The sequence below is a fragment of the Saccostrea cucullata genome, unplaced genomic scaffold, assembly GCF_032062105.1.
Source record: "Saccostrea cucullata isolate Sc308-1 unplaced genomic scaffold, CSIRO_AGI_Scuc_v1 ctg323, whole genome shotgun sequence".
In the NCBI taxonomy this organism is placed as follows: domain Eukaryota; kingdom Metazoa; phylum Mollusca; class Bivalvia; order Ostreida; family Ostreidae; genus Saccostrea; species Saccostrea cuccullata.
Window position 1 is genome coordinate 1 of NW_026931249.1, and position 460,241 is coordinate 460,241.

Sequence of the window (460,241 nt, forward strand, 5' to 3'; positions counted from 1 at the left end):
GCGCTGCATTGCAGAGTCCTATCTCTTTTGGTTTGTGATGAAGCTTATTACCACAGTCTTCTGAATTATCTGTATATCTATAGTGCAAAGAGGAAGTAGAGCAAAGCCCTCCCAAACCGTTTCCAATCGTTTACACGTGACATCATTGAGTTTGCCTTTGTTAATGTTTTTCAAACATACACACCCACAGTTGCACTGCCGCCATTAAAATCAATAAGCCACTTCCTCCCTCATTCAACTAAGAGTGGTCTACAGATATTGTAAATGTCTGAGGTACCAAGTATTTTACAAAAAGGCAAATAATGATCTACATGTACCATGTACCATGGACATATATTTCTTCAATTAAGGATGTATTCTTATGATACGCGGGAAAAAACGTGCATTAAACTTTCTAAATGCTTATATTTTTCTGAAAGTGTAATATCCAAGAAATAATTTAAAGACAAGAAAAGTGTACGTTAGTGTTCATCTAAGAGAGGCTCAACCCTTTGAACATAGGTCAAAATAGAGCATTGGAAATTTCATTAAAAATGTTACTAGACCATAAAATACCTCATAAAACTTATAAATAAAGTGAATTAAAACTTAATTCGGCTTCAATTTACTTGAAAGTATTGCAAAGTTGATTTTTTAAGCAAATTTTGAGCAAATAAATACCACTATAGATAACTTGTACCCAAAAATGTTTTTCACCCATGTTAAAATTAGGCACATTTTTCCCTATAAAATTGCTCGAAAAACCAAAGAAAAACATATTTCTACAATAAAACTTTTTAAGAAAATTGTTGTACAATTTCTTTGGGTATTATAGATCCTTTTCATAGCAAGAAAAGTGGGGGTTAGTGCACATATAAGAAAGTTTTGATATTTTTATATCCCCACCCCTGTTTCTTTTTCAGCAATTAATGAAATAAATCAAGGCATTTAGGCGTCAAAGTATGTATTTTATTCACCAAATATTCAAAATCAGTATGATAATTTCAGGTAACAATTGCAATTTTGTTAAGAAAAGAATTTCAAGAACAAAAAGTAATCAATAAACACATAAAACTTCATAATAATCTGTTGGATGTCCCCTCTTTCTCTTGCTATGTGGGTTCCGGATTGGGTCCTGGTTTGTGGTGTTTGATGGTGGCTTCACAGGGATTAGTAAAATCCGGTCTCCATTTCTCAATCTGATTTTCATGGTTTTCTCCATCTGATTTTAATGGTTCTTAAACCCTGCTCTCTTCTAAATTAGGCCTTCATTAGTGGTTCTTGTGAAAACAAGACTTACCTGTAAAAAATTATGTAAGAAAAAATAGATTATAATTCACTGGTAATATCATTGCTCAAAAAAATGTAAAATCATTATTTTGTCTATCTGACTTTGTTTTTATGAACCCAGGCCTGTAGTTTAGACTCAAATTATTTCTACATGTTCCATGATATTCCATTTTTTTAAACCCGCATAGGCCGCCATAGAATGAAGCGACCTAGTTTCACCGAATGTGAACAGCTAAAAATTATCGATGTTATCTTATTATTTTCGTACGGTATCTCTATAAATTTTGGATAGAGATTCTGCATTTACAATATCAAAGATAATTTATCATATACTAAGAGCTAAAGTTGCAATAAGAAAGATAATACGAATGTTGTCGTCTGCACGCCTCTGGAGACCTTAGGCCTAATGTACATTACGTTCATCATTTAATGCTTTGTTTGAGTTTGCGATGTGACATTATACATTGTACTATGTATTTTGAAACCTTTGTATCTATAATGCATAAACATTGCTATTTCAATAAGTTTGAAAGCATTGGAAACCTCCACTAGCTGCTACTGGAATTTCGTCAACACAGTTCAGCTCTCTTGGCTGGCATGTTTAGGGACCGCTTTCGAGAATGTAGGCCTAATTGTGATGTCGGCAATTTTTTAAATGTTTTAAAATTTTTGTCGGTTAATTGGTTCTTTTTATGGAGTGCCATTCGGCATTCCTGTCGCTTTGAAACTGACGATTCCGTCTTCTTGAGTCTTCCCCTCTCGATCATGTCGATTTTCACTTGTCGACTTTCTTAGGCCTATGTCGTAAATATTGTAATTTTGCACAGGTGTTGGTCATTAATACAACATAGAACATTTTTTTTATTTCAAAATAAATAGAGTTAAACATATTAATCATAAAAACTTTTAAAACTTCTTTGTTAATTGTTATCTGTTTGAATTTTACGACATGTCTAAGTACGAAGACCCACTTGGGATAAATTGATCAGAAGAATTCATCCTTAAGACAGTTCCAATAAATCTTCTTGCATATCTCTTTTTGTTTTGCCTGTGTTTCAAAAATCCCTACATTTACTGTATTCCTAAACTCAAAAAAAATTACAAAACTCAATGCTGGAAGAAAGAAATACTCTTCCAATCCCCTTTTTTGACTCCACACGAAAAAAAATATAATCTATGTCAAAGGAGAAACTACATACATAATTTGCTTCAACAAATCATAGAGTTACTCAAAAACTCCAAAGAACTTTTAGAAAACTTTAAAAAAAACACTTTTTTTTAAGTTGAAGCAACATCAAAACGTATAACTCGCAACTATCCCTCACGATGAATTATACAAAATAGATAATTTCTTTAATAGAATAACTCAATATACACTTTTACAAGTGCTATTATGTTAATATTACAAGGATGTTGGGGTTTTTTTATATGCAAAGTAATTGAAGACAATGTATTAAAAAAAAATGTAGGAACCAATAGTAAGGGATTGTACTCCTTTTAAGCCGACATGTTTTTATATTCCTTTGATGCAGAATTATTCAAGAACTTTTACCTGCGAAGAAAACACCTTACAGTGGCCTTCAACTGAATAGATATGAGAATAAAACTATCTTAATTCCTAAAAAAACTTAAAATTAACTACAAATATTTAATTCATATTATTCTTATGTATACCATATATATGTAATGTTTTGCCCTATCCACAGAAACAAATTGGATTTTAATCCAATCATTACTTTCAAATGTAAGCAGAATACACAGCAACTACACACAGCAGCTTTATTTTATAGTAAATAATGTACATATCACATGTCAGATGTGAAATCCAAAACTAATATATTTATCATTTCGTAAGTTCTTTGGTCGATACAATGACCTTGTCCACACCTCCCAACCTTATTAAGATTCAGGGTCATGAACCCAAGGGAGCACTCATTGCATCAGATATTTTCTTTAAACAAGGAAAGACAACTCCAGATTTCTTTTAATGGTATAGTCAGTTTCTTTGATCAATTCATATACAATGAAACTGTGAATAATTGGAGAGAAAAAAAGAAAAAAATATTGTGAGATATATGTTTTATTTCATCAAGATCACTTCTGGTCAACTTTAATGTTGAATAACTAAAACATAAACACACAAGTGTATTTTCAGTATGAACTGCTGCCTAGGTATATGAATGCATGTGTTCACTAAACTTCTGTTTAATAAATACAGGTAAATTGATTTTCAAGTAAACCTGATTTCACATAAGCTACATATCTGCAGCTACTAATACATGTAAATATTTCTGGAAGGTATCTATCTACATAATTATATACTAGTATTCAGTTATCAATTTTTTCTTGGTTAGGGTTATTCAACAAAAATAATTTAAACTGATATGCACACAATTTATATTTCATGACTCACATTGAAAAAAGACAAAGTAAACAAACAGCATGCAATCATGTTTGTATTTACAAGAAATTTACTAAGCACTACATGTAGACAGACAATGGAATGTTCAACAACAAATAAGTTGTATATTACAGGCATTTGTTATATAATAAAGATTATGCTGTTTAATAATGAAGTAAAAATTTATAAATCAATATTTAGATACCCTTCACAAGATCTCCAAATTTTGAATATCTTTTAATAAACAAAATTAACTGCACATGTACATTCTAATTATTTTTTTTTCCTACTCAAAAAAAAAAGTTCCAATTTTTAAAGATAATCAACCTTATAATAAAATTCATAGTAAAAATATTTTCATGTTTATTTCTTTACCTATCTGGTTTAAAATAATATGTAATTAAAATATGTAATTCATATAGTTTAAGCATGCAATACCAGTGAGAGCTACATGTAGCTATTACCTCCCTTTTTTGCAAACATTTTCTATACTGTGATTGAATAAAAAACATCAGTTTTAAGTTATAAATCCTATCTTATTATTTTATAACCTATGAAGTCACCTGCATGGCGCAGTGGCAAGAGCGTCTGCTCTCATGAGTAAGGAGTTGATCCTTAAATTGCTGGTTCGAAATCTCACAGTCAGACATAGAGATGAGACTGTATATACAGAGGTCCTGTGTTGCAGTAGGTGCTAGCACCAAAATGATCCCTCATTGCTCAATTAGCCATGTGTTCCAAGTAAGGACAAAATTTGCAGCTTTCCACCTGCAAATGTTGGCATCCCCATATGAGTTAAAAATTTTCAAGAAGAATGTTAAACAACATACAAATAAACAATAAACTATAGAGTCTTTGAATATGCAAATTCTTTTTTTTCTGACAAAGGGATCCTCAAATGATGTTTAGATATGGTTCATAAGAGTAGAAAAGTACTGTATCATCCCAGCTAGTCTTCATGAATTCAGCAACCATTTGTTATATTGCCTGAAAAATATAAAATGTTGATGCACTAACATAAAAGTATATGTTTGATATTTTAATAATTCATCATAAATGAATTGAATCAATAAAATAAAGTCACACTTCTTGAAATGCTTATGGGACTGCTGAAACTGAGATATCCAAGAGATTCAGGGTAAGATATATAGGAAAAAAATGTTGTTCAAGGGACTTTAAAATGACTTTGAAATCTCAGTGTGTTCAAGATATCACTCAGTGTCAAAGATATATACCAAAGTTCAACTCTAAACAGAGTATATAAAATGCATATACATATATGCCATTTACAGTTGCTAATTCAATCTATCAGTATTCATTGATAATCTGCATGAGAAAGAGATGTGCGCAAAATGAGCAAATTATTAAAAATTAACAAAAGTAAATCATATGCAATTCAAAGAGTTTGCAAATCATTCATCCAATTGTAATACTGTCATGAACGTCAACATGCCCTAGGTAGTCAAAGTTGTTTGATTTTAAGATACTGTTGTTTAACTGTACTTATTCAGACTGCAATGTATTAACTTGTTATCCAACAGTACACATTTTTTCACATTATCTGACATCCATCATGTAATACTATGATGAGAGTTATGCCCCTTTTTTATAACCCCAAAATATTGCTTTCTTTCTGAAAATTGTAGCTTTTTTCACCTTACATAGATATCATCTGAAGTCTCCATAAAATAGGTATTTAAATAATGAAAACTCATATTATTTTCATCTCTACTTAACTTAAAAGCCAAGAAATAAACAAAATGATTTTCCTATATTTACAAAGGACTTTCAAGATAAACATTCTGTTTCTAATTATGGCACATCCATTACCCTTGATTCTGGGATTCAGTACTAGGATGTATTCATTCAAAAAATAAGATGTATCGTGACCCTGATAATCTTGAAAAGATTTTATAATAAAAGGCTTCAGCCTTAAATATTCCAGAATAAAATTTTGATCCCCAACTGTGGACCCACCCTACCCTATAGCTATATGGTCTGAACAAATCTAAATCTGCTCTTAACTATCTCTGAGTGATTAATCATGACCTGCCTATTCTTGAAAAGAATTTAGATTTATTTTTTTTAATTTTTTGCCTACAGATAAAGTGGGATTACTATTGTTCTCTCTATTTTATTGCTGTACTCTAATTACATCAAAAACATATCATCACCAGTAATCAACATACCTTTTCTTTAGACTTGACATCCTTTCCTATTCTCATGGTTGCAGCTTCATCAGATAATTTGTTTTGTTACAGCTCAACTACAAATATGATAAATAAGTTAATACAATCATGCTCTAAATTAATTAATCCAAATAAAATACAAGCATTTGCAATTATGTGGAAAAAAACCTGAATGAAAAATACTGACAGATATCAATGCACTACATGCAAATCAGAAAAAATATGTAATGCAATTATTTACAGTTTGCATAATATACTGATTTATGTATCAACATAATTCTTCTTTGTTTATTCCAATCAGCATGATCAGGATGATAATAATTAAATAATAATGTTGCCTATTAAATGTTATAAATTTATCCTTATAATTACATTTACAATACTCACAACAGTCAAACCTTGATCTTGCACATCATTCAGAGTATATCCTGCAAGAAACATTCATTGCACATTAGTGTATAATTGAATTGATTTATTTTTTTATATTTGCTTTTTTTATTTATTTTCATGAAATTATAATTTTTGTGCATTTAATACATTATCATGTGCATACATATTGAAGACCATTTTAAAATTCAATCAACAATGTCATTCTTCAAAATAATCAAAAGACATACATTATATACATGTAAAGCCCATATTTTAAAAGTGGAAAAAAATTCTTGTGTGTATAATTTGTTTGGGATGGTGCATATCATTAAAAAAACAAACAACAAAAAAGGATGGAATGTCTTGATAGCTGACTTTACAATGCAAGGCCAAAAAATAATTGAAGGCCCTGATGGCTGTTTTTTTTTTAAATCTAGGCTAGTACATGGTAGGGGGCATCTGTCTTTTGGGTCAGGTCTATGTATAAGAAAAAATACAATCATAGTTGGGCTAGTTACTTGACAAGCTTGTTTCAGAGTTCTGTCATTTCAGAATCCTGTTTTATTTAGATTAATTATTTGTCCAACTGTGTATCACATTAAATAAATAAAATATAACTATTACATTAATTATGATTATAATTATGATGGTTTTTGGTCAGTCTCTTTTTATTCAAATCTAGTAGCCTAGTGGGATAGTGATATTATGATGAGCTGACCAGTAAAAAGTCTGAGTGAGCAGTGAATATGGTGAAAGAAAACTATATCTAGCCCTACAATGATTTCACATTTGTGATACATTATATACATTTTCTAAATTCAATAATGTTTGTTTATTACCTTATAGGGTCAATTGTGTTATTTTTGTCATACCTGGAGATGGCTGTTCAAAATGTACTCTAACCTGTTGTTGTGAGATGTGTATTGTTTCATTATGTATATACGAGGGCCGTTCAAAAATTACGCAATATAAAAGAATCTTTAGTTATATGGTCTTCAAAATTTCATATCAAAATGTTGTAAATTGATATCAATTTTGAGTGATTTTTCAGGACATATTAAGTCACGGAGCAGCAAAATCTTCGACGTTACAGGCATTATAAACAACTAGATCCGAGCTCGTTGCAAAGCAACGAGTATGTCTTCCGTCCTGTTTGACCGGAAGTAACTTTCATTTGAAAAAAAAAGAGTAATGAAGTCGAAAAATGGTTTAATCCTCCAAATCTATGTTCATTTTTGCAAAATCAAGCCATTTTTGGCAACTTCCGGTTTGACCGGAAGTACCGTCAACGGACGGAAATTAAGATTTAAGCTTCCAGTGACATATGATATCCAAAAACTTGTCAAGAACAACAAAAATATGCAATTTTTGACTACTTCCGGAAGTGACGTCCCCGGACGTATTTTGACAACTTCATTAGATAAAGCTTGACATTTTGAACAACTTTGCTTATTTGACATATTATAAATTCTCAATACTTTTTGAGATATTAAACAAAAACTTTCAAGGGCCCTAGATCCCTAATTTTAGGGTCAGCCCCTTTTTAATGATATTAAATGAAAGCGCTTGTAATTATGCACAACTTTTATTTAACATGTCTTAACAAAATATTTTTAGTTTTCAAGATAAAAAGGAAAATATCTGTAAATTTTCGCTCTTTTAGGCGTTCTAATTTTTGACCCCTATATAGCGCCATTTTGAATGCAGAAATCGAAAAACAAAAACCGATGTGCACAACTTCAATCCTTCTGTTATCTAAAACAAGTAAAATTTCTGCTCCAGCTTTTGTGGTCTCTGAGCCTTTATCCGGAAACGAAAGCCTATGATTTTTCGTTTAAAGGGGAATAACTCAAAACCGGAAGTGACTTTTGGAAATTTTAGTCATCATTCTGATAGAGTTTATATACGTCTTTAACCTCAGAAAATTTGAGCGAAATCCGTTTAGAAATGAGTGAGTTATGAGGCCTCAAAGTTGGCGTCTAGGAAGTAGAAGAAAAAAAAAAGAATAATAATCTTTACCAACAGAATCAGTAGAAGGTCTTCCGTTGGAAACGGAAGACCTTAATAAATAAATTATGTGATTGAGTTTTCATTTTCTCAACATCTTCCCAAGAGTATCTGTACAGTTTGAGTTACCTTATCTACTCAACATCCAAACAACATTTTTTGTCAAAGCTTAAAATCTATTAAACAAGTAAGAATATTCTTTTTTGTTTTAAAACCAAAAGCTGCAGGTATATATCAGATATAGTGTGATATTAGTTACTCTCAATCACGTTCTTTACAGTCCTCATAAAGTTTTCGTCGATAATCTTTTTCCCGTCCACCCGTATAGCCTTTTTACAGAGGTCTAACGGTCTAAAATTTCAATTTGCTCTTTGTGGATGAATGTCACGAACACCCTACTTTACTACATGTTTTATTATGCATATTTTTATCTATGTTGGCGATCTCTCGAGCATTACACATAATTTAACAAAATGTGGTGCACCGTCAATTCAGGAGACGTCATTTTCACAGTCGTTTTCACGGTAATCGCATCAGAGAAAAACCACTATATTTCTGTTAGTACTTCAAATATCACGCCAGAAATCTAAATACATAATAACAGAACAATTTAAAGATACATTTGAGAAAATTGTCGAAAATTATCGCGAATTATAGAAAATAGATGAGTTAAATTTTGGATTCCGAATGCTTTTGCTTGAAATTTTTTGTCGTGCTCCGTACCTCTCCATCAGCGATATCAACATACCGATAATTTTAGCAGAATTTTTTAAAAATACAGATATTTTGCCCAAAATTTATTGGAATCTTCAAGATACATTTTTCTGTTAAATTTCATAACTATATGACGTCTGTAAGAGTAAATAATAGCACAGTCCGCGTAATTTTTGAACGGCCCTCGTAATTAGTAACATTAAGTTTCTTGAACGTTCCAGAGTGGTCAACATGTTTGGTCAATTTATCTAGAACATTCTTAAGTTTTGTGTATGTCCAGATTGTTCCAGTAATATCATGTTTTATCAATTTCTAGAATATTCTAGATTTATATTACTGTATAAATACCCTGTCAATTCGATGCATAGATATCCTTTGTCGTATAAGCACTATTGAGATATAACTGGGATATATTTTCACTGGGACATTGTGTGCAGCAACGGACACTCTGATGTATGTATTCTTAGATTCTTGCTAAGTTTGTACTTTATGTTTCATATACTTATTATATATTACTGTAAATAAATTATTGTTAAGTTTAAATTGTGTTATTGATCTTTGCTGGCATTTAGGGTTATTCTGACCCATAACAGAATTGGGGGCTCGTCCGGGATAAAGAATTTCTTGCACTTTTGCAGCTTATTGTCAGAATTTTGTTTATTGAACCGTTAAATTTGACTATAAGCCAGCAAAAATCAACATGGTATTTTCGGTCACAGACTTTCTTAGTTCACCAAGTGTTCAGGTTTTTGATACGTTAAAAAAGGATGACTTGATCGCATTAGGTTTGCATTTTGGGTTAGATGTTAAATCCTCTCAGAGAAAGCAAGACATTAGAATTAAGGTTGCAAACAAACTAGTAGAAGAAAACATCTTTGAAAAATACGATCCTCCAGAATATACAGTTAAATCAGAGTTAGGCTCTTACAAAATGGCAGAATATCAGTTTCAATTAGAGTTAGAGAAAATGCGATTAGAAAGAGAAAAATTAGAGAGAGAAGATCGAGAAAAAGAAAGAGAAGAGCGAGAAAGAGAAAGAGAAGAACGAGAGCGTGAACGAAAATTTGAATTAGACAAATTAGAAAGAGAAGAACGAGAGCGTGAACGAAAATTTGAATTAGACAAATTAGAAAGACAAGAGCACTTTGAGTTAGAGAAATTAAGATTACAGCACCAACCAGAACCGTCATTTGTCAAGAATGAATTTGACGCAGCAAAAAATATTAGGTTAGTTCCGAAATTTCAAGAAAAATCTGTAGACAAATATTTTCCCCAATTCGAAAAAGTCGCAGAGAATCTTAAATGGCCACAACACGTTTGGTCAACAATGTTACAAAGTGTACTGGTTGGCAAAGCAGCTGAGGTATACTCTGCACTAGGGGTAGCTGAAAGTTCAGACTATGAGAAGGTCAAAGCAGCAATATTAAAAGCATATGAATTAGTACCTGAAGCATATAGACAAAAATTCAGAAAGTATAGGAAGTTTGATAATCAAACATTTGCTGAATTTTCACGAGAGAAAGAAGATTTATTCGATCATTGGTTTAGATCTAAGAATCTTGATAAAACTTTTGCTAATTTGCGCCAAGTCATCCTGGTAGAAGAGTTTAAGGAATGTGTTTCTCAAGATTTGAAAACACATTTAGAAGATAAGAATGTGAAAACTCTTGAAGAGGCAGCAGTCATATCTGATACTTATGCTCTGTCTCATAAAAAGAATTTTGTTTCAAGATCTCAGACTAGCTGTAATTCTACCAATTCAGACACATATAAAAAGAGTGGTTCAGGGTCTCAGTCTTTCACAAGTGCCCAGTCTCCATCCCAAGGTGGTTCTAAGTCCGGTCCAGGACGTTTTGAAGGATCATCTGGAATAGGGTCGCTTCCTACTTGTAGTTATAGTAAGAAAAAGGGTCATCTGATCAGTGAATGCTTTAAACTTAAGAGAAAAAATGATTTTGATGAAACTCAACCACACGCTTGTGCGGCAGTTAGAGGTGATAGAGAAGCCTTAGTTTCGATTTGTTCTGACACTCCTGATGTCCAGGGTTCAAGGGTCACAGTCCAGTTCTATTGATTCTATGGAGGATTATAAGCCCTTTATGTCTCAGGGATTTGTTTCACTCGGTGACTCTAGCGAAATAAAATCTGTCCAGATTTTGAGAGATACTGGTGCTGCACAGACGTTATTGTTAGAGGGAGTGCTTCCTTTGTCTGAGCAGACTTCTACTGGTGGGTCAGTTTTATTACAGGGTGTGGAGCTAGGCATCATTGATGTTCCCCTGCATAGAATTAGTTTGAAGTCAGATTTAGTTACTGGACCTGTTATCGTAGGTGTTCGACCTACTCTTTCCGTTCCAGGCATTTCTTTGTTGTTAGGCAACGATTTAGCTGGTGGGAAGGTTATACCTGATCCTATAGTTTGTGAGAAAATCACTTCCAATGTCATGTGCGATGATGAAGATGATGACATTTATCCAGTCTGTGCTGTTACTAGAGCGATGGCCAGAAGACGAGAAATGGAGGCAGACCATACTCAAGCCTTTGACGAGACGAATTCCTCTGTTGATATTGATTTGAATGACACTTTCTTATCTGACCTTGATGGCACTCAAACCAGCATGGAAGCACACAATATCAAGAAGCAAGAGAAGAAAGAACTTTTACCAAAATTTGGTGGTGAGGATGATGAGGTGCATCCACTAGTAAGCCAAGGCAAGGACATCCTCAGCCGAGAACGTTTACTCTCTGAACAACATAAAGACCCAGATATCATTCAATTTAGTAAGAGGGCACTTCCACCAGAAGAGGCTACTAAAGTTGGAGAATGCTTCTATATGAAAGATGGCATCCTTATGCAAAAATGGCGACCACCTGACGCTTCTCCAGATGAAGTGTGGCGTGTTGTTCACCAGATAGTGGTCCCAGCTGCTTATCGTCGAGATGTCATGAGTTTAGCTCACGATACACCTATGGCAGGTCATTTAGGTGTCAATAAGACTTATAATAGGATTTTGAGTCATTTTTATTGGCCTAAGCTAAGAAAGGATGTTTCGAAGTTTTGCAAGTCATGCCATGTCTGTCAGATGGTAGGTAAACCAAATCAGAAGATACCATCTGCTCCTCTCCAACCCATTCCAGCTTTTGAAGAACCGTTTAGTCGAGTGTTGGTGGATTGTGTAGGACCTTTGCCTAGGACTAGATCTGGGAACCAGTATTTACTTACCATTATGTGTACATCCACTCGATTTCCTGAAGCCATACCTCTAAGGAATATAAAGGCAAAGAGCATAGTTAAGGCCCTAACCAAGTTTTTCAGTTTTGTAGGAGCACCCAAGGCAATTCAGTCCGATCAAGGCTCAAATTTTATGTCGAGGTTGTTCCAGCAAGTCATGCATGAGTTGGGTATAAGGCAATATAGATCAACTGCTTATCATCCTGAGTCCCAGGGGGAGCTAGAATGTTTTCATCAAACCCTAAAAGCAATGCTGAAGACCTATTGTTACCAGTATGAGAAAGACTGGGATGAAGGAGTTCATCTTGTACTATTTGCTGCACGAGAGGCAGTCCAGGAGTCTCTTGGGTTTAGTCCTTTTGAATTGGTGTTCGGTCATACAGTTAGAGGTCCTTTGAAATTGTTGAAGGAAAAGTGGCTGACTGAGACTACTGATCTTAATCTTTTAGATTATGTGTCTGATTTCAAAGAAAAACTTTATAATGCTTGTAAATTAGCACAAGAAAATTTGAAGAGTTCTCAGATGAAAATGAAAATGTGGTATGACAAAGATGCCAGAAATAGGGTGTTTAAGCCAGGTGATAAGGTTCTTGTATTTTTACCTATTCCTGGTCATCCTTTACAGGCCAAATTTTATTGCCCTTATGAAATTGAAAGCAAGATTAGTGATGTAAACTATGTAGTAAAGACACCAGGTCGACGTAAAGAGAAACGGGTTTGTCACATTAACATGTTGAAAGAGTATTTTGAAAGGTGTGACCGAAATTCTGTAAAACCAGTTTCCACTTTAGCCAATGCTAAGACTGTTCAAAATTGTATTGAAAGTGATACGAGTGTAGAAATGAATGAGAAAGATTGTAATCAGAGTGTACGTTTGAAAAACTCGGAAGTTTTGGCTGATTTGGATGATAAACTTGGACATTTGAACATTCACCAAAAAGAACAAGTTAAAAACTTGATGAATGAGTATCATCAAATCTTTTCGTATATTCCAAAGAAAACTAATGCAGCTTGTCATGATGTCATAGTGAGTGACGTTCTGCCTATCAAACAACATCCGTACCGTCTGAATCCAATAAAATTGCAGTACCTAAAAAGGGAAGTGCAGTACATGTTGGACAATGACATTGTTGAACCTAGTAAAAGTGATTGGAGCTCACCGTGTATTCTTGTACCAAAACAGGACGGTTCGTACCGATTATGTACAGACTTTAGAAAGGTGAATTCTGTTACCAAAACTGATTCATATCCAATACCTAGAATCGATAACTGCATTGACAACATTGGAAACGCGAAATTTGTCAGTAAATTTGACCTGTTGAAAGGCTACTGGCAAGTGCCGTTAACAGAAAGAGCAAAAGAAATATCTGCTTTTGCTACACCAGATGGACTTTACCATTATAAAGTAATGCCTTTTGGCATGAAAAACGCACCGGCTACATTCCAAAGGATGATTCACTCCCTTCTTCAAGACCTTGAGGGATGCGAGGCCTACATTGATGATGTCGTCATATACAGCAACACATGGGACGAACATCTCCGAATCATGCGTGCTTTATTTGACATTTTAGCTAAAGCAAACTTATCTGTGAATCTTGAGAAGAGCAAATTTTGTCATGCTTATGTAGAGTATTTAGGTCATAAAGTAGGTCAAGGTTATGTTACACCCATTATGGCTAAAGTGGAAGCTATTGCAAAGTTCCCGATTCCTACAAACAAGAAAGAATTAATGAGGTTTTTGGGCATGGCTGGGTTTTACAGAAAATGTTGTCCAAATTTTTCCTCAGTTGTTAGTCCACTTACAAATTATTACAAAAGAGGGTTAACTTTGAATGGACAAAGGACTGTGAAAAATCCTTTCACAAAATCAAATCTGTCCTTATGAGCAACCCAGTTCTGTCAACTCCAGATTTTTCTAAGCAATTTAAGCTTACTGTTGACGCTAGTGATGTTGGAATCGGGGCAGCTTTGTTTCAAGAACATAGTGATAAGGTAGATAGAGTTGTTTCTTATTTTTCAAAGAAACTTACAAAATGTCAACAAAAGTATTCCACCATTGAAAAGGAATGCCTTGCTTTGTTGTTAGCCTTACAGCATTTTGATGTTTATCTGAATGTTACTTTGCATCCAATTCTTGTATATACGGATCACAACCCCCTGATATTTTTGCATAAATTGTCAAATAAGAATCAAAGACTGACTAGATGGAGTTTGTTGTTACAAGAATACAACATAACAATTAAGCATATCAAAGGCAAAGACAATGTTATTGCAGACGCCTTGTCAAGAGTATCGTAAACATACTAGATTTTGTATTAATGTACATAACTTTTATTTTAATAATATAAGTTTTTCATTGACATTCAAACTTTTTAAGGGGGGGGGGGGGGGTGTTTTGAGATGTGTATTGTTTCATTATGTATATAATTAGTAACATTAAGTTTCTTGAACGTTCCAGAGTGGTCAACATGTTTGGTCATTTTATCTAGAACATTCTTAAATTTTGTGTATGTCCAGATTGTTCCAGTAATATCATGTTTTATCAATTTCTAGAATATTCTAGATTTATATTACTGTATAAATACCCTGTCAATTCGATGCATAGATATCCTTTGTCGTATAAGCACTATTGAGATATAACTGGGATATATTTTCACTGGGACATTGTGTGCAGCAACGGACACTCTGATGTATGTATTCTTAGATTCTTGCTAAGTTTGTACTTTATGTCTCATATACTTATTATATATTACTGTAAATAAATTATTGTTAAGTTTAAATTGTGTTATTGATCTTTGCTGGCATTTAGGGTTATTCTGACCCATAACACTGTAACTAGAAAACTGACCAGTCAGCAAGGGCCCTGCCATGGGGTAGAATTATGAGGGTGCAGTTTATAAAATTATTCAAAAATATATGAAGAAAAAGAAACATCAACTGTATTCTTAAAATTTCAAGATAATTCCCAAATATGCAAAAACCTGTAAATAATATCCTTGTATTTACATATATAAGGCAGTAAACTGTGTAAAGAACAACCCAGCATTGAATGTATATTTAAACAATATAAATGAAGCTTAATTGTGTTATATATAAAAATATGCCAGCCTTCAATGAATGCAAATACATATCATGAAGGCTTGACCTTAACTTCAAAACAAACAGCAGTTGCAGACAAAGGTTTTCATTAATCTTAAAGTGACAGATACAGATAAGCCTTCTAAATTTTCTGCAGCAGGCTAGATAATTAATCCCAAGGGATTATTATTCTCTCTCATCATTTTCTTCTAAATTTACAATAAGAACTTTTTCAGTAATGATGGAATGAGGTTTTTATCCTACTATATTGAAAATTAATAATATTCTTAGATTAACATTAAAAAAAATAAATAAAAAATAAAAAAAATATATCTACTTTAATATATTTCTTGTTTTTATAATTCAATGAAATCAGAACTCTTTGTATAGGGTATTCCAACAAATATAAAGTATATACATTTATACTTAAATCCACATTTCAGAGTGTTCTTAACTTCAAAACAAACTTCATATGCAGACAGAGGTGGTAATTAATCTCAATGTGACAGATAAAGATAATGCTTTGGATTTTCTTCAGGAGGAGAGCTAATTAATCCCAAGGGACTCATTGCAGCATTCAGTTTACAATGGGAACATTTAAAGAAGTTATCTCTCTTTGCCAATTCATTCTTATATAAAGTTAAGGAATCTACCCCACAACCCCAGCTCCAAACCAGAGGATATAGAAAAACAAACTTGGCATCAAAATATGTCTTTCTGCCTACTGAACTACCATACCAAATTTGAACTTAATTGGACTACCATAAAAAAAGTTATTAGGAAAAAATAGAAAATTTGTGGACAGAAGAATGACAGACGGACAGACAGAGTGATTACTATAGGGCACCCGCAAATCCTTGCGGGGCCCTAATAAAAAAACAAAAAAGAAAATAACTTTTCATTAACACATTGAAATAATTAATCAATATGTAAATTAAATACATGTATTCTTACAAACAAAAATGCAAAACATCAATGTAAATTATCTTAAACAATATCTTTTCATTACACAGATTGATGCATGCATGTAATTTATTATACCCCCAGCTTGAAAAGCGGGAGGGTATATTAAGTAATCGGTATGTCCGTCTGTCTGTTATGCTTTGGTGTACACATCTCTTATCTGCTAATTCCTCTCATACCACCGAGTGATATTTGATGACTTTCACAGAATCTGTACCAGTATGATTACATATTGCCATTGTGCAGCTCCTATTTTACTTTTTGATCCGACACATATTTGGGGTTTCCCATAGCAAAACATGGACACATTCATTATCATATGAGAAGTGGTGGGTATCATTTAGTGTCGGAGTTCATTGCCCACCGTACCTCTAGTTTTATAATATTTATACTATGTTTCATTTATTTTTAGTTGGGGCAATACTTTAAAAGGGAAAATAGTGGTACACATGGAAATATTCAAAAATTTACATAAACTGCAGATGTGATTGATTGACTGTACGTTATTTATAATGTCCCTCTCGAGAATTTTTCACTCATATGGAGATGCCACCACTTGCCGGTGGAGGGCTACAAATTTTTTCCTATGCTGGGCACTGAGGGCCTTTGAGCAGAGAGGGATCTTTTTTGTGCCAGCACCTAAAGCGATACAGGGCTGTTGCAACCACTATTGAAATAACGACCACTATTGATATAATTATATCAATAGTGGTTGAGAGTGCATTTCAATAGCAAACATAGTTAGTAACCACTATTGAAATACAACCACTATTGAAATAATTATATCAATAGTGGTTGAGAGTGTATTTCAATAGCAAACATAAGAAATAACCACTATTGAAATACGACCACTATTGAAATAATTATTTCAATAGTGGGTGAGAGTGCATTTCAATAACAAACATAGGTAATAACTACTATTGAAATACGACCACTATTGAAATAATTATTTCAATAGTGGGTGAAAGTGCATTTCAATAACAAACATAGGTAATAACCACTATTGAAATACGACTACTATTGAAATAAATATTTCAATAGTGGATGAGAGTGCATTTCAATAACAAACATAGATAGTTACCACTATTGAAATACGACTACAATTGAAATACCATATAAGTGGAAATTATGGCAAAATGCAAATTTGAAGCCATTACAAATTAAATACAGTTTATTTTTTGTGATATTTAATTTAAGCGATTTCGGAACCCTTGCTAATAATGCCAAAATTAAATCCTCGCTAAAAATTGTGCTTATACGTTAATCATTTTAATAGTGGATGAGATTCATTTCAATAACAAACAAAGGATGCAACACTATTGAAAGAATGTTCAATTTTGAAATTAAATTTCAAAATGGATTAAATTATTGATTTTAATAGTGCATTAAACAATAAAACCAATATATATTGAAATAATTACTTCAAAATTTACTGACGCGGTGAATCTTTTCTTTCAATACTGTTAGTATTTCGAAAGTGGTTGAAACCTATGATTACCATATTGAAATGCACTCTCACCCAATATTGAAATAATTATTTCAATAGTGGTCGTATTTCAATCGTGATAATTACCTATGTTTGTTATTGAAATGCACTCTCACCCACTATTGATATAATTATTTCAATAGTGGTCGTATTTCAATAGCGGTTACTAACTATATTTGCTATTGAAATGCACTCTCACCAACTATTGATATAATTATTTCAATAGTGGTCGTATTTCAATAGCGGTTACTAACTATATTAGCTATTGCAATGCACTCTCAACCACTATTGATATAATTATTTCAATAGTGGTCGTATTTCAATAGTGGTTACTAACTATATTTGCTGTTGAAATGCACTCTCAACCACTATTGATATAATTATTTCAATAGTGGTCGTATTTCAATATTGGTTACTAACTATGTTTGCTATTGAAATGCACTCTCAACCACTATTGATATAATTATTTCAATAGTGGTCGTATTTCAATATTGGTTACTAACTATGTTTGCTATTGAAATGCACTCTCAACCACTATTGATATAATTATTTCAATAGTGGTCGTTATTTCAATAGTGGTTGCAACACAGGGCCTCGGTTTATACGGTCTAATCTGAAGGACCAGTCTGCACGTCCCACAGTGGGATTTACACCAGCAAAGTAAGATCATGGACTCCTTACTTCCCGACTCTAGAGCAGACGCTCTAATCACTGCACCACGCGGGCGACAACTGCATATGTGAAGTTTCATACCTGATATATACACAAGTATGTGAGAACTGCATTGACATCATCTGATCATAAATTCAGTGATATTAAAATTAGAAAAGTAACAATCATATTTTGATCAAACAACTGCAAACAAATGTAAACAAACCTTCATCCAGGTACACATGTATATGTGTAGAGGAAATTCGGAAGAACTACTTGTGCATACACACGAGCACGGATAGAATTAAATTTTTAGTCTCTTGGTATTTAAAAAAAACACATATGGTTCTCACAAATCGCTGGGTATTGATAAGTAAGAATAATGATTTTTCCAAGTCCAAAAGGGCATAGCTCTGTCAAAAATGGCGCAATTGTACATGTACCCAAAACAGAACTTGACCAAGATAGTCATCTGATAAATCTGTATACCAAATTTCATTTTAGTATGTGCAACCTCTGCAAAGAAAATGTAAGGAAACTGCAAATAATTGGATTTTTTTTTCAAGTCCAAGGGGCATCACTCTGTCAAAAATCGTGCAATGGTACCCAAAACAGAATTTAATCTAGATATTCATCTGATAAATCTGTATACTAAATTTCATCTCAGTATGTGCAATGGTTGTGAAGAATATGAACGAAAACTTCAAATAATTGGAATTTTTCTAAGTCCAAGGGGCATAACTCTGTCAAAAATGGTGCGATCATATCCAAAATAAAACTTGACCTAGACATTCCTCTGATAAATCTGTATACTAAATTTCATCTCAGTATGTGCAATGGTTGCAAAGGAAATGAATGGAAACTGCAAATAATCAAAATTTTTCTAAGTTCATGGGGCATAACTCTGTCAAAATGGTGCAATTGTACTTAAAACAGAACTTGACCAAGATATTTATGTGATATATCTGTATACCAAATTTCATTTCAGTATGTACAACGGTTAAGAAGAAAATGAACGGAAACTGCAAATAATTGGAATTTTTTGAGGGGGAGTATTGAAACGAGCCGTCGACTTCTCAGTAGAGAATAGTTCTGAAATATCTATTAAATTATTTCTTATGAATTCTTTCAACAAGTGTGACAAATATAGTAAATATATTCTGAAAACCCGGGAAAAAATTCAGTCAATTTTATCGTAAAATTGACACTTTTTTAGTAATCTCTGAAAATAATTTACATCATATACCCCAACTTTTGATGTTCTTTTCTAAATATTCAAGATACCTTTGACCTACTTGCTTAAAATCAGAAAAAGTTAAAGACTTTAAAATAATTTTCTTGCTTATTAAATTTTCAATGCCGGAAAAATCACATTTTATTAGTGCAGAAAGGTCAAATAATTGATGATGCGAAGCAATTTGAATTTTTTTTTTCTTAGTCACACTTTTAAAGTGTATTCTTTTAAACAAACTAAGAGTTGATTTTGTTTCATGCTTTTGATTAAGACACAAATTTCAGTGCAAAAAGGTCATATCAAATGTACTGTAGCGCCAAAAGAATCGTATTGACCCCCATTTTTCGATTTGAATTTTAATTAAGCTATGTATGTAGAAACTAAAAATATACTTTGCAAAATAAGTTTAAGACTTTAAATATCAGGATCGAACGTCGTTAATACTATTGGTTCCTTCTTCACCCTAACCAAATAAATCTTTTCATAAACAAATAAGTAGCAGCTTGTTTGTTTGTTTATTTATTCCTTAAGTCATATGACTTATCAGATAACATAATTACAAGATACAGGATGTAAAGCACACAATTAATATACATAAATGAAATATTTACATATACTTCTTTTAAGTTAATACTGCTTGTTGCATACAATATTTCCAACAAAACATGGAAAAACTCAGTTTACAGATGTAAATCTCTAAGTGCCTCTGCTTTTTGGAGGAATTTCCCTATATTACAAAGTTGCATTCCCATGATTTATTTTGTGGGACCGTCCGGTTTAAAGTTTAATTCCTATTGGTAAGCCTCTTTAATTACTTCTTACCAAATCCATCTCTTTCATACCCAAGTAAATATAATTGATTCCAATGATTTATTTTTATCTTCAGAGCTCGCATCTTTTATCTCTAAGCCAAATAATGCCAATACATAAAATGTTTGATTTTTAAATTTACTGCTATTTTTGTTATGATAATAATATCACGAATTATATATTTTAATAGGATTTGACACAAAAATTAATTAAATATCTTAATTCATTAAAAAGATATTAAAACGTTAATTTTTTTGGCGGGTTTGATTGACACATCTTTGCACTTTGACAAATGTTAACTTTATTCTTAATCCATAGGAAAAGTGGCAATCTTGTCGTGTATTATTGAGAAATATTAAAACTTAAATCCAGAAAAATTATTTTATTCAGAGTAGAAATGTTAGAAAGCAAAACTCCTTCACAAGTATTGTCATTCCGTTGTGTACAGAGTTTAGCAAATCGAGCACACTCGTGTTATGTACACAGTTTTTGTAAACAAGGCAAGAGCCTGTTATTGTTTGGTGTTTACGATTCACCGGGTGCGTTTAATCGCCAAAGTCTGCTCACCACTGCACGGACTGACAATATATATTGTGTGTTTGTTTTACTTTCGAACATTTCTACTCTGAATTTTCTGAATTATAGTATTAATATTTTTCATTAATACACAAGCTTGCCATTTTTCCTAAGGATTGAGAATAAAGTTAAAAATTGTGAAAGTGCAAGGACGTGTCAATCAAACCCGCCACAAAAATAAAAATTTTAATTACTTATAAATGAAATAAGATTTTGAATTAATTTTTGTGTAAAATGCTATTTAAATATATAAGTCGTAATGAAAAAACTTAAAATCTGTGTCCAAGTACCTTTAAATATTTGAGGTTTTGATAAAATAAAAGGGAAAAGGGTCTTGAAAAATAGAGTGACGTTGTTTAAGATCATTAATTCGTTTCTTTTTTCTTTTAAATTCTAGTCATTGATAAGTAGATGTAAAGGTGTATAGGGGGCACTAACAGAGGACAGCTTTAAGCAACTTAGCATTCATCATAATAAAAAGGGGGCAATTTGATTGTTCAAAACTATGAAAATTTTTTCTGTCTCATACGTTTTACTGTTACTTAAAGATTTCTAGTTTTCATCTGTTTTAATTAACTCATTTAATATTGAAAGTTTTCAACGTCATACCAGTTAGGTAAATACATAATTGCAGCCCGGAGGACCGGGCTGCTCTATACATATAAGTTTAAGTGTTGGTGTATGGGGATTGGGGTGGGAGTAGTTATTTAGAATTAAAGGTTTTCTAAACATTGAAAAGATTGTTAATCAGAATGTTCTTTCAGTTTATAAATTACGAAATACATAATATATTTACTTCCATAAAGTGAATCTGTAAAAATATATACGTTTTTCATATTTAATATTTAAAGTTGCTTATCATATACTATCGAAAAAACGACAGGTCCCTTTTTTTAGAACATCGAATTTTACTTCTCGGATAAAAACGTACTCTGCACAGTTCGTGTTTTATATTCTAAAATTGAAAATTAATATTCATTTTTAAATATAGGTGATGCGTGTGTCTAACTTCAATTTATCTTTTATGCAGCTAACATTTACTTGAGGAATTATTCAAGTTGAAAATGGCATCGTTTTTGATTGATTTTTATCCGACTACAAGTTTTCAAAATATTCACAACTATCGTCTCCATCTATTAGACGCATGCCTTTTCACACATATTGCAGCGATTTGATAATCAAGAGTCATTTTCATTGTTTACTTTATGTATTTCCCGGGCGACAATTGATGGTTACATCAATGTTTCTTGTTATATGAATGTTTTGAGTATAGCATATATATAGACATCGAGACCGGGCGAAGGGCCAGGGGAGGGGGAGACGAAGCCCCCCACTTATTTTGGAAAGATATATACATCGTATAAGCATTGAAAATGCAGCTTACCCTTTTTGGGTTTATTGCTCCCCTCCCCCGTTTGTTACCGACACCTGTCATATGTATTGGAAAGATAAACATTTGGACTGAAGTATCTTATACCCGTCTTCTCCTCGGTAGTAAATCAATTCTTTTGAGGTTAGGGTTAGGGTAAGTTTTTTGAAAGATAAATAACAAATAAAATCTTTCCATTACTAAAATATGATTCTTTTTTTTCAAAGTGCGTTAAGTGTCTTCATGGTAAAATACATTGATGTAGACTCTTAACGCACTTTGAAAAAAATTTTCAAAGTGCGTTGAGTTGGTCCCAATTTTAACGCACTTCGAAAAAAATTTTCAAAGTGCGTAATTTTTTCAAAGTGCGTTGCCAGTTGTGCACTACGTATCGTCCTATACTGGTAATTAAACACTAATTCACCTCTTATAAATATATATCCTTGGTAACGAAACCCTTCCTGAGAACAACGTGATCTTAACCAAACCCTTGTGGTTCCGAATGTCATTCATTATAACAATAGGTTGTAAATACTCTCTGTCTTATTTGTTCCTAAAACGAAACAAATCATATTTCCAATAACATGTATAAAATATTGATGTTGAGTTTTCTACAAATTCTGATGTTTAAATGCCTGAAATTTCCGCCGTTGCAATGTAACTAAAAGTGGTTCATTTTTTTCTGGAATGTTTGGATTTTTTCAAATCTTTTAAAAGAGCAATTTTATACTGCTCCCAAATCCATTATTACAACGCTGGTGTCGAGGTCAAGCTTCGGCTTGTAAAAGCAGTATATTTTGTAATATTTATATTTCCAATAAATTTCCCCTATGATTCTTTAAAAAATAAAATGCAGTATATTTTCTCATGAACTACATTAGGTATGTATCACAAAGAAGCATGAATATCTCCATTGTTACGTCATTATACCGCTCTTGACGCTTAAAAGTAAAAAAAATATAGTGCACACAGTTTTGTTTTAAAAATGACAGTTGAACGGCCTCAGTTTATGGCAAGTCATCAGAAAAATAATGTAAATATAAGAAATGAATTTAATTTTTTAAAGATTCATGAGGTATATGAACTACAACGCTTCACGCCGGCATATTTATCATGAAGCGCTAACGCTCTTCATGAAATATGCCGGCGTGAAGCGTCGTAGTTCATAACCTCATGAATCTTAAAAAATGAAATTCATTTCTTAATTGATTTTAGTTTTTGCTCTCTCTCTCTCTCTCTCTCTTAATTTTCGACAAAATATTAAAAACAATAGAAATATTTTATAGATTTCTCATTTATTTCATGACATCATAATAATCAAATATCACAGTAACAGCATCAGTCAAAGTTAATATATTCAAGGAGTCAGTATAAAGGGAAAGAAAGAATGATAGAGAGAAGAAAATCTCACACACAACACTCATCACTCCTCAGCCACGGGCCAGTCTGTACTGCTACTCGGAAGATTCTTCTTCAGTGCTGAAACAGAAAAAAAAGCATATAGCTTTAGTACAAAGTCATATTTCAATTCTTTCATGCAAGTAATTATTAATCTACCTCTTTTTTAATCAATAGCCAACATAATACATGTAGGCAAATGACGCATAGATTGTGTACCCCCCATCCCCACCCATTTTAGCTTCTGAAAATTTTATTAGGCACAAAGACTTATCAAAATATTTTTATCTAATTTCCTGCATTTGTTAAGATTTAGAAATTGGCCTTATAGGGTATATAACAAATGACCAATCTCTATAAGGCCAGCATTTTTTTATTTTTAGGTTTACGAACATCAGAATGAAAAAGTCCCGTAGGAGGAGGAAATTAAAAAAAAAATAAAATTATATTTTGGATACATTATCGACTTTTCTACATTAATTTTTGCTTCTTTTTTTATGCTCTCCTAACAAGCTTGTTGTCACTGGACACATAAAGGTTACAAATGGGAAAATACAACCTTTAATTGTTTATTTCATCATCTACCAGTTGGGGGCAGTGATATAAATCTTTTGATGTTGGACAAAATACAGATTTTTTTTTAAAATTAATTTTTTAAATCTCTTTTAATATATCTTCATTTTTGTTTTTAATGTGTGTTAGGTAGAAATTATTCTAAAATATTAATATACTTGAGACCTATAAAAATAATAATTCCTTTCATAAAACAGACAGGGGGTATTCCCAAGGAGTATTGAGGAGTAGGGTGGAATTTTTTTCAATTAAGTGTAAAATAATTTTTCTGGCTGCCATAAATGATACTACATGCCTGTATATATTTGTATATTCTTGTTTTTAAATAGTTGAAATATTTTATTTCTTTAGGCTATTGTTTATTTCTTCCTCAAGTGGACTTAACTTCTCCAATAGTTTTATTCATTACATCTGATGCATAAGCTACCCTTTTCTGAAGAATGCTGCTAAGACTGTAAGCTATGACAGAAACCTAAACAATATCTCTGACAATAGCTACCATGGGCAGTTTTAAACCTGTGGGAGGAAAATAATTTACAATTACAGACAGTTACTTTTGAATACGGATACATTATTATCTCACCAACATGTCACTTTGCAACAAAGTCGTCAGCATTTTATTGTTGTCTGAACGGGTGAAACGTTTTGAATGGCACTCCTATCGATAAATATTTACATTAAACCAAGCTTTAGTGCTGCTATGGACTTGACACAAATCTCCCTTCATCGTTTAAAACCGGAAGTACGAGTTCGTAAATTTGAAATCTCGATCCCGACTCAAATTTGACATCGGAAAGAAAAAATTCTGTTTTTCTCAATTTTATTTTTTTTCTTCTGAAAATTCAAAAACTTGAGCGGCGGGTTTGTAAACCTAAAAATAAAAAAAATGCTGGCCTAAAAAGAAAATCTTAACAAAAGCGGTATGATATCAGATATCGAAATATAAGAATGAAAGACTAGGAAATCATGTATTTTAAATAAGATTTTGTCAAAATTGTGCCTAATACAATTTTTCCGAAGCTATAAGGAGGTTACACCATCAATTCGCCAGGTGCCTGTGGTAGCCAAAAGTATCAACGATTGACCGCATATTTTTTGATTTCCCGACATTTAATTATATTTTTTAGTATTGACAAATAAAAAAAAATATGGGATATCTTACGTTTCATGTCGAATCTGGAGTCTTCCTGGGAATTGTCAAAGATGTCGTCGCCGGAAAAAATCCACTCATCCCTGTCCGGACTGGCGGAGTCGTACTGACTGTCGAAGGGCTCACAGGCGCGGCACCGGCGGGGGCTGGCGTGGGGCCCCCGGGGGTACCCGTCATCCTCCTCAGAGTCACGCACGTAGCTCCTGATGGCACCGCTGTGGTGCAAGGGGCGGCTCCTCTTCCAACACACGTGGTCAGGATAGATGTCCATAATCTTTCATTTTAATAAATGTTATAATATTAATATCAAAGCCCAGCTTATTTGAATCAAAATGGGCATGTATTTATCAAAATGCTTACACCGGGTAATATTAAACACTTTTATATAGACATATATTTACGATTCTTTATTTATTTTTTAATCCTTTTTTTAACTGGGAAACTTTTGATTTTGGGATTGTTTGATATCACTAAGAAAAAATACATTCATACCAACCTCTTCGCAACAGCGCCGACTAACAACAGCTCTATACGATATTCTAGCCCAAAACAAATCCTTCTTCCTGAGAAAACGCGGGAACCTGTCCTTCCATTTTTTACCTAGAGCCCAGGGGAAGATTTCGTACTTGTCATCTTCTTCATCTTCCTCCATGTCATTGGCGAGGTAACTGTGTCGGGAAAAAATATTAACAGTTAATATTAAAGATTATAAAATAAAAGAAGCTAATGCTAAAAACCTTCCCTATTTGATTTACCCCCCCCCCTCACCAACCTAAATCTTAACCTATGAGAAAAGCTCTCTCTATCAGAATTTCTCTCTCAGTCCCAATGCATTCTCTCTCTCTACTCTGTCTGTCAATCTATATTTCGATACACTCTATTTTTCTCTAATTCCCACTCTCTCCTCTCTACCCCCCCCCTCCCCCATCTTTCTCTGCCACACACACACTCCCTCTCTGTCCATACATTTGCAGGCAGTACTTACAGAGCAAGGAAGAAGTTCATTCTTGTATAATCCCTTGTTTTCATTTGTGCCCTTTTAAAGTAAGCAAACACCATTGCCAATAGATACTGAAAAAATTGGAAACGTTCAAAAATTAAATAGGTCTAAATTTTTATCGGTTGCAGTTACTGAATACTGAAATATGCACATTTTCGAGTATATACCTTATCGGATATCCTTTTGCAATTGTCTCTCAGTAGAAATTCTTGAATAACATCATCTTCTACATGTAAAAATTAGAAGGGTATAAAGATATCAAACAACATCAAAACTAACGAGTAATAAATTAAGGTTGTCGACAACCTGGACGTCCACAAAGCATAAACTGTAGGTGGATAAAATCAGACAGAAATACATTAAATCAGGCTTGTAGAGACGATTTTTAAAATAGAAGGGGTGTAGAAAAACAGTCTAACTCCAAAATTCTATTTTTAATTCGTGTGTATGTATGTGTGTGGTGGTTGTGTGTGTGTGGGGGGGGGGGGGGGGTAACTTACTTTTGGGTGTCGATATATTGTGTACTACCAGTATATTATAACGTTAAAGAATAGACAGAGAGGCCATAAAAATTATAATTTAAAGTATCTACTTGCCTAAAAGTCTGAAGTATGCCCGCATTTCTGTCCTCTTTACAGCAAAATGATGTCGATTGGAAACGGAATGTTCTGTATAAAACCCCACTCCTGTAAACCTGTAGACTGGAATCCTCTCATCCTCACGTAGAGCTAGCCGTGGTCTCTTCACCCTGTGCTCTTCACTGGATTCGTCAAAATCCTGGTAGCAAAAACTGTCGACCAAACTCAAAAAGTCCTGGTGGGTATCGCGACCTTTTACGACCTGTACTTTGCATCTGTCATTTGCATCTTGACCAACCAATGGAATTCTTTGAACATTTCTGCTTTCTTCATTCTTGAATGTCTTTTTGGTAGTCCTAAATGGTAACATGAGTATGGAATCGCAATGATTTCTTTAGTACAGTGTCTGTCTGCGAACAACACACACAAACAGCTGATCGAAATATCCCGTGTCGTCTGCTTGTTTTGGTTGTCGTACTTTCGCAAGGTATTCCGAAGGAAAACTTATTATGACGTCATATTTTGAAACTGAAAGTTCTACCTACATTTAACATGTTTTGGCATGTTGAGACTTGATTGATGCAAAATAGAACAGTTTGTTTGTGGTAAAACCCATATGTAATTTTACAGCTTTTGTCGTTGTAAAGAGAATTTTTTACCATTCTTTACCAAACACTTCTATTATAGGCCTTTTTACAACGATACTGTACGAGCGTTTAACGATTAACTTGTTGACCTCTGGACTTTTGATTAAAAAAATCGTTTTCCTCTTTTTTTGTAAATAAAAGGTCTAAAATTTTAATCGGAAATTTACAACATCTATTTGGTTCCTAAATTAGTTTTAAAATTGTAAAAGTAAGAACCTGAGACGGACCATGGAAATGTAAATAGATCGTGAAAGAAACACACCACATTGCTGCAAAATACGTTTAAAATGATAACCTGTCATTGAACGAACGCGTTATACATAGTAGCATACATAATTAATTTTACAGGGGTGTACCATACCTTGCAGCATGATATTTACATGTGAAATAACAGAAATATTCAGACCTGGATTGTGTGCACTTGTCCTTAGATAGAATGTTCTATCGTTAAAATGATTTTGTCCTACGGACCCGGTTTAACGATAGAATTCGTTCCGTGTATTCGTAATGTAGCAAAAAGAATAACCCGCATAGTGCATTTACTAAGAACAATCTAGAGAGTTCCGAATGTAAACATTTGAATGGAGAGAAAAACGTTGGGAAAATTAATTGGATTTACGTATTTATATGGATTATTTTTTGGGATAAAAGGCATAAGCAATCTCAAAAAGGTTTGTTTTGATTAATTTATAAGTTATTTTCTGTGCAAATCCGTTTGTATCCTTCAAAATCGTTTCGTTGCGATTCTGCAATTTTTTGCTACATTACGAGTATATGGGTGGTATTCTAACTGTGGTGAGGGCTTGTACCGAGACACAGTTAGATTATTCTAACTAACTTGTCCTAAACGGGTCTTTCTTGTTTACATCTTACTGGCTGTGACAGAGTTCGTCATTCACTGTACACTCCTAACAGACGCCAATTTTGCTGTGTGATGTTGATTCCTATCACAAAAATTGTTCCAACTACTCAAGACCAAATATTTTGACAACTTAGAAATGTTATGGATGTGCAACAATTTATTCACGACCCAGGATAGAGTCATTGATGGATTTTTTCAAAGGACAATTTGGGTTCAAATTATTATCTTGAACGTCTTTCTTTTTAGCTATATACAGTGTGTGAATGTGAAATCACAAAAAGAAATCTATGTGCCAAATTACAAATTTTACCATAATTTAAAACACATGGAAGAAGAAGTTAATCTTCTGTCCAAGTTTCCAAACTATGTGAAAGTTCACACTCAGTTCAAGTCGAGGGAAAACAGACTCCAGTATCTTTTGCACATATCAAATTTTAGTGAATCCATAGAACTTGAAAAATTTGAAGACTCCAATAGCCGGAAAAATAAACCTCGATTACTTTTCTCCTATGGAGAACATGCCAGAGAATTTCTACCAGTAGAAAGTGCAATACACTTCATTAAAAACTTAACAGGTGGCCTTCTTCCTTCCGCAGATGTATATTCTAGAAAGTTTACGAAACAAATTCTGTCACAAGCAGACATATACATTATACTGATGGCTAACCCAGATGGACGGCATTATGTAGAACAAAAGAAGAATTACTGTTGGAGAGGAACCAGTACAGGAGTGGATCTAGACAGAAACTTTGGGTGGGAGTTTGGAGGGAAGGGGAGTTCTGATGACCCCGGTGATGAAGAATTCAGAGGAAAGAGACCATTCTCAGGTGATTATGGGAGAAGTTCCATTACAGTGAAACTTGTTTAATCCCATTGTTGTGTATTACGAAAACTTGCCATATTCTTTGAAAACTTTGTCCCATTCAATAAGTCTATCATTTAAAATATTATTTAATCGGAATGCTGACTAATGCGAACAATTTCTTTTAAACGAATGTTTTCTAGATAAAAAAAGTTTTACTGTAAATTATCTTTATTAAAAGAAGTGATGCTGGCTTTGAATCAAGTGTGACTTTTAGATTTTATACATCTTTCTCATATTGTTCATTTTTTTCAGAACGTGAAAGTAAAGTTTTCCAGGCAATAACTTCAGAGGTAGCCTTTGATGCTTTCTTCTCTTTCCATTCAGGGATCAATCACATATACATTCCATATTCAGGTCTGATTTTGATTGTACTAGTTACGAAATGCTAACATTTTTATTTAATTATCTAAGAAGCTTGTAGGCTTAGCTGTAAAATACATATCTATGAACATGATGAATTCATTGAAACTTATTTTTAATTAAATATCAAAAAATTATGTCCTGCAGTGTGCATGTAGAGCACTGCAGACCCTTGTCAGACATTTTATTCTCCTCATTGAAAAAAAATCACTACCATCAGCATCACCATTCTATAATATTTTAGTATGCATAGTGATATTCTTATCAATGAGGAAAATTAAAGGTTAAAACACCACAATCCTGTGGTCTATCTAGCAAGTAAATCCATTAATATGTATTAGAAATTATATTTTACAGATACAAGATCTAGGGAAATCCAAAGAAAGCCAGACAATATAAAGGAGATGGTCCATATGGCTTCTCGTTTATCTCGCTGCACCAAGTACCAGTACAGATACGGAACTGCTCCTCAGCTGATTAATTACACTGCCGACGGCACCATATTCGACTACATGGCAGGAGTAAAAAAAGTAGATAATGGGAAGGTTTTAAATCTGTCCCACACTACCAAGAATTCAATTATCTGACTATTACTTGAATTAAATACTGTATATAATTTTTTATTTGGGAGATATTTTCTTTGATTCATGTAGTATAAACATAATTTAGTGTAAAGCCAATCAGCTTTGCGAAAAATTTTGTTCTCAAACATATTTGTATAAGTACAGATTATATAGAGCAATATAACCACAATTTGTACCGTAATAATCTTGTCCCATGTATAAGCATCAATCTCATGAAAGTAAGGTCTCAAAAAAAAAATTTATGATCTACAGTATATTATAATGCATCTTGTACCGCTGTTTATTTGAGTTTAAATCTTACCTGTAGATCCCCTTCTCCTTTACCGTTGAGTTGTGGGGAAGACAGCATAAAGGACCCAGCTGTTTTGATCTGTTTAATCCAGAAAGTCAAAACCTGAAGGTCAGTAAATACATACTGATATCATACTCCTATATGTTCTTCAATGTATATACCAGTTAAGTCATTTTTATTTTGTCATATTTGTAAGCATACAACTTGGGTAGTGATTAAATAAATTTCTGATAAATCAAATTTTCTATCATAAATTTTTTTTTTAAGAAGATAATTGCATGTCGATTTTTAAAATTTATTAAAAAATGTTGTGTTATGTACTACAAAATTTATATGTAACATCAAGAAGATATTGCAAGTTGGAAACAAATTAAGGTAATATGATATAAACTAATTTTTCTATCCTGTGAAATGTGTCATTTTCCAGCCACATAGCATTGTTTTGAAAGGGGGGGGGCAGCCAGAGAAAAAAAAATTTTGAGTAACCTGAAAAAGTTGACAAGCAAAGAAAAAAAAATTGTAGTATTGAAATTCTTCTATTTTATATAGGAAGTGGTCAGCTCCCTTCATCCACTGTACATCAACATTATAACTCACCTGTCTGAATGGAAGTTTAGAAATCACCCAGAAATGGTTAATCCTAATGTAAGTTTTCAACGTGGTCAAAGCTTCACTCCTTTGTAAATTTCCAACTATGGAATATCATCATACAAGACCGTTAGCGTGTTTTGTAAACTCCAAAAAAAAAATTATAGGGTAGTCAAAGAGTATTAGAAGACAAGTTTTATTGATATATCAGATAATAATTAGTATTTAAGCTAGCCATGTTTATATTCATAAAAATAAATGTAATTTCTTAAAGATTTGATTTCTCAGTCAGTCAGATACATATATGTGCCTAAAAAAAATGTATTTTTCACCTACTTTCACGATACTTTTTTCTGAAGTAAGAGGAATGTGTCTTAAGGAATGCTTTGTGTTAATATTTCAGGCAGAGCATCCCTCATTAGTTTTGGGCTACATGATGTTAGGGATAACTGTTGCTGTTTCTTTGATGGTGTGTCTTCACAGAAAATTCAGAAACTGTCCAAAATTTTCCCCTCATCAAAGAGTTGTCTCCCTTAAAACACTGAGTTCGTCATTCTCTGCAAAGAAATTGTGATAATTAACCTCCTAAGGAGGTTTTTAATATTGATATTTTTTTGTGTTCGAAATTTTATTTCTTGTGCAAGAGTCCCATTCAAGATGCCTTATTGATGTCTTTATTTATTTTTTTTTTTTGATTTGTATGTAATACAAGTACATGTTTTAATTTATGATGCTCAAAAGAGAAATCCTTATCTGAAATTGTATTTCTTTTGTAAAAGTCTTGTTGAGAAATCCTTTGTATCACTATCTTGAAATGTTTTGCAGTTTTTATTTGAACATGAATTTTTGTACTGATTTGCAATCTGTATTTGAACATTAATTCTTAATTGATACAGATATATATTTGATGTACAGTTGAATTTCCATATCTTTAACTTGATATTTTGAATACCATGGATATATCAAAGTGATTTGAAGGTCCTAATCATTATTTTCAAACAGAATTTTGGTTTAAACAATATATATTCAGAATACTGATTACTGAATAGATTGGGCAATAGGCATACAATGCCTATAACTATCCCCTCTACACAAGAAGGCAAGGTTTAATACAAGTACAATGAAATAGTATTTCATCAAATCTATTGATATCTCAAAGATTTTTTCATTCTCCCATAGTGTTTGAGATAAGTTTTAATTGGACATGTATCAATTTGGAACATTTAAAAGCACTTTCATGTTGAAGGTTTTTTGATTACTATTATGTACTAGTAAAGAAATAAACATAGGTATTATTAGCTGTTAGGTACTTTTAACTTTGATATAATCACTACTTTTGTACTAAATTCAGAAAGAAGATACTTTTTTTACTGGGCAATGACTATTAGTATAAAATACATGTAATTTATTAATATACTCATATCTGTTTCAAGGGTTTATGTATCCAACATTAAAGCAGAGTTTGTTGACATCAGAATTTATACAATTTATTAAATTAAAATATTTACATTCATTGTTGTATTATATACATATAGCTAAAATGTGGTTGGAAAAACAAATATTTACATATCCCTGGACTTTATTACATACAAGCCACAATCCTTTGCAAACATGTGACTGAATGAGGTCTTGAAGGATAATATTCATACAATCCATGTAGTACAATTCTCTGTCATTCCTGGACTTTCAGTAAGGTGTGGCATTCTAGACACTAATAATTAACGTCTCTCAAATGGTGAATACATTCTCATTGGTTAGGAATTTAATAACATTAGCAACTTTAAATCGTTGTTGACAACGATGAGATGACTTAAGCCCCACCTCTTTGTCAATTAAACGCTGTCATTGGATCAGCGCTACACTCGTTGACATTCGCCTGAAATTCAATCCAATGTATATTTCAACAGTGAATGGGAGGCTATGTAAAATTCAAACGCTAATTATGTAACGTCGAGAATGCCACGCCTTACTGAAAGTCCAAGGATAACAGAGAATTGTACTAATATTCTACACCTTACTGAAACATGTGAAAGTCCAAGGATAACAGAGAATTGTACTAATATTCTACATTGTGTATTTTTTGGACGAGGAGAATATTAAATATTTGTCCAAATACGTTGAAAAAAGTATTGAGAAAAAACGTTGATGACTGTAAGTGTTATTGCATTTACTTTCTGAGCTACATACAACATTACGACATACCCTTAGATAGATATCAATTTTAAGCTTTGTTTTGAGATTAATTAAATGAGAGTTACCATTCTTGACTAAGGAGCAGACATCCTTACGATAGTCTAGTGTACATGTATTGAAATATATTTCTTTCTTATTTGATACGTATATCAGAAAAACCAGTATCACATAAAACAGACTTCAATATTTATGATCCGATAGTTGACTGCTCTGATAATGGATTGATGTGTGTGTGTGTGTGTGTGGGGGGGGGGGGGCAAAAAGCATGTTCTTTACATTTTCCTCTCCTCTTCCTTAGCCTGCATGCGCGACGCAGTGGTTAGAGCGTCTGCTTTCGAGTCGCGAAGTAAGGAGTTGCGTGTTCGAATCCCACTGTGGGACGTGGAGACCGGTCTTTTGGATGAGACCTTTTAATCCGAGGTCCCGTGTCGCAGCAGGTGCTGGCACTAAAAAAGATCCTTCACTACTTAATGGCCATAAGTGCCGAGTACAAGACAAAATTTGCAGCTCTCCATCGGCTAGTGGTGGCATCTCCATATGAGTGGAAAATTCTCGAGAGGGACGTTAAACAACATACAATCAATCAATCTTCTCTTTCCTTCCAACCGAATTTAGCTCATAGCTCTGCGAAAAGAAATATCGAGGGACTGGAGACGTACAAACCAGTGCCACCATCAGTAAAAAAAACTGAGTGTATGTTATATTTACACCATGCATAAGCTTTTTTTCACAAAAAAGTTTTTCAGGGCATGCTAAAACAAATGTGAATTTGGTTCATATTGCATTGCCACAATCACACGCACTTGTTTTGTATACTGGACCCTCTACTTATGGTAAAAATATGTAGGGTTGCCCCGTAAACGAAGCAAGTGCCCGTGGCCACAATGCATGTTAGTTAGTAGTTTATTGTAAAATTTCCCATCTTCGGGATAATCGATTTAATGGTTTTTTTATCGATCAGTTTTGTGTTGTTTTTTAACTGATCGACGAACAACCCCAGAACAGGCGTATCAAATTTCAGCTGGAATATTGCAAAATATTCTACTGTTGATCGTGCGAAATAGAGCAAAAATATATGAATAGTTGCACTTGAGAGACAAACGGCTGCTAGTTCCTCTATCGATGGAATCCACGAGCAACTGTCAAACAAAGGCCGATGGTATAAATCATTAAAACTGAAAAATTACCGGACTATTTCGCCTACAGTATATATTGCAAAATGCGAGGATATAACTTATCGTAGAAGCATGTTATCAATCTGATCTCTGCATATTGCAAAACCCCCTTGTTCTATATTGGTCACTGACCTCTTTAAGCTAAGGACATTTAATTGACAATATAGTCGATCAGCAGTTAACGGGTGGAAGCAGAAAGGTAAGTTTGCTTTTTTGCATTCTCTCATAAAAATTAAAGTATTGCATGCTTGTTGGCGGGTTTGACCTGCCTTTTATAAGATGACTGGAAGGTCAATAATTTTGTACATGTAGTATATATCATACATTATGATTTATGGTTGTGGAGAGAAGTTAATTTTACATCGAAAAAAGTTCAAAGCGGAACGGCACTTAAAGTTTATCTCTTCAGAAACATTTAAATACCAGCTGAATGCATCGCAAAAACTGCGTAGAAAAAAGTTTTAGAGAATAGGTCAGTTGGAATAAGATTTACCACGTCGTAGACAGTCATAAAATGTCTGTAGAAAACCGTATTTTTATATACGGATTACTTCTAAATTGGGAAAAAAGCTTAAGAATACCATTCCTTTAATTTTGGTAAAAAAAATGCTATTTAGGCCTATATCTACACACACATCTCTTTCAAAACTTAAAAATCGTTAATCATTCAAACATTCACTTCATAGATATATATGTGATTTTTAGATTTTTCTCTAAAAATAAATGAGATTAAATATTTGTTATTTTTCAGAATATTCTCAGGTATGGGTTGCGGCGGAAGTTCACAGTCCACGCTTGTTGGGATACCCCCACAGCCTCCCTATCATGGCGCCCCATGTGAATACCGGTTTGAGAACTTCGCAATTACTTACGTGGAGCAGTCTAACCTGGCATTTATGCCTACTGCAGGCATGCCACTAATGACCTTGGATGAAAAGGTTTACAGCGTCACTTTGGGGTCATTGTATGACCTTGGATTCCGTTTGTTGACCTTTTCGGTTATTCCAGCTTCGCTCACAGTCAGTGGCTTTGTTACAGCTAACGTCAAGCAAACGCACAAGTATCAAGGCATCTGTAGGAAACTCCCCGAGGACGAATTACCTCAGCAATGGTCACTCAAAGTCGTCAAGTCCTATTTGCCCTCTAAAGTTTTCACTTACGGAGTATTCCGAATGGGCGATGCAAAAATTACTGCCGACGCCAATCACATATTTCAAACAATTACGAACGAGGCTGCAAACGGGGCTAGACTTCTTTGTGTTGAAATAACAGGGTTTAACTCTCAAAATGTGAAGCAACCCGGAGCAACAAGTGCCGCTGCAGGCGCCTTTGGTGGCCAAGGTGCTATGAACGTTTGCTTCTTTGGCCAAAGTCCAGACATGAGTAAGTTTTTTCTTAGTTGATTTTTTTTGGTTCATACTAAAAATATCTTCAAAATTATTTTGAAAGACATCAAGCAAACAGTAATTTTGAACGAAAAATCTCAATGGATAAAAATTTTACCAGATATTTTTCTTTCATCGATACGTGCATGTTAACGCAAACTCATAACTTTTTTAAAAATTGAAAGTATTCTGACTGTAAAATTTTTGTGTTATCTTATAATAAAATTAATATTTCCACTGTCTGTATAGTTCTAGGTGTGGACATCTTCTTTGAGATACCCAGGAACCCATCCTCCGACCGATACGTTTACCAGTGTGTTACAATTCCCATGAAAATCACCTGGACAATGGCCATGGCAATGGGAGGAAAATGGATCGTCGAGATGGACTGGGCAGGTGTGACGTCACAGTACCTTGGCACGGGTTGGAAACTAGTAGACGTCTTCATGGACCAAAACAATAGCGGTTTCCGGGATGGGTTCTTCACGTCCAAAATAACGATCAACCAGAACTGCGTATTTATTTTCGAAAAAGAGCAGTCGAAGCTAAACGATAACAAACCAGTATACGAAGCTACGATGATAGAGTATAACGCCCCCGGTAAAATGGTGATGGGTGGAATTGGTAGCACCACGGCGCATTTCAACCCAGCATGGGAACCAGTTCTCGAACAGCTTGGAACTTATGGGTGGGAACTAGTCAAAATTTTAGACACACCAGCAATGAAGTTTGACGGCGGTGGATTAGGGTCACTTTCATTTAAAAAGGTCATGTGGATGTTTTTGCATCGAAAAATAGTTGCTGCTCCACCTGCTCCAGCTGGTGGAGAAAATGCACCGACTCCAGCGGAACCACCAAAATAATCTACAGGTGTAAAACTTTTCTGAACTTGTCTTACTGTGATATCTTCGTGTATTATCTATTTGACATATACCTGCAACTAGTTACTCTATCTGTCCTTTCAAAATGGTCGCCATTCAACAACTCACTTGGTCTTGTCTGTGATATTGTCTATTGAATCTCTGTTTGGACTTGTGTCGGCTTCTTTTTATACAGGTACATGTATATTTATAAAGGAATGAGTAAATTTGACCGTGCATGTATTATAGCTAAATAACCAAGATTTGATGCCCTCCAAATGAGAACTGATTTATTAGTTGTGTCTCTTAGTTGTAGACAACACAGAAAAGCAGCAGCATTTTACTGCTCTGACATATTTGGCACTCCATTTTGCGATTTTATTATTTTGTAAGAATATATATTTCAGTCTCTGGAATGATTGATATTTCACATTATTAAAGAAACTACCTCTAGATTTCTTTGATTTAGTTTATATAATTATGTTTAATTAATGTAGTACATGTAATATTCATGTAACAAGAACGATATACACTTATACGTAAACTAGTCTCTTTCACTAGAATAACATGGAATCCATTTTTTCAATATCTATATATAATTACTAAATTCAGTATATATTCCTTATGCTAAAAAGAAAAAAACCCCGATGAGTACCGTACCGGAGTTGAGAAATTTTAATTGTCCGAGATGCATTGCTCGAGGGAGAAAAATGGATGAAAATCATTATTTCACCTAAATACTGAGTAACTGGAAATTTTGAAATGTTCGATTGGTTTTGCCAGTACTCCAAGGTTTCAAATCATTATTAATGCAGGGGACAGGAGTTTTATGTAAATTTGGTACAGGAATCTAAATTATACTGAATTTTCAACATTAAAGGTGACCCTAGTGACTTTAGGAATGTGCAGCAAATTGCTAATTAGAGAGATACGATGTATTCTTTACCCTTTTGTACCAATACAAATTATAACCTTGATTTGAACTTCTTTATCAAAATATTTTGCAATGTCCCACCACAATGTTAAAACGTTTTAGTATTGTTCTCCATACAAACGCAGTTTCTGCTATCAGGCCTATTTGATATGTGTTGCAACATCCGTAGTTCTGAAAGATAACCCATGCGAAAAAGCTTTTTACGCGCACTATCGAATTATTGAACTTTATTGTATAAAAAAAGTATTTCCAATCCGACCCAAAAATTAAAAAAAGTGTTGTAATTGTCCTCTTTTTATAGGTTATTTAAATAAGAATGTCAAAAAAGTGGTCCTAGGGGGCTAATATTGCGTAGTAAAATTGGTTTGTTTAAATTTCATTATCAGATTATTGCAAAATCTGAACAGATATGTTATTATCTGTATTTCAAACAATCATAGACTGTGGTATTTAAATGGTTCTGGGAAACTATTTGTGCTATAAGAAGTCTTTAGATTTTGTAGGTTTGTTTTGCTACAAAATAAAGTTTATCCAATTTGAATTACTTCAAGCAGAGAGCACCGCAGAGAGCACCGCAAATCGAAGTGTTAATGCACCCTGTCAAAGCTGGAAAAAATACTGTAAACCAACTTTTATTCGCGACGACTTTATTTCGCGATTTACCAGGGAGAAACTAGTTCGCGAAGATTAATTTTCGCGATCAAGCCATTTTGCATCTGTTTTTAATAGAAAAATATTTTAAGGACCGGTTTGAAATAGCGATGACGAGCCTCTCGCGAACTTCGCGAAAATTTCTCGCACGCGAATAAAAGTTGGTTTACAGTAATTGTTTACGCACCCATTTCATGATTACAATTATTTTTTTTTCAGGCTTGAAAGGAGTACACGTAGAGCTATACTTCTATTTCTCTTTAAAAACACGAAGACTATAAATTTTGCTTTTATTCTTTTTTGTAATTAACACAAACTAATTGACAGTAGTAAAAATGATAATCAATCTTCAAAAATTACAATTGAAGGTAATCTCTAAGCATTTACTAGTACACGTATTAATTTGCCACACGGCCAACTGGCTGAAAACGGCCAAGGGCCAATTCAAAATTTTATTTCACTTCCAGGAAGCAATAAGTTTTGCAGTCTGTAAAATAAATTTTGGAAATTCAACATTGATGTTGAAAATGTTTTTTTTTTAACCTACCAACACATTTTTATCATCCGTAGTCGGGGGAGGGCGAATAAACCTTTTTTTTTGTACATGTGTAAACTAATAATTTCAATGTAAAAAAAGGTCACAGTTCTATTAGGAACCAAAATAAGTGATCATGTTGAAAATTTACATTAAACCACCTTAATTCTGATGTTCTTAATTCTCATTATTAACCAAAGAAATTGTCTTTTCTTTATTCTCAATGGCCAGTTTGGTTGTCTATGCTTTATTTTTCATTGTCCAGTTCGACTTTCTTCGTGAAAACCCCTTTCTTGTGTTTGAAAAGGAGTTTTATTTCATGAAGGAGGGTCAATTTTTTTGAACTTGTAATTATATACGTACTGATCATTAAAAACTTAATGAAATAGCCTTATTCCACCACCACTGGTTGCATAAATACAGAGAATCCGTTTTGCTTTCTAAGTTCTATCGTTTAACCAACCAAACAAAGTTTTAATACTTGCAAAAGCTTATAACATTTTTCGACTATTCAATATTTTACTAAAAAAAAAAAACATTTCCTGTTAAAACATTTTCAACAGTGTAACACACTATTATATGTCTCTGAGCACACTTAGTTTTTGTAGTTTGTTGGCAATTGCCCAAATCAGCTCCTGCAAAAATGTTACAGCTTTCTAGTATAGATGTACATTTTTCTGAGTGAAATTTTTTTTATCGGAAAATTAAAAAAGTGTACTCAAATTGAATGCCATGACAAATAAGAAAATCTGCCCATTTTTCTACCAGCTCAAATAGAACAGAAACTGTAATTCAAAACTAGCTTGTGAGCCCGTAAAAAAGTACGTAATCAGTAATTTTAAAGTATACATGTATACTGTTAATCACTAATTAAATTTTCGTTTTAACTTTTGGTTGCTTTCAAGACATAAGAAGACCAACAAAAATCGTATTGCCACACAAAATCCATGTACAATTTGACGACAAGGAGATGTACAAAGTACATGTAACAAGGCATCATAAAATTGCACAAAATTCTTTTAAATTACACAGGGGTAAGAAATAAAGTTCATCACACACCTTTTTAATATATAGCAATTTTTTCAATCAATCCTATTTGTCACTTTGGTTACCTATTCTTTGTTCTCATTGGCCAGTTTGGCTGTTTGTTCTTTATTTTCATTGGCCAGTTAAGCTGTCAGTTCTCTACTTTCATTGGCCAGTTTGGCTCTCTGGGTGAAGAGACCCCTTCTTGTGCCTGCTAAGCAAAAGTTTTACCTCATGTCGAAATCTGGCATCAAAGAAACCATAAATAAAAGGGTTAACCACGTGATTAAGGATATACAGTCTGTACAAAAACATCAACCCTATTATAACAGAGTCCGGTTTGTTCCAAAACTCAATTCCAAATATAGACTCTAGCAGCATAATGATGATCCGGGGCAAGTAAGCGATCACAAACACAATGGTTATTGTCATAAACATGTAAGAGTATCTGTAATGTGTGAAGTGGTACTTCATTGCTGGAATGTGTGCATTCAACAGAATATCCTGAGACCTTCTCTTGTGGTGATTTGACTTTTCATCTTTGTGAGTATTCTGAAACTTGTCATCATTTTCTCGGTCGTGTTCGTTTGAATTTTCATGGAACTCCCCAGTTTCTTCATGTTGTTGATTATTGCAAGGTTCAATACTTTTACTTTTCCGTTTTATGTCAGAAACGGTCGAGACTGAGAGTTCAGGCTTTGGAATAGTGTGCATTTGTTTTACCGATTTTCGATACATCATGACTTTACTGTAGATGGTTTTTGCAATGAAGATATAACAAATTGTAAGAATGGCTACCCCGGAAACGGCAAACACCAACAAAAAAATATTGTATCCTAAAAGCGCTCTTGGATCCGAAATATTTCCACATCTGTATCCGACCAGGGTTACATTGTTGTCTCTGTAGTGGTCATTAACGACTTGTATCTCCCCATACAAGAAAATTGTAGGAATCGATAGAAGAGTAGAAACAGTTACTGTTCCCAAAATGACCAATCTTTTGACCCTCAATGACCAGGTATTGGAGAACGGACGACACACCTTCATGTAGCGATGGATTGCGATGACCAGGAGTAGAGTTCCTCCAGATACTGTAGAGGCCTGACTGAGGAACCACAGAACGCGACAGAGGAAATCCCCGGGAAATCTTACGGGTAGGAGATTCAGGGCCAATGCGTATGAAGATCCAATGACACACGCACAAATGTCAATCGCCGCCAGGGAGGGAATGAAGTAGCGATCGTCGCTCTTTTTAGTCATCCGTACAAGGTATATAAAGAGAACAAGGCCATTTCCGAAAACTCCAACGATGATATAAAGAATCAACACACTGTCATTTCCAATCAAAAACTCCGATAGTTCTGCGTTCCAGGATTCCAAATTCATCTTTAAAGGTTGCCGAATTTTCAAAGAGTAGTTAATATTTAATAATTTCAGAATATATAGAATTGTTGTTGTTTTCCAAAAAACAAAAACAAAACTATTGGAAGAGGCAAATGTACAATGCCGCACTCGTGAGCGTCAGGTTCACGATTGTTTAAATTCAGAGAAATGCACTTACTTAAATATAAAAATCATTTATGCAGTACATCCGTGCAAGCATATTAAAAAATATGTATTTAATGAGGAAATATTTTTTTTTATTTTAAGATTGAACAATGGAAAAAAGTATAAATAAAAAAAATCATTTTGATATGAATCAGTCGCATAAAATTTGTAGAACTGCAAGACTAAACTAAAGGTACTGTGAACACTGAGCTCACTAAATGATACCCCCGCCTCCCGTAGGATTATAATGGCATAGTCCCTGTTTTGTTCTAGGAGACACAAAATAAGTGGCAGATCATGATGTCACAATGGAAATATGTAATTAAGAATCTCTGAAAGTATCGTTAAATGTCATTTAATGGCATAGGAGGAGTTTCTGATAAGAGATGGATACCCTTCAATAATATAAAAAGAATAACAGTGTCCATGTTTTGCTATGGAAAACCCATAATATGTGACCAATCAAATAGTAAGAGAGAAGGGGCACAATATAACAAAGATTCTGTGAAAGTCTCATTAAAATTCATTCAGTGGTACAGGAGTTACGGATAAGAGATGGGTACCACAAAGCGTAACAGACTGATGGACGGAAGTACAGATAGACGGACATCCCAATCACTATATACTCTCCCACTTTTCAAGGGGGGTATATTGAATATCCTCAGAACAGTATACATGTGATAAATATTTATTCAAAGTAACATAAGATGCTTTTAAAAACAACTGATTTGAACAAGAACTCGTTTATTTAAGTAATACTTCTTGTATACATTATTGTTTCCACCCTATCTTAAATAAGTAATTTACAAGTCTTATAAGCTAGTATCTAGTAGTCAGTTAAATTGCTGTTAGGCCTATTTTCATTATGTTGAATTATTTTAAATGTTCGGAAAGAACAAAATTATAATTAATGTTTTGCATTTCCAAAACGGCAAAATGTGTGGAACCAGGGTCAGGAGTTCTAGGGTGTTGGGGCACTACTGAATATTGTTGAACATTACTGATTATTGAAATGCATTTTTTCGCTCTCCATTCTGCCTTTTGGTATTAACTTTTAATTTGCCAAAATGAGCAGGTTAAGTGTATAAATATGATGAGCAATGGTGCCTCTTTTAACAAATTGTGAATGCCATGGCCTCTGGTTTAAAACATGAACAAAATTCAATAGTTAGAAAGTTGTTGCATGACGCTCAGGTGACATATATTGCCCTCTTGCTGTAGATTGTTGGCAATTGCACATATCACGATCAGATCATGCAAAAATGTTGCAGCTTACTACGAAAAGATCATTAGATGTACAATATTTATTAGTATTCTGATCAAGATTAAATTTTTTTAGTGGATTTTTTTTAGCACAAATGGGACAGAAATTGTTATTCAAGGGACTTATGAGCCCGCCAAAAAAGTTAGTGATCAGACATTTTACAATGACAAATCGGGTTTAATTATTGTTGCTTTTGAGATATATGTATAAGGAAATTTAACACACTACCTGGCGTAAAAATGCATGTAAAACAGAAATTGTAACTAAAATTGCACAAAATCATTAAATTATTGAAACTCATTAATAATACAGGGAAAAAAAAAGTAAGTGATACAGTGTTTAGAATGGACATTTTAAAGTACATACTTTTCCATCACTGAATTTTTTTTTGGTGGGGTTTAATAAATGAATTTTGTAAAAAATGCATTTTTGAGTTTTTTGAGATATTTAGGAATCACACAAAATCATACCTGGCATGTAAAATTCATGCATGTAAACTTTGAAGATGGAACATAGAACTTTTTGTGGGGTTTTTAACCCCATATTTGAATAAAAATTATATGCGGGTTTCCCCCCCCCCCCCCGATTTTTTCCTACAAAATTATAAAATCCATAAATAATATACTGGAATAATTGATGCATTATAATAGCCTTATTTTAAAATATGAGACTGATATGTCCTTTATTCATAAAACTGCTCAATCTTTCGTTGTATATCAACATTAATAACCATGAAAAATTATACCGAAATAATTGCGACAAATTCCAGATATTTTGTGTGAGTGTCAATTTTTTCATGAAAACCTGGCGAGGGAAATAAAAGTCATTTACTTTATTACATAATATAAAGATGTATTATAACTCATTCAAAACTTTTTTCCTTTCAAATGTGACAACAAAACACCTTGATATTTATTTTCTTCAACTGACCTGTCGAAATATGACTGAGCACTGATGACAGCAAAATAAAACGTTTGTTGCCTATTCTCTATGTTCATTGGCCAGTTTAATTGTCTATTCTCTTCTTTCATTGGCCAGTTTGGCTGTCTGGGTGAAGAGTTCTCTTCTTGTGCCTGCAAAGCAAAAGTTTTACCTCATGTCGAAATCTGGCATCAAAGAAACCATAAATAAAAGGGTTAACCACGTGATTAAGAATATACAGTCTGTACAAAAACATCAACCCTATTATAACAGAGTCCGGTTTGTTCCAAAACTCTATTCCAAATATAGACTCTAGCAGCATAATGATGATTCGGGGCAAGTAAGCTATCACAAACACAATGGTTATTTTCATAAACATGTACGAGTATCTGTAATGTGTGAAGTGGTACTTCATCGCTGGAATGTGTGCATTCAACAGAATATCCTGAGACCTTCTCTTGTGATTTGATTTTTCTTTTTTGCGAGTTTTCTGGTGCTCGTTCTTGTTTTCTTGGTCGTGTTCGATTGAATTTTCGTGGAACTCCTCAGTTTCTCCACGTTGCTGATTATTGCAAGGTTCAATACTTTTACTTTTCCGTTTTATGTCAGAAACGGTCGAGACTCAGGCTTTGGAATAGTGTGCATTTGTTTTACAGATTTTCGATACATCATAACTTTACTGTAGATGGTTTTTGCAATGAAGATATATCAAATTGTAATAATGGCTACCCCAGAAACCGCAAAGACCAACAAAAAAAATGTATCCTAAAAGCGCCAATGGATACAAAATATTTTTACATCTGTATCCGACCAGAGTAACATTGTTGTCTTTGTAGTGATCACTAACGACTTGTATCTCCCCATACAAGAAAAGTGTAGGAATCGATAAAAGTGTAGAAACAGTGACTGTTCCAAAAATGACCAGTCTTTTGACCCTCAGTGACCAGGTATTGGAGAACGGACGACACATTTTCATGTAGCGATGGATTGCAATGACCAGGAGAAGAGTTCCTCCCGATACTGTCGAAGCTTGACTGAGGAACCACAGAACGCGGCAGAGGAAATCCCCGGGAAATCTTACGGGCAGGAGATTCAGGGCCAGTGCGTATGAAGATCCAATGACACATGCGCAGACGTCAATTGCCGCCAAGATGGGAATGAAAAAACGATCGTCGCAATTTTTAGTCATCCGTACAAGATATATAAAAAGAACAAGGCCATTTCCGAAAAGTCCAACGATGATATAAAGAACCAACACACTGTCATTTCCAATCAAAAATTCCGATAGTTCAGCGTTCCAGGTTTCCAAATTCATCTTTAAATGTCGCCGAAATTACAAAGAATAGTAAATATTTTTTAACTTCAGAATCTTTAGAATTGTTGTTGTTTTTATAACAAAACTGATGATGTGCCTATTGAAAGAGCCAAATGCACAATGCCATACTTGTTATTAAGTGAACTACAGGTTCACAGTTGTTTAAATTCAGAGAAATGCAGTACTTAAATATAAAATTATTTATGTAGTACATCCGTGCGAGGATATTACACAAAAATATGCATTTTAATGAGGAAATATTTTTTTAAATTTAAGATTAAAAAAGTATAAATAAAAAAATTATTTCGATATGAATCGGTCACATAAAATTCGTAGAACTGCAAGAATAAACTAGAGGTACTGTGGGCACTGAACTCACTAAATGATACCCCGCCTCCCGGATTATAATGGCATAGTCCCTGTTTTGTTCTAGGAGACAAAAAATAAGTGGCGGATCAGGAGGTGCACAATGGAAATATGTAATGACGTATCTCTGAAAGTATCGTTAAATTTCATTCTGTGGCATAGAAAAAGTTTTGGAAAAGAGATGGGTACCCTTCAATAATATGGCAAGAATGGCAGTGTCCATGTTTTTCTACCATGGGAAAACCGAATTATGTGACCGATCAAAAAGTAAAATAGGAGGTAACATGGCACATTGAACACAGATTCTGTGAAAGTCTCATTAAAATTCATTCAGTGGTAGAGGAGTTACGAATAAGAGATGGGTACCCCAACGCGTAACAGAAGGAGGGACAGCTATACAGACGGACGGACATCCCAATCACTATATACCCTCCCAATTTTCAAGCGGGGGTTATAATGAATATCCTCAGTAAAGTATACATGTTATAAACATTTATTTAAATTAACATAAGAGCTCCTTAAAAACAACTGATTTGAACAACGAGAACTCATTCAATACAGTAATACGTCTTGTGTACATTATTGTTTCCACCCTTTTTTAACTAAATAATTTACAAGTCTTATTAGCTCGTATCTAGTAGTCATTTAAATCGCCATTATTGTGGTAAATTATTTTAGATGTTCAGAATAAAATTATAATTAATGTTTATTTCAAAAAGACATGTGTGAGATGAGCAATGGTGCACTACTGAATATTTTGAACAAAATTGTGAATGCCATGGTCTCTGGTATTAAAACATGTATCAAATTGAACAATAGCCTCTTTTTAAAATTGTGAAAGTTGTTGAACCAAATTCAAATGATGCTCAGGTGACATATATAAGGCCCATTGGCCTCTTGTTGTAGATTGTTGACAATTGCACTAATCACAATCAGATCTTGCAAAAATGTTCAGTCTTACTATATGTATAGATCCTTAGATGTATATTATTTATTATTATTCTGATTAAGATTGATATTTTTTTAGTGGGATTTTTTTGAAATATAATGTACTCATATTGCATTTAAGACATAAAATGACAAATCAAGAAATCTGACCAATTTTCTACCAGGCACAAATTGAACAGAAATTGTAATTCAAGGGACTTATATGAGCCTGCCAAAAAAGTAAGTGAACAGTAATTTTAAAGTACATACTGTATATCACTAATTTTTGTCGGGTTTAATAATTAAAATGTTCCTTTTGAGATATAAGGAAACCCAGAAAATCATACCCGCCACGTAATGTAAAATTCATGTAAACTTTGACGATGAAACATTGTAAGGCATCCTAAAATTGCACAAAATTATTCAATTGTTGAAACTCATTAATAATACAGGGAAAAAGAAATAGTTCAAACCATGATCTGTATGTCTTTTATTCATAAAACTGCTCAATCTTTCGTTGTATATCAACATTAATAACCAAGAAAAATTATACCGAGATAATTGGACAAATTCCAGATATTTTGTGCGAGTGTCAATTTATTTCATAAAAACCTGGCGAGGGAAATAAAAGTCATTTACTTTATTACATAATATATAGATGTATTATAACTCATTCCAAACTTTTTTCCATTTAAAAATGAAAACAAAACACCTTGATATTTATTTTATTCCACTGACCTGTCAAAATGTGTCTGAGCACTGATGACAGCGAAATAAAACGTTTGTTGCCTATTCTTTATGTTCATTGGCCAGTTTAATTGTCTATTCTCTACTTTCATTGGCCAGTTTGACTGTCTGGGTGAAGAGACACCTTCTTGTGCCTGCAAATCAGAAGTTTTACCTCATGTCGAAATCTGGCATCAAAGAAACCATAAATAAATGGGTTAACCACGTGATTAAGAATATACAGTCTGTACAAAAACATCAACCCTATTATAACGGAGTCTGGTTTGTTCCAAAACTCTATTCCAAATATGGATTCTAGCAGCATAATGATGATCCGGGGCAAGTAAGCGATCACAAACACAATGGTTATTGTCATAAACATGTACGAGTATCTGTAATGTGTGAAATGGTACTTCATCGCTGGAATGTGTGCATTCAACAGAATATCCTGGGACCTTCTTTTGGTGTGATTTGACTTTTCTTTTTTGCGAGTTTTCTGAGACTCGTTCTTGTTTTCTTGGTCGTGTTCGATAGAATTTTCGTGGAACTCCCCAGTTTCTTCATGTTGTTGATTATTGCTAGGTTCGATACTTTTACTTTTCCGTTTTATGTCAGAAACGGTTGAGACTGAGAGCTCAGGTTTGGTAATGGTGTTCATTCGTCGCACTGATTTTCGATACACCATGACTTTACTATAGATGGTTTTTGCAATGAAGATATAACAAACTGTAATAATGACTACCCCAGAAACAGCAAAGACAAACAAAAAAATATTGTATCCTAAAAGTGCCCATGGTTCACCCTTGTTCCCACATCTGTATCCGACTAGAGTAACATTGTTGTCTTTGTAGTGATCACTAACGACTTGTATTTCCCCATATAAGAAAATTGTAGGAATCGATAAAAGTGTAGAAACAGTTACTGTTCCCAAAATGACCAATCTTTTGACCCTCAATGACCAGGTATTGGAGAACGGACGACAAACCTTCAGGTAGCGATGGATTGCGATGACCAATAGCAGAGTTCCTCCCGACACAGTGGAAGCTTGACTGAGGAACCATAACACGCGACAGAGGAAATCCCCTGGAAATTTAACGGGTAGAAGATTCAGGGCCAGTGCGTATGAAGATCCAATGACACAAGCGCAAATGTCAATCGCCGCAAGGGAGGGAATGAAGTAGCGATCATCGCTCTTTTTAGTCATTCGCACAACATAGATGAAAAGAACAAGTCCATTGCCGAAGACGCCAATGATCAGATAAAGAGCCAACACAACGTTGTTTCCAATCAAGAATTCGGACAATTCAGCGTTCCAGGTTTCTAAATTCATCTCTGAATGTCGCTCATTGATAACTGATGTTACTCGTTACGGGGGATTCTTCTTGTATTAAGCAGGGGGATCGGATCAAGTAGCCTCCTTAAAAACCATCCAAACTTCCGGAGAGTTACACGCACTTTTTAGCGGCTTGAAGATCAGTTGAAGTTCTTGTAACGTGTGTCAACAGTCTCCGTTATAACAAAGAATAGTATGCATGTCCGGTTTTAATGTAGGCATGTCAATAACACTTGATTTTTTGTTGTTTTTGTAACAAAAGCAATACTGATGGTTTGTCCATTTGATGAGTCCCTGTCGCAAAATGCACCGTGTCGAACTCGTTAGTTAGCGAACATCACGTCCACAGTTGCTGAAGAATGCAGAATTACTCAACCAGAACCGGGTTCTCACGAAATTTAGAAAAAGTATCGAAGTGCATCTAGACTTAAAAACTGATAGGAATGCAGTACTTGATGAGGAAACATTTTTTATAGTGCAAGAAACCGGTTCATTTGATGAAGAAACATTTTTTTTATCTCAAGACCAAACCTCATTTCAGGCACGTACATGTAGCATCGTTTTTCAAAGAAATGCAGAACCTAGAAATTTTTTTTCACATACAAAAATTTACAAGCAAAAAAAATTCACAATTGCTATAAAATCTTCATCAATAAACGAATTCAAATTTTTAGCAAAGCTTTTACTTCCAACAAAACAATTAATATTTAATAATTCGCATAAAATTCGAAAAAATGAAGAACCTAATAAAAGCCCTTCACATACAAGGATTCATTGGTCAAGTAATGTCACAACTGCTATAAAATTTTTAAATAAAAGAATTCAAATTTTCAGCACAGGTTTATTTACTTATTCCCCTATCATTTACTGTAAAACCACTATTATTTGAGTCATCTTTTATTCGTGATTCTTCCTTTTAAAAATCAATCCGCGACGATTAAATTCCGTGACTGAAGAAACATTCTTTACAAATACAAGGCAAAATACTTGGTTCGCGGCTATTAGTTTTCGGCCTTTGCTTAAAAACTTTCAATTTATTCTGTGCAACACTTCATGGAATTTTAAAAATAAACTATATCTTGGATCTCAACTACTGCCACATTGCAAGAATGTACTGACGTCATTTTAACATTTGTCTTAGACACTAAATGTGAATCGGATGACGAACATAATTCATAAAATTTAAATACTACAGCACAAAACAAGACGTTTAATAGCAAAATAGCAGTATTAAAAGAAACACGTAAATGGTTTAAAATCTAAAAATGTCTGCCGAAAAATAACGTCATGACGTCGTCATTCATATTCTTTGCAGTATATGACGATGGACAAAACCCTGCGTTGTTTATCTTAACATTTGAAAAAGTATTATATATATATATATATATATATGAATGGAAATTTTGAGGTACAAAAACAAAAATAGAATAGGGTAAGTATGTCAATTTTGTTATAATCAGATTATATGCCAAATTCACAAAAATAGATAACATTCACAATTGATAAATAGGTTTTATGCAGCTGTGACATTTGGATCAAACAGTTGCAGGAACACATTTTGATTGAGGAAGTCCTAAAAAAGACCCTTGAAAAAAATATGATTTAAATAAACACACATGGACAAAGTGGTAAAAACTCATTTAATAAAACAATACTTCCTGATTATTATACTTTTCTCTTGTTGTGATCAACAAAACAATTACTGTTACATATACCAACATACTAAAGTTTACGCGATAATCTGTGTTTCACAAGTTGGTCCCTTTACACTAAAAACAATCATTTGCGATTGCAAAACAGCCCTGCTCTACAGTTTCACGATTTGTACTATAGTTTACAAACAAAATTCATTGATAATTAAGTTTCATGATTTGTTAAACTATGATAACCTTTATAATGCACATAAAACTAGTTTAAATATATAACACAAATTTTATGTTTTTATCAGCATGATTTAATTACAAGCCTTATAATAAATTCAAAATTCAAATGAATTTATAACAAAATCAATAAATTCACAACGTAAATTATAAAATGTACATACAATTTCTATAAATACACAACAATTGGTTTTGCATATTTCAAAATACATATACTAGTAATTAAAAGTTAATGAAATATTGCTGTAAATGGAGTCTTTAGCACAAGTTAATGAATTTGAAAATAATTTGTGAACCTTAATTGTAAACATACATGAGGGTATAAGCAAATTTTTTCTTTTAAAATTACATGTACATAGTTTACAGTCTGTAAATATAGTTTAAACCTTTAGATTGTGAAACTATGATTAACTCATTTTTGTGAATTTGGCATGCCATAATTATAGGTTTTATTGCAGTAGTGACATTTGGATCAACCAGTTGTTGGATACACATCTGATTGAGGAAGTCCCCCAAAAAAAACCTTTTAAAAAAGTATGATTTAAATATATAAGCACACATTAACAGAGTGGTAAAAACTCATTTTATAAAACAATACTTCCTGAATATTACACTTTTCCCTTGTTGTGATCAGCAAAACAGTTACATACTGTACTAGTGCATATACCAACATACTTAAGTCTATGCTGCAGTGTTGTAAAGTTGGTCACTTTACACACGAATGGCCAGCAGCCCTACTCTATGTATAGATCTGAATTATTAACAAAATTAGTAAGGGACAAAAATTAACTACTTAAATGTTTCATATCTTTATATGTTCAAAAAAGAACAAATTCTTGACACATTAAAATTTAATTGTTAGATAACTGAAAATTCACTTTCAAGCCTAGATTTAAGTGTACCAAATAAGAGGACAACCATAAATAAGTATGATTCATTCTAACAAAATCCATTCTAAAATTTTTTTATCATCCTTCTTTGAGAATATAAACTGGTTTTAATACATGTATATAACATAAATTATATGCTTTTCACCATTATGATTTAATCATAAGACTTGTAATGAATGCATAACATAAATAAATGTGATGTGTACACATGCAATTACTATAAAAACAAAACATTTAATTGATATTGCATAGTTCAAATACATACACTAGTAATTTATGATGAAATATGCTGTAAATGGAACCTTTAGCTTACTTAAGATTTGTGAACCTTGTATAACATACATGTAAGTACATGTTTAAGCAAATTTTTCTCTAGCATCTTTTTAAATTTACATGTAGATAGAAAATTAGTTTTTTTTAACTAAGAAGTGCATCTACTCTAGACCATCATTCATGATCAGTTATGATTTCATATCAACTTTAAATAAATTAATGTCCTTGAAACCCATTATTGTACTATATATTATTTTGCATAGTTTAATAAAATGAATGAAAGACAAATTTACACAATATTAGGCTATGTTTGCCACAATAAACAGTATGCTAGATACATCATTCCCACCAGGCAAACTGATACTAACATTGTCCTTCTGTTCTCTTTACGCAGGTCTTTTAATTCAGCCTCTGCAAAACAAAATGAAATACATGTAAAACCTGAAAACTGACTAAACTGTTTCTCTGTTTTTCATTTTGTTTGCTCCTCAGATCTTATACTTGTACGTCACATTGATATACTCGGGTAATGATTCATTGTCACTTAAAACTTGCATTGTATTAGTGTAAGGAGAACTTTAATATTTATGTACAACAATTCAAGGTTCTTCAGTTAATCAATATATATAATTGTCTTAATGAAAGACACGACAGAATGAATCATTAAAAATTTAACTTTTAATACTGTTGACTTACAGGTGAACTTTCAGTACATCTGTACCCAAAATGTGAAAACAGATGTGAAATACATTGTACAATGTGTAGAGTTAATATTGGTTCTAACACTTGCTTGTTTGAAAAAAAACCATTGTTAATGAGGTCAAAAGCTTAAAGTAGCCTTATTAGTTTTAAGACCAGGGGATTCTATAAAGAATTTTATTTAAATTCTTGATTGAGAGATCCCCCCTTAAAAAATTGTATTGGTAATGAAGAAATATATGAACAACTTTGGCTCAAAATCTTTAAATGCACTATTATTCAATGTAATTCATTATCATAATAAAGCCACTGCTTTTTAACTATGAAAAACCAAGTTCAAGTCTTAATAAAATCAAATCCTAACATTTTGTCAGCTATTAAACCTTGCCCTTGAAAGATTTCATTTACTGCTGTGTATGACCTTCCAGTGCATTTCTTTCCCTTGGACATTTTTGATGTATTGTGAATTGTTGGTAATGAAAACGGTGGAGAGAAACACAGTGACCAATTAAAAAATATACACCATAAATGTACATATACCAATACTATTTCTACAGCAGGGCATATAACATAAACCCCTGAAAATTCCAGAGGTAGGATCAGGTGCCTTGGAGGAGTAAGCATCCTCTGTCAACTGCTAACACTTGCTGTAATCTTTTTACGTACTTATCAGGCAGATTTAGTAATTACTCCATGGTCAAATTAAGCATAAAAACAAAAGCTTATAACTGATTTAAGCATGTCAGTCAAAGTATGTCTCAATAATGACATTGTATTTGCTTACAAGGCCATTTATAATGACCACAGGACTTACAAAATAATGAGTTTGTTGAAATCCTTGCAACATCAACTTATATGTCAGTAGCTTGTCTTTTTTAAAATTAAAACTGTGTGGAGCATGCTCTTGAGTATTGCAAGATTGAGTTGGGAGACATAAAAACCCATATGCATAAAAACCATATATGTATGTGATGTTAGAATACCACAACATAAATATGGATGTTAATGTATTTTGAAAAGAAATATGGTTAACATCAATGTACTTACCAAACATAGAGAGTTTCTTTTTAATTTGTTTCTCTTCCTCATGTAATGACTGTCTGGAGGATAAAAAAATAATATATAACTGTATAAGGTCATCTTTAAAATAATGTTTATTTGCCCTTTCCTGGGTTAAGGTAAAATTATTTGATTGGTAGGTAGGTGGGATATTATTTTTCCAGAACATTTCAACATATTTGTTGACCAGTTAAGATTAATAAAAAGAGAGAAAAATATTGATCTCCGTGAAATGAAAACATGATAATAATGTCAAAATAAAAGTTTTGATTATAAGGTAAACATATATTTTCAATTACCATATAATCCCTATTAACCACCCTGGGCGCTTAGAAAATTGGGAAAAGGGGGCGGTTATTTTGGTATTCTCTTTATGATATTTAATGTCATATTTTAACTTCAAAAAACTTTTGAAAAAAAATGAATACAAAGAACCACTGAAATAATGTCTAACTTTACCAAATAAACCAAATTAGAATGCCGAGAAATATATTCAGAATCATTTTCTTTCTCAAAGAATATATGCGGTATATTGCATATATGCCCCCACAAAAGACAAATTTTGAAAAGTTCCTGAAATGTGCTGAATTCAATAAATTGTATGAGAAATATAAATTAACAGAAACTATTATAGTGTCAAAGCAGTGTATTCACAATTAGTACATAGTCCAATTTTATATCCGTGAAAGAGGACAAAATGGACCACAAATTTAGCTTTAAAATTTATAAGGAGAGATAACATATTTCATTGATATTATCATTTTACACATATATCAAAATATTGATCCTGAACACACATGTGAAATCAAAAAGGAAATATGTTCATTTTTAAGTAAAAAACTAAAATTTACGTCATGTTTGTGACGTCATTACGTACATATTCGTCATTACTATGAAAATACATGCTTTACAGCATATACTCCCCTATTTAAGAACTTAATTAAATATATTTCCATCAAAGTTTGATTTGGGGGGCAAATAGTTTTAAAATCATTAATTATAAAGTAAACAGATATTGTAAATTATGCTCATAATAAATCAAAGTTGTTTATCCTGAAACCTTGCTAAAATTGTTTATCACTTTACATGTATAGATACTAGCTCCCTGCAGATCTGTATAGCTCATGGGTTTTAAATAATCTAGGTGTAAGAACCATTTTCAGTTACAATAAATTATTCCTTTTCACTGGTTAGTAAGCAACTGACAAATAGTCATGCAGTAAAATTCACTTACCCTAAAGTGTAATTTACTAAAGTTATAATTTAATATAGGAAATGAAAATAATTCAATAGGATGTTGGCTGTATAAGGGTACGACCCCCCCCTCTTTAATTTATAATTTAATTAAAAAAGCTTTGAATACTGGAAATATTTTCATGCAACAAATCCCTTTAAGATTCTTTGCAAAGCTCCATAAATCATTTAATTCCATATCATGTTAATAAACATTGGTATCTAAAAATATGATAAAAATTTCTACTTTTAATTAGATATTTCATAAGTTCAAAGAACCTTGAAGCACATTGAGAGGCACATTGAAAACTTTCAAATTAACTGTTTGTATGATTTATGTTGTTTCAAATTACTTGCTTATCAAATATATATATCTCGATATTGTCAGGTATTATTGTTTAATTTACAAGGAAATTCATGATACCTTTTAAATTCAGAGAGTTCCTCTAGTCGTAGAATATCACTGATGTTCTGTAGCCTTGAATCACAGTCTCTGATCTTTACTTCTAGATCTTCAAGCTGTATAAATTGATCATTATGACAAAATCGTAGAATTTATATAAAAAATTTATAGACCTGTAATAACTTACTGAATAACAGATGAGTACACTTTCATGTTTGAGAACACTGCACAGATACATATACATGAAGTAATATTAGTATACAATTAACAGATACGATACTTTTCCAAAAATTTAACTTCGTGATTACTAATTCTGAACAGCTGACGTTCAAGATTTCGAATACAGTTATTAACCTGTCAGTTGCAGAAGAAAATTACAAGAACTTAGTAGAAAGTTTGCAGTTTACATAGGAATGGATAAAAAATTACATGTATTGTTTAAAAGTAGTCAGGTAGACAGGAGAGAGAGAAAGGGGGACATGTGGCATTATATGCACGTGAAATTAAAAGTAATCAATTTACAAATCTCTATTGAAACGATAGGTCTCTGTCGCATAGAAACATCAGCGTTGTCAAAAAGAAATAAAACTGATAAAGATTATAATAACTATATATGGATTGATTAGGTATACTCATTCAAAAAACGAAAATTACCTGTGTTGCAATGGTTTTCACCATTTTCAGACAACGTGGATTTGTTTACTTCCGGAAACGTGGAAAGTCACCATTTGTACGTGAAATAATTCGGATATTTTATTATTATGTAAAACCTCCCATTTATGTTTCAAAATTCAAATCAATGAAGAAAAAATAACTGTATATTCAGTACCTTTGTGCATCAACCCGTAGCGAATATTTGAACATTTTTTTTTTTTTTGTTTCAACTTTTTCTCGTAAGTAAAAAAAAATTTTTTTTGGCCCCCCCCCCCCCCCCCTTTCTTGAAGTTAGAACTTATTCTGGCAGAGTAAAATTATCTAAGTTGTTTAAATGTTATGATTAAAAAATAAATTAAAAATTAAAATCTTTACACTGCATTTTCATTGTCTAAACAAAAGGAAGAAAAGATTTGCATATAAAGTTTATCTCGCTAAACTATGTTGACATTGTGACACTGCACAGTGCTAGCTCTAGCTTAATTACAAACAAATGGTTGAAATATTATTATATATACAGTTTCATCTTATTTTTTTTAATTCCAGAGAAGAAGTTGAGTAGCTTATGGTCAAGACTGAAGTTTCTGAATAGCGAGTCAAACTCCATTTGAAGGTCAATTTAATTAAGCTCAAAAGGTCAAAATTGTTGGTATCCAAAGGAAGCTCGAGCTTGTCAAAAGAAATATATCTGTTAAATATATATGAAAGCCCAAGTGTTAACTGTTTAAAAGTTATGGTCAAAGTTAAAGTGATTTTAAAAGTGGGTCGAACTCTAAGGTCAAGGTCAAAAACGTTTATACCTATTGAATGCATGTGTGATACATGAAAGCCCTAGCACCAGTTGTTCAAAACTTATGGCCAAGGTTAAAAAACAGTTTGTTTTTTTGTAAAACTGGTCCAAACTTCGAGGTCAAGAGGTCAAATTTGGAGGAAACCACAGAAAGCTCATGTCAGAAGGAATACACTTGTGAAATGTGAAAGCCTTAGCCCCACCATCGGCTCAAATTTTAAAGTTAAAGTTTTTGAGGACAGACAGCTAGACAGATGGACGGACAGGACAAAAACTATATACGGGAAAAATCCCTTCAAAAATGATTATTAAACACTTTCATGTATGGCAATAATGATTTCAAATATTAAATATAGATAATGAAATATATTCCGTATGTTGTGGGGCTGAACCGTTGAAAAAGCAATCTTCTTAGTTTTAATTTTAAGTACTCATTTAGATGCTAATCCCCTTTCCCCTCCTCTTTGTACAAGACTACCAAAAAGTTAGGGGGAAAGTCCCCAAAGAAATAAAATTTTCGCGTTCGGGTTTTTTTTATTTTTGCCCGTTTATTGTTTTTAGAGCACCCTCACCATGCAATAAATCCGTTGATTAACAACCTGATAGTTTGACATCCAAAATGAAAAATGCATTGATTTTACTCATATAACAAGAGCATTAACATTATTAGACCATATACATACACATGTACTTGCAACTTTGAATCTTGCTTGATTGACTATATTGATACATGGATTTTGCGTCTCTGCAAAGTTTGAACTTAATGTTTTATCTCTAAAGTCTTCCATCGACTTTTCTCAATAAAATTGATAAACTAATTTTCATGCCACCGTAATAGATTCGGGGCTATATAGTGTTTGTCCTGTCAATTGTTTGTCCGCAAAAACTTGGAATTTCATGGCGCTGTGGCTTTCATATTTCACAGGTGTATTTTCTTGTAACAAGAGCTTTCTTTATATGGTACAATCAAATTTGACCTCTTGACCTTAGGGTTTGACCCACTTATACTAAAAAAAAATTCAAACTTTAACCTTGGTCGTAACTTCTGGGCAGTTGGTGCTAGGGCTTTCATACTTTACATGTATATATTCATTGTTACAAGACCTTTCAAAGAGTGAAAATGTTTTTGACCTTGATATTAGAGTTTGACCCACTTATAAAAAACAAACTTTAACCTTGGCCATAACTTTTGAGCAGCAAGTACTAGGTGTCATATTTCACAGGTATACTGGTATTTACATTCCTTGTGAAAATATTAGTACTTTCTTTGGATACCAACAATTTTGACCTTGGAGTTTAACTTTGAGAAACTTTAATCTCCATCCCCCGTAAGATGCCATACAGGGGAATCAGTATTTCACAAACACATCTTCTTTAAAAAAAGTGTTTCTTCTTAGTTTTTAGACATTGTACATTTTGTATAGCTATAGGTCGAAAAAGAACCGTAACTCATTTCTCCAGTCAACAGAACACAAAACAAAGAAGAAATGTTTTTACTGTTTATTAACCGTATATTTTTCACACAAAATGAATTATATTTTGGTGAATTTCATTTGATGGTCTTCATGAGATTACACTTTGAGAACTTGATAAAACAAATATTCATTGTTGCTACACAAACCATTTCACCTTAAAAAATGATTCACTAGCCTTATACTTTGTTTATGCAAAATATTAAAAAATTGCATATATTAATGCATACACAAAACAATTAACAATAATATAAGAAACTGATTGTTGTCTTTCAGGAAGTTGTAAAAGAGCAGAATTTTCAGTTTGATATATATTACAATATGCACTGAACTTTGAAAACAGGAAATTAAATTAAATTAAATTACTATTTAATCTTTTAAATTTCGACATAATACTTTTATACACTTGGAAACAGTTAGACGAGTAAATATTACCCAAGATGAAGAATGTAAATAAATAATCATGAATGAAAATGCCCTAGCAAAAATATATTGAAAATAACATACATACTGTCGAAAAAAAAAATATTTCTGAATGGACGGCAAAATAATGGAAGCTGCCAAAAACAGCAAAGAGGCAAAAAATAAATATGATCATGATTTTCAATATCAAGAAAATTGAGGAATACATTGAATTTTCATATAAATGACATGATTTTCTTCAAAAATATTTTATAGGATACAGAGCTTAGAATGTACAAATCATAATCAACATTAATTGAACAAAGTTAACACAGATCCTTTTGACTAGATAAAGAGTTCAGTGGATATTTGGAAGGAATCATTAACATTGATCACAGATTTAAAAACAAATATTTTAATAAAACCTGCAACATCTCTCTTAACAGTGACTTTAATCTAACAACATCTAAAAAAACTTATCCAGTTAAAAACATTTTTTATAAGTTAAAAACAAATGTCTTAAAATCCTTCATTTTAATACTCAGTACCTTCTTATAAATAGATTCCTAGAGAACAGAATTTCTTAGAAACACAATATACAAACAACTAAAATGTTGAGTAATAATCTTATAAACACTTACAATTATCATTAAAACATTAATCACTATAATTTTTTTTCTCAGAACAATAATAATGGTCAATAGCACTTCTGAGCACCAATAGCACCATAATACACACAAATATCACAACATATTCCCCATCAATAGGATTATAAACATTAGTTTATATAGATCCAAACCAGTGAATCAAGAAATCAGAAGAAAAGGAAGGTCTGTTTGCATCAGTATCTTTTCACTGTTTCACTTTGTTTGATTCATCATCCACCAAGACCTGAAAGGTAAGATTTCATTCTAATTAAAAACGTAAAATCCCAGTACTATATCGCACAGGTATTAAAAATTTAATGTTTATAATCATGCATTGTCACTTTTCAATCCAAAATTAAAAAAAAACTTGAGCATACAAAAGATAATGAAATTAATGAATACATGTACTACAATTTTTTAGCAAAAAAAAGTACCTTTCAATGCAAAAGATTCATCAATTCATCAACATTGAAAATCAGCTCGGCCATAAAATCCAACAGAAGAAATAGATCAGTTGAACAAAGTACAATGAAATCACAACAAAATGAAACTATACGATAAGTCTTTGGCACCAACATAAAATATCACAGATAAGCAGTTCATCCATTGTTTCCTGAGCATGTCACCTTCGAGTCGTGTGTCGTCGTTTTAGCTTGGCTTTAATATCCGAGGATTGGATTGGTCGAATTCTGTTTGGGTCGATTCCGTGATAAGTTCCGACGTCCGATATCATTGAGCCTGGAGACAATGGTCTGTGACGTGAAGTCAGGTCGCTGACTTCTTTCTCGTAAAGTTCGTAACTTCCACACAATGTGCCTGATATGCTGCGTTGACTGGCGTCCAGCAGGTCTGACGCATAGTCATTGTAGGAAGAATAAGGACGCCTGGGTAAGGAACTCGGACGATCAGCACTCACATGAGCCTCCCTGAAAAAGACAGTGTTTATATAGTATAACTCACTCTTTACGAAGTAGAAAGAAGCTTTCATGGAATTAAATGATCAGACTTCTATCTAAAAGTAAAAAGAAGCATACACTTAATAAAAAAACATCTAATTTTTTTTTTTTGAAAAGAAATCATTAGAATAAACATTCATGCCGACATTAAGCAACAATTATAGGAAGAAAATAATATTTTGGATTTTACCTGGATGGTTTTTTGCTGTAAGAGTCCAGTATGTGTTGAGCTCTCTGGATCTCTGTCCTGTTCTGTAGACGAATCTGCTCTATCTCATGTAACAGCTGTCGACTCTCACTGCCCGTGTAGTAGTTCCTCGACTCAAGTTGATGCTCCAGCGAATGGTCCATCACAGGTCGGAATCTTGGCTCGGGAGAAATGGACCCAGTGGACAGCTGGGTAGGGGAGTGCAGAGTATTACTGGGAGGTCTGGGGTCGGAGGAAACACTTCTGGGGGAATCCCGGTCCCTGGGGCGAGGAGGGACAAGGTAGGTGCTATAGCCGTAGTCCACAGAAGAGGGCAGCTCGTCTGACACAGAGAAAGCTATCTTAGGTGAGTAGTTGAGTTGTCGGTTGTGGTAAGAAGTTCTGGGAGAGTAGGTGGACTCACGGGGTGAGTACATTGAGTAGCTGTCATAAATGTGGGATTCTGAGTCAAAGATTCGGTCTTGAGTACTTGCGGATCGTGGTGAGAGGTAGTCGTGGTGAAGTCTTGGGCTGGGATGTGAGGTTGTCCTGTGGTGCAGAGCTGGTGAACTTGACCTACTTATCCTGTCCAGGAAGTTAGGGTCCTCTGTGTGTTTGACAAGCTCTTTCCGGAGATGGACTAAATGATCACAGTGTTGTTTTGGAGTCATATACTGAGACGAGGAATGGACAGATGAAGTAGGACTTACACTCCTGCTGGATCCTTTCTCTGGCAGTGACTCCTGAAAGGAATTGTTCAAATTATGTAGGGTTTGTGATCTTTCATAGTTCTGAAGTTCTAGCATTCTTTCGACTTTGAAGGCCTCTATTTCAGCATTCCTCCTCATCCTCAGGAAATCTCGGTTCCTTCCCTTAGTCCTACCTCTACCAGTTCCCTGGTTCCTCTGCATTTTCTCTCGACAGATTTCAATGTCTGTTTTGGACTGCTGTAGCTCATTTCTGTACATGGTCAGGTGTTCTCTTGTGATGTTTGGATGGCGTATTGTACTCACTCTCTCTTCATCACTGTCCCAATGTTCCTCTAAGGACTTTAAAATAAGGTCAGTTTGACCTATGCAGTAGTTCAGTTTAGCTTCCAATAGTTCTACAGTAAAGCTGGCAGGGAGGTAGTTGAGGGAGAGCATTTCAATAATCTGGACTCTCTCTTTATGAAGCTTATCAAGTTTCTGCTTTATTTGATTATTGCTGAGGTTAGTAATTGGCTGTGAATCAGGCTCTCCAGTGATAGCACTCAGATCAAGCTTTAAACTTGGTCCTCCATTCTCATGAATCTCCCTCTGCACATTCTCAGTCAAGTCAGCATTTCCATTCATCATTACATGACTTTCTGCCTCTCTACTCAGATGCTGTAACCTTGATCTGAGTGGAATACTGATGTCCTGTGACGGTATCTCTGTTTCTATGGCTGTTGGTGAGGTAGGTGGAGTTATACATCCCTCATCATCACTGAGAACATCCTCCACCATCTCTGCTTTTTCTTCATTTGAAATAGCACCATTTTGATTACCTTTCTTTGTTTGAACATCTATACTCTCTTTGGCCACCTTATCTGCTTTTTCATTTCTAGTTAGAGTAGGGGACTGCAGATTCATACGCGGGAAGCTTTGTTGTCTGTTCGCTTCTTCTGCAACAAATTCTTCATGAACTCCTTGAGGGCCTCCTTCTTTCCTTAGTTTATCTGTCATTCTCTTTCTATTCTGTGTTGCTGTTCTAAACTTCTCCATCATCTTCTCATGCTCCTCCTTCAGTTTTTCCATCTCGCTGTTGCTTGCACTCAGGTTAGGATAGTTATACTCAGTCTCCAGATTATATTCCTTTTCAACAAGAATGGTTTCTGTTACCTCAGCATCTGCTTTCTTTTGCATTGAGTCTTTGTTTTGATTTTTGGGGGCCGGTTTCCTAGAGTCCTGTTTTACAGGTGATGGCTCTCTGCTTAGTCTATCAAAATAGTCCACAGTATCTCTAACATTTCCAATGCTTTCTGTATTGATATTTCCATCCACCTCTGATAGGTCTGGAAGGACCTCAGTTGTCTCCACTTCAGATAAAGTAAGAGTAGGAAAGCTGATGTCAGTTTGAGTGGCGGAGGTCTCCAGGTTCTGAAGGGAGGTAGAGGTTTGTGTTGTGTCATCTCTGTGTGCAGACACTGAATCTACAGATCCATACTGATACTCTCCAGGCAACCTCTGCTGAAGATTCTGTAGTCTTGCATTGTTTTCTATAACAATGGAGGACAAGTTCTGCCAGTTTTCTGTGTCCTCTGTCAGGTGTAATTCAGTTGGCCTTCCTCTTGGCAACTCTTCTGTGCTCTTTGCTCTGAATGGAGAATCTAATCCAGGAAGAACTCGACTATCTTTAGCATGAGTTGGCAAGATGGTTTCATTTGTCTGAGTTCCAAACTCAACCTGAGACACTAGTTCACCATTTCTTTCCTCCTCCTTAGGCCTCATGGTGGAATTGTAGCTAGTATGCTGATGAATGTCATCTGGATGTGCATGGCGATTTGGGAATCGGGAGTACTGCATGTCATCTGGCAGCTCTGTCAGTGAGAAGTCACTGTCGCCAATCTCGGCTGATGTGCTGTCTTCTGACATCAGATGTATTTTGGGACTCCCTCTCACTTGTCTCCACACAGGGTGGGAAGATACCCTCATTGTTACTAGAATCGTCAGCCACCTCTATCTTGGAGTGAACTTCTAACAGACTGGTAGACCTTGACCTATGGATTTTTTGCTGACTCAGGCCTTGTTTTGGTAAATTATCTGATGACATGGAGCGAGTGGGAATAGGAAGGACACTTTCATCAATTCCAAATTTATGTCGAAGTGGTCTGTCATCATCTTCATTGTCTGTATAGCTCCTTGGCCTTTGCTCCCAATTTTCCATCCCATCAATGGCATCTTCATCATGTATAACAGTGTCCCTGTTTGAGCTTCTGCCATCTTCATCACTCTCATCACCCCTGTCTTCTAACACTTCAGTGCTGCTTAAGATGTTGTACTCTGGCTGCTTGGATGTGAAAGACTTCAGTTGCTCCATGCTGTCTTTGCTGTGTGATTGACCCATAAAAACAAATACAATGCTATCATTAGAGCTGTTGGCAGTGTCATCCTTGGCTTCTTCATACTGATCCATGCAGGCTTCTGACATGGATCTTCTGATCTCTTCACGGTCATCTGTTAGAACATCTGACATGGAAGGAGACTTTTCTTTGATCATGTTGTACTTGTATTTAGATTTTTGTTCGGCTTCAACAGTTTCTTCCTCTTGAGGTTCATCATAGTCATCAATAAGGATCTCTCCTGGTGACAGAGATCTCTCACTGTTTGATTCACATCTCACATCAGAATCTGACTCCTCTGATGAGGATGTCACCTCAATAGGAAGATTTGATCTTTGTTGGAATTTCTTTTGCATCATGTCACTAACTTCCTTGTCAGAGCTTTCCTTTTTAGAGTCATCTTCAGATTTTCCTAGATCACAAGTATCACTGTCATCAAACACATTTCCAGAGTCCTTAAGAGGTGATTTTCTTACACTTTTGTTCTCAATTTCCAGTGCCTTTGTATTTAGAATCTCTGCTGGAATCTGTGGAGTTTCAATCTCACTTGTCCTGACCTCAATGGGTCCAAGATGTCCTCCTCCAACTCTCAATATCTTGTCAGACTCGTAAAGACGACTACCTCTGGGAGACACAGTGGCTGAATCTCCATCTGTGTGGTAATCAGAACTGATAGCAGAGTCACTCAGACTTCTCACTCGCCGCTGGAGATTTGCCAACTTCTGCTGGATTTCTCTCTTCATTTCTCTGTGAAGACTATCATCATCTTTCGTCTGCTTCTTGAGAATGGCCTTTGGTTCCTGAGAATCTGCATCAACAGAAATTGCTTGCATATTCTTCAGGTTTGTTGGCACCAGCAACTTTTCAGTTGCCTCTTCAGTCTTTTGAGGCTCCTCGGATGTCTCAGCTATCTCTGTCTTACTAAATCGAGGTGACTGTTGAGGGGTTGTGTAAGATGAACTAGAACTGGAGTGCACCTCATCACAGATATCCTCCACATAGTACTTTCTGGTAGGATCATATTCATCAGAATGCTCAGCATCTTCTGTGGTTGAATTAATGGGATTTTCGATTAAATCCCTGAGGACATCCATTGCACTTGAGCCCTGTATCACATTGGAAGCAACTTCTGAGGAAGGTGAGGTGACTGTGCACTGTGATCTACTCAGCCTCTTCATTGCAGGACTAACTGTTTGTAAACCTTGTTCTGTTGGACTAATGTTGTCTATGTTTTCTTCGTTAAAATGCAGAACTGTTTGCTCACCAACTCTACTGTATCTGTTTGGTTGTTGTGCATCATCTGTTATCTTTGCCCTTGGTGTGCTTTTATTTGATGACCTATCTCCAGGGAGGTAATCCAAATCGTCTGCTGAGTCAGACATAAATGATGTGTTTCCTCTCCTTCCATCACCAATCATTGTTCCGTAATCAGAAGTAGTATCAGACTCTATAGGAGAGGTTAAGGACTTCACTCCTCTAGGGTCTTCTGAAACCTGAACATTAAGAGGAGGTCTCCTCTCTTCCACATAGCTGTTTCCATACTCATTTTGAATTTGATTTTCCACATGGTGTCCATCAGCATTTGACACAGTAGAGGATCCCTGAAAGTTTCTCTCAGATACAATAACATGAGTGGGAGATTCAGTATCAGATCGACTGAACACGACTCTTTCATGGTTCACTGACTCGTCACGATTTTCTACTCTGTGAGTATCTGTATTTGTCACATTTATATTGATAGTTTCTGGGATTGTGGTTGACAGTGTTGGTGAATTCAAGCCATAAGTTTTATACTCCACCTTGTTCACATTATAGAACACATTGGTCTCCTCTTCCTTCACAGTCACCTCATATCTGACCGGAGACTGGATAGGAACAGCCCTGCCGCTTGGAGGACTCTCCAGAATAAAGCTCCCGTGATCGAAAAACCTGTCTGAAGAAGACGGAGACTGCGGTGATACCGTCTCTGTCTCTAATGAGTAACAATTGTCCTCCTCTGACGAAACATCCGAATCCAGTGCAGCGCTGTTTTCAGAAGGAGGACAATTAGGATCCACTGTCTCTGTGGACCACACGTCAGCACAGGTCATCTCTAACTTGGATGACTTGTGTTTCCTGGGAGTTCTCCGTCCAGTGGGTGTATTGAGTCCCCCTGATGCTCTGGCCTTCCTGGGAGAGGAAGAACTTTTATCGGAACTCCATACACTGACTGGGGAGGTAATGAGGTGGTGGATCCCAGGTCTTGGGGAGCGGAGTGAGGAATGGAGAGAAGACATGGGAGACATTAATGGACTATCAACAGAGGATAGATCTGTCTGCTGCTCACTGTCTCTAGTCTCCGAGGCAGTTCTTGACCCTGGTTTACCAACAGATCCATAAGAAGAATCCACAGAGTTCATGTCTGTCCTAAGTTTCTGTGGACGATGGGCAGGACCATCAACTGGTCTCTGACTAGTCATCATATTTGTATCACTGCTCTCTCCTGGAATATTTTGTTCCTGATCATCTATTTCCCTCAACACAGAACAGTACTTTTCCACTTCAGAATTCAGACTGCTCACTGAACCACTTTTCGGAAGAGTTTTATCTGAATCAATATTTTCTAGATCCACAGAGTGATTGACATTGGAACACTTTTTGAAATTTCCATGTTCGCCATCTTTTGTAGCCTCTTCATCAGATAAGCCTACTGCTGTTGCATCATAGGAAATTTCTTCATCCGATTTTGATTGGTCGGGCTGACTTAGCTCCTCCTCTTTGCTAATTAATGCAGTATCTGAGTTGTGGCTCTCACTCTCTGTAGTAAGCTGATATTCCTCTGAGCTTTGACAATACGGACACTTCCCAGATTTCTTGTATGGCTTGAGTTGTGCCCTTCTTCTTCTACGGGATCCTGAAGTTGGTCTGGAGCAGGATTTTGACTGGGAACCTGAAAAACATAACAAATTACTGTTATTTGTTTCATTTTTTAAAACTTACATTGTTATTTGTCTGACACAGAGATTTTAACTTTACTGGAAAGTTACCAATTTTTTCAAACATTAAAGAAATTCTCTTTTTGATATTTGCAGACTTTCCTATGAGCATTCAATGTAAAGTGCTTAAACTTGTGCTTACATAATAATGAACCAATAACAAAATAATTCCATTGTAATAAAAAAACCTAAATCTAATTTGATTTAAAATCATGACACTGTAACTTTTCAGGTCTCTTATAATCTTTATTTAGCCTTTCTTAAAAGCCAATTATTTGGTATCCCCTTAAAGACACTCCAAGGTAGCCCCTTAAAAAGAACCTGACCTAATCTAAATCCTTATAAAGATGTTAAGCCTTTTATTACACAACATTCTAATTAAAATGTGGGACATTACACTGACCTGCATATATATATATATATTAAAACCTATCCGTTTCCTTCACTTAAGCGTTTAGCGGACCTGGCAATTAAACAAAATTTTTCATTCCGTTAAGGGTCTCCCTTTAATTTCACTTCTTACTTTTGTTTACACTGGCCGTTCAGGTAAATACTTTGTGAATGTGTACTATTAATCTCTCAAAATGTATCATACCCCCGACACATCAAACAAGATCAGGGTTTCAATTTTAATGCTTTTTTTTTATTTTAATCATTTAATTTCTTCCACTGCGTGAATAAATTTAATCCTCATTTTTAACAATGACATTTTGATTATAATGCTGTCGATAATTTATTTTCCATGTTTCGAATTGAATATCCGTGAAATGTGCTATCGTAAAATGGACACTCTGTTACCAGTTGTAGGTAGGACACCCATGCCATCACCCCCAAGAATTCCCTATAAATCTATATCTCTTATCAATTAAAGCACCCAGTGTCTACAATACAAAAGAGGAATTAAAACTCCCACATCTACGCTGCCTCAATCAAGCGCCAGAAAAATATAAAATCAACAAAAGCTTCACAAGAATTTTAAATCAATCGAGTTCAGAAAGCTAGTTTATAGCTATCTCTAGTTAGATAAGTTCCTCAGGACAGAATTTGGTCTTTTTTTTCTTTTCCTGGCATAGGAAGCTATTCAAAGTGGGGAGTTTATATTGCTGATTATGGTGTATCTATGGCCTAGATCAGCATTTATTTACCCAACATTCAAAACAGAATTAGCACTTGTCCATTTCTTATGGTATGTAAGCAGTCAACACATGTTTGCAAACAATTCAAAATCTTGTAGGACTTTGACAATACGAATATTTGGAAGAGATTGTTTGACAGGTCAATTAAGGAAATCGTGCGAAGCTTCAATTGTGCTCAATTGTTTGAATTCTCTGTCAATATAACCAGCTCTTAAAAGTCCTTGTGACGTTTACCTGCGAACACTTTCATAACCTTTTCAAATTTGCCAGGAAAAAGACACAAAAATGATATAATGGGGAAAGGGGTTCAAATATATGAACCTAGCTGCCATTTCAACAATAACATTACAAATCGGCTATTATCTGAAATATGAGGTTAATATGGAATTCCAACTGCCACAAGTTTTACTGTAAAATGAAAACAATGGCTGAAACTTTAATATGAGTACGTCACATTTGCAATATTGATTTTCCACTTTTAAATCTTTGATCTCCAATTACAGATCAACCGGTATTTTTCAACAAGCCAGACTTCTTATGACATTTAACAGTGTTTGTCATTATCCAATTTTATTTCCAAATCAAAAATAATCTTCAAATGTTGAACAAAAAAACAAAGATTTAAACAGTGTAAAATTAAAATGCAAAAAGTTTTTCAAATACCTGACCAGGTCAAATATAAAATCCAACAAAGTTATTCCTCAGTGAATGAAAACCATTCTAATGCACCGACGGAATGGGACGGAACTTTTAAAGCCAAGAAAATCTTACTGGCATCAAGCCATGGTTAAACTTCTTATACCCACTATACCGTATTGATGTTTGAAACAGTATGACACTGAGCTTTTTTAACTCAAGGATGTTATGAATGAGGGACCATGCATATTGATTGTGTGAGCCGATGGAACAATTAAAGGCAGGCGCACATCAATAATACAAAACTAGCTTATAGGACTTCAGTGCATACAGTTTTGCCTAGTTAAACTTCTTCCCAATTTTATCCCAGTAATGTTTAAATAGATGATGACTGCATATTTAAAAACTTGTATGAAATACACAAGAAAAAAAAAAAAAAGAAAATCTGCAAAATTACACTGAAAACTGTCCAAAAAGTATGAAACTTGTACACATTTATTCAGCAGATGCAAGAAAGGAGTTTCTTTATATTTATAACATCAGTGATGCAGTCTGAATCACAAGCATCAATATACAGAGATTGGAGAGAAAAAGCAGAATTATACACTTAATCTACTTAAAGAAACTTTCAGATAATTAGCTCTCCTGTCCAATATCTTATCAATCAAAGACTAAACAGCACCTTGACTGATAAAGTGAAGGGAATGGCCATCACGCAAATCAAAACATACATTATTTCCATCCTCAGTAAAATGCCTATCTTTAGCTTCAAAAAAAAAAAAAAATTAAAAAAAAAATGTTTGTTTGATGAATAAATAATCTATATTCATTTGCTTTCTCTACAGTAATCATAACAATTCTGCAACTTTCAAGCTGATATTTGCAATAATGTATCGCCATATATCCATTTTCTGTTACCATTTTTGCAGAAAAAGACAAATTAAAAAAAGTCAGAAAGGGCTACATTATTGCAGCTGGATCTTCGAATACCACTCTCCCTTCCCTTCTACTTATCTAGTCTCTAACTGTGTCTCACCTGTGGCTTCAGCACTTTCGGTGAGGGGATCGGTGCCGTCTGACTCCCCGCTCTCTAAGCGACCATTCCTCTGGATCATGGCGCGCTGCCTGACAGCCCTCCTGGCAGATGATAGTTGGGGGGACACCTGGTACCCTCCCCTGGAAGAAAAAAAATAAACCTTCTCTGTACGACTGTTTTAGCCTGTCTTTCCCTGAATGGAACCTTAGCATTTACATGGAGATTTACACAACTCCTGTCTTTTTCTGCAGTGAATAAGGAATTAATATATCTCCCCAGGGGTATCCATGTATATACTTATCTTATGTCTAAATAAATCTTCTTTGAAAATAAAAATATCTTACACACTGGGCCATTTAATAATTACACCATAAGGACTTGAAAGCAATTTTGGAATTGGGTAATTTTTGTTAAGTTTTGGTGACAAATAAGGGTACAAGTCATTACATGTGTGTTACAGTATATAAATACAATATACCTGTGGTAGTACTTTAATTGGTACAAAGAATTAAGATTTAAAAGGAAATGCTGGTGGTTCAAAAGTGAAATTAAGTGCATTTAATCTTAGTTTGGATAATTGCATGATCAGCTTTTTGTATATGCAAAATACATTTCAAAATTTCTCTGAAACAACAGATTCTTTTTTTCTTTAAATACTGAATCTATACTTGCTTCAATAAAAAATCAAATATCAAGGTGCTCAGAAAATGTTTACTTGCTCACTCATAATCTCTGTGGTATATGAATTTATAACCTAATTAGCCCATCAAAACAAGATACATCTTCAAATATTCATCACACAATTTTTTGAGGGGGATGAAACAATAAATATTTTATGATGTATTGTTGAAGAATCGATACCCAATCAATAAATCTAACCCATGATTCTCACGCTTTAGATTCTCGGAGTGCCAATCTTTAGATTCTCCGAGTGCCGATCATAATATCTGAATGGTCCTCCTGGGCTATTCTGACATCTGTCATTAACAGATCAAACAAATTCCGAGACAACAGAAACAAACTCTTTAATAAAACTCCATCTAATGTCTCCCCTATCTTGCCAAAAAATCTCCGTTTCATTACAAATGTAGATATTTAAAATCTCCCCAAGCCCAGACCTGCATGAAATTAAATTCTTAGGAGGTCACTTTTAAAATGCTCAATTTTAATCAATGTTAATCGTGTTTTTTTTATCAATCTAATTTGAATAAATAAATATTTTTTCAATATTCCCCAAAAACCCCACAAATTCAAACAGCGGTGCATTTCAACTTTTTTTAATGAAATAAATAAATGTAGTAACAAAAACCTGTCAAGTAATTTTTTAAATTCTAGTAAACAAAGGTGTGAATGAAAAGGAATCACTATCAATGAAGTTCAACTTTTTTTGGTAGCTCCTTCTATCAAACCAATCAGATCTGCTGTGCAATAAAACCCCTGACAGAATCTGATAATGAATCTCGGTACATAAAAGGAATTCAGTGAGCTCACTGGGGAATGCCTATAAACACCTCCTAAATAAAGATGTTGACAAATACTTCACCTCAGGTGTCAGTGATTACCTGCTAAATTGAATTGTATTGGGAAAAAGTCACTGATATCCCATGCACGGTAGCATTTAAAGATCTGACTGTGAATATCTCTAGTGCATAATAAAATGAATTCTTAATGCTGACTGTGTGCAAGAACATTAAAGAAAAATTTTATCATGTAATCTTTCTTTCCCGAGATGTCACTTTGTTGAAGTTCCTAGCAACATGTACATCTGATACCCCAAACCAGTCCATGCAATATATTAAGAACAGAAGAAAGAGATAACTGAACATTTTATGTCCTTATGTATATAGGCACACCTCTTTAAAAGGGGAATAACTCTTATTACCTTACATTCTACAAATTAATACCAAAATGGGAAGCTGTCAAAAGCCAGTGCCTTGTGTCATATATATTTTTTAGAAGCTCTCATTGAAGCAAATTTACATTGTTTATCATCAAGTACATGTACCATGTACCAAGTCTGACTTCTCATATACATGTAATAGTATGCATTCAAAAGTATTTCTCAAAATTATTTCTTAAATATGAAGCTTGTATACCTTTAATGTAAATATTGGGGGGAAAAAATTAATAAGTCAAAAATAATCCTGTGCTAGGAATGTAATTTGAACAAAATATATGTCAATATCAAATTATGCATTAATTGATATTATTATTTATTAGGACACTTATTAAATTAGCAATATAAAATGTAATTTCAAAGAAGATTCAAAACTACTGATAATAAAATCAGCTGATAACAGTAAAACCTATCCTACCTGGCTGGGAGTCCTATGTGGCCCTCTAGGACTTCCTGTAACTCCTGAAGCTGCTCCTTGACTTCCTGTAGGCTGTCGTTAGAACAGCTGTGGGTGTCGTCATGGGGACAGATCAGGGACGGGCTGGTACACACCCCCACTGTCTTCCTAGCCTCTTCAACCACATCCACTGCAATAACGGACAATGGCCTCTGGTCTTCTGCTCCACCGAATCCACTCACTGAGGTAGAAATATCCATGGATTCACGCTCTGCATTATTTTCCTCAACTTCCATGTTGGTCTCATTTTGGTTATCGAAACTTTGAGGAAAAATAAAATCAGTCTGAGAGGCTGTTCCCGACACTGTGGAAGTGATTTTCTTTGGTGATCCTGGAATGTTCACTTGTGAAGCTCTGTCGGTCTGTTCCACTGTTATACCATCACATGATTTATCAACTGTGTTCACTTTGTTTGATTCTGAGTCAGACTGTGCAGAAAGAGAATCACCTTTGTCTTCACTTTTTTCCCCAGGAGCTGACGATTCCCCTGCCTTTCCTCTGCTCTGTTCCGTGAGAGTTGGGTCTTCTAATGACACATTCGGTAAATCATTTGTCTCTGATACTGAAGGACATGAGGTATTTTCTTCGACTTGCCCCTCGTTCTTTGCATCCATTGCTGCTGTTTCATCTTGGCTGGATAGCAATGTTTGGTCAATTGTTGTTTCTTGTGATTTTGAGATTGTGGAATGTGGATCTGATATGCTTTGATCCCTCTGTTCATGTTCTATCTGTAAATTTGGTCCTGCTTCTGTTAATTCTAAAGATCCAGTGTCTGGAATATTTGTCGTTGACACTGTTTGGTCCCCTTGTATTAACTGTTCATTTTGCTCAGTTTCTTTAGAATTTGATGTCTGGTCCACTGTGGGCTGTATCTCTGAAGCACTTTGTTTCCCCTCTTCTTGTTCAAACTGTTCGTCTGATCCTGTTTGTTTGGAGTTTTCAAATTTGGAATCTGTATCTGTATCCTCACTGGTCAGTTGTGATGATGGGACTTCATTTGATGCTGATGAGAGGACTGCTGTTGATGATTCCTGAGGAATGGTTTTGGTGGTTATATCTGGGGCACTTGTTTCCGATGCTGGAATAATGTTTAGATCACTGGATAATGAGACTGGTGTAGCAGTAACATCAGAAACTGGAGAGTCATTAAATTCAGGTAAATTTGCAAGTTTATCTGTTTGTTGTGACAAAGTACACTGAGAAGTAATGTTCAAATCACTGTTCCTAGATGAATCCAGATCCTCTGTTGTGTCTTGTAGTTCACCAGAGGTCAACAATTCGGTAGAATTATTAATGTCGTTGAAAAACTTAACACTTGTCTGAGAGGTCAGTGTGTCCCGCATGTCTGATTCATCTAAAGAGTCATCTAAATTGTCCTCATCCTCATCAACACCTTTCCTCTCTCTGGGACACTCCAGAGAATCCACTGATTTACTATCATCTAGAGAATCTGAGGACACAGAAGCAGAGTCCAATGGAAGAGATTCACCAACAAAGAACTGATTTTCAGGGAATTGTGAGGTAGCCATTTTGTCTTGATTGTCAGGGTTAATATCACTATCGTTCTCAGTCCTTGCCATTTTCTCAGGCACAGAACTTGTTCTCTCTCTCAGCACGTCATGGTCTCTCTTTGATCCAGGTTTAGGAGATTCCAACATATCAGGATCTTTCCAGGGTGAATCATCATCTGAGAGAGTTTCTACTCCTTCCATGAACACGGCTTGTTCAGACGCGTCTATCTCTGTGTCCACTACCGTTGATACTTCAGACACTGTGGACCCTGTCTCAGAATACACACTGGGCTCTCGATGTAATCTGTTACCATCAAAATCATCACATGCTACAACATTTATTGTTGGCACCAGTTGACCTCCAACACCATTTTCAGAATCAACATTTCCATCTCCCTGTTGCTCTGTATCCTCATTTGACATTGATCTGGGTATTCTGTAACTAACATTTTCTAGGTAACTCCCCATCCAGTTCAGAGTATTTTCCCTTCCTTGTAAACATGAGCTCCCTGTTCTTTGCCACTCCATTTGCTCAAAGTCTTGTGTATACTTATCGAAATGCCTCAGCTAGCTCTTCCCCTAAAGGTTCCGAGTGCCTCCTGAATTCTTCTCCTTCAATCTGTGGACGTTTCTTCCTCCTCTTTACCACCACCACTTGACTGGTGCTCTTCTGTTCTGGCTCAGCTGGTTCCACCTCCTCAGCAATTGATTCTGGAACATTTGCTAGAGATGAGGCACTGGCAATATGGCGTAACCTTGATACGAATTTTCGACCACCCCCATCAGAGTTTGGACTGAGTCTACTATTATCAGAATCTCTTTGCCTTCCATAAGGTGATGATTGCCTGCCACTGATATCATCATGGCTACCAGTAGAAGGCTGTCGTCTGCTCCTGACATCTGCCAGGTCTCCAGTTGATGAATGCTTTTTATCCAAAGGATCTTTCTTGGTCCCTGAAGATATCTGATCTGCTCCTTTGGACTTTGGTAAAGGATGTGATTTTTTGGCAGCACTAGGACCTGCCTTTTCACTACTAGTCTTACTATCCTTTTCTTTTGAATCAGTTGGTTTCTTGCCTCTCCTGCTATCTTTTGAGAACTTTTCATTTAACTGTTTCTCTGGAGTTTGCCTGGGAGATGGAGATGACCTTGGGGTTGACCTTGGTGACTCAGACTTGAGGCGACCTGGGGATACCCTGGGTGACATGCTCCTGGAGGGGGAATCCCTAGCAGGCGAGATGGGAGATCTTTTGTCCCTTGTCCTCACACCTGTATCATATGTAGCACCTGAACTTCTAGACAACTGCTTTGATTTCGGTTGATATTTAAATTTTGGCTCTGGGGCTTTATATAGTCTATCTGTAACATTTTTTGCCGTCTTCACTAGTTTTTCACTTTTAGCACCACTTTTTCGTTTACCACCATCATCAACCTCTCCCACACTAGACGACATGTCCATACTTGCTTCACTTCCCTCAAACAAAGAATTAGTGGACTCTTCCATGGAGTGATCCTCTGGCTTCTGGGAGAGTCTATTTGAGCAGGAGGGTAGGTCGCCCTCACTTCCCCTGGGTAGGGCCATGAGACTGGTGGTCCTGGTTGGGAAGCCTGGGTTGGGGGGACTTAGGACTGTGAGGACCTCCTCGCTGCAGGCTGAGCGGATAGGACGAGGCTGGTCCACTCCCACCATTAACAGGTCCTCTGTCTCCTCAATGTAGAGCTCCAGCTGCTCCTCACGTTCTGTCAGGTCCTCTATCTCCTTCATCTGGAAGAAAAAAAAAGATGTTTAATCACATCCACACTAATGAACTCATCTTTTGTATGTAATCATAACTTTGGTATTTAAAGTATGAAACATTTACTGTTTTTCATGAAACAAAAATTTGTTCTTTTTGTGAAAGGTTTACCTTCACAATGTGAATCTATTGAAGCAATACCACAAGAAGGTATTAAAATCTCTAAATGTCTGTATTTTAACCCTGTACCTTGGAGGTCATCTCCTGGTAGTGGACGGCGTCCTCTGTCTTGTACTCCTCCTCCACCTCTTTGATCCTCCCCATCTTCTGCTGGATCTCTCTCTGGGACATCTCAAACTGCTCCTCCAGGTCCTCAGACTGTCTCCTCAGCCGCTCCTCGGATTCCCTCAGCTGGAGCCTCGACTTCAGCTCTGTGTGGAGGAGATCTTTGACCTTCCCCCAGCCCGACTGTTTAGCTGTGTTTATAGCTTCCTTAACATGCCCTGAGGAATCCAGATCTGTTTGTGTTACAACTTCTGACACGGTCCCTAACTTCTGGAGATTTTGCAGGTCCGCTTGCAGTTTTCTGTAAACTGAAATGAAAACAATCAATAACTGCACAGCTCACAAGCCAACCTCTTCTCAAATTAAAAAAAAATAAATAAAGCAAATGCACTGATGGCCTATTACATAATCTTGACATACATATTATCTAACAGCTTAATATGATTGCATGAGCATCAGATCAATATTTTGGCTACTGTCTGAGTAATAAAAAATTCTAATGCACTTAAGCTACATATGCTACAGAATCAATGTAGAAACTCATCAAGGTTCCCAGTAAACAAAAAAAGTAATGATAGGGTAAAACATCCAAACCTATACATATATATCACATATTAATAAGTTTTCATAGGATTTCACTTACAGGCTTCTTTTTCCTTCTGTAGACACTCGCGAGCATACTCGATCTCAGCCTCAGCCTTATCTCGCTGAGCTTCAGTCTCCTCCTTCATCTTGGCAGCTCTCTCCAGATCTCGCTGTATCTCGGCTCGATGCTCCTCGTGAATCCTGTACAATTCCTCCTCTCTCTCGCGTCTCAGTTCCTCGGCTCTCTGGTGTTCATCTCGCAGCTGCTCCAGCTCTTTTCTGGGGAAAAAAACAAATTATATTTTATACAGTCTTTTTCAAACATATTTGTAGGATCCTGTGAACAAAGATGTCCAATTCCTAAATATTACTTCCAGTACAAGCTTGATGTCTATATATACTTCAATTACATGATAATGAATGTGCTCTGGCATACCAAAATTTCCTTCCTAAGAGTATTTAACTGAAAAATGTACAATTTTTAACATGCTCATCCCCAAACCATTACATCATTAAGCTTAACAAATACTTTTTAAACTATTGTTCTTTTCATCAAATCCTTTGGTGGAAAGCATTTAACAAATAAATAAATTATCACTTTTTGAATTTGCCATAGCAATACTTTTGTCATTTTTATAATACAGTGTGACATATCACTCCCTATTAAAATATTCAAAAGTCAACAAAACATAAACGAAAAGAGTAATCACAAATCAAATAATTCAGATCAATGCAACTGCACGAGGTTCAGTCAATATTTTGCCAACAACAAGTATTCACCAATTACTGACACAAAATGTGCTCTGCGATAAAACACATTAGGGAATCAAATCACCCCAAAATTACTCACAATTCCTGAATCTCCTATGTCTTCAAGAGAATCCTACAGTCTACACTAAATCTCTGACCATTTGAGCTCCATATCATGTCAAACAATATAAGAACAGGGTAGATTCCTGACATAACAAAACACAGACTTCCACTATCATACACTGTGTATTGATTAGTTCTATGTAGACACTAAGCACTGCATGGCATCAATATTGTAGTACTGAGATATGACTTCCACACCTGTACTCTATACCTGGATAACTTCACCGAACAGGTAAAAATCACCTATACCATAATAAAACGGGGAAGAATGTTTACACAACAATTCATCTTTGTATAATGTGTGGGCAAGAAAACCAATCGACACAGTTTATCACTTTAGGACAATGCCAGCCTTTTAAAATGGTCAATTTATCACTCTAGATTTTGGTTACATGTGTCCCTTTTTTATGACCGACTTTAAACTGCTTATCTTGCAAGATGTTAAAAGTATTTCAGAGAGAATTAGATATTATCTAAAAATTGTCATTGACACTTGCAGATAAATTAAAGTACTATATATCAGCATAAATGTATGTTTTCAACATTGTTCTCTTGACAAAACAAAAATCATCCTAATAGTGTATATCATCTCTGAGTTTATAGAAATTTATTTTGCAAATCTTATTAGGAATTTCCTGGGCATTCTGCACAGATGATGAATAGATTCTGGGTAAGAAAGTCCTGCCTATGATAATGATGTATGTAATCACTGATGTGTACTGATAACTATTTACCTGGTCAGCATCACCATCACTGGTAAGGAGGTGGCACATCCCACTGCTAGTAGTCTCCTTATCATGATCTCCTGACCCCCGCAGCACCTATACTCCTAATACTGGGGGGTAACTAGACAAGATCCTCCAATAATCCTCCCAATTAAAACCCTGATCCTCACTCACAGCTGATTTCATATGTCCACAGACAGAGACACTAATTGATGTGTCTCAAACCAATCACCAATGCCATTAAGTCCAGATATAAACACCTATCATTAACACCTCCAGAATAACCCTTGATCCAAGTATATACAGGCCTCAGAAATATCAATTAACAATTCCATAAATCAAAAGCCCCCAAGTCAACACTTGAAGGATTTTAGAGGTACATTCAGTTATCATAAATAAGTCTGTGGGTTAGGAAGCTTAAGGACTGATTACAAAGGTACGAGACAGGGATTTGTGAATTTGATGACCTGCGGGAGAAAATTTGGCACGAAACCTGAAGAATTTTACTTCAGAGGGTCCAATGAAGCTTTATCGGTTAACATGTAATAAAATACCTGGTACCCCTTTTTAAAATATTTTAAATGGATACAGCAGAATTTAAACTATCGCAATAAGATATTTCTAGTTGGCATTCCCAATACACATTACATATGTATTGGGAGTGTGCTGATTAAATCTGCCTGATAAATAAATCTAAGTCAGTATTTGGAATACTGAAATTTAAAAAAAATATCAAGGTGCCCCACTGTCCTGAAATGGACCTTGGTGTGCCCTTGGTCAAGATATCGAGGGTCAACATTAACTTGTCAACTGTGTCAGACTTGTTCTATTTTCATTATAACCCTAATATGTCTTCCCATTCAGATTGCTGACAGCTGGTAAACTTCTGATTTTTAATCAATGTTGTAGAGTAATCAAAAGATGGGATAGCTTTTACCAACTGAGTAAAAATATGTCCTTGTCACAGGAGATCAATTCTGATTACAACAACGATCCTGCAGAAATACAAATTTGATTATATAAAGGATTATGTCTACTTACTTTGCCTGATTAATTCTCTCTGATTCATTTCTGTATTGCCTTTCCAACTGCAGACTGAAAAAAAGAAATTGACAATTTACATCTACTTGTACATACAAAACAAACTTTAATATTTCGTATGCAACATAATTAAAATGCAAAAAAAAGTTCTCTTGTATATTCTAGTGATTGCATGAGTCACATTTCTTATGAATGAACAGGGAAGTAAAACTAGCTAATTTTTTTTTTTACGACAGAAATATTTTTTTTTCGCAAGCAGAGCCAGCAAAAGCTGCTTTGGAGAATACAAAGCTGTGATAATCATAGAGAGAAGGCATTAATATGGCTGATAACATCTACAAGTTAAATTTAAGCTTTCATTAAAACAATTTCATTGGTCAGTTCTCATCTGGACATCCATAAAACAGATCCTAAAACTAATTTTTTTTTGGTTGGGCTGAAATTTGAATCATATTAATAGGTGCTCTGCTAAATACTACATTTAGATGAAAAATATAACCAAAATCACATTTGTGCAGAAACTATACCTGTATTTTATAATGAAAATAATCACATTTATAAACATTTTGAAATTAAAATTGTTATTGAAAAGTCAAAACTACTTTCTGGGGTTGAAAAATTGGGTTAATTTTTAACCTCTAGGCAAATCCCTGCTCTGCTAACAGGGTCTATAGATAGACTGAATAGACACAATTAACAATAAAAGTGCTGAATTGATTTTTACATTTTTGAATAAATTTCATTGAACCGCTGAAATACAACTTGGCAATGCATTTTTACACAGAACTAGATCATATAATTATGGCGCAGTATTGTAGATTTGACAACAGAGTCCAGCATAGAAGAAGCTGCAAATCCAAATACACTATAATTAAACATGGGAATTAAGCATGCTAGTCATGCTACATCTAACACATACAACATCAGTAGTTAGTCCATTCACAGCATGCCAAACCTCAGCTAGGGGAACCAGTTTAATAAAAATCCCGAAGCCTGTTCAACAAAGTGGATGCTTCCAAGCATTACTTTATGAAGGATCAGGGATCAGGAACATCATTTCTGCCACAGAGACTAAGAATTCTGGCAATTATGCATGAACACCAGCTTTGCTGAACATGCCTCAGATTTAAAAGTTAAACTGGTTCCCTGAGAGAATGTAAACTATTCACCAATGTAGGAAACAACGGATACTCACCATATCTCAGGAGAAGCATAGCTAAAAGAGAAAGTGCAAAAACACATGCTTACAACCCTTGATTTTTAGTGCAGGCAAGAGGCATGCCAGGGGTTAAGGCATGTCAAAGGCTTGACCTAGGTGTCATTACAGTGATAGACACATGACCAAGGAACAATCCCAAACTTACACACAACCATTCAACAGGTGATGTTATATCACAGCAACTGAGCTGCATGAAAGAAAACCAAACCAGTTCCCAGGTGATTTGATAAAAAAAAATTCAAGCTTATTAATTTCATATTTCATATGTACTTAAGAATGGAGAAGCTTTTTTTGCAACATTATTGAATAAAAATCAAGAAAACCTTTATCATTCCCTAGGATAAAATTTACAGCTGAGCAACCAAAATTTAAGCAGGTAAAAATAAAATTTTACAGGGAATTTAAAGAAAGTATTAAAAAATATGTATTATTTCTAAAATATTATCAGAACATGAACAGATATATTTATTGACCAACTGCATCTACAACCCTATCTAACAAGGCCTATAACTCTAGCATCTCAGGTGACAATGGCTGATTAATATGTGATGTCAGCAAACATTCATTAGGTGTGACGATTAATCCCTCCTCCCCCACTTGACCTTGACCTACTTACTTTGGTCCGTACAGTGGGTGGAATGGCCGGCGGTTGTAGTAGGAGTACTGCTCACTGTCCTCTGTGTCCAAACTCTCCACACTGTCTCCACAGGACAGGTCAGTCAGACTGGACATACTCTACAATACAAACAAAACAATACAAACAAAACAAATAATACAAACAAAACAAACAATACAAACACAGGACAGGTCAGACTGGACATGCTCTACAATACAAATATGCCAACAGTTTGATCATGTGATGTGCAGGAGTAAAGAAGAAAATTTTTAAAGATAGCATTACTTTTCCTGATTTTAGCCTCATCCCTTAAGCCCTGGGGGTAGGGGCCATGAATTTCATAATTTTTATGCCCCTTCACCCACAGAAGCTATAAGCCAAAATTGGTTGAAATTTGATCAGTGGTTCCAGAGAAGAAACTGAAAATGTTCAAATATTATCGCACGACGGACATTGCATGACATACATCCTTGGACAAAACAAATAGCAATAGGTCACCTGCTTAAACTCAGGTGACCTAAGAAGGATAAAATTCTTCTTGCAGAAACCATTTAATTTATATATATATTTATATATATATTTTATATCTGTTTTTACTTTTCAGTGCTTAAAGACATATGAGTTTTTATATAAATTTTCTTATTCTCTGTTTTTTAAAAGTTCCAGTTAATGAAGAACATTTGTGTGTATTTGCAATTTTATGCTGCCTGGTAATACCTTACAACTCCTCTAAATCAAATTTTTGGGAAATACGAACTACACTACATGTATGTTTATTTTACTTCACAAACTACTAGCATGTTCATCATTTTATATATAGTCAAAACTCCTGGTTATGTTAGCTTATATTTTGTATAAGAACATCTTATGGGACTTCAATTCAAAATTAAGAATCTTTTAGAAAATCATCAGTGGGAAGGGTACATTGTACGTTGCAATATATGTCCTTAATTAATTGAAATTAATGTAGAAAATTATGACTTTCAAATTCACATGAAGTGCATTTACCCGGTAATATTTATTTTTAAAAAAGCTGCACTGCAAAGAAAGATTGCTTTCAAGGTGTTTAAATCCCCCTCATGGCCCAGGAAGTAAAATCACCTGACAGGTAGATAACATAGGTGTGTCACATGATCAGTGTATATAGAGACTGCACTTGGAGATAGATCAAGGACAGTCGCCATTACTGAAGTCAGGTAAGAAATATAGGAGTGACTTCGACTTTTTACAAAGAGGTAGATTCACGTACTCCATAAAATGGCCCTGTCAAAATACTAATTAAACGACCAAGTCCTTACGTCCTATTTCGATCATCAACATAAAGTAGAGACTTGGTGCTTTCATTTTCTATAAAAAATTTTCCTCCGAGAGTCCAAGTTTGGAAACTCAGGTGTTGTGAAACTGCAATGTTCTTGATTTTTAAAGAAAATGGATGAAATTGAGCATCTTCAACTTTTCATAAAAATATGAGCCCACCCCGCGATCCAAAAATTCTTTCATGGATTAGAATCTTCTGAAACAGTTCTTTCATTATATAATTCAACATTTTAGATCAGAGGTTGGGGGCTATGCAAAATATTAAAAAACAGCTTAAATTTTGGTCATTTTTAACGAAATTTTCAAGATTTGAGGAAAATGACGAAATTCATGACGTCATAATACATAGACAAGAGAAAAAATTACGTCTTTTTTATTTGATATGAAGTCACCAAGGGTCCAAGTGAAATATAACATATTTTCAACTAAAACTGAGGAGATCTCATTTTCAGAAATTCACAGGGCCAAAAATGGACCAATGTGAACTTTCTTCTTTGAAAATTCAGTACTGTATGCTTTAGCTATGTAAACAATATCTCTTTAATGCAATGATTCAGTACAAAATCTTGAAAATGATGACCTGACTATTGATATCTACATGTGATTATCTGAAAAAAAATTTCTGCATGCTTAATGGCTTCAGATATGCAATTTTATGTTCTGCTCTAACAAAACTTTTGTTGCCCTCAAACCTGTATACTCATTAATGCTGAATTTTTATGCTTTAGTGTAATGATGGACCCCCGTACCAGTGCCCAGGACGTGATGCGATGTGACCTGTGTGAGACCGCTGTGGTACAGATGCACTGTGATACATGTCTTGTCAACCTGTGCAAGGCCTGTGTGGGAGAACACGTCTCCGCTGATCTCTCAAAACCTCATAAAATTGTGGACTTTAAAGATAGAAAATCCACTCCCCTCTACCCTGAGTGTAAAACTCATGTCAAAGAACTATGTAAAATGTACTGTAAACAATGTGACATTCCTGCCTGCATCAGCTGCATTGAATCAAAGCAACATTTAGGTCATGAATTATCTAAAATCGTACGAGTTCTAGTTGAAAAGAAGGAAGTGATTACAAAAGAAAGAAATGAATTAAAAGATACAATTTATCCCACCTACCAGGACATTGCCTCTGATGTACAAAACAGAATGAGTCAGTTAGAAAAGGAATATGGAGATCTCTCAACAGCCATAACAAAACATGGAGAGGACTGGCACAGAGAAATTGACAAACTTGTCAAGAAACTTAAAGCTGAAGTTGATGTAATGAAAAACACACAGTTACAAACTCTACAAAAATATCTGGATGAAATAAACAAGACAATGTCTGACATCAAGGATGAAATCAATTTAGTTGAAATAGCTATAGACACAAATGATTTGTCAAAACTGTTTAGTGTCACATCCAATGTACACACATACAGAAATCTTCCAAACAAAATTATTCCATCTTTACCCAAATTCATTCCAGGAAAAATCCAAGGAGAAGAACTTTGTAAGCTGTTTGGAACCTTATCATCAAGTTCTTTAACATCAGATAAACATGGCTACAGCATGAAGACAACACAGAAATCACCAGAAGCTGGATCCTCTCCTCCCGTCAAACAGCTGCTTGATAAACCAAAGACTGTCACCACCATAAAAACTGGGTATATATTAAGGTTTTACAATGTGGCCTGTCTGAGTAATGAAGAAATCTGGACAAGTGGAGGTGACAGCACCATGAAACTCTACAGCATCAATCAGGGATCACTACTCAAGTCAATCACAACCAAGTAAGGGATCTGGCCATCTAACATAGCAGTGACAAAAAGTGGAGATCTAGTTTATACTGATAAAACATACAGGGGTAGGACTGTGAACATTGTGAAGAATGAGAAGATAGAGGAGGTGATCAGACTACAGAACTGGAGACCTAAAGCTGTCTGTAGTACCTCCTCTGGTGACCTCCTGGTTATCATGGACAGTTATGATAGAAAAAAAACAAAAGTTGTCCTTTACTCTGGCTCCACAGAGAAACAAACTATTCAGTTTGATGATGAAGGTAAACCTCTCTATTCATCTGGTGGTTATAACATATATATTACTGAGAACAGGAACCTGGATATCTGTGTGTCTGACGGCGAAGCTAATGCAGTAGTGGTGGTCAATCAGGCTGGGAAACTGAGATTCAGGTACACTGGACATACTCCTACTCCAAAGAACCAATCATTCTATCCACGAGGAATCACCACAGACAGTCAGAGTCACATCCTTACAGCTGATTTTAACAATGACTGTGTCCACATCATAGACCAGGATGGACAATTCCTATGTTACATAGACTGTGGACTGAGTAGACCCATGGGACTGTGTATAGATACAAATGACAATCTGTTTGTTGCTCAAAGAGATAACAAACATGTGAAGGAAATCAAATATCTACAGTGAAACACATCAGTGTGTTGTATTCTATATAATTTTAATAAATAAAAGAGGTATACAATAGTACTGATATATAAGTATTCTGCTCTATGAAAACTCAATTCTTCTAAAGGAACTATAAACATTTTACATACCGTATATACTCGCCTATAAGTCGGTCCGCCTATAAGTCGGTTGTATTTAATTAGCTTGTATACCAGATTGACTGACCTCATATAAAACCATACTTTTAATAGCTTGCCAATAAGTCGGACAAAGAGTTTAAGACCAGAGATTAACTCCCGAAAAACCGACTTATAGGCGAGTATATACGGTACGTATACATGTGTCTAAACAAAGTAAAAGCTTGAATAATTTTGAAGTGAACACCATTTAAAGAGGCTTATTTAGAATTATTTCCAATTATTCATATGTTTTAAACAAGAGGTCCAAAGGCCTTATAGGTCACCAGAGTATCCTGCAACAACTTTCCAACAATTGAATTTGATCCATGTTTAAAACCAGAGTGAATGACATTCACAATTTTGAAAGAGGCACCATTGTTCATCATATGTATACATGTTGCATGTTTTAAGTTTGATTACTTAATACCCAGAGGCATTGTAGGGGGAAAAATGCCTTTCCATTAATCTCAGTAATAATAAGCAATAATTATTAAACAGTAGTGCCCCCGCCCCCCATCCCCACCCACAGGAACCCCAGACCCTGGGGCCAAACACTTTACAATTTTGGAAAAGGGACCCTTGCTCATGATCATCATAAATGTTTGATTAATACCACTGTACTGAAAAGATTTCAAAGCCTCAATTCATTTTCAGTATATAATCATCGGACCCCAACCCACCCAAACCCCCTGTGTACCTCATCCAGGGGCCTTGAAATTCACAATTCTGGAAGAGGGATCCTTACTCATCATAACTATGTACTTAGATCATCAGCATAATACCCAAGAGCAGAGGAGACGATTTTAAATCAATTCATGCATTTTCCCTATATATAATCATTAAAGCCTAACATCAGAACTTCTGACCCTAGGGTCAAGAAATTCACATTTTAGAAGAAGCCTCCGTCCTCATCGTAACTATGTACATAGTTCATTGGTTTAACACCCAGGAGCACAGGAGAAAATTTTTAAACAATTCATGCAAACTCACCATATATTCATTAGAGCCCCATCTCGCAAACCAAAATGGCAGTAATGTAAATAGACAAAATTTTAAATGATCCCAGTTTCAGGGCCAGGAGGGTCATTAACACCAATTTTAAGGAATATGTTTGGATATGGAAACTGAGAGAAAATTATGCCCCCTCCCCCAAAATTTGAATTTTTGTAAGTCCAAAAGGACTTAACTCTGACAAAAATGGCGCGATTATACCCAAAACAAAATTTGACCTAGATATTCATGTAATATATCAGTTTACAAAATTTCATTTCGGTATGTGCAACGGTTGCAAAGAAAATGAACGGAAACTGCAAATAATTGAAATTTTTCTGAGTCCAAGGGGCATAACTCTGTTAAAAATGGTGTGATCATACCCCAAACAGTATACCAAATTTCATTTCAGCATGTGCAACGGTTGCAAAGAAAATGGACGGAAACTAAGTGTACCGAAAGACAGCAGCAAAGCAATATGCCCTCCCTTCTTCGAGCATGTGCTGAAGTTCATTAAGTTTGTTAAATGCCCGATTCAAATAAATATTGCGTTGAAAATGAAATGAAAATTAATGATGAATGATTATGAAATATTAATAAAATGAAATGAAATAATTTTTAAAAATGCATTAATTTTTTTTTCGTATCATGGAAGTCGAATTTATACCGTTCTGGTTTAGAGTTTATAGAGCACATTTCATATCTTGTTCTGACAGAGCTATTTGCGCGCGGATCAAATGCTGGATGGAAAACTATTTTTAGCAAAATGAGAGAAGATTTTGATAAAAAATATCATAAATTACATTTGTGAATAACTTTTTAGATTTTGAAATAAATATAGAGGGATAGCTGAAACAAACAAGCTACAGTCTATTGAAGACATGTAGGTAGTTACAAGTCTGTTTAGTTTAGGTCTATGGTTTCATTGTGCAAAATTAAGGACGTCGAGTCTCAACTCTGATATCTCGACACCTCGGATATCTCGATATTTTCAGATTGTCCTGTCGATGTCGAGATAACGAAGTTTACCTGTATAAGCATTACTTTTCCTGGTTTTAGCCTCATCCCTGAAGCCCTTGAGTAGGGGCCATGAATTTCATAATTTTTATGCCCCTTAACCCAGAGATGCTAAAAGCAAAACTTGGTTGAAATTTGTTCAGTGGTTCCAGACAAAAAACTGAAAATGTTCAAATATTATCGCACGACGGACATTGCATGACATACATCCATGGACAAAACAAATAGCAATAGGTCACCTGCTTTAACTCAGGTGACCTAAGAAAGACAAAATTCTTGTTGCAGAAACCAATTTTTATATATACTTGTATCTATACAATGAAGTTCACGTTTTCCAAAAAAAATATGAGAACATTATATTTTGAGTCTGTTTTTACTTTTCTAGTGCTTAAAGACATAAGCAACATAGTTTTTATTTAAATTTTCTTATTCTTTGTTTACTTTAAAAGTTCCAGTTAATGAACGACCTACATGTTGTGTGTATTTGCAATTTTATGCTGCCTGGTAATACCTTACAACTCCTCTAAATCAAATGTTTGGGAAATACCAACTAAAACTATATTTATTTTCATTTTACTTCACAAAATACTTGCATGGTCATCACTTTATATCTTTTCAAAACTCCTGCTTATGTAAGCTTATATTTTGTATAAGAACATCTTATGGGACTTCAATTCAAAATTAAGAATCTTTTAGAAAATCATCAGTGGGAAGGGTACAACGTTGCAATATATGTCCTTAATTGATTGAAATTAATGTAGAAAATTATGACTTTCAAATTCACATGAAGTGCATTTAAAAAGCTGCACAGCAAAGAATGATTGATTTCAAGGTATTTAAATCCCCCTCCTAGACCAGGAAGTAAAATCACCTGACAGGTAGATAACACAGGTGTGTCACGTGATCAGTGTATAAATAGAGACTGTACTTGTAGATAGATCAAGGACAGCCGCCATTACTAAAGTCAGGTAAGAAATATACTTTTAAACAAATTTGAAAATTCAGTACTGTATGCTTTAGCTATGTAAACAATATCTCTTAAATGCAATGATTCAGTACAAAATCTTGAAATGATGATATCTACATGTGATTATCTGAAAAAAAAATTCTGCATGTTTAATGGCTTCAGATATGCAATTTTATGTTCTGCTCTAACAAAACGTTTGTTGCCCTCAAACCTGTATACTTCTTAATGCTGAATTTTTATGCTTTAGTGTAATGATGGACCCCCGTACCAGTGCCCAGGATGTGATGCGATGTGACCTGTGTGAGACCGCTGTGGTACAGATGCACTGTGATACATGTCTTGTCAACCTGTGTAAGACCTGTGTGGGAGAACACGTTTCTGCTGATCTCTCAAAACCTCATAAAATTGTGGACTTTAAAGATAGAAAATCCATTTCCCTCTACCCTGAGTGTAAAACTCATGTCAAAGAACAATGTAAAATGTACTGTAAACAATGTGACATTCCTGCCTGCAACAGCTGCATTGAATCAAAGCAACATTTAGGTCATGAATTATCTAAAATTGTACGAGTTCTAGATGAAAAGAAGGAAGTGATTACAAAAGTAAGAAATGAATTAAATGAGACAATTTATCCAACCTACCAGGACATTGCCTCTGATGTACAAAATAGAATGAGTCAGTTAGAAAAGCAATATGGAGATCTCTCAACAGCCATAACAAAACATGGAGAGGACTGGCACAGAGAAATTGACAAACTTGTCAAGAAACTTAAAGCTGAAGTTGATGAGATGAAAAACACACAGTTACAAACACTACAGAAACATCTGGATGAAATAAACAAGACAATGTCTGACATCAAGGATGAAATTGATTCAATGGAAAATGCAATAGACACTAATGACTTGTCAAAACTGTTTAGTGTTATGTCTAACGTACACACATACAGAAATCTTCCACAAAAAGTTATTCCATCTTTACCCAAATTTATTCAAGGAAAAATCCAAGGAGAAGAACGTAGTAAAATGTTTGGAACCTTATCATCAAGTTCTTTAACATCAGATAAACATGGCTACAGCATGAAGACAACACAGAAATCACCAGAAGCTGGATCCTCTCCTCCAGTCAAACAGCTGCTTGATGAACCAGAGGCTGTCACCACCATAGATACTGGGTATAAGAAATCCCTTCACAATGTGGCCTGTCTGAGTGATGAAGAAATCTGGACAAGTGGATATGACAGAACCATGAGACTCTACAGCATCAATCAGGGATCACTACTCAAGTCAATCACAACCAAGTCAGGGAAAAGTCCATCTAGCATTGCAGTGACAAAAAGTGGAGATCTTGTTTATACTGATTACTACGATAGAACTGTGAACATTGTGAAGAATGAGAAGATAGAGGAGGTGATCAGACTACAGAACTGGGGACCTCTAGGTGTCTGTAGTACCTCCTCTGGTGACCTCCTGGTTATCATGGTCAGTGAAGATTACAAACAAACAAAACTTGTCCGTTACTCTGGCTCCACAGAGAAACAAACCATTCAGTTTGATGATAAAGGTAAACCTCTCTATTCAGTTAGTTATGATTATATCAGATACATTACTGAGAACAGGAACCTGGATATCTGTGTGTCTGACAGAGGAGCTAAAGCAGTAGTGGTGGTCAATCAGGCCAGGAAACTGAGATTCAGGTACACTGGACATACTCCTGCTCCAAGGAACAAACCATTCAATCCACAAGGAATCACTACAGACAGTCAGAGTCATATCCTTACAGCTGATTATAACAATGACTGTGTGCACATCATAGACCAGGATGGACAGTTCCTCCGTTACATAGACTGTGGACTTTGGAGTTATCCCATGGGACTGTGTATAGATACAAATGACAATCTGTTTGTTGCTCAAAGAGATAACAAACATGTGAAGGAAATCAAATATCTACAGTGAAAATCATCTTTGTGTTGTATTATATACATATATTAATTATAATAAATAAAAGCGGTATGCAATAGTACTGATATAAGTATTCTGCTCTGTGAAAACTTAATTCTTTTACAGGAACTATAAACATTATACATATGTATACACGTGTCTAAACAAAGTAAAAGCTTGAATAATTTTAAAGTGAACACCATTTAAAGAGGCTAATTTAGAATTATTTCCAATTATTCGTATGTATTAAACAAGAGGCCCAAAGGCCTTGTAGGTCATCTGAGTATCATGCAACAACTTTCCAACAATTGAATTTTGTTATTATTTTAAACCACATGCCATGAAATTCACAATTTTGAAAGAGGCACCATTGTTCATCATGGGTATATATGTTGCATGTTTTAAGTTTGATTACTTAACACCCAGAGGCAGAGTAGGGGAACAAAAAAATGCATTTCCATTAATCAGTAATATTCAGCAATACTGTATAATCCCTATTAACTGCCCCTGCCCCTACAAGCGCCCCGTAGGTCTTTTTCAATTGTCAGGAAAAAAGGGCCCCCTGTACAGTGATTTAATTCATCTAGAATCATATCAAAAGTCTGCCAAATTTTGAAGAAAGTGAAATAAACCTGTCTAAAATCCAATTTCTCGGTAGAAACTGAATCATTTAGCTTAATTTGGGTGGATTATCCTCACTTAAAGTTAAGTTAAACATTATTTTAGTGGTTCTTTGAATTTATTTCTTTTTTCAAAGATTTTTTTGAAGTTAAAATATGACATTAAATATTACACACACACTGGGGCAGTTAATAGGGACACCTGAACCTGGGGCAACACACTTTACAAATTTGGAAAAGGCACCCTAGCTCATGATCATCAGAAATGTTTGATTAATACCATTGAATAGATTTCAGTCTTTTAAAATTCATTTTCATTTTCAGTATATAATCAACAGACCCAAACCAGACCCCACCCCCCATACACCTCATCCTGGGGTCTTAAAATTCATATTTCTGGAAGAGGGATCCTTGCTCATCATAACTATGTACTTATCAGCATATTATCCAAGAGCAGAGGAGATGATTTTAAGAAAATTTAAAAAATTTTGCATTTTCACTATATATAATGTACATTTGAAATACGTATTTAAACCACATTGACGTCTTTTGCAATTTAAACACTGTATATTGCTGAAAGTGGCTGTACTAAGGCCAAGCGGGGCTGTTTCACCTCCCTCTGAAACTTCACATTTAAAATAGGAAACTGATTTTGTTATTGTATACTCAAAAAGATTAGTCTTTTTTAAGCTACAAACAATAAAAGGCTAATTTTAATAGCTCAAATTGGTTTAACACCTATTCAAAGGCTTTGGTGTTAAAGGAACATTTGACCAAACAATTCTTTAGGGCTGCATACTACTCAGAGTCCTTGTTTTCGTGAATATATAATCAACGTTGTTTGAAATATTAAAGCCTCGGCATCTTACAAAAACAAGGACTTTATTTCTTAAACAATTCATGCATTTTCACTATATTTAATCATTAGAGCCTAACATCAGAACCCCTGACCCTGGGCCATGAAATTCACATTTTAGAAAGGCATCCGTCCTCATCATAACTATGTACATAGTTCGTTGGTTTAACACCCAGGAGCAAAGGAGAAGATTTTCAAACAATTCATGCATACTCACTATATAATCATTAAAGCCCCATCTTACAAACCAAAATGGCAGTGTAAATAGACAAAATTTTAAATGATCTCAGTTTCAGGAGGGACATTCACAATAATTTTAAGGAATGTTTTGCTGTGGACACAGAGAAAGAATATGTTAGGAGAACACAGTAATATTTTGAGATGATAGTTAAAAAATGGAGAAATAAATCGAGAAACAGCACACTTTTTTGGTTTCAATAAATACATAGTTTTTTCAATGGGTAGAACTGTAGCTGTCCAGTCTGTCAAAATATTTTTTTTGGAGAGCTACAGTTCTGCAACTAGCCTTCGGCCTTCACAGCATTTGATCATGTGCCCGACCCACTTCAATTCCCATTGAAGTTTATAAACTTGTTATCTATTTCTTAAATGAGCTGATGTCAGCAGAACATTTAATTTTTTTCTTACCTGTCGTTTTTCCCGTAATTTTGCAGCCTCTGCAGGATTATTGAAGCGGAACATGTTGGTTTTCCCAAGCAATACATAGTCACCTGAACACAAAAAAATGCATTCATACTTTAATAATTCAATGTTCATAAAAAATAGCAATTAAGAGGAATGAATTATTCAGAAAATCAAATGCAAGAATTCACTTTCAGATAGAGGATTTCAAGTATGATTTATTCATTTTCTTTCAGTAATATGTAAAAATTGTACACATTTTCAGTCCATGAATCCTTGCCAATGTTCTAGTCTACAAACAGTAATTGAGCATGTAATATTAGTACAACTTAAGCAATATATATGTTATTCCTAAAACAAGATGCATGAGCTCACATAATTTACATTATCTACAATAAGTTTCCCTAAAATGTGAACAGTATATAAAAATCAGAAATGACAAACAGTAAATATGCTTATAATGAACACACTTATTATGAATTGACACTTACAGCAAAGCAATTTTCATTCCCTATGACTTTAAATACCGTACAAGTGGAAACTTTACCGAGATGCAAATTAAGCGAATTCTCCTTAAAAATTTTATTTTCTGCTAGAAATAATTTAAGTGATTTTGAAATGCTCAATAAGAAGCCATTACAAATAAAATCCAATTAATTTATAGCGATATTCAATTTTAATGATCTCAGCACCCTCACTTATGATGCCAAAATAAAATTCTTGCTAAAATTTACACTTATGATTTTCCACATTATATTGTAAACATAACAGATATAACAAATCACTATTAGAGCGAAGCAAAATCATCCATCCCGGGCACTTGGTTATAAGTATGTATTACTGTAATCAGGTCTGAATGAACTTCCTTAACACATACCCCCACCTCACACAAATATTATCAACTTAAATGTGATGTTTACCTTGTTTTAGGACCACTGACTCCTTACACTCGACCCCGTTAACCGTACACAGGGCCCCCAGGTTTGGGTGTAAGGTCACCGTGCCGTAATGGATCTTAAAGAAGCAATGTTCCTGTTTCACACCTGGGCCTCGTAAAACTACAAACATCAAATGGTCAACATATACAAACATTTATGAAACTTTATACTTGAATTTTTCATTTAAATAATTTAATAGTTTAGGACTTAAGTAAATTTGTCTTTTACAAGACATTTATTTTATAATCTGATTAAAAGTTGTCTCCTTCATGCTGTCAATTTTGATTAAAAAGTGTCAATTCATGATCGGTTATTATACTTTATGATTGAAATATTAAATCAAGTCTCTAATGCCTCGCAATCCTGGGCTCTGTACAACAGTTTTTATATACTTATGTCCTGTGGCCTTTCTGCATCCTCTCTTCCAACCAGAGTTTTTCCTTCCTGAAATATCAAGGAAACTTTGCATTAGATTTTTTTTTAATGTAAGGGCCTTAATCCTCATTGTCAATTTCTGCACAATGTCCATGCTAGGTCATGTAAACAGTACACTAACACTGCCTACTGGTAATGTCAATTTCATTTGATAAATTCCAAACTTAAGGTGGTGTATAACGACTACAGTACCAACCTTTTAAGGTGGTATATAGCACTGACCTTAAGGTGGTATATAGTGACTCCAGTACTAAGTACATCATCGTCCATTCCCACCAGGTGGGGCATCTGAGACTCGATCATCACTCCCATTGAGCTTGAGTGCTTTAGTCCCCGGATACTTAGGTCCGACTCCTTGATGAAGTCATGAGTCTCTGTCCACTTGTGCCTCCAAGTCTGAGTCAGCTTCTTGGCCTGAATTGTATAAGAAAAACATTTTCCTAACATCACTGACCATCAAATTTGAATTTCTCTGTCCCTTCCATATTTAATGGCATGGCAATGAGAAATTAGACAAATACATAATGGAGTGTTTTAAAAGACACAAAAGCAAGTGAGATATTTTTCAGTGCAGCATGACGCCATGAAATAGCCTGTGCTGTTCAGGATAGTTAAGCGCTGCGTAAAATATTTCCCAATTTCATTTCATTTCCTTCAACCAGGAAATGAGCTCTGCTGATAAGAAATGGCTTTGCCATGTCTACTGACTAAAACTGACCATATTTTCATGGTCCAGTAATCTCTCGGCCAGGACTGACCCCACCTCTGTGGACGCTTGCTGTGGGTTACTCTGAAAAGATAGCAGCAGAGTGGAAGTGTTACATAGGGATAAGTAAAGTTCTTATCTCTTCACAGACCATGCATATTTTTTTTTAGGTATCCTAGCTTGTAAAAGATAATTATTAAAATTATTATATTCTAGATATTGAAGAGTTCATTATGTATAAAGTGTTATTCATAATCTATTTGAAAAAATTCTTTTCATATGTTCTAGCTGTCACAAAATTTTATTTTTCTGATATGCGCAGACTGAATTTTAAAATTATTAACTAAAAGAAATCAAATTCCACTAATACTATATGCGATAAAAGTGAAAAGCTGTGATAATGGAAATATACAAAAGCAACAACACAAATGAAAAATGATGCTACATGCATGTTAGAAACTGACAAAATAAATTAAAGAAATCTACACCGTACTGTATGCAAGCAACACACTGGGATTTCAGTAATGATATACATGTAGAAGATGTGAAGAAACCTACACCCTTGTATATATCAAAGTGAAGCTTAATGTTTTTCAAAAACATTATTATACAATATTTTAAGTTTATGAAATTCAATATAGTGCAATTAGAAGTGATCAATATACATATATAAACAGAACTGGTTCAGTGGGACAGTCATTATACACAAATTTCAGTGGGACAGTAATCATACATGGGTTAATCTGGTTATTTGATCAGCTGTTTTAATACAGGTACCTTTTGGGTTTCAGTCATCATGTCATGCATTTGAACGAGTAAGTTTAATTCGGACATCTGAGAGCTACCCTGAAAGTGATGGGGTGGATATTATAGAGAAAATTAATCACATTGGCAATTTTTAATGGAGGGGTAAATGAAATGCACAACAAACAGGTCACACAACAATGAAAAATGCCTGTCATTCATATATTTAAAACTTCCATAAAAATCAAATAAACAGAAAACAAAAGCAAAACATAAACTCAAAGAGAGCTAATCCCTTACATAATTTCCATTTCATATTAAATATGGGCTATTGTTACGTACAGACATGAGTCTTGCAAGTTTGATCCCTGTTAACATGATGAAGTACAAATGACCTTGACACAGACTCACAAAATACCCTCTGTTATTAGCAATCAGTGCATTTTGACCTTCTACAATCTCTGCAATACAAAGATTTGACCCAGACAAGAACTTAAATCTTTGATTAGTATGACCTTGACCTTGTCCTAAGGTCCTCAACTTTCGGTCATGACGCACCCTCAACTCAAAAACATGCAATCTTCTGTCAAGTATAAGTTGAAAGCTATAGACATGCACACACATCTGGAATACAGATGATCATGGAGATTTATTTTAACCCTCCTAACTTCCTTTTGTCAAATCTTTAAACCCTCCCCCTCACCTTCTAAAGAATGTTTTAAAAAATAATTTACAAAGTTGTAAGTTTATAATCAAAACTAAAAAAAAAAAAATCACCACAAAGCAACAACTCAAATGTTCTCTTTTAAAATTTTCTTTGAATATATTTTATTAACTAAGGTACTGTTAAGTGACTAACTAATAACTAGCAATGCTATCTCAATCTTTACTATAAATATTTACTGACTCAAAATTCATCCACTAAACTAAGTATCTCTAAATAAGATGAGATTTTGTTACCATTTGAGCGGATTTGAGCAATTCTCTTAGTCTCTCTATCTCCTGCCGTAACTCTCGAATCAGGCTCACGTTGGGATCCTAAAGAAGAGAAATAAATAAAACATGAATGAAATTTTTTCAGCAGAAAGAAACACTAATTAATTGCTAAAATAAAGACATCAACCAATTTGATATTCCCAACTCTACAGACAGATATTAAAGAGGAAAATAAAAATTTGAAAAAAAAACATGCAACTCAAAAAAGTTCAATATTAAAACAAAGAAATTTTTTGTGTGCACCAGTAAAATATGTTGCATTAATGACAAAATGACTCGATCTTCTACAAAATAAAGCTGAGAGTAAATAATTGTCAGAATACACATCATGACATGTAACTGAATACAAAGGGAAAATTAATTTATGTATAGATCCATATACCTACATAATGAGATAGCTACCAGGTATATACATGTACATACAAAACTTGTATAAAACTACTTGAAATTTGAAACAACATTATCATTGTGTGCATGCAAACAAGCCAATTTGTGGTCATCTGGGATATAAAGATTTAATTTTTATAAGGAGCCCTGTGTTAAGGTTATGAACAATTAAGAGGTGCGAACTGTCGATCCTTCACCATCCAGCATGTACCATATCCAGTTACATATAATTACATAATACATACATGTATAATTCATCTCATTGCCATTTTTTTCTATTACTTATTAACTGTCTTCATTTATAGTATATGTGTTAGAGATTTCAATGAAGTTTACGAAATGATTTTGGTGAAATTCACTGAAAGATACCAAAGTCTTTTAGAAAAAAAATGATTTAGAACTGATAGATAAAAAATCTATAATTGAGTGAATGAAAGAAAACTGAATCTCTACAGAATAGATGCAAATAAAGAATTAAAAAAAAAAGAATTCTAAAGATTATTTACTTAATTGCATTTAAAGCTGCTATAAAAAAAATTGCAATGAAAAGATAGGGCAAGGAGAGAGGTAAACAAATGTCTTACATAAACAACAAAGGGCGGACAATCCTGTAAACAAAAAGGACACATTCATTTAGCTAGGATCTAGCATGCCTCTGTTTGAAGGTTACTTATCCATATTATTGTTATCAGGCTTGTTAACATGTTGATATGATGTGGATTAACATTATGAAGTTCAACAGTTTTGATTAACCTCATATATGTTCTTATATATAGAAAGAAAAAATGTCAAGCTAAATAAAAATTTACATAATATGGAAAGAATTAAATTTATTTCAAGATTTTTAAAGACAAAAATTCCTTTTTTTTTGAATTGACCATGAAAAAACATGCACTAGCAAATAACTTTATATGCAGAGTTAATGCATGTTGCATTAAATATCGAGATAAAACTATAAAAATCATGCATTTGAATGAGTCAACCATCTCTCTCTGTTAGGGTGCTAAATACTTCAACATGATTTCCCATAATTTATTGCACTCTTCACAAGAGTGCAGTCTTTTCAACCAATGCATTTTTAGGCATCAAGAAATCCAAGTATGTACAAGTATTACATAATGCACTTTAGCTCTGCAATTGTTTTCCGTGAGTTGAGTGACACAGTTTACAAGTTGTCAATAAATCAGGCCTATATCTGTCATTCCTGAGTTATGGTTTGTCTGTCTGTCTGTCATTGCTGGGGGAGACCGAGACTCTAGCAAGAGTACTGTGTATCCATCACTAAGGTATCCTAATCAACCAAGAGCTTTGTCTTACACGTATAAGAGCAAAATTACATCAACAACATTGCCCTCTGTGCCTCTCTGCATCAAACGACCGCTTTCTCGATTATGAAGTTTGTTAAATGCCTGTAAATTGTTTAGGTTTTCACAAGTTTTTCTACCATAGCCTACAAAACAACGTCTTTAAAGTCAACTCTTGCAGATTTATGGTGTCATTTATAAAATTGGTCTCAATGACTGTTTAATCAGCACAGGTCTTAGATTGATTGAACAAAATGTTAGAAACAGGAAAACTTGGTGGAGCTTTCATACTTTAAAATATATAAATGAAATATTTGTTGAAGTAAAATTTATGAATATTTTGAAATTAAGAGCAATTACAATATTTTAATAACTTAGCACCAAAACTGTTTGTTATTTATAAAGTGCTCTAGACCAACAGGTTTATACATAAAAACTTCAAAATATTTGTTTATTTATGGAAAATACCAAAACATCTATTTCTTTCTTTGAAGATCAAAGCTGGTTAAAGTTCAGATGACGAACATTCGTGTACATTTATGTCAGATTACAAGTATTTCTTGAACTTGTTTTGTGGAAATGTCGAGAGCCTAGTTTGCCATGGAAAGGATTAAGGGAGCTGACACATTAAAACTTTTTGGACTTTTCTGTCCATCGGAGCACTTGAGAACGGCCATAAACATAGTCTTATCATTGGAAGGCTGGAATGTTGTTTTAAGTATAACAAATCTATAGGGTGACTCATTGCATCAGGTAAAAATGACTTTCTCCTTCACAAAGATAAACTTTCACCTCTCCAAAAAATTGAACATCAAAAAGTCAAAGAATTCAAAAGAACAAGGGGGCACGAGGCCTCAAAAACAGACCCCCCACAAAGTCTGATTAACCTATTCCAGTTCCTGACCAGTGTCACTAATATAAACAATCTGAAGATTTACCTCGTTGATTTTTGGTTTGTTGATGATACTCTTGGCTCTTTGAGCATATCTTAGAGTGCTGATGGTTTCAATGTAATACATACTGGCTGGGGTAATTGCTATAATAGTGAAAAAAAAGTCAAGCATATATCATATTTATTCACACAGAATTACAACTTATAAAAAATCAAATAAATTTGTTAATCTTTTCTTAACTTTATATGTAGAATAATACTTAATAGAAATATAAAGAGGAAATAAAATATCAATAAATATATTATGATGTAAAATTATTTTTTTTATTAAAATCCAAATTTTTAAGCCTTTTTGAGACCCAGACCCCCTGTGGCCTGTCAAACGTACTGGCGATCATGATTGTCTTGGAGTTTCCCCCGAGACTGTCCTTGAGGAGCCAGGTGAGGACGGAATCTCGATACGGTATGTACGGAAGACGGACTCGCTTAGGGCTGGAGTCGGCGACGCTAAGGAAGCTCTGGGTGGATCCCAGATTGTCTGCACTCCATGACAACAGGGAGCGCTCAGCTACAATAGAATAGATACAGTTGTTATAAGTTTCCATGACAACAGGGAGCATTCAGCTACAATAGATACATATGTATTGTTTATGAGTATCTAATAAGATCTGAATAATCAATACATGTATCCCTACAGTAGAATTATATAATTACATGCATTTAAAACTGCATAGCTACTCTGTACATAGTTAACATTCTAAATCTGAATTTTGCATAGCTAGACAGACTCTTATCTGTACTTTTAATGATGATATATCAATGTTATGATTAAGTTTGCTTGTCATCAAATAGAAAAAAGGCAGGTTTGACAGAGGCAGCAAAATGATAGGTGTGTTTCTTCTCAAATCATACATACAGTGAACTTTTATTGCTTGAGAATATCTTAATTATTGAATTCAATGACTGCAGGTGCAAAGAAAGTACACATATTTAAAATGTCACATTGTGTCTAGTTTATTTCTGTGATTTAACTTTCATAAAACCAATTTTATTATGAGACATACACTTTATGTGGGAGGAGAATTTAGATTCCTCCCAATACTCCCCCAGCAAAATAAATATTTCGGTAGATATGGTCAACAGCCCTAAAGACTTAAGATGTGCTATGTTGTATGACATTTACAGCCATAAATGACCTCAGAAACTTGTAATTTGAAGGTCAAATAGTGCAGAACTGTAAACAAGCCCATAATCAGTAATAAATCATGGTTGCTGTTTCAGCTGACATTAAACAAATAAAAATATAGGGGTTAAATATGAGTGATTTACCTAAAGCCTTAATGACATTGCCTAAAGTAACTAAAGATCGGTTGATATTTGCCCCTTCTTTTAATCGGCCTTTGTAGTGTTCGCTAAAGTTTGGGTCGGCTCTCTCACTGAAAAAGAAAAAATCATTTCACAACGTTTAATATTAAAATTCAGGTCTTATAAAAGAACTTGAAAGGATCAGTGAGAAGAAATTTGAAAATGATTGTACATACTAATTTATAACTTTTTCTTAATTAACACGCAGTATACTCTTAATAAATGCACTTAAACATAACAACTATGTAAATCAAACACATTAAATGAAATCATTCCAATTTTGCACAATTATGAGAAAGTAATTAGAAGTCTGGAGTGTTTTATAAGAGCACACAGTTTTTTTCTGGAATAAAATATATACTCAATTACATTCATTCATTTTATTTTGGATCACCCACTGGTCTGCTATCTCAATATTTGACAAAACTGATTTGTCTCGGAGAAAAAGATTCCAGCAGTTGTCCCCACTCCATATCTACGCTTTAGATATTTGCTCAATTTGATCCCATTGAAAACCGGCACTTTAAACATTGGGACAGCTCCGTGATATTCAAATCCTTATACTTGCTTTACCAGGTATTTAAATATACAAATCATTCACCGATATCCAGGTATTGTTAGGTTTAGCATCAACAAAAGGTCCCAGCAGAAAAAAGTAAATTTTATCAAATTAATCAAATCTTTACTATCTATCAAATCTAATATCTGCTTTATTGCTTTAAATTCATGGAATCGAATTTCAAATGTGATAAAAGAGCTAAATGATCTGTAGCTCATTAGATTTCACTTTCGAGATTAAAAAAACTGCAGTAAGGTAGGGGGGTAAACTAAGTCCTATTTTCTTTGTACATGGTTTAGGGTTAATTTAACTCTCTCTACACATGAAGTCCTGGTATGTTGGTATGTTCCTAAGTTTTTAAATATGAGTAATTGAGCTCAAACAGAATTGTTTGTTTGTTACTGATTTAATCTTTTACCCCCTTCAGAGTGGACATATAAACTCAGTTTAATAAAATATTGAACAGGAACAAGTCAGCCACGTGTATTGAATGTGAAAAGTAATGCTCATCAAATACAAGAATGAAAAACATTCTCTTAATTAAGTCAAATTTCAACTAAAAAAAAATTCAAAAATTATTTTCATGACATATATTATTATCAAAAAAATGCATTGACCACTCGAAGACCACGTACAGGTAAGTATATGAAAAACAACAGTAGAATTAACATTTTAGGATAGGAATTTTAATAAACTTGTCCATGGCTAATATGAACATAAAAATTTCATATAAAATATGCTGGTCAACATATTTGAGCTTATTACATTTTTCTTTATCGCGATTTTCTCCTCGCCCAGCTTACGAACTCTGGAATTTAAATCTGTTTAACTTTTATAATATTCTTATGACGGAAGAATCGGGCAGCAAAATAACTTCACTTTTTATGGGACTAATCCCAACACAAATTTCTCCAATACACAGATCAATATCCAAGAGATATTTAGGCTACCTGGTATTACATAATCAGTAAACCTCAATCAGTTAAAAAGTCCATCCCTCAATCAGCATATAGCTCTCTCCTACCCGTTTTGAACACAAAAAGTGTCGTAATCTTTATTTACGCCTCTCTATTGTGACGTCATATTCAGTCAGTGGCAAGTTTTGTTTCCATCGCAATTGAAATCAACAACTGACGTCAACAGTATGCAAGAAATATTTCCTTTACTGCGATTAGATATTGAAAGGTCGTGATAAAATTCATCTTCCGACTATGCTTTACTCGCTTTGGTCAAAATTTTAATGAGCTACGAAGAATTCTCTCCTCGTTCAACCACGGCCAGAATGGGAGAGGATTGTACATTTTGGCCGTGGTTTGCGACGATGGAAGGGGGGTTGCTTTTCTTAATTTTTTTTTTTCGAATTCTAACTTTTCTATGATTTATATGTTGTATAAGTAAACCTACATCCAAATATTAAAATATTTCATTTTATATGGTTGGTAGCTTCTAGAATTAAAATAGAGAGATGCTGCTTCAATAAAAAAAAAAATAGACCCACCTGCCGGCCAAGTCAACGAGATGAATTTTGCTAACTATTTCATGAGGTAAATCATCTTCTAATTTAGCCTGCAAATAAAGAATGAAAAAAAAAATTAGTGTCCTTAGCTGAATATATCAATATCCACTATTTCCCTCCACATTAATTAAGAAAACAAAACGGTGAAAAGAAAACCTGTAAAATCACATCTTTCTGTTGAATTCAATTTTTCCTGCTTTCAGGAAAAAATATTGGCTTGTGGGGATTTGATTTAAAGATTGAAGAAATGCTAATTAAGTTTTTATTTATTGAAATTTTACATTTTGTTCGGGACATAAATTTGTGGTTCTCTTGATATCATGAAAACAATAAATAATTAACCCCAAAGGAAATTTTTTTAATTTCACAGTAAATAAATTAAACAATATGCATGTATGCAAACAAGTGCATTAATTAAGTTGCTCATTTCATTTCTTGACCTATACAAGGTCAAAATTTAAATGTATAGGAAAATTATTAGTAATTTAAATCTTTACATGCATACTATTTATAGGATTATGGTCTCTAGTAATTACATTTCTTCTTATTAAATATTTTTGATGGTATATCGGTCTTTTCGGTGAATTTCTTTGATGTTGGTTTAAATGTTCCAATAACAATGGTAGGTGTGCTTGCGACCCTTCCTCATGAAAGTCAAGGAATTATTATTACGACTAGAATTTCATTTTCAAAAAGCCACAGGCTTTAATTTCACCTACATTTACCCTACATTGAAATCAGAGTTATATATCTATTGGATCAATATGACATTCCTACGAATTCAAAAATGATTAATTTTATAAAATTAAACTTTATACCCTTAACATGTATATGCCGCTGTGCTTTATCTTAAATCTTGGCATGGATTTTTTAAGTTCACACTTTGAACAATGAAAGTACGCAGTAAAAGTCAGAACAAAAGCAGAAATTAAATGGCAACCTTTGTATGGATAAAAGTTTACGTAACTTTGTAAATATGCCTGTAAGTCAGCTCTACCCCAGAGTAATGAGCCTATATCCTTTCTAATGCAGGGTTATGTTTATACCACAGGGCCAGTTTAGGTTACCGGGTCAAGAATCCACTTACACCCAATTTAGAGAAGTATTTATTATATCCTGTATTAGAAAGACAAATATTAAAGTAAAGCACTGAGTATTTCTGCCATTCCTCTTTGCTATAAATAAAAGTATTGCAAGATTCTCAATATGTTTTTTTACGCCTTTTACGGTGCACCTCTTTTGACCAAATCCAATAACACAACAAAACAAAAAAAAGAACCCCAACAACTTGTCACTTATTGTACTTGTTCAATGCCTGATTCAACAATAAAGACTTTTAACAAGGCTTGGTAGGGAAAAAAAATGCAATCTCTTTGTACATGGTGTAGGTCTCTATATAATTGCTGGGCCTCAGAGAAAAAGGGGAGCAATTAACAATCCTGACCCCACCCTGCTCGCTAAACACACGACTCAATGTTCAGATCATCACATGAGAAAGACTACACCAACAGGGTCATATCTAACAAATGTGTAATTATATCAAGTATAATCAGGGTAACTGAATGCATGAAAAGATGCCATTTAAATTTAACAAAGATTTCTAATTACAGCTGTCTTTCAAGCCCTCCTTTCTACGGGAGGATTTAAACATCTGAAAGACACTAAATCCAATTCATAGCCCCACTCTTGAGACAGTCTTTACAGAAGATATATCTATGAATGAAATACTGCAATCAGGCAGCGTTTTGAATGTTTTAACACCTTACAAAACGCTGGGATAAAATGACAAAGGATGTACACAACCAACGTGACATGCCCCTCAACTTGCGAGATGTGCTTTCAATGGATGGATATCTACAAATCTAAATTCTTTTTGCGTTTTTCTTTAAGTTTTAAATGTTATGCTGTATTTAAGCAAAACTAAACCTTATAATTGTTATATCAATTTTTAGTAAAATTTTTCAAAAATCTATGGACTTATAAATATAAAAAACTGGTAATTTTCTGGATATCAAATTCTATAAACATTTTCAACAGCTATCATTGAACAAAGTATGGATACATTATATCATTTATATATTATAAGATTATACATAATCTTAAATATATATAATTTAAAGTTATATATCGTGGCTAAAAAATATTAAAAACTGGGAACATTTATACAACTCTTAAAAGTTTACTTATGAGCGGGTCAAACAAATCCCTGAAAATTAAGCCAAAAAAATACACCGACTTTAGGCAGAGATAGGCGAGTATATACGGTATATCAATTTTTAACATTCAAGGAAATACTTAACTATCTTATCCACTGGTCTTGACCAATCCTGGGTACAAAGGTTTAGCATAAATATGTATATTAGGTGGAAAATTTTTTTAAAAGCAAAAAAGACACAGGGGTTCGGGGGTGCCTCTTGATGTATACAAGTGAAAATTTTAGCGAGACACAAATTTCCTTAAAATTGGTATTTTATTTTAAGTGAGAAGTAATTTTAGCGATTTTAAATGCCCACTAAAGAAGCTCTTACAAATAAGACACCATTAATTGTTAGCAATATTCAATTTTAGCTATCTCAGCACCATCGCTAATAATGCCAAAATTAAATCCTCGCTTAAAATGCTGCTTATACAGTATGTATTCCTCTATGAACATCTCCCGTACCTACCTGAGTAAATGTTATGGTAACTATAGCATGGCTTCTACTGCTACGGTCATGCATGTAGGTTGAGGCAGTGGTCCTACAAAGACGAAACTAAAGGTCACATTCCGAAATCTTCTCAATTTTCTTATTTATTTCCGCAGAGCGTGTTTTAGCTTAGCGCTATAACTGACACTTGATTTGTTCACTTACCTGCTTTCATTGCCTCTGTCCAGAAGATCCTGAATTTCAGAATTGTCCTTGACAGGATGGGAGGATAAATCTATAAATAGAAACATTGGTCCTCAATTCAATGATGTTTAATAGACAAATCATTACATGACTTTTTCATTTATATTGCAAGTACAGGTTGATGCATATTTACAATTTATGAAATACAGTCAAACCTAATTAGTCAAAAACTTCTCAGTCTGAACATCATATCTACTGTAACAGTGCATATTTGTTTACTATACTGTGAAATCACTAATTTCCATGGGGGTTTAATTTTTGTGGTTTTCATGATATGAAGAGACCCACAAATTTATGTCCACCATGAAATGTATTTTTTTTACAAATGTTACTACTCAATGATTCTTCATCCACAAAATTAAAGTCCCATGAACCCATACTTTTTCCACAAACCACGAAAATTTGACCCCTTGAAAATATGTTATTTTATAGTATTTTGCTGAAGCACTTATTCAGAAACAACTAGAAACTATATATAATATAACTATATGGTTCATTGAATTATAAGATAGCGTATAATCCCTATTAACCACCCCTGCCCCTATAAGCGCTCCCTTAGGTCTTTTTCAATTGTCTGGAAATAAGGGCCCCCTGTTCAGTGATTAAAATTATCTAGAAAGACTAGAATTGTATCAAAAGTCTGCAAAAATTTGAATGAATTGAAAATAAAACTTGTTTATTATCCAATTTCTTGATGGAAAATGAATCATTTAGTACACTTTGGGTGGATGATCTTCATTTAAAGTAAAGTTAGTACTTATTTTGAAGATTCTTTGAATTTATTTTCTTTTTCCAAAATATTTTTGAAGTTAAAATATGATATGAAATATTACTAAGAGAATACCAAAATAACCGCCCCCTTTTCGCAATTTTCTAAGCGCCCGGGGCGGTTAATAGGGATTATACGGTACTTCTCAGAAAAAAACTCTCAATGGTTTTTTCTCCATGTTAGGGCCTTTTGAATCTTCACTTGGGTTTTCTTTACCATATTTGATTATTGTTTCCTAAAGCAGTTCAACAATCACTAAAATCGATTTTTCCCTCCTAACACCCCCCCCCTCACTCTAAATGGACCCACCTTGTACATAAGGCCCCTCCTTGGGGTGCTCCCTGACTTTTAATGTAAACTTTTCCTTGGGTTTTAACAACCCTGGCCTCAGCAGGTCCTTGACTCTCTCATTATAAATCTCCAGATAACTGTAATAACAAAAAAAAATATTCTCAACAAAAGCAAAACATTTAAATAAACAATCTGAATTATTCAAAATCAATTCTGTGTTTAAAAATATTGAAGTTTATTCTTCATGTTTTCAGATCTTGTTGCAATGTAATGGATATATTTTTTTTCCCTTTAAGTAAAAAAGAAAAAAAATCATTGATCAAACAAATGAACATTAACGGCAATTATTGACAAATTTTGCGATGTAGGTCGTAATTTTCACCTGATATCGACTCTAAATGTGACGTTTTCACTCAAACAATCATCTACGTGGCTAAATAGTCCCTGAAAAATAAAGCCCATCACGAATCAATAGAAATCTAACATTGAAAAAACATTCTATCAAATAAAACAAATTGCATTTCGTATAAATACAAAATAGTATGCAGATCTGTAATTCTGAAATCTACTTTAAAAGCAAGTATATGTGTATGTACATGTATCTTTCATGCAGGACAATTAAGAATTAATGAAACATTTATTAACTTGCCTATTCAAAAATTCTTTCATTTTTTAATCATATAATTTGGATAACATATATGATTAAAATGAAAAAAAAAAAAGCTTAATTTTTCTTCAGGAAACTTTCACTTTTTTGCTTCAGGGATTTTGTCCCTATTATTAAATGTAAAGTTTGTAAGAATTTTTGAAAAGACACAAAGTCTTATACATTGAATACTTTGAAATGTACTTATTAACTGTATGCCTAAAATAAACACACTTAAATATGAATTGGCACATTCTGCACTCTTCAAAGAGTTTAAAACAACTTAAAATGTAATAGTAGAGCCAATATTTTAGGGCCTCTCTATGCATTAATTAGTAGAGCCAGTAATTTGCGTGTCAACAAAAATTAGTAAATATTTCATGCATAAGAAATCAATAATCATTATTGTAATCAAAGTCTAATCTGAGATTAAATCTACAAACAATGATGAAATAAGAAACCCAGGAGAATACAAAAACACTTTTCTGTTGTGCAGCGCGCAATTGTGCACTAACAGGAGGCTTAATTTTTTTCTTGCTCATAATGCCACGCTTTAATTAAAACCTAACCAGATCTACACTATGTGCACTGTGACTTATTGTTTTTAAATCTTAATTCTACAACATGCTTAAATAAGCTTTATCTTTTCCTTAAGAAAATTGCTAGTTGTGTAGTTTTATCATCTTAATAAAAATTCTAAGCAGAGTTCTTGGAGGTTTTAGAATATCAATCAAGAGAAGGCCTGTCTATACGTTTGTTACGGTAGAATCTGATAATGGGGGGCTGGTCAGTTCATGTTTGTTGTCAGAAATGGGAGGAATCTAACAAAACAGATGTGGCATGTCATTGAAAAAGCTAACATACAGAAAAAAGCTCTGTAACTCACTGTGTAACTCAGAGAAAATAGAGTCTACTCTGCTTCATATAACCAGTAACCAGCTGATTAACTTTATCTTTTCGAGTTCATTTTATTACCTGACTAGACAGCTATGAGTGTTTTTCAATGGAATTTTCTCCTCAACTTCATGGGGGAAAACAGAATATTAGATAATTATTATGCATTTTGAATGCCATGGATTTTTCCCTATTGCTACTTCATGGAGGAAATAAATTGCAGACAACATTGTTATGGATTTGAATCATAATTGCGGTCTTCCATGCTTTTACAGTAATTTTAGCTATTTTCAAACAAATCTATCAAATACTTTTTCCAAACCTGTACTCTAACAGCTGTTTATAGAACATTTTTTAATTTTGTCTATTTTAAACAAATCTATAGTGTCATTACTTCATGCAAATTTTCAAAATGACCACTGTACTCTAACAAATGTTTATAATTATAGTACAACCTTTTTTGTTTGACCATCAGGTCAATCAACCCCCAATATTTGTCCTCTCCCCAGCTGAGAGAAGAGTCAGGACTTCATTTAAATATTGTAATAAAGCCGCCCCTGTGGACCAAATGATGCGTACACCATAAAATCTACACGGTCTTTGAAATCTTGTCCTGATTCAATAAATTCTATCCTGATGAGCGGACTCCTCCTATATTTATTATGTCAAAACACAAATACAGGCAACTACAAGTGTTTAATGGGAAACCCTCTCCTGGAGTTTATTTGTTTAATGTTTATAAAAAAGATTTATTTATGAAAATGAAATGAGAAAAATAAATCAACAGCATACAATAGTTTTAAAAAAATTTATCTCTCATTTTTTCCCTCCAATTTTGTAAAGATATGGAAAGTGAACAAAACGGAATATACAGGGCTTGGAGCCAAATTTGGCAGGGGTTAAGTCCGCAGAGTTAATCAGGAATCGTTTTAGTTCACAAGCCTATGCGAACACTTAGTACACAGGCCTTGTAAGAATATTTATCTGTAAATGGTTTTATCATGAAATACATGATGGAATAATGCAGAAAATAGGGGAACTTTGACTTCTTAAGGATTATTCCTCTCACTTTTACAAAAACGCACCGTACACAATACGAGGTGTAAAGATTATGTTCTATTTACTTTCGTATTTATTTATGTGAAAATGCCCCCTTATCAAAAACCGTTTCAAACGGTAATACAGAGGAACTATTGAAAAGAAGTTAGCAGATAACAAAAACCATGGACTGAAAGTTCCACTACGCAGCAGTGGGCGAATGTTCTTTGTTGCGAACGGGAAAAAAAGTGACCCCGTGTATCCAGAGAAATTTAGGTTTTAGTATATCAAGTATTCTTAAAGAGACAAACGGAAATATAAATACGAGGGTCAAAGTTGTAGTTAAAATAAAATTAGACGGAAATCTCGACATTCCCTTGTTGACTTCTGTCTGCATCTAGCTTCTTAACTAAAACAACCCTGTAGAACTTTGTACAGTATCAGTTTAAAACAAGATCGAAATGTTTCTGTATCTAGAATATTTAAGCTGGAATAAACTTAGCTAATTCTCTTGTCTGCCTCAAAAATTATATCTTTGTACTTTGGTAATCATTTCAGCAAGCAAGAGCTTTTTTCAACATATGAAATCTATCTCTCTACTCTGCATGCCTTGCATTACTGCAATTAGCCATTCCATAATGATCTTAAGATAATTAACGGAATTCTATTTTTTACCTCGCATATTCTTGGTATAATTCCATAATCCTCCTGAAATAAAAAGAGAATAAAACTTAGGAAATAAAGAATAAAATTAGCAAATAATTTGTAACATTATTTCTGCTCTTGATTTTTATTTTCAGCTAATATATGGCCAATTCTCTTGGCCTTTGTTCATTCACAATCTTGCCAATCCTAAACATTTAAAACTACTACCAGTAGTTTTATAGAACTCAAGTTTTCTGTTTGTGCATTCACATGTACTTGTGTATATTTTCATTTTAATTAAAATATTTTAAATTGTACCAGAAATTAACATTCTCTTTTTATGCAACTCAGAGAGTCACAGATCATATATTCAGCTTTATAAATATCTTTGTCTCTGTACTTATACTTTATAACGAATACTAACTCTGGCCCCCATCATGGTATAAGTCTTCCCGGTAGAGGTCTGTCCGTAGGCAAACAGACAGGCATTGTAGCCCTCAAATGCTGCCTGTAGTATCTCCGTCCCCAGGTCCTGGAACACCTGTAGATATACATATAAACTGTTCAAAACAAAAATTCTCTTTATATTAATCAAATAAATATTTTAGTCAATATGCATGGTAATTGAAAATTTTAGTTCTTTCGATTTCTTTGCCCTCCTCGACTTCATTGATGTAATCATGGTAATAGAAACTTAGAAAGCTATGACCTTTAATATTTATGTTTGTTAAGAAGCTTCATAAAAAATTTCACATCCAACCCCCCCCCCCCCCCCCCCAAAAAAAAATGAGTGCATTTTTAATTAATAAATTCTTCACAAATGACATGATTAAATAAAAAGAATTAAGATATGGAAAATATCAAAAAGCATTAAAGCACAAGGGATTAGTCATTGAGAGACTGTGTGGAACTTATAGCATATAGACAAGATTGGATTCTGTTTTTAAAGAAACATTAACAGGAATTTTCTCACTGTCATCTGTCACATGTAATAAGTGACCTCTGCATGTATGTACAGCGTTGTCCTGGTGTTTATAATGGGATTTCTCTGTAGGAAGAATAACTAAGTGATAATGGCTGCCACACGAGCAGAATCAATCACCAATCAACCTAAATAACCGCTAAGACTCACGATTTATACCTCTGACCAATGTAGTTATATTCTTTAAACATGCTAAACATTGAATTTTATTGAAATTTTAAAATATGAAAACACCCTGCATTAGGATCAATGCAAATATCAAGCATTTATACAAGGAACTTTGCCTCAAGAAAATCTCTGTTTCTTATTTTGGCAAAATATAACTTGGTGCTAAAGGTAACCAAAATAGAATGTGATTGAATATTTTTGAGTGCAGAAAGATTACACTGCATTACATGGCTAACAGGCTTAGCTATGTAAAGAAGGATTTTGATTATCATGCAATAAAATGTCAATTCCCATAAAACATTTCACACAGCTAACAATCCCCCCTTTCTTCTTGTAGGCATCCATTGATACCCCAACATCATTGCCAGCTAGGATATACATTGACACTACACTGTTGAGTTTTACATGCCTTTAATACATGGAAATATATGCCTGATTTGGGACTTTATGAAAATTTTTTCCCCTATTATTACATTCTAACACCCTAGAGATCTTTACCTAACAATGGGTCATTCTCAAGCTAGGATAGAGGGTTTTACCTCAATCATCAAAATCTTGTGTATTCTTATTCAGCCTTTCCTTGTGAGGGGGCCCCTATTCATGCCATTTGTTGACTTTCGTTAATGAGTTTTTTCAACACCTGTACACCCTTGTTAATATACCTTATTTATTCTTGGTTTTCATAATTGTTTATGTTGATCTGACTCAAAGTGTTTACTGACAAAACAGAACGATCATAAAAAGTACGTCCTGACCTTAATATTTCTGATAGATAATAGCACAACCAATGTACGAATGTGTACTTCTCAAACCATCTCCTTCTACCCTTCTTCCTCTCAAAAATACCTTCACTTTTTGGCCTTTTTTTCATAAAATATTTTTGATAGATCATGCATGCATAACCATTATGCACAAATGTTCTCAACCCATCTCTATCCGTAACCTTGCTTCTTTTAAAAAATACCCCCTTTTTTTAAATGTAATTTTTCAGAAATCAGAATTGACATGTAGTATGTAGCAGTTGGGTGTAAATTGACAAAATAAACCTGGACATTCCATTACAGGTGAAAAGAAACTGCCTGGGAGAGCTGAACACAAGCATAATACACACAAATTTCACTACTAGGTCAGATGGTGGTGTCCCAAGATGGACAAGTTCATCTAAAGCAACTTTTAAAAATGTAAAGAACCTCAGAATTGAATGGGTTTTTAAAAAATTTTCTAAATATCTCCAATTCTTTCTCCTTTCAATTATATACCAGTACATGGATAGTTATGACTAAATAAATTTGTATTGATCAATTCCAAATAATATACCATTATAAATTATACTTTCCATCTCAAATGTTCTTTTATGTAAGAATTATATACATGGTCCATGAAAGCACAACTGACAACGTTTTGTGAGACCTCTCTCTAAATGGACAAAAAAAAGGCCACAGCTATTTTAAGCTCTCAGAACCTCTCCCCTCCTTAAATCTCACCTGAACAGCTAATTTTTAAGAGAATTTGAAAGGTCAAGAATAATGTAAATATCTAAACATTCTAAATAAAACAAACATGCATGTGCATGGGTCTACATTTTCTTCTAACAGGTTTAAACACCAAATGAATTTTATTAAAGACAAATTAAGAGTCCATTCATTGAAAGAAGATATGATGATTGATGCATTAGAAAAATCAATTCATATTGACAAAACAATTCAAAATTCATTACTGTAACAGAGGTTTTCCACAAATTCACCTTTGGTCTATCAGTTTTATAGCTACCTATAAAATACATTTCTCAGGCATGTATGAAACACAATAAAAAATTTTGACCTGTATAATGTCTTATTTTTAAAATTAATGTAGAAATTACTAAGGATATGGCATAAAATTTTCTCAGAGTTAATTAGCTGCTTTCTTTCCAGCATGTGAGACAGGATTTTGTACAAATTTGGCATCATATTTTTTTTCAGTTGCAAGATTTGATTGAACAGGTTCACCAAAAATCTATGAACTAGAACACGACATTTAAAACTATTTCTTATCACATCACACTTCAATATTTGATATCAATCTTTCATTTAACACCTCTTTGTTAAAACTAAAATGCTTTGATCCTTCCAAAAAAATTTCCAAAATACTGTTCCAACTTAAGCATGCCAAAAAATGACATAAATATACAAGGTAGTTAACCTTAAAGACTTCAGATCTCCAATTACCAGGTACAACAAATACAGACAAACTAAAGACAATATTATGTAACAATTAGCCAACAGCTACAATAGGTTCTATGGAACTAATGTTGCATTAGAGATTCACGATTGACTGTGTGTGTATAAATAAAAAATATTTGAGCGACTGTTAATCACGTTAATCAATGTTATCGAAGTCATTACGTTTTGGCAGCTCATCGCTGTCTGACAATTGGCCGCGTCTGTTCGTTCAGTCGTGACGCAACCATCAATATCGGGCCCAAGTATACCAACCATTTAACACTATTTGCCTTTAACTACAATCGAATGATTCAGGACCTGATAAAAGTTGACAAAATACGAAATTGTTCCTTCTCAAAAGATGGGAAGTTATTTTATCAGCGTAAATAAATCTGCGGAAATCATACGCAAGAATTTTAAACACTTTGGGACAAACTCTGCTTAGGGACAATACCTCAGTTTCCTTGAGATATATACCACTGGGTTCAATATATATGCCAAGAGTAATAAAACATTGTGCAAAGAAAAGAGTGAATAGAGTAAAAAAAAAAATCAGAGAAAACTTTACACATGCTTTATTTCCTAGAGGCAAACTTTTTATTGACAGTAACAGCTTCTTTACATTGCAGGATACGAGGTACGCGAATGTCTGATTTTTTTAGAGTCTTCACTGCACATGTGCACGTCGGAAGGTAGATTGGAGATCAAAGCTTCTAAGGGGTTCTTCACTTTGAAACTGACAATCAGAGTGACAGAAAACTTGGCTAGCATGCGGAGAAATGGTCTGAAAACGATTTTGATTAGCATGTGTTGGGGTGTCTTCAAGGTAAAAATCCCATTCACAGAAGTGCATTCAATAACTCAAACATGCAACCGCCTTCAAAACAGTGAAGAAGCTCCTCGGGAATTATAAAAGTATTGATCAGGAATGGCCAATTTTCAAAGTTTGACACATTAAGTACTACATATGATATCAAAATCAACAAGGATATTGAGAACCACGTATCAATGTTTGCCTTAAAAAAAACCTTACTAAATATATAGACAGAGTTGTTCCTTGTGGAAGGCTAGTTCTGTCATAGCAACTTTATTTGTCTACACTTAATATATATGCTCATAATTGATTCAACTAAGGAGAGAGATAGGAATCCCCCTTTATCAGTTTGATGAAAACATAAACTGAGAAACTGCTCATTGCCAGAACCTTTGCATGTAGATCAAACCTATTGGGAAAGCATAAGTGTTTAGAATTCTTACTCTTGGTTTCATCCAATACAAATTCAAAAGAAAAACAAATCATTCCTCTTGAAGATTTCATTAGAATTGTAACAAAGACAGATTTTAATTTGAAACAGCTGATCACCTCCTTGTTAACTTTAAAATGCCTCTTGAAGGGGGGCTATTGTTTGAAATATAATGTCCGCAAATCCCCCAATGAACACTTGTAGTTGTCAAAATTTAGGGTAGAAATTTTGTGAACATTAAAGTCACCAATATTAGACCAAACACCAACTTTGCAATATCTTTATCATTTTCTGATACACAGAAAACTGTGTCAAAGGCCACTTATACCTGCACAATGTGGCACCTTATTGATAAGATATATTTCATATAATCTTAAAATCCACCCTTTTCTTATGAATTTTAAAGCACACTTATCAATACTTAAACTTGGCAGGAAACAAAACAAAAGCACCTGTTTTGCATGGTCAGCCAAATTCCTCCTGAGGTTGTTAACTGAACTTTAACATGTACCTTTAGGACAACTACATGTAGTATGTATCCACTGGTCATAATGCATAAAATGGGGAGGGAGAGGGAGCAAGGGGCATTTACTTTCTAAACTGAAAATCTTTTTATGAATTGTAATTTAATTTGAAACTGCTATATTAATATACTAATTGGACCAATATCCTTGCATGACAAATAGTCAATTCATGCATTTACCATAAACAAATTCATCATTAGCATGATTAGAAATGTTGCCACCCAAAAATGTTAAATAAAATACATTATTATCTAAAATACATCTGTCAGATTCAGTAACATGAAAAATTCTAATTACATGGCAGAAATCTGTAAACTGCTACATAAATCAGTATCAATAACAGGTTACCTATCCTTAACTTTAAATTGCAGAGACAAACACACAAAATGAACCCAAGGTATATATGGCCTTCCGCAAAAAGCATCATTCATGTAGATATTGGGGTAGGAATCAATCTCACTCGACATGATTTCCCCTACATCACTCTCTCCAAACAAACTGTACATAAACCCACAATACCCTTCCTGACACCCAGGAATGTTGATGCCCACCCCCCAGGAAAACAAATGGACATGTGTTCCAGGATTTGCTGGGTTCATTGATTCCGGCTTATTTACAACTGCTTGCTGGGAAACAAAGACCAGATATCCATATCAATAGAGGGTAAACATTACTGAGGGATGAAAATAGTCATGAAATATGTTGGACCCTTAATAAATAGTGAAATATTACCACACTGGACGCCTATCAATATTATTAATCAATCTAATTAGATGCTAAAATACAAAAGGCAAAAGATAATTTCAATAAATTTGGAGGGAATTATTGATAAATACCAGTCAATTAGATGTGTATTGCATATGTAACAATGACTCAAAGGCATAACAAAAGATATTACACAAAAATTATTATTAAACTTTTAACAATGTTTAAAGCTAATACATTTGTGAAATATTTAATTTTTCCTCACTTCATTATGCTTATATTGCTTTAAATTGTCAATGTTTGTAGACTTATATTTGTAGATTATGGCGTACATATTTTCACAGTCTCTGATTGCTTGTATAGAGAGTGTATACATATAATGGCTGACCAGCTGTTACTATTTGAATACACAAAGACCTATATTTAGACAAAACAAACACCGCAGACACATATAAACCTATACACTGGACATGACTTTAGTGTACAACAAACAATATAGCAAAGGCAGGAAAAATGAAGGACAAAATATGATCCCAAAGTTCAGCACAAATACCAGCAAATAAAACAACTGTGTCCAGCCATCAATGATACAGAGAGAGTGTATTAATAGTCCATAAAAAATGCAAAATGTTAATGCTTATGCAGTCACTGAAATTGCATGATTCTGTTCAAAGTCATCTGATTCCATCTTAAGAGTTTCTTTCAATAGCATGTTAATCCCTCAACATCCAAGATATTGTATTTGCATGTCTACAACATATATTTCTTGTGGCTTAATTAATTGTGCTATAGAAATGATTATGGTGTGGACCTGCATGAAGAAAAGTGTACTTAAGTGGGTATTGTAAAAAAGATTTAATTGCAAGGTCTATAGCAAGGGGGTAGTGTTTCCTAGATTTATAGAATCTGTGTGTACATGTATGCTCAGGGAACAGGGTAGGTGGGAGGGGTTCAAGGATATGGGCTATAGTTAGAACACTTACTACGCTGTGTGTATTTAAGGGCAGGGTAGGTGGGTTCAGCTTGGATGGGATGGGCTGAGAGTGGGTGATGGGGGGTGGGTGGGGGGATGGGAGCTATAGGACACTTACCAGCTGTTGTGAGGCATACCCGGGGGACTGTGGAGCCCCGCTGGAATCGTAACAGTAGTCAAATGTGAAATGCTTGATCTTCTCTCTGCTGTCTCCATATTCAGAATACTGATCCACCTGAAATCAATTCTACAGCTGTTAAACATATGACTCATATGACGAAATTGGACCAAGTTTAATATTTCACTATTTATAAAGTCTATTATTCAAATGTATTTATGATGCATTGGAATAATGGAATATTTAATATATAAGTTTACATCTTCTTTCTGGTGTTTTTTAAACCCAGAGTGCATGCACTAATGCACGACACAAATATTGATAAATCTATGTATTGTAAAGGCATACAAATGCTAACAGTATGTGTTGAATTATTGTTGGTCCTTAAAACTTGTAAAAAATAAGAGCAAATATAAAATTCTCTGATGTATTAGAACTGCAGAATATTGACAATTTTTTTGGAAGCTAAAAATATTTACGTATTGTACTAAGCTGCCAGCACAGTTTAATTAAGTTATTTCTATCTGAATACTCAAGTTATAAAATTGCAAGTCATATCTATTAAAAATCAGTGCAGTATTAAAAACACTTTAGAGTTTCAGTAAGATTTGTTTTAATCTTTCTATAATAACCCTCTTGTCTTGTGCATTTAATTTTTCTAAAACCTTACACTACAAAGTTAATTGTTAGAAAAACCTATTTGTCTAGCGGGATTAAACCTTTATTCTATAATCAGTGTTCATTCACAGTTTTATAACGTATTAAATTTATTATTTCAAGTTCATTTCTGACTAGTTCTGACTAACTTAACAGTATATAAGCCTTATCATGATAGATTACCAACAAAATATCAAACCTTCAAAGCCATTTGATTTAATCAGATGCTAGATTGTACGTTTTGAATGGTTTAATAGTTATTTGCCAATTTTTTGACATGCTTTTGAAACCAATCCAGTTTTGGTCATAAACACATTTAACTATTTGTTGAAAATGCCTTTTTGTTGAAAACAAAAGAAGAATTTGGGATTGCTATTAAAGTATATAATAAGATTCAAAACATCATGCATTTTTAAATCTTAATTACATTTTTTTCCCACGAATCTCCCTAAGGAAAGGCTGAAGGGACAATCCAAAGTATTTATGGTTTATTATCCTTTTAAATCAGCTGTCAAATATGTGTCATAAGAAATTTAGTGCATTAATCTTATTTTTACATGTTTTTTTAAGTGTATCTTCATTTTGCAGTGCATATTCACTTGTATTTAAAATTACTAAAACCTACATAAAATATGCATGTTTATACTTGCACATGTATGGGTGTAATGTATAATTCATCTATTTATAAGACTTTTTAAAAATAACAATATTGTTAATAAATTACTCATTCAAAATATTTAAATGGAAGAACTAAACATGCTAAATGAAATGATACAAGTAAAATAATTTTTTTTTTTTACTTTGTATTATGCAGAATTTTAAATCACAGGTCCTGCTTTAAAACATTTCAAATCAGTTATAAGGAAAATAGCTATTTTTGCCGCTATATGAAAAAAGGAAGAGGGTATATTTCTATCCGTCTGTCAGATGTACAATACAATTGACTGTCTATATCAGCTGTTTGAGATCTGTGTTAGCAGTGAATCTGCCAGCTGTCCCACAGCATGGGGTTAATGAGATACACATGAGCTGTAAAAAGGCATGTGCTCTGAGCTTTGGACTATCTACCCTCTAGAAAAAAATACTCGTAATATTCTCATTAAAATAAACCTTGGGGGCACGTACTGGTCAACACATGGCATCATCTATTCAAATTAATCTGTTCAAAATACATAATCCAATAGTGCACAAAATCAAACAAAACGGTAAAAATATGTAAAATCCATTGTAGAAAACAGGGGACTAGGGAATCAATCCTCGGCAAAATATGCATGTACTGATACACCACAAAATCTTAGATCCACGCCTACCTTCGCGTTAAGGATACTGAGGCTGTCGCCGTGTACCTCCACGATAGACCTGCTGTTGCCATCCTTTTCTCTAGAAACAGAAAGCAGAATTAAAAGCAAAAGTTATCTCTAAGAATATTTACATCCAATAAAATTAAACACAGATTTTTAATCGATCTCTTGAAAACTTTTTTTCTTCAAAAGTATGGTTGCAAGTTGCAAACTCTTCAGAAAAAGTATGAAAGTCGACTTACCGTTGACTTAGTGGTCGAACACGGACAGCTACTTTTACATTGCTCATGTTTAATCATTCTTTAATATTCCCAGTTTAACAGTTCCTTGTTAGATATCATTTTCACTGACTTGCACCTCGATACGTCAACCACATTCACAAAACACGGCTCAGTGAATCAGGGTTAGCTAAATGTTTGAATGAGTGTACAACTCGGAGTCGGTCAGGTCAAACATTAGGTGGGCGGTCCGGAGATATTTAAATATATCGATTAGTTTTTTTTTCTCTGTAAAATATATTCATATGAATAAAGGATTTGTTTGTCTATTTTGGAGAATTTTTTTTTAAATTTTCATATCTATACAAGTAAAAAAAAAACTCTTTCCATTTACTTAAAAAAAAAAAATAAGAAGTTGTTTTGTAAAATCTTATATCATGCCATTTTTTTTTTTACAAAAATATTATATTTCTGTGGAAAACAAATTAAAATGATGTTATCTGGATGCAAATTAAAATATTCTAGGCAAATAGGGGGGAGGGGGTTGATACATTTGCATATAAATAAAAAATTTAAAAAAAACAACTATGTATCACAGCAGGTGCACTTCACTTTTTTTTAAAAATATTATTATTGTTTCTTTAAAAAAAATATGCATTCTTAATTAAAACTGGATCCATGTTTTCTCGGGTGATCAAGTTTTTTTTCTGTCCATCTGCTGTAGTCTTTTTCAAAAGTCGTCACAATCAAAGGGATATAACTCTATATTGCATTTTCAACTTGGAAATGTTGTCATTTACCCATTGAAGAATTTTCAATTTCTCAGACATTAACTATTTCACACAGTGAAAAAAGACTGCTTTACCTAAGAGGGTTGCATGGAAAACTAATTTGTTCAAAATATAATAAAAAGAAACTTCAGTTTTGTAACTGCAGGACTACGGAATTAAAAAAAAAATTTCTCTCAAGATTTTTTTTCTTCAATATTCACTTGAAAATCAAAACCATATTCAAAAAAAGTCCTTGAAGATATATACTTCCAATTTATCTGCTCCTAAAGCTTAAATACTTTAACCTAATATATGCCAACAACAAATGCAAACGCTTAAGGGACATACGTCAAGTACATGCATTATCTAAGTCCTCCCAACTTCACCAAGGTGAACCATTTATTCCAGCCTCATATATGCAGTTTACAATATTTTCAAATTTTATACATATACCTGTTAAGAAACAGGAAAGAAAAAAACTGCAATAGACCAAACAGGGAACAGTAAACACTGAACCCAGCCCAGCCTATAGTCATTAGTCCAGTGCTCAACTGAGTTTTTGGTCATTCTGCAATCAAACCTCACTAACTAACACAAAACAGATTAGATGCTTCTGTTTAAATTAAAATTACATTACACAAACTATTTTGATTAAAATACATATAACAAAACAATTGCTTTTTCAAACTTTATTGAATATTCCATTTAATATTGTTATCAGTTCTGCATGAACAATTTATGAATGAAATATTATTTACTGCAAACCCTAGGAATGACAATACCCTGGTACAAATGTGCACAGTATTATTAACTGAATAATCAGCACCTTTCACATACAATATCTGTGCTGTCAATTTTCAATTTTACCACTCAAATTGATCAAAGATACTGAAGTTAATATTTGAAATCTTTTTGTAAATGTAAAAAATTGTTCTAATTATATAATAGGAATGAAATTTGACATTTCTGAAAATAAGTGGTACTTTCACCTTAACCAACTATTCTAAGATTTAAGTAACAACTGTGAACAACCCTGCCACAAAAAAGATATATTCACAACCAAAATTAAAAACAATATTTGCACTATATAATTACCTGTAACAAAAAATAATACATTTTTTATAACTAACAAAGATATAACAGATAATATAAGGAATGTATAAATAAACGTATCTATAAAGAATGCGTAACATAATTGGTAATACAATGTATATTATTATGCAAAACTTGGAACAACGGAATGGTGTGATCAAATATGCAAAATATGGGACATTTTTCTAATGAAAATTTAAAATATGAATCTGAATATTTTTACGATTCTTTCGAAACAAAAATCAAGCAAAATATTTCTAGCCTTTTACCCTCTAAAAATATTCAGAAAAAATACTAATTTTTAAGGGTCAGATAAATGTACAATTCTCCATTCCTAATAAAGGGAGATTACACAAATATTATGCCAATGTAGTACTATATCTCTCAAAGACGAACTCATCTGAAACTTATCAATAATACTTGAAGATTAATTCAATTAATAAAAAAGATTCTAAACACAGTTTCTAACAGTTTTTTTTTTGTTAATATCTTTTTTTAAAAAAGTAAATTAACAAATTAAAAAGAAAACAACAACAAAAAAGGGCCTCTGCAAAGAAAGAAAACAGCAAGAATAAAGGAAAATAATATAACAAAACGATTAATGGAGGTAAAGAGAATTTGGATTTCAGGATTTACATTGTATACATACATGTATCACATACAACCAGTGAAATAACAAACAAACAGACAAAGTCAAAACTTTTAGTACAACAATAACTTGTCTTAAAAATAAACAAAATACATAACTTCATCATAACAAGTATTTTTTAGACAACTTAAAACATCATCAACCCCTAAGATGAAATTAAGTTATGGTAGGTAGATATATCATTATGATTCTTAAAATACAAATTGGACCAAACATCATGATTAAGCATGCTAGAGTATTAGGAAAGGGGACATTGTTAAGTACAGAAATATACGAAGATATACAACAATTGTCATCAATACACTGTAGCCGAGATAATACTGCTGACTTGAAAACAAGAAGGAAATTCTAATGAAAGTGGACACCAATTAATGTGAAGATGAAATTACAATTAAAAATATTAATTTTAAAAAAATGTAAGATGGGTAAAGATAGAAATGTAAAATAAAAAATACAATATGAACACATATTTCTTTACCTCTGAGATTCTTTGGTCTTTTCTGAAGGATTATCATTTTATTTTTCACAGCAAAAAAGAATTTACCATAAAGTAAATATTAGCATAATAGAATATTTTTTAAGTAATATCATACAGAGCTTTCTTTCAATGTAAGTACATCATCTTATCAACTAAAAATATTCTAACTAAAACTGAACATGATTAGTAGTCAACCATAACCATACATCATAAATTTAACAAGTACAAGTAGGTGAGCACAAAAAATGGATGCAGTTAGATGTCTTCATCCAGTTTATTTCTCCAATCTGACGCAGACCAATGTTTCTGTTCCCCTAAGTCCTGGGACTCCAAAAGTATGTGCTACTGACAGAACTTAGTGCCCCTAAGTCCTGATTAAGACTCCAGAAGTATATGCCAGCGACATACCTGGTCCCCCTTGGATTCTCTCATGTCTGTCCAGTGAGACTGTTCCTCCTCCCCACTACTGTTTAGACCTGAAAATTGTAAAGGACAACTTATAGAATCTAATTATAATATATACCCGGTATCCCCCTTTCCATGCTTATCTTTTTAACCAATACATGAATACTTCCTCCATTAAATTGATTTTCAGACTCACATTTCAATGAAATACTTGTATCTTATGTTATTTTCATTCCATGTACTTTTTGCCAATTCAAACAATTTTGCTCTATTTCAAATTCACCCATCCACAGTTCTGTTCAAGAAATTATACCGTGTTCTTCAAATTTGCCCCATTTTAAATTCACCCACCTGTAATTTAGGGCATAAAGGGTGCAAATAAAATGGAGGCAAAAATTAATCTTAACTGTGTTTAAGAGGTCAAAAAAATATACATCTGTATAAATATTTGAAATCATACCCAAAGCAAACCATCCAATCATGTCCTTTTTCTTCATGCTACGCTTGTTATACACAGACACCATCAGCGTGACCTCCGCCAACTGAAACAACGCCACCTGGAACATGAAGGCTTCCTTAAATAGCGGGTTTGGCTGACCACGTCGAACGGACGTCTTACTCCGGGCCACTTCCTGTCCAGTGGGGGACATCAAGGTCAATTTCACGTATGTATCTGAAAAAGTCCATTTGCGTAAATTTAAAGTTAAATTTTGATAGGGACAAAAAAAAAAACATCAACATGAACACTATAGAAATGAATTTAAATGTTTCAACATGTAAAACTTCCACATTGTAAATATAATTTACAAAGTCACATGGATACCGTAGTGATTTCTCCTTAAAAATTGGTATTTTATTTTTAGCAAGATGTAATCACTGGATGAAAAGTCTAGTTTCCGCAAAACTGAAACTATGCGGAAACCTTGCTGAAACTTGGCGTTGAAGTTTCCTGTATGGTTTCCGCAATGCGGAAACTATATAATAGTTTCAGCAAGTTTCAGTAAGGTTTCCGTATACTGAAACCATTAGGATTGTTTCCTAATAGTTTCCGCAAAACGGAAACCAATGTAAAATTTAATGAAACGTCAATTTAACGATACGTTTTAGTTTCAGTAGGTTTCAGTTTCCGGAAACTATTAATTTCGATTCCATATGGTTTCCGCATGCTGAAACCATACTGAAACTTTTTCTATTTTTTTTTTTTTCAAAAGGGTAGAAAAATCAACTCATATGCAAATGATCTTTTTACTATTGATTTCGATTCCATATGGTTTCCGCATGCTGAAACCAAACTGAAACTTTTTCTCTATAATTTTTTTTCAAAAGGGTAGAAAAATCAACTCATATCATCCTTATATTAATTTACACATTTAAAAAAAATGGTTTTATTTTTAAATATCTCATAGTTCATATTCAGATTTTGAGATGTGCCTGCTCTGTGTAAACTTACACACACCGATATTGATATCAATGATAAGCATATTATACAAGATCCTTGCTTCATATTAAATGTATAAAAATTGTTTATTTCATATTGTGTCGGAATTCAAAAATATTATTTTTAAGCAAAATCGATTCCTCTCACAAGGATTTTCTACATTACCCAACTCAATACTCCCTCTCGAGAATTGATTATTTTGAAAACAGACATCATTTTCACAAAACTACGATTACGTTTAATGCAAAGTTGTTTAAAAAGAAAATTAGTGTGTCTTCATGGTGCATGAAATACAGATAATTACGAGAGTGAACATAATCTGAGATAGAAAGGTTTGCATTTATATTCTTTATACATGTTTCTATATATATATATATATATTCCTTAATGGATATCATTTCAATAATTTCTATTTGTTAACAATACATATTGACTAGGAAGCCTTTTTTACTATTCATATATATATAGTTCAATAGATACATGTACTAGTTATTTTTATAATAACATTGATTTAGTATCTACATATATGTATTTTAATTTCCGTCTTCGTGAAAACATTTTATTCGTAAGCCGCGGTTTTACAGCATTAAAAATATTACAAGAAAACATGTCCTGAAAATTTGATGTCATGGTTCCCGGGATTTGCAGCATTTTATGTCAATCTAATTAAAATTAAATCTTCCATTTGTTCCCCAAATGTTTATTTACACGAGGAGCTCTTATATGTAAAAAGTCTGCTTTTGTGAAACAATACCCTGGGAGCGAATGGAAAATCTCAAAATTTTAATTAGATTGTATATTATGTGTAGGCTTTTTTTTTTTTTTTAATTTTGTTTTATTTCATATATCTTGCTTTCGTGATGTTAATTAATGCAATATCACTGAAAACGCGGTATAGTTTTTAGTAATATGTTCAATTATATTCGTATTGAGATGTATAATGTGCTAAATATGTGATTTAGAACTTTTTTTTTAATAAATTTAAAGTAGTCTGTAAGTTGATCAAATTTTCAATTCTTTACGTTGAACCCCACTCGCGGGCACCTGTCCTCACGTGCCACAGGTGGGGAGACACGTGTCGCGAAGACACCTGCTACCGTGTTGGTGTATTTTTTGTATATTCTATATGGATTGAGAGGTTTTTCTACCTTAGAGGAACAATGGACTGTAACCAGGCTTAATATATACACGCAGTACATGGTATACACAACTAGCCTTTTCTAATGACACCAAGGTTTCTGAACATTCAAAATTAAAAATAAATCACACTATATAAAACTTACCTAAAATCAAACATGTCATATGTATAATGTGTTATGTAAAATATTTCATAGAATGTTTCATATTTAGCATAAGAAGTTTTTATTTTTTGTGTTGGTGATTAAAAGAAAATAGACAAACCTCTTAAATATTTATCTATCAATCTAATATAATAAAATTAATCTATTGGTAAGGAGAATATTTGCTATAGCTAGTTCAATAGACTATTTCAAAAATTTCAATATTATTTTACAATTTCTCCACAAAAAAAATCGGCGATCACAAAAAGAAATCGACAATTAATGGTATTCCTTGTTTGCCACCATTGTAAACTTCAAATATTGAAAATATTTAGAGGTCAATGAAACGCAACCTAATGAAAACTAAGTCTATTTTATTTCATAACTTTTTTCTATAGGTTATTTCTATGTACATTATATCAAAACAACATTTTATTTCTAATTTAGAGTCCAAAACAGAAAAGTGTGAGATTATTACAATAATAAGGAAAAGATAAGTCAATCAATAGCAAAACAATTATTAAAAGCAATTAATAATCCTGTTTTATAAAGGAATAAAGAAGAATTTACATATGACATGTGTAAAGGACTATGACCACTTCTATTACATGAAATCATTTATATAAATTTGCCTGCAAAATTAAGAGTTTCCGTATCTTCTGTATTGAGTGACCAATATTTTTTTTTGGTTCATCATCTAAAGCTGAGAAGTATGGAGATTTACTATTAATAAACTGATTTTTTTTGGGGGGGGGGGGGGGACATGTTTGACGATCATATTTTTTTTCATATGACAATGTTATAAAAACAAAATGAATTTTACATCTACATAATCGATCTTCAGGAGAAATATTGGTAAATCTCCCCACTTCAATTTGTAAGCTGTGACAGGAAATTCCTAGATAACAAATAGACTTGTACATTCATGTTGATATTTTTCTGAGTAGAAAATTTTCAACAATTGATGAATAATTCTTATAACCCCAATTTTGCTTTTGAGTTGCACATATGTGGTTAATATGCCATCAGCATAACTTTGTTGACTTGTATACCATTTTCTTTTTTCTTTTCTTTTCTTTTTTTTTTTTTACACAATAATCGAAGTACATGTGTACATGTGACTTTAAATCATTCTATTTGAAAACATTAGGACAGTCGGCTCGTCCGTTTCAACAATTACCATAATCATGTAATAAAGGTCTAAAATTCGCTTTTTATCCCCTTCGATTCCATGATCAATTTTATTTTATCATTCAAAACTGTTCATTCTGTTGCCATATATATACAAGGACATTTGCATTTAAAACGTAAAAAAAAAAAAAAAAATTGCCAAAAGAGAAATGCGAAAAACTAAACTGAATTTTCTGTAAAGAATTTGAATCACTAGGTGGCGTATCGCGGCAGAATGCTTCTCTCTCATTGGTTAGATTTTCAGAGAAGAAAGAAGGACAAAATGGCGAAGAAAACACCAAGAATTTGCTCAAGAAAAACAACAGAGATGAGAAGATCTTTTGAATCTACACTGAAGAAAGGCACCCCAAACGGCAGATTAGATACAGGTAGTTATTTGTTACAGTTCAGAGCACCTTTATTTTTGTTTTTATCGTCTGAAATCGTAAGAATAATGTTGACCTAAAATGGCGCGTTCCAAAAATTCAAAATGACCATTGTACAATTGTAATTATTGTGAAAAAGCGCCTTGTAAATCATTCTCAGCTTAGGTTGTTATACATATAATTAACTGCTGTTTAAACGCATGCATGTATTTTGCACCATTGTATTTATCTTTCATGTTTTTCGTATGAATATTAGAATATGCTATTGTATTTTCTGCATCGTCCCGATCATGTAAAATTTACACAACGTGTTGTAGTATTCCTGAATTTTAAATGTAGGTTGGTTTTAGAGGATAATATCGTTATGTACTTGTATCCGGTGTTAACTTTTTCATTTGGAAAATCGAACGCTTATGTTTTTTTCAGAAAAGGTGAGCTTTATTGTCATTATAGCTGCTGGATGTGTTCAATGTTATTCTCAGAAGTAGTTTCTTGAATTGTACATTTATTTTTTGCTGAATTAAGGTCTTCCGTCTTCAGCGGAAGACCTTCTTGTTATTCTTAGGTTTCTTTTCCACTATTTTTATTATTATTGTTTTTTTTTCTTACCGATTTTGTGCACGCGATTTCTCGGAAACGGCTGACTCGATTTTTATGAAACTTTCAGGACTGATAGAACATCAAACAAACCTGATATAATTTTTTTTGTTTTGATGACGTCACTTCCGGTTTTGAGATTTTTGCGATTTAGTGATTTTTAGAGGGTCACTTTGTCCGGCAGTTTTCTCAAAAAGCACTCAACATAGAAGCATGAAATTTTCAGCGATGATAGAGCAACGTGTGCTGATGTGACACATACCACTCTTTTTCTCCGGAAGTGCTGCACGACGGCGCTCGCAATGGCCCGAAAAAAGTCCTATCGCGAATTTCAAAATTTTTGACACCTTTTCTAAAATATCTTTTTACCTGCAAATATTTTGTTAAAACATATAGAACAAAAGAAGTGTAGATTATCAAGATCTTTCAAATGATATCTCGAAAAAAGGGCTGGCCCCTAAAATGAACGGCCTAGAGGGGCCGAAAGATTTTCCTTTATATCTCAAAAAGTATTGAGAATTTGTAATACATCCAAGAAGCAAAGTTGTTTCAAATATCAAGCTCTATCTATTGGAGTTGTCAAAATACGTCCGACGTCGTCACTTCCGGCCAAACCGGAAGTAGTCGGAAAACGCGTTTTTTTGCCGTTCTTGACAAGTTTTGGGTTACATATGTCTCTGGGAGCATAAAAAGTAATTTTTTCGTCCGTCGTTGTCACTTCCGGTCAAACCGGAAGTAGCAAAAAATGGCTTATTTTGAAGGTTTTGATGCAAAATTAAAATTATAAAGTTACAGGAGACTACTTAGCTCACTGCTTCCTTTTGTTCCGGCACTTCCGGTCAAAACCGGACGGAAGACCTACTCGTTGCTTTGCAACGAGCTTTGCTCTAGTTGTTTTTATTATTGATGGAAGACTGTGCTGCACAGCTGGGGAAGGGGTTCAATATATTTTTAACATACATGCAATCTAGAATCGTACATAAGCATCTTTTCTTACAAGGCATAATTATGATGAATTAAACTTAAAATGATATTTATTTTAAATTAAATTTTAATTTCATGTTGACACATATGCATGTTTTGATCTATATGAAATAGATAAGACTATTTAAGCAACTTAAAACTTGATTTAGTGTGCATGGTTTAATTCTTCATTAGAAATACTTTTGTACCTTGGGCTTCAAATATTCAATATGGTGCTGCACCATGCAGTTTCTAAATATCAGAAATCACTTTTAAATCATATTAACCATAAACATGATTCTCTTGATATCAACAGAACAGCTATTGTTTACCTGTATATAAATTCTGCATTATGATAGACTGGAGCTTGATGAAATGAGCAATTGGCCATTATCAATTTCTTAGGTTGCATGCATTGATATTATATAGTCATATACTAGTATTTGTTTGTTGCTCGTAGAAATTATGATATCCGTTTAGAGAACTTTTTATTCATGTGGATACATCACCAACACAGTCTCTGCTCTCATCCGAGGGAGTGGTCTCTATGTACTACATTGGATTCAGACCCGTGATGTAAGAATCAGCACCTACTTCCCGACTTGAGGCATGTCGCTCTAACCACTGGGCCACACTGTGTGACCCATTATGAAAATTTGACATAATACTTTTACGTCTATATGACTTCTAAATTTTATTGACTTGATAAAATGACTGATACACAAATAAGATTTTTGTAATCTCTCTGTTTATAGCTGTTTACTATTTGCCATATTTCTATCACTAATTAATTTTCAACAATGGCCACTAAAGAGTCAAAGTTCTGTCTTATTATATAAATAGTTATCTGCCTTTGATGCAAAATGGAATAAATAAAATAAAGTATTCAATGGATTATAATTTTGAATCAAAGAAGGCCTACATATCTTAAACAAACATAATTTAGATGTAGTCTTGCTTTTATGAAAAATTGTTACTTTTTTAATTTTTCTCACTCTCAGATATAATTGCTTTTCAAGATTTTTTAAATTGTGGTTGTGATACGACTACCACTTAGAATTAGACCAGAGTGTGTCCATTTTAAAATGATACAATTTTCTATCATTTTTTTTCTTTGTCATGTGTCTATTAGAATTTTAACTGAATGTCAGGTGCAAGGAAATGGATATGCAAGTGGTTTTGGGGACTTTTCTTAGCTCATGCTAAAAACAAAAACAGTTATTAATGTACGGTACTGTACTAACTTGATCTATTTTAATTTCAGATATCTACTGAACAAATCATCTGAAAACTAAGGCTAATAGGAGAGGATGAAGAATACTTCTGTTAAAAGGTATGTTTTAACAGCGAGTAAGAACTTAATATAATTTATGTAGCTCTATTTTAGGAAATTAAGGAGTAAAGCATAAAGTTAATGTTTTTATTTTCTATTTTTTTCTTAATCTCACTGTGTAATGTTAAGCTCTCTATTTAGTATTTATTATCATGATCATAGTGTGTTGTGGGGTTGGGGGGGGGGGAGGGGGTTAACAAGTAAGCTGCTTTCCTCTACTTTTTAAGTTTTATATAATATAGTTATATGTTTCCATGAAATTAACAGATGTTAACATTTTCTTAGAAAGTCTTATTTTGCGAGCTACCTACTAAAATTGTATGATTTATTTAAGATAAGTATTATCAACATTTTCAGCTTCTCTGCAACCGCTCAACCAATTTCAACCAATTTTGGTGAAGGGGAACAAAATTTATAAATTTTATCCCCCCCCCCTCCCCCCACGGGCCTGAGGGGTGGGGCCAAAACCACTAAAATTCATACAATCTTTGAAAATCCCCTTCTTCTTTTCCCCTCCTGAACATCAAGCAGTCAAACTGTTGGTATGATTGTAATCGGCATTGAGTCCTCTACCATAATTATGAAATTCATGACCCCAGGGTCAGGGATTCTAGTATTAGGGTGGGTCCCATACCGAAAAAAGTTATAACTAAGTTATAACTAAAGTATAACTTAGTTATACCTAGCCTGTGAGGTACAAAAAAGTTATAACTAAAATGTAACTTTTTTGGACTTTGTCATTTTCATGTATAACTAAAATGTAACTTTTTGGACTTAGCCATTTTCATGTGTAACTAAAACATAACTTTTCTGGACTTCGTCATTTTCATGTATAACTAAAATGTAACTTTTTGGACTTAGCCATTTTCATGTATAACTAAAACATAACTTTTCTGGACTTTGTCATTTTCATGTATAACTAAAACATAACTTTTCTGAACTTAGCCATTTTCAAGCATTACCAGTATAAATTTACAAGTTTTGGGGGTTATTTAATGGATACTACTTGACACCAACTTTTTTTTTTTTCAAAAATAACATATAAACTAAGTGTTAATTTGAATGAATTTTGATCGTGTTCAAAATTTTTTTTTTTTTTTCAAACACTGCAGCAGAAAACTTTGTCAATTCCTGAACAATAATATTGTTTACTACCAGTGATCGACTTCTCATTCATAATACCGGTAAATATGCTGTCCACAGCCATGTCAAGTTCAACAGAAGGGATGTGAAATAAAATCTTGTGAATTACATCTATAAATGAAACTCTCTCTCTCTCTCTCTCTCTCTCTCTCTCTCTCTCTCTGTGGTGTTTGAGGGTGTGTACACAGTACATGTCATGAGTGTGTAATAAATATTATTGTCTATTTAAATTGATATTTGTCATGTAAGTTTCATCTGAAGTTGAGAATAATTAATTTTTCTCTCTCTCCTTCTCTCTCTCTCTTAGAAAATACGTATTTATTGAGACCCTGATAAGACATAATATTTGTCTTGTAAATTATAATAATGCACTTACATCTGAAGTTGGGAATGAATATATTTCATAATTCTGGGGAAATATAAATGTACTGCAAGAGATATAAACAGTATGAAATGTAATCTCATGAAGTCTTCGTGTGCAAAACTGTGTAAATTTCCCTATTGTTTTCTGTGAGACAGGTGTTTGTACTAGGTGACCTTTGTGGCCAACACATCGTAAATATTTCAGCTTGGGTATTACACAATCTCTGAATGGTTCAATTCTACACAGGTTGTTTGAAATCTGAAGAAAATCAGTCGTAATATCGGTGGCTAAAAAGATAAACAGCAGCATAGAGTATGTGCATGTTCATGTTGAACAGATATTACGATGTTGTGAATAAAGACTGCCAGTTATATTAAGATTTAAGCAGATGACTAGTACATGTAGATTTTATTGTTTGCATAATTAAATAACCCAGTTATAATAGTTATTTTCACAAATAAACAAATATTAAATTCAAAATGGCGGCAAATATGGCGGCCGCCGGCCTCCGATGTCCGTTTTGTTGATACTAAGATAAATTCAAAATTTTAACACCAACTGGTATTTATATTTTTAATTTAAGGTTGAAATTACACAATTAGGTTTATTTGCATTTAAAATAAATTAAATAATGATTTATTTTTTTTTTTTTCGATCACGTGACGTTTTTGAGTTCTATGATTGGTCAATAACAGAGCGCGGATTTTTCCATGGACGATTTGAATGTTTGGATGTTGAAAGTGTTGATAGAAAAAAAGGAGATAAAACCAGTTGGTAAGGCGATATTTATGCTAACATTTTATTGATTTTGGTAAAGTATACTTAGTACCTCTGGAATAACATTCCAAAAAGAAGAAATATTGGGAATGAACACAATTCTAGGCGTGTGAATCTTAGATTTCTTGTTTGTTTTGATTGGTATGTCGAATGACAAAGACTGAAGTAAACAAATTGAAAGTATTTGAAACGCATAATATTTTTCAGCATTTAGTATATTAATCAAATATGTTCTTTGTCATATTTATTCCCACAATTGTTTATAGATTCCCTGATCTGTTAAAATATTGTGAAGCCTTATACGCATCAGCATGCTCATAACATGATCTAGCTGCAATGTTAATTAATGCAATGAAATGAATAATTTAACATTAATTTTCTTTTTTTTTTTATAAAGCAGAATATTGGTACATGATGTTTCCATGAGCTGAATCTGTCCTGACCTGGAGTACATGAAATTCTTCACAATATTACTTGTTTAAGGTAAAGTAAATTTTTTTTCATTTCAAAATTCAATAAATCTTTCAATCTAAAACTGATTCCTGTAAGTATAGATCTTAAATTAGTCTTGTATTTTCCATGTTTTGGATGAATTAATGAATTTGAATTAATTGATATGGAAGAGTGTTTTCAATTTAATATGCAAATGAGTGCTGGAAAAATACTATCTAAATATCTATAATCTAAATTTTGAACCTTTACAATTTTTTGCAGAATTGAAGAAAAGGTTAAAATTGCAAGCATATTTCAACGAAAACTTAGCCGACTACCAGTCACACTGCCCACCAGCCAAGACGTCTGACCAGCTAAAATGAGGGACGCAGTCCACCAGCCAAGTCCCTCGGCCAGCTCGGCTGACCCAGTGCGGCCTGTCAAGGGATGACCAAGTCCATCAACTAGCTCGGCTGACTACCAGTGCAGCCTGTCAAGTCCTTCAACTAACTTTGCCTATTACCAGTGCGGCCTGTCATTGAACAACCAAGTCCATCAACTAGATTGGCTTACTACCAGAGCGGCTTTTCAAGGGATGGTCAAGTCCGTCAACTAACTTAACCTACTACCAGTGCCGCATGTCAAGAGATGGCCAAGTTCGTCAACTAGCTCGGCTTACTACCAGTACGGCCTGTCAATATAGGGACGGTTAAGACCGTTGACTAACTTGGCCTTCTACCAGTGCGGCTTGTCAAGGGACGTTTAAGTCCGTCAACTAACTTGACCAACTACAGATGCGACCTGTCAAGGGATGGCCAAGTCCTTCAACTAACTTGGCCTACTACCAGTGAGGCCTGTCAAACGATGGCTAAGTCTGTCAGCTAACTTGGTCTACTACCAGTGCGGCCTGTCAAACGATGGCCAAGTCCTTCAACTAACTTGGTCTACTACCAGTGCGGCCTGTCAAACGATGGCTAAGTCTGTCAGCTAACTCAGCCAACTTTCAGTGCAGCCTATTTTCAAATAATAAAGATAAACAACTGTACACCTGCAAGGATACCTGTGCAAGGAGGGTGGTATGCAGCTAGAAACTGTGACTGAAATCACTGTTTATAGAACCTTTCTTTTTTTTTTTGAAATACAGCTGGATCAAAAATAAATAGGGTGTTAATATTTAAAAATTAATGATGTCTGTTTATACAATTAGCAAGAGTAGAATGCAGTTTGCTAGGTAATTTTACAAAGACCCTAATTGCTATATGCTAAAAATTTATTCTTTAAAACAACCAGAGAAATTTCAATCTGTTGTAGATGACATGATGTAAAATAAGGTACACTTGAATTTTTAAAACAATTGCATGTGCATTCATTTAGTTGTATTTGACAATAAACCAAGCTATCTTTATGGTGTTTGTTAGGTAAAATTGTTATTGCCTTTAATATGTTTTAAATAATCTTTTTGTATAAATTTCAAAATTTTTTTTTTTTAAATTTTAATGAGTAGCTTTTTAAAAGCTTATAACTGAGTAAATCCACAACAGGTTAACATACAGTGTATAATTTCACTGGAACTTTTACGAAAGTTTTTATTAATAGGTATAACTTTTTATAGTTATAACTTTTTGCAGTTATAACTTTTTTTAGGTATAACTTTTCTATAACTTTTTCATAACTTTCTTGGGGTATAACTTTTTTGTAACTTTTTCATAACTTTATAATAGGTATAACTTTTTTTAGTTATAACTTTTCCTGGGTATAACTTTTTCCGGGTATAACTTTTTTGTAACTTTTTCATAACTTTTTTCGGGTATAACTTTTTTGTAACTTTTCCACTGTTTATTTGGGTATAACTAAAGTATAACTTTGTAACTATTTTATAACTTTTTGTGTAACTTTTAATAAGTATAACTTTTTGTAGTTATAACTTTTTTATAACTTTTATGTACTTGCTGTATTTATGTTCAATAAAAGGTGAAAAGTTATGAAAAAGTTATAACTTTTTTGTAACTAAGTTATAACTAAATTATACCTCACTTAAAACATGCCATTCCAAACTCCGATAACTTAGTTATAACTTTTTTGTAACTTTTTTTAGTTACAAAAGTTATAACTAAGTTATAACTTTTTTCGGTATGGGGTCTTATAGCTCTTTGGAATTAATCAAACCATTAAAGATGAAATAAAACCTATGAAAACATTCAGTAAATTTTGAAATGTGTGGCCCCAGGGTTAATGGTTCCTGTGGGGTGGGGTACACAACTGGTGGTTATAAAATGGAATTGCATTATATCTTTATTACTCTGATCTACCTTTGGGTATTAAGTAACCAAAGTAAGCATGTTAACTAAGTGTATAATTATGATAAACAAAGGTGCGTCTTTCAAAATTGTGAATTTCATGGCTTTTTGTTTAAATTACGAACAAAATTCAATTGAGTGGAAGTTGTTAGGCCTAGAAAAAAAATATATATTTGTTTCCCCTTTCAGGCTGAAAAAATATAGGTAGATAGGTAGGTAATTATTTTTTTTTGAAACATTTTTTTTTTGCTTCTTGAATCAAAAAGTGTATAGAAGTAACATTAATGACAAAAGAAATGGTGTTTTCAAGCATTTCTGTGACTTAAAAAAAAGAAAGGTAACTCAAACTTCTTTCTGTCTTGAACATGTTGAAAAGCTTGCAAAGTTGGAGACTATAATTCCCCGGATGAAATCTTGCACTTCATGGGACAAAAGCATTAAAAAAAAATTTAGGGTCGGCACTATATATTAGGGTCGGTCGGGAACAAACATATTTTTTTTTCTAGGCTTTACATGATACTCAGGTGACCTATAAGGTCTGTGGGCCTCTAGTTGTTATTCAAATATCATGAATCATGGTCTTAGGGTCTAGGTTAGGGGTAAAAAAAATATTTTGATGAACAAGTAAAATGAAGAAAAAAATCCTTAATTTACTCTAAAAATCTTATCAGAAACAAATCCATACATACATATTCAGTACATTTAAATACATTCAAGTTTGTTTATTTCATTATCCCTTGTCAAGTGTTTAAAGTAGGTCTATACTCGCACTACGTCATTTACGAATAGTAAAACCGGAACCGCGCTTCCTTTTTCCGAGATGAGATTTTTTAACTATATTGGTTTGACTTTTACTTAGCGTTTTAAATATCCGGTAACGATTTTGCTCGAAGTCAGTCGCGTCAACAAACACATATTCTACAGTTTAAGGATAAATTAATTAAAAAGAGAAGGCTGGAAACAACTTTCGGTTGACAGAAATAATTAGGTAATAAAACGATATTTCTGTGAATGATGCATGTTTTATATGCCGCGCCGAAAACACGGACCATATACATGCTACATCAGAACATTATCAAACTATCGAGGCGACTATTGTCGGCGGCCAAGTTGAAGCTGATAGTGATAATTCGGAAGAAAAGTAATGACTACGATTAGACTTAGACAATTTATGGATTTTACTAATCAAACATTACAAAATTTACTTTGAATAATAATTATTGCATAAAACACATACCCCTCCCCCAACCTGCTTACCCACGAATCCCAATGCAAAATTATCTTTTGAATAAGTATTTGACAAAAGTTGATTCACTTGCAGCACAATTCGTTACTTTCTATAGCAAAATCATCCAGTTTCTGAGAATCAATGAATTACTTTCATTTTCATCGTCTCCAATTTAGAGACAAGTGTGTTTTATTTATTTATTTTTTTTTTGAGTAAAATAAGATAAATTTTAGGGACATTTGGTTTTGGGTGTGTATAATTATTGTTTTAAATTATGTACAACCTTGTTAATACAAGTATACACTCAAACATAAACAGTATTACAGAAATATGTGGCAATATATTACTTCTGGAAGAAAGAAAATAGGGGGGTCCCTTTAGTGTAGAGCTCATACCACGAAAAGTAATGCGTCAACATATAATTTTTTTAAGCTTATTATTTTTCTTAAATATAATTTAATAAAAATAATGCAAATTTACGAAGTTGGAGTCCATAATTTTTTTTTAAATGACCGAGATTTTCCTGTGAAGCATATTTTCTCACATTTAATTTTGATACAATAGCCTAACAAAGTGCATCTTTTTTATAATAATTCATGCAAAACAATGATATTCTATTGTTTACTAACATGTTTCTACTCTATTTTGGGTATTAAAGTTGAATATTTAGACTTAAATTAATTTATATACAACAAAATCTAGGATAGGTAAATTTTCACTATTTTACATTTCGGGGTATATACTGAACACATAGGCTATAGCTGAAAAGTGAACATGTTGACATATAATTTTTCTTGTGTCTATCCATTGCTGGGATGTATGTCTATCTTATAAAAGCAGATTTTTAAAGATTGAGCCCATTTAGTGCCGAGTATAGAACTACCTTAAAAGAGGCAACTTTAATAAACTAATGAGATTTTACACTTGATAAATTTTTAGATTTTATTTTAAATCATTCTGATCAAAAATGCTGAAAATCTGAAATTAATCAAACAAAGGCTTGTGCTAGAACAGTTTTAGGAACTTTCAGTTTGTCAATCTTATTAAAATTAAATGTTAGATCTGTGCACATATTGGCTAAAATCTAATGGCATCCTGTAGAGTGTCACGTCAGACGTTAAATTCTATTAACCAATCAAGTACTCGAATGCAAAAATTATTGTATTTAATTTATTGGAATGAATAGTCTAGAGTCTGAGTTGTTCTGTATTTGACATTTGACGTGACCTTCTATGGATGCTGTTACATGTTGTGTAGCGAGTATGCAAGAGGATCTAACATGTTGTTTTATTTAGATTGTGATTTTGTTAAACTATATTTTTATATATTTTCAATAGGCTGAAGTAACTGACGAACAGGTCAATCCAACTTGAACTTGAAGTGCAAGTGGGTCTTCAAAAATGTGGACCACTCAAGGACTTTTCTGTTGGTTGATGATGGACTACAAACTGAATATTTAACAAAGAAATCCACTTTGGTGCTTATTGGCTACTAATGATGTGAACTTGTGCATTTATTATACCAAGTACTTTTACATTTCCTTGATGATACTAGACTTGCATATACCGAATTCAAGTTTAGTTGATTGATTGCAGTTCTAAGTTCCTCTCGCAAGATTATATCTCTCATGTATGAGACATCATTAAATGCAGACATTTTCTCTGTCCTCCTGTTGTGACATGAGAGCTCGGACTTAGTTGTAAAAATATTTATGATGCAAGAGAAAATAAATGGCCAAGCCAATGTATGTGATTGTTGATAATTACATTAAATATTCTTTGATAACTAGTGTGAATGTGTTGTTTTTTTCCAATTGAGAATTTAGGGGAAAAATGAGTTTTGGTTGAAAAGCTGGGCTAAATTGTATAATTTATAGTACAGTTTCTGTTGCGGAAACCTATGGTACACCATATGTATTTCAACCGTATACGCAAACTGAAACCTTGTGTAAACCTCAAGTTTCAGCAAGTTTCAGTTGCGGAAACCTATGGTACACCATAAGTATTCCAACCGTATACGCATACTGAAACCTTGCGTAAACCTCAAGTTTCAGCAAGTTTCAGTTGCGGAAACCTATGGTACACCATATGTATTTCAACCATATATGCATACTGAAACCTTGCGTATACCTCAAGTTTCAGCAAGTTTCAGTTGCGGAAACTATTTGGATTCGTGGACACCTTTGGTTTCCGCACTGCGGAAACTTGATGAAACTTGAAGTTTCTGCACTGAAACTTTGCGGAAACTATTAGTAACCTTAAGTTTCCGCAGAGTTTCAATAGAGTTTCAGCCATGCGGAAACTGTATTTTTCATCCAGTGAATTTTAGTGATTTTAAAATGATCATTAAAAAAGTTATTGTAAATGAAACACAATTAATTTTTAGCGATACCTAATTTTGGCAACCTCAGCACCCTCACTAAGATGCCAAAATTAAATCCTTCCTAAAAATTCAACTTATACAAATATACATGTACCTTATTGATTCTAAGAATGAAATTCTTGTGAGAAAACAATTATCTGAATATATTTTTCATGAGGTACGATGTACAATTGACCATTTTCCTTGTTTGTAAACCAGATACATCTAAAAGCAAAAATATGAAGATATGAAAAGCATCAGTGGAAATAATGCCCCAGCTGATTCTTTAGATATTGAACATGAGAAAGGGTTCTTCTAAGATAAGGAACATGGGTGTTTATAAGCCTAAAATCCCCATCTACAGGTTTCTAAACTGCATGCAATCCATGTACTGTCAGTCTGATGATGAGCCATCAGTGGATATATAAACTGAAGGAAAATTATAGTTGATCTTTGTATGGCAGAGAGTGATGAAAAGCAATATGACTATTGGTGCAGAGTTGTTCCCCTTTATACAACTGAATGCAAGTAACATTTTCCCTATAAAAGCCTTCTCTTCCTTTACATGCATATCTAATTTATACATCATAGACTTATTTCTAAACTCTAAATATTGATATTTAAATCAAGGCACCTAGCTTTTTTACATTCTGAGCTGAAGATTTTAGCAGCACTGCAAATAATATTAAAATAATTTTTCACTCACTATTTGAATAAAACAATTCTAATATGCTTATAAAATTGCTAAAAAAAAATTAATGGGTCAAGTTTACTGGATAGCTATCAATGTTAAGCAATTTTTAAAATCATTTTTCTGAGCACATTATTTCCATTTCCATTTCCATGAAAAATATCATCATTGTATGAAACATGATTACCGCAGTAAATTTTTTACCTTCAAGTAAATTGCAAATCTTTTTTACCTACCGTAATTTTCGGGTTATAGGTCGATACTTTTTTTTCTCAGAACCGCTGGGGTCGCCCAATATACGAATTCGACCTTTCTAAGGCTCAAGTTTACGAAAAATGCCCCAAAATCAATAAAATTTACGTAAATTTCAGAGCAAATCTGTGCCACTTTTATAACTTTTTTCATTATTTTACGCAGAAAAATTAATGCCTAGGTAAACAATAAAATATTTATTCTATAGCTTTCTTACAAAATAAATTCCATTAAATGTCCGTTGATGACAAAGGAAAAAACTGTGCTTCATCAAGTTAATAATTCCTCAACGTGTTATCCATTGGCCATCATGCGGTAGCCATCTTGTGAAGTTAGGAAGTCGCTATCGTTTACTAAAAGTAAAACCGCAACCGTATCAAAATTCAAAATACGGAAAATTTTTCAAGATCACAAGTGTAGTGTTTTACCATTAATTAGTAGATTGATAAATTGAAATAGTATTAATTTTTTTATTGTAAAAGTCTTATATTTATTTTAATGTAAAATGAGTGAAATAAATTGTTGCCAGTCAATTCCTAAAAATCGTTTTGAAAGATAGTTTGAAGTTTTACAAGCAATTATGGAAATATACATGCGGATGATAAAAAATTAATTTTATTGATATGGAGTTTTACAAGCAAAGAATTAGTAATAAATGCAGGTTACAGAAATATGATTTAAGAAAGAAATGTAATTTTAACTGATATTATAAGGTTTATTAAAAGCTTCTCCGTACACAAGAAGTACACTGAATTACCGCTATACAAAGATTGGCTTCTAACAAATTTTAATTGTCTGACAGATAAAAGGATTTACACTGTGTACACGCAAAGGTTTCAACACCTGTGTTGGTTTAATACCCGCAGGGCATGATTAGCAAATCCACGTGCCGTTATAGGGTATTAGTGTTACGCATCATTGAACAAACAAAGCCATGAAATTCATAATGACTGTCAAATTGTGGATGTACCGGTACTCTCAATTAAATTTATAAATTAAACTTACAGCGTGGTAATATTATTTCAATTCTTTACTGTTGCTTTATATATACATTCAATGGTCGTTTGCGGGTTTTAGCAAATCCCTGAAGAACAAAAATGAAAATGGCGGACATCGAAGCAATTGTCGTCCACCGGTAAATAACTAACTGAATAAACTATATTAGGAATGTGTCCAAGTTGTTCTGAAATCAGAATTATTTTTCTTTGATCTCGGGTATTTCAATGAATTATAGCTTAAAATAAGAAACGTATTTATGTGTTATTTTTGCCTCTGGTTTAACAACAGTATGAAACTACGGAGGCATTGAACAGGCAAATTGGAGAAAAAAAAGTAGTAACAGAATTCAAAAAAGTTTTAACTACATTTTTTTAAAAACTTTATTTAAGGCCAAAAAAAATTAATTTCTTGGTTCTCAGGCCCTCCCTCATCTCTTCCAAGGGTGCCTCATTGACCCTTTTTATTGCTAAATCAATAAAATAAAAAAAATAAATCACCTCCCTCATCATTTTTTGGGGTTTTGTACAATGTAAAAAGCTGCCTCATCATGTTTTGGGGGCAATAAAAAAGAAAAAAAAATGCCTCCCTCCCTCATCATATTTATTGAAAAAAGGCCTGAGAACCAAGTAATTAACTTTGCATGGCCTAAATGCTGTACTCATTAAAATACCTGTTTTATTTTCTTGATACATTCATGTCACGGAATTGACCGGTAATAATAGAGGTTTACCTGTTCTGATACGTTGTATCTGCATAAGAATCTTTAGAAAACGGGAAACAAAGCCTCGTCCTATATAGTAAGTTCGTCCTATCTTAGGATTTTTCAAAAATTAAGGCTGAAAATGAGCCTTTCGACCTATATACCCCATCGACCTATAACCCAAAAATTACGGTATATATTATTAAGACAGGTGTAAGACAAGTAAGGAAGAGAACTATCTCACCTGGTGGTCGAGTCATGGCCATATTCTTGAAGTTACTTCCCTTGATGACCTCCACCTGTAGTCGTCCTGTTGTCCCATTATAAGACAGACCCAGTAAGAGCTCGGGCATTCCTCCATGCTGCATGGACTGAGTGGACGAAGCGCTGTCACTGCGAGATAGACTTGAGACGTCAAATCTCGAGTCTCCTGCCTGTAGAAATACAAATCAATGTCAGAGCAAAAGATATCTCAAGATATCTGTCTTTTCCAATACAAAACAACAGTCTAGAGATGTATAAGCTTAAATCTCCTAGCCAATTTGTACAAATATTTTATAAACAACAATGAACTTGATGTGTTCAATCTCCTGTAACAAACTATAAAGACTAGATGATGTTTAAGCTCTAGAGCTTGATGCCATAAAACACTGTTTACAGAGAAAAAAGTCTTTACAGATCTTTTAACTTTTCTTACATTTTACTTTTACTTATCCATAAGTTTTGTAATTTTAGAAGGAAGGTAGAAGAAATCAGACATACACTAAGGTTACTTCTGGGCTCCAGAATGATCCAATGTGTAGAAGTTACGTCAAGGTTCAGTGAAGCGAATCCAATAATTGTCTCTCCAATCATGCGTTCTCTACGCATCCTCTCCATTCCATATAAACGGATTCGCATTCCCATTTCATAAACTTCCTCTAAAAAAAGTTATCATTACTGCCTTATTTTCTCTATTTTCTATTTGATGTGAATAAATGATGTTAATCATTTGTTGAGTTCATGACTAAAGGCCAATATATGATGATAGAGTTGTAAATAAATAAATTGAAATTGAATTTCATTAAAAATGACTCTTTTTAGGTTAAATTTAATTTCATCTGCAATTAAAAAATCAATATGCGCTTTTCCAAAGCAAAAATATGTATGTTATGAAATAAAATTTTTAAAATATTCCACAATTTCCAAAATATTTAAAAGTAAGCCAGTTAATTATATTGTCTATTCCATACCCTGTGGAATTTTGTTGAAGACAAAGTTCTCATTGAAGACGGGGTTTTCGCCTGTTTTGACCTTGGTTTTGTAGCGCTGTTTCTTGGTGGGGAGTAGCATGATCCTGACCTGTGTACTGCTGGCCCCGCCCCTCTCCTTACTGGGAATATCCTGAGCCTGGTGGATCGTGATGGCCATCTTGGCCTTATTGGGGTCGTACTTGAAGGTCATCTCCAGGCTCCCACATTTAGAGATCAGCGAGGGTTCCTCTCTGTCCATGTCACTCACATCAAACAGATGCTCCTGTGTAAGTATTTTATAAATGTAGTCTTCATGTACCTTGTATGCAGTTATATCAACCCAATACTCTACATTTATAATGAAATAGATCATTACCCAGAAACTCTGCACAGTATTCCAAAATATCAAATTACTTATCCTCAAGGATATGGTGAAGAAAACAATAATTATAGTTATCTTTTATAAATAACAAATGACAGAAGTAGTTTTCTTCTCGATTTGTATTATAAATGAAATTCACATCTATTATTTTATTTAATAAATTGTTATACATGACAAGAATTTAATATTACCCGGTACAAGATTAATAAATCAAGCTTTTTTTGGTAAACAACAAGCATATTAATTTTTACTTTTCATATCAATCTATCTGTAAAAATATACTCTAAATCAAATTCTGTATTTAAGCAAAATATGTTTGCAAGATTCATGAGCATTTGCAGCTTGTCACAAACCAATTCTTCAACTTATCATTTACCGGTATGTGCCATGTAGGGCTGGCTATTGACTAAAGATTTCGTATTGCGATATACTGAGATATTTTTAACAGTATTGCGATAAATATTGCAATATTTTTTACATTATTAAAATGGCATTTTCTCTTTATATTAACTTTAATTTACATGCAGAATCTACATAGCTATGATAAACTAGCAAAATAAAAAAAAATCTTGTCGGTTTTATTAAATTTATGCTATGAAATACCCCTATAAAACAGTCCCTGTCTTATTGTTTGGCTTAACTACAACATTCCTAACATTTGCTCTTACATTCTAAGATAAAATTCCTTACTCAAAGAATTTTGCTGGTATATCGATATTACAAAAATGTATTGCGATACGATATTTTTTTGTCATTGTATTGCAATACATGTATACCGAAATACAGATATTTTTGCCCAGCCCTAATGCCATGTTTCACAAAAAAAGCAAGTCACCCACATGGCACAGTGGTACAGAATTTTGTTTAGAGTCACAATATAAAGTTTGAATCCCACTGTGGGAGGCATGTGGAGACAAGTCATTCAGATAATACCCTATAAACCAACTTAACACATTTTAATTTGATTGAAACATTTTCAAAATGACATTAAACAAACAAATAACAAAACAGAACCCTTCCTTACATCATCCTCTGCCCCCGGTAACAAGCTCTCGCTGCGTACAGACAACCCCTCCTCTGTGGACGACATCTTCTCCTCCTGGTCGTACGCCCTGTTCTCAAACACCAGCTGCTGCTGTGACCCTGTGTTAGAGGGGGTAAGGGACTCCTGGGACCCCCTCACCTCACCCTGAGCTACGTCTGGCCTGACCCTCTCAGGACTCACTGTACCCCCATCTTCCTCACCACTGGACAAAACCCCGGGGCTGGGGGTCTCCTTTTCTTTGATCAATGAAGCCTGACTCTCAAAAGTTCTACCTGGGAAAATGAAACATATTATAATTGTATAGACATAAATTAATATCATTAATACCTGATAGTTAGGTATACAATGTATGATATTAGAAATGAAATTCTAAATATCCATATGCCTAGGATACAAATACAGTTGGTCATAATTATGTTATCAAATCTTGTGAAGCTTGATCATTGGGATGCATTGAAGATTTGATTACAGGTACTGTGAGCACTGAGCTCACTAAATGATACCCCCACCTCCCATATGATTATAATGGTGAAGTCCAAGTTTTGTTCTGGAAGGCCCGGAATAATTACCGCGTAAGTGTCATATCAAAAAGTAAAATAGGATGTCCACAATGATATCATGTAATAAAGAATCTGTGAAAGTAGTATTTAGTTTCATTCAATGGTATAGGAGGAATTGCGGATAAGAGATGGGTGCCCTTCACTATTATAGAAAAGAATGGTAGCGTTCATGCTATACAATGGGAAACCCAAAAGATGTTTCTGATCAAAAAGTAAAATACATGTAGGAGGTGCACAATGGCACTATGTAACAAAGGTTCTGTGAAAGTCTAATTAAATATATGATGGATGGGTACCCCAAAGGATAACAGATGAGCAGACATACATCGTACAGATGGACGGATATACTCATCTCTTTATACCCTCCCATTTTTCAAGCGGGGGTATAATAAATTTGTGGGCTCATGATAACTGTTAGTTTTATCTGTAGATTACCGAATATTTGTGTATAATTTCAGTGAAAAGTAATTTAAGTGATATGACAAATAATGCCAAAATTACATTTTTCGGGGAGTCTTTTAAAATTTTGTTATGAGATGAGGAAGATAAAATCTACAAAACAAAAACAAAGAGCAAGAGCCACTTAGGGCATATTTTGGCTCTGAGAATTTCTGAAAAAAAGTCAAAACTACATGACATTATGTATTTATTACTTGGACCCTTTGGTGACAATTAACTATTGAACATGACATAATTTTTACCCTAGTCAATGCATCATGACATCATAAAATGCATCATTTTTCCCATATCCTGTAATTTCCTTTGAAAAATGGCCTAAAATTGAAGTTTTTTTTTCAATATATCATATAAAGCACAACCTCTGATCCAAAATATGCAATTACATAATGAAATATCTGTTTCAGAAGATAAGACATTTTGTTACTGGAAATTAAAGCACTAAGTTTCTCTTTTATTTTTATACCCCCCTGTTGAAAAGCAGGAGGGTATATAGTAATCGGTATGTCCCTCCGTCCGTCCGTCTATTACCCTTTGGGGGTACCCATCTCTTATCCCCAACTCCTCTCATACCACTGAATGAAATTTGATGAAACTTTGAGAAATTCAGAGTCTTTATTACATATTGCCATTGTGCACCTCCTATTTTACTTTTTAATCCAACACATATTCATATGGGAGGCAGGGTATAATTTAGTGAGCTCATTTCTCACAGTACCTCTAGTAGTATATGAAATGGGAAAGAGGTTGATAGTCAAGTAATTAATATAAGGACAGGGCCATTTTATGCATAAAGTGAACCTTATAGCTCTTTGATTTACAAATCAAACCTTAATTAATTGGCATATGACTAAGATTGAATCCCTTTATGAAGTTTATCATGCTGATGGTTAAAACATCTCTAATATTGCTTCTCTCCAGAGACATAATGCTTAGTTGATGATATTATTAAGGTCATCAAAACAATGGTTTAATGTGAACCAAAGCTATGTTTTAACACTTTCATTACACAACAAAATTGATAAAATTATGATCCTTTGAGACCTTTCACAACTCAATTCACATCTTCCAGCTTTTATAGTTTTTAAGCAAACACCTCCCATTATCTTTCAGTGTGAATACAGGCTTTGGGGTACAATTAAAACCTCTATCAAACATTTATTGCCTTTACATTAAATACAGACTTCCTTCCTAATACTGTGATAAACCCAATTCAGAATATTAATCTATGGTTCCAAGGACCAAAATACTGTATTTTATTTCAGTTAAGCTGTTTTAGTATTTAAACAGAGAAGATGAAAATGAGCTAGCTACAAGTTCACTTTAATCAGAACATTTGACCCCATGTTTAGTCCATTGGCCATCACCCTATGTCTATTTCAAAAATTATATACTGTAAATCACGTTTTATTCGCGAGAACTTTATTTTCGCGTAATTATGCGAGACAGTGTGCTCGCGAAAATTGACTTCTCGCGTATAATAGTATTCCTTATGATTATATAGAGCAATGACTACAATTCGTGAAAATTTTGTCTCGTTTATAAAGAATCAATGACTATTTTGCGAGACAGATGGACGCCGGACAAAATGTGATCAGAAAAGCTCACTTGAGCCTTCGGCTCAGGTGAGCTAAAAACTATATATATTAAACCTACTTTTTTGTCCCTCGCCCTTTTACATTGTATATTACACCTACTTTTCTTCCTTGTCCCTGTATGACTGTTATTGGAGTTGGCCACACTATGCTTCGTGTCAGAGCGATGTATGCTGTTTCTATGCTTCAGAGTTTCCTGGTAACGCTTCAGAACTTCATCATCACTGTCACTGGAAGAGCTGGTGTCATCATAGGCATAGGCATTACCTAAAATAGAGGGGTCAAGATATCAAATGTAGGTCATGATATCAAACAAAGGTCAATTTAAGATATTAAAAATAGGATGAGATATCAAACATAGATATTATCTACAACAGATAGTATCAAGATATCATATCAGATATACACAGTGCCTTCAATAGAAAGGGTCAAGATATCAAATGTAGGCCTTCATATCAGATACAAGCATTGCCTAAAATAGAGGTCAAGATATCAAACATAGGCATTACCTACAATAGAGTGGTTCAAGATATCAAATATAGGTCAAGATATCAAACATAAGTCAAGATATCAGATATAAGTCATATTTGATATAGGCATTACCAGAAATAGAGGGGATCAAGATATCAAACATAGGTCAAGATATCAAACATAGATCAAGATATCAGTTATAGGTATAATTTACAATAGATAGTGTCAAAATATCATGATTTTAGATAAAGGCACTGCCAACAACACAAAGGGTCAAGATATCAAATGTAGGTCTTCATATATAGGCATTCCTTCAATAGAAAGGGCCAATATATCAAATGTACGTCTTCATATCAGATATAGGCATTGCCTACAATAGAGGTCAAGGTATCAAATACAGGTCATGATATCAGATTTAGGCATCACCTCAAAAATAGGTCTTAATATCTAATATAGGCATTGCCTTCAATAGAAAGGGACATATATCAAATACAGGTCATTATATTAGATTTAGGCATCACCTAAATAGAAAGGGTCAAGATATCAAACATAGGCAAAGATATCAGTTACAGGTATTATCTACCGTAATAACAATAGAGAAAGTCATGATATCAGATAAAGGTCAAGACATTATCATAAGGTCAAGGTATCTGATATAGGTCATCAGATATCAGTTTAGGTATTCCCTACAATAGCTTGTGTCAAGATATTAGATATTGACATTTCCTACAATATAACTGGTCAAGATATCAAAAGGTCAAAATATAAGATATATGCATTACCTACCAAAGATAGATTAAAAATGTCAAAAATAAGTCAAGATATCAGATTCAGGCATTACCTACATAGAAATTGTCAAGATATCAAACATTGGTCAATATATAGGGGATAGTACAAATTATTAAATTTAAACAACTTCAAAAACATACATAACTTATCAAAAAATAATTTTTTATGTCAGTGTGGTTCATATGTGTGCAATCCCTACAAAATATTATTTCCAATCATTAATAATCACAGAAATAATATGGGTATCTTTGATAATAAGCATCCTAACTACGACCAAAATCTCAATCAATAAAGAAGGAAGTTATTTTTTTTCCTCCACATGTTTTTATGAAGAATAGGCATGGATTGAACTGTTATGCAATTCTGAATTTATATCTTAGATCTTATCCGAAGCAAAATGATGACATCTTCCTGAATAATTCATATCAGTCAGCAGCATCTCGGAAGCATGCATCTCTCAATCATAAAGGAATATGTCAATCTGACCAGCCTTGAAGAGATATACAGGAGTCAGTATAAAACAAGCCATCAAGTGTCAACTCAAGGTATTCTAGATCCATAACATACAAAGCAAAATATTGGTAAACAGATATTGATAACAAATTTCCAAGCTATTCAATAATTCAGGATTATCTGTACAAAGAAGAAATTTTTCTGAAGATTATGAAAGAAGAACCAATATAATATAGTTTTCAATTGATTTATTGGGGGAAAAATACTATTACAGAGATCGCCTTAATGAAAGACATCTTCAAGTAAGGCAAAGTTTTGTACCAATTTAATCAACCTTTGCATCAATATTTATGCAATTTTATTTAGTCTCTTAGGGTTTTGGAATGGACTTGTTTTAAAAACCTTAAACTATATTATGTCACTCATTCAGAAAACTTAAGTCAATGAAATCTAGCATCTGAAGCATTAGTTTGAGAATATTCATCCCTTGACACACCATACATGGAAGTTTAGTCTACTTATTATAGCACTTGAAGTTACACTGGAATGAGTCTGCTCCAAAAACCTCTATATAAGTCATGTGAAAAATAAAGATCCAATTCATCCTCAGAAACAACTTTAGTAGTGTGAATCCCTTGATGCATATTCCTTACAAGATTGATTCAGGAAGTCCTTAATAAATGGTTTCTTGGTACATGTAATAGTTCTGCTCCACATCTGGAAAATGTAAGTCAAATCCAACATCCAAAAGAACTTTCAGACTGGTAAAATGTGTGCTTCAATATACACATAAATCTTTAATTCAAACATGGCAAAGTTGAGTAGCATACAGCTTCTAGCTTCTTTAGTATACACTTGCTAAAATATTTTAATCTGGTCATGCACTCATCCAGAAATTCAAAGTCAAATCCAGCTTCCAAAGCAAGTTCAGCAAGGTGACCCATAGATGATGTATCATTCATGCAAGTTTGGGCAACTTAGGGCTAATACTTCTTTTAGAATGAACCTGCTCCAAAAACATCCATGGGTTTTTGGAAATAAATGGACATAAATTGTGGCTTGCGATAATGTTATTTTTGTATGTTTATACAGAAAAGAAAGGTGGATTAAATATGATCAGAAACCTTCTAGCATGATCTGAGGTAGATTTCAAGCTTTATTTGAAATATCTATAATTTTCTGTAGTACAGAAAATGTCATTAAAATGATAGATTTTGAAAAAAAAAAATGGCTTTAACAGCTGTTAACGTACACTAAGAATGAAGACATTTATATGTAATTTAGTCAATTTTCATACATGACATATCAAAAGCACATATGTTCAAAAATTTGAAGATCAATATAATATTATACTTGTATAAAACCCATTTGCCTGGCTAATTTAACTAATGATCATTAATCCTTTTGGACCCAATTAAAATTTTAAGGATGAATATCCCATTTAACTTATATACCATTTAACTTGTATACAAATAACTTTAAATAGCTAGGTAAACACTTAATAAGTTCCAATTCTTCATCAAGTCATTAATATCAATGACTTGATGAAGAATTGATATGACAAATTCAAAAGTATCTCAAAATACTGTACATGTTTCACAGTAAATATCCAATTCTGCATAAAACAGCAAGACTAGAGGTTGCATTTTGATTTCATTTCCCTACTTTTTAGATTTATAAATTTATAAAAACAACACTTATCTTAAAAATAAAACTTAATCAAGCAATTAATCAAGCCTTGATATTTACATAGATAATCAAGAACTAAGGTTTTTCTCCTGACCCAAATCTTACTTTCTTTGCTTTTGTCCTTGACCTTACATGACCCATTTGTCAATTTCCGGTTTCCATCTGGATCATCTTTGGGGTCAAGGGTTACTTGAGATCCCTCGGTGAGATCAGGGGTCACATGGGTCCCCTCAGTGTTTTCATTGCTTCCCGATCCCTGTTTATTTGTTGTCAGTGAATCGCAATATGAAGGTGATTTCTGAACACAACAACAGAACAGCGAACTTTTGCCCCGTTTTGGCCCTGGCCCACCAACATCTATTCCTTCTAGTTTCTTACGGAACATACCTTTTCATAGAAATTTGTGCCCAATCTGTGTAACTTTCAATCATTGCAAGCCGTGATGAGCAGATTGCATGACTGTCTGCACCAACAAATAAGCCACACATAAAACTTTTATGGTGTATATATGATTAAACTGTAACCCAGTTTTCTTGCCTCTGTCACACTGAAGATGCAAAGTCAAGCTGACAGACTCCACACATATCAGAGACTCCAGAGAAGCAGCGGCACTTATATACAAAGGTCCATTAAGGCTGCTAATCCACTTCCTCCATTGGAGAGGTGATAAGCATGTTTTAGTGTTAATGTCTGCAGTAACTTTACTTTCATTATCTCTCCCGTTCTGCACCGTTAAAGTGAAAGTAATGAAAGCAAATGCAGGGATTTGGCGAAATAGAAACTGAAATCCTTTTCCATTTACAGAGTTGACAAATCAACGATAAGCTGACAATAGCTAATCAGGTTTAAGATATATATATCCAAAAGACAATGTAAATATCCTTGACTGCTGGGTCTGCTTCGATGTGCAGTTCATTCACTTTTGGTTCATGCTTTCAGTAAATTACTACTATGCGTGTGATATATAACTATAGAAGCAGATAAAATCATACACTGGGTACACAGTCCAATATCAACAACTCCCGTATTGTAGTCCTAACCATTGAATTTTCAATAAATAAATACATGCACTTGTCGCAGCTAGAGGACACAAAGACTGTTGACTTTCAGTCAATTTTTCTTCAGTGACACAAAAAAATTACTTTTAAATCACACATTGTCGTAAACCATGACGGATAGCTATGGGGAAAAAAAATCTTTGGAGATTTAAACCTCCACACACAATCATTAGTACTAAATATCTTCCACAAAAATGACCATGACGATTAGTGAACTATGTGGAGCACATACACATGTATTTAAAAATTAATCCAACACAAATTATTATAGTACATGCATGCCTGAAAGCCTAGCTCCTTTGCACTGGGTATTTCATCAACCTGTATTGTTCCAAACAACAACCACAATATCTACTGAATGCTGCAGGTGATTTGAAAAAAAAACATAAAAGAATACATCCGCAATCATTGCTAGACATTAAAAAATATATATTTTCCCACTCCTGACAAAAACAAACTCTTTGGCAAATTTTATTTCTCTTGCCTCTGGCCAAGCGTAGTAAAGGTTCATTCACAGCAAACTTGTAAGTCAATAATTTCTCTATTTTCCACACGATTCACAAAAGTACTCCAAATCCCTAGACATCTTTTAATGGCTGCATCTAATGCAGAGAAAATTCTGGTTAATGATCATACACTGTAAGCCTGTATGCTCTCCCCTGGGATAATTTACAGGTTCCCTGTTTGATGGGTAAAAGACATCAGATAGAGTCTAAAGATTGATCAATAAAACTCTGTTGAGTATCAGAGAGATCAGCTCCTCATGTCAGTTAGAATACTATGTGCCAGCAGAATACTCATACAGATACCAGCAGATCTGCAATTAAGACCGATGTGTGCCAAATTAACAGAAACCAGTCCGATGTACAACGTTTATCCTTCTATGGTTACCTTAATTGGTTACAACTGAATACAATGGTAAAGTATCAAAGATTGTTCCCCAAAACAGTGGGATCAACGTAAAATATTCATCAGAAATCTAGACTGTGGGTGTTAAAAAAGAATTCCATTGATGACTTTTTTAATTAGAAAGAATGGAAAAGCTTTTATCCTTAACAGCTTGTCATGCCAAGCCTAATGGAGCTTATATATATATATACATTATTATAATATAATTAGATATGCCATTAGTGTGGAAACTTCATTAAGTCTAATGAAGAAAAAGAAATCATTACACAAAATCACAGAACAATGTATGATGACCATTCAGTAAAGATATCTCCATGTATATTGACCATATTAATGTAGATCAATGAACAAAAATGAAAAAAATGGTCCTGTTATAATGTAATACATTTATCACCATGAGCAATGGACACTAAAGCTAAACGGTATATTTTGTTCCATTCATAATTGAGGTCTAATTTTTTTTTTTATTTATTTAGTTCAAGATTCACTAACCCCTCTGAAAAGAGAGATAACTCTAAATGAGATATTTTTCTTCCATTATATAAAACTTCTCAAGTTAAATGACCATTTCTGTCAAATTTTGCCCTTCAAGGTATATATGCTGAAACTGTGTGCATTTCAATTATAAATTACTTTTGGAAAATGAGTGAATAGAGGGAGGCTGAATGTTAATCTGACTGAACAACATAAAATTAGTCTTCATAGTGGGAGTTATCTTCCCTTGTAGAAAATCTGAGTTATCTTCCTTTAGCTATGTACCCAACATGATCGACTGCTTCACAGCAAAAAATATATCAGAAACTTTTCCCACTCAAGTTTGTTGCCTTCAGGTGAATTCCTAATCTGCTTACTACAAGTATGTTTAAAGTATGTGTCAAGGTTTATCACTATCAATGTACTACAATCTACCAGGTATTAGGTTTTATAAAAATTCCAACAATATCAATGCCCCTGGAATAAAAAAAAAAAAAATTTGAAAGAAGTAAAACCAACAAATTATAGCACATATATTGCATCTATTTTATGAAGAGGGAATTTTCATATTAAACGTGTCACTCAGAATTAAAAAAATTAAAAAAACCAAGCATTTAAAAACTTTCCCTGTTTACATGTATCATGGTTTATAATACAATGTTATGATTAGCATTTCTCCTGGTTTATTTCCTAATTAAGTCTTATATTAATGTTTTGTGGAGTTTTTTAAGCACCATTTATTGGATCTGAATCAACCAATGCTCTACTAACAGAGAAGTTTCTTCCTTATATGGTCTCCAAGGAAAACATAATCATGTTTTTCACTCTTATTGCAAATGTGTAAAATCAAGGGTTTATTTCTCACAACTCATAGCTTTAGGTAAAAAAAATCAAAACATCATTGATAGTCAAAGTAAAATTGAAGAAAGAAAAAAAAAGAAAATTCTTATACATTTGAGCAAAAACATCTTAAGATAAAAAAGTTTTCTTGTTTAGTAAATAATTTATACCGTCTACAGGGTTATTTTCGCCCTACTTTATTTTCGCCCCTTAACACTTAAACACTTGCAAACAACTTGCCCCATTTTAATTAGCCCAGTCACAGTTCTGTATAAGAAATTATACTGTATTCATTCACCCCATTTTAAATCCGACCAACCGAGGGTAGGCCGAAATGGGTGAAAATAAAAAGGGGCGAAAATTTCCATGTACAGTAAAACTTGTTTAGTACAAACACAGATTTTGCGAATTCACAGATATAGCGGAGTTATCTTGGATCCCCAGCTATATAAACTTAATGAATTCCTTATACAGATAAAACGAATTACAGATATAGAGAAGTCACTTCATATGTCCCTGTGACTTCGTTATAACCGAGTTTTGCTGAATACAGTATATCAATATACACAACAGTATAGCACATCTTTTTAAGGACAACAATTCCAATGTATATTTTTCACACGACAGTAGAGACTTACCTAAATCGTTCTTTTTCCTGGGTTTCTTGGGGAGGTTTAGAACAGTAGAGACTTACCTTAATCGTTCTTTTTCCTGGGTTTCTTGGGGTGGTTTAGAACAGTAGAGACTTACCTTAATCGTTCTTTTTCCTGGGTTTCTTGGGGTGGTTTAGAACAGTAGAGACTTACCTAAATCGTTCTTTTTCCTGGGTTTCTTGGGGTGGTTTAGAACAGTAGAGACTTACCTTAATCGTTCTTTTTCCTGGATTTCTTGGGGTGGTTTAGAACAGTAAAGACTTACCTAAATCGTTCTTTTTCCTGGGTTTCTTGGGGTGGTTTAGGACAGTGGAGACTTACCTAGATTGTTCTTTTTCCTGGGTTTCTTGGGGTGGTTTAGAACAGTAGAGACTTATTTAAATCGTTCTTTTACCTGGGTTTCTTGGGGTGGTTTAAAACAGTGTAGACTTACCTAAATCGTTCTTTTTCCTGGGTTTCTTGGGGTGGTTTAGAACAGTAGAGACTTACCTAAATCATTCTTTTTCCTGGGTTTCTTGGGGTGGTTTTCCAGACAGGGGAATCCCCCACAGGAGGAGAAACAGAGGAGCTTGTTAAGGTAGCAGAAGAAAATAACCAGGAGGGCCAGGAACAGGGCGACAGCTCCCAGGAAGGCGAGGGCCTCGGTCGGCACTGAAATGTACGAGAAAGAGTTATACTGACCAAGAATAGCACTGAAATGTATGACAAAGAGTTACAAAGACCAAGAATAATTGTAACGAATGGCAGAAATGACTTAGGCTAGTGCCTTAGTCGTTACTGCAACGGAAATAATAGAATTATGATATGTGTACAATTACAATGGCATATCGTTTCATACAACTGAGGTATACTTACAAAAGGCTGAAATATAAAAAGCAGAATTAAAAAGGCATATATGGACAATAAACACAATATTGTTCAGTTGTTTACTTACAAATGCAGTCCTGTATATGTTACTAAGATAGATTCTAGACAAGCTGATACAGATCAGTACTTTTCACCTTACAAAGTCATTCAGTGTTCCATCATAGAAGGTTCAAGTAGAAATAAACATACATTATTAATTGTGGTCCTGATCACTGGGATTATAATTAGCAATTTAGATCTGTCATTATCATGTGCACCAAAGATAGCACATGTATCGATCTTAAGAGAATTGCTGAAGACAGTTAAGTTACAAAATTACTCTTGAGTATAAGTGCAAGAACTTCTAACACAGATTCTTTGTTATATTTCAAAATTGGTATTATATATTAAATGTAAATAAAATAATTGACAATCTTTTTATTTAGCTGGGTCAATAAGAACAGAATAACCCAAAAATAAATTTACACTAAATCAGCAAAAAAATCCACAGTAATTGTGACTAAACTTAAGTTCTCTTGAAACTTGGAGATAAAATAAAACAATCCAGCTTCATCTATCATATACTGATACAGACAAGCTCTACAATTAAGGCCGATAAATAATTAAATGTCAAACCATTAGAACTATAGAATACGATTAATCACCCAACCCTCAAATGACGTCCTCTCAGGATCAGCAATATCCAGTAGACTCATCTTACTATCCAAAGATCCGAAAAATTCATTAAGACTTATATGCTTACATGCCTTAACCTGGAAAAACTGATATAACTTTTATGACCTATGTAAATGGTAATATTTTTTTTTACATATGAAAGGAGAAAGGGCTGAGGATGACAGACACAGGTTTTTTTTCTGTTACACAATCAGGGGTAAGGAGTTGTTGATTTATGATTCGGGGGACACAGCTTGGAGGGAATACAATGGACCACACATTGATCTGTCCAACAGCAGTTATACACAGATACTAGCTATAGTGGTTTAAATCGTGTTTTCTCCGATGGATTTATTCACATTCAATCTGGGACTTCACGTGAGGTCATGAAATAAAAACTGTCCAGGGAGTTTCACTCTATTAAACCCTGCTCAAGTCTTTGCATAATTCATATTTCTTTTTCATGATTTAATTCTTAAAAATATGGTCTTTATTTCCCTGAGAATACCCAGATGTAACCTAGCTATGTGTCTTCTATAAATCTATCTTCTGATTTTAGAATTTAATTCACAAGTAGGAAAATAACCTAATCTGAATCTTATAATTCCATAAAACTGTAAATTATTATCAGTATTCTTTAATTTAATTTTTCCAAAGACAAGTCCATTTTTTCAGTCAATAGAATAATGTTGGTACATGTATATACACTTGTAAATATGGTATACAATATACATGTATATATACATTGTCGGAAACCCATGGCTGGTTATCCTTCCGGGAGAGGAACGAAGCGTAATCAGCCGTAGTTTCCGACAATGGTATATAATTATGGCATTAATAAAACAAACATTCTCACTGGTTCTTATATACACAACTGCTTCATCTCCTTCCCAATCTGACTGCATCTCCTTAATTATTAACATCATTACATGTATCTAATAAGTATTAGTACAGTAAAACTTAGTTGTAAAAAAGGTCACCAAGACTAAAACAAAGAGGTTGATATAGAAAGTCTTCTCTAACTAAGACTTGCTAAAATTATTCCCTTTGACTGACATTTCTTTATAAATAAGTTCTTTATAACTAAGTTTTACTGTAAGGCATCACAGCATTAGTAATCCTGCATGGATTGACATACAATTTCAAAACAACAGTACACATACTAACTTTACATTTGACTGTTGACATAGGGGTCACTATTGGTATATCCACATACACTATTGGTATATCCACATACAAATAACATACTACCTTATACAGTAACACTAAGGAAATTTCCATCCCCTTTTATTTTTGCCCTTACCACTGTACCAATCTTAGGTTTATTTCAAATCAAGAAAAAATTTAACCCAACTAAGTCTGCATGGGCAAAAATAAATGGGGAGAAATTGTAGCCACACTATAGGGTGACAATAATCAGGATCCAAAATAAACTTACAATATAAGTTACAGTAATTTTCATGCTGTACTTAAACTGAAAAAAGAAGACATTTCAAATCTACCTCTGGACTAGAATAAAATGATAAATTATGCATCACCAAAAAAAAAAAAAGTTTGGATGTCAATATTTATAATAGACTAAAAATGAGTTTTCTCCCCTGATTCACTCATATCAGAAGAAATTATTCCAATTAAGCACACTGATTCAGGTTTCTGCCACTACTTATACAAATATACATTATACATTTACATATACAAGTATTACAATGTTTTTATCACTAAAACATAGTCATTATACATACCCCAGATGGCAAATACTAGTAGATTTTAAAGGAATTATTTCAACAAGTGGCAAATTAAACATGTAAAATACATGTATATATATTCGATCAATATCATAATCTTTCAATATTTTTGGCTAACAACTTTGTAACTGTATTGAACTTTGTGTTTTTTTCAGCTTGTACTTATATAAGCTTTTTATCTGTAATATTAAATCCAATAAAAATAGTGTTATCAATAATTATTTATTTGCATGATTCAGATTGTGCAGTTGTGCATAAACTTTAAATCTTCAGTGCACCATTCTATTATTCATAATTTCAAATAATCTAATTGCTATGTTTCCCGTGAAAATTGAAGTGTTGCCTACAGTGCAGTAGTAAATAATTACTTTCACTGAGAATTTTTAATTTTTTTTTTTAATGAGGTGTCTTAAACAATTTAATTTTTAAACTAAAACTAGCACTCTGGGGAATCTCCAGTATAGATGTATTTAAATTTGATGATTTTTGTCTGTGTACTCAGTTAAGAGTCAGTGGAAAACATTTGATCAAATAATAAAGAGTTTACTAGTCTTAGTATTATCAGTTAGGGAGTTTTATTTAAAACACACACATTCACACAAATCCATGTGTATATAGTCACATGCTATAGTGTTATTTAGAGAAATTCTTTTTCAGGTGATATTGCTCACTACTGGGTATTCACTTTTTACATCTAAATAAAGATATTCCTCCTACCCGCTCTCTTGAGTAACTAAACATGCTATTTGCTAAATACATTGTCTTTTTTATCATTATATATTTTGAAAGAGTTCTCAGATCACTAATTAGGAACATTACATACAAACATTATATATATTTCCAAACCTTTATTTTAAAGCATGACTAAGTCAAAATATTAATAAGACATATCAATCATTTTTATAATAATCAAAATATTTAAAAAACAAGCTTGATTAATGAAATAAAAGAGGGATATGACAAAAAGTGTATTAATTGTGATTAGTGAAAAGTCAATATAAAGCAAAAGTAAAAATTGTGTATTATTGCATAATTCTGTCTCACTGATTATCATAATCATTAAAGGAAGATCTTATTAATTGTGAATTAAATCTGTAAGTAACTATGATAATTCTATTAAAATCGAATGTGTAAGTGAAAAATATGAATTTCATGAAATGCATAGTCAAGAGTATAATATACCAGCTTTAACATGGTCAAATGGATAAACATATTGTACAAGACTAATTATGTGGAACTGCACATTGCCAGCAGAATGGAAATCAATATCTATCTAGCCTATAATAGTGTCTGCATTGGATTCAGTAACCAATTCAATTAGCTCTCAAAATGGCAAAGGTATTGTGGTAAATCATTAGTGTCATTCTTGATTATTTGTATATTGCATAGGACAAGCATGTGATGGCTGAAATTTACTGAAAATATTAATGGTTCCTGGTGTTAATAATGTTTTCCTTCAGTTGCTATTTAAAATTGGGAGCTGCATGGGGGTGGGGTAAGCTTGAGGGGTGTAATATGTTTTTGGAAAAGTTTTGATTGACAGAATTAAAGAAGCAAAAATAATTTCTTTGAGTTTTGAAATTAATCACAAAATTATTAATTTTATGGAACAGCAATTTACACAAGTTTAGCAGTACTTGTACCAAAGTGCATAGTTGTGGTGCTCTAGACCTGTACACATAAAAATATGCATGCTAGTTCGATTATGAAAATTCAATGGATCAACTCTTGACTATGCATCTGATGAATGGTGTATGTGAGTTTCACACAATTCTACGTTCATCTAAGAATCTAAAAGTATTAGATATTGATTTAGTGTTTCACCTTGCATTGCAACCATTTTTGTTTCTTTTACAGATCTAGCACTGCAAAAATAGGCATGATTTTTTAACATTTTACATTTAATCTTCAAAATAAAAGCATTGTGTACAATTTTGTCCTGAGGATATACTTACAAATGCTCATAATCTGCAACTCGGCCCTCCTGCCCAAATCTTCGACTCCATTGATAAACAATATGCTAATTTCGGGCGCTAATATCAAATCGGAAACGCACAGCTCGCACATTTCCGAAAAAGTGTTACTTCTGCGTTTTTTGATCAATAAAGAATATACATAAATTCCCTATTAAGTGAAATTTTAACTGATGACATTATATTTAACAACATGTAACTGTTCATAAAGCAGAAATAAAATCGTTTCTATCAAAATATTTTGATTCGCCCTCACAGGACATACTAGTAATTATGAAAAACAACAGATCACAGTTTTCGCTCACAACAAGAAATCTATAACATTTTAAAATTCATTTTTTTTTTCGCTGTAAATTGAAGCGATTAAAAAAACTGATTTCTCTTTTATAAAAAAAATTAAACTTTTTAAACACAAAATAATTTTAAAGATTTTTGATACAGCAGTCGATTTTTTTGATACACCAGTGCCTCATACACTGTACTTCTGCATGACTTTGGATTGTCAGAACTCATTCTGTGACAATGTGAAGATCTTGCATTACTCATCAGATATTAACACTGATAAAACAGCCACGATTTTTGCATTTTTATCAGAGCTGGCCACGGGAATACTATTAATCAATCAATCTATGTCAATCAAGCGCCGTCGTCGATTATTTCCTAATTATGGTCACAATTGTGGGTCACGATATAGATGATATAGATAAAAGTAAGTCTGGTTTTCTTCGGTTTGTTCCGACCATCTTCATCTATATAGTATTATAATTGATATACTTTTTTTCAGGAATGCATGTAGAACAAAAACTTAAATTTACCAGAACAAACATACCCCCCCCCCGCCCCTCAAATACCTCCCTTGCCTTGATCGAAAATTTCGTCCAGTTTCCTAAATGCTATTTTACTCATATACAGCTACGATACCTTGCTGTTACTTCACTACACTATAAAAAAGTTCTGAAAAATCTAATGGCGTAACCGGGGAAAATAAAAATATAGACAGATTATTTAACAGGCCCCTTTTTTAAGGAATGACTCTAATTCTTGGCCAAATTATCGAGTATAATATGGTTTGGGTCAGTTTACGCTTTATAATCCGCGAAGCGGATTATAAAGCGTAAACTGACCCAAACCATATTATACTCGATAATTTGGCCAAGAATTAGAGTCATTCCTTATAATTTAATTTTAAAATAATTATTCAACTGGGGGTGTAAAATTGTGTTGTTTTTATGAGTTCAAATTTACCGCGCAATAATACAACCGTAGTAACGGAAGTGATGGGAAGCGAGGGGAGGTAAAAACTGATACATAGATCTAGCAGCCATGATGCTTGTTTACATGAGGTAAGATCGAGTAACTGTTTGAAATTAAAGGTACATTCATTAAATCTGGAATTTTCCATGAATCCCAAGGACTGGAAATGAGGGGATTGATGGATACGGATGATTATGCTGGTTGTCAAGGGGGTGTGTCCCCATACCAAACCAGATTATACAAAATGTTATGCGTTCCTTTTTGGAAATCAACCAATGAGAGTCAAGAATACAAGCAAAATTAAGTTATTTTAAAATAAAAAAGAAAAGACGTTGTACATATATTCACTTAGCAATTAACACTTTTATAAATATCAGGCTTAGTTGAACCTAATTTAGGACAGGGCCCTGTGCCTGAGATGAAAATGAATAAGTGTTAAAATGGAAATTGATGGGGGGAAAAGTCACTTAAGATTGTACTCCTATCCTTTTCAACGACATCAATCCGAAAAAATAAGATTCCTGTTTTTAAAAAGCACCAAAAGTTAACAAGAAATATTGTTACCTACCGGGTAACTCGATCAGAATGCTATTTTATGAATGCACAATAGAAAAAATAAGATCCGCTTTCAGCAACATTTAGGAAAGTACCCCCCCCCCCCCCTATTGGTGTCAACAATATCATGGACCCTATCAAATCTCAAAGTAATGATAAATCTTTCCTGGCCTTAGTATAATAAGGAGAAGAGAAAAAATAATAGTTTGTATTTTTTTTTGTATCATTCCACAATTGCATAGTGGACTTGATTTAAGGTATTCAATGTATATTTTGTTCCTGATATATAAATGGCCCCAAACCATGTTGAAGGTGTTATCAAATAAAAATGCTCCGCCAAAGGAATTTACAATCTTTTTTTTTTTTTACTATTGTCCAATTCGTTGCATTTTACACTGAAGTCTTTAGGGATCGCAAGTTTTTTTTTTTTTTTTTGAAGATATTGTAAAAGTACATGTAATCTCTTGGTAAAAATATACATAAACTCTCTCTCTCTCTCTCTCTTTATTAAATGATGAAATAAAATGAATAATTTAATACAGATGTTTTGTCAAATTGAAAAAAAAATTCTTCTTTTCATCAAAGGCAGATATATAAATCTTCAAAAACTTTAAGGTGCAAAATGACCGACTTCTTACATATTATCAAAAAATATGAATTTGGTTCAATTGTTATCCAGGAATACCTTTTTAACTAGTTTGAAATTATTCAAAATTGTTTTAAGCCTCATATAAAAACATTGAAAATTCACGACGTTGCCCTACTGAATATGAAGAACTTTCTGCTTCAAGGGCTTGGTTTAGAAAAATCAAACAAGACACTGAATGTTTAAGCAAGTTCAATGATTAAACCACCGACGCAAGGCACTAAACGATCAATGAAATGAAATCAAACATTCATTTGGCATTGTTTTGCTAAGTTTAGATATATACATTAAAATAGACATTGTTTATTCCAGGCCGTTTTGCTATCAAGTTTTTGATTAAATCCGCACGTACAAAAGTATATATGTCCGTTTAAAGTATCTCAAACTGTTGATTTCAAAGCTAGTGGACTTTTTTTTACGATGGCGTTCAATAAAACTGTTACAATTGTTCCTTTCTCCGAGGATTCTTCGGCGTTCGTACCAGGGCACTGTGGTCAATAAAACAGCAATATAACAACTGTACATGTTTTACTGAATACGAATCTCATTAAATGAGGGTCATGACAAATTACACTGTGCGGATATTTTCTATACCTATACACTGTACTTTGAATTAATGCGATAGCGTAGGTGTCTTCCTCCACCATCAGCTAAACCATTTTAGAAGGTGTCCTCTAATAGGTTAACTTACATAGAAAACAGGGATACTGAAAGTGGGCAACCTTGCAGGCCAGCAGTATGTTCATAATTATCATAAGAACACAAGCACCTGTTATAACAAAAAAAAAAAATTGTGAAAAAGAAATCAACATGATAAGTTTTTCTTAACATGTTAGAAAAAGTTAGTTTTTGTTAGGATTTTTATTATTTATAAGGATTTTCCTGTAATTCCCTTTGCTTACAATCGGAATGCTTTATTGCCGCAATAACAGTGTACTTTTATCCAATGAATTTTGTCCTGGTATTTTCCTAGAAACTGCTGACATTTATCTTTGTTTTTCTTGCAAGTTATGGAAATAAGCTGTTTATGTGGAATTCAAAGCACATTGTGTTTTATTTCTTCCTGAACAAAATTACATGCGATTCGTTTTAGTACCATTCATATTTATCACCGAAGTGAATATAATGGACATTACGAGTGTCGCCAGGTGATATTTCCGACAGAAGTGTGTATAGTACTCTTTTTGTTAATAAACAAATGGTTATTTTCTTTGTCTTAATCATTGTTAATGTCTCTTTCCTACTTGTTTCTTAATGACTAATACACACCCGCACGTCCTTGTCGTAGGTATATAAACACCAACCCCACTTCATTCTGTCTTGATCTCTTTGAGGAATTTTACCAGTTACAGTTCCTCTTAAGTTCCAAGGACCCCGGACAAAATGAGGGTAGAAATCTTGGTTTTGTTGGTCTGTGTAACCGTCACCGCGGCCCAGTGGTGGGACGATTGGGGGGACAGGTTCGGGGACTTCGGAGACAATCTGTGGGACCGTTATGACGATATTTACGACGACTGGGGGCGATATTCCCCCTTCATGTGGAACAACTACCGCCGACCCTGGGGAGGATGGAATTCCTGGGGGCGTCATCACTATAGACCCCATTACCATCACAGACCACGCCGTCACCATGGATACAATCATGGATATAACCTTGGATACAATAACTATGGACAGCTTATGGGTAATCTTTACATGTATAACAAACTTTTCGACTGAGATATTGGTGTTCGATTGTACTGGTGATTGAAATCTGCTACGACAAGAATATTTGTGTTCGATGCCCGAGGAGATTTCTCGTGACTGACCCACGTGACTATAGCCGTGATGACAATCACATGTCTCCTGGTGTGTAAACTTTTCTCTTGGGATTCTATCATGACGATCATGTGACTCAAAATCATCCACTGACTAACAAAATGGCGTTGTCTGCAAATTCAAGTAATCACTTATACTTTGTTACAATTTTTATATACTGTTGTTTTATTGTATAGAAAATAAAGATCCCTTTGCTTTTTGTCTTCTCTGCACTACATGTAGCTATATGATGAAATATGCCAAAGAATTATTGATCCACTGGTGAAAGTAAATTGAACCTGCTGAAAAAATGAATTTAATTTGACCGTTGCTTTTATTTTACATCTTAAAAAATAACATAAAATTTATTCAAATTATACAACGAACCCCACGAATTCTTGATAATGTCTACATTAAAATAAAAATAATGCAACCAAAGATAACCCTCACCCATTCTAAGTGGACGCGCACAAATGCAAAGAGACAAGGATTTTGTCCACTAAAATCTTACATTAACGACTTTCCTTCAGTTTTATTACATTTTAAGGACATACGCAACGTACCTTACCTACTGACAATTTTTCAAGATATTTTTAATTTAAGATTTTAGTGCCATCAGAAAAAATACTTTACATATTTTCTATAGATTGTTTTTTTTCCCCAAAATTGTTTTAAAGGAAGTGTACAACACAATGTATAGACATTAAAATAGTAGTACGCAGTTCCTTGAAGAACTGGAACTCATCAACTTCATGGAAAAAGACAAAAAAGTTCAAACTACGTTGCGTATGTCCTTAAGATGGAATATCTGTTAAGACACGATGACTGACATGCAGAATTTTTTCTAAAGCCCCGTAATTTTGTAATTCTCTAGTAAATATCATACGGATTTCTAAAAGTATGTATACATTTTAGCGACATGCGCAGATAAACTTGTGTATTTGTTAGAGAAAACCATAAATATTATTACATATCTTAAGATTTCATAAAGCATTTAGATTGATATAATGGTCGGTATTTCAAGTGGAAGAATTTATCCCCAATAAAGCAATGTAAACACAGAGAAAACCTAATCAAACACGTGCAAAACTAATAGTTACATGTGATTATATCTGTATTACGAGCCAGACTGATTTACTAATTAGATTATAAAAACCAAACTGTATGTCGACATGCATATATTACATCTATATAAGGATGTCTTCGGCCGCTAACATATAGATGTACTTTTTTATATACATCAAATGCCATGCTTAGTTGACCACAACATTATTGCGACAACAGCAAAAAGATTCCACCACATGAAAGACACGCATGTTGTGTATAAAGGTATTTGTAGTGTGAAATTAAATGTGTTGATTCAAACTTTTGGTAGAATTATCGTATTCAAAGGTTTAAAAACATCAAGAACATCGTAAGTTGAAAAAGGGACAGGAAAAGTATAATATCCCCTCGCAAATGAATCTATTCAAAGGACAGTTTCTCTCAAAATATATTTAATATATCAGTTATTTTCCCAGACAACTGACCTTTGAATATTATAAGTAGTTTTCCTCAGCTGTGCATCATTATTTTGTTATAGTAAGTTAGTACAACTCTGAAAAGTAAGGTCGTCTATACTGCATGTTTTAAACATGAACGTTTGATCATGAAATTTATGCTTGGCGTTTAATTCTTTTTCTGGCCATCAAGCTGTAAGTGATTTGACAGTAGAGTCAGCCTTTGTCAGCCCCCTGTAACTAAGTATGTAACTGGATGATAGATACATAACAGTTTCAATGTCAATTGCAAAAATTCAAGTATTTCAATCACACAGACAGAATTCTTGATCTAAAATAAATAGGTTCCAAAAGATTTGGTTTCTATAAAGACACCTATATTTTGACCTGTTGTCAACCAAATGAACAATCTGGTACTCCTAGTCATGTGCCACATACTGTGATACATATGTACATCTTGAAGAGTAAAGAGCCAAATATACTCCGTGACCACAACATGCACGCACGAATGCGCGAGTTGTAACGTTTTAAGGCATAAAACTACATATATTCGCATTTTCCTTTGTTTTAATCTGGTAAAAAGCAGACAGTTTCATTCACATACTAGAAACACAAAAGACTTGATCGAAACACCATTGAAGTCTGTTGCGCATGGATACAACTACTCAGTACTCAATAAAAAAAAACGAATGATTTACAGTATAAATCATATATACAGATCAGATTTCAAAGCAATAAACATTTAACAATCAAAACCTTTTAGCATAGTGCATTGTTTCCGCTGCCCTTTATATTTAACTTATATGAAGAATGACAAGAAATGAAAAATAAGTGTAAATCAAAATGGTGGTAATGACGGGGTTAAAAAATCTAACATGATCGCAATTTTCTAAATTTTTGAAATTGTAATTGATCCGAAATAAAAAAAATCAAGAGCTGTGATCAGGTAGACAGAATATTTCGTATACATAATAAGAATAAAACAAATTAATATGAAAACACAATCGGTATGAACTATATGAATGTCAGTAAAAAATACGATCACATGAAAGGTTTAATTTGCTGACGAGGTCGTTATAACGACCACAGAATTTAAAATACTGCCTGTAAACGTCACGCGGATGTTGAATCACTGTTACATCGACGTATCTGTCTGTAGCCTTTCTTGGTTTAAAACTTTTTTGCACTCAGGGGAATTTCAACTTATGTGTACTTTGTGTATGTGTATATATTTAATCGATCAGGTGATGTTTAAGAAAGTTATTTTGTTGATGGCCGATCACAAATAAGAATTTTTTTTAATCCGTTCAACTTTAATGAAGGCGAATCCCTATTTATAAACATCAACAGCTATACGGAAGGATTGTCATTTCAAATGTTCAGAATTGTAGATGGTGAAATCCTTTGCGCATGCTTAAAGCTAAATATGATCAATCACCCCATGTCTTGAATGAAGAGTAATAATGGTCACGAATTGATGGAAACCTTGATCTGTCGGCACTCCAAGGCAGTAGGTCAAATTTCTAATTAATTACTAATTAAAAGGAACTTAATCAGCCATGCACTATGATCTCTTTTATATTTAATGTCTAACAAAACGGCTGTCGTAAGCAATGCTTCGAAACGTACGTGGTAAAAATTATTTATTTTACAAATATCAATTCAAACAGTTAAAAAAATAATAATACTTTGAATAATTTTTGTTTTTGCATATTGATTTTTCTAAAGAAATATTTACAGAATAAAAACAAATAAATTGTATATACATTAAAATTCTTCTTTCAGTTTATATCAAACCATTTCCTGAAAGTCAATTGTCATCGGGAAAAAAGTCATTGCTGACAAATGAGTCAGTTATGAATCATCTGCCATCTCAATATGAAATATGTCAGATAATGACTTTTTTGTTTTGTTAATATTTTTTTTTCATACTAGCATGCATAATTTTTAAATTTTGTCTTGACCTAAAAAAGAAAAAAAAGTGTCATATGCTTCAAAAAATATTAAACTTTTTTTTTGGTTTGGATTTCGCAAGTCACCCTCGTTTAGTTCAAGATATTAAACACTTTTTTTGGTTTGGATTTCGCAATCACCCTCTTTTAGTTCAAGAAAAAGTACCCAATATTCTTCAGGAGCGAAATAATTATAAAGTGTAGATAACGCAGTACATAACATAAAACAAAATTAGTCTTTTAAAAGTGTGGCACAATCTATATAGCGCCTGATAATTTGAAATACACAAAAAGAAGAAATGTATAAGAACCAAAACACGTGCACCAATCCGATAAATCAACCGCATGAAAAATTGCATTTAAAAGTGTGACGTAACTTAGCGCCTTAATTTGAAATATACACAAAAAAAGATGAAATATATAAGAACCAAAGTACGTGCACCAATACGATAAATCAACCACATGAAAAAATTACATTTAAAAGTGTGACGCAATCTAGCGCCATATTTTGAAATACACAAAAAGAAGAAGTGTATAAGAACCAAAGTATGTGAACCAATCCGATAAATCAACCACATTTCTTCTAGATCCAATTCCGTCGTGACAGATGATCCAAGAGTTTGACCTAGATAAGATCAGGAACCCCATATACCTTACAGAGGGACGTTTATGACACTAAAAAGTGAGGCATTTTATGACAGTCTTCGGCTTTACTGCTGAGAGTGATATCTTTTCGCTGGTTTTTCTTACGACAAAAGCTGTCCCAACATACATCAATTGTCAATATTTGCATATTTATTTTTTCTATGTATAAAATGATGACAGTCCGTATTTTGCCCTGCATTTGCCACGGGATTCTCTAGCTGTTAGGTCGGTCCGGAATATCGCTCTCTGTTTTAATTGGATTAATTAAACTGGTGGATTAATTCTGGACCACAATTTTATCCATTGGTATGAACTGTGCTAGAAGTATATCTGATTTTCTTTATAAGCCGTGATTATCCAATTAATATAATTTTTTCTTGGATTGGACGATAGCAAGTATTTCAACTTGTTTCAATTCGAAGTAATGAAGTAACTCTTAATTTTGCTGGAAATTATCTGATTTTCATTAAGTATCACTTATTTCTCTACATCATAAAAAAGTTTTACATTTTCAATAATTTCAATGTGTTCATTTTTTTTGATAAGTAATAAGAATGTATTTTTCATTTTTATCTACATGTACCAATGTTAAATCACCATTTAATTCATATAATGTTGTTTGTTTTAATATTTGTCTTGTGCTGTTGTTTCTTGCCTAACTCTCTGTTGTCATCTGTGTGTTTTCCTTGTCACCCTAAGCCCCTTACCCCAATCAAATAATGACGTCAGCACATCCATCCACATCAAATAATGACGTTAACGGATTCTGTGTCATTTAATCTTTATGTTCTAACTCTGAACGTGTTTATAAAATATTACCCACACTCATCCATGTTAACGACAATGTATATCAATAATTCTTGCAAAAAATCGCTAAAATTAATAAGTTTTGTTAAAATTGTATTACGGTGGCTGACGCGGTGTTTCGTTGTTTCTGTTGTGTCGATATGAACGTACGCTAACATGTGACGTCATCATCATCATTCTCATCACTGTATTTGACAATGATTCGTTTAGGGTCGAAAAATGCCCTTAGACTGATTTTGCATTTTTACAGAAAATGAGACGAGAACTATGTTTATTACTCGTTTTGTCCCTCCTTGGACAATCGTATTCACAGACCACAACAACCGGGTTTGGAATAGCTGATACGCTTAGGACTTTTATAACTGGTTATCCTTTGCTAGCACTCTCAGCCGCTGTTCCTTTTTTCGCTGCTAGTAACCTAGGACCGAATCCGTCAGGGTTAGGATTAAGCAGACCTCCATTCCCACCACCGCCGCCATTTTTGAGAAGACCATTTTTCCCCATGATGCCCTTCATGAGACCTCCTCCACCACCAATTTTCATCATTAGGCAAGGTAAGGGACGGCATCGTAAATTACAACGTGCTTATTTTGATACATCAATTTGCATATCGGTTCATATTTTGTCACATGCACTCTTGGTATACCCCTTTCCCACCTGCCCCCTCTTCCATGCACACACAAAGGCAAGCAAATAGATGATAACTATAGATGATAACTGTAGAGCTAAAAGGATGTTAAACAACAGCATTCGACAAGGCCTTTTATTTCAGTGACAAGATGAAGATTTGCATCATAGCGTTTCTTATTTTGGGATTGGCCGTTCCAATCTTCTCCCAAAGCACCAATTTTTTTGGTCAGATTGGGAGCTTCATTAGTGGTAATCCTCTGTTGGCCTTGTCTTTTGCTGGTCCATTTCTTGCCTCTAGCAGTTTGGGGCGGAATCCCTCGGGAGTTTTAGTACCTCCACCGCCGGCCTTTATCGGCGGGGGTCGCCGTTTTATCATGCGTGGACTACCTCGCCCCTTTATCGGACCCTTCCCACCCCACCCTGGCATGCTTTATGGTAAGTTAGTAAAGGAGAGAGATTTGTGTTTTGATACTTACCCTGGCTTTAATTTTCAGGACCCTTTGGACATAGAAGAATGTTTTGAGATTATAATTATTTATTTGGTAAGTTTGGTGAGAGACCGGAATACTCCGAAATCGGAATATACTTGAGTCTCCGGAGAGTAGATTTTCTTAACAGATGAATTCCATATTACGCACCTTACTATCCCATTTACTGAAATTTCCTTTCTATCATCACCTAACAACTCTGTCTATACAACTCATGTATGTTTTCTATACAGTTATATATAACCAGTGTTTTAATATCACAGAATGTAATACAGTAAAACTCGTTTAGTACGAACACGGATATTGCGAATTCACGGGATATAGCAAAGTTTTCTTTGACCCCTAACTGAAATAAATTACGAATTCCTTATACGGATATAAAGAATTACGGACATATCAAAGTAATTTCACAGGTCCAATGGCTTTATAATAACCGAGTTTTACTGTAATAATTTAACATTCCTTCTTTTACGTCTTTCTTGGGTGAAATAATGCATTAACTCTAATTTTGATCATTTACAAAAACAGGTGTAACCTGATTCAATTCATGTATACACTTGAAATATTTATATTCTCCCTTACTACCTCTAGCGGAGATTTTTTATGAACCTTCCATTTGAGGAAAAAAAACAAACAAAATTTAATAACATAATAGAAAAGATTTGTAAATTGTTGAGTATATGATGTGTGTATATATACTTGTACGTTAGCATTTACTAATAGAAATAACGATCCTTTTTTTTATTTCAAAGCGAAAGTTTTTTTAAAATCTTAATTATATACTCAGTATATATGACATTGATAAAATTTAGGACCGAAGAGAAAGGTTTTAACACGAATCTAACTTTTGTAGGTTAACAACGTGCGCCTGATTTGAATCATTCGACCGAGTTAAGGTATTACAATATTTATTGCAAACACTACTCTATGAGATTTTTGGAATTGCAAAAATGTTTATTTCAATTTACATCATATACCTTGATTTATTTTTAAAAATCTGCTGTCATTTACAGGAATTGGTTCATTTTCTGACGTACTTCCGGTGTATATTTCATCAGACTTGCGTCCTGTGTCGACCGTTTTGATTGGTGGAGATCTATTTATGTTAGGAATATTTTGAATTTTTCGTTCTGTTTGAAAGAAGGCTAAGTTTACACTTTACATGTAGCCCAGTTATTTTGGGCTTTCTTGTGTATAAACTCAAAATCATATGTACATTCATAATTACTATTCACTCACTAATTATTTCTCCAACTCTGTGTAACCATAACTATTTTTGCCTTTATACATTGAATATTGTTGTAAAATAAATATTTGTTGAAATAATTGTATTTATGATTTGATCTGAGAAAGGATTATCTTGGAAGAGAGTCAATACAAGCCACAAGATAAATCAAATCCATTGAACACTCCTAGATATGTCATACAATTATAATTTATGAAATATTCTAATATCAAATTCAAAATTCGATGAGAATGTATTGTGCACTCATCATGTAATTTGTTTGGCTTTAATAACTAATTCAAAATCGATTTAAACACAGCACAAGTGAATATGACCTACACCCTGTGTCACATTAATAGCACACTCATTGTTCTCGAAGTTGAGTGCTGAGTACTAGCATATTTCTAAATTTGTAGCACTCTGCACGGATTTTGATTTAGATATAAATTCTAGCAAGGAACGCAATGGATCGATCAATCCAATCATTCACTCTCATACTGAAAGTGCATTATCAAAACAAGGTTCTCATTGAAGTTTTGGTATCGGTCTCTTAAATTACTAGTTTCAATGACAGCTTCTCAGGCATAGCAATATCAATGCCTAATTCAAAAAATCCAAATAATTACGTGAAATATGAGTCCGAAATAAAAGGAAAAAAATCAAAAACTTTATGACAGAAATAAAAACCAAATTATGCACACAGTCCAAATTATAACATATTTTTTACTCTGTAGTAGATGTATGTAGGTTCAAATATAATTTGCCTTCAAATTTGTTTAAATATTGTTACTTGCAATTATTGGATTTATGAGTTTAATTTGAACCTTAAATACATTTTTTTTTTTCAAAATCGAATCGCAAAAACGAAAAATCCTTCTATTACTTAAAAAGCAATGCATAACCACAAAAATAAGTAAAAAGATATGTAAAGCATGTAAGACACACATCTTTTTTTTAATATAACGAAATCAACATCGCATCACTTTAAAAAAAATATCTCTGTATGGTTTGTACCAAAAAAGCGATACCAAAAAAAAAAAAATGAAACTAAAAAGATAGAATGGTGAACCACCTAAAAGCTATACATGTATGTGTATATGTACATGTCACACGAGTAAAGATTTCTTCGAAAGAGTGTAATACTATTTAGGCAAAATTACTCTCATCAAAGAGTGTACACCTGCTGAGGAAATCTCACTTAATATTTGGGAGTATAATTTTTTTCCAACATCATTTTCTTATTTTAAAATACATGTAAAAGAGAATAAATGAAATGCAAAAAAAAAAATCTTGGCGTATTTCAGCATATGGCCCAACTTGAATATCAAAATGCGAATTTCTTAAAGACTAAATTCAAAGGCCACATAGGGCTCTTTTTCACTGTTTTAAAGTAAATTAATCAGCAAATTAATAAGTACACTGTTTGTAATAATCAAATAAAGCCTTAGATACGTTAATTTTTTCCAAGTCCTTTTCATTTTCAAGAGTAGATTCTTTGCGGAGTAATATAACCGTTCTTGTGGCTTTTTCTTTTTGCTGAAAGAAGATAAGAAGTGAAAATATACGTTTATTACAAAATGATCCTCATTCTCTCTAAATGGCCCTCTTTATAGGTATGAAACCAATACAGTGTAGCCAGTTTCCTCTTGATGATGAAAACACACACACACACCCTCTCCCAAACAACTTTCACAAACGCACAATACACGCACATGCAAATAAGATTACACTGTAATATAATTCTTTAAACTAATATAATATAATATATGTATTTTCACCCATCGAGTTATATACATGTACATATACGTGTCGTATATCTATTTTTAAATCTAATTTTTTAATTTTTGTTTCTAATTTTTTATATGACAAAAAATATACCTAGTAGAGGATACAATATACATTTAAAAAATGAATATGATTTACTAGTACATTCTCTGATAGGACCGTTATATTCAAATTCATTAAAAAGAAACGAATTTTGAAAAAAAAAAAGAGAAAAATTCACATTCTAAACGTATTTAGTTTTCTCTTTCTTTGGTTTTATTATTAAAACATTAAAACATTAAAAAAAAAACATTAAAAAGATAAAAATTAACATTTTTACTTAATCATAAACAATTTTCTAAATAAATATGATTATAAACGTACTGTACATGTAAAGCTACAAATCCCTTCCTCGGTTCATTTTGAAATTGAATTCAGGAAGCAGTTAGCTAGACGCATGTGCGGTAACATTTGTAACATGTCGACATTACGCAGGCGCGTGTTACGAGGTGACCCGTAAGCCATGCACCCTGTTCTGTGTAGGTTACGAGAAGCGCTCTATAAAAACACCCCTACATCTGAGTCTCGGTACCAGTGTCCTGCTGATCATATCCAGGTAAGCTTCCTCTAAAGAAGACTGAAATCTACTCACTAAATACCTTTTCTAATTCTTACTCTGACTGAAGAGTGAAAATAAAAAAAAGATTTTGCCAAGTTTTCAGCTCTTTAATTGAAATTTCATTGATATTCAAATCACTATATTCATCTTTTGACATAAATCACCGATCGATTTCCGAAAATAGGTAATCAATCTTTTCGTTTAAAAATATTTATTTTCAAATTCATTCTTTTTTCGATTAATAGAAACCATGAACTCCCTATTGACCGTTACTGTTGCCGCCCTGCTTGTGGCTTGTTGTTCCGCCCAATTCTTTGGGGGATCCTTCGGAAGACCCTTCGGAATCTTCGGTGGCGATGACGGATTCTTCGATGACGGAATCTTCGATGATGGATTCTTCGATGATGATTTCTACGATGATGATTTCTTTGATGATGATGGAATCATTATCATTGGAGGTCCATCTTTCGGAGGTATGGGAGGCGGTTTCGGAGGTATCGGTGGCGGATTCGGAGGTATCGCTGGTGGAATCGGATCTATTGGTGGCGGAATCGGAGCCATCAGTGGCGGATTTGGCGGTATCGGATCCGGAATCGGAGGAATGATCGGAGGTAAAGGATACGGCAAGAAATACCGCGGATACGGAAAGAAGAACGTCTGGCCAAAGAAACACTACTCCGGATACGGAAAATCCCACGCCGTTCCATACGTGTCTGGTACGTTTATTTAGAAAAACAAATCGTTAATTTTGAAAACAAAAAATTTTTATTTCATCGCAATCATTTTGCTACAATGAATCTCAAAACTAACGAATCTTTCTCTCTGTTTTTAGGATACCAGACTGTTGGATACCAACCAACACAGGCTTACTACGCCGGTGCCTCAAGCTTTCCCCAGGGAGGATATTCCGCCGCTTCTTCCTACTACCCCTCATCATCCGGCTACTACGGTACCAGCGGCGCCATGTACTAAAACATCCTAGGTAAGATTTAAAATATTCCACCGTAGACATTTTTTTCCCGAATTAACCAAAAACTTGAAGTACAATGTCGAACACTTTCTGATATATTAATGTTGATTATTTATTCTTTTTTCTCTCTTTTCAGGTTGTTGTTCTTCCCACTGTTTTGTTGTTGTATGATTTAGGAAAAATTGAATAAAAACGTAAACAAATAAAAAAAAATGTTGATTGTTTTCCCCTACTTTAAAAACCCAGAATAGCATATTTTAAAGAGCAAGAAAGAGTCAAAAGTCAGATTTATTGATGGTTGAAGAATTACTCAAGGTATACCCCATTTCAAATAATGTCAAAATGTATCAAGATTTCAATATTTAAATGAATGTACCAATTTTTTTTCCTGCAATGCGAAGAATGCTTGCAAGTGCTTTTTAAAGACATTTCTTGAAAACGTACATCACAATGGAAGTACGAAAAATAAATGAAAGAAAGAATAGGTCAGATAGCGAGGTCATTACACTTCCAGTAAATAATTAAAGAATTCATTTTCTCTTTACATGTATATCAGACTCTAAATAAATATTTATATCCATGTTTATAGCTAAGGAGAATAATTTTTCAAAATTTTAATGAATTCATTAAAGTAACCCTATCTTATAATGAGTACAAAAATCAGATATATAATTGTTTAATACATTTTATTTAAGGCACTGGTTCATGAATCAAGAGACATTAACAGTGATTTAGTACGTACATAAACATAATTTCTTCTGAAAATCCCGTCATGGTTTCAAAAATGGCTGACTTCTTCATGTTGCCTAGTTGCTTGGGCAGGACTACAGTATTCTATTCAAAGGTTCCGCGCAAAGTACCTTTTGACAGTCAAGTTGAAAAACAAAACAATTTAAAGAAAAAACCTTGCAGATCTTTCAATTCACTCTCAGTGAACACACAGTCTTATTAACCAACAGCAAGAAGTCCGAGGTTAAAGGGCACGTTTCCTCCACTAAGAAGCCCAAAAGTACCCAAGGCAGTTGGGAATCCTCCACCCAAGGGGCCGTTAATTACCCTGGGGAGCAGACCAGGTCCTCCCGAGACGCGGTCCAAAAATCCGACGGTGGCAAAGGGGCCAAAAGTAGGTCCAAATCCTGGGAAGAGGTTAGGGAAGGCCGGTATCTGGCAAAAAGCAGACGACACCAGTCCGAGCAGAAGGCAAGAGTGAAGGAGTTTCCCCATGTTGTACTGAAAAAAAAAACCAATTGGTTCACGTAAATATTTAATTTACTGGGTGCATGTCAACAAATTTCACAATACGTATATTTGATACGTGTACTTTGTACATTTTTACTACCACCCACTGGATCCAAAATTATTATTTGATATATCCATTGACAGACAAATATTCTCGACCTTTTTTAATAGGTACATTTTTGTATATTCTGAATATTCAAGCTTAGAATGATATGTTGAGGTAAAGAAAATTCCATTATCTACACCAATCAAATATAGCGTTAAAGTATTTATTAAGTTAGACAAGATTTTCGATTTAGAACTCGTAAATGATCAATATTTTGGCATCGTTAGCTCGAAATCAGGTGCTAAAATTCACATCACTAAAACTGGTAAAAAGTAAGCGTTGTCGCGCATAGATATATTGTGCATTATATATACGAGGGTTGTCCCGTAAAATCGTGGACAAAGCGCTTTTCTAGAAAAGCAATTGGCGCACTAAGCTGAAAATTTCAGTATATGTTTACGGTATTTATCATATTTAAGTGCATGAAATTTTTTTTGACAAAATATAGGCAAACACAAAGATTTTATTATGCTTGAATGTGCACGAGGTATTGTCCTACGGCGCACGGTCAAAAAACCAAGGTTTTATTAAAGAATACACACGTTTGAATTCAAAATAAAAGTTTTAAGTACATAAGATTTGGATCAAAATTATCCTAATTCAATTCCACAATCTTTGTAAACATTTTAAGGCATTTGGTCAATTTTTGGCAGTTTCTCGAGCATTCGAAATAGGAAAGTGGTAAACACAACACACGAAAAATGGCGACGTTTTATGACATTACAGCGCACCGGAGAGCAGTTCCGTTTTAATTCGATGTTGTAATGACACCTTTAGAGACCTAAGATGACCATAGAAAAAAATAGATTATAAAAATATCACCATAGTTTAAGTATACAAATGAAATAGGAGTTTTCTTAGCGAATTCATTTTTGATCGAGTCCCTGGGGAGTACAAAACATACGGACAAACTTCTCATGTCATAGCAAAAGACGCTGTCACAGTAGACCGCCGATATGAGATTTTCTATTAGTTGAATGATGGTGAGAATATTGTCCGAAACTGACTGATAAATCTTCAGAAGATCGCATGAGGATGCCAATTGGTTCTTCGGCTGTTTATGGAGACTAAAGAATGTGCATCAATAAAATTCCTAAATTTAAGTCGGACTCATCCAACTTCATTTTCAGCAAAGATAAAACGTGACGCTGTTTTAGACACTTTGACGTTATAATCCATGCGCCGTAAGGTGATACAATACATGGCATAAAATCACATAATTTGTTTATGTATGCATATATTTATCTGACATTTGCTGTGTATATTACTAAAATATATACAAAATAATAGTGAAAATTTCAGAACGCAGTGATTTTTATTTTTTACACTAGACAACTTGTCCACGATTTTACAGGACAACCCTCGTAGTATGAAAATTCCGACAGTTTATCGATGTTTTAGCCTTAATTTCTTTTGATCAAAAACGTCAGAAAAAGCGTAATGTTAAACATACGATGTCTTACTTTTCACAGTATGGAGAAAGCAGACAAAACTGCCGTAACATGCAAAAAATAATGTAGAAAATCTAAAAGTATAATAATCAGAATTGTTATAGCTTGTTTAATTCTTAAAATAATTTAAAAATTAGAGACAAAAAAAATTTTTATCTGCAATTTCAAAAGTTAGTTTATATTTTATGTATCTTTATATACAAGTCTAATTCTCAAAACAAATTAAAAAGATTAGAGAAAAATCTAATTTTTTTTGTATTTTTACATCTGGATTTTCCGATATCAGATATATACAAATTTACAGTTTAAAAAAATATGATTGATAAAAATCAAGATGTTCAGAATCTTAATTTTGATATAAACTTCATTGAAGCTAGAACTGTTATAATCATAAAGCAAATTTCACTCACCAATATAATGAAGTGCAAACTAAAAACTTCTTTATCACGTTCTTGTTACCCTTATATATTGGTGATGTTTGACAATTAGCGATAAAAACAGTGTTTTTTATGTAATTATGTAATAAATAAGTCCATGGTGATATAAAACATGTCTGTTAGGTCATTCTGACACATCAGGCATTGTCTATTGAGTGATCAGCCACCTTAAGTTGAGGACGCTATCTTTAAACATTTGTTTGGTTCGATCCCAAGAACGGCATGACACAAAACTTTTATCAACCACCAAGAAACAATATATATTTTTTATGCATTGCAGAAAATTTATTTTGAAAATTCAGCATTGAATTGAAGCAGTGAACTACATAATGTTCATTGATTTAACTATTATGTATGTCTCTGATTTATTTTATTGATTCTTCATTCATAAAATAAAATCCCTTTGGTTACTAGTAAACTGATTAAAAAAAAAAGAAGAAAAAATACGCAGGTTTGCGTTCTAAATGACGTTTTCATAAGTGAGATTTGCTCCAAAAACTTAAAAGATTTATGTACCAGTATATATATTTTATTACTGTGAGATATAAACTTATTATGAAAGGTATGACGAATAATGTTATTACGCCATTGTCGTGTTATGACGTGTTTGTGCTGTCCAGCAGTCAATGGAATTATATCTGCGGGCTAGAAAACATGCATCAATATTATACCTTACTTACTTATGTAATGATGGGGCTTACAAATCTAGGTGTGTTTTGGTCTTTTGGAATACACAACTTAACCTTAGGACCTCAATTTAGAGATAGGTGGGCCGCCAATCAACAACTGCAATTAACCAATCGCAATGCAGTACACGGTTTCTCTTCAGTTGACAAAGTCTCCCCAAAATACAGCTATATTACTTGAAATGTGAGGATAACGGACAGCGATCATGCTTAAAAAATCAAAGTAAAACGGGGTCGGGATCAGGTGTTATGGAGGAGTAAGCATCCCCGATAGGTCCAATATTTATTCCTGGAATGTTTGTTCTTAATATTCAATTTTATTAGTTTCTTTAGTGATCATTATGTTTTCTATCAGGGTTTTTGAAGAAAAAATATATTTATATTTTAACTTGTAATGTTAAAACATGGTGTACAAACGAAATTTTCTTATCTAAATTCATTCCAGTACTTGGAAAAAGTTTTAATTTAATAATTTTTTTTTCATCATTTAATTGCGTATTAATGTAACATGATCCTATGTTTGATTTCTCATCCTATTTTTAAAATCTTAAATTGACCTTTGTTTGATATCATGACCTACATTTGATATCTTGACCCCTCTATTTTAGGTAATGCCTATGCCTATGATGACACCAGCTCTTCCAGTGACAGTGATGATGAAGTTCTGAAGCGTTACCAGGAAACTCTGAAGCATAGACACAGCATATCATTTGGTCATAATATTACAAATGTTTAAGGGATTTTCTGTACAAATAGAGATGACAAGGAGAGTAATAACTTCGGTTTTCCAGAAATTCTTATCATTTTCTTTTATATATATTTTAAAAACATTATTTAACTATGAATTGACTCAAAACCCTAGAACTTTCTTTCACGTGAAAAGAATAAAAAGGGGATTTTATTTTTCAATTGTGATTACAAAACGGTTACTGAGTATTTTTCAAAGCAGTATTTTTTATCATTTATTCATTTCAAGCAATATGAGCTGCATGTTTGACATCGGAAATTTTTATTGCAAATTTGTGATTAACTAATTAAATGACAGAAAAATAAATCATTTATAAACTTCTGTTGTTCATATTCGCGATGGAAAATTTTTTATTAGCTTTGATTGAAGCAAAATTGAATTATTGTCGTCCTGTGCAATAATGATTTCTTATATATAAAACTGTATGTTTGGCTGTACAGAAATATTTCTCCTGAAACATTTTTAAACTTTATTATTGGTCATAGGGGTTTAAATCACATACAAATTAATCATAAAAGCACATTTTACCAGCAAAATAAAATTTTGGAAGATACAGCTCATATTGCTATCAGATTTCTTGTTCGAAAAAATTCAAATATTTTATAATTGCAAACTTTAAAATGATGATCTATTGCCATCTCCAGACTCAGAATGAAAAATCTGGGAAAAATTCTTTCACGGAAAATTTTAAGACCAATGCTTTATTTTCAAGAATGCACAAAGAAATAATTGTTTCCTGAATGTTACAAAAAGTGTTTGACCATTTCAGCCCGTCGGTCGAGAGAGGGCGTGACCATTTTTTTTTAAAATCAAGATGGTCTAGGCTATTACTCTTATACGTTAAGTCATTAAAATATGCAAATTATATTACAATATGTGGACAAGACACTTCCTTTACCTTATTTTATGAGCACATTTGATGCTGTATTACGACCATTTTGAAAAAAAAATGGCGAATTTGGTATGCATACACATAGTTTTTTTTTCAGTATGTGTTTTATACATGTACATAAATATGCAATTTATGCTATTCATATTGGAGATAAATGTCATAAAAAGTTCTTATAATGGATTTTAGAATTTAAAATAATTTCAAGTTAAATAGTGGGTCAAAATCGCGTGTTTCTTTTTTTTTTAGATATCTGATTGATATATAGAAAATAAAATAAATTATAAAATTATGAGTATATAGCAAAGATCTGACAACTAAACTGCACTGCGAAGCAAGAAAAAACTGCACAATATAATCGAAGGTTGTATAGGACTGCCATTTCGTTGTTTTCGTGTATGTCAAGGTCACGCCACTTTTCTTTTTTAGCTTAGACTTGTTGCCAACATCTAAGTGGAGCATGCAAAGGTTAGAAATATGTTATAAGAACTTTATAAAAAACTAGAGGTACTGTGAGCAATGAGCTCACTAAATGATACCCCCGCCTCCCATATGAATATAATGGCAGTGTCCATGTTTTGCTCTGGAAAATCAAAAATATATGTCAGATCAAAAGGTAAAATAGGAGGTGCACAATGGCAATATGTAATTAAGAATCTGTGAAAGTTTCATTAAATTTCCTTCAGTGGTATGAGAGGAGTTTCGGATAAGAGATTGGTACCCCAAAGCGTAACAGACGGACGGACGGACAGACAGACGGACGGAAATACCGATTATTATATATACCCTCCCACTTTTCAAGCGGGGGGTATAAAAATTGCATCAAAATTCCTGGTCTACTTACATTCATTCCTGGATTCATGAGACCTTGGTAACTATGGTAACTTATTTAACTTTTCTGCGCACGTGTACAAGAGGGAGGAAGAAGTAAAGCAAAATTTTCATTATGGGGCATACAGAAATTATTTTTTCTTTTATTTTCTCCATAAAAATAGATATTTTAGGTTTTGAAACCTGTAAATTACTGAAACCAAATACTTTTAAGAAATCCCCTTTGTGCATCACGGTGTCTCTTTAAGGGAAAATAGAAAAATGCAATGAGATTTTTTGTTTCATACACAAGCCTTTAGATTGCTTTTATTCAACTGATAAAACTAGACACACACACACACACATATATATATATATATATATATATATATATATATATATATATATATATATATATATATATATATATATATATATATATATATCCAATGAAAAAAAGTCAGAAATCACAAATCTCGAAAATCATTTTTACTGTTAGCGCTTTCTGCCTAATGGCTCTTCAGACAGTTAAAAGTTAAATATAAAATTGCTTAGTAACGTTCATAAGCACGACGTCAAGGAATTTTGTCGAAAACTGCGTTTGAGAGAATTTTTTCAAAATGAAACAGACGACGACCAATCTTTAGTTAGAAATAAAAAAGGTTTTAAACCGCCACCAAATAGAAATAAACATCTTGAAGATTACATAATGTGTCTTAAAAATTCAGCGGATACTAATTTAGCGGAAACCAATGTGAAATCAAACATTTCAAGAAAGGAACAGAATGCTTTAAAATATTTGAGTGAGGATTCGTCCATCATTATTAAAGAAGCGGACAAAGGAGGTGCAATAGTTATAATGGATAGAGACCATTACAAGGAAATGGTAATGAGTCAACTTCAAGATGATCAGTTTTATAAAAAACTTGACCAAAATGGAGACCGCCAAACAATGCGTAGAATTGAACGACTTACGAAAAAATTTGCTGGTGAGTTTACTAAGAATGAAATAGATTATCTCACACATTTTGAAGTTAAAACCAGCAATTTCTACGGTTTTCACAAATCCAAGGAAATCCAGGAAAATATCAAAAGATGTGAAAATACATATATAAAAATTCCGAAACCCTCGGATTTAAAACTCCGTCCCATTATAGCAGGACCATCCTCATGTACACAAAGACTGAGCAATCTACTTGATTTGATTCTCAAACCATTGTGCAAAAAAGTACCCAGTTTCATCCGTGATGATTTGGATTTCCTTAATTACATTCCAGAGGAAGTACAACAAAACACGTTTCTTGTAAGTTTTGATGTAACCAGTCTTTACACCAACATCCCACATTACTTGGGACTTGAAGCTGTCAAATTTTGGATGGAAAAATATTATTTAACTTGAAGCCCTTCAAGTAGTTTTAGAAAATAACCATTTTCATTTTGATGAGCAATTTTACCTTCAAGTCAAGGGCACAGCTATGGGTACCAAAGTGGCCCCAACTTATGCCACTCTAGTTATTTACTTGGAAGAAAAGCTATATAGTAAAGCAATATTTTTACATTCGCCAAAATGGAAAAGATACCTTGATGATATTTTTATCTTTTGGAATAAAACTGAAGACGAATTCCATATAATAAATCAATTACAGGAATCAATTCAGTTATGGAGATGAGTGACAGACAACTTCCATTTTTGGACCTCCTTCTAATTAAGGATGATACCAAAATTATTACAGATGTACTGCAAAGAAACAGATTCGCACCAATATTTGGATTTCTATTCATGTCACCCATCAAAAATAATATCCATACAATATAGGTATATATAGAACTTTACGCTTATAGAAGAATAAATATATCTCCAAAAACAACACCAAATATGCCGGAATTGAAAAAGCAAAAAACATTCCTACTTCTGTTAAGAAACACTCGCCGCAAGGATGATAGTGAAAAAAGCGACATCAATCCACGCAACCACAATATTTTAAGATCAGCCAGGAGATTTTTTCCCATTTTAGAACAATCTCAGAATCTAAAAGACATCATCAAGGAGTCTCAAATTATTAATAGCAGAAGACAGGCACCCAATCTGAAGAAAATCTAACCAGAGCAAGATTTGCAACAATCAATGCCAAAGTCGTCAAAAAGTGCTGTGACCCACGTTGTGGAACATGTGAATATCTGGAGGAGGGAAGCGAAAAAACTTTAAAATGTGGTAAAAAATTAACACCAAACGTCAGCATGACCTGTAAATCAGAAAATGTTATTTACTGCATAACCTGTCCGACCTATGCGAGTCAAAAACAACAAATTTTTTGTTAAGGAATACGCCGTGCAGTGAGCACTTTGCTACCTGTGGGAAAGGGAAATTTAAATTATTTCCATTTTATAAAATGCACAATGACTGTCATACAGAAAATTATACTTCAGTTTTAACTAAAGTTATATAGTGATATATTATAATGCTACCTATTTATAAGCAATTTTATATTTAACTTTTAACTGTCTGAAGATAAAACCAAAACACTGGATTTTTCTTAAATATATATATATATATATATATATATATATATATATATATATATATATATATATATATATATATATATATATAAAATAAATAATCATAAATTAAGATCTTGGAATTTCTCCCAATTTTGCCAATAAAAGATCTAAAAAAAATATATAGTTGAAGTTTAACAAATGCAAGTCCAACCCCAAAGATCAAGATCCAAATTGTTGATACCCTAAGGAAGGTCTTGTCACAAGAAATACATCTATGAGATATAAAAGTCCTATTTCTAAAATTGGGTCAAACTCTAATATCAAGGTCAAAATATTTATTCCCCCTGAAAGGTCTTGTCTCAATAATTACACATGTAAAGTATGAAAGTCCTAGCACCAACAGTTCAAAAAATATGACCATGGTTAAAGTTGAGAATTTTTCTGTAAAAGTTGGTCAGGCTCAAAAGTCATGGTCAAATTTGGTGATACTCAAAGAAAGGTCTTGTCACAAGAAATACACCTCTGAAATATGAACGCAATAGCCACAACCACACAAAAGTAATGAGCAAGGTTAAAGTTTTTGCTGACAAACAGAAAAAAACAGGCAGACAAACAGACGGAAAGGGCAAAAACTATATACTATATATTCTACCAAAATACATTAAAAGCAAATGATATAAAATCAATTATGGTACTTCCTATTGATATATTTCTTCAATGACTACCTTACTGGAGTTCATTCCGAAATATTTCGTATGAATAGAAAACGTTTATTATTTTCATTTTAGCGATTCAAAGGCCTGTGATTTCATGTACGCGGTCCCAAGGCCTGTGAAGACGTGTTTATCTGAAGAAGGTATTCTCAAGTAAATTCGAACCGCATATTTCTCTCCTCAAAAGCAGAAGCATTTAAATTTATTTTCAGTTTAATGTATATCTCCCTGCATCATGGACATGTTCATTATACTGCCACAGAAACTTACATATTATATCAAATTGTCATACCCCAACTGTGCAGATGCTGAAAAGATTTCTTTTTAGAATAAAAAGATTTGAGATGTCAGTTGTGAAACCATCTCATTTTTTTTATGCAAAACCAATGTATGTCAAGAAAAGGTAGTCTGGGACACTGTCATTATTGTCATTATTAAAATAACAACAAATTATAATACAAAAATGGAAACAAAACAATTTTTATTTGTACAGGGTTTATTTACAACAGTCTTTCCCGCTCTTTGAACAACATTCTTGTCAAGCTTCCTTTCTCTGACGTGGAGCATCTTTTGTGCCCATGAGAGCGCCAAAGCCGAGACATTAAAAAATTGGCAACTCGGAAGTAGGTTTCCTGAGGGAAATAAAGAAAAACATTGTATTAAACAAGTATTGAATACTGCAGTTCTTCAGTTAATATAACTTCACAGAGGAAAGACCCTAATTACTTTTCACAAAAAAATCCTGAAGTTGGTAAATTTGGAAAATAGGATTTAATTTAATTATATGAAGAGTGATAGAGAACTGACCAGATCATCCATTGAAAATTTATGAAGAAAGAAATAATATTTCCCAACATCGCTATGTTTTTCATCAGGTTTTTATCAAAACGTGTAGATTTTTTTTCTCTATCACATTGAAGATCTGTACTTAAAATATGTCGCTTGGAGAAAAATCGTTCTAAAAAATTATGGATCCTAAATTTTCACCACTGATAATTTTCATCGTTTACAGGGAAATTAATTAATTCGGAGTAATTGCACTAATTACCTTTTCAGTAGTGATGTCTGACAACGACGGGAGGTGGGAGCATGGGCATCATTCCCATAGGAGGGAACGGAGGAAGGAAAGGTGGGGGTGGTGGAACGATGATTCTACTTGGGTTAGGTCCGAGACTGTTGGCGGCGAAGAATGGAGCAGCGAAGGACAGCGCTAGCAGTGGGTTTGAGCTGATGAAGGAGCCAATCTGCTCAAAGAAGTTGGTTCCGGTGGTGGTAACGGTCTGTGAGAGGACAGATCCGGACAGGCACAAAACAGCCAAAACAATTGTGACCGAGGACTTCATCGTTACCTGATCAGGTTAAAAAAAGGTGAATTATCAACTCAAATCTTAAGAAAGGATATTATTTTTATTTCTTTTGGTTATTCAAGACAAAAAATTACGAGTGGGGAAAAAAGTATTGGAGAATTCAAGCAATATTTTAGCAAAAGAGAATATTAATGTAATTCCAGAATAAATGGTTATCTGTATAAGATTCTTCCTTGTCTTACATACCTGATTTGATTTGGTGCGACAGATGCTCTGTAATTGTAACCATGACTGTATTCCTTTTTATACAAGGAGGTAATAATCGTTTTAAAGGTACAAAGGGGGGTCCTATAAAAAGATGATAATATCACAGTATATTTTTACATCTGATTTGAAAAAAAATATGACATTACTATTTATTCTTCAAACTTTTAACATTCTTAGCAAAATTCATCTTAAAGCTTATCTATTTAAATAAATTATCAAATTTTTAAGATATGAAAACTCCCCTTATGTGCCTCAAAATACCCTGTTCATAATATGTCCTTGTGCAATATCAAAGTACAATGTAGTGTTATTGCACGTTTTATTTACACGTCCTATGCATTTCTCGTTAGCATGGCATGTCCAATGACACCTCGACATTTGTTTTACAGGCTATCTTGTGGTTTTTGACAACTTCATTACAAAAGTTACGCAATGTTTCGTTATTTTATATCTATATTATGACCGATTGTTGGAATGCTCTGTTGAGCATTTATTGGGTAAATGTGAACAAACTGTACGAATAACAACGTTCCTTTTGTTAATCTTCTTGTAATAATGAAGACTTTAATGAGAAGGAATCAACGTGATAGACAACTGGCATGGACAACTTTTTTTTTTATTTTTTCCCCCTGAAATTCTGCAATCGGTTGAGTAGGATTCGTCAAATAGAAATAGATATTGTTTTGCCTACTAATGGTCCATAAGTGTAAATTCATTTAACCAAGTGGAGAAAATTAAAATGTATATTTTACTCTAGAATTGCAAATAGATGAAAGTGACGGTTTTATGGAGCCGACTTTGATATTGTATTTCTTCCCCACAGAGAACTGAAAAGTGAAATATTTATGGAAACATAACAAAATTACATTTGTAACATTAATATTTGTGATTTGTTGTCCATGCATAGAAAAAGGAGTTTAGTTAATTGTGAAGTTGAACAAAACTAAAAAGCGTGGTTGTTTTTGCTCTTTTTGTTCGGTTCATTTTAGTTCTTTTTAATAACCAACTTTATGTTGAAACTTTGTAGCAGAATTATATTGACTTTGATATTCACAAATTTAAAAAAAGTGCACAATTCCTGATCACCCACGGTTTTCTCATCTGCTTTAATGTTACATTAAGGTTTTGCCAAAGGTCAAGATGTCCAAAAATTTATTTTTATAATAGCTCCAAAACTACGTAAGGTATAAAATTAAAACTTTTACAGTTTATAAATATATCATATAAATTGATTAACAGATAGATTTAAAATAAGTGCACTCTGTCTGCTGTATTCTGTACTTTGAAAACCATCATTGCAGAAATAATTTATGTTTATCAATGAAAAACAAGTTGGACGTGGATGGTCTCTGAAAGGCTGTTATTGAAAGCATGAGATGTATAAAGACAAGACCCCTATAAAATCCGCCATTTGCAATTTACTTTCTTTTTCAAATCTTAACATTTGGGCAAAATAAACTGGGAAAACAACTTTCCAGAGGCTATCGATATCCAAGTTGCCTTTCATTGATAAACATTTATTGTTTTTGCAATGATGGTTTTCACTAAACGTGCGGAATAAATCAAGTGTATTTATTAAAAACTACTTGTATACTATACTATTTTTTAAAAGAATTTTTCACCATAAATATATTTTTTTAGTTCTTATTATCAAGTGATACTTTTTATCTGTTAAACAATGATATATTTCATAAACTGTATAAGTTTTAGCTTTAAAAACCAAATAGTTTTGGAGCTATTGTAAAGATATGTACGAGGGTTGTTCGAAAACTTCGTGGACTACTGTCATATCTTTTTTATTTGACGTCATATGTTATCCAAATTTGGTAGAAATATTTTAACAATAAATCCAAAGGATTTGTATCAATTTTTTTTTAAATACCACAATTATTTCAGAACTTATCCAGATTTTAAAAATGCAAAAATCGGGGATAGCGGAGCAGGTCAAAATTTTGCAAGTTACAATTAATACACTAAATGATGTCTGTAGTCATATTCTCTGTAAAATGAATTTAAAAGATCTTAAAATCATCTTAAAAGTTTTGACTTAATCAAGTTAAACTTATCTATGCTGTTATAGATACATTTAACTTAGAAAAGTCTTATAGTTTTTTGTATCAAAAACAGTTTTTGCTCTAATTTTGCAAAAGCAATTGTTTGATTTGCAATTCCAGACTACCTTTCCACTTAAATATAATATTTGTGATTTACATAGCTAAATTTGTGTACAATGTATATGTGAGGTATGTTTTTCAGGCCATATTTAATAGAATGTTTGCTTGCTCTCTCCCGACTCACAGTAAACTTACTGGGTCGGTAGGAAATGGGGAAAACTTTTTTCCCTACAAATTTCAGCATATTTTTTGACTTGTTAAAAGGAATTTTAAAAATATGGTGTCCTGGAATTCAAAATAAAAAGATTTGAGTCAGGACATTTTCAGTCCGTCGGTCGGGAGAGGGCAAGCAAGCAATTTTGTAAAGATGGCCTCAGTTTAATTACTCTTATTCTCTACTGAAAAATACGAAGATAATTTTTAGAACGACTTGGTTTGAAATATTGCAATACATTTTACGTCTCGGATACCCCCCACCACCACTAGAAATTATAAGCTAATATCAACAACTCACTTTCAGCGTATTTTATTATTTTTTTTTTATTTATCCATTATAAAGGCAAATGTTTTTTTCTTAAATCGATATAAGCTGTAATTTTAAAAGTACTTGGACACGGATTTGAAGTCAATATTTTCTCTTTATTATATGATTGAATAATTTCCATCACTCTGATTGGCTGAGATCCAACTATGTTAGAAAAATAAAACCTGCACGTGACGTTCCAGGTCAATACAAGGATTTATTTCCTCTACATTGATCTAAAAATAGATTGGGAAATTCCAAATTGATCCAAATTGTTTTAGAAAGCTATTTAAACGACTATGATTTTTATTTTCATGTGAACAAAACATAAGCGAATATATATTTTAGGGTTAAGAGGGGAAATCCAACACTTTTACTGAACAACAATTTTTTTTTTACTTTTTGGCAGTCAGTTTTCCCTGATAATACTCCTTCCTTTCAAAATATGTCCTATAAAAAAAGACTGACATTATATATTTCTTTCATGGTAACTAAAATTGATTTAAAAAAAAAACATTTCAAATCGATACGACTGGTAAGGTTTATTCACATTTTAATTCTGCTTACTCTTGTAAGCTTAATAAAATGCAAACAAGTAATGAGCTTTATCATTTTATCACTGAATCATATAATAAAACAATTATTGCTGCGTACCTCGCCCTTCGGGCTTTTATTCAAAAACCAGCAATAATTGTATAATATTATTACGACTTGTATATTTTAATAGCATTTCACACAAAAGTTAATTAAAAATCTTTTTTCATTTAAAAGTTATTAAAACTTATTAAAACCCGCCAAAAAATTTGAAATTCTAATATCTTTTATATGAAATAAGATTTTTAATTAATTTTTGTGTGAAATGCTATTAGAATATATAAGCTGTAATTTTAATAGAGAAAATTACTTACTGTATATGAGTACCTTTAATTTACTATGCGAGAATATGAGGAAATATTTACAAACTCCATAGAAATGTTTCTGTGAATGTAGATGCTAAATAGTACACTAGGGCCATCTTTAAAAAATGTTTGGTTGCTTTCCCGACCGACTGACTAAAAAAGACCCGATTAAAAAAAAGATTTTCACACCTACCTACCAACCCAAATAATTTTATCCTGAGTCAAGAGAGGGCAAGCAAAGTTAACATTATTTTAAAGACGGTCTAGACTAAAGAATTGTAATTTCAAAGTTCTCGAGTGCGTGTCATTAATGACATAAAAATTATAACCATAAGAATGAAAATTACAATAACCTTTAGATAATCCAATATAACACATTATTAGTGAAAAATACGCACATATATTTGAGCAAAAATTTCGAAGTGGCTTATATACCTCTACTTGAGGTTGATGAATGTCTCGGAGAAAGGGCGGTCCAAGACTGTCTGGGTGCGACAATGTGAACACCGTTATTAAAATTAATACACACGTCGTCTCTTTACCTGCAGCCATTGTTTTACACATGTTAACACATGTACGGTGTTAACTTTAAACAATAATGAACCAAGGTACTCACAAAACTATAGACATTTATAAATTTCTCAGACAAATTGACAGTTGACCTGTCAAGGGCGTCTGACCTTATAGTATATATATCCTCCCTACTTAGTCATCTTTAATTCAGTTTTTGGATTCAAACAGTTAAACAGGTATGTTTCAAAATGTATATGGGAGTCAAAAATGTTATATTCTTTATTTACTAAATTTTTTCTGTGTAGAATATTTCAAAGGAAAGTATTCAAGGTTCATATCCCCTATTTGCTTGTCTAAATGATACTTTAAAATGCATACAATTTCCCAAAAGAATTTTGTTCATACTTTAATTCTACCACGGTTGCAAAGGTTAGAGGAGAAGCTTTTATAAGTAAAATGCAAACAATTTTAGTATTACTTAGTTTCTACAAGAGAATCTTTATCTTGACAAAATGAAGAAATAATATAGGATTATCCCTTGAGTTATCTCTCTTATCAGAGTACCAGTGAACCTTAAAGCGTTTTCAAATTTACTTATGTCACTTGCATTGAGTTATCTCTCTTCAGAGTACCAGTGAACCTTAAAGCGTTTTCAATTTTACTTATGTCACTTGCAATTAAGTTTTACAATTTCGAAAAATTTGAAAATTTAAAAGCTGTCCTTTGTCGTTAAGATATAAAATTGAGAAATTTTTATTCAAATTGCTGTAATGATGAAAGTAAAATTTTCTAAGCTATTGTCTCAAAATGTTTTTTATCGTAAAAATTCTTTGTTTTGCTCCAGAGGAACAAGCTCTCTTTTTACACGCAAGTTTAATTTTTTTGACAATATCCTTCGCATTTAAGGGCTGAAATCCTAATGAACATTAAAAACTGTAAATAATATTGACGTATTCGTATAGAACATCTATTGAGACCAGTCGTTGTATTTGTTTCCATATTAATCAAAGCAGTTCATATGTCTAAACTTTTTAGCAGGAATACAGAAAGGCATGCATCAAAAGGCTAATATACAGTTAAATTTATCGATTACAGATAGACATGAGGACCTCCGTTGCTGTCGTTCTGGCCGTGATGTGCCTGTCCGGTTCGGTTCTGTCACAGACCGCCACTACAGGAACCAACATCTTCCAGCAGATTGGCTCCTTCATCAGCTCAAACCCAGCACTGGCTCTGTCCTTCGCCGCCCCATTCTTCGCCGCCAACAGTCTCGGACGTAACCCAAGCAGAATCATCGTTCCACCGCCCCCACCTTTCATTGCTCCCTTCCCCATCGCCCAACCCCCAATCATGCCAATTGTTGTCCGTGGACACTATTGAAAACATCATAAAATGTAAGTATTAATTATTATTAAATCAGTATGATATAACGAAAATTTCATTATATGCACTGTACATGATTTCTATGAAGTTTTCGTCAATTATATACTAAGGACAAATTCAATATTATATTCTAGTTATTAATTACTGGATGTTCAAAATGACACAATTTTTATAAAATCAACGCCATGTTTTTAGATTGAAGTAACTTGAACTCGAAATCCAAAGAATGTATACAAAACATACACATTATAATCTTTGTATTTACAATAAACTTTGTTATATTTCCCTCCATCTTGTAACATATATTTTTTTACGTTACAGGTAGTAATTTATTTCCATCATCGCCATCTATTTATTTCACACCAAAAGAAGAAGCGGTTGATCACGAAGTGAGGACGCACAGAACACACACAGAATCATGTCCATTTCATCTTGTCCTTCATCTGTTGTTAATGTTTTCAATAAATATCATCATGAATTTTTTTGTCTTTTCTTTTCTTTATTAACATGGATTTTTTAAGGTTCTAGATATCAAAATCTCATATTGATCAGGTGGTGCATAAGGGCATGGCAAGCTTAAATTTTGTAACTTAAGATTACAGAAGCCGGTATGTGCCAAGTATAGGATAATGTTACAGTTTATTATAGTTTATTAGAAGTTAGTTACTACAGTTATTATTATTATAGTTTTCTATTATTTTCAAATCTTGATCATTGTATGACACAGTTGATAAAGGATACTTAAATTACAAATAGAAAGAACTCTTATTTATGATCAAGATAGTGACGCAATAATGCCTATAGTACAGTGTCCGTTTCCTGGCTGTGACTATACCACCGCCGACCTAGATGCAGCAATAGAAATATTTTATCTGGCGTTCGCCAAAAAAATTCTATCTGGCACATTCAAGCTTCCGTTCGTAGTATAATTTTCAAGCCTCAATATTACATCTATCTGCTATATGCAAAACTACTAATTAATGTCATTTTTTAAAGGAGAAATTAAATGAACGAAAGGAAACTTTTACAAAACCCCCAAACCCGGCCCTAAAAAATATTAATTTTTACGAAAAGTTCAAGAATGAAGATTTATAAATCTGAGCTTGATTACGATATCTTTTCCCTATTTCCTCATATTTCCTTGACGGGAAAATCCAGAAAACCAACAAGTCTAAACTTAGGACAGAAAACCTTCATAGATGCCAACGAAATAACTTTTGTACTAGCGATCGATGTCACCTGTCGATAATTTATAAAGCAGGCCTCGCCATTAGTAAAGATTGACAGATTTCTTCATATAAATCCCTCCGACGGTTTGGTCTAACCGATATTGTTCCTCCGTGGTTTATGTAGTGTGTGTGGGGCTCTCCGGTAAGTCTTTCGAACTCCCTGTAGAATGTCTCCCTCACCCCCAGCCGCCTGCCTCCCACCCTGTGTTCATAACATGTCGTCTTCAATTAAAACTTCTTTTGTTATTAAAACTTTACATTTATACATTCATGAATTTGTCTTGTCATTTTTGTTGTTTCTTTAACTCCACTAACTCAGCTGTATAAACTATGTTTTTCACTAACTTTACTAACTGGGCTGTATACAATATGTTTTCACTAATTTTTGAGTAGATAAAAGTTATTTTGAAGATTTTTGCAAAAATTTATTATTTTATTTTTTAATTTTTAAAAAGAATTCCCATCCTAAGATACTGTAATAAAGGTTTATTAAACTTTTAAAATTGATAAAATTAATCATTTGATTTCATGATCTAGCCAAAAAACACACAAAAAAGTCGAGTTTACATGTAGTATACTCTTTTAAAAGTTTCTTCCCTTATTCAAACGACTAAAAAGGTTTTCTGTGCAGCATAAACATAAATTGCAAGTAAATATCAGGGTACACAAATGCGTGTTTCCACAAAAAATATAGTAAAACAATGCATATAACATAAATTTTAAGAAAAGGCGTGGAACTTGGGCAATGAAAGCTTTTTTTTTGCAGAAAAACTTTTCTTTTAAAATAAAAATACGATACATGTGCCCTCTACAAAAAATTAGAATTCTTTAATTCAAATTAGCATATGACAAATTTAATGGAAGAATTCTAATTTATTGTAAAGAACAAATGTTGAGTGCGCTAAATAACATTTTGAATACGCTATTTTATTTTATTTTTTTAAATATTCAATACATGTATAAAGATAAATGCATTCACATCATATAAAGATATGTTAGAGAGACAATGCACATATTATAATTACATGTATTTATGTATTACCCTTTATACAAATAGCAATTCAGTAATGAATGGGACACTACATGTTTTTTTTTATTAACGACGTAGCAAGTTTTACATGTTACTTGTTGTATGTTGAACCAGGTCATCCAATGGTAAATTGATCGATGATATAGTATTAAATTTATAAAAACATATCTTTAAAATTAACATCTTGATGTACCTGTTGAAATTAATGAAAAAAATATTTCAGGAAGTTCATTTTTAACATACGATAATAATATTTTTGGCTTTAATCTAAAAAATTACAAGCATTTTGCAAAATTACGGATACGTATTCTACACCTTTAAATTTTGTTAAATTTTGATTGATAACTTCCCTTTTTTAAATATCTCCGCGCCAAAAGAATTCCATTTGCTTTGATGATGTTTCTTTCCTCCTTTTTTGCGATCCTTTAGTTTGCCCATTTCTCATAATTTTTTTTTCAACAGGTTTCAATAAAACTAACAATTCTGAATTACCTGGGAATTTCAGAAAAGCACATTTAGCACATAATAAAACTATATTTTTATGTGATTTCATAAACAAATTAAGTGAAAATATAATAGATCTTATTTTTTTTTTCATTTTGCAAATAATTCATAAATAAAATTATATACTATGTCAAAAATTCCCTCTCCTTAAAAAAGAAAGAAATTATTGTTAAAATGTTTGCCAAAACTCCCACACATGCTATTTATATATCTAATTTTAATCAAATACTGATTATCTAATAATTCATTAATAAAATCATATGAAATTTTGGATAAAGTTTCGCCTTAATATAAAAATATAAAAATAATGCCCTGTTCACACGACGAGTTTAATTCGCAGTAAACTAATGCGAAGTAAACTAATGCGAATCAAATTAATGCGAATTAAATTGCGTTCACACGACAGCACGAAGTATGTCGAATTAAATTTACATGGCAGATATTATTTGTAAAGCACGTCATGTATAAAAAGCCATCCTTTGATACAAAAATATTCATTGATTTTACAAGTATTTCTCAATTTTTAAAAATATACATGTAGCCCAAATATATATAACCACCAAACTTTTTAATTCTGGACAACATGTCAAAAAATTGTTATCTTCTTAGCGTTCACACGGAAATCGTAATTTGATGAGTAAAAGACAAAGCTGATGTCAATTATGATTTTCAAGTGGATAAAAATTCAGTAATTTTACGTTTAATTAAAAAGTGAACAGTGTAAAATAATTTGTTATAGTAATTTTTTCATGTATATTTAAAGTGTATTCAAAGAAATCACAATAATGAACGTCAGTTAAAACACTACACACGTCCTACAGCTATGTTGATTTTTTTTTATCAAGGCCATGATACTTAGAGGCCGTGGATTTTGCACGCGGCGTGGTAATACTACTTTTCAAGAAATGATTTTCAATCGATCAAATCTGATCATTTTTTTTATGAAAGAATAACAAATTGTATCAAATAGAGCTATTTCATATTATCTAATAGATATTCTTAGGAATATAATTGTCAAAAAAGTAGATATTACACTCAACATTCTACATCTTATCACGTGACAAATAAAAAAATATAACAGTTTGGCAATACAAATATTTTTAAAATATTTTAATGATTTAATCATAATTAATGTCTCAATGGACTAAGAACACGGCCGTAATATAGAACTCTTTCTGGTCAGTGACAGCCGCCGTTAACCTATTTGTCAATGTCGCTTACCTGTCTATCGGAGGGGAGACACATTTATTGCTAACACCGTCAGGGATCGAATTACGACTTCACTGATCTCTGACCTACTTCTTTTAGTACTTGTAGTTAAACGTTACGACCTCGAAGTACTTATGAAAGGAATGTGACATCATAATCGGTTGAATTTTTTCTACGTTTTTCTTTTGCTGACGATTTCCTTGCAACAGAACAGTAGTCAAAAATCGTCTCGCAGTTTTAGACTTGAGTCGGAAATTGCATATTGTCCTAAACTTTTATCATAAAAATACAATTTTTGAAGTTTTTTTTCTTTGATATGTAAATTGTGTGCTAATAGATTCAATTATTATTTTACAATAAATATTCATTTTATGAAGGACAAAAATTTTGACCCATGCTATCTGAGACTGCTGCATGATCTTGGGGTCAGAATTAAAATGTTAGATATACTGAGTACATGTAAGGCGCGGATCAAGAATCTTATACCGGTACTAGAAAAGGCTGGAAAACTTTGAAGTTCAAAGCAGACCAAGCCCTGAGAGCCAATGTTCGTAGGAGGAGGGGGTGGAAGCAAAGACTCCATAAGTTTCTAAGAATTGGCAATATTTAGATATAAGAAACATAATGGACTGCAATGATTTTAATTAACTTTTTGAAAATGGAACTGAAGTGAATATAATCACATTTAGAAAGTCTGTTAGTGTTATGCCATCTTTTAAAGAGGAGAGGGCAACCAAACAGTCTTATTGTGTCTTTTGGATGTCATTCTTATACATGTAAATGTAGTAAGCTTTTTTTTTACTTTGAAATCACTAATTTTAGTGGGGGGTTAATTTTAGTGATTTTCAAGTTATGAGAAGACACACGAATTTATACCAACCACGAAATGCAATTTTTCACATATATATATATATACTACTGAACAATTCTTCAACCACGAAATCAAATCCCAATGAACCAATATATTTTCATCACACCAAGAAGTGTGGCCCTTCGAAAATATGTGATTTTACAGTATTACGCACAGCAATCTTTGTAGGATCTACGGTTTTGGATTTTAACATTTAGAAGAAATTCTGAAAACAGCCGTTTCAGTCAAATATTTATTTTTGATGCATGTCTTATATTTATTATATGAATACTCATTGACCCATTAATCTCATCTCCAGTTGTCTTGTATGCATTTTTTTTAAAAAACTTTCTTCTGCTTTTAAAATATGAACACTGAAAACTGAATTTAAGATAAATTGTATTTTTTAAGTATTTTTTTTTCGTTTAGACCACCATGTTGACAAAACAATTGTTGCTTGCTCTGATTTTTGCGGCCATGATGGCCCTCAGTTCAGCGCAGACTACAGCATTGGCCAACATTGGAACAGGGGGCGCTTTTCTGGCAGGACTAGCACTTCCGTTTATTTTTAATCAGTTCCGGCGACCACCTCTTCCTGTGGTAGTTCCGTATCCGATACAGACCAACTTCCCACCTCAATTTTTCAACCCGTACCCTCGAGTACCTTTCCTCCCAGGTAAAATCGGCATCAATTTACCTTTTATATATAGGATCTTCTTATCTCAAAATATATTAAGAATCATTGATAGTCTGAGAAGAAAGATAACTCTTAACAGGATAAAATTTGTCTATAGATGATAACTCTACAAATTGGAAAGTCTTTAATGATCATGTCCAGTTTTGACCCACAAGCTTTGCATTTTACTTATAAACTACGTGTTCATTTCTTTTGGAACATTATAAGCGTTAAAGCAAGATTTTAAACGAGTGAACATAATATTTATAAACCCTATTTTAAAGCTATATTAAGGGTTTAAAAAAAATATAACAAAAGATAGAGTGTAGATATTTATTATAAAGTTTTATATTAAAATATAATCTAGGGTAAAATAATTTATATATTTCCCCTGGACATTGTATATGTATACACTGATAATTATATTTTTTTCTCCAAAATTGACGATTTAGGTATAATAGTTTTTTTTATTCCATTCAAACCATTCTTTTCATGTTGACAAAATCTATGAGAATACGGTAAATGATCAAGTTATGTCATAAATTTGAATCCAGATTGGCCTATTTTGAAAAATAAGCAATTTTCTTCTTATCACCATGATCATAGGAAAAAATAGGATTGATTTACAGAGTTATGCCTCTTTTTCCTAGGTACATGTATTAGATATCATGCATGCCGAATCATTAGATTTTTCTAAACTATTTTCACTGTATAGATAGTTTAAATAAACTTGAAAATTATTTTGCACAAAACAGTTTCATTGGTAGTTATTTTGAGGTCGGTCAAAATTGATTATACACATACGTGTACAATTGTTTGATTGATTAATTAAATAATGTACTCTGTATTCTGTTGCAGGCGCCCCAGGGTTCTTTGGTTAAAGTGGAAAACCCTTTGAACTTCCTGTCTGCTGTTTTATTATTACATATTATAATAATTAATAAAAAAAAACATTATTGCACTGAGCCTCTTCATGTTTTCATATTTGTAAAGTTAAAGTAAAAAAATAAACATGTGGTTAAAACAATATGAGCTGCATTTTTGTACAGATAAATTTGTATGTAATCTAAACCTTTTTGATCAATCAGACTATAAAATAAATAAAGTATTAAATTGTTTCAGAAGAAATACTTCTATACAATAGAATATACCGTATTATATGTAGATCATTATTGTACAGGACGACAATATATATGTGATTATTATTCAAAACAGTTTTTGTTACATGTGTTTTAGTGCAAGTGTTTTATTCTAATATCTAATAAAAGGTCAACTGAAACAGTTCTCAAAATGCCATTAAACTACTTTCTAGGAGAAGTTGATATCTTAACAAAAAATTGCCGTAAACATGATTTTTTTTTTTTAAACCTATAACTGTGCTTCGAAATTCAGGTTCATATGAACTGAATTATTCATCAATTTCAGTATTTAAGGTAATCAATTTATAACGACCATATTTTGTGCCTAATAAATGAATGATCCGATATTTTTAATCATGGTAGCATTTTGAAGATGCTGTCAAATAAAATGCTCCAGCAATGGAATTTATATAATTTTGATTAATGTCCAATGAATTGCACCTTGAATTTTACATTGATGTCGATGGACAGCGCATTTTTTACCAGGTATTGTTAAAGTAATTTGAATTTGAAACAAATCTCTTGGTGAAAATATGTATTAACTTCCACTTTATTAAATTATGAAATAAAATAAATTATTTAGCACAGAAACTTTGAAAAATCAAAAATTTTCTTCTTTTCATCAAGGGAAGATAACTCTTCAGAAACCTTTAACGTGCAAAATTACTGTCTCCTTAGATGTTATCAGTCTTGTGAATTTGGTTCATTTCACTTTTATCTAAATCCCGGGCTTCATTATACATTGAAAATAGTACCTTAAGATCACATAAGTGACATAACTGCCCTTCAGTGGCATCGCTCATGGAATGGAGACTGCTAATGACGGGACACGGACGAAAGACTCGAAAATTTACCTGAAAAAAAACTTTAAAGTGACAGTGCAGATGATCAGTGACAAGAAAGAGCCCCCCCCCCCAAAAAAAAAAAAAAAAAAAAAAAAAAAAAAAAAAAAAAAAGATTTTGATTTTTTTTTCTGTCAACCTTTAATTGTAATACATGTATATATATTTCTTGCATTACACTGCACTAGTAAACTAATAATGATAATTTTATCACATTATGTTTTTGTTTTAAAATGCATTTATTTAATTTAAATTTTTGTTATTTTTGTAATGAAAAGAAATTTAGAACCAACCTTTTTGTTAGATGTTTGATATGTTTCTGGGTGTGTGTGTGTGTAGGGGGGGGGGGGGGGTGGGGGTGTTCAATTTGGTTTTTTTTTTGGACTTTACATGGCTATATAAAATTGTAAATCACAAGGGTGAATAACTCTCAAAGCTACTTCAAATACTATAGAACTAATTTACCATACATTTCCTTTTCATCGCATTCTCAAAGTCTCTGTTATCTGTTATAGACTGGGAAGGTTAAATATTAGTCCAAATGTAGGTGAAAGTAGACCATATATAGCATATCTAGAACAATGTCAGGGCAGTGTGTTAAATAATCAAAATTTTTGGAATATTAAACTAGAGGTACTGTGAGCAGTAAAAATATATTTAAATTTTTTTTTACCATAGAATATAAAGAGAATTTCCATGTTTTGCTCTGGAAAATCAAAAATATATGTCAGATCAAAAAGTAAAATAGGAGGTGCACAATGGCAATATGTAAATAAGAATCTGTGAAAGTTTCAATAAATTTCCTTCAGTGGTATGAGAGGAGTTGCGGATAAGAGATGGGTACCCCAAAGCGTAACAGACGGACGGACGGACTCACTTTTCAAGCGGGGGTATAATTACAAGTTATTGTTTTATTGACACCTAGGTGCCCCACATGTAATAATAATATACATATTTTTTTAAGAAATGAAAGAGTTTCTTTCACCTTTTTTGTATTTCTGTGTCATCTTGTGGCAATGAAAACCATGGGTGTTAAGAAAAGATTTGTCACCGGTAGGTGACTTTAGAATAAAATATGATTCCCATCAATGAAACGACGAACAAAATTATCCAAAGATTGCAAAAACTTATACAAAAAATAACAAAACAGAACATAAACAAGTAAACAACCAGATGTAAAACAATTTCAAGCACAAAACAATTTCTTTTTTTATTTTTCATGAAATATATAGGAAAAATTAATATACCTCTTTCATACAAGAACTACTGGGCTTGAAAAGTGGGAGGGTATATGTGGAAGCATCCTGGGATAGTGTAGATTCTAAATTGTAAAAATCATGACCCCGTCTGTCCGTCCGTCTGTTACACAATGGGGAATCAAAGTTTTATCCGCAGAAATATATAGTGAAAAATTTGGAAAACTTTCACAGAATCTTTATTACATATTGAAATTTGTGCAAGCATTCTTGGGCTTTTTAATTCGTATATTTTGGATTGACCCCAGGGCAAAACATGGCCACAATGGAATGACAGTTTTACATAGAAATATATAGGAAAAATCTTTGAAAATCTTCTTCTCAAGAACCACTGGGCCAGAAAAGTTTTGAAACTTATGTGGAAGCATCCTGGTATAGTGTAGATTAAATTAAATCATGAGGGGTGATCAAAAAGTGGGGCCACAATTGGTAATTCAAAGTTTTACATAGAAATATATAGGAAAAATCTTTGAAAATCTTCTTCTAAGAACCACCGGGCAGTAGAAAAGTTGAAACTTATGTGGAAGCATTCTTGGGTAATGTAGATTTAAAATTGTTCAAATCATGACCCCCAGGGGAAGGGTGGAGCCTTAATGGGGGGATCAAAGTTTTACATAAAAATATATAGGAAAAATCTTTGAAAATCTTCTCAAGAACCACTGGGCCAGAAAAGCAGAAACTTATTTGCACATGGAAGGATCCTGGGGTAGTTGATTTCAAAATGTCTAAATTATGATCAGTGGGGTAGGGTGGGGATACATTATGTATTACAAGGGGGAAATCTGGTAAAGAAGTACAGAATGATAAACGTTCTCAGGTGAACAATATGTAATGAAAATGGGCCTCTTGTTTGTATATATTTCTGTGTCATCTTGTTGCAATGAAAACTATGGGTGTTAAGGAAAGATTTGTCACCGGTGGATGACTTTTGAATAAAATATGATTCCCATCAATAAAACGACAAACAAAATTATGCAAAGATTGCAAAAACTTATACCAAAAAAAAAGTATAAAAAGAGAACATGTAGAACATAATAGAACAAAAACAGGTAAACAATCAGATGTAAAACAATTAGATAGATAGACATAAGTAAACAACAAAGTTCAATTTGAGAGTCCTTCCTCGCCATCACCATAAAAGCACGCGTAACCAACAGCAGGGAAGGTTATTGCATATAAGTTTTCTGTGACATCAACCCGTTATTCTAAAATTATCACATGTTTACCACCCAAAAGTTGAGTTACTGGGGACTAAAAACTAGACAGTGTTATCTTATATTTCCATTTCATTGTGAAATAAAAGTAGACTTAAACATTAAGAATCCAGACTAATCGATTTAAATTACACGAGGACTTCCATGCCAATTTCAATAGTCCTCGAACACTGACGTCAAACACAAAAGCAGCTGCACGAGATTTACATGCATATTTGGCCTCCTTAGCGTCAGACACAGAGACAGATGCCCACGCCCAGATTTGGCAATTTGTGCCTCTTTAGCTGCTATTTCCAGTTTTGACCTGATAATTTACATTCCGGGAGAAAAATTATCGGGAAATCAACTCCGCTTACTTTCAAAGGGTTATTATAGAGGAATAATTTAGAAATGGAAATATTAGAACATAAACAAGTAAACAACCAGATGTAAAACAATTTACAAGCATAAAACAATTTCCTTTTATTTTTCATGGCTCATATCATCAAATTAATATACCTCTTTCATACATTTATTTTGGGTTTGTTATTTTAATTCAAAATGCAATCGGAACATCACTAAGCTTTTTTCGTCAAGTCAACTTGACGGAAAATTCAAAATGGGTTATGTTTTAGGCATATAGGAAAATGGAAAAAAAAAAACTGCTCAATATTTGATTTAGTCGGAACTTAAAATCATCATATACATACAAATTGTTTGTATTAGCATTTCTTTGCCGTTGCATTGAAGAGTGCAATGCAGTTTAAAAAAAAAAGGGAGATGGACGAATGGGGAGTGGAAAATGCCAAACTTCGAACCCGAAGGATTTCGCATTAATAAAATTTTAAAATAAATACAAATTTCTTTTGAGGTTTATATCATTTTGTATTCCTTGTTCGCATTTATGTATCTGAAGATATGCATCATATGAAATTATTGGTAATATAATTATGGCTAATTATTTACGTTAAAGTGTTTTCTACTTGAATTTGGCATGGGGAAACAATAAAAATACAACAAAAAATCATACAAGAAATATCTTTTATCCTCTTCACATTAGCTTTATCTCTGTTATATGAAATGCCTTGTTTTGACTCTCATGTTTATAGACAAGAAAGATAAGGTTCTGGTCAAACGGCCGGCATTTTTAGGTCAAGAATTAGAATGGAGATAATTATATATTTATCTTAGTTAACAAGGATTCTATACATTGATGATGTTTTACTATCACAATGTTTAGAGAAGTATTCAGAACATACAACCCTATAGTATAAGCATATTGAACCTACTTGATAAATGATAAAATGCTTGTTGTGGTAATGCTCCATTTGCCAAAGATGTCTCTCTTTTTTTCTAAGAAGGTTTTACAGGAAATTACAACAAATATTTATACTTGTGCCCTTTCGCATGTAGTGAAAAGGGGAAAAAGCAATACTTGTTTATGATGAGTATTTAACGATTTTTAAACAAAAGTAAAAAGCAGGGACATTTTTTTCTTTACACTGCATTGCAATACTATTCTAAATCTTGGATCAACATTGCATGTAAAAGCAGTAGGTTTAATTGTAATCAATAAAACTAGAATAAATTGACGGAAATTTGCTCCATTTATCATTAGAATATTTTATACACTATTTGTCACGAATTAAGTAAGATTAGAGCTAATGCAAAAATAGTTCAAATGCACGTTTAAGACGTAGTTCTAAGTAGGAGTTGCAAATCTAAATTCTATTTCGATAATAGAATAGATATGTAGGTCACGAAAAATTGCACACCTAAACTATCAATTAATCATTTCAAAATCTGACAAGAATTGTGTTGATTTGGTCACCCTGCCTTTTTCATACACCCCAAAAGATTATACACATCAATCATAATTAATAAAAAGGTTTTGATTCAGGTAGTACATTTGTCTTGAACATAATTCACAAGTAGTAAATTAGTGAGGAAAATAAGAATTTGTTATCGCAAAAACATGGCAAACATAATTTCTCTTGAATTGCTACATAATTGAAAAAGTTAAAAAAAAATATTTTTTTTTATTGAAACTGATATACTGACCACTGGAGTCAAATAATCCAAAATAATACTGAGGAAAATAAAACTTTTCTCGCCCTATGGACTAGAATGAAAATTACTAAATTCAATAAATCAAAACTTTTCAGTTTTTGTGAATAAAAAAATTATACTTCTCTTGAAAATATTATCAAAAAAGATAATAAACTTCGAGGCGACCCAATTATTAACATGAAAGTTTTGGAAGATATCTGAGCACTGACGAATTCAGCACTGTCCTGAAAAGCCCCCATATGGCCTTGACAGACAAAACCAATATAAAAGTCTGATCACACTGCATAAACAGCGAACAGATCATACAGCTTTTGAACAAGGTAGGTCCATTATTGTAACAATACAATAAATATAATTTTTAAAAAAAAACCCAAATATTGCATGATTGTGTTTATAAATATCGAATCTGATAAAGGCAATCATGCAATAAAATACAGTGCAGCTGTTTACATGGACATCCCATAAAAATATATTTTAAAAAAATTGTTTCGATCTTATTTTTAAAAGAATAACAGTTTAAATCATTTTTAACAATATGTTAATAAAATTCCATTTTCAGCTCCAAAAGGAATATTTTCGGAGATACTGTACTTAATTACAAAAATGTTTAATATATTTAAAATTACAATAATAAAAAACTGTATAATGATGCAAAATTCGGAAACAAAGTTGACTCTGTACATTACTTAATAATTTATGCAAGTTCCGTTATCACTCGAATTTAATTTGAAAGTAGTCTCAGGAACTTCAGCCTCGTTACCGATCCAAAAAAATAAGTCAAACGATTACCCATTTTCCCTTTCGGTAGGTCATAAGTTATTTCATCTTTAACCTTCAGTTTTTATTTATACAAATAATTGTACATTGTCCTTTAGATGGGTAAAAAGGGTTTGAAATTTTTATGAGATCCTTCTCACTTTAAAATTTAAGGCGTAATTCCAAATTATAAGTCATTGGAACCCATCCTTTTAAAAACAGCTTGTAGTGATTTGCAATGTTAATTTATTTGATCAGTATGACCAAATTCTCAAACGGATGTTATTCCACACAGTTACAGTGGCACTCAAAACATAACTTTTTTTTCTGTATTCACCAGGTAGAACGCTATATTCGGTGTGGCGGCCATCTGATGTCACGCATGGCCGCTTCATGTACCCTTCTACCCGGTGATATTGTCCAAACTTATATTGGATGTCCTTTGCGTACATGCAGGACATCCAATGCTTAATTTTTATGTAAAATAAATGGGACAATCAGAATTTAAGGCTCTATTGACAGTAAGCATCTCAAGTTAAAACATGTATAATGCAAGATTTGTCAAGACAGAAGTTGCAGTGTCTTAGAAAAATGGTCCGCTTCTTTAGAATAAAAAAACCCCCAATGCATCATTGATAATTCAACAAGAAAATATGACAACAAGACAATATGACATACATATAGTATAGAGCATGATAGTTTTTTTTTGATACATGTAGGTTCCAATGACATGTTTCATTTGAAAGTACACTTTTTAAAGCGTAAAAGACCCCTTCGCAAAATCGAAATTTCAAACTCTTAAATTAAAGACGACATAACACACTGACCTAATGACAGGGAAAGTAGAAATGTTCTGATTTTTTTTATTTTTTAAAAAAAGGGGAATATGAGTGAAATGAAATAATTATGATATCTTTTTCAGATAAATATGAAGACTCTGCTTGTAGTCACCTTGTTCGCATTCTGCAGCGGACACAGAATCCACTTCCGTAACAACTGTAACAAGGAAGTGTGGGTAGGAATTCTGGGAAACACCATCCCAGATCAAGGTGAGAACCATCTCTACTTCCATGATCAATTTTAAATGAAATATTTGTCTAAATAATTAGACGCATCTGGGCTAGATAATGTTGATTAACTTAATATGATATGATTTTAATTAGGGGGCTTTAAGCTTCACCATGGACAAAGTCACAGTGTTTATCTCGGACCTCATTGGTCCGGAAGGATGTGGGGAAGAACCGGATGTGGCGGATCTCGTTGTGAGACTGGAGACTGTGGTGGTGGACGACTTCACTGCAGTGGCGCTGGTGGAGTTCCTCCTGTAACTCTCGCCGAAATCACGTTTGACGGTGCCGGAAACCAAGACTTTTACGATATCAGTTTGGTTGATGGTTTCAATCTACCTCTGAGCATGCGCCCAAGAGCCGGAACAACAGAAGGAGCATCAGGGTCATACTATTGCCATTCTGCTGGATGCTATACAGATGTCAACAATATTTGTCCCAGTGGTATGAGAATGTACGGTACTGGCGGAGTTGTGGCCTGCAAGAGCGCCTGTCTTGCTTTCGGAAGACAAGAGTACTGCTGCAGCGGTGCTCACAACACACCGCAGACGTGTCCAAATTTCTCCTACGCCGAGACCTTTAAGAGAGCCTGTCCTCAGGCCTATAGTTACGCCTATGATGACCACAAGAGCACATTCACGTGTAGGGGAGCCGGAGGAAGACAGTCAGAATACGACGTTGTATTCTGTGGTTAAACTATTTCATGCGATAGAACTTTAATTGTACTAAAATTGAATGTAAAATGGAATGTTTTGTTTGAATTGTCTTGATCTGATTAAGAAAACAATATCTTATATAATTTCTTCCTTATGTTATCATGATATTAAAATGTTTTTCTTGTTTAATAAATTTCCATTTTCCCTTTCTTTTGCATTTATAAATGGTATCAAATCTTATTTCCTGCTTGACTTTTTGCGGTTGCTGGAGTTCGAAAATTGAACACAAATGCTGCCAACACTGCAACTTTTTGATCCGCCCCTAAAATATGACTGCCGATAAGGGAAACAAACTCCCAAGTGCTATAGAAGAAGATGGAGAAAGCACGGGTCTTGGGCATAAAAAAATCAAACCTTTGTCAATAAAATCTATAACTGTGAATTGTTCATTCCATGGAAAAAATGAATACTTAAATTTGATCTCAGAAACAGCCGATCTTATCATTTGTGTGACAGAAATTCTCCTCCTCGAAGAAATGTCGAAACTTGATTATCAAACCTGTGGATTTGTTACAGTTATTAGTTCTGAGATTAATGCGACCAAACTCATATCGGTATAACCCTAACCTTATCTAGCAAAGTTTTTTTGCGTCTCCTATCGGTGAAACCAGAGGGGACTATAGGTTTCTTCTGCGTCTGTCCTTCCGTCTGTCTCTCTAGCTGTCCCGGTGTCAGTCTGTTCCAGTTGGTTTTCCGCACTTTCTTTCCTAAACGCTTGCAGATAATGAGCTGATTTTTGGCATGTGAGTGAGTCTTGATATTTCAAAATATGTTAAAATTATGCAAAAATTATATTCATGATAGGATAAATATTTGTGAATAGTACATTGTGCATCTATCAATTAATCATATATTCTGATTACTAGTATTAGTCGTGTTCTGTAACCACAAAAATGATCTATCTACATAGGCGTTGGAACCGGGGGGGGGGGGGGTAGCCAAACCTTTTTTGCAAAGATAGACATAAGAGACATAATAAAGGCATTGAACATTGGGGCGTAGATTAAGCCTCCCATTTTCAGAAGGCACATTGAAGTTTAGGTCAGAAAAGGGTAAGTGGTGTGTTTGGAAAAAATTTGGTACTGAAAAAATGTTCGATTCTATACCCCCCCCCCCTTCCCAATAGAATTTTCGTATTTGGTTAATGAAAAAATTTCCTTCCTTTGGCTTGTCAAGTTTTTTTGTAGGTTTTGATTTTTTAATTTCTTCCACAATGATCTATCATTGAAAACCCCAATGAAACACAAACACTGGTAACTTTCTTCCATTTAAATTGAGTTTATACATGCATGCACGCATATTTTTTTTCAGATAACCATTAAAACTTTTTTAATTCTGGCAGTAGTCGCTCTATCTAGCGGACACAGAATTCACTTCCGGAACAACTGCAACAAAGAAATCTGGGTAGGGATTCTTGGCAGCACTATTCCAGACCAAGGTAAGAAATATTCAATTTGTGTCATATGACTTGAATTCAGACACTACATCGACATTCATGTTGAGTAATCCTGATCAATCCATTGTCTATGTAGGAGGGTTTAAGCTTTCCCATGGACAAAGTCACAATTCGTACTTTCCGCCTCACTGGTCCGGAAGAATGTGGGGACGAACCGGATGTGGCGGATCTCACTGTGAGACTGGGGACTGGGGTGGTGGACGACTTCATTGTAGTGGCGCTGGTGGAATCCCTCCTGTTACTCTCGCTGAAATCACATTTGACGGTGCCGGAAACCAAGACTTTTACGACATCAGTTTAGTTGACGGCTTCAATATTCCTTTGAGCATGCGCCCAAGGGCCGGAACAACAGAAGGAGCATCAGGGTCATACTATTGCCATTCTGCTGGATGCTATTTAAATGTTAATGCTGTTTGTCCCAGCGGTATGAGAATATACGGTACTGGCGGAGTTGTGGCCTGTAAGAGCGCTTGTCTTGCCTTCGGAAAACCAGAATACTGCTGCAGCGGTGCTCACAATACGCCCCAGACGTGTCCGAATTTCCACTATGCTGATATCTTTAAGAGAGCCTGTCCCCAGGCTTACAGTTACGCCTATGACGACCACAAGAGCACATTCACGTGTAGAGGCGCCGGAGGTAGACAGTCTGAATACGATGTTGTGTTCTGCGGTTAAACTATGTATGCATTTTTTTTTACCAAAATATAATATATTATCAAGACATAATCAATCTTTTTTGTGTGGTATCACTATATATGTACATGTAATGAATTTTATCCTGTGAAAATTATTTAACCTAGCACTTAAACAGTTTGTGCTATGTTTAAGAAATTTTGGATTTGAAATAGTAAATTTCAATGTATTATTTATCATTAGATATTTTGAAATTACTGTTTTTAACGATTGAAACAGTGCATATATACTGTATAAGTACTGTATAGTCAATAAAAATAATAGTGTAAAAGAGTATGGTTACCTATGATCTAAATAAAAATGACTGATTCGTTTATAAGGATATGCATGTAATTAAGGTAAAGTTTTAAGAACCGACAAGTTCAGAAATACAGCTCAAGTTCAGAAATATACTTTTTAAGTTCACATGGTTTTTTTGCACAAATTAAGGTCACATTGTTATAATTCAAAATTGTGTAGCGTGAGAACAAAATATGGTTTAACAGTGATTTATAACTTAATTTTGATCTTATTCTATTACTTTAAACATAATTCACACCTAATAATTGGTAGGATTATATGTTCTTGGATGAAAGATCATGACAGTTACCAATTGGTTTTTAAAAGATTTCTCGACAAATGCAACCATCTTTGTATCCGTTCATTTTAAAGCATACCTTTGCCTTGCCTAAATACAGAAACAGTGCAGATCATGTAACTTCTCTATTTTCTGTACATTAATATGACACTAAGGCGCAAGATGATAGAAGTATTTTTCATCTGTTCGACTGTTTTCTATGTTAAAAAGATGAAAAATTCCCAAGTCAATTTTCTGAAATCTAGCATCACGATAGATACCTTCCAACACAAAATTTAAAAGTTTCAGAACATAGATATCAAAGAATTTTCTTTTCAATAGTAACAATTTAATATATTGAAAAATAAACAATACTTTATTATCGTATCCTTTGACATGATTTCCTTATGCAGATACGTCATTTTTGGCTTTGCATTTCCACAAAACAAAGACAAGTATGTAAAATGTGCAAGGTACTTAGAAAAATACTCATCTGTAAGAAGTCAATTTGAACATTTCAACTAAATATTATTAAAGAAAGCTCGATTAATTAATTTGTAAACATCTATGTTGAAATCATAAAAGTATAACATCCTACGCTTAAAAACAAATTCCCTTTTAAAATGTCGACTTTTAAAACTTAAGATAATTATTGTCGAGTGAATGCACCTTTAAAATGAAATATTTTGTAAGGGTAATGTCTGGTACTGAAGCTCGATAAACTTAAGTTTTCTTGCACGAAAAATGTGACCTTAATTTGTACGAAAAACCATGTGAGCTTAAAAAGTTCATTGAGCTGTATATGGTCTTGATCATTATCATTATACAAAATCCGCGCTATCTTGGATGACCATTGACCAGATAATAGATAGGGCACACTGACGCTAGAGGTTATCTCTTACCAATAGTCTTCGGAAAAACAAGTTTGAAATAAGAAACAAGTGTAACTAAATTCTTTTCAGCCAATAAGGGGTATAAGTATTTTCTAAGTTCCTTAATATTATACAGATTGAAGCTAATGAGTTTTAAATTAAGGTTCTTTGTTCTATACATTAAGGTTTATTGCTTTTTGTACATGCAAGAGGAATAACTCTATAATTTGTCATATTATAGTATTCCTATTTTTACCAGATTTTAAATTTCTTGTATAATGTACATCATCGTATAAAATAATGTTATTTGAAGGGGCTGGGGGTTGTGGCCATGTTCAGACTATTTTGACTTCCTTTAGAAGAAGAGATCCATATAAAGATATCCAAAAATGATAAAATTTTATAACTAAAATGTGTGAATTTTTTTCTTTGCCAAATGATAATTGACAGCATTAGTTATCAATAAGTTATATCTGGTGGTTAATTTGTTGACCCCCGGCCTCCTTAAAAGACTTTGTCAAGACTTACTGACAGCAATCCGAATGTATATGCGTCATTTGTATGTGAATGCAGCAGTTTCATAATTTTTTATGCTAATTTGCTGTCCTATTGAAATTGAGTTCAGGTTACTGTGATTTGTAGCATAACAATGGTTTTTAACCCCTATTTAGTTCAAAGAGTGATTAATTTATGAAAAGGGTACTCACAATCATATTCATAAATGATAAGGTGGCTACTGCCGTCGTTAGAGAAATTCAGGAAACAAGGTTTCTAAGATAACCCCGGATCGCTCCCATGGTAAAAATAAGGATTTCCAAGACTTTATTGCACAACTATATATAGAGCAATTTCCTGTTAGATCGTATGATCGGCCAATCACCTATAGTTCCAGTTTAAATTGTAAGATGTACAACAAACTGTAAAAATTTACAGATTCAAATGTAAATTTTACAGATTAAAGTATGAATTTTACACTTTAATGTGTACAATTTACACATGAATGTGTATAATATTTACAGATTAAAGTGTAAATTTTACAGATTAATGTGTACAATTTACATTTTAATGCGTGAAATTTCAAATTAAAGTGTAAAGTCTACAGATTAAAGTGTAAAAGTATACTTTAATTTTTCTTTTTAAGTTAAGTGGCACTAATACGCTTCCGTATCGAAGAAATGAGATTGCTACTGCTTGAAATGTGGCATCGTCTCAAGCCACGGTCTGGAGTCCGCATTATAGCTCTCTCCTAATGGGAGAGGATCGTACATTTTGGCCGTGGTTTGCGACGATGGAAATGTGGTTGATTTGAATAAAACAGAGGGACGGATACGGATAACAATATATCCGGGGTATTTCTGTAGAGTGTGGGGGTATAAAAATGATAATATGTTTACTTTACAAAAAAGTAACTCTTCAGTAAAACTTATGACTTCTTACACGTGTATTGTGCAGGCGCCAAACCTTGGTTTTACATAGTTTCAAGTAAGCAAATTAAAGTTAAATGCAAGGTTGATTTAATGTTAATCAATTTTTTTTTTCAAACTGGTTTTGGTATATATAGAATGTCAGTAAAAAAAAATTATTTAAATTTCTAAACACTTTTAAAATGTTAAATTTTTTATTAAATCTCTCCTTAAATATTTAAAATTCAAGTTTCTTAAAATGATTTTGGTATTTTTAACTTTTGAGTTTTCAATCTATCGTTCGTATTGAGAGTTTGAAACAAGAAAATCGAAAGTTCAGTTCTATTTTACGTCATCTGATATGTCAAAATTTACTCCAAACTGCTAAATAGACTAAAAACTCTAAAGTATCAAATACCAAGTCCGCTTTGCATAAAAAATTTGAATATTCAGGGTAAAAATCCTATACATGACACGATATGTAGATCTGTTAATATAATACACAGTTTCCACTCGTTGTTTTAAAATTTTATTTTGTATAATTGACAAACTGATGAGAATGGTTGAAGGTATTAGTTATCTAGATATAGTCTATACCGATTGTCTAATAACGTGGTCTTCGCCGCCTTCGTTGGGGTGTCGGGCGGAAGGATCCTTGATTAAAACCGCCGGAACCAGAGCCGAAGCTCGAACGTCGGTTACCTCCGCTACTCCACTGAGATCCGCTAATGAAATCTTGCTGACCAAAACCGGAATCAAATCCGCCATTATCCCATGACGAAATTGAAGAGCGGGCAAAACTGTTGCCTTGACCGCCTAAACCTCCAAACCTGTCGGAAGAAATTCCATCAAACGTGGAAATTCCTAACTCTGAATTGTCAATCCCGAGGCTATTGGCGGAAAGACCCGAACCTAATGCCGGAGCTCCGATGAAATCGGCCTGAAAACCACCGACATCTCCGAGCTGGTTCCCAAAATCAAAACCGTTGTTGAAATCACGCCCACCGTTGTTGAAGTCACCCCCAAAGAAGTCACTGCCCCCGAACCTGCCGTTTCTCTGGCAGTAGGAGAGCGTCAGGAAGCAAAGAGCTATAAATACCCGCAGCATCTGTGTATAAAGGAATCAATTCATCAAAATTCAAATTTCAAAATGCTGTGTTTAAGTACAATGTAATTTAAAAAAATTAAATGGCTACATGTACAATCATACACACAAAAAGTTAAAAATGCATTGTAGTAATATATGTTATACTAGTATCAGATTATGTTCCTTTTATCAAAGTGAAAAAGGGTGTAAAACGACCATTATCAAAATCAATTCTTTTTTCACTTTTTTTAAATTTAATTTTTTTTCAAAATATTGTTTACAACTTTTTTTAAGGTTCATCATTATATATAAAGATTGTTTTTTAAATTTATTTTTTGATAATTTTAAAGAAAATGTAGGGGGGAAAATTATAAAACGAATTATATATATAATTTTCAAATAAACTTACCTTGGAAGTGAACTACACTGACAGAAGTCAACGGTATTGTGGAAAAAATCCCAATAAAGGTTTTATACCATTAACAACTATAAACAGCGAGTTGCACTTCGCTCATCTGTTAACGAGGCGAACTGATTGATGACAAGTCGGAGTAAACACTTAAATGGGCTTCCATAAAACGCCCATTTTCCTTCTGTTGACCTGCAAGCAAAAAATCTGCAGAATTCTATTTCTGAAGTAATTATCGTAAACTATACTCACATAAATAATAAACAATGATGAATGGACTCGCCGACAAAGCGGTACATCGTGTTCGGATGTTAATATTGTCGTAAAATGGAGGACAGGAAATCAGTTTTTCTGCATTTAACACGTGTTTGAATAATGTTCCTTATCAATATTGTTGTGAAATATCAGTAGGTCAGTTTTATGTTAATGAGTTGGTTTTAATTGTAATTAATTTTGTGTGTTACACAGCGACTTACGGGTATGAAAAAAATAACGATAAATTATATTTTGGAATAATTCTAATTAATATATTTGCGATTACATGTTCTACTGAAGAGGATTAAAAATCCCTTGAGGGTTTTTTCTTCCTTTCTTTGGTCACAAATATTTGATTTCCATGCATTTTGATGTCTACATTTGCATAATTATACAACTTCTAAAATAGGAAATTATTACTTGGAAATCGGATATTGTTAGACCAAAATTCAATAAAAGTAATGTTGCGAATACTTTTGTTTAGAGGTATGTAAAATAAAACCTGTTATTGGAAAAAAATATCTTAATTTGCCTAAAAATGCGTTAAGAACTTTCTAGTACAACTTATAATTATGTTTTTTTAATATTCCCCGAATTTATTCTACAATTATTATTATTTCTTTTGAACACAGCAAGCGGGAACATAGCATCACTGTTGAAAGGTGGGAGGGGCAGCCATAGGAAAATAAAATTCAACCTACCTGAAAATTTTTAAACAAGAAAAAAGTATTATAATCATAATTATTTCATAGAGGAATGGGGGTGATAACCTGGAAAGAACTGTGGGAAGACTGGTAGCCCCCTTCCATCTTGATATTACGTGACTGGCAAAATTAAAATCATATCTGACTTGAAAAGGAGGCATACATTGCCACTGACAATGGTTTTCTTGGGGAGGTTCAAAATTTTCAATGTCATCGTCAACGACTCGTATATACAGCATTTAAATGTATTACCAAAATTATCTTTATACTTTACTTACTTTTTCTTTTTTACTTCATATAATATCTGTCCTCTGAAAATTCAATCCTGGTAAAAACTGGCATAGAAACTCATAGATTAAGCCTGTTTCCTCATGTACTTTGTGAAAGTTGTAAGCTTTTTCTGCCATTGGAGTTGAATTTTAATATTGTGTGTTTTAAGGAAGGATCATTTGATGGGCATACACATGGGCTGTTCAATAAACAATGTCCTGAACTCTATGACATACAACACGGATATCATATGTCATTAAGCTTGGCTTTCTCTTGTGGTTGAAACTAGAAAGAAATTAAACGCTTCATGAAAGCTGCTGTAAAACTTGTTAAGAATCCCCCAAAATATTGACTGATATTTGTGAAATTTACAGCAACCAATGTCTGTCTTTTAGACACATGAGCAGGTGGATTTCAATAAAAAATAATGATGTAATGGTCATCAAAATTTGGCACCGTCCTTGGCAACAAGGACCTACAATACCCAATGTTCTGTATGCCAAAATTCAACAAATTATCACTTATGATGTTTGATTGACTTTAAGACACCTTGCAAATTTGATAGACATCGATTTGGGGGCAGTTCACTCTATTTTAAAGAAACATTTGACAGTAAAAAAGCTGGAGTGGTCAATGGTCACCCCATGTTTTGAAAATTGAGTAAAAAATCAGAAAATGTAGTTTGAAATTCAAACAGATAATGAAACTTGAATCCATTGCTTTAACACGTTTAAACCCTCAAAACAAAACAATAAGATACACTTGACAAAAACATCAAAGGTCTGAAAAGAGTAAAGAATTGCAAGCGAAAAAAAAGACAGTTTTATATGCCATTTTCTTAAATATTAGTGGTTTTGATGTTCAAATTCTTATTCGGGGAGGCAGTTTAATTTCTGGAGGAGTTTAGAAAGCAAAATGTTAGCGAAAAAATCAAAAGTTTTATGAAAGTAAGGAACCAGAATGAGGAATTCACTAGATTAAATTTATTCTTGACAGCGTCCAAAGACTCCAAACCCACACTCCCTGAAGAGTAAAGGTGGTTTGGGGATAAACACTAAGTTAATGTTTTGTCACACCAACAATATTCACCAGATCTGTCACCCTTTGACTTGGTTCATTTTCCAAACTTGAAAGAGAAACACCATTCAGAAAGAAGAAACAAGTACATAAAATCATAGGATCTGCCATATTCCACTTTACGAAGGGCCATATTCAAAAACGTGTTTTAAAAACAATCTGAAATTGTATAAAAATGTTTCGGGCATGTTGTTTAATTAAAAGAGAATATTTGAGTTAAACAATTAAGACTAAATCATTGAAAAGTGTCTTCTTTCCGAGCATCGAGGACATTATTTATTGAACAGCCCTCGTACGTGTCTAACTCTCTGGCTTGTTTTTTTCTCTCTATCTCTGTATCAAAATTCTAGTAAGTTTAGGTTTTTTCTGTGTGACTGGTTTCTACTGTTAATCAAAGCTTGATTTAATTCTATAAAAAGAAAGAAGTATTTCGATTGAAAAAAATGAAGGTAACATCAGGTATGATTTAACAGACAGACCTTGTTTCATGCAAGTGACGCAGGTATAGGCGTTAATGATAAAGAAGAATTTTCAGAGTCATGTCATTTATTTCTAAACAAAAAGCACACAAAGGTAAAGTCGTGATTGGGGGACCATCTCAACGTCAGGACCGGAAGCTGTTGGCGTCGGTTAATCTATAAATAGATACAGGTTTATATGATTAAAAAATGACATAAACAATGCATATTAGTTGATTAATAATTATTTTGTGTATCATTTAAAGAAATATAATCTATTTCCTATAGGAGCAAAAACTCACCAAAAATGGAGTAGGAGGCATCCAGTTTTTAGAGATCCGTGAGTTTAATACCCAGACCTCCTGCGGGAGGGGCGGCGTGGTCGTTGGCGCCGGTTGTTTCTACGCCTGGTAATGGCGGGCTGGGTAGCGATATACTCATCCTGGTTTGGATCGGACACGACGGGCCTCCTGTACACTGGGCGGCGGGTGGGCTCCGGGTAGTCGTACTTTCTGGGGTACTTGGAGCTGTAATCGTACTTCTTCTGGTACCTTCTTCTGTATTTACTGTTGTCGTATGACTTTTTGGAGGGGTACTTTTTGTCGTAGGAACCTTTCTGGTATTTATTTGGCATGACCTGGTCGTATTTTGGCTGATACTTATCCATGGGTTTGTAATTGTCGGCCATTTTGTCGTATTTACCAGGCAAGATGTTCATGACTTTGTCGACCATGGGATAATTTTCGTTCTTGTCATACCTATTGGGGAAAACATCCACCTTATTATCATAAGCCTTTTTGTCATTTTTGGCTGGGAAAGTATCTATACCTTTCTCAAACTTTGCTGGATAAATATCTGGGACTTTTTCATAATTTTGATACTTGTCGTATTTCCCTGGATCCAAGGTGTTGTCGTATTTTGGCTGATATTTGTCAACTGGGTATTTGTCGATTGGATATTTGTCTACTGGATATTTATCCAATGGTAATTTGTCTGCTGGATATTTATCCACTGGATACTTGTCCACTGGATATTTATCAACTGGGTACTTGTCGACTGGGTATTTGTCCACCTGATTCTTGTCGAGTGGATATTTATCAACTGGATATTTGTCGAGTGGATATTTATCAACTGGATATTTGTCGACTGGATATTTATCCACTGGATACTTGTCTACTGGATATTTATCCACCGGGTACTTGTCTACTGGATATTTATCAACTGGATACTTGTCGACTGGGTATTTATCAACTGGATATTTGTCTACTGGATATTTATCAACTGGATATTTGTCCACTGGGTACTTGTCAACAGGATATTTATCAACTGGATATTTGTCCACTGGATACTTGTCAACAGGATATTTATCCATGGGATACTTGTCTACTGGATATTTGTCGTAATTGGATGGAAACTTGTCTTGAAACTTATTGTCAAGGAAGACATCCATTTTTTTGTCGAACTTACCAGGATACATGTCTACCTTTTTATCCATTTGTCCTGGGAAGACGTCCATTTTCTTGTCCATTTTTGGCTGGAAGTTTTGGACATTTTTGTTCGTCGGTCCTTGATCCATGGGTCTTCTGGGTTGGAAGTTAGGGTCAACAATGATGGTTTGGCTCTCATCATTATCGAAAGCTCTGGTTTCAATGATACCAACACCCCTCTGAACTGTTCCAAAATCTGTCTGAACATCAAACGGTTGTCCCACAACGTCGAGGCCTTGGATCTGTGCAACTCCGCGACCAGTGTCGAATCCTGAAGGCATTCCGCTGTCGAATCCAACGACAGCGACTGTATCAAATGTGTTAGGAGCGTTTGAAAAACCACTCCCGCCCCCGGTAGCGAAGGGTATGTCAGAAGCCATGTTGGGACTAAAGCTGTTTCCGGGGACCTGGAACGTATTGGCACAGTTTGGGTCTCGAGGATCGCATGGTTGCTGCTGACAAAGAGTTGAGGATAGGAACAAAAGGGAAACCACTATCGACAACATCTGGAAATAAAAAAATCAGTGGAATAGAATATATATCTATAAAATATGACTACGGATTATTCAATTATCAGTAGCTCTCAGTATTAACGTGTTTATTATCCTACATCAAGAATCAGATTATATTTCAAATTTTAAAAAAATATTGTAAAAATTAAGAATCTTTAAATCATAGATAAAAACGTTTCTGGTAGTTAATACACGAAATCTCACCTCTCTTCAGCTTGGTGATCTACTTTGCAATAGATACCATATGCAAATGTCTCTCCTTTTATATATATTGTAAAACTATAAATATATACCATAATTCTGATATGCAAATAGAACAAATATCTGTAGAAACCCAAAGATGACCGCCATTTTATTATCAATAATTAATAACAAACCTGATGTTTAAGAGCACAAGAGAATTAAATATGCATATAAGCAACCAAAGATATTTAACATGAAAAGTTAAGCCGTTAGACTGGAACCCTGCTGACCACCTGTGGCTCATGAAATATTGCTTATTAATTTTGTATGTCTAAATAAGGTTCACATGTCAATAAATTTATGAAAAGTATTCCTTCATAATAATATTTTTTCCTTCCAATTGAGAGACAGAGGATTGCCGAGTAATTCTGCAGGTGTATATGAGCAATGTACGCCTTTAATGTCTGGTCTAATGTGATTCATGGTGTTTTGTCGACTATATATCGGAGTTCTACAGATTTATCGCAGAAATTTGTCCGAAACTAAAAAAAAAAAAAAGTATCAATCGTGTGAGTAATGAAGTAATGTGCGAGCCATTCCCTATTTGAAAATTGATTTAAGATCGGAGGATGATAATATGTACATTTAATTGTTTTTTTCCCTTTTAAAATAGATAACTTAAAGAAAAGAACCTATATGAAGATGTTTAGCGACAAAAAGGACTGTATTATTTAAAATGTGCTTTAATGTAGTGCATGCATCTCCAATATTTATAAAACTGACATTTTATACATTTTTACATGTAAAATTTCCCCCACTTATACATGTAGATCATCCAAAACCCAATGAAAATTTGTAATACACTTTGTTATTTTATAAATGAAAAAAAAAATTATGAAAGCTTCTATTTCTTTTTATTTTTGAGACGAGATGTAAATTTTTAACGTGTAATTAATCAAATTAAATTAATAAGTAAAATTTTCATTAATGATCAAAATCGTTCAGGATTGAATCCACTTTTGTCTCTAAAGCATTTGGTGACATTTCTCCCTTGTATTTGAAAGGTGCATTTATCCTAACACGAATGATTTTTCAACAGAAATTAAAGGAGATGGGTGAACATGACGAGAGATAAGCCCAAAGCGCGACAAACATGAAAGTGAAAAATTAAATCTCAATTATATCAAAATTTTCCTTAATATTTCATCTAACATTAAAGTATACTTTATGTAAAACTTCTACAACTTGCACAGATATCATGAAGATTGAAGTTATTTGCCTATGAAATATCATACACACAAGAAAGAGGACAAAATGTCATTTTTCCACACTGTAACACTATTTTTAGATATAAGTGGGTCTTCTCTCCATTTTTTTGAAAGTTAATCCTTAAAGTTTGTATACAAACATACATACTTTGTTTTCCAAAAATGGAGCAAAGACCCACTATACCTTAAAAATATAATTTTATGACATAACTTTCGTATCTTTTCGAGAAGTCCCTTAAGTCAATAGTCATATCACAAACATGATTGAATGCTACGCTTGATCAGGACTTGTGTAGCGTAGTGGTTAGCTTGTAAATAAGAATGATATTTTAATTAATTACCATATTTATTTTTTTTATATAAAAAGAATAAATTTTAACGAAAATTTTTCCTCAGAACTTTTTGTTTCTCATGATTTACTTAAATACTAAATTAACAATTTGAATATGATTTTTATATATCTGAAGCTAGTGGGCTTTCTGCACGCTAAGTTCACCCATCTCCTTTCAATAAAAATATGTAATTCAACTATGGCTTGCAGGATTTATTTATGACAGAAATGGCTCATTAAATTTGAAAAAAATTGCACATGTAAACATTTAGAATAAGGGCATATTTGATTTATCTAAGTGAATGTTATCTTCCTTATCAGAGGATCAATGTACCTTAAATTCCATTGTAAAATCATTAACAAATATTAATTTAAAATACAAATAAATAAATAAGGTTAATTCCTACCTTATAAGTAAATAATAATATTTATGTTCTCCTCATGGCTCATAATCAAGTGATTTTAAGCGAGTGATTTCCTTATTTATAAGATAGCAAAATTTAAACCTTCAGATTTCGTAAGGAAAGGAAGATTAGTTAACATATCATTAGTTAATGACCAAAAATACGTTTATTTCCAAAATTAAGGAAAGTTACAGAGAGATTAGCTCCCTTGACAATTATAATAAAGAAATAGAGAAAAGATTCATTTTAAGACATAGATTTATACAAGCACATACAATGATTTCAATCGAAAACGATTTTCTTTGTCGATTATTTGCCAAATTTAGAAGCAGAATTTAGTGCTTATCAGTTGACATGGATATGATGATAAGTTTTAATAATAATATATTCCCGGCAACTAGTACATGTATATCTTAGCAAGGAAAGGTTAGCATAAAGAACATGTCTGAGACCATCTTCTTTTGTCTGCTTGCTAGTGTCTGGGGCGTGGCCTTAGGCGGGGATAAAATGTACACCGAACAGTTTGTTATAACTCTAATGGAGAAGATAGATCGATTGGAGAAGGAATTTTCAATATTTAAGGAGGAAACTACCACCAAATTACAAGAATTCTAAACCAGATTGGAACATTCGGACCAAATGGTGAAGGACCTAGGAGATAGACTGCGGCTGTCTGACAAGAAGGTGGGTGAACTCACGAGAGATTTGGAGCACTCTGGAGTTGTTTTACAGGGACTGGTGAAGCAGCGCCATGATAAATCTGACAAGGAGTACCCCTTCCCCCCAGATGAACAGAGAACGAACAATACCAACCTAAATTATAACAAAGTACAGAAAAATGTTGTGCCTGGAGGAATAAGGGAGTCGCAAGGTATGTTACACACCATCATGTTTCTTGAATGCCGAACTAGCTGAAGAAAGTTTGTATCTTTATCAGTTACAAACTTCTTAATTATAATAGAGATACAAAATATAAAAAAAAATTTTAATGGCAAAAAAAAAACCTTTCAAAAAAATGGCAAAAAAAAAACAAACAAACAACAACAACATTTTTAAAAAAAAAAAAATGTGTTTAAACTAAGACACATAAGTCACTTTAAGTGGAAAAAAATAATGATAGAAATGTATTTAAAAATTAAGAAGGAAAGAATTTAAAATTGTATGCATTCAGATTTCAGATACGTTTTTGAATTTACTTTCACTACAATCCATTTGGTTACTAGTACTACATGTAGAAAAAAGCTTATTACAGTAATTAATAAAATAGCACTTATAGCAGCTTAGTGGTAAGTAAATGCAACAAATGTTTAGTGACTGTCAATTCAGTACATCTAAGTAAAAATACATTGAAAAATGTTTAATACTTTCAGATCGTTTCCAAAGACTTTTAATTCCGGCGACACAACTTCCTTCGGTTGCTTTTTATGCACACGCAGCTGGTCATCAAAACGGGCTTGGCGCGGGACAGACCATCAAATACCCCACCGTCGTTACCAACGTTGGCAATGGATTCGATCCCAAAGTTGGAATATTTCGAGCACCCGTAGCAGGTGTTTACTTCTTTACTACAACACTGATCAGTGATCGTGGAGAGACTGTCCGAAGCACCATCGTCCATAATAATCAAAATATGGCATACGTTTTTGCGGGAAATGAAGGAACTCACGGATCCGGATCAAACTCTGTCGTGCTGCATTTGATGTCTGGACACTTGTTCACAACACAAACTCCCATGTGTTTGCTGATTCCTGGTGCACATTTTCTGGATTTCTGATCTCAAATTAAAGTATTTGAAAATGAAATCTGTAATAGAAAGTCTATTCATTCCAAAGATACTTGCTCTTTGAATTATAGATATTTTTAAGTAAAGAAAACGCAATAAAATATTGTTAAGGTGTGTTAGTGATGAAGCAATAAAGATTAATGATATGTGAGGGTGTGCGTTGTGTGTGTGTATGCACTTCGACTACATGGGGCCCGAGTAGGCCTAATTAACTCAGGCTCCTGGTAATCACATAGTTTACGGTATTAAAACGAAAAATTAAACGTTTATACGTTAAAAAAAAATTAAAAGCTTTTCAATTTAATTTTACATTGCAAATATGTTGTATATGTATAATATATATCTAGTGGAATATTTTATAAAATATCAAGTTTCAAATCTACATATCAACAAAGAACACAGTAATTTCTTATCAGTGTGTATGGGCTTGGTTACATACCACTTACTATCATTATCAAAGACCTGAAAACTAGTATTTTGTCAGAATAATTAAGGGAGAACTGAATAAATGGAAGAAAATGTAAAGAATTTATATATTTTAATATTTGTACGTGCTTGCATATGACTATGGGTGATGACAGATGGTATTCTAAGCAATCTGTAACGAATCTAATTCAAAAACAGGAATTTGTTCAGTATAAGAAGAAAATTAGCGCAAATAAAATTTTAGGCCAAACTTCAGCAGTTGGGTAAGAGTGTGGATGAACTAGATGAAACACTAAAGCAAGGACAAACTGGTATTCAAATATGGCCATGTTTATACAATGCATGGTGTACTTTTTTCTGGATTTCTAATCTCAAATTAAAATATTTTGAAACGTTATGTGAGTATCTCGTTTATTACCTGAAAAAAAGATGAACATAAAGAATATAATGGTCGCCTTCATAAGTCCTTAATAAATACATTAAAAATTGTTTATACTAGGGATAAATAACGGGACCCTGGAATACAAAGATCGGTCGGATCATGTCGAATGGGGAGTAAGGATTCTCTATTAACCGGATCACAGCCGTAGGCTATTGATCCGGTCAAAGGTTAATCTAGTCAAATTATAGCCTAACAATTTGTATGTTAATCGATTCCGATAGGCACTTAAATTGTGCTCCATTTATAGGCGACCTATTTTGATATTCCTATGAAGCAGAATTTATTCAAAAACTTGCACACAAGAAAAAGGAAAGACATTTACTTACTGTGGTCCTCAACTCGAGATTTACTAATATCGACGATGTTCATGTATTATAAAATAAAAAAAAATGGAACTTGAAAAAAAAACACCACAGACTCTACCATATTTGTTTCAGATTCAGTTATCTTTTCCATGTTCAACTCTTCTGAATTGTGAAGAAATACAGTATTTCGCTACCACCTGCATATGATGTTTTTTAAAATTTCTGACTTACTAGCATTAATTCGATTCTCAAGAGCAAGTTCCAAGGATAATAAATTTTTAAACCGAGGAATGTTACTAGCAACATAATTGTTAAAAGCAACCTTGTTAAAAGCCTGAATTCGTATATTCTACGGTCAGTATAAGAATTATTCGGATATAAAATCCATTATTTTGTCTGTATATTTTTTGGTTGATTTGTTTCTTATGTTCAAGGTGAAGGTAATGACCAGTGATCGATCTATAAAAAAAATCAGTAAACAATACAAATATGTGAAGGGGATATAAAACACGGACCCCTGACAGTTCCAAAGGAGGTGGGATCAGGCGTCTAAGAGGAGTAAGTTCAATTGTAAATCATTTTCAAAACTCATATACAAATACTAGTAAATAAATAAAGTTAATTGCTACCTTGTTTATTCAATCCATGGCTCAAGTGATTTCGTTTTTTGTAAGATAGCAAAAACATTCGGATTTCGTAAGGGGAGCAAGGTTAGTTAACTTGATGTTGTTTGCCAATTTTGACACGTTTGCATGCATATATGCACTATACAGTTGATGACCAACAATACGTTTATTTCCAAACCCAAAATTAAGGAAAATTACAGAGAGACTGGCTCCCTCGACAAATAATTTAAAGACAAACAAAGAAATATACATGAATTAAAGAAATATAGAAAAGCTTCTGTTTTTTAAAAAACATAGATTTACACAAGCACATATTAAATTCATTTGAAAGGAAAACGATTTTTCTTTGTCGATAATTTGCCATATTTAGAAGCAGTAGGGATTAAGTGCTTATCAGTTGACATGGATATGATAAACAGTTTTAATAGTGCCCATCTTGATCTCGACAATAAAATTATAGCAAAGAAAGGGGACCATAATGAACATGTTGGGAGCGATCTTCCTTTGTCTGCTTGCTAGTGTCTGGGGTGTGGCCTTAGGCGGGGATAAAATGTACACCGCACAGTTTGTTATAACTCTAATGGAGAAGATAGATCGCTTGGAGAAAGAATTCTCCCTGTTTAAGGAGGAAACTGCCACCAAATTACAGGAATTCCAAACCAAATTGGAACATTCTGACCAAACGGTGAAGGAGCTAGAAGATAGACTGCAGCTGTCTGACAAGAAGGTGGGCGAACTCACGCGAGATTTGGAGCACTCTGAGTTTGTTTTACTGGAGCTGGTGAAGCAGCGCCAGGGTGGATCTAATAAGGATTACCCATTCCCTCCAGATGAACAGAAAACGAACGATACCAACCCAAATTATAACGAAATACAGAAAGCTGCTGTTCCAATAGAAATAAAGCAGTCACAAGGTATGTTAGCTTCATTTACGTCCAACTGGTTTCTCGAAAGCCATACAAGCAGAGGAAAGCTTGTTTCTTTAAACTTCATAATTGGGATAAAATTCAAAAAAAAAAAAAATTATCAAGACTTTAAAAATATTGGCATTCAAATGTTCAACACCTACATGTAGTAAAATGAGTTTCAAATTAAGAAATTATATATATCCCCTCGCTCAAAAAATCAAAGGTCGAACATTAAAAATCAAGTCTGGACCTTAGAAAAAGAGGATTCAGTAGAAGAAAATTCAAAAACCTCTGGAGATTAGTAGTTCATTGCATCAAAGTTCATTTCCTGCGTGACGCAGTGATAAATCTAGATTTGCTTAGTAAGGAATTTATTCTTACCTTGCGGGTTGGGACGTGGAGACGGGTCTTTTGGATGAGACCATATAAACTTAGGTCTCGTGTTGCAGAAGTTGCTTGCACGAAAAAGATCCCTCAGTGCTCAATGGCCCTTAGTTCAAAGAGATCAAAATGCAGCTCTCCACTGGCAAGTGATGGCGTCTCCACATGAGTGAAAAATTCTCGAGAGGAACGTTAAACAACTAACAAAAAACAAAAACAAGCCGGCAAAAGTTTTATCGATTATGTATTTATAATGTATAACACAATAAAAGTTGAGTAAAACGTAAGGTCACAATGCTTTTTCAGGTATTTCAAAGAGACTTTCAATTTCTGAGGCTGCAACAGCAACACCGAAAGTCCATTCCTCGATTGCTTTTTATGCGCATGCATCTGGCAGCCAGACAGTTATAGGTATTGGACACACTATATACTACAAAACTGACATCACCAACGCTGGCAACGGGTTCGATTCCAAAACTGGCGTTTTTCGGGCACCTGTCGCAGGCTATTATTACTTCAGCTCAACGTTGGTCAGTGGAGCTGCAGAAGCTATTATGGCCAGTATCGTCCATAACAGCAATGATGTGGCAAATATTTTCGCGGGAAATGAACAGACGTTTGGATCTGGGTCGAACTCTGTTGTGCTGTACCTTAATATTGATGATAATGTCTGGATTCGGAGTCAAAATATGAATCCCCATTCTTATGTAGAAGCATGGTGTACTTTCTCAGGATTTCTTATCTCAAATTAAAATATTTTGGAACGTTATGTTAGTATTTCTATTATTTCCTGAAAAAAGATTGACTTATATTAACGAATAGTGGTAGTCTTCATCAGTCCTTGAACATTACAAATTGTTTAAAATAGGGATAGACCACGGAGCCCTGGAATACAAAGACGGGATCATGTCGTAGGGGTGTTGGGGGGATGGGGGGGGGGGGGGGGTAAGCATTCTCTGTTAATCGGATCACAGTCACAGTGCATTGATCAGGTGAAAGGGATATTCTAGTCAAAATTATAGCCTAACAATTGGTATGAAACGAAGTTTAATTTAATCGATTCCGATAGGTATTAATTGTTCTCAATTTATATACCAGTCGACCTACATGTATATTAATATTTATATGAAGCAGTATCTGTTCAATAACTTACATACGAGAAAAAGAAAATACTTGTTGTGGCCCTTAACTCAAGATTTAGTAATTTCAACGATGTACTATAAAATAAAAATACCACAGACAACAGAGACTCTGCCATGTTTGTTTCATGTTTAGTCATGCAGCGTTTCCATCTTCAACTATTTCGCTATCACCTGCATACAATGTTTTTCTTCCTACCGTATTCGATTCTCAAGAACAAGTTTCAACGATAATAAATTTTAAACCAATGAATGCTGCTAGCCGAAAAGTTAATACTATAGGAATTTCAACAACCTCATTTAAAGCCAGAATTTGTATATTCTATGGTGCGTATAATAAAATTAATCGGATATAAAAACCCATAATTTTTTTTTCGTGTTTTAGCTGATTTGTTTCCTATGTATTAGGTGAAGGTTATGACCAGTGATCGATCTATAAAAAAATCAGTAAGCAATACAAATACGTGAAGGGGACAAAAAACAAGGACCTCTGACAAATCCAGAGGTGGTGGGATCAGGCGGTTAAGAAGAGTAGGTTCAATTGTAAAATCAATTTCAAAACTCAAATACAAATAAATAAATAAAGTTAATTGCTACCTTGTTTATCCTCCTCGTGGCTCAAGTGATTTCAAGCAAGTGATTTCGTTTTTTATAAGATAGCAAAACATTTGGATTTCGTAAGGGGAGCAAGGTTAATTTACATGATGTTTGCCAATTTTGACAACTATGCATGCATATATGGACTATACAATTGATGAACAACAATACGTTTATTTCCAAACCCAAAATTGAGGAAACTTCAGAGAGACTGACTCCCTTGACAACTAATTTAATGACAAAACAAAAAAAATATACATGTATTAAAGAAATATAGTAAAAGCTTCTGTTTAAAGCATAGATTTACACAAGCACATACATTCATTTTAAAGGGAAACGATTTTTCTGTGTCGATAATTTGCCATATTTAGAAGCAGTAGGAATTAAGTGCTTATCAGTTGACATGGATATCATAATCAGTTTTAATAGTGTCCATTTTGATCTCGATAATAAAATTATAGCAAAGAAAGGTGACCGTACTGAACATGTTAGGGGCAATCTTCTTTTGTCTGCTTGCTAGTGTCTGGGGCGTGGCCTTAGGCGGGGACAAAATGTACACTGAACACTTTGTTATGTCGCTGGTGGAGAAGATAGATCGCTTGGAGAAGGAATTCTCCCTATTTAAGGTTCATAAACCCTTTGCTTATTCATATAAAATGTTTCTTTAACTTTTATAATTTTCCAAAAGAAAAGTACATGTATAGAATAGAATTCCAAACCAAATTGGAACATTCTGACCAAACGGTGAAGGAGCTAGGAGATAGACTGCAGCTGTCTGACAAGAAGGTGGACGAACTCATGAGGGATTTGGAGCACTCTGAGGTTGTTTTACAGGGGCTGGTGAAGCAGCGCCAGGGTGGATCTGATAGGGAGTACCCATTCCCTCCAGATGAACAGAAAACGAACAATATCAACCCAAATCATAACAAAGTACAGAGAGTTGCTGCTCCAGTAGAAATAAAGAATTTGCAAGGTACGTTGCTTTCATACGCCCATCCGTCATGTTACTCGAAAGCCGTACAAGGAGAATAAAGTTTGCATCTTTGAACTATTATTTATAATAGGGATAAAAAGTTTTTAAAATTTATAGACTTCAATAAATGTGGCACCCAAATTTACAACAGCTCTTTGTAGTAAAAAACGTTTTGAATTAAGACACATAAGTCACTTTTGAGAAGAGAGAAAATAATGCCAAAGAATTTGAATGCATACATTGAGAGTATAGTAGTTACGTTTTAGAATATATTGATTTATAAAAAATTAAATGTTATTCATTATATGTATTAAGTAAAAGAAATGACGATTTGTGACGATTGAGTTAGTATTACTGATTAAAAATACAGCAAGACTTTTTAAAACTTTCAGATCGTTTCCAAAGACTTTTAATTCCGGCGACACAATTTCCACAACTTTCTTCGGTTCTGATCATCAAACCGGGCTTGGCACGGGACAGACTATCAAATATCCCACGGTCATTACCAACGTGGCAATGGATTCGATCCCAAAGTCGGAACATTTCGAGCACCTTTGGCAGGTGTCTACTTCTTTACTACAACACTTATCAGTGGTGCAGGAGAGACTGTCCGAAGTAGCATCGTCCGTGACAATCATGATATGGCACACGTTTTTGCGGGGAATGAAGGAACTTTTGGATCCGGATCAAATTCTGTTGTGCTGCACTTGGACGCCAACGATGATGTCTGGACACGTGTTTCCTATGACACAAACGCTCATGTTTATGCTGATTCCTGGTGCACATTTTCTGGATTTTTGATCTCAAATTAAAATATTTGAAAATGAAATCTGTAATATAGTCTTTTCATAATACAAAAGATATTGACTAAAATGTGATATATTAAAAAAATTTTTTTTAAGATATAACAACGTAGAAAAACTGTGTGTTATTAAAAACACTGATTTGTATGATAATGTTTGTGTGTTGTGTGCGATTAATTGTGATGTGTGTGTGAATTTACATATAAGTGCTTATCAGTTGACATGAATATACTGTATGATAAAAAGTTTTAATATATTACTGGCTACTTGTATATCTTAGCAAGGAAAGGTTACCATAAAGAACTTTTGAACATTTTCTGCTTTCTAGTTTCTGCAACCGTGGCCAATTTCGGGGATAAATTTTGCACAAAACTTTGTTATGTCGCTGGTAGAGAAGGGAGAACAAAAATTGTGAATAAGGATCCCTGCCACCAAATTACAAGAATTCCAAACTAAATTGGATCATTGGACCAAACGGTGAAGGGCCAAAACCAGCTGTCTGAAAATTAATGCAATCTTTAAAAACACTATCTGTTTTACAGCGGCTGGACATCAAGCAGTCAAGCTGGGTTTGCATGATTGTAATCAGCATTGAGTCCAGATTACCAAAATTGTGAAATTCATGGCCCAAATCATAACAAAGTACAGAAAGGTGCTGTTCCAATAGAAATAAAGGATTCGCAAGGTATGCTGGTTCATACACGTCAATCATGTTTCAAGCCATACAAGCAGAGGAAAGCTTGTTTCTTTAAACTATTACTAGTAATTCATAATAGAGATAAAAATTTCCAAGAAATGATCAGGACTTTAAAAATATTGGCATTCAAATGTATAACAGCAACAGGAAATAAAATGCGTTTTAAACTAAGAAATTATATAGTCAAAAATCAAATGAATTCATTAAAAATCTTCTTCACTGAAAAAGAGGATTTATTAAAGAAAGGTCAAAAGTACATAGTTATTCATTGCAACAAAGTTCATTGCCTGCTACCAAAATTGTCTAGATTTTAGTGGCTTTCTTGCGTCGCGGGTTCTGGTGATGGGGGGGTTCTTTGATTATATAGTGAAAATACGTGTCGCAGTATTCTTTGAAAAAGATTCCTTACTGCTCAATAACCCTAAGTATTAAATAAATTAAAATACATAGTTATGATCGCAAGAGTGCCTCTACCAAAATTGTGAATTTTACAACAAACAAACAAAAACAAGCCGGCAAAGGTTGTATTGATACAAAATATTTAATTTATAGTGAAAACACATAAATTCTTTAAAACGTAAGGTCACAATGCTTTTTTGGTATTAAATAGACTTTTAAGTTCCTAGTTATGATGAGCATGAGTGCCTCTCCCAAAATTGTGAATTTTATGGCCCCACCACCAGACCTGGTGTTAGGGGGGGGACAAACTATTCATTACAATACTGTCAAAATAACGCTGGCAATTCTTTGAAAATCTTCTCTGCTCCTAAGTATTAAATAAACTAACTAAGTACATAGTTATGATAAGCATGAGTGCCTCTACCAAAATTGTGAATTTTATGGCCCCAGGGTCAGGGGTTCTGGTGTTAGGGTGGGGCTGTATTGATTATACATGTATAGTGAAAAAACATTAAATCTTTGAATATTTCCTACATTGCTTCTGGGTTTTAAGCAGATGAAATACCTATATACTGGTATTTATAAGCAAGGGCCCTAATCTTCAAGAATTGTATGTAGAGCTGTACGATAGAGGGAGGGAGGGGGCTGTACTTATATACTGAAAATGAATGAATTGTTTGAAATGTGCTCCTTGGTATAAATCAAATATTTTTGAAAAGCAAGGATGCCTTTCCAAAAAATGTTCAATGTGTGGATCTAGGCCTAAGATTCAAGGGTTCATTTGTGGTAGCGGCACTACTGATTATTGCTGAATATTACTGATTTGTTGAAATGCATTTTTGTTCTCCTACCCTGCCTATGGGTATTAAGTAACCAAACTAAGGAACTGCTAAGTGTATAGTTATGATGACCAAATTGTAAATGCTATAGCATCCGGCTTAAAACATTGATCAAATTCAATCACTGGAAAGTTGTTGAATAATACTCAGGTGACCTATAAGGCCCATGGGCCTCTTGTTTGTTTGTGGACTCAGTCTGAGTAGGCCTATAAACGTGTACTTCGGACTCCTGGAGATGAACCAAGATGTGCTGTTCATAGTTTAAAACGAAAAGGTTAATACATAAAAAACCACTGAACTCTTTTCCACTTTATTTTTACATTAAATTAGATCCCCTCGCTTCAAAAAATCAAATGTCGAACATTACAAATCAAGAACACAGAAAAAGAGGATTTAGGAAAAGAAAAACAATTTAAGCCTCTGGAGGTTACTAATTCATTGCAACAATGCTCCTTACTAACACAGAATTCGTCTGCGTGACTCAATAATACAGCGTCTGCTCTAGTTTTGCGTAGTAAGGAGTTGATCGTTACGTCTTGGGTTCGAAAGTGGGACATGGACACGGTTCCTTTGGATGAGACCATATAAACCGATGTCTCGTGTCACAGTAGGTACTGGCACGAAAAAAATCCATCACTACTCAATGGCCCTTAGTGCCGAGTATAGATCAAAAACAGCTTGCCACTGGCAAGTGATGGCGTCTCCACCTGAGAGAAATTTTCCCGAGAGGGACGTTCAACAACAAAGAAACAAAAACAAGCAGGCAAAATTATATTGAATATATACAAAACATTTACAGTGTACAACAGCAGTAAAAGCTAAATAAAACGTACATGTAAGGTCATGATGTTTTGCAGGTAGTTCATAGAGACTTATAATTCCTGAAGCTACAGAACCACCGAAAGTTCATTCCTCGATTGCTTTACATGCGCACGCATCTGACCACCAGAACGGTATAGGTCACTTACGCTGGCAACGTATTGTGGGTACCTGTTGCAGGCTATTATTACTTCAGCTCAACGTTGGTCAGTGGAGCTGCAGAAACTATTAGAGGCAGTATCGTCCATAACAGCAATATGTGGCATATGTTTTCGCGGGAAATGTGGGGACGTTTGGATTTGGGTCGAACTCTATCGTGTTCTACCTTAATGTTGTTGATGATGTCTATACTCGGAGTATAGATACAAACAGCCATGTTTTTTTTTTTACAGATGCATGGTATAACTTTTTTCTGGATTTCTTATCTCAAATTAAAATATTTTGAAACGTTATGTTAGTTATTTCTTTTATTACCTGGAAAAAGGTGAACATAACATACGTCTTCATCAGTCCTTAAACATAACTAATTGTTTATAAGAGGGATATATCAAGGAACCCTGCAATACTAAGATCCTAGGGGGAATAAGCATTCTATGTTAATCGGATCACAACCGCAGCGTATTGATCAGGTAAAAGGGATATTCTAGTCAAAATTGGTATGAAACAAAGTTTATTAATAAGTTAATCGATTCCGATAAGCACTGATCGTGTCCATTTATAGGCGACCTATTTTGATATTTCTATGTAGCAGAATTTATCTAAAAAAACTTACACAGGAGAAAAAGATACTTGTTGTGGCCCTTAGAGTGATTTCCTAATAGTATTAAAACAACTAAATCCCTGAGTAAAAATAATATATTAGTTATGAACAACTGATTGATGCCAATTATTAATACGAAAATGTAAAGAAAGAAAGAAAATTTACATATGCTCAACATATGAACATAAACGTATGTTAATCATATGATCATACAAAACATATGAATAACATGTTAAACGTATAATCAACATATGTTTAGAAACATATGTTAACTATATGTTGCTCGTTTTCTATGGCGAACATATGTTTCGGAACATATGTTAAACGTATGTTCAACATATGTTGAACATACGTTGCAATTTTACCTGTGTATATATAGAAACAATTTATATAAAGAGACGTATATTACAAAGTTCCAAAGTTTTAACTTTGGTACTGTAGTGAACTTTAGTAAACTATAGTTTACTATAGTTTTTTTTGTTAGGGGAACCACAAATCTGCAAGACAATTTGTCTCATATATTGATACTCGGATCGGTTTGAAGATTACCTTCTGTAATTGGTAATTATTCAGTTATATTCACCTGGATATGTTGCCCTCTAACTCAGGGATATAGGTTAAATACAGTACACAATGAAGATAACCACAAAGGTCTCAAAATAAATCAACCTAATAAGGTGAAATTCACAACAATTTGAAGAACTTTCAGAACAGGATAAAAATGTGTTCTCAAGGAAATCATATCCGAAATTTTATGGTCAGATATGTACTGTATCCATTTACCTATAAAAATGACTATTTTCACTGTTGTATTGTCCTGCAAAAGGTCTTAATAATAACCCAGCTTCCTCTTTGCTCTGATTAATATATAACTAAGTTTGTTTTTCCTCAAGGTCAAGGGAACTTTTCTTTGTGAAACCAACCGCTTCCTGTTTAGTCGTCCATTGGAAGCAATAACGAGTGTATAGGTTGGCGATCGGGGAACAGCATCGATGTATACACTCCTATCGACATTAACGTACGTAGGGGGTACGTGAGCGTACACTGGGGGTGTGTTCACAACCGTCGGTGTGTCTGTCAGCAACAAAAGACTGTCGTCATCTTCAGCAACGTACCCAACTACGTCACATCCGGGGCAATTCAAAATTTGACAAAAGGTCATAGCAAAGGAGACCAATAGCAACAGTAAAAGGAAGTTCATGTCCTGAAAAAGAATTACAGATGTAAAAAATACACGTTGCCTATAAAAGCTTTAAATACTTAAACCATAAACTGACAAATGTCTTAGTTTGTCAGATATTTATAAATTTCCGATTAAATAAATATATAATTGGTCATGCTTTGTAAAATAAAAACTGTTTTTTTATGTCATAGAGAGTATAACAAATCTAATTAAAAAGAAGACTTGCCATTACACATCCAGCCATCCTTTATCTTTTAAATTCATGAACAATTCAACGACCTTTCACGTTCTCCTACTTATATATACACCCAACCTTAGGAATTTTTCTCCCATTAATTCTTGGTGGAGCATATTTTTTGAAGACTTAGTGTGATCGAGAGTTTTATGATAATAACTCCATACTACCAAAATATAAACAATCATATAATAACAAACAGAAATAGAAGCATTGGTTTGACAATGTGCTGATCTTTTTCTATTTGTGTAAGGAGACGACATCATGGATCGTCCGAATTGACTATAATTGACATATTTTTGCTTTCGTGGTCATAATTCATATCCTATGTTTACGTTAAGTTATATAAAAAGTATGCTTTGGTGTTGCCCAACCCCAAAAATGTCGACTTTGGTTTGCCTCCTCTTTTTTCGCGACATAAATGCAAATCAATATTTGTTGCTTGACAACAATAGGACTTATAGTAAAGTAATCACATATCTATTTTTACTATTAATGGGGTATTTGAATATAAATATTATGTTTGTCATTATAGGGTCTGATGATTCAAGGGATTATCAAATTCCTAGCGTAATTTTGCATAAAGACAACATTTCTATCTTCTTCATTTTGTTCCTTCTGTTCTTCTACTTTGTGTTCGTATCTCGGCCGCGACTGACCGAGTCGTTAAAATGGGTAGCAACTGTTCCTTCGCCATGCGCTCGGCACTTTGAAGTGAAAGTTGCAGGTTTTCGGATATAGACCTTAAAAACCGAGACCCCGTGTCAGCGGCAGGCGCTGGCACGATAAAGATCCCTCACTGCTCAATGGCCCTGAGTGCCGAGTCAAGGTCAAAATTTGAAGCCCTTCACCGGCATACGGTGACGTCTCCATATGAGTGAAAAATTCTCAATTCTCAATTTTTTCAACATAGAATTTTTCAATCCAAAAGTAACAGATGTGTTTGTGGAACACCGATGCCCCAGTATGTCAGCTCATGACAAAAAGTTTTCAAATGCAAGTCAAACTTCAAGTTCACGAGTCTAAACTTTTTGGTACCCAAAAGGTCTTGTTAGAAGGAATGCGCTTGTAAAATATTCATGGCACCATCCGCTCGTACTTATGACCACGCTTAAAGTTTTTCCAATGGTAAATCAAACTCCAAGGTCAAATGGTCATCAAAATTGTTCAAACAGTAAGGAAGTACTGCATATTAAAATGGCATAAATGGACATCTGGAAATTCCAGAGGTAGGATAAGGTGCTTGGGAGGTGTACTAGTAAGCATCCATTCACTGTATACCTAGTACCGTGTGTATTGATCAAGTAGAAGGAACTTTTCTTTGTCAAATTATGAAGTATAAAACAGTGGTCTTATTTTGGTTTACTAAATATTAAACTTGGTTGATAAAATTTCTGTAATATAAACTTATCATTAAGTAGCATGCGTCGGTTAAAAAATTGACAGTTTTTAGAGCAAGCTCTTGGGTAGTGAATAAGGGAGATAAAAACACTAAAAAATGGGTGATCGTGGATTACTTCATAAAGAAAGTTGAAAATGGGAAAAATCTTTTTGTCGTACAATTTAGATGTAAGATGACTTTATCGTCTATATGGTGAGTAAAACATCCAAATAAGCAAAGGATGTGACAGCTAGACTCTGTATGACAACTGACTATTACACTTTTCAAGAAACTTTAAAGTTTATAAGATGAGAAGCACAAAATAAAAATTAAAATATATGCAAAATCACATGGAGGATATCAAACAGAAAAAAAAACTGAAAATAAAAAAAAAGTGAATATACCACTTGAGGACTAAAAACTCTTGAAACCTTTTAGACTCTTTAACGTTGCAGCAATGAAGACAAAAATATAATTATGCCTTCCATATGATAATAGTGCAAATTTAAAACCAAGTTTCCTGCAGCTCTGTTATTTTTCAGATTGAATGAAAACCAAGAATGAGTATTGTTGTAAATATGTCATTTATTAATGACACAAATGAAACACATGAAATTTGGGAGATCCTATGACTTTCTACAATTTGTATCTACACCTTGTTATGGATCTCCCAAAACTTAAAATAACATCATGACAATACTCAAAAACACTTAAGAAATAAGGTATCATTTTTAGAGTGTCATTGGGATGTGACATGAAGTCGGTCACGTGATCAAATCCTGAAGGGCGTTATAGTAGATTTGATCACGTACCGACTTCATGTCACATCCCAATGACACTCTAAAAATGATACCTTATTTCTTATATTTATATTTCTTTTTATTTGTGCCTCTATCGAGTTTCCATACTTGCTTGAAGCAAATGACCTAAAAAACAGACCGGACACCGAAAAAATATAGTTCGTTCGATTTTTTAAAGTAAATAATTAAAAACAATATCTAAGACAATATCAAATGCAAATATTTAATTTTTAAGTAACTTTGATGATAATATAGGTGTGAAACAAAAGTCATTTAAATATTTAAGTCAATTCAATCGAATAAACAAGAAGTGCGGCGGAAACTACATCCGGGTTGTGATTCGTTCATCAGTTCAAATTTGGAAGAAAACGTTGGGACTTTACTTGAAGTTAAAAACACAGTTGTTGAACACAGATTTGGATAAAAACTCGGATGATCGGAGGGAATTGACAGAGGATGGATGGATCATGTTGACATTAAGCTCTCGGTCATGATTTTCCACGTTTTGGAAAGGTACGATGGCATGTTCATCATCAGGCCTCGTGGCTGTGGCATTCTCACTGACAGATGTAGGCCTACATGTAGTCGTAGTGGAGGTAGGTTGCTTTCTCTGGTCTTTAGGGTGCGTAAGGGAAGATAGGCATGCACTGACAGAGAGTTTTTGTTCACTTGATAGATTTTTATTGTAGGATTGCAAGGAAGACTCGCAGCGGTGGCCTGACATGAACATAATTTGTCGAGCCTCGAAGCCAGCCTCGCTCATGGCGGTAATGGCAGTTGCACGCAGACAATGGGGTGTGTATACAATGGAGCATTTAGCCGATTTAGAAATGTCCGCCATGAATCCACTGAATGTTCTTTTAGTGAGGGGTTTTGCTGCATACCAGACTTCCATGCTGGAAGCTGATAAGGTAAGAGCCTCTTTCATGCACGAGTTGAAAAGAAATGATGCATTTTTGTCAGTTTTCTCCACCAGCAAACGCAACATTTTCACTGGGCATGTCTCACTTTCAGGTGACGAATACATTCTCTTGTCACTCGGAGCTTCCTCCGATTCTATGCCACCCTGAAAGTTTTTTTGCTGTGTTTCCTGCCTCAGTGTGACGTACTCCAGACCATTCTCGTCAGTGTGGAACTCAAAGGAATCACGGCGTAACTGGTGATGGAACTCCAAGCCCCGTGTCACGAAATGGATGGAAAGGTGATACCATACACACTGTCGAAGGACGAGTGGAGAAAAAGTGGCTGCTCGCAGATATGAGGATATATTATGAAGATCTTGAGAATTTATAACTGCTTTGTGTTTGGTGGGCCTTGAAGCGCCAATTTTGGTCATGGTTTTCAGCATTCCGTCTAACGTGTGATTGGTGGACTTAAACTCCTTATCTCGCACAATGTCTATGGAACGACCTATGTCCTGCAGATGACGGTTTATTGCTGATCTGATATTTTTAAGTGTGTTTTTGTGATAATAACCACTTTGAGCGTCCATCATATATTTTGATTTATTTGATTCTTTTGGTTTTGCCTCACAGAAGAATTTTCTTAATTTGTTGGCAAGTTCATCAGTTTCTACTTTTTCGAAATCCAGTGGGGTACCAAAAACCTCCACATGCCAATCTAAAATCGTGTAAAAAAAATTTTTTAATTGGATTGAAGAGTTTTTATAACTTTAAATGTTTTCATTTTTTCCCTATGGATATTAATTTTCTTTCTCCTTGAATTTCTGTTTTTATTTATAATTTTATAACTTTTTTGCCACCTAGTACATGTATTTTTTTAAAAGTATCTTTTGATTTTAGAATTGTTTTAAAAATTAATTTTAATTTTTTATGGTTTGATAGTTGCAAATTAGCATATTTTTGATCATGTTTATAAGTTCTAATTTACTGCATGAATATAATTTTAATTTTTGGTTAGTTTATTTTTTTATTTGTTTTACCTTGAAACATTTGAATTCCCCATTTTGTGTTTCTTTTAGTAGATTTAGAATGTCTGGCATCCTGAAACTGCTTTAGCTCAATTTCTGACATAGATCTGAATCTTTTTGTCTCTGGTTTGGACGCTGGGGCACAGGCAGGGGTCTCTGGTGGAGGAAGGCCATCCATATCCGATGTTTTTAGCTCATACACCATTTCAGTGTCTTGTTCACTTGCAGGTACCAAAGAGGAAAGATCCAATGAAGCCAAAATATCTTCATCATAAAGTAAATATAGCTCTGCATCCATTTCTTTACTTACTAGGCCTACATCAAAGTCACCATATGCATTTGCCATTGCAGAAGATCCAGTTTAGTTGCAGACGGTATTTATATTAAAACATCAGAATGGTATGTTAAATGTTTTATAACTTTTATTAATTGATGAAATTCTTGTCTCTTTACAAAATAAACTCTATTTAAATCATTTCAGACTTGTTTTCTATATATTCGATCAATGCATACTATCTTTGCAAGATATATAACTGTATTCAGCGGCAGCTCACACATATTGGTCCGACCAAAATAATTCCATCATGATAAGTAGATACAACATTATTGTTCATGATAAGAGTAAAGTTGTGTATGTCATACGTTAAAGAAATCAAAAATAACGTCAAAATATCATTAGAAAGTCACTTTCCCCCCGAAATGCAAATAAAAAATATCAATATTCCTACGCTCGCTCCCTCCTCAGCCTTTTTTTTTTACGTGTTTGATAACAGAGAATATAATTAGGTCATTCTTCGATTCATATCTTTTCACCAATGAATTGATAATACTATATCAACAATTGTATTAAGTACATGTTTATAGTCCGTTAATTATCATACAATTTGTTCTTAAAGAAAAAATTAATCATTCTAGCAGCTGTGTGCGTGTATTATTAAATGACGGAATTTTCAATCCCTGGCCTGCTCTTGTGTACACTTTGTAAACTGTAGGGTATGTGTGGCAAAACGAGAACTGCATGGGTTGGAGATTCGGGTTCGTGTTGAAGTTCAGCATACCATTATATATAGAACTTGAATAATGTAAGTAATTTCTGCGACAAATATATTAGTATATTTCAGTTATTTTCAGTTTAGAATTTTCCGACCCGGTCCTGATTTTCCCAACCCGGCCATTTTAAACACAAGTTGTTGCAGATGCAAATGTTAGAACAAACTATATAAAGTTCAACAGGGATTGTATAATTTTTATTAATCAGAATTCGTATTTATATGATCTAATTAAGAAAAGAAAAGTTTTGTCTGACACCGTAACTTCTCGGCAAAACAAAACGTGTTTCTCCGAGCTCGCTGGATGCGTGTGACAGCTCCATTGCACGTGTGTAGACCAAGGCTACAGGTACATGTAGGCCTATGTGTACTGTTTGTTAGGAGACTGGGTGACCGTAATGCTATGGAATCACGATATTTACAACAGTTCCATAATTAGACAGTGCAGTTTTTTTTTATTAGCGTCATTATAAACACTGTTAAACATATTAAATCTAACAGTCGAATATCTTTGGATATGGGGTAACCCATATCTATTCTTGTTATTTTTATTCTTTGTTTGATGATGTTGCGTAAGCAAGAAATCAGGCGAAAGTAGTGCCATTGACCCAAATACTTCTGAAGCGGTGAATTGTATTCATACGCAAGAACGTTTGATCATGTGACCGACTTCATGTCATGGAAAATTGAATATCATTTCGTTAGTATATGTCATATAAGGAAAGACATTAGCAAATGTAAATATAAATATATATAAAATTTAAGTTGAAAAATAAGGTGGCAACAAACAATAGGCCACGAGACAAAAGAAATTATCAAAATACATCCCAAAGTAAAGTTTAACCTAAGGGACGGTTGTACGGGGTGGTGGAGGGTATGTTTTTCTACAAAAAATGGTGTGTACAAACACTTGCAGCATCCACCAGCGATAACAATCACGTGATATTTCCGACGTTAGCTCACGACTAATCAACGCAAAGCCCCAAAACCTTAGACTATGCATTACATAACGTCCTAGCTCTGAAACCTGATATATACATGAAATATACTACAATCACTACATTCTAACCACAGAAATGGGAAATTACATATGTATGCATAAAACATATTATTATCAATAATATTACATCATCTTATTCACTCACATTCACAGTTGAAGTCTAAGTGGATATTTTTCTTTAATTGTCTGAGATTTGTCAAGTTCATGCTCATTTTTTAAAAATAAATACGAAGTGGAAATTTCAACACCAAGGCACTCCTCAACATGGAACGAAAACCGACCAATCACCATGCTGAGTGTGGTGATAAAAGTAAACATTTGGAAAATGAAGATACAGGAGGCGATCAGACTAAATCTGGTGACCAGTAGGTGTCTGTAGTAACTCCTTTAATAATCTCATGTTTATCATGGACAACGATGATGACAAATGCACCCAGTTTGACAACAAAGGCAAACCTCTCTTACTTTTCGTATCTCTTTGTTATTTTCAATCAGGCCGAAAAACTGAGATTCAGATACAAAAGATATACCCGGTACTCATCCTCAAAAGAAGAAACCATTTGATCCATGGGAAATCAGCACAGAGAGTCAGAGTCACATCCTTACAGGTGCTTATAACAATGACTGTGTCCACATCATAGACCAGGATGGACAGTTCCTCCGTTGCTTAAAATGTGGACTGTGTTTAAACTGGGGATTTGAACAGATACAAATGACAATCTGTTGAAAAAGTCAAGCAAATAGCATAAAATTTATGTTTATCTATGCAGTAAAAATTCACCACTATATTAACACCAGTGTAAATGACAGTAAAAAGTCAAAATGACTTGGTTCTGTATAACCATCATGTTAAAAAAATAAATATTATTCAAATTGGTGTAAGCTTTGGATTACTCTCTATATTTATGAATGACCTATTCATTGATAAATCGGCTACTGCTTATAGTTAAAAAAATTATTTTCATTATTTCTTTTCAAAGAATTTTAAATAAAAAATACCTTTGTTGTAGAACGAGCATGAATATTGAGAATATGAGGGAAAATGTGATAATGTTATAAGTAAGAAGATTAGAAAGACTTGGTAAAATAAGTCAAATAGATTGTAAGCACAGCGTAAACACAAACAGAATTCATCATTTATTAACAAAAAAATCGTGGTCTTGTAGTGGGATACAATTTGTTAGCACAGATTCTGCATATTTTAGATAGAAAACTTAAATTCCATCCTATAATAAATAACATAACTTCTGTCTTCATAACGTTCAGCCAATATGAATAAATTTAATGATCATATTTGTATAAATAAACCAATTTTTGTCTGTTACATAATAAACGTTGTTGACTTGCTGTCTTTACACGCAATGATTTGTAATGTTTGACAGTTTAAGGTGATGGGAAGATTAATTACTGTATAGAATAGGGGTCAGGGGACGCTAAATTCAGGCGTTTAATGTTCTCTTTTTAAGACAAAAAATACAGAAATATAATACAAGTAATATTTCAAACCATAAATATTTATTATAATTAATTTATATATGCTTTTTATCGCAAGAATATCTTTCACAGCGACCGAAATTATATATCTTAATATTAATAAGTTCAAGGGATGACATAAAACATTTTTTTTTTTTTACAATTTACTTATTTTTAAAAAGTGATTATTTTTTTCAATGCAGTAAATTTAATATCAAAAATATTTTAATAAAACAAGAAATAAAAGATGAATTAAAAAAAACGAATATAAAAAGTATATTAAAGATAAATAATTTGGTCATTGATTAATAAATAGTTGTAAATGGAAGGAAATTAAAATAAATAACTAAATTCGCATTAGTTAATTACATGTATATTAAAAAAAAGATTCGAGCCTCTGTTTCTGGTTAAGTTTTTTATGTCCTATTTTTCCTATATCAAACTTCTAAAGTTAGCTCAAGTTAGTTTGAAAGTAAACATTTAGATAGATATCACAAGATTTTGAATATACACAATATATTGAACATACATCTCAAGATTTTGAAAATACATCACAAGATTTAGAACATACATCGCAAGATTATCGAATAAAGCAACGTTTCACACGCCAAACTGCTCTCTTTGGGGAAAATGCAAAATTAATGTTTATAATTAACGAGGAATTTATCAGGAAATCCTACTAGAAGTCCTTCGAAACACTTTTCGAAAATCCTGGCAAACTTTTTTCAATACCAACTTCTTTCAGTAACAATTTATTTTTACATCCATTACTACATTTCCCTAATATCGACTTCCTGTAGTATCAAGTGGGGGCCAGCCAGCCTTTCAATGAGCATTTTAATAGTAAAATTAATGTTGGGAAAAAAGTGAGGGGGCCAGCCCCCCCCCCCCACCCCAACTGGCCCCCTGTTGCTACATGCCTGTTATAGGTTAGTCGTGCAAGTAAAACTAACTCGTACTTTACTTTTTCTTGTAATTTTCTTTAAAATGGATACATGTATATAGGATGTTGGTTTATCATGTTTTTCATTAAAAAAAATCTAATCGGAATCACATCTCGGAATACTTGTCACATTCTGAATTTCTTTTTTCTTTTCATCGTTTGATTGACACGTCTAACAAATAATGTAAAAAATTTCATTAAAAAAATCTATGACACTTTGTATCATCAAAAATTTTCCATTGCCTCAGTTCATTTTTCATCGTTGAGGATTTACTAATTGCCATTTTGCCAGTTAGAAGTATCAAAACAAAGACTTAATGAACGTTGGATAGTTTGTTTTCGAAGTGAAATAGTATAATATATTTTTCTAAAACCAACACGAAGTGATTGATTTTTTTTTAGATTATGTACATTTGTATTGGTACAATCATTTTTTCCCTTTTCAACAAAAGTCAAATGGAGATACTATGCCATGAAGAAACTTGAATTAATAAAATAAAATGTTCAAAGAGTACATCCATCATGGCCATTTATTATGTAATTTTTTTTGTAAATGAAAATCTACTTGGAGGGGCACGCCAATCCCAATTGAAAATGAAATTGCTTTCTAGTAATTTTCACAATGCTTTTTAAAATCTATATATGTAATTATGTATCTCTATTCGCTCAATCGTGTTCAGAAACTCAATTTACTTATTTTTTTTTAGCCTTGGCTCCTAAGGTCACCTGCACATACTTGGTGTCATTCTTTGACAGATTAACATCAGCAATTAATCAGGTTCACGGATTGACCTCCGTTGTAATAATTATTTATATGCGGTTTTATTTCCTATAACGGTAAATACTTGTTCCGATAATAAATTTCTTGACAGATTTGACTGTTCGACAGATGCATGTGCAAAGGTGTTTGCATTACATAACTGGCCTGCATATATAGAACTATTCGTCGAGACCTTTCAGTATATGACACATATAGCACTTACATAATCTTTTTATGATTATTGTAACCATCTAAGTTTATTTTTGATATATTATGAAACATAGTAAAGTCACAATACTGGAGAGAAAAATCAAGCATATGTAATATACTTGTGCATTTCTTTAAACTGAAGTTATTTAATTTTTAATGTATCACAAGGTTTCTTAGAATAACCATTGTCCTTTATTTTTTGCCACATCATGTAATGTAATAAGCAGAGCCACGCTTTAGCATTATTACTGTACAGAAAAGGGTAATAACTATTTTCTGGTGAATATCGATTCATAAATCGCACTCTGGTACATCAAACTCTGTAACTGGTTTTAGTTTAACAAGCTTTCAAAAATATTCATTTTTAAAAATGTTTCAAATAATTTATTAAATAAATAAAACAGAATATACATAACATCAAAAAGGGGTTTCGAATAATAAAAAGAAGCCATCTTTTGTATTCTCGTCCAGAGTTCTCGCAGAAGTCTCGGCTGTTTGGAGATTTCTTGTGGACAGCTTCACTTTGCTTACCTGTATAGAGTAAATGTATAGTGTAACGTCTATCAATAAAAGAAAAAAAATATAGTCATAGAGAAAAATGTACCATGATCTTGAATTAGCCTGAAAGAAAAATAACTACTTGGAAAGAAAAGTAACTACTTGGTCATTTAAAATAGAATAACCGTATATACGCGCCTATAAGTCGTTTTTAGTCAATATTTGGTCCAAAACGCTATGTCCGACTTATAGGCGAGTCATAAAAAAAGATTTTTTTTTGTCGAAAATACAAGCTTTAAACGATTTCCACTTACCAAATAATTTAATATCCAGAGCCGATACGTCTGATAGGTCTCATTGGCATATTCTTAGGATAATTAGAAATTCTACGATAAGGTCTTTGTAAGAATGAGACCGGACTTCGGATTCCATAACTAATGTGTGGTCTTTTGATGGGTAAAATGCTGGGTCGCCTATTCTTGAATATTGGACCCCCCTTTCTATAACGGAGTGGATACGATTTGCCGAATTTTGGTCCATGTCCAAGAGATCTTCTTTTACCGAATCCCTTTCCAATACCACCTCCGATTCCTAAACCACCTCCAATGTGTTTTCTGCCGCCGCCGAATCTTAATCCACCTCTGATACCCTTTCCTCCTCCAATACCAATACCACTACCAATGCCTTTTCCAAATCCTATTCCCCGTCCTCCAGATCCCCACTTTTTGCCACCTCCAATTCCTTTTCCAAATCCACCACCAAGTCCAAAGTCTCTGTCTTTACCCAAAGCAGGACCTAAGGATCCGCCAATATTTCCTCCACCGATTCCTACATCAAATCCGTTATCCCGTCCGAAACCAGCACCACCAACAAAAGAGCCACCGTCGATGCCTCTGCCTAAACCGATTCCTCCGTCAATTCCTCCTATGTCACCACCTCTTCCGCCATCGAATCCCCCAATTATACCGTCTTTTCCTCCAAACGATGGTCTACCTATAATTCCTCCCTTTCCGCCAAGACCCGGAGCTCCTCCTCCAATAAAGGATCCATCCACACCAGAGTTCACATCGAAACCAGCATCGAAACCACCGCCAATGTCACCTCCAAGACCGGAATCCAGACCGCCACCGACTCCGATATTGGAGTCCAAACTCAGTCCTCTTGTGGCTAACGCAACACCGCCCAAGTCGTTCTGGAATCCATTGTCGAATCCAGTATCAACCAGTCCGACGTCTGTATTGAATCCAGAGTTTAAGTCGTTCACAACGCCTCCGTCAAATCCAAACTCCAATCTTGGCTCAACAAAACTGTTGAGATCGTTCCCGAACCCGACATTTGCGTTCTGTTCGAACCCGACAGGGTTGATGGAACCTCTTCCAGCGCCCCCTACATCCAGGCGCCCACCGTTCCTTCTGTAGGCATCACACCCGAGGGGTCCCGGGTCTCCGGGCTCACACGGTAGGATGTGAAGTCCATAGCAGAAGGAAGCGCTCAGGAGAACCAGAAAAGCCTGCATCCTGGAATGAGATTAAAAATCAACTCTGAAAAAAATTGGAAAATACGACCATTCAAGATTTTTTTTTTTTGGCTAAAAGCAGAATGATGTCGTTGTTAATTTCAAACGAAAAAAAAAATTCTGTGTGCTTGTTAATTCCCCCGATAATTAAGATAAATACACAATTACTATCCTTGAAGTTACGATTTGTACAAAAAATGATGTTGTTGTTAATTAATATTTTTTGCACAATTAATTAACGAGTCCTTAGATCTGATAGAACAGATGATATATGTTCCCCTATCTTACCTTGTCCGTTTAACTTACTCCGGTCTGGGGACTGAGATTGGGAAACTTCTTTTATATACTTGTCAGGTGCAAATTGTCCGGAAATTGTTGCGCCGATCAATCCTTCCGTTAATTCTGATTCATCACAGCAGTAACCATATTGTTATAAACGCTGATAACTCATATAACTATTATGTATTTAACCAAATGCTATATTTCTAGGTAGATGTGGACATTAATTATGCCAAGATGGACAATTAATTGGATATAATCCCTAGGAAGTATTGACATTATTATGGGGGTTTGCGGTAGTTTAACGACTCACTGTGACATAATAAACGCATATAGCTCTGTGTGTTTTATACGCTGCATCTGTCATTAGTATATAGAGATTAAAAACGGACAGGACTTTTAAAATAGTTGTAACCCCCCCCCCCCCCCCCCCCAAAAAAAAAGGAATACAAACTGAATATTGAATCTTGCAAAATGTTGAATACTTCCCCTCCGCCCTATCTTTAGTTCTTATTTAAAATTGTGTAATACAATGCTGTTTTCACAATTTGGTTTTTTTTTTTTATTTATATGTTAATGTAAATTATATCAATTATTGACTTTCTGTTTTATTTTTTATCGTTTTCAAATAAAAAGCTCACTTTTAATGATAATTATTTCTACAAAAAGAAATGTTTTTATTGAAATAATAAAATGGTAAAATTATTGTTTTCTGAAGATTTAATATTAAGGTGAAAAATTGACTAAGTAAGGTGTAACAAACTATTGAAGAGCTATACCCATGATACCGGGTATTTAGATGTTGCATCGAGTCGAGTCTCTAACTAGTGACCTTTTTAAACTTCCAGTACTGAGATTGTTGTCAACAAACAAGTCGCATTGACATTCACTTCTTTCTGTACCTTTGCATGCCGGAATGGCAGGGGCAAAGCTTGTTTCAGTTGAATACGAAATATTTGGCAAAGTTCAAGGTAAGACTTTATGTTAATAGTCGGAAAACAATTGTGTTTAATGTTTTTCCAGTTCAGTCCGAATTATCTCCTTACAGGGCCCATCGTTTTCTGAATTTTGCTGCATGCAAAATAAAACATTACAGAAGCAAGGCTAATACAAGTACACATAAATTAACCAAATCAGTGATTACAAGGTTGTAAGAGTTGCTTCAAGGAAGAAAAATAAAAACTGTGTGTAGCCACCGGGGGGTGGGGGTTGGTGGGGAGCGGAACATCTGACAACTTTAAGACTTGTCATACCCTTGAAATTGAATAAGGGATTTTCTAAATGAAATGTCTAGATACATACAGGTCCAATTGACAATAATTGATGTCAGACTATATACAATTGTACAAGTATAATGCTGTAGTATGGAAGTGATTTAACAAGCATTGAAAATCAATAATTACATATACATATACATTATGTATAATAAATGGCTGGACAGGGAATCAAATGAAAGCCCCCGCATTACTAGTCAGGTCCTCTTACATTTTGTTCAGTCTTAAATTATATCACTGAATATCACAGAACTTATCAATGAAAAACTAATTATTAAAGAATATAGTCATATAACCAGTTTTACCACAATTTACAGTTTTTGCAGGTCTTTTTCAAAAGGATTTTAAAAAAATTCTTCTATAAAAAATTAATGACTTTCAATAACAAAAAGGGTCATATTTAATGAGGAATTTTCTACAATCAGCAGGCAATCAACTGAATCAAGGAACAGTTGCTGCACAGCTCTGAATTCCACTGTGGAATATGGAGACCAGTCATTTCATGAAATTGTATAAACCAAGGTCCCTTCACTGAAATGTTTTATATGTTTATGCCCATTTTATAGTTTCTATATGAATAAATTTGTATGATGGATCAAAGTAGTAAAATTTAGTGAAAAGTAAGAGGAGTTCACAAGGACATTATTCAAGTTCAATTTTAAAGTTTGCAGTAAATGATTGTTTACAATGTTTGACATTTAAGTAAATATTTCCTTTGTTTCATTGTAATTTAAAAATATTTAACATCACTCATGATCATAATATAGATCAAGTGAATTCTGAACTTATATTTGTACTTTGTTTTCTTGAATGCTGCTTTATCAATTACTATGATCTCAAAATAGTTTTGAAGTCCCAGCTATACTTTTTCCTTAAATCTCAGTATCTTGATTAATCAGGTATCTTGAAGATTTTTCCATCAAGTATAAAAAAGGTATATTTACATCCGCTGATTATTTTCTCCTTTATTTCTTAAGAAAACCCATTGCGGTTATCACTGCATGAACTACAGTCGGCATGTCGCCAGTACAGATTTCTTGATCAGTGGCTGTTCCATCAATGAAACGTATAAAGACGTTCGCTTCATTAATACAATAATTAATCTTTTTAATCCTACTTTAAATGATTATTTAAACAGATATAAATATAAACAATAAAATGTCTTTCTTTGTTTGTTATTACTGGAATGAACGGGCGCAGCTATTGCAGAAAAAATTAACATAACCCGCTTAAGCGGGTTATGTATCTTTTCTGCAACAGCTGCTTCCGTTCATTCCAGTAACAACAAACAAAGAAAGCATTTTATTGTTTAATTGATCACAGGGGCATCTTCTACGCTCTTTTCTCTACTCCCATTTAAAAATACACCTTGTATTTTTTATTTCTAAAATGTATTCACCTTGTGTATTGGATAAGATGCCCTGTGGTTTGATCTGACTTATTAACAATATTTCAGTGCCTTTTGGCTATCCTCATTGTCTTGTCTTCTTATTCATGCACATGTACATGTTAATTTATGTACATGATATTTATTTAATATATTAATGAAGTGCACTATATATTATGATTGTGCAAATAAGTTGAAGAGGAATATTGCACAAATTTTGAGTGCACGAATAATGCACGTTCACCAAAAAACTGCAATAATATTTTTTGTCATACATGAATTTAAAAAAAAAAGTTTTATGTTGCACTAACCTGAAAAAATGGAAATGCAGTTCATAGACATTTGCAACATGCATTTCTTACAATGTAGCTTTTATGTAGCATTAATTATCATTAAAATTAAGAATTATTAAAAAAAAAATATTAAATAAAGATAGAGGACTCTTCTTGCTTAGATAATTTTGAAATGTTCATTAATACATATTTTAATTTTACTAATAGGAAATGCTTCTTTAATAAGAACAGGTGTTAATTACAAAACTATAATGATTGAATAATCCATACATGCATAATGCCGTTTTAGTACATATTCATCAGTCTGATTACAATTAATTGTCTTTGCATGTTTCTAATGAAGGCATATTTTGGGAAACTTTCTCATTAATTCACGGTCAGCCTAATTTGTTTTCCTTTATTAATATGCATGTTGGCCACTAGTGATCATAACCCTGACCCTCATAACCAGGATAAATGGTTATTTTATTTTATCCTTGGCTTTAAATTCATTGATCTCCGCCAAAATAACTGTCTTTTCATTACTTTGTTTCTTTTTGAGTTTTCTAGCTTTTCATCAGCTGATCACTGTAAGAAATGTTTTCTAAATGTTATCAAGTTTCATTTGTTATACACTGAACCTGTACATTTCAGTAGAAAATTTGATTAGACATCTTTAATTTAAGGAAAAAAAAAAATCACATTTTTTTCAATTCAGAAAAAAATCTTGTTCATTAATTAAAAGGAGTGCAATTATACTTCTTCATGTAGCATAAACAGTTACAAGAGTCTTAGATATGTCAAAATATAAATCTATTTAAATAAAAACCCACACAGTTATTAAGCAACAGCAAGATACTTTATTTCAGAAATAAATTCTAGGCTTCTGTAAAATATTTGATGAATCTATAACAACTTTGAAAGAATTGAATATTTTTATTTTCAGGTGTATTCTTTAGAAAGGTAAGATATGAAAATTTTTATATTTTCATCTTTATTCCTTAATGAAAGTAGTTTGCCTTTTCCCCAATTAAAAATAAAAAAAAAAAAACTATCGAGCTTTAGAAGATTTATAAAATCAGTAAGGCTAATCTTATAGTTAATATTTTCCAACTTTTAAATTGGTTAATATGTAAAACATCAAAAGAAGTTTTCGTACATTGCACTTGCATGCCATGGTTACCGTAAAAAGACACGGGACAAAATTGTGATTTGCTGAAAATCAAAAGTATAAAAGATTAAAACACACGATATTAAAAGATAGATTTGTGGCAAGCAAAGTTTTTACTAATAACGATTTTATAACATCCAACTGAAAGGCTCTAGCAATGCTTAATATTTTATCCAATATTAAAAAAAATCAACTTCAAATTCAATTTGTGCCATGGGAACCTTTAAATTTGTTTAATAGCCATGTTTATCCATGCACTACCAGAAAAATATATATCAATTTTTGTCTGCAAAAAATTAATCTTTATAAAAAGTATAAAAGAAGGAGATATTTTATAGATCAATAAGCATTTCACTTTAACTCTACATTAAGTGTCAATAAAATAATTTTATGTTCTTTCTGTATATTTGAGAAACATTTGAATTTGATGGTGCAAAAAAAAAATAATCAGATGTCTGCATTTAATATATGCCTTTATCCCCAATTAATCAGCACACCCAGAAGACGGCCAAGTCCCTAGGGTTAGTTGGCTGGGTCAGGAACACGAGCCACAAAACGGTAGAGGGTGAAGTCCAGGGGGCCGAGGACAAAGTCAAACAGATGTAAGTTATAATGATCATGGTACTTAATTTAGTTGTAATAATGATACATTTTATTTAAATCTAAGAAAAGTATATTCATTAATGTTTTACATTAAGTGGTACATAAATGAAATCATCATGCCCTTTTGAAAAAAAAAGACTTGCAAATGAAAACCTGCAAATGTATTTACTCTAGATATAAGGCTTTATATTATACTTTCATGTAAATTACTTGAATCTGATTCATCGAGAAACATTTGATAAAAAACACTACTACCCGATGAATAATGAAGCCACGCCCTCCTGCGTAGAAACAGTCAACAATGCTTGACGACGGGTGGTATTACAAAAATAGTGACTGCGCGGAATTTATGCGCGCACGGTTCACTGTAATATGTATTTGTATAAAACATTCAGTATAATATAATAAATATTGCATGTAGTTGAGTATAACATTGAAAATTTTCACCCCTCGAAAACCATTGTCAACCTAGGCAAAAAATTTTCAATATTACACTCAACTACATGCAATATTTATATAATATACCCCCCCCCCCCCCAAATAATAATAGTAATAAAAAAACATGAACATCATTAAAGTTCCTTATCAGACACGCTTCCTTCTAATATTGTTTAAGTTTGTTTATTTCTTTATTTAGTTCAAGATAAATATTTGTGACAACTACATGTACATTTACTAAGTCAGTTTCTACTTTTTGATGGAGTGATAAGAATGACACGGTTGACCGTTATCATCCACTGCTTAATATTAAATTCAAATTATAAATTAATTTATTATCAAATTTTGATTTGTTTTCTAGGAAAATCTGGTTACAAACAAAAGGAAGCCCAAGTTCCAGAATTGACCGTGCTGTGTTCAAAAATGAAAAGACAATTCCATCAGTGAAATATCAGGATTTTTCAGTCAGACACTAGCAATGTTTTTAGCACAGGAGGTCGCATGGTTATCAATTTCTCTAAATTTTTAGTAAATAGAAAATTTATGTCAAACCTTTTATAACAATACGTGTATTTTTAAAGGCATGACATATTTTTTTTTTATTTTGGTAAATTGATACGGTTGCGATCTCCTGTGTTTTTTGGTAAACATTGTATTTCACAAATAGAAATGCTTTTAAATTATGAATTTTGATATATTTTATAATTGGTTGATGGTGTTGATAGATGGCCAGTTGTGAATTTATTTAATTTTCAAATTTGAATTATTATTTTTATTTGTTTTAATCTTATCAAGTGTTGAAGATTTATCCGAGATTCCTCTGACTCTAACCCCTGCTTTTACATTGTGACTTGTGCAGGGGTAAGAGTCAGAGGAATCTCGGATTAGTTGAAGATATAAAGAGAAGGAATTGCATCTTAATTAATTCAAAGACAAAAATACAGAGGAAAAATTGTGTAGACATCTCTGTACATCAAATGAGTGTGCCTCTGTAATAGATATCTATAAACATTAAATTTATATATTTAAATCAATATAGAATGGACTATTTCTGAAGATTGAAATTTATTTATATTTCATGTTCGAAAAGATATTTAGTACTTGTATACTATTGTTGTATATGAGGGAAAAAGAAGGATATGGAGATAACGAACAAAATTCAATATCAAAGTCCATAAAACAATACAAAATAGAAGTAGAGCAAACACGGACCTCCAGAGGTGTGGGATCAGGTGCCATGGAGGAGTGAGGATCCCCTGCTGACCGGTCACACCCGCTGTGTGCTCCTTGTCATGATCGAGAAATAACGAAAAATCCGTCGTCAATTCACTGTGTAAAAAAGCCGTGCACTATTTTGGCATAGTATGTTTACGCTATATAAATCTTTAGACCACTATGCGAGAATAGTAGTGTATGGGTTATATAGAGACAAACTGACAGGAAGCTGAATAATTCAGTGTATAAATAATGGACTAACAAATAGTATGAAAAACGCCAGTCAGCATTTGACTCAATGATAGATTGTATTTGCTGACAAGGTCATTGTATCGACCATAGAACTTACGAAATGATGACTTTAAACGTGACTGTTGATATTCTTGTTTCATCAACTTGCTTGTCAATAATTTACCTCGTTTAAGAAATTGTTCATACGTAGAACATGCTCTTGTATATCGAATCAACTGAGATATATATACTCTGTATGCAGGTGATGAATGTATATTGCTGCATAAGTAAGAGAAGTTAACGATAGAAAAGTTTAAGTCATCACGTTTATCATAAAGCTTAGTTGTTAGATAACCATTAACGTCTTTTTCAAGTAAAATATCCAAGTATGAAACAGATGTGTCAGACTCTGTGGTATCTTTTATCTCAAGCTCACCAGGATATATCGTATCAACGTAGGAATGGAAATTACCATTGTTAATTGACAATACGTCCTCGATATTTCTAAATGTCGAGTTGAAGGCCACACCAAGTGTTTTCTAAGATTTTGCACAAATTCTGCTTCATATGAATATAAAAGTAGACCTGCTTATAACGGAGCGCAATTGGTACCCATGGGAATTCCAATAGATTGTTTGAATACCTGGTCTCCAAAAACCATAGAGATATTGTCAATCAGACACTCAAGCATCTTTTTTAAGTCAACTTCAGAGTACTTGTGTGTGCTATCATGCAGAATGTGTTTTAACAAAATAATTTTGCAAATGACCAATGACCAGATACATGTAAGTAAATTAACGAAACACTTCAGCCCAAAGGCTTCTTTATACGAAGAAAGGTTAAATTCTTTTCAGATATTCAGATTTCCTGAGCTAAAGGCTCAAATGAGCAAATATGATTTAAAAATCTTTTTTCTGTTGTTGCCGTTTCTGTTGTAAATTTTTCATATATATTATGTTAGTCTGCAGAATTGGCAATTTCATCCAAACTTTTTTTCACAAAACGGTTTTTGGTTCAGAGGATTCAACTGTATTAAAATTAACGACCAGGTCTGATATACATGGAGATAATTCAAAAATTAGTTTGTTTTCTGGAATTCAATAAAACGAATTGTTGAATTTATTGTTAAAAAAAAAAATAAATAAAAAAGATAATTCGCTATAACAAATTAAATTCATATTAAGCAATGTAAAAATTCTTTATATCGAATTAAAATGTCACACGTTGAACAAAATTTAAAAGAAATCGTTTCAACAAAGTACATGTAAATTCGTTATTAAAATTTGTTGCATCAATTTTATAACGAATTAAATCAATTATAATAAATCATTTTAAATTGTTACAATGAATTCAAAAGTTCGTTTTAACACACAAATTTTATAAGTTATAGATAATATCTAAAGAAATCCAAAATTTGTTATAACGATTTCAAAACGAAGTCTTAAATCTATCATAAAGAATGGTTTGTTCGGCAAATCGTTTTGTAGGAATTTTTGATATTGAGCTATTGTCTTTAAATATCTCAATTACTTAATAATAACAAATTTGATTCGTTATAACGACTTCAAAAAAAGAAATTTTAATTTAAAAAACACCACTAACAACAAAGACACATTAAGAGCGATGACAGATCCCCAAGTCTTGATTCAATAAAACATAAAACTACGACTTGGGCAATTTTTCAAATGTACAGATGGACGGCCTAATGTATAACTATTGTAATATACGGCCATAAATTACTACATTTTTACGAGAAATATCCCGGCTTTTAGAAACGTATATGTATATATTTTAACTTCATTAAATACTCATAAAAGTAATCCATGCGTGTTTAATACATGTATCATTGCTCCGTAAAGTTCACAATATTTTTATACAATATTCTATTCTTAATCAGCTTTGCAGTTAGTCATTCGAAATATCTACATTTACGATCATGCAGAACAACTGTTTTTAAGAGGACAAAAAATCTTGTGAAGCACAACATGAGTTGTGAGTTAATATATAAAAACTACACTGAATGCTAAAAGAACTTTTGATTTACATGATTGTGTATTGCATGGATTTTAAGTCATAAATTTTTAAAGAGACATACGTAAGATAGGTTCTTAATTTATGTGTATTCTTTTAACTGTTATGTATTGATTTTCACTTTTTCTTTTCTTTTCCCTTTTATAGCGTTCTTTTTTCCTGTAATTGTAGATTACTGACATTATTGATAAATTGAGTTATGAAGACTTGAATTAAAAAAAATCCAACATAAAAGACACACAAAATGCCACACAAATTCTTATTAATGAAAACAGACTTTTTTTTCATACTTTATACAGTTTAATATCATTCATAGAATATTTTGTTTATCTATTATGCTTTTTTGGGGCGTATCATCATTTTTGCAGACTTCAGGGACCTCCATACCAACTCAGTTCTGTGGCATCTTGCTTGGAGTCTTTTCTGTATACTCCATTTAGATTGCAATTCAAACAATCAGCGAACCAGCCCGCTGTTTTGAAGGTCTGAGCACATGGCCTTCTTAATCTGTCATTGTCTTTGTCCCTAGTGCTGAACTTCATACTGCTGTGTTGACTAAAGCTATCACCTGAAAAGTACAGAAGGCTTATACTAGTTAAATATTATTTTCTCTCACTTTTCACTCTTTCGTACGTCATTTACTCAACAGAAATACATTGTACATGTATCTCAGATTAAAGAGTTCATGCAAATATAAACCGATACTTTTCACGCGCGGCTATTTCATGAGGAAAGATGCGCGTTACAAAAGAAAAGTATTGTACCATATCCCCTTGAACTTTCAAAACTGAACTACTAATACTTACAGTCCTATTTCGGCTTTTCATTTATTTCATTCAAACATGCATACATGTACAGAAAGTGCAAGACTGTACATGTATACGATTTAGCTGAACCATAAATCCCCCTTAGTTTTATACGAGTATGAGCGATTGCAATACTCTTAAAAAAAAAAATAGTCAACCAAGAAAGCATGATATACAATTTCTCTGCAATATTTTTCTATCATTAATCTTCGTTGAAAGATTTTAACATGTATTGTTTATTTATATACTGTGGTTTCATCAATATTCGTTATGCACCAATTTTCATGGATTTCGTTGTTGAGCAGATCCACGAATTCAAATGTTCATCGAAATACGAAATATGACATTCATTTGTATTGGCAATGCTTTTGTCCACGAGATTACGTATCCTCGAAAACGTCTGTTTTACAAAATCCACGAAAATTGATGTCAACGAAAATTGATGAAACCACAGTATTTGTGTAAATTATCCATATCAAAGGGTTACATACGTACATTGAAACAGTTCTTAAAAAGAGCTTTCATAGGGATGTCTTTAAAGCTGGATATTAGTAGCTTTAGATAATTATAGTGTTTATCGATTGATCAAGAGCAATCGGTTTTTATATGAAATGCAGGCGAAAATGATCAATGGATGTATATATTTTCTCATTTTAACGTTAAAAAGGGCTGCCTGACTGCAGTAGTACATCCATACAAATGTAGGAAAATTTCATAAGGAAATTTACTTACCAGAATTTATTTCAGAGGAATCTAAGAGAAATCGTCTTATGTAAAATTGATCTTACCTAGACCTTTGGTTCCAGTTTATACTTTTCGGCCTCGCTTCCGATGTAGAATGTAGAGTAGGTTGCATGTGCTTTTTCTTTGGAGAACTTTTCCAGATCTATCCTTAGTTCTTGCTTTCTGACTTTTGTCAAAGCGTGAATAGCATCATTTCCTATGTACATACAATGTATAAAACTTCTGTTTTTTTATACCAGTTTGATGGGAAATAAATATTATATATATATATATATATATATATATATATATATATATATATATATATATATATATATATATATATATATATATATATATATATTATTTTTTAAATTATTTTTTTGTAATACCGGGTATGCCGCTCTCACCCAGCCAGTATTCATCCTTGGCGTCACCAAATCCGTTTTTGTACTCGGCCCAGTTCCTGTAGAAATTGGTTGAGCCATCTTGTCGTCTTTGTATCACCTGAAATCATTTCTGGGTGTAAAATACGCTTAATATGAGTAGATTAAAAACAACATATCTGTATGTAACTTGTACAGCTTCTGAGTTTCTCCTCGAATAACTAAGTAAAGAAATGATAGTACGGACTCTTGCAAGTATTGCAGTGAAAGATAAGAGAAAGTGAGAGGATGTATTATTATATATTAAGTAATATATTATTTAAGGAATGAAGCTTATGTTATACGATATAACACAACTTGGGGCAGTTTACGCTTTATAAACCGCGAACCGTTGAAATAAGCTTCATACCTTGTAATTTAATTTCAATGTAGACAATGAGACAAATTTCCCATTTTTTCCTTCGGAAAAAGCCTTCAAACATCGCATATTTTAAAAGTTAACGTCAAGCGGAGTAATACGTCTTTGACGTAACTCATTGTGACGTAGGCAAGTTATGCTATACAAAATGGATAAAACCGTTTAACCAATCAAATGACGTGTTACAAGTGAAATTAAATTATTTCATAATACTCAAGTAATATATCAGTATATGTTGCCATAATTACCGTCCATCCGCCTCCGTCCGTCGTCATGTCACAGTACACTGACTTCTTTGTCTTCATGGCAGGATAAATCGTGTACACGCCATCTTTACTCCGAGGTCTGTATTTGAGGACATCAGCACAGTCTTTGAGCTTTTCTTTGAGATCTTTGTGTTTTCCATTGTTGTCTGAAAAGATTTAACTAGAGTTTTGAAATATAAGAATTAAGCACTTATCTAACACAATTCTCGTCTGGTTCACTTTGGTCCTGCTGTTCATTAATTTTGCAGATTTTTGTATTCCTTATATAAAACTTTAATATCTTATTGTAGCCTCATCCTGTCCCCGTGGTCAAGTTTCGAAAAGAAAACAAACGGAATCTATATGTGCACTCTCCAAGGATCCTTTCTTATAAATACTCTTGTATGTCCAAACATCGCTTGCTGTTCTTGAGTAAATGATTCTAAAACATTTTTTTTCTAAATGTTCTATGTCCAATGTTAAACTCTGATTTTCCATTCCAAGATACATGTAGCATGACTACGGTGGCCCAACGTTGACTATCGGTTGGACCGTTGGCTAATGGCTGGCGTTGTGTATACAGCGTTGGCCCATGCAATGCTAGACCAATTTCAACATAACACTATTTTACTCAGAAGTCGTTGGGGACACAAGGTTGGTCAAACGCTGGGTCACTGTTGTTAGTTTGTCCCTATTGGAGTACAACTTTTGGTCAAATTTGGGCCAATGTTGGTAAATCACGTCTTATATTGATACATTTTTTTTTTGGGGGGGGGGGGACAACTTTTTTCCTGTATATTCCATTATCAAACTCGGATTGACCATTAATTGGTGTCTCAATTTAAGCTACCTCCTAGGGTTCGTGAATAAACAAAAATGAAATCATACTTCCTGGGGATTGTGAACGTAACAAACAGAGATCATTCTCTTAAATACAGTAGATTGAACGAATTGTGATCAGAGGCAGTGTCAAACCTAGGACCCCTAGAAACATCAGAGGTAGAATCAAGTTTCCAAGAGGAGGAGGCTTCTCCGTGGGCTCTATGAATTAATCATGTAGGTGGATCCGGAGTACTATACCCGGTTATGACAAAATTTGCTAAAAACAATCATACGTTAATAGAGAAATCTACAATCATGATCGAAACCTCTAGAATATGTTTGCACATGTGACGTTATGATAATGACGTAATTAGAACTGGAAACAAAGTATTAATTGTTAACTCATCCTACCTTTTGGGGTCATAGTTAAAAAATATTGAAGATAATACAAATACATAACATTATAACATACATGTAACAGTGTTTAAATTTCTTAAAGAAAAACTTACGTAATTTAAGAAATACATGTCCATCCTTTAGTTTATAACTTGACTTCAGATCCAGAGTCATAGGTCCGTGTATAGAAATGACCGTGTTCTTATGATCCCATGTAGAATTCCCCAGCTTTGCTTTCATTTCATCTACATAAATAAACAAATTAAAGATTTTACATAAAATATTTAGGATTTTGTATAGACAACAAAAACATTCTTTTTCTAATCAATTGGTAATGAAGTTTGTCAAAAGAAAATATAAACAATTGACATGTTCAATTTATGACACTGGTAATTATAACAATAGTAAGACTAGTTCATAAGGTATTAAGTATGTATAATAATGCATTATTTAGTTATAAATATATAATAAATATTTATATTTTCTCTATCAGTTAAGAATAGTTAATTGTAATGTCAACCTCTTTGTACCGGTGGTATCTGATGAAACTTGTTTACAATCTATTATATTGAGGTACGATTCCGTGAATGTATGGGTGGTTTCAGCTTGAGAGATAATGAAAAAAGTGAGTAATGCATAATATAAGACAAAACTTAATAAAGTTTTCTTTTGTTAAAAAATGCTATTAACCTGTCAAGTGGAGCTTAATTCCCGAAGAATAAACAAGAGAAAATACGGCTATCAAACACACAGACTTTAACATTGTAAGGTTTGTCATGATAACTCTTCTTCCTCTTCTTTCAGACTATAAACATGTACCATTGTATATACATGTATATAAAAGTTGTAGGAGGTATCTATTACACGTGGCGAGACTGATTTCTACAAGTATTAAAATGAAATTTAATATTGCTATACACCATTTCATAATCAATATATATACAGAGAGAGAGAGAGAGAGAGAGAGAGAGAGAGAGCAAATGTGTGAAATGTATCGTGTGCAATTAAAATGACAAAATACATCAGATCCTTTCTTAATTTGATTTATTAATTCAAAAAAATAGAAATAACAGATAATAAATAGAAGCAGTTGTATGTCATATATCTAATTCATGAAATTTCAACTCTTATAATGATAATGAAGAAATCGTGGTGTATGTAACTATTCATATAATCAGTATGTTAATTACATATTTAACATTTGTTTAATCATAACCATAAAAGTTATTAAATATTCATACAGTAATAAACTCATCAGGATTGAGTAAACAAAGCCGTTTTGGAAATCAACCAAGAGAGAAAATTCGGATTCATTCTATTTTTTTACTTCATAATAATTTCTCCAATTTGTGAGCATTCTTACAGATTGAGAATCAAATGATAAAAATAAGCCAAACGTGCTGATAAAAATATGTGTTCCAAATCCATCTTGCATGACAAACAATATGATACAATCAAAATGTTCAAAATGAATGGCAAATAATTTGTAGACTAGAATTAAGTTTATGTTCTTGAAGTCAAAATACACAAAAATGATCACAGCTATCTATCACACCAATTCTACAGGACTACATGCAAAAATATGTTTTAAAAGAGAAAACAGTTTATATGCAATATCAAAAACGTTAACTCTATAATGAATTATCTGAATTAATGGTAAAGTATTATATTTAAACATCTATTTTAGGGCATGAAAACATGGAGAACACTTTATTGTTAACTGAATTTATATCTTAATAATTGCCCAAAGAAGAGCAGCAAAAAACGGTAAACTTAAATGTATAATGACCATTTTGACAAAAATGTACAACATGAAAACAATTTGCATAAAAACATGTTACTTTTAAAAGCACTTATAATCTTTAAGATATATATCATTTGCTTTACTAAAAAATTAAGTATTGAAAAAGATACTTTGTTTTGATAAAATATTAAGTATACAAAAAATAATTGAAGGACTGAAAAGGCTACAAAATCCATCTAACAAATTAAAATTCCCACTGAAGAAAGTCATTTAATATTATATACATGTAATTAAAATTTACCATTTTTTTATTTCTTCATGTAAAACCAGGCATTTCATATAGTATTGAAAGAATTTTTTACTTTTTTCCTTCAAATCTGTAAAATTTAATGACCGACACATATCTACATATATCTTTATTGAAAAACTTTTGATTTATAGCAAGGCTTTTAATAGGGTGTTTAAAAAGAATGTTCATCATTTTTCTTTTTAAAAATTCTGTAATATCAAATACTATATATTATATATTGAGACGTTTCATCTTTTTATTTGCTCCTTGAAATATTAATTTCTCTCATGATATGTTAGGGATCTCGAAATAATTTTTAAAAAAAAGTTTCTTGCATAGATAAATAAATATACAATAAAAATAAAGAGTACAATACTCTAATAAAATGACAACAATCAGATACTGATTGATATCGAAGTATTAAAAGATGTACATGTAAGATAATAATTATGCGTAAATGTAACACACAATCAGAGTAAACAACCTTTAATATGTGTATATATATATATGGACAAAATGCCAGTAAAAGGTAAACCCTTCTTTAATTATATAAATACATTCCATAATAATACAGCTAATAAATTGGAAAATGATTTAAATTGGTAAAAAAAAATTCAAGTGCAATATATGTGCTTCAATGATAAAGATCAGCGTTACTTAAATTTGCAATTCAAAACTGTATTTTTTTTAAATTCCTGATAACTCTTATGCTCAAAGAGGTTGCAAAAATATTTTTTTGCTTGTAAAGGTAAAATAAAATAGATAAGAGAAAAATTCATCACCAATATAAAGCATATTTATGCAGGTACTGCATTTGATCAACATAAATAATGTCATCTATACTTTTTGAAAAACAACTCATTGCCACCATAATATGATGTGCTCAATACGATATAACAAACTCCATTGTAGAATGCCTTTTTTCCCAATGAAATATCCCAAAACTATCAAGCCTTAAAAGAGTCATAAAATCAGTAAGGCTTTTCTTTTAGTTTGTATTTTTCAACTTGGTTATTATTAAATAAAACATCAAAGGAATATTTTGTGCATTGCATGGTTAAAGAGACACATGACAAAATTGATTTTTGTTGAAAATTATATATATATATATATATATATATATATATATATATATATATATATATATATATATATATATATATATATATATATATATATATATATATATATATATATATATATAAGAAAAACGGCATTAGTGATAATTTATTTATGCTTGTTCCGTATACTTTACATACATGAGTTTTATTTCAATTTCGAATGGAACACCATAATAATATTCTGAGATACATGTACATGTAGGCGTTAATAACTTTCTAATGACCCCAGGATATTACACAGGGGGGAGGGGGGGGGGGAGGCTGTTCACAAGTACCTGTGGTTTGGCCCACACAAACACTGTGTGTGTTCAAAAGACCTCACCTAGACCAAGACAAAACCACTTACTAGGTGTTCATGTTTCTGATAGCTTTTCTGGACATGATGACATCATGTAAGGCTTTCTTGAATCCTCTTAAATAAAATGTAAAACAATGAACTCAAAGAAATATCAAATAGTACGAGGGCCGTTCAAAAATTACGCGGACTTGTTGCACAGAAAAAATATTTGGACAGGAAGGACAACTCTTTAATTTATAATTTAATTAAAAAAGTCTTTAAATGAAGCTTGAAAATTAAATATTTTCATGCAACAATTTTCATTTTTTGCCTCTCAATGTGCTTCAAGATTCTTTGCAAAGCTCCATAAATCACTTCTAATTCCATATCATAATCGGACAAAATGTTCCACATAATATAAAAGAATCTTTACTTATATGGTCTTCAAAATTTCATATCAGAATGTGACACTTTTAAGTCAGGGAGAAGCAAAATCTTCAACATCAAGGGCATTCTAAAAATAATATGTCTTGAGCTTTCATTTTCTAAACATTTTCCTGAGAGTTCCGGTAGCGTTTGAGTTACCTTATCTTCTCAACATCCATACACCATTTCTTGTCAAGCTTAAACTCTATAAAAAAAGTAAAGCTTATTCTTTTCTTGTTTTAAAACTTAAAACTGCAGGTACTTATGAGATATAGTGTGACATTGATCACTCTCAATCACGTTTTTTTTACCGTCCGGATAAAGTTTTCCACGATAATCGTCTTCCCGTCCTCCCGTATAGACTTTAACATGGGTATAACGGCCTTAAATTCCAATTTGTTATTTGTAGACAAATGTCACAAATACCATAGTTTACTATATGTTTTATTATGCATATTCTTGATCTATGTTGGCGATATCTGGAGCATTACACTTAATTTAACAAAAGTGTGGTGCTCCGTCAATTCAGGAGACGTCATTTTCACAGTCTTTTTCAAAGGATTATCGCATCGGAATATCACTATATTTCTTTTAGTACTTCAAATACCAGAAATCTAAATACATAATAATATAACAATATAAAGATACATCTGAGTAAATTGTCGAAAAATATCGTGAATTATAGAAAATTATTAAGTTTAATTTTGGATTCCACATGCTTTTGTTTCAAATTTTCTGTCGTGCTCCGTACCTCTCCGTCAGCGATATCAACAAAGCGATAATTTTAGGCTGAATTTATTTCAAAAATGCAGGAATGTTGCCCAAAATTTATTGAAAACTTTAAGATACATATTTCTGCGTAATTTTTGAACGGCCCTCGTATTAATATATATAGGATATTAGTTTCAGAATTAAATGAAGTTTATAGACATATCATGCCTTACCTCATTGAGAGATACATAGGTCTGATGGCAAACAGTGGGAATGTGTGGACTTTGATCATGATGACCATGAACGCCATATATAACACAACCTTCACCGCACCTGTAATGGCATTATAATCTAATAATAAACCTCAAAGCACACAGGCATCCTCCGAAACAAAATATGTTATTCTAAAAAATGTTTTATGATATTAAAATACGTCGTCAATTAATTATGAAAATTCAAATAAATACGTCATAACAGCTCATCAGTTTCTCTGTACCTTACATTAAATAATTTTGTATTTGCACAACAAATATATAAGCTAAAACTATGTGCAAAGTGTAGAATTCTTTGTCTAAAAGCCATTGTACAACAAGTCAGTATATACCAAGAACTAATACTTCGCATAGTAAATGAAATATAGTATTTACACAGTACTAACTCTGTATACAGTATTTACCTAGTACTAACTCTATGTACAGTATTTATCTAGTACTTACTCTGTGTACAGTATTTCTCTAGTACTAACTCTGTGTACAGTACCTAATACTAACCCTGTTAACAGTATTTACCTAGTACTAATTCTTTGTTCAGAATTGTCCTCGTACTAATTCTGTGCACAGTTACCGTATTTACTTAGTTCTATCTCCTTGGCGAGTATAATTTACCTACTGTTACGACATGTAAATCAAATTTCTATATTGTTTATACCAAATACTAACACTATAAGCAGTAAGTATAGTTTTTACTCTGTAATAAATCTGCGTACAAATTGTTCTTACTGCCGTGTTCTAACTCTGCGTATACTGTAGATTCCTTATTTTCGCGAGTACTTATTATCACGAAAGACCTCTTTACCGTCAAATCGCGCAGATAATAATTTGCGAAAGGAGGGTTTATCAAGAGTTTTTACATTGATATCAGCACCGTGAAATAAAAGCGATTTATTTTATTTCGCGAGTGGTGGTTCTCGCGAATTTACGCGATAAATAATTTCACGCGTATATTTAGGAATTTACAGTAGTTGGTATTTATAAATCCTAATTTTGACTAGGGACATATTTAGTACATACTAGTATGTCCCTGTTATAATGTGTTCAATTATTTGGTATTTACCTACTTGTAGTACTATCTCTTTGTACAGTATTTTCCTAATATTAACTAAGTGTACAGTATGTATAAAGATAGGAGTCTAGGGCTCACTCTGTGTTCAAGAGATAGTGCCTTATTTTCCTAGGGGAAAAGTCTAAAGAGCTAATTAGAATAGACCTCATGAATGTCATAGCCACTATTTTTGGCCACATTTTTCTTACCATTAATTCCATATATGTCTTGATGTTTTGGGGTGGGTGGATGGGTTGTGTATGTTTTAACAGATATATAATATGGATTTGGAATTCAATTTTAAATACTAGTAAGCAAGTAAAAATACACATATTTTAATTCAAATTCTGAAATATTAATGCCTATGGTGCCCCATATCCTTGAAGTTCTATAACGAAATATGTAATGGCAACTTGACAGGGTCTTTCTCAATTGATATTAATCACAGTTAGCACTCAATAAATCACTTCAGCATGTTAGAACAAATGACCTTTGGGATTTACATTCTTTTGAAAAAGTTTACCTCAACCACATGATATAGGTATTATATGTACTATATAGGTATTACCTATTTTTATAATTACTTAAAAATTAGGTCAAATTGATAGGTACGCGAACTCGAACTCCTGTGCCTCAACCATGAGAAGTCATGGAGGGGCATCAGTGTTTTACAAATACATTTTGTTGTCTTTTGGTCAATACAGTCATGTGACTTGGCGAATGAAATGAACATGTCTGGTTTTCGTACATCTTTTTCTAAATGACATCCAGCTTTGATATCTTTGTAGATTGCATTATAAAGTTGGAAATGATATGTAGATACTTCACAGGATATATTTTTTAAATTTTCTAACGTTTATGCGTGAATTCAGTTTTTCCAATATCAGAATTATTCCTCCACATTTCAAAAGAATGGCAATTAGAATTTTAACAGAATAAGGGAAATAAATTAAAGACTTAACTTTATTTCAAATTAGTCCCTTGCCATATCAAATAAAGCAATTGTTTCTTTTATCTCAAATTTGTAAACATCTAATGTACCTATATTTTCTATATGATATTACAATTAGAAAATGGTATCTAGAATAAATGAATGTCAACGTTTTTTACTTTTCTTTCAGAAACTATAAATACAATTTACTACTCTTCCATTTTTTTAAATTTGCAATTCTTAATCACATCCTTGAATTCTATATTTACTATGAGTCAACTAAAACGGGAGTAACATGTTAATGCAATGAAATATAACATAAAATAATATCCATGACATACCATATACGTACAAATAATCATAACAAAATGAATTGTTAATTACATGAGATCAAGCGCCACAGTATATCAACACATACACTAAACTCATACAAACAATTCCAAACATCTGACCTTAATAAAATCACCCTCAGTTAAAGTGACATTACAAGAAATAAAAATTAAATTTTAGCATAATGCACGCAATTGTTCCCATTTTTTATCAGCTACTAGTATTTCAAAAAAAAATACATTCAAGGATCAATTATTTTATTTATAAGTGTACTTCCAGTAAGAACATCCATTGCAAAACTGCATAAATTGCATGTATGTTGTTGTATGGCACATTCTTTTCAATGGTAATTTAAACAAGAGGCCCATGGGCCACATTGCTCACCTGAGAAGCTTTGACTATTTTGTTATTTACCAGACTTCCCCCTTGTAATACATATTGTGACCCCACCCTACCTCGCTAATCATAATTTAGACAATTTAAAATCTACACTACATCAGGATGCTTCCATATAAGTTTAAGCGTTTAAGCTTTTCTTGCCCAGTGGTTCTTCAGAAAAAGATTTTCAAAGATTTTTCATATATATATATATCTATGAAAAATTTGATTCCCCATTTTGGCCCCACCCTACCCCCGGGGGTCATGATTTGAACAATTTAGAATCAACGCTACCCCAGGATGCTTCCACATAAGTTTCAGCTTTTCTGGCCCAGTGGTTCTTGAGAAGAAGATTTTTAAAGATTTTCCTATATATTTCTATGTAAAACTTTGATTCCTCATTGTGGCCCCGCCCTGCCCCGGGGGTCATGATTTGAACAATTTAGAATCTACACTATACCCCAGGATGCTTTCACATAAATTTCAGCTTTTCTGGCCCAGTGGTTCTTGAGAAGAAGATTTTTAAATGACCCCACCCCCTTGTGAGGAGACTTGTCCCTTTATTTTAATAATTTAGATTTCCCTTCACCCAAGGATGCTTTGTACCAAGTTTGGTAAAATTTGGCCCTGTGGTTCTTGAGAAGAAGTCAAAAATGTGAAAAGTTTACAGACGGACAGACAGCTAGACGGACAGACGGACGGACGACGGACAAATGTGATCAGAAAAGCTCACTTGAGCCTTCGGCTCAGGTGAGCGAAAAAACTTTTCAATCATGGACAGAATTTACTAAGGTAACTCTGATTTGAATGCATGGTTTACTTTGAATTGTTTTAGATAAAACCGATTAACTGTGCCAGGCCACAAGCATTTTAAATTCTTCTTAATGCATAATTACAGTGAAATAAAATGGAGGAGATAACTCTGCAACAACTGTTTTAACAAGAGAGACAGAAGGAAAACAGACAACTCACTCCGTTAACAAAACCTCTGGATGAGGGAGGGAATGTTTATATTTAACACACAGAACTGGTGTGGTACTAGATGGTCGTGTCTGATGATAGAGTGTCTTCTTTTCCAACTTCGGTAATCTTCTTTGCCGGCTTTCATCCGGCATTTCTTGTTCTTTTGGGGGGCGTGTACCCAATAGCTCCCTCCAGATCCTCATAACCTGTTAATCAAAGGTCAACAGTTCATCACTGAGTAAACTTATATATAATGTTAATTCCAATTCACAAATTCTCATTTTTCCATCCTCACACAAGCACAATTTAGACCATTTCTCTGAGAAAAGTAATCAATGTTTGGTGTTTTCAGACCTCATAACCTGCCATAAGGTTATAACCCAGTAAACTTTTCTTTAAAAACATGTGATTTTCATCTGCAGAGTTAAGTAATTTTTGTGTACACTAACAATTGAACTTACTAAGGTCTGTCCCATTGGGTTCTGTTTTTATTTCTTCTTTGGTTTTTATGACGTCACTTTTTGACTGTTGCTCCTGAATTCTATTTGTTTAGGATATATTTGTATTTATAACTGGAGTGCTGTAAGAAAAATAAATCACAAGGTCATTATACAAAATATAATTTCTTATACAACAATTGAAAATACTTCAAACTGCATGGTAAAACTTAATTAAGATCCCTAAATATATGGGAGAAATGTATAAAATTTGCCCATATCATCAATCGTGAAATAAAATTATTTGCTTCATATAACATAATTACTTCATGATGTAATATCAAAATACTCATACATATATCTAGTTAATTTGAGTATATAAGCGAGTTTAACTGTATAAAGTTAGTCATGATTATCTAGTTTATTTGATTACCTTAACTGAGCTGATATCTATTTTATTTGATTACCTTAACTGAGCTGATATCTAGTTTATTTGAGAACCTTAACTGAGCTGATATCTAGTTTATTTGAGAACCTTAACTGAGTTGATATCTAGTTTATTTGAGTACCTTAACTGAGCTGATATCTAGTTTATTTGAGTACCTTAACTGAGCTAATATCTTTTTATTTGGGTACCTTAACTGAGCTGATATCTAGTTTATTTGAGTACCTTAATTAAGCTGATATCTAATTTATTTGAGTACCTTAACTGAGCTGATATCTAGTTTATTTGAGTACCTTAACAGAGCTGATATCTAGTTTATTCGAGAACCTTAACTGAGCTGATATCTAGTTTATTTGATTACTTTAGTGAATCCAGCATAAGTTTCCTTTGAAATGACAATAAAATTATTCACTATTTTCAGGGACCTATATACTACATGTACTTAGAAATTACTTCATTTTCAGTAAACTCTGTTTATGGTACAATGTTATTGGAGTTTTATGAAGAGACTTACTTTTACATTCGACAGCTGACTTTTACATTTTAGTATATGGAGTTTGTATGCGTTTAAATTGTAAAAGTCAGTCGTCAACTGTAAAAGTAAGTCTCTTCATAAAACTCCATTACTTAGTACTGGACTTTTACAAGAAGCACTGACTTTTACAGTTGACTGTTTACTTGGACATTTAAACATTCACATCTACGGAGGTACAGAATTGATAATGGAAAAGAAAATCTTTCTAGTGGTCATGGTAATGCTGTTAGGGGAACTTGTATGAGAAAGACTGGATTTGAGGGTAGGATGGTTGTCGTTTTCTTCAAGGATATCTTATCTGTGCTTTGAAATAACCCTTTATTTTCGTTGAATTAAATGTTGAACTGAATTATTATATCGTAAAAGAGCTTCCGTACACTGTCCCAGTGTGAGAATAATTCGTCAACCGTAAAAGTCAGCGCTTCTCGTAAAAGTCCATTAACAGGTCCAGTCCAAAGACTATTTCTACCTACGTAGCTATTAATAGCTACCTAGGTATTTAAAGCTACCCAAAGTAGCTATTTTTACCTACTTTTTATAATTTCTGCATTTTGCGACACAAAGACCAAACGGCGCAACATGGTGAATACCATATCTTATGATACAGTCACACTAATGATTAATACGACAAAATTTTGGCCAAAAAATGATTACTTCCTGAATCGGTAATTTTACATTGGTTTCTATGCAAAATTGATAATATACGAAGTAATCATTTTTTGACCAAATATTTGTCATATCCATTTTCAGTGTGACTGTATCAAGACATTTTGTGCTCACCATGTTGCGCCGTTCCTGCATTTGGCCACAAAATGCAAGTAAAGCAGAAAGTAGGTTAAAATAGCTACTTTGGGTAGCTTTAAATACCTAGGTAGCTATTAATAGCTACGTAGGTAGAAATAGTCTTCGGACTGGACCTGATTAACACCACTTGTACAGTAGGTATTTACCTATTACAAACTCGGTGTATTTTTCCAAGTACCAACTTAGTGTAAAGTTGATATTTGATTTCATATACTAAAGAGCATGCACTTATGCTCACATTTGAATTCGCTTTCTAAAATATTAATGCCTATATATAGTCCCCCATAAAATATTTTGCTATAAGGAAATATGTCATGGAAATTTGACAGGGTTCTTCTAAATTGATATAAATCAAAGTACTTATACTTAGTAAATCACTTAAGGTCCGCACACTTTTGAATATTTTTTTTTACCTCAACCATAGGAGTTCGCGTACCTATCAATTTAATCACAATTTTCAGTAAAAAGAAAAATACATAATACCTATATAGGAATTACCTATCTTTTATATTTACTGAAAATTTTGGTAAAATTGTTAAGTACATGAACTCCTGTGCCTCAAGTCGCCTGCGTGGCGCAGTGGTTAGAGACTGTATAAACCGAGGCCCCGTGTCGCAGGAGGTGCTGGCACGAAAAAGATCCCTCACTGCTCAAAGGCCCTGAGTGCCGAGCATAGGACAAAATTTGTAGCCCTCCACCGGCAAGTGGTGGCGTCTCCATATGAGTGAAAAATTCTCGAGAGGGGACGTTACACAACATACAATCAATCAATCCTGTGCCTCAAACACGAGAAGTCATGGAGGGGCATCAGTGTTTTACAAACACATCTTGTCTTTTGGTCAACACAGAGTCATGTGTCTGGAGAATGGACTGAACATGTCTAATTTTCATAGTTTTTTTTCCTAGATGGCCTTCAGCTTTGATATCTTTGTAAATGCAGATTGCATCATAAAGTTGGCAATGATTTTATATATTTTGTACGAAATTTACTTAAATTTTCTCCAACAACCATGGATTCAGAATTCTTGACTTCAGTATTATTCATCTATATTTCAAATGAATGGTTATTAAAAATAAACAGAATGCAGGAAATATATTAAAGACTTGATTTTATTTCAAACCAGTCCCTTACCATATAAAATAAAGCAGTCGTTTCTTTTATCTCAAATTTGTTAACATGTACATGTAATGCTCATATGTTTCCTATCTGCTATTACAGTGCCAACAATTAGAAAATGGTATCCAGACTAAAGGAATGTCATACCAGACTTTTAACTTTTTTTTTTCAGAAAATATAAGTATAATTCACTACTCTTGCATTTTTTTTAAATTTTCCATTCTGAGTCATAATTGCTTCGAATTCTATATTTTGCTATGAGTCAAGAAAAACGGGAGTAAAATATTAATGCAATGAAATTAAACATAAAATAATATGCATGACATACCATATATTTACAAACAATGAATTTTTAATTACATGAGATCAAGCACCACAATATTTCATCACATACACTACACTCATACACAAACAATTCCAAACATGTCACCCTCAGTTAAAGTGCCATTCCAAGAAATAAAATTTTTGCATACTGCACAGCAATTTTACTTTGAAATCGTCCGATTTTTTGTCTTTTTAAGCGTATACTTCCAGTGATAATTTGCTTGTATGGCAGAATCCTTTCAATAGTAATTCAAAATAACTTTACAATCATGGACAGAATTAATTACTCTGATTTGAATGCATGGTTCACTTTGAATTGTTTTAGCCAAAACCCATCAATTGTGCCAGGGACACAAGCATTTAAAATTCTTCTTAATGCATTAATGTAGTAAAATAAAATAGAGGAGATAACTCTGCAACAAATGTTCTATGCAGAAGGAAACCAAAGAAAGACAACCTAGTCTGTTAACAAAATCTCTGGATGTGAGAGGCAATGTTTATATTTAACACACAGAACTAGCGCGGTGCTAGCTGGTCGTGTCTGATGATGGAGTGTCCTTCTGTTCAAACTTCTGTAATCTTCTCCGCCGGATTTTATGCATCTCGTCTGTAAACTCTTCTTTGGCTGGATCCTCCCATTCTGGCATTTCTTCCTCCTTTGGGGGCGTGTACCCTGTAGCTCCCTCCAGGTCCTCATAACCTGTCAATCAAAGGTCAACAGTTCATCACCAAGTAAATTTAAGAGATCATTTTTATCTTATACAGTTATACAATGTGCATTTTCACTATATCTATACTATTTCCATACATGTATTTTAATACTTTTGTGTTTACTGACTACTGAACTTACTAAGGTCTGTCCCAGAGGGTTCTGTTTTTATTTCATTTTTAATTTTTGTCCTCACTCTTGGACTGTTCCTCCCGACTTTTATTTGTTGAGGATACATTTGTATTTATAACTGGAGTGCTGTAAGAAAAATTAATTACAAGGTAATTTAAAAAAAATGCTTACTTTCAATACCCGCCTACATTTTGCAAGCATTTAATTCAATTTAAATGGCAATTTTGCCATAAAATCTTTGTTTGATTCAAAGAAAAGTTCAATATGGTAATTGATGAATTGTTTTAATACCAGCGAGAAAAAGTAAATTATCCACAATTCCAGCTCTTGAAATAAAGTGTCCCAGCACAGAATCATAGGCCCGTCAAATATTGTTTAATAATCATGAAATTGTTATAGTGCAGGAAAATCAGATAACCTTGATTAAGGAAGCTCTAAACACTGACAGAAACTGTTGGTTTTTTTTGGACTCAGAGAAAAATATATCATAAAAAGAAGTGCATATTGAAACTTTTTCATTCATTTAGAACATAGGGTTCGTGCCTTATTTCTGCAGGAAAAATGTTCAAAGACAATGGACTATTTGTAAGCAGAAATCAGACGAGGCATGCCTGTAAAGAAGGGAAAATGTACATAAAAAGCAGAGGGTAAGTAGAGCACAATGCTCACCCGAGTCACCATTCTTTTCCTTACAAATGGTTATATGCACGTAATGATCAATAAAAACCTTGTTTTGTGATGTCCACTATTTCAATATATTAGAGTAACTGACAAGGCTTGAAGATGTCAACTTTATTATTTCACTGCTTCCTTGTTCTTGTCCTGGTCGTGTAAATGTCAAAATAGACATTCAAGTTACAGGGCATTCTGATCAACAGATAATTTTTCCTAAACTTTTTTGCTTTGTAAAAAAAACTATTTTCAGAATTTGGGTAGGGAGTTCAATGCTAGTTACAATCATATCAACAGTTTAAGTGCTTGATGTACAAGGGTGTTGTTTTAAAATAACTGAAAGTGCAGACTGGGTTTAGAATTTATATTTGCAGTTTCTGCTAAAAACAAATAAAGTCATAAGAATGGGAATAAAATACTTTGCATGATTAAAGTGTCAGTATTTTGAAAAAAATCTTGTGAAAATTTTGCATGTTTACGTCATTAATATTTTCTATTGAAAATACATTAAAAGTTGTAAAAACTTTCAAGACGCAAAATCTACAACAGAAATGGGTGTACGCTCAGGTTCAGAGCACTAAAATATTAAGTTTAGAATGAATGCATAAAAATATACAAAAACTTGGAGCATAGTGGCTTTTAGGATATTTAAATACCCACTACAGACCAAGAAGTAAAAAAAACACCTGACAGGTAGATATGTTATAAGTGACACAGTTATTAAAGTGGATCGCATAATAAGGGTGCATAGTTAATAAAGATTTATAGAAAGGAGGGCCGCCATTTCCGCAATCAGGTAAGAAATACAAGGGGAGCTTTTTATAAATTTGCAAAGTGTTTCTTAAAATTTGTAACAAATTGTACTGTAAGCTAGGTTAAACCATGGAAATAAAATATCTTTGATACAAAGATTCAATGAACCATGTATATATTCAGCTGAATGACTTTATTATCGACATGTGCATACGCAAATCACTCTCCCGACACATGGTAAAATTATTGGTCGATAGGTATGTGGAAAAATCTTTTTTTCCAAAACATTTTATTACATTTGTTGACGGGATAAGAGCAATAAAAAGAAAAAAAAATGTCCCTGGAATATTAAAAGAGTTAAAAGCCGGGACATTTTTAGATAGTCGATTGGGAGAGGGCAACAAAACATTTTTCAAAAATGGCCTTTGGAATACTGAGTTCTTTTCAATGCAGCGTAGTTTTCTAGTTAACGAAACATGTGTTACTATCAAACCAATTCAATAAATGTATAATAATTGATGATAAGTTTTATATGCTTTAGTCACTTAATCTAATGATGGACCCCCGTACCAGTGCCCAGGACGTGATGCGATGTGACCTGTGTGAGACCGCTGTAGTACAAATGCACTGTGATACATGTCTTGTTAACCTGTGTAAGGCCTGTGTTGGAGAACATTTGATATCTGATGAATCCAAAGATCATAAGGTCGTCAAATTTCAGGACAGGAAATCCACTCCCATCTACCCTGGATGTACATCTCATGACAAGGAACGATGTGAAATGTACTGTAAACAATGTGACCTTCCTGTCTGTCTTAGCTGCCTTGCATCGAAACAACATTTAAGTCATGAATTATCTAAAATATTACAACTTCTGCATGATAAAAAGGACATGATCATAAAAGAAAGAAATGAATTTAATGATACAATTTATCCCACCTACCAGTACATTGCCTCTGATGTACAGAACAAAATGAGACGATTAGAAAAGGAATATGGAGATCTCTCATCAACCATAACAAAACATGGAGAGAATTGGCACAGAGAAATTGACAAACTTGTCACGAAACTTAAAGCTGAAGTTGATGAGATGAAATATACACAGTTACAAACTCTACAGAAACATCTTGATGAAATAAACAAGACAATGTCTAATATCAAAGATGAAATCAGTTCAATGGAAACTACAATGGACACCAATAACATGTCAGAACTATTAAGTGTCACTTCCAATGTACAAACATACAGAAATCTTCCTAACAAAATCATACCATCTTTACCAAAATTCATTCCAGGAAAAATCCTTGGAGAAGAAACTAATGAACTAATTGGATCCTTATCATCAAGTTCTTTATCTTCAGATAAACATGGCTACAACATGAAGACACCCAAAAAATCAACTGAGGATGATTTTCATCCTCTATTCAAAGAGCTGCTTGATGAGCCAGAGACTGTCACCACCATACACACAGGGTATATATTGCTTTACAATGTGGCCTGTCAAAGTGATGAAAAAATCTGGACAAGTGGAAATGACAACACCATAAAACTCTGCAGCGTTGATCAGGGATTAGAACTCAAGTCAATTAAAACCAAGTCAAGGAAACAGCCATCTGACATAGCAGTGACAAAAAGTGGAGATCTAGTTTATTCTGATTACAAAAATAGAACTGTGAACATTGTGAAGAATGAAACAATGGAGGAAGTGATCAGATTACAGAACTGGAGACCACGTGGTGTCTGTAGTACCTCTTCTGGTGACCTCCTGGTTATCATGGACAGTGATGATAACAAACAAACAAAAGTTGTTCGTTACTCTGGCTCCACAGAAAAACAAACCATTCAGTTTGATGATCAATGTAAACCTCTTTATTCACCTAGTCCATTTTATAGCAAATATTTAACTGAGAGCAGAAATCTTGATATAAGTGCGTCTGACTACGGAACTAAAGCAGTAGTGGTGGTGAATCAGGCTGGGAAACTGAGATTCAGGTACACTGGACATACTCCTGCTCCAAAGAACAGATCATTCTGCCCACTAGGAATCACCACAGACAGTCAGAGTCACATCATTACCGCTGATTTTAACAATCACTGTGTCCACCTCATAGACCAGGATGGACAGTTCCTCAGTTATATAGACTGTGGACTGAGTCTACCAATGGGACTGTGTACAGATACAAATGACAATCTATTTGTTGCTCAGTGGGAAAACAGACAAGTGAAGAAAATCAAATATCTGCAGTGAAATTTGTTGTATTCTATATGATAAAATAAAAATGAGTATGCAGTATTTTTGTAAGATATATAAGTACGGTAAGCTGCTCTAATGAAACTTGCAATAATATCTAATTCGTTTAAATAACTGTAAACATTGTCCTCTCACAAGAAATAGATTTGTGGAATATGAAAAGCCTAGCACCACCTGTTCAAAAGTTATAGCCAATGTTAAAGTTTCTTAAAGGAAGGTTTAACTCCAGGGTCAAGGAAAAAGGGTGAAAGTTGTTGGTTTCTAAAGAAAGGTCTTGTCACAATAATATTATTTACCAATGTAAAGTATAAAAACCCTATCGCTAATTGTTCAAGAGGTGAATTTCAAAGTTTTTGAAAGGAGGTCAAGGTAAAGGTTTAGAGTTGTTGGTATCAAATATTACATATGTGATGTTTGAAATCCTTAGTTCTTATCTTTCCAAGGGTATGGTCAAGGTTAAAGGTTTTTTAAGTAGGACAAACTCCAGGGTCAAGATCAAAGGGCCAAAGTTGTTAGTATTCAGTGAAAAGTATTGTCAAAAATATTATATGTGTTAAGTATGAAAGCCCTAGCCGAACCGTTCAAAAGCTATGGCCAAATAAATTGGGTATTTTTGTATGTCAATCTCCAAGAAAAGAAATAAACCTGTGAAATATGAACGCCAAAACCCCACAAAGTCCTAAGTTATAGGCAAGGTTAAAGTTTTTGCAGACAGAGGGACAGGGCAAAAACTATATACGGTACTCCCGACACTTAACAGGGGCATAAAAACTACTTTTCAAACCCATGAAAAATTTGCCCCATTTTATATCCCCAACCCAAAGGAAACTAAATGAATTCACATACTATGGGAATGCTTCAAATCATTATGACTAATTTACAAAATGTTTTTGATATTCTGGAAATAAATCCCCTTCACGGTGTTTACATGAACTATTTAGAATTTGTTTCCAATTTAGCCCAACTCTTACTCCAGGACCTGTAAGTAAAAATGAGGCCTATATATATACAACACTTAACTGAATAACATTAGACTTTCTGTTCTTTAGAGTTTTTTTTAAATTTTTTTTTTCTGAAAAATTGTTAGCTCTTATATATTGTAACAAGTCTTTGAATTCAATCAACATTATGATGATTAAATGTCAATATTACTAACACGGCGGCCGGTCTTTCAGCTATGGAGAAGAAAATTCACTTAGTTGCCCTTGGGCAGATATTGGAATATTTACAATAACAATGACAACAACGACAACAAAGGGAAAACAGATTCCTGGCCTCATGTGTTTCAGACATAGCCCCTGTCATAAATTTTTGAATGATCGTGAAATAAATTGTAATTTAAAGGTATACAAAAAGTAAAAAAATACTCTCCAAATATTATCACACATTTAAGAGGTGGAAGCATTGACATCATTGGTGGTGGCATTCCTGTAGGAAGCCCATCCCTTCCTGTAGTCATGCCTGTAGGAATTCCACCTATTCCTGTAGGAATTCCACTCATTCCTGTAGGAATTCCACCCATTCCTGTAGGAATTCCACTCATTTCTGTAGGAAGTCCACCTATTCCTGTAGGAATTCCACCCATTCCTGTTGACAAACCTGAATATGTGGAGACTGATGGCTGAGTGTTTCGGCTTACCTTACACATTTCAACAGCTTTTATAAATTATATTTTATGTTCTGTTACAACATGTAACTCTCTATTCAGTATATATCCAAATTACTGACAATTTAATTAAGTACAGTAATTTCCCAGTAATTAATCAGCATACAGTAGGTATTTACCAATTACTAATTATGTGTACAATCGCTAAATACCTAGTACTCACTCTGAGTATATTTGGTATTTTTCTAATTATAACCTGGGTCGTACTTAGTATCAATGAGTATGTCACTACTATTAATGTGTTCAGTTAATTGATATTTATCTAGTACTAAATCTGTGTACAGTATTTACCTAGTACTAACTCTATGTACAGTACATGTATTTAACTAAGTACTAACTATGTGTATAGTATTTACCTTGTACAAACTCTGTGTACAGTATTTACTTAGTACTAACGCTGTGTACAGTATTTACCTAGTACTACCTATGTGTACAGTATTTACCTAGTACTAACTCTATGTAAAGTTTCTACCTAAGTACTAACTCTGTGTACACTATATACCTAGTACTAATTCTATGTGCATTGTTTATCTAGTACTCAGTCTGTGTGCAGCATTTACCTAATACTAACTCTGTGTACAGTATTAACATAGTACCAATTCTGTGTACAGTATTTACCTAGTACTTACTCTGTGTACAGTATTTACCTAGTACTAACTCTGTGTACAATATTTACCTAGTACTTACTCTGTGTACACTATATACTTAGTACCAAATCTGTGTAGAGTATTTAACAAGTACTTTGTGAACAGTATTTACCTAGTAATTATTCTGTGTACAGTATTTACCTAGATCTAACTCTGTGTACAGTATTTACCTAGCACTAAGTCTGTGTACAGTATTTACCTAGTACTAACTCTGTGTACAGTATTTACCAAGTACTAACTATGTGTACAGTATTTACCTAGTACAAACTCTGTTTACAGTATTTACCTAGTACTTACTCTGTGTACAGTATTTACCTAGTACTAACTCTGTACATAGTATTTACCTACTTCTAACTATGTGAACAGTATTTACCTAGTACTAATTCTACGTGCATTATTTATCTAGTACTCAGTCTGTGTACAGTATTTATCTAGTACAAACTCTGTGTACAGTATTTACCTAGTACTATCTCTGTGTACAGTATTCACCTAGTACAAACTCTGTGTACAGTATTTACCTTGTACTTACTATGTGTACAATATTTACCTATTACTAACTCTAAGTACATTATTTATCTAGTATTCAGTCTGTGTACAGTATTTACCTAGTAACAACTCTGTACAGCATTTACCTACTGTCACTTCATGTAATTCTGTGTACAGTATATACCTAACACTAACTCTAGGGACAGTACACACAGTATTTTACTACATACTAAATCTGCGTACAAGGGGTACTTACCAAGTACTAATTGCCTGTATGGTTTTTTTTCTATGTGGCCTCCGGTTTTGTTGTTTTTCTAGACTGCATTATAAAGTTGGAAATGGTTATGTATTTCACATGACATTTTTCTTAAGTATACTGTAACATTCCTGGATTCAAAGTTTTTGTTGATCTCTTGTATGTATATTCCTCTATATTTCAAATGAATGGTAATTAAAACTTAATGCAAGTAAAATATTAAAGACTTGATTTTATTTCAAATTAGTCCCGTGCCATATTAAATAAAGCAATTGTTTCTTTTAGCTCAAATTTGTTAACATGTAATGTACCTATATTTTGTATCTGCTATTACAGTGCCAACAACTAGAAAATGGTATCAAGACTAAATGAATGCCATGCCAGACTTTTTTTGACATTTTTCTTTCAGAAAATATAAGTATAATTTATAAATCTTGCTTTTTTTCAATTCTGAGTCACTGCTTTGAATTCTATAATTTGCTATGAGTCATGGAGAACGGGAATAAAATTTTAATGCAATGAAATTTAACATAAAATAATATGCATGACATAACATATTTACAAACAATCATAACAAAATGAATTTTTAATTACATGAGATCAAGCATCACAATAATTTCATCACATACACTATACTCAAACACAAGTATACACTTCCACACATCTGATCTTAATAAAATCACCCTCAGTTAAGGATAAATAACACAAACAAACTTTTTTCAGAAATCAGCATTATTTCTCATATATTCACACTTAAATTGACAACCTGAATAATGTTTACAAAGTAGAGTGTGAAAATTTTATAAGATTTTGTCATAAATTTCATGCATCTCGTCTGTAAACTCTTCTTTGGCTGGGTCCTCCCATTCTGGCATTTCCCAGTAGCTCCCTCCAGGTCCTCATAACCTGTCAATCAAAGGTCAACAGTTCATCACTAAGTCAAGTTCAAATAAATAACAATTTTCTAAGTCAAAAATTTCTTTCTTGGACCTCTGTTCAAGTAACACAAAATTTATCAGACTTCTTCTCCTATTAAAGAACATATTGTGTGCATTCTGATAATTGACAATTGAACTTACTAAGGTCTGCCCCAGAGGGTTCTGTTTTTATTTCTTCGTTTGTTTTTATGACGTCAATCATTTACTCTTCCTCCTGACTTTTATTTGTTGAGGATACATTTGTTTTTATAATTGGAGTGCTATAAGAAAAATTGATCACATTGTTATTACATGTATAAAAAAAATAAAAGCAATAAACTTCTTGTGCTTTCAACAATTAAGGGGGCCAACGATAGTTTTATTGTGTGAAAACTACAATAGCGAAACTCATCATTTTTATATGCGAAATATTGCGCAATGAAAACTATAGTCGGCCCCCTTCAAAGTACTTTAAATTTCATACCTATACGAGGGTTGTCCCGTAAAATCGTGGACAAAGCGTTTTTCTCGAAAAGTAATGGGCGCACTAAGCTGAAAATTTCAGTTAATGTTTATTTATCATATTTAAGTGCATGATAATTTTTTTGATAAAATATAGGCAAAAATAAAGATTTTATTATGCTTGGATGTGCACGAGGTATTGTCCTACGGCGCACGGTCAAAAAACCAAGGGTTTATTAAAGAATACACAAGTTTGAATTCAAAATAAAAGTTTTAACTACATAAGATCTGGAATAAAATTATCCTAAATCAATTCCACAATCAGTTTTGTAGTCCTTGTGAAAATCTTAAGGTATTTGCTTAATTTTAGGCAGTTTCTCGAGCATTCGAAATGGGAAAGTGGTAAACACAATGCACGAAAAATGGCCCCGTTTTATGACGTTACGGCGCACCGGAGAACAGTTCAGTTTTATTTCTATGTTGTAATGACACCTTTAGAGACTTGAAATGACCACAAAAGAAAAAAAAGATTATAAAAATATATTACCATTTCTTAAGTTTACAAATGAAATAGGAGTTTTCTTATCGAAGTCATTTTTGATCGAGTCCCTGGGGAGTTCAAAACATGCGGACAAACTCCTCATGTAATAGCAAAGGATGCTGTCACAGTAGACCGCCTATATGAAATTTTCTATTAGTTAAATGATGGTGAGAATATAAAAATAAATTATTCCCGTATTAAATCATTACTTCATGACGTAATATAAAACTTCTTATGAAATCTAGTTTATTTGAGTACCTTAACTGAGCTGCTATCAAGTTTATTTGAGTTCATTAACTGAGCTGATATCTAGTTTATTTGGTTACCTTACCTTAATGACATCAGGTTTATAATCTTATGGCCTTCTTGTTCTTGTCCCAGTCTTGTTAATGTGTCCTAATGTTCAGTGAAGTATTGATCAAAAGATAATGTTTCCTAAACTTTTTTGTTTTGAAAAAAAAAACCCATGATTTTCATAAGAGTTCGATGCTTATTACAATCATGTCAACAGTTTAAATGCTTCATATCCACAAGGGTGTATCTCTAAAATAACTAGAAGTGCATACATATCTGTGTCTTATATTTATATTTGCAGTTTCTGTCAAAAAAAATGATGTCATAAGAAATAAGAATAAAATACTTTGCATGATTGAAGTGTTAGAATTTTAAAAATATTTGGTAAAAATTTTCAGGTTCCATTCATCAACATTTTGTATTGAAATTGCAATAATTTAATTCTGGTTGTAACGCTGTATTTGATTTGATAAAAAAAAAATATTTTATATCGTATAAAATGGGTTGCCTACGTCACAATGACTTGCTCAAAAAAGTATCAATCCGCCTGACGTTACATTCAAATTTTGTACAAACTGAACTCATTTTGTTTGCACAATCATCGTTTTTTCTTAAATCAAATGATTGAAAATTAAATTATAAGCAATGAATTTAATAGCTACCTATTTTATATGGTATAAACTGGGTTGGAACAGTTTACGCTTTTTTATAAACCGCATCGCGGTTTATAAAGCGTAAACTGCCCCAACCCAGTTTATACCATATAAAATAGGTAGCTATTAAATTCATTCCTTACTTGAAAACTGTATAAAAAAAACTTTCAAGTCATAAATCTAAGAAAGAAATCAGGGATGGGGTAATTGAATAAAGTAATAATTGTAATTGAGCGTAATTAATTATATTTTTCAAAGTAGTTGAAAGTAATTTGTATTTGAGCTTGCCTTCAATTACAAGTACTGTAGACGTACTTTTTTCCACGAGGTCATAATTCCGCGGAAACTAAATTTCTGTTTAATCCGCGGGTAGAAAATTACGCGCATTTTCTATTGGACAAATTTCTGCGGAAAATTTGTGACTGCGTACATAGCATAAATTAATACAACGCGGAAAAAAGTACTTCTACAGTAATTGAATGTATTTAAATACATTTCAAAAAAGATAACGTATTTTCAATTACTTTTCAATTACTTTTCTTCAAAATGAAAGTTTATTTTAAAAAAAGGGGTGTCTACTGATACACAGTTTTTTTTTATACTTGTTGGTTTATACATGTACTACCTATTACCACTTTTTAAAAATCTCAATTCTACCTATTCCCACTTGCAAATAACAAAAATTTTTAGATAGTTAATTGTTTTTACAATAATTAGACTAACTACATCCCCTTTTAGATTGACCTATATTCTATTCATTTTAAGTTTAAAAATATTGAATGGATTTGTGAGAAAAAAAAATTTTCTTACGAAATATGGATTTGAGAAAATAGCAAAAAAGATCATACACCATACTTGTGTAGCATAGGCTTGTGTTTGTACAATAATTAAATGTCTCATAATGTTTAATTTGTTTATACAGTGTCACAATGCCCAGGGCATTAGGTAAAGGTCTAATTTTGAACAGGTGTGAATGCTTACCATACCCAAGAAGAAAAACACTGAATAATAGTTTACTAAAGAAAAAAATATTTTTAAAAAATCTTTATTTTTTTTTTATGAAAAATAAAACTCAAGTAATTGAAATATTTTTAATTACATTTGTCAAAGTTATTGAAAGTAATTAATTACATATGAAACAAGAGGCCCAGGGGCCACAGCGCTCACCTGAGCACATCAGCTAGGAAAAAACACATATCAGATCAGAACTGAAGTTAACTTAAGTTGGGGGGGGGGCTTGAATTTTAACCACCAAGGGGATCATAATTTGAACAAACTAGAATCTACATTACCTGAGGATGATTCCATACAAATATAAATAATCCTGGCTTTGAAGTACTCGAAAAGAAGATTTAAAAAGGTTTCCCTATGTATTTCTATGTAAAACTTTGGTCGGCGATTTTGGCCACACCCTTACCCCGGGGGTCATGACTTGAACAAACTTGAATCTACACTATCTGAGGATAATTTCACTTGGGTTTCATCTTTCCTGTTTCAATGGTTCTTGAGAAGAAGATTTTTAAAGATTTTTCCTATATATTCCTATGTAAAACTTTGATCGGCCATTTTGGCCCCGCCCTACCCCCAGGGGTCATGACTTGAACAAACTTAAATCTACACTACCTGAGGATGATTCCACATGAGTTTCATCTTTCCTGTCCCAGTGGTTCTTGAGAAGAAGATTTTTAAAGATTTTTCCTATATATTCCTATGTAAATCTTTGATCGGCCATTTTGGCCCCGCCCTACCCCCGGGGGTCATGACTTGAACAAACTTGAATCTACACTACCTGAGGATGATTCCACATGAGTTTCAGCTTTCCTGTCCCAGTGGTTCTTGAGAAGAAGATTTTTTAAAAATGCCAATAATTTTTCTCTAATTCATGATTATCTCCCCTTGGAAAAGGGCGTGGCCCTTCTTTTGAACAAACTTGAATCCCCTTTACCCAAGGATACTTTGTGCCAAGTTTGGTTGAAATTGGCCCAGTGGTTCTTGAGGAGAAGATGAAAATGTGAAAAGTTTACGCCGACGCCGACGACGACGACAGACAACGGACTAATTTTGATCAGAAAACCTCACTTGAGCCTTCGGCTCAGGTGAGCTAAAAATCAATGTAATTGTAATTGCAAGTAATTGACAAAATTATCAATGTATTTGAAGATAATTAATTACATTTCAAAGTAATTGGCCCCAAGTCTGAAAGAAATGGCTGTGCAGAGAGGTTCAAACTACTAAAATATTACGTTTAGAATGAATGCATAAAAATATATACAGAATTTAGTGGTTTTTAAAATATTTAAATCCCCACTACAGACTAGGAAGTAAAAACACAGGCAGGTAGATAACACGTCAAGTAACTAAGTGGGACACGTGATCAGAGAGCATACTAAAGACCAACAGACAGGACGGCCACCATTTCTGAAATCAGGTAATAAACATTAGAGGAGCATTTTGTAAATTTGCCAATTGTTTTTATAATCTGTGAACATACATTCTATTATAAAGCTAAGCTTAACCCTGGAAATAAAATGTTGTATTTATTTAGCTGAATGACTTAACTATTGATATGTGCATACATATATATGCAAATCGTGCTGTATAATAGTTTCTGGCATATTTTTCAATTCAGTATGGTTATCGGTTAAACATAAATTTTGTTTCCTTCAAACCCATTCAACAATATTGATTGATTTTTTATGCTTCAGTCACTAAATCTTAAGATGGACCCCCGTACAAGTACCCAAGACGTGATGCGTTGTGACCTGTGTGAGACCGCTGTGGTACAAATGCACTGTGATACATGTCTTGTCAACCTGTGTAAGGCCTGTGTGGGAGAACACATCTCAACAGGTGAATCCAAGGACCACAAGGTCGTCAAATTTCAGGATAGGAATTCTACTCATATCTACCCTACATGTACAACACATGATAAAAAACAATGTGAAATGTACTGTACACAATGTGACATTCCTGTCTGCATCAGCTGTGTTGCTCTTAACCAACATTTAGGCCATGAATTATCAAAAATCTTACAAGTTCTGAATGAAAAAAAGGGCATGATTATAAAGCAAAGAAATGAATTAAATGAGACAATTTATCCCACCTACCAGGACATTGCCTCTGATGTACAAAACAGAAAGAGTCAGTTAGAAAAGGAATATGGAGATCTCTCAACAGTCATAACAAAACATGGACAAGACTGGCACAGAGAAATTGACAAACTTGTCAAGAAACTTAAAGCTGAAGTTGTTGAGATGAAAAACACACAGTTACAAACTCTACAGAAACATCTGGATGAAATAAACAATATAATATCTGACATCAAGGATGAAATCAATTCAATGGAAACTGCGACAGACACCAATGATCTGTCAAAACTGTTTAGTGTCACATCAAATGTACACATATACAGAAATCTCCCACACAAAATTATACCATCTTTTCCCAAATTCATTCCAGGAAAAATCCAAGGAGAAGAACGCAGGAAAATGTTTGGAGCATTATCATCAAGTTCTTTAACATCAAATAAACATGGTTACAGCATGAAGACAACACAGAAATCACCAGAAGCTGGATCCTCTCCTCCAGTCAAACAGCTGCTTGATCAACCAGAAACTGTCACCAACATAGACACTGGTTATAAACAACTTTACAATTTAGCCTGTTCAAGTGATGAAGAAATCTGGACAAGTGGAAATGACAACACCATGAAACTCTACAGTATCAATCAGGGATCACAACTCAAGTCAATCACTACCACTTCAGGTGAAACACCATGGAATATAGCAGTGACAAAAAGTGGATATCTATTTTATACTGATTACAGTGAAAAAACTGTGAACATTGTGAAGAATGAGAAGATAGAGGAGGTGATCAGACTACGGAACTGGAGACCTAAAGGTGTCTGTAGTGCCTCCTCTGGTGACCTCCTGGTTATCATGGACAGTGTTGATTACAAACAAACAAAAGTTGTCCGTTACTCTGGCTCCACAGAAAAACACACCATTCAGTTTGATGATAAAGTTAAACATCTTTATTCACTTTCTTCTCGTTTTCCAAGATACATTACTGAGAACAGGAACCTGGATATCTGTGTCTGACATTGGAGCTAAAGCAGTAGTGGTGGTCAATCAGGCCGGGAAACTGAGATTCAGGTACACTGGACATACGCCTGCTCCAAAGAACAAACGATTCAATCCACAAGGAATCACCACAGACAGTCAGAGTCACATCCTTACAGCTGATTTTAACAATGACTGTATCCACATTATAGACCTGGATGGAAAGTTTCTCTGTTACATAGACTGTGGACTGAGTGGACCCTGGGGACTGTGTACAGATACAAATGACAATATGTATGTTGCTCAATGTAGAATGAAACAAGTGAAAAAAAATCAAATATATGTTTTTGCATTGAAAAACATTACAGATTTGTGTACTATGTAATCAAATAAAATAAGTTTGCAAGATAATTAATACATTGTCATAAGTATGCTGCTTTATGGAAACTTGCGATAATTTTTGAAATCTTTTGAAGGGTATGTACACATGTGTATATATATGTCTACAAAAGTACACTCTGTATGCAAAATGCATGAAACAAAGTGATTTTTTGAAATCATGTCAGAAATAAATACTAATACACGGATCATACAGCCCATACTCTCTAGTAATCTTAAGTTTAAAAAAAAGTATATCACTTCAATATGAAGAAAAATATTGACCCCATATTCTGGCTCAAACCGACGGGTTAAGGTTGAACCAAACTAGAACTTCATTATATGGGAATGCTTTAAAATCATTATAACTAAAAGAGGTTTTACTGTTCTGGAGATAATTTTCCACTGTACATGTATACATTGCATTATGTGTTTCCAAATTTTAGCCCAACCCTAACTTCAGGGCATGTAATTTGAAAAAAGAGATAGGGTTAGGTTAAACCCTGCTGCTCCTATTTTTTCTTTGACATTCCCATGAAATATTGTGCCCCCTTCTTAAATTGATAGGGACTCTAAATCCATAAAACACGAGGATGATTCAATATAAAATTATTACATGGCTTTGGAGTTGAAAAAACTTCATTTCTTGTACACATTCATTATTTTAAAAATGTACTCTCTTTAAGCCCTCTTATCGATGATTTATAATTTAACTAAACTATGTCTATAGGACATTCATGGTTCTATTATGATTCTTATAAAGAACTAAAAACTGACAAGTCAGCGAGGGCCCCCCAAGGGTAGAATTATAAGGGTGCAGCTTACGGACTGAATCAAAATATATATGAGGAATAAGAAACTGTATTCTTAAAGGTTCATTTAAGGCCGTTTTTCGGCCTACAATGACTCCAAATTTTCAAAATATATATTTTTTTCCTTTAAAAACTGTATAAATCATCGAAATCAAGTTTAAATCTAATGCCAAACCTTGTTTGGTCACTGACCTGTAGTTTTTTTTTTATTATATGGGGTCTCAAAGTGATGTACCATCGCTCCGTATCAATTAACATTAGCGCAATGGGAAAACATAAGTTCCTATAGTCTGTTTTTACCCTGATGTTCAATAAGCACAGTAGACATTGGTTCAGAATCACATAGGGTAAAAACAGACTATAGGAACTCTTTTATGCGAGGAGGTAAACAAATTCGTCACAGGAGCCTTATTTCGAACGGATATTTCAGTGAATATTTTTATCTTTGGGTTTAAATGCCTTAACGGTAAGCAATGTAGAACTAATAGTGACAGAGAGTCAAATAAACAACCAAATGACTTAATTGAAGCGAATGGCAGTGTGGCTTAGGTGAATAATATAGTCGGCCGAAGTTGGGACTTAATTTCCAGACATGAATTATGAATGGCTGTCCAGGGATTCTGTGGGCGTCAGTCCAAATATCTAGCCCAGCAGAATCTCAACAGAGATAACTAAAGCCAATGGTGATATTGGGTACTGATGGTTACATGCTATTGGTCCTTACATAGCAGATGGACGCAATAATGATGCTTTGATTTGAACCAGTATAATGAATAATGATACCGAATGATTGAAAACTTTCAAGGCTTTCAGATGGAGAAATATTCGTTCTGGACTGAGGATTTAGAGATTGCAGAGATTTCTTACAACAAATGGGGTTTCGAACGCAGATGCCGTGCTGCTTAGAAAAGGGGAAAAACAGCACTCTACTGAAGAAGCAAGCGAGTCCAGAATGGTCACAAAGGTACGTTGGGTTGTTGAGTCAGCAAATGGAAGGGTGAAGCGATGAATTGAAAAGCTTTGGGTCACGTGATGCCAAATACACAGATACAATTTTTCGGTGATTATGTACGTATTGTATGTGCATTGTGCAATAAGTACAGACCTCAGATGAGAAATTCTGAATTTGAGGACACTGAGCTGGCAATTCGAATGTCATTCCTATCAAAGACAACCAATGAGTTAGAAAAACGGGTGGAAAATGAAAAGCTTGCAGCTAAAAGAAGTGTATGGGAGTCAGTTGATGGTTTTGATATGGAGGATTTTCCTCTTCTTTCAGAGAATGATCTTAGAGATATTACCGTTGGGGTATATCAAATAAAGCTGGCAAAAGCTTATACATTAGAACATATATCACCTGAAGGGAAATATGAATTATTTGTACACAAACAAGAGGATGGTCTATTAAAGGCCAAGTTACAATCAAGACATAGTTCTTCGAAAACTTAAATACTATGGATTTCATATGATTGTGAGAAAAAGAAATCCAGCTAGTGTTAATTGTAACGGGGACCGTTACAGATGTTCCCCAAACGCTCCCCAAATCCCTTTTTGTGCCATATTCCTGCAAGACATATTTTAAAAAATATGATCAGTATCGAAGGATTTCATCAAAAAAGCTACAATGATATAAACTATATGTCATTCAACGCATTGTACACGCAAGCATATGTCTTCACATGCATGATGATCATGGCATGTTGTGTACACCATTAACATGTCTATATTTTGTGAGAATCAATTAAAAAAATCTTTAAAATATACATGCTACTGTTTTTCAAATATATTGGTCATTTTGCTTATTTTGCGCACACACGTGCATGCATACATGTTGTGCATCATAATCATATTCTAAATTTCATCCCGTTTGTTGAAAATTAAGAAAGTTATAGCCATTTAAAGTTTCAGCCAATCAGATTGAAGCACACATGCATGCGCATGCCTTCATGATTATTCTTATATATCATGCTGTAGATCTTCGTAATGTATAAGCATGCTGAAATTTTCAAAGGATTCTGTCAAAAAACAAGAAATATATTGAGACTTTAGTTTCAGCCAATCAGAGAGAAGTGCACGTGCATGCCCGTGAGATCTTGCTTTTTTGACTATGTCCTCTTGTCTCTGCTTCTAATATATCCTTTTGTTATACCCCTACTAAACAGTTTCTATATAATTCCTTACTTTAAAAAGTCCAACAATTCGACTGTTTTTCCCACATACCGGTCCAAGGAGCTGTTAAAATTGACTGTTAAAAAAGACTGTTGACAGCTGACGTCATATGGCATAAACTTAAGAGTAGTCTTATCATTTTGGCAATTGTGATTTCCTTTCAAATATGGCTATTAAAGATATCCCAACATTTAAACTTCTAAAGAAAGAACACCAAAAATCGATAAAAACTGAACACCGGGTCTCCAATTTACAGACCTACTTAGAGTGTAACATTATACCGAAAGGCTTTCAGATAAATGTTACACCTAACATAGGGCCAATCTCCAAACGCTTTCAGGAACGCTGGGATGTTATTACAAGGAGATGTTCTAAACAATTGATGTCACTCTGTCTTTCTTGGGATATCCACAAGTTAGGACAATTGAAGAGTGAGATCAAGTCCTTAGAATCATCCCTCAACGATATCATGTGCCAGGCCGATCTTGATAAAGCCCATAATGTTATAGACACCTAAAATATGGCCCTAACAAATAAAGTCAACAAGACTCAAAAAAAGAAATTTCTCCGCGACAGTGTTCCACAGTCTAGGAACAACTGGTCAGAGGTCAGAGTTAACAAAACACGCAAACCCCGCTCGAGACGCTTCAAACGCATTAAGACAATCGCGAGGAACGGACCCATACAAACTCCTGACGTCTGCCCAGTGCTCAATACATCTAGTGCTCCTCTCTCCGAATCTGAGACCTCAATGAATGCAAATCTCATGAAGGGTTGACCTTTACTTCAAAACAAACAGCAGTTGCAGACAAAGGATTTCATTAACATTAAAATGACAGATAAAGATAAGTCTACTATATTTTCTGCAGCAGGCTAAATAATTCATCCCAAGGGATTAATTGTACTTCTATCTCCTCCTTTTTTCTAAATTTACAATAAGAGCTTTTTCAGTAATGATAGAATGAGGTTATTATCCAACTACCTTTAAAATTAATAATATTCTTATAAAGCACAACAAATAAATAAATAAATAAGTAAAAAATAAAAAAAATTATTTATATCTCTTGTTTTTAGAATTCAGTGACATCATAATTCAATGTGTAGGCTATTTCAACAGAAACAAGCTAATTCAGAGAATTTGTGTCCCCCGCTTAGGGAAAAAGTAAACCATGCGCAGTTCGGGGAGGGGGGTGTCGGATCCTCCTGACTTAAGTTGAAAAAGTATCAAATGTATACATGTATACTGAAGCAAATAAAATATGCCGATATGGATATATTGATTTCATTGCTTATTCTTTATTATGTGTATAGAAGATTCTTTTTATATGGAATATTTATCACTCTGTGATGATGATTTTATGAGTTTGTAGAAGCCACACCTTATAAATTTTTCATTTCACATGCTGAATACTATAATTTAGTAAAAAAAATATTTCAGAAAAAAAAGAAAAATGCATCGTCTCGGAATCGAACCCGGTGTCTAATTTAACCTTTATTAAACAGTTCTAATAGATGTAATAAGAATATAGAGTCCGTCGAGAACCCGTTTTATACGTAATAACTCTCCTCATGTCCCTGTGCTAAAAATAGCGACATGTAATACAATAAATACTTATAAAACAAACGGGGCGGGACACTTTGAGAGGGGTGAGAGAGGTCTTAGGGACTTTTGGTATAAAATTCCATTGCAAAAGCTCAAAATCTTCTTGAAATATCGCCCGGAAAGGATAGTGTTACACACATACAGAATGTATATATTTACGACCTTGAACTTTGACCTTTTGACCTCAAAATCAATAGGGGTCTTCCTTAGGCCACAGGAAGTTGTTATGTAAAATTTTATTGCAAAAGCTCAAAGGGTTCTCGAGATATCGTGTGGAAACGAATGTGTTATAACAGACAGAATTTGCGAATTTATGACCTTGATCTTTGACCCTTTGACCTCAAAATCAATAGGGGTCTTCTTTAGTCAATAGGGAGTTGCTATGCAAAATTTTATTGCGAAAGCTCAAAGGGTTCTCGAGATATCGTGTGGAAACGAAAGCGTTACAGACAGAGAGAAAGACGGACGGACGGACAAACCCAAATTAATATCCCCCACTTTTCAAGCGGGGGACAATAAACATAAATTTATATTTAAATCTACATTTCAGAGTGTTCATAGTATTCCAAATTGACTTAACTTCAAAACAAACTTACCGTTCACGGTAGCTCAGTCGGTAGAGCGCTTGCTTCGTGATCGGGAGGTCCTGAGTTCGAATCTCGGCCGCGACTGACCTAAGTCGATAAAAAGTGGGTAGCAACTGTTCCTTCGCCATGCGCTCGGCACTTTGAAGTGAAAGTTGCGGGTCTTTCGAAAGAGACCTTAAAAACCGAGGCCCTGTGTCAGCGGCAGGCGTTGGCACGATAAAGATCCCACACTGCTCAATAGCCCTGCGTGCCGGGTAAAGGTCAAAATATGAAGCCCTTCACTGGATAACGGTGACGTCTCCATATGAGTGAAAAATTCTCGAGAGGGACTTTAAATAATATATAATGAATCAATCAAAACAAACTTTATTTGCAGACATAGGTGATAATTCATATCAATGTGACAGATGAAGATTATGCTTTGGATTTTTTCAAGAGGAAAGCTAATTAATCCCAAGGGACTCAATGCAGCTATCACGGTTTACAATGGGAAAAATTTCAGTAGTTATCTCTCTTTGCCAATTCATTCTTATATAAAGTTAAGGAATCTACCCCACCACCCCAGCTCCAAACAAGAAGACAAACAGAAAGAAACTTAGTATCAAAATTAGTATTCCTATTCAACCAATATACCACATTTGAACTTAATTGGTCAACCATAAACATAGGTTATTAAAGATTACGAAGCTCACCTCGACGAATATAATCAGTCAAAGTAATGCAAATCTCAAATCATATTTTCTTAAGGACATACGCAACGTACCTCACCTACTGATATTTTTTCAAGATATTCTAAATTTAAACTTACAATACCATTACATGTTCTTAGACAAAAATTCAGCATGCGTTACCAGGGATTTTGAAAAGATATCAAATTGTTAAAATTTTTGTATTATTCAAAGAAAAATGCACAAAAATTACAAAACATAAATTCAACATTTTTTTCCATCAAAAATTGTTTTAAAAGAGGTGTACAAATCCATATATAGACATTAAAAGTATTACACACGGGTCCTTCATTTAGTGGAACTCTTCAACTCCAGGGAAGAACCCAATAAAGTTCAAACTACATTGCGTATGACCTTAACAGCTAGTATTTATTCTGACAATAATATTCAAACAAGTTCTGTTTAAATAGGTCTTAAAGTTCATTGGGGATTGATCTGTTCCAAAAACTTTAACCTGGTCACTCGTTTGGAAAATGTAAAACAGACCCAGCATCCGAAGCAAGTTTTGATTGTTCATTCTTAGATGCATCATCCATGCAAGTTTGGTCAAGGTAGGGCTTATAATTACTTGGGAATAACGTAGTCACTTATCTGGAAAATTTAGGTCAGATCCACCATCCGAAGCAAGTCTGGTAGTGTCCATCCCTAGATGCTAGTTGGTCCGGGTAGGGCTTAAAGTTACTTGGGAATGGGCCTGCTCCAAAAACTATAACCTGGTCACTCATCTGGAAAATTTAGGTCAGATCCACCATTCGAAGCAAGTCTGGTAGTGTCCATCCCTAGATGCATCATCAATACAAGTTTGGCCCGGGTAGGGCTTATAGTTACTTGGGAATGGACCTGCTCCAAAAACTTCAACCTGGTAACTCATCTGGAAAATATAGGTCAGATCCAGCATCCGAAGCAAGTTTGGTAGTGTGATCCATCCCTAGATGCATCATCCATGCAAGTTTAGTCCTGGTAGGGCCTTACGTGAGCTGATATCTAGTTTATTTGAGTACCATAACTAAGCTGATATCTAGTTTAGTTGAGTACTGAGTACCTTAACTGAGCTGATATCTACTTTATTTGAGTACCTTAACTGAGCTGATATCTAGTTTATCTGAGTACCTAAACTGAGCTGCTACCTAGTTTATTTGGGTGCCTTAAGTGAGCTGCTACTTTGTTGTACTGATTGACCATCACCTCTAGTTTATTTGAGTACCTTAACTGGGCTGATATCTAGTTTAAGTGAGTACCTTAATTAATTGAGCTGCTATCTAGTTTATTTGAGTACCTTAACTGAACTAATATCTATTTTATTTGAGTACCTTAACTGAGCTGATATTTAGATTATTTGAGTACCTTCACTGAGCTGATATCTAGTTTATTTGAGTACCTTAACTGAGCTGATATCTAGTTTATTTGAGTACCTTCACTGAGCTGATATCTAGTTTATTTGAGTACCTTCACTGAGCTGATATCTAGTTTATTTGAGTATCTTAACTGAGCTGCTACTGTGTTGTACTGATTGAACATCACCATGGCTCCATCCATTAATGCCTGGATGTCCTTCAACCACTGAATCCTGGCCTCCATGTTCTCCCTCTCTTGTCCCTCAATCTTCCTCAGATCCTCAGTAGACAGCTCACAAAGATTGCTTTGAGGACGAGGCATGCCTGGAAATAGGGGAAAAGATGGTCTTTAATGAATTGGCAAAACAGTCCACAATGCTCACCTGAATCACAATTCTTTCCCTGACAAAAAAATACGCACATACTGATTAATAAAACCTTGTTTTGTGAAGTCCACTACTTCAACATCTAAGAGTAACTCACAAGACTTGATGATGTCAGCTTTATCATTTCTTGTCCTCCCTGTTCTAAAAAATTGTTAATGTCTTAAGTGGCATTCAAGCTCATTTTGATCAACAGATAATTTTCCCAAACTTTTTGTTTTGAAAAGAAACCATGGTTTTCATAATTTTATACAAGGTTCAATGCTTATTACAATAATATCAACAGTTTCTGCTTGATGTCAAAGAGTGTAATACTAAAATAATTAAAAGTGCAGGTCTATCTGCATGTGTCTTCAATGTATTATGCAGAAATTGGAATAAATTGTGCATGTCACTAAATGATAGAAGTATAAGAATTTCAGAGATATCTTCTGATAATTCTGGCATGTTAACTTCATCAACATTTTACATCGAAAATTGAAAAAAAAAAATTCTATTGCATGGTGAATAAAATCAATAAAGGTGTGGAGTTGCTTTGAAGTTCAGAGTACCACAATAATACATGTTTATAATACAACAAGAGATATTTGTAAAACAATTACTAGGCACCCTTCCACCAACTAATTGAAGTTTTTCTAAGTCCAAGGGGCATAACGCTGGCCAATATTGCCCCGTAACCCAAACAGAACTTGACCTAAATATTTTCATGATACCTGTATATCTCTTTACGAAATTTCATTTCAATATGTCCAACCTTTGCTAAGAAATTGAACAGAAACTGCAAATAATTTTAATATTTCTAAGTCCATGCCTCCAAGGAGCATAACTCTAGCCGATAAGGTCTGATCATACCTAAAACTAAACTTAACATAGAAAATTTTATAATTAATCTCTGTACCAAATTTCATTTTAATATGCGCAACCTCTGTAAAGAAAATGAACGGAAACTGCACATACTTGGAATTCTTATAAGTATAAGAGGCATACAACTGTTCAAATTGTTCAATTATACCCAAAACAGATCTCGACGTTGAGATTCTTATGATAAATATATATAGAAAATTCATTTCAATATATGCAACCTCTGTGAAGAAAATGAATGGAAACTGGTGGTGGACCAACAGACAGACCGACCAACTGACCAACCCACTGACAGCAGAAAATCAATATGCCCTTCCTTCTTCAAAGGGGTCATAAAAACTTGGAACATTGCAGCTTTGTCAATGTTTAAATCTCCACTGTAGACCAGGAAGTATAACACCTGACAGGTATATATTTTGTTACACAGGTAAGTGGGTCACCTGATCAGTGTGCGTAGTTACTAAAGATCAATAGACAGGAGACGGCCACCATTTTTGAAGCCAGGTAATAAACATAATAAAACTTTTTTTTCTAAATTTAATTTTACAATTTGTGAAAATTTATACTGCAGGGTTTAATCAAGGGAACAATATTTGTTTGACACAAAGATTCAATGAATGTTGTATATAATATTTAGCAGAATGACTTTACTATCGAAATGAATTGTGCCTAAATACATAAGCAAAATTTGTTTACATGGAAAATGCCTCTGGAATACATTTTAGTACAATGTTCAATTATTGTTGCCCTTAAACCCAGTTAAAAAATGTATAATTAATAATAATGAAATTTTCATGCTTCAGAAACAATATTTTATAATGGACCCCCGTACCAGTGCCCAGGACGTGATGCGATGTGACCTGTGTGAGACCGCTGTAGTACAGATGCACTGTGATATATGTCTTGTCAACCTGTGCAAGCCCTGTGTGGGAGAACACTTCTCTGCTGATCTCTCAAAACCTCATAAAATTGTGGAATTCAAAGACAGAAAATCCACTCTTCTCTACCCTTCATGTAAAACTCATGCCGAAGAACAATGTGAAATGTACTGTAAACAATGTGACATCCCTCTCTGCATCAACTGCATTGAATCAAATCAACATTTAGGTCATGAGTTATCTAAAATTCTGCGAATTGTGGATGAACAAAAGCATATTATTATTAAAGAGAGAAGTGAATTAAATGATACAATATATCCAACCTACCAGGACATTGCCTCTGATGTACAAAACAGAATGAGTCAGTTAGAAAAGGAATATGGGGATCTCTCAACAGCCATAACAAAACATGGAGAGAACTGGCACAGAGAAATTGACAGACTTGTCAAGAAACTTAAAGCTGAAGTTGATGAAATGAAAAACACACAGTTACAAACTCTACAGAAACATCTGGATGAAATAAACAAGACAAAATCTGACATCAAGGATGAAATCAATTCAATTGAAACTGCAATAGACACCAATGACATTTCAAAAATATTTAGTGTCAAGTCTAATGCATACATATACAGAAATCTTCCACACAAAATTATTCTATCTTTACCGAAATTCCTTCCAGGAAAAATCCAAGAAGAACTTAAAATGATGTTTGGATCTTTATCATCAAATTCTTTAATAACCGATCAACATGGCTACATCATGAAGACAACACAGAAATCACCAGAAGCTGGATCCTCTCCCCCAGTCAAACAGCTGCTTGATGAACCAGAGACTGACATTACCATAGACACTAGGTATGAAGATCTTTACAATGTGGCCTGTGTGAGTGATGAAGAAATCTGGACAAGTGGATATGACAGCACCATAAAACTCTTCTGCATCAATCAGGGCTCACTCCTCAAGTCAATCACAACCAAGTCAGGTAAAATACCATGGAACATAGCAGTGACAAAAAGTGGAGATCTAGTTTATGCTGATTACAATGATAGAACTGTGAACATTGTGAAGAAAGAGAAGATAGAGGAGGTGATCAGACTACGGAACTGGAGACCTATTGGTGTCTGTTGTACCTACTCCGGTGGCTTCCTTGTTATCATGTACAAGGATGATAACAAACAAACGAAAGTTGTCCGTTACACTGGCTCCACAAAGAAACAAACCATTCGGTTTGATGATAAAGGTAAATCTCTCTATTCATCACCTATAAGTCATTTCGTAATTGAATATAAATACATTACTGAGAACAAGAACCTGGATATATGTGTGTCTGATGAGAAAGCTGGAGCAGTTGTGGTGGTGAATCAGGCTGGGAGACTGAGATTCAGGTACACTGGACATACTCCTGCTCCAAAGAATAAACCATTCAGTCCACAAGGAATCACCAAAGACAGTCAGAGTCACATCCTTACAGCTGATGGTAACAATAACTGTGTCCACACCATAGACCAGGATGGACAGTTCCTCCGTTACATAGACTGTGGATTGAGTTATCCCTGGGGAATGTGTACAGATACAAATGACAATTTGTTTATTGCTCAATGTAGAAATGGTCAAGTGAAGAAAATCAAATATCTGCAGTGAAATGCATCATTGTATTGTGTTTTTTTTATAATTACAATAAATTCAAGAGGAATGCATTATTACCGATACGGTATATATAAGTACATGTAGTCTGCGACAATCTGCACTTTGATGGAAACATGCAAACACATCTCAATTCTTTTATAGTAACTGTAAACATTATAATAAATGTCAAAGAACTATCATTATTACTAGGTGAACTAAACGTATATACTAGGTGCCTGGTCACATGACTTGAGAAAGAACCAGGCATTTCTGTAAAAAAAATTAATGACAAGTACAAAAACAGTTGATGATCATATTTGCTTAGGATTTTTTTTCAAGACAAAGCATGCATGTAATCATTTAAAAGTCACACACAAGACATTTGCCTGGTCAAATTTGCTCAAACTTGATAACCACTCACCAAAAGGCATCATAAGAGGTGGAAACATGGGCATCATTGGTGGTGGCATTCCTGTAGGAAGTGAACCCATTCCTGTAGTATGCACTGATATAGTATGCAGTGACAAAATATCTTTTTTTTGTCTCTAAATTAGGAAGATTCACAGGAAAAAGTTATAAAACTGCATCAGTTTTTAATTTATTCTCACAATTATATTTTATAAAGAGAAATTACCCCCAATATAAAGCACATGTTTCATCTAAAACTGAATGTACAAAACTTATCTGCCTCTAACTAAATTATATATATATTAAATACAGTATTTATCTAGTACAAACTATGTTTACAATATTTACTTAGTACTAACTTTGTGTAGCGTATTTACCGACTGTTACTGAATGTATTCTATGTACAGCATATACATAATACTAATATTATGGACGGTATGCACACCATTTTCCTGTACTGGGTATTTAACAAGTACTAGTTAAGTGTTCAATTGATATTTACAATTACATGTATCTAGTACTAACACTGTGTAAAGCTGGTATTTTCCTACTTATAACTTTATTCTAATACCGTTTCAGTGTACAGAATTTACATTTTACTAACTCTGTTTACAGTATTTACCCAGTACCATCTCAGTGTACAGCATTTACCCAAAATTAATTCGTAAACAAAAGGTTACAGAATTTTTATTTACCTAGTACACTGTAATATGATTATGTACATTATTTACCTAGTAATATAATAATGTGCAGTAAATAGGTGTACAATATATATATATATATATATATATATATATATATATATATATATATATATATATATATATATATATATATTATATTATATTGTATCATATTATATCATATTATATTATGTATTATATTATATATTATATTATATTATATTATATTATATTATTATTATATATATATATATATATATATATATATATATATATATATATATATATATATATATATATATATATATAATAGATAATTAAAAAACGATATTAAAAAAGAGAAGAACTGCGAACCATGGTATTGTTCTTCCGCCTACCTCCAAGTCAAAAAGTTTAAATATTCGATGAATTTTAAATATTTTTTATATATATTTATATGGATTTTCATAAAACATTTCTTATTTGGGAAAACAAAGAGAGATAACTTTTACATGTTGGTAAAATATTTTAAAAACATCTTTCCCCCTCGTGTCAAAAAATTTCTTTTCACAGGTATATGGAATGTTATTTCACGAATTCATGCCAAAGCTTTTTGTGTGACACGGGGCGGGGGGGGGGCATATGTCTATTGACAAAAACGATAAAAATGCTAATTTTCCACCAATATCAAAGCGATTTACAACTGAAACATTCTATTTTATTGATATATTTAAGTTTTATTTATTTGGCTAAGACATTAGAAAACATATATGGAATCATTTAATCATATCCTAGCTATTTCAAAATATGGTGATGCTTGAAACTTCGATTTCAATGGAAAATATCGTCTACCCCCCTTTTTTTCAAGAGCTGTAATTATGGATAATTTACTTTTTAGCGCTGGTATTAAGACAATTCATCAATTACCATAGAACTGTTCTTTGTACTAAACAAAAATTTTATGGCCAAATTGCTATCTATATTGAATTACATGGTTCCAAAATGTAGGCGAGAATCGAGAGGTAGCGTGCGTATTTCTTTGTGGCAAGGAAAGTTTTTCTTTGTAAGCACAGCACTGACACAGACAGTTTTAACAGCCCTGTTACAGGCCGCAGCTACAAAATGCTAGGAAATTTGTCCTGTCTATGACAACTGCATTTTTCTCATCAGTTGCAAAGTTTGCTCCGAACAGTATATTGGTGAAACAGGAGATCTCCGCAGGAGAGTCAACAACCACCGTTCGACCATTAGGACCAAAAAACTCAATGAACCCGTTGGGGAACATTTCAACCTTGACGGTCACAAATGGGAGGACATGACAGTAGTGGTGATTGACCATAACCCAAGATGGACAGACGCTCAGAGAAAAAGCAAAGAAAAGTTCTGGATGCACAGATTGAAGTCATGGTATTAACAAACTGAATGACTTCACCAGAATGAACGTAAACTAGACCCGATTCCTGATGATACCAAACAAGATTATTCTCTCAATTAAGTGTAAACTCTACAGTTAATTTGCGTTACCAACTCTCGAACAACCCGCATAACTATGTATTCCTTACGCCTTTGTTAATCAATTATTATTTATTTTTTACCGATAATTAGTCCTAAAACATTTCAAATTAAAATTTATGATAGATCATGATTCATATGTTAAAATGCCCCTTCTATATTTTTATTTTTCTTTGATTATTCTTTATCAAGTATAGTTACGTCATTTTGAAACAATGTACGATTTACTGATTGCCGTAATCAATTAGCATAATTAATTCGTTCAATTATGTAAATCGCACTTCACCCGATTATACCCAATAGACCGGACGCATTTCATAGCGGTCCGGATTCTTTCTTTAATAGTGTTCTTAAAAATTTCCAAATCAATATGTAACTAAGTTTGTAAATATATAGTGTTTAGTAGTAGTGCTAGTTGTTTTTTTTTTGTTTTTCTTTTTCCTCTGTTCTTATGACATTTTAACTTTTTTCTTTGTCCTGAGGAAGGGACAGGGCGTGCCGAAAATTTGACAATTTTTATTCTTCGTGTCGTTGGTCATTTTTAGTGCTTTATATAAATTTCCATCCGTGACCTTGTATCTACTTGGTAGATCCGACATTAGGGATATACAGTGTTGTTGTTTTTTTTTTTAGTGCTATATATATATATATATATATATATATATATATATATATATATATATATATATATATATATATATATATATATATATATATATATATATATATATATATATATATATATATATATATATATATATATATATATATATATATATATATATATATATATATATATATATAAGGAATCACTGTCTAATTTTGAGATAATGCCAGGGCATCAACAATAGTGGGAAACATGGGATAATTTGAATAACGGGCGATGCCCGGTATGATAAAATTACCCCATGTTTCCCACTATTGTTGATGTCCCTGGCATACTCTCAAAATTAGACAGTGATTCCTTATATTTCCATTTCATTGTGAAATAAAATTGTAGACTTAGACATTAAGAATATAGACCAATCGATTTAAATTACACGAGGACTTCCATGCCAATTTCAATAGTCCTCGCACACTGACGTCAAACACAAAGGCAGCCGCACGAGATTTACATGCATATTTGGCCTCCTTAGCGTCAGACACAGAGACAGATGCGCACGAATTTTGCATGCGTATTAGGCCTCCTTAGCTGCTGACCTATCGACCTGCCTAATTTACAGTCCGGCAGAATTATCAGGAAATCAACTCCGCTTACTTTCAAAGGGTTATTATAGAGAAAAAAATTTAGAAATGGAAATATATATTAACTTTCAATTTAAATTGTGACCGGGAAACTTAAAATGGTCTTTAAACACATCTTTCGGACAAGTTTTCGACAGTAGGGGGATTTATCATAACAAAAATTGCAGTAAATATAAGAACAAACGGATGTTATTAAGTTTGCACTTTTAGTCTGACAAAAGATAACGAACGCGAGCTCTACAGACAAAAGTAATTAAAGAGGCTAATCAATAGGAATTAAACTTTTAAACCGGATGGTCCCACGAAATAAATCATGGGAATGCAGCTGCTACTTAATTGTTTATGAAAAGATGTATTTGGTTAGGGTGAGGAAGGAACAATAGTATTGAATATAATATAAAATATAAAAAATGTAGAATAGTATTGAAGTGACCAGAGGTAAGATATTTGGATAAATTAGCTACAACAAATAATATTAAAAAATCATGCAAAAGATTGGAAATTATTTTAAAAGTGCCTTAAAAGTTTAAAACGTACTCAAGGTCGGAAGTAATAGTAATTAAATTCAAATTTAAATTTAAAGTAATTATTACAACTTTCCAAGGAGTTACAAATATTGAGATGTAAATCTACGAAGTTACACCTAGTATAAAATGAGCGGTCGGGATAGACAGGATTTCAGTGGATGGCGGAATCTTGACTGTCTTGGTTGCATTTCATACAGGTGAGATAATTTTTTAGACTTGCGCAGTTTTTGTCAAATTATTAGAATTTTCACTTGGCTTAATTTAGTAACAGGTTACAATCTTTTATATCATTACTAGTAATGTTTAGTATAATTTATAGTATATTGTAAGAAATTATTTACTGTAATCATAACGAATACAAATAGATTGTTTAATTTAAGAGTGGAAAGCTGAATCTTGACTATCTTGGTTGCATTTCATACAGGTTGGGTAAAAGTTCCTCTTCCCCAACCATGTCAGCAACTCAGGTCCATTAGATGTACAAGGAATTGGAAATGAATGGCCAAGAAATTATAACATAAAGCGAAAAGCAGAAATGAGTCATCCCGGTACCTCTCACACGAATTCCATAGAATGAGATCTATCCGATTATGAAAATCGAAAAAAAAAAACAACCTTTTTAAAATTTTACGAAAGGAAATTAAAAAAATTATAATTTTTCATGGAAATAGTCTCTAAGTGTCAATTTATTAATTAAACTGTAATAATGATACAGTTTATTTATATCCTAGAAAAGTATATTAATTAATGTTTTGGCTTTTTTTAAAAAAAAATGAAAACAAGCAATGTGTTTACTGTAGATTTAAGATTTATATACATAATAAACGAACAAAAAAAAAACATTGGCATAATTAAAGTTCCTTATTAGACACGCTTCCTTCTAATTTTACTTAACATTGTTTATTTCTTTATTGTGACAACTACATTTACTAAGTCAGTTTCTACTTGTTGATGGAGTGAGGAGTAAGAAAAAAATATCATTCAGTGCTTAATTCCTAAATATTTAATTCTAATTTTAAATAAATTTACTATCTATTCATGATTTGTTTTCCAGGAAAATCTGGTTACAAACAAAATGAAGCCCCAGTTCAAGAATTGACCGTGCAGTGTTCAAAAATGAAAAGACAATTCCAACAGTAAAATATATGGATTTTTCTGTCAGATACTAGCGATGTTTTTGGCACAGGAGTTCGCATGCGTATCAATTTTCCGAAATTGTTAGCAAAAAAATATGTTATACTGTAATTGTTATAAAATTACAAGTATTTTTAAAGGAATGACATATTTTCTTATTTCGGTAAATTGACACGTTTGCGATCTCCCGTGGTTTTTTTTTTTTGGTATGTTTCACAAATTTTTTTAAAGAAATAAATATATATATATATATATATATATATATATATATATATATATATATATATATATATATATATATATATATATAATTGGTTGATAGTTTGTTACATGGCCAGTTGTAAATTTATTTTATTTTCAAATTGAATTGTTATTTTTATTTGTTTTAATCCTATCAAGTGATGAAGATATAAACAAAGGACTTGCATCTGAATCAATTCAAAGACATAAATACAGAGGAGAATTTGTGTAAACATCTCTGTACATCACATGAGTGTACATCCGTAACACATTGTATCCTTTAAACATTAACTTTATATATTTATATCAATATCGAACGGTTAAATTCGCTATGAAAATTTAAATTTTCATTTAAACGAATTTAATCTGTTTTGAAAAATTTCAAGTTTTGTCTCAAATTTTATTCGTTATTTATCATGTTTATATAAAAAAAAATAGCATTTAAAAAAATTTTGTTCGTTTAAACTCAGCTGACAATATTATTATATTGAATATAAACATATTTTTGAAAAGTACTATTTTTGACAGGTATGAAGGGCATTTGAATAAAAAAAATCAAAATATAAACAAGATATAAATTGTAATGCATTCCACAAATAGAGAATGCTTTGATTTATCTTTACTAAATATCTTGACTGGCTGAAAATGTTATTTAAGACACACAAAAACCCACAAAAATTCGTAATACCAATAACAAACTTGTTTTGTTGTCAAAGTTTATAATATAAACTTTATTTTTATATCATACATAAAGAAATTTTTGTTTATTTATTTATTATGGTTTTTGGGGCGTACCATCATTTTTGCAGACTTCAGGGACCTCCAGGTTTTTCCCCAACTATACCAATTCAGTTCTGTTCTATCTTTCTTGGAGTTTTTTCTGTATACTCCATTAAGATTACAGCTTAAACAACTAGCAAACCAGCCTGCTGCTATGTAGCCCTTAGCACATGAACCACTATTTGTATCGTTGTCTCTGTCCTTAGTACTGAACTTCATATTGCTGTACGGCCCAAAGCTATCACCTGTAAGTACATACGTTTATCCTTTGATTGATTATTTTCTGTGTGCAGAATCTCTCTCACTCTACCTCTCTCCACTTTGTTATTGCTTCTTCAGCATAATAATTATATCCACCAGTGATTTATATAATAATTATAATCAATAAAAAAAATCTTGTTATATCATTATACGTAAGTAAATTATCACATATGTAGTAGTTCATTGAATTTTTTATCTGTGAGAATTTCTTGCATCTCACTAACTAAAGTTTTGAGATTTCTTTCTAGGTATAAAGTTATACATTTCACCCAAGGGATTGATCTTTATAAGGATTACCCGGTACCTGTATGCTACACTGAATCTGAAAGGTCATAGGAATTATCAAAACTGAAATGTATAGTACCCATTGCAGCGATTCATTTATTTCATTCAAAATTACATTTTCATAAATAACTCAAAAAATTGTTTTCCTTCATTGCTTATAAGTGGGATGAACCGGTGCAACATTGTAGATGAATAAACAACCTAAGTAAGTGTATTTTAATTTTTCTGCTATATTTCATCTCTTAACCTTGGTATGAAAAGGGGGTGGAAGTACATAAAATATTGTTTGATTGATGCTTACGTTGCATTGATGAAAGGATCATATAACAGTTGATCTTTGACAATTTTCAAACTCATTTTTTAAAGCAAAAAATATAAGCTGTTTTGATGTTGAATGTATTATTCATCTATTGATCAACAACAACCAGATTTCCTAGGAAATGAAGAAAATATTTATTGGATGCAAGATGGCTTAAAGAAGGGCTGGACACTTGACAATAGTAAATTAAACCTATTGGTGGCATTTTAAACTTAGAATTCATTTCTCTGGAATTCAAAATAGGAAATATTTTATGTAAATATTGTTTAATTACATTAAATTCTTCTTACCAAGACCTTTGGTTCCCTTGAATCCCTCTACTCTCAGCTTATACTTTTCAGCTTCGTTCCCGATGTAAAATCTGGAGTAGGTTGCATGTGCTTTCTGTCTAGAGAATCTCTCTAGATCTATTCTTAGTTCTTGTCTTTTGTCCATTGTCAGAGTGTAAATAGCATCATTTCCTAAACATAAAAGATTTTTGAAAAAAGTATGCAGGAATAAAAACAAGAGGCCCATGGGCCTTATAGGTCACCTGAGTATCATGCAACAACTTTCCAACAATTGAATTTGATTCATGTTTTAATACAAAGTTTGAAAGAGGTACCATTGCTTATCTTAATTATGAACTCAGCATGCTTACTTTAGTTAGCGATACCCAGAGGTACATGTAGATCACAGTAACAGAGAGAAAATGCATATCTACTTTATCATTATCAGTTGTGCACCCCATCCCACAGGAACCACTGACTCTGGGGCCACATCTTTCAAAATTTTGGAAATTTTATAAATTTTATTTCATCATGGTGTTGATTAATACCAAAGTGCAGATTTCAAAGCATTAAATCATTTTCAGACCCACCCCCCCCTCTCAAGTACCTCTGTCCCAGGGGCCTGGAAATTAGGCATTTTTGGAAGAAGCAGTGTTCTTCAACATAAATATATACTAAGATCATTAACATAATACCCAGGATCAAAGGAAAAGATTTTCAACGCATTCATTTTCACTATATAAACCCTAAAGCCCGCCCTAACACAAGTAGCCCTGACCCAGGGGCCCTGAAATTCACAAATCTCAAAGAGGCATCCTTCCTCCTCCTAACTATGTACATAGTTTGTTGGTTTAATACTCAGGTGCAGAAAAGAAGAGTTTTAAAGAGTTTATGCAATTTCACTATATAATCAATAGAGCCCCACCCTAACACCAGAACATCCAACCTAGGGGTCATGAAATTCACAATTTTGCAACATAACTATGCATTTTGTAAGTTTATTTGATACTCAGGAGCAAAGAAGAAGAATTTCAAAGAAATAATTCATTTTTTACTATATAATCTTTATAGGCTCGCCCTAGCACTAGAACCCCTGACCCTGGGGCCATGAAATTCACAATTTTGATAGAGGCAGCCTTATTCAACATAACTATGTACTTGGTTAGTTTATTTAATGCCTGCAAACAGAAAAGAAGAATATCAAACAAATAATGCATTTTCACAATATTATCTATATAGCCCTGCCCTACCACTAGAACCCCTGACCCTGGGGCCATTTAAAAAATCAAAATTTTGGAAGAGGCAGCTTTATTCAACATAACTATGCACTTGGTTAGTTTATTTAATGCCCGCAAACAGAAAAGAAGAATATCAATTGAAAGAATTAATGCATTTTCACTATATAACCTATATGACCCCGCCCTAACACTAGAACCCCTGACCCTGGGATCATTAAATTCACAATTTTGGAAGAGGCGGTCATTTTCAACTCAACTATGCACTTGGTTAGTTTATTTAATGCCCAAGAGCAGAAAAGAAGAATTTCAAAGAAATAATGCATTTTCACTTTGTAACCTATTTAGCCCCGCCCTAGCACTAGAACCCCTGACCCTGGGGACATGAATTTCACAATTAAGGTAGAGGACTCAATGCTTATTACAATCATACCAACAGTTTGACTGCTTGATGTCCAGCAGTAAAGAAGAAGATTTTTAAAGATTGCACTAATTTTAGTGGTTTTTGCCCCCCCCCCCCCCGCCCCAGGGGGGCAAGGACCATGAAATTCAAAATTTTTGTTTACCTTCACCCATAGATGCTATATGCTAAATTTGGTTGACATTGGTTGAGTGGTTTCAGAGAAGAAGCTAAAAATGTTCAAATGTTAACGCACGACGAATGACGACGGACAAAAACAGATAGCAATAGGTCACCCGAGTTTACTCAGGTGACCTAAAAATCAAATATCATGTTTTGAAAAGGCAGATCTTACCCAGCCAATATTCATCCTTGGCGTCACCAAATCCCTTCTTGTACTCAGCCCAGTTCCTATAAAAATCAGTTACGCCATCTTGTCGTCTTTGTATAACCTAAAATCAATCCATTAGCTGAAATACTTTGAGTTTTAGTTATTTAGAAAATTACGTATACCTGACTTATTTTTAATCTAACATACACTAGACAAAACTGCTAACGCACCACATAACAAAATTAATATTTAACTTTTAAAAACCTGTTAATAATGCATTTGATATACATGTATAAATTTGTTACTTTAATAAAGTAATTACAATGTTTACTGAAGTGTGACCAACTCATAGAAAACATTAAAATCGTGTCTCTTCCATTTTCAAATAAAAAAACTCAATTTTTTTTCTTTGTATTTGTGTTATTTTCATTTGTACAATTAAAAACTCAGAAAAAAAAGTTTTACACCGTATGCGGAAGAACGTGCTAAAGCAGACAGTATGGCGTCTGCAGGGGGTTGCTTTAGAGAAATCTGTAAAAATTTAAATGACAAAATTAAAATGCTTATGAACTTCACTAGTGTAAAGTTGTAGCAAATAGATTAATATACATAAAAAAATTACTATAGATAACCATGGCATTAAATTAGCAGCAGTAAGTTGAAAACTGTTCCACAAAACTGGCCCGGTCAACCGGAAGTTGAGTGGATTTGGTAATGCCACTAAAGCACCATGCAGATAATTACTAAGCGATATGAGAGTAAATTACAGTTTGTTATTTGATTTATAACTGGTGGACTACTCCTGGTGGGCAACCGCACAGACCACCTTTAGTGATCAAGAATTTCATATCTGGACAAAAAGGACGTGCGCAGTGCACAGCTGGAAAGTGGTTTTCGGTCAAGAAGGTGCTTCAAGGGTCTTTTCATAATACCAAGACACTTGTCAATCCCACTGTTTTGGAAATAATGGCATATTATACATGTATACACTTATACCGATCTGGCAAATGTTATGTTCATAAAGAAGAATTAACAAGTGGTGCGTTAGCAATTTTGTCTAGTGTATATGTAAGTAACTTGTATAAATTTTGACTTTGATTGATTGATTGTATGTATGTTGTTTAATGTCCCTCTTGAGAACATTTCATCATATGGAGACGCCATCACTTGCCGGTAGAGAGCTGAAAGTTTTTTCCTATACTCGGCACTCAGGGCCATTGAACAGGGAGGGATCTTTTTCGTGCCAGCACCTACTGCAACACGGGACCTCGATTTATACAGGCTCATCTGAAGGAACGGTCTCCACGTGCCCCAGTGTGATTCGAACCCGCGACGTAAGGATCAGCTCCTTCCTTCGCGACTCTAGAGCAGACGCTTTAACCACTGCGCGACAGATTGACTTTAAGAATAAAGACCTCATGAAAATCCACTTAAAAATATTAAGACAATATGAACTCTGTGATATGTTGCAGTAAAAGAGGAAGATGGAAAGATAGTTGAACTCATGTTAATATTTCAATATCAGTTGTCATGGTTACCGTCCATCCGCCTCCGTCCGTCGTCATGTCACAGTACACCGACTTCTTTGTCTTCATATCAGGATAAATCGAGTACACACCATCTTTACTCAGGGGTCTGTTTTTAAGGATATCAGCACAGTCCTTGTGTTTCTCTTTCATATCTGAAAAATAAGAAGATAAACATGTGAATGACGAGTTTTGAAGAACAAGAGGGCCATGGACTATCACATTCACCTGAGTCATTGTGATCTTGCAATTCTTCATCAGCTGATATTTCTGCATATTCTTGTATAAAATTTTGATCCCTTTTTGGCCTCATCCTGTTCCTGGCGATCATGAATTTAACAAACGTCAGAATCTACACAATACAAGGATGCTTCTTTTTAAACACGGTTTTGCTTCTTGAGAAGAAAAATATATAGACTGGTAAACATTCGTTCCTCAGCATTCCAATATTAATCATTGATTGCCCATTGTTACCCTATCCTATTTCAAGATTTAAATCTTAAGTTAATTTAAACCTTATAATGATTATGGTGGAGATATCGATAACATAAAAATAACCGTAATGCAGGAATTGAGACCAGGGCAAAAAAAAACGTATACTAGTGATAGTAACTTCCAAAACATTTCTCTTCAACAAAGTTAAGAAAACCCTGTAGCATCGACTTATTTGTCAGAGATACCATATGCAGGAAATGATTTAATGTTATGTATTATTACATTATCAAATTATAACGAGGGAAGTTCATGGCCTAAAAGCTCAAAGCATCCCGTTTTCATACAGTTTAGCTATTAGATTGTCCGTTCTTCTGTATATTCCTGTTAGTCACCAATTGTGGCCCTGGCCTATTCCTGCAGGTGATCATGAATGGAACAAACTTAAATCGCCATTTTCTGAGGATGTTTTATATTAATACATGTAACATTCATCCCGTCTTTGTTATTCTTGGGAAGAAGATTTTAAAATGTTTTCTGTCTATATATCCATATGGTACGCGACTTATCTACACTACCTGATACTTCCAAATAAATATAACTATATAGTCAAAACTTTGTTTGTTTGTTTTTTTAAATAAGAAATTTATTAGCTCCCCTAGCTATATATATATATATATATATATATATATATATATATATATATATATATATATATATATATATATATATATATATATATATATATATATATATATATATTTTCTTTTCCTAGGACGCGTAATAGTTTGTCTATCATACAGTATTATCTCCTACTGAAAGAGACCGTTATTATCTTCATTTGAACAAAGTTACTGATAACTTGAATCCTCTTCAACCAAGGCTGCTTTGTGGCTAATTTTATATAAATTGACCCTGTGCTTCTTGAGATGAGGTCGAAAAAAGAAAAAAAAATTCAGACAACAGATGACAAACAACAAACTGACGCCGGACACCCTTCGATCAGATAAATTGAATTTGTCTCTTTAGGCTAAAATAAGGGAAATATATTCATCTTTCCTATTACTATATTTTGACATTTTGCATTGATATTAAAAATAAAAAATATAGAATGATACATTACATCTTTTATGACAGTTTTTGACTTTTTCAGGATGTATAAATTATTAACTGATTAAGTTCTTCAGTTTTTGCTTTGAGGTTTTAGCGTCAATATTTAATCCATAATTGAGATGATTTAGAAATACTCACGTGATTTAAGAAACACCTGTCCATCCTTTAGTTTATAACTTGACTTCAGATCGAGAGTCATAGGTCCGTGTATGGAGATGACTGTATTCTTGTGATCCCATTTAGACTTCCTCAGCATGGCTTTCATTCCGTCTACCGACAAAAACACAAAAGATTTAACATCAAATATTTATAATTTCTTATAGGCAAAAAAATATTTCTTTTTCTAATTAAATGGTGATGAAGTTTGTCAAAAGAAAATATAAACAGTTGACATATACAATTTATGACACTGGTGATTATAACATAGTAAGTAGTTCATGAGATATTTAGCATTATATTAATGCACTATTTAGTTTTAAATATATAATAAATATATATTTTCTCTATCAGTTAAGACTAGTTAATTGTAACATTACAATTAAGTGCATTATGTCAACCTTTTTGTACTGGTGATATCTGATGATATTATCATATTGAACTACGATTCCGTGAACGAGTGGTTTATTAGGGTCTTGTCAAAGGTCAACATATGTCTTAACTGTTTAAAAGAATTTACTGTTGTATACTTCAAATACTAAGGAATTAAAATTGACAGAAGAAAATTGAAGAAATGCCTTTATGTGCCAATGATACAAATATGATATAACCAAAGAAAAATAAATTTAAAGGTCAAATTTAAAAATTATTTTTACAATAGCTCCAAAACTATGTGTGGTATAAAGTCAAAACGTTTACAGTTTATAAATATATATTTTGATTAGTAGTTACCACTTGATAACAAATATTTTTTAAAAGATATTTTTTTTTAGAAAAATTGTATCAGAAAATGTGCATATTTAAAGAAAAATGCACCTGCTTAATTCTGTCCTTTTTGTGAAAACCATTATTGCAGAAATAATATATGTTTATCATTGAAGGGCAAGTTGGACGTGAATGGTCTCTGAAAGGTTGTTACTGAAAGCATGAGATGTATAAATACAAGACCCCTATATATTCCGGCATTTACAATGTACTTTCGCTTTCAAGTCTTAACTTTTAGACAAAATAAACACTTAAAACAGGGCAAACAACTTTCCAGAGGCTAACCAAGTCCAACTTGCCTTCATTGATAAACAGGTTTTGTTTCTGCAATGATGGTTATCACTAAAAGCACGGAATTAGGTGCATTTTTTAAAAATATGTGCATTTTTCAAAAGGTTGTTTCTCAATTAATATTTTTTCCAAGTATTTTTTTTTTATCATTTTCTATCTGTTAAGCAATGAAAAATTTTTAAACTGTAAAAGTTTTTACTTTATAAACCACATAGTTCTGGACATATTGTAAAAATAAATTTTTGGACATGTTGAACTTTGACGAAACCTTATACTTGAGAGATAATGAAATACAAGTGAGTAATGCATAATATTAGACAAAATGTAATAAAGTTTTCTTTAAAAAAAAATATGCAATTTACCTGTCAAATGAAGCTTAATTCCCGAGGAATAAACAAGAGAAAATACGGCTATCAAACACACAAACTTTAACATTGTAAGGTTTGTCACAACTCTTCTTGGTATTCGTTAGGATATACAGACTATAAACATTGTACAGTTGTATATATATATGACAAGTTGTAGGAGGTATCTATTACACTTGGCGTGACTGATTTCTACAGGTAATTAAAATGAAATTAAATATTACTATATATCATTTCATACTCATTACATAGAGAGGGGAGAAAGAGAGACCATGTATGTGAAATATATCATGTGCAATTAAAATGACAAAATACATCAGATCCTTTCTTAATTTGATTTATTAATTCAACAAAATAGAGATAACAGATAATAAATAGAAGCAGTTGTATGTCATATATCTAAATGCTGAATTCATGAAATTGTACCACTACTAATAATAATGATGAAATTGTGGTGTATGAAACTATTCAGGTTACCAGTATGCTCATTACATATCGAAACATATTTATGAAACTTATAAAAGATTCACACAGTAATTAACCAATCAGGCTTGCGATAACAATTAAACAAAAGCATATCAGAATCAACCATTCGGGTACATTCTATTTCTTTTTTCATAATAATCTCTCTAATTTTGTGAGCATTATTACAGATTATTAATTAAATGTGAAAAATAAGCAAAACACACTGATAAAAATATGTATTCAAAATTCATCTAGGATTAGAAACAGCATGATAGAACTTATTCAAGCAAAATATTCAAAATGAATGGCAAATAATTTGTAGACTAGAATAAAGTTATTTTGTTGATTTTTTTTATCAAAATACACAAAAATGAACACAACTATCTATCATGCAAATTCTACAGGACTACAGAAGAAAACAGTACAATATCAAAACTGTTTGTAGTTAAGAAATGGGACTCCAAAAAGAATGAACTGAAAGGTAAAGTATGCAATAATGGTAAGTATTGGATTCAAACATCTATTTTAGGGCATGAAAACATGGAGAACACTTCATTGTTCACTGAACTTAATTCATAATAATTACAAAAAGAAATGCAGCAAAAAATGACAAATCTAAATGTATAATGACCATTTTGACAACAATGTACAACATGAAGACAATTTGCATAAAGAATGTTTTAAAAGCACTTATGATTTCTAAAATATATATCGTTTTTTTAGTTAAAAAAAATTAAGTATTGAAAATATTCTTATATCAACTTTGTTTTGATAAAATATTAAGTAGACAAAAATAAATTGCAGGATTGAAAATGTTACAAAATCCATGTAACAAAATAATAACTAAAAAAAGCTCAACTAAAGAAAGTCATCAATATAATTAAAATTATTTCTCATTCTATATCTTCATTGAAAAACTTAAGATCCTGATTTATAACAAGGTATTTTATATGATTTTGAAAGAATATTTAACTTTTTTTCTTCAAAAAATTCTGTAAAATTTTAATACCTACACATTCATGAGTGAAGTTTTTGGTAATATTGATTAAATATTGAGTTGTTTCATTGGTTTATTTGCTCCTTTAAATTTGAAATTCTCTCATCATATTTTAGGGATGTCGAAATAAAAACTAATTTTAAAAGATTCTTGCATAGATAAATATAAAAATAAAATATAAGAGTACAATACTCTAATGAGATGACAACAATCAGACTACTGTTTGATATTGAAATATATTGGGAGTTGTAAGATAGGATTAATTTTAATGCATAAACGTAACACACAACCAGAGTAAACAACCTTAATATGTATATATGGATAAAAGGCTAGTAAAAGCTAAACCATTCTACAATAATATATTAAATAATTCCATAACTAGAAAACTGACCAGTCAGCAAGGGCCCCGCCATGGGGTAGAATTATAAGGATGTGCTATACAGAATGATTAAAAATATATGAAGAATAAGCAACAGCAACTGTATTTTTAAAATTTCAAGATAATTCCTGAATATCCAAAAACCTGTAAATAATATTCTTGTATTTGCATTATGCAGTAAAGAACATTTTAACATTGAATGTATATTAAAACAATAATGAAGCTTGTATTATGTTTAAAATCCCAGCCTTCTATGAATGCAAATATCATGAAGGCTTGACCTTAACTTCAAAACAAATAGCAGTTGCAGACAAAGGTTTTCATTAATCTTAAAGTGACAGATAAAGAAAAGCCTACTAAATTTTCTGCAGCAGGCTAGATAATTAATCCCAAGGGATTAATTGTACCTCTCTCATCATTTTCTTCTAAAGTTACAACAATAAGAACTTTTTCAGTATTAATGATAGAATGGGGTTTTATCCAACTACCTTAAAAATCAATAATATTCTTGAATTTACATAAATGAAAAAAAAGTAAAAATAAAAAATATATCATATTTAATCTATATCTTGTTTTTAGAATTCAATGAAATCATATATATAGTTAAACTCATTGTGTAAGGTATTTTAACAAAAATAAAGTACATGTAAAAACATTTATATTTAAATCCACATTTCAGAGTGTTCGTAGCATTCCAAAGTGACTTAACTTCAAAACAAACTTCATTTGCAGACAGAGGTGGTAATTAATCTCAATATGACAGATAAAGATAATGCTTTGGATTTTCTTCAGGAGGAAAGCTAATTAATCCCAAGGGACTCATAGCAGCATTCAGTTTACAATGGGAACATCTTCAGCAGTTATCTCTCTTTGCCAATGCATTCTTATACAAAATTAGGGAATATACCCCACCACCCCAGCTCCAAACCAGGGGACATAGAGAAATAAATTTAGCATCAAAATATGTCTTTCTGCCTATTGAACTAACATACCAAATTTGATCTTAATTGGGCAACCATGAAAAAAGTTATTAGGAAAAAACAGAAAATTTGTGGACGGAAGAATGACAGATGGACAGACAGAGTGATTACTATAGGGCACCCGCAAATCCTTGCGGGGCCCTAATAATATGAATACAGGTAATGAATAGAAAAATAATTTAAATTGGTAAAAAAAAATAGTTTCCAAGTGCAAAATATGTGCCTCAATGAAAAAAGTCTGTGTTACTTAAATTCTCAGTTTTAAATTCTTTTTTTTTTTAATTTCTGATAACTTATGCTCACAAAGGTTGCAAAAATTTATTTTGTTTGTAAAAGTAAAAAATATTTCAGCAAAAATTCATCACCAATATTAAGCATGTACAGGTCACCAATATAAAAAAAAAATCAACATCTGTACTGAAGTTTTGAAAAGCAATTTAGTGCCACCATAATACGATGTGTTCAACACAATAAAACTACTTCCTAGAAGAAAAAAATTCAAAACATTGTATACATGCCCTGTGAAAACCTTATTGATACTATCAATGTACAAATAGATATCAAATTTTTATAACATCTGCTTAAAAAGTTTCACTAAATTCAAAAAAAATTATCGTTGGACATGTCAAATACTTAATTATAATATACACCTTCCAGTAATACTTCTCATAAAAAAATAATTTGTAAGGGTACATATATATTTTAACACCTATTTGTATATTCTAACATCTACTTTCGGGAGTCACAAATATTACATTGTTGCAGCAAGAGAAACATTTTGTATGCTCCTATCCTTGGACAGATCTGAAAATAGCATATTCTTTGAGGAAGCTTTTCACTCTCTTATGACACCTTTCGGTATCATGAATCTGTGGGAATGTTTGTGCTTCTGTAATATATCCCAGTCTCAATGTTTTGTTTGACTAGCAATGTTTGAACATCTTCTTGTATACACACTCCTAGATGAGCCTGGAATTCTTCAGATATTGGATCAGAGTCTTATGTATAAAGTTATATTGTCCTAATGTCTGAACCATGAACATTCTCTGCTGTCTAATGGCACCAAGAGCTTTTGGAAGATCTATATCCTAAAGAAATAAATCTAAAACTTTAGTAAAATTATTAAGAACATTAAATAGATGGACTGTTTTTGCTGTTCACAGATATTGATCTAGCACATGCAATAAAAATTCTGATTGAAAAGCAACATTATTGTCACAGATGGATTCAAAACTGAAGAATTGCAAAATAAAAGATGTTACAAATGAAAGTTGGTCTAAAGAATCAAAACTGACTTACAAAGTTGTGTTCCAGACACCACTTCATGACCTGGGTTAGGATCACCACCCCCGTCCTCCCCACCCCGGCACTGCAATGGACCACGATGGGGGACTTCTTCCCACTCCCCTCCTCACTCTCAGCAAGTCTCTGTACAGAGTCCACTTCATCCAAGAATCCTAGATACATAATAAAAAAGTCCTACAGATACCAGGGACAATTTATTTTCGTTGATAATTGTTAATAACGAAATAAATGAAATTTAATCACACATGAATATTTCTGCTTCTACAGTATATAAACATAAATTGTTCCCGACTTGTACTCTGGTTTTATATTTTTTTCAATGCTACAAACTGGAATATACAAATATCATCAGTTGTACCTTTCAAGATCCAATTTTGTCATTCAAGCCAAGTTGTATCACGCTTGTCAACAACAATTTTAAGTTGCTATTGTTAATCATTTCTTAACCAATAAGAATCTATTTGCCATTTAAGAGACGTTAATTATGTAGCTTTTAGAATGCCATGCCTTACTGAAAGTCCAAGGTTGACAGAAAATTGTACTAAGAGGGAGAAAATCTTTACCAAGGAAACCGTACATATCCTCTGGGCAGCCGTGGTCTGGCCAGTCTGTGTACTGTAGATGCCAGACCTGTTTCTCCTTCTTAGTAGGCAGGTGTACCACAGAGATTCTATTGGTGATGTAGCACAGAGAGTCATTACAGAACAACAGGGTCACCTCATACTACAATGAAAGAAAAATTCATATTATACAAAGAAAAAAAATAAATTTCATTATAGGATTCAAACTTTGATAATTCAATGATATTTTCTTACTTTCTATAGATGTACAAAAAAGGCTTAATGCTGAGAAAGGGACATAACTCTGAACTATGGACAGAAAATTCAGTAAATATTAATTTTACCAAACATGCATTCCCTGGCAAAACATCTGAAGCAAAAATTGTATTTCAACACATTTTCAAAGCAACTTATTCTTAAGTTGATGGTGTGTATCATTTCATCATTTGTGCAAAATTATTTAAGGCAGAGGAATATCTTGTTTGTTTTTGGTTTTTTGTTTGTTAAGTTTTACTTTGTTGCAATGGCTTGGCTAAATACCTGTCCAAATGTAATCTTATGGTCGGGTCCAATCTCCTGGGGCCAGTAGGTGTGGCACTTCTGTTTTCCCTGCTCCTGCAAGTAAGCCAAGAATGCAATACATTCAACACAGAACAAAATTGTACGGAAAGGCTTACTTCTAAACAGATTTATTGATTCTTGTACATTTGCGGAGATGAGTATTTTTACAAAACACTTACAGCTAGGTCTGTTAACATGGCTATGACGTCCACTTCCTGTTCCCAGATCATCTGCCAGAAATCTACGCAGGTTTCCTCCATTGGAGCCTGGGTGGCAATGTACCACCAGACCCGGTCACCAAAGGACAGCTACAAGAATGAAAAACAGACATTTAATTACAGGCCTGGAGAATACTTCACATCTATGATCTATTACATTGAAAATAAAGGTTCATTGACCCTCAGTTAAGAGCGATAACTCTCACTGGATAATGAACTATTACTCTTTTTATATACTGTAAAATCACATATTTTCGAGGGGTCAAATTTTCATGGTTTGAAGAAAATAAATTGGTTCATGGGGATTGGATTTTGTGGTTTTAGGATTGTTCAGAAGAAATATGTGCGAAAATTTGCAGTTCATGGTGGATATGAATTCGTTTGTCTCCTCATAGCTTGTGGAAATTGTATGCATTTCTATTGTGAATTAGATTTAGTTTTTAAAGAACTGCCTGTCTGCTACATGTATGAAAATGAAAATCAAAGAGATTGAAACATTTTTTAAATGACTGACCTTGATATGAGAAGCATTGACATAACCCGAGTGGTTGTCCTTCCTGGGGGTCAGTTTGACCCGAGTGATGTCGTATGGCAGGACGTCCCTGAACCTGTTACGTCCCTCATTCTCTGGAAGTCTGGCCACGCTGCACTCAGCTGATTGCACCTTCTTGGGGATTTCCTCAAACTCTTTAAATACCAAGTTCTCTGACAATTTGTTTTCTAGAAGCTTTCTCTGAAAAAGTATAAGATTATCAAAATTACCCAATAAATATTTGCAAAAATTATTTTTCGTTATAAAGCCCTACACTGAAGTAGATTATATGATCTTTAACTAAATCTTCCTTTGTTTGCACTAACTTGGCCATTTTATTTAATTTCACTTTTGATACCTACCCTCTCATCCTTTGGAGCTCTGCTTTCATCATTCATAAGAGCCAATACCATTGGTCTAGACATAGTTAATCCATTCATGGCAGCCATCTTCAGAGGTCCCATCTTCAATTTCACTGTAGCATCCTATAAAGATACAGTATAATAATAAACTGCGTTTATGTATTACTATAAAATTAAAAATGGCAGAAATGCCAGCAGCATCAATAATATGAATTATATTAAAATGGATTTATAAGAATATCTGTAGTTTTAAATCTTTCTCTCTAATCAAAATTTTAAAGAAAGAGTGTACTAAAAATCTGATATATGGAAAATTATTATGCACAGACAAACAGTGATAAAAATCCCACTGTATGGCATCTTCATTAGTTGCTGAGAAAACTGAGACGAAAATTTTTTACGGACAGACACACGGACACACAGACGGACAGACGACAGACGGACACACAAGGGTAAAACAGTATACGCCCTCTCTTTCGGAGCGGGGATATAAAAATGTTGTCTTGTTCTATTCAATAATCCTAGAAATTATACTTACTTTCTCATAATCTGAATCACTATCCTCCTCTGGTGGCCCCGGCTCCTCTGACTCCACACTGACCTGTCTGACAAAGTTCCCCACCGGTGGTACCACATCCAGCCCGGTAAACTTAGTCGCTATGTCGGAGGCTCGCCTGGTGATGGGGGGTGGTACCTCTGGCTTCTTGTGGGACAGTCTGCGGCTGGAGAACCGCCGTATAAAGGTGGACTGACTGGTGGTGGGTTTGACCGCCACGCCACTGCCATCTGTGTGCTCGGGGATGACCACTGGGTCCTGAGGTTCATCTTTCTTTATGGGGTTTTCATGAGTTGTCCGTGCTATCATTTGACGGCGGAAACTCTCCCTTCGAGTGATCAGCTCTTTAGTGGTGGAGGGAGGCGGTGCTTTGTTGGGGGCCACGTATTTGATGGCTATTTTGGCTTTAACACTGTCTAACTTTGGACTTTTATCATCCTCTTTTTCACTGTCTGTGTCCTTGACATGAAACGTAGCCCCTGAGTGATCACTTGAGGCGTCATCTGTCTCGGGGTGCTGAACTGTAATATGTGGACTAACCCCCAGGGTCGAAATATTTGGCAAGACCAAAGGTGGCTTTGCTGAATCTGTCGTGTCTCTAGGTAATATTGCACTTTCTGGGTTAAGTATCACATTTTCAGAAGTACTTGCAGGATAAGGATTTAATTCAGTGTGGTCTAACACAACCTTTGGAACATTCTCCACACTTCCGTTAAAACTTGTTTTCACACCCAGGTTTTTGCGTGACACTAAATCTGGACTTTCCCCTACTTTTGTTCTGACAGTCTGGTTGGCTAGGTCAGGGGTACTTGTGCTGGATCTGGGATAAGGGGGAGGGGGTTTGTAATGGAGGGGCTCAGTCTCTTTAATACTGAACTGGGGTAACTGGGAATTTAACTCCGGTGAACTGTATGTTGGCTGCATTACCAGATTACTTCCCCTGTTCCCAAGATCCGTTGTGAAGACTGCCCTATTTGCATACATTGTATTGTTGTTATAAGAAGACATAAGTTCACTGTTCATATATGCATTTCCAGTGTTAAAAGTAACATCCGGGTTGTACATTATACCAGGAGGGGGCTGCTGAATCAATACTGCGTCATGTAAAATTCTCGGGGATGTTGGGGGGTACAGTTTGTGGTCGGGGATGGGGTTAGGATGATGGTGAGACTGCAGAATGGGGGAGCTGTGAACGGCAGCGGGGGGCTGCTGGCTCATCCGACGTCGCATCACTTCCTCATAGCTTGGACTGGGTCTATACGCCGGTAGTAAGGGGGACTTTTGGGAATCCCTCCTCTGTACAGGAGTGTGTTGACCAATCACAGGGCTGTCTGTGATCAGCTGACCTCCGTTGATATGGGTGAAGCTTCCGTCACCAGAGTAGTGAATGATGTCGCTGTGTGTTGTCTCCAGGCTCTGCTGAGACTGACGATAAAAATCCTCAAAGGAAGACTGCGATAAATCTAGAAAAGCACAATAAAAATTTATATCTTTTACTTGTAAATAAAGTAATAACATCAATCATGGCTACTCAAATTTTTGAGAAGAAATAACAAAGAATCCAAACTAAGTATCACACAAAACAACAACAAAATATTCCATATTATACATTATATAAAGAACATGTGACCGTCATGTGAACTCACCTGGATCAAACCTCTGGTCATGTGACACTTGGGAATGAGTGGAATGTTGAGAGTAAGTTAGTGATGTTTGGGACTGGGTCTGAAAAAGAAAACCATAACACCATTAGAGAAACGATCTTACAAAACTTCAAAATTTCAAAATTCCATACAATGACTTGCTTAGTTTTTTAAGAGACATAGCTATGTGAAATCCGCTAAAAAGACAACATATTACTTAAAGATGAAAAAAATATATCTACATCTACATGTAACATATAAATTGTAAATGACTTACCAATGGATCTGAGAAGACTTGCTGTGATGTCTGAATATCATCCCTAAAAAAAGGTCAAGTACATGTATTTAAATATATGTTTACATGTATTTTAAATTAACAAAAAATCATTGATAAATAACAAACACACATCTGTAAATAAAATTGTTCAGAAAACAAAATACATATATATCAAGTATGTGTCTGAATATCAATATAGCATTACATAAATGTCCTTTTTTAGCAAATGGAAGACTTTTTGGGGTAAAAAATGAACATGCACTAGGTTAATTTCTCGATCATTCATTGAATATTCAAGAATTAATTGTCAAATTTATCTTTATTAAAATTTCATTGGTTTTATTTCAAACAGAAAACAGCACTCTTTAATTTCATTGTTTTAAAATTCAAATAAATTTGAATGTTGAACAAATCATCCAATTTAATATCATAAATACTTTAATAGACTGTTTTATATTCAAACATTTAAATGAGAGTAGATTCAAACAGAAACATGGCATTATAGGAAATGAATTTAAAATTTTGAATACTGAAAGTCTTGGAATCAGTCCTCACCCAAAGAGCAGTACTGACCATATATTGTAAAGTGTGATGAATGGCTGGATTATTGAAATGATAATGATTGAAAATAGAAGTTATAAATACATACAGCTATAACTCTGTCAACCAAGGTTAAAATAAGCTATATTATACATTACTTGATATGATATATCCCATGATTAATAAGTAATATTTACATTTGCAAATGTTTTCCTTTATATAACACTACTGAAGGCAAGCGTTTTTATAACTGTGTAAATACAGGTATGGGGTTAAAAAAATGTGCGTTTGGAAAACGTTCGACGTAATGACGTCATAAAGGGTCGACGCGCGTTTAGTGGATTACATACATGCCGTTGGGTTTGAAAAATAAATGCATTTCACACGTTAAAAGTAACAATCAGGCAAATGTAAAGTATGAATAAGTCACAAATGTAAATATGTAATAAATGGCATTTGATTATTGAGATGATAATGATTGCACATGATCAAGGTTATATACATAAAGCCCTTCGGGCTTTAAGGTTAAAATAAGCTACACCCGTATATTTACATTAATACTTCAAAAAATGATACCTTATTTCTTAAATACATGTATAGTATTAAAGTAACTGAAATAGAAAGTGCAACTATATATGTACTACAGTACATCACCATGGTGTGGTTGCCATGGTGATGTGGTTGTCAAGGAAACAAGCTAAGAATAGTAACATGCAGAGAGCAAAGCTTACTGTCCCGCATCTGCCGAGAGGTCAGAAAGGTCAACGATACTGGAACTGTAAACAGATTGTCATGCATCATTCTATTTATAGAATCATTCTATTTATAGAACATGCTAAAGCCAGCCAGTGCAATTCAATCTATTAAATTGACCTCAAGATGCATTGTGAGTTTGTTTTTGCAGGTATAGACTCAAATTCAACCAAGCCAGAAGAAAATACGGTAATTTGTCTACCAGAAATTAACTGAAATCTTTTCTTTATTGACATGCATTTATGAAAAAAAAAATTAAATATACAGCTTACAAATGTCAAAAGAGTAAATGGAATAGATGTATATGTATAAAATCGACAACTATGGGTAAGAAGCCATTTGTAAAATCCCTTTCTGTACAAAATATGCTGCACATGTGTACAAAAGATATCATTTAAATGACAACAAGTCTGGATTGCAAAGAATTATACAATTATGAATTCACACTTATGAAATCTAGACTGTCAATTAAGATAGGTCCTAAATGATCTGTTCAGAAAACAAGTACTGAAAAGGTGGCACATCATTCATCACTTCACTGTCAGGGTTGCATGAAGTGAAATTCAGTATGAAGTTTTAAAGATTATTCATGAATAATGCAACTATACATGTACATAACTGGATGTAACAGATTTTTGCTTTGCAATCCAGAGAAATAATATTTAAACTACAGGCAATGACTGAAAAATAAACAAAATGCAAATGCAAAAATCTCTCTCCTCAGAATAAAATGTAGATTGAAATTTCCCCTACCTTGGGGTCATTTTGTTGGTTTTGTGGAACTTCTGTATAAGGTAGCCCATCCTCTTCAGGTATTTAGCCGTGTCCGAGTCCTCCTGTAAGAGACCAAAACAACATCACAACTACCCCTGTTCTTTTGATTTGTCGATCACAAGGATTAAATTAGGATCACAGCAGTGAGAGGCAAGAGTGCCCACCACTATGCTACTAAGACATCCTAACCAAAGATATCCTCAATTTAGGCTTTATACTTTACTCAATGTATTTTTTCCAAGGTCATTAAACATTAAAAATATTTACAAAAAAAAGGTCTCATTTTAAACTTACCATTGTGTAGTGAGAGGAACTCTTAGACGTATCCACCTCCAAGACTTTCTTACTTTGAGTCAGTCTGGCAATCTCAGACCATCTAAAACAAACTCATTTCCTAAGGAATACTTTTCTAAGGATTAAAATTCAAAAATACCTTCAACACAAAGGATGCATGTTAAAGATTAATACCTGAACACCTGTACGTACCTGAAACATATCGTAGGTGAGCCATCCAGGTATCTGGCCAGTATACCTGTGTAGGAAGTTCCCAGGTAAAGCTCTTTACCTCTCTCATCCTGTAAAATCATAATGACTAATTAAACCATGTGCTAATGAAGAGCACATATCTTACTTTAAATTTTTTGTATAAAAAAAAACATTATTTTTATATTAAATGATACATTAAACTGTATAGCCTTGCATCTTTATTTGTGGATGAATAGCAAAAATTGTATTATGATAGACCCTTGTTATCTTGAGCTTGATGGGACCAATAATACAAAAAAGTTCATATAAATTATTATAATTTTTTCCAAACATTCAGGATATCAAGGGTAAAATACTTACAGAAAAAGTATTCGGGACTTGCAAATCATTTTCAACATATCCAGGGGATTCAAGATATCGGTGTTTGAGATATCAGCGTTCAAGATACCCAACTTTAACTGTATTAAATAGATCTTGTTACCTTGGCGGTGTAATACTCCATGCCGTAACCGTCCATCATCTGTATTTCCTTGATGTACTGCATCTCTGCCTTCACCGGGTGAATGCCTTGGAGGTTCTGGTAGGAGTTCAGTACCTCATGCATCATCTCCGACACAGCGTTATCATCACGACACATTGTCTGTTTAATGTAAATCCCAAGAAATTAAACATTTTTATTTCTCTTCAGTAACAAAAGAGTTCTCAGCTTCAAAGTAATTTAATAATATTACTCTAAAGACGTATAGTTAATAACAATTCTTTAAAAAATTTTATTTTGCTCAAATTGTTCCAAGTCAAAATAAAATAAATGTAACTTATCCTTGAATTTTTTTTAAATATAAAAACTAATATAGTCTCTGATATAATTTAAATCTGTTTTTTGTATTACCTTAGGAAATAAATCATTATCTTCAAAATATTCCTGCTGTTGTTTATCATATTCATAATCTCCAAATTCAGCTGCAAAAAGTGAAACAAGATGGTGAAGTGTAAACAATAAATAGGTTTTAAAAGTACATATAACTACAACATGTACAAGGATTGTAAAAAATCAATCTGCATTTTTTATAATTAAGTTAACTTATGCTGATATTTACGCAACAGATATAACTTATAAATATAAACATGATATGGCATTAACATCGTGCACAGGATTTAATACAAATAAAAAATCAATCTGCATTTTTTATAATTGTAACAATATATATAAGGATAATCAGTGTTGCTTATTTAAGTTATCTCTCTTGTGAACACAAAAATGTACCGGCGTAGTTTGCACCGTTAAATTACAGCCGTAATGTCGCAGTAAATAATGATTAAAAAGAACAACAGTGGTACGTGGAACATGTTTTTAAATCCCTAAATGAGAACGATGACGACTTAAAAACGTTTACCATGAAATCAATTCATGCTAATTGGCTAATTAGCACCCACTCCAAAATCGCACTGAAAATTGACCTCATCAAAGGGGCATTTGAGCATGTTGGACTATAATGTAAACATTACTTAAATTTTACAGTTGTATTTATCATTTTATTACTTATTGTATATAGTTATCGATGTCTTTAAGACTGAATAATATATTTGTTTTGTTTTTTTATTTTGGTTTTGTGTCAATAACCAATACTTTATATATCTTTCAATATAAAACTGTGTAATCGTAACTTTTAACAAATAATAAAACAAATGTTCGTATATATACATGCAGTTCCCCCACGAACAATGATGAAAAAAAATCTGAATCTTTACATGCAGTCTGAAAAAAAAAAATCTCTACGCACTTCACAATTAACTTTATAAATTTTCCCTCTCTAAGGGAGATATTTTTTATCCCTTACATACAGCTTTTTATGAAATTATTTGATTTCTAACTGAAAATACTCTGCTCACCTTGTAAACTGAAGGCTCCCAAACGAATGACCTGCTCTATACTGACCGGAATTCTTCCCTCTACAATGTCTGTCTTCAACTGTAAAAAATACTGATACCTACAAAAGAAAAATCACAGCTTACATCTAACAACTGCAAAGATTGTACAACCTTTCACACTAAATAAACATTGTCAAAATATCTGTATAAGTTTCTATACTTTTACATAAAAAAAGGCAAAATAGTTTTTATTGGATATTTTCACCAAACACAAGAACTTTTAGAGAATCAGTAAATTTACTCTTTTATACATGGGACTATTTTGCACTATGTATGAAGTCACAAATTTCTCACAGAAATTTGACACAGATTTGAGAATACTTTAAAATGCATACACGAGATAAAATGGTGATACAAAGGTCTTCATAATATATTAAATGAGGATTGAACAGGAATTATAATTCTGCGATATTATGATCCCGCAGAAAAATAGTACATTTACAGTATGATATATAACTTGCCTTGCCACATCGTCAATGATCTTGTGTGCCCCTGTGATGTAAAACATGACCCCAAAGTAAAGCCTTGGGGAGTGACCGGGTTGGAGATTCTTCTCAATCTGTTTCTTCAACGGCTTTGTCAGGTCAATCCAATGATACTGCATCTTTTTGGTCACATATCGTAAACCAAAATACTGAGTCTATAAAACAACATATGTTAAAATATTGAGAAAAAAAATCACAAATTTAAGGTATTCATAGACCAAAATACTGAGTGATTGAACAAAATACTTGCAGTTTTTCTTTATTGTTGTGGTTGAATAAAAGTGTTTTGAATAAAAGTTTTAGATAGGAGGTGGAGCCAAAAAAGTGGGAAAGATTTCCAAGGTAACGTGTACGCTACCCAACTTGATCAAGTTCTATGTATTTTTACACTATACATGCTATACCTGACTGAGTTCTGTATAAGGTTTTGAAACTGAATTCTGTACAGACTTTATGGATTCTATTCTTCCTAAACAAGTACTGTATAAAGTTTATAGATCTATTCAACTCAACCTGACTGAGTTTTGTGTGAAGTAATTTGTAGGGCTGCCACGAATCAGAAAATTTTCGAATCGATTCGGTTCAAACAAAAACCTCGATTTTCGAATAATTTCGATTCGATTATAAGAAATAGAACTTTTTCTCTTTTTTGTTTAAAATCTGTAATGTTTTATCATCATGATCTTAAGACATTCTAATAAATAATAAATAGTTATAAATAATTCATACTTTTATAGGATTTATTAAGATAAATTGGAATGTAATCCCAAGAAACAAAGAAAATACCTTATGTTCTAATTTCAAAGTATGACCCAAGAATCAAATGTCTGAATTAAATCAAAATTATTAAAAATACTGGTCATTGGTTTTAAAAGATGAAGCATGCGAACAAATCTTTCACACAAAACCAATGATTACATATTATGCTAAACATAAAAGTATTGGTGTTTTGCATACAAGGGCTATTATAACGGTTAGATCTCTGCTGTGATTTATTTTTTTTTATTCACCAATACGATACCAAACCACTTAAACACATTACTGTCATAACAAGAATGTCAATAAGTAATTTCACATTACAAATATGAATGTCAATATTAAAAAGAAATAAGGAAATTCGCAGCACTGTGTCGGTTCCTCTAAATTCAGAATTACGTGGCTGATGGGTGTTGTGTGAATCCACTTATCCTCTGTGCTGTCTTTCTGTATATATGCAACTTGGGAGTACTATGAGTAGTCCTCCGTCGACTTCTTCGCCACCATTTTCGTGTTTTTGTTTACTTTATAATGATTTGCCATCATTTCTTCAGATTAACCAATCAGAATGCGCTTAACAACAGCAGATGTTAGTATGAAAAAATCAAACCTGAATCGAATCGAAATCCCGGAAAAACGAACCGAATCGAACCGAACAATTGTGAATCGCGGTTAACCGATATTTCGGTTAATCGTGGCAGCCCTAGTAATTTGTTCTGTATATGGATTCCAATCTACCGCATGCATAGTACCTTGTTGAGTTCTGTATAAAGTTTATAGAAATTAGAATCTACTCTACCAGTACCTGGCTGAGTTCTATGCGCTGAGCTATGCTTACCTGGCTGAGTTCTATACGCTGAGCTATGCTCTCCAGACATTCCTGCCCCGTACTGTCAGAGTTCAGTGTACACTCTAGGTAGGAATGATCCAACATCTCCACCCCCACCACAAACACGTTCTTTGTAGAGATGTCATACCGCCTGGTTCTTTTGAATTTCAAACCAAATGGCATGATATAATGCTAAAATATCTATATAAAATTCTGAAAATAAAAACAAAACTAATCTGAAGGCTGGAATACCAAAGAAAACAGACATACGAAGAACCCAATCAAAATTAGCTGACAGCGGTTAAAAAATTACTTTACAACAACCGAATAAGGACATTGAGACAATATACTCACTAAGGCTATTCACCATCAACTCCCTGGACTATTGATGACTGATTTGACATAACGATTTCTTCATCCACACCCCCGCATCGTGTAGTTAAATCCTCAGGTGTGTTATGATTAAAATGACAAATATTTGGGGCAGACCGATTTCTGAATGTCGCAAAACCAATTAAGCTAATGGAAAGTTTTAATCTTAAATCTAACGAAACATTTCAAGTTTTCAATTGAAATAGTCTTTGTTAGGGCAATTACTTCCTGATAGATGAGGCATATGATTTAAATAATTAAACTGAACTTTTCAATCGTATGTCGTTATTTTAAAACATAAGTTATAGAATTTATTCGAAAAGACTAGAATATTCCGGAATAATAACCTATCAAACGAGTCTATTTTCAGACTGATTTAATCGATTGTAGTTGGCCGAAACTAAGTCGCGATTGTAGTATGTTTTTAATAATTATGAGGTATCGATGGTGTGCATTGTTTGTATATATACTAAAAGTGGTATGTAAGCAGAGAGATTAACTCAGTCTTTAATGTATGGGGGAGGGGGTACTTGGCGGGATGGGTGGGTGTTGTCGAACTTCTTTCAGTATCAATTTTTTTTCTAAACACCACCACTCCCCCCTTTTTTTTTTACTTATACTGCAACGTGTCTGTGGAAAGTGGGGGGGGGCTAAAACTACACTGCAATGCTTAAAAAGCCTATACTAAGTCTATGTTTGGGAAAAAAAAGTGCCCCCCCCCCCCGGTTCCGAGGCCTATGCCTATAATTATTTTCCGTGGTGTAGAAGTTCAATATCAAAATGCAAATAATAAATATTTGGGTTTGGTTTCTACATATCAATTATTTAACACTGATTAAGAACCCTCACTGCACACTAAAGAGTTCTGATTCTGTGGTATTTTTCTGCGGTTAGAGTGGTATGCCCTTAATTTTGAATTCTTAAAAATAAAAATTTACAGTATATTACCTAATTTATAATCAATTTTTGTATTCTTAACATTTAAAAAAAAAGGCTAAAATAAATTAATCGAACATGTTATATATACAGACCCTAAAACGTGCTACTACACCTCAGAAACGAACCGTACCGTTCCGTGCACAAAGCGTACCGTACCGTGAACAAAGCGAACCGTTCCGTGCACAAAGCGTACCGTTCCGTTCTCAAAGCGTACCGTACCGTCCACAAAGCGAACCGTTCCGTCCACAAAGCGAACCGTTCCGTGCTAGAAACGAAACGTACCGTCCTCAAAACGAACCGTACCGTGCACAAAGCGTACCGTACCGTCCACAAAGCGTACCGTTCCGTGCAAGAAACGAACCGTACCGTCCTTTGCTTAATTATGCAAACCACGCCCCCAATGATTTTCGAACCGTGCAGTGACCAAATAAGTCATTTTGATTTATTTCTCGCTATGGCGCCCGTAAAGGGAGGACGTAGGTTGTCCCTGGCTGTTCGAAACACCATAATCAAGTACCACGCATCTGGGCTTTCATTTGTAAAAATAACGAAACAACTCAACGCAAACTACAACTTCAAAACAACTAGACAGAGTGTAAGCCGATTCCTTATTCGCTACAAATCAACGGGTTGTGTTCGTGATACGTAATTTTCTTATTCATACGTATGAGATATCATGTCATGTGTAATATGTTACCCAAAATTATAATTTTCCAATTTTGTTGAGCTTTTCAAATATAGTTATTTTTTATTTTTACTAATTTCTGCTAGCGAAAAAATTTGCTTTGGACATTGAACATGGGATTTAATGTAGTGTACGCAAAAAATTAATTGTTTAATCGTCGTTTGTGATCCATGAACAGATACATGGGAGAAATGGTAACGAACTGAAGAATCATTTTTAAGCTTAAATGTTGAAATGAAATTATGTAAATCCCTTTGTCTTGTGCATGTATTTTTTTTTTTTTGCGTACGATGTACGTTAGTTTACCCACTCTTTCTATGTTAGTTTACAATCATCAAATGGACAAACCATTTTACACCAACAAACTAAATTGCACAATGTATTTAATCTGTTATGAGTAGGGGAGGAACAGCTAAAGTCGGACAGCATCGAATGTTGGACACTCTTCTCTTTCAGAATAAAATCGTTTCTAAATTTAGTGTCATGTGTATTTTTCTTTCAGTATCTCCGATCCGTCTACAGGATGTTTCTGGTTGTTTCATGCAAACATAGTCGTGAAAGAGTTTGAAATAATGTATAAAATTAAGAGAATACATACGCATCTCATGGATCCGGAAAATTTTCGCATGCGCACCGAGCGCGCACCTGTCGGCAGTGACCTTAGTTATCTCTGGAGAAATCTTCAGTTTGCCGTCGGTACTCCGTAATAGCCTATATATTTTGTAATTAAATCAAACTTTTAAATGAATAATATTACTTATTCCCATAATAATAATTTTTTGGTGGATATTTATTAAGTAAACTATTAAAATTAAACTACCCGACTTTACATTCTCGGTCATTTAAAGTCGGACAGGGAAGAATTTAAAGTCGGACAGCACATTATATTGAATAAATTGTTTTTTTAAATTGTCATATTTTTAAATACTAGAACAATTTTTTATAATGTAATTAAACTTACTGGTAATTTAAGAGTATTTTAGCTTTTGCAATCAAATTTTGCCGATTCGATGCAACTTTTTGAAAAAAAAAGTTTCATCACTTGCCTTAAAAAACAATGAAAAACACGTAAAGCGAAACCCATCTCATTGAATTTTAACAGCAACAGACTGATATAATATAACAGATAAATAAAATACGGTAGACATAAACCGGGGGAAATAAAAGAAGAAAACGAGAACAAAGAGAAGGAAAGAAAGTCTATAAAAAAAATCATTTTTTCGTGGCTTTATTTGAGTTTTATGTTTATAACTCATCACTCATTCAGGAAAAGAAAAGGTTTCTTTCTTGAAAATTAAATATGTTTCAGATTACTGATTCTGATTCTAAAGTAAAGATAGTAGGATAAATAGTTTTCTGTTTATAACCATTTAATAAATGTATAAAATGGGATTTATTTTGGAGACAATTTAAACCCAAAAATTATTCACACGATAACGGATTGGTTTATAAATTATAGATCGCATAATACATGTACTATATATGCTAATTCAAATTTCTTGGTATATAAATGGAAAAATTATCTAAATAATCCACACGATTATACTAAGTACATTACGTAAACTAATTTAATTAAGTTTATATGTTCACGAATCTTTTCCCGGGCTCTTGGTATCATTTTTGTACGCTGAGGAGGGGCTAACAAATTTAACACAAAAATCAACTTACCTGAGTGAAGAAAAAAAAGTGACAAGATAGTAAGAGTAGATAATTGTCCAAACGCAAAGAAAATTCTATTTCAGAGGTTGATGGGAGGTATACGTACTTTCAATTTGATTACATATCTTTCAAAATCGATTTTTATTCATACATTAACATATTACCCTGGTTTGACTGTAAGATATAAAGGTGGAGATGATGAAAACAGCCTTTCAATGAACTTGAATTTTCAATTGTGTAAAGTAAATGTTTGGGGGGGGGGTGAGAGGTCAGCCCCCTACCCCACCCCTTGATACTTTGTGCATGCTCCATTACAATCAACACCTAAAAAATAAAGTAAATTGGACTTTAAATGCCGAAAACAGTTTGTGTCCGATTTTAAATTCTACATGTCCGACTTTCACTGTCGCTGTCCGACTTGATCAGCCTATGCCTTTCGGGACGTGTATATTTATTAAGTCAGCTGCTACAGAGGACATTTGATTAGATACTTATAAATCAATTCGAAATTAGGGGGGGGGAGTTTGTGGTAAGGTAGGGGTGTTGTTTTGTACAGTTACGGACCTAAATCACTCATAATTTTTTGTTTCAATAGCGCATAGAAATACAAACTAAAACAACATCAAAGAAAATTTAAAATATGGATTATGTAAAGGGATTTGTTGTAACGATAAAATGACTACTAATAGTATAAGGGATAATTTGAAACACTCAAGATTTGGCAGTTCTCTTTTTCAATTACATGTATTTGTACAAACTGATACCTCAAGCACTATTAGACTAAAAACCGTACTCTGAATTACATATGCAATGTTCAATGTATACCAACATGAAAATAAGGTACTGTGTTCGCATTTTAAATACACTGTACTAAAAAAAATAAAGAGATGTACTTACAGATTCTTCTACTGCAGAAACACCTGGAGTGGTTTTGAAGTACATGTAATTAAACGGCGGCTTTATATCGGCCAACCAACTGAAGACCTTTAGCCCAATCTGTTGTCTTTTTTGGGAGAGGGGGGTCAACTTGTCACTGGACTTGTGTGTTACATGTACACCAAATCGGGTACTCCTTCGAAGCCATACCACTACCCCTGTCACTGTTTTGTGTAGGGGGGGGGGGGGGTTGAGGAGAGAGGGTTTTAGCTGGTCAACAAGTTTGTGTTGTATAGATCCCTCATAAGATTTGCAACAATGCCACGTGCCGGTACGTGCTTACATAACAAATAAATTTTTAATCGTTTATTTAAGAATAGAAAGACAGACAGATAGATAAAATGAATGAATGAATGAATAAATAGATAGATAAATACATATAATTATTTTTTAATACAGTGTTATAATTTTGTCGATAAATACGTTTGGCACACTAATGAAGACAGAATACTAGTATGTACAGTACATGCATTAAAATACATGTATAATAGAAAAAAAATAATTTACTGATATTTCTCCTCTGAAGCAAAAGTATAAATGATAAACCTACAATCTTAGAATAGAGAAACGATGTTTATTAATTTGCTTATCACTAAAAATAAAAGTACGATTAGTCATGTTGTTCTTCTGTAATAGATCAATCAATTAAAAATAATTTATATACGCGTTTAGTGCTATAAAATTATGTAGATCAAGTATATATATATTCCTTTTTAAAATTATATTGCGGCTTTTTTTTCAAAGAGAAAAAATATCATATACATGTATTTATACATTTTATTTTTTACAATTAGCCCCAGCATACGTAAAATATACGCGTACTGAAATTTTTATGATGCTAAAAAGATCAATGGGACGATGTTTTTCAGCCCATTTATCCTCCAACTCTACTGCAGCGTAAATTAATGTTTCAATTGAAACCGAGACATAGCATACATGACTAAGTAAACACAATTACATACATGTACATGTAATACAATATTTGAACTTCCGTTATAAATAGAAATTAACTCATTGATACTTAAATTTATATAAACAATAACTAAATTACATTCTTTAATAACGGAAAAATTGTTATATACGTGCATTACATGTAAGTACTCCAAAAGTCATTTAAAATGAACTAATGTTTACCAGCCAATCAGGGACCAAAGCTAACAGGCTCCGCCCACTTCATTTGCATACCGTTTCCCAAAGCGTACCGTCCACAAAACGAACCGTTCCGTGCAAGAAACGAAACGTACCGTCCACAAAGCGTACCGTTCCGTGCACAAAGCGAACCGTTCCGTTCTCAAAGCGTATCGTACCGTCCACAAAGCGAACCGTTCCGTGCAAGAAACGAAACGTACCGTCCTCAAAACGAACCGTACCGTGCACAAAGCGTACCGTTCCGTGCAGAAAGCGTACCGAACCGTACCGTTCAAGTGGTGTAGTAGCACGGTTTAGGGTCTGTACCTGTATCGTCTCTATGGAAGTAAATAAAAATCACTTCTGTTCAATGCATAATATTATCATGTTGATTTTAAACATTTTTCCTCGAGGTAATTGCTATGCCATGTACCATAAAATGAAAATTAAGTATTAGATAAGCTCAATATTAACCTCTTTATACAATATCTTTTTCTCGATGTCCCCAAAACATTTTGCACTGGTGTAGAGAGGGTCCTTACTTCTACATATAATACATATAAATTTTAAAGCATATACATGTACATTTATATAAATAACATGTTTAGGAATTTGGGATCACATATTATGAAAAGAGAATAAAAATGTTAAGAAAAAAAGGGGGGGGGGATAATTCATTCATAAGTATACAGAGAGGTATTTTTACTCGTCCGATAAATCAATTATATCTAAATAAAAGATAGGTTTACTTCAATTATTTTAAATCATTCCAATGTACAACATTTTTGGAATTATTTATATAAAAATAAATATGAGGACAAAATATATGTTTGTAAGAAGAAAAAAAACGATTTATTTGTCATAATTATACATATATGATACAATTTTCCACCATGTACTGACTAATTGCACACTAATTGCCCTCTTTTTGCACGATTAGCTAGCAAATTTTTTAAACTTTAAATTTTTAACATATAATTATCTATTTGACTAAAATAAAATTGAAAAATGGTCTGTAAAAAATTATGTAAATACAAATAAAAATACTTAGACACTAGTATATATAGAATAAGATACAATATACATTGCAAAGTGTAATTACAAAATTTTAATTTTTAATAGAATTTTTACACCTTTGTGTCATGTCCAGCTAGCGAAGGAACAAATGTTGTGAGGGCAATGCTTCTAAAAATCCTGAAATTTGTCTAAATAAACACGCAAACACTTTGTTATTTGAAGTGGTTCCGCTTTGCTTAAAGGTCCATTTAGGTAAGGACGTGGTGGGTAAGTGGTCAAACTATGATGACACAATTTTATCTACTGACAGATAAATACATGTAGTTTTTGAGTATTCAGTGGACACTATCTTGCACTCAGTGACACAATGATAAATTCCTCAGATTCCAATTTTCATTTCTTGTCGATCATTCTGTCGGATCGATTATACTGAAAAAAATTGAATATGCAGCTCTTTGTCTTTGCACATGCAGAATAAGAAAGTGAACTAGATACGATCTCGTTGCTAGCAACGAGAGGTCTTCCGTCTGATTCCGAAAAAAAAAACCTTTGTAAAATCTAGATGAAAAGGTAAAAAAAATATTACACGCAAGGGGGATTGAATCCAAGTCGGCAGCATGAAAATCCAACGCGCTAAATATTACGTAATCTGTCGGGACCTCTGCTCTAAATCTTCTTGTATATACCTCTGTATAACAGTGCTTTTGTCTTAGAATTATGAAAGCTAGTCACTATTCATAAATTCGCGCCAAACGCCACGAGTTAATCTTCGCGCCTTTTCCTTAGAATGTTCTATTTAATAGGTGTGATAGCTTTAATAAAATTAAAAAACTGTTCATTTAGCATAAAACTTGATGATTAGAAAGTATATTTAATACATTTCACAAACTCCATTTAGTATATAAGGAAGTAACACTAAAACAGTGAAACGGCTATGAATTTTAACTTTTTTTAAATTTCATTTTAAAGTGAACTCGCTAAAGTGAACTATCCCGATTAGTTAAAAACATTCATGAAGAGATTGAAATGTTTCGCAAAAAAAAAATGACTCGCCTTACGACGGTCAAGGAATTGGATATTGTTTGTGCTCAATAACTTGAATAAAATCTTTGAGACAATAATGTTAATATAAACTCTATTAAGCGATCTTTAAAAAAATAAGGTTATCTTATTTTGTCTTTTTTATTAGTTTAATATGGCACAAGTGTGCATGGGAAAAACAGTGAGTAAGTTTTATACTTACTGTATTCATTGATATCCTTCTTGAAAAACTATTACTTATAACAATGATTAATGAGCTGCTTTTCCGTGGTGCAATCATAGATATTAGGTATCGAATTTCATTTGCACATTTAGTCTTTTCTTTTTCTACTTTGAGAATCAACCAAAACCAATTATAGAAGACGTTTACTTAGAAGAATTTAGTTTGACACAGAATTGTTACGTTACTACAACGTGAAAATCCAAGTATTCCTTTACATTCCAATTGTCCTTATGTTACTTTCGTTCAAGCAAATGCTCGACTGCCTCAGTAAACCCCTATTGCGAAATGTCGGAGTTGACAGAGAGAGCGGCCATTTTGAAACGCTTCAAATTTTTAAATGCTAATATCTAGAGTTTAGATTTATCAATATTCAAACAAAATATATAGTAAGCATTATAAGAAAGGTTTCTATTAACATACAAAAAATAAACGAAAAATATTGAAAAACAAAAAAATCTAAAAAATTAGACTTTTTAAATTAGCTTCCGGTAGCAAGCGGAAGTAATGACGACAAACGAAAAGTCGCGTCCTGGATAGTATTTATTATCATCTATAATATCTGAAATTTTCACATTGATATCATTTACCGTTCTTGAGAAAATCCGTGGACAAAAGAAATCAGAAAAAGGTCTGTAACTTGGCACCGGAAGCGAATTTTAAAAAAATCTCTCAGATGTATCAAATTCATTTAACAAAACATCTGTCCTGAAAATTTCATGTAATTCCATCCAGTAGTCTTTGAGAAATCGTATTAGAATAATAATAATAACTAGATACGATCTCGTTGCAAGCAACGAGTGGGTCTTCCGTCCAATTCTTGATGAGATGAGATGAGATTTTGATTGGGATTTTTATTCTAAATTGATGATAAAGATTGTAAAGACGGAGAGATTTTTTCTCCATGATCTGAAAAAAGGGATTGAACATTAAATACTTAAAAAATTGACTTTTGGCCCCTCACGGCCCCTTATATATGGGATCAGCCCCTTTTTCTTCATATAATTTTAAAGCTCTCAGGATTATGATCATATTTTCTACAACAACTATTCAGAGATTCTTTTTCGTTTTCGAGTTATTTGCAAAAGAAATATTTAGGGGCCAACCCTTTAACTCCCTAACGGGGACGTTTAGCAAAAAATGAAAGGTTGCATATTGTTTCGAACATTATTTTAAACATATTTTGTTCAATATTACTTATCAAAATATTTCTCACTTTCGAGATATAAAGCGTCAAAGATTGTGCATTCTGGCCCCTTGTGGCCCCTAATTTTGTACCATGCGACTTAAAAATCATAATATATAGTCGTAAATGGTTAAGAAAAAGATCTTTGCTTCAGTAATGTATTATAAAATATCAACTGCTTAAAAGTTATCAATTAAAAACTTTTTGGCCCTCTTGGCCCCTAATTTGAGTGCCCAGCCCCTTTTTCTTCAGTTTAATCTTAAAGCTCTTATGATTTTGAACACTTTTTGTTCAACAACTATTCAGAGATTCTTTTTCGTTTTTGAGTTATTCTCAAAAGATATATTTAGGGGCCAACCCTTCAACTCCCTAATGGGGACTTTTAGTGAAAAATGAAAGGTTGCATATTGTTCAGAACATGATTTTGAACATCTTTTGTTCAATATTACTTATCAAAATATTTCTCACTTTCGAGATATAAAGCGTCAAAGATTTAGCATTCTGGCCCCTTGTGGCCCCTAATTATGTACCATGCGACTTAAAAATCATAATATATAGTCGTAAATGGTTAAGAAAAAGATCTTTGCTTCAGTAATGTATTATAAAATATCAACTGCTTAAAAGTTATCAATTAAAGACTTTTAGGCCCTCTTGGCCCCTAATTTGAGTGCCCAGCCCCTTTTTCTTCATTTCGTCTTAAAGCTCTTATGATTTTGAACACTTTTTGTTCAACAACTATTCAGAGATTCTTTTTCGTTTTCAAGTTATTCGGAAAAGAAATATTTAGGGGCCAACCCTTCAACTCCCTAATGGGGACGTTTAGCGAAAAATGAAAGGTTTCATATTGTTCAGAACATGATTTTGAACATCTTTTTTTCAATATTACTTGTCAAAATATTTCTCACTTTCGAGATATAAAGCATCAAAGATTTAGCATTCTGGCCCCTTGTAGCCCCTTATTATGTAATATACGACATAAAAATCATAATATACAGTTGTAGATTGTTAAGATAAAGATTTTTGCTTCAGTAATTTATAACAAAATATTGACTGTTAAAGAGTTATCAAAAAAGACTTTTAGCCCCTTTTGGCCCCTTAATTTGAGTGCCCAGCCCCTTTTCCTGGATTTCATTTTGAAGCTCTTAGGATTTTGAGCACTTTTTGTTCAACAACTATTCAGAGATTCTTTTTCGTTTTCGAGTTATTCGGAAAAGAAATATTTAGGGGCCAACCCTTCAACTCCCTAATGGTGACGTTTAGCGAAAAATGAAAGATTGCATATTGTTCAGAACATGATTTTGAACGTATTTTGTTCAATATTACTTATCAAAATATTTCTCACTTTCGAGATATAAAGCATCAAAGATTTAGCATTCTGGCCCCTTGTGGCCCCTAATTATGTAATATACGACATTAAAATCATAATATACATTTGTAGATTGTTGATATGAACATCTTTATTTCAGTAATGTATAACAAAATATTGACTGTAAAAGAGTTATTGAAAAAAGACTTTTAGCCCCTTTTGGCCCTTAATGTGATGAGTCAGCACTCCTTTTTTGATATCATATTAAAGATCTTCTCATTCTGCACAAATTTCTTTCAGTATGCCTTAACAAAATAATTATACTTTAAAAGAAATGATACAAAATATCTCGAAAATTCACTCATGATTCGTGTCCTAGATTTTGACCCCTACCGAGCTTCCATATTGGACCTTTCTGAAAAATTTGATATCCAATGTGCAAGTCAGCAATGTGTCGTCTATCATCGCTGAAAATTTCAGCTTTCTAGCTAATGTCGTTTTTGAGTTAACTTAAGGACAATGAGACCCTCTAAAAATCACTGAAAGGGCGATAACTCACGACCGGAAGTGATTTTTTCAAAATTGTGTCGGGGGTACAAACTTCAGATAGAAACATATAATCTCTGAAATTTTGAACAAAATCGATCGAGCCATCTCCGAGAAATCTTCTGCACAAAATTTGTAAGAAAAAAAGAAGAATAATAAAAGTGAAAAAGAAACAATAGAATAATAGAAGGGTCTTCCGTTGGAGACGGAAGACCCTAATAATAATAATAATAATAATAAGAAACAGAGTAAAAACAATATGTTCCCCAACTTCGTTTGGGGTACATAACTAGTGCTAATTGTAACGGGGACCGTTACAGATGTTCCCCAAACGCTCCCCATTTCCCTTTTGGTGCCATATTCCCTGTAAGTTTCATTAAATAGGACAAACTTTATGCATTTGAGACTTTAACAACGTTTACCCAGAAGGGTACCAAGTTCATTCAAATTTTAACATTGCACGCGTGCGCATGTGAATGCGTGTGCGTAATGACCATATCATCTTATCTACACAATCTATATACTTCAATATACTAAATATTAAAATATTTAATCCAAAAGTATTAAAAAAATACGCTCATTCAAGTGTATTTTTGATTTTACTCATTCCACGTGCACGCACGTGCATACATGAACATGGTGACATACCTACTTGTGAAAGTCCATTACATCTATCTATGTTCTAAATCCCACTCAGTTTGGTTGAAAACCAAGGGAGTTATAGCTGATTAAAGTTTCAGCCAATCAGATTGCAGCGTACGTTCACGCACGTGTTTGGATGTGCATGGTGATCATACCTTCTTGAAGAAGTCCATTATATCTATCTATGTTCCAAATCTCATCCTGTTTGGTTGAAAAATAAGGGAGTTATAGCTATTTAAAGTTTCAGCCAATCAGATTGCAGCGCACGTACACGCACGCGTATGAATGTGCATGGTGACCATACCCTCTTGTAGAAGTCTATTATATCTATCTATGTTCCAAATTCCATTCTGTTTGATTGAAAAACAAGGGAGTTATAGCCATTTAAAGTTTTAGCCAATCAGATTGCAGCACACGTGCATGCACGTGCTTACATGTCAATTGTTATATATCATATTGTAGTACATCCTAAAGTATGCCTATGTTTTAAATTTCATAGCATTTTGTCAAAAAACAGAAAAGATATTGAGATTTTTGTTTCAGCCAATCAGAGTGAAGCGCACGTGCATGCGCGTGAGTTCATGCTAATTTGACAGTGTCACATTATCTACAGTATTAATATATCTTTATATAATGAGTTTCAAATCATTTCATAAAAAAATGTAAAAGTTATAGCTATATTAAGTATATCAGTCAATTCACTCATTTCACGCGCACGCACGTGCAGGCGTATGCGCGCAAAATGACCTTCGTTCCGCACACCTACACAACACACCTATTAACCCTAAAAAGGTTTTAGCTCAGTTGGATGAACAGTTTCTGAGAACACTCGCGGACAAAAAAAGTACCGGAGAAGAAATAAGAAAAACTAGATACGATCTCGTTGCGAGCAACGAGAGGTCTTCCGTCCGATTCAGATAAAAAAAACTTGTAAAATCGAACAAAAAAGTGATTCAAACTTTTGATCACAAGAAGGAGTGAATCCAGGTCGCCAACGTGAATGCACCTTTTGTTTCTCTTTTCTCCCCAACGCGCGAACCATTTAGCTATTGGGAATACTGCTTTAAGCGTAAATATTCGCACTTTTTCTTTGTACTGATCTATTAAAGAGGTGCAATAGCTTCAATGAAATTAATTAAATAAAACATTCTTATCACCTTTATTTTATTTCGGCGTTAGGAAAGTATATTTAACACATTGTACACATTACATATCGTATCTAGCCCAGTAACACTAAAGCAGTGAAACGTAAATTAAGTTTTTTAAGATTGACACTGAATTGCAACGTACTACTACGTGAGAGTCCAAGTAGCTTTTTGCATTTCATGTATCCTTATGTCAGAATGGTTTAATCAAACGCTCAGCTGCCTCCATAAGCCCCTACTCGCGAAATGTCGGAGTTGACAGAGACAGCCGCCATCTTGGGCCCGCTTCAGATTTTCAAATATTAATATCTAGAGTTCAGATTAACCAATATTAAAACAACTTATATAGTAAGCATCAATAGAAGTGTCTCTATTAATATTCCAAAAATAAATGAAAAATATTGAAAAACAAAGAAAGTTGAAAATTTGGACTTTTTGAATTGGCTTCCGGTAGCGACAGGAAGTACTGACGACGAACGAAAAGTTGCGTCCTGGAAAGTATTGATCATCATCTATAAACTCTGAAAGTTTCACATTGATATCTTTTACCGTTTTTGAGTTTAATCGTGGACAAAAAGTCATTTTAAAATCAGGAAAATGGTCCAAAACTTGGCACCAGAGAGGAATTTCCAAAAACTGTCTTGGAACTTTCAAGAGTAACTTACAACACATCTTTCCTGAAAATTTCATGTAATTCTATCCAGTAGTTGTCGAGAAATCGTGTCAGAAAAATAATAATAATAATAATAATAAGAAACAGAGCAATAACTATAAGGTCTTCCGTGAAGACGGAAGACCTTAATAAGAAACAATAGAATCGCTATAAGGTCTTCCGTTAAGACGGAAGACCTTAATAAATAGAAATTTGCAATTCATTCCGGAAAATAAAATGGACGTCACCTAAAATCAAGGCCAGATTAATTCAAAGACAGCAGAAATCAATTGGTTGCCCTTGTCCAGGCCGAGAGTATTTGAACAAGCTTGAAAAATGTCAAAAGGCATTTTCAAAGGAACCGGTTTTTTTCAGTTTTTATTTTTAGCTCACCTGAACTGAAAGCTCAAGTGAGCTTTTCTGATCACCTATTGTCCGTCTGTAAACTTTTCACATTTTCAACTCCTTCTCAAGAACCACTGGGCTAAACTTGGTACAAAGCATCCTTGGATACAGAGGAGTTTACATGGTTAAAATGAAGGGCCAAATCCCCTTACGTGGGGAGATAATCCTACTCCGGGGGGGGGGGGGGGTAGGGCAGGCCACGTTAGGGAATCCAAGTTTTACATTGAAATATATAGGATTTTTAGATAATAATTTTTTTTTCAAACACCACTGGACAAATTAAGAAAAGCTGAAATTAACGTGGAATCATCCTGGGGTAGTGTAGATTCTAAATTATTCAAATCATGACCCCAGGCTAGGGGTTGGGCGGGACCACAATAGGAAATTCAAGTTTTACATTGAAATACACAGGAAAAATCTTCTCGAGGACCATTGGACCAGAAATATGGAACATGTGGAGCACCATGGGGTAGTGTAGATTCTAAATTGTTGAAATCATGACCCCGGGGTAGGACGGGGCCACATTAATATAACAAAGAAATCTGTTGAAAAAAAACAGAATGACCAAAGTTACTCAGGTGAGCGATGTGGCCCATTGGCCTCTTGTTTTCCTGAAATATCTCTACAGTTTTAATATAACTTGAACGACAAGTAATCTGCGATAACATTTTTGCTTATTGATCTAGATATATCGTAACTTGTCCAGTTTTTTTTAAAGATATTGTGCCACTCATGAATCAACATTTGACACTGATTTCTTTTTTAGTCGGAAGTGTCCAAAGATTAAACCGACTTATCATTGACAAAAAAGTATGATCGATTACAATCCAAAGATATGGAGGATTAAGCTCAACTAAGGATAATTTTTTTAAAAGAAAACTTAAAACAGAAATCCATGTACTTAGTTTGACATGGTTTAGCCACACATTTGACCTTGGACATTCAACCTCATGAGAAAATGTCGCATTAACACAGATCGAAATTGACGACAGGCGGAGACCACAGAATTCAGCATATTAACGTACATGGATCTGATTTTGTTAAAATGAATTTTTAAGTCTTTTAAAGATATCAATAAACTCTTTTTTAATTAGAACATATGGACTTTAATTTGGTAATTCAATTCATTTTATTGAAACACCATCATACATTGGCATATAGTCATGAATACAATAATTAACATACATAGAATTAAATATCAAAGAAAACATATCAGGTTTTTTGAAGGTTTTCTTTCCTAACATCAAAGCACTTTTTCAAAAATTTACAAACTCTCCTAGCAGTTCTAATACTTGTAGGATTGATAATGTCAATAATAGGGTTTTCCTTCATGTAACATTGTGCATTAAATATATCGTAATATTGTAATCTACATTGATCATAACTAAGACAATAAAGTACAAATTGGTTTTCATTTTCAATAAAAAATTTACAAAAATGATATACACGTTTTTCTCTAAGAATAGGTGGCCTTGAGTATCTCCCCATTTCAATATGTATGGACTTTAAAATAATAAAGCTAAGATTTGAACTAAATTTTTACTAGAAATTGTTTGGCAAAACAATATTAAACAGGGTGTAAAAATATAAAATGAATATACATCAGGTCCAAAAGAAAAAACAAAAACAAAAAACAAAAAAAAAAATTCATTTTTTTTCGATAGAAGCGCGCGCGAGTACTAGTAGTTGAGATTGTGGGTGTTACTTCTACATGAACTTGAAACGTGTATTTATTCTGACATTAAAATTGTATATTTTTTAACTAAACTAAAATGTATTCATCTGTCTACAAATCTCTTATTATTGCTATAATTAGGGTTAGATATTGTTAAAAATATTCCCTTGTTTCTTCTAAAAAAGGAATTTTTTCCCCAGAATAAAATTGCGTAAATTTTTAATCAGATAACATGCAATAAACCCAGATGTACATGTTTTTTTTTCTGAAATCTTTTTTCTTCTACATATTCACTTTATTTTCTAAACACGTATTTATCAGAAATAAATAATGGAATACATGTACTTATGATTAATATCGGAATTCCTGTTTGACAAGCAAGTGCGTTTTGTCATTTTCTTTTCTTCAATCACATTGAGTTGCACGTATTGCATGTATTGGTTATAAAAGACCCGTTATCTCCTTGCGTCCCCCCTAATCCTTCATATAAATTGTCAGATGACTCGGCAAGGGACAGTGAATATATCCATGGATGCCGTCAGTACTAAGAGATCATTATAGCGTTAATGTGCGAGTTTATGAGTTGATATGCCACTTTTAAAAAAAATTATTTGAAATCCAAATCAATATCTATAATTACTGATTACTGAATTTTTTAATATCTTTTTTTTTTATTTCATTGCGATGAAGGAATGGAGTACAGTTGTTATTTTAAGCATTTTTGCTTTCCTTTTTGAAAGTGCCTCTTCCTTGTTTTTGGGAGGGACCATAAGCTGGCGAGAGAACCAGAGAAAGGTAGGAGATATATTTCATTACAAAAGAATGAAAGTGAATTAATGTATCTAGTCAAAGATAAAATTCGAAGAGAATAAATTAAAAAAAAAAAAGAAACAGTCTGTGCACAATTTAAGTTTGCTTTTGTTTTATAAAATTGACAACTGATTGGTAAGAGTTTGATCAGAATCGGCTTCAAAATATCTTTTTTTTAATATTATATTCCTTAAACATCAGAATAATCAGCGAAATTTTTCATTGGCAATGTCGTTTTTAAGATTGCCAACCTTTATTTTCTCTCAATTTTGGTTAAGCATTCAGTATATGGCCATAAATGAGTCATAATTGTATTTCTACACTTTATATTTCATTGAAAAACCAATTTTTATAAAATATTGTGAGCTCAATCTTAGCCTAATTTCCATGATTTTTTCACTGAATAAATTGTAGAATTGTTCAATTTTTCTCTTCTTAAAATCCTTAACAAAATGATACAATATTCATTTAGAATTATTTATGGAACTGTCAAGGCAAAATCTTCTAACCTCAATTACTATGACTTCTTAACAAATATAATTCTTAAAATTTTTATATTGCATTTAACATGCGATATCTCTGCAATACCTGCAGATAAAATTATTTTGAAATTTTTTAAAGAAACTGCAAAGAATTCTACATTTAATGGTGTTTTAGTCATAAAAAAAGAGCAACAAATAACACTGAAATAGTACTTAATTAGAAAAATGCATTTTTCAATGAAATTTATAGTAGAAAAAAATAAAATATACGAGGGCTGTTCAATAAATAATGTCCTGAACTGAATAACATACAATACAGATATCATATGACATTAAGCTTGACTTTCTCTCATTATTGAATCTTTAATAAATTTATAACAGTTTATGTGACCACTTTTTTATCACATAGTTTCATTGTGAGAAGCTGGAAAACAAGGGCTATTCGAAACACTGCATTATAAATGAATGGTAAAGAATCAGTAAACTAGAGTGAAAATAAAAGCTTCATTTAAGCTGCTGTAAAACTTGTTAAAATTCCAAAAGAAATATTCACTGAAATATGTGACATTTACAGCAACCAATGTCGGTTTTAAAGACAAATGAGCAGGTGGATTTCAATGATAAAAATTTATATAATGGGCATCAAAATGGGTCCCGTCCTTACCAACAAAAAAATTATAACAACTTATTTACTGTTTGCCAGATTGCAACAAATAATGTCTGATGATGTTTGACTGACTTTAAGACACAGCAAACTTGATAGACATCATTTCGGAAGTAGTTTACACTGTTTTTAAGAAACGTTTGACGGTAAAAAAAAAAAAACAACAACAAAAAAGCTTAGTACTCCAAGGTCACCCTATATTTCGAAAAATGAGTGAAAACAACAGTATGTACGAATGTCTTAACATTTATTTTAAAATATCAGTAATTGTAGTTATCCACGTTTGTTTGAAATTCAAAAAGATAATGAAACTTTAATCTATTGCTAAAAATCCTCGAAACAAAATTTACCATAAGATGTACTTGACAAAAACAGCGAAGGACTGACAAGAGCAAAGAATTGCAAGAGCTTAAACACAGATTTGTAAGCAATTTTCTTAAATATTAGTGGTATTGTTGTTCAAATTCGTATTCAGGGAGACAATTTAATTTATGGAGGAGTCTAGAAAGCAAAATTTGTGCAAAAAAAATCGAAAGGTTTATTTGATGAAGGTCCTAGAATTAGGAATCCACTACATAAAATTTCTTCATGACGGCGTCCAAACAAGCACGCCCTGAAGAGCAAAGGAATTTTGGGGATAAACGGAGAGTAAATGTTTTTTTCACATTAACAATATTCACCAGATCTTTGACCTTTTGACTTGTTTCTATTTCCAAACTTGAAAAACACCTTTCAGAAGGCAGAAAAATGTCAAGGAAAACATAGGATTTGTCATTTTCCAGTATACTAAAGGTCATACCCAAAAAAATCAGTTCTAAAAACAATTGGAAATTGAATAAAAAAAATGTTGCGGATATGTGTTTTAATTTTAAGAGAATATATTAAGTTAAATTATTAAGTCTTTTACTCCTTTCCGAGCCCCGAAGACATTATTTGTTGAACAGCTCTCGTAACTCACTTATTGCCTGGTACTTCACTTGTTTTAATTTCACATACCTTTACGAATTATCTCTTTCATTGTTTTAAATGGTAAATTACCAAATGTCTCAACAAATCTTCCTCGTATTGAATTAGATTAATACATGTAAGTAATTTTTGGCAAAAGAGGAACATCGTACCAAAGCATAATTATGAAACAATAAAGCCTACATTGTTAAATGACATCACTTAAATGTTGAGTGAGAAAGAGGAAAATAAACTACAATAAAGTAAAAATATTTTGTTTCAAACATTTTCAAATACCCCGTTCCATAGAATCAATTACGAGACGATGTAAAATGTTATTGCACTTTGATTGATGTTTATTCTTAACTTGGAGCATGTTGAATTAAATAAATTGTTGTAGAGTTCTTCTAGGTGTATACCACTTGTTTGGTAATCCACCTGACCTATGTGTATTCAACAGATATTTTTCACCTTTTAGTATAATTAATTGTATGTTTATACGATCATTATAAATCACAAGAGCTCACCCACTGTTTCCTTTCTGATATAAGTCGGGGTCTTTAAAGTGTTTATAACAGTGTTTATCGCTGTAATAACTTTATCATGTTCAGAAGAGAAAACAAAAGGAAGCAGTGAAGAGCAGGTTCGTGTTGTTAGTAGATTAACCGTTATATCATATAACCTGATAGGTGTGATGTATCGACAAATTAGGCCTCAGTAGATATTATGAATTTCAAAACAGCAATAAAAAATTTTCATTTATCAAAATACACACCTGGAAGCAGCAAAATATATCTGACAGCTTTATTTTCTTGTAAAGAATAAACTACCAAATCAATCAAGGAGGCACAACTATTTAATATTTTTTTACTGAACTTTTTTAATTTATTAACAAGATGTGTTTGTGAAACACTATGCGCCCGGCGGCAACAAAGTTTAAAAAAGCATATTTTTAGCATATAGGTCACAGTCAAGGTCACAAGGTCATTGAGCTTGGTGTCATTTGAAAAAAACTTGAGTAGTGAAGTATGCATACCAAATCTGAAGTCTCTCTCTCTCTCTGAAGGTTCTAAAAAGCTATTTTTAGCATATAGGACACAGTCAAGGTCACTAACTCATTGACCTTGGTATCATGTGAAAGGGCTTAATCAGTGGAGAATACATGCCAAATATGAAGTCTCTATCTTTCTTCGTTCAAAAGTTATGACAAAAGTTAAAGTTTGCCGACAAAAAAGCTATATTTAAGGTATAGGTCACAGTCAAGGTCACAAGGTCATTGACCATTTGTGTCATTTAAAAGAGCTTAATCAGTGGTGTATGCATACCAAATATGAAGTCCATATCTTTTACGGTTCAAAAGTTATGGGGAAGGTTAAAGTTTGCGGAAAAAAACTATTTTTAGCATATAGGTCACAGTCAAGGTCACAAAGTCATTGACCTTGATGTCATTTGAAAGAGCAAGGTCAGTGGAGTATGCGTACTAAATATGAAGTCTCAAACATTCATGGTTCAAAAGTTATGGCAAAGGTTAAAGTTTGCAGACAAACAGACAAACAGACAGCTAGACAGACAGACGGACAGACAGGACAAAAACAATATACGCCTCGGATCTTTAGATCCGGGCGCATAAAAATATTTAATATAAGGGGATTTTTTTGTAAACCGTGCCTTCAAATTCAACGGACCAAAGGTATATTTTTTTCAAATGTTTTCTGAACGATGAAAAATTTACAAATTACAGCATGAAATACCCTTAATTTCATATCCACTTAAAATAATTGGACTTCTGACTCTTTTTAAGTTCCTATGTAAATTCTCTATACACGAAGGAATGCTAGATACTGGCAATTAGCTGGGAGGTATTTTTTGCATGTCATGTTGTCAAAAACTATATCTAAGTTAATCCCCACATGTTATCCCCTCTTAACCACTAATAGTTTTTTAATATTTGGCCAAGTTAAAGATCAATTAAATTGATTTCCTTTCCTTTTCCTTAACAATGAACTTTTTCTGTAAAACACAAACACACATAGAAAACGAGGTTTAGTAGAATTATATAATTTTCTGTGTTAGAAGGACCGTACGTAGTCAAACTCAAAAGTTTATTGAAACCAAATTAATCAGGAGCAGAGCAAATATGAACCTCTAAAACTATCAGACGTGGGATCAGGTGCAATGGAGAAGCAAACATCCCTTGTGAACATGTCACACCCGCCATATGCTCCTTGTATGCTACTTATCATAATCGTTCAAACAAACAAAAAAAAAATCGTAGATAATTTAGAGTGTAATTTATTGACCCAAACATTAGTATGAAAAACGTGAGCCAGTATTCAAATTACTGATAAATTGTATTTGTTGACAAGGTCATTGTATCGACCGTAGAACTTTAAAAAATGAAGAATTTAAACGAGACTCTTGATATCTGTCGTTCCTTCCTTTTATATTTCTTATTTCACTTTGTTCATTCTTTTTATTTTTTCTCTCTCTACTTCTTTCCAAACTTCTAATTTACCCTTTTCCCAGCCTCCCTTCCCTTTCTCCGTACTTTCATTTTCCATGTCCGATCTGAAATTAATCCTAATCCTCTGCTATTTCTTTCAAGCTGCGATACACATATCGTGTGACGTTTGGAGGGGGTTATGGGCCTTGTGGATCAGCATGTTCATACACAGACATCGGAAAGAAGACAAAGGCGGGAAAACCTTTCAACGAAACAAACTGGGCATGCGTAGGATGTTCAAACCAATTTACCGGAAGTGACTTAAATTACGTAGTCACTGCAATTGGAGAAAATCCCAAATGGGAACAGGGAGAGAATGTTTTTGAACAAAGTATTAAAGACGCCAGATTCATAATGTCGTATGTGTTCACAAATAGTATTTTTACATGTATAAAGGAATCAATATTCTTTATCACACTTTCTATTAAAAATTGTAGAAAAATCATTAAATTAAGATATAGATGGATAGTATATCTTGCATATATTTTTTTCTTCTTTCAGAATGATTATTTCATCTATTCTAAGTAACACCAACAGAACAGTTTTATCAACAACTGTTGATACCCGTGTTCGAAATGACACTCGGAGTATAAATTCCAGTCCGATTGCAGCTCTACCACCATATACTGGGTAAAGCAAGCTAAAGCAACCACTTCTCAATTGAATCGAAATCGAAGCCAATGTCAGTAAATTAAAGTTGTGTAATTTCAGAATTCCTTTTGGGTGTGTCTCCAACATTACACTTCCTGTTATAGACCCCGACAATGACGTCATTAAATGTCGCTGGGCAACGAGCGCAGAATGTGGTCAAGCCTGCACTAATCTACCTGAAGCATACATAAACGAAGTAATTCCCTGACTTCAAAATATAGTTAATTGTATTTTACATAATCTCTTTAACCACAGCCTGAAAATAATTAAATTTCTGGAAAACTCTTTACTTAATAAACATATGGGAAACAAAAAAATCATTTTAAAAAAGTGCCCATGGATTGTTTTTCTTGATAAATAAAGAATCTTGATTTGTGTCTTTGTTTTAGAATTCTTGTAGCATACACATAAATGCATCAAAACAAGCAGGATATAAGACAGGACTCCGATATTGTGTAGCAGTAACAGTCGAGGATTTTCCAAGATTTCCAATCGAACTCTCTTCTCACATTCTCTTCCCGAATCAACCAGTCAGTAGCGTGCCTCTCCAGGTTGGTTACAATAAGAGACCAATCATAAACTGTGCATTTCAGATAGATTAGATTCATACATATGTATTTATTTTTAGTTCTTTATAGACGTTGTTTCGTCAAGCTCAGGTTGTAAATCCATCATTACCTTTGGGAACAAGAACGTTCCAGACAACACACCTGCGTCTTACAGCTTTTTGGATTTTCACAAGCATGTCGAATTTGTATTTCCAGTTTACTTATCTTCCACAGGGTGGGTGTACCTTTATGTAATTTGATTGATTATCAAATCATGATCAAGCAATAATTAACTTAATTAATTTGAGCCTCTTACAAAGATTCCTTCCCATAAGACTATAGTTGAAGCAAACAAAGTGCAAATTTACTATTTGAAATTTGGCTTTAATCTGTCTGTTTTATGATTAGCATTGTATTATTTTATAATTTTGTTTAGGCACAATGCAACATTTGTACAGAGTTTTACACAACACATCAACACTACAACTATTAGTAACCATTCAGGAAGACATCATACTTTGGAATTATATTCAAAATGGCGACCAATTCCACAACAACTCGGCGAGAATCTTTTGTGTGTTTGGGGGAAGGATGATGAAGGGTAAAAGCATTTACGTTTTAGAAAAGCTTACTATCGGATTGGTGGTACTTTACCTCGATTTCCCTTTGACACCATACAATTCCATTACAGAGTGACTACGAGAAAACAATGCATCTTGGGACTTATTGCTGGTAAGTGTAACGTTTTAAGTCTAATTTTCCATATGATTTATACTAAAGCATTGTTCCTTTTTATTTTTTTCTTCACAATTCTCTAAGACTTTGACGAGTGTGTTTCCAATCCCTGCCATGGTTCTGGTACTTGTGTAAACCTTTATAGAAGGTACGCATGCGCATGTCCACCTGGTCTCAAGGGCTCAACTTGTCAAGAAAGTATGTACATGTAATTCTCCATCAGCCTGTGCCTAACACTGCAAACAATGTAACCTTCTGTCAAATTTATATGATTATACTTACGTATTTCCAAGTTTATTTCAAGGTCGTGTGATTCTTTTATTTCAGAAATAACATGTGACCAAAACACGTGTCTAAATAACGGAACATGTTCTCTCAACTCGTCATTCACCTGTCGGTGCAAACATGGTAAGGGGAGGATATGTTTTTCTATACATATTTTTCCTGATATAAAGTGTCAAAAATATCTTATTCTCTCCTTACTATTATACTGTGTTAGGATTTTTTGGAGACCTCTGTCAGTTTGAAGAACAACCCTGCTCAAGTTTTCCATGTAAAAATGGCGGGAAATGCAGTCCGTCATCCGGATTATACCGATGTTTGTGTCCGAAAAATTTCAAAGGAAACGACTGTGGTGAGTTATTAACTTGAATTTTCTGGCATATACATATTTTGTCAAAGCAGTTCATTACACTATGCATGAGATGAAAACTAGTGGTTTGTAATTCAATTTTATATGTTACGTGTAGTTCTCCATTTCAAAGCCTGAACTTTTACGAGGGCTGTTCAATGAAAAATGTCATCGGTGCTCGGATAGAAACAAAAGAAAAGGCTTTTTAATGTTTTTGTCTTCTTTCTCTTCTCAACTTATGCACACATAGTTGATACACATGCCCGTGATATTTATATCCAATTCCTAAATGGTTTAGAATACATTTTTGATTATGGTCCTTCTTATACTGGAATATTAAAGATCCTATTATTTTCTGGTATTGTTTCTTATTTCTGAGAGGTGTTTTTTCAATTTTTGTAAAAAAAATTCATACAAGTCCAAGGTTGAAAGATCTGGCGAATATGGTTGGTGTGACAAAATATTAAATTTCAAAGTATTCGAAACCCCTTTTACTGTTCGGGACATGTGGGTTTGAATGCTATCATGAAGAAAATGAATGTAGTACATTCTTGATTCTGGTTCCTTTTTCTCATAAACTTCTCAATTTCCAGCAATAATTTTGCTACCTAGGTTCGTCCAGAAATTGAACAGCCTTCCCAAATAATAATATTAACAATAAGATCACTACTATTGACGAAAGTGGTTATAAACTTTCTTTGTGCTCTTCTGCTGTTTGGGTCACGTGCATCTTGTTGTAATATTTTCTTTCAAAGCAATGGATCCAGATTTCACTGTCTGTTAGATTTTCAGACAAACGTGGATAACTATAATTTATGCTTTTTAAAAAAATAATTGTTTAGATATTTGTACACGCTGTTGTGTCACTTATTTCTCAAAACATAGGGTGACCATTGGGTACTAATTTTTTTTACCGTCAATGTTTCTTCAAAACAGTGTCGATCACCCCCCGAAATTATACATTTAAATTTTCTATGCGTCTTATAGTCAATAAAACATCATCAGTGATAATTTGAATTGCCAAGGACGGTGTCCATTTTTGATGCCTATTTTATCATTTTTGATCATTGAAATCCTTCTGCTCATGTGTCTAAAAATCAAGCATTGGTTGCTATTAACATTATCTCTTTTGGTTTATATCTTTTTTTGATGTTTAACAACTTTTACAGCAGATTTATTGAAGCTTCTAGCTTCACTTTTGTTTATTGATTCTTTAAATTCATTTTTTATGCAGTGTCTTGAGAAGCCCTTGTTTTCCAGCTTCTCACAATGCAACTGTATGGTGAAAGGTGGTCAAATAAACGGTGATTAATTTATTTAAGATTCAGTCATGAGAGAAATTAGTAAGCCAAGGTCCATGTAAAATATTTTCTATTTTGTATATTATAGAGATCGTGACATAATTTATTGTACAGCCCTCGTAAGTACAAAAAAATATTAGAAAATGATACATATAGAATATAACTGTGATGTACACATGTGATACTGATTTTATTTTTTTTTTCTCGTATAACAACGTATTTTGAAATATCATTCTTTAATTGCAGAGTTTACACCGACGGTCGAAGAACCTTATGATATGGTAAATAATTTTTAAAAGTCAGATTTCAGGGCCCTGATCTTGCTACTGCATAAACCAGTTTATTAGTATAATATTAAAAACTTCACAGAAAATCTTGGGGGATCCAAGAGCATTTTCGTATGATCTATTGTTTGTCGTCAATTAAGGTTATAATATCTCCCCTCGCCAAAAACAAGTTTGGTCATTATCGAAAGATGATCTGAGGACCCTTGTTTAGATTAAATTCAAACTTACAAGTCGTACACGAGTATGTTGCCGCATACTTTCATTACCTAAATGTACATCATTATTTTCATATTTTGCTTCAAATGCATCTCTTCAAAGTGACAGTCTTGCTGTACATGATAGAGGTATGATTCTTCCCGGACTTTATTAATTTAGATACTTTCACTGCAATGAATACGAGTGTACAAATTAAACTTAACGGTTGTTCCTTCCTTTTCAGAAGTTATCGTTGACAAAATTTCTAAGTATACTCTTGGGAAGTGTATGTTGTGCTTTGCTGCTTATTGCGCTGTTTTTCTTTGTCTCCAAAAACAAAAGAGCTAGTTTGTCGTCAAAAGTAAGAGATTTACATTCAGTTGGAAACCAACAGGTGAAAGAGATAGAAGATACTGGGAATAAAGTCAAGAAAAAGAAAACAAATAGAAAGAGGATTGATAAATCATTAGGAATTTGTTCTGCCCTGAATTTCTGACTTGCAGCGTTATACTGTGGACTGCTGTGGAGTACTAAGAAGAAACAATCAAGATTCATAATAATTATTTTTAAAACATTTGTATTGTTTTAATGTATGCAATAAATATTGCTATGTTTATATATATGCTGATATATTATTCTGGTATCACTTCGAACTTCCACAAGCTATTCAGATAAATTATTAGTACACTGTAAAACATTAACTGTACAGATAAAGTTTTTTTTTTTAAAATAAGATACAGGGGTATATATGGTTTACATAAAAAAGTTTAAACAAATAAATTTCTGTTTTCACTGGAGTATAGCATGTATAGCCTAGTTAAAAAATTAACAATATATACGCATACAATGTAAGGTACTGAAGCACTGTGGAGTACTGTACCTGAGAAGCTCGTCCCTGATTCATAACTCCTACCACGGCATGGCAGCAAGGTCGCCAAACGTCAGAGAGTTTTGAGATGAAGACAGAGGCTCGGCAAGGATGTTTGCTGTCACCAGTCTCTTATCTCCTGCTTATTGACAGGACCATTAGCACTACCACAAGACAGAAATAATGGTATACATTGGACACTCCTGACGCAACTCGACGATCTTGAATTTGCCGATGACCCGGCTCTCCTTTCGCACAACCACATGTACAGTCAAATGAAGGATAAGACAAATCGTCTTGCAACAGCATCGGCAGGAACGGGGATCAAAATCAACGTGAAAAAAATTGATACTGTCCAAACACCAGTCACAGCTGGTATGAGTTCAATAGACAGGAAGACATGGACAATGGCATCAAGTCAAGAATCAGTAAGCAAAGAGTTGCGTGTACCAAGCTAAAGAGCAGTGACATAAAGACCACATAGAACATCTGCGTTACTTCTAAACTGCGGATCTTCAAGTCAAATGTAGTCCGTTTCATTGTGTGGAGCAGAGACACGGAGAATGATGAAAACACCCTACAGAAGATTAAGACATTTTACAACAGCTGTCTCATGCGCATTTTCAACATTCAATGGCCTAAAAAGAACACAAATGGAGATCTATTGAAGAGAGCTTGACAGGAACCATAAGACGTGCAAACATTAATCAAACAAAAACGTTAGGATGGAAGGACACACTTTAAGGAAATCATCATAAAGCATCACACGCCAGGTCTCGACCTGAAACCTGCAGGTCAAGAAGGGACGTCCATAAAACACCAGAGAGTGTAACACGTAAATTTTGGACATGATCTGCCATGACGCCCCAAAAGCAGCTCAGAATCGTGTTTGTTCGAGACAGTCGTTGATTTTTTAATGTTCGTATTGGAACGACAGGCTTTACTAAGTAAATGAAAAAAATGCGCAAGTATACAAAATATCACGGAAGGTTGATTTACCCCACCTCTGTTGATTTTTCCGTGAAATCCTGGCTTACGATTGCTTATAGTCTGTTACGTGAAGGCGGTGGATTACATACCCAGTCAGTTGTAAATCTATACCCGGTCTATGTATTACGTCACAAATACAAACGTGACGTCATAATAGGCACAGTATAAGCGTGATGAAGCATTTAGCTGGGAAAACCATTTATAAACTACAGATAAAACGTAAATGTTTCATCCGTGGGGTAAATTCGTTACATAGTCTTTTAGTGACAGGGTATGGGATGATACCTGGTTAGTAAATTTCATACCTGACCCGTATGGGATGATACCTGGTTAGTAAATTTCATACCTGACCCGGCTCCGCCTCGCCAGGTATGAAATTTACTAACCAGGTATCATCCCATACCCTGTCACTGGAAGACTATGTAACTAATAATACCTGCTACGTGATCAATAATTATTTTGAAATGTATGGAGGGATGTGGCGACATACATTGGGATCTGTTCAATCAAATTGTTAACTACTCAATGGCATCTTTTCTGATTTATTACTTAGTACTGTAAAATAGAATTGTATACTGTGAGGGGAAACCGATCAATATAAAGTAAGTTCTTTGATCCACTTCTCTTCTTTATTTTTAAATACCCTACACAATTTGAAGAAAGTGGAGCGGATCGAGGTTCTACTTTAAATTAGATTGAATGTGAAGGTCAAAAGGCCGTTTAAATCCGGGAGTCAGGATTAACTTTTGTGAAAATAACCAATATTTGCTTTACTTTTCTAAATTATGTGTGTTCAGAGATGTCCCCGGTGGATTTGTTTACTGTTGATCAGGTTTATATTAAAGGACTACTACTGATTCAACGAAGACTTGAAGAATTGGACCATTAATTTCAAGGACTATATTGAGAATATTCCAGAGATATATGACTGTGATCGAGTCCGCACAAGCTGAGGAAGTGAAATACAAAGTAGAAAATAATTGTATAAATTAAATACTTAAAATCAAGTAATAAAAGTAATTTAAAAAAAAAAAGGCGACTGAAAAGGATTTTTATTATTTTAACTACATGTACGTACCTTGAACTACTGAATTATTCCAAGCATTACAGTATCATAATCAAGAGTAATATTTTTATGTTCTTGAAACATTTAATCTCTTTCCATTCAACCATAAATATTCAAAAATAAAAACGTGCAAGAAACGTATCCTTCGTTTTACTATATTCATCATGTTTATAAAAAACCGACATACTTTGATTAGCTATGGCGAAAACTGGTTAAATTCAGCGTTGAATCAGAGTGCATTCATTGAATACCTCAGATTTTTTTTTCAAGAATTTAATGAATTCTTCGATTTGTTGTAATGAAGACTTTATTACATACATTTATAAATATATTATGTAAAAAAAAAATGAAATGAGTACTATGGACTTCATTCACTATATACGAGGGACGTTCAATAAATAGTCATCAGTGCACGGAAAGAAACAAAAAAAAAAAAACAAAACAAAAAACAAAAACAAAACAAAAAAACGCTTTTCTATGATTCAATCTTAATGATTAAAATAAAATATTCTCTTTTAATGAAAACACATATCCGTAACATTTTTATTCAATTTTTAGTTGTTTTTAGAACACATTTTTGAGTATGACCCTTCGTATCCTGGAATATGGCAGATCCTGTGGTTTCCTGTCCGTGTTTGTTTTCTTTTTGAAAGGTGTTTTTTTGAAGTCAAACGTTGAAAGTGCTGGCCAATATTGTCGGTGTGACAAAACATGAACTTTTTTTATTCCCAGAAATCCTTTACTCTTCATATGGCCTGTGGGTTTGGACGCTGTCATGAAGAAATTTAATGTACCGAATTCCTCATTCTGGCTCCTTCCTCTCATATACCTTGCATATTTTTGCAAACATTTTGTTTTCTAGACTCTTTCAGAAATTGAAATTACTCTCCCAATAAGAATTTTAACAACAAGACCAGTAATATTTAAGAAAAAAAGCATATACAATTGTTTTTGCTCTTGCAATTCTTTGCTCTTTTCAGCCCGTTGCTGGTTTGTCAAGTTTATCTAATTATAAATTTGTTTTGAGGGTTTAAAGCAAAATGGATTCAAGTTTCATTATCTGTTTGAATTTCAGGCAAACATGGATAAGTACAATTTTTTATATTTTTTAAAATAATTGTTTAGATATTCCTACACGCTGTCGTTTTCATTTTTCAAAATATTGGGTGACATTTGAGTACTAAACTCTTTTACTACGAAATGTTTCTTTAAAACAGAGCGAACTACCCCCAAAATGATGTCTTTCAAATTTGCTATGTGTCTTAAAGTCAATCAAACATACTCGGTAATAATTTGTTGAATTTTATAAAATATACATTCGTTGTTGTATGTCCTTGTAGCCAAGTACGGTACCCATTTTTGATGCCCATTATATCATTTTTGTTTATTGAAATCCACCTGCTCATGTGTGTTTTTAAACAGGCATTAGTTACTATAAATTTCACATATTTCAGTTAATATGTCTTTGGGATTCTTAACAAGTTTTACAGCAGCTTTAATGAAGAGTTTAATTTCACTCTACTTTACTGATTCTTGACTATATTCATTTTTAATGCAGTGTCTCGAGTAGCCCTTGTTTTTCAGCTTCTCAGTATTGAATCATGTTATAAAAAGCCGTCACATAAACTGTTATCAACTCATTAAAGATCCAATAATTAGAAAATAATTAGTCAAACTTAATGGCATATGATTTCTATGTTGTGTGTCTTTGAGCTGATGACATTATTTATTGAACGTCCCTCGTACTTTGATTTATTATGCTAGACTATAGTTTTTATGTTCGGTTTGTCATTTTTGTTCATTATAAATATTATACATGTAGCAGCAGTGCAATTCTAAATCTTGTAAAAAAAAAAAGTCAACTTTTACTTCTGTATAAACTTCTGTACCACAGCTAGTATTTTAAGATTCAATTTGTGATCATTTAAATGTTGTACATAATCTTTTGAAATAGGTCATGGTACTTTATAGGGCCGTCAAAGTTTTGATTCGACTTGACATATAATCGGATAACACTACTTAATAATTCACCATCTTAAGTTTTCAGTAATGTTAATACTTTTTTGAACGTGTTTTGATAAAGTGTTATACTTTAAATAAATCTAACTGCTACCCCGTAGAATTAACCAAGACTTTTGACATCTTTACATATACAATATAGTTCTAATTTTTCAGATTTTTTGGCTATATGCATTTTTTTCAGTGAAAAAACATATATATATATATATATATATATATATATATATATATATATATATATATATATATATATATATATATATATATATATATATATTTACATTGGATCTTTGAAAGAGAGATTGATACAGGAAAAAAGCATTGAAACATAAAAGACAGACAGATCTTTGAAAGAGAGAAAAAAAATTTCTCCTCAAAAACTGTTACATATAAAGAAATCTTCCTTTGCAAATTAATTTATTAACCTGACACTTAAATGACACGTATTTCACAAATGATGATAAAACGAACATTTCATCGTTTATTATGGTATAGTTCGGATGTCATTGGCGGCCATCAGGTACATGTAATCCAAACTCCTGCCTCTGAGCAGCTCACAGACAGACAGACAAGGATGTCCAACAATCAAAATGCAATCCGGTGTATTACGTCACTCATATCTTCCTTTTATTTTGAATAACAGCTGTCAATCATTGACACTTTCCCACGCCGTCAAAAGGTTATGAAAGGATAGAGATCCCGAGGACAATTCCAAGAGTCCCGTTACTAAGGTTACCGTAGAATATATCACTACAGCTAGTAATATCAGTGTAAATGCATCTGATTGGATTAAGGAGAAAATAAATATTTTATTTCATAAAAATAGCACTCAGAAAATTTCTAAACTTTTTAAAACCAAAGTTTGGATCAGAAACTTTTTGTTGTCGAAGATGCAAATTTTAAAACAGTTTGTGGATAATGTGGCAAAAGTTATTTTAAAAAAGAAATGCAACGTTAAGTAGTTACATGTATTTTAAAGTTGAACTTTTGGTTAATATAAGCTGTAAATATTACAGGTGTATCTTGACTCACAATAATAATGATAATATTTTTTGTTTTGTTTTTTCTTTTGCTGTCAATGGTTATTGGCATTGTCCAATTCTTCTTATTTTTATGCTTTTGAATATTTTCTAAAATCTTATGCTTTTGAATACTTCTATTTTGCAAATAAAAAAGGAATTTTGTAATATCAGGACTTGAGAACTTGGTTTTTTAAAGTTTATTTTTCCTCGACATGTTGATTAAAATTAATATATTTCACGCCTGTAGCTTTTGAATTTATGAATGTCTCGGATACAATATAACTAATGAATATTAATAATATGGTCATTTTTACAAAATCTTTATGGTAAATGCACTGGGAGCATTAATAAATATTTCATTAAATGTAGGAAAAATTCGATCAATAAATCGAAAAATGTTTATCCTGCGAGTTAAATGGACTTGTGTTATTCATGTTAATACTAGCCAATTTATCGACTGTACAAATGGACTGTCAGGAATCGAAATTTAAAATAAGATTTAGCCATATTTTATGAAAGCTGTTCCTATTAATACGAATGAATACAAAGTTAAATTGCTTAATTTTAAAGGAAATGTTCGTTTAAAATTGATTTGCATTAATTCTTAACACAAAACAAATATGAATATGTCCATAGAGCAAAATGCACAATGTTGCACACATTGATTTTCAAAAAGAGAGAAAACGAAAATTAAAAAAAAAATTTCAGCAAAGGATACGGAAGAAGTACCTCTCTATGGGATCCATGACAACCAGCATGCTGGCCACCTCCCACTGGAAATACCAGTATTTGATCCACGCCACCAGTTTCCTCAACCACTCCATCACTGAGTTATAAACTCAATCAATATAACACCCCGAATACAAATATCACCAATTCATAATGGACAAAAGAACTTTTCTCTGCAGTTAACGACTAAAACTGTTTTCTTCTGTGTATCCGGCAAAAATAAACCGAGCGTTTTGCAATACTGTTTAAATGGCTGATTTTAAATAGGCCGTTTGAAAGTCTGATCTTCATTAAAAATGCCCAATGAAATAGAAATAACAGTGTCCGGATTTTTAAATTGAAAAGGCTGCCCAAGGCATAAGAAATGTTTAATATCGGAAATTGAATTGGAGGAAAATGAAAGTTAAAATTCTTAGGCAAAAAGTTTAATCATATTGTCTCAAAAAAATTCAAGCTTGTTCCTGCTTGGATGAATAAAACTGATTTAAAACATCTTTAGAACTCAGAATTTCATCGAATAATTTAGGAGCATTGCTTTGGAATATACTTATTTTTAACTTTCAAGCACTTTCTTCAGTACTTGTCATGATTAAATAAAACCGTAAAGTGTTGTAAACAATGTGTCTTTTTTTATAGCTTCGAAAACAACGATAAATTTTCGTCTGCTGCGGATCCAAGAATTTCAGATTTAAGTTAAAAGCAAAAACGGGTAGGGGTTCAAGGAAACGAAAACAATACTACTACACTCGGTTAAAAGGAAGTTACTGGGACCTATGAAATAACTACCGTATAAGGAATTCGTGAAATATATGTAACTGGGGATCCAAAATAACTTCGCAATATCCGTGTTCGTGCTAAACGAGTTTTGCTGTTCGTATGATAATGCAAAACATTTATTGCATTTCGGAGATATATTTTTTGGACTATTTCTCACAGTTCTTGCTGATTTATCAAAATCTGTTTTCACAAAGTACCTCTGTCCTACAGGCAATTTTCTTATTAAAAATATTCTCATTTCTTATAATTAATTTATAATATAAGAAAAAGCTTAAGGAATGCTAATTACCAATCCTCTTTTAAGATTATTAAGTTACCCCTGATATTGTGAATACACCATGTAGAGGGGTTACACTGTGCAAGAGACCTTAAAGCTGCTGTTGAAAATACTTCGTTCTGTTCAATGAAATGTCTCCCTTAGTAGGTGAAATTCTTTCATTCATTCGCTTCTCTGTACAATTTCAATTGTTTACATCGTATTTGATAATTTAAAGATAAGTTGGTTGAAAGATTGAACATTGCATAAATAATAAATCTGTCATTGACAGAAATCTTGAACTAATGTAAACCTGTGTGTTTGTTCTGCACTATAAGTTGCACCAAAAGCTTTTATTTTTATCATATTTCGAATTATTTTTTCAACTATTTTTATGTTCTTTTTTTATACATGCTTTGATACACTAAACGCATTGATACACCAAACGCTAATATTTTAAGTCAGAGTTTTTTTGTACCGATTTCGGTTATATGAATATTTGACATTCATACTTGATCATAAATTACACTGAATGAAAAGTAATTAAAACATGATGACAACTCCTCACAGTAAAAAGATGTTATTCAATTGTCAAAGGTAAAAATGAAAAACGGATCTAAAAACAATACAAATATGTGAAGAGAGTATAAAACATAGACTCCTGGAAATTCCGCAGGTGGGATCAGATGCCTAGGAGGAGTAAACATCCCCTGTCAACCAGTCGCACTCGCCGTGGACCTCATGAATTGATGAGGCAGACAAAACTATGCGTTGTAAATTTAGTATAAAAACAATCTGCTAACAAGGTCATTATAACGACCATAAAATTTACGGAATGCTGGCTTTAATGAGATGTTGAAATCCTTGTAACATTAACTTATCCCTGAGTACTTGGAACTTGCTTCGTTTTGAAAATCGATCGTACTCAGAGAAGCTCTTGAGTAGTGGATAAGTTGGGGGACATGAACACCATCAGTAGGTGATTGTGGAATATTAACTACAGTGTACATGAATAAGGAAAGATTTTTGTCATACAATTTAATTATACTATTCGTTTTCTCAAACATTCCTATTTGATAATCTTGTCATTCTTATTCGATGATTATGTGATTTAAATGCAATATGCTATACATTTACTTGTTATTTTTTTATTCAAAGACATCAAATGTTCCAATTTGAAAGCATAGTCTATTGCTATTCGATAATCTTATTTTTATGCGAAGTTTTCATGTCATTATTATCCCTTGCAACGGAGTTAGAAGGGATAGGGACACACTGTTGTAAAGCCAAAACATGTACTAAAACTTAAAAAAAAACCAAACTATTATATGTTAACACATTGATGATACATGTGCATCAAACCAAAATCAATTTACATCTGTTCTTTTGCTGCAGAATTCAAACATATAAAAACATTGTGACAAGCAGAAAAATATTCCATTTCTGAAAATCAAAGTTTGTATAAAGTCATCCGAGTCGCCCAAAAGTTCTTCTTATAATGTTTCCTGTACCGGTGACGAGGACTTCTATTTAGATCTCGATGATTGACTGTTTTATCCAAAACCTTAGACTCTTTCTTCATGACGTTGTTAGTTGACATTTTCCCATGACGTCATTATTTGCTGGAATGACGGGGAAAGACCAGAGAGTTCCAAGAGCCCCGTTACTATGGATACCGTAGAATATAGCACCACGGCGAATAATATTACTGTAAATGCATCTGCATGATTGTTGACATCAAGGAAAAAACTCAAATTGAATTTAATGTTGAACTAAAATACTTAAATTATATAGAATTAACAATGCTTTACGTTTTCACTTAGGGCAACACTACAATGTATGTTTAATAGCGTTTTAAAAGTAACCATATAACATAGAAAACAATTAAAAACTAGAAAACGGAAAACCCCTACACCATGTACAAATCTTTCAAGCAAATTTGTTGAGCTTAAACAAATATCTTCTGTTTGACTATCAATCTATAATAGTTCGACAAAATTCTATATGAATGTTAAATGGACAAATGATTTTCAGGTTTAAAAATAGCCAATTTATCGATTGGCCGATGAAAACAAAATTGAAAAATATTAAAACAAAAAAAAGCAACCTTTAGAAACATGTACCAAGAAATACTTACTAGGAAAACATATGTTAGATTATTCTTCTTTTGTCCGAAAAAGCTTTATCCTTATATAGATACTAACATTGTTCTTACTCAGTCATCATTAATAGAAGCTATTCTTTCAGCACTGATTTCCTCTATCAAAGTAACATATGCTACGCATGACTTATTAGGAAATAAACATATTTTTGGTCAAGGATACGGAAGAAGTACCTTTCTATGGGATCCATGACAACCAGCATGCTGGCCACCTCCCACTGGAAATACCAGTATTTGATCCACGCCACCAGCTTCCTCAACCACTCCATCACCGAGTTATAAACTCAATCAATATAACACCCCGAATAAAGATATCACCAATTTAGCATCGATTTTGGAAATATTTCGCCTTGGTTAATGATTATGTTTTTCTGTTTACCTGGAATATTTTTCCACTGTAGTGTTTTGCAATACTTTTAAAAGGCATGTCTCTGTAGGGCTTTTGTATATTGAAGTTTATTAAAAAGTGCTAAGTCGAAGAAAAACAACATTAAACGATGTTTAAAGTACACTTATTTATACATGAATATCGCTAATTTTCAAAAAATAATTTTAAGACATTACGTCAAAATTACAGTACATGCACTTTCCTGCTTTGTGTTGATTGTATAGACTTGAAAAACATTTTTATTTCGTTCCAAGATAATTGAGAGTAAATAACTTTCACAGCATTGTAACTTTATTTTATTTTATTCCAACAATATTTAAGAATATACATGTATTCAAAATATAAAATCACATTCTGTAATTGTAAAATACAATTTAATGATCTATTCTAAAGCCACAAATGAGTATATGTAAATGTTTTCGTTTTTACATGTATAATTTAATGCATTACCTATGAGTCTATTTCGAAATAATTTTTAAATGACCTTGTCTTTGGGAAATACTTTCAATTCAATTCTATCTAGAACAAAATCTATAAGTGACTGAAAAGTAGTGCCACAACAAATGTGAACCCTTTATAATAACTGGGTCGGTAGATATACTACTATGACCATTTAATTCGTCTTCGAGATGCTTCTTAGAGCACCAGCTCCTTACTCTGTGATTTTAGAACAAACGCTATTAGAAAAATGTTTGGTGTCTTCAAATTATATTTCTACAAAGCTAAGCTAATCTAAAAGAACAACAACAAAAAAAAGAAGAAAGTGAATTAAATATTTATCTATTATTGATATTCCTTTTTAAATTAAATAAACTTTAAAAATAATCATCAATTGAAGTCATTTTACGTTCTCTTCAAAGGTATGCCAAAATCACTTGGTGGGTTCTTTTTCGAAGAGTGTGTATATGACGGTACAAATTCTCATAAGTGTAGCAGATTGTAGTCCATTGAATGAAAACTGCTTAAGTGATTCTTGATAAGAGTGAACAGCATCTTCATGCAAGTTCCCTGTGATTTGTTGACAAATTCCCAAAATTTGGAAGGATATATCCTTAGTTGCAGAAGGAACTCTATAGTTGTTATCATCGTGCACTAATATCTGTAATTTAATTAAAACTTCGTCTGCCTCTCTGGAGTCAACGTGCCTGAAACACAAAATTTCTAGCATGTGGAACAGCACAAAGGGTGATATTTGTACAAAGGGTCGCTGGTTTTGTTGACCTGACATTTGTTCTGGTAACAACTCATTAAAATAAAATATTTCATTGTCAAGTTTTACATCCCTTGCAGCACTCTCTCTGGTCTTTTCAGACCAAGATTTCCCTCCAAAATTCTCTAAATACAGATCTGCATCAAACTGTCTGTTATATATAAGTGATGGCTTTGCAAACTTCGACCTTATCTCTCTTAAAATAGACAAAGCTTTCAAAATTCTATGTGTTTTATAATAATACATTGCAACAAATAGACTGTCAGAAACAAACCCAAACTTGGCTGCTAATTGCAGCATAGGACAGCTTAATTTGTCTACAGTATACAAATTTTTGTTTTTGCCTTTTTTACGATTCTGATATAAGAAAGCTGTTTTCAAAAGAGTTGAGGCACTAAGTTTCTGCAGCATCGCAACATGATACTTCGACAGTGGTAAAACTAGTAATTCTTCTATAGTGTCAAGGTGCTTTATACAATCTGATACATTAAATATTTTTGATATAGTCTTAGTATGTAATTCATAAAATAATTCCGTATCAAACTCAATCTCAGATGATAAGACGTCTTCGTCTGTACAAATAAACATCAAGGGATCTGTTTTAAGAATTAACTTAATATAAAAAGTGACCAAAGGAATAAATAGTATGGATAATAATCCTTTTTGATATAAATAATACAAGTTTCGGAATAACTTCTCTTGTGCTTTACCATTTATTCTATTTAGAAACAGATTGTTTTCTGGAATAAAAAAGTTTGGACAGACACCATCGTAAACCCATTTCAAAATATTTTTGAAGCAGACTTCAAAACACTCCAGGATATTTTGTGGACACCAAGGTAAGTTGTTTTGTTGAATAGTCCAGAATACTGCTGTTTTCATGTGATACGAACACAGTAATTTTTCATCGTCGCTCAATCCCTTGTTAATCACTTCTTTTAGGAATAATTTTAACAAACCGTAAGTTAGAAACTGACACTGGTTTATTGAGTAAACAATTTTTCGTTCAGCTAGAGAGAAAGAAATCCTCCATTCCATTGCTTCATATTTTCCTTGTTTTTGACCTATTGCTACCTATGTAATGAACAACATCGGGTGTGTGGCATCTGTCAATCCATGAAGCTGCAATGGAAGGCCAAAAGTCAGATGTCGTTGTCGTTGTTGTAGTCATTGTTTTTTTTTTTTTTTTTGTTTTTTTTTTCTTCTCAAGTACCACTGGGCCAATTTCAACCAAACTTGCCACAAAGTACTCTTCGGTAAAGGGGATTCAAGTTTGTTCAAATGAAGGGCCAAACCCTCTTTCAAGGGGAGACAATTATGAATTAATGAAAAATTAATGGCATCTAATAAAATATGTGAAATGTGTGTCTGATCAAAAAGTAAAATAGGAGGTGCACATTGGCACTGTGTACATGTAACAAAGATTGTGTGAAAGTCTCGTAAAATTTTATTCAGTAGTATAAGAGGAGTTGCGGATAAGAGATGGGTACCCCAGAGCGTAACAGAGGGACGGACGGACAACCTGATCACTATATACCCTCCAACTTTCCAAATTAATTTTTTAAGGCACAGTTTCCAGAACAATGTCACAAACACTAGGAGCTACATTTTGATTTCATCAGTGTTGCGTCGACAGCTGATATGTAAGATTCGTTTACGGAAGAAGAAAATGTTAGTTATACAGACAATTTATTGAATTGAAATTTTTTGGCATCATTCAAAAAATATCGATCATGATGTATACCAGTTTTGAATTTCATAGTCTTAGTATAACAAAGATATTAAAAATGTTTTTTCCTGGGAAAAACCTCGTATATCTAGGATAATTTCATCAGCTAGTCCCGAATGACGCCCTTGTAAATACGGAGAGAGAACCCCCCCACCCCCCATTTTTCGCGTTATCTTGACAAAATGTAATGCGATAAATTAGGAAAATAAATGAGCTACATGTATTGTTCTGTATATAGCATACAACCTTGCAACCAAATATATAACAAATTTTAGTATTATGACTAGGGCTTGAAAACCATTTTTCATGTTAAGTATTCTTTAAGAGATTTGAAAAGACCGAGTTATCATTCTTGCACTTCCCTTTCGGGTCATCTGATGTACACCAACAAAAAATTTACCCTAGATTGCGAGTGATTTAATTGAAATACAAATATATAAATACAAATGGTAGCTATAGGAAATAAACGGAAGAAACAAAGAAAAGGAAGAGTTACAAATTTATTAATGAATGCATTTTCTATGTTTTGTCATGTTTTAGATATACAATCAATAGAAGTTGAAGCAAGGTTAGGCAAACGACGATAAAAGAATTGCAAGCCTTCTCTCTTCTAGTGCATCAGTCGAAAACAAGATATTTAAAAACAGTTCATAAAGGCAAAAAAAATTAATTGACATGTAGTGCATAATTATTCGAATACACAGAGAGGAAAAGTATTGTTTAACTTTTAATTTCTTTTGAATATGATAATTGTCTTTATTTTCACATTTTATATCTGCAAACTGTAAACACTTTATTTAATACAAATTTAAAAATATCTATGACTACTATATTTTTAATATTAACAAAATAAATAAAACAAAATATATTATTCATTAATTACAATTAAAAATATAAAATTTGAAAAATTTTAAGTACCGTTATTCATTTTTTTTCCTTGCTTTTTTTTTTTCAAAGAGTTCGTTTATTACAGTACAAATTCTAACAAGTGTTGCGTACTTTAATCCGTTTAATGGAAAATACTGAAGTGATGTTTGATATGAGTAGAACGCGTCTTCAAGGTTCCCTGTGACCTGCTGACATATTCCAAGAATTTGGAAGGATATATCCTTGAGTGTAGATGGTATCCTGAAAACTTTGTCATGATGAACCCGATTCTCTAATTTTTTTAAAACGTCATATGTCTTTCCGGTGTCAACCTGTCTGTTACAAAAGATTTTTAGCATGTGGAATAATACAAAAGGTGGAATAACTAAAATAGGTCTACTGTTTTGTAAAGCAGACAGCTGTTCTGGTGCTAACTCTTTTAAGTAGACGATTTCATTGAAAAGTACAACATCCATTGCAACGTTTTTCATCTTTGAAGACCAAGACTGTTTTCCGATAGCATACATATGTATTTCTGAATTTACTTGTCCGTTATACATAAGCAATTGCTTTTCGAGCTTTATCTTTATCTTGTCCAAAACAGATAAACATTTCAAAATTCTGAATGTCTTGTAGTAATACATTGCGAAATAAAGACTGTCAGAAATAAACCCAAACTTGGCTGCTAATTTCAGAATGTTACATTGAAACTTGTCTATGATGTACGAACGTTTGTTGTTGCATTTACAAACGTATCGGAGATAAAATGCAGTTTTCTGAAAGATTGAACTTGTGATTTTTTGAAACATTACAATACTATACTGCGACATGGGTAAAGTTATCAGTTGTTCTATTGCTTTAAAATTATCCTTATATTCTTTAACATCTGATATTTCTGCGCCATTGGCAGCTATTTCACAAAACAGGACCACATCAAACTGAAAGTCATCCTCTGAAATTAAGAGTTCTTCTTTTGTACAAAACAAGAGAAAAGGGTCATTTACGAGAATTATCCTGAGGTAAAAATTGAGCAGAGGAATATGGCATATGGATTTTAATTTAGTAGCAGTACTTTGATACAAGTCATACAACCTACGGAATAGACTCTTTTGTACCCGACCATTTATTTTACCTAGAAACATGTTGTTTTCTGGGATAAAAAAGTTCGGACAGACACCCTCGTAAACCCATTTCAGAATACATTTAAAACAAACATTAAAACACTCCAGGAGATTCTGAGGACACCAGTTAGATATCGAGTTTTGTTGAATTAACCAGAATATTGCTGTTTTCATGTGATAGGAACATAGAAGTTTATCATTTTCACTAAATCCTTTGTTAATTACTTCCTTTAGGAATAACTTTAACAAACCATAAGTAAGGAATTGACAGTGGTTCATCGAGTAAACAATTTTTCGTTCGGCTACAGAGAAAGAAATTCTCCACTCCAAATCTTCATGATTTCCTTGTTTGTGACCTTTTGCTACAAAATGGCATCTGTGAACAACATGAGATGGGGGCCACGTATGGCATCTGCGTACCCATGAGGACGCTGATGGAGGCCAAAAGTCAGAGACAAAACAAAATGCTTTATCTATTTGCATTGGCCCTATACAACTACGGGCACATGGTCCATTCAAAGTACCACGGAAATACAGACAACTTGTAATGTGTTTGTATATAGAGCTAGAAATGTAAGTATTACCATTTACTTCTATACATGCTATTGAAATAACCCTGTTGTTTATTTCATACAGTATCTGAAGTAATGCATATCCCGGTACACAATTGGAGCAATCACCGAGAATCCATGCTATTCTGCTTATGTTGGAAGACCGTATTTGAGAAGAATCCCATATCACTCTTTGATCTTTGAACCAGTGCATAGAGTCTGTATCTGATTCCATTAGCCTCAAGCCTTCCCTAGTACTTCCAGTTCTCATACAACTCATTACCTTATCACTCATTTGTAATTTTTCCCTCACAGTTTCTGTTATGTCTACCACATCTCTCTTCATTGCAATGACTTGCAAAGTTCCCAGTGTGCAACAGAGACCCTCAAACAGAATCTCCGATATGTATTGTTTCATGTAAGCAACACTAAAAAAAAAGAACTAGCGATAAAGTAATCGCAAGCATAGTTTTTAGATTTTCTTTTACATTTCGTATGCACTGCTTAAAGTCACCGACATTTGAAAAAGAATTAACATACACATTAGATGAAATAATGTTTCTATATTTTCTTTACATTCAAGAGTGCTGTTATTTACCTTGGAAATCTTATGTTGGTGTCCATTTTATCCTTATTTATGTGCTTACAGTGTAGGTACTCTATTCTTATAAAACCGACAAGTAAATTAACTGCTTCATTCTTGACAGATAAATAGAAGCTTTTATTTATTTAATCAGGTGTCCAAAGTTATAAAGAAGTAATTATTCTGGTATTCACAAGCATTATACTGGTTAACAATGATCTGTGTTTAAATTGTGTATATTTGAATGCACATATTTTACAAATGTGTTCGTGCATGGATTAACAAAGCAACTAATCAAAATACCTTAACCCCCATAAAATGAATATTTCAGTCATATTAAAGTGAATGATATGCAGTTAAACTACATGTATCATTGAAAATTGCAGATAGTAAGCAGTCATCCCAATGCCCGTTTCCCTGAGTGAAAGGGCATTTTGCGCGCTTGTATTTGTCTGTGTGTCACTCGTTGATTCTGAATTTTGTATATAAATATTTTATTTATTGATATTCTGTAAACATGCTACGATTGAGTATATTTATTGTCTTATTATTTTATTGAAATGATTCTGAGAAATGTGTATATTGAAATGTACTAATACACTTTATTTCGTTCCTTTTTTTTGTCAGAAATGTGGAGATTTGAAGGAAAAAATAATTCCTTGAGAAAGCTAATGAGGAGGCTTTGCTGAAAATTTTAAGAAGAAATGGAGCGGACTATCCGAAACTATCAAGTGCAAGTAAATCTACATCAGAGACGAATTTAAAGGATTTGAGGAATGAGAAGAGGGGGGATGTACAGGAGCCATAGCAGGGACAGGGGGGGGGGGGGCTTAGAATGCAAGAACTAGTAGCTAAGCCAAGTGTTATACTCGTGTTTAAGATTTTTGCAGTGAAACATTAAGAGCCATTCTCTGTAATGATTTGAAATTTTATATAGGAGCTGTGGCACGCATACTCTCAGAATTTCTTCAAACTCTCTATGATAAAAGTCATTGATACCCTAAACTGAAATCAGGCAAAAATTGGTTGCTATGTTTTATAGTTACCATGACAACATGTCTTAAAGTTCGGAAAATGGCATTTTTTAACATGTTTAGAGCCCCCCAGTTAACATTTGCAGCAAAATAAACAATTGGCAGTGACTGTTTCCAAAAGTTGAAGGTCAGATGTCTCAAATGCATGATGAACATGTTTGGTAAATCAACTACTACATACGTTACTATGGTAACAAAGTATTCAAAAGTAAAAAAAATATTCATTGAATTTTATAAAGTCATACACGTAAAAATAAAAAGCAATTATAGGATGAAATGTGACCAAATAATAGAAAAAAAGCCTTGAAACATATACCAAGAACAAAATATGATATTTCATTTTGGTTGGCAATGGTTGCCAAGGTTTTTATACCACAGGGAGCCTTCAAAGTAACACTCTGTATGTTTAAATCTGATCCTATCTTTAAAAAAAAGCACATTTCCTCATAACTAATGATCAATTTTATAAGATGTTGGTGTGCTCCAAGTTTTCCCATTTGAAAAAATTCAGATTAGATTCTTTAAATAGAGCGTTGCTATGGAAATAAGCAGAAAAAATATGCTTAAAAACCTGAAAAATATTTTCTTTCCTTGGATACGTACCCTTAAATGTAGATTCCCAAAACTTTTATGATTGATATTTATAAACAGCCAACTTGACTTTTAATTTTGACTGTCATCCAATCTCTAAGTGGATGCAAGAAGTTGGCACACAGGGTTTAATATTGATATAAAGTTCACGAAATCGAACATTTTCCCTTCTTGGTAACCATAACAACAGTGTTGTTTTATTCATCAAATTTTATCAATATATAATATTCAACTTCAGTTCTATCAGATAAGTACTTTTCAAGCTGAGTCCTTTAATTTGTTTCTTGATTAAATGGCAATTTAATTCTTAATGCAGCGAAAAATAATTCACTTTTAAGCACTGGTACTTTGTTTCCATGGTAACACTGCAAAGTAGCATTTATACCCAATTTTTCTTATGGTTTTGGTATTGCAAGGTCCTAAGGATGCAAATTTGCCAATCTTGAATTTTCATGTTTTTCCTCAAGACAGTAACATTAACCCAATCTTAGTTACTGGTTTTGCATGGTTACACTGTGTTACCATGGCAACCATAAAAGTTATTTATAGAATAATATTGCTCATACTTATATACTTAAGGTCAAACATTTTCATTGTTTTTCTTAAGTCGTTGATTGAGTTTGAGCATGTAACACCTACCATTAGTGAATACGGAGTGTTTTGCAGCATATTTCAGCATTTTAAATGTATACCAAATGTACCCTTGGTTACCACTTACTTAGAGATATATTCTAAACAGTTTCTTTACAGTATAAGTGACATCAAGGTGTCATGTTTTTGTGAGAATGGTTTGTATGCTTTTTCTAGTTTTTATTAAGCCACGGTCAAGATTTAAAGTGGCTGAAAATCTCGATTTTTCAAACTTTTCTGGCTGTTGCCATAGCAACCAAGACACATAGCAACGAAATTTTGTTTGATATTTGTTTCTGGTGTCAAGTACTAAGCATGGGTGAAGTTTCATCAAAATCGGTGACCATGCGTGGCAACGAAGTTTAAGTGGTTACAGAGAATGGCTATTAACTCGTAAAAAATCCTGAAAAGTGAACTTAATCTTCTAACGGAAAATATCGTTATTTGAAAAGGATATGTTTAACAAATTGCAGTTACTGTAATATTTTGACATTTTCTCTATCCAAATGCAAAAATGTTGGTACAATGTATCTCTGAGGTGAAATATGTGGAGATAACGAACAGTATTCGAGCTCAAAATATAAACCGAGGCCCCGTGTCACAGCAGGTGTGACACGATAAAGATCCCTCCCTGCACAAAGGCCGTAAGTGCCGAGCATAGGCCTAAATTTGCAGCCCTTTGCAATGGTGACCTCTCCATATCTGTAGTATCAGTAGTAAGGAGTCAAAACATCAGGGATGGGATCAGGTGCCATAGAGGAGTGAGCAACAACTACCAAAAGGTCACTCCTGCCGTGAACTCCTTGTCATATTCTGGGGGGGGACTCCGATAACTTAGTGTAAAAAAAAAAAAATGACCTAGCAATCAGTATGAATTTGTAAAAGAAATGAGATAAAAAGGGAAAATACCTTTCATTGACCTTGTTACATGATCAGAGTTTCCCCTAAAAGTGTTCTAACAAGACAAGCTTTCTGAGAGTATTGCATTAGCAATGCATTTCCCCTACTGGGTTCCCCTTTTCTTTTAAGAATAGAAGCTCGTATATTACATGTAATATTAATTTAGTGCATAAAAAATTTTAAATCCCATAGTTCCGTAAAAAATCAATGACTCAAAATGAAATTCAAACTTGACTTGTAACTCATCAAGTCATATTTATATACCAAACATCAGCTCAATATCTGAAAGCGTTTAGAAAAAAAGTGCGGAAAACCAAGTTATAAAAATTGACAGACAGACGGAAGGACAGACAGACGGACTGACAGACTCAGAGGAAACCTAAAGTCCCTCTCTGGTTTCACTGTAGGGGACTAATGATTCTGTAAATGCAGATAACAAGTTAAGTAAATTTCCATTTTTATTGAAAAAGCAGCTATCAATGATGTCAAAAAGTCTACCTTCAACAGGTCGGAGAGAATACTCGAAATCGGGTATTATCCGTGAAATCGCGTATAATACTTGATATTAGGGTATCGTTGAATCCGCGAAATCGCGTATTCCGTGCAACTTTCTATAAAAACAAAAGAATAAAGCAACGGCGCATTATGCCATTTACTGTTACTTGTGCATCAGTATCTTGTGGATTTATTTTTATTAACCCTAATTCATATGGTTGTCAAATAAGTTTAAGATCACACGACAAACACTGCTGGGGTAACAAAGAGGACAAAATGGCGTTATTATTTTTCAATATGATTTCTAAAAACAAATAACTACACTTCGTTTGTCTTTATTTCCCATTAAAGTATTCCATATACTTAATTTTCTAATTTGTGCACTATTCACAAAATGTGAAACTAACGCCGTGTTATGTATTTTTACTGAAAAATTATTCCTAACAGTTAGAGAGTACAGTATAAGCGAGTCATAATTGTATATCTCTGCCATAATAGAATACCAACGTTATTATAAAGAAGAAAATAAAATAAGATTAAATAAATACCCACGGGAAAACAGGTTGAAAGTAGCTAATTGAAGGTGAGTATCTTTTTTATGTCAATTTAGCATGGAAATTTTTATTCAAAGAAACCGTAAATTTTTTGGTTGCATTTTAATCGATACAAGATATGCTATTTTACCTTTATTTTATGCAGTTGTGTGAAAATTGAGAGCGAGAAGTCATATAAACAGGATTTTCTTTTTTTTTTTTGAGGGGGGGTATAAATAAAAGTCAAATGTGTACATCTTTTCATGAGCTTAAAATACATTGAATTTCTCAATATAGATCGAGGTACAGTCATGTTGAAATATGAATTACATAGTCAAGTTTTCACATTTCTTATAGTTTTTACGTTTATGAACATGATAATGAACAAACTGAAATAATGGAGTGTTCAATTGCCTTGGAAACTCTTGAATGTCTTACTTTTTGGAATATAATTCCTCATCGGACATTAAAATTTCATAAAAATTGTAGCCACTTTCTTTCTTTATTATTCTATACTACTAGACAGGGTAAATTTTACCTCTTTACCTTCTATATTTTTTTTATATCGCTATCTTATACCTCATTATAATATGCTAATACAATGCACTGTCTGACTGGTTCTAGACAATATGTCACAGTTTTCTTTTAGTTATTTTATCTATGATACTTATTACTCATGGCAATAACGTTTCCATAACTCCTCTATAATGAAAAAATGTGTTAAAAAATAAACATGAATTCTAGTTTCATTTCGTCTCATATTGTGTTAGAAAATAACATGTTGCTTTTTGTTTACCAATATGATTTTTATTTGATGAATAAATCTTCCCTACATTTAAAAATATATAACCAAGTTTAACCGACCTTGACATTCAAAGAGAGGTCTCTTGGACATATGTAGTACACAGTCGAGGTTGTTTTGTCAGAGGTGGTCAAGAAGCCTTTAGCCCCCCCCCCCTTTGAAGTCGCCAAGAAATGGTAAAGTATTGATGACTTAGCGAAATTAAACGATCAACAGTTATGTTCTCTCATAAGCTGTATTCCTGAAACTATCACTGTCTCTGCTAAAATGTTGAAAACATATTCTGCAAATATGTATGAATGATAAAAAAAAGATTTTCCAAAAAAAAGAGAAAGAGGGCTTTTTTAGCCGAAATTTTAAAACATTTTCATCATTACTATATTTATACATTCATAAATAAATTTGATTTTATGCACAAGATGAATGTGAAAGTAATTAATGACGCATAATTAGATACGATAGACAATCTCTTGTTTATACATGGCATCATATCTTGTGTGTGAAATGTGTTTCCGTATAATTTGATTTATTTACAAATTGTTCATTGTCGTGTTCAAATTGTCGTGTTGATGTGGAATTATTATAAATTCCCGAATTCTGATACTTTACAATTCTGTTGTGTTGGGAATGAACATGAGGAAGACGCATATACTTTCAACATTATGAAAATATATAAAGCAAATCGAACGCCTTTTTGTGTGCAGATCATGAAATGTACTGAGCTCCACGGGTATTTGTTGTCCTGGGCGGATTAATCTTGACGCCCAAATTCTTACTTCGCTAGTGATACCTTTAGAAAACATGTGTATCTAGATGAAAGTTAACTCGGCAACATGCGCCATCCCATTGTTTAAGTTTTATTAGGTGATTACACCTCCTATACCCGATTTCGCGGATTCAACGATACCCTGATATCGAGTATAATAATACGCGATTTCACGGATAATACCCGATTTCGAGTATTCTCTCCGACCTGTTCAATTCATCAAGGGAAATGATTCTATACAGAATATAATGTTAAAAAGTCGTACGTTTTTAAGTTCTTGATTTTAGTAAAATTTTGTCATTTCAAATTTTCCAAAAGTTCCTTTGGATGTTTATGTATCCGTATATGATTTACAACACTGCTCGAATATATTGTTGCACAGTGCAAGTGAAGTTTCTACTTTACTATAATTGTAAATATTCTAATATTTCAGTAATAAGTTTAGAAAGAGGTTGGAAGAGCATTTACTGGAGCCCGCTATGGTGTATCTTTGTAAGGATTTTGATGGAGTTTCTGTATCTAATAAAGATATGCTAATTAAAATTCATTTGTTTTGTTGTTGGGAATATTAAAAATATTCAAAACTGATAAATCATATTGAAGAATTTCCTGCTGAGAAAGGGAGCTTTGGGTATATGTTGGTCTAACACAAGTAGAATGAAATCCCAGTTCTTCTAAAATATATACAATTTAAATATTGAGCCTTACAAACAAAGACAATATTGTTATCTGCTTTGTCAGTAGGGACCAATACATAAATTATACATTCTGCAAAAAAGCCATTAAACATAAATACAGATATTCAATAAATTGATTCTTTGTCAACTATTCTCAATACAAAAAAAAAATCCTGAAAATGAGTAAATTCAACTCATTCTTCTTTCGTGGATGAGTCTATATAATATAGTACACATTCTAAATAGTGTTGCAGTTTTCAATCTGTTGAACTGATGTTGCCTTAGAGATTCTCGATATGAGTAAAAAGCATCTTCAAGATTCCCTGTGACTTGCTGACAAATTCCCAGGATCTGGTAGGATATGTCCAGAATTGCATATGGTACCTTAAAGTTCTTATTCTCGCAGATCAGATTCTTTAATGTACTTAAAGCGTTGTTGGCCTTTTTGGGGTAAACCAGTCTGTAGCAAAAGATTTCTAGCATGTGAAACAATACAAATGGTGGAATAAGTAAAGTAAGTTTTTTGTTCCGTAAACTAAACTGTTGTTCTGGTATAAGCTCATTTAAATAGTTAATTCCATTGAAAAGTCTGACATCCCTTGCAACGCTCTCTCTAGTCTTTGTAGACCATGATTTTCCTCCTACAGCAGCAATATACAGATCTTCATCTACAGATCTATTATACATTAGCGACTGCTTTGCAAACTTTACCCTTATCTTCTCTAAAACAGACAGAGCTTCCAATATTCTTGATGTTTTGTAGTAATACGCTACAACTAAAAGCTTATCAGACAAAAAACCAAATTTTGCTGCTAATTTCATCATGTAACAGGCAAATTTATCCACGCTGTACGAAAATTTGTTGGTGCCTTTGTTATTGGACTGAAATAAAAATGCCAATTTCAAAAATATGGAGGCACTAAATTTCTGTAACGCAGCAACATGATACTGGGATAGTGGTAAATTTATCAGTTGATTTATTGTGTTAAGGTACTTAATTGATGTTATTATGTCGGATGCATCGGATGCAGCCTTATTAAATATCTCAAAATATAGCTCCTCATCAAAATTAGTCTCAGAGACGAAGAAGTTTTCGTTTGTGGAAAACAAGAGTATGGGATTATTGCGAATCACATGCGTAAAGTACCAGCTGATCAGAGGGATTTGTACGATAGCCTGTCGTCTTCTGTCATACAATTCAGACAACCTTCGGAATAGCATTTCCTGCACTCGACCATTTATTTTATTGAGGAACATGTTGTTTTCTGGAATGAAAAAGTTTGGACAGACACCGTTGTAAACCCATTTCAGAATATGTTTGAAACAGACATCAAAATTCTCCAATATATTTTGTGGACACCAGCAAGATACTGTGTTTTGTTGAATTACCCAGAATACGGCTGTTTTCATATGATATGAACAGAGTTGTTTATCATTATCAGTTAGTCCTTTGTTTATCACTTCCTTTAGAAATAACTTTAACAATCCGTAAGTAAGGAATTGACAGTGATTCATTGAGTACACCAGTTTTTGCTCAGCGAGAGAGAAAGATATTCTCCATTCAAAGTCTTCATGATTTCCCATTTTGTGACCTATTGCCACAAAATGGCATCCATGTTTGACTATGTCATGGACAACTTCAGGCCTTGGCCAAGTACTGCATCTTTTTATCCATGAGGACGCAGATGGGGGCCAAAAATCAGAGACGAAACAGAAAGCTTGGTCATATTTTAGTGGCCCAATAAAACAATTGGCACAGGGCCCATGTAATGTGGCACTGTATTTAATAAGAGAAAAAAACTTCAATGCCATCTGCCTGAATTTGGAGCTAGATATATAATACTCTCCATTTCTAACGACAAGTGCTTCTATAGTATCCTTATTGTTTATAAAAGTAATAAACTGAAGTAAAGCGTATCCTGGTAAACTTTTGGAGCAATCAGCAAAAATAATCCCTGTTCTGGATGGATTGTATGATTGTATCTGAGAAAATTCCCAAATCACTCTATGATCGTTGAACCATTTCATTGAGTCTAAATCTGATCCGATGAGCCGGAATCCTTCTCTTTGACTTCCACTCTCCATGCTACTCATACTCTCATCACTTGATCTGACTCTTTGTTCTACCGCCTCTATTACGTCTGCCACATCTCTCCTCATGGCAATAACTTCAGAAGTCCCAATTACAGAACAAAGTCCCCCAAACAGCGTCAATGATATGTGCTGTTCCATGTCGCGAGTACCTGAAATTTAACAGAAAATAGCACAAAAGTAGTTGCAGGGAAATATCCTATATATAGGATTCACAAGTATATATTTGTACCTGTTTTACTTCCTTTTCCGGCAGCTTCGGAATTAGGGTGCGAGAGAATAAACTTTGAAAAATAATTCCAATGTGATTTTTGTTTAAGTTAAAATATTTTTTAAATCAATCAATTGGTACTATGCACCGTCTTCTTATGTGGTTCATATGAAGTCTGATATCTAGTATTCGTGAAACATAATAGAAGTTTAGTATTACTTGACGTCAATTCATTTAAACATTCCTATACATACCTGTAAATGATTGCTAAACAAATGCTGACAAAGAAATAGAGAATGCATTAAAGTTAAACCTGTTAAAGATCGATTGTTTTTTCTTAAACATGACAATAAGTTTTGTATTGCAATTTTAAACTTCTCGCAGTGCACACATTCAGACAGTCAGGGATTGATTAGTCAAAAATCATTGCACAATATATATTATAGAGGTTAATGCTTGCTCTGCTTGCAATTAATTTTTTGTGAATTGATTGGACTTTGAGCGGTTTTACTGTTTTTCTTCACATATTATTATCTTGCAAGGGAGAATAGCATCTTTTCTTAGCAAATCTGATGCAAATACGTATATACATTACATGTACATGAAATTTTCTCAACATTTTTAGAGAAGTTGTAAAGTTTAACGCGGAAAAGAGCATTATTATGAACATAAGTCATTAACATCCAAATTGCAAGGAATGCCATGTTTAATCTCAAAATGAATTTCAGATCTTTCATTTTTAGTTCAATAAACTAAATAAACACTTTTCTTACAAATATTTAATCATGATTTACAAACTGAATTGTCGACGGATTTTCTTGTGATTTCCCATTCATGACAAGGAGCACACGGTAGGTGTGACTGGTGAGCATGGGATGCTCACTCCTCCGTAACACCTGATCCCAGGTCATTATTTGACGTCAAAAAAAGACCCTTTTGCCCGTAGAAAAAGTCTCACCCCTAAAAATCTGCATTAAGCCTAAATGAAGGAAAATGAACCCCGTAGAATAATGACCCATTGTAGATTTAAGCTGAAATTAAGAGAACTGTTGGTCAAAATGCTCACCTGGGCTAAATTAGGAATAAATTAATGATGTACGTGTTGATCTCATTACATTTATACAATTATTGCTGTTTTTAAAGTGAATACAATGATTCAGAATCTTGAGGAGTAGAAGATTTATCGAGCCCAAAGAGCGAAGTAAAAACTGTTTTTCGATGGTCGAATATCGTCATATTGACAGCAAAAAAAAAGCAATAATTGTTTTAAAAAAGAATTTAACGATTAAATTGATACATACTGAAAAAGCAGATATTTCAAGTTTTTTTGACAATGTTTACATTTCCTTTAGTCTTAGCCAAACACAGTGAAAGAATTGGAGTTTATATACGCGTAACAAGTATTAATTTTTTGCATTTAAAATCTTTTTGGTGCAAATTCTAGCAAATGTCAGACGTCGTGGAAAGGGTAAATGGAGCAATATAAGAGACAAAAATGACAAGTTACCATAAAAGTTACCATAGAAGTATCTTTGATGAACCCTTCTAAAACTTTATTGAAGAAAGGGAACTTTCCTTTTACTCTATTCTTTCAAATGGTTAGAGTTAAGGCAACCAGAATTGCAATGAACATTTTGAAGCGAAAAAAAAATAATTTACATTCATGAAAACGAAAGGGGAGACACCCCCCCCCCCCCCCCCCAAACCTTGAATGTTATCATGTTCACTTTGTCCGACGAAGTAGGGTGACTATATGACTTTCAATGTACATTTTCAAACTAGAAATTGCTGAAATTTACATAAGAAATTAAGGGTATATTCCACTTATCCTCCGATCTCGTGAAGTAAGGATCTAATTATGAAGTTATTTTATTACAATAATAATGGATGTTTAAATGACAAATCAAAATCACACATTATAAAAACATGCATATGTTATGTACACTGCTATTGGGTGTTGAAAGGTCGCATCAAGTTCACTTTCACATTGCATGTGTATCTTTAGAATGGGAGAAGATCGTCCATTTTAGTTGTGAATTGCGAAAATACATATCCAGGGGTTTTAGTCACCAATTTAGACTCATTGAGAGTCATTGCACTTGTGATATATGTTGCTATTTGTTATTTTATAAACTGATGGGCTGTATTGCTCAGTTATACCGGGTATTCTGAATTCAGTAAACTATAATAGTAGATAAACTAGGAAAATAATAACAATGTTGTTCTAGAATTGAATGTGTATTTAATGATGTCTATGAAAAGTACAAAGTAAATGTATCATATTCGCAAACAACTTTGTATAAATATTCCATCATAAAATCAATCAAAGCTAGACCTTCTAGTCAATTAGGGCATGTCCTAAGCATGCTTACCTAACTCCCAAAGTAGTCTATATATAACATTTAACAGGTGTGAAAATTATGAAAAATAGTATCATACACATTACATGTATATTGATATTCTAGTGTGATATATTTGGAGATAACGAATAGTATTAAAGCTCAAAAGTTCATTAAACACAGATAAAAATATTGGGAAGGGGTAGAGAGAATATATTTAATTATCTGCTAAGAGTCGCCGAAATATGGCTGAAATATTGCCGACACGGAGTTACACAGCAATCAATCAATCTCCTCAAATGAAGTACAGCAGGACCAAAAATTCTCAGTTTAGGATTGTGATCACTTGTAGGAAAGAGTATACTAGTATACTTTGTGACCGTTTAAATACTTTTGCTGATGAAGTAGAGCTAATCAATGAATCCCAAACAGGATTTAGAAAGGGTTATTTTACTACTGATAATATATTTGTGATTGATTTTTTGAGTAAATATGCCCTGAAGTTTACTTGTATAGATAAATACATTTACTGAAGAGTCATTTAGGTTGTGCAGTCCTTAAATAAAATGTAGGTTTAGTGAACCAAAGTAATATGAATCTATGTTATTCAACCAGCTATATATCAGAAACTGCAACTGACCCTTGAAGAAAGACTTTCAAGTAAAACTATCACCATGTTTATTGAAATGATAGATTATAACTAACCTATAACTGAAATACCATATATATATGCCCATATACATATCATTTAGCCACACTGAAGGACTGGAATTGTACCACAAATAATAACTTTAAATAACATAATAATCTGAAACTTTTAAGTTAAATTAGTATTTTGAATATAATACTGACAAATTATTGAATGAAACAAACTGCTGAAACATTATACTGAATGTTTCAAAAGAAAACTGTTGGAACATTATACTGAATGTTCCTGAAACATTATACTGAATGTTTCAAAAGAAAACTGTTGGAACATTATACTGAATGTTCCTGAAACATTATACTGAATGTTTCAAAAGAAAAACTGTTGGAACATTATACTGAATGTTCCTGAAACATTATACTGAATGTTTCAAAAGAAAACTGTTGGAACATTATACTGAATGTTCCTGTAACATTATACTGAATGTTTCAAAAGAAAAACTGTTGGAACATTATACTGAATGTTCCTGAAACATTATACTGAATGTTTCAAAAGAAAACTGTTGGAACATTATACTGAATGTTCCTGAAACATTATACTGAATGTTTCAAAAGAAAAACTGATGGAACATTATACTGAATGTTCCTGAAACATTATACTGAATGTTTCAAAAGTAAAAATGTTGGAACATTATACTGAATGCTCCTGAAACATTATCCAGAATGTTTTCAAATAAAAAAATTTTTGAAGCATTATACTGAATGCTTCTAAAGGGAAAACTGTCGAAACATTATATACTTAATATTCCCAAAGAAAACCTGGTAAAACAATAAACAGAATGTATTTTGAAGCAAACTTTTGAAACATTATACTCAATGTTCTATCAATATATAAGATTCCCAAGTAAAATGTTGAAACATTATATTAAATGTTTCCCAAGAATAATCTGCTAAACATCTGAACTGAAATTTTACAAGTAGCAACCAACATGTCATACTGGTATTCTAATCTATAATAAAACAGATATAGTTATGTCTATCACAGCAACTGAAACGACTGTTCTCTACGTTTATGACATGTACATTGAATTTAACCATGAAATTGCATCAAACGATAGGAAAATAATGAGATAACAAACAGGATGTCTACGAGGAACACTTTGTTTTACTAAATGAAGCCCAGTATACTAAATATCATCACTGAATGCTTATATCAAACATAAGAAAGATTGCCAAACATTAAACTTTTGTACCCCTTTTTTTTTTTTTTTTTTTTTTTTTTTTTTTTTTTTTTTTTTTTTGAATTAGAATAAATATTGAATGAGACTATCTACAGTCAACCATCATTAATGACTTAGAAATGTATGATCAAATATCCAGACAATGGTACTTAATTCAGTACTGAATCATTAGCTATACTGGCCTAATTTCCTTTGAAGTGATGATGATGGCATTGCGTATACTGCGCAGAAACTTCCTCATTGGCTGATCATTGGACGGTGTGCACTGCAGATGTACTCCATCTGGTCCCAGATATGAGAGGCTATTCCAGAACCCCCGGTGAGGCCAGTAGACAATTCCTTTCAACCCAGTTGTCATCTCCCGTAGCGCCCGATTTACCTCGTACACCGTGTCATTGAAATTGATACATGCTGCATAGGGAAGGCGACGCAGCAATTGGCCGATAATTACTTTTTGAACACCAACCCCTTCATGTAAATAATTTGCAAGCGAAAAAATGTCTTGTGCAATTTTTGAGGCCTTACTTTCAGGAACAATGTCATTTTCACCAATCTGTAGAAAACAAATATCCGGGACATTTACAAAATGCACAATGTTAGCATCGCTTCGAAGATGCCGTAAACACAGACCCCCTTTTCCTCGAATTGACACAAAGAACTTATCAGTGTCCAATCGTAGATAAGGAATGTTCTGTTGAGCTGCATAAACTTTCAAACGCCGTACATAAGAATGGCCAACTATTGCAACAGAAATTGTTTGATCCGCCGCCATGACCGACTATCCCTGGAATCCCGCACATAAACAATCTCTTTTTCCAATGATGCAACCAATGAGTAGTCCGTAATATCACACACAATCGATAATGTTCGTAACAGAAACAAAACTTACAATTTTCACAGTCCAATAATGGATACAAATGCAAAATCAATTAAAATCCAAAGGGCTAAAAACGTGTGTCCTCGAATCAATGTTTGGCAATAATAACAAAACCACGTGACTCTTTATTTAATTCTCATTGGATAATGCGCCATCTGCTTGGCTCATATTTCCTGGGGCTCAACACAGGGTTAAATCAACGGGGGTTCCAAAAGGGGGCAACTATTTTTACAGGAAAAGTATCGCCATAAATGCTATTATCTACATAATAGGTGTTGCTTGTATATATGTATATATGTACCTCTTGTACCAGTGATCTGGTTTTGAGCGAATAAAGAATTGAATTGAAAGTGCGTAAAATACGAAGAATAAAATTTTGTAAATGCATTGTTATAATCTTCTCTATATTTATTATGGCTATTTTTGATAATTGATATTAATTTCATCGTTAATTATGACTGATTAACTTACTTCTAAAAGAGATTGTAGAATACTGAAGTACAGTGTATCTTTTTTGCTACGACTTTTACAGTACAGGGCTCATATCGAACTTTAAATTTTCATTTATCTAGAGTGTAGATTATTTCTCTTTCAGCTCACTGAAATGTTTAAAAGAAAGTTATTCAGTCAATATCAAAATCTTCAACAAAATTAAACAATACCTGATGTTTAACCGTTATGGCTGCTGAGCTCTTTACTAGACCCCATGTCACGTGACCTGCATTTTCATGTCACTTAAACTTCCTGGTCATTAATTTTAGCTCTGTGAATTGTGGCTTACGTTATGTACAAATGTATATCTTTTGATGTTTTACTATCCCATCACAACGAAAGAAGGGGAAATATGCTAATAAAAAGTGTAAAAAGGAAAGTTTGTAATTTTATCTTTTTGTTTAAAACACACAAATAAATTAAAAAGTGAACCTTTTCACAAAACCCACTTTACAAGATACAATGTACAGGTAATTTAGACAAAAATAGAGATATTATATTGAAGTTTACATTGCACATCCGCCTACTCGTGGTCCCTAGAGTAGGGTTGGGCCACATTGGGGATCAAATGTTTATATATTGAATAACATATAACAAATTGTAATTATTTTAACATCACAATCAAATGTTAACGTTGCCGACATTGTCGTCTAAAAAACAAAAAGTAAGACCTAGCTGTAATAATTATTCATCTTAATATATGAGAATTTAATTTCGTTCATATCATGGTTTTTAATCGTTCATATCATGGTTTTTAAGGGTAAAGTGGCGTCATTTTTTTTCTTAAATGTGGGTAAGGGAGAGGGAAAGACTTCTTTTTAAAATCTTAATACCGAGAACAGAATGGCCAATGTGACTAAGGTGAACATTGCGATCCATGAATCTTTTGTAGTACTTCAATATATTCCTCTATCTTAAACCTGCTGTGTAATACATGTAATCTTTATAGTCATTTTTTTTTTGCTCATTATACACCCTACTTGAAAGTGAAAGTTGCATATTTCAAATTAAAATTGAGTTTCCACAACCCATCCTATATTCCTGAATAAAATGTTATGAGATTTCTACAGAATCAATATTAAATAGTGTCTTTGTGGACCTATTATTTTACACGTTGATCAGATATTTGGGTTTTGCCATAACACAACATCGACACTGCCAGCCTGCACCACAGATTAAAATTTATATACTTTCACAGAATCTTTATTACATAAAGTCATTTTGGGCCTCATGTCATTTTTATATATTTGAGGTTCCTCAAGGCTAAACCTGGGCACTCCCATTCTTTCTAAAAAAAAAAATTGGAGATATTCATCTGTTATCCATGAATCCTCCAAAACACTGCATATTTTTTTAGTTTTTCACACAATTTTTATTAGCATAGTACCATTTTTTGCTATTTTGAATTTTGATCGGGGAGACATTTTGGGGTTTCTATGGCTAAAAATGTATACATACTTATACGGGAATTGAAAGGGGGGCATTTTTCGTTAGATCACAGTACTTACCCGATTACATTCAGATATTATTAAGAAATGATTTTTTTTTCATTTTTGATTGCATTGTAGGGTACAAATACCGATTAAAACCAGTTTTTATCTCACTGAAAAGATGCTCATATCATGTTGTAAAGGATAATGTGACGTTACATATATATATAACTGCTATCTGGGGCCCCTTTCTCCAGAACGAATTTTACGCTGTATTTAATCTACAACGATTTTGATAAGTTTTCAAACATGGGTGAATAATTATGACGCATTTTGAATAGTTTCAATAGTTCCGACACATTTTCAATTGCACATCTCATTTCGAATCTGAGATTTAATAAGTTGTACGTCGCAAATTTTAAGAAAAATCGCATATACTAGTACTACAAATAATTGTATATACTGGTACCAATAAAAATGACGAATGAAACTTGAAAATCAATTTATTTAGTTATCCAATTTAAAATGTAAAACTTATTTTGTTCTTTGGCTGTGACACAAAAGATATTCCTGAGACCACGTGACTACATGTACATTATATTTCGTCACTTTTTGCAGCTACAGACATTTGCGCATTTGCAAGATTCAGGTCCGGTGCAGCCTTTTCCACATGCACAATTACCTGCAAAAAAGAGAAACTCTATAAATTTTTTTTTAATATACTTAACATTTATGAATTCTATGTATAAAAGACACACACACACAAGAGCGCGTTAGGGTGAACATGCAGCAGTATTAATTATTGTAAGAGTTATTTCCCCTTGATAGATCTCTCTTTCTCTTTTTTTTTTTTTTTTTGGAAAAAAAAGGTCCAAGGTGGTCTCCCCCTACACACTCATAGACTTGAGCACACACAAACGTCCTCTTATTCATAATGCCGGTCCTTTAAAAGGGCTGAGTGGTTGTGGCCATTTTTAGACTATTTTGGTCTCGTTTGGAAGAAGATATACAAAAATGATCAAATTTTAAAATCAAAATGTACGATTTTTTTTTTTTAATTTATTTATTTTATTTTTTCTTTTTTTTTTTTGTAAAATGATAGTTGAAAGCTTAAGATATCTTATCTAAAAATTTAAGTTACATCTGGTGGTTAATTTGTTGACCCCCAGCCTCCTTAATGGCTTATTTAAGTTTCTCCCTTCAGAAGTTAGTAAAATATGGTTTAACCAAATTTCGCTAGAATATTAGATATCAACTCGAAAAATTGCAGGTAACAAATCCATTGAAATAGTATTATCAATCGTTCACTTATGAATGAAAACGTTTGGTAACAAGAGGCCAAGAGGCCATATCGCTCACCTGAGCAACTGGCTAGGTAAAAGCAAAAATCGGAGCAGTATTGAATGTTATACATTGTATAAAATTGGGTTCAGGGGAGGAGAGGTATAAAAAAAATCCATTCCAAAAAAAACACGTACTCTCTCTCTCTCTCCCTCTCACACTCTCTTGGCAAGTATAAATTGTTTATATAAAGATCAAATTGATCATTGATTATTTTCTATCTGACCAAAAATTCAAAATATTAGGTATATATGAAAATAAAATAAAAATTTACTGTCATACGTATCTAATTTGCATTAGAAAACATAATGAAGCGTTGCTTTTAAATCATATCACATTTTTCCTGTGCTTTTAAAATAAAAATACATCTATCTACAAGAGTTATCTTTCCATGAATCGTTCTTAAACATATTTGTTGTGAAAAAATAAATAATTTTTAATAAATTCTACATCTGAAATTTTTGTAACACTTACAAGAATTTGAGGGATGCAAATATCTCAATTTTCTTAGTTTAAAGGAACTATTTTAGGTAAACTATTATAAATAATTAATAAAAGAAAATAGCAATATTTGAACAATAGTTAAGATTTGAATGAGTTGACTATAAAATGGTCCTCATTATTGAGATTGCCAGGGCAATTTATTTGAGTGCTCGGAACCTCGAAAAGTTATCTCTCTTATCAGAGGGGTGTTACACCTTAAGGGTTTCCTTTCATCTTTTTTACACCTACTGTCAAAATAAAGCGATAATCAGGTGTCAGTATAGATTCTTTCTTTGTTGGGGAATTATCCTTTTCACATAATCGCATTTTCAATTAACGCAATCTGATTAAAATCATATCCTGACCTTTGATCCGCTCACGTGGATCCCTTGTGTATAACGATCTATGAGAGCGGATCAAAGAATATGGTTTTAATCAGATTGCAATAAACGATTTTAATCAAGAACAAAATCTAAATTTGGTTAGATGAAATTGACCATGGAATCCCGGGTCTCTAATTTACATTGCGTACCCTGGCTAGGTCATTCTAATCGCAGACTAGGGCCTTAAGACCATAAACTGATAATAGATTTAAGACGTAATTTTGATTCTAAACATCTTGAGAATTTTTTTTTTTTTTTTTTTGCATAGTTCAAAAATTGAATATTTATATATAATAATTAAAATTTGAGAATATTATAAACATTTTGGTTGATTATCAAAATTATTTCAAAATTTATATTCGTCTGATGTTCTGACTTCAAAAGTCTGTTCTCAGTTTATGGTCTTGTGGCCCGAATTCGAACATGCAGAATAAACTGATAAAGTAGTATCTATTACTTAAGCGCTTCGCTGTGTTTTTTTTTTTTTTCAGAGTAATCATTCCAAACCTATTTGGACTGGACATAATGTAACTTCAGGATTCCCTCCACTGCCAGCGAATTAAAATTAGATCCTGCAAACTTATTTCGTATAACCAATTAGCTGACATAGTACTTCATATTTTTAAATAAACAGATTATATAATTATATATTAATTATACTCACCACTACAGCTGCATTTCAGCTGACACCCAGTGCACGTGCACCCGGCTCCACATTTACATCCGGGTCCACATTTACAGACGCTGGGTGGACAGGATTGAAATTCCACACATTGGCATTTTCCACCTAGAAAAAAAAATAACACTCAGGATCAAAGAGCGATAACTCTAATAATTATTAATCTAGGAGACAATGCATCTAAATCTATGCAAGATCATTCCAAGTTTTTCTAGATCTTATGTTTAAAGCGTCCGCGTGTACTTAGGTTTCTGACACCTCGTATCAGATAAAACAAGCAAATTCAGGAGGTCTAAATCTAATCATTTTGGCTGAAATCTTTGATTTCTGCCGATTTCTCTTATTTTTTGTAATATGTCATGCTCATATTTAAAGCATTTATTTCTTGATTTTTCTAAATAATAGATCTTATTTTACAATTTAATACATCATTTTTATGACCTTAAATAATATATTTTTCGGATTGCGTGTGGGGTTTTGGTGTATACACTGTAGGTAGGTTTTTGAATGATGGGTGGACGCTAAACAGAGAAAAAATTGTGAATGACCTAAGTAAAAGGAATAATTAAGTCATTTTCATTCAAAGTAAAGTGATAAAACAAAAAGGGGGTGGTGACAAAAAGCACGGAAAGTTAACTTTTTTTTTAATTATTATTTTCTAGGGAGTAGATATACGTATCATTTATTTAGTCCCAAAATATATCCAAAAAATAAACCAATACATGGCGATGCATCCAAATTTTTGCTTTGTATGGTGTGTACTGAAAAAACTAATATAATACGACTTACTTTCTGTGCAATTGCATGTGGCAGGCATTCTTCTTTTTTTTTAATAAGTGGACAGGTGGATACCCTCTGAAATAAATGTAAAATATTTCTATTATTTTTTTCATAATGTCGCATCTCGCAAAAGCTATACATTTACGTTCACACTGTCTGGTTGATCATTTAAATTGAATTAAATTATTTTTTTAAAATAAAATTATTCCCATCAAAATATTCTAAGATTTGAAAAAAAACAGTACCTTTCTGCTTCAAAGTTATCTGTCTAGTGTCTTGGAGAATTCGACGCCAAATGAATGAAGAATAGAAGGTGAGTTCCCACGAAATATTTGGTGCTGGGGGCAAAGGGTCCATAATTAAGTGACTCCTCGGCCCGTGTGTAGTTGTCGTGTGCAAACTGTACACAAAATGTAACAGTGTGTCAAAATAAAAATAGTTCTAATTGTAACGGGGACCGTTACAGATGTTCCCCAAACGCTCCCCAACTCCCTTTTTGTGCCAATTTCCTTTAAAACTTTTTTTTAATATGATCAGTTAACGCAGGATTTCATAAAAGAATTTTAAAGCTACAATGATATCAACTTTTTGTCATTTAACGCATTTCACACAAACGCACGTGCATGCAGATGCAAGGTGATCATGGCATGTTGTAAAAACTATTTACATATCTTGATATTCCAAGAATCAATGAAAAGTCATGAAAATATAAATGTTACCGTTTTTCAAATACATTGTTCATTTTTCGCATTGCGCTTTCGCAAATACATGCAAGCACGTCCTTGCATTCAATTTTGATAGTAGTATCATGTAGGAATCCATTATACCTATTCATATTCTAAATTTCATCTTGTTATGTTGAGAAACAAGAAAGTTATAGGCTTTTAAAGTTTCAGCCAATCAGATTGCAGCACACGTAAATTTACGTGCTTTCATGAAAATTCTTTTATTTCATTCTGTAGATCTTCATAATGAATGACTATGTTCAAAATTTCAAAGGATTATGACGTAAAACAAAAAAGATATTGAGACTTTAGTTTCAGCCAATCAGAGCGAAGCGCACGTGCACGCGCGTAAGATCTTGCTATTTTGACCATGTCATCTTGTGGATACTACTAATACATCCATGCAGTGTGAGTTTCAAAAAATTCCATCACGAAATAGAAAAGTTAAGGCTTCATCCATTATATTGGTAATTTCACATGTTGCACGTGCACGTTCTTGCCAGCACACGTGCATGTACGTACTTTCATGAAAATTCTTATATATCATGCTGTCGACCTTCATAATGTGTGACTAATTTCGAAATTTCAAAGGATTATGACGTAAAACAAGAAAGATATTGAGACTATAGTTTCAGCCAATCAGAGCGAAGCGCACGTGCATGCGCGTGAGATCTTGCTATTTTGACCATGTCATATTGTCTATACTACTGATATTTCCTTACATTATGAGTTTCAAAACATTTCATAAAAAAATAGAAAATTTACGGCAATATACATTATATTGGTCATTTCACGTATTGCACGTGCCTGCTCTTGCAAGCACGTGCGGGCAAAATGACCTTCGTTTGGCAACTCTACATAACATGCCTACTGACCCTAAAAAGGTTTCACCTAAGTCGGATGTATAGTTTACAAGATCACTTGTGGACAAAATTTTCCCAGGAAGAAGAAAAATAATAATAACTAGATGCGATCTCGTTGCGAGCAACGAGTAGGTCTTCCGTCCGAATTTTCGATAAGATGAGATATGACTTTGACTATGATCTTTGATAAAACATCATGGAATCATGCCTTTTCTCTTTTGATTAAATCCTTTTGATTTAGATAATATCATCAATGCGTACTTAATTTGCACATTAATTTTTTTCTTTTTTCTACTTTGAGAAACAACCAAAACCAATTAAAGAAAACTTGCAAGGAGACCTTGGATTATGAATGTAGTTTGACACAGAATTGCAACGAACCTACGACGTGACAATCCAAGTATCCCTACACATTTCATTGCTCCTTATGTTACTTTCGTTCAAGCAAACGCTCAGCTGCCCCTGTTAACCGCTATTGCGAAATGTCGGAATTGACAGAGACCGCCGCCATTTAGTTCCCGCTTCAGATTTTTGAATGTTAATATCTCGAGTTTGCATTTATAAATTTACAAACGAATTATATATTCAGCCTAATAAGAAATGTTTCTATCAACTATACTAATATAATTTGAAAATATTGAAAAACAAAAAAGTTAAAGACGAGAGACTTTTGGCCCCTCTATGCCCCTAATTTGAAGGACTAACCCCGTTTACTTGATATCAAATGAAAGGTCTTAGTATATTGGACATTTTTTATTATATATGTCTTAACAAAATATTAACAGGGAAAAAGATATAAAAGAAAACGTGTCAATTTTTGCGAGATGAGTATGAGGCTATTTTTCGAGCCCAGGCGAGCGTCGATGCCTTCTTACCTGGAAAGCTCTATATGCAAAATGTCACATCTACTATCCTTCCTCTACCTTCACTGAAAATCTCAAGTCGATATCTTAAGTCGTTTAGGAGGAGATCTCAGGACAAGCTGACCCTCTAAAAATCAGTAAATCGTCCATATCTCACGACCGGAAGTGACGACGTACTTACGAAAAATTTCCGACAAGGTTCAGATAAATATCTATCAGATCTGAAAATTTGGTGAGAATCGGTCCAGCCGTTTCTGAGAAATCGCGTGCACAAAATCGGTAAGAAAAAAAATAATAATAATAATAATAATAATAGGGAAAAAGAAACCGAACGAAAACAATAAGGTCTTCCGTTGGAGACGGAAGACCTTAACTAGAGCAAAGCTCGTTGCAAAGCAACGAGTAGGTCTTCCGTCCTGTTTGACCGGAAGTTTATGCTACTTCCCGTGTGACCGGAAGTGTTGACGACGGACATAAAATTAATTTTTATGCTCCCAGTGACAGATGTTACCCAAAAACTTCTCAAGAACTTTAAAAATACGCGTTTTCCGACTACTTCCGGTTTGGCCGGAAATGACGTCGACGGACGTATTTTGACGACTCCATTAGATTAAGCTTGACATTTTGAACAACTTTGCTTCATGGACGTGTTACAAATTCTCAATACTTTTTGAGATATAAAGGAAAAACTTTCGGCCCCTGTAGACCCCTAATTTTAGGGGCCAGCCCTTTTTCCGAGACATCATTTAGAAGAACTTAAAATTCTACACTTCTTTTGTTCCATATATTTTAACAAAATATTTCCAGGTAAAAAGATATCGTAGAAAAAGTGCTAAACATTTTGAAATTTGCGATAGGCCTATTTTCGGGCCATACCGAGCGCCGACCTGCAGCACTTCCGGTAAAAAATAAAATACATTCCACAAATCTACAGACATAGGTCTACTAGACCTGAAAGTATCACGTGTCTATCTAAAGTCGTTTAGGAGAAATCGTGCGGACAAACTGACCCTTAAAAAATCAATTAAAGTGCTGATAACTCCGGACCGGAAGTGACGTCATCAAAACAGAAAAAAACGCATAAGGTTCAAGTGATGTTACATAAGTCCTGAAAGTTTCATGGAAATCCATCGAGCCGTTTTTCGAGAAATCGCGTGCACAAAATCGGTAAGAAAAAAAAACAATAATAACTAGAGCAAAGCTCGTTGCAAAGCAACGAGTAGGTCTTCCGTACTGTTTGACCGGAAGTAGAGTTTATTTTTAACAAAAATGCCTAATAACGCCCAAAAATAGCTTGAATCATCGAAAGCTATGTTAATAAATGCAAAAATAAGCCATTTTTTGCTACTTCCGGTCTGACTGGAAGTGACGACGACAGACGGAAAATTAATTTTTATGCTCCAAGAGACATTTGTTACCAAAAAACTTGTCAAGAACGGCAAAAATACGCAGTTTCCGACTACTTCCGGGTGGCCGGAAGTGACGTCGCCGGACGATTTTAGACGACGCCAATAGATTAAGCTTGACCTTTTGAACAACTTTGCTTTTTTGACGTATAACAAATTCTATATAGATTTTGAGATATAAAGAAAAATGTTTTGGCCCCTCTAGGCCCCTAATTTTAGGGGAAATCTACACTTCTTTTGTTCTATATGTCTTAACAAAATATTTCTAGGTAAAAAGATATCTTCGAAAAAGTGTTAAAAATTTTGAAATTCGTGATACGTCTATTTTCGGGCCATAGCGAGCGCCGACGTGCGGCACTTCCGATAAAAATGAAATACGTTATACATATCTACAGACTTTGGTCTATCATACCTGAAAGTTTCATGTTTCTATCTTGAGCCATTATTGAGAAAGTCTGCGGACAACCTGACCCTTCAAAAATCATAAAATCGACAATATCTCCAAACCGGAAGTGACGTCATCAAATCGGAAAAAAATGCATAAGGTTCAAGTAATGTAACATAAGTCCTGAAAGTTTCATGGAAATCCATCACGCCGTCTTTGAGAAATCGCGTGCACAAAATCGGTAAGAAAAAAAAGAATAACTAGAGCCGAGCTCGTTGCAAAGCAACGAGTAGGTCTTCCGTCCTGTTTGACCGGAAGTAGATTTTATTTTTAACAAAAGTGAGAAATAACGCCCAGAAATAGCTTGAATCCTCTAAAGCTATGTTAATCATTGCAAAAATAAGCCATTTTTTGCTACTTCCGGTGTGACCGGAAGTGACGACGACGGACGGAAAATAATTTTTTATTGTCCCAGAGACATCTGTTACCTAAAAACGTGTCAAGAACGGCTAAAATTCGCGTTTTCTGACTACTTCCGGTTTGGCCGGAAGAGACATCGCCGGACGAATTTTGACGACGCCAATACATTATGCTTGACATTTTGAACAACTTTGCTTCTTCGATGTATTAAAAATTCTTTATAGATTTTGAGATATAAAGAAAAAACTTTTGGCCCCTTCAGGCCCCTAAATTTAGGGGCTAGCCCTTTTGTCGAGATATCATTTGAAAGGTCTTGGAATTCTACACTTCTTTTGTTCAATATGTCTTAACAAAATATTTTCAGGTAAAAAAATATCGTAGAAAAGGTGTAAAAAATTTGAAATTCAAGATACGACTATTTTCGGGCCATAGCGAGCGCCGACGTGCGTCATTTCCGGTAAATTTGATATACCTTATGCACCTTTCCAAACTTAGCTCTACCTAACCTCAAAGTTTGAAGTTTCTATCTAGAGCCATTTTTCGGGAAAACTGTGGACAAAATGACCCTTAAAAATCAGAAAATCGACGATATCTCTAGACCGGAAGTGACGTCATCAAAACGGAAAAAAACGCATAAGGTTCAAGTAATGTTCCATAAGTCCTGAAAGTTTCATGAGATTTTGTTTGGCCGTTTTCGAGAAATCGCGTGCACAAAATCGGTAAGAAAAAAAAAATAATAAAAGTGAAAAAGAAACCGAAGAAAAACAATAAGGTCTTCTGCTGAAGACGGAAGACCTTAATAAAAGTGAAAAAGAAACCTAAGAATAACAAGAAGGTCTTCCGCTGAAGACGGAAGACCTTAATAATAAAAGTGAAAAAGAAACCTAAGAATAACAAGAAGGTCTTCCGCTGAAGACGGAAGACCTTAATAAGAAACAGAGTAAAAACAATATGTTCCCCAACTTCGTTTGGGGAACATAATTACGTAACAGCCAATTTTCAAAATACATTTTACATGTCAAAAAATTAGTGTTGTAGAGGCCCCATTAAAATCATCGTGTTGTGTGTGTGTGTTGGGGGGGGGGGGGGGGGGGGGGGAGGGGCACAACACTATCAGGTTAGGTGGGCATGACGCTTGAAGACCCCCTCTTTTTTGGCTCGTCAAGAAAATAATAATTTTTTGCACAAATGCATGTACTATATATGTATATTTTACATTGAAAGTTAAAATTTAAAGTTTAAACATTATTATCTACGAGTATATCTAGTTATAGATAAGTTTAAACTTTATAGATTTTAACTTAAATTTAATGTAACATTTCTAGACAAAATTATTGTGAGGACACCCCCATCTGAACACCTTGCTTGACCTCAGACCCTTAAGTCTTTTTATATATAACAAAAAAGGCAAAACCACATGAGACTAAAAACCATAAATCTTAATTATTTGATTTTAAGAGTTATTGAACATATCTGACGCTAAATTATAAAGCTTCGAGAATAGTCTAACATTTGATTGCCGTAATCTCATAAATTTATATTTCATTTAAACATGTACTTTAAAAATTTGTTTTCATACCGCCAAATCTTAAGACGAATTTCATTCTTCAATTTCACAGGGATTTTTTTTAAATATATGTATGCACGAAGTTTAGATGCCTTTCCTTAATTTTGCAGATAAACCCTAGGACAAAAAGACATAAACATTTTATTGCATCAACTTCAATCAGGGTGTGTTTGTGTATGTCGGGGGTTGGGTCAAAAAATTAAAGAACAAGAGCCACTAAGCATCAAAATCCTCACCGTATTCAAAATTTATGAATTTTTGTTAAATGATAGTCTACTATGTGTACGTTGTAAAACACTTTATTTTTTAACAATATCTTTTATAGTTTTCTTTTTACAGGTGTTTAAAATAAGCATTGTTTTTTTTCGAATGAAATACTATGACGTCATGACGTTGAGTTAAACACGTTAAAATCATGACGTTGAAATTATTTATAAGAGGTAACAAATTTACACTGATGGAAAATAATCCACAAGAGTAGGATTAGAATAAATATTGAATACTTTATCGAGTGTTTTAGGTATGGTGAGGTGGGGGTGGTGTTGTTTTTATTGTGAAAATAGAAAGTGCACGTGTACTAAGCTGAAATTTTCAGCAATTGTTTAGATGTAATTTTTCATTAAAAGTTATTTTTCTTAAATAAATAATGTTAAGGACTTTATTCCGCTTAGTATTTTCCTATTGTGAGAATCCAAATTCACAAAAATAGTTAATATTTATAAAAGGAAAAAAGCAATCAAAAAGGTTTCACCCGAGAGTACTGTCTTTCTGACATACTTTCTATTTATCAATAAAAATATGCATTATGAGTCGCACGAATGAGTTGTTCATTTATAACTTTGTTATTTTAATTGATTATTTGTTCACAGCGACAAAGTACGTATAGCTCGAATTATCTCTGTCATTGTTTACATACTGTTGAAGTTTTACAAAAGTGTTTTAATGAGTAAAAGATTGTGTATTGTTAAAGTAAATTTAATTGATTATTGTTCATTTGATTTTAAATATTGTGACATTCCATGCAGAGACGCCACTGAATAAAGACTTAAATTTATATTTGAATCCTTTTCATTTGGGTTGTAGGCAGTTACACTTTTGAGTGGTCCTCCTACACTCATACAGGGCTTGTGTGTCTTATAAGGGAAAAGACGCATCTGTCAGTACGTATAGAATATATAACATACATGTATATTATAAACATTAAATAAAAAATCATGTTGAAAAGTTGATAAAGTTTGAAGACGTCATTTATCAGGTCGTCAATTTGGGGTGTTGCTAAAACGCGGAACGGAAAACGGAACGGAAAGCGGAACGGAACGGAAAACGGAAAATTTTTGTCAAACAAATAACATAGATTCGATATAAATCAGATAAAAGAGCAATATTCCTGTTGTAAAAGTCATTTCTAATAAAGATTTATTGTAAACTATTATATAATCATGAGTCAAAAAACACTCTCCGTGGAAAAACTGGTACTGAAAGAAATTCGCCCCTCCCCCCTTCCACGAAATAGGATTTTCGTGTTTGGGCAAAGGACATATCCCCCTTTTTTTTGGTTTGTCAAATTTGTTGTATGTTGGAAATTTTTTACTGTTTCCAATGTCAGTGTCTGTAAAGACAAAAATAACTACTTACATTAATACTTATGACATTAATATAAGTTTTAAGCAGATTGCCAGACGTCTCCAATGAAATAGTGCAACATAATAGGTGCATGGAAATGATGACATTTCCGTGCACCAGAGAGCAAAAAGAGCAACTTTAGCAATTAATCTTGAACCTTGCCCCCCCCCCCCTAATTTTGCCGATATATAGAATACTTATGAAAACGTAGGTAGTATATGCTTGTGTCCCTTCAATAATACTTCTGATGACTTTTTTTGCCTGTTAAGGAATTAAATTGTGGTAGTTGATAGTGGCCCCAGCTGAAGAAATGTGACTGTGCCCCTCCCCTCCCCCCACCCAACTGTAATTGTAATTGCTTCCTGCAGGCCCGAACTAAGAAGAATGCTACTTGGATCCTGTCTCCTGATAGACAAAACATACGGACAAACATCTTCTGGTAGTATTGAATGATGCTATCAATACAGACCATTGAAAAGATTTCATACATGTATTTACATGCAGTTGAATAACGTAAGAGTTTGTTTATAAAAGGTCCCATATATCTCATGTATATGTACCAGATTTATTGCCGTCTAACCAAATACCAATGGCAATTCCATGTACGTGCATCAGTGAAATTCTGTCCAGACCCTCCCTTATGGGCAGCGGAAAGGGCAAAAATTACCATTATGAGAAAACAAACAATTATTTTAATATCAGAGACCATAAAAACTTAACAAATGATGTACAATGCATAACCAACAGACCTTTTCGCAGAAAATAAAAGTTATAAAAGTTAAAAAAAAAGATAACCACCATTTTCGCTAGCTAAGGGCTTGAGAAGATGGTTAAACGGAAATGGCACGTAAACCAATTATTTAATGTAAATTACTTAATTGAAATAAATCCACCAATGAACGATAAAAACGTTATATAATCAAAGTGAAAAATTTTATCAAACTTCTCTCAGTACCACTTTTTATTTTAGAAATCTACACTTCCCCTTCTTTGATTACACTGCAACATGTGCGTGTTGAAATAGGGGGGTTTAACTTTTTTTAAAAAAGAAAATTTAATATTAACAGATTATATATCTAATCAATATTCTCATAACTGAATAAAATCAAAATTTATATTTATTGAAAAACTAGAGGATTACGGATAACCGCCAATGAGAATGACTAGCTTTCGACAGAGGGATTAGCTCAAAAAAAAAAAAAATCAAAAAAAAAAACCAAAACAAAACCTAACGCACGAGGATTAGCATGACTACATGTAGCTATCGACGAAGAGATTAGCTCAAAAACTAACGCACGAGGATTAGCTGATTCACAGCGATTGTTATGGAATTGTTCAGATCTAATTACTTAATTTTATATAGGGAAAATTCAGTAGTGGTATAATAAATGAAACTAGCTTCACGTGCTAATATCATGAATCTTTGTCATGTGACAACGCCGATGTTTATTTCAAAATATATATGCGGGGTGAAAAAAGTCGTTTTTAGCATTTGAAACTAACTAATCTAGGACTTCTTTTCTGAAAACTTATTACAATATATAAAACATTTCGGCACTGTAATTCATATCCTGACAACATGTCAAGCAACATACTACCTTACCATACCCCCCCCGATACCATGTTGAATGAATCAGAGACGAACGCCCTATCTATGATGTCATATTCTATACGTTATTTCAAGAAAACGAAAATGACAGACAGGTAAAATTACCAGTTCAATCCGTTTATGATACATGTAATACATTTGGGACATACCGGTATAATGAATTAATTCAATGACCAAGTCACGAAACATCAGTAACGTTCCTAATTTTTTTATCGTACAGATTTTTAAAAATAAATGAAAATGCAATTCAATTATTAATTTCTTTTTAAATATTAGTGTATCCCTGCAGTATCTTTATTGGCATATTCATTGCATATATTATTGTCTTATAAACACGTACTAAAGTTATCTGCATTGTTATTTGTCACACATCAGTAATGATTTGTCATACATCATTTAATACGAGTGATATTGTGGGGATCTCGTAGTCGCTCATAGTTTTTAGAATGCAAGAATGCTGGAAATACCCTTGTTTTCTGACTGTTTTCAGCGATGGTACCGATTCTAAGTCAACTAAAATTTATTTTACAATCAGATGAGAAGAAATCCGATATGTTTTGAAATAAGTACTTGTTCTCAACCATCAGAAAAACAAATGTATTTTTTGTTTACATGTAATTTAATTTTTGAGAAATTTGGGGGCCGCCTTACGTTAATTGTCCTATCTTGTTTTCTTTTTTTCGAGGGGTTGTGTCTGTGATTGTAGTTCGTTTAATTATAAACGATGCAGTTGATTTGTATTGTTTTATTCAAAAACATCAAAGACAAATACGTGTACGTGTATACGGAACCTTATGCCTCATTAACTCGTTATAACGGGATAATTAATTCGTTATAACGAGATACTAACTCGTTATAACGAGATAAGTAATTCGTAATAACGAGATAAAACTAAGTCGTTATAATGAGATAATCAACTCGTTATAACGAGTTAAATATTTTTTTTATCTTTTCAGAAATGAGCCTATCCGGCTTTCGTACCATAAAAAAATAATTGAATATAATATTTTTAAATGTCTTCTTGCTCAAAAAATAGTAGTTACTGACGACATTTATGAGATGCTTTTTTAATTAAAGTTACTAGAGTATCCGAACCTTTGCCATTAATGAATGATTATAGCAATGAATCCTCTTAAAACACCAAATCAGTTAAAAGTTCGTTCATAAATTCGATGTAGGTGTCTTTAAAACACTTCAACTACTGCAACAAAATATCAATGCTAACAGATGAAGAAAAGAAACGAAAAAAAAACACTTCCCAATCAAAATTTTATAATTTCAGTACTATTAAAAAAAGAAGGAAGAAAGCATGTACATACAGCATCAAATGTTATAGCATGATTTTCATACACATCACACATTCCAGTAGATTTAATGAGGGATGCCCCAAGAATAAAATTATTTGGTTTTATCTAATTTTGTACGACTGAATGAAATGTTTATTTTCTAATTTCTAAAAAAAATCACTATAGTTGGTCATAGTTATTGTGATATTCTTGCGGGGTATGGAATTCAAATGAATAATTTTGAATAAAGTTATATATGTCAGAGATACGGATTTTACATAAATGTACATACATGGCCTTAAGAAGCATTTTTTTTTTGGGGGGGGGAGTTAGCGATTTCAGTTGGGAGGGGACATAAGCAAACAAAAAATGCATTGAAATGAATAAAGTAGAAAAACATTTTAAGTAGTACATTTTAGGTTTTCTATCGTTTACTTATTGACAAATTATTTTTTGCGGAGGGGGGGGGGGTCATCGTTCCGTCTGGCCTAATATAGTCCAAAGGATTGTTATATCACTAAAAACCGTTTATCACTAATATCCTTAGGTAACTTTTTAGCCAAAATATATGCTGCCACCAGTTTCACTTTCATGTATCTAGTTGTCTTAAGATTTTGATAGATCTTAAGATTATCATAAGATATAACAGTTTTGTGAAACAGCTATGGTGAAATCTTAAGATAATTTTCGGTCTTAAGACAGATCTTAGTCATAAGACAGCTTTGTGAAACTGGCCCCAGGGGCTATTTATAAGCCCATATACGTATAATAATACTATTAGAATTCAACCGGAGTATTCAGTTGACCGCTCTAGCTGAATATACTTCTAGGTTTTTTATTTTTGTAAATTGACTTTTTATTAATGATAATTTAAAAAAAATATATATATAATTGAATTCAAATTATCATTTCATAATGTTTGTTTTTAAAAAGAAAAATAGTGGTTATCTCGCTTAGGCAATACTCACTATCTTAGTAACGGGACCATGCAGGAAGAGCTATACAGACATGAACACGGACATATGTCTTATAGTTTTTGAAAGTGGCCAAGGCAACTGGAAAAATAATTGAAAACCAACTCCGTTGCGAACGGATAAAACATTACTAGTATCCCCTAGCTAGATAGTGGGAGTAAAAAAAAATCCATCCCGACATACTTCAACTGCACATTTTCTCCAATACGTTCTTGTAATCCATTGGTGCATTGTTTGTTTGTTTTTTTTAATCTATATACTAGTACCAGTATAACAGCTCAGCCACAGCCTTTGACAATGTGTTAAAGAAAGATCATTATAAGGCAAAGGGGAATAAGAGGAAATGTATTAAAAAGAAAATTCAGTATTTTGTAAACTCAGGTGACCTATTGCTATCCGTTTTCGTCCGTCGTCGTGCATTTTTAACATTTCAACATTTTCAGCTTCTTCTCTGCAACCACTGAACCAATTTCAACCAAATTTGGAACAAAGCATCTATGGGTGAAGGGGAACAAAAGTTGTGAATTTTATGATCCCTGCCCCCTGGGGCCTGAGGGGTGGGGCCAAAACCACTAAAATTAATGCAATCTTAAAAAATCTTCTTCTTTACTCCTGGACATCAAGCAGTCAAACTGTTTGCATGATTGTAATCAGCATTGAGTCCTCTAAGAAAATTGGGAAATTCATGGCCCTGGGGTCAGGGGTTCTAGTGCTAGGGCGGGGCTAAATAAGTATATAGTAAAAATGCATTATTTCTTTGAAAATCTTCTCTGCTCCTGGGTATTAAGTAAACCAACTAAGTACATAGTTATGATGAGCAAGAGTGCCTCTATAAAATTGTGAATTTTATGGCCCCAAGGTCAGGGATTCTGGTGTTAGGGTGGGGCTCTATTGATTATATAGTGAAAATACATGAATTCTTTGAAAATCTTCTTCTCTGCTCCTGGGTATTATATAAACTAACTAAGAGCATATTTATGATGAGCAAGAGTGTCTCTACCAAAATTGTGAATTTTATGGCCCCGGGCTCAGGGATTCTGGTGTTAGGGCAGGGCTCTATTGATTATATAGTGAAAGTAAGGGGTGTTAAGAAATATTTACAAAAATTTTAAAGTAGTGCTTAACTAAAGAGATGAATTTTCAAGTCTGACAAAATCACAAGAGTGTGCTTTAGATTTATGGCAAATCATTTCTAGCAGGAAATTATTGGATTTTTCTTCCATATGAAAATATATATAACATCTTTAAAGCACCCGAATGATAGGAATGCTGGTCATTTTGAGTGAAAATGAAGGATAAGTTACATTTGTACTTTTGTTTCTTCATAGCTTATCTTGCATCAGACAAGCTGATGAGCGTAGGTATAAGAACGATATATCAATTTTCAAAAGAATAGGTTTGTCATTTTGAAATATTTCACAGATTTGATAATTTTTGCATTGTATTTGAAAGAATGTATTGACCTGCGTGCTTAATATATGTCACAAATATGCATCATCCATATTTTTTCTGAACAGACATCATCTGTTTTAATACCTGCCCTCCCCTTATTGATTCAACAAAAGACAGTTAAAACCTTATCAGTAGCAAGAATGGACTCTGTAAACATGAAATATCACAAATTGTAAATATCTTCTCATCGTATTTCTTCTTGAAATAAAAGAAAAAAATTGGAACGAACTTTTTTAACACCCTTTACATTAAATCTTTGAAAGTTTTCTTCTCTGCTCCCGGATATTAAGCAGATAAAGTACCTATAGTTATGAGTAAGGGCCCTAATCTTCCAGAATTGTGAATGTCAAGGCCCCATGGTCTGGGGTTCCAAAGAGGGGGGGGGGGGGGACTGTACTTATATACTGAAAATGAATGAATTGTTTGAAATCTACTCCTTGGTATTAATCAAACATTTTTGAAAAGCAAGGATGCCTTTTCAAAAATTGTGCAATGTGTGGATCTAGGCCTAAGGGTCAGGGTTTCATGTGTGGTAGGGGCACAACTGATTATTGCTGAATATTACTAATTAGTTGAAATGCATTTTTTGTTCCCCTACCCTGCCTATGGGTATTAAGTAACCAAACTAAGCAACGCTAAGTGTATATTTATGATGATCAATGCTGCCTCTTTCAAAATTGTGAATGCCATAGCATCTGGCTTAAAACATGAATCAAATTCAATCACTGGAAAGTTGTTGCATAATGCTCAGGTGACCTGTAAGACCCATGGGCCTCTTGTTTAATATTATGTGGAATTTAGTTCCCTCTTGAGACCGATTTTAAGAAAAAAGAATTTCCACTCATATTTCGCACTTTGAAAATATATTTTAAAGACAATCCTGTCCAAATCGTGAAATAAACTACATAATATAAAATAATTATGCGTATGCCCTTAAAGCATATACGCATATTAAATTGAAATTGAGTATGTATATATACACAGTGACTGTATTCACCTTTAAATTGAATATATGAAAAAGTAACTATTAATCTGTTTTTGAGGTAGTTAAAGTAGCAATATTCTGACTCTTTTCTACTTTGATCTCAAAATTGACTAATCTACCTTAAAGATGTTTTGAATAGAAATATGTCAAAAAGATTGGATACTAGTATACGTATGTTCTAAAAACTCGGGTAGTCCTTCCCCACTTCAAACCTTATTAGCTTACAACCCAAATAGTTAAAACTTTGTAGAGTATACAATTTTTTTTAGGGTTAAAGTAATTGATGTGTATCTAGTAATTGATTCGTATATCCACTGTAAAAAAAAAAAAATAGCTACACTGTAGTTAAAGTCACTAAGGAGGCTAGTAAATTTATTGTCCATACAATCACTACCTTAAAAGCAGTTTTACTAGGTATTGGGTATATTTACTAGATAAGATTAGTAAATCTAGAATTTATAAGTAACTTTCACTATGTATGTAAGTATCTATACGACCCCCGCTTCAAAACTCACTATCTTAGCCAGTAAACTGAAAGATTACTAATCATGACAAACGCTATACGAGGCACACTAGCTAAATTCACTAGGTTTTACCTTCAGTGCACAGGCGCTTGTTTCATACAGTGAGCTTAGTTTTCTACTATGTGTTATTATATAGTAGAAAACTAAGCTCACTGTATGAAACAAGCGCCTGTGCTTCAGTGTATACATTTTATTTACAAGAAAAGATTGTATTGTATTCTTTTTAATCTCAAAATTAATTTAACAAATATAAAAAAAAAATAAAACATTTAAACAAAGAACAATCTCACAAACACACAGCACTTACATGTACTTCAAAAACTGTCTGAAAGACAAACTAAATCAGTTATCCAAACTCTGAGTATTGCAGAACCGAGTCGATCCCACTATGGGTCGGATAGAGAAATGACATTTGTGTCGTCCTTTCCAAAAATAGCACCGGGATAAAATTTCTTTGGAATTTCTTTCAGATAATGGCACAGGAAGGACAGTTCTGTTCCTGGGCACATTTTCTTTCCCATCCAGCCTTTGCGGCCGCCACTAGTTCATTTATCAAATCGTCTACACCGTCTGCACTGAGTGAGGACACCTCTACGTAACTGTAGGCCCCCACGGCAGACGCTACCTCCGCACCCTGCTTTGTAGAGACATAAGAACTGCTGACAACCTGAAAGTACAACAACAAAAATTTAATGTAATGTAGAAATGAACGCCGACCCTGCATTTGGAGAAATAAGAACTGTCGACAATCTGCAGCAAGCAGAACAAATATTTATTTTACAAAATTTAATTTATAAACATCCGCGTTCTATCACCGTCTCATTCTAAACTGCCTTTCTTCTACGTTTTGCCCTTGAAATATCGTTGTACATCTTTGTTTAATACAACAAAGAATGCTATGAAAGACACGCATTCTGTCATAAAGTCAAAAGTAGGGACATTTATCCACAGACTGCAGCCTGATACGGAACAATATTTCTGTTTTTCTTTGGTCAAAAATTGAAGAGGAAGAGTTCGTGTTATGCATTGTATGTACTAACAATTTGAGAAATTAGGAAACTGTGGTGTTATCAGACGTTAAATGTTGAAGCTCCTTCCTGGAAAAAAGGAAAAAGGCCATTAAATAAGGAAGTCCCCCCTCTCAGCGGAAGGGTGCTCATATATATATCTTGTACGGAACGTGCCAATGACTTCTCAAGAGTGTACATAAGGGCGTTCAAAGTTTATTAAGTATTCGAATTTTGACACAATTTTGTTTAGTGTAAATACTTCCTGGGCATCTTATAATCCAGATGAAAACGTGCCACGACGTTAGAAACATGTCCTTAAAGCTTGGTTTATCAAAAGGGGTCATCCAGTAGTTGTCATCAACAAACCATGCAGTCTGTTCGTCCGTGTGTTCTATTTAATTTTTGGTCGTCGGTCAGTGAAAGTTGGTTGCCTGTTACGTTTTCAAGCATTGGTTCGGTGTCTGGTCCGCGACACTTAGTGATTTGTGGATATAATGTACTTGGAATTGTAGGAAAAAGTGTTTGAATAATTATTTTTTCCCAAAAGTAGCTGAAATATGTCTTAATAATAAAGATGCAAAACTTCATGAATAATGTTGATAAATCACTAACCTGAATATCTGGCTTTTGAAACCGTACGTCTAGTTTTGTTCCAACTAGTACAAAAGGTGTGTTTGGTAAATGCTGACGTAGTTCCGGTACCCATGATTCTTGAACGTGAACTAGCGATTTGACGTCATCAATGGAGAAACAAACCAAGAAGACGTCACTATTTATGTAGGATAACACTCTGACCTTCGTGAAGTCCTCCTGAAATGTGAAGAAAATATAATGTAGGATTTTTTTGTTTTGTATGTTTTCGTCCGCCATTTTCCATCGTGCGACAATTATACGACTGGTGAATCAATACAGTTCTCTTTTTATCAAACCACGTTTTCAGTAACAAAAAAATAATTTCTCGCATATTTCTGAAATCCAATTATACGTATAATCTTTTAAAAATCTTTTAAAAATTGTTTTTTCTGAAATTTTACAGAAAGGAGGCAAATTTATCTGCAAACATCCTTATGTAGTGCAAATTCAAATTTATTCAACCTACGGTTAACGCTACATATACATTTTATATATCATTTGAATCAGCATATATTCAAAGTTATTTTGAGTCAGAAGTATCCAACATTTTCTACTTCCTATGGCAACTCATCCTAAAATGTTATTCTCCAAGTGTTTCCCAACCCTAAAAAAAGAAACCATGTCTGACCACTGTTTTGTGTCGAGACTTTTCTTGTTATATATTATAAAGTGTGCAAATTTAAAGGGAATCTTTGAATTTCTTCAATCTGGAAAATTCTGGCTTAAAATACGGAAACCTTTATACAGACACATTCGAGCATCTTTCATATTGTTAAAGAATAAGTTAACTTTCATGAATTGACTTCACTTTGATATTGTTCTCAGATTTTTTTATACAGGATTTAACTGTCTTTCATCTTTACATTAAAATTAATCTGATTCAAACTTTTAATTATTGTTAATATATGAAAACTTCGCATTTTCTGGTCTGAATATTCATTATCACATCCTGTACAATATTTATATTTTAGGATATTCTTATAATAAAAGTTTACAACAAATTTTTGCTGCAAGTTGTACTCCATTTTGAGAACAGCTGATATTATGGCATAACCGATTATATAATTAGTTACTTCAGAGTATGTTATAATTTTCCCGATACTTTGCGATATCATAATTTTACGATATTACCTATGGTGTTTTGGAAATGTATCTTGCGATAAAATGCCCTTGTGACATATATTTTGTTAATCTTGATTTTGTTAATATTTTAAAAACCTACAAGAGCATATACATGAAAGATATGGAGATAACGAACAGTATCCAAGCTCAAAAGTTTATTTAACAGTACAAAATAGGAGCAGAGCAAACACGGACCTCCAAAACATCAGAGATGGGATCAGGTGCCATGGAGGAGTAATGTAACAAGCATCATCTGCATATGACATAAAACCAGATTAGGTCAACATAGACCCTTGAGCAGAGTTTAAGGAAAAGAGAGTAACAAAGGTTTACATATTATTTTTAAAACGTCGTCAGGGAGATACGAGTGCAAACCAATTGACAAAACATGAATTCATCAAATATGTCCCCTTAGAGCCGAGGTCACATGAGAGATACATATTTTCAAGTTATTTTACGAACTTTTCTTCAAGAATTTTTTTTAAAATAAATTTCAATTTGACTTTTAAAAAAATTCTTTGTAAAATGATATTCATTTGAAAGTTAACTGCTGTGTTCGGTAACCAAAGTGGATAAAAGAAGACTTTGCAGCAACTTCTACAATTATATTGCTACATTTAAGTGCTTCAAACATCTTTCTTAATCAATCATAAACCTATGTTTAGGCATTTCTTTATATGTACCTACCTTACCAGCCGTGTCAAAGATATTTAGATGATAGGGGATTCCTTGTACTGTCACGGTGGCTGAAAAAAAGAGGGAAACAGGTCAGTTAAAGTTAAACTTAAAATAATTATGACATTACTATTTATAATCATGTCCTCAATAAAAATTCATAATTTTTCAATTTAAATTTGTATATGACAATTATGTACTTATTAAATTTAAAGTGAAATTTTTAAATTGTTTTGAAGAGAACGATGCTTTAACAGTAAACTTGATGATTTACTTTAGGGATTCAATGAAAAAAGAATCTTTATTCTAAAAATATAAAGGAGCAAAATGCAATATTACAGTGTACGTTTACCCAAATTATTTGTTTGAACGTATTAAAGTAATAGGATATTTTTCTGCCAAAAGCAACGCTTATTTTAATTAAAGTTTATATGATTATTAAATATTTAACACATGTTTAATATATAAACTTTTTTTTTTTTATTTCCGAAAAAAAATAGGCTTGCATGACATAAAATCTGTGAAATCAGCTCAGTTTTGTTTCTTTAATTTCCGGGTTCCATATATACTTAACCGACTTGACAAAATTGGGCTTAAATAACTATGTAACAAAATAATTGTCTATATAAATATGTATAGTTAAAAAGTAGGATTGAGTATTAAAATAAGGAAACATAGAATTTGCATCGCATTATAATTACGCAATAAACTGAGTACAGTCTATCAAGTTTAAAGAGGTTTGGGGAAACTATCTTCGGAGTAAACTTTTGGAGAGTACATCAACGTTCAAGTGCATAAAATACATGTATTCTCACTCTTTATATTAACACTTTCGATTTTCTATTAATTTGGCACATAAACATTAAGATTTAGCACTCTCTAAATATCTAATTTACTTTTTAGTTTTTATTCTCATTTCAACGTTTAACTGTAAGTTTTATAATTATTGAAAGAGAGTTCAAGTTTTTTAAAATCATAAGTTGAAATATAAATGAACTTTAAAATCACAATTCTTTGACTGACTTTTTCCTCATGACCTGACATGAACTCTGTATTCAAAATAAAGACAAATAACGGAAAGTAAAGAATGTCATTAAGTCATGCCTATAGGATTCGGTTACTTAACGGTGTTAAAATCAGCTGTAACCTTTAATAACGGTAGGAGGAGGTTATAAACGATTGACTCACGGGAATGAACAGGTAAAGCTACCTGTCCACAACCACACACCTAATACACAGGTAAACGTATATACCCTAACCACAGCATGCACCTAATAACTTAAAACCAAGGTATTTTAAACGAAAGACGCCCTATTACTAATAAATTGGCTTTTCTTTTTCTTTCTTTCTTTTTTTTTAAGATCCCTGATATAGAATGAATGGTTTACTGTAAATTTAAGAAGAAAGATTTGAAATATCTCACACACGCTACTTTCTATTTTTCTCAATTTCAAAAGTCTTTCATGTCATTCGGCTAAAATTCCAACATAGCCAAAGAAATGAATCGGGAACACAGACGTTTTCACTGATTTTTAAATCAAACAGCAATACAAACTGTCATCATACACAAAACAATCCGTTAAGGGAAGTCTAGAAACCATCCATAAATAGTCTACCTGAATAATTGTCAAACAGAGTTGGAGAATAGTCCGATTTAAAAGTTCTCGAAGAAATCCTAGCAGCTAGGCTGGACTTGCCAACGCTCATATCACCAACCAAAACACATTTCAAACTCAGTTTATCCCAGAAGGTGTACTTCTGTTTCATTTTACGGACCCTTTGTTAACTCCAGTAAATTTTCACATGCTCCACTCACTTCCACGCACGCGAGAAGACTGCCTTAACATAAACAGGAAAGGGACCGGTACTCACAAGGCCAACGATTGGCTGCAGAGTCAGCCCAAAATGACAGTTTCCGCGAAAAAAAAGTGTTTTATTTATCTCAGCAGATTTTATCACTTTTTGAAAAAAAGAGGATCTTATAATATTGTAGGTCATGTATGTCGCCGAAGGACAGATCGAAATAAGTCGTTATGACCATAAATAATACTAATTTGATTCTTACTCATAATTTACTCAATGCAAGGGTGGAGAACAGTATGCACCCTCTCATGGTTTTTGTTCATTTTCAAGGAAACGTGATTCATTTGACCATTGCTACTATGACTATGTATACAACGATAGGTGAAAAAGAACATTTTATGAATCACCAAAAATATATTTATATTCAAACACAGGTCATTATCCTGTCGATTTCATTTTCCTGTTTGTATGTCACAATCACAGGCTACTGAACTTAAAAAAAAAAGACTTTAAAAAATAATCCGGTATTACTAACAAACTCCATGTCGAATTTGATTTTTTTTTTTAAATTTATTTAGAAACAGTCACTCCTAGAGTTGAATTTGTATTGTTTAGAACCAGATATAACTCGGCTGTGTATTATTTTTCTGTTGGAGTATCCACGTCCGGTAAATGTTATATCTGGGTTGAGGATGAACAATGTCAGATTTACATAAGGATGTAGAAAAACGTGTCAATGTCAACACAATTTAGGAAGGATATTTACATCTGTATGTATACATGTACATTTTCAAATCTGCGTTCAATGTTAACGAACTACGATATATTTTTCAGGATTTAGATTTTGACTCAAAATGCTTTTAGAAAGTTTATTTAAATTGTTTATGAAGGTGAAAGATACAGAAATTGATAACCAAGAATGTTGAATGGAGAAAGTATTGTAATAAATTCAAATATACTATAGTTTGCTTTCTTTATATACATGTAGAAATCGTACTTAATGTTATAGGTTTATAATTGTACGTAATTTACCATATTTCATCAAACTTCCTCTATCATCTTTTGCAATCAAATTTAGGCCTTCTTACAGAAAAATGGAAGTTTGATAGTTAAAACATTAATTACATATTCAAATTTTAACTCCTTATTTGCCAGATAATGCTAATTTCCGAAGATATTCAAATCCTTCAGCTAGGTTATTGAAACATACATAGATGCAGAGGGAGCTATAAACAAATGCTTTCAATATATATAACAGTATCATGTACATGTACAGTACTTAAGTATCTTCACTATGACAGAAAAACAGTACACGGTCAATCCAGAATTTCTTTACTTAAAAAAAGAAAATTTCAAGAATTAAAAAAAGACTAAAAACATTCCACAAAGTTAAGTAATTATAAAAAAAATGTAAAACGTTCTTAAAGCTTTCATCTGTAAGGTAAACATTTGTACGTACTGTGGCGTGTTTCTACTGCATGTACAATAAAACACTTTAAGAAAATAGATAGGTAGGTACTCTGTCTGACAAAATACAACACGTCATTTATATTGTAAAAATATTTTATAACAAATAAAGGACAAAGTATTACGTTAAAAGCATATCAAACATACAGCTAATATACAACCAATTAGAACACAATACCATAATTCATAAGAGACCATTGTGCTTATAGTAAAAAAAGTCCAAAAAATGACAGAATACAGCAAAAAGACTACAATAAAGCTAATGTTGTCAGTGTTTGCTGTAGAATCGCATGCTATCATGTACAAATGCATGACTTAACCTTAAACAGTACATCAATTGGGTTATAAAAAAGAAGAAAATCTCAATATTTATTGCATTTCAAAAAGATTGAACTAGAGAAATATTTGATGAAGATAAGTGTAAATTTTCCTTTCTGTCATTATAGAGCAATAACAAAAGAAAAATAAAAAAGAAATTTTCTTTCGCTATGTTGGTTACCAAAATCAATTCCCTCATTCTTTTTTTACAATCTGTAATACATTCCATAGGTTCCTCTCCGTGCAAAACATTTAAAAAATTGTCCACATGTTATCCCCATTGTCTCTCCAATCATTTTAATTACGGGTACACTAATTACGAGCTATATAAATTTAAATATCTGCGCGAATTGACACGTGCCCACCTCTATCGGAGGAATCATTCCGGGCCTTTAACTCCTAGCTAGGACGTCCCATTCCCCAGGACGTGCTCACTCTGCGGAAGACTCGCTGTTTTGTTTGCAACTTCGCTCCACTTCAACCCGACGCTTTTATTTACCTTCTTGGTTTCCACGTGTGTCTTTGGAAAGCTGTTTATATATACATTGGATCACAACTTTCGATTTTCTTCTTTGATTTTCTCTTTCCTGCTGTTTTGTGATTCTACCAAGATTGTTTTCTTTGGAATTTAATGGAAGTAACTGAAAATGGTCCATCTTGTGGAAATTTGGACGTAAAGAATTGAAGACTTGGTAGAATTTATCAGAATGTTTGTGACGGTTAAGTATGGGGGCAAGTATCTATATTTCTTCTTTTGTGCCTTTCTAAAACGACGAATTAGCTATAATCAAAATTCATTTAGGATTCCCCTAGACGTAATTGAAACTTATTTGTAATCAATATATATCTTGTAAAGTGCTTCAACCATATTGAATAAACCCAGAATTACGTTCTTTATTCAAACCCTTTTAATTTTGCATCTCGAAAAGAACTGGAGTGATGTTTTTATAATTCATTTATTTAATATCGATTTCTGTCAGGTTTTTCATAAACTGCGTTACATTGAAAGCTCGTATAATATTTTAATTTCTAACAAAGACGCATGTTTTTGGATAGCATTACCATGATGGAGTGTGAATTGTTAAGTGTATTCGCATGTTGTCAATAAAATACTGATATTAAGGCGATAAGTAGCGGTTTTCCTTTTTATTGGCTTCGCCATTTACAATTTACCTTTTCAGTCAGTTGATAACATTTGAAAATGTAGTCCAAGTGGATTATTCCTATCAAATACACATTGATCGTAACCTTTTTACACTTAATTGTTTTATTGCCCAATGTGCGAAGTGTCTGTAGGTTTTAACACATCTTTGAACAAATACACTTTCTTTTCTTGCCAGTTGTTTTATTGCTATCTCTTCATGATCTTCACAGTTTTAAATGTATATACTACCTGAAACATTCATTCATAAACAGGTAATAAAAGCTGCAAAGAATATACAGAAAAAAGGAAATATGAAAATTATTTTTATTTTTATTTTAAATAGACGAGCAGAGTCGTCTCTTCAATGCTAATTGCAGAAACGACGTCCTTCTTCAACACATCAAGAAACGCTGCGATTGCCAGCGAGATGGTAAGTCAGAAAACAGAAAATTCTACCCCAAGTCAAACAATGCTTTCTTCACTGCCCTGTCAAATATTGACACAGGAACCTTACGTACATAGGTACGACCAGGCAGGCTAAAAAAATACTATTTACCTAACAGGTGGTTTTAAATATTTAAATCTTTTTTCTAATTAAGATGTACGATAACAATGTTTAGCGTCAGTTGATTGTTGTAATGCTGGTTATTAAAAGATACCAGATCCGCTTTGTTGATATTACAAAGTTTATCTTGTCCCGTCTAGTTATATGATCTCCTAGTCGTGCGCACGTATTCTTTCAGCTCTATATAACTTTAATTAGGTTTTTTTCTGTGTGTCCTACGTGGCCTTGAACGATTAAATCACATCAATTTATTGCAGTTTTGTGTTTCAAGACACACAGCTATTCCTCCTTAAAAAATGTCCTTTTAAGGCAGAAAGACCCTCAGCTCTTCAAAAGTAAGTCGATCATTAGTTTCTCGATTAAAGGTTGGCAATCTTGGTGAAGTGGGTGGCATATTATCAAACATTGATGATAACTTCCCTTGCTACTTTGTACAGTGATTATTCCTCGGGATCACATTAAAGAACAAACAGAATCGATCTGAACAGAATACCTTCAATATCTACAATGATTAAGAGCCATTATTTATATAAAAAAATGTTAGGTGTTAACCAGTGGTTAATTTGATAAAAACAAATTAACAACACATCAATATAAATCAACAATGTCATGGGCCTTCAAAAAGGTCCATGTGATTTGGCATTTACAAAGTGAGTGAAAAAATTATAGCAATGTTTTTGAATTACAAATTGAAGGTAATTGAATGTCCTTACTTATGTCTTAACCTTCTTTGATGCTCTTGTTTTCCTGTTGTGTCATTTATAATACCTGTATACAACATGGTCTTTGCAGATGATTTTGTTTGTATTTTGTTTAACGTCCCTCTCGAGAATTTTTCACACCCTTCTTAACCTCTTGAAAAACATCTTCTGCTTTAAATTCTTGATTCCATCCAAGATTTACATTTTTTTTTAAAATTCAAACCAATTACTTCAATTACATCATTATCAAATGGGTATTTTAAGGATAAAAATTACTCAAAACCTTTAGTTGCTTGAGAGCAGTTTGAGAAAACTAAATAACAACAATATTATACAATTATTGCTGTTTTTGAGGTCAATACAATGATTTAGCCATCTGAGAGTACAATATTCACCGAGCCCGAAGGGCGAGGTGAATATTGTACTTCGAAGATGGCTAAATCATTGTATTGACCGAAAAAACAGCAATAATTGTTTTATTATATGATTCACTTATAAAATGATAGAGCTCATTACTTGTTTGCATTTTATTAAGTCCTAGCCAAATACAAGAGAAAAGCAGAATTAAAATGTGAATAAACCTTACTAGTCATATCAATTTGAAATGTTTTTTTATCAATTTTAGTTGCCATGAAAAAAATATATAATGTCAGTCTTTTTTATAGGATAGATTTTGAAAGGAAGAGTATTATCAGGGAAAAATGACTGCCAAAAAGTAAAAAAAAAATTGTTGTTCAGTAAAAGTGTTGGAGGGGGGACCCTGCATCCCTTCTTACCACCCACACCCTAAATATATATTTGCTTATGTTTTGTTGACATGAAAAAAAAATCATAGTCATATAAACAGCTTTCCAAAACAATTTGTATTAATTTGGAATTTCCCAATCTATTTTTAGATCAATGTAGAGGAAATAAATCCTTGTATTGACCTGGAACGTCACGTGCAGGTCAATACAACGTAGTATTTTTCTAACATAGTTCGATCTCAGCCAATCAGAGAGTTGGAAATTATTCAATCATATAATGAATTTCATGATTTACTTTGTGATGTTGTTTTAAACCCTGCCCTACTGTTTCAGACATAGTGGAACTCTCGGATGAGAAAGGCGTGGTAAAACACCTGAGGAACTTCCCGTACGATTACGGTATAGACCATTTGAGGGAGCGGGAGACGCTGATCCTACTCAAAGTCGACGGTAGGGGTTTAAGGTCATATCTAGTTGAAATATTGAGCAAGATGTAAAATTGATATATACAACGTCAATTTTACCATCAACCAAATTCATTTTGAAATACAAATATTGGATTCCAAACGTTTATTAAAATCAAAACATACAAACTTAAGACACATAGAGGGAATTTATTTAGCAAAATTTTTTAACAAGCCTCTTTCTTTACTCCTCATGTGAAAAATATAAATCAGCAATATTTTGAAACAACATACTAAAAAATACATATTCAAAAAGTATTTTTAATCAAATGTGAATGCTATAAAACTCTTTTAAAAACTATAACAAATTTTTAACTATTTTATTCACCGAAATAAATGGATCAAAACGTTCCATTTTCAAAACGTAGTACCGCATTTCCCCACTATGAATGAAGGACCTACAGGCTATTTGACATCACTGCACAATTCCATAAAAATTTGAAACTCGCGAATATTCCTTTCTTGACGTTGGTCTTGAGAAACAGTAAAAATTCTTATTTTGATACTACACACACTCTGAAGTTCAAAAAGATGTTTGAGTTCCTCGCTGACAATATAATGAGAAGAAAAGTCTTTAGCTTCGGCCTTCAACCCGAGATTTAAATATATTTTGGGGAAATTTTATAATTTTTTTTTTTTAAATTGAAATCATACCTTTTTCTACTGAGATTCAAATTAAAGACGTTATGGAGACAAACAAATTTGCGTGTGGTTTGGAAAGTTTACCTTTGATGGCAAACTATTCAGTAAACTGTAAGTGATAAACACAATAGCTTCAATTTATATTATGTCAACATCACTTCTATATATGACAATATGCCTGCATAAAAGAGTATCCAAAATTTCGTTTCAAGGGAAACATTTTGCATATTCAATGGTCAATTAAATGACTATTTTGCAAATACAACCTTTAGTAAGGAATGAAAAAATTAAAAGATATTTGGAAATTATAAACAGTATTCAAGCTAAAAAGTTGATTCAAACAATACAAAATAGTAGAGGAAACATGGACCTCCAAAACGTGAGGGGTTGGATCAGGTGCCATAGAGGAGTGAGCATCCCGTGTCCCGTGCTCCTTGTCATGATCAGAGAATAACGCAAAAATCCTAACAATTAATACTAACAATTAATGAAAAAAAAACACTCCACATTTGACTTAAAGATAGACTGTATTTGCTGACGAGGTTATTTTTGACTATGAGCTTACGAAATTATGACTATGGTTTAAATGACACTATGCATATTCTTGTTTCAGCAACTTGTTTGTTAAAAAAATTTACCTCGTAGATAGATAGAGCATGTTTTTGTCTATCGAATCAACTAGGGATATAAACCCTATGTGCAGGTGATAAGTGTATGTTGCTGCATAGGAAAGGGAAGTTGACGATTGATAAGTGAAAGTCATCACATTTTATAATAAAACTTAGTTGTTAGATTTAGATTACCATTACTTTTCTTGTAAAATATCTAGTCATTGTATACGAAACACGTGTTTCAGACTCTGCATGTGGTACATGTATCCTTTATTTTAAGGTCACTTGGTGGCTGAAGTCAGCCATCACATTTTTTGAGATATTATTTTTCTACTAAATTTACAACTGATTTCTCCGTTTATCCTATCATTAAAAAGGACACACGGCAAAAGTGACTGAAATACCGATTGGCACAGGATACTAACTGCTCTCTCCATGGCACCTGATCCCTTCTTTGATGTAAATTGTTTTCAGAGTTCTTGTTTGCTATGCTTTCTTTATATTGTTTCACTGGTCTTTAAGTAAGAATGCTGTTTGTTAAATATAAACAAAAGTCCATAGCAATTCGTGTAAAATACGAGTAAACCACACAAAAATAAATAAAACCGCAGAAAAATTATGTCAAAAATTCGTAAAATATAAGTTATATACTGGTATAAGTATTTCAATATATATGTTAATTAAATAAATATAAAATTAACCGTAGGTATATATTGATCATATTTTATATCATATAAAACATACTGCTAAATATACATAAATTTTATTAATGTACAATAAATAAAAAAAAAAATTTCTTCGATTCTAGCTTTAAAAGTCAATCGTAGACATACGAGGGGCGTTCAATAAATAATGTCATTAGCTCGATGACATACAACATAGTAGTCATATGACATAAAGCTTGACTTTCTCTCATTATTGAATCTTTAATGAATTTATAACAGTTTATGTGACCACTTTTCATCACATAGTTTTATCGTAAGAAGCTGGGAAACAAAGGCTATTCGAGACACTGCATTATAAATGAATGGTAAAGAATCAGTAAACTAGAGTGAAAATAAAAGCTACATTAAAGCTGCTGTAAAACTTGTTAAAAATCCCAAAGAAATATTCACTGAAATATGTGACATTTACAGCAACCGATGCCTGTTTTATAGACAAATTAGCAGGTAGATTTCAATGATAAAAAATTATATAATGGGCATCAAAAATGGGTACCCTCCTTGCCAACAAAAATTATAACAACTTATGTACTGTTTGCCAAATTTCAACAAATAATATTTGATGTTGTATGATTGACTTTAAGACACATAGCAAATTTGATAGACATCATATCGGGAGTAGTTTACACTGTTTTTAAGAAACGTTTGACACTTGGTACTTAAAGGTCACTCTATATTTTGAAAAATGAGTAAAAACGACAGCGTGTACAAAAGTCTTAACATTTATTTTAAAATATCAGTAATTGTAGTAATCCACGTTTGTTTTATATTCAAACAGATATTGGAACATGAATCTATTGCTTAAAACCATTAAAACAAAATGTAACATAAGATGTACTTGATAAAAACGGCAAAGGTCTGTCAAGAGCAAAGGATTGCAAGAGCACAAAAACAGATTTATATGCATTTTTCTTAAATATTAGTGGTATTACTGTTCAAATTCGTATTCGGGGAGACAGTTTAATATCTGGAGGTGTTTAGAAAGCAGTTTTTTTGCAAAGAAATCGAAAGGTTTATTAGAGAAAGGACACAGAATCAGGAATCCACTACATTGAATTTCTTCATGACAGCGTTCAAACCCGCATGCCCTAAAGAGTAAAGGGGTTTACAGGATAAACAGAAAGTTAATGTTTTTTCACATTAACAATATTTGCCAGATCTTTGACCTTTTAACTTGTTTCTATTTCCAAAAATGAAAAAAACACCTTTCAGAAGGAAAAAAACAAGTCCAGGAAATCATTGGATCTGCCTTTTTCCAGTAAACTGAGGGTCATACCCAAAAATAAGTTCTAAAAACAATCAGAAATTGGATAAAAAATGTTACGGACATGTGTTTGAATAAAAAGAGATTATTAAGTAAAATCATGAAGACTTAATCATTGAAAAGCGTCGTTTGCTTCTTTCTGAGCCCCAATGACATTATTTATTGAACGCCCCTCGTAGTACTCAGGTTTTTTATGCTCCGGTTATTTTGATACTGAGCTTTAATAGCCTCATCTAGGTTATAAATTAAAGTTCATACTTTGAAACTATCATGGGAGTATAAAGTCTATAATTTGTATAGAAATTAATTACAGTAAAAATAGATATTTTATAAAACGTTTGAAATGAAACTATGATTGCCTATTGATTGTAAAATATTGTACATGCAAGCTGAAAAGAATTATCCATGGTTAAAGTATTCTGATCCCCAAGTTCTGAAAATCAGGCATTGACTTATTGAAAAGTGCTCACATTAATGTTTCTGAATTCTAAAAGTAATGTGTTTTAACCACACGATAATTCTTCAGACTCCATCTTTCAAGTTTATCATATTACATAGGGGAAAATAGACTAAATCTCAAATATATGTATGTAAATTTTCAGGAAATGCAAATAAAACACCTATGATACATTTTCGTATTCAAAGATCAACAAACATATCTTGGAAATAAAAATCCTACGTATTTAAGCTAATTTCGTGTCATGTTAATAAACAATGGTCTCTATGGTAAGATTAAAAATTTCGACAATCTATAAGATTTTTTGAGCATTTCAAAGAACCTTGGAGCATATTTAGAGACAAAAAAATGAAAATTAAATTGTTGCATGAAAAGATTTAATTTTCAAGCTTCATTATGCATGAGACTTTTTAAATTGAAATTTTAAATTAAAGAGTTGATAACCTTCCTGGTTGAGGACCAGAGTACCTCAAGAGTTGGTAAAATTCTAAAGTTCTAACTTTCAAATACTAGTATACTATATTATACAAAGGCTTGTAAATATGGTTTTATTTTCCTCTACAGACACATTTGTTTGTGTAATCGTTTAAAAACAAAACACTCTTATAAGATATGCGTAAGTAAAACCGCAACTTATTGATGACAACAATAAAGTAAGTTGTTCCACGCTTTTTAACTTCCTCAAATCTCACAACTACGTCAAAATATGGGCTTTCTACTTGATGCAAACTGTTAATTTCCCAGTTTACCTGTTTGAAAACTAAATTTTAAAAATTCTGACATTAATAAGGTTTCCTTGTCAGATTATTTAAAATAAAAGGTATCATTTCTCCTTAAGTTTATGATGAACATGCCTATAAAAGGAACTATATGTCACAGTGGTTTTCTAAGTTTCTGTGAAATATTGAGGCATTGCAATCCAGTCTAAGTAAAATTTGGCTTACAAAAAATAACCTTTCCCCCTGTTCATATACTAAAGAAAATTGAAGAGAACAGTCATACATGTATGGCCAAAGAAAAGACATAAATTTCTTTTATTAAAGAACGATTAAAAATCTTTTAAAATATTAAGACCAACTGATGATAATGTTTGATCTGTTTACAGGTAACATATATGGAGACGAGAACGACTCCACCATGGGCGACAGGCTCACCTTTATCCCGCTACTTGCCAGCATGGAGGGCAACCAAGAATTTATGGGTGAACATCAATTTTCTCTGTTGTGACAGTTTTCTAATAACACTCTGTTTAATAAGACGCTTTGTTATCATTAAGTAGTATGTTTCAATATTACTTATACATGAAGTTTGAGATGCCAATATTTACACAGCATGATACGAGGGTTGATCCAAAATTAAAATAATGTCACAATTTTGATAAAATTGCTTTAAATCGACGTAAAGCAACAAAATCAAACATGATGGATGATTTACTTATTTTAAATCAGACCTGAAAATTCAAAGGACTATGATGTATACTTTTTAAAATATCGGATTTTAAACGATACACGTTTATGCTAGTCGCCGCACCTAAATATAACGTCATATATATGACGGATACACACCATCATACTTTTAAGCGTTTCCCCTTCGTTTCATTCTAAAAATATTTTTGATTCGCAAACACTTTCACCAATTCCACTTTCTTTAAGAATTCTTGGTACCATTATACACTCACTCTTTTCGTAATTTAGCCCTCTATCAAAATTTTTTGAACAGTAGCAAAAGACAAACTTTAAATTTACATGTCATTCTATACGTCTGTCTTTTTTGACAACGTCAGACAGCATTGAACGTTTCCGCCCGATCTCCTATCTTTCGGTCTTTTTGTCCTCCGCTGATCATTCAGTGACCAATCAACAGCCCAAAATTGCTGAAACCATCTATTAATTGTCTCTTATTTACATTCTTTATTCTGTAAGTCTGATTGATTAACGAAAATGTCGCTAGTGATAATTCCCATATTTTGAAGCAAAATGTATTACAACTCGTCGAGCCTTTTTTCCCATTTCGACAATCCCTTTGTTCAATTCAACAGAGTAAAACAACAATGTTTATGATCACAAATACCAATGCCGCCATTAAATTTTCAATTAAATACTAGAAATGATGAGAATTGTGTCTTTAAAAAAATTGGAAGATAAGGTGCTTTTTAAGAATCTTTTTAATGCGTTTGTCTTTTTCATTCTAAGAAAAAATACACTTTAAAACGTGACGATCCGTTGTGACGCGGCGACACCCCCTATGCTCCATGTTTTAAACATCTATGAAATAAATTCAAATAAGCATTATTAAATTAAAATTTCAAAGTTAATTAGATTTATAATTGTGCATCTTTTGGTATATTGTATTTGATAATATGATACCAAATATAAAAGATATGGACACTGGGACATTACTTTTGGATCAACCCTCGTATGTCACTGTATTCTTATAAAATGTTAAGAGTTTACAAGATAAGTTTAGAGAAAACTTATTTTTAAATACAATTTTTATACAACAAAAGACTTAATGGTCGGTGTTTATATTGGTAATGATTTTCATATTTTGATGTTGATTTCCAGAACTGATCAACCCTCGTCCACAGTCAAGAAAGAGTTCGGCACGTGAGGATGATCGGCGAGCAAAAGCAAAAGGCGGGAGAAAAACTCCCCCTAATACCAAACGACAGAATACCAAATCTGGCGCGAAAAAGACCTCCTGACAGAATGTGAACTATAATGTATTATTTATTGTAAATGTCTGGGTGTATTTGAATATGTTGTTATAAAGTAAATTATAATACATGGGTTGTTGTTGTTTGGAGTGATTTCTTTCTCTGAGTTTCAATCAAATTTTTGGTTATCGTCAGGATAATACAACAAAGATGTAAAAGAACTCCATGTGTTCATTTACGCAGAAAAAGATGAGATCCTCTCTTAGTAGAATTACATTAAGTGCACATAAATTTGCAATAGAAAGTGGTTGATATATTTCCATATTAAAAAGGGTGTCATTGAGGGAGAAATTCATTTTCTTTTTTCAGCGTATATCTTATGCTAAGCCAAGAAAACACACTATTTAGAAATATTTATAATAGATATCTATATTATATTGTTTCCGTCGATAAATGTTTGTATTTGTACAATATGAACCAAAAACCTGAAGCATAAAACGTTCAAAGTAGAGGAAAAACAAACATACAAACAAATCCACACATAACCAAGTGGCACGAGGGCTGTTCAATAAATAATGCCCTGAAATCTATGACATACACAGATATCATATGACATTAAGACTGACTTTCTCTCATGATTGAATCTTTAATGAATTAATATCAGTTTATGTAACCACATTTCATCTAATATTTTCATTAAGAGAAGCTGGAAAACAAGACACTGCATTAAAATGAATGGTAAAGAATCGGTAAACTTGACTGAAATTAAACGCTTTATTTAAGTTGCTGTAAAACTTGATAAGAATCCCAAAGAAATATTCACTGAAATTTGTGAAATTTACAGCAAGCAATGCCTGTTTTATAGACACATGAGCAGGAGGATTTCATGAACAATAATGATATAATGGCATCAAAAATGGGTACCGTCGTAGGCAACAAGCAACCAATGTTCTTTTTGCCAAAATTCACCAAATTAATTACTTATGATGTTTGATTGACTTTAAAACACATAACATATTTAATAGGCATCAATTTGGGGGTAGTTCACGCTATTTTAAAGAAACATTTGACAGTAAAAAAGCTAAGTACTCATGCAGTATATGTTTTGAAAAATGATTGAAAACGACATCGTGTAAATATATCTAAACAATTATTTTTAAAAAATCAGAAATTGTTGCTATCCACGTTTGTCTAAAATGCAAACAGATAATGGAACTTGAATCCATTGCTTCATTACACTCAAAACATTTTTACAATAAAATGTATTTGACAAAAACAGCAAAGGTCCGAAAAGAGCAAAGAATTACAAGAGGACAAAGACAGTTTTATATGCCATTTTCTTAAATATTAGTGGTCTTGTTGTTCAAATTCTTATTCGGGAAGGCGGTTCAATTTCTTGCGGAGTCTAGAAACAATTTTTTGGGAGGAAAGAATTCGAATCAGGAATCCAGAACATTAAATTTCTTCAAGACAGCGTCCATACCCACACGTCATGAAGAGTAAATGAGTTTTGAGGACAAACAGAAAAGTAATATTTTGTTACACAATAATATTCGCTAGATCTCTCATCTTTTGACTTGTTCATTTTCCAAACTTGAAAAAAACTCCTTTCAGAAAGGAGAAACAAATCCAGGAACTCAGAGGATCTGCCATAATCCGGTAAATTAAGGGCCATACTCAAAAATGAGTTCTTAGAGCAATCAGAAATTAGATAAAAATTTTACGGACATGTGATTTAATTCAAAGAGAATATTTAAGTTAAATGGTTCACATAAATTATTGAAAAGCGTCCTTTGCTTTTTTGCGAGCACCGAGGATATTATTTATTGAACAGCCCTCGTGCAATATCTTTTTCTTATTGAACAGCACTCGTAATATTTCAAATACAAGACATGTACTTTAAGATTCAAAATTATGAAGCGGCAAGAACAAATGGTTAAACGGAACACTGAAGCTTTAAAAAGAAAGAAAGAAAGAAACACTGAAATAATAAATTAAACTATAAGATCACTCTATTGAACCTAACGTTTCCAAAAGTGTCCCTCTTTAAAACATTGAATAAAAGGTGTAATTTAAACTGACAAAAATTACCCAGAAACTTTTTATTCAAATATTGAAAGTATTGCACATACACATTCTTACCTCTAAAGGTAAAAATAATCCTAACACCTGTTTGTCTTCGTGATTAGTTGAATAAAAGCGGAGCATCTAGACAAACATTTGTGACATTAATAGCATTAACAAAATTTTACTAGAAGAATTAAGGAAAAGATATCGTAAACAGAAAAGCGATATATTGTGTAAGGTTGTTCGTTCCACTCTTATTGTACAAGTATCATTTTATTGTTAAAGTGAAATTTTTCTAATTCCTTTTACAGCAAAAAACACTTCTATGCATTCCAGTACCTGTATTATTTTTCTCCTTTCTAAATTCAGAAACAATTCATTTTTTATATTTGACAAACAAATGATTCTAAAATATTTATTAACAAAATTATGACGATATTTGATAATCTCATTCATTCATTATGTGATGAGAAAAAAATAGGCAAAATCTCTCACTAGTATATATGAATTATATTTAGGTAACGAATAGTATTTAAGCTCAAAAATTCATTAAACAATACGGAGCAGAGCAAACACGATTCTCTAGAACATCAGAGATGAGATCAGGTACCATGCAAGATTGAGCATTCCGTGCCGAAGATCACACCCGCCGTGTGCTCCTTGTCATGAAAGGAAAATAACGAAAGGGAAATTGTCCGTTTACAATTCAGTTTTTAACTAATGGCTTAATAATTAGTATGAAAAATGTTAGTCAGAATTTGACTTAATGAAGTAGATTGTAATTGCTGACGAGGTCATTGTCTCGACCATAGAACTTATAAAAAGATGACTTTAAACGAGACTTTTGATATTCTTGTTTCATCAACTTGTATGTCAATCACTCCCTTCGTTTTAAAAATTGTTTATCTTATGTATCGAATCAAATAAATGAAATAATTGGGATAAAGAACAGTATTCAAGGTCAAAAGTCCATAAAACAATACAAAATAGGAGCAGAACAAACACAGACATCAGAGGTGGGATCAGGTGTCATGGAGGAGTGAGCATCTCCTGCCTACCTGTCACATCCGCCATGTTCTCCTTGTCATGATCGGGAAATAATGGAAAATCCGTCGTCAATTCAGTATGTAAATAATGGACTAACAATTCGTATGGTATGAAAAACGTCAGTCAACATTTGACCCAATGATAAATTGTATTTGCAGAAAAAATCATTGTATCGGCCACAGACCTTGCCAAGTGATGACTTTAAACGAGACTTTTCATAGTCTTCTTTCATCAATTTGTCAATAATTTACCTTTAGAAATACGTAGAGCATTCTCTTGCGTATCGAATTAACTGAAAGATAAACCCCGCATGCAGGTGATGAAAGTATATTGCTGTAAAGGCAAGGGAAGTTGACGATTAAAAAGTTAAAGTCGATATGCTTTTTCACATTTTTGAATCAACCGTGTGGCGCATTTGTTAGAACATCTGCTCTAAAGTCGCGAAGTAAGGAATTGATCGAATTGAGGACGGGTTCGAATCCCACTGTGGGACGTGGAGACCAGTCCTTCTGATGAGACCGTATAAACCAAGGTCCCGTGTCGCAGTAGGTGCTGGCACGAAAAAGATCCCTCCCTGCTCAATGGTCCTAAGTGCCGAGTATAGGACAAACTTGAAACAGACTTGATCAGACCTCGTCCACAGTCAAAAAGAGTTCGGCACGTGAGGATGATCGGCGAGCAAAAGCGAAAGGCGGGAGAAAAACTCCCCCTAATACCAAACGACAGAATACCAAATCTGGCGCGAAAAAGACCTTTTGCTGACAGGATGTGATTTAGAATGTCTTATTCATTGTAAATGTATGTGTGTATTTGAATATGTTGTTATGAAGTAAATTATAATACAAGGATTGTAGTTGTTTTGAGTGACCTTATTCTCCGAGTATCATCCATATATTTGGTAGTCGTCGTGATAATAAAATAAAGAAATTATGGGTAAAGTCTGATAGAGTTATGAACCTGTCTCAGTAATGTTCAGAGACGTTCATCATCACAAAAATAAAGCTTTCATGTATATGAATGGTATGTTTTAAAAGACTCTAAAAAGGAAAATGTTTGAATCAAAAGAAAAAGCTAGAAACCGTATTCTATACCTTTTGAAACTTCACACTAACCTTCTTTCCCACTTAATAGGGGTATTTCAAGCAAAGCAGTAAGATAAAATCATTTTAGTTTCTGTGGCTCAATTAATGTTCGTGGGCAACCAAAATGATACTGGTTCTTGGTGAGATAATTTTGAGGAGAGTATATTGCCTTATTATAGAGAAGATTCTTGACAAGGTCAGCATCCCACTGCTGCGGTTTTACTGATGATGGCAACATATAGTTTGTCTTAGGTAAGAAAAGCAAATAGTTACCAACACAAAAAAACTAGGCTTCAAAGCTATTTTATAATTGAAAAGCAGTGTAGTCATATACCTGCATATTCGTTTGAAGGAAAACATACCTACATCTCTATATTTTGTGTTTGCATTTCACGACTGTTCCATACAAAAGATAATGAAATACACATCCTAATTTCATTGTTATCTCTACAGTCTTCATGATGCACATTGCAATTCTTTGTTTTCTTGTTTTATCGTGCAGATATGAAGTCCACAGTTTACTGTCAACTCATGGAAATGATGTAGAACAACTGAAACAGCTTGTGCAACAGATGAATATCAGTCTCCAACATGTGCTTGCAGAAAACCAGAAACTAAATGTGCAACAGTTGCAGATGAATGTTAGTCTCCAACATGTGCTTGCAGAAAACCAGAAACTGAATGCAGAAATTAATGGACTGAAGAATCTAACCTCTCAAGTAGCGGCGTCTAGTACAGGTTTAAAAAATCTTATTTTTATATCTTTCTTAAATTCAATAAAATAAAGTGTCGCTTATAATAAAAATTTTTAAACAATGTAACTGTTATCTACTGTTAGTACTATCTCGAGATTTTTGTCCGATTAAGATTCAACTTGATTAAAGTTCATACTTGAAAAGATGAATTTTTTTGCAATTAAAAACCAAGCACTGATGAAAAATGTTTTAATTTTTCTTATACTTAAAATTAATTCAAAATTGACTTGTGAAGAAAATCACTTTTGATCGTGAACATGTATACATGTATTCTCAAACAGACAACGTTTGCAATTACCTTGCACGTTTCCATCTTTAAACAAAAAATGTACATGGATAGTTTATAAATAAATTATATATGAATTGTTTATTAACATTGGAAATATTACATGGGGGTTTTTAAGTTAAAAAAATGTATATCGTTTCAAGGCCTTCATCCTGTTGTATTTACGGCCATACTTTCGCAAAATGTGGAATTGGGTGCAGGACAAACGGTTGTATTCAACAAAACCCTCCTTAATGTTGGCAATGCTTATCATGAAACCTACGGACATTTCAGGGCCCCAGTTTCCGGATTGTACCAGTTTTCCGTGTCGTTACTGAATAATAAAAAAGAAACAAAGTTCGAGATTGTGAGAAATGGAAACCAAAATTTGGCAAAACTATATACTCAAGCTGGTACATATTCAGCATCTGCTAAGACAATAGCCGTTCGATTAGAATTAGATGATGTTTTGTTTGTTCGAACTATTACAGCGGGAAATTTGGATGGATCAGCTTACTACTGTGTGTTTAGTGGATTTCTTATTCATAAACAATAAAAAATATTGTGCAATTTATTGATTATAGTTTCACATTTTATTTTATATTTAAGACTAAATATCTGACATATCTATGGCACGCCAAATTCACAAAAATGAGATAAACCTAGTCTCACAATTGATAAACTAGGTTTATCGACTGTAAACTATAGTTTACAAACCGTAAACTATAGTTAACGATTCGTTAAGTATAGTTTCCATCTGTAAAACTATATTTAACGGTTGTTAACTATAGTTTACGAATGATAATCTAAGTTTATCTGTCTGTAATAAGCGTTAAGAATAGATTTTATTGATAAACATAGATTCATAGTAGTTTACAATCGTAAACTATAGTTAAGAGTTGTTAATCATAGTTTCACAAATCGTGAAACTATATTTATCAGATCGTTAACTATAGTTAACGGTTTGTGAACTATAGTTTACAAATCGTGAAACTGTATTTATCAGATAATCTATGTTTTGCAATCGCAAATGATTGTTTTCAGTGTTAAGTATAGTTTACGGTTGTGAAACATACTGGTAGATTATCGCGTTAACTATGGTTTACGGATGTAAAATATAGATTAACGTTGTTAACTATAGTTTACAGTCCGTAAACTATAGTTTACAACCGATAAACCTAGTTTATCGACTGTGAAACTATGTTTAGCTCATTTTTGTGAATTTGGCGTGCCATACATATCTTTAAGCCGGGTAAGTCAATAAAAGTACATAAAAATCAATAATGTTTTTATTAGGAAAATACAAATTGAAAACGCGTAAATTGCTCAAGAAGATAGGAAATTTTGTTGAAATGCAAAATATAACGCATTAAAAAAAGAAAAAAAATATATATGTTAATGTACTTCCTTTCACTTCAATTTAACTTTACAACAACCAATAATAAAAAAAAAGTAATATGAAATAAATAAACAAGAATGAAAGGCTAAAGAAGATTAAAGTTAAGGACAGATGATACAAACAAACTTTTGTATAAAATTTTGAAAATAACAACTTGAGTCATGTTGTAATGAATCAATTTTCAAGTTTCACCGCGTAGTTTTTTATTTTTTATTCAAAGATGCACAAAAATGGAATTTTAAGTGAAAAATATTTGTTGAGGATGGTTTTAGAAGGGTAGAATTTTGAAAGTCACAGAAGGTTTAAAATTTCTTTATATTCTGGAAATTTATCATTTGAATCATTTGCAATGAAATTAGGTCAAAAAATATATACCAATCCAGGCATTCATTATTTGTTTGTATCATCTGTCCTTAAACAAGTCATGGGGTCAAAAACCAATGTGTATTTTGAAACGTCTTGTCACAGGTAATATACATAGGTAATATGAAAGCCCTATCTCTTCTCATTCAAAAGATATGACCAAGGTTAAAGCTTTTGTGACGGACGGACAGACTGAAAGACGGGCAGACGGATGAGATTTAATGTCCCCTCGCTTTCGCGAAAGCGGGGGACAATTGATGAATCATACGAATAAATTTCTTTGTTTGCATCTCTATCGAATGAATCTTACATTTAGGTCGAGGATCGCTCGCTTTTACAGCAATCTTATCAAACGACAAGGAGTTTGCGCACCACCAGTCAGTTGTTTTTGACAAAATTCTTCTGAATCATGGAAACGCCTACAACGGAAACCTGGGTCATTTCAGGGCAACCAGCAGTGGTTTTTATCAGTTTACTGTGTCATACTTAAACATCGGGAAAACTTCCTTTTTCCAGTTATTTAAAAATGGGAACCAAGCGTTGGCATCTGATTACTTAGACGTTGGAAAAAATTATTCATCATCTTCTACTATCGCCGTCCAACTGGACAAAGGAGATGTTGTGTTTGTTAAAACTGAATCAGGCCTGCATCCTTCAAATCTGAGAGGTTCCGATAATTGCATTTTTAGTGGTTTTCTTGTTCAAAAAACATAAATTCATTAAAAACTAGTACATATTGTTTTGTATGTCACAGGGTCAATCGTTTGAGAGAAAACGCTGGATTCGGTTTTATGATGTTTATTATGGATAACAAAAAAGAAACATAGAAAACACTCTCACAACACACACGTTAACTAGAGACAAATGCAGCACATTAAACAATGTTACAAATTACACAACATGAAAATTCACGTCGCTGTCATTAAGATATTTTACGTATTATCAAAACTGATTTAAGTATTTACATCATTAGAATTTAATCTTACCAGGTATCCAGTATTATAAAATAATGAATATTGTAGTTATCAAGACATCGTATAACCCGATGACTTAAATATTTCATACATGGTTGGACCTCATGCACCGTGAAGGTAAAATCTAATGGATATTTTATTTGGCGGGATAAGCGCTTATGTAGTGCACGAAGTTAGTACACATGCATATTAATTATCAGATAGAGGTCTGTCATTGGTCCACTGGTCGTACTCGTATACCTGGTCGGTTGGGAAGCTAAAAATAGAAACATCACGTGACAAAACAAAACATTCACACATGGCACTCATTCACACAAACAGCGCTATGTTTGATTAGCAATGCGCGCTGATCAAATATGAATTATTAACAAAGTATCTAATTAAATATCAACTGTGACATGTATATGAGAACCAAAGTAAAAACTTACAAGCTGTGTTAATAGTAAAATGTACTGTCACAACTATACTTTGGAAATAATATTTTTGTGAATGATAGGAAAACTCCAAACAATTTATTTATTTATAACTGGGTTAAATCTATTATAGATGTGACGATTATCATGAATTATGTATCTAAATAATTATGGATGAAATTAATAAGAACGGAAAATTGTACTCTCAAGTTTCTGAGGAAAATATGGTGTACAATTGAATTCTAAAATTGCAGTTTTATGAAACGTTTCTGTGTTCAGAAAATCGTCAAGATGATGAAAGCTCTAGATTATAATAATCCAGCGTTAAATGTACATATCCAATCAGAATTTGATAGAAATATCAAATTCATGAAAAAAGGCCGTCAATACTTACTGGCAATTGCTTTTGGTAAAGAAAAAAATATAAAAATAAGGAAAAAACCGATAGCTAATTTTGATGCGCGAACCATCTATATGTTTTAAATAAATATATTGAAATAGGTTGACTCTGTATTACATGTTTTTTTTTTTTTTTATTTAATAAACATTTCCTATAGTATGAGCAATGTTGGGGGGAAAAGTGCGCCCCCCCCCTGTTGTCGTAACCCCATACTCCACTGCAATAGTCCAAAATACATAGGAAAGCCTCACATCAAATGGATTCTGGTGTGACTGTTGGTAAAATTAGTTTTCTTTTTTCATTGTAAATCTTATTCTAAGTTTAGAAACAGATACCTTAGAAATATTTTGATATTTATATATATTGCTTGTGTCAATGAATATTTGAAACAAAATGAATCAAAAATCGAAATAGATGATTGATTGTATATATATTGTTTAACGTCCCTCTCGAGAATAGAATTTTTCACTCATATGGAGACGCCAAAATAGGGGAAAAACAAACATACGAACACATAACCAAAAATGGTTTACTAAATACTAATTATTTTATAAACTCTAAGATTTAAAACTATGAAGCTCCATGAAGAGATGGTAAACTTAACATTGAAGGAAAAGAAATATGAAATACAGACTGAGACACAGAAGAACTGAAAAAGACTAAAACAACACTCTATTGAACCTAAGATTTGTTTAATTAAGGGAGTCTCAAAAAGTCCCTCTTCAAAACATTGAATGAAAGATGAAAACTGACAAAAAATTATCCAGAAATCTTTTTTCAAATATTGAAAGTATTGCACATATACTAGTCTAGTGTATTCTAGCCTTTAAAGGTAAAGATAATCCTAACGCCTATAGCTGTTTGTCTTCATGACTAGTTGAATACAAGTGTGGACAAACACCTGTGACATTAAGAGATTTATCAAACTTTTAGAAAGAATTACAGAAAATACATTGTATAAAGAAAAGCAAAGTCACATATTGTGTAAAGTTGTTCGTGCCACTCTTCTGCTTATGGTACACGTAACATTAATTTTCAAATGAAATGCCTCCTCGATCCTTTTTAATATGCGAAAACACTTCTTTGCATTTTAGTGTGTGTAACTTTTTTTCTCCTTTAGATTTTAAATTCAGAAAGAATGTATTTTCTATATCTGACAAACAAATAATTCTCAAAGATTTGATAATGAAATGTAATGATATTTGATAATCTCATTCATTCATTATGTAATAAGAAAAATTAAGTAAAATCTCTCAAAATATATCAAAGTACTAGTACATATATATTTAAACGAAATATAACTAGGTGAGGAAGAGTATTCCAGCTCAAGAATTCATTAAACAATACAAGTTTCGGTTCAGAGCATGCACTAGAACATCAGAGATTGGATCAGGTGCTTTGGAAGATTGAGCATCCCTTGCCAACCGATCACAATGTGTGCTCCCTGTCATGAAAGAGAAATAACGGGAAAATCCGTTGACAACTTACATGTAGTCACGATTCGTGTAAATACTGGACTTTTGCGAGAATCGCTGACTTTTACAGTTGATGGTTTAGTTTGACATTAAAACGTGTAATATAAGGAGGCACATAATTGACAATGGACAAGAAAAGCATTTTATTAGTAATGGGGGTGTTTTGGGGCACCAGCATGACTTGTGAAGGTAGATTGGTTGCCGGATTCTTCTTATGCAAGTTGTGTGTGCTTTATTTCAGCACGTTTTTTTAAAGCTAAAATTAAACCTTGAGCTAAATATTTTTATCGGAAAGGAGCTTCCGTATATTGTCTATATGTAAAAGTAAGCCGTCGACTTTAAAAAAAAACACTCTTCGCAAAAGTCCAGTAATGACTTAACAGTTAGTATGAAAAATTCAAAGAATTGTGGTCCCCCGCTTTCGGTTTCTTTGTGGATGAGATGTTATTTTTTATGACATATTGTGTCTAATATGAACATCTTATCATATGTCATTTATGTAGAAATTTTCATTGAAATTGATTTTTTTTGAAGGATGAAAACCCTTATCCTGACCGTTAAAAAGTTATGGCCAAAGTAAAATAAAGTTTTTTAAAAGTAGGTCAACTCCAAGATCAAGATCAAAAGGTCAAATTTATTTTTATTCAATGAAAGGTTTTCTCACAGGGATTACATATGTGAAGTATGAAAGCCCTAGCCCTTACTGTTCAAAAGTTATGATCAAGGTTAAAGTTTTTTCATAAGTACGTAAATCTTTAAGGTCAAGGTCAAAAGGTCAAAGTTGTTGATATCCAATGAAAGGACTTGCCACAAAGAATACAAATATAAAATATAAAAGTCCTAGTATCTACCGTTTAAAAGTTGTGACCAAAGTTAAAGTTTTTCTAAAAAAGTAGTTAAAACTCCAATGTCAAGGTCAAAGGGTAAAAGTTGTTGGTATCCAATAAAAGGTCTTCCCAGAAGGATTACATATGTGAAGTACGAAAGCCCTAGCCCTCACCGTTCAAAAGATATGGTCAAGGTTAAAGTTTTATCATAAGTACGTAAATCTCCAAGGTCAAGGTCAAAAGGTCAAGGTTGTTGGTATCAAATTAAATGTCTTGCCACAAGAAATACATATGTGAGATATAAAAGTCCTAGTATCAACTGTTAAAAAGTTGTGACCAAGGTTGAAGTTTTTTAAAAGTAGTTAAAACTCCAGGGTCAAGGTCAAAGGGTCAAAGTTATTGGTATCCAATGAAAGGTCTTCTCACAAGGATTGCATATGTGAGATACGAAAGCCTTAGTCCTCACCGTTCAAAAGTTATAGTCAAGGTTAATGTTTTTTTATAAGTATGTAAATCTCTTAGGTCAAGGTCAAAAGGTCAAGGTTGTTGTTATCCAATGAAAGGTCTTGCCACAAACAATATATATGTGAAATATGAAAGTCCTAGTACCTACTATTCAAAAGTTATTGCCAAAGTAAAAGTTTGGAATTTTTGTGTAAAAGTGGGTCAAACTCCAAGGTCAAGGTCAAAAGGTCAAATTTGGTGGTACCCAAAGAAAGGTCTTGTCACAAGGATTACACATGTGAAATATGAAAGTCATAGCTCCACTAAATCAAAAGTTATGGGCAAGGTTAAAGTTTTTGTGACGGACAGACTGACGGACAGACGGACAGACGAATGAGATTTAATGTCCCCTCGCTTTCGCGAAAGCGGGGGACAAAAATATTAGTCATCAGCAATTACAGTCAGGTGTAATTGCTGACAAGGTCATTGTATCGACCACAGAACTTACAAAATTATTTACTTTAAACGAGACTGTTGATATTCTTGTTTCGTCAACTTGTTTGTCAATAACTTAACCCGTTTTAGAAGTTATTGTCCATACGTAGAACATGCTCTTCCGTATCAAATCAGCTAAGAGATATAAACCCCGTATATGCAAGTGTTGAAGGCATAATGCTGTAAAAGTAAGGGAAACTGACGATGAAAAAAGTTAAAGTCCATGTGCTTTTTCACATTTTTAAATGGTTTTGAATGGAAGACTCATTATGAATTTCTTAGGGATATAAAAAAGACCAGCTTAAATAGATGAGCACAATTAGTGTCCGTCGCAATATACAACATATTTTTTGGAGGAATGGCCTTAAATGTCGTCACTGAAGAACTCCAGAATCCACATAATTTCAATTTCATGGTACTTTTGTGAAGAATCAATCTTTAACAACTTAAACAACGTTATTAACCAATTACAGGATACGAAAATTTGCGATTGCGAGTACCGTTTTTTTTTTTGAGGGAGCATTTGTTAATGATATCAAAATTAGATCCCAGTTTTGACTTTTTTGGAGGAAGGGACGTAAAAACTGTTTTGATATTATTGAAAAGAAAATTTTTATCGTTTTAATTTTTATGAAGCTACGCTCTTTGGGGTTTTCAGAACTTACATCTGATATGCACCATTTCTTCATGTGCTGTAGTGGAATATATGGAGATAAAGAATATTATTCAAGCTCAAAAGTCCATTCAAACAATATACAAATCAGGGGCACAGCAAACACAAACCTCTAAAATATCAGAGTGCCATATGGGGATCAGGTGCCATGAGGAGAATAAAACAAAGTTAGTCTATATATTTTCTCCGTTACATTAGTGTTTTTTTTTTTTGCTCATGCATTGAGTAAAAATAAGGCCTGGTAGAGCTTTTGTTGGTCTCGGTAATGTTCCTTTGTAAGGATCTTCATAAAGGTTTACAGTGTAGCTATGGATACAGTATAATATAGAAGATCGAACTCACCGTAGTTGACTGAAATGTTTTGCACTGATACGGGATTTTGAAGAATTTCATTTTTAAAGCGATATGAGCTGCATTTTCAATAATTTTATTTTGCTGTTAAAATGTGCTGTTACAATATTTTTTTTTATGTATTTTTGTTTTTTTTTGAATTTTAACCTTTATCATACGTTAGACCAAAGGAAAGTATTAAATTGTTTCAGAAAATTAAAATGATTTCTATGCAATGGAATGTATAGTACCGGGTATTATAAAAGAAATTAATATTGTACAGGACGACAATAATGTAATTCTACTTCAATCCAAGCGCATAAATAGTTCTTCCATCGCAAATATGAACGACAGAAGTTTATAAATGTTGTTATTTTCTATTATTAGAATAGTAAATTACAATTTTTCAACAAAAATTTGCGACATCGAAGTTGCAGCTCATATTGCTTTAAAAAGTGAATGACTGTGAGTTTAAGTTGAAATTTAAGATAAAACAAAATTCTTCTTAAATAGAGTTCTAATGATAAGCCTTACAAACAAGGAAAATATTGTTACAAACCTTGTATGCAGGTACAAGTACTATATAACATTAATTTATGTTTGATATACTGTAAATAACTTTTTCTTCGTGATAACTTTATTTTCGCGTAATTACTCAAGACAGTGTGCTCGCTAAAATATCATTCGTTTATCAGTATCGTTTCAGATTATATTGAGCAGTAACAAAAATTTTGTCTTGCTATAGTAGAGAGTCAATTAAATGTCTACCTCGCGAAAATAAAGTTTTGCGAAACTTTTTGTGATCTACAGTAACTCTTTTTTCAACGACGACATGGTGAAAATGTAAGGATAGATGACTTGCATATTGCTTCTTTACTCTCTAAAATATTTCCAAAACTCAATCCGTTCTGACTAAGTGTTCTGGTCCCAGGATCATGAAACAAACCAAGACTTAAGTCAAATTATCAATTACCTGTAAAATATTCATCATTTATAGAATTAATTTCTGAATTTGCAAATGAAAAGGCTTTTGTAAAGCAATATAATTGTAAAACAGTTTCGTTTTGGTCTATTTGCCTTTTACAATATTTATGTACAAGAGGAATATTTTGACTGAAGCTTAAGGTGCTTCATGATCCTGAGGCCAGGTGGTCGCCTTCCATACTTAGGTCAACGTCTGGCACAATGATATTATGAGTTCTAATGAAATTTGGTCGGTAGAAATATCGTCGTTTGCTGTATTTTTTTTTTTTTTAAACTTGTTATTGTTCATCTACAGAATTATTTTTAAAAATCACTCTGATTCTTAAGGACGTTCGATCCTGAGCTTTTGAGTGGATTTTGGTCATGTCCTTTATTTATAAAATTCTGCATCATTTTTAAGTTCTAACATTAAATCTAAATTCTACAATGCAAAATGAACTATATTCAATGAAAAAACCGCGATTAAATTCTTTTCAAGTAGAATTAAACTGGGGACAATATTTTGTTGCGGAAGGTTTTTTTAGACGATAATGATCAGTTTTTCCCTTTTGAACTATTTTGGATTCCTGTTTTTCCATGCTGGTTGCACACAAAGCTGTTTTTTGTAGTGAAATGTGTTATGCTGATTCTGAAATATCTATCAAATTATTTCTTATGAATTCTTTCAACAACGTGTGACAAATATAGTATATAGATTCTGAAAATCCAGAAAAAAATTAGCCAATTTTAACGAAAAATTGACACTTTTTTAGTAATATCTGAAAACTTACATAACATACCCCAACTTTTGATGTTCTTTTCTAGATTTTCTAGATAACTTTGACCTATTTGCTTGAAATCAGAAAAAGTTTCAGACTTTAAAATAATTTTCTTGCTTATTAAATTTTCAATGCCAGAAAATCACATTCTATTAGTGCAGAAAGGTCAAAAAATTGATTATGCGAAGCAATTTAAAACTTTTTCTTAGTCAAAATTTTAAAGTGTCTTTTTAGACGGGGTCACGTGACCCCGTCTTTTAGTTTACCGTCAGAGGCCTCAAAACGGAAGCCGTGGTGATAACACATGTATTATATCTACGCATATGAAAGAGTGCATAAATTGTTTTGATCAAAACATAAACATTCTGTAACAAACTGAAGAAAGTGATATGAACCTTTTTCTAACTCAAACTAATAAAGTATTTTGATAATTTAAAACTGAAGATATTAACCGTAAATCACACTATAAACAAAGTACTATCCTGCGTATTATTATGACTGCGTACGCATCATCTATTGTTTACTTCCGGAAAAAATATTAATTCGTACCCGGTGAAATTCGGAGCAAATCAGAAAGGTTTCCAGACTGAGCAATTTTTAAAATTTCTACTTCAAATTAAATGAAAAATGTGAATATATATCATTCACAAAAAAAAAAATCACATTTGTGAAATCTAGCATGAAGATTATTTTGACCCCGTCTTTCAGTACTGTCTCAGTACTTTGATTTAGAATAGACTTAGAGTTCATTTTTTTTTTTTTCGTGCTTTAATTGGATAAAAATATTGCAATTATAATATGTTTTACGGTGTGACCGTTGGGGCGAGCGCAGTTTATTTACTATCATAAACCTACACATGTACCGTCTATCATTCAAGAAAAAGAAAGCAAAAAGAATAAAACAAAACAATAAAAAGAAATCATTTCCCAAGCATCGGGATCGAGATTCCAAACTTCTCGGAAGTTTCCGACAAAATCGGAAATACCCGAACCGTTGAAGTGACGAAAGTATGACGTCAGATAAAAAGTTCTCTTGACTTAAGACGCAAACGCTAGTTTTATGGAAAAGAGATTGCATTAAATCGTTCTTTTCAAGTAAGTTGTTGCTATGTTTTAGCCACCATGTTGCTATGCACCGCAACATGTTTTCCGAGTTTCACGGAAGCAACCGACATAACTTCGTCAAAATTCGTAAGTTTCCGGTGACGTCATTTGTATCATTTCCGAAGGGCAAGGTGAAGGCCGGTGTTGTGGCATGGGGGGTATTTTTTTAAATAAGGAAAGGCAAAATCATTTTGTTAAGATTTCGGTAAGAAACAATGTTCCTTTAATTAAGGTCTTCCGTTTCCAACGGAAGACCTTCTACTGATTCTGAAGATTAAGATTATTCTTATTAAGGTCTTCCTTTTCCAACGGAAGACCTTATTGTTTTCGTTCGGTTTCTTTTTCCCTATTATTAAGGTCTTCCGTTTCCAACGGAAGACCTTATTGTTTTCGTTCGGTTTCTTTTTCCCTATTATTATTAAGGTCTTCCGTTTCCAACGGAAGACCTTATTGTTTTCGTTCGGTTTCTTTTTCCCTATTATTATTATTTTTTTCTTACCGATTTTTGTGCACGCGAGTTCTCGGAAACGGCTCGGTCGATTTTTATGAAACTTTCAGATCTAATAGATATTGATCTGAACCTTATTGGAAATTTTTTATATTGATGACGTCACTTCCGATCGTGAGATATGGACGATTTTCTGATTTTCAGAGGGTCGGCTTGTCCAGGAAACTCCTCCAAAACGACTTAAGATATTGACTTAAGATTTTCAGTGAAAGTAAACGAAGGTTTAGTGAATTGTAATTGGGTCTCAAAATCTTTCTAGCGCAAAAGGCGCCGGAGCTCGGTAGAGCCCAAAAAAATGTCTCAGAAACATCTCACAAAAATTGACACATTTTGTTTCATATCTTCGTACCTGTTCATAATTTGTTAAAGCATATTGAAGAAGTAAGAATGTAAGACCTTTCATTTGATATCAAGAAAATGGAGCTGACCCCTCAAATTAGGGGCTCAGAGGGGTCAAAAGTCTTTTATCTATAACTCTCTAATGATCAATATTTTGTTATACATTACTAAGGCAAAAGTATTTATCATAACAATTAGCAACAAAATATGATAAAATTTTGATCATATGTTACGTAATTAGGGGTCACAAGGGGCCAGAATGTCAAATTTTTGACGCTTTATATCTAAAAAAGGGGGAATATTTTTATAAGCAGTATTGAACAAAAGATGGTCAGAATAATGTTCTAAATAATATGCATACTTTGAATTTTTGTAAAACTGACCCATTAAGGACTTTTAGGGTGGCCCCTAGATATTTCCATTTAGCATATCTCCACAACAAATAGAAATCTCTGAATAAGTGTTGAACAAAAAAGCTTCAAAATCACAAGACCTTTCATTTGATATCAAGAAAAAGGGGCTGACTCCTCAAATTAGGGGCTCAGAGGGGCCAAAAGTCTTTCATCTTTAGCTTGTTCACGATAAATATTTTGTTGTACATTACTGAAGCAAAAGTATTTATCTTAACGATTAGCAACAAAATATTATAAAATTTTGGTCATAGGTTACATAATTAAGGGTCACAAGGGGCCAGAATGCTAAATCTTTGAGATTTTATATCTCGAAAAGGGCGAATATTTTAATAAAATATTTTGAACAAAAGACGGACAGAATAATGTTTTAAACAATATGCATACTTCAAATTTTTGTGAAACGGCCCCATTAAGGACTAAATATTTCCATTCAGCATATCTCCACAGCGAAAAGAAATCTCTGAATAGGTTTTGAACAAAAAATCTTTGAATTCACAAGACCTTTCATTTGAAATCAAGAAAAAGGGGCTGACTACTCAAATTAAGGGCCCAGAGGGGCCAAAAGTCTTTCATCTTTAGCTCATGAATGATAAATATTTTGTAATACATTACTGAAGCAAAGATATTCATCTTAATGCTTTGCAACAACGTTTTATAGAATTTTGATTACATGTTGCTGTTGCGTAATAAGGGGTCGCAAGGGGCCAAAATTCTATATTTTGGATGCTTTACATCTCAAAAAGGAGGAATATTTTGATTATAAGCCATATTGAACTAAAGATGCTCAAAATATTGTGATATCAATCAGAAAAATTAAATTTAATGATGGAAAACTTAATTTCATTACCTTATTACGAATATCTCAGTCAAAATCACATCTCATCTTATCGATAAATTCAACGGAAGACCTACTCGTTGCTCGCAACGAGATCGTATCTAGTTATTATTATTATTTTTCTTCCAACCGATTTTGTGCAAGCGATTTCTCAGAGATGGCTCGTCCGATTTATACCAAACTTTCAGATCTGAAAGATATTCAATTGATCTTGATAGGTTTTTTTGCTTTTTGATGATCTCACTTCCGGTCGTGAGATATGGTCGATTTTCTGATTTTCAGAGGGTCGGCTTGTCCAGGAAACTCCTCCGAAACGACTAAAGATATCGACTTAAGATTTTCAGTGAAAGTAAAGGAAGGTTTGGTGAGTTGTAATTGGGTCTCCAAATCTTTCTAGCGCAAAAGGCGCCGGAGCTCGGTAGGGCCCGAAAAAATGTCTCAGAAATATCTCACAAAATTTGACACATTTTGTTTCATATCTTCATACGCGTTCATAATTTGTTAAAGCATATTGAAGAAAAAATGTGCAAAATCACAAGGCCTTTCATTTGATGTCAAAAAAATGGGGCTGACCCCTAAAATTAGGGGCTCAGAGAGGCCGGAAGTCTTTTATCTATAACTCTCTAATGATCAATATTTTGTTATACATTACTGAAGCAAAAGTATTTATCTTAACTATTTGCAACAATATATGATACAATTTTGATCATATGTTACGTAATTAGGGGTCACAAGGGGCCAGAATGTCAAATCTTTGACGCTTCATATCTCGAAAAGGGTGAATATTTTGATAAGCAATATTGAACAAAAGATGGCTAGATTAATGTGCTAAACAATATGCATACTTTGAATTTTTGTAAAACGGCCCCATTAAGGACTTGTAGGAGTGGCCCCTAAATATTTATATAAAGCATATCTCCTAAACGAAAATAAATCTCTGAATAGGTGTAGAACAAAAAGTGTTTGAAATCACAAGACCTTTCGTTTGATATCAAGAAAAAGGGGCCAACTCCTCAAATTAGGGGCTGAGAGGGGCCAGAAGTCTTTCATCTTTATTTCTTTAATGATCAATATTTTGTGATGCATTACAGAAGCAAAGATGTTCATATTAACCATTTGCAACAATATATGATAAAATTTTGATCATATGTTACGTAATTAGGGGTCACAAGGGGCCAGAATGTCAAATCTTTGACGCTTCATATCTCAAAAAGGGTGAATATTTTGATAAGCAATATTGAACAAAAGATGGCTAGATTAATGTGCTAAACAATATGCATACTTTGAATTTTTGTAAAACGGCCCCATTAAGGACTTGTAGGAGTGGCCCCTAAATATTTATATAAAGCATATCTCCTAAACGAAAAGAAATCTCTGAATAGGTGTAGAACAAAAAGTCTTTGAAATCACAAGACCTTTCGTTTGATATCAAGAAAAAGGGGCCGACTCCTCAAATTAGGGGCTGAGAGGGGCCAGAAGTCTTTCATCTTTAACTCTTTAATGATCAATATTTTGTGATGCATTACAGAAGCAAAGATGTTCATATTAACCATTTGCAACAATATATGATAAAATTTTGATCATATGTTACGTAATTAGGGGTCACAAGGGGCCAGAATGTCACATCTTTGACGCTTCATATCTCGAAAAGGGTGAATATTTTGATAAGCAATATTGAACAAAAGATGGCTAGATTAATGTGCTAAACAATATGCATACTTTGAATTTTTGTAAAACGGCCCCATTAAGGACTTGTAGGAGCGGCCCCTAACTATTTATATAACGCATATCTCCTAAACGAAAAGAAATCTCTGAATAGGTGTAGAACAAAAAGTCTTTGAAATCACAAGACCTTTCGTTTGACATCAAGAAAAAGGGGCCGACTCCTCAAATTAGGGGCTCAAAGGGGCCAAAAGTCCTTCATCTTTAACTCTTTAATGATCAAAACTTAGTGATGTATTATAGAAGCAAAATGTTTATATTAACGATTGCAACGATAAATTATAAAATTTTGATCATATGTTACGTAATTAGGGGTCACAGGGGGCCAGAATGTCAAATCTATGACGCTTGATATCTCGAAAAGGGGGAAAATTTTGATAAGTAATATTGAAGAAAGGATGATCAGAATAAACAATATGCATACTTTGAATTTTGGTAAACAGGCCCCATTAAGGACTTGTAGGGGTGGCCCCTAAATATTTATATTAAGCATTTCTCCTAAACGAAAAGAAATCTCTAAACAATTGTATAACAAAAGGTCTTTGAAATCACAAGACCTTACGTTTGATATCAAGAAAAAGGGGCCGTCTCATCAAATTAAGGGCTCAGAGGGGCCAGAAGTCTTTCATCTTTAACTCTTTAATGATCAATATTTTGTAATAAGTATACATTTTGAAAAGCAAAGATATTCATTTTAACGATATGCAACAATATGTTATAATATTTTGATCATACGTTACGTAATAAGGGATCGCCAGGGGCCAAAATGCTATATTTTTTATGCTTTACGTCTCGAAAAGGGGAGGTATTTTTATAAGCAATATTGAACAAAAGATGTTCAGAATATTGGATAAAAAACAGAAACTTTAAATTTAATGAAGAAAAACTTAATGTCATTCTCTTTTAACGAATATCTCAGTCAAAATCACATCTCATCTTATCTAGAAATTCAACGGAAGACCTACTCGTTGCTCGCACCGAGATCTCATCTAGTTAAGGTCTTCCGTCTTCAGCGGAAGACCTTCTTGTTATTCTTAGGTTTCTTTTCCACTATTTTTATTATTTTGTGCACGCGATTTCTCGGAAACGGCTTGATCGATTTTCATGAAACTTTCAGGACTGATGGAACATCAATCAAACCTGATATATAATTTTTTATTTTTATGACGTCACTTCCGGTTTCGAGATTTCCGCGATTTAGTGATATTCAGAGGGTCACATTGTCCAGCATTTTTCTCAAAAGTGCTTTTAGATAGAAACGTAAGATTTTCAGCGATGATAGAGCAACATGTGCTGATGTGACACACACCTTTCTTATTCTCCGGAAGTGCAGCACGTCGGCGCTCGCTATGGCTCGAAAAAAGACCTATCGGGAATTTAGAAATTTTTCACACATTTTTGGCAATATCTTTTTACACGTTAATATTTTGTAAAGATATATAGAACAAAAGTTGTGAAGAATGTCACGATCTTTCGAAAGATATCAACAATAAGGGGCTGGCCCGTAAAATAAAGGGCTGAAAGGGGCCGAAAGTTTTTCCTTTTTATCTCAAAAAGTATTGAGAATTTGTAATACATCAAAGAAGCAAAGTTGTTCAAAATATCAAGCTTTATCTAATGGCGTCGTCACAATACGTCCGTCGACGTCACTTCCGGTCAAACCGGAAGTAGTCCAAAATTGCATATTTTTGCTGTTCTTGACACGTTTTTGGATATCATATGTCACTGGAAGCTTAAATCTTAATTTTCCGTCCGTCGACGTCACTTCCGGTCAAACCGGAAGTTGCCAAATTGGGCTTAATTTTGCAATAATTAACATAGATTTGGAGGATTAAACCATTTTGGGACTTCATTACTCTTTATTTTTTAAAATGAAAATTACTTCCGGTCAAACAGGACGGAAGACCTACTCGTTGCTTTGCAACGAGCTCGGCTCTAGTTATTATTATTATTTTTCTTACCGATTTTTGTGCACGCCAGTTCTCGGAAACGGCTCGGTCGATTTTCACGAAACTTTCAGATCTGATAGATATTGGTCTGAACCTTATTGGAAATTTTTTATAAGTACGTCGTCACTTCCGGTCGTGAGATATGGACGATTTACTGATTTAAGAGGGTCAGCTTGTCCGGGCAATCACTAAAAAACGAATGAAGATATTGACTTGAGATTTTCAGTGAAGGTAGAGGAAGGATTGGTGAATTGCTTTTTTGAGTCTATATCTTTCCCGCTCATATGGCGTTGAAGCTCGCCTGAGCTCGTTATAATTATTATTTTTCTGACCATCAAATTTTGTGCACGTGATTTCTCGAAGACTACTGGATGGATTTTTATGAAATTTGCAGAAACAATGTGTTGCTATCTGAAGTTATTATATCCTGAAGATTTTTTGGAAATTCCTTTCTGGTGCCAAGTTACGGACAATTTTCTGATTTTAAATTGATATTTTGTTCGCGGATAATCTAAAGAACGGTAAAAGATATCACTATGAAACTTTCAGGGATTATAGATCGTGATAAGTACTATCCAGGACGCAATTTTTTGTACGTCGTCTCTACTTCCTGTCGTAACGGCATGCAAAGAAAAAAAGTCAAATTTTTTAAACTTTTTTGTTTTTCAAAATTTTCAAATCATATTTGTATGGTTGATAGAAACATTTCTCATTAGGCTGAATAAATAAATTGTTTGTAAATTGATGAATTCGAACTCGAGATATTAACATTCAAAAGTCTGAAGCGGGATCTAAATGGCGGCGGTCTCTGTCAATTCTGACATTTCGCAATAGGGGTTTACAGAGGCAGCCGAGCGTTTGCTTGAACGAAAGTAACATAAGGAGCAATGAAATGTGTAGGGATACTTGGATTGTCACGTCGTAGGTTCGTTGCAATTCGGTGTCAAACTACATTTATTATCCAAGGTCTACTTACAAGTCTTCTTTAATTGGTTTTGGTTGTTTCTCAAAGTAGAAATAGAAAAGAATTAATGTGCAAATGAAGTACAATATCTATATCTTTTGTTTTGCATCACGGTAACACATAGCTTAAATCATACTTATAATAGATAGTTTTTCAAGAATGTAGTAAGTAAAAAACGTGACCACTGTTTTCTAATGCACACTTGTGTCATATTAAATCAATAGAAAGGACAACTGTTACAATAAGAAAATATTTTATTTTTAAAGATAACAATTTTTCAAAGACCGTTTAAGTGACCCATATAAACATTTTATTTTCTCAATGCAATTATTGAACATAATGGAATCTTATTTCTTGACCCTCGTAGGGCGATCGAGGCATTTTTTTCGGTGAAACAAACCTCCTTTTTCATGAAAGTGTAAGTAATCGGAATAGTCAACTTTCGTGATTGAAAATTGAAAAATTAACCATTCATAGCTGTTTCACTGCTTTAGTGTTATTTGCCTATATACGATTGATTGTATACTGTTTAAGGTCCCTCTCCAGAATATTTCACTGATATGGAGACGGCACCATTGCCGGTGAAGGGCTGCAAATTTGGGCCTATGCTCGGCACTCAGGGCCATTGAGCAGGAAGGGATCTTTATCTTGGCACACCTGCTGTGACACGGGGCCTCGGTCTATACCGTCTCATCCGAAGGACCATGAACATTCTAAGAGAAATTCACTAAGATTTACTCGTTGCGTTTGGCGCGAAATTATGAAAAGTGACCCTTCTTTCATAATTCCAAGACAGATTAACTGTTGCAGAATTATATGCACATACAAGTGAAGTAAGAGTAGTTGTTCAAATAGCGTAATCGATAAGCGTACTGGATTTTCAAGCTAGTGACCCGTTTCAATTACCAGTGTGTCCAAAATATGTTTAATCCATTTTCAGCTCGATTTTATGGGTTATTTTTCGGAATCGGACGGAAGACCTACTCGTTGCTCGCAACGAGATCGTTTCTAGTTATTCTTTTTTTTGTTTTCTTCCTAGACGCCAACTTTGACGCTTCATATCTTCCTCATTCCTGAACGGATTTTATTCAAATTTCCAGAGCTTTTAGACTTTCTAAAACCCTTTTAGAATTCTGTTTCAAAATTCGGAAATTACCTTCTATTAAGGAGTTATTGCCCTTTGATTGAATTTTTCATACCTCCGATTTCCAGACAAAGGCTCAGAAAAGGTAATAATTGGAGCATAAAACCCTTTGGAATTGAGGAGAGGAAGCATTGAAGTTGTGCACATCGGTTTTTGTTTTTTGATTTTTGCATTAAAAATGGCGCTAGAGAGGGGTCAAAAGTTAGAACGCGCAGAAAATTCGACATATTTTCCTTTTATCTTAAAAACTAAAAATATTTTGTTTAGACATGTTGAACAAAAGTTGTGCATAATTGCAAGAGCTTTCATTCGATACTACAAAAAAGGGGCTGGCCCCTAAAATTAGGGATCTTTCGAGCTTGGAAGTTTTTGCTTTATAACTCAAAAACGGTTAATATTTCGATCTGGATCTTACGAGCAAAATTGTTCTTTAACACCTTTTTGATCTGATGAGAATGTTTATTTGTTCGAATATACCGGGGTTATTGCATAATACGCAGTTGAAAGCAGGTCAGGTAAACATTTAACGTTTTTATTCGGCAAGTAAATCTGACCTCTTCATGTGTATAACTTGCTGTAAATAATATTCCCTACGGTATTTTATGTTGATTTTCTTCAAAATAAGGTTTTAAACGTGTTTTATGATTAACTATTAAATTATTTATTACAACTAATTTTTCTATTTTTCTTTATTTAATTAGTTTTATAGTGAACACGTCTTTAAAAGCGGAAGATATGAAATCTATCTTTCTACGTTTATCATTGTAACAAACTATATAATTAATCTTAAACTTTATGCATCGAATAATTCACGATCATTAGTTGTATACATTTTATGATCCCCATGTTACAGTTATGTAACACAAGCCGAGAATCCCACGCTGCCGATCGCGGTCACCAGTGTATACCAGCCACCTGTGGACATAAACAAAGCAAGTGTTTGTGATTGTATTAGACCATTGTGTACAAAGACCTATCAATTAATAGAAAACTGTGTTTTAATTACATCGCGATTCAATAAGATTAATTCACCCATCTTTTATATTTAATCGTAATTCCAAACACTGGTGCATAAAATCTTTTTGACTTGTGTTCGCTTTCTTTGGCCTGTTCGCGCAAAATAAAAAAAATTCTCTATTCTGTGTTAATGTATTTTATTTCAATTGTAATTGAGAAGGGGCTTCGGCAAATAATTATAAATAGTGATGGATAGTGATAGGTAATATTGTATACATGTATGTACTACGTTTTATTTTTACCATCACTCTTTTGTTTCTCCATTTACCGGGATATCATTTTTTTAAAGATTAGATAAACATTGAAAATAAAAAAAATACTGTATAATATACTATTATTCACGTGTTTGTAATATAGCAAACAGTTTATATCCAGCTTTGTCGCTTTGTGTCTAAAGTTGTGTTGCCCGTCCACGTTTACAAGCACGTGGTTGCAGAGAACAGTGGGCATATGTGAAAATCCATTGTGTACTCCGATAGTTACAAATGGAAAATTGGGTTTGAAATCATGTAGTTTCTTTCATATCATTTAATTTCACTCTATTTCAGCTTGTTTAAAATCAATCGTAATCGCTTGTACATTTATTCATTGCTAGTTTTATGTATTTTGATAGCCGAATAAACACTAGCTGGGTTTGCAATATTTTTTTCCCTGTTTTTATCGAGGTGGATATTGTTTTATGAATCTTAAACTTACATGCACGCGTGCATGGTAGTTGTAATTGGAGGTGACGTTTCTAATTCACGGGAAAACATCCAACATTAAATTAAGCACTTTTGAGTATGCAGTTATTTCCTACTAAACTTAAAATGTTATTGTACAAAATAATATACTTTTTCATTGAATATACAGAATATCTCAACATTGCAAGATTTTACATGCTTGTACATGTACAGCCAATGTAAGTATAAATATACATACATGTGTATATGCACTTTTGCATAGAAGATAACGGCCAAAATACATCCAGAGTTTCAGAATACGATTTTTAAAAAATTGAAAATTAGTTAATGCTATTTATCATTAACCAGTATCTCAACAATAAAATATCAATTTAAATTCTTTCCCAAACATCCTTCCGGTCAGTCATTGTTAATGTTGGTGACATCAAATGTACATACTAGGGTGTCAGTAAATAGTTTCACCTTAATTATCTTCATCGTCCTCTGTGTTTTCATCATTAGAAATAAATTGCTTGATGACGTCTTGTTTTCTCTTCTTACATTGGTAACGCGTATGAACAAGCTTTTAAACAAAGCAAACGGCATTTTATAAAAAAGGAAAACGGGAAGATAAAAAACGTGTTTATTTAAATGAAAAACACAATCGCATTAATTTGTATTTGAACAATCCACATACGTTTTTTTTCCTTCTCCTATGCATTTCGACTATACTGAAAAAAGGCTCAGCAAATCCTTTGGTAATATTAAAAGAAAGGTGTTGTACCTTCAAAAGACACTTTATCCCAACAGTTATTACACAGAATACCAAATATATCACGGCGTCACGTCCCTAAAAGAATTATTTAAATATTTCAATAAATTCTAATTTAGTTCAAAGAAAGCCACGCAGTTGCATACAAACATTCCAAAAATAATCTTTCATGTTTCATGGACCGACACGTGGTTAAATTTCCTCTCATCACTATAAGTAATACCCCCCCCCCCCTTTAACATGTTTAAAATGAATACAATGTCTTCCTTCTGAGCCGAGAATGTAAGTTGGGTTGATTTGTTTTTGTACATGCGTATATACATGTAGGTTAAGGCTAGTATTGAATTCCGAGAGAAAGTCACAACCTATTTTTTATGTAAACCAATAATCATACACGACATTTCTATGCCCCGCCATGAATATGGCTTGGGATAAAGTGTTTGTCATGTCGGACGTCTTCCATCCTTCCGTCACACTTTGCCTTTAGCTAAGTTTAAAGCTCATTTTCAAACAAACTATTCAAGATATTTTAATCAAACTTCAAATACAGTATAGCTGCAGATCTGTAGCTCTCCAAAAAAAAAAAAAATGACAGACCGGAGAGTTGTACAGAGCCACCCATTGAAAAAACCGGTCCTACTAAACAGAGTACGCTAGTACGATAAAGTACTTTAGAGTTAGCTAGTAATAACTGTACATTTATAGCGCAAAACGTTTTAAAGCCTTTATTGCCTGACGTCACGGCGTCAGGCACTACTAAGAATTTCCTGGGTTCAAAGCTAAGAGGTCACAGTTAGCCAGCAAAATTTTCTGCATGCTGATTATCATCGGATTTTGTTACATGCATTTCAGCAACAACAGGTATTCTGTTAGCAGAAAAATAAACGTATTGCAAATACAATACATTGGTGTATTTATTTCCTTTAGCTTTTCGCTAGCATCTATTAATTCCATGCGAGTTCTTATACGAATATGTCTGTTTGACCTTTTTTTCTGCGTTTCTATACTACTGGATTAGTCCATTTGTCTTCTAGGTAAGGGGTCAATCGCATCATCTCGGGTCTTTCCGTAAGAGGTCGGAAAAACAACCTCGAATGTATTAACATCACCGGATGTTAAGGTAAGGTTTGCGTCTCCCTCCAACTTTTATTTTTTTTAATATGCACACAAGCCATATATCAATTTATTCAGGGAGATTAGCTTCATCATTTAATATGATTTTCAAAGATATTGCCCGTCCCATTTTTTTAGTAAAAGACGCCAAATTTAACGTATTTCATATTTCACCTCGAATATTATTTTCATTGAAAAAATTGATTTATTTTATTAATTATCGAACTTTTATAATTAAAATGACCTGAATTAGTATAATTCATGTTTCTATTATTTAAACTATTAATTTATCAAAAATGTGAAAAATTGGGTAAAAAAGAAGATTTTTCAATTTTCCTTGATAAAGTGAAACCGTTGCCATGGCAACAAAAATATAAAAATCAACGTTTTACATATCTACCGATTCCATCAAATTCCATGAAGTTATTAATTTGATCATTTTAAAAAATTTGAACCAAAAAAATATGTATGTCCCCAAGATTATTTCCATGGAAACAGGGGCTATATTATGGGTTCGGAACACAAAAATCAGGCTTTTTCTACACTTATAAAGACAACATTGATATCACCTTGTCATGGTGAATGTTAAAGACTAAATGTATTTTTGATATTGTTTTTAAGCAAAACTTGGCCAAAAATATTCAAAATAAAACTCCTCCTGTGCTACAAGATGGTCTAAAAATTTATTCCATGGAAGAAATCTAGTATTTATGGCAATCTTTACATCTGAATATTCTGATGAAATTGTCCATGAAGTTTACTGCAACACTTTAGAAGTACATGTATATGTTTATAAACATACTTCAGAACATGTTGCAATTAACCCAATTAAAAGCCTCTGAATTTGACCTCATGCTGATTTAGTTATTCCAACATGTAGTAATTTCTAGACATCTTCGTAGCAAAATATCTTTATTCAGTTATGTCTCGTGACTATCATTATACATGTATGCCATCTTTTGAATGAAATGTTGTAAGCATTGCATCCATGAAGCTGCTGTTTTTATAATTAAATGATTTCTTTACTTCGAAGAGTAGAAATGCTATCTTGAAAGTAATGTTTGTTTGCCCTCTCTTGACTCTGGGTAAAATTATTGGGTCGGTAGGTGAGAAAATCTTCAACAACATTTCTTTACGGGGAATAAGAGGAATAAAAAGAAAAAATACGGCCCTGCATTGAAAAAAAAATTTCAGTCTGGTCATTTTAGTCAGTCGGTCTGGAGAGGCCGACAACCAAACATATCTTAAAGATGGCCTAATTCTACACTTCATGGACATTAGCTCAATCATTGGATTAGGTAGTCTGAGAATCTAAATTGAAATATCAGACAGAACAAAATAAAGATGAATTCTAAGTGACATCAATTCATACTTAATGAGTTTACAGAGTACTTCTGATTTCAGAGAAAAGGCAAATTCTGCAAAATGATATAACACTGTCATAAATATTTGTCAAGAACAGGGAAAAAGAAACAATGTTACAGTGATAGATATATCTCCTTGATATCCATGAAATAATAATTTAAATATAAAATTTTTTTCTCCTTTTTAAAATCAAAATACAGAAAAAAAATTAAAAGATTATAAATGTAAACAATTTTAAAATAAACTACATGTATTTGTGAAAGATTTTAATTTTAGTTGATTACTAAACTGGTCTTATCATTCCTACTAAATTAACAACCTTTCAATTTCCAAGTGTCATATTTTAAACTGTTAAATGTTCACTGCAGCTTTATTTACAAAACTCATCAGTTTTCAGAAATACTTATTTGAGCATATTAGGTCCTGGTAAGAACAAAATTTAATGAATAAAAATATTAAATTTAATTGTTCATGTATTAATTTCCTTGCAATTTTACAAAACAACCCTTTTAAGAAACTTGTTACTTGTAAGTGTAGACAAAAGCAACCTTTAATTAATACCTTAATGTATAGGCCAGGTAAAATTAATCTTTAGATTCTCATCCTAATTTGCTAAAAAATTGGGGCGGGTGGGCGGATTTTATTTTTTATTTTTTACAATTATTAAATTATAAGGATCAACAAAACATGGATGCCTCGTACACATTCTTTTTCATTATGTTAATACAAATATGATTAGATTTAATTCTTTTCATATTCTTTTAAATATTCAAAGAAAATTCCTGCTTTAAAAATTAAATATTTATTGTTAATTAACAAATTATCAAGTACAACATTATACGGCACACCCTGAACAAAATGAGGTGGGAATACCGATAAACTGTGTGTGCGTGACTTAAAATTCTTATTTTGCAAAATCTATATAAATGTTCTAATAATTAATCTACTGAAAAATCTAGGCCTTCTCTAAAGTCTGTCGACGACATTGTTGTTTTTTTTTCAAAGCAAAATCATACACAGCTGGAGATCGTTATATATAACTTGATTAGGTGTCATTTTCCTCGTCTATTTTTACTTAGTTACAATCTCTCTAAATACTTGCTCCTGTCAGTGATGGTATCTAGATGTGTTTATGCTATTTTTTCTTCTCTGTCTTCTCTATACTGACAAATTATCTTTTCCTTACATATTTAAACTGCTTTTATTGCCGATTTTCTCCATTCTTCACATGGCTCCTTTGCTATAAATAGCGACACGCGACTTTTAATACAGACGGGAGATAACTCTTAAACTTTGACCCAAATTCTTGCTGAATAAAAAAACATGAAAATACCTTTATTAACACCCAAAAATCAAAATAAAAAACATCGGGGCGGGACACTTTGAGAGGGGCGGGCGGGGATGAGAATCTAAAGATTAATTTTATATGGCCATACATTTATTTTAGTGAAAACAAATTCAAAGATGGACAAACAGAGCATGCACTGCAATCATCACATACACATATTTTCTAAATATATTGAAAACAGCATGTATATACTACCAGGTAGATAGGATGCTGTTAAACATTAAGTTTTTTTCTATAATCTATAGACATATAAAAAATATGCATTGGGTACAACAAATCATTTCTTTTCCAAATCTCCATTGAGTTTGCCATGTCTGGTTCAACATCTTAGCTTGATCCATCCAACTTTCTTTAATATTCTTGAGCTGATATGGGATGACCTCTACTTTGATTGATGGCACAACTCTTTTAAGGAAACACTGAAGTACTTTTTTTTGTTCTTATATATTCCAATTAATGACCCAATTGATCTGAAATCATATGTGTTCATTTTTACAATAACATTTAAGGAATTGCATTTTTGGAATTGCATAAGGAATTGGACTGAATTTCATTCACTCAATGAAATGAAATTTCCAATATAATCAATGAAGAATCAATATGAAATTATTGTACAATTTATACATGTAGATTGAATTAGTGAAATGCAAATGCTTGATCAAGAAAATTAATGTTCTTGTCATGCACAATTTGTATTAATTAAAAAATGAGATATTAATTAAAATCAAACCTCATTTAAAAGGTAACTTGAACAATTGAATACCTGTTCCAATAATGTTACAAATATTAGGCCTAAAAAGCAAGGATTTTTTTCATAATTTCTTGAATGAATGCATTTTTATTTTTTGGCAATGTTGGGATATTAGCCACATCCTGACATCCTTGTACCGTTTATTCATCGTTTTTAAATCTGTAGTCAGAAGATCATTCATAACTTTCAGTAAAATGAATAGTTAAATAATTACCTGATGAAAATACTATCAACAATCAAACTGTCAACATCATCATTGGACATGGTCAAATGCACCGTGACTTTTCTTCCCTGTTCGGACAGCATAAAGCATAATACTTTACAGGATACTCTCAGGTCTTTTCTTTTTCCCTACCATTCTCACTTAAAATTTTAGTGTAGTGGTGAAGCGAGAAACACACAACAGCACAATGCGTCGATAACTTTCTTCTGATGGGAATGGCCTACAACTTGCCACAATCCGTATCGAAAATAAACAAGTCCTCCTTTATTGGTTCATCCACATGCATCACGCTAATCTCAAAGGCTTTTAAGATTCCTATGCTTTGATTTGTTATAAGACTTTCTCCTTAAAACGTCCTTAGTTTTTAATATATTCGATCAATGCATACTATCTCTGCAAGATATATTACTGTTTTTAGCGGCAGCTCACACAAATTGGTCCGACCAAAATAGTTCCATCATGATTAAGTAGATACAATATTATTGTTCATGATAAGAGTGAAGTTGTGTATTTCATACGTTAAAGAAATCAAAAATAACGTCAAAATATTATTAGAAAATCAGTTCCCCCCCGAAATGCAAATAAAAAATATCAATATTCCTACGCTCGCTCCCTCCTCAGCCTTTCTTTCTTTTTTCTCTTTGATTGATAACAGATTATCTACATAATGTAGGTCATTCTTCGATTGATATTTTTGTTCACCAATGAATTGATTATACTATATCAACAATTGTATTCATTCATGTTAATTGTTCGTTAAATATCATAAAATTTCATCTTAGAGAAAAAAATAATCATTCTGTGTGTGTGCTGTATTAAATAACGGAAGGTCGATTGCTGCACGTGTGTAGGTTAACTGTAGGGAGAACGCGTATAAAATGTGTAACAAAACTTAAACCGGACCGGAGATTTCTAAACTGACAATCGGATTTATGCTGAAGCACAAGATATTATCATTATATAATTAGAATTTGGTTAATACACGTAAGTTATGTGACTAAAACATAAGTATATTTTAGTAATTAAAAGAAAAAAACAGGTTTTTATTTTCGAAATTTCCGGTTTGGCCCATACTTTCGTAACTTATTTTACACACATTTTGTTGCGGATGCAAATGTTAAGACAAAATATAGTTCTGCAGGGATTGTATGATTTTTATTATTCAGAGATCGTATTGACAACATGTAATGAAATTAAAATTTAGTTTAGATAGAAAAATATTGTAAACTAGATTTCTACGCGAGTAAAGCGTCATTTTCCCGCCAAATGCCAAGGTAAAGAGAGAAAGAGGAGGACCGAGGAGATTAACTACCACTCTATGTTACAGTAAGTATAATCCTTTCTATGATTATTTTCGATTAATGTCTATCAATCAGTTTGATTTTTGAAAATCATTCTTACATAAGTCAGAGCATCGATGTGAAGGAGCAATCGTATTTTCCAAAAGTTATGTCCCGTGTCGCCATTTTGAGGGAGAGAAAAAAACAACACAGAATATTCCAAAATATCTACAAAGTTTTACGTTTCATTGTAATCTTATTTTAATAAAATGAATTCATCTTTTAATTCTTCTGCTCGGGAATGCATGTGGATACGCTGACATGGAAAGATTACTTTTGACTCCTCTACTCAACAGGTCTGGTACAATATCACTAGATTTAGCTACGTAGCTTGATTTACCTACATAGCTTTATTTACCTACCTGAGGTAGCTTTATTTAGCTACCAAATTGGTTTTTTTCTATTCAAAAGCATTTTTCTCAGGGTGTACAGAAAATATCATTTTGATGCAGTGATCATTTTCAACTTTGAACTCATCTGAAAACAACTCATGAAAAAATCCCTCTTGGAAAAATGTCTTTTTCTGCGTAATTGCAATCAAAGTTCTGAAAGTTTTGGGGCTATGTATGACAGTTAGAACAGTTACCCCTTGGATGAAATGACAAAGAAGTCCAATATCGGTTAACAAGATAATAGGTCAGTAATCATTCAGCACAATGTGGAGTAATCATAATCAGTCATGCCGCACCGCACGGACAGCTAACCAAACAATGGAATTACATGTTTTACTCTAAATTGTTCAAACTAAGCAATGTATAAACTATATCTGCTTTGGATTGTTTTTTTAAGCCTTCCTAGTATAAATATCAATAGTCATTTAATTGCGACTTTTTGTCTCTTTTTAATAAAAAGAAAACTTTTGAAAACTTACCTTGAAATAGCTAAATAAAGCTACCTGAGGTAGGTAAATAAAGCTACGTAGGTAATTCTACCTAAGTAGCTAAATCTAGTGATTGTACTGGACCTGCTCAATATACTGATGAATTTTTCCAAAACATTCGATGCATTTTTTAACTCATCGATTAACATTTTAAGAGACACAGTACGATTTTATAAAAAATGCCATATTTACAATAAAATTGATATGTTTTACGGTGTGACTGTTTGGGAAAGCGCAGTATTAACAATGAAAAAACTTGAAAAATTTATCAGCCATTTCAAACATCAAACTGCACTATATGTCTCGACTACCTGTGATGTTACTCAACGTCAAGGAGTTTGTGGGAGCTTACAAAGACAGCCAAGGTTCTGGTTGACACTAAATATATTTAATGATTTAAAAAACTTGATAATATTATTGTTTGCAGTTAACTGTAAAGTTTCATGTTACGTCACAATCTTTTTAGTCAGATGTGTCCAGTGTTAACACTTCTCGGAAAACGGAAACGGACATGGAAATAGTCTGTTGCATGAACAACCAATCAGGGATAAGAAAAAAGGTCTAGTGATGGTCGTAAAGATTGTGGTTAGGACACATGTACAATTTCTGTTGAGCGCAGTTGTCAACTCGATTGTGATGTTATGTGAAACTTTACAGCTAGCTGCAAATGATAATAATTGTTATAGAGGCAGTATGTGAAATTTTTTAGCGGTAGCACAAATGAATTTTTCCTTGCAGTATGATGAAGGGGTGTATTTACTTAGTTTATTGTATATACTCGCCTATAAGTCGGTCTGCCTATCAGTCAGTTGTATTTAATAAGCTTTTATATCAGAGGGACTGGCCTCATATAAAACCATTCATTTTATAGCTCGCCTATAAGTTGAACATGAGTTTTTGACCAGAGATTAACTCCCAAAAATCCGACTTATAGGAGAGTATATATGGTAGTTCACAGGCCTAGCTTTAGATGACTTAAAAGAAATTGAAGTGTTATAATAATAGAAAGGTTTGGAACTTTTTTCATATACAAGTACCTACATATGCCATAGGTGCTTGGTTACTGGATGGTGTATTTTGTGTATTATGTGTTTTTCTATGTGTGCATGAATACCCTCAATAAAATAAAACTAAAAATTCGCTGAAATTAGCACGTTTTAAAAAATGTCATATTTACCGTATATAAAAAAGTAAAAGAGCTTGAAAATCAGGGGGTGCCTTTGTTCACACTTGATTTTAATCAATATCTACATTTTTCCTACTGTTGTTTGGCAAGATCTATCTTCAAAAATGATTGAATGAGAACTCCCTATCATCTGTTGATCTACATAACAGCAGTGAACTGAAACGTCGTTGATTCTTATGCAGAGACTTCCTAAACAAAGTTTTTGAGTAATGGGTAACAGGAAAGATAACTTTAAAAAGGAACTTTAATACCAATGATTTTGAAGATATTTTTTCTACATTAGTGCATTTTATTTTTATTCAATTTTTTTATGTAAATAATTTATTGATGATGTTATCTCTACAAAGGAGTATTGATTTTTATTGAGATGAATGACCAGGGGGTCTTAGCTAATTTTGAGTAAAAAAAGTTAATCACTTTGAAACTGATATCAGAATACTCTCTTGAAGTATATGGAATTTTGGAATGATCTAGCTTTGGGAGAAATGAAGATTGTTTATCAATGAATTGATTTAAATAAAAAGTAAAATTTTAGAGGTAATTATGTGCATTTGATTTAAAATATATGCTATTTGCTAAATTGGGTATCCTGTGCAAGAGTTCCATACCTTGATTTTTTTTACAAACACAGATTTTTATAAGTTATTCAAAGGCTTGTGTTTTAGTGTATATATTTAATTTTTATACGCCCGTCTTAAGACGGGACGTATTATGTTATAGGCTTCGTGTCGGTCTGTCTGTCCGTTTGTCCGTTTGTCCGTCTGTCTGTTAGCTTTTTCGTTTCCGGCTCATAACTTTAATACTACTAGGCCTAGGATTATGAAACTTTGTCATCTGATGCATCTTGTGTAGAAGGTGTGTCGTGCATTAAAAGTAGGTCGCTCTGACCTTTAATTAAGAAGTTATAGCCAAATATGGAAAAATCCTTTCCGGCCCATAACTAGAAAACCATAAGACCTACAATCATCAAACTTGGCCAGTTTATGTGTCTTAGGTAGAAGGTGTGTCGCGACCTATTTCAAGGTCACTGTGACCTTTAATTTAAGTGAATTTTTAAAAAAAATGTATCTTTTTACTATTGATTTACTCATCCCAAGTAATGTAAAAGTATTGCACTGTTCTTATTAAAAAAAAGTGTTAAATCAAGAAAATACTTATTTTTTTTAAGCATATACTTGACAGCAATCTAAAACAAATATAATGTATGTTAGAGAAATCCCATGTCTCCCATGAGTGTAATTATCAGGCACTGGTCAAGAAGAATTTTGATAGCAGAAAATTGCATGTCAAATTAGAGAGAAATTAATGGGTTTTGAGTGCAGCAGTTAACTGACAGAGCATTGGCGTTATCTATATCCCTTGAGAATTGGGCAAATGGGTAAGCCTGTTTGATTAAAAATAGCTCTGGTTGACTAGCTTTAGTTTTGAAATGAATTTGATGAAAAGTAATGAAAACTAATTTGATATTGCATAATAGACTAATCTGATATTATGTTATATTATTAATTTAAAAACTAATTTTAAGGGGTGGGTTTGATTCAGCATGTCCATATGAATTACATACTAAAACCTGTTACCAAAAAAAAAATCTGAGAGTATTTTATATGTTTTTGAAAAAAAATTAGTAGTTAGTGCAGACCCATTCATCTCTTCATTCTCTGGGTAGTAATGAGTAGACAAGCATCCAGTTAAAGATTAATTAATGAGTTCAATGTAGGAAGGCTTGCTGTCTCAGTCGCTCTGATTAGTGATTAAGCAACCCTTTGGGGAATTATACAGAAGAATGTTGGTCAGTTTATAACATATGTCATTTGATGGCCAGCCTTTTTTTTCAAAATTAATTTGGTATAGATTAAGTTGTTAAGACTAATTTGATGATGGGCATTTGACAAGGTCTAACACCAGGGTTCTCACACCACTTTTTGGGACTGGGGCCGGGGCCGTTCAAATTGGGAAAATTATCGTCATTTTGGGAAAAGTTGGATAACACAAATTCAAAAAAAAAATCCTCAAATTTTGCTTTCCTAGCATTTTATCATCAATGCTAATTCTGGTTTGAATAAACAGTTAAACAGAATAAACATGGGTACGTAGGCTATTTATGAAAGTATATTAGCTTTGTCATTACTATCTTTGAGTGTTGATATTGTGGTTATATGTCTTACTGCGTCGCTAGTCACATAGTCCTGAATTTCCTCGATCACATGGACAACTTTGCTTACCAATACAGCGCGAGACTGAACATGCCAAAGCGCGGGTATGTTTATAGGTGCAGCTTACTAATGTTTAAATGAAATGTCTATTTTTGAAATCAAAATGCTGGTTTTTGTCGAAACTACATAACAAGATACTCTGCACTCATAGTTGTATAACAATAACCTGGTTCCCCGAACCAGTTTACGAATGCATTTGGCGCGAACTAACTAAATAGTAGTACAGTTTCACTTTCATTTGCAAATGTGTTTTGTTTGGGGGTTTTTTGCGATTAGGTTTGATGGACTTTTATTTTTTAATTAATATTTTACTCTGGATTGAAATTGGGAAATTTACACCTTTATTTTGGGAAAAAAGGTACCTTTTTTGCATTGGGAACGGGGCTGTTGAACGGCCCCAATTTTAGAGAATCGAGAGCCCTGAACACAACCAGCACAGAAATCTATCAGTGATGTGATATTTATTATAATTGATGTATAGATCACAGGGGATGGATAAATATTTTAAGGAATTGAAAAATCTTAGAATCAAGGTTGATGTGATTTTCTTGCACCTAAACTGTTCAAGAAAATTGTAATTTTTTGACGGGCGTATCATGCTGTGGTGCGGCACTTTATTGGTATCATGCAAGATACACCAATGGTATAGTTTGTCATAAAATATTTAAAGAATGGATTGGTGTAATGTTTGCACACTACATTCTCTACACATGTTTGGACGTTAAAACGAGTTATAAATGTATATCATGATGTCAATGGAAAAAAAGACGCATTAAATCCACTGGAGGCTGTTTATTAAGAGTGTAAGTATATTTTTTTATTTCTTGGTGTCTGTAATTTTCAGTGTTGCCTTATTAATATGGATTTCACACCCAGTTTTAAATGAAATATTGATATATGAATCATCCAGATTTGTGAAGATAGACCCTTTTCCCATGGCATATTTCAGTTTTCACGAAAACTCACTGATATGAAGACTGAGGCCAGTGAATTTTGAGGTCGGGTCAGTGAAAATCAAAATTCAAGAAGTTTGATGGGCTGTTGATCATAAAAATCATACAGTCAAAATTTATTTCAACTGACTTACTTGCATAAATTTCATTAATATATAAAATAAAAAGAAGAAGCTCGTGTAGTTGAATCCTATTATAACATGGATGTATTACGTAACAATCTGAAGCAGCTAGTAATTATTAACTATTACGTAAAATGTGCAATTAGTTCCTACAAACAACTTACCGAAATGCAACAAAGGATGAAAAATGGCGGCATTTCAAAAGTTGAAGTATGTAAACATGTATAAATTTACAGTTATGAAAATGTATTTTTTTTTTATGAAAGGGACCAATAAAATTTTTGGTGGGCTAGTGTATTTTGAAAGTTCACTGGTCCAAGTGGTCAGTTAGTTTGAAAAGTTTTCGTGAAGACTGATATTTTGCATTGGAGTTATTACCCTTAGGTGTCATCTGTAGGGCAAGGTAATTGAGATACCTTTTTGAGCAACCAAATTTTAACATACTTTCTTTGAAATAATCTGGGTGGCTGATGCCTAGGACCTGGTAAATTTACCAGTGGGCATATTAAAATTCTCAAATTACATGCCTGAAGAGCATGTGAATTTCCTTTCATTAATGATGATTACTTGCTATTCCTTCTGTCAGCTATACTGTCTGTCTGTCATGTGTCTGTAAACTTTTCACATTTTCAACTTCTTATCAAGAAGTGCTGGTCCAATTTCAACAAAACTTGCCATAAAGTATCCTTGGGTGAAGGGGATTCAGGTTTATTCAAATGAAGGGCTACACCCTCATTCAAGGTGAGATAATTGGGAATTAATGAAAATTTGGTGGCATATTTTAAAAATCTTAAAAATCTTCTTCTCAAGAACCACTGTGCCAGAAAAGATGAAACAAAAATAGGGAAACATCCTCTATACTTATGTTTAAGGCCCATGGGTCTACCGTAAAGTATATTGAGAATGTATTTATAACCAGCTAAAAATTTTACTTTGATTTGGTATTGGTATATCAGGTCTTTTAATAAATATCTTCAGATGAGACAGTTTATCAATGTCAGTTATTCAATCCTGTTATATTTTTGCAGATCATCATGGAAGGAAAAGACCTAACAACTATTAACAAAATCAAAGATGATTGTGTGGTTTCATTTCTGGCAACCGTCAAAACAAGAACACAAGTCAGAGCATGGACTAGGAATAAATCAAGTGGAAAGATCGTGACTGGGATTTTAATGGACAAAAGTGGAAGCATTGACTTTGTGTGTTGGACAGAAGGTGCAATGAAATTTGATGCTATTTTGAAAGAGAACTGCACGTACAAAATTTGTAAAGCAAAATCAGTATTTGCGAAGGAGAGCTACTCTAGGACAAAGCATATCTGTCAGATCATTTTAGACAAAAACTCAGAAATAGAACAGGTTGAATCTGAACCTTTGATATCACCTGTTGATGTTATTCCAATAGCCGAGTTAGCATCAAAAGAAAACCAACAAAAAGTCAATGTAGTTGGAAAGGTTTTGTCCATACCAAATGCAGAGCGATTAGGATCAACAGGGGTAGATATTGTGAAAGTGAGACTACAAGACAATTCTGGAACAATCCAGTTATCTTTAATGGGAAATGAGATCAAGAATTGCAATTTCTCAATTAATGACATCCTGCTGCTAGAAAATATAGAACTCAGAATATATGGAATGTTGAGGTGTTTGCAAGGAAGTACAGGCATTAGAACTGTAAATCCCTCTGACAGGGATTATACACAATATTTGCCAGAACCTAATAGTCCAAATATTGATTTGTCCCCAGGAAAGAGTGCTCCTAGAGAGAAAACAGTATTGACACTCAACAAAGATGATGGGCGTCAAAAAATTCTTTGCTCTGTTTTGGGAATGAATTTGAAACAATGCACGTATGAAAGATGTGCAAAAGTGAATTGCAGATCGAGAGTGATATGTTTAGCAAATGGTCTTTACAGGTGTAACAAGTGTGAATGTGACTATTTTGTTGCAACGACAGGAATTCGGTTACTTCTACAAATTTCGCAAGAAAAGAACAATGAAAAGAAGATAGTCATGTTTAACGATATGGCCGAGCAATTCACTCAGAAATCTGCCGAACAGCTCTTAGGTTTGGAGGAAAAAGACATGTTGTGTTTAGAGAAATCTCTAATGTGTAATCTGTACCAGTTTACTGTAAGTCCTGCAAAAAGCAATAGCGAGTTTCTGTGTGAATCTTTTGTGAAACAGGAAAGAAAAGGGTCTTTGGATAAAGAAATCACAAGTAAGACATTGAAGAAGGATACTCCAAAGGACATTCTCTCAAATGCATATGAAACATCAGTGTCAAAATCATCTTCTTAAGATGTTACATTTCTGGGTCCTGTGAGTCAATCATACACATCAGAAGCCTCTACTTCAAGGGATGTCACATTTCCAGGTCACAAAGCCTCAACTTCAAGGGACGTCACATTTCCAGGTCCTGCGAGTCATTCATACACATCTGAAGCCTCTACTTCAAGGGATGTCACATTTCCAGGTCACAAAGCCTCAGCTTCAAGGGACGTCACATTTCCAGGTCCTGCGAGTCATTCATACACATCTGAAGCCTCTACTTCAAGGGATGTCACATTTCCAGGTTGTTCGAGTCATTCATACACATCAGAAACCTCTGCTTCAAGGGACGTCACATTTCCGGGTCGTGTGGGTCATTCATACACATCAGAAGCCTCTACTTCAAGGAATGTCACATTTCCACGTCATGCGAGTCATGCATACACATCAGAAGCCTTTTCTTCAAGGGACATCACATTTCCAGGTGACGATACGCCTTTGGATTTATCCTTTTTGTATCCAAAATCATCAAGATTAAATGAGAGTAGTGAAACGCCCATAAAAGAGGAAACTTGTGGTAGTGAAAATGTGGAAGGGCCATTAGATTTGTCAATGGAACCACCAAAGAAGAAATACAAATTCGTGAAGAAATTATTTTAGAGAGTATGCATGTCATTGAATATTCTTTTTTGATTTTTGAAACTATATGTTTCCTAGTTAGGTTCTAAATTGTTGATCATTATTAGAGAGTATGCATGTCATTGAATATTCTTTTTTGATTTTTGAAACTATATGTTTCCTAGTTAGGTTCTAAATTGTTGATCATTATTAATTGTATATGTTGTATTAAAAAAAAATCTTGTAGATATCTCCTCACAGATTTCAAAGTTTCTTTTTATAAGTAAGCAGATGTTATTGTGAAAAAGGCTAATTCAAATAATTGTTCAAAAAACAAATCCAGGTTCAATTTAATTTGTATCATTTTATGTTTCCTAATTTATTCAACTAGTATGAAGAAATGGACAGTTAAATTACCTTAACATGCATTTCTCACAGACTTCCTGTTTTTAATAGATGTACTTAAATGGATGTTTCATGAGTGCTGGAGGCATGTACATGTAAATATGTTTTTTGGATGTGAATGTTCAAAAGATCTATTTGTCATTCAAACATGGGTAGATATTAGAGAAGACAATTAAAGTAAAAGTTGTTTTAAAAGTGTTGTCAGTGTTTTTTTTATTCATATATCTCAAATGTTGGTTAGTCAATCATGGGATCATTCTTACTGTGACCAATGTCTTGATTGATTAACTACTAGGGCATCATTAAAAATATTTTGTTTAATTTACAGCTGTGACAGATATTTTTCAAGATGGATGGGTTTATATTTACATGTATTTAATGAAGTATTTTTGTTTTACACTTTTATACAAATTAATAACTGTCATAAAAATCACAGACTCAAATTGATTGATGATTTCATTACTCATTGAATCATTGCTATAAATACTTTGAATCAAAAAGCATCTTGGTAAACTTTAAAATGAAAAATTTTTATGGAATTTTAAAAAATAAATTAAAGTGCGGAAAAGAATAATTGTGATGGGATGGTTTGATAGGTTGGTTGGACTAGTACATTAAACAAATTTTTATTGTTGGCATAATATGTTTTGACTTGATTATCAAAATATTTAAGCTCAAGTGAGCTTTTCTGATCACATTGTGTCCGTCGTCCGTCCGTCTGTCCGTCCGTAAACTTTTCACATTTTCGATTTCTTCTCAAGAACCAGTGGGCCAATTTTGACCAAACTTGGTACAAAGCATCCTTGGGTGAAGGGGAATTTAAATTCTTAAAATGAAGGGACATATCCCCTCGCAAGGGGAGATAATCAAGAAAAGAGAAAAATAGGGTTGGGTCATTAAAAAATCTTCTTCTCAAGAACCACTGGGCCAGTAAAGCTGAAACTTATGTGGAAGCGTCCTGGGGTAGTGTAAATTCTAAATTGTTCAAATCATGACCCCCGGGGGAAGGGCGGGGCCACAATGGGGAATCAAAGTTTTATATAGAAATATATAGGAAAAATCTTTGAAAATCTTCTTCTCAAGAACCACTGGGCCAGGAAGCATCCTGGTATAATGTAGATTCTAAATTGTTCAAATCATGACCCCTGGGAGAAGGGCGGGGCCACAATGGGGAATCAAAGTTTTACATAGAAATATATAGGAAAAATCTTTGAAAATCTTCTTCTCAAGAACCACTGGGACAGAAAAGCTTAAACTTATGTGGAAGCATCCTGGTATAATGTAGATTCTAAATTGTTCAAATCATGACCCCTGGGGGAAGGGCGGGGCCACAATGGGGTATCAAAGTTTTATATAGAAATATATAGGAAAAATCTTTGAAAATCTTCTTCTCAAGAACCACTGGTCCAGAAAAGCTGAAACTTCTGTGGAAGCATCCTGGTGTAGTGTAGATTCTAAATTGTTCAAATCATGACCCCCGGGGGAAGGGCGGGGCCACAATGGGGTATCAAAGTTTTACATAGAAATATATAGGAAAAATCTTTGAAAATCTTCTTCCTTCTCAAGAACCACTGGGCCAGAAAAGCTGAAACTTATGTGGAAGCATCCTGGTATAATGTAGATTTTAAATTGTTCAAATAATGACCCCCGGGGGAAATGCTGGGCCACAATGGGGAATCCAAGTTTTATATAGAAATATATAGGAAAAATCTTTGAAAATCTTCTTCTCAAGAACCACTGGGCCAGAAAAGCTGAAACTTATGTGGAAGCATCCTGATATAATGTAAATTTTAAATTGTTCAAATAATGACCCCCGGGGGAAGGGTGGGGCCACAATGGGGAATCGAAGTTTAACATAGAAATATAAAGGAAAAATCTTTGAAAATCTTTTTCTCAAGAACCACTGGGCCAGAAAAAGTAAAGCTTATGTGGAAGCATTCTGGGGTAGTGTAAATTCTAAATGTAGGAATCATGTCCCCTGGGGGAAGGGCGGGGCCACAATGGGGTATCAAAGTTTTACATAGAAATATATAGGAAAAATCTTTGAAACCACTGGGCCAATTTTGACCAAACTTGGTACAAAGCATCCTTGGGTGAAGGGGAATTTAAATTCTTAAAATGAAGGGACATATCCCCTCGCAAGGGGAGATAATCAAGAAAAGAGAAAAATAGGGTTGGGTCATTAAAAAATGTAGGAATCATGACCCCTGGGGGAAGGGCGGGGCCACAATGGGGTATCAAAGTTTTACACAGAAATATATAGGAAAAATCTTTGAACCACTGGGCCAATTTTGACCAAACTTGGTACAAAGCATCCTTGGGTGAAGGGGAATTTAAATTCTTAAAATGAAGGGACATATCCCCTCGCAAGGGGAGATAATCAAGAAAAGAGAAAAATAGGTATGGGTCATTAAAAAATCTTCTTCTCAAGAACCACTGGGCCAGAAAAGCTGAAACTTATGTGGAAGCATCCTGGTATAATGTAGATTCTAAATTGTTCAAATAATGACCCCCGGGGGAAGGGCAGGGCCATTATAGGGGAATCAAAGTTTTACACAAAATATATAGGAAAAATCTTTGAAAATCTTCTTCTCAGGAACCACTGGGCCAAAAAAGCTGAAACATATGTGCCAATGGAAGGATCATGGGGTAGTGTAGATTTCAAAATGTCTAAATTATGATCAGTGGGGTAGGGTGGGGATGCATTATGTATAACAAGGGGGAAATCTGGTAAAGAACTGAAACTTATGTGGAAGCATTCTGGGGTAGTGTAAATTCTAAATGTAGGAATCATGACCCCTGGGGGAAGGGCGGGGCCACAATGGGGTATCAAAGTTTTACATAGAAATATATAGGAAAAATCTTTGAAACCACTGGGCCAATTTTGACCAAACTTGGTACAAAGCATCCTTGGGTGAAGGGGAATTTAAATTCTTAAAATGAAGGGACATATCCCCTCGCAAGGGGAGATAATCAAGAAAAGAGAAAAATAGGGTTGGGTCATTAAAAAATGTAGGAATCATGACCCCTGGGGGAAGGGCGGGGCCACAATGGGGTATCAAAGTTTTACATAGAAATATATAGGAAAAATCTTTGAACCACTGGGCCAATTTTGACCAAACTTGGTACAAAGCATCCTTGGGTGAAGGGGAATTTAAATTCTTAAAATGAAGGGACATATCCCCTCGCAAGGGGAGATAATCAAGAAAAGAGAAAAATAGGTATGGGTCATTAAAAAATCTTCTTCTCAAGAACCACTGGGCCAGAAAAGCTGAAACTTATGTGGAAGCATCCTGGTATAATGTAGATTCTAAATTGTTCAAATAATGACCCCCGGGGGAAGGGCAGGGCCATTATAGGGGAATCAAAGTTTTACACAAAATATATAGGAAAAATCTTTGAAAATCTTCTTCTCAGGAACCACTGGGCCAAAAAAGCTGAAACATATGTGCCAATGGAAGGATCATGGGGTAGTGTAGATTTCAAAATGTCTAAATTATGATCAGTGGGGTAGGGTGGGGATGCATTATGTATAACAAGGGGGAAATCTGGTAAAGAACAGAATGGTCAAAGCTTCTCAGGTGAGCGATGTGGCCCATGGGCCTCTTGTTTTTATTTCAAGTTTATTCAAATCGTGATCCCAGGGCACATAATTCATGTCTGGTCCATATCTTTCTTAAGGATAAACTTGGTATGTTCTCATTTCACACAAAGATTGCCCATGACCCAAAGGTGTGTCATGACTTTGACTCAAGGTCATCTGGGGAGGTTCAAGATTACTGGAAGAAAAATTTCATAATTCGTGTCTGGTCCATATCTTTCTTATGGACAAACTTGGTAGGTTCTCATTTCACGCAAAGATTGGTCATGACCTTGACCCAAGGTCATTTGGGGAAATCCAAGCTCACTGGAAGAAAAATTTCATAATTGCTGTTTGAAACATATCTTTATTATGGAAAAACCCAGCAGGGGTATTTTTCCCCATTTGGACAGTTCTAGTTAATTTTATATCACAACAATAAAAAAAAAATTGAATGTTGAATCTTACTAACACTTCATAAAGATGCACTGCATTTTGTGTTTTAGAGGTTATATATTAATAAATCAATAAATTGACATTGCTGTTTAAGATTACAAAAAAGATCTTTAAATCTGTGAAATAATGTGTTCATGTATTATTACAATTTGAAAAGTGTATCTTATGAAAAATGCTCAACAATGCATTTATTTATTAAGGTCTTATTGATACATTTTTAATATGCATTTCATTAACACAATGAATTCAATTTCTTTTCACAGATGCAGTCTTCTCGGGAACAAGATTTTCATCACCTTATTTGTTCTTTGCATAGTGCTGTGCAGGATCATTGCATTGAATTATCATCTCTACTGAGTCGCATGTCAGCTATAATAGAAATGTATGTAATTCCTAGCCCAGTAACATCATTACCTAGGTTTCAATCCATTGACTACAATGCACTAAATTTGAAACCAAGTGATGCACCTGAAGATCTTGTACCAACTAATTGTACTGGAAATTGAAACTGTTTATTTAATGCTGCATCTATACTTCTCTGTGGAAAAGAGACAATGGCAACTGAACTTCGAGTAAGAACAGCAGTGGCATTAATTCAGTTACAAGAAGAGTTTACAAATCCTTCAAATGATGCCATCAGACAATTGGTGCATGAGCAGGCAGTCCTGTATTCCCCATTTGGAGAAAAGGATCATTCAATAACCAGAGATACCATTAATGATAATGAAGTTAATATGGTTTTCAGAGATGAGTTGTTAACAACTTTAACAGATGGTGCTTGGTCAGGAATGTGGCAGTTTATAGGATTAGCAACAGCTATACAAATGCCAATCTTATCAATATACCCACAGTATAATTTGAGACAACGGGGTTTATTCAACAAAATAGTGCAACCACTTATACATCTAGAGCAAACAATGTTTGTTCTTCCAATTATGTGGACTGGATTTATTCAAAATTCACAGTTTCATCCAAATCATTTTGTACCCCTAGTGCCAACACGATTTTTTATTAGTGACAGTGTAACAGTGAGTACATTTAATGACAGCTTGAAAAGTGATTTTAAAAATCCAAGGAAACAAACACATTATATCAGTGATGGAAATTCGGAGTTTACATATAACACAAATTATGGAAATAAAGACTATGAAGCACACCAAAAAGACAATGGAAAGAGTGATTTAAAAAATTTTCTCACTTTTACTAGTCCCTATAGGGATTTCTGTGCAGTATGTGAACAGCGACTTTTGAATGTAAATCCAAAGATTGTAGATTTGAAGACTGTATGTTCAACATGTTTTAAATATGTGAATAATGGAGAGGTTTCACCTTTGGATAAATTGCACATGTTTCCAGGAGAAATACCCATCTTCTTGATGAATCTCAATAGAACAGAGATAAAGATAATATC

At 33.2% G+C, this 460,241-nt stretch overlaps 29 protein-coding genes, 7 long non-coding RNA genes, 1 other non-coding gene and 1 pseudogene across 46 annotated transcripts; 17 read left to right on the forward strand and 21 right to left on the reverse strand.

The window, feature by feature from the left end:
* Positions 1-4,364: 4,364 nt before the first annotated feature.
* Positions 4,365-5,936, reverse strand: LOC134231953 (uncharacterized). Its single transcript, XR_009984662.1, has 2 exons — positions 5,860-5,936; positions 4,365-4,657 (listed from the first exon to the last, which is right to left on the reverse strand). It is a non-coding gene; the product is annotated as an uncharacterized LOC134231953 (long non-coding RNA).
* Positions 5,937-23,632: 17,696 nt separating this feature from the next.
* Positions 23,633-27,533, reverse strand: LOC134231943 (speedy protein 1-B-like). Its single transcript, XM_062713895.1, has 6 exons — positions 27,066-27,533; positions 26,637-26,695; positions 26,455-26,540; positions 25,966-26,137; positions 25,482-25,743; positions 23,633-23,827 (listed from the first exon to the last, which is right to left on the reverse strand). Exons 1-6 carry the CDS (start codon positions 27,415-27,417, stop codon positions 23,772-23,774), a joined length of 987 nt encoding a protein of 328 aa, XP_062569879.1. The 5' UTR covers positions 27,418-27,533; the 3' UTR covers positions 23,633-23,771.
* Positions 27,534-28,536: 1,003 nt separating this feature from the next.
* LOC134231942 (carboxypeptidase A5-like) lies at positions 28,537-32,338 on the forward strand. The gene is made up of 6 exons (XM_062713894.1): positions 28,537-29,383; positions 29,674-29,775; positions 30,139-30,311; positions 30,673-30,765; positions 31,207-31,302; positions 31,649-32,338. The coding sequence occupies exons 1-6, from the start codon at positions 28,693-28,695 to the stop codon at positions 31,817-31,819; spliced, it is 1,326 nt and encodes a 441-aa protein (XP_062569878.1). The 5' UTR covers positions 28,537-28,692; the 3' UTR covers positions 31,820-32,338.
* Positions 32,339-34,497: 2,159 nt separating this feature from the next.
* Positions 34,498-37,311, forward strand: LOC134231955 (uncharacterized). The gene is made up of 3 exons (XM_062713908.1): positions 34,498-34,812; positions 35,365-35,996; positions 36,248-37,311. Exons 2-3 carry the CDS (start codon positions 35,378-35,380, stop codon positions 36,859-36,861), a joined length of 1,233 nt encoding a protein of 410 aa, XP_062569892.1. The 5' UTR covers positions 34,498-34,812; positions 35,365-35,377; the 3' UTR covers positions 36,862-37,311.
* Positions 37,312-40,086: 2,775 nt separating this feature from the next.
* Positions 40,087-41,412, reverse strand: LOC134231956 (cholecystokinin receptor-like). Its single transcript, XM_062713909.1, has one exon. The coding sequence runs from the start codon at positions 41,388-41,390 to the stop codon at positions 40,170-40,172; it is 1,221 nt and encodes a 406-aa protein (XP_062569893.1). The 5' UTR covers positions 41,391-41,412; the 3' UTR covers positions 40,087-40,169.
* A 2,291-nt stretch (positions 41,413-43,703) lies between these two features.
* On the reverse strand, positions 43,704-45,196 carry LOC134231957 (alpha-2Db adrenergic receptor-like; annotated as a pseudogene).
* A 1,622-nt stretch (positions 45,197-46,818) lies between these two features.
* On the reverse strand, positions 46,819-48,583 carry LOC134231944 (alpha-2Db adrenergic receptor-like). Its single transcript, XM_062713896.1, has one exon. It carries the CDS (start codon positions 48,399-48,401, stop codon positions 47,181-47,183), a length of 1,221 nt encoding a protein of 406 aa, XP_062569880.1. The 5' UTR covers positions 48,402-48,583; the 3' UTR covers positions 46,819-47,180.
* Positions 48,584-51,388: 2,805 nt separating this feature from the next.
* LOC134231958 (uncharacterized) lies at positions 51,389-55,547 on the reverse strand. The gene is made up of 4 exons (XM_062713911.1): positions 55,496-55,547; positions 54,863-54,957; positions 53,194-53,246; positions 51,389-51,858 (listed from the first exon to the last, which is right to left on the reverse strand). Exons 1-4 carry the CDS (start codon positions 55,517-55,519, stop codon positions 51,752-51,754), a joined length of 279 nt encoding a protein of 92 aa, XP_062569895.1. The 5' UTR covers positions 55,520-55,547; the 3' UTR covers positions 51,389-51,751.
* Positions 55,548-58,717: 3,170 nt separating this feature from the next.
* LOC134231950 (uncharacterized) lies at positions 58,718-116,977 on the reverse strand. The gene is given in 33 exon segments (XM_062713900.1): positions 58,718-59,050; positions 59,241-59,732; positions 59,953-62,555; positions 62,557-65,960; positions 68,815-68,954; positions 71,130-73,237; positions 73,239-74,444; positions 74,665-75,008; positions 75,344-75,564; positions 77,925-77,978; positions 79,120-79,140; positions 79,760-79,878; positions 90,703-90,785; positions 91,617-91,754; positions 92,027-92,078; positions 92,292-92,483; positions 92,788-92,859; positions 93,553-93,621; positions 94,480-94,557; positions 95,487-95,510; positions 97,145-97,242; positions 97,487-97,666; positions 98,428-98,534; positions 100,521-100,588; positions 103,205-103,277; positions 103,391-103,460; positions 104,508-104,626; positions 104,872-104,933; positions 107,743-107,775; positions 108,137-108,253; positions 114,628-114,744; positions 116,595-116,664; positions 116,828-116,977. Coding segments are annotated over 32 exon segments (12,393 nt in total). The 5' UTR covers positions 116,875-116,977; the 3' UTR covers positions 58,718-59,050; positions 59,241-59,428.
* LOC134231960 (E3 ubiquitin-protein ligase TRIM45-like) lies at positions 80,797-83,590 on the forward strand. Its single transcript, XM_062713912.1, has 2 exons — positions 80,797-80,955; positions 81,805-83,590. Exon 2 carries the CDS (start codon positions 81,809-81,811, stop codon positions 82,856-82,858), a length of 1,050 nt encoding a protein of 349 aa, XP_062569896.1. The 5' UTR covers positions 80,797-80,955; positions 81,805-81,808; the 3' UTR covers positions 82,859-83,590.
* A 1,270-nt stretch (positions 116,978-118,247) lies between the features above and the next one.
* LOC134231951 (synaptotagmin-14-like) lies at positions 118,248-156,524 on the reverse strand. Of its 5 annotated transcripts, none has more exons than XM_062713905.1 (11): positions 156,436-156,524; positions 156,305-156,345; positions 151,704-151,865; positions 143,977-144,145; positions 141,247-141,535; positions 139,841-140,123; positions 139,371-139,528; positions 138,853-139,042; positions 136,601-136,639; positions 120,658-120,870; positions 118,248-120,268 (listed from the first exon to the last, which is right to left on the reverse strand). In XM_062713905.1, exons 2-11 carry the CDS (start codon positions 156,318-156,320, stop codon positions 120,168-120,170), a joined length of 1,620 nt encoding a protein of 539 aa, XP_062569889.1. In that variant the 5' UTR covers positions 156,321-156,345; positions 156,436-156,524; the 3' UTR covers positions 118,248-120,167. The 5 variants fall into 5 exon arrangements, with proteins under 5 accessions (XP_062569889.1, XP_062569888.1, XP_062569890.1 ...); XM_062713904.1 differs by lacking the exon at positions 156,305-156,345 and adding an exon at positions 154,478-154,492 and having other exon boundaries at positions 156,436-156,490; XM_062713906.1 differs by lacking the exon at positions 156,305-156,345 and having other exon boundaries at positions 156,436-156,513.
* Positions 124,858-135,348, forward strand: LOC134231961 (uncharacterized). The gene is made up of 3 exons (XR_009984663.1): positions 124,858-124,902; positions 127,296-127,364; positions 134,964-135,348. It is a non-coding gene; the product is annotated as an uncharacterized LOC134231961 (long non-coding RNA).
* Positions 129,120-131,500, forward strand: LOC134231945 (uncharacterized). The gene is made up of 3 exons (XR_009984661.1): positions 129,120-129,645; positions 130,046-130,131; positions 130,363-131,500. It is a non-coding gene; the product is annotated as an uncharacterized LOC134231945 (long non-coding RNA).
* An 8,493-nt stretch (positions 156,525-165,017) lies between the features above and the next one.
* Positions 165,018-168,001, forward strand: LOC134231962 (uncharacterized). 3 transcript variants are annotated; one of them, XR_009984664.1, is made up of 4 exons: positions 165,018-165,107; positions 165,859-166,162; positions 167,580-167,622; positions 167,740-168,001. XR_009984664.1 is itself a non-coding variant. In XM_062713913.1 (2 exons), the coding sequence occupies exons 1-2, from the start codon at positions 165,862-165,864 to the stop codon at positions 166,759-166,761; spliced, it is 330 nt and encodes a 109-aa protein (XP_062569897.1). In that variant the 5' UTR covers positions 165,837-165,861; the 3' UTR covers positions 166,762-166,782. The 3 variants fall into 3 exon arrangements, 1 of the variants encoding a protein (XP_062569897.1); XR_009984665.1 differs by lacking the exons at positions 165,018-165,107; positions 165,859-166,162 and adding an exon at positions 166,394-166,673; XM_062713913.1 differs by lacking the exons at positions 165,018-165,107; positions 167,580-167,622; positions 167,740-168,001 and adding an exon at positions 166,733-166,782 and having other exon boundaries at positions 165,837-166,162.
* A 2,241-nt stretch (positions 168,002-170,242) lies between these two features.
* On the forward strand, positions 170,243-171,306 carry LOC134231935 (ctenidin-3-like). The gene is made up of 3 exons (XM_062713888.1): positions 170,243-170,331; positions 170,580-171,050; positions 171,167-171,306. The coding sequence occupies exons 2-3, from the start codon at positions 170,585-170,587 to the stop codon at positions 171,304-171,306; spliced, it is 606 nt and encodes a 201-aa protein (XP_062569872.1). The 5' UTR covers positions 170,243-170,331; positions 170,580-170,584.
* A 10,043-nt stretch (positions 171,307-181,349) lies between these two features.
* LOC134231963 (uncharacterized) lies at positions 181,350-182,522 on the reverse strand. Its single transcript, XR_009984666.1, has 3 exons — positions 182,439-182,522; positions 181,934-182,234; positions 181,350-181,517 (listed from the first exon to the last, which is right to left on the reverse strand). It is a non-coding gene; the product is annotated as an uncharacterized LOC134231963 (long non-coding RNA).
* Positions 182,523-193,147: 10,625 nt separating this feature from the next.
* LOC134231964 (uncharacterized) lies at positions 193,148-194,421 on the forward strand. The gene is made up of 2 exons (XM_062713914.1): positions 193,148-193,389; positions 194,248-194,421. Exons 1-2 carry the CDS (start codon positions 193,149-193,151, stop codon positions 194,268-194,270), a joined length of 264 nt encoding a protein of 87 aa, XP_062569898.1. The 5' UTR covers position 193,148; the 3' UTR covers positions 194,271-194,421.
* Positions 194,422-200,113: 5,692 nt separating this feature from the next.
* LOC134231965 (uncharacterized) lies at positions 200,114-204,561 on the forward strand. Of its 2 annotated transcripts, none has more exons than XM_062713915.1 (3): positions 200,114-200,209; positions 201,568-201,694; positions 203,961-204,561. In XM_062713915.1, exons 2-3 carry the CDS (start codon positions 201,574-201,576, stop codon positions 204,557-204,559), a joined length of 720 nt encoding a protein of 239 aa, XP_062569899.1. In that variant the 5' UTR covers positions 200,114-200,209; positions 201,568-201,573; the 3' UTR covers positions 204,560-204,561. The 2 variants fall into 2 exon arrangements, with proteins under 2 accessions (XP_062569899.1, XP_062569900.1); XM_062713916.1 differs by lacking the exon at positions 203,961-204,561 and adding an exon at positions 201,809-202,511.
* A 3,345-nt stretch (positions 204,562-207,906) lies between these two features.
* LOC134231967 (uncharacterized PE-PGRS family protein PE_PGRS36-like) lies at positions 207,907-209,119 on the reverse strand. The gene is made up of 2 exons (XM_062713917.1): positions 208,905-209,119; positions 207,907-208,516 (listed from the first exon to the last, which is right to left on the reverse strand). Exon 2 carries the CDS (start codon positions 208,514-208,516, stop codon positions 208,013-208,015), a length of 504 nt encoding a protein of 167 aa, XP_062569901.1. The 5' UTR covers positions 208,905-209,119; the 3' UTR covers positions 207,907-208,012.
* A 2,631-nt stretch (positions 209,120-211,750) lies between these two features.
* On the reverse strand, positions 211,751-213,661 carry LOC134231968 (uncharacterized). The gene is made up of 2 exons (XM_062713918.1): positions 211,971-213,661; positions 211,751-211,845 (listed from the first exon to the last, which is right to left on the reverse strand). Exon 1 carries the CDS (start codon positions 213,659-213,661, stop codon positions 212,015-212,017), a length of 1,647 nt encoding a protein of 548 aa, XP_062569902.1. The 3' UTR covers positions 211,751-211,845; positions 211,971-212,014.
* A 2,831-nt stretch (positions 213,662-216,492) lies between these two features.
* Positions 216,493-217,627, forward strand: LOC134231936 (complement C1q-like protein 2). Its single transcript, XM_062713889.1, has 2 exons — positions 216,493-216,724; positions 217,224-217,627. The coding sequence occupies exons 1-2, from the start codon at positions 216,493-216,495 to the stop codon at positions 217,625-217,627; spliced, it is 636 nt and encodes a 211-aa protein (XP_062569873.1).
* A 2,250-nt stretch (positions 217,628-219,877) lies between these two features.
* LOC134231937 (uncharacterized) lies at positions 219,878-224,052 on the forward strand. The gene is made up of 2 exons (XM_062713890.1): positions 219,878-220,349; positions 223,826-224,052. Exons 1-2 carry the CDS (start codon positions 219,914-219,916, stop codon positions 224,050-224,052), a joined length of 663 nt encoding a protein of 220 aa, XP_062569874.1. The 5' UTR covers positions 219,878-219,913.
* Positions 224,053-239,021: 14,969 nt separating this feature from the next.
* LOC134231969 (uncharacterized) lies at positions 239,022-240,733 on the reverse strand. Its single transcript, XM_062713919.1, has 2 exons — positions 239,527-240,733; positions 239,022-239,245 (listed from the first exon to the last, which is right to left on the reverse strand). The coding sequence occupies exon 1, from the start codon at positions 240,726-240,728 to the stop codon at positions 239,535-239,537; it is 1,194 nt and encodes a 397-aa protein (XP_062569903.1). The 5' UTR covers positions 240,729-240,733; the 3' UTR covers positions 239,022-239,245; positions 239,527-239,534.
* A 1,111-nt stretch (positions 240,734-241,844) lies between these two features.
* LOC134231952 (acylphosphatase-1-like) lies at positions 241,845-246,671 on the forward strand. The gene is made up of 4 exons (XM_062713907.1): positions 241,845-241,978; positions 244,887-244,903; positions 245,604-245,713; positions 246,514-246,671. The coding sequence occupies exons 1-4, from the start codon at positions 241,924-241,926 to the stop codon at positions 246,626-246,628; spliced, it is 297 nt and encodes a 98-aa protein (XP_062569891.1). The 5' UTR covers positions 241,845-241,923; the 3' UTR covers positions 246,629-246,671.
* A 3,329-nt stretch (positions 246,672-250,000) lies between these two features.
* LOC134231938 (fibrinogen alpha chain-like) lies at positions 250,001-305,819 on the reverse strand. Its single transcript, XM_062713891.1, has 12 exons — positions 305,690-305,819; positions 304,254-304,385; positions 302,583-302,725; positions 301,069-301,165; positions 299,100-299,270; positions 298,056-298,189; positions 253,539-253,671; positions 252,211-252,353; positions 251,569-251,665; positions 251,230-251,375; positions 250,505-250,571; positions 250,001-250,197 (listed from the first exon to the last, which is right to left on the reverse strand). The coding sequence occupies exons 1-12, from the start codon at positions 305,760-305,762 to the stop codon at positions 250,001-250,003; spliced, it is 1,533 nt and encodes a 510-aa protein (XP_062569875.1). The 5' UTR covers positions 305,763-305,819.
* LOC134231970 (uncharacterized) lies at positions 262,079-262,798 on the reverse strand. The gene is made up of 3 exons (XR_009984667.1): positions 262,786-262,798; positions 262,377-262,495; positions 262,079-262,121 (listed from the first exon to the last, which is right to left on the reverse strand). It is a non-coding gene; the product is annotated as an uncharacterized LOC134231970 (long non-coding RNA).
* On the forward strand, positions 278,416-280,395 carry LOC134231971 (E3 ubiquitin-protein ligase TRIM45-like). Its single transcript, XM_062713921.1, has 2 exons — positions 278,416-278,444; positions 278,722-280,395. Exon 2 carries the CDS (start codon positions 278,737-278,739, stop codon positions 280,114-280,116), a length of 1,380 nt encoding a protein of 459 aa, XP_062569905.1. The 5' UTR covers positions 278,416-278,444; positions 278,722-278,736; the 3' UTR covers positions 280,117-280,395.
* On the forward strand, positions 285,637-285,710 carry Trnat-cgu (transfer RNA threonine (anticodon CGU)). Its single transcript has one exon. It is a non-coding gene; the product is annotated as a tRNA-Thr (tRNA).
* A 3,552-nt stretch (positions 305,820-309,371) lies between the features above and the next one.
* LOC134231946 (tyrosine-protein phosphatase non-receptor type 21-like) lies at positions 309,372-321,578 on the reverse strand. The gene is made up of 19 exons (XM_062713897.1): positions 321,434-321,578; positions 321,089-321,292; positions 319,471-319,649; positions 318,971-319,068; positions 317,970-318,040; positions 317,562-317,720; positions 317,081-317,169; positions 316,889-316,970; positions 316,574-316,656; positions 314,528-314,570; positions 314,254-314,332; positions 312,590-314,070; positions 312,052-312,174; positions 311,672-311,890; positions 311,119-311,247; positions 310,919-310,993; positions 310,382-310,541; positions 309,813-309,970; positions 309,372-309,601 (listed from the first exon to the last, which is right to left on the reverse strand). The coding sequence occupies exons 2-19, from the start codon at positions 321,260-321,262 to the stop codon at positions 309,473-309,475; spliced, it is 3,531 nt and encodes a 1,176-aa protein (XP_062569881.1). The 5' UTR covers positions 321,263-321,292; positions 321,434-321,578; the 3' UTR covers positions 309,372-309,472.
* Positions 321,579-339,177: 17,599 nt separating this feature from the next.
* LOC134231940 (uncharacterized) lies at positions 339,178-346,881 on the forward strand. Its single transcript, XM_062713892.1, has 13 exons — positions 339,178-339,237; positions 342,140-342,396; positions 342,539-342,667; positions 342,749-342,884; positions 343,078-343,239; positions 343,317-343,471; positions 343,673-343,837; positions 343,928-343,968; positions 344,056-344,169; positions 344,299-344,379; positions 344,471-344,605; positions 346,150-346,184; positions 346,630-346,881. Exons 1-13 carry the CDS (start codon positions 339,178-339,180, stop codon positions 346,879-346,881), a joined length of 1,722 nt encoding a protein of 573 aa, XP_062569876.1.
* A 4,847-nt stretch (positions 346,882-351,728) lies between these two features.
* Positions 351,729-353,281, reverse strand: LOC134231973 (uncharacterized). Its single transcript, XR_009984669.1, has 2 exons — positions 353,069-353,281; positions 351,729-352,108 (listed from the first exon to the last, which is right to left on the reverse strand). It is a non-coding gene; the product is annotated as an uncharacterized LOC134231973 (long non-coding RNA).
* Positions 353,282-355,479: 2,198 nt separating this feature from the next.
* Positions 355,480-356,612, reverse strand: LOC134231972 (uncharacterized). Its single transcript, XR_009984668.1, has 2 exons — positions 356,437-356,612; positions 355,480-355,832 (listed from the first exon to the last, which is right to left on the reverse strand). It is a non-coding gene; the product is annotated as an uncharacterized LOC134231972 (long non-coding RNA).
* Positions 356,613-369,339: 12,727 nt separating this feature from the next.
* On the reverse strand, positions 369,340-371,382 carry LOC134231941 (uncharacterized). Its single transcript, XM_062713893.1, has one exon. It carries the CDS (start codon positions 371,380-371,382, stop codon positions 369,340-369,342), a length of 2,043 nt encoding a protein of 680 aa, XP_062569877.1.
* Positions 371,383-375,222: 3,840 nt separating this feature from the next.
* On the reverse strand, positions 375,223-376,825 carry LOC134231948 (uncharacterized). Its single transcript, XM_062713898.1, has one exon. The coding sequence runs from the start codon at positions 376,447-376,449 to the stop codon at positions 375,850-375,852; it is 600 nt and encodes a 199-aa protein (XP_062569882.1). The 5' UTR covers positions 376,450-376,825; the 3' UTR covers positions 375,223-375,849.
* A 2,136-nt stretch (positions 376,826-378,961) lies between these two features.
* On the reverse strand, positions 378,962-382,217 carry LOC134231974 (metallothionein-like). Its single transcript, XM_062713922.1, has 3 exons — positions 382,152-382,217; positions 381,348-381,470; positions 378,962-379,158 (listed from the first exon to the last, which is right to left on the reverse strand). The coding sequence occupies exons 1-3, from the start codon at positions 382,177-382,179 to the stop codon at positions 379,082-379,084; spliced, it is 228 nt and encodes a 75-aa protein (XP_062569906.1). The 5' UTR covers positions 382,180-382,217; the 3' UTR covers positions 378,962-379,081.
* Positions 382,218-397,031: 14,814 nt separating this feature from the next.
* On the reverse strand, positions 397,032-402,132 carry LOC134231949 (cdc42 homolog). Its single transcript, XM_062713899.1, has 4 exons — positions 401,881-402,132; positions 400,277-400,335; positions 398,447-398,644; positions 397,032-397,491 (listed from the first exon to the last, which is right to left on the reverse strand). Exons 1-4 carry the CDS (start codon positions 402,029-402,031, stop codon positions 397,291-397,293), a joined length of 609 nt encoding a protein of 202 aa, XP_062569883.1. The 5' UTR covers positions 402,032-402,132; the 3' UTR covers positions 397,032-397,290.
* Positions 402,133-404,231: 2,099 nt separating this feature from the next.
* On the forward strand, positions 404,232-413,957 carry LOC134231975 (uncharacterized protein CXorf65 homolog). The gene is made up of 5 exons (XM_062713923.1): positions 404,232-404,584; positions 405,340-405,426; positions 407,342-407,458; positions 412,274-412,369; positions 413,733-413,957. The coding sequence occupies exons 1-5, from the start codon at positions 404,560-404,562 to the stop codon at positions 413,870-413,872; spliced, it is 465 nt and encodes a 154-aa protein (XP_062569907.1). The 5' UTR covers positions 404,232-404,559; the 3' UTR covers positions 413,873-413,957.
* Positions 413,958-418,476: 4,519 nt separating this feature from the next.
* On the forward strand, positions 418,477-421,543 carry LOC134231976 (multimerin-2-like). 3 transcript variants are annotated; one of them, XM_062713926.1, is made up of 3 exons: positions 418,477-418,589; positions 418,653-418,758; positions 421,119-421,543. In XM_062713926.1, the coding sequence occupies exons 1-3, from the start codon at positions 418,479-418,481 to the stop codon at positions 421,514-421,516; spliced, it is 615 nt and encodes a 204-aa protein (XP_062569910.1). In that variant the 5' UTR covers positions 418,477-418,478; the 3' UTR covers positions 421,517-421,543. The 3 variants fall into 3 exon arrangements, with proteins under 3 accessions (XP_062569910.1, XP_062569908.1, XP_062569909.1); XM_062713924.1 differs by having other exon boundaries at positions 418,477-418,758; XM_062713925.1 differs by lacking the exon at positions 421,119-421,543 and adding an exon at positions 419,205-419,654 and having other exon boundaries at positions 418,477-418,758.
* The last annotated feature ends 38,698 nt before the right edge of the window (positions 421,544-460,241 follow it).

What these genes read in the sequence shown, in the direction of transcription:
- LOC134231943 (XM_062713895.1), bottom strand. Translation starts at nt 27,417, where the DNA reads ATGTTACCATTTAGGACTACCAAAAAGACATTCAAGAATGAAGAAAGC. An exon ending in GCAAAAGGATATCCGATAAG is followed by an intron (nt 26,541 to 26,636) that starts GTATATACTCGA and finishes CAATTTTTTCAG; the next exon opens with TATCTATTGGCAATGGTGTT. An exon ending in CTCCAGATTCGACATGAAAC is followed by an intron (nt 23,828 to 25,481) that starts GTAAGATATCCC and finishes TTTCTGTTTCAG; the next exon opens with CACTGAAGAAGAATCTTCCG.
- LOC134231942 (XM_062713894.1), top strand. Translation starts at nt 28,693, where the DNA reads ATGTTATGGATGTGCAACAATTTATTCACGACCCAGGATAGAGTCATT. An exon ending in ACATGGCAGGAGTAAAAAAA is followed by an intron (nt 30,312 to 30,672) that starts GTAGATAATGGG and finishes TCTTACCTGTAG; the next exon opens with ATCCCCTTCTCCTTTACCGT. An exon ending in CAGAAAGTCAAAACCTGAAG is followed by an intron (nt 30,766 to 31,206) that starts GTCAGTAAATAC and finishes TATTTTATATAG; the next exon opens with GAAGTGGTCAGCTCCCTTCA.
- LOC134231955 (XM_062713908.1), top strand. Translation starts at nt 35,378, where the DNA reads ATGGGTTGCGGCGGAAGTTCACAGTCCACGCTTGTTGGGATACCCCCA. An exon ending in TGGCCAAAGTCCAGACATGA is followed by an intron (nt 35,997 to 36,247) that starts GTAAGTTTTTTC and finishes CTGTCTGTATAG; the next exon opens with TTCTAGGTGTGGACATCTTC.
- LOC134231956 (XM_062713909.1), bottom strand. Translation starts at nt 41,390, where the DNA reads ATGAATTTGGAATCCTGGAACGCAGAACTATCGGAGTTTTTGATTGGA.
- LOC134231944 (XM_062713896.1), bottom strand. Translation starts at nt 48,401, where the DNA reads ATGAATTTAGAAACCTGGAACGCTGAATTGTCCGAATTCTTGATTGGA.
- LOC134231958 (XM_062713911.1), bottom strand. Translation starts at nt 55,519, where the DNA reads ATGGTGAAAACCATTGCAACACAG. An exon ending in TGAAAACCATTGCAACACAG is followed by an intron (nt 54,958 to 55,495) that starts GTAATTTTCGTT and finishes CAATTTATACAG; the next exon opens with CTTGAAGATCTAGAAGTAAA. An exon ending in AAAGAAACTCTCTATGTTTG is followed by an intron (nt 51,859 to 53,193) that starts GTAAGTACATTG and finishes TTTGTTTTGCAG; the next exon opens with AGGCTGAATTAAAAGACCTG.
- LOC134231960 (XM_062713912.1), top strand. Translation starts at nt 81,809, where the DNA reads ATGATGGACCCCCGTACCAGTGCCCAGGACGTGATGCGATGTGACCTG.
- LOC134231951 (XM_062713902.1), bottom strand. Translation starts at nt 147,665, where the DNA reads ATGTTCCGTAAGAAACTAGAAGGAATAGATGTTGGTGGGCCAGGGCCA. An exon ending in TACCGGGGGCAGAGGATGAT is followed by an intron (nt 140,124 to 141,246) that starts GTAAGGAAGGGT and finishes ATACTTACACAG; the next exon opens with GAGCATCTGTTTGATGTGAG. An exon ending in CTTCAACAAAATTCCACAGG is followed by an intron (nt 139,529 to 139,840) that starts GTATGGAATAGA and finishes AACTTTTTTTAG; the next exon opens with AGGAAGTTTATGAAATGGGA.
- LOC134231962 (XM_062713913.1), top strand. Translation starts at nt 165,862, where the DNA reads ATGAGACGAGAACTATGTTTATTACTCGTTTTGTCCCTCCTTGGACAA. An exon ending in AATTTTCATCATTAGGCAAG is followed by an intron (nt 166,163 to 166,732) that starts GTAAGGGACGGC and finishes TTTAATTTTCAG; the next exon opens with GACCCTTTGGACATAGAAGA.
- LOC134231935 (XM_062713888.1), top strand. Translation starts at nt 170,585, where the DNA reads ATGAACTCCCTATTGACCGTTACTGTTGCCGCCCTGCTTGTGGCTTGT. An exon ending in CGCCGTTCCATACGTGTCTG is followed by an intron (nt 171,051 to 171,166) that starts GTACGTTTATTT and finishes CTCTGTTTTTAG; the next exon opens with GATACCAGACTGTTGGATAC.
- LOC134231964 (XM_062713914.1), top strand. Translation starts at nt 193,149, where the DNA reads ATGTTGACAAAACAATTGTTGCTTGCTCTGATTTTTGCGGCCATGATG. An exon ending in TCGAGTACCTTTCCTCCCAG is followed by an intron (nt 193,390 to 194,247) that starts GTAAAATCGGCA and finishes ATTCTGTTGCAG; the next exon opens with GCGCCCCAGGGTTCTTTGGT.
- LOC134231965 (XM_062713915.1), top strand. Translation starts at nt 201,574, where the DNA reads ATGAAGACTCTGCTTGTAGTCACCTTGTTCGCATTCTGCAGCGGACAC. An exon ending in AAACACCATCCCAGATCAAG is followed by an intron (nt 201,695 to 203,960) that starts GTGAGAACCATC and finishes TTGTCTATGTAG; the next exon opens with GAGGGTTTAAGCTTTCCCAT.
- LOC134231967 (XM_062713917.1), bottom strand. Translation starts at nt 208,516, where the DNA reads ATGCTGCGGGTATTTATAGCTCTTTGCTTCCTGACGCTCTCCTACTGC.
- LOC134231968 (XM_062713918.1), bottom strand. Translation starts at nt 213,661, where the DNA reads ATGTTGTCGATAGTGGTTTCCCTTTTGTTCCTATCCTCAACTCTTTGT.
- LOC134231936 (XM_062713889.1), top strand. Translation starts at nt 216,493, where the DNA reads ATGGTGAAGGACCTAGGAGATAGACTGCGGCTGTCTGACAAGAAGGTG. An exon ending in AGGAATAAGGGAGTCGCAAG is followed by an intron (nt 216,725 to 217,223) that starts GTATGTTACACA and finishes TAATACTTTCAG; the next exon opens with ATCGTTTCCAAAGACTTTTA.
- LOC134231937 (XM_062713890.1), top strand. Translation starts at nt 219,914, where the DNA reads ATGAACATGTTGGGAGCGATCTTCCTTTGTCTGCTTGCTAGTGTCTGG. An exon ending in AGAAATAAAGCAGTCACAAG is followed by an intron (nt 220,350 to 223,825) that starts GTATGTTAGCTT and finishes TAAAACTTTCAG; the next exon opens with ATCGTTTCCAAAGACTTTTA.
- LOC134231969 (XM_062713919.1), bottom strand. Translation starts at nt 240,728, where the DNA reads ATGCAGGCTTTTCTGGTTCTCCTGAGCGCTTCCTTCTGCTATGGACTT.
- LOC134231952 (XM_062713907.1), top strand. Translation starts at nt 241,924, where the DNA reads ATGGCAGGGGCAAAGCTTGTTTCAGTTGAATACGAAATATTTGGCAAA. An exon ending in GAGGACAAAGTCAAACAGAT is followed by an intron (nt 245,714 to 246,513) that starts GTAAGTTATAAT and finishes TTTGTTTTCTAG; the next exon opens with GAAAATCTGGTTACAAACAA.
- LOC134231971 (XM_062713921.1), top strand. Translation starts at nt 278,737, where the DNA reads ATGGACCCCCGTACAAGTACCCAAGACGTGATGCGTTGTGACCTGTGT.
- LOC134231938 (XM_062713891.1), bottom strand. Translation starts at nt 305,762, where the DNA reads ATGTTAAAGTTTGTGTGTTTGATAGCCGTATTTTCTCTTGTTTATTCC. An exon ending in CAAGGATGAATATTGGCTGG is followed by an intron (nt 299,271 to 301,068) that starts GTAAGATCTGCC and finishes TTTTATGTTTAG; the next exon opens with GAAATGATGCTATTTACACT. An exon ending in CAAGGATGAATACTGGCTGG is followed by an intron (nt 251,376 to 251,568) that starts GTGAGAGCGGCA and finishes GTATGTACATAG; the next exon opens with GAAATGATGCTATTCACGCT.
- LOC134231946 (XM_062713897.1), bottom strand. Translation starts at nt 321,262, where the DNA reads ATGCCATTTGGTTTGAAATTCAAAAGAACCAGGCGGTATGACATCTCT. An exon ending in AGCGTATAGAACTCAGCCAG is followed by an intron (nt 319,650 to 321,088) that starts GTAAGCATAGCT and finishes GTTGTTTTATAG; the next exon opens with ACTCAGTATTTTGGTTTACG. An exon ending in TGACCAGAGGTTTGATCCAG is followed by an intron (nt 314,071 to 314,253) that starts GTGAGTTCACAT and finishes GTGCTTTTCTAG; the next exon opens with ATTTATCGCAGTCTTCCTTT.
- LOC134231940 (XM_062713892.1), top strand. Translation starts at nt 339,178, where the DNA reads ATGACGGCGTCCAAACAAGCACGCCCTGAAGAGCAAAGGAATTTTGGG. An exon ending in ATTTTGGGGATAAACGGAGA is followed by an intron (nt 339,238 to 342,139) that starts GTAAATGTTTTT and finishes ATTTCTTTCAAG; the next exon opens with CTGCGATACACATATCGTGT. An exon ending in GCTCTACCACCATATACTGG is followed by an intron (nt 342,668 to 342,748) that starts GTAAAGCAAGCT and finishes GTGTAATTTCAG; the next exon opens with AATTCCTTTTGGGTGTGTCT.
- LOC134231941 (XM_062713893.1), bottom strand. Translation starts at nt 371,382, where the DNA reads ATGGAACAGCACATATCATTGACGCTGTTTGGGGGACTTTGTTCTGTA.
- LOC134231948 (XM_062713898.1), bottom strand. Translation starts at nt 376,449, where the DNA reads ATGGCGGCGGATCAAACAATTTCTGTTGCAATAGTTGGCCATTCTTAT.
- LOC134231974 (XM_062713922.1), bottom strand. Translation starts at nt 382,179, where the DNA reads ATGCCTGCCACATGCAATTGCACAGAAA. An exon ending in CACATGCAATTGCACAGAAA is followed by an intron (nt 381,471 to 382,151) that starts GTAAGTCGTATT and finishes TTTTTTTTCTAG; the next exon opens with GTGGAAAATGCCAATGTGTG. An exon ending in GCTGAAATGCAGCTGTAGTG is followed by an intron (nt 379,159 to 381,347) that starts GTGAGTATAATT and finishes TCTTTTTTGCAG; the next exon opens with GTAATTGTGCATGTGGAAAA.
- LOC134231949 (XM_062713899.1), bottom strand. Translation starts at nt 402,031, where the DNA reads ATGAAACAGAAGTACACCTTCTGGGATAAACTGAGTTTGAAATGTGTT. An exon ending in TCTTTGACACGGCTGGTAAG is followed by an intron (nt 398,645 to 400,276) that starts GTAGGTACATAT and finishes TTCACATTTCAG; the next exon opens with GAGGACTTCACGAAGGTCAG. An exon ending in TTCAAAAGCCAGATATTCAG is followed by an intron (nt 397,492 to 398,446) that starts GTTAGTGATTTA and finishes TTGTACTTTCAG; the next exon opens with GTTGTCAGCAGTTCTTATGT.
- LOC134231975 (XM_062713923.1), top strand. Translation starts at nt 404,560, where the DNA reads ATGTTTGTGACGGTTAAGTATGGGG. An exon ending in CTGCGATTGCCAGCGAGATG is followed by an intron (nt 405,427 to 407,341) that starts GTAAGTCAGAAA and finishes CTACTGTTTCAG; the next exon opens with ACATAGTGGAACTCTCGGAT. An exon ending in GATCCTACTCAAAGTCGACG is followed by an intron (nt 407,459 to 412,273) that starts GTAGGGGTTTAA and finishes ATCTGTTTACAG; the next exon opens with GTAACATATATGGAGACGAG.
- LOC134231976 (XM_062713924.1), top strand. Translation starts at nt 418,479, where the DNA reads ATGATGCACATTGCAATTCTTTGTTTTCTTGTTTTATCGTGCAGATAT. An exon ending in AGTAGCGGCGTCTAGTACAG is followed by an intron (nt 418,759 to 421,118) that starts GTTTAAAAAATC and finishes TCTTACATTTAG; the next exon opens with GTCGAGGATCGCTCGCTTTT.